Source organism: Eumetopias jubatus, unplaced genomic scaffold (genome assembly GCF_037043125.1).
Source record: "Eumetopias jubatus isolate StellerSeaLion01/CBP00866 unplaced genomic scaffold, mEumJub1_p1.0 scaffold_10, whole genome shotgun sequence".
Lineage (NCBI taxonomy): Eukaryota > Metazoa > Chordata > Mammalia > Carnivora > Otariidae > Eumetopias > Eumetopias jubatus.
In genome coordinates this window covers 111,621,633-112,198,348 of record NW_028274816.1, presented here as the reverse complement: position 1 = coordinate 112,198,348, position 576,716 = coordinate 111,621,633, and the positions used below count along the sequence as shown (strand labels likewise).

Sequence of the window (576,716 nt, the reverse complement as noted above, 5' to 3'; positions counted from 1 at the left end):
CAGAGTGAAAAAGTGACCTATAGAATGGGAAAAACATTTCCTTTTTTTATAATTTTTTATTATGTTAATCACCATATATTATATCATTAGTTTTTGATGTAGTGTTCCATGATTCATTGCTTGTGCATAACACCCAGTGCTCCACGCAGAACGTGCCCTCTTTAATACCCATCACCAGGCTAACCCATCCCCCCAAACCCCTCCCCTCTAGAACCCTCAGTTTGTTTTTCAGAGTCCATCGTCTCTAATGGTTCGTCTCCCCCTCCGACTTAGTCCCCTTCATTCTTCCCCTCCTGCTATCTTCTTCTTTTTTTCTAAACATATCTTGCATTATTTGTTTCAGAAGTACAGATCTATGATTCATCAGTCTTCTACAATTCACAGTGCTCACCATAGCACATAACCTACCCAATGTCTATCACCCAGCCACACCATCCCACCCACCCCCCACCACTCCAGCAACCCTCAGTTTGTTTCCTGAGATTAAGAATTCCTCATATCAGTGAGGTCATATGATACATGTCTTTCACTGATTGACTTATTTCACTCAGCATGACACCCTCCAGTTCCATCACTTCATTGCAAATGGCAAGATCTCATCCTTTTGATGGCTGCATAATATTCCCTTGGGTATATATACCACATCTTCTTTATCCATTCATCTGTCAATGGACATCTTGACTCTATCCACAGTTTGGCTATTGTGGACATTGCTGCTATAAACATTGGGGTGCACGTACCCCTCCGGGTCCATACAGTTGTATCTTTGTGGTAAATACCCAGTAGTGCAATTGCTGGATCGTACGGTAGCTCTATATTCAACGGTTAGAGGAACCTCCATACTGTTTCCCAGAGTGGTTGTACCAGATTGCATTCCCACCAACAGTGCAGGAGGGTTCCCCTTTCTCCACATTCCCGCCAACATTTGTCATTTCCTGCCTTGTTAATTTCAGCCATTCTGACTGGTGTGAGGTGGTATCTCATTGAGGTTTTGAATTGGATTTCCCTGATGCCGAGCGATGTGGAGCACTTTTTCATGTGCCTGTTGGCCATTTGGATGTCTTCTTTGGAAAAATGTCTGTTCATGTCTTCTGCCCATTTCTTGATCGGATTATTTGTTCTCTGGGTGTTGAGTTTGATAAGTTCCTTATAGATTTTGGATACTAACCCTTTGTCTGATATGTCATTTGCAAGTATTTTTTCCCATTCTGTCGGTTGTCTTTTGGTTTTGTTCACTGTTTCTTTTGCTATGCAAAAGCTTTTTAATTGATGAAATCCCAATAGTTCATTTTTGCCCTTGCTTCCCTTGCCTTTGGTGATGTTTCTAGGAAGAAGTTGCTGCGACTGAGGTCGAAGAGATTGCTGCCTGTCTTCTCCTTTACGATTTGGATGGACTCCTGTCTCACATTTAGGTCTTTCAACCATTTGGAGTCTATTTCTGTGTGTGGTGTAAGGAAATGGTCCAGTTTCATTCTTCTGCATGTGGCTGTCCAATTTTCCCAACACCATTTGTTGAAGAGACTGTCTTTTTGCCATTGGACATTCTTTCCTGCTTTGTCAAACATGAGTTGACCATAGAGTTGAGGGTCCATTTCTGGGCTCTCGATTCTGTTCCATTGATCTATGTGTCTGTTTTTGTGCCAGGACCATACTATCTTGAGGATGACAGCTTTGTAAGAGAGCTAGAAATCCGGAATTGTGATGCCGCCAACTTTGCTTTTCTTTTTCAATATTCCTCTGGCTATTCGGGGTCTCTTCTGGTTCCATACAAATTTTAGGATTATTTGTTCCATTTCTTTGAAAAAGGTGGATGGTATTTTGATGAGGATTGCATTGAATGTGTAGATTGCTCTAGGTAGCATTGACATCTTCACAATGTTGTTCTTCCAATCCATGAGCATGGAACGTTTTTCCATTTCTTTGTGTCTTCTTCAATTTCTTTCATGAGTATTTTATAGTTTTCTGAGTGCAGATCCTTTTCCTCTTTGGTTAAATTTATTCCTAGGTATCTTATGGTTTTGGGTGCCATTGTAAATGGGATCGACTCCTTGATTTATCTCTCTTCTGTCTTGTTGTTAGTGTATAAGAATGCCACTTATTTCTGTGCATTGATTTTATAGCCTGCTACTTTACTGAATTCCTGTATGAGTTCTAGCAGTTTTGGGGTGGAGTCTTGTGGGTTTTCCACATACAGTATCATATCATCTGCAAAGAGTGAGTGTTTGACTTCCTCTTTGCCGATTTGGATGCCTTTGATTTCTTTTTGTTGTGTGATTGCTGTGGCTAGGACTTCTAATACTATGTTGAATAGCAGTGGTGAGAGTGGACATCCCTGCCGCGTACCTGACCTTAAGGGAAAAGGTCTCAGCTTTTCCCCATTGAGAATGATATTGGCTCTAGGTTTTTCATAGATGGCTTTTATGATATTGAAGTATGTACCCTCTATCCCTATAGTCTGAAGAGTTTTGATCAAGAAAGAATGCTGTACTTTGTCAAATGCTTTTTCTGCATCTATTGAGAGGAACCTATGATTCTTGTTCCTTCTTTTGTTAATGTATTGTATCACGTTGATTGATTTGTGGATGTTGAACCAGCCTTGCAGCCCAGGGATAAATCCCACTTGGTCATGGTGAATAATCCTTTTAATATACTGTTGTATCCTATTGGCTAGTATTTTGGTGAGAATTTTTGCATCCATGTTCATCAAGGATATTGGTCTGTAATTCTCCTTTTGGATGGGGTCTTTGTCTGGTTTGGGGATCAAGGTAATGGTGGCCTCCTAAAATGAGTTTGGAAGTTTTCCTTCCATTTCTATTTTTTGGAACAGTTTCAGGAGAATAGGTATTAATTCTTCTTTAAATGTCTGATTGAATTCCCCTGGGAAGCCATCTGGCCCCGGGCTTTTGTTTGTTGGGAGATTTTTGATGACTGCTTCAATTTCCTTAGTGGTTATAGGTCTGTTCAGGTTTTATCTTCCGGGTTCAATTTTGGTAGTTGATACATCTCTAGGAATGCACCCATTTCTTCCAGGTTATCTAATTTGCTGGCATAGAGTTGCTCATATTATGTTCTTATAATTGTTTGCATTTCTTTGTTGTTGGTTGTGATCTCTCCTCTTTCATTCATGATTTTGTTGATTTGGGTCATTTCTTTTTTCTTTTTGATCAGTCTGGCCAGGGGTTTATCAATCTTGTTAATTCTTTCAAAGAACCAGCTCCTAGTTTCGTTGATCTGTTCTACTGTTCTTTTTGTTTCTAGGTCATTGAATTCTGCTCTGATCTTTATTATTTTTCTTCTCCTGCTGGGTTTAGGCTTTATTTGCTGTTTTTCTCTAGCTCCTTTAGCTGTAGGGTTAGGTTGTGTATTTGAGACCTTTCTTGTTCCTTGAGAAAGGCTTGTATTGCTATATACTTTCCTCTCAGGACTGCCTTTGCTGTATCCCAAAGATTTTGAACAGTTGTGTTTTCATTTTCATTGGTTTCCATGAATTTTTTTAATTCTTCTTTAATTTCCTGGTTGACCCATTCATTCTTTAGTAGGATGCTCTTTAGCGTCCATGTATTTGAGTTCTTTCCGACTTTCCTCTTGTGGTTGAGTTCTAGTTTCAAAGCATTGTGGTCTGAAAATATGCAGGAAATAATCCCAATCTTTTGGTAGCGGTTGAGACCTGATTTGTGACCTAGGATGTGATCCATTCTGGAGAATGTTCCATGGGCACTAGAGAAGAATGTGTATTCCGTTGCTTTGGGATGGAATGTTCTGAATATGTCTGTGAAGTCCATTTGGTCCAGTGTTTCATTTAAAGTCTTTATTTCCTTGTTGATCTTTTGCTTAGATGATCTGTCCATTTCAGTCAGGGGGGTGTTAAAGTCCCCCACTATTATAGTATTGTTGTCAATGTGTTTCTTTGCTTTTTTTATTAATTGCCTTATATAATTGGCTGCTCCCATGTTCGGGGCATAGATATTTACAACTGTTAGATCTTCTTGTTGGATAGACCCTTTAAGTAGGATATAGTGTCCTTTCTCATCTCTTATTACCGTCTTTGTTTTAAAATCTAATTTGTCTGATATAAGGATTGCTATCCCAGCTTTCTTTGGTGTCCATTAGCATGGTAAATGGTTTTCCACCCCGTCACTTTCAATCTGGGGGTGTCTTTGGATCTACAATGAGTCTCTCGCAGACAGTATATGGATAGGTCTTGTTTTTTAATCCAATCTGATAGCCTGTGTCTTTTGATTGGGGCATTGAGCCCATTTACACTCAGGGTAACTATTGAAAGATAGGAATTTAGTGCCATTGTATTGCCTGTAAGGTGACTGTTACTGTATGTTGTCTGTGTTCCTTTCTGATCTATGCTGCTTTTAGGCTCTCTTTTTGCTTAGAGGACCTCTTTCAGTATTTCTTGTAGGGCTGGTTTTGTGTTTGCAAATTCCTTTAGTTTTTGTTTGTCCTAGAAGCTTTTTATCTCTCCTTCTATTTTCAATGATAGCCTAGCTGGATATAGTATTCTCGGCTGCATATTTTTCTCGTTTAGTGGTCTGAAGATATCCTGCCAGTCCTTTCTGGCCTGCCAGGTCTCTGTGGATAGGTCTGTTGCCAATCTAATGTTTCTACCTTTCTAGGTTACATGTCTCTTCTCCCGAGCTGCTGTCAGGATTTTCTCTTTGTCTCTGAGATTCGTAAATTTTACTATTTGATGTCGGGGTGTTGACCTATTTTTATTGATTTTGAGAGGGGTTCTCTGTGCCTCCTGGATTTTGATGCCTGTTTCCTTCCCCACATTAGGGAAGTTCTCTGCTATAATTTGCTCCAATATACTTTCTGCCCCTCTCTCTCTTTTTTCTTCTTCTGGGTTCCCAATTATTCTAATGTTGTTTTGTCTTATCGTATCACTTATCTCTCGAATTCTGCCCTCCTGATCCTGTAGTTGTTTCTTTCTCTTTTTCTCAGCCTCTTTATTTTCCATCATTTGGTCTTCTATATCGCTGATTCTTTCTTCTGCCTCATTTATCCTCGCAGTTAGTGCCCCCATTTTTGATTGCACCACATTAATAGCCTTTTTGATTTCGACTTTGTTAGATTTTAGTTCTTTTATTTCTCCAGAAAGGGTTTCTCTAATAACGTCCACACTTTTTTCAAGCCCAGCTAGTATCTTTAAAGTCATGATTCTGAACTCTATGTCAGACATCGTACTAATGTCAGTGTTGAGTAGTTCTCTGTCAGACAGTTCTTTTTGCTGAGGTGATTTTTTTCGTCTTGTCATTTTGTCCAGAGGAGAAGAGATGTATGAGAGAACAGAATGCTAACAGGTTAACAACGTCTCCAGCAAATACACTCTATACAAATCAGAAAAGACCTGAAACCAGGGGACAAGAAATGGAAAGAAAGAAGAGAAAAAAAAAAAAGGAAAAAGAAAAAGATAAAAACAAACAAAAACAGAACAAAACAAAAAAAACAGGATATGATCAAATATGATCAGGCTAGTGCTTAGATCAGTGCCATACACTAGCTTTGGGGCATATTTTGGTGTGTTAGAAGAAAGTGCCTCCTAAAATTTTAAAGGAAGAAAGACTTATATATGTACAAAATAAGGGTTGATACAATGAAGAGATGGCAGGTGACTGTAAAGATGAAAATTATAAAAGATTTTATAAAAGGAATTGAAAAGAAGGTGTTTTAAAAAAGAAAGAAGATTTAAAAAGAAAAAGAAAAAAGAAAAAAAAGAAAACGGAAAGAATGTGATCAGGCAGGAGAATAGAAGAAAGCCAAACACTAGTGATTTAGGGTATATTTTGATCTGTTAGAAGAAATTGTATCTCAAAATTTTAAAGAGAGAACAACTTATATATATATGCCAAAAATAAGGGTAACTACTATGAAGGGATAAAAATATGACTCTAAAAATGAAAAATAAAAAATGTTTTTTTAAAAAAGGGATTTATAAGATGTTGTTTGAACAAGGGAAAAAGAAAAATTAAAAAAAAAACAGTTAGAAAAATTAACTTTGAAAAACTAATGAATTATGGTAAAAAAGCCATGAATTCTATGTGCAGTATTCCCCTAGCGCTGGAGTTCTCCCGTTCTCCTTGATCGGTAAACTTGGTCTTGGCTTGCTGGCTGTTCTTGCTGATCTTCTGGGGGAGAGGCCTGTTGCTGTGGTTACCAAATGTCTTTGCCAGAGGCGGAATTGCCCTGCCCTTGTGAGTCCGGGCTAAGCAAGCTGCTCCAGTTTGCTCTCAGGAGCTCTCGGTACAGCTTTGGAGGACCAGGGTGAAAATGGTGGCCTCCCAATATCTGCCCTGAGAACTCGAGGCCCCGCTCCTCAGTGTGTCCCCAGAGAAAAGCAGTCACTCCCGTCTCCCGGGTCTTCGGCCGCACTCCGTGCTCACCTGGCCTGTGACCGAGCATTTCTATCTCCGGCACCCAACCCCGTGTGGAGTCTCCAAACCCAGCAGATCCCTGTGGTGTGCTCTCGCGCCGCTCCTCCCGGGGGAGGAAGGGGAGTCTCCCCGGCTCTGCCGCTTGTTGGGTCCCTGCTGGAGGAGCAGTGGCCCGACTGGGCCGCGGATCACAGTTTATGGCAACCCCGAGCTGAGAGCCCGCGCCTCGGCTCCGTCTCTGCAGCTGGCTTCCCCGCTCCGATACCCGGGAGTCGTTTCCTGAGACCACACTGTCCCGCGATGGTTCCACCCCCCGCTTAGCCACTGGAGCGACGTCCCTCAGCGGAGCCAACTTCTAAAGTTCCGATTTTGTGCTCCGGGCTCTATCACTTGCCAGAAGTGGCCTACGGAGGCCCCTCCCCCGCCATCTATCCTCCGGAATATCGCCTCGGATTCACTTCTCCGCACGTCCTACCTTCCAGAACGTGGTCGCTTTTCTGTTCAGAGTGTTGTTACTCTTCTTATCTTCGATCTCCTGTTGAGTTCGTAGGTGTTCAGAATGGTTTGATCCCTATTCAGCTGAATTCCTGAGACCAGACGAAATCCAGCTCTCCTACTCCTCCGCCATCTTGCTCTGCCCCCCCCCCCCCGGGAAAAACATTTGTGAACCATATATCTGATAAAGGATTAATATCTTAAATATACAAGGAACTCCTATAACTCAATAGAAAAAATAACATATAATCCAATTTAAAAATGGGCAAAGTACTCAAATAGACATTTCCCTGAAAAAGATATACGAATGGCCGACAGACATATGAAAAGATGCTCAACATCACTCATCATCAGGGAAATGCAAATCAAAACTGCAATGAGGTATCACCTCACACCTGTTACAATGGCTTTTATTTTTTAAAAAAGAGATGTATTAGCAAGGATGTGGAGAAATTGGAGCCCTTGCACACTGTTGGTGGGAATGCAAAATGATACAGCTGTTGTGAAAAACAACACAGAGTTTCCTCAAATAATTGAAAATTAGGACTACCATATGATCCAGCAATCCCACTTCTGGGTATTTATCCAAAGTAATTGAAGTCAGGATCTCAAAGATATAGATGTTCTCCCTTGTTCATTGCAGCATTATTCACAATAACCAAGATAAGAAAACACCCTAAGAGTTCACTGACCAATGAACAGATAAAGTGTGGTATGTATGTTCAATGGAATATTATTCAGCCTTGAAACAGAAGAAAATCTTGGGATTTATGAAAACACGGATGAACCTAGAGGACATTATACTAAGTGAATGAAACCAGTCACAGAAGGATAAATATTACGTGATCCCACATATGTGAAATGTCTAAAATAGTCTAACTCCAAGAAGCAGTGCATACAATGGTGGTGACCAGGAGCTTAGAGGAGAGGGAAATGGGGAGTTGCTGTTCAACAGGTATAATCTTTTAGTTCTATAAGATTATTAAGTTCTAGAGATCTGCAGAACACAGTGCCTACATTGAATAATATTGTATCGTATACTGAAACATTTGTTAAGAGAGTAGATCTCAAGTTAAGTGTTCTTACCTCACATACACAAAAAAAGGGCCAGGAGAAAACTTCTGGAAGTGATGGATATGTTTATTACCTTGATTGTGGTGATGGTTTCACAGAGGAACGCACATGTTTAAACCCACTAATTGTATACATTAAATATGTGTAATTTTTTAATTTAATTTAATTTTTTAATTTTTTTAATTTTTTTAAAGATTTTATTTATTTATTTGACAGAGAGACACAGTGAGAGAGGGAACACAAGCAGGGGGAGTGGGAGAGGGAGAAGCAGGCTTCCCGCAGAGCGGAGAGCCCGATGTGGGGCTCAATCCCAGGACCCTGGGACCACGACCTGAGCCGAAGGTGGACACTTAATGACTGAGCCACCCAGGCGCCCCTGTGTAATTTTTTTAGAGTCAAAGATTAGATATTGTATTAGTTTCCTGCAGTTGATGTAACAAATGACCACAAACTGAGTGTCTTAGAACAACAGAAATGTATTCTTTCACATTCTGGAAACTAGAAATCTGAAACCAAGGTGTTGGCAGGGCCATTCCCTCCAAAAGCTCTAAAGGGGAATCCTTCCTTGTCTCTTTCAGCTTCTGGCATCTTGAGGAGGCCTTGGCTTGTGGCCATCTCAGTCCAATGTCTGCCTCCCTCTATTGTCATTTTGCCACCTCCTCTTCTGTCTCAAAACTCCCTCTGCTTCTTTCTTATAGATATTTGCGATTACATTTGGAGCCCATCTGGAAAATCTAGGCTAAGCTCCTACTCTCAAGAGCCTTAACTCAATCATGTCTTTTGCCATATAAAGCAATTCAGGGGCACCTGGGTTGCTTAGTCAGTTAAGAAATATGTGCTTCAAAGGATCCCGAGAAAAAACATATATAGTGGTATGGTTGCACACACTGTTAGTGTACTGAATGACACCAAACTGTTCACTTAAAAATGGTTAAGATGGTGAAATTGATGCCATGTATATTTCACTACAATTAAAAAAAAATGGAAACTGTGAGGTTAACTATCCCAAACCACACAGCTCTTATAAGGGGAAGCCAGGGTTTGAAACTATGTCTGACACATAACAAATTATCATGTGGAGAAAAAAAAATCAGTAGATAATGATAAAACTGATCTTCAGACAAAGCAGAAACTGCAACTGAATTAACAGTAGATTTTGGCTCCCTGCTCAGCTGGGAGCCTGCGTCTCCCTCTCCCTTGGCCTGCAATTCCCCCTGGCTTGTACGCACGTTCTCTCTCTCTGTGTCAAATAAAATCTTTAAAAAAATAAAGGGACATTAAATCTTTTACCACATAAAGTAATATTCACAGTTTCTGGGGATTCGGACATGGATGTATATTTTGGGGAGACCATCATTAAGCCTGCTACAGATACCAATTACCACTCCACCCCAAATATGCCCTCATGCTGTTTTCAGATATTCATTCTTCCTCTCTGGAATCCCCATGCCAACATGACTTCTATCTCTTTCATTTCTCCCTCACAGAGCCCCATAAAAGACTGCATAGGGTAGGTCGTTTTATAATGAGTGCTGCTCCCACACAGAAACTTCTAGAAACCCTTCAGTAAGAGTATCCTGGGCACTTCCCTTACAACTCAAAGATTGGAAAATCAGCTAGACATCAGCTGATTTGCAAAGCAACAGAAGAATGTACTCAGCTCAGCATGAAATGATCAGGCTTTTAGTCCCTACTCTGTACCAGTCTGTTTTATGACCCTAGAGAGGCAAGTCTCTCCAGCTGTCTGGGCATTGGCTTTCTAAAGAGAGGGGCCTAGTATAGCTGGCTTCTAGAAGCTCTTATTTCTAGGGGAGGGAAAAAAAATATTTTTCTCTATTCATCTCAGGTTCACTGGCTGGGGCCCTGAAAAACGGAGTGGAAAAGACAGATTAACAAGAAAAAAACATACAGCCATTTATTAGCCATATCACACATACACTGAGGAGTACACAAGCATAAGTAGCTTAAAGGGGTTGCTTAGAATTTGGGCTTATATAGGGGTACCTGGGTGGCTCAGTTGGTTAAATGTCTGCCTTCGGCTCAGGTCATGATCTCAGGGTCCTGGGATCGAGCCCCACATTGGGCTCTCCACTCAGGGGCTCTCCACTCTTCTCCCTCTCCCTCTGTGATCTCTCTCGCTTTTGCCCTCTCTCAAACAAATAAATAAAATAGTTTAAAAAAAAGAATTTGGGTTTATATAGCATTTAACAAAAGAACACTAAATTTGTATTGAAGTGACAAGACAAAGGAAAAGAACTTTGAGTTTTTAGGGTGGCAAATTGTAGGAAGGTAAACATGTGAGGAGAAAATAAGGGCTAGTTAGTAAAATTTGTTAAGTAGACTCCTCTGGTGCCAACTGGGAGCTGAGAAGAGCCTGTAGAATTGTCTCCAGTGGTTGAGAATCATCCTGCCCTTCCCAGTAGAGGGAGAGGGCAGAAAGTTTTCCTTGTGTCTGGCTTTTCTTAATGACCTCCAGCTCAAAATAATCCTCATGTCAGAGTGGCATATTTTGGAGTGGCATACTCTGAATACCCTTCAAATTCAAGATTAAATATGTTCTTTCTCGGGATCCTTTGAAGCACATATTTCTTCCAAGTTACAGAAGAAAAGCATAGCCCTTTGCCCCCTCCTACCACAATTTGGAGGAAAGCATCTGCCCTAGAAAAAAGAAAAGAATTGAACGAGATAAAAATCTTCATTTTCCAGTCCTGATAGCCCAGATCTGAACACTTGAGGCTTTTGCAATAAGGAGGGTCAAGTTTCAAAGATCACTATCTCTGCAGTAAGCTCTATTGCTGTTTTGGAAAAAGTTAACAAGTCCTTCAGCTCACAAATGTTCTTAGGCTTAGCAGCTATAACTGACTAGGTGACTGTTTCTGTCTTCCCCCCTCATTCTGTCTTTCAGATCCCCTTCCCACATCCCAGCATATCTGAAGGAAAACTTCCTCCCATAAGTCATTTAAAGAGCCAAGCCATCAATTAGAGACATAATAACAGAGGATCAGAAAAAGGCACAAGAAAAAAATGATCCTGTCCTCCCCCATCACACTCCCTTGTGTAAATTCTAAAGGAAATAAATGAACTTCTGTAACCAGAAGAAAGGAAGAAAGTAACATTAACTAAGTACCTACTATGTATCAGACCTTTTCCTGGTTATCTTATCCTCACAACAAGACTGTGGAATAGATATTATCATCCCTTTTAAAAAATATGGATGGGTGCCTGGGTGGCTCAGTTGGTTGGGCGACTGCCTTCGGCTCAGGTCATGATCCTGGAGTCCCGGGATCGAGTCCCGCATCGGGGTCCCCGCTCAGTGGCGAGTCTGCTTCTCCCTCTGACCCTCTTCCCTCTCATGCTCTCTATCTCTCATTCTCTCTCTCTCAAATAAATAAGTAAAATCTTTAAAAAAATGGACACAACAGCCCAAAGGGGGAAAACAACCTAAATGCCCATTGCCAGATGAGTGGATAAGCAAGATGTGGTATACACATACACTGGAATATTACTGAGCCTTAAAAATGAATGAATTCTGATCTGTGATACAACATGGATGAAACATTTAGACATTATGCCTAAGACATTACGCTAAATGAATTGAATCAGACACAAAGGGACAAATATATGATTCTACTTACACAAGGTACCTAGAATAGGCAAATTCACAGAGACATAAGGTAGAATAAAGGTTACCAAGGGCTGAGGGGAGGGGAGAATAGGAGTTATTGTTTAATGGGTATAGACTTTCTGTTTGGGATGATGAAAAAGTTCTGGAAATAGATAGTGGTATGGTTGCACACACTGTTAGTGTACTGAATGTCACCAAACTGTTCACTTAAAAATGGTTAAGATGGTGAAATTGATGCCATGTATATTTCACTACAATTAAAAAAAAGAGATTTGGAAACTGTGAGGTTGACTATCTGAAACCGCACAGCTCTTGTAAGGGGAAGCCAGGGTTTGAAACTGTCTGACATGTAACAAATTATCATGTGGAGAAAAAAAAATCAGTAGATATTGATAAAACTGATCTTCAGACAAAGCAGAAACTGCAACTGAATTAACAGTAGCTTTTCGGGTCTACTCCAAGCTAATTTCCTGAGCTGAGTTTGTTTTTTTGGATGACAGAGTGAATGGAAAGAATGTTAACACATCACCCTTTGAATATTACCTAACTACATCCTCATTAGGTCTCTGCTGTGGATGGCCTCCTCTGTTGTGTTAGCCCCTGGTTCTACCTCTGTTTGAACTTGGAGAATAATTAAAGAATGAAAAGAAAAACAAATATGGCTCAGAAAGCCTACAAATAATGGTCTTAAGGAGAGTAAATATGGTGATTCCCTTTAGCCAGTGTCCGAGCATTTTGAGAAGTCACTAGACTGTAGCTCTTAAGCTCATGTTTGTCTCCCATCCCAGGTAGCTGACACAATATCTGGCCAAGAGCAAGATTTTGAAATGTTTTTAATTAATTGAATTGAAATTTCAACCCCAAACCTGCCAGGAGACACTCTATAGGACCAGCCTAGATACTCAGTAATCCAAAGTCTCTAATGGAAATCAGTGATCTAAATTCTTTGGTGGTGGTTTTACCCCCTCTACCACCACCACCATAACAAACAGAGATTAATTCTCCTTTTTGGAACATGTCCTGGGCATGTTTATCAAAGGACCACTGGAGAAGTTTTAAGTACTGTATCCTTTCCTGATAATAGTAATAGCTAATGTTGACAGCCTGACATGACGTACCTACTGAAATGATACAATATGGAATACCCAACATAACCTATGATGCATTGTATTTTTGCCTAAAATATGTATCCTGAATCTAATGAGGCCTTTAGACTTAGTTTCCAATTTATGGGAAATATACAAGGCAGAGGAATACGTTAAAATAACACCACAAGCAATTAGATAATGACAGATCATAAGACATTCTTCAAGACAATTGGCCTTACTTTAAAACATTAGTGTCATAGAAAGTAAGAAAGGGAGGGGACTGTGGCTCTAGATTATAAGAGACTAAAGAGAAATAAAACCAAAATACATGTGTGAGCCTTCAATGGACTCTGGTTAAAAAAAAAAAAAGCTAGGGTGCCTGGGTGGCTCAGATCGTTAAGCATCTGCCTTCAGCTCAGGTCATGATCCCGGGGTCCTGGGATTGAGTCCCGCATCGGGCTCCCTGCTCCTTGGGAGCCTGCTTCTCCCTCTGCCTCTCTCTCTCTCTCTCTCTCTCTCTGTCTCTCATGAATAAATAAAAAAAAATCTTTAAAAAAAAAGCTATAAAATGGGCAATTAAAAATATCTGATTATGGACTGGAAGTTAGGTATTAGAGAATTATTGCCTATTTTCTTATGTGTGATCCTTCTTTTTATGGCATGCATGCTGAGGTATGTAGGGCTGGAGGATCATGATGTCAACACTTATTTTCAAAAGGTTTTACAAAAAAATATACACACGGGCACACACATGCCTATGTGTAAGCAAAACAAATATGACAAAGTGTTAACAGCTGTTAGATCTGGATATTCAGTATTTGGGTGATCATTGTACTATTTTCTCAAGTTTTCCATATATTTGAACATTTCAAATTAAAATTTATTTTAAAAAATAAACATCAAAATTAGGGGGAAAGTTAGTGTTTATTGAGTGTGTGCTATGTGTCCAGCAGTGTTCTAAGACTTTATAGTAATAGCTCATTTAATCTTCCTAACAACTCTATGAGACAGGTACTAATATTCTTCTCACTTTGGTGATGAGGAAAATATTCATTTATATGGTACAAATCTCACAAGGAAAGAACATGGGGCTGTTTCAAGGCCATTGCCCAACAGGGCTGAAGTGAATTATTTCACTTACAATAAATGCCAAAAAAAAAAAAAAAAGACAAGAGGCAAACTTGGAATGAAAACCCTCACATGGAATTCCAGATTATTGAGTGCTTTCCTGACCTGGGAAACTCATGTCTTCTTTTTTTTTTTAATCCCTTAAATATTCATTAGTGCAGCTCCTGTTACTGTTTCAAGCTCCATCTTCTAGGAAGTTGTGTAATAACATGACCTCAATCCTGCCAGAATTTTGTTCAGTTTTTAATTTAGGGGTTAACTCGTTCGGTTTTGAAAGCAGGAAACAGAAGCAGCCAAGCCAAGGTTGTGGCCATTTGTCTCACTGTGGCCTCGAATGGCTGTGTGTTCCCGGGCCCCTCTCGTGAAATGAAGAGTTTGGCCACAGAAAGCATGAGATCCTTTCCAACTGAGCCTTGCTGTCACCAGAGCTTAGAATAATCAGTGTCACAGCTGGTTTTATTTTGTTCAATTAGGGAAATTTTATTTATTTATTTATTTTTTAAACAATCTTTTTTTTTTTAAGATTTTATTTATTTATTTGAGAGAGAGAATGAGATAGAGAGAGCACGAGAGGGAAGAGGGTCAGAGGGAGAAGCAGACTCCCTGCTGAGCAGGGAGCCCGATGCGGGACTCGATTCTGTGACTCCAGGATCATGACCTGAGCCGAAGGCAGTCGCTTAACCAACTGAGCCACCCAGGCGCCCCTAGGGAAATGTTTTTTAAAGAAAGTTTCTTACAGCGGGGTACATTACTTCCCTTCTAAAGTTTTATGGTTCTATTTTAAAAGTGTCCCCTGTGGCCATTCCCTGACCTCCTTTTCATCCCACCAGTCCATTTATCTGATCCCCCCGCCCCCTTGTGAGCTGAGGTAGGAGATTCAAGTTTCAAGCAATGGGGCGTGGGATGGGTGGGGGACAGGAAGCATTTTAAATTGCAAGTCTGTCCCTCCAGTTAGAAATGGTCTGGCATGCTAAGTTCAAGTCTCAATCTTCTCTACCTCCTCAACTTCATATGCCACCGAAGTGTCCTACGTAATGTAAACCTTCAATTACCTACAAGTTAGGAATAGTCAGATTGGTAGGTGGATGTACAGGAATTCTGCTACAATCTGTTCAGTCTCCAAAACTCTATCAGCCAAGTAGCCTATCCATCTTCAAGTCAGAAAGAATGGCCAAGCCCAACTCTTCCAAGTGATTACAGGGGACAGGATTTTAATCTTGTAACTGAATTGTTGAAAATGGGCCCTGGGTTTGATTTCTGTAAGTTTCACGCAGGTCTCTGATGACCCTATATTGCAGTTGGAAACCTCAAGGCAAACTGCAAGGCATCTGACCTTGCCAGAACTGGGCCGTGAGAAGGACATCAAAGCAGAAGACTAACTCCCACACCCCCCCGCCCACCCTCCATCCATCTTCTTGCCACCAGTCCCACCCCAGCTCCCCGACAGAGCAGTCCCTCAACATTTTCTTACTTAGGAAAAGGTTTTTAGCAAAAGTAACTTTGCATTGTGATTGATTTTCACCTTTATTTCACACAAACACTTTGAAAAACACTTTTTTTTTTTTTAAGATTTTGTGTATTTATTTGACAGAGAGAGAGAGCAAAAGCAGGGGGAGTGGCAGGCAGGGGAGAAACAGGCTCCTTGCTGAGCAGGGAGCCCGATGCGGGGCTTGATCCCAGGACCCCAGGATCATGACCTGAGCTGAAGGCAGATGCCTAACTGACTGAACCCCCCAAGTGCCCCTCAAAAACACTTTTAAATGGAGGCATTTCAAACTTTCTTTGGAAGGGATTTCAATTTAAGGTTGTCAGTTGTCTGTCCTTACTTATTAAAATATATAGTGTATCCATTAACTTCAAGATGTAGCACTAAACCCAAGAAGGCCTCCAGGGTGGAAGGAGGGCCTTCACCAGCGTGCCTCATAGCCGTGGGAAAAGGACCTTGCTCATTGCCAAGCATGGGTGGGAACATGGAAAGACCTTGTTCCCCTTTGATAGTGCCATCCTTGCTCAGAGGCTGAACCCCTCCCTTTGGCCAGAACATCCGCGCCAGTATTTCTAAATCAGGACCAAAGGCAACAAAGTGTAAACTCTACATTCCATTCCTTCTGCAGGAAAGCTCTATGAAAGTTCCCTTCTTGGAAAGGGGGAAGGTGGAGGAGTGTGCGGGCAACTGTCCCAGGAACATGTTTTCAGGGCAAATTCTCCTATCCTCCCATGGAAAGAGACTTCAAAAGGCAGCCGGTTAGAGTAATGAGCGTTGTGTCCCAAAATGGGATCCCAAGTACATTCTGCTACAAAACAATTCCATTTTCAATTGACGTTGGGGGGAAATGCCTATTAATAACTCTCTCGGAGGTTCACACTGTGCATTGGCATGTAAGGAAACCTATTTCTGTTTAATAATGCAAGATTTCTGAAAGCTATTTGACCGTATAGTCTTTTTTTTAATCTCCTGTATGTAACACCTATTAACATCTGTTCTGAGGAGTACAAATTGGGAAATGCTGATTTAATGGAAAACCGTGACCTTTTGTGTCAGCAAATCTAAATGGGAATCACTATCTATCATTTCCTTGCTGTGGGGCCCTGGGAAATTTACTTGACTTCTCTGAGTCTCTGTTTGGCCATCTTTCAAAATAAGCGAATAATTCCAACCTTACAATGGTCCTGAGGATGAAATAAGCAAACGTATTGCTTGGCACCTGATGGGAGCCCTAATGACACCCTGTGGAATACAGGTTGTGGGGTACTTTCCAGATCTCCTTCTGGAAAAAAGGAAAGACTTGCTTTCCCCAGTTGCTGGGAATGCTGCCAGAAGACAGCCCTCAGCTCTCAGGCCCCTTCAGGAATTATCTTGGCTGAAGAGAACCATCTGTCCAAGGACATGTCCCATCCTCAGGCAAGCTGGGTGGGGGTTCCAAAGGTCTGACTCTCTCGCCCAATTTTGGGGACCAGTCTGAAGGGCTGTGTCAGCTTCAGAGTTTCCCGCATTGGGTTGGCTAAGGCCTCCCTTAGGACTACACTGCAGTTTATCTTCTCCTTGTCCCCCATTCTTACTTCCATTTCCTCCTCTCTCCCCTCTTTTCCCCTTCACTCTTCTCCCTTCTACAGGTGTTAATCCAAGAGCGCTCCCTAATAAAACTTCTGCACACAAATTTCCACCTCAGAGTCCCCTTCCTGGGGACCCAGTCAGCACCACTGTGATTCCAACAGCCCACCTTCCATCAGGACTTCGATGGCAGGAAAGAGAGGCGTGCATGGCACAGAGGGCCTCAGCAGGACCCAGATTCATGCATCTAAATAAGTTCCTTAAAAGAAATGCATCTCGTGCCAAGAAAATGTCCTTCCCATAAATGACTCTGACAGGCTCCCTCAGGAAGCCAGAGGCAGATAGTAAATATTTTAGGCTTAGCAGGCCATATAGATTATGTCGTAACTACTCAACTCTGCCATTGTAGCATGAACGCAGCCACAAACAATATGTGAGACAAATGACCATGGCTGAATTCCAATAAAAATTTACTTACAGAAACAGCAGGCTGGATATGGCCAGAGGCCATGCTTTGCCCACCCTTGCCCTAGACTCTCGCTATTCAAGGTGAGTTGGTCCTAGGATCATCAACTTCACCTTGAATCCTGCTAAAAACAAAAACAAAAATGTTGAATCTCAGGCCCAGGGTCAGAATTCCTCAGTCAGAATCTGTAATTTAACTAGAAGGTCAGGTGATCTCTAACACGTTTGAGTTTGAGCAGCAATGCTAGACAGTGCCCAGTATGGCAAGGGCACAGATGAGTATCACCCTGAACTGGTTAGCTTCTCTCTGTTCCATAATTACAGGGGAAAGATTGGAACCCAGCCTATATGGGCGATCTTGCAAAAGTATGTCACCTAGAGCAGGTCAGCTCCATGCACCCCTTTACTGGACAAACCAAGTAAGTTCTGACTTTCTAACTGGAGGCCAGCAGTTAATTAATATGAAGGACACATTTATCAAAAGATATAATCAAGCTTATACAGAGAGAGGGGGAGCAAGAGGAAGAAACCTTCTTATCTTTGAGGGAACGTTGAGTGAAGGAGATCATCCTGACGGTCAGACCCGAGGGCTCATCTTTCTGATTCATGCGGTCCTGTTTTTCCAGTAGAGACTTTGAAATATTGCATTAGTCAAATGATTCTGCAACACCATTTAAATGACATAAAATGTCTGCTTGTGCCTGAGCATGATTCCGAGGGCGGACTTGTGCCAGCCCATCTGTTTCTCTGGAGAACATATCCAGAATTAATTTTATTAGAAACAACAGGCTCGTTCTGGCAGGAGAGCTCTGGAAAGTGGATATAAAAGGCCTGCGTGCTAGAAGAACTGTCCTCATAAGGGACATCACCAGTATAAAGGCAGATATATCTTCTCATCCCCTCCACTTGTGCTCTGACAAACGCCCAGAGGTGCTTTCTCAGCTGAACTTCACACTGTATCCTCTATAGCAGGGGTTGTCAAACTTTGTCTGTAAAGGGCCAGATAGTAAATATTTTAGGCTTTGTCAGCTCTAAGGTCTCTGTTACAACTGCTTGATTCTGCCATTGTAGCACAAAAGTAGTCATAGACAATATGTAAATAAATGGGGGTGGTTTGTTTAATAAAACTGTATTTACAAAAGCAAGCAAGTGAGCCGGATTTGACATACAGATTTTAGCTGGCTGATTCCTGCTCTAGCATCTGGTCTAGATCACCACTTCTTAAATTCGAATGTGCGTAGGAATCACCAGGGTTATTTTGCTAAAATGCAGAGTCTGATTCAATGGATGGATGGAGCCTTACCTTTTTAACCAGCTCCCACATAACAGTGATGGTGGTGGTCTAGAACCATACTCTGAGTTGCAAGGATTGAATATAGACCAATAGTTCCCAACCTTGGATGTACCCTGGAATCACCTAGAGAACTTCCTATCCTCACTCCCACCCCCCAAATTCTGATTTCATTGATGTGCTATGGTTTGAGCATCAGGATCTTTAAAAGCTCCTCAGGTAATTTTGATATACAGCTAAAATTAAGAATAGTGCATAGCAGGTGAATGAACTGCTCAGCAGTTTCTTTGATAAACATTAAATTCACTACTCAAATTTCTGAAAAGGCACATTTGTTCAGAGTGAAGTTATCCCTTGAGGAAAGAAAATATTTCTACCCAAGAGGAATGACACTATTATGTGTAAAGCAAACAAGTCCCCGAATTAGCTAAAAAGGATTCAATTTAGAGTCCAAATGGATGGATAAGCCTTATAGAAAGAACAAGCCCCTTTCTCTCAGATTGGGGCAAGAAGGAAAACACAAGATTTTGTGAGGGTAGAGTCTAAAAATTAGGGCATTCGTGCCAACTGTTCTATAGAGGGAGAGATAATCACCCAGCAAATACTTTCTGAGCACTTAGAGTGTCCCAGGGAATGTCATCTGCTGAGTGTGTGGAATGGTGAGAAGGACCTGAATACTATGAAATCTTAGAATAGTTTCTAAGAACATTGGGGGAGAGGGATGCCTCGGTGGTTCAGTCAGTTAAACGTCTGCCTTTGGCTCAGGTCATGATCCCAGGGTCCTGGGATGGAGTCCTTCATCGGGCTCCCTGCTCCATAGGAAGCCTGCTTCTCCCTCTCCCTCTGTTTCTGCTACTGCCCCTGCTTGTGCTCTCTCTCTGACAAATAAATAAATAAAATCTTAAAAAAGAAAAAAGAGAACATTAGGAGAGAATGCAGAGCAGGGGACAAATAGACTTCTCAGCACTGTAATAGGCCAGTTGCGGTTAGAGACATTTTTCCATTGAATGAAAGGAAGAATTTGCTGACAGTAAAACTGTCCAAAGTTGTCATTGGTTCCCATCAGAAATGGTGAACTGCTAGTCACTGGGTGATTTCAACCACTGGCAAAATCAGCACTTTGGTCCACAAAACCTATTGCTCAAGAACAACCGAGCAGGGTGTTATAAGTAATTTTGGTATTAGCTGTTAAACTGCCAACCTTTGCCAATGAATGACTTTAAAAATACACTGTGGGATATAATCACATCTGTCTGTGTAATAACATCTGTCTTAATTATTTGCATTATCGATTCCCCTGGAATGGGAAGAAAAGGTGTGGCCCAAAGTTGGCGTGCCAGAAATTGCACACAACCCACAAACGGTGTTACCTCACTGGCAGAGGTAATGTATCTCGCATGTGAGCATTATCCCTCAAGCGTGGGGTGGTGGGAAAAAAAGGGGGTGGGGGGCTGCGAACTGCTTGCGACAGATGGTAACGTAGCTGGCAGAGCCAAGAATTGAATTCAGGGAGGGGATGTTGAACCGAGCAACAGTTAAAAGTCCTTCCAGCTCTAAAAACTCGATGATTCTAAGAAAACACCCAGGCTTCCATTTGTTCTTCTGGTTTGGAAAGTGAAAGTTCCATATGAGAGGGAGAATGAGTCACTGCATAAATTATTCAGGGACTGAAGTCCTTTGGGAAATTGCTCTCTGGTCTTCGAGGCAGGGATCTTCCCCCCATATCCCAAGTCTGGGTCAAGGTTGCATTTTGATCTCTCGGATGCAGAGAAAGGCCACATATAAATAAATAGGCTTCCTCCATCTCGTATCTTCATGATTATCAAAAATATCACCTTGTATGTAGCTTGAAATACATTAATTTCCTTTAAGCCCAGAATTGTTGTTGCTAGCGGGAGGCAGTCAGGTATCAGCTTTCCCGTGTTCCAGGTGGCGACCTTAGATAAATTGTTTTCTGCTCAGTGCCAGCCTCATCATAAGTAAAATGGGGACAATGATGTCTAGCTCAGAGGGTTATTATAAGGATATAATACATGTCGGGTACTTAGATTAGCACTTGGCAAGTACAAAGGTTAGTACTCAGGCTATGTTAGGTATTACAGAATTCCTGCCTTCTAGGAGCTGGGACAAAGATCCACTTACATGGACACACTTTAACAACACATGCAGCCAACAAAAGAAGAACATAAAACAAAATAAAAAATGGACAGCAGGTATTTTATTACCTCTCTTTTAGAGGTTCTACCTGTCTATAAGGTGAAGAACCAACTTTTTAGCTCGGCATCAAAGTCATTCATGATTTGATACCAACATTTCTACACATATAACACATTCTTCTCATTAAGTCAGCAACTTACACTTGAACCAAACCAGACCACTAACTGTGGTCCCCATTGGTTCTATATCTTCCCGTCTCTGAAAACTTACTCATAATATTTACTCAACCCAGGGGCACCTGGATGGCTGAGTCGGTTAAGCGTCTGCCTTTGGCTCAGGTCATGGTCCCAGGGTCTTGGGGCTGAGCCCCGCATTGGGCTCCCTGCTCATCGAGGAGCCTGCTTCTCCTTCTCCCTCTGCCTGCATCTCCCCCTGCTTGTGCTCGTTCTTTCTCTCTCTGTCAAATAAGTGAATAAAAGCTTAAAAAATATTTACTCAACTTTTTATTTACCTTTGCTGGTATCTTCCCATCCTTCATCATCCAGGCTAAATACTTTCTCCATGAAAACTTCCTTTAAAACCTCCACAGACAGAATGTATCTATCCCTCTCTGTGGTGTCTTAATGCTTTATGGCTCCGTTACCATATTGGCTTAGATTTGCGGAAGCCCACCAGATTTTAAGTGTCTGAAAAGACAGAAATTGCTCCTTATTCATCTTTATATCCCACTCTCCGACCCAACCCCACCATTACCACCTTTGCAATATGCGCGGTATAGGCCATGTTACCTTATATACTGTAGGCATTTGATGAAAGTGGGCAGGCTATGTGAATCTCTGGGATGTAGGAAAGCATATAAACAGAATGGAGACTGGGAAGAATTCCTAAGTAGTCCAAGTGGAGCAAGAAAAAGGAGATGGTTATAACTCAGGGGCTGGGAGCACTTATTAAATTTAGATACTTAATGTCTGAGAATAAATTCTTGCATCCACTTAGTACTAAGTGTTTTTTCAGGTGCTGGCCACACCCATCCTCACTTCCAAAAGAACTACCCCCCACCTCACAGCCTCTGATGAAATGGTTGGAGAGTCAATTGTGTCTGTTCTACCATAGTCCATCCTCCAGCCTGTGCTGATTGGATCAAGGCAGCCAATTCATAGAAAGCCTATTTACCTATGGTCTCAGGAGGCAAATCGAGCTCAGCTAATCGCTCTTTCCACTGAGAATTTCGAACTGGGACTTGGAAATACTTAGCCAGGAGCTATAAACACCAGAGTTGCTATAATAACAACATAGCTGTATTTATTGAGCATGTACTATATGCCATCTCTACGCTGGGTATTTAAGGACATTATCTTACTTCTCACAATATCCTATAAGGTTGAGGCCCCTATTTTCGAGATGAGGAAACTGGAACCAGATAAGTTAAGTGGTGAATCAGGAGTCAAACTCCAGCAATCTGTCTCAAGAGTCTGTGCCCTTAATCTCTGTGCCAAAATGTTTGTTTCTCTAGGGCAGGGCAGGGCAGGATGAAATGTCCTGAAGACACAGAGTTGGGGCATCCCTTTGATGGTCCCAGACAAGATAAGGAGTAAGCTGAGGAAGTCAATCTAAGGAGGAAAACACAGTAAGGACAGGAGGACCAGCAAACCTAAATGAAAGATCACGCAGCCACAGAAAGACCTCATTTCCTGTCAGCTGTAAAATTCCCAGGAGCTTGGCAATATTGTGTTTCCTGCCTTAGCATTACACAAACCCAACTGCTTATGTTAAATTGACCTTTGCGTGAGCTGAATCAAGTGGGGCCTCTGTGCAATGAACAGAACCCTGTGCGCTTGTTCAAAGTCTGTGTCACCCTATTGAATGTTCAGCCTGTGGACTCAGAGGTCACATTCATGGCATGGTCCCCCACCTAGCTCAGCTGCAACTCTGCAGACCCTCTTGCTCAGGGAAGAATTCCTTACTCAGAGACAGATTTGGTCAATAAAAATACAGGACACCCAGTTAAACTTGAATCTCAGTTAACAACGAATAATTTTTTAGCTCTGCTACCTCAATAAGGGTGTGACCTTGAACTGGTCCTTGATGTGTTTGAATCTCAACAGCTTCCTTTATTTAAAAAAATGGGTGTGGGGGAAGGGGCTGCCAATAACAAAACATTTGTCCCGCCTCCTACTTCCAGCCAAGAGTGTGGTTGCCGTTTACCTAAGATAGAGTAGGTGAAAAGGCTGTGCAAACAGGGAGCATTTTTTTTTAAAGCCTGGCAGGGCTTGTGTGTAAACCCTGGCTTTTATCAGTGGTGCTGCATCAGGCAGTAAAGAGAAAGGTACTGTTATCACCATGGCGTTTCTCTCACTCGTGTCTCTGTTTACAAAGTCACAGGTATTACCAGAAAAATACATTCTTTTTTTTTCTCGCTGTTAAAAAACAAAATTCAACTGAGTAAATTTGAAGATCAAGTTGGCTTTATTAGTCACGATTCAACCAGCGTCCCATCTAGCAAATAGAAAGGAGCTCCACCAAGCTGGAGAAAAGGAAATGCTTTTAAATTTGGAAAGGGCCCCCACAAGGCAATTATCAGCAAAGGATGAATTGTTTCAGGCACGGTGGCCTTCCTAAGGGGGAATGGAAAGGGTCTATCAGCAGGTTATCTCACTCCCGCTGACCAGGTAACTCCACGTTGACTGGTTAAAGGTTACATTCCTTTAGGGTTAAAACTGCAATTAGGTTAGGTATTAAGTCTTGTTTTGCTGCAGTGGGGTTTAGCATAAATGACTCCATTTTGGGTCGGCTGCCTCCTTTTTAACATCACTCATGAGTCAGCTCTGGAAGCACCAGTCTCTACCAGTAAGAGATCTATTTTTCCATGGCTCTGTTTACTCATCTGCAGAGACACTCTCCTGGGCCGACTCTCCACAGTCTCGGCTCTGTGTCTTTCCATGTTTCTCTACTTTGCCAAACCTTATCTTCTCTGCCAGCTTGGGCCTAGATGGCCCCCTACCCAGCCCCTCAACAAGGATTGTGATTCCTGTTCAGGGGATGCTTAACTATTTGTTTGGGGAGAAACTTGCATAGCAATACAGAGATGGGCCAGATGAATGTTAGCTTGAGAGTCCAGGCAACTGTGAGACTCCCTGATAGAGTTAAGTTTACCAGACACAGAGGGGTTTTAAATATAGTTTAATTTTTTTTTTTTTTTTGGTGAATTTGTTTGTAAATGAACCATGTCTCCCTCATAAATATTACTTTGTGGGGTTTTCCCAACTTCAGAAAGGCTTAGTGTCTCATCAAAACCACAAAACTCACTAAACCATGGTCTTCCTATCTTGCAATTCATGGAGACATGACCAACATTTCCTACAAAGAAATTATGAGATAGTTGATGCTTTTGTTTTCTGAAGTTATGAGGAGTGGGAAGGACCCGGGGGCGGGGGGGGGGGGGGTGGGAATCCTGAGATAGGGTTGCCAGATAAAATACAGAATGCTGAGCTGAATTTGAATTTCAGATAAATAATGAATAAGCAACCAATATCGCATGGGATAGACTCATACCACAAAATTAGTTGTTGTTAACTGAAATCCAAATTTAACTGAACACCTTGTATTCTTATTTCCTAGATCTGACAACCCTACCCAGTTCTGGCTCTTACAACGGGTAACATTTAAATTCTCCAGTCCTCAGAATCCTCTGTAAAATGAGAAGGCTGAACAAGACGAACTCCGCCACTCAATAATTATGTAATCCTATGACTCAAATACTAATGAACAACCAAATGTGATCCTGGGTGAATTATTTCGTCTCTAGGAGGGTCAATTTCCTCATCTTTAAAATAAGGATGATAAAGCCCGTGTTAGAGAGACACATGCAGTGGGCTCCTGCCTGTGTCAAGGACAGACAAAGCCCAACATTAGTTGAAGTGGTGAAAACATATTTTATGCAGTAGCTAATGACTAACTGATGACAGTAGGGGAAAGAGCTGAGATCCATTCAGATCTTTGCAAAGGTGGCTGGGCATTTAAAGGCAGAATGTGGGGGTGGGGGGGCGGTGAGGGTGGAGGAGCCATGAGGGCTCCAGTGGAGTCGGGAAAGTGAAAAATTACCAAGGGTTGCTTAGCGTAAATGCGATTAAGCCAGCTGTGTCTGCAAGCTGGCAATTACTGGAGCGAGGATTCTATCCTCCCACAGAGACTGGGAGACAGAGGCCCTATCCTTCCTGATGATTAAATTTCCAAAGGAATGGCTTTCAGGTCTGGGAGAAAGACTCTCCTGAGTGTAGGAGATACCTATACATCTCAAAGGGACAGAGGAGGGATTTACAATCGTAAATTTTTTTTTAAGTAAATGCTCTAAGAAAGAGAGGTCAGGGGCCTGTTGTCAGGTGTTGGCAAGAACAAACAGCCAATTATTTTGATAGCCCTGAATTTTTCCAGATAGGAACTCAAAGGGGGACTGGGTAGCCCCAGGGATAAGGCCTTTTAGGCTGCTAGGAGCCTTTAGAGGGTTGGTCAATCCTCTTAGTGCAGAGGTTTGAGATGAAGTCCGTACGCAGCCAAAGTTCTCTGCAATTCTCACCTTCAAAAGCACCTGGCATAGGAACGTGTGCTTAACAAATAATCATTCATTTACTTATTCAAAATACCATAAGATCATTCGTGATCAAAACGTAGCCAACCAGAATTTCTTTTTTTACAATTTACAAAGTTTTAGTGTAGAAAAAGGAATAGGAAACTTGCTTAAAGTCTTAGGCAATTGTTGGCAGACAATAGATATGCTGCGGTATTTTTTTAAAGATTTTATTTATTTATTTGAGAGAGAGAGAGCCCAAGCAGGAGGGAGGGGTAGAAGGAGAAGCAGGCTCCCTGCGGAGCAGGGAGCTCGACATGGGGCTCGATCCCAGGACCCCGGGATCATGACCTGAGCCGAAGGCAGACGCTTAACTGACTGAGCCACCCAGGCGCCCCTTTGCTGTAGTTTAAAATGAATTTTACCTTTTCATGAAGTTGTCTCTTAAGACTTGTCATCAGTGTCTTTTGTTGACGTGGAGTCGGCGATCTACAAGCACAAAATACACAGATTTAAATTATTCTAGAGCTTAACTTGTACCGTATGTTAGCTCTCAGCTTTCCCTCCTTTGTTTAGTCCCAAACTAAGATTTCTCAGCTTCTGAATAGGTCAGGGTACTATACTGATTTAATTATATCTATAGTGCAGTAGATCTCAGCTGGGTCTGGGGAAGAGTATATGTCCTATTTTTGTTCCTCTTTTGCTCATTAGAGTTCTATTTTTAAATGGTACTGAATTGTGAGTTTAATGTAATGTTCACAGAAGCAGTCATGGATGAAATTGTATTCCTCTCTGAGTCTTCAGAGTTCCTCTTTACAAAGAACCCTTCGGTCCTTCTTCGATGTGTTCCTTTCTCTCCACCCCCGTTGGCATGGCCTCAGTTCTGTCCTTCAATACTTCCTGCCTGCGTTATTCTAATCCTGTTTTAACCGGTCACTTTACTTCCAGCTTTACTCAGTGTCGGCTTGGATAACTCATATATGACAGAAGTGTAAAACTAGAGTATAAATGAGATGGAAATTCATCCCTCTCACACTTAAAATTCTGCCTGGCATGGCAGCTCTGGACCAACGCCATTGAGGCCCAGGCTCCTAGCTTACTGCTCTGCTATGCCACATAGTCCAACTGCCTCTTTCGTGTCCACACTCCAGCCTGTGGAGACCGGGAAATTGGTAAGGGGATGGCACCGTGTACCTTTAAATGCGTAACCCAGAAATTATACTTTCAGCTCACATCCCATTGCCTGGAACTTAGTCATATGACCCACACTTTGCTATGAGGCAAGGTAGAAAATGCAGTCTTTACTCTGGGCAGCCATGTGCCCAGCTTATAAATTGGGGTTTCCATGAGTACAGATAAAGAGAGGAGAAAGATAATCAGACCGTAGCAGCTAGACTTGTGGTGAGCTCAGCATAACGTATAGAGAAGCTGAATCCCTATGTTTTACACCTGAAACTAAGGCAACATGGTGTCAACTCTATTGCAATAAAAAAATTTCTAAAATAAATAACAAAATCTTAAAAAGAAAGAGAGAGAGAGGAGAAGGCTATCTAGTGGCACTGTCCAATATGGTAGCCACTAGCCATATGTGGCTACTTAAATTTAAATAAGTGACCACGAAATGAGAGTAAAAATGCAGTTCCTCAGATGCACTGGCTACATTTCAAGGGCTCAACAGCGTAAGTGGCTAGCTGTTATGGTACTGGGTAACACAGATATAGAACACTTTTATCGTCATTGCAAATTCTACTGGATAGGACAGATATAGACAACCATCATTCTCATCCATACCCCTCCAAACAAATTTTATCATGAGATCTTCCTAAATATAACACTCCTCACCTCATTTGTTTAAAGTTTTTCAGTGGGTCTCTACTGCTTACAGTATAAACCGCAAATCTCCTTGGCTTAGCATAACAGCACTCTATTTAATCTGAACACTTCTTACACCTCAACCTCTGTCTATACTTCCCCACAAATGCCTTTCACTTGTATCATGTGGAATTGCAAGTCTTCCAACATGGAATGCTTTTGCATTTGCTGTGCTCTCTCTCCTTTGAATATCAACATCTTTATTGCTTAGCTTACTTACTCTCTCTCATCTAATCACTGGGTACTAAGTCCTAGTGTCATCTCCTCTTAAACCACCCTCCCCCCCGCACCCAGCTTCAGTATCATTAGAGATTTTTATTGTGTCCTTAAAGAATCATTAACAATATTCCATCACAGCACTTAACACAGTGAATAGTGATTTAAGATCAATTATTTTTCTTTCCCACTACCTGGAGGTTCTTTGAGGCTAGGGCACCTCATACAACTTTGTATTGGCACCTCATTAGACTTTCAATAAATGCGTGATAAATAAACATAATAACTTACTCGTTATTTTCAAGTCTTTCCCTTTCCGTATCTTTTAAAGAAGGTAGATCTCCATGAAGACCCTTTGTTTTGCTTCTGTGGAGTGACTGTTGGGGTTGCTAATGACAGAAGCCAAGAAAGAAAGACCTAATTTCTTTGCATGAGAAAATGTACAGACAGACCTTCTAGGGGTGGAGGTTCTTCCCCACTGGTGTGGACAAAAATATGTTGGATGGGAAAATGGGGATGTTTGGGAGAAAAAGAAATGGCAGCTCCCATAGGATGTAGGGCATTGGAGAAACAGATGTTTAAGAGTGATACACAATGGGGGGCACCCGGGTGGCTCAGTCATGATCTCAGGGTCCTGGGTTCGAGCCCTGAGTCAGGTTCCCTGCTCGGTGGGGATCCTGCTTCTCCCTCCCCCTCTGCCCCCCCCCCCAGCTTGTGCTCTTTCTCTCACTTTCTCTATCTCAAGTAAATAAATAAAATCTTAAAAAACAAGAGTGATACACAATGTAATTCCCTTTTCTGGATTCACAAAAACTTTAGTAACAGTCTGTGCTTTTAGAGAATCATTCAGGTTTGTGTTCCTTCCAAGTAGAAGAAATTTATACAGCAGGTGCAAGGGCTTGTCCAAGGAGGCCCAGTTGCTTTTAGTTGACAAATAAATTAATGACACTAGGCCTGGACACAATCCAATAGCAGGTGAAGTTTCAGAGCATCATCTTTCAGTGTGTGCAAGTTTAGAAATGTTCACGGGTATTCACACCAGCATATGCTGCTTTTCTCTCTGCAAGAGAAGTCATGATTTTTTTTTTTAAGATTTTATTTATTTATTTGACAGAGAGAGACACAGCGAGAGAGGGAACACAAGCAGGGGGAGTGGGAGAGGGAGAAGCAGGCTTCCCGTGGAGCAGGGAGCCCGATGTGGGACTCGATCCCAGGACCCTGGGATCAGAGAAGTCATGATTCTTCATCAGCACTTTCTATTTGTCATGAACAAATAGAATACTGTGATGAGGCTTGGGGGAAAAGGAACCCTCCTGGGGTCAGAAAAACTGGGCTCAAATTGTGACTTTTTCACTTAGACTTACAAAATTAAGTAACTCACAAAGCCTCTCTAAGCTTTTGCTGCTTTATAAAATAGATATGACATTATCTCCCTCACAGGTTGGTCTTAAGGGTAAAATAAGCCGGTACCTGCAATAATTCTAGGACCACATTAGGCACTCAGAAAGTTGAATCTGTGTAACCATTGTACACCCTCCTACCATGTGATCCAGTCTCTGAAAGATATCACTTTCAAATAAATACAACCGAGGAGCTGAAAATAATTTTAAGAAAAGGGAGGGGGGATCCTAAACTTTACTTGTTGGAAAATATTAGAGTAACCAACTCATACCTTTTAGAAAAACTTTTCACAATCTCTTTCCTGTTCTCTCATATCCCATAATTCTCTGAACCCTCTCACTTAGCTAAACCCCTCCCCACCTCATAAAATACCTTTACCAATATTCTGCAGATGAGGGAGTATTTTTCCCTCACTCAGCTTCATTGTGTAAATCAATATAGCTTGTCTTCCTAAATCCTTTCTTTCTCCTGGGTCTCTCTTTCTTCCTTTGTTTTCTTCAATTGTTTTCATCATGGAAGTCCAGGAGCTGGGCATAAAAGGGACAGGTATTCCTCAAAGGTTAGGTGTTTTTTGTCAATTTGGGCTGCTACCAAATATCACAGACTGGGTAGCTTATACACAGTAGAAAACTTTTTTTGCCTCTAGGTCTGGAGGCTGGAAGTCCAAGATTAGAATTGCCGGTATGTTTGAGTTCTGATGAGAGCTCTCTTCCAGTTGTAGACTGCCAACTTCCCCCTGTGTCCTCACATGGTAGATGGAGCCAGTGAACTCCCTCAGGCCTCTTTTAAGAGACCATTAATCTCATTCATGAGGGTGTTGGTTAACCTAATCACCTCCCAGAGGCCCCCATCTCCTAATACTGTCACATGGAGCATTAGGATTTCAAAAGATCAATTTGGGAGTGGGGAGGGGGTCCACAAATATTCAGGTCATGGCATCAGGGAATGTGGACAAAAGACTAAGTAGGAAAAGACAGCATTCCTCTCTTTGGAAAAGGCTGGGACCATTGACATTTTAGTAATTGCTTTACTTTGTCATATTGGTAAAGAGACAGATTGGAAGCAAGTCACAAAATAAGACTTGAAATCAGAAGTTCAGCAACCCTCCTGAGCATCTATCTGCTGAAATCCCTGTCTTGAGCAGAGTTGCTACTTTCTGGTTGGGCAGTGGCAGCCAGAGGACTGGGTTCCAGGTGCTTCCTAGTATGGTCAGCATCCTGTCCAGAAACTCGGTGCCCCTCAGCAAGCAGAGCAGGTGTTCTCCCAAGAGATTCCTCTGTAGCTGGCACCTGGTCCATCACAAATTATTTCTTCTAGGCACAGCCCGTGCCCATGCAAATGTGGGCCCACCATTTTGCAGAAACAACTATGTCTTTGAGCTCAACAATTCTCTAATGCAGTAATTCTGCTAATGCAGAAAAACTTCCCATTTTCTTCCCCTCCCATAACACTAATCTCTAAGTTGAATCCAATACCTCTTTTGCAAACATATTTGGGATTTTTCCTCAGAACCAGATCCAAATGGACATCTTCCTTTAAAAAAAAATGTGGCAGGTGTTTACATAATTAATTCAAAGCTGTTTCTTGTGGTTTATTTTTTTTAGGATTTTATTTATTTATTTATTAGAGAGAGAGAGCAGGAGAACACAGAGGGAAAGTGAGAGGGAAAAGCAGACTCCCCACTGAGCGGTAGGTGGGTTAACCGACTAAGCCACCCAGGCGCCCCGTCTTGTATTTTATTTTTATCTTCTGAGGATTGCTTTTACTTTCGGGGAGGAGTTTTACCAACAATGAGGCTGATTTAAATTTGTGATCATATTGTTGAAAATAAGCCACTTTCAGTTAATATTCCTGCATTTCTATGGAAGAGACACTGTAGGTCAAGGATTTTATTCTATCGATTTAATCTGATTTTTATCTCGCTCATTTTTTTCCCTTGGGTAAATACCATTCACATTGGTGTTTCTAAATCCAGGTGTCCTCCCACAAATTTTGCCCATACTAACCACTTCACATCTTTGTTCAAGCCATTCTCCCCTTATAAAAGGCTGTGCCAAGTCATGCCCATCATCTCTTTCAAAATCCATCCCCAGACTTCCTTCTCTTCTGCACCATTTTCCCTAATTAGCCCCACCACATTCTGAGAGCCTCTTTTCTTTGTATATTCCTAAGTCATTGACAGAAGGTGACCTAGCATCCATTGATTTGTTGTTTTTTTAAACCTTCTTATATTATTTCATATTATTTTTAATCTATTTTTATTAGTTATTTCCTTTGTAACCTTTCCCACTGTCACCCGTTTATTTGCCCAGGGGCCAGACAGAACAGATTAGTAAACTTTCAATCCATGCTCATATTTCTCACTTGGTGTAGAAAAAAAGTTTTGGTTTTGTTTTAAAGAGGCTTACTACTTAAAAATCCTAGGGAGAGGGTACCAGTCGGTTAAACGCCTGCTTTTGGCTCAGGTCATGATCCCAGGGTGCTGTGATCCAGCCCCACATCCGGCTCAGCGGGTAGTCGGCTTCTCCTTCTGGCCCTCTGCTCCCCACCCCCCACTTCTCTCTCTTTCTCTCTGTCTCTCGAAAAGTAAATAAATAAAATATTTTTGAACTCCTAGGGAGAGGCAGTGTGTTGTACCAAAATGATTGGAGGTTTTAATGTTAGACAAAGCTGAGTACAAATCCTAGATTTGCCTTTGGCAAGTTTTTAAACTTCTCAGCTTCCTTATCTGTGAAATGAGTAAGATAATGCCTGTCTCCTGGAGTTTCTGGGGAAATTAATGAAATAACCATGGAAAGCACCTCCCAGATGGGAGATGTTCAAGGAAAAGGAATTAGAATTCTGGGTGAAAGAATTTCCAGCTTTTCAGTGCTCCACTGCATGCAGAGTGAACACTCCTAACAAGCCGGTCTAACAGCCCCTTGAGAATCACCAGTTTGGGATGGGGGAGGATGGGTGTGGACTGGCTACCTGGAGGGGAGCACACCTAAATTCCAGGAGTGATAAGAGAAAGGATCAAGAAGCCATCCATCATTCACTTTCCTTTGAATGTCTCTTCCAGCAAGCCCTCGGGTTTTTTTTTTTTTTTTTTAAGATTTTATTTATTTACTTGAGAGAGAGAGAGAGAGAGAGAGAGAGCAGGGTCAGAGGGAGAAGCAGACTCCCCGCTGAGCGGGGAGTCCGATGTGGGACTCGATCCCGGGACTCCAGGATCATGACCTGAGCCGAAGGCAGTCGCTTAACCAACTGAGCCACCCAGGCGCCCAGCCCTCGGGGTGTAAGTTTAGGAACAGGACCCGATTCACCGCTAGTGTTTGGTTTATTTGTAGCTGCCTAGATAAAAAAAAGAAAGAAAGAAAGAAAGAAAAAAAAGGGGGGGTGCCTGGGTGGCTCAGTCGTTAAGCGTCTGCCTTCGACTCAGGTCATGATCCCCGGGTCCTGGGATCGAGCCCCGCACTGAGCTCCCCGCTCAGCGGGAAGCCTGCTCCTCCCTCTCCCACGCCCCCTGTTTGTGTCCCCTCTCTCGCTGTGTCTCTGTCAAATAAACGAAATCTTAAAAAAAAAAAAAAATTGGAGGGGACAGCAATAAACAGATTCCTGTGGAGGCTACCCCCATTTGTGGTTGTCACTGAATCTCAGAGTTTCTTAGTGATACCAACCTTCTCACGTGGCAGACAAGGAAAGGTTTTTAAAACTGCCCTGGAGCCTCGCACAATAGCCTAGGCGGAGCTGGCCCTCAAAATGGTGAAGGAATAAATGAACGGAGCTATGAAGAAATGAATGGTGAAGAATGAAGGAATGCCACACAGCCAGGACTAGAACGCAGACAGGAGTTCTTCGCAATTGTTCTTAAGATTCTTGGCCTATCTCCTCCTTTGCAATTTCTCCTCCTCTGGCCTCTGCCTCTTCGGTCTCCACCGTCCAACTCCACCCCTTCTAGAAGTGCTCCGCCTTCCCAGCCCTCCTCCTCTCTCATAGCCCCGCCCCATCGAACACGAGGCTCCGCCTCTTCTCCCGGGCTCTGCGGCATGAATGGCAGCGTTGCCGCCGCGCCGCTCGGGGTGCTGATTGGCCGCCCATCTCGTGACGAGCTGGCGGCCGTGGGCGCACGCAGGCGGGCGGAGCTGGGAGGGGTGGAGCCGGGCCCGGGGGCGGGGCGCGGGCGCCCGTGGGCGGAGGAGCCGGGAGGCGGGAGGCGGGAGGCGCCGGGGCCGTTTAAGCGGCCTCCCTCCCGCCCCCAGCCGCCGGGTCTGCCCCGGCCCTGTCCCGATCCCCGGCCTGGCCCACTCAATCTTGCCTCGCCGAGCGGTCCGCCAGGCAAGCGGGCGGCCTCCGGAGCAGCCCAAGCCGATGAGGGCCGCGCGCCCTGCGGCCGGCGCGGACGAGACGGAGCTCCCGGCCCTCGAGGAGGAGCGGAGGATCAATGCGGTTCAAGAATCGATTCCAGCGGTGAGAGAGGGATGGCGCCCCTGCCCCACCGCCCGAGCCGGCAGCGGGTCCCAGATCCCGCCGTCCGGCGTGGGTCCCAGCTCCTCACCTGGTTCCATCCCCCCCCCCCGCGGATCCCGCGCCTTGGCCCAGGACCAGCTCCCAGGGGATTCCCCGCCCTGCGGTCCCTGGGCGATCCCCCTCCTCCGAGGACCGGGATCTCGTGTGTGACCCGGGTTCCCAGACCCCGAACCCCGAGCCTGCCCTGCTTCCAGGGGATCCCATTGCTCACCCGACTTCATCCTACCGACCCCCATCCCAACAGGGCTCGTGCCTGGCTCTGAGGACCGGAACCTCAGCCCCAGACGCCGACCCCGGTTACTCCAACCCGGCTTTGGCCTCCACCCGTTATCCCCAGCTTGGGGGCTCCCGGGGCGCGCGGAAGAGGGGCCGAGCAGCTTCTGCGCCCTGCAGCAAGATTTGTCGTAAAACGGGGTGCTGGGCGTTTTAGTGCTTTGTGTGTGATCGGCCCTAGCAACAGGGAAACTGAGGCATGCTCCTCTGGTTTAGCCTTGCCTGGCCAGGTGTGGCCTTGCTAGTTCTCTGAGCTTGCTGGTTTAGCGTCCAAGGGCGGTGCTGTATTGGGCACTGCGAAGGGACAAGTTAGCATTCGGGTGGTGAGAGCTGCTGTTGAGGCGCCTGTGTTAGGAAATGAGGAGGAGGAACCCAGGAGGTGCCACCGGAAGGTTGGCCGGCAGCTCATTGACTGGAGAGCTGGTGGGAACGCCAGCCTAGGGAGGCACGGTGGCCTTAATCCCGTCTCAGGTCTCTGACATTTAGCAATGGATGGAGGCTGGCCCATGGTTCTGAGAGGAAGCTCTGGGCTTCCCCCCCCCCCCAATTCTTCTTCTTTTAAGTGGGTGAAAGTTCATCTCCCCTGTTTAACTCTCGATCCTTTGTCTGAATCTGTCAGCCATGGCCCCATTCCCAGACCTTCACTAGCAGGCAAGCTTGGTGTGCAGTGATGGGGAATTTGAAAGAAGAAAAGGAATGCATGCAGATCTTCCAAGGAGGTTATTGTTGAGTTTTTAGACATTGCCTTTTATTTCAGAATTTCGAACTGCACTTTTTTTTCCCTTTCCAACCCCCTAAGCCTTAGGATGCCCGCTCCCCCGTTGTGCTTCTCTCATTCCTCCCCCAGTCCCAAAGGGTAAAGGAGCCAACAATGCATAGGAAGAGTTGGGGTGGGCCGTGCCATTAGAAGGGTGATGAGTTTGAAGACTTGGATTAACTTATGAATATTGCTTATCACTCAGGGTGTTGAATGCCTGGCGCTATTCCCTTGGTGGGAACGTCATATCAGTGCTTCTGAAGGCAAAAAGGAACCATGATGTCTGGCTTTAGAACATGAAGTCAGGAATGAAGGTTGGAGGGGCTTTAAGGGAGAAAGTAACATACATTCAAGTATGACTGGTAAAGCCCTGTGCATGTGGTTTGTTTGATTTGGTTTTACTTCTTTGAACATCTGTGCGCTTCCTGTTTTCAGAGAACAGTGGCAATATTCTGTGAAATTACCCTTCCTTATTTGATTGAATTTGTATTTCTTTCCTATCCTTTGAATTCTCTAGAAAGGAAAAAAAAGGCCTTTTTTTTTTTTGCACAAACATTAAAACAATGTTAAGAGAAATGGAAAAAAAAAAAAAAACATTTCAGATCCTACCATCTCAGCTGACTGAACTACCTTTGCTGGATGCTAATCTACCCAGTCCTTATCATCAGTGTAGTAATATGATTTTGTGCTCTACTTCATTCATTTAAAGGTGAAAAATAGAGGCATTTCTTTTGGTGTGGCACAGACTTTGTAATTTTCTCAGTGAGTACACAGTGTCAATGGATATTTAACATTTATTTTCTTGATGGCATCTCCACCTACCCCTGATTTTCTTTGAAGATTGAATGATCACATAATTTCTTGTTTTTCTATTACATACAGAATTGGAAAGCTATTTCTCAGGGTAAATTTGAACTTGGACATAAAGCCTGCAAATACAAATTAACTCAACAAAAAAAGTCCTTTTTGTGTATTGTACAACATAAAATGTTGGGAGCACTATTCATCATCTCTTCAAGGCATATTCCTTATTTATCTTTTGAGCATTCAGAAAAGTTATAGGTAGGTACATTACAGAGAAACCGGAGGGAGGGACGTACTGTCTTTGAATGCATGTGTTACTTCTCCTGATAGATTTATCAAGACCCCCTTGAAGAGCGTTTGATTGCAGTAAAAACATTTCATTAGGCCATAGTTTGTAGCTATGTCTAAATTACAAGAAATGAACACCTTGCTGGTTTGTTCTATAATGGAATTGTGGTCATTGAGGCTTTGGATAAACTTCCAGAGTTCTGCCATTTCTGCAGAGGAAGGCTGTGAAGAAATTTAGCCCACTGTCCTAAGTGGAGAGCTCTATGCATTCATGGCTTCTCAAAAAGTTTAGGATGTGAAAAATGCCACTGGGACACAGAGCATATTTTTCTCGTGCTTTATCTTTTCCACATCTGAGTCTCCCCCCACACCCTCCTCTCCCAGAGTCATTTTCTCCCTATCACAGCATCCCCGACTGATTAGAATAATTGCTAACATTTATTGAGTGCTTATTTGTGCCAGGCAGTGGCTGGGTATTTGTGTATTACCAATCTCATTCTCAGCTCTAACCCTGGAAGACAAGTATTTATACCCATTTAATAGACGAGCAAATAGGGTTAGAGAATAAAAGGGAACGTGCCACAGTCACATGGCTAGGGAAGGGTAGACCCGTTTCAATTCAATTTCCTGTTCCTCTCCACCACCCACGCTGCCAGTTCACCTGTCTATCTCCCTGCTTACACAGTATCGTGTACAGCGCTGAGGCCGGGGACCCACAGAGCTTCTACTGTATGGTGTCGGTGCATTCTCATTTCTCCAGCCTTGCCACCAAAAATCCAAGGAAAAGGATGCTCCTTGCTTCAGCTCCAGCCCTGTGACCACTGGTTAGCTTCACACTGACTATGTGATAAAGTACCTTATTCACAAGCGTTAGGAAGTCTTCCAGGACTGCCTGTTGCCTTTTTTTTTAACATGTTCTTAGAGCATTGAATTACAGGCATGGGGTAGTCTTATATATATGCCTTCCCTCTTATTTAATAATTAAGTTAAATACCGTCCACCAGTATCACCACCTCTGGCAATGGACACTTCCTGAACACTATGCTCACTCATAAATTGGCTAATAATAAGGTACTGTGTATAGGGGTTGGCTTATGTTGCCCCATCAAGTGCTGTTGGAAGAGCCCTTGGGGGGCGCCTGGGTGGCTCAGGCGTTAAGTGTCTGCCTTCTGCTCAGGTCATGATCCCAGGGTCCTTGCGGGATCGAGCCCCGCATCGGGCTCCCTGCTCAGCGGGAAGCCTGCTTCACCCTCTCCCACTCCCCCTGCTTGAGTTCCCTCTCTCGCTCGCTCTCTCTCTGTGTCAAATAAATAAATAAAATCTTAAAAAAAAAAAAAGAGCCCTTGGAATAACCATGGTCTTAGCCTTTAAGAGTTTTCTTTTATGAGACTCAGGGTTCTTTTGGCCCTAAGATTGCCTGTTTCTCTTTGTTACATACAGAACCTGTTGGATCCCAAGTGGAACTAATTGACAACCGGGTATCTCTCAGTTAAGATAAAATAGTTAAGCAACGGGCAGAATTTCTATCTATTCATTCATTCATTCATTCAACACTTACTTACTAAGTTCCAGCAATAAGCTGGGTATTGTGCTTTGGATTGGAAATGAGATGGTGGACAAGAAGGCCTTCTTGGAATTCACATTACAGTAGGGAAAGATGAAATTAAAAAAAAACACATGTCGGAAAAAAACAATTTTTACTAATTCTGATAAGGGCTCTGGTAGGGTGGGGAGGGCTGAAATGATATTTTAGGTAGGATGGTCAGGAAAACCTCTGAGGAGGTGATATTTGAGCTGAGCTTGACAGGTGAGGAGAGTTGAACCTCTGGAGAAGAATGTTCTAGGCAGAAGTAAACAGCAAACACAAATGCCCGGAGCCAGATGAGACCTTGGTGGCTTGAGCAGAAAGGAGATGTTGTAGCTGGAGGGTGGAGAGTGAGAGGAAGGTGGCTCCCTGAGGCTGCAGAAGCAGTGGGGCCCAGCTTGTGGGCTACTTTGGGAAGCCAAAGGCAGGTTTTAAGCCAGAGTTGGGGTGTGTGCTGTGATCTGGTTTTCATGGACTATTGTGGCTGCTGAATGAAGAAAAGAGTCTATATGGGGACAATCAGGGAGACTGATTGAGATTTGTATTTGTAGAGGCCAGAGATGTCAATGTCTTGATGTGTAAGGTAGGGTCTGTGGGACTGTAGAGAACTAGGCTGATCTGGAATATATTTGGAAGTAGTATTGACAACACTTGTATTTAGAGAATGAGGAAGACATAGGAATCAAGGACAACTTCTAGGATTTGACCTTGGGCCTCAGAGATATGCTGGTGGGTCATAGATTTACTTTCAGAAGGCACAGTGCTTTGGGCTATCTGTTCTTTCTCTCCAGCGTTTTGAAATTTTGTCATGGGAGGTTGGGGTTTAAGAATGCTGGGTAAGAGGGAAGCAAGAGGGTGCTGAAAGAGAAAGCGAGGAAATGAGTGAACAAACCCGAGTAAATAATAGTTTTATTAGGGGGGCCTGGTGGCTCAGTTGGTTAAGCATTAGAGTCTTGATTTTGGCTCTCATGAGATTGAGCCAGCTTCTGGCTCAGCGATGTGCATGGAGCCTGCTTAAGATTCTCTCTTCCTCTGCCTTTCCCCCCTCAAAAAAATTAAATACTAGCTTTATTAAAGTGTGTTTCCCATATCCAGGACTAAATTACCTTCCCTCAAACCCTGTAAAACCTGCTGGATATGCTCTTCTAGCATCAGATTACTGTTAGGGTTACTTCTTAGGTAGAGGCGGCTTCCATAAATGACTGCCGTTTTCTGTAACACTTGAGAACCTTTCTCATTCTTTTTGGGAGAAGAGAATAGAATAGGTTCATCGTGTGGAAGTAAATTTGCATTTTACTTCTGCTTTTCCATTTAGGTTTTAGGAATGATTTCTTCAGGAGGCTATGTTGGAGGCTTGATTGCATTGTAAATTTCTCAGCAGAACACATTGTGCCGTGGTTTTCCCTGAGCCCCAGACGGTGATGGGTTCCTCTCAGTCTTGCTCTTCCCTTGCCTTATTGTGCAAATCTGGCTCAGGCTGTAAGAGACTACCTTCAGTCACGTAGGTGGGATATTTTTCTCTACAACTTAAGAGTTTATTTTTACTCTCAGTGATTCCAGGTGGGCAGGGACGAAGCTGTCACAAACATGGCCACCCAGTTTCTTTGCTTTTAGGAGAAAATGTGAAAGTCTATCTCTGTTGCTCTGTAATGGCTTGACTATTTTTAGATTGGGCTGCCAGAGATATAAATTGCTATTTTAGTCTTCAGCCTGGTGGTGGGTAGACAAACCCTACTTACTGCACCCTAAACAGAACACTCTCAATTTAATCTACCCTCTACCATTTTGGAGCCTTCCTCTTTACCCTTTAAAATTCCTGATAGGGTATGCTACTTAGAAGTCTGTTGTTGTGTCTGGGAGTGATGAGGTAGATCCTTGAATGCTTGGGATGCTTTTAAAGCATTCTTCTCAAGACTGCAATTATTTTCCTTTTTACTAATAAGAGCTATGTAGCAACACTCTTGACCCTTAGGAAATTAGTAAAGTTACTTAAAGGATTAGCAGGGGAGAAAAGATTTATTTTATCTATGTGCAAGAATAGCTTGGATAAATTCTGAAGCTGTTAACTGTACCTTTCTCTTAAACAGTTTTCAAACCATCTGGCAAATTCCATTCAATAATATATATTCTGCACACTAGTTAGATAACTAACCCGTTGATGGTCCAAGTGAAATATCATCACTGTCCCAAATTCATTCCCCATTGGATTTTCCACCTAAACTCTGTGTATTGGGTTGACAGGAACTGCCATTTTCTCTTTATTTATTTGCTCTAAGGATAACAGACCCTTTTAATTCAGGGAGAAATGCTAGTCTTTTGTTCCTAAGCCGGGCATTGTTTAGGATGGCTTGACCATGTGCTTCAGACCTGGCTTTGCCATTTGGTTCAGCCTGGTACCATTTTTCATCATGGTAATTAATAAGGTGTGACTGGTCAGAACTCGTTAGTGGCAGATGACAAAATCTCCCCCTTTTCCCCCCATCTTAAAGTAGCTCAAGCAAAAGGATAATTTATAGCGCAAAACCTGCTGACGTCTTGCACAGGAACGCAGTGGGGCCTCGGAGACCTGAGTGCTGTGGGGCTCTTTCACCTGTTTCTCTGCATCTGCTGCTTTCGGGCAGCTGCTTTTTTATCTTCCTGGATTTACATCTCCCCTTTTCCAGAGAACAGACTAAACCAGCATCCCTCATGAAACATGGCCTGGGCGTGGGTGGGGTTTTGGAGGATCCTCACTCCCTACCGAAGTGGAAGAATACTGTTCCTATCTTCAGGTCCCGTGGTATTCATAGTTTTCACTGTATTGCTGTTTCCACAAAGTTGGCCCAAAGAGAAGTATGGAATATGGGTATGTGTCTGTATGTATAACCGACTTTGATATTTAGATACATACACACACTTGTATGTATGTATGAATTTTATAGCCAGGGTACCAGGTACTATATATTTGGGTTTGAAAGCAAACTGTTTTAACTCAGGAAAAAAAATCCAGGTAAAAACATACCTCTAGTTTAGGTGGCCTAGAGACAGTCAGGTATCATTTATTTAAGCCGTCTGGTGCTGGAACAGGTAATGCAATATAGGGAAACTAGTTGGACAGGCCTGCTAATTGTGGAATGTAGGGTGTAAATATCTCCATGTGTAAAGCTTTATAAATTTTGGGAGAGAAAATTGAAATCTTATATTGTATCCCTTTTCATTGAATGGCAGTTACTGGCATTTGTAAAGTTTAGAAAGATTCCCTTGAATTTTTTCCCTGAGATTTAAGATTTGGTTGTGCCTTTTTTTATTCATATGTATTTTTTTTTTTAGCATGGGGGAGTATGAGTTGAAGGGGGTGGATATGATTGATTTCTGTTTGCTTTTGGTTGGTGGAGGTTTCTCTTTTGAATAAGCTGAAAGAATACTTAATCCTATAAACTAGGGCATTTGCTTTTGGATCATGGCTGTTGGCTCAGTTTACACCTGTTCAGTGGCTTTGGTCTTGTTCCCGTAACTAGGTATTTCCAGCAGCTGCCTCTTCCATTAGAATAGACTAAACAATATTGGCAGCCTTCGCCATTGTTCTTTACATGCTTTGAGGTTGTCTCACGTGATGTCTTTTTGTTTGTCCAGGTTCATGAACCACCGGGCCCCAGCCAATGGCCGCTACAAACCAACCTGTTACGAACATGCTGCTAACTGTTACACACATGCAGTGAGTACGCATTTTCTGCCCTTTGTGTCCTTCCCAGAAGGCTCTGCTGAGAGGAGGTAACTCGTACCCTCGGCCCAGTTAGTTGGATATACCTAGCTCTGTGACCTCACCCACCAGTGCATCAGTGTTGGGTCATGATACCAGAAGCTGTGTGAGCGTATCAGACCCTTCGAGTGCTCGGCCAGCTCTGTCCATCCTAAACTGATTTTCTCTGACAAGATCTTCTGTAGAAGAATAATAGTTAAGTACCCTAGTTATAGGAAAACCAAAAAGACAACTATTTATGAGGACTGTCACCTCTGCAATGAAGTGAATCACCTTTTCAAGACAGTCAGCTGTGTTCATGTGGCAAGGAGAGTTCACGGTGTTGTTGAAAAAGGTGTTTTCTTACCAGGTGATCCCTTGAAACAGGTAGCCACCCCCTCCCCACCTCCACAGCATCTACTGCTTTTCAGAGCAGATGTTACTCCACATTATTGAAGAAAAAGCTGAGTTGATCCCTAAATTCTTAGTGAACGTTTTTCTTCCTTATAAAAGCAAAACATGCTCATTATAAGAAATTTAGAAAACACTGAAGAATATGTAAGAAAAACAAAACTACCCAGAAATAAATTAACACTTTGGTGCATTTCTTCTGTTTGCGTGTTGTGTTCATGAATATGTATTTTCATAGTTTTCCTATTAAGGTCGCATTATTGACATTTTCTTGTGTCATTATGAATGTCCCTTTATCTTTGGTTTCGTTATTCCCTTTGAAAGCTGCATTTAGTGAGACTTTGGAGGGAAAGGAGGTAGCTGCTATATAGCTGAAGATAAGAAAAAGAGAAGGAGCCCAACTTAATCCTTTCATGAAGAGTGCTTAGCACAGGCTAATTATTTTAGACAGTACAAGACAGTGTTAGTACATATGTCATTATAATAAAATTTGTTTGAATTCTAGTTGTGCCTTTTCATGTCTTTAATCCTCTTCCCCAAAGAATAGTTACAGTGTTTTCTATAAAGAAACAATGATGCCAAATAAACCCCAAACTGATTTCTAGTAGAATCCTCTATAATCTCATAGAACAATGCCATTTGGTCATTCCTTAGCATAAATCAAACTTTATGAAGCATCTGTTTTAGGTATTGTAATGGTGGACTTCAGATAATACTTATTAATACTGAAATATCATCCTAATTTATCACTGGATGTCCTTTTGCCTTGGGTGCTAAAAAGACTTTTATTTAAATAATTAATATGCTGGAATGTTCCTAAAGGGAAAAATTAGTACCTGACATGCCTGCCCTGGATTACGTAAAAGAGCTTCAGTAATGAAATTGGGAGTAACCTCTCCAGTGGAGAGTCTCCCTGGACCCATGGCTTAGATTCTGGGAACAGGAAGGATTTAGTGGAATTCTTTAGACTTGAGCTGACCCCTGTCTTTGGCTTAGTGACACACTTATGTGGAGTGAGCTTTGAGCAGAGGGTCAAAATGTTTAGAGTACCAACTTGGACTAAATAAAGAATGCATGGCCTAATTTGATTTGTCTTCGATACCTGTCAGAATTTCCATCTTTTATTCTTGAGCAAATATTTGATGAATTTAACAGCTAAAAGTAAAATTATTTCCAAAGATAATTGTCCAGACCCATAAGAAAAAGTTTTGTGTTTGTATGTGTATATTTAAGTCTAGGACAGCATTAGGATATAAGGAATATAAAAGTTTGAATAATTATTTGGCTTCTTCCTTCACTCATTGCTCCAATATACATCCATTATTTTTTCTATTTACCAACTGCAAAACACACATGAAAGTTACAGGTCCAGTGCCATGATAGCTTCCGTGCCACTGACCAATGAAAGTAATCAATGAAGTGTTCGTTACTTAGCATTATCTTGAGCACTTAAATATAATAGTTTGGCTACTGAGATGCACAGCTCACCTTTAGGAATATTATTTGCTGGAGATGGACTTGAATGATCCCTTAATCTCCTGGGTATGTCATAAGTTAAGGAATACTTGTAAAAAACAAAGTTAAGGGAAAAACTGACGAAACCTCTGTGTTAATTTTTTAGAACAGAAAATGTCATCTTATTAAACTTACTAAACTGTACCCCTGATTTTTGGCTTCCAGAGAGCAGTAAAGTTTCTAAACAGACAAAACAGAACAAAAACACTTCCATCGTCATCGTTTCGTTAAAGAGAGGATACTTTAACATGAGAAAGTAGAAAGGACATAATCTCAAAATAATTAAGTTCTGTCTTACAAAAAACTTACTTTATTGTCATTAATTTTCTCATATCGTCTGGGCCAGCGAAGACTTCAGCATTTGAAACTTAAATGCTGATCTTATCTAGAGATATGATATTTTATTGCAAGAGGGCAAAAATAGGTATTGGGGAAAAAAGATAAGATTGCTAAAGTTTGCATTCTTTACCAGGTATGCTTATTCTAATATCTAATAAAGTACTTTATTTTTCCTGAGGATGTTTATTATTATAAAATGTTTACTAGTCTTCAGTTTTACTGTGAACAAAAAAACTTCTCTAAAAAGAGGAAGTCTTCAAAAAAAAGTTTAGTGGTGGTACTCATATGACGGCCATTGAAATTTGTGTCCATGTGGAGTATAAACTATGGTACAGAAAGCAAAATTCTCTGTAAGATTATGGTCTCTTAAAATTGCTTGAGTAGGTGAGAATGGATTACCCTTGCTTACCTGAAAGGTGCTATTAAAAACAAATAACCCAGAAATGCTTTCACTTGGCACTACCTCCCAAATTGGTGGAATGTGCAGATCCATACTAACAATCAGAACACAAGTTGTACAGTTGATTTTGCATATGTGGTGTATATTTTAAGTACCCACTTTAAATCACATTAGAGAATAGGGTGAAATACATTCTTATGTAATGAAATTAGGATAAAAAACATCCGCTCTGCCACAGTTGAGTCATGTTGCATCCGTTACCACTTATTCGGGTACCCAGTGGTGGGCACGGTTCCTGGGCCCTGAACAGCACTCGCTGTCAGCCATGCTGTCGCCGACCACTGCATCCACGAGAGGCAAATGTTTAAAATGATCTTTCTAAAACTGTCCCTGGGAAACCTGTGTATTTTGAACAGAGATCTCAGTTTCGCCAAACCCAGGGTATTTACTGTTCTTCGCTGTTCCCTCAGTTCCTCATCGTTCCGGCCATCGTGGGCAGTGCCCTCCTGCATCGGCTGTCGGACGACTGCTGGGAAAAGATAACCGCATGGATTTACGGGATGGGCCTCTGCGCCCTCTTCATCGTTTCCACAGTATTTCACATTGTGTCGTGGAAGAAGAGCCACTTAAGGTACCGTGGATGGCATGCTAGTTCACCAGATCAGAATAGCAGACTCAGGGTAGCCTCCCCTACTGCCATGTTTCAGTCAGGTTGAAGCTACAGAGTAGATAGACATTTTCTTGCCTCATAGACTATGATGCTATGCCATTATTCAGGAAATTTCCAATGGATTGGACAGACTTAGAGGACCCCCATATGTATCTAAGAAAGCAGGCCTTTCTCAGCAGCCACCAACAAAACCACACTGCTTCCCCAAGACTTATACATCGTAAAATCCCAAAACCTGTCCTTTAATGTCGTCAGGCATAGCACACGTAAGAGCGCGGTGGCTGTGGAGAAGGGACAGAGTACACTGAACTTGCAGTCAGCCCGGCCCTGCCACTCAGCCTTATGTAAGTCACCTGACCCCAGGGAGCCTCAGTTTCTTCATCACTAAAACGAGAATAATAATGCCTGACTTCCAGGGTTCTGTGATAGGTGGATGAGATAATGCCTGCCAAAATGATTTGAAAATTATAAATGACCAGGACTTTGTCATGTAAGGAGGTTTGCTGCAGTTTGGGTTTACTGTTTTGCAAAGTTCAGCTTTCAGAATTAGGTCCTGTGTATCTGTTCAAACAGAATTCACATATTAGCTGTCAGGTACTTTCCAACCCAAAGCAGGCCCACTAGACTCCCAATAAAGACATAAAAGCATTCCTCCTTTGAGTGAAAGATTAATTTGGGGCATGCAAAGGGAGAAGCACACCATTTAGTTGCTTATGGAATACATTCCGTACAACCCAAAAGCGCAAAATTTCTTTTCGTAAAAGGAGGATTCAGAGCAGACTTAGAGTGTTTTAAAATAATAGAATATAGCTTTTGGTTTTACAGAATGCCAAAAAAAATCTCAAACAATTCAAACAATCTAATATTAAAAAGACATGTATTATTTAAGAACAGGGTTTGGGATTCGTGAGATGATTACTGGTCTCCTTATAAGTAGAATCATAGTTTCAGAGCAGGAAGGATCCTTAGGGGTTTTCTAATTCAAACCCCTTAATTTTCACCTGGGGAAACTGAAGCTCAGATCAGTGAGACTGGCAGAGTCTGATCATTCTAAGACCTCTGACTCCCAGTCCTAGGGGTTTTTCATCCACACCCATCTCAATACTGCTTATAGTTCCCAGCCTGCTACCTGTGCCTAGGTGACCGTTCCTTGGGCCTAAAATAAAACCACAGCATTGAATCATGAGGGCTCGCTGGGGTATATTCACAAGCCTCAAAAGTACCTGTCTCCCCAGCACATACTGTCACAGAGACCAAAGGCCAGAGTACTTCATTATCTTCCTGGCACAATCCGACACTTGTGGTTGCCTCGGCTGACTTGGCTTTGATGTCTAGATTTCTGAATCAATAGAGTTGTAGATGAATCCTTCGGTATTCAGGGCCTCCCTCCCAGGGGCTGAAGAAGGTGTAATAGAAACCAGGGTCTCTTGACCTTTGAAATAGCACTGCTAGAATCAAGCCACATGTGGATTTTTGCTCTGGATTAATTTTTTTAATATCCAAATATAGCCTTATTTAGAAGCAAGGGAATGAGCATTTATTGAGTACCTACTATGTGCTAGAAGCTGTGCTAATGAACACCTGCTCTACGTGATCTCATTGAATGCTCACACATACTGTATGATAGAAATGTTGTCATTTCTATTTTCCCTGTGAGGAAAGTGAGGGTCAGAGAAGCCGGGGTGGATCTTGAATAAAATTATAGGTCTGACTTTACCTGCTGTAACAAGTGCATAACAGTCTAGAAAGCTGAATTAGAAAGGTTCCAGACCTGGCTAGGAATCACAATCACCCAAAGAGTTAAATAAAAGATTCTCTTCTTCCCTCCACCCTGTACCCCATGTTCTAGCCATTTTAAAAATTTACAATCTTCTGGACTATAGTTTATGGCTATATTTTATAAACTTCCCAGGTGATTGTGATATGCAGTCAAGTTTGAGAAGCATTAATCTAGTGTTTGCTTTTTTAGACCTGTGACCTAAATTATTTTCACGTCACTAACATGATGAACAGTAACCGTCATGAAAACATCCTCAGCTTGCTTTGGTTGACACTGTGTATGTGGTGAGGCAAAATCTAACACTAGCCCTAAACCAAACTACAGCTATCACCCTTGAATGCTGAAAATGGATTCAAGACGATGCAATGCATTCATACTTTTAAATCACCTCATTAAAGGGCAGATTCTGTCTAATCCGTTGGGTGACTAGACCTCACTGATCACGCCAGATCTTTGTACACTTCCTGAATTTTCAGTTTTGGAAGGAGGAACCCACTTAGAAATCCAGGTGGCTACCTGCTTGCAGCAAATGCGTTTTTTTGTTTTGTTTTGTTTTTTGGTTTTGGTTTTGGTTATTGCTGTTCCTAAATTAGTTTCTGAATTTCCTTTATTATAACTTACTGTCTACACTAAGATATTTGAAGTGAGAGCTTCTCTGAAGACATTCTAGAAAGATGAACTACTTCCTGCCCTGCACAGTGATGGGGGTTGAGGGGTGGTCTGCCCTCAAGGAATTTCATTTTTCTATTACATAGGATCTAAAAGAAGTGGAAAACATCAGCCAGACAGATTTTGTTTTTTTAACCACAGATTTTGTTTGTTTATTTTAACCAAAATAAATTCAGAGCTCCTGATTACTGTGGGGTTCTGCACCTGTATCTCATACATGGTGACTACTGTATGTGAAAGCTTAAAAATAATGTAAAGCTTTTACATGTGGCTTTGTATTATTAAAAATAGCTGTGTAAAGATTAATGGATAAAGAAGATGTGGTTCATATATACAATGGAATATTACTCAGTCATCAGAAAAGATGAATACCTACCATTTACATTGACATGGATGGAACTAGAGGGGATTATACTAAGTGAAATAAGTCAAGCAGAGAAAGACAATTATCATATGGTTTCACTCAAATGTGGAACATAAAGAATAGCGTGGAGGACCGCAGGGGAAGGGAGGGAAAATTGAACGGGAAGGAATCAGAGAGGGAGACAAACCATGAGACGCTCTGGACTCCAGGAAACAAACTGAGGGTTACAGAAGGGAGAGGGGTGGGGGGAAGGGGTAGCTGGGTGATGGGTATTAAGGGGGGGCACGTGATGTGATGAGCACTGGGTGTTATATGCAACTAATGAATCATTGAACATTATATAAAAAATTAATGATGTACAATATGTTTGCTAATTGAATTTAAATTAAAAAAACTAGCTGTGTGACTTTGAAAGCCAAGTTATAACTTCCACAAGAAACTAGAGCAGGAATGGAAATTACAGCATGCTGGAGTGATAACCCATGCTGCCAGTCTGAAACTTTTCTAAAAACTTTGCCTAACATGTTTTTCCCCCAACTAGGACAGTGGAGCATTGTTTTCACATGTGTGATAGAATGGTTATTTATTTCTTCATTGCTGCTTCTTACGCTCCATGGTAAGATACTGCCTTTCTATGTTTGAAGGTAGTGTGTTTTGGGATAGAATTTCTGTCCTTCCTTCCCTTCCTCCTTTCCCTGCCCCATGCATATACCCCACCCCTCTCCCTCCAACACATGCATACATGTTTGTTTGTTTGTTTTTTTCACTTGGGCCAGATTGCAGATTTTAAGGGAAGAATGTCACTGCTGTTCAGAATATATATCTGGCATTGGATTGTTCACGAGGAAGTGCCAGGAACTTGTGTGTAGGTAGCACACTCATTTTGAAATATGTCACCTTTGCCTTCCATGTTCTTTCTATATACTGCGGCTGTTCAGAGTACTTGGACATCTAATCATTTAAGTGGAAATGCTGTAAATATGTGTGAGGAAAACAGGCTGACTTTGGAAATTTATCCTGTTTGTCTACAATTCACTTCACAGCACAGTAGCTACTATATATGGAGTGCACTTCTCATTTCTTTAGCCGTACAAGTAAGAGAACTAATTAGTTAGCTATTTAAAACACCTAGTATTCTGGCTCAGTGGGTGGAGCCTGCAGCTCTTGATCTCGGGCGGGGGGGGGGCGGGAGGAGGGGGTCGTGAATTTGAGCCCCATGTTGGGTGTAGAGATTACTTAAAAAAAAATAAAAATGAAATACTAAAAAAAAATAAAATACCTAGTATTCTATTCAATTTTTGCTCTTTCTGCCCTTTTGGTATAGATTAGATAGAATCTTTTGTTGCCTGGAAACCTATGATTAAAGGAACATTAGATTCCCTCTATCAAGACATGGTCCAGTTTTAAACACTCAGAAATTCATTTTGTGAATTTCAACTGCAGTAGTCACAAGAAACAGCAGGCCTCTACTTTCTAACTTACTCAGCATCAGTCATTAAGAAGAAACCTAATTATCTGTTGGAATAAAAAAGTGTCTTTTCTCCCTAATACTTCTCACTAAATTATAGCTCTGCATCATATTGGAGCAGGAATACTTACAGACTTTTGGGAAGTATTCCCTGACTTAAAATAAGGAAATAAAATTTTTAAAAGCTGAGGAATCAAATATTACACTAAGCAACCTGTTCACCTGTTGTTTTCAATAGGTAGGTAGTGCCTTTCCTGTTTGGAAATAATAATTTTGTACTCATAGCCAATCAGAATAACATTTGGGTTTTTTTTTTTTATCATAGCTATTCTTAATATGAAATGAGTACAAATGAATTTGCAGCATCTTAAAATTCAAGCTTTACAAGAGCCCACAGTTAAATTCTGACAAAATGTCTTTCATAACATATGTTGAGCTAACTCTTCTCATGTTCTCCCTTGGCAGAGATATTGGTAATGGAGATACTGGGTCTGTGTATTAGGTATCTGCTGTGGGTATGGGATCCTGGTTGAGGATTCTGTTCAGGGTACTCATTAAGCTTTGTAAGCAATCTGCTCCCAAATACATTATCAGAATTAAGCTGATTTGACAGCAAGTCTGCCTAATAAGGAAAGTCGGGCATCACAGGTGTGGTGGGACTCACTTCTGCATATCTCCTTTTAGCTGGTTCCATTTTTAAACCACGTTGGAACTAATTCTAAGTCAAAGGTCAACTAACAATTTTATCCTTGAATTATTAATTTTACCTAAATTGCCTGAATACCTCCATGGCATGTTGAATGCCTTTTCATCCTGGTTTTATGCTAGTACTTGCTTGCCCAGTTTTCAAGCCTAGAGGAAAACACAGGTCCTGTGAATTCCCTTCATTTATCACTTCTGTTCTTTTTTGTCATGTTTACAATTTTTTAGGTTAAATCTCCGTGAACTTGGACCCCTGGCATCTCATATGCGTTGGTTTATCTGGCTCATGGCAGCTGGAGGAACCATTTATGTATTTCTCTACCATGAAAAGTAAGAGAAAATAATTTACATTTGATAGTTTTAAAATTAACTACCTAAATTCTGTTGACGTTACGACAGTTTGCTTTATATTTACACTTCAGAATAGTAGAAATACATAAATAGAATATATATTGCTTTTAGCAAATCTTTGAAGCCATTTGGTGTTCATTATTGGTAGACAGATTGCTGTGGGAAGAACTAAATGGCACATGTATGATAGGATGCATTTGAGGGACAGACCGACTACCATTTTAGTCATTCGGATGTCACTTCACATCCTCAGGCGACTGGCCTTATCAGCAGCAAAATAGCCTTAAAACTCTGTGATCCATACTTAGCACATGAGAATAAAAACTGCTTTTTTGAGCTTTCAATGAAGACTGAAGATAATAGATAAGCACTGGAACAACACTTACCTAGATGGGAACCCAGAAGATGTTCCAAACTAGGATTCCCTGAGAAAGGGGATATTTGGAAGAGCATCTGAACTCTTAATATCCTAACCATGGGGCACATTTTTTAACCTGTTATTTTTAGTCCATAGTCATAAGTATTAAGCAAATATCAAAAGGAAAGCTTACTGAAATTTAGCATCACGGCTCCAGAGGAGACCTTCAGAGTCATCTATTCCAGCTTCATGCTTAAAAAAATGAGACCATTTAGGATGTGCATCAAATTAGTGATTCATCTAGAATTAGGACCCAAGAGTCCTAGTTCTTACCCCATGGCTCTTTTCCTTATTTCACGTGCCTGAATTTGAGAAACTCACAAGCATGAAATCATTGTCCCTGAGTACAATTTATTAGCTTATCTATTGTCATTGGCAGAATGGCTCTAAGAATTGAACATAATTTGTGTTTATCACAAAGTATTAAATTGTTTCCTCTTTTCAGAAGAAAATGGCAGTTTTCACTAACTTATGACTTTGAAATTCACTTAAGTTGCATTTTTGACCACAATTAGTTATTCTGAGTGGTGTTATATAGTATATATATAAATTCGAGGAAACAGTTTGCTTCTTGGGCTCAAACACCTAACTTATATCCTTGGATAAAATAGCTGTCTTTTCTCCTATTCCAGGCCTCCTTTTACACCAAACCCACAAACCCATTCTTCCCCAGTTCCCTGATAAGATTACTTCATAGTGGACTCTGAGTATAAAACACGGACAATGAGATGTGATTGGCCCCTGACCATTTGGTTGGGCAGTATTAGGGAGTGCCTAAATCATGCCAGGTACTATGCTAGGCCTTGCAGATATGAACATAAACGAAATTTGGCCCCTGCCTCTAAGGAACTTAGAGCCTACTTTGATTAGGCAGAAACGTGAGCTGAATCTTAGTACAGTGTATTTCTTAGCATTTTCAGACATTCTATAGCCTAATGCGATGAGCCTTACAAGTTGGAGTTTGTGCAGATGCAAAATAAAGGGACAAACAAAACTATATGCCCTTCATTCCTTAGGGCTAACATCCCTTTGCCACTGATAAACCCGACCCCACGCAGCATCCCTGTCTGTCTTCATAATTTCAGTTTCTTATAGCTGTGGATAGGAGTGGTGAGGAGGGCAAACACTCTGGGATTGGGAGGGGGAAAATGCATGGTGGATTGGATGCAGTAATAACACTTTTTGTAGCAAACATTTTCCAAGTCGCATGTGGCGTTTGATGCCATTTCAATCCTGTAAGAAACGCTAGTTCATTGTGACTCAACTATAGTATTTTAATTAGAGGCCTAATGGTCTCCTGGGAAAATATATTCATTGGAATAGTTTAAGAGTTTGCATTTCTTTAAAAAAAAAAAAAAGGTGGGGGGAGCTGGAATGGAAATTGTCATAAATATTGTAGGAATAGATACAATTAACTGCCTTTCTATCCTGCAGGTATAAGGTGGTTGAGCTCTTTTTCTATCTCACAATGGGGTTTTCTCCAGCTTTGGTGGTGACATCAATGGTAAGAAATGGCTTCATAATTTTAAGTATTTCACCTTATTTCCTTTTAAATTGCTGGGGCTTTTCATTGGTCCATAGATATGACATGTAGCTTTTCTTTCTGAAGTTATGACATCTCCATTAACTCCAAAGAAAAAGTATATAAATAACAAAGTGCCTGCAATCTATACTAGCTCCTGGTTGTAGTTTGGAGAAGTTATATACTGAAGTATATTTCTTTCCATATGATCATCTTCTCTATGGGTTGCTTTTGGATAGCCATTCTGTTCACCCCACCCCTACCCCACCCTTCTCCCAAAGAGGCATGAGGTCACCTGCAGATAAGTATTTTTGCCTGAATCGTTTAGTGTCTTAACTATAAATCCATGGAGGAGGGTAAATTTTTTTTGATGTCTTACAATGAAAAAAAAAACCTATAAATTATTGACTTACTAAATCTTAAGAATTAGAAGGACCACAAGAGGTCAGTTGTGTCAACATTTTATTTAGTATTTCCCAAAAGTCTTCACTCTTACTTTTCTTTCACTTGCTTTTAAGTCACATATATTATTTCTCTTTCTCAGGAAAGTGCTTTTCTTTTTTTTTTTTTTTTTTTTTTTACACTTTGCTTGAAAATTTCTTTTGAGGACTTTCATGGGTGGAAGTAACATTACCTATAGTAGGCAGTCAGTGTGTATGCTTTGAACTTCCTTTCAAATTGAATTGCTTTTGAAAATCTGTGTGTATCAATTTGAAAGAAAAGCATATCATTATAGCCTTGTGATCCCATCCAACTGGTTATTTTGTGCCATTAGCTCCAGTGTCTTAGGCTCTGCATTTTTTTGGCATTCGCCCCTATATTAATTAAGGAACTCATAATGTGTCTAGTTTGAATTATTTTCTCAGTCTACAAAGGTCAGAAGAATTGTACTTATAATTTCACTCCTGTGCCTATGAGCTAAGAATGTATATAGCCCCTACCTGGTCACAAAAATACCTGTAAAAGGTTTAGAAGTTACAGGTTTGCTTGTTTTTTTCAGAGGATAGGTCTTACGAGAATGTGTCAAAATATGTTTCTTTAAGGTAAGAGCTTTATCGTAGCTTTAATAATTACCTAGCACCAAAAATAAATTATAATTTAGTTGGTAAAGGCAACAGGGAAGAGTGAAGGGAAGGAGGTGAATGATGGAAACGAGAAAATCTGCCTTGAAGGCCATATAGTTAGAGGGCAATTCAGGACACCCAAAGCAACATAAGCAAGGTTTGTGTGTGTAGGTTACTAATCATTACAGTAGAACATCAAATAAATTCCCTTGGGGTATCATAAGAGCAGGTTTATCCAGTATTTTTACTACCCTAAATCTTGGCATTTTCACAAGTCATACAATAGTCAGTGACTAACGTTTGTGATAGTCAAAACAGGATAATCCTCACATACCCCCCCTCCCCCCGGTAGAACTCAGCACCAAGCAGGAACCTACAGTTCATTTTAAATAAGAAACTATCATAAAGTTTTATAATGTCTTCGATTGGGAAAAACATAGGCTGCTATGGGAGCACATGATCCAAGCACTAAAGGAAATGATGTTCAAGCTGATTCATAAAGACAGAAGAGAGCCTAGGGATAGGAGGGATGATGCAAGCTGTACAGGAAAGAATATAGCATGAAGGCAGGCCTGGAGAGGGGGAAAGCACTAGCACCTTTAAGAATTAAAAGTAGTTCATTGTTTGGAACATGAATGTGTGTACCTGTTGGAGTGTGCCTCTATGCTTGAGGTGGGTAATTATGCAGATAGCATAAGTCTTGTAATAAAGCTGGAGAGCTAGACAGAGACCAGATCAAAAAGAACCTCATAAGCCATCTGAACTAACAAACAGTGTGATTGGACACTCAAAGCTTTGATTCTGGTTGGAATATTGGGCTATCAGAGATTTATTCTTCTGCCATAAAGAATTATAAAAAACTGGCAAAGTATTGGAAACAACTGTTTCTTGGCATTGGACCACAGACACAGGACTGTGTCCCTTGAGGGAATAGAAACCAAAAGATGAGCTTCAAATTTGCCCCAGTTTTCTCCCTGGGGACACTTTCCAAGCTGCGACAAAATAAAGTGGAGCCAGAGAGCAGCAGTCAGGGTGGAGGAAACAAGTCAGTATTTTAGCTACTGAGCCTGCTGCAGTTTTGGGGGAGGATTCTGGAGAAGAGGGAGCTTCACATAGAAGTGTCTCCAGAAATCTACAAAGGGGTTTCCCTGAGTCCTTGCCCAAATACCACACTGCATCTGTGCAGGGCAAGTCTCTGCATGCCCTGGCCGAGTGGCTGTGGGACAGCTGTGGGATAATGGAGAGTCCAGAGGTGCCTGGTGCTGGAAGATATCAGAGGCCAACCAGCCACAGTGGAGACACCATGCTGAGCAACTCAGGTGTTCAACTGAACCCAGCAAGTCGACCTCCACACTTAGGAGAACTACTCCAGCTCTCGAGTGAGGACTACCCTGGAACTGCCATAACAAAGCCCAAAAACAAACCTGGAAAGGATAAAATTGATCCTCTGTACATAAACTGCCTACCAGAACAAAACTCAACATTATTGAAAGGAACACAACAAAATCTATACTCTCACAGCTTGGCATCCATTTATCCAAACAAATATTAGTAGATAAGCAAGAAGCAAGAAAATGTGACACCACGCACCTAAGGAAATACAAGTCAATAGAAACAGATACAAAGATGACAGAGATGTTGAAATTAGCATACAAGGCCTTTAAAACGTAATGAGTAAACAAATGCAGAATCTCAGAAAAGAAATGGAACTACAAAAAAGGAACTGAGTGGAAATTCTAGACCTGAAAACAATATGATAACAAAAATTTTTTGAAGCGGTTAACAACAGATTGGATACTACAGAAGAAAAGATCAATGAACTTGAAAATGCGTAGACATGCTACATACTGGGAGAAAATACTTGCTTTCTCTGTATGTATCTGACAAAGGACATGTATATGGACTATATAAAATACTTCAAATGAGTAATAAAGAGTCCTATAAAAATGGGTAAAACACTTGAACAGACACTTCACAAAGGTACACACATATCCAATAGGCCCTTGAAAGAGCCCTCAACATCATTAGTCATCAGGAAATGAAAATTAAAACCTCAATGTGCTACCAGAATATACCCTGGAGAATTATTAAAATAAAGACTGACAGCACCGAATTCTGGCAAAGATGTGAAATAACTGGAACCCCAACTCATTCTTGGGGGTAGTATAATATGGCAGAACTATTTTGGAAAATTATTTAGCCATTTATTATAAAATTAAACATAGATTTATGACTCAACAGGTACTACCCAACAGAAATGAAAACATAATCTACAAAAAGACCTCCATAAAGCCCCAGATGGAAAGAACTGATAAAAAAAGAAGCCAGGGGCGCCTGGGTGACTCAGATGGTTAAGCGTCTGCCTTCGGCTCAGGTTGTGATCCCAGGTTCCTGGGATTGAGTCCACATCAGGCTCCCTACTCAGCGGGAAGTCTGCTTCCCCCCTCTCCCTCTGCCTCTCCCCCTGCTTGTGCACTCTCTCCCTCTCTCTCTCTCAAATGAATAAAATCTTAAAAAAAAAAAAAAAAAAGCCAGATACAAAAATAGACATACAGTATCATTCCATTAATGTGAAGTTCTAAAACAGACTTAGTGTGTGGTGATAGCAGCAGTAAGAACAATGGTTGCTTTGGTGGAAGAGATTGTCCAGGATTGGGAGGGGGTGTTGGGGTAGGTGGTCTCTCTTGATCGGGGTATGGGTTAGATAGATGTATGCATTTATCAAGACCCATGGTGTTCACTTAGTATTTATGTATTACACTCTGTAAAGTAATCATCAATTTAAAAAAAGACCCGTTTCCGGGGCGCCTGGGTGGCTCAATTGGTTAAGCGACTGCCTTCAGCTCAGGTCATGATCCTGGAGTCCCAGGATCGAGTCCCACATTGGGCTCCCTGCTCAGCAGGGAGTCTGCTTCTCCCTCTGACCTTCTTCCCTCTCGTGCTGTCTCTCTCTCATTCTCTCTCTCTCTCAAATAAATAAATCTTTAAAAATAAATAAATAAATAAATAAATAATGACCCGTTTCCACTCTTCCCTCCCCCTCCCCCAAAGAAGAATTTAAGTTCAGGAACCAGACCACCTTGGTTCAAATCCTGATTCTGACACTTAAACACTACGTGGCCTTGAGCAAATTATGTACTCTCTCTGTTTAGTGTTCTCATCTGTAAAGTTGGGATACTAACAGTACCTAATTTAGGGTTGTGAAGATTAAATGAGTAAACATGGGTACACTTCGAACAGTGCCTAGGATAGAATAAAAGTGCAATGACACAGGCAATGAAGAAAACAGCTTTTGTTTTAGGATTCACTATAGTCTGGTTCCCTGAAAGTTAATAAGTTAAATATGGTGTCTTGAGGAACTGTCTGCTACCAGAATGTATATCAGAACCAACCTCTGTACGTGGCTTGGTCTCTTGCTTATTGTTTCAGTGGAAAGAAAAAAAGAGTGCTATCTTTTGGGCAGTGACCAGCTCTATGGCTTTGTTCAGGTTACTTCATTCCTCTGGTTCTACTCTCTTCATCTCTAAAATGAGGAGGATGAATTATGTTAGATGAGTGACTTTTTACTGTTTGGGAATTATATGCCCCTTCGAGAATCTGATGAAGACCTTCTAGAAATATGTCCCTAATGCACATACGCAGAGAATTTTGTATAATAATAGGTATCAGTTGTTTTGTAACCTTAAAGTAATAATAAATGTGTGGTATTTGAGGGTTTTTTTGTTTGTTTTTGATAAAAATCAGTCTGGCTGACTTTACATCTTACAAAGGTTAATAAGAAACCCGTTACCAGTTGATTTGGGTTGGCTCCTTCCCCATCTTTTGATTTTACAAAAACCGTGGGGACTTAACCTGAACTTTGAAGAAAGGACTGATCCCCACCTGTGGCCCTAGATCCTCACGCCTGGTTCTGAGCTCGTGGTTGTCTGTTGCTGCCACTGTCTAGGTGCATGGGGCTTTAAGTTGGTGGCTGCATAAGAGCTTCCCCATGCTCCCAGCTGGACCTGGCCGCAGTCCAAGGCTCCAGAGCTCATGAGTGTGCAGTTGTCAGTGCCCAGGCCTCTGAGACACCCACACATGCATCCCCTTCCAAGGCCTTGCCAGAGTCTGGCTTAGGTTTTCACCACCCTGCAGAACCTGAGATCTTTCTATTCCTAGTCCTCAGGAATCTGGGGGACTGACTTGTTCATCAGCCTCCTAAGCCTTGCCTCTGTTCTCTTCCCCTCATTCATATAGCCCACTTTAATTTTGAAGATGGGCCTAGGTCTTGGAAAACCAAGATCAGCCTAAAAATTCTCCTTTTTGTGTTAAAGCACATGTGACTTTTAACTTCCTGCTGAGCTCAGAAACGCCTAGGCTCACAGACCTAAAGGCCTGGCAACATCTAGAAGGTCAGGAAGTATGTTATCCTTAACGTGCTGTCTGATCTCCGAGGTCACTTGTAGCTGTGATTTGCCCATGTCAGCCATAAGGAAGCCATAAGCTCACACAAGCAGGGGAAGTCTTGGAAAAGCAATCAGCGTAGAACAGTTTGAGAGGAGGATGGGCCGAGATGTCAATTATAAATGCGGTGGTGTGGGTGCGCCTTAGTATGGAAGAAAGCTCTTAAAGGAGAAGGTGAAAGCCAAAGATGGTACTTTCTTAACCTGAACTCCTGTGTCTGGGTGTGATTGCAGTCGGCTTCAGCATGCCATAGATGAGCAGAGGCTGCTGCTTTTCACCGTGGGGCCTGTAACCTGACTTCTCTGCCAGTCAAGACCGCCAGCCCCCAAGGGTAATCCAGCCTGACGGATGAGAGACTTTTCAGTTTAGTTCATGTTTACTGAGCAGGATGCTGTCTGTGCGGCTCCTTCATTGTCTAGAAGATCAGCAGGCTGCGGGGGAATTGCAATGATCTCTAGTTTGTCACATCGAGAGTAACATCACAACCTCTTTCTTTTTTTCCTCTGTTGACAGAATAACACGGATGGACTTCATGAACTTGCCTGTGGGGGCTTAATTTATTGCCTGGGAGTTGTGTTCTTCAAGAGTGATGGCATCATTCCCTTTGCCCATGCCATCTGGCACCTCTTTGTGGCCACGGCAGCTGCAGTGCATTACTATGCCATTTGGAAATACCTTTATCGAAGTCCTACAGACTTTATGCGGCATTTATGACCCATCTGTACTAGGTCTCGAAACCAGTATTATTTCAATTATGGCACTTGGGAGTGGGGTAAGAGCTGAAAATTGCACAGAGGGGAAAAAAAAAAGACAACTGCACTGACTTTCTTTATATCTTTTGAATATAATTACTGTGAAAGTACAAAAGCTGTGTTCTGGAATGTTCCCCCTCACAGCAGATAAAAAGGTAGTGAATTAATTATTCATTCCATTCCACTATCATGAAGGACTCCGGATAGACTTGGCCAACCGATGTTTACAAAACAGAATTTTGTATTTTAATTTTACAGATTTTACTACATGATTTTTCTAAATTACTAGGTCAGATTGTAAAAGTCAGTGTAACAACAAAGCTTCCTTTTTAAGAGAAAATTGTTTCTATCACTTTCCCGTTAACTGTGTGAAGAATCATGGACAGAACTTAACACTACTTTTACCATGTTTCATCTTGGCATAACATGGTTATTTTTTAAATAGAAATTTTCATTTTTTGTAAATTTTTAAAGACGACTTCATTGAAGCGCATCTCTGCGGTTCCTCATTCACGTGAATTTTTCAGCAAGCTGTCAACATTCCACAAACGAACATTATACCTCTTCTGATAGTTTTATTAAGCATAGAGAAATTGCCAATTTTTAAAAATTGTGGTTTTCCAAACTTTTCTGCCAACCTCTGACTCTGAACTCCATGCTGCTTTGGGCCATATACTTGACCTAGTTTGGTTTACCAGTGATGGAAAAGTATTTTGATATCATTAACTTTTTCAAAAGATGCAACTTTTTCTCTATGCCTTTGCCATGTTTTCTTCAGGATCTCTTTCAACAGTGGATGAGTATTCACATCTGTATTATGATGGTATTGTTGGAGTGGTCATCCACTGAAGACTCTGAAGAGTGTTATGAATTACAGTGAATAGTGGTATTGCCTGTTTGATGCCCGTCGGTTAAGTCATTGTCACTTAGCTTAATATTATCAGTTTGATACTCATTTTCAGTTGTGGAATTAGGTGCACAAATTCACATTCCTATCCTTCCCCTGTACCTCCTGATAGAGTTTTTTCTTTTCCATAGAAGAATATTTAAAGCATTGTTTGGCAGATAGAAACATGTATCTGTAGTTCATGGGTTGTATCCTGGCTCAATGGAGTGGTATTTAATATATTATTTTTGGTTTTCCCTCAGTGTCTTATATTAAGATTAACATTAGTTGTTTTGTTTATTAATCTCCTGTTGGTGTTTTAATAAATGAAATAACCTTGCCTTTAGATCCTTGCTGATACTGACTGCTGGATTTGGGTTTGATCAGTGGAATAATTGGCTTGACACATTTAGACTTATTCATTGAAATTTTGTACTGTTGTGGCTTTAAAAGAGGGTTTATTTTGGGTGTGCATATTTAGAACTCCCTGATTTGGGTGAATTACATGGGTATAAAGAACTGGTATTTGCTGGTAGATTCTTAAATAGGCAAGGTGCCCAGTGATCACACCAACCAGAGCACTCCTATCTGCATGATTCTGAACATCCTGATGCCTGTTGTTTTGTGTTTATTCTGTTTTTAACATATTAACTTTTGTGGATTCATTTAAAGTCTGTTCAAAAGTAACACTGTCGAAACCACTAAAATGTATGTAAAAAAATGTGCTGTAGACTAGAATAAAATTGTTACTTGGATTTGTTCCACTGTCTCTAAATTAGATGGCTGTGAAGATGATAATGCATGTCTGAGAGCTTGAGCTCATCTAGCATTGTAATTTGTATACTAGCCTTTTTTTGGGGGGGGGGAGAAGTCAGGATAGAAAGAGAAACAAATGCGCCCTGTCATCTAGAACTTTCTAGTCCACTTTTTAATAATTGAAATGCCAGAGCCAGCTCAGACATTAAAATCAGCACATGTTTTCAGTTTAAAAAATATGCTAGTTGGGGCCTAAAGATTGTAAATTTTATAAATGATGTATCTTTACCAAGAGAATCCTTTTGGTTTAGTTTATAGACTATACCATAGGACTGAGGTTACACAATTTTATATCAGCAACCAGACATACATCATATTGCAAATGAAGGGAATGTTCGATGCCGTTCTCCCCCTTTCTACAGAACAGGAAGCAGAGTCAGAGAGGTCTGACTCCTTCCTCCAGAGTCGGGGAGCTGGGACAGGAAAGCAGATCACCATATACACAACTGCATTTTCAAAGTCAGCAATAGCAAACAGATCAAACTTGAACTGAAAATTCATTTAGCGTGGATGGCATTTAGAGCCTCAGTAAAAACCCTCAGGCAACCCTCCATCAAACCTAATGTTGAAGACTGAGTGTCTTAAAGCATCATTCTTCCCTCTAATTCTGGCCTCTAGTCCACCAGGGTAGCCTCTTCTATTTCTAGAGCATCTGCCCACTCCTGTGCTCTCCCCTTCCTGATCAGCATCTTCAGCCCAAAGCTATCTTCTAAAGACCAGACCTCTCTCATCAACTGCCCAGATGCCCCTTGGCACATTCCACTCAACCTGTCCCAGACTGAGTTCATTATCTTCCCTCCTTCCCCCACCACCAAGCCCATTTCTCTGAAGTTCCCTGTCTCAGTTCAGGCCATGGCCAGAGCCTCCCAACCATCCTTGATTTGTGTCACACTCAGATCCAGGCAGTCAGCCAGAACTGTCCCCTCTGCCTCAGTCACAACTCCCTGATCTGCTTGCTCACCCCCCCGTCCCTCTTCAAGGCCCTGCCAAGCCCTTGCGAGCAGCCCTCAGACTGCTTAGCCACCTCCGCTGTACCCCTGCCCCTGGGTACACCCCCCAAATGAGCGCGGCCGCCACACTGCAACCAGCATTATCGTCCCAAAGTAGAGTCAAGCATGGCTGTCCCCTGCTTTAAAACGTCCACTGACTCAGCCCCTGCGACTCAGGCCAGCCCACCGGCGTCTTCACGTGCCGACTCCTCATCCTCCCTCTCAGACTAAAGCCCCACAGTGAGTTTCACAACCTCCCCCCCAACATTGTGCCCTCCTGGTGCTTTTGCAGCTGCTGTTCCTCAGCCTGGGATGCCCTTCCGCAGCCTTTCTCCTACCCTGGCAAACATTTCCTCATTCCCAACTGCCATCAGATGCCTTCCTCTTTGACTGTACAGCACTGATAGGGTGGCCCCTGTCACATTGCGTTAGGATTGAGTCTGCTGCTCTGCTCCCAGGGCTGACCTCCTTCAAGGCAGGACTGAGTCTCCTCCACCTCTGTCCTCAGCCTGTGGCAAAGCAGTGGGCTCACCGTTCAAGAGGGAAGAGGGCGGGTTGGAGGAGAGAGACTGACAATGAAGTGGTTTGGACCGAGCACCTCTTGTCATGAATACTGTAGCAGGCTCTAACTGCCTGCTGGGAGCCTACTTCTAGCTTCCTTGGCCTTACTGGCTTCCTGACGGAGGGTCATCTAGAACGTTCATGGCAACCACAGGAAAGTTGATGAGTAATTGTCATGGAAATCCTAGATAGTGTATCCTAAATAAGGAAAAACACCAGCCTTATTTATTGAAGCTTCCGGAGAACCAACTATCAATGATTTATAAGCCTGGAAAATTACCTACCTTACTTCCCTTAGGTCCTTTTTTTCTGAACATATTAATAAAATAAAAATAACAGTTCTGCAACCCTTGAGCCTTAGTGTAGATTACACTCAAAAAGCGGCAACTTTAACATAAGGTTTAAATACTATTTTGTATATCTTTACTCTGAAAATGTATAAAACACTTGGGAAAATAGAGCACAGAAAAATTTTAAATCACCCAGAGTTCATTCATCCTAATACATTTTCATGTATTTCCTGTAAACATGCCATATATGTGATTCTGTGTACTGCTTTTTTCCCCCACTTATTTTATAAACATTTACAAAATATTACATAGTTTTCATAGCCAGAATTTTCAGTAGCCCCACCTTTTTTTCTGGACTGGAGATAATACAGCCTGTTTTGCTTAATCGTTCACTCAATTTTGCATTTTTAGCTTGCTTCCAGTTTTTTATAAACAGTACTGCAGTGATACCAGCGCATAGCTTTTGTCCATGTTTATGATTGGGTCCATAAGGTAATGATAATAAATTGAGGGCTTCTCGTGTATTGGGGACGGCTAGTTTGTACGGATTAACTCATTGAACATTTACAAAAATCCTTATGGGTAGATAATTTTATTATCCCCATTTTACAGATGAGAAAACACAGATGAATGAGTTTCCTTGTCCAAGGTAAGTGGCAGAACTGGATTGAACCCAGGAAGCCTGGAGTCTGTTTTCATTCTCAGGAGTGCAGTTCCTGGTTAAAGGTTTATTGATGGGTCTACCCAAAGGAAGACCTCTTAAAAATAAGTAATAAGGTTTGTACTCCAAACCTCCGCATTTTGACTGGGTGTCTTTGGGTTGTGTCTGCTCTTCTCCTATGCCAGTTAGAGGAAGAGTAGAATAGGAGTATCTCCAGATGAAACTGACCACGAAGAAGCTGGTTCCCCTCCCTCCTTCTGAAGCGCAATAAAGTTTCCCAAGAGGGCCCAAGGAATGTTTTTAGTTTAACAAGGTTAGAATGACTGTGTTCATGTCTTTCTGCTGCTTTTGCTATTTTAAACAGATAGTGCCAACATGTTCTTACGTTCTGTGCCATTCCCACCTACATCCCTGCGATGGATTGGTGATGTTATTTTCCCCAGAAACAGTGCCACTGCACTCCAACCATTTTGCAAGGGGAGTTAAGCTATTCTCATCAGGGGCCTGTTCAACACAACAGAACACTCTCCTTCTCCTACACAGCTCATTATCACTCAGACTTTCACTGCAGTCAGAAGGCTTAAGCCGAAATAGACTGGCCAGGCTTACTGGGGCCTTGGGAAAATATGCTTTGGAGGCTTACCTCATCTCCTCCGAGCAGTCACAGGTCTTTTTGTCATTCTGTGCCAGGCCAACCTTGGTACGCCCAATCAAATGTGTCCGTTTCTGAAAGTCAGGAAAATGTATTGATCAAGAGGATTTGCTTCTCTTAAAATCACGAGTGTTTTCTGAAGCCCATCTGTGAGCTATGTGTTGAGTTGGCGTGGAATCATCAGCCAGCCTGTGACAGATTGGATGAGCTTAGGCAAGTTACGGATTACCTCTGAGCCTCAATTCCTATCTGCAAAAGGGGTATAGCACTTCCCTCATAGTGCAGTCATGAGTATTGAATAAACCAAAAGTGTCTAGTTTATTGCATTCTGGCATATGATTGGCATCAGATAAATGTTGGCTTCCTTCCCATATGGCCAAGCTTTTAAAATTATGGTTATAGCCCACCTGCAGAGATTTTTCATGCAAAAACAACCTGAAGAAACAGTGTAGTAGCACTCAAAAAAAAAAAAAATCTTGTGCATCTTTTAACCCTTAAAAATGGCCCCGGATCAACTGCTGGTCAAGGCTATGTGGTCACCGCAGGCTCTCTAATGATTTTGTGCTCTTTGTAGCAAATGTTCTTTAAATAGTCACAGAATTTCCTGAGACAGAGGCTGAATACTGCATGGAAAATGGTGGAAAAGGAAGAAGCTGGGCAGTTGTCCTTTGGTGCCCAGATGGGAACGTGTATATTCCACTTAGACCAAAGGCCTTTAGTTAATTGGACCCGCACTCTTTGGACAGCAGTTCGGTCACTATCTGCTGTTATGTGAGTGTGCCTCTTGGGAGACTCACCCACTAGACCAACTCTTAGTGGCTTATGAGAGAATTATTTCTAACTACAGTGCTATCATGTCTTCTCCATCTCATGACTTACCCAGTGATATTGTAGAGTCCCCTAGTCGTACATTCATTTAACGTATTTTTTGGGTATCAGGTATGTGCCATGGACTGGTCTACACATTGGGGATGATGCTGTAATGAAAAACCAACCAACCAACCAAAAAAACACAAAAACCCCTGCCTGTTGCTATGATTCTCTGCCCTTCCTCCCTTCAGCTGGATTCGAGGCCGGATATGTTTTTGCTGATCTGGTTTCTGGCACTATCCAGATGCCTGTGTCTGGTGAACTCCAGTGCAAAGTATGTGCAGACAAGGAGAGAATGCTGCAGACCTAACTAGCCTTTCACCAGACGTCCCTAACTTTGTGCACAAGTCTGCTGGCCTGAGTTCGAGTTCCCTGCCTGATGCAGCTCTTGCCTTGGAGAACACTGAAGAAATTCATCATTTAAAGGGTCCCCTGTGCTAAACTCCGCCTGAAGGACAACGCTCTATTCAGCAGCGCATTTGTTCAAACCCATCAGGTTCCTTTGAAGCAGGTGTTACCTAGCCTCCCAGGCAGGAGATGATGAAGGAGAAACTTCTGTTTGGGCCAAGATGTTTTCCTTCTTTGTTTATAGCATCCGAGACGTCTATAGCGCCTCCTCCACCCCCTATCATTCACCACCACAATCCTGCCCTGTGTCAATACATGTGTTAGTGGCCAGGGGTACAGTACTGAGTAAGTCTCTGCCCTCCCTGGCTCCGCAATCTCCTGGGGAGAAGGACAGACTGGAAACAAATTAGCAATTATAATGCAACATAATTACCGTGTTGTATTGGATGCTATTATTGGAGGAGGAAGTAATTAATTCTCCCCAGGGGGGTCAGAGTCCTCCCTACAGAGGCAGTATTTCAGCTGAGACTTGAAGGGTGAGTGAGGAATCACAGAGAGGGGCGAAGTGAGGGGGCAGTGGGTCGACACAGGGTAGGGGAAAGACAACATTCCAGGCATAGGAAGGAGCACATGGCCGGGGTAGGCAGAGTAGGCTCAGGAGCAGCATGAGGTGCCCTTGGGAAATGCTGCATGGGATGTGTGGGAGGGGAGGTGATAGTATCTATTCAGTGCAGACTGAGGGTCCCGTGTGTGTGTGTGTGTGTGTGTGTGTGTGTGTGTGTGTGTGTGTGTATAAGATGATCTTGTATGCATGTGAATTTTTCTGCAGCAAACTTGTCATTTCTTTTGGAATCATCCACTGCTAGGTGTTATGTTATCCGGCATCTGGATTTTGAATAAAGAGGAAACCCTGGCCCCTAAGTATTAGAAAGGACATGGGCAGCTTGACTGGAGTCTCAGTTTATTTATCTTTAAAATGCAGATGATTAAAAAAAAAAAAAAGAAAATGCAGATGATGTAATAAGACTAACCTCAGAGGTTAGTGAAACACTATATAAATGTGAATTTAAAAATGAGCACCAATCTAGGGGCGCCTGGGTGGCTCAGTCAGTTAAGTGTCCGACTCTTGATTTCAGCTGAGGTCATGATCTCAGGGTGGTGAGATCGAGCCCTGCACCAGGCTCCATGCTGAGTGTGGAGCCTGCTTAAGATTCTCTCTCTCTTCCCCTCCCTCTGCCCTTCCCCCTGCTTGTGAAAATGCAGAACTCACTCTCTCTCTCTCAAAAAAAAAAAAATAAAGAGCACCAATCTTAAAAAGTGGGCCAGTGTATTCCCAAGCAGCCTTAAATTGTCCAACTGTTTTAGAGGGGAGATTTGCTACTCAGTACCTGGGAGGGAGATGAAGGTAGCTGCCCGACCTTCCTCTTCCCCTGACCTCTCCCTGGCTGGCCTTTACTGAGTAACCTTTAAGAGAAAGGTCCTTTGTGCAGTATCTTCTCTCTCCGGCCCATTGGTTTAACTCGTTCATGTGGAACATCACTGGCAGGAGGCACCCTACATCTGGCTCAAGTTTCTCTTCACTCATCAGCTTTAGGAACTCGAGCCAGTGAGCTCTCCACATATGCCAAGCCCCGGTATGGTTCTTCACTGATGTGTTTTGGGGGTTGTGACCTGACAACTAGTGGAGAGGGAAGAGAGGAGCAAGTGATTTGGCTGTGCTGAACCTTGATTTCCTCATTTTGAAAGGGAGGACTGTGCTCTCAGCCTCAAAGGGCTCGGGTGAGATTATTTGCAAAAAGTACCTAACACAGGACCCAACAGTCAGTGCTGAATAACATTCTCAATCATTCTTCATCAGAGGTGCTCTGAAGATTGTGAAAGAGCCCTTGGCTAGAATTAGGGCAAAGGGGTGCAGGCGGATTGCTCCCCTACTCAGCTCCTTTCACCCTGTGTGAATGGTGGCCCTATTCCCATCTGAGATTCTTGCTCAAGCCCATCTGCTGCCTGGGGCTTGTGCTACCAACCCTGTCTTCCCTTGCCCTGTTTTGGGGCCTGTATTGTTCTTATCCTCTCTGAGGAACTTGATGGCACTGTCTAATCTCTCTTCTATCTCCCCAGCCCTGGCCTCCCGGACTTTGCTGCATCCGGGCCCCACCTCCCCTCCATTTCTGCCCTGTGCCTTTTTTTTCCTGGCTCCGACCCCTCTACTGGCCCTTAAATATTGGTTCCCCAGGGTCCTCCTCAGCCCTCTAACCCTCAATGACGTCACCCACATGCATGGTGAGGGTCTTTAGCCCCAAACTCTCCTGTCTCCCAAGTCCTTAAACCCATTCGCCCATTGGCTGTTTTCACATGGATGTCCCATACCCACCTCAAAGTCAGTATTTTCAAAGCTAAATAGGTCATCTCTTCTCCCAAACCCGATGTGCCTTCTGTATTCCTGTGTAAGCCAGCAGTATGATCATCTACACAATCACCTAAGCCAGAAACCTGAGAGTCCTTCTGGACCTCTCCCTCCCACACATGTATCCCATGTTCCGCCAGTTCACAAATCTCACACTCCCAGATCTGTCCCGAACTCTGTACCTTCTCCACAGGCACCACCTGAGTTGAAGCCCTTACCCATTCTGTTCACTATGATTGCTCCCAGCAAGTCTTCTGCCATCCACCCCACCCCATCCACCTCATTCCTTCGACCTCACACACCTCTCATCTAGTCTCTACATTTCTAGCCAAGTGCTATTTCTAAAATGAGAATCTGGTCTGATTCTCTAACATAATTCCCCTTCTCTTTCAGGATAAGCTTAGTGCCGGATCTGGTACCTACTTACCTGTGTGGACTCCCCTCTTCCTACTCCCAGCTACCCTCCAGCCAATCAGAAGGCCTGCCATCCCTCAAATATGCCACTGCTTTATCATGCCTCCGTGCCTCTGCATATGCTGTTCCATCTTCCTCGATGCCCTCCCTGCCCTCACCTTCCTCCATCCACACTGAGTATCCCTATTTAAACTTCAAGTCCAAATTCAAGTGTTACCTCTTCCTGAAAGTCTTTCCTGACTCCGCTGGGCTTAGAAGGGGCTCCTCCTTCACATTCTCCCAAGGAATTCCACTGTGACAGTTGGTAATCACACTGTATTGTGTTCATCTGTTCCCCACCACAGCCCTCAAGGTAAGAGTTTTAATCTCTGTACTGCTGATCCTTCAAAGAGCTTCTTGACACATTGGAGCTACTTGGAACACGCTTATTGAATACGTGAATGAATGAATGATTGCACGAAGACTTGATGGTCACTGGCATTGAAGGGAGCATTTGTTGATATTAGTGCTGAGAAGACAAGATCCTGGAGATCAGGCTGTCGGATGTGTACGGACATCTTCACAAATGACAGCAGAGAGGGAGCCTTGAGCCAGGCTCACCTCCAGATAGCCTCCCTCCCGCCACCTAGTGTCTGTCTGGGCCACCTCGCCCTTCCATCTTAACAAAGTTCAGCTTGAGCAAAACAAAATTAATATGGTAAAACTTTTTTTTTTTCATTGCAATGCTGAATGAAAATGACCCACACTCCTTGATATTACGGGCTCTTTGAGATTAGCATGGATGATCAAACACTGACCCCGCCTCTTTCTTACAATGCTGTTACCTGAAGCATCAGAGCAAATGATAACACCTTACAGGGTGAAAGCTACGTCAAACCACCCAGATCAACCAGGAAGCAGAAGGAGCACCAGTTTCCAAAGACCTGAGGTCCCATTCTGGCCGGGATCCAGCCAGGATCACTAAAGTCCTTCCAGCTTTAAGTCCCAGGCTGCAGAGGACCGTGGACTGTAGCCACCCACACACCCAGGTGATTCTGAAGAATGCTCTAATAATAACGTCTTCTAGCTTAAGACATTCCTCTTTGGAAGTGTCCAAGTGCCTTCACGGCTATCACCCTGCATTCTTTGCCTGTTTTCTTGGGAGGCCATTTGGTGGCAAATGTTTTAATTCCTCTGTTACAGTTGGTAAAAGTGAACCTCCAAGGAGTTAAATAATAACCCAAGATCACACAGTGAATTGGAGATCAAGCCAGAACATGCACCCGGGCAAAAATAACTTCCGAATGGCCACTTTACTAAGCCTTCTATGAAACATCATCTGCTCTTTATTTAAGTCTGGGGGAACATTAAATTTGGGAAAAAAGAATAGAAGCATAATTAAAGGATCTGGCAAGAGAATATAAAACCCAGAGGGAACAACTCATTCCTTTGTGCCTTTTTTTTTTTTTAGCTGCTTGAGCACACACATGATTTTTCTTATTCCTTATTCCCAAATGTTCTTTTTATCTTTTTTTTTTTTTAAGTCAAATCTTAAAGCGCTGAAGCTGAGACCTTTGAGCACCTGATTTCCTTGGGGCCTGACCATCCCTCGATTTTCCCTGCGAGGGCCTGACCGACCACTTTGACCCTGTTCTTATTTTTTAACTTTTTATTATGGGAAATTTCATATTTACACAGGAGTACATAGCAACTCAACTCTAAACAGAAAGACACATAATGCAAAACAGGAAAACCTGAGCCTAAGGATGCATTTCCATCACAGGAAATTGTGACCCATCCTTCCCCAACTGCACCGAGGTAGGATGAGCTCAGGACTTGAAGGAGAATACCCACATCCGGCTTCCCCTCCCCTGAACTGCGTGGTTGTTGGAAAGTCATGCTGAGGGTTGGTTTCTTCACTTGCAAAATAGGAATGATCAAACTAACCCCACAGAATGGCTGTGACCATGAACTGAGACAATGTCTGGGAATAGGTTTTATAAGTTATGAAATGCTCTTAAAATGTGAGATCTTTGTACTATTTCGCGGAGCCCTCAGAGCCCTGCCATGCACAGCGTGGTTCACATGCTCAGGAACGTAGACAGAAGGCTTGCATGACAGAGCTCTGCCAGAGCCACCCTCTGTTCAGACTTGGTCCTGAACCTTCATCTTATGTCATTTTGCTTTTCACCCACTTGACTACCAACTGTGCTACCCACCACTCGTTTTCCTCCTTCCTTTGAGGACAGTTTGCCCATCAGTCTTGTCTTCCCAATCTTTATCTCGGCTTCTCTGGTCAACTGTCCTATGTTTCCATCCAGACTAGACCAACTTGGGCTGCCTTTGTTTAGAAAGCCCTTCCTCCACGTGGCACCTGTGATCCTCTTACTCTAGTAAAATCCTGATTGGTAGCACCTACCCCCCAGCAATCAGGACTCAGGCAGGAATCGGCATGGGCTTAGGAAGGAGGACAGGGACGGAAGACCCCTTGCAACAGACTCAGCCTCTCTCCTATAGGTCGAGGAGGGACCTGCTCTCTTTAGAAGGTAGTTTAGGGACGAGTGGTGAACAAGAGGAAATCCATGACCCAATGGAGCTTATGTTCGGGGTGGGGGTGGCGGGGGGAGGGTGCTGACTATAAATGAGTAAATATACAAATAAAATTAAAAATAATATTAAGATGGGAAGGAAATAATGCATAGTTAGGTACTGGCAAGAGACTGGAGGTAGGAGTGGCTGATTAAGATAGGGTAGTCAAGGTCATGGGATATGGCTTTAGTTTTGTAAGTGCCCTCCCCACCTCACCTTATCGTGAACAAGGGAGCTAAGAGCCCCACTTGCTACCACTGGCAGCCATCCCATACCCTGAGGGGAGCTAGTTATAGAATAAAGCCATCACTGTCGATAACAGAGCAGAAAAAGGAAAAAAATCACCTCCTTGGTGCTATGGGTAAGCCACCGTATCGTTGAACCCTAAAGTCCACCTGACTCTGAACCTTCCAGTTAGGTAAGCCAGTAGCTTCAGACCATTTTGATTGGGTTTTTCAATGCCCAACAACCAAGAGTGTTATAACTGATGCATGCCTCTTGTGGGATACGATCCCCACCCCAGGCAGCTCATCTACCCAGACACATATAGCTCTTCCCATGAAGATGCTGAAAAACTGAAGTTTCTCCATCTTCTTACATTTCCAGGGACACCATTACCCGGGTGAGGCACTTGTTAATGTGCCTAACATATTAATGATATTTGACAAATGTCTGTTGAACTGAATTGATTGAATAAGCCAGAGTACTGTTTAAAAGGAGAAAAGACACAGGCAGTCCTAGTCTCCCAAAAGGCAAGGACATTCCAGAATAAGACTTCATAGTCCTTTCTAGGTCATAGAAAGCTTTCACATACCTTACGCCATTTAACCTTGTACTACTCCAGGGATCATCATTTTATGAAGAAATACAGACTGAGAAAGGTCAAGTCAGGGCCATGGCAATTAGGTGACAGTCAAAGGTACTCTGACTCCCAGTCTCTCACTCATTCCTGGATTCTGAATTACCAAAGAGGCGTACATAGGCGTATTGACCTTAGAAAGCCTCATCTGGAGATGAGGACATGGCAAATGTGTTTGTCCAGACTCAGCCAGACATTGGAGGGGCCACATACTTGTGACAGGAATACGAGAGCCCTTCTCTGTGTTACTTCCACCAAAGCTGACTGTAAACCTTATTGACTCGTGGGAGAGCAGGGTAAAATCATATAGCACCTTCCTCCCATCCTTTCCCTTATCATGCTGGCAAAAAAATGTTGCACTTTTTTTTTTTTTTACCGTACAATTAGTATTATTTTAAAAAACTTTACTTCACTTTTAATTAACTTCTAACTTCAGAATAATTTTCAATTTACAGGAAAGTTGTGATGATGGTAGAGTTCCCATATATCTCCACACCCGGTTTCCTCTATAAACATCTTACATTAAGATGAAATACTAGTCACAATTAGTCAACCAAAATGGATAAATTATTATTAACTAAAGCCTATATTTACTCAGATTTCCTTAGCTTTTATCTAATTTCCTTTATTTGTTCCAGGATCCCATCCAAGCTATATTTAGTCATCCTGTCTCCTTAGGCTCCTCTTGCCTGTAACAATTTCTCAGACTTTCCTTGACAGTTTTGAGGAGTACTAGTCAGGTATTTTGTAGAATGTTCCTCAACAAGGATTCATCTGATGTTTCTCTCATAGTTAGACTGGGGTTAAGGCTCCTGGGGAGGAATAATCACAGAGGTAAAGTGCCATTCTCATTACATCACACCAAGGGTACAGACTGTCAACGTGACTTATCACTATTGATGTTGACCTGGATCACCTGCCCGAGGTGCTGCTTGTCAGGTTTCTTCACTGTAAAGTTTACTCTTTTTTTTTCCTCCATACTATGTTCTTAGGAAGGAAGTCACTTAGGAAGGAAGCTCACACGGAGTGGAGACTTCTGTTCTACCTCCTTTAGAGCAGAATATCGAAATAAATTATCTGGAATTCTTCAGTGATATCTGGCTATTCTACTCATTTATTTATTTGGTCGTTTATTTATATCAGTATAGATTCGTGGATATTTACTTTATTCTTTGGGTATGAATACTATTTATTTTGTTGCTTAAATTGTTCTAGCTCTGGCCACTGGCAACTCTTTCCATTGGCTGCCTTTTTTTTTTTTTTGGAGGAGTAGTACCAATTTTCTTTCACAAATATTGTAGAATAATATAAATAAAACATCACAAAGTTTATACATATACACTCCTACACATCTTTAACCCTTCACTTATTTTCATTTTTATATTTGCATATCTTTAAATATGAGTTTTGAATTGTTTTAAAATTTAAATATCATAAGATTTCTTATACTATGTATAATTATATAACATCTGATGGTTGTATCATACTCCTATCGCATGACCTGCCAATATTGACTGTAATTTTCTTACTTCCTAAATACCAGATTGCCATGTTTTTTAATTTGTGCTAAAATACACATAGCATTAAATTTACCATCTTAACCATTTTTAAGTGTACAGTTTAGTAGTGGTAAGTACATTCATGTTCTAATGCAACCAGAAACCTTTTCTTTCTATAGCAAGACCAAAAACCTATACTCATTAAACAATAACTCCCCATTCCCCATACTCCTAACCCTTGGTAACCACCATTATACTTTCTGTCTCTATGAATTTGACTATTCTTGGTACCTCATGTAAGTGGGATCATACAGCATTTGGCTGACTGTGCTTTGAACCCAAACATATGGTCTTTTTTTTTTAAGATTTTATTTATTTATTGGAGAGAGAGAGCGCAAGATCACGAGCAGGGGGGAGGAAGCAGACTCACCTCTGAGCAAGGAGCCCGACTGGGGACTCGATCCCAGGACCCTGGGAACATGACCTGAGCTGAAGGCAGATGCTTAACCGACTGAGGTTAAGCATACGTTCTGATGTCTTTTTACCTAAGAGCACAAAGCAAAGAATCAGAAGAACTGAAGTTCTCCTCCCTCACCCCTGCATCTCTATCACAGATTTCTGTGTCACTTTGGTCAGATCTCAACTTGTCTCTCTTTTTCTTCACCTGAACAGTGAAGTTAACACCATCTGCTTTCCTTCACCTCTGCTGTGGCTGTGAAGCCAAAACGAAGTGATAGGCAAGGACTCTTGAAAATTTAAAACAAGACAAAGGAAAGCATGCAAATACATCACTTTAAATCTCTGCTTCCCCTCCCCATTCACATCTGTAGAGCCTTACAGTTCAAGAACTCCATCAGTATTTTCTGAGGGAAAGAATGAACAAGTGTGTGAGAGAAAGCACACATGCTTCCTGAGTTGTAGCAGTGGATAAGCGATGGAAGAGTGGATGCAGCCCAGGTGTGCCAAGAAAACATAGTCTCTCCACCCCTGCTCATTTCAGAGCAAGTTCACAAACCTGTCAGGTGGGCTTACGATGTGCAAACCCTGGCTTGGGAGAAGCAAGGATGCATGACACAGAACATACCGTCAAGAAATTTACAATCCAGCAGGGATCCAGACATATAAACAACACATTTATAGAGGATTCAGGGGTATCAGAAATGCATCCCTATTTTGTGATTTTCTGTAACTTGACTTTATGTCTCCATCCTCCCTGGCCCCTCCTGACTGAATCTTTAGTCGAGCCAATTCCAGGCTGGCTCAGCGAATTCCATGTTTTCTTCTCCTCCTTCCTGGGACTTCCTAGGGCTGTGTCTCAGTTCCGAGGGTCATGTGCTGAGTGGGGAGGAGAGGTGGGGGGAGGCACTGAAAACCTGGGTGTCACCTATCACCATTATGTCCACCTCTGCCTGATTCTCAGGTGTGCTTACCTGCGGTGTGGTTGCCTGTCCATCTGCTTCATCGTAACACAGACACCGTCAGGATCCACCCGCTGGCTATCTGTCACTGTCCGCCTTGGAGTTCAAGGGAAATCGGGAATTCTCCAACACTGCTTTGGAGCCTAAGAAACTGTGAGTGGCTCTTCTAGACCCTCTGTGCTCTCAGCCTCTCACTTAATCATCCCTACCTTCTGCTCTCAGACCACAGGATATGAGGAACACCTGCGTGGGGGTTCCTGCCCGGGTCCCAGGCAAGAATCAGGGAAGGGTTCCTCTACTCTTGCACCCTCACACTTTCCTGGGGACACTCTCATCCTACTCCCCTTTGAAGCTGATTCTGGGAAGGGCCCCTTCTCGATGCACTCATCCTCTGCTTTCATTCGAACCTGTGGAGGTTCTTCCTCTTGGGAGACGGAGGTGGGCAGAAGGGAGCCTAGCTCGGCAAGTACTTTGTTTGATCTTTACAGCTCACACCTGGACTGTGATGTCAGTTGTAAGACCCAATAGCTTTACCGTGGTGGTCTTGCTTTTTAGCTCCACCTGACTCCAGAAACCTTTTATCTAGCAGCCTGTATGCAGAAAGATCACAAGAGGGTAAGAGAAGAGTTGGAGGGGAAAAAAGACGGATGTAGTGGTTGAGAATACACTAGAACGAGTGGAGAGTGTAAAGGAGCATTTTCTCCGTCTAGGAATGGAACGTGAGGAAGAAAGCAAAACAGGAAGCAGCCTGTCCTTACCAGCCGGAACCTTGTCCATGAACCGAGTTCCCTCTTCTTATGCCTCTTTAGGCAGTGTAGACTCTTGTGTAAAGGAGGTGATCCCTCTTCTAGTCCGTGTTGGTGACCTTCTGAGATGAAATGATGATAAGCCCGTAGGTTCGCCTAACTTGTCACAGTTTCCTAAGCATATTACATCCTTTAGTGCATTCGGTCGGCACAGCCCCATGAGGAGGGCAGTTGTTACCACCCCCACTTAACAGATGAGGAAACTAAGCTTCAGAGAGGTTAAGAGACTTGGCCTGAGCAAACCAGAGAATGCCAACAATAGCCAGAATGTACAACCTTGTTTCTAAATCCTTTGTGAGGGGCACCAGCAAAGGTGTGTCTCATCACCTTTGGAGAAGGAAGAAATGGGAAGGCAAAAGCCCACCTCACTCCTAGGGCTTCGGAGACAGTGCCGTGATGTGACAATGAGAACAAAACACCCAGTTCAGTGTTAGCACAGGGCTGCCTCATAGGCCCACGGAGGGGAGAGTAACAGAAACAAAGAGTACGAGTGTGGGTCCAACAAACATTTTCTAAGTGTCTGTTAGCGTTGGATGATGTTCCAAGTGCAAGGGATATAAAAAAACGAGTAACAAGATTTTAGAAGTTTCTTCTCTAGTAATGAGACCCATGAACAAGTGAAATGCAATCTTACGTGAGTCTTAGAGATTTACACAGAGTTTGATTCAGTTTAGAAGAGGGATTGGTCGGTCAGTCCTGGGAAGAGGTGGGAAGCTTCATAGTGGGAGTGCCTCTTGGGCTGAGTCTGAAAAGCAGTTAGGTTCTGACACATGGATGGGGAGACAGAGTAATTGAGGGAGGGGAGGTGTCATGGGAAAGGCCCCGAGGCGTGAAATGTCATGGAATATCTTAGGAAATGCACTGCTGTGTAACTGAATCATTATGTGCAGCAAGGGATGATGATGGGATATAGTGATGAACTTGGAGAGAAGCTAGTTCATAGAGGGCCTGGGAAGCCATACTGGGGGTCAGAATTTGGTCCTCTAAACCCCACTGACCAATATGGTAGCTACTAGCCACATGAGAGTATAGAGCATTTGAAATGTGGCTAGAGTGACTAAGCAATTTAATGTTTAATTTTAGTTCATTTAAACTTAAAAACGGATTCAATTCCGTTACTGGGAAACTTTTAAGTGTGTTTGGAACAACGTGGGTAAGTACATGTGTTCTTTCAACTCCATTGTAAATTGTCTGCAATCTAAATATAAATCAAGCATTTCCAAGGAAAATTTGACATCTGGAATTGAGATACATAAATGTAAAAATATACACCAGATTTCAGAGATTGGCATGCAAAAAGAATGTAAAATATATCATTAATGATTTTTATATTGGTGACAGATTGCAATATTTTTGATATATTGGGTTCAGTAACTGTTCAAATTAATTTCACTTTTTTTTAACTTTTAAAATTTTCCAGGAGCCACATAAAAAGATTACATATGTGGCCCACACTATATTTTTAGTAGGCAGTGCTGCTTAAGCATTGGGGGAACATTGGAGAATTTTATGTAGGGCAGAGACATGGTCAGATTTGCATTTAGAGGGAACATTCTGGTAAGAAAGGGGAGGATAGCATGGAGGGATTTAAGAGTAGAGAAAGTCTTCAAACATTATTGCACTTTAACTTTCATAATTTGACAATGCATTCATGGAACAATGTGCAGACAACTCAATTTAACAGACAAATAACACTTTTAAGCAGACATGACTGTCCTAAATTGTTTATTAGGTAAGATTTTTTACAAATATTACTTATATTAGCGGTAACGGTGGAGCTGGAGAGTATTGTGTCTTCTCCATGCCGCGCGGTGAGAACCACCAATAGTGTGGTGGAACTTGTGACCTTTTCCAAGGCCACGGCTCTTGCGGCCTGCAGATGTCAGCCCTCTCATCTCCCTGTGCTTGTGGACTGGTTTGGTGATCCACTGGGTGTCAGGATTTCTTCTGATAGCTTTATGGAATGGATCAATGAGGATGACCTCAAAGAATTTGCACGTGGAATCTTCGCCAACCCAGTAAGAATTCAAGACTCTCAGAGCCCCACAGTGGCGCCCAGCTCTCTCCTCTGCAATAGACTGAAGGCTTCGGGCAAACTTTAGCTGGTTAACACCATGATGGACAGGCTTGCCGTTGGTAGCACCCTTAGGAACTGGGCGTTTGCGGCCACCACGATGCACACGAATCCAATATATGACATAACCTTGCTTGGCCTTGTACCCCAGCCTGCGTGCTTTATCGGGCGGGGTTGGGCGGGGAGCCCTGTGGAGCGCAGAGAGCTGGCGGTACTGCCAGCAGCGCACCCTGAGAAGAAAGCGCATTACATCGGACCGCTGCTTCCTCCATAGTTCCTGGATGTACTTGTAAGCGCCCATCTTGGCCTACCTTTGAGCTGATGGCTGCTGCCGGACGGAAAAAAAAAAAGCTGCACTTGTCATTTTTAACTGTATGTTCCTGTGTTCGATCACAGTGACCCAGGCTTAAGGAACAGATTCATAGGGCTTTAAAGTCTAAACAAAGGTTAGCAATGCTCCACCACTGACATGACAGAAGTTAAGGAAAGTTTTTTATTTATGAATTTGATCATTAATAAGATAGTCTTGGCTGACCAGCAGAATCTTCCTAAGCTTTAGCTTTGTTGTTTGTCTATAAAACTGGGATACTGATACCTCTCTCACAGAGTGTCTTGGGGAAGGGAATAATGCGTGTTAAGCACAGCACCCAGCTGACACACAGGAGCATCTCAGGAAGGATAATTATCATCATTGCTGGGAGACCACCTTCCAGGTGAGGCAACTTCGCTAACTAATCCTTCATGGATAGAAACTCATTTCACGTGGAATCTCACCCAATGCAGAGAGAGCCGTTTCGAGTCAACAACAGCAATGAGCATTTCAGGATTGTAATTATTGCAGTTTTAAAGTTCAGAGGGAAGGAAAACCAGTTCTTTAGAGCAAATGTGTGTTGTCCATTGTCACACTGTGTTTTTACAACAAATGAAATGAAATGGAAAGTAGCCTTCCTCTGCACCAGGCGGGCTGGACATATTATCCCATTTAATCTATCAACATAATATCTTTAAATAAGTCTCCAGTGAATGGCTCCACGTGTCTCCTAGCAGGAGGAAGAGGAACTGGGGCCCTGTGGTCCCAGCACACTGCCGAGGCAATCAAAAGCTGGGTCCCTGCAGGTGGCTCGTTGTCATTATTCAGAGCAGCAGATGGGTGTCTACAGTCTGACCTGTCTGACAGGCGGGCCACACCTGTGTAGACAAGTGCAGCCTTTCTTTTGGTCATTTAAGCCATTTTCCCCATCTCCCTCTCCTGTTCTCATTTTCTCTGGGAGCCATAGCACTTCCTTTGATTCGCCTGCTGTGTCTCCTCACACAAAACCCTTCGTCTGAGACAGAAAGCCGTCCTCATATTACCTTTAATCTGAATATCGATTTCAGCATCTTAAACCAGAGAGCCTTATCTAGTCCAGCTGCTTTGATTGAGATATGGTCTGGAAAGAAGTAAAATAGAGTTTGTGGTGCTTGCCTGACATCTCTCTGAGCCCTCTTGTACTTTTCTTTCCAGAGAATTCTCACCTCTCCCAGGTCCTGGTGTGCTAATGAAATAGATATTCTGTTTTGTTTCCGTTGGGCACAGAGTGAAGTCAAATACATTTCCTAAAGATTTGTTTTCCAGCTTGGCTGAACGGACTCAAAGCCACAAACCACCAGTGAGGGCCCGAGGTGTCTAAATGGATGCGGAAGCCATTTAAAATGCTAGAAAAAAAAACAAAAATAAAATCAGAGGCTGGTGGGATTCTCTGTAGTTATTTTACTGAGTAGGAGGAGATTGTTTTTTATACACATATAAAAGTACATCATTAGCCAGTTACATTACAGTGAGGTATTTACCAATCACCAATGCTACTCCTGTTTTTTTTTAAATAAAGCATATCTGTACATCCCCTCGTCTGACCAACTCCTTCCTCCTTCCCTCCCTCCTAACCCCTGCCACCAAGAACTTCCACTAAGTGATCAGCAAACGCATCTATAGCTTCGAACACATCTTCGAGTATTTCCAACACCCACTTGCCTTAGTTGAAACCCAAGGTGACTGTGTGCCCCCTTCCTCTCTCATAGCTCAGGATCCAATGGAAGGATAATGGTCCTCCTTGTTTACCATTGCTACTTCCAGACGATTATTCCCCTGCCCTCTTATGAAAACGAATTAAACCCAATACACACAACAGCACAACAAACCCAGCTCCTTTGAAGCTCATGCTATCCCACATTACTCCCTACTCCCCTGCTTTAGTTGTCATTTGCTCTCCTTCACTGAAGACTTTAGGACCTGATTCACGGTCATTGTCTCCTGTGATCAATGCCATCGAGCATAATAACTTGTATCTGCAGGGAGGCTGCTCACCCAACGCCTTACACATCAACTCAGTGAACTTCTCAACTGTACCTCAACTCACATGCCCATGATCCTGCCCCAGACATTGTCAAATACCTGCACCCCTTCCAAAATTCATGGTTTTGCAAATCCAATTTCTAGGCCTCTGACCTATGAGTCCAATGACTTACTTTTTTCTTTTGTTGATTGGCCCTCTCTTGACATCACTTACCTCTTTATGGCTTCTATTTCATGATTTATCAGTGTCATCACTTTTCTCTCTTCATCACATCCGTCTCACAGACTGAACAGTTTCCTACCCCAGCGCCCCCAAGAATGGCCATGGGAAACCACAATGTGGAGCAAACTGCTGTCACTCTAAATGAATAACTCGCTTCGAAAGGGTGCACTGTGATGCCGCGGATTCCTAATGTCTCTCTCTCTATCTGGTGAGCTTGGTCTGCCCCTTCTCTCCCCAGATTTCCTATTCTTGTCTTTCCACTTTGGTGGTTAAAGTAAAAGCCGTCACATAGAAGGGCTGCTGCCAGTTCGATACATGTGCTTGTGTCAGCCTCAGTGTTTGCTTCTGCTCTTGGTTCAACGGAGCAAGTGTCCCCCTCCTCTGCAAGGCCGGCCTCTTCATGTGCACCTGGTCCTCTCTCTCTCTCGAAGGCAATAGCCCTACTATTGCACATCATTAATTGCCCCTTCTTAATTTGATCCATCCCGTCTACACACAAACATCGTGCAAAAGCTTTCATCTTAAAAACTTTACAAACTAGCAAAACTACTCTGATGATCCCACACCCCTGTGGAACTCCACCCTATTCTCTTGATTCCTCACGCTTCCTTCAGACAAACTATCTCCACTTCTCTTCACATTTGCTCGTGCTTTACCCTTGTGCCCATTCTGATCCGGTATCTCCCCTTACTACTCCAAAACGGCTCCTCTCAGAGTCCCTGAGGACTTCTGTCTTCATCCCGCTCTGATTGCTCCTGAGGGGTGCAGCGCAGTCCAGCCTTCCTGACCCCCAGAGCTGACTGGGATCGAAGGAGAATTCTTCTTGGCTTTCTCTTTCCCTGGTTTTCCCTGTTAAATTTCTGCCTGCCCTGCCATTTTGCTTGTATCATACAGATGGATACCAGTCTCCTTTTGCTTTCCACAAAGATGGCCATTATTTTCAACAATGTTCATCGTCATAGAGTCTTCCATACTTTATCCCAAATAAAGTCAGTCCCCTAAGGCAGAGCTGTGGAGCTTTTCCTCCGAAGGGTGTGCTTTTCCCACTAGGCAGAACCCCTCCACTACTGCACTGGAGCTGGTTCAGAGACCCTCTTTCCCCAGGATGACATCCTGTTCTATGAGGGGGTACCAGGGGAAGGGGAATCCTTTGTCTTCTCAGCTTGCCCTTCCCAGCATGGAATTTCTGCCCTGCAAGGAAGCTAGAGTGTAGGCAAACAGGGCCCCAGTACCACTGACTTACCATGACTGGAGCAGAGCTTCTGCCCTACCAGGGGCTAGAAAAAGAAAAGGAGACCCAGTCCTCTTGGCATGCCTATCTAGAATAGAACTTCCACAAAATGGGGCTGGGAACTGAGAAACATCAGCATCCTGCCCCTTCAGAAGTCAAACCACAGCCCCAGACTAGGGTCTAAGGGACATTGGAGCCCTGTGGCTGCACATGACCCAGGTAGAGCTTCCATAACATGGGGCTAGTGGGGAGGACAATGGAGCAGAACAAGGCTCAGATGCCACAGACTTGCGCTGTTCTTAATTGAGATTTTATAGATTTTCCTGAAAGAAGGTTTTCTTTTGCTGTATACCCTTGGGACACTTTCCAGAGACTTTAAGGGATGGCTGTTTAAAATCATTTTCTCAAATTTTTATTTTGCTGGGTAGAAAGTCTCCCAAGTTTATTACTCCATTATTCCAGAAGTCCCATCTTTTAATTCATCTTTGTATACCCACCACAGTGTCTCTGGTCATGTTAGCATCGGGGCTAAGAGCACAAACTCCTTTTAAAAAAAAATTACTCACCTGCTTTAAAAAAAAAAATCTCACTTTCGCTAATGCAATTGGAAATAAGACTTTGAGATATTTCGATGTATTTCCAGTTCTCATTGAATGCAGCATTTCAGAAGTTCAGATATTTCTTAAGATTCTTGAAAATACTGGTGCTGTCAAGTCCAAGTTCCCCATACAGGAATTTAATGTGGGCTGTAATCTTTTTGTGAGAATCCTAATCAACTGATGGCCTCTAGGCTGAATATCTAAAGTAATTTGGGGGGCCTGATAGCCTAACCAACTCTCTAATCTGCCTGGATTCAAGTCACTGTTCTGCCACTTGTTAGCTATGTTACTTAGAAGAGGTTGTAAAACTCACAGTGGCTCCCTAAGAGGATTGTGGTGGGATGCATGGATTAATGCATGGGAAATAGTTGGCTCAGAGTTAGGCACCCACGGGAGGACAGCCGTCTGTTCATCTTGGTAACCTCTGCATGGTGACAGATTGCCACAAGGGGTCATCAAGAGCCAGGTGTAAAGATGAAGCACTCAAGGGATCTTTGGTTAGGTCATCCCCATGGTTATATTTGTAGGCCAACCAGAACTAGGTATCTTTCCAGACAACAGAAGATAGAAGTTGGAGGCACTTCCTAAACATCACCATACTATTTTCCACCGAAGACAGGAATTCAAGACCCTTCCTAAACATCACTAGGTCATTCCCCCAACTTGAAGCTTTATTGTACAGACACAGGAAGTCTGCTGTCAGGAGAAAAGTCTCATTTGATTTACAAGGTACTATTCCTGTGTGCAAGATAGTGTTCTAGGAGATGGGAGAATGCAGAGGTTCCCTTCAGGAACAATCATAGATATGAAGTGGCTATTTACTTAGTGTGTGCCATGCATCAAGGATCCTAACAGCATAAGGCATCATCCCATTCCTTTCATTCTGATTGAAGAGGGCCCCAGAGGCTCAGCCAAGGGTTTGACCTTTGCTCAGAGGATGACAAAAAGTCAATCGATATTCTGGAGCAAGGAGGAGGGAACTTAATGAAGAAGATATTTAGCATGATTTATTCAGAGTGGAGTGCAGGAAAGAATAGTGAAAGAAAAAGGCAGAGATGCCCTCTGACAAGATTGCAATAGACCAGTGCAAAGCCAAACTTGATGAAAGCAAAAGCTCTTAATAAAACTAAATTTCAGGAGAAAACCCCAGTAGTTAAGAAAATAAAAATGAAGCTGAACCATGAAACAGTGACTGAAGCGGGTGGAAACAGGAGTCTTCACCGACTAGACCTCTCTCTCACCTTCTTACAGTTCCCCAAATGGCAAATTGGATATAGGTTTTCCAAAATCAAATGAGACGCTGGAAGAGCCTTGGGTGTATCTCTATGGAACACAACTTGAAAACAACTGCAACTGTCCAAACAGTAAAGTGGACGGATGAAGACACAGGAGAAAGGATGACTTGAGGATGGAGGGAGATGGGGCGGAAAGATAACCCAGGACCTGACACCACGCTGCGCCCGCCGCCCCCGCTCCATGTCCTTCCTCCATCCCAGCTGCACCCTCCGCCCTCTGTCCGCTGCCTCCTTGCTTCACTTCTGCTTTCATTCACATTCTGTCCAGTGCCTTACACTAGTGTACGTCCAGGGTCTGAGCCCCACTTTGCGCATGAATCTTGGTTCTCATCCTTGGTTATAATTCACATTTGCCTCTCCCTTCCCAGAGACAACCTAGCCTGAGCCAGACTTATCAATGGGAGCCCTGGCCTGGACGCAGGAGGCCACCATTCTTGCCGGCTGCTGTGGAAATTAGGAAGAAGAATGAAGGGGACCTAGCAACAGAGCATGTATGAAGGCAGAACTGATAAAGGAAGGGAAGAAAGGGAAAAGGGTCATTAATAAGCTAATATTTATGAAGTGGTATCTGTGTACCAGGCACATTGCTAAGATGTTCTATACACGTTATCTTAGTAATATGCCCATACTCGTATATAATATACATAGTTGTATCTTCATATATCATATATATTTATACTTATATAAATCTAAGGGCAGTGGGTGGGAATAGGTAAACTGCCACAAAGCACACTCTTGTTGACGAAGATGCAGCCATTTTTCCTGAATAAATACTCTTTGGATTGTTGCAAGACTTTGGTTACTTTCCAGAGTTCGGAAAATGTTGATTCTGATCATTTTTGCCAGTGTTCTCATTGCTTTTGTGGAAGGGTGGATTTTCAGAAGTCTTTGCTCTGTTGTATGCAAACGGGAGCCCCCGGGGCAATGCTTCCCAGGCCCCTGCATCCCACTGCTCACTCGCCCTTGGTTTGTAGTCCTCAGAACCCTGAGTCTTTTTCTTGAACTGCTGGCTACTCCTTCCTGTATCTGATTGTTTTCAAGTAGGTGTAAGGCTTTTCATTTTCACTAATTAAATTTAATTTTCTTGATTTTTGTTGTTGTTCCAAGATGCCAAATAATTTGGAATCCTGGCATCAGTAAGTATGCTTTTGTTTGTTTCATTGGAGTCATAGACAACATTACTGGCCCAAGTCGGAGCACAGACCAGCCTTCTGGGGCTCTGCAGGCTCTCCCCTCCGGGGGACATTTAGTCCATTAACTAGTTTGGGCACTTTTACTTCCAAACTGCGTCTGTAGCATTCCAAAATCTACCAGTAAGACACCTTTTTCTAAAAAGGAAAGTTGGTGGGGCACCTGGGTGGCTCAGTTGTTAAGCATCTCCCTTCGGCTCAGGTCATGATCCCAGGGTCCTGGGATCGAGTTCCGCATTGGGCTCCCTGCTCCGCGGGAAGCCTGCTTCTCCCTCTCCCACTCCCCCTGCTTGTGTTCCCTCTCTCGCTGTCTCTGTCAAATAAATAGTCTTTAAAAAAAATAATAAAAATAAAAAAATAAAAAGGAAAGTTGGTTAATTTTACATGATTTATTCACAGCGAATTTTCCCAACTCCTATTATTCACTATTTCTTTACTGTTCACACATCATTTGCTTCTAAAGAATGTTATACTTACTGAAGTACCAAGGATCCATCATTGCCCCTTTTGGAAAAGCGAGGCAACATTTGATCTATCAAATTTCTGGCCCCTTTCCATCCACTCCACACATTTCTCAAAGGACAATAGCAATTGTGTGAGAATTAATCGGCAGCCTTCACTGTCTTGTCCCTGGTGACTGCGGGGCCAGGAAGAGCACAGCTTGAGGGGAGCCAGCTTAGGGGCGGGGGCTCTTCCCCTATGGGCAGCCCAGGCAGCTAATGGATAACTCTAGGCATGATGTGGGAAATCGTCAACACCAGAGTTCCAAACTGCACTCAGAGGGCGGTGATGTGGTTCGGGGCTGGCTTTTTTGGTGATCCATGACAGTGCCACGTCAATAATCAGTGAACTAGGGAGAAGAACCCGGCGTTCCCCACTCCCTGGGAGAGGGGGCTGGTGGGAGCAATAGGGGCTCATAAGGCCCAACTGAGCTGACTGAAACTCTGGGCTAGAGCCTCAGACATAGTGTCCAGGGCAGGAGGCCCCTACTGTGAATTGGGCCAACTGTGTGGGCACACAGAGGACAACGGCCCTAAGTAGTCCTCACTGCTGACATGTTTGCTGCCTGTCCCCACAAGTGCCTCAATACGGAGTGGGGCACATTCCCGATTCCAGCTGTGAAGGGCTGGAGAAGGCCGGAGCCACCAAAGAATGCGACTTTTGAGAGTTTGCACGGGACAGTGGAAATAAAGGCCCAGATAGGCTAAATAAATGGCGGTCCAACCACTTGGCAAATTCCTTATTACTGTGAGTTTCAAGTTTCTCACTTACGCAATTAAGCCCTCAGCGCACTAGAGCCCCGGTAAACGGTACTTGGGAATTTTCATTATGCAGGTAGGTTTCCTTCTGGGAGCAGTTCCCCATCCCTACTGCCAGATGGCGCCTGGGAGCAGGGCCGCCGTTTCCAAAGGCTTTTCTTTCCACCCTTTGGGCGCTAGGTAGTTCGTGATCTTCCTCGCTGTCAGTGCTCAGGCTGGCATTTAAAATCCGGTGCTGAACACAGACTTTGTGCTTTTGATCCATCTGCTCCATAAAGAGCTGTGAAACTCAGAAATACCTACTTCTAGCCAGACACCCATTGCTCCAATAGGATTTGTCAGTTGATAAGCCTTTGTGATGTAACCAGGCAATGGGGACACTCAGAAGAAGTCAAACATTTCATTAGGAATCCGATTTTTTTTTTCTTTGCATGCTTATCTCTGTTATAAGTTAGAGATTCTGGAAAGAGTGCAGAGACTCGAAGTTCAGGCCTCGTAGATTTGAATCTCAATATGCTGAGCAACTTTGAGCAAATGATTTGATCTTTCTGAATCCTACTTTCTTGTGCTCGCTTCGGCAGCACATATACTAAAATTGGAACGATACAGAGAAGATTAGCATGGCCCCTGCGCAAGGATGACACGCAAATTCGTGAATCCTACTTTCTTTACCTGTTAATAGTTGTGATAAGAGTAGCTGCGTCTTAGGGTTGTCATGAGAATAAATGAGATAATATGTGTAGGACACGGCGTGAAATCAGGTACAGAGCTAGTGCTCACTAAGTATAAGCAATTATATGTCAAGAGCATGAGCTTTGAAGTCAGTTAGATAAGGATTTGACTCCTGGCTCTTTGATTCAAAAGTTGCATGGTCTTGAATAAGTTATGCAAACTCTGAGCTCCTTGAGAGTTGCCTGAAAGTTGCAAGATTATTACGGGGCGCCTGGATGGCTCAGTCCTTAAGCGTCTGCCTTTGGCTCAGGTCATGATCCCAGGGTCCTGGAATCGAGCCCCACATCGGGCTCCCTGCTCTGCGGAAAGCTTGCTTCTCCCTCTCCCACTCCCCCTGCTTGTGTTCCCTCTCTCGCTGTGTCTCTCTCTGTCAAATAAATAAAATCTTAAAAAAAAAAAGTTGCAAGATTATTATGAAAATTACAGAGCTATATAGACAACGCCTTTTACTTTTTTTTGTAAAGATTTTATTTATTTATTTGAGAGAGAGAGAATGAGAGCTAGAGAGCACGAGAGGGAAGAGGGTCAGAGGGAGAAGCAGGCTCCCCGCCGAGCAGGGAGCCCGATGCGGGACTCGATCCCGGGACTCCAGGATCATGGCCTGAGCCGAAGGCAGTCGCTTAACCGACTGAGCCACCCAGGCGCCCACACCTTTTACTTTTTATTTGCATCATGACCCATTTCAGACAGGATTTGAGTTTCCCCACACAAAGCAAAAAGTAATCCAATGACTTTTTTTAAGCAGAAAATAAAATGAGGGTGAAGAAAAAGCAAGGATAGGAAACATGAGGGAAAACAAGAGATAAGGTCAGCCACCCCGATCACATCGTAGGAGCATCCATGTATCCTCGCTAGTGATGAATGGGTCACAAATGTGGCTCTGGGCTTCTTAGCATCCAAGGCAGTAAAGAAAGGAAATATGGTTAGTTAAATGATTCAGAGTGCCAAGATAAATGCAGAGGAGTTCTGAAGAAGAATCTCAGCTATTCCTAGTTCTGAGACTGAAGAGGCTGTAAGTAGCACATGGTGGATACACAATAGATATATAAATGTTAGCTGTCCTTATCCTCAAGCACAGAGGAAAAAGTGAGTCTCGGGATAAAAGCAACATGGAAGAGGTAACTTCTGAGCTGAATAGGACTGAATACAAATTTGCCAGGTGTGGGAGGGGAGTGGGCAGGGAGGGCTGGAGAAGGGAGGGAGTCCCCCGTAAGGGGAGAGTGTGACAGTGGCAGGATCACCCCCACCCATCACTGTAGCTCGAAAGGCAGGGACTCACATGAGGGCACATCGGGTGGAGGGGAAGCTCCCATCAGACTGACAGGCACAGGGACTTGTGGTTTGAAAAGCCGGGAAGGAGAGAGGAGGCTTGGTAGCTCAAGCACAGCTGTTTTGGCTTAGAGTCTCTCCCAACTGGACATCTGGTGTTTAATGACAGTCCTCAGAGGGAAGTGAGTTCTCTTTTTTTGAGTGTGTTTTGTTTGGTTCTGTTTTCCTGTGGACCCAGCCTTATGGCTCTTGAAGGAAGAAAACAGCCAGGATGGTTACAGGGAATGTGACTTCTTTTGCCCGGTCTTCTCAGCCACTACGAGCAGGGCTGGAGGCTTCTGTGACTTTGAGTCAGAAAGGGTTTTGGGGCTGTAAAGACCCACAGATTTGTACGGAAATTGTATTCCCATTCCTCCTCTTCTCCCACCACACTGTCAGCTCCTTCTTCCTTCTTCATGTCTTCCAACACATTCTCTGACTCTGTCTCTCTGTCTCTCACTAAGCGGGAGGGGGTGGGATAAACCTGCAGAAATCTGTGTTTCCTTCTGTGTTAGCCACCCAGAGGAGCCTCCAAAGCCCTGCATCCCCTTGGGACTTTGTCCCAAATAAATCTATATGCAAAGACAGAGCTTCGCTGCTTCGAGGTGTTTGTACCCAGGAGGTTGAAAATGAGCTAATTAGTGCTTACAATTAAGTTTGGATCCCTGAACACACAGCTGGTATTACTGCCCTGTTCTTGGTGACAACTGAGTTGTCACTAACTTTCAGGACTTAAATACCCTTTAGACTCTTCCTGGCCCGCCCAGAGGAGGCATAGCGTGATCCCTGCAGCCCAGCTTTGTATCTCTGCAATCATCTGTTTTCTAAGAATTCTCCCCAGGGCCAGTTCTTGGTATGCTTCTGATTATTATCTTTCCCCCTCTGTGTGACGACTGTGACAGAGTCTCCATGTTAGCTGGCTCTGCCCAGCCACGGCGGAAGGGACACAGACTGGGAAAGTCAGACATCCGGGTTCCAGGTATGGATTTTTCTGGGGTCCATGGCTGCCATTATTTTCTCAAAAGGATCTGTGACTCACGAAGGCTAAGAATCCCTGGGCTTGTTGATTTATAAATTCTTAGAACCCAACGAAGAGCAATTCTTCGGCTCTGTGCTTCTGGGAAATGTCATATATTGGGTAACTCAGCAAGTGTCTGCTGACTGCGCACTGCATACCAGCTCCTTTGACATGGTGTAAGGGTGTGAAAGGAGATAAGACCGCTTCCAAGGGGACCCCTATCCCATGGGGAGACCCACCCACAAACAAAGAATCATGGTAAGATGTCTCAAAGGTAATGATGGAGAGGCACACAGGACTTGAGAAACACAGAGCATCCGGAAGTGACCGCACCTTTTCCTCCTTACCTCCAAAGAGCACGTGAACTGCTGAGAAGAGTTTGGGGGTTGGGGGAACTTCCCTTCAGGTTTCCAAAGTGGAGGGCATGCTCCCACCCAGTCCTTCTGCAGGCTCCAGGCTCCTGCTGACCCTCTCTCTCCCGACGGTCTCCACATAGATTCTCTGTCCTTGTGCTGCCAACAAGGTCACTGAGCTCAAGTAGAAATGGGCCTCCTCCTCCTTGAGTGTAACCCTTCCTATGCATGCCTCAGAAGCCCCATTCCCTGCAGGAACCCCAAGACCTTGCTAGCCCCTCTTTTTCTGCCCTCCCTGGCCTCTCTTGGCCCCTTTCATGTCCAGCACTCCAGGACACCAAACCCTGAGTACACTGACAAGGGTGCTATCCCACCAGCATGTTATTCTTGTTCCCGTGTAGACCTTAGCAGCTCCCAGCGACCTTATGGCTCTGTAGGAAGCACTATTAAATGTTAAATCCATTTAAAAAAGAGAAGCAGAGAGGCACCTGGGTGGCTCAGTCAGTTAAGCGTCTGCCTTTGGCTCAGGTCATGATCCCAGGGTCCTGGGATCAAGCCCCAAGTCTGGCTCCCTGCTCAACAGGGAGTCTGCTTCTCCCTCTGCACGCCGCCGACCCCCCCCCCCCCCCCGGCTCATGCTCTCTCTGTGTCTTTCTCTCTCAAATAAATAAAATCTAAAGGAAGAAAAGAAGGAAGGCAAGAAGGCAAGCAAGCAAGCAAGAATATTTATGTTGGCACCCAGTGGGTCAGAGGGACAGACGCTGCTCTAAGCCCGGTTCTAGTCCCAATTCCCTTACTCACCATCTGGATGCAAGCTTTTCCATAAAGTTGCTACCCATACTCCGGGCTACCATCACCTCTGCCCTCAACTATTCCACTTAACTCATATATAGGTCCAATAATTCACTCCCCATATGGCAGCCAGAGGGATCTTTTCAAATGTAAATCAGAACATACCACTCCCCTGCTGCAGCTTTCCAAATATTTTCACAGCTCTCAGAATAAAATCCAAACTCCTCGCCAGGTCCTGTAACACCTTCCATGATCTGGCATCTGCCTACCTCTCTAGCCCTGTCCAGGGCCCTTCTCACTCACTAAGCTCACTGATCTTCTGTCTGTCTCCACATCATAGTCAGTTCTGCCTCAGGACCTTTGCCTGTGCCATTTTTGTTAACTGAACTTCTCTTCCCCCCAGGAAAAGCCTAGGTATGGCATTTTCCCCCTTTGATTCAGATCTCAGCTGAAAAGTCACTTTTTTTGTGAGAGGTCCAGGACCTCACCTAAAGTTTCCCTACCCTGCCCCCAGCATGGCCTTTTCATTCTGCCTTTACTCTCTTCATGGTGTTTACTATAATCTGAAATTATCCTGTTTATTTGTTTATTGTTTGTTTCCCCTGACCCACTAAGGAGCCTTGTCTATCTATTTCACTGGGGTATTCCTAGCATCTAGAATATGGTATGGCCCATAATATTCAAATATTTGTTGAATAATTGAATGGGTAATGATGGTAAAGCCATTTAATATATTTGAGCCCCAAATCCCTGGCTACATATCTGATCTTCTATGATCTTTAGAAAACTCTCTTTGGTAGATATTATTATAGCCACTTTATAGTTGAGGAAATAGAAAGTCAGATGGGCTAAATCATTTGCCTAAAATCGTAACTGTGTCCTAAAAGTTTATCCCCTTTGAGATACCAATAAAAATTTAGGGAAGAAAAATTCTCCCTATTCTTCCAAACTTTAAGCTCCATTCCAAACTTTAAGCTCCACCAAAAAGTTATCCATCCATTGTGGAATGGAATGATATGGTACTATCTGGTCCACTCAAAAGCAAGGTCTGTGGCCGAGATAGCCCAGCGGGGTGACAGACTCCATTCTTACACATAATTCTTCTGTATTTGATTCATTCTGAGCACATCTACTACATTCAGTCATTCATTTATTTAAACATTGATTCATCACATATGTATGGTTAACAGCCAGCACTAGATAGGTATATGGTAGCTCTAGGAAGGAACCCCTAATTCATGCTAAGTGCACATCTTTGGTCTCCCCTAGAAATAGATGGTCCCCAATAGGGTCTGTTGGCTAAATTGTAATTCTTTTGACTAAATAAGATGAAGCTTATAAAATGCTTATTAGCCAGAGTTGTGGCATAGAGTAGGCACTCGGAATGTTAGTAATGATGATGAGAGTAGAACCTGGACCTCCTTTCTCAGCCAGGCTGCCTAGAAGGAGAGAAAGATATTAAATATTCCTTTGGCATATTTTCCCCTTCCAGATCCATCCCATTAGAAAATCCAGTGCACGTGACTTCCATTTCTTTTTCCTAAATCCACAGCCTGTACAAGCAACTGAAAGTAATAAGCATAACTTAAATGCTATGTCTTTCCTAATTAAAATCCATCCAGAAGGGGATGCCAGAGTTATTTTAGTCCATGTGGCAGAGGAAGTTCCATTATATTAATCCAGGCTTCTTCACAGAGTCCAAGGGGAGACGTGTCCGTGTGTGCGTACTTGTAGCATAAGTTTGGGGGTGCTACCAAGAATGCATAGTTGGCCCTGAACAGGTTGTGATATGAATTTTCAGAGGAAGCTGTTGATGGAGCCACTGGGACTTACTTCCTGAGGCTCTTGAGGCTGGTGAGTAAGTCTGGAGTCTGTCTTGGCCCTTGGTGGTGGTTCTGAAGAAACACCCTGGAATGGCTTCTCCATGAGGAGATGCTGGCCCAGCTCTCCCTGTGGAGGCTCCACATGCTTGGCGGCTCTCCTTGGAAACACTGGTTGCCAGAGCAGCTGTGTCAGCCCGGCTTCCCCAGAAAAGACAGGAAAGCAAACAGGGAGCCCTCGGCTAACCCAAGGGCCTCTTTTCAGGGGGCAACTCCCAAGAGCAAACCACGCCAGAAACCAAGTCCAGAGAGAAAGGCAATGGCAATGGCAATGGAAAAAGAAGGCGGAAGGGAAACGGAGGCAGAGAAACTAGGAAGGGCAAGGTTTTGCTTTTCAAGGGCAGGAGGTTGTCTCTGTGTGGGAGGAGAGTTGGCTGCAGTATGAAGACAGTTTGGGGCATGCTTTTCATTTTCAGAGGATTCTTCTTTCCCGTCACCTGGCCCGGAGCCTTTGCTGTAACTGCTCATGGTTTTGAAATACATCTCAGTGTACGTTCTCGTATTGATAAACCTGTTTTCTTCCTAGCAGCCCTTTGGCCGCAGTGCCACTGGAGGGGGGGAGTCGGTTATAGGCCTGAGATGGGGGTGTTTCTGCTCCCCAAATCAAGGTCGAGCCCTGGGGTTTGGAGGGTAGGAGGGGTGAAAAATGTTTAGCATGAATTTAGAAGCACTGCAATGGGAAAATATGATAACTTACCCCTGGGAAATGTAAATGTCTTAGATAGCCCCTGATCGGCCCAGAATGCACCCAGCATGGCACCGGGGCTGAGGAAGTTGTCCAGGTAAGGGGGCCAGAGGTCCGACTTGCAGAGACGTTCAGACTCCAGCTCGGTGCCCGCAACACACCTGGGAGTTCCTGGGCCTCCAGGAGACGCAGAGGCTGAAAGAAATGAAGGACCTAAGTAGATCTGGAGGGTAGATAAGATGGCTGCAGGGAGTGGGGACCAAACACAAAGCTCCAAAGGACAAGGTGGGACTCTTTCCCACGCAGATGCCCAGTTAACAGTTCAGAGCAGCCCACAGATCAGTGGCGACTTGTGGCCAACTCGGGGAACTGAGACTACCCCCCATTACCGTAGGCTCCTAAGTTCTGCCCCGACCCAGACACAATCTGGAGAAAGAGAAGGTGGAGAGGTATCTCGAGGGAAACTGCCCTGGACGTTTATATCTTGAATTGATTGAATTATTAACCCAAAGAGATCAAGTTGAATGGAAAGGAGGTTTTAAATGGGAAAAGAAGAAATTACACTTAATTGGCCAATTAAGTTTTCTGGGGACTCAAATAAAGATGAAATCAATTATAGATCCTTTTAAGAGCAGCATTTCCCCCCCCACCACTGAATTGCAGTGTAAAAATTTTGACCTCTTTATAATCATGACCTCACACAACCGCAAATAGATTTAGAGCATACAAGTTATTTTCACGTACATTATCTTTTTGGAACCTCACATCAAAACAAAATAGATGTTCTTATTCCAACTTTACAGATGCAGAAAACAGAGGCTCAGCGATGCTAGGAGCCTTGTCCAAGTTCAACAACATAGAGGAGGGCTTCTTCCACGCCCATTTCAACTACAAGCTGCAGATTCTCAGTCTGAATAGTGGTTTGCAACCGGGGTCATCTCTGGAGACAATTTTGGTGGTCACGCCTTGGGGTGGGGGGTTGTGGGGGGAGGGCTACCGACATCTGGAGGGGAGAGGCCAGGGGTGATGTGGCACATCCTACGACGTACAGGGTGGCCCTCACAGGAAAGAATTTTCTGGCCTAAAATATCAGTAGTGTGGAGGTGGAGAAACCCTCTCATACAGGGGATTCCAAGGGAGGATATTGTATCTCTCCTTTCACATCATAAAAATGGACAAGGACCCAGAGCCAAGGCGATTACAGTTTAATAGGGAAGACACAACTAATAAACCTTAAATGGCCAGAAACATAGCCTCATAGGAGCTTCACTTCCAAGATGCTGTGAGGGATGGGTGAGGCAAGTCTTGTTGGAGGATTGAGAGGAAATTGTGTTCACCATGGGGGGAGGGGTGCAGGGAGAGGGGGCGGGGGGGCAGAGGAGGGGGTGGGGGAGCACCCAGGGATGTACTCAGAATGGATCATTTTTAGCCTCCTTTCCTCTGTACAACACAATTACTTTAAAACCAATAATAATGGCAGAAAACTGCAAAATTTTTCTCTCCTTGAATATCATACACATAATCATGTCAGTAACAACAAAAAGAATATATGGCAAAAGGAGAATAGTACCAGATTAATACTTTTAAAAATTATATTGAGGTATTTTCTTGTAAAGGATAAAAGCATACACCTGCATGTTTTGTCTGTTGCAATTAATGAAGAATAATATTACAAGGTCTGTTTGTCCCTTAACTTCTGTAAATTTGTCAGTGATTTTGTCAAGATTAGTCTTTGCAAATTCACGTTCAGTAGGTAGATTTGTCAGGGCTATTTTCTTCACTCCCGGTTGATTTTTTTTTTTTTTTTTTTTTGCCAATTTTAATTCTGAAACTTTCTTTCACACAAAGTAACAGTTTTACAAACAGGAATTTTACTATCTTCATCAGGGCAAGTTTGGCAGAGATACATGAAATATCTCACTTCTCAGTAAATTACAGAAATTGCAGTACTTTCCACGTTTTTGTTTCCCTTCAGGATTTGTCTAACAGTGTTCCAAAGTCTCCACAGTCAAAAATTTCCACTAAAATACCTTCAGCAGAAAATCCATCATAATTCCTATTGTATTTGATAAAAACTGAAAATTTTCTACCATAAAAACAGAGAACATTGACATTATCATTTTAAAAATCACTTCAGGGGCACCTGGGTGGCTCAGTCGGTTAAAAGTCTGCCTTTGGCTCAGGTCATGATCTCCAGGGTCCTCGGATTGAGCCCCGCATCCAGCTCCCCATTCCCGGGGAGTCTCTTCTCCCTCTGCCCCTCCCCTCCACTCGTATTCTCTCTCTCTGGCTCTCTCTCTCTCAAATAAATGAATAAAAATCTTTTTAAAAATAAAATAAAAGTCCCTTCAAACAATGTACCCTGTATTGTCTACCCCCAGGGCTAATCCATCCTGCTCACAGCCCCCCATGCAGCCCTTGGTAAGCATCTGTCCATGGATGCATCATTTAGGGAAAGGATCAATGTGGTAAGGTAGTCTTCGTGGAATCACAGTGTAATGTGCGGGGAAAAATATTTCTCCCCCCAAATTGAGGAATGACTCCTACTTCAGTTATGCTAGGATTTAGAAATCAAACCTGGGGCGCCTGGGTGGCTCAGTTGTTAGGTGTCTGCCTTCGGCTCAGGTCGTGGTCCCAGGGTCCTGGGATCGAGCCCCGCATCGGGCTCCCTGCTCAGCGGGAAGCCTGCTTCTCCCCCTCCCACTCCCCCTGCTTGTGTTCCCTTTTTTTATTTATTTGACAGAGAGAGAGACAACGAGAGAGGGAACACAAGCAGGGGCAGTGGGAGGGGGAGAAGCAGGCTTCCCGCTGAGCAGGGAGCCCGATGCGGGGCTCGATCCCAGGACCCTGGGACCACGACCTGAGCCGAAGGCAGACACCTAACAACTGAGCCACCCAGGCGTCCCGTTTTTTTTTTTTTTTTTAACTCTGTACAAATAATATAAAAATACAGAAATGCAGGGGTACCTGGGCAGCTCAGTTGGTTAAGCATCCGTCATCAGGTCATGATCTCAAGGTTGTGAGATCGGGACCCGGGTGGGGCTCTGTGCTCAGAGAGGAGTCGACTTGGGATTCTCTGCCCCTCCCCTGTTCACATGTGGCTGTGCGCTTGCACACACTCTCTCTCAAATAAATAAAATCTTTTAAAACATACAGGAATGCATTCAAGAATAAGGATTATACATTGCATTTGTTAGAATTAGGTTTGGTTGCAATCCATAACCTAATCTCTGCCCTCAAAGATGCTGACATCTTAAGTTGTGGACAAAGGTATCATCATAGGGAGTTAGTCATCGCAAGAAAGGGGTGGATGGAGAGCAAGAAAGGGGTGGATGGTGAGCTTGGGTTGGAACTGGGGTGGGGTTCAGGGGAGGGAGTGGGTGCTTCCAACCAGGAGCCTAGAGATTTCATGGGAAAAGTGACATGTCAAGTTGTCTTGAAGAATGGGTAGCATTTGGACACTTAAAAACCTGTAAGACAGTACGCTGAGGGAGTCAGGCTCTTCATGCCTCCACTTATCCATTAGCAAAGCAAGGATCAGATCACCTTTGCCCCTTGGGTCCACATGGAAAACAGCAAAAGAGAGACAGGGTGTTTGCTCTGCTGAAGGAGGGGTCACTATCCTTGTATTTCGCTGTGTGTGACATTCAGCAAGTCACTTTCCTTCCCTGGACAATGTTCTTGTCTGAAAAATGAAAAGGATTTGCCAGACGAAATATCTCTAAGGCATCCTCTGACTCAGACATTACTGTGTGATCCTACAAGTGCCTCAGGGTGGATTTCTGCCAATGGGAACAGGACTTCCTGTTCACACAGACACGTTGGTGAATGGGGATTGCTTAAGAGAGTCAACCTTGGTGTTTGCAAGTCACAGTCAGGGGGCCGGGAAGTCTGGGCTTCTGCTGTCCCATCCAGCTGCCTGGAGCCTTGAATCTCCACCCTTGATTTTCCTACGGTCTTTCCCACCTGGCTTCCACATCCACCCACTCACAAGCCCCCTCCACTACCACACCCAGGAGGGAGAGAGGGGGAGGGGTGAGGCAGGAAGAGCATGGCCGTCTTGGTGCACAAATAGCTCCAATCCAGGCTTCCCACTGAGAACTGTGAGACCAAGGGAAGGCTCATCTTTCTGGTCCCCCACCTCCTCTCTGCTTTTAAGTTGCTTTTCCTCTATTTTGGAGATTCATCTTCTTTCAGAGGAAAGAAAGGCACTTTGGTCTTTTAAGGGTACCTTTTCATGAGGCTTTGGTATGCGTCCACAGCCCTCAGTAGTTCGGGGGAAGCAGCAGGGGGCCGGGGAAGCTGAAAGGAGGGTGAAGAGATTTCTACAAGGCCTCCTGCCCCGACAGGAAGTAGGGAGGGTGGAGGACAGGGAGGGGCATCTTCGGGCTGTCCAGGGAGCCTTGTCAAAGGACACTCATTTGCTACCCTTCAAAGCTGTGGGCCGAAGAGATAGGAAGAGGAGAATAAGGTTATGGGTGGGGAAGATTCTTCTTAGGAAAGGCAGTCCTATCTCGGGTGAAAGTCAGCGGGGTCCTGGTTTCTCCCTCACCAATGACCTTTGATCTCAGAGGTGGTGGGTGGAGAAGCACCAGCGTGCAGGCTGGGGAGTCAGCCCCCTGGCCAAGGCATTTATTATTTTCTTATTTATTCAGAATTCATTACTTCGAGCTGAGGAAGTTGGGGTGTGTTTGTAGGGCACTGAAGAGACAGGCGGTGGGCCGAGGTCAGCACATGCCCCCTGAGGGAATGGAGGGACGTCAAAATATACTTTGGAAGCACAGATTGCCCCCCTGCTGTCTGAATTTGGACAAGACTTGCTCTGGCTAACCCTCAGTTTCCTCATTTATTCTACCCTGAGCACCTCGCAGGGGTGCTGCAAGGGCTGAGGTGAGGAACAGGTGAGGGAACATTCCACTGTGCAAGGGTGTTCAGGCATGGCGGGACCCCCATCCTGTGGGAGTGTGTCCTCTTCTAGTGAGACGTTCATGAGGATGTCTTTCCTTCCTCTAGAGCACCTCTCAAGCCTCCGGACGCTGCCCGAGGGACAGGACAGGAAGGAAACATGGATTGTAACTGCACCCTGGGGACTCCTGCTGGAAGCCCATCTTCACTAACCCCCAGGACAACCTCACAGCCCCCAACCGGCTCTTCACATCCTGGGATTTATTTTCAGTCGTGGGTTCAGAATTTCTAGCTGGAAGTGGGTTTGGGGGCTGCAATCTATCTGAGTGGTAGGGTTGCATCTAGAAGAACTTGAAGCCATGTTAGTAAAGTAAGCATCCTGGGGTTACGTAAGCACATGCAAATTTGGGGAGGCTTTCACAAATTAGTGATTATGGGATTCAAAAGTCCATGATGCTCCTCCACTCTTATCAGTTTATCTGAGTGACGATTAAAGATGGATGGGATATTGTTCTTAGGCGCAAGGCTGATGTTACTGCATGAGCAATAGACGGTAGTTTGCAAACCTAGGGTGGACTCCAGTCTCTACCAACAAATGTCAGATTCCTCATCTTAAAATAAGGGTAGTAGATGCGAATTCCCCGAGATTCCTTTCTCAATCCACTCCCTCTCCTGTAATATGTCATGGTGGAAACTCTACAAGTAAATCTAACCTCAGGGATTAGAGCGCCAAATGCCTCAGCATGTTGTGTTATTCATTTGACTTTCAAAGGCCAGAGAGAGGACATGAATCCTGGGCCACTCCCAGGAGCTTATTTATCTCCTGCAAGGTCAAGGTAGAAGGGGGTTGGGCAGTGTGAGGGAACGAACTAATACTTGTTGAGTATCTAATATTCCAGGTTGCTAGGTGCTTTATATATCTTATTGTGTTTAATGCAACCAACACTGAGATGGCATTAGATGACCCCAAGGCTCAGAAAGACTAAGTATAACGTTACCAGCTAAAAAGGGCTTCTCCGTAGTGAGTGCTTGATGAGTATTTGTTTCTTGAATAAGTGAATGCCAGGGCTTGAACCCAGGTTTGACTTAGCTCCAAAACCTGTACTATTTCCAGGCTGCATCCTCAAGCCCAACTTAGGAACATAGTGACTGACCTGCAAATGCCGCACATCTCTGGTGAGCTTGGTCTAAAAAGACAGCATTTAGAGGCGCCTGGGTGGCTTAGTCGGTTAAGTGTCTGCCTTCGGCTCGGGTCGTGGTCCCAGGGTCCTGGAATCTGGTCCCGTGTCAGGGCTCCCTGCTCAGCAGGAAGTCTGCTTCTCCCTCTGCCGCTCCCCCTGCTCATGCTCTCTCTCTCAAATAAATAAATTTTAAAAAAGATGGCATTTAGGAGAAACTCTTCTGAGACCTTGCACCAAACCACCAGCAGTGACTTGAGTGCTCCTGCCATGCTAATGAAGCGGTCTGCAAAGCACTTTGGTTGATTCCAACCAAAGGAAATTTTAAAAAAGCTAGTGTCTTGTGGCACCCATGGTTGCAAGAAACAGAAGCCTACTCAAATTAGCCCAATAAAAGGTGTGGTGGTGGTGGTAGTGGAAATATTTATAATGCTGAAGATCACACTGAATCCAAGGGAGGCTGAACAATTAAACATCAAGAAGGGCAGGAATCAGAGAGGCCCAAGGACTTTGTAGGATTGCAAAGACTTTTACTCATTTGCATGCCCTCCTCCACTGATTTATTCAGTCCCTCCAGGGTTGTTTAGAGGAGTGTTTTGCAAGCTGCAGCATGCACAGGCATCACCTGGAGATCTTGTTAAAATGCAGATTCTGATTCGGTGTGTCTGGGGTGGGACCCAAAAAGTCCACGTTTCTAACAGGCTCCCAGGTGACACTGCTGCTGCTGATGTATGACCCCCACTTTGAGGGTAGCAAGAACTTAGGTCACTGAGTCACAAGCTGCAGTTGGAATCACCTGAGAAATTTTTTTTTAACCTTGACGCCTGAATTCTACCCTTCCCAGCAGATTCGGATACAATCGGTTTGAAGTATGACCTGAGAATTAGGATTTTTTTTAAGCCCCCCCCAGGTGATTCAAATGAGTAGCAAAGTTTGATTTGATGGAGCCGCTTCTCTGAGGTTAGGTATCCCTCCTGTTCAGGCAGCTGTGGATGGATATGGGGCCTATAAAGTACAAGCATGTCAGCCACACTCGGGACTGTATAAGGCCAATGGGCAAGGATCAGCATAATCCAGAACAATAAATGACTTGGAGTCCAAAAACTGTGTGTACAAATTCTGGCATTCCCGTTTTCTAATTGGATGCTCTGCTCCAGAAAGTCTGGGTTCAGAACTCTTTAAGCTTTAGAGTGATTTTTATTTTTTTTTTTAAGTGAAAAGTGGAAGCTATGCTTTCTGATCCACATCCCCCTCAGGGTCTTTCGAGGCGCAGTGTAGTGTTGTTCAACCAGGGGGCACAGGGGAGAATAAACTGGAGAGAGATTTGGGGCCGCCTGAGTGGCTCAGTCGTTAAGGGTCTGCCTTCGGCTCAGGTCATGGTCCCGGGGTCCTGGGATCGAGCCCCGCATTGGGCTCCCTGCTCCGCCGGAAGCCCGCTTCTCCCTCTGCCACTCCTCCTGCTTGTGTTCCCTCTCTCGCTGTGTCTCTCTCTCTCTGTCAAATAAATAAATACAAAATCTTAACAAACAAAAACAAAACAAAACTGGGAGAGCTTTCTAAGGAGGACAGGCTGGCCTTCCACGCAGAATTCTGCAAGTCTCAGGGTGGTGCAGGCATGGGTATTTTTACAAGCTCCCCCAGATGATCCTTCTGTGCATCCCTGGCTGTGAACCATTGATCAACTGAGATCATGTCATGAAACCTTCGAGCTGTCCTTGACTCTTCTACCAAACCCCATGGATTCCAGCTCCCTAAATAGCTCTTGAATCTATCCATCCATCTCATCCCTAGAGCCTTGTTCAGAGACTAACGTAGAAAGTTCCCTCAGCCTCCAACTCTTCCTAATTCCCTGCAATCCATCTTCTGAGTAGCTGCCAGGATCATCTTTCTAATACAGGAACTGCTTATGTCATTCTCCCGATCAGGATAAAGTCCAAAGGCCTTAAAGTGGCGTGCAAGGACATTCATGGTCTGGCCATACCTCGTTTCCTGTCACCCCCCCCGTACCCCACACTCCAACAGTCCTCGCTCCCAGGAGAGTTCTGTCCTCTCAGCCTCTGTGGTGCTACTTGGAATGTCCCTCCCATCTTTTCCTGACAAGCTTCTGCTTTTCTTCTCCCTGCTCCACTGTCCCCTTCCCTGCAGAGCTCTCCCACACCCATCCTGCTCACCATCAGAGGTGGAGGGAGGCTTAGGGCCACTTCTGTTTTATGAATCTTAGGGTATATTTCAAAAGATGAAGAAGTGCCCAAAGAAAGTTACTCAAAAAGTTATCATTCTATCTCTGTGAATATATATTCATTTAGTGACAAATCAAACATCTTAATTTGAGGCCCTTCAAAAATGTAAGACATGGCCGAATGACCAGAATGAAAATGCATCCACTAAAATATGCAATATAGGGTCCAACTCTGTTGTAGCACATCACCTGTGAAATCAAATCAAGCAACATTTATTAACAATCACTATGATTATTACAAAAAGCGAGTATTTGTTGAATTCCTATACACTCTGAGCACGTTCTCACTTAATCCTAGTAACAACCCTACAGGGAGAGGACTGTGATGCCCATTTTACAGATAAAATTCAGGGTGACTTGGTGAATTGTCCATGTCACATGGATGGTGAGTAATGGATCTGGGATTCCAGTCCAGGCTCGCCTGGCCCCCGCTCACTGTCCCAACCACGGCAACTGCCTTCTGCCTTTGCAGAGCACTGAACTGAAACCATGGAGTGGAGTGGTGTAGAACACAAACACTTTCTGCCTGGGTTTAAATTCTGCTGACTTCCTTTCTTGAGCCTGTTCTTCACCTGCAAAACAGGGATAATAATACTACCTATTTCATAGCATAAGGATTAAATGAGATGTGGCAGGTTGAGGGTTTAGGACTCAGTGACTGACAGCTTTTCCTATTGTTTCCTGGCACTGAGCCAGGCTTTGCAGGATGAAAAGGAGCTAGAGAGAGGAGGCTTTGGACCCAAGTCCTCACTGACTCAAAGCCCAGAGAGGCGGAGGAATCTTGCCACTGTCTTCACTCGGGTCTTTCTTCTCTAAAAGGTCCTTTTGATTTATTAGCAAGAAGCCATCTCCCGACTACAAAGGCAAGATTTCAATAATTTTCACCCAGTTCCTGGCTAAAGATGCCCAAAGAGACTTCTAAGCCAGTGATTTTCAAAGAGGGAACTTAATTCATATGCTTTGAAGAGGGGGGCTTGATGGTTGGGCACTTTGTTATATTTTAAGTATGAATGGACGAGCCATCCCACATGGGCAGCATGTGATGGGCCCCGGGGACTGGGCACTTGTGAATGACGGGTCTTCCTATCGGTTCCTGCCATGTTAGAGGCCAAAGCCTCTCCAGGCATGGGGAAGCAGTCCTCTCCCCTAAGAGATGTGAATGCCAAATATAAAATTGGTCACCCAAAGAGAATCTTAAGGTCATTGTGCCTACTCCCCTGAGAGAGGAGAAAGGTGTTTGATGATGAAAGTAGAGGGCGCCTGGGTGGCTCAGTCGCTTAAGCGTCTGCATTCGGCTCAGGTCATGATCCCGGGGTCCTGGGATCGAGCCCCGCATCGGGCTCCCTGCTCAGCGGGAAGCCTGCTTCTCCCTCTGCCTCCACCTCTATCCCTTCCCCCTCCCCACCCCACCCCCGCTAGTGCTTCTTTTTTTTTTAAAGATTTTATTTATTTACTTGACAGAGAGAGAGAGAGAGACAGCGAGAGAGGGAACACAAGCAGGGGGAGTGGGAGAGGGAGAAGCAGGCTTCCCGCTGAGCAGGGAGCCTGATGCGGGGCTCGATCCCAGGACCCCGGGATCATGGCCTGAGCCGAAGGCAGACGCTTAACGACTGAGCCACCCAGGCGCCCCTCAAATAAAAATCTTAAATAAAAAAAAATAGAAAAGTAGAGCTGAACCCTCACTTGTAACTGCTCGATCTAAATGGGAAGATGCCTCAGAGTGGATGGATGCCCACCGACCTGTGTACAAACCGATGATGTCTCAGGGATGTCAGAATGTGAAGCCACATCTGTGTAGCCTATCACTCATTCCCACACCTCCGGCTACCTGCTCCTTCTTCTGAGCAGGAGAATTGTTTTCTGTCCTCTTGGAAGGAACAAATGGTCTGAGATAGTGAATTGGGAAAATTGCTCCCAGCCCACGCTCCCCTCCCCGAGCCCCCATGGCAGATACTTGTTGAGGGCCTATTATGTGCCAGACACTATGCATTTGTTATGAAGTCATCCCTGCAACCCTCGGAGGTGGAGATTATACCTTCATTTCACAGATGAGGAGATTTGGTTTAAATAATGCTTAGTGCTGCGCAAGGTCATATGCCTGCTGATTGACAGATTGGAATCACCGAGCTCCTCACCACAGAGCCCCCTCCCCTCATGCCCAAGATGCTGAGCTCCTTGGCCTGGGCTGCAGCGCACGCAGGGCCAGTGTGTGGAGCTCCCCAGGTGAGTCTGATGGGCTGCCAGGGCCGGGCACCACTGCACTGCGTCGGCCCTGCTAGAAATCCATAAATGGGGTTTTTATTCCATCTTGCATCACAGGTTCCCTGGGGGAGTGGGGAAAGCCGTGACTCTCCCCTATAGAAACATACGTTTATACACAAAAAGTTGCATACAATTTCAGGTAATTATGGAAATTCTGAAGCTTCTGCATGGATCCTCCAAGAGTCATGGACTCAAATTAAGGTCAAGTCTGTAAATCCTTGCTTCCAACTCCTTGGCCACACATGGGAGTTAGCTGGAAGCCCTTCAACAATTCATTTTCTTCCTACTGACTCAGAGATTGCTGGATCTGTAGTCCTAGGATATGTTCCCGGTCGATTCTCATACATCCAACCAATCTTTGGACTGGTTTTGGGGAAGAAGCTCTCTAAATGATGCCCATCCAATGGAACAGAATTCATTTCTGTCACCTCTACCCATATAATGTTAGAAAGTTGCTTAACCTCCCAAACCTTCTCTCTTCTCTTCCATAAAATGGGAATAACAATAGCCCCCACCTCATAGAGTTCATATGGGATTAAATCAAATATTCCACGTAAGTGTTTATCATAGTGCCTGGCACAGAAAGTACTGAATAAATAGTAATGTATCACTGATTACACTAAAGTAGTATTATTTATCATCAATGTAATTAATCTCTGTAAATGGTCTCTTGGTGATAGGATTGGGAACAGAATCTAATTTCTAGTAGACTGTCAACAAAAATACATGAAAGAAAGGAAAAAATTCAAAGTTTATTAAGCATTAAGAATAACAGACAAAGGTTTGGACTTAACAGCATGAACACCACCAATATCATGGTGTACAATTAAAATGACCTCACGTGAATTTGTACCTGTTTAACAGATGCAACGTTTGTGGTGTTGCCAAAAGGATGATGGTTATGGTTATTGTTACGTTTAGTAAGGTGCTCCCAAATTAAAGATGTTATGATTTGACTTATTCACACACACACACACACACACACACACACACTCCTCTACACACACTTGGCCCTCTCCAAAATGTACTGATTTCAGTTGCCAAGTCCAATTCAATCAAGATCTAGGATAAGGTTTTGCTCATTTTTAAAATGACATTATTAATTGTAGAGAAAACCTGAAGGAGACCGCGGTGTTTCCAGGGAGGCCCAGGAGCCCTCGGCATGAAGCTAGCACCCTGGGAGCCGAAGAGGTCTACCACATACACGGTCTCCCATCACCTGCATCTTGCTGACCCCGGGTTAAATCCCAGCCTCTGCACTCTACTCAGGCAAGCAGGCCAAGCCAGCCTGCTTTGGGATTACTCTGATTAACTCTCTTAAAGTGTGAGTTTTCCTAAAAGGAACATTGGAGGGGGTGGGGTGGATTAGATAAACTACTAGAAAAAAAAACCAAGCAGAACTCTGCAAGTTATGGAATGCCCCCCCCCGGGGGGGGGGCGAGGGGCTCCACCTAGAATTCTTTTTGACTCTTCCAAAATCACCCAAGACCTTTTAAATACACACTTAGAATTATTTTGTGTTCCCTCACAAAACCGGTGACGATTCACAGGAGGAACCTGTGCGTTATCTAGTACAGCACCCTAGCCACCCAAATCCCCTCCGCACTCTCCAGGAACCAGAGGTCGTTCTGCTTTGTGGGATGGCTTCACAGAGGCCTGTCGCACTGGAAGATGAAAGGCCCATCACAGCCTCGCCCATTGGGTGTTTTGAATGGTCAGAAGGTGGCCAGTGTCTCAAAAGGAGGAAACAATCACGACAGCCCTTGCAACCCCTCCCTATAGCCTCAAGGGGCCTGAGCAGCAGGCGAGGCCAGGCTGATGGGTTTTCACCTTCCTCTGCAAGTCTAGTCCACAGGAACAACAGCATGACCTTGTCAGGAAGTCCTGGGCGGCTCCTTCCAAATTGTGTGTAAATGATGTTGGCATGATATGATTTGGATTCATTTTTAATGGCCAAGTAATTAATCTCCGAAAGATACTTAGGATGAAAAGGTGAAGAATGACAACAGGACTTTTAATAGCTGCAGTCTGCAGAACTCATTTGACCCTGGTTGATCCAGAGTCATTCCAGATAGGGCCATGACTGCCCACGCCATTTAGCAGAACTGCCTTATTTACTAGTTAATTGCCCTAGAAAGAAAGCAGGGAGTCCAGGAATGAGTGTTCATGTGTGTGTGGTGACAATGACCTACACAGAAGGCACGCATACAGACTCCAAAGTTTCTTAAATTTTAAGACGAGGTAGGTTTTCTGAAACCTCTCCTGGCACACCAAAGGACGAGTTTTATTATGATCTTTTTATTTCTTCCGCAGAAAACATTTGCGATCCTCATTTGATACAAACCACCTAATTCCAAGAATGACCAGTGCTCAAAAAGAGTTTTCTCAGCTACCATTTCACACGGCAGTGAACTTGGATGGTCCACAGTGCATCGATTCTCCACTTAAAGATACTCCTTGTCTTTGCCACTTAATAATTCTGCAGCCATTGGTCTTTTTACCTATAAAAACGCCAACTTTGCGTGTCCACCTGTGTCTCTTACTGAATACCGCTTATTCAGTTCTGTTTCAGAACTTGGCCAAAGGTCTTACTTATTTCACTAGTTGTATACCTGAGCAACGCATTTCAATTCTAATGCTCTCCCACTTCCTGCTGTCATCTGTGGCCCGGGACAAAATGAATACCTAGTAGGAATATCCTACTGGTCAGGTTTCCCAAGACTAGGACATTATGACAGAAGCTTTGTGGGTGGACTGACCAGGAGACCACCATGTCATTAAAGAATTAGGTACTCTGGAGGCAGGAGACTAGAAAATCCCATTGATGAAAGGGTGTTTTAATCTAGCACAAATTGTTTCTTTGCAATAACAGCAGAATCTCTTGACATTACACAACTTTGTGAAACAAAAGAAAAATCATCTTTAAGGTCAAAACACCCATCAAATTAGAAACCATACACATAACACCGATATCAACCTTATATTGCATAAGACGCACGTGCCCACAGAGGAGAACAGAATTGTTTGGGGTGCTTGCAGTGATATTTCATTCCAGGAACTCATAACTTTGAAGTGAACATTTTCGTGGCAGATGCTTTTCCTAAAAAAACACTGTATCATCCAATAAATATTTGACTAACATCCACTTTGTGCTTTTGGGTGACGTTAACTGACTTCTTTCTGAGACCTAATGGGAAACAAGAAAGCTCCTTCTATATTTTAGAGCGGGATTCGTCACACCAAGCTTCGATACTGTCATAAAATTTTAATTTAAAGCAAAAAACATGCTGATGTATCAGTGATAGGCTTAAAATATTAAAGACTTCAAAAACCCCCAAGCGCTTCTTCTCTGTACAACATTGATGAATATATATCTTTGCTATATAATTTTAAAACATGGAATAGTTTTCCTTTTCTCTTTGCTATATATAATATATGTCTTCCAAAATACATCGTCAGTATTTATATCTGAAAAATACTGTACAAAAAAGAACTTCCTATAATTACTCTGTATAAACATTAAACAATTTAATAATCTCTCCTTTTGGTCTATAGTAAACATTTAAATTGGTTGGATTAACCACAGTTTGTGACAACACCATCCTCTTCTGAGATACACCAGTGTCTTTTACATTCATTTTTCAGAAGTCCACTTTCTAAGAGCACATACGTTCAAAAAGCAAACAGAAAATAAGAAACATAAGCTCCAGAATCATTAATTTATGAAGCATTCAAAAATGACACCACTAGGATAAAGGGTCTTACAAAACATCAACTTATTAACTTAATTAACTGATTTTTAAAAACAGCAAGGTATAATTCACAAAAATATATATATTACAAAAAAATGGGGAAAACTGAATCTTAAGTAATTGTTTTGAGTATCAAGAGGGATATGGAAAAAGGTAACTAGAAAAGTGGGAGGGTGAGGGGACTGGAGAGGGGAGAAAACAAAACCAAACATATCAATGTCCAAAGCTGTTCCAAGATGCAATTTTTTTTTTGGCTCCTACACTGATAAATTAACCCCTCGTTCTGAGACCTGGCATTTCCCTCTGCTTCCCTGTCCTGGGGATGTTCTGGGCATGCTCAAATGCATTACTGTAATTTTTGTGTTTTAAAAGACAGTGAAATTCTTAGGGAACATATCCTATGTCCACTAGTAATACTCAGGCAGCATGCTCTAGCGCACAATAGGATTATTGCTTTAGGTACAGACAGTGCAAAAACACACTCTGTGTTCTAGAATAGTACTCTTACTTACCTGGGGTTGGTAGAATTAAAAGGAAACTTAGTAGATAGCAGTAAGTAAATATGGGATCTAATAAATCTAAACAGCACTTTAAATTTGAAGACAAATATCACCAAAACTGAAAATATGAGGAAAGCAACCTATAACTGAGAGAGAGCGCTGCGGTGTAGTGCTAAGTGATTTTTGTGCACCTTATTAGCATGGTAACTTACAGATTACACAGAAACAAGAGCTCGTAGTCTTGACAACTGAGATCTACTAGTTTACCAGGGCCCTGCTTGGTGAAGCGGGGCAGATGGTCCTGGAAGAGTAGGCGGGAGCCACCGGGGAGCGACGCCGGAAGGGGCAGGAGTGGAGAAGGAGGGAGAGGCAGGAGACCCCAGGATGGGGGGGGGGATCCCCGCAGTCCAGTAAAAACATGGCACCTTTCTTTTTCGGAACTGAAAGACGATGAGAGGGCTACCTTAACATGGCAAGTGCACAGGCACGCGCGCGCGCCGCAGACCGCACGGGAGCACAAGCACGCGCGCGCGCGCATGCACACCAGAACGTGAGTCAGTTGTGTTTATGCCTCTGGTAAAGTGCTGATGTCAGAAAGGTTGCTTCGGGTGTGGTGCTATCAGGCGGGAAACACACTGTCCATCTATTCGAAAGCCAGCCCACAAAACCGCCATCCTACAGGGGCCCGTGCCGGGCCTCGTACTTGGCAAGTATGTTCTTGCATTTGCCCAGCTCCTTCCGCAAGTCAGCCACCTCCTGGCGCAGGGCCGAGTTCTCCTTCTCCAGGAAGGACGCCCGGATTGCAATCTGGTTCTCCTTCAGCCTCCGGGCGTCGCGGGAGCGCTTAGCTGCCATGTTGTTCTTCCTGCGCCGGGCCCAGTACTTGTCGTCCTGCTCATTAGTCACAGGGGGACAGAAACAAGACGTTAGATTTCAGCCGCGGAGGGGCTCGGGGTGGCGCCCGGGCACCAGGGACCTAGGCATCTCACCTCGCGTCTCCTTCCCTGACCGTCTGGCACGTCTGTCTGACACCACGGCCCGTGCGCCGCGGCTGCCCTCCCGCAGCAAGGACGCACCTGTCACAGCGCGCCCCTCCTTCCTTTCTGCCCCGCAGAGTACGTGCCGGACCAGGGGACCCCAGAGGCTGCATAAAAGCAAGTAGCTCACTTCACACCCTAAGCTACCCTCAGATCTCTCTGCGTTCTTTGATGAAAATGTTATTTTAAGAACCCTTTCCTTCCATGGGTGCTCGTATGCTTGTTGGTAGAAGTCCATACGATATTGTTGCAAGGCGACTTGGCAATATCTATCAACTGTTGAAATGCACCACCATTGATGGAGCAACTCCCCTTCTAGGATCTCAGCCTCCTCCCATCTGCAAGGGTGTGCACACAGACACGGGCACAGAATTTTTACTGTGGCATTGTTTCTAATAGAGCTAGGGGAAACTAATCGGTAGGAGATTTAATAACTACATGATGATGGAATCATACAAAAGGATACTCTGCAGCTGTTACAAATAATGATCCAGCTGAACCAAAAAGATGTTCATGATATACCACTACGTGGGTGGAAACAACAGCAATTTGCTGATAAATATGTATGGCTTCATCCCACTTTGGTTAAAAAATCATAATATTGTATATTCATAGGAAGAGGCCCAGAAGGATTTATAGCAAGCTATTGAACTTGGTGCCTCTACAAGGGGAGTTGGAGGAGGGGCGCCAAAGAGAGAGGGAGGGTCTTTCACCTTTTTTTCTGATGTATGTCTTGGTAATTAAAAACAGAAATTAAAACACACACACAGAAAAACTTCCACCTGCCACTGATCAATATCCTCATATTGGTGGCTAGCATTTAAATAATTTACTCCTAATCTCCTGTTTAACTCTGCTCTAGACCTTAAATCTCCTGGGTACTACTGAAATGGGCATCGTGTCCTGTGCCCCTCAATCACTGCTCCCCCACCAAAAAAAGGAAAACTTTCTGAGGAAGACTAGGAAATGCAAGTCTTCTTTTAGGCTTTACCAATTCATCTGTGGTGCCACCTGGTGTGTTTTGCAACCCTTTCTTTTCAAGGACTTGCAACAGCAAATCTCTCCATCATAGCGAGGCTAATGCTTGCAGTTATGCAGTTAGCAGTTACTGGTCACCCAGAATACGTGGGCTGAGGCCAGTGCTTACCCTCCCCCAGGACTGCAAGGGGCAGTTGGCATTGGAAGAGGTCACATGGGTCGGGACCCAGGCTGCGAGGAAGGCCCAAGGTCAGTGGTGCACCCTATACCCGCCCATTACCCTTGGCAAATGTGTGCCCTGCACGGAGACAGGAAGTGTAAGAGAGAGCGCGCGTGCGCAGGCACCTTCTGCCCGCCATTCACCCCATTCACAGTCTGGTAACCGGTTCCTTATTTATAAAGCATGCCCAGCCTTTTACACATTTCATAATAATATGTAACAAAGTGAAAAAGTGATCTTCCCAATAGCTGGCACTAGCATCCTTCTTTCAGAGAAGAAGGCTGTGCTTTGAAGAATAGCTGGATACAATGTCCACAAGAGCCAAACTGTGGAAAAAGCCAAGATGTCCATCAACAGATGAATGGATAAAGAGGTGGTGTGTGTGTGTGTGTGTGTGTGTGTGTGTAATGGAATATTATGCAGCCATCAAAAAAACCATGAAATCTTGCCCTTTGCAATGACGTGGATGGAACTGGAGGGTGTTATGCTGAGTGAAATAAGTCAATCAGAGAAAGACATGTATCATATGACCTCACTGATATGAGGAATTCTTAATCTCAGGAAACAAACTGAGGGTTGCTGGAGTGGTGGGGGGTGGGAGGGATGGGGTGGCTGGGTGACGGACATTGGGGTGGGTATGTGCTATGGTGAGCGCTGTGAATTGTGCAAAACTGTTGAATCATAGATCTGTACCTCTGAAACAAATAATACATTATATGTTAAAAAAAAAAAAAAGAAGAAGATAGTAGGAAGGGAAAAATGAAGGGGAGGAAACCGGAGGGGGAGACAAACCATGAGAGACTATGGACTCTGAGAAACAAACTGAGGGTTCTAGAGGGGAGGGGGGTGGGGGGATGGGTTAGCCTGGTGATGGGCATTAAAGAGGGCACGTACTGCATGGAGCACTGGGTGTTATGCACAATGAATCATGGAACACTACATCAAAAACTAATGATGTGGGGCGCCTGGGTGGCTCAGTTGGTTAAGCGACTGCCTTCGGCTCAGGTCATGATCCTGGAGTCCCGGGATCGAGTCCTGCATTGGGCTCCCTGCTCAGCAGGGAGTCTGTTTCTCCCTCTGACCCTCCCCCCCTCATGTACTCTCTCTCTCTCTTTCTCACTCTTTCAAAATAAATAAGTAAATCTTTAAAAAAAACTAATGATGTAATGTATGGTGATTAACATAACATAAAAAAAAAAATAGCTGGATAAGTCAGCTCAGGGCAGGTGTGCTGCGGCCATTGGTGGGATTTGTCGTCTGTGCTTGAGAAAAGGGGGAGAGGCCAGGCTAGCGGGATGGAGTGAGCTGGGACGAAGGAAAAGAGAGTCAAATGACTCCACAGGGGTAGGAGGACCTAAGGGCATATTAGCAACCATGAAGCCTCCAGTTCTGATGGCAGTTGTTTGGTTATTTTGATGTAAGCCCCAATTCCAACACCCCCTTGAGAGTCTCAGTAAATCTACCACAGTCCATGTTTCTGCGGTGTGTGGTTTACGAGATCATTCAAAAGAGGAGCTGACTTAGGAGCTATCAGAACCTGACCCAAGGGACCAGGAGCCCGGGAGGTAAAGGAGCGCATGATAACAAGCCCCTGAGAGATGGCGGAGGCCGGGGGCAGGGTGGAGGGAAGGGAAGGGGGTATACTGCATAGGCCCTGCACTTAGAGGTGTGTGACTGGGTGCTAAGGACCAGGGGAGTCAGCAGCTGACCTCAGGGTAACAACCAACTTTTCTGTCTTTTAGAGTTCTTCTCACTTCTAACATGTTTTCATTTCCCAGCCTCATCTGTCCATACAAGCAGGGGGGCTAGGAAAGGTGTAGAATGGGGGCCATCTCAGGTGGGAGGGGAGCTGGCAGGAGGGGTGGAGCTGAGGATGCCGAAGGCTAGAGTGAATGACGGGAGGAGGACTGCCCTGGGCCAGAAAAGCCGCTTGCCTCCCTTTGTCAAGGCCTAACGGTTGGGGGAGGGGCAAGCAGCCTACCGAGGGGGGCCGACAAATCCGGCACATTCCTGTTCTTTCCTCCTCTATTCTCAGGAACAGGGGCCATCTGGCCCCCCGGGTACCCCATCCAGCAAGGGCCCCGCCCAGTCCTGCCCCATCATCTTCCTCAAGATCTCACATTTGACACTGCCCCCCCCACCCCCCGCCCAGCCCCCTCCTGACAAGTCAGCGGTCCTTTTTTCTTGCCAGCCTAGCAGTTCCTTGAGAGTAGGAACGATGTCCGTTCTGGCTCACCTCTGTATATCCCCAGGGCTTGGAACACACAAGTGTTTGAAAAATATTTGTCAAGTGAACAAATGAACAGTTAAAAGCATGAAGACGTCAAGGTGATTAAACTGATTCTCAGCCAGGAATCCCAGGACCAACACTGCTTAACTTCTCCCAGGAGATGTGTGCTAACCCCAACGAATGGTGCCAGGGAGGGTTCCCACAAGCTGTGGGGAAGACCAGTTACTGACGGGCCCATTTGGCTTGACTGGTTTGCTCGTCCAATGCTAGGGGCCACAAATACCTCTCCCACCCACCTCCAGCTCAGTCCCCTCCGCCAGAAGGAGAATTATGTTACAGCTCTGCTTCTCCTTTCCACATGAGATCACGGCCTGTGGCCTGAGGCTTCTCTCATAACTGAAGAAATCCAAGGACACTTGGCAGGAGAACGGTCCTGCCTGCTTACCCACCTGCCATGGGAGAAGGTCAGGCCCAGCCGTGACAGCGGTACTATGCATAGTTCCAGCACAGTTCTCCCAAGGCCTCTGGGTTGCCAGGCTGACCTGGACTATTCAGTAAGCCTGCTCTTTGCTTTGAACTTGTAAATCTGGAGACCCTGGGAAGGTCTGGCTGCAAGTTAGAGCTACTGCTCAGGATCATCCTTCCAAACTCCTCTCTTCAGAAGCAGACACATGCTGCATGGCTCCTCAGTTGAGTTGGAGACGAGCTCTAAGACACAAGGAGGGTCAGATGGCGAACAGGGGGAAAAGCGTCTAGTTGAGAGACTCAGCTGCCCAGGGCCTGATCCCCTGGCTCTTTCTTACCCTCTTGTGGTCTGACCATCAGTTCCCAGACTTGTTTAGATTTCATGGTGTGTCTACTGTGAAATTTACTCTTTGGATTCTTAGGGGACAGCTACTGGTTTGTCACCCAAGGGCCCCTCTTGTGGCTCTCGGCACGGCCAACATGCTGCAGTGACATTTCTGGAAACTGGAAGACTCGGGGACCAGGCCTTCCACAAACCAGCAGAGTTCACCTTACTTCGCCTCTCTCCCTGCTCCATTTCCTCAACTGCAAAACGGTAATTTTGGTCTAAGGAACCCCTGAGGTCCCTTTCAGCCCCGACATTTGATGAGTCTGCCTCACTCAAGATAATCTCGGTACGTAGATAACAGCAGTGATTCCAATCTGCTGATTTCCTTTTCCCCCAGTGCTCTTCCTAGACAGCACAAACAGGTAACCGGTCTAAATCGGTTCCAGGACCATGTCCCACACTCGCCTGTGTCCAGCATACAAGTAACTCTCCATCCACACCACAATTAGTTTTGAGAAATGGGGGGGTCAGAAGCTAGAAAAAGGCTAATTATGCCTGGTTTCAAGGCCTCGAATGTATACAATCACATCTCTATTGTCCATATGATTGGAAGGAACCATAAACACAAAAAATTCTAAGTCATCGCTAATCAAAAATGGTTCTATTTTGGGATTAGTGGACATGGCATAATTTTGGAAAGAATCCTCTTCCTAATTATGGTTAAATGTGTCAGATTAATTTTGTTTCAAGTTGTATCAGACTTTGTAAGGTAAACCTATTTTCCTTTATAAATAATATGTCCCCTCAACGTAGCAAAAGAGAAACAACCTGGAATTAACCTTTTGTTGAGCTAGTCAAGTGATCATTATTTAAGACACAGCATAAACATTACATATAAATATATAAGGGAACCCACCAGCTTCCTTAAGAAAAGCCCACCCAGGTCACCCGAGGGTGGAGAGAAGTCCTATCTCTTGTTGTTACTCCCTGGGGCCTATAAGGCAAAGGAAGCAATTGATTATCAATAAATTCCCCAAGGGAAGCTAACCCTCGAAGGACTTCGCGGTCCAGATGTCCTTTGCAAATAATTTCCTTTCTCTTTCCAACCCTGAAAGATTTTGGTTTGATTTTATTGGGCTTTCCTAGGCTTCCCTGCAGATAGTAGCAGGTTTGTTTCCTTCGTGGATTGTAAATCACTCCAACATTTTATTTCTTCTCCTTATTTCTGTGCTATATCAAGACATGAAAAGGCATATTTCAGAAGACACCCAGGGAGGAAGCAACTTGCCTAGAGTCACATGCCAAGAAACAGGATCAGAAATCACAAGTCCTTTGTTCACTGGCTTGTGTGATCTTCCTGGAGGTCACGCTTTTAATCTGCCTCTCGATCCCACCCTCCATGTGCCCAAAGCCTGATGACCGGTTCCAATTTACCTTCAGATCATCGGGGATGAAGACTTTGCGTGCTTTCTTGATCATGGGCTGTGGCTTCAGTTCTTCCTCAGAGAACTTGCGTTTGCGAGGGTCAAACATTTCCTGACCAGGGATGCTGGAGAGGGCAAGGTCTGCCGGGTCTGGCTCATAACCCACCGGGACCTGGATGGTGTCAGGATCGATGGGACTCGGTGTATTGCGGTTTGCTGGCAGCAGCTGACCTGGAACAAGGCAGGAGCTTTCATTCAGGAACACCACTGCAGCCCCGTTAGACAACTACTTGATGATACTCCAGGATGAGTGGCAAGAGTCTTCGACTTTCTATGTGACTAACAGTGCTTATTTTATTCATCCTCACCGTGTTACTAAGAACACAGCAGGCTGATGACTTTAACTCATGTCAGATCAGGCAAAACAAAGACCCACACGCATGTTTGCAAACTAAATAAAAAATTACATGCATTCATTCTTTCCTGTAACACATTCATGGAGCACCAACTATGTGCCAGGCACTCTGATTTTTACCTTTAAGGTGTTTTCCACGCGAGTCAAGGAATCAGACCCATAGCGAGCCCACTGGGGTACCGTGAAGGGGCGGGGACAGAAGTAAACCTCCCATGCTTCCGAAGCGTGGGGGACAGTACCTAACACAAAGGAGGTTCAGGACACTTTCTAGAGGTGACGCTTGGTGTAGCTGCGACTTGAGACAAACAGTGATTAGCAAAAAAGGTAATCCAGGGACAAAAACAAGCCAGGGGGCTCTGTCTTCGAGGGGCCACGGTAGCCTTGGGTAGCTATAGCTACCCACTGGACGGCATGGAGACAGGCATAATGCAGGAGATGTGGTCAGGAAGGTGCCCAGTGGGGACACTATACCAGGCCCTGAGTGTCACGGAAGGATCCTGAGCTCCGAAGGGACAAGCAGAGTTCAAGCTGGGAAAGAGGGCTCAGGCAGCGTGAGGAATGGACTGAAGGAGGCACGGCAGGAGACGGAGCTGGCTTCCAGGCTGCTGTGATGACCCCGGCGGCGACAGTGGGAAGAGGGTGGGTTCAGGAAGTATTTCACAAATTAGAAAGGGCACATCAGGGAGGACCAGACTCCCACGTGAGGGTTCTGCAGGCCCAACCACCGAAGCGCTCAAATGTCGTCCCCCTGAAAGACGGTGAGAGTGAACTTAATAACAGCCCGCGATGTTTACGTGGGCGGCTCTGAATCTTAACTTCGAATTCCCTCTGAATTTTACAATTGCTCCCTTCACACCCAGAGAATAAATGAGAGGAGACAGCCTGGCGGTGTTTGGCTGCAACCCGCACTCCTCACTGCTAATGGTTGGACGATGTGTGAAACATCCTTCAGGTTTCATTAAAACCTACCCCAGGTTGGATCGTGAAGCCACTGACTCCCATTCTAGGTGAACTGTAAAACCACGCTCATCTGTTTTCTGGAAAGGCCTGGTGGGGAGCCTGCAAAATGAATGTTCGGGGTGACCTCTGAGGTCCTCACTCCACTTTGTATCCTGCTTGCCAAAGAAGAAAAGCTGGGCCCCCGAGGCATTGGCAGAGGACAGAGATTTCTCATTAGCCAAGCTGCCGCTCAGCGCCGGCTTCTAGAGACTGCTGGGTTCGGTATTGGATGGTGTCAAGCTAGATTTGATCTTGTGCCTCTTGACATTGCCTCAGACAATGAGCCATATCTGAGTAACGGGGATTTTATTTTCCCTTTAGAAATTCTCTTTGAACTTTAGTAACAAAGCTCCCCAATGCCCTATTGCTCTCGGCACCGTCCGCCACCACCTGGCACACGCCCAGGCATATGCACCCTCTCCTACCCTCTGGAAGCATCTCGTAATTAATATTTCCCAAACCTAACTGCTCCAAGTTACTTCAGAATTCTGTTATGATGCTATATTGCAGTGTTCTCCTTTATTGCTTTATAAATGTTAAGCTTCACACACACACACACACACACACACACACACACACACACACACACACACACACACACACCCTCCTCTACTGGACAACATGGCCTTTCATGTTTTATCTACTTTATGCCCACCCCACTCCTCGCCGTGGTACCTTCTTCAGAGGTCAGCATCTACAAAGAGTATTCCTCATTTTAACGGTGGCCCTCTGAGACACTGGACTCTGACATTCATTTGTGGACATTCTAACAATAACACTGCACATTCAGGCAGAACCTTCCTTGGCATTCTTTCTCTCCAGCCCTTTCTTCCATGGAAGTAGGTCAGGCCTACCTGCAGAATGCAGAAAACTTAACTGGACCATAGATGAGGTCAGTGGCTTCCCCAGGGTCAGACAACAAATGGCAACAGATCCAGGTGAACCTGAGAAACAACCAGGTCCTCTTTCTCCCCAAAGATACCCTCATGCCATCTTGTTCATCTATATTTTCTAAGGAGTTGATGCTGCTGGACTCACTTTCCCCCCCTTTATTCCAAAATGTCAACAGTGCTATTGGGTCATTGGAAAGGAGGATCTTGATTATTTTGTCCTATTTTCGTGGATTTTCAAAATTTTAATGGAAGAATTTTCAACCTAAGAATGTATCATTATATAAACTTTGTAAATTACCAAAGATGTTCATTGCAAAATTTCAACAAATGCAGAAATGTGTCAAGAAGTGCTCCTATCCCCTGTCCCCAATCCATCTAGCCTCTCTTCCCAGAGGTGACTGCCCCTAACTGCTTGATGTGAACCTTAGGGACAAATAAATGATTTAACTCAAATAGGATTATACTACTCACATATCTTAAATTACTTTTTCAATATATGATATACAATTTCCCGTGTTAGTACAGATAGAACTACTTTGTTCTTTTTAAAGGGTGAGTAGTACTGAGGCGCCTGGGTGGCTCAGTCGGTTAAGTGTCTGCCTTCGGCTCAGGTCATGATCTCGGGGTCCTGGGATTGAGCCCCACATCGGGCTCCCTGCTCAGCGGGGAGTCTGCTTCTCCTTCTCCCTCCATGATCTCTCTCTCTTGCTTTCTCTCTAAGTAAATAAAATCTTTTTTTTTGAAAATTTTAAAAAATGTTATTTGAGAAAGAGAGCGAGAGAGCGCATGTGCAAGAGAGAGAGAGCATGAGCAGGGTGAGGGGCAGAGAGAGAAGCAGACTCCCTACCAAGCAGGGAGCCTGATGCGGGACTTGATCACAGGACTCCGGGATCATGACCTGAGCCGAAGGGAGACGCTTAACCGAGTGAGCCACCCAGGCACCCGATAAATAAAATCTTTAAAAAAAAAAGGAAGGGGGCACCTGGGTGGCTCAGTTGGTTGGGCAACTGCCTTCGGCTCGGGTCATGATCCTGCAGTCCTGGGATCGAGTCCCACATCGGGCTCCCCGCTCGGCGGGGAGTCTGCTTCTCCCTCTGACCCTCCCCCCCCTCTCATGCTCTCTCTCTCTCTCTCTCATTCTCTCTCTCAAATAAATAAAAAAAATCTTTAAAAAAAAATAAAATAAAAAAATAAAAAAAAAGGAGAGGTGAGTAGTATTTACCCACTCATTCCTAACTGATGGGTTTTTAGGTATTTTTGGAGAAGAGATTCCTAGAAGTGGGGCTGCTCATCCAAAAGGTATGTACATTTTATGTTTATAACTGTACTGTTAAACTGTCATTTCTATTCATACTTGTACCAACAATTATGAGTACATTTCTGCACCATATTAATTTTTAAAATGTTGTCAGTCTGATAGATACAAACATCACTATTGTTTTAATTTGCATTTCCCTTATTAGTAGTGAGACTGAACATCTCAACTATTTATCGAGTATTTATTTCTTCTGCTATGCACCACCTCTTCCTGTCTTTTCCTCCCTTTTAAATGGATTTTGTTGCTTACTCATTTGTAAGAACTCTTTATAGATTGGATATAATCCTTTCATCTGATTTATCTATAGAAAATATTTTCTCCCAGACTATTGTTTGTTTTCTAACTTTGCTTATAGAGTTTTCCACTATTGGCAAGACCTTACATGGTAATGTAGTAATATCTTGAAATCTTCTCCTTTATGGCTTCTAACTTCCTTATCTTCTACCCAAAAATTATATTATATATGCACACATATGTATACATTTCTTTCTATATACACATATATGTATTTATATATTACTCTATACTTTTCTCTAATACAACTATAATAGATTTGTATTCTTTTTTAAAGATTTTATTTATTTATTGAGAGAGAGAGAGCACATGAGAGGGGGGAGGGTCAGAGGGAGAAGCAGATTCCCTGCTGAGCAGGGAGCCCGATGTGGGACTCGATCCTGGAACTCCAGGATCATGACCTGAGCCGAAGGCAGTCGCTTAACCAACTGAGCCACCCAGGCACCCCTGGATTTGTATTTTTAAAATTGTAAGTCACCTAGGATTTAGTTTTGTGTATAATATAAGCAAGGAATTTTAATGTTTTCTAAATGTCTTAATATAATAATATCAGTAAGGCTTGATATTTGACAAGGCAAGTTCTGCACCCCTTACTGTTCTTTTTTGGAAAATTTTCTTTGGTATTTTTTCTTTCTAAATAAAGTTTCCTTTTTGCTTTTTTAAGATTTTATTTATTTGTCAGAGAGAGAACACAAGCAGGGGAAGCAGCAGGTAGAGGGAGAAGCAGGCTTCCTGTAGAGCGGGGAGCCTGATGTGGGGCTCGATCCCAGGACCCTGGGATCATGATCTGAGCTAAAGGCAGATGCTTAACGACTGAGCCACCCAGGCGCCCCTATTATTGAGATTTTTGTGGGGTTCTTTTTTGAGATTTTTGAATGAAGATTGCATGAAAGCTATGAGTCAATTTGGGGACAAGTGAGGTCTTTAAAATATTGAGTATACCCATAGTATAACTGTTCATTTTTATTTATTTATTTTTTGGTCTTTTTCTTATACCTAGCAGTTAAGGCTTATAGTTTTCTTCATTTTAACTATTCACATTTATTGCCAGGTATACCTCTTAAACGTTTTATAGTAGTTGTTCCTAGTGTAAATCTTCCAGGATGCCTTCTAATTGGTTATTGCTGGGGTCGAGGAAACTACTAGTTTTAAAACACTGGGTTTATATCCAGCCCCTTTTATTCTCTAATTAGTCCTAATTGCTCTAGCATTGCCAACTTGGTTTTCTAAGAGAAAACGAACATAATCTTATCTTCTGCCTCTGGGGACAATTGTTGTTTCCTTTCCGTGTTGATAATTCCTACTTTTATAAAACCTCACTGCATTAGCTAGGCTCTGCAAGACAAGGAGGAGTAACACGGGTAAAGACTAGAGATTGTGGCTTATCCCAGCCTTTAATGGAAAAAGCTTTTAATACTTCCTAGGAAGTGTTCAAGTATGAAGGTTTGTTTTCTAGCATCCTAATAGGTGCAGTATGACAAACTAAGGCAGTTCCAACATATTGTACTGAGAGTTCTTTCTTTCTTTTTTTTTTTTTAATCAGAAACAGTGCATTACATTTCCTCAAATGCCTTTTTAGAATCTGTTGAGATGATGGTGTGGTTTTCTCCCGTATTTGTTAAGTCTGAGCCTGGGATTTCTCCAAGGCTTGCTTTGAAAGAGCCGGGCTACACAAGATCAACCCCATGTTGCAGACTCTGCAGTTTGCAGACACACTGTTTTCTTTTTTTAAAAAACATCTTGATGAAAGTCACTTCCAAAAGGGCCAGGGAGGATTTCTGGAGGAAAGCGTGGAACAAAGGAACTTGAATCGAAGAAGATGAGAAATTACCTTCAAACGCAGAACTGGCCTCCACTTTTGTCACAGATTAACCACGACTAAACCTCCAAATAGGATAACCGAAGATCGGCGATTTCTTATATACTTTAACAAGAAGTTAGCATCTTGCGCCCAATTAGCTGACTGGCTAGAAGTCACCAGTGAATGGGGACAGCAACAATCTGTGTCCTGTGTTCTTAACTCTTTTCAAGTCAATGTTTTGTTTACATTATGGCTGCATCAAAGCAATAATAAGTCATAGCTGTAGTTGCTATTTCATCCTCAAGGCTAATTGCAACACCTCCAACCTTTTGGTTGTGCTTCTTGTTCAGGCAGTTAAGTAAACAAAACCTTAGATCTGCAGCAGTAATTTCAGGACAGATAATACTCCAGTGTTTATCACTGGCGAGCATTATTCTCTATAAAGGATGGCTGAGAAAAGAGAAAGTAATCTGGTTTTGGCTGAAGTGTTCTCTATTAGCACTGATGGGTGAACTTCCTCGTGATTCGAAGACTGTTCCCAGATCTTGGTCCAAGCTCTTTCTCTCCTCCCCATAACCAGTTTGTGGTCCATTGGCTTGCCATCATCACCTCTGCACCCTGGATGGCCATAAATTGATTTGATATAGCACCATTTACCCTCTTTACACCCACTGCTTTCAGAAGAAAACTGGCATCGGGGGTCACAGCCTATTTTGCTACAAAACACCCCTGCTTCTGAGAATCCCTTCCATTACAGGGAGCCAATTAACTTAGAAGAACGTAGTAACACTAGCGAGTCCCTAATGAGTGCTCATGATATGTACAGGGATTAAATAAAAATCTCACAAGTACCTCCGAAGGATATGGGCTTTGTGGACCCCGAGGCCAATTAGCCTGTCTCTGTTCTGACGGCAGGAACCTCTTTTCTTGTTCACCAAGAAAGTCTGCAAAAGCAGCTGCATCCTAATGGTCAAAGTCCTCACCCTTCCCTCTACCCATGTTCTGTTCCATGTGGCTTTGCAGTTCCAGGCAGAGTCTATTCCCCCATGCCTTGAATCTGGGCTGGTATTGTGACTTGCACTGGCCAACAGAGTGTGGCAGATGTGACAGTGTCAGCTCTGAGGCTGGACCTAAAGAGACTGTGCATGCTATGGCTGCTCTCCAGCCCTCTGTCACCCCTGATACCTGCTCGGTCCAGCCTACCGGGGAGTGAAGGGCACGTGGGCACATGGCACAGGCCAGTCTAGGTCAGCTCCCTTGAGGTGCGAGTCTAGCCCTGCTCAGCAGAGCCACCTGACTGACCCATAGCATTTCCAGGTAAGTAAACAATAAGCCTTCGTTTGTGCATGTGACTACTTGGTAGACAGAATCATGAGAACAAGATGAGTGATCCACGAGGCTGAGCTACTGCCTACAGGGAGCTGCTCAGACAGTAACACTAATGGTTTGGCAGGGTTTTCGACGTACAGGGTAGTGGTTAAAGTGTGAAAGGAGTCAGACTTGGGTTTGAGTTGATTCTGCCACCAGTATGTTATAAACTTGGGTGCTGGTGAATAAGGGACCACAAAGAAATACCCTCCCCCCATTTCCTAATAAGGTCTGTTTTAAGGAACAAGAACTCTTGGTGCTCCGCCCTCCCCTTTCTTTAATTTCCCTCTCTGAGTTTCGGTTTCTTCATCTGCAGATGAAGATTACTATGCCAGTCTCATAGGGGCGTGTGAAAAATGAATGAGATAATGTATATATAAATAAAGTGCTTCACACAATGCATAGTACCTGGAAGGTACTCAATAAATGATCTAGATATATGCGCAATTACACAGTATAGATACTATCCTCACAAATACTTAAAACAATGAAAGACTGTGCCCCCCTTGTCCAAGCCCCCCCAGTCTCCCCCGAACTACTGCCACATCCCCCTAACGGCTCTTCTGCCTCCCATTTGTGTCTCCACAATGCACTCTCCACGCAGCTACCAGAAGGTATTCTAAAAATGCAGGCCCATGCAGGCCACTCCCCCATACCAAAACCCTCCAAAGGCTTTCCATCACCACATATGATAACATTCAAGACTCCCCCTCACTCAATATGCTTAGCCATGCTGGCCTTCTCTCTGCTCCTCACATACCCCAAGCAGGACCCCACCCAGGCCTGTGTGCTCAGTCTTCTCTCCCCCTAAACCCTTTTTCCCCTGCTCTCTGCCTGCCCAGGCCTTTTGCGTCATTTAGACACCAGCTTGTGGCGTCTCCTAGATCCTGTGACTTGCCCCCGCACCCTGCCTTCCCGACCACCCATCTGATCACCTTTACAATAGTCATCTCCACCCAAAACTATCTTTTGTATTTGCTCGACGTGTGTTGACCGCCTCCCTCCACCTGCATGGAAGCTCCATGGGCTGGGGACCCTGTTTTATTTGCTGCCGCAGCCCCAGTTTCTATATGGAGCCTGCATGGAGGCGGCACTTGGTACACACCATTGAATAACCAGAAATAAATACTCCCAGATCCTAACAAAGACTGTGTTGGGAAACAGGGACTATTTTCTCTGTTTTATTATATTTTGCAAATTGCCTATAATGAGCATCTTTCATTTCCAAGGTCAGAAACTAAAACATTACTTTTTAAAGAATGGGCTCTGCTTCACTTTGCACATAGTACTTCCAGGCGCCCGTGTGAAATGTGGTCGAGAGAAGGCCACTCAAGTCCCTAGAAAAGAAGGGGAGGAAGGACAGGTGGAGAAAGAGCAGACCCAAGAGACACAGGAGAACCAGGCGGAGGAAGGACAGCGGGAAGGAGGAGCTGAGAAACTAAAGCAGGAGCACAGGATGAAAGGGGAAGTGGAAGAAGCGAGGGAGCAAGGAAGGACGTGGAAGGACAGAAGGTCTTAAAAAGGAAGGGAAGGGAGAGAGAAGGAAAAGGGTCAGCTGAAGACTAACACGGGAAATGTCCTTCTGGATCCCGGCTGCTGGGACCCAGACATGATACCGACGCTCTTTTTGTTTGTTTGTTTGTAATTTTTTGGGTAATTTTTTATTGTTATGTTAATCACATTACATCATTAGTTTTTGATGTAGTGTTCCATGATTCCTTGTTTGTGCATAACACCCAGTGCTCCACGCAGAACGTGCCCTCTTGAATACCCATCACCAGGCTAACCCATCCCCCCACCCCCTCCCCTCTAGAACCCTCAGTTTATTTTTCAGAGTCCATCTTCTCTCATGGTTCGTCTCCCCCTCCGATTTCCCGCCTTTTATTCTTCCCTTCCTGCTATCTTCTTTTTTTTTAACATATATTGCATTATTTGTTTCAGAGGTACAGATCTGTGATTCAACAGTCTTGCACAATTCACAGCGCTCACCATAGCACATACCCTCCCCAATGTCTGTCACCCAGCCACCCCATCCCTCCCACCCCACCCCCACTCCAGCAACCCTCAGTTTGTTTCCTGAGATTAAGAATTCCTCATATCAGTGAGGTCATATGATACCTGTCTTTCTCTGATTGACTTATTTCACTCAGCATGATGCTGACACTCTTTAAGTGTCCTGAGCCTTACATGGCAGACACACGGACGTGAGGCAAAAACGAATCTCTCTCTGACTTTTTGTCAGATTCAGACAAGGTTCCCAGTAAGTACGCTCATGGCTGCCGAACAGGTGCACCCAAAGGCCTACCACAGAGATGGCTTTCATCTAAGCAGCTCTTCGCCCGTGACTCCCTCCACGCGGTAAGACTGTCAACAGAAATCTGGGTTAGGCTTGATGCTGAAAGGCCAGCTCGGTCCCTTATGTGCGACCATCAGTACCCATGTCGTGCCATCCCATGGGTTGGCAGGCAGGCACGCCCCACCCACTGGGTGATCAGTCTCAGTCATACGGATGGCTGACTGGGTAGGGCCCTTACTCCCCAGCAGGCCCCTCTGACGGGCTGCCTCATCTAATCCTCACAATCACTGTGTGAACGTGGAATTATTAGTAAGTAATTATTAGTATCCTCCTTTTCCAGATGTGGAAGCAGTTTAAGACAAGCTCAGAAATGCTAAATAATTTGCCAAAGGTTGCCCAACTAGCAGATGAAACAGGGACGTACCTCCCCATTTTTCTGACTCTGAAGCCCAAGTTTTTGTTGTTGTTGTTGTTGTTTTGTTTTTTAAAGATTTATTTTAGAGAGGGGCAGAGGGAGAGAGAATCTCAAGCAGACTCCTCACTGTGTGCAGAGCCTGACACGGTGCTCAATCTCATGACCCTGAGATCATGACCTGAGCCAAAATCAAGTGTTGGATGCTCAACCTACTGAGCCACCCAGGTGCCCTTGAAAAATCGAGTTTTTAATTGTGCAAATACCCCAGAAGTGGAGGCCAGAGAGCGTAGTGCTGCATCAGTGGAAAACGAGGGACTCTGCACTTCAGGAGTGAGAGTCCTGTGTCGGGACCTGGGCTAGGAGCCTAATGTACAACATTCTACTGAACCACCACCACCCCCCCACGGGCAGATCGTGTCCCACATTTTATGGATGAGGAAACGTTTGGTCAGAGAGGTGAAACCACCTGCATCAAGTCGCACAGCTAAAAATCTGGTCGGGGGGGGGCAGGGTCAGGTGTCCCCTGAATCCACTGCCCATGCTGCGTTCCTCTTGGAGGAGTGGGAGGGGATGGGGAGGACCGCGCAGATTCCCTTCTCTCTAGCCCAGCATGGGCACGCAGCAGATGGACCCCAAAGAAGTGGGAAGAGCCCATGGACAAGGGCCCCCAGGAAGTTATGGGCAGCCAGCCACTGATTTCCTCTCCCTCCGTTCCTTCCTCTCCCCTCCCTCCCTCTCCTCCACCACCCCAGGCCCCCTGACTAGCTGAGGGCATGTCTGCCTTTGACATCACCACTGCCGGCCACAGGCTCAGGGCTCCTGTCCACACTACGTCTTGCTCACTGGCATCTTTAACGAGCTCTGGGACAGCCAACGACCACGCATCATGAGGAGAAAGGCAAGCATCCCTGGCAGAGAGGGTGTCTAGCATATTGTTGTGTGGATATGAAGCTGGCTTCAAAGGCTGCTTCATGGGGGAGGCGTGTTCTACCTCTATGCCCTTCAGTGATCACTGTGCCCATGAGGGCTTGGTCTGGGTTTGGGCACAGAGAGACAGTTGGGACTCTGTTCTGAGGCTCAGCTCCGCCTTCATCCCTCTGCTTTGACCCGTCCCGTGAGACGGCGCGGTTCACCCGAAAGCTCAGACAGACTTGGACGCATCATGGCATTACCCTAAATGGCTCCGTGGCCTGGGGCTGTCGTGTGGCAGGCAGAGTCTTGTTCCCTCATCTGCCAAGTGGCGCCGGATGGGTGGGCGGTGGGGCCAGGAAGGCGAGCCCCGCAGCGGGCGTGGGGTCCACGCGTCCCTCCCACACGCTCCCCAGCACCTGTTCTCCCGTAGCTGCAGCCCCAGAGCCTGTGCCCCCCCCCCATGTGACCCCACGTCCAGGACAAGCACTTTGCCCTGGGATTGTGCATCAGGACCCGAAATGGCCCTGACTTGACTCGGCAGCTCCTAACTTGGCAGGAGCTGGGACCGGATTAACAAGGCCTCTCATTCCGAGGCTGTTTATCATCACGCTTCTTGCCAACGGTGTCAGCAAGAAACCTGCCTCCTTGAACTGACTGAAAGGTGAAGCCAGAGGAGCTCATAACCACAGCCTGTTGCAAGTCAGTCAAACAGTGGGCAGAAGAGACATTCCCGCTAGAGGTCAGGGCACAAGTGGGCCCACCAGCCTTCTCGCCATGGCCCTGAGGTCTGGTACCCTCCATCTCCTCCCCTGTGGGCCAAGGGCCTCTCCCCATCGCTGCCACAGCACCCCAGGGTGTAGAGAAGTCAAAGATGGGCCAGAAACGAACTCAGGGCCAAAGACTGAGGCCCAAGTGAGGGGCCTCTCAGATCGGGCGACCCTGGCCCCTTCGGTGGGTATGGAGGGTCATCACAGGGAACAAGAGGCCCTATCCTTCTCCCACACACTCATGCCCCACCCCCACCCCACCCCAAAGCTGCGGTGCTATGGTGGGAAAAGATCGGGCCCCTCTGCCCATGCCGGAAATGCACGGTGCTCTGAACACCCAGGAGCTGGAAGGTGAAATCCCAGCCGCCTCTGGCTAGCTCCAAGTCTGGAAGTTGTCTTGTGCTCCAGCTCTCCCTACTTAAGGAGGGGAGGCCCAATCCCTCCCGAAAGCTGCCACAGGGACAGTGGGAGTGGCCAAGAATGACCATTTCAAGCCCCCTGCAACTCCACGCCCCAGAAGACAAGCAACAGGAGACACGTGGAGAGGACCGAGTGGATACCGACGTCCAGTGCCAGACCCCTGCCACGGGGTGCACGGTGGGGATGCCATCCAGACCCACCACTTTCCACAGATGAGTGGCTGACGGGGAGCAGCACCCGCTTGCATTTATGGCTGCCTCTGGACCCAGGTCAGCGGCGCCTTGCATCTCTACGGCCTCATTCCACCCTCCTGACAGTCCTGGGAAGTAGGTAGGACCAATGGGCATATTTTCCAATGGAGAAAGTGAGCCACTAAGCAATTTCCCTCGGTCCCCGTAGGACGGGGCTACTTTCTGATCAAGCAGAGAAATAAGCTCTCCCAACCTGGAGTCTATTTTCAGAGGCTCTTTCCATTTTTAATGACAACACGCACTAGAATCAGCACCACCTAGGTCCCTGGAGTCTGTTTAATTGTCTGAGTTGGTGAAAATGTGCAGGCCTAGTCATTTGAAACCGGCAGTTTTCAAAGTGCTGCCATGGCGAGTTATTAAACTGTCTATTCTCCTTTGGGCTACGTTAAATTTTTTGTTTGGATTTAGGGGAGGGAGTGAAACAGTGAACCAGATAAGGGGCGAGGTTTGCCAACGCTCCCTGAGAACCCATGAACCTGTGCCAAACAAACGGCCCCCACTCTCCCCGAACGACACCCTTCCTTCTCTCCCCAACCCCCAATCCAAACCAAACAAACATAGGAAGAAAAACAGGATTGTTCTAAAGCCCGAGTTTCCGGATGAACATGAATAGGATTCAGGTGTGTCTGTGGTTCTGCAGCTTCTCAAGGAGATTCACAAAATTCTTTCCTGTGCAAGACTCCAAGCTGAGCACCCAAAAGTAAACAAGCGTTTCCAGAGCCTCCTTGCCTTGGCTCAGGGCCAGGGCTCTGTGTGGCTGTCTCCTGCCGAAGTTCACAGAGTCCTGGCCTGATCTGGGTGTCACTGCACATTGCCCCCAGCCTCACTGTTACCTCCTGGTCAGGGTGTTTAGACCAAACCCATCCTCCAAGCTCCCAGGGACCATCAGCCTCTCATGCGTGCCAACTGTCCATTTCTCCATCCTGTCAGGCTTCAAATATTAACCACACACCTCTCATGTGGGAGGGAGAAGTGAGCCATGGATCTGGATCCAAAGAGTCCATCGCTTATGGAAACCTTGGGGAGATTCCCTGGGCTTCCCCTTGACCCCCCCATTAAATAACAGGATGCAAGGCTGGAATGACAGCAAAGGCTCATTCTGGCTCTGGCAATAAATTATCCCTGCAGCTCATGGGAGGTTTTCCCTTGCGATTTAGATCCCTGTTTGGGGCCAGGTTCAGGCCATTCTATGGAGGACTCGGACAATTGCAATACCTTCCTCACTGGTCTCTCTGCCACCTGCAATCCTGTCGGCCAACACGGCCACCAGGTTACTCTTCCTAGAACATCTCCAGGGTCAAAGGAAGCCAATGGCTCCCCACTGCCTCCCAGTTTAACCGCAGACAACAAAGGACCTCCCGACTCAGGCACGTGGCCCTCACCGTGGAGTCTCTGCTCAAACCAAGCTGCTCTACCTGGCTTCCGGGACATCCTTGCTTCCCGTCCTCTCTACCTCTACCTGTTCTGCCACCTATCGGGGCTGAATTCAGGCCCTCCTCCTGCTGATTGCCCCAGTGTTGGTGGCAAATTTTAACTTCCCTCGCACTTAGTGTCTAGATCATATTGCATGAAGCACATGCAAGCCTAGAATTTTGACCAGATTAAGTCACTCTGCAACTTCTAAGCAATTACCCATTCTCAGATTAGATTGGAAATCTTTTCAGGGAAAGGACTTGCCAATGCCTTGCATAAAAGATGATTAGCAAAGGCTTGCTGATTAAAACATTCATTTGTGGGGGCGCCTGGGTGGCTCGGCGTCCAACTCCTGATTTCAACTCGGGTCATGACCTCAGGGTCCCGGGCTCTGGGCTCAGCAGGCAGGCGGCTTTGAGGTTCTCCCTCCCTCTCCCTCTGCCCCTCCCCCCATGTTCTCTTTCTCTCTAAAATAAATAAGTCAATCTTTAAAAGAAAAACAGAAAACATTCATTTGTGTAACAAACATTCACTGAACACCTACTATGCACTAAGCTCTGAGAATTTATAAATAAAACCCAACCCCTGGGAGCAGAGAGACTGGAGGCAGAAACAGTGAGCAAGCGGACGGTTAGAATACAAATGCTAAGTGCTCTGAGAGAGCCTTGCCCAGGGAACCAAAGGTTGGCGTTCAAAGGTTGATCATTAATCCAGATCCCTGCAGAGACCGCAGGGACATCAGGAATAGCTTCTCTGATGGAGCTGGCATCTTGGTGGACTCCTGAAATTGGCCACACAAGTCAAGGCTCAAGGGGCGGCCAAGGCAGAGGGAACAGAATATGGGAAGGCATGAAGATGTGAGGAAATTCATGGGCCAGTCAGGGAACTGAACGGTTGGCATGGCGGGCGCTCAGAGGGCAGAGAGAGGGGTAGAAAGAATGGAGAGCAAAGACTAGCTTCAGGTGCTCAGATCTTATCCTCAAGGGGATGCGAGCAATGGATGAAATATTGCTGTGGCACCCAAGTGGATGAGGGATCAGAGGGGGGGACTAGAAATGAGGGTCCCCCCACAAAATGACAGAAGACCGGGTAGGTGCAAGAGTTACTGATGAGGTGGGTTCACTGTGAGCCAGCTCGATGTGGGGAAAAGAGAAGGAGAGAGCAAGATAAACTTGTAGGTTTCTGGCCTGGACAGCAGGAAAGGAGGTGGTTAAAATACACTGAAAACAGGGAATACAGTGGAGTGAGCACATCAGAAGAAAAAGACGGTGTCTGGTTGTGGGCCCACCGAGTCCGAGGTGCTGGTGCTGTCCAGATGAAGAAGCTGGAACACACGGATCTCAGCTTTGTCCACAAGTCTAGGCTTCAGGAGAGCAACCCGAACGACACACACAGACTTAATAATCTTGAAATCCCCCCAGGAGAGGACACAGGGCATTAAGAAAAGCAGAGAAAAAAGATCCTAGGGGAACACTGACATTTTAGGGACATGTAGGGCCAGGGAGAAAAGCATTCCATGGAGGATACTTCGAAGAGGCCAGAGACAGAGGAGGTAAACTAGTTCTTGGACAAGCTGGTGAAATGGGACTGACCAAAAAGATGGTTCTCCTAATTATATTGTTAATCCCTGATGGGCAGTCACTGTGCCTCCTAATCAAGGAGCTACATTATTACCTCCATTAAACAAATGAGAAACAATACAACAAGACAGATCAAGTAATTTACTCAAGGTCAAATAGTTGGAAGAGCCTACATTCAAAGTAGGGCTAGTTCCAAGGCCCTCACGTTCTTTCTACACGTCCACCGGCACCCACACACATCCACCCACAAAACGGACCAAAGGCTGGCGTCCAACACTTTCCTTCAAGCAACACTCCCGGGCCCCCTGCATGTGGCAGGGATCCTACGGTTCTGACATGGATCTTGGGATGTCAGGTGTCTACCTTCCAATCTCTGTGGGGGTATTTTGTGAGGGGTGCTTGCAAGGGTGTTCCTATGCTGAACAACCCAGCCTAACAGAGGTATATTTCCCTTTGCTGTGTGTCCATTACACCTACTGCCTGAAGTTCCCACAACAGCTTTTTATTTTTGTATTCTTGGTCTGGCAAGCTTATGTTGGGAGGGCATGAGCAGTGGAGGTAGGGAAGATGTTGGATGAGAATGTCTGGAGGGATTCCCTCTCTAGCCCACAGTCCGAGATGTCTATACCACAGGCTGGGTGTATAACAAGGAAGAGGGATATTTTCTCCCTCCTTATTAGTTAATGATAATTCTGAAAGGTTGCGAAATCATAGGCAATAGGAACTGCCGGGGGGGGGGGGGGGCGGGGGGGCGGAGGTTATGCTAAATCAGGGATGTGGATTCTTGGGGGAAAAAAAAAGTCAACTTAATTCCATGGAGTCAGCTGTTATCTAAACAAAATGGATGTTGTACCCCGAGCATCTCATTTGGGGTGAGGTGAGCAATCCCCTAATCATGCTAGCCCTTGTAATTGCTGCCCGGGTGGGGGGCAGGGGGCACTTCAGCTTCATATAAGTATTCACTGCACAAGTCTGGTCATTGCTCAATGGGCACACACCTTTGTGATGAGGTGTCATGGAAGGAATTACATTATAAAGAAGTGACAACTCAGTCTCAGTCATTTAGGGAGAGGGAAAAGTAAAATATATAGTTTACAGCGGTCACCTGGTTTTTACATTCAAGTGCAAGCCAAGGCTTGGGAAAAGGCATACACTCAGGTTTTCTTAAGTAAATTCAAATCCCACCTAGGGGGGAAAAAAAAAGCCAAACAGCCACTGATTCACATGAGGAATAAAAGTGAAGGGGTTTATTAAATCTAGTGTTTACCACCATGTTGGTGGGGGGGAGGGGGAGACAGTAAATTTTCACCCAATTTTAAACCTGCGGTAAGTCAGCCTATAGTCCTACAGTTCCTTAACATACGCTACCATAATATCCTAGACCAGACAGTTTCTGAGAAATGTGTGGTTTCAGAAAAACTGAAAAATTTCCACCTTGCACAAAGGGTTTGTAGCCAAGCTAAACCCATCTGGCTCCTGCGTAATGTGGTCTATGGAGAAATCAGCACAGGACAAAAATCTGCCTTTACATTTCTCATGGGGTGAGATCTGTGTGCCTCTTGGGTAAACAGAAACTAGACACCAAGTCATTACTAAACACTTTCTCCTTTAGTTCCTCAAGCCAGCGCCCACTGGGACCAGGCATGTGAAGGGAAGTCCCACCAGAGTCTAAGTGAACCAAGAACATCCCATTAGCTCTAAAATCCTTGGCCGTTCCAATGTGTTGACAACTCCCCCCCGACCCCAATGCCAATCAGCTCAGATTTCCTAACACAAGACTCCTTTCACAGAAGGCAGGTCTTACCTAGTCATCGGGGGTGAGTTGGTTGACAAGGACACCAACTATAAGGAGATGTTGGGCAAATGACAGGTGGGAAAGGCAGGAGTCAGTACCTGCTGTTAGATGAAGACAAATGGTCCTCGGGTGGGTGGCGGTGTGAGGGGTGAAGGTGTAACTCGGCTTCCTAAAGCCACACAGCAAGGGACACGGCCTCTGGCAGCCGCTCAGTGGACAGGCATATAGAAGATGGCAAGGCATGGCCTCAAGGGGGAGGATAAAAAACTGAAGATTGGTGAGGTTTTTTTTTTTTTTTTCCCTGAAACAGGCTACGAAAGAAGGTCAATAACTGGAATAATTCCTTAAGATGGATAATTCATAAAACCAGTCTCCTGGAGAAGAAATGTCTATTCTCATTCTCTCTCTCTCTCTCTTCCTCCCCCTCGCCCTCCCCCCTTCAATCTATTGAAGCTAACTAAGCAAGAGAAAGGAGACAATTTAATTCCCAGAGCTGGCAAGCTGTGGGGACTTTTCCAGCCTGGGGACTTTTCATACTGAAATCAGAGAAGCAGGTATTGACTTTTAATATGCACAAACTCTACCTACTTCTGATAGAATCTGAGGCCACACCAAAAGGAATGAAATGATTATTTCTTAAAGGCCTATAAAAAGAAGAAATGGGTTATGGTTAAATAATTAAAGAATAGTGAGAAAAGTATCAAACTCTACCTAGGTGTTCACTCTCTGACTCCTGTAACTTGAATCCTACACTATTTTAATACAGATTCATTTAATGTTTTTATCTGTCTAAATAAAGATCTCTGGTTCAACAGGAACTTCAGAGAAGACGGATTGTTCTATTTCTCCAATCGACCAACCACATTAAGGCAAGTCTTGCTGTATGGATCTGAAAGGGCATGACCAACGCATCATCATTTAGGAGCACGGTCTCTTAATTTTACCCCCTCTAGGTAAGGCCATAGTTCCCAATCCTGGCTAGGGACCAGATTCACCTGGGGAGCTTTTAAAAATTACAGATGCTCGGTACCCCTCCCATTTTAGTCAGAAGCTCTGAAAAGAGGACCTGGGCTCTGTAGTTTTGTTGTGTTTCATTTGTTTTGTTTTGTTTTAATGAAAGAGGAAATAGTCTTCTCACATACTTTTGGTGGGAGTATGAACTAGAACAATTCCTTTGGGTCCTATACACTTTGATCAAGCAATTCCACATCTAGAAATTTAAACTTTAGATATGCCACCCAAACATACCAAAAAAAAAAAAAAAAAGGCAACCAGGGATGAAAACAAGCTAAATAAATTATGGCATATGTCCTGACAATGGGATTCCATTAGCTAGTGGTTCTATATATTCTCTTGTGGAAAGACACCCAAAAGGTATTAAGTAAAAAGGGGAAGTTGCATAACATTATGGATAGTATACATACACTATGTGTAATATATACATTTTTTTTTTTAGAGAGAGAGAGTGCACATGCACATGTGTGTGAGCTGGTGGTGGGGAGGTGATGGACAGAGGGAAAGGGAGGGGTAGAGAATCTTAAGCAGGCTTCATGCCTAGCATGGAGCCGGAGGCGGGGCTCCATCTCACGATGTTTGACCTTGAGATCACCACCTGAGCCAAAATCAAGAGTCAGACCCTTAACCGACTGAGCCACCCAGGTGCCCCAGTATGCATGCTATTCTATGTATATAGTATGTGTACATATATTTCCATAGTCCCATACACACACACACACACATGTGATTATAAACACAAAGAAAATGGAAGTGTCCAAGAAACTGTTGACACTTAAATCTGGGAATGAGATATAAGAACTCAAGCTGTACACTTGTACAGTTCTGACTTAATTTTACGACGATCATGTATTACTTTTGTAATTCCATATTTTAAAAGAAATTGTTTCAAAGACCTCCACTGGCAACTCTCACATGGGGCCAAGGGTGAGAACCAATGGTCTAGGGGGAATAGCCCCTGTGGATGTAAGGAGATCAGACACTCAAGCTTCTTAAGGAAACCCACCGCCCACACAAGCAGGAGTGTGCACACCATGTCATACTTCCGACTTGCCAGAAGATGGCGCTCTAGAGGCAATCATCTAGCTCTTCAGTCAAAACTTGTCAAAACCAATTTTTCATTAACCACAGTCTTTTTACTACTCCAAGGACGATTTTATGTGTGCCCAAAGCATTCTTTGCTGCTGCTTCCATAAACAGAGGTTTACCCATATTTATGTCATATGTATTTTTTTTTTTTTCATAGAAATCCACAGGCTGTTCAATAGTTTCAAATACAACATTGGGGAGATGTTTTCCTGAAACATCTTGCTCAGATCACCCCCCTCCACCTCCGCACTGTTTCCCTGTTGTCTTTGCTCTGGTTTACTCATCTCCTTATCTTATTCCAGAGTCAATGCCACAAAGGCAGGTGGTAATCAGCCATGTGGGGCATGCGTCCTTCTAAATCTATCCACACCTTTGGCCCAGAAAGTATGGGCCACAGGGCAGCCCAGGGCAAGTGCCACGAGTTTTTCTGCCCTCCCACTAACACTGATTTTCTGGAAGTGGGTGTGTTGCCACAGCAACTGTCAAATCACATCAATTATGCCGCCTCTAACCTCCCAACAGCTTCTTTAAACATACCACGCTTGAGACACGTGGCTGGAAGTGCCGAGCACCAGGCCCCTCACTGTACAGCAAAGTTTCCTTTCTCTGGGTCGGAGGGAGTTAGCCCCTTTGTGGATTAACTACCATATACATTCATTTTATTCTCTCCCCCCCTTTTTTATTCCAGTTCAATGTTACCACATAACTCTATGATCTGAATTGTTTCCAGTGCACTTTTTTCCTCTGCATATTTAATAGAGACTAATTCTTAACATCAGTCAAGAAAAACTCAATGAGTCACTTAAATGTATCCTTCCTATTAACATAATTTTTGCTCATTCTTCAAGACACAATCAAGGATTATCTCTGATATTCCCTCTACACCTCATTCGGAGCTGACCACTCTTGCCTCAAGAGCTTCTCAAGTTCAATGGCCAGTATCTTTCTCATCTCTGAATCCCCAACACCTAGTGCAGTGCCGGGTAAGCAGTCGACTCTCAGTAAATATCTGGTAAGAAAATGGGTAAATGGACTCCAAAACAAATGTTCATTTGCTTGTGGTTCTCCATTAATTTTTATTATGTTATTGTTATTAAGTAACAGGGATAATGATGTGATGACCGGGTATCAGACTTGCAGTTAAGACCTAAACAACACATTACAAATCCCTTTTAAGAGGAAGAATACAGAAAGTTCATTCCTGAGACTTTTATACCATCTTCTTTTTCATTCTTGTTTTTTTTTTTTTTTTTCCCTGATCCAAGAAGTGCATTGAAAGGGAGGCTTCTCCATATGGGGAGAAGCAACGAAGCCCCAAAGAAGGAAGCGACCACATTCCTGGAGTCCTCAGCAGGCAGCGTGACATCTGGTCCGCACTCGGGGAAAAGAGGCCACATCCTCACATGGAGATCTATTTTTGCATTCCGAACTGCTGATGCTTCACTCATACAAGTTGCCTCACACACAGGAAAGGGAAGGGAACCGACATTTACCAAGTGCCGGCTGCACACGTTCTGCTGCTTCCCTCACACACACAGCCCTCCAGGAGCTGTCAGCCCCATGGGCGGAGTCTGCAAGGAGCACCCCCCAAGCATGCTTCTGAGAGGCACACGGAGGGGAACACGGAGCAAGCACTTCCAACTGCTTCCATTCATCCGGCCGACGGCAAATGCAGAGCTGATGCCCAGCATCTCCGAGTACCCATGCATGCTCCCCCACCCAGGACTCCTCCGGGTGGCGGACTCGGGAAATCCACAGGTCTCCCTGTGGCACTGGAGCAGGTCAGCGGAGGCTGGGCTCAAAAAGGCTGAATCCTGTCTTGACTTACACAAACTGTGCTGTGGGCTGAGCTCAGAGGCAGTAAATGTTCCTATTACCCAACTGGAGCATCCCTGTATCTTCCTGGATCTGCGTGTTTATCATTTCATGGTGTTTCACATTTAAAACTATCTTGGAAGGCACGGTGGATTTGAGAATCATACAAAAGCGCAGAATTCATTTTTCAGTTAAATCCTTCCTGATTTATCAGTAAAGCCTGTCTCTTGAAAACCAGCCTCTCTGTGTCCTTTAAAAATCAGACTCCCTGGGAATTTGCTGAAAACTGAGGACCGCCACAGACACGCGCTTGGGTCAGACTGAGGTGGCTCCTTCGGTCTGCATCCCTTCCACATCTAGCTTCCCGGGTCATCATGAATCACTGTGGTGTACCATGGACACAGGTATTCAGACGTTCCAGGACTTCTGCCTTCCACAGGCCAAATGCCTTCTAGACTAGAAGCAGTGGCGGGTTCTGGCGTCTGACTGTGGGGCTTCATATTCCAGCCCTGAGTCCACTGAGCATGCTCCCTTCAGCATGTGTTCGATTCCCTGGGCCTGTTTTCTCACCTGCGAAAGAATGCTGGGAGTGCCTACCGAGTACTAATAATAGTAGTACGCAGAGGTTGTTTTGAGTTTTAATAAGATCATACACGTAAACCACCTAGCCTAGTGCCCAGACCGTAGTTAAGTGCAAAAGAAGGGTGAGGTAGTCTGTGTCTTTTCTATCCATCCTGTCTGATGGAAGCTCTATGTTCAGAGAAAAACTGGTCCCCACTGCTGACTGATCCTCAGGATCTCATCAGTCAGGAGAAAAAGCAGAGGGACAAGCAGGAACCCCGGGTCCTTGGGGTAAGCCAGCATCACAACGCCCTCCTGGAGTCCTCAGGCTGCACCAAGTCCTTCTTTTAATGTTGGTTTTGTGTATTTGTCTGCTTGTCTTCAGCTTGGAGGGAGGAAGGTATGTGCCTCCAGGGTTAGAGGATGCTCCTTTTACATTCAAAGGGAGATATCCAGAAGCGCCTGAGCAAGAGCCACCCTAGGCCCTGTGACAAGGGGCAACCCAAGCAAAGGCAGCATTCAGCTGAACTAGCCTGGCCTTTTTTTCTAGACTAAAAACAGGCTAATTTATTAATATCATGGAAGCAAGGTGCTAGGAGGGAGTTAAGACCTGAGGAAACAGACTCGGAACGACTTCAGGGCTGCTTCAGGAGTTAATACATTTCTCTTTTTTAAAAAGTTCCCCACCACGCGATCTGTAATGTTTAAATTCATAGATGACTGTGTACATACATTTGCATATGAATAGCTAAGGTCAATATGTTCAATTGTTAATTCTGGGAGAAAGAAGGAAGGGAGCCTGCTATGTACTATTTTTTGTATTTTAAAACTTTTTTCAAAATAATGTTTCCAGTACCTCAGTTGCTTGACTAATTCTCCACACTCTTCTAACCAGAGACCTTTGCCACCTCACCCTGGTGGGAGGGCTGTGCTTCTCCTCAGCATACTGCTAAACTGAGGCAGAGTAAAGTGAGGAACCACGGCACTTGCGGGAAGGCTCCAGCATCTCTGGGCATCGCTAGAAGGTTCAAGCTGTATTTCCTGCACACAGCATGTGGGACACTTAGAATGGACTCTGCAGAGACAACGCTGAGGACATCACAAATGCAGCTCTTGACCTATTGCTGCGGGAGAGGCGGGGGATGGTGGGCCCACAGCATGCCCCTGAGTGTGGGGCTGCAAGCCTTCAGGGTGGGGACCTGGGAAGCCCCCCTCCTCTTCAGCAGGGCATGTCTGCCTCCGCACCCCAACTCCAGTGGGCATGGGCAGAAGCACCCTTCTGTAAACCAACCAAATCCTACACTCAGAGAAGTCACCCCCAACATGCCACACACCAAAGGGCATCCTCCCAGGTCTATGAACCAAAGAAAAGTAAGTTGGTGCTTTTAAAAAATAAACGTCCCTCTGCACTTCTCCCTGCCCCCAACCCAACATGGAACTCCTCTACTTACCCAGCTAAAATCCCAATCAAGAACCTGTTGGATAAGTTTTAAGAACTGTTACAGGTGATCTGGGAACATGCAGGCTGGAGCTAGCGCCTTCCAACTCTGTCACTGAGGGAAGGAAAATTGGGGGGTCAATATCCACTTTTATTTGTGAGCATCAAAATGCTCTTGTCTGAAAACACTCTTCATCCTTGCCTATTAAAGAATCAATTGGAAAACAGCAAAATGTTAACACAGAAGAGCAGCTCACTGGAGCCTTATGAGGAGCCCGGGGTTCTCACCGTGTCAGCAGGGGTGTGTGTCTGCACCTTGCCTCCTCCGAGACCACCCCGGCTCAGCTCTGTCCCAGAGGAGCTCATCAGGCCATCCTCACCCTCTGCAAAGACAATCTTGCCAGCACCCCTGAAGATAGGAAAGTTGGCGCAAATTCTCTTTTAAAATCACTTATGATGAGGGACGCCTGGGTGGCTCAGTCAGTTAAGCGTCTGCCTTCGGCTCAGGTCATGATCCCAGGGTCCCTGCTCAGCAGGAAGCCTGCTTCTTCCTCTCCCACTCCCCCTGCTTGTGCTCCCTCTCTCGCTGTGTCTCTCTGTCAAATAAATAAAAATCAAATCTTAAAAAAAAAAACCACTTATAATGAAAGTAATGTCTTTGTTATTTCAACAAATGTTTCCTGAATGCCAACTGTGGTCTAAAGCATGGTTTAGGTGCTGGGGATAAAAGCCTCGTCCTCTAAGAAACTCCGAGTCAGGTGCAGAGTCAACAAGCACCTACCGCGTACATGCAGAAGTGCTTTGTGAGACAAGAGCATAGTGCAACACACCTTCACGGACTTCATTTTATGCAAAATGGAAAAAAAATTCCTGCAGGATTAAAATACTCACATTGGTATGAGGATAGGCCAGACTCAAGACCGACAACTTACTGATTTTCAAAGCAGTGCAGGTATAATCTGTTCCCAATGATAACTGCTCTGCCATTATAACACATGAAGAAAGGCACTGTGCGTTGCCCCAGTTAATTATAAAGAGAAATTACATTCCCTGGACACTTTCCCAAGTGAGGGCAAGGGGTAGAGGCCTGAAGGAGGCGCCTGGCTGGGTGGCAAGTGACAACTAGCCAGGGCTTACACATTTACCATGGCCGACATACCAAGCGGAGAATCCGCACAAGCAATGGACAACTGACACCTGACGCTGACCACAGGCCATCTCCATCATCTGCTAGAGCTGCCGTCAGTTGGTCGAGAAGGAAAATGCGATTAAAAAACACCTGTCTGGCTTATAAGGGGAAGGAGAACAAAGCTTCAAATAAACTTCTGAACCTCAACCCTTTCTCAGTACTTTCAGACCTCTTTGAAACGGCAGGGCGACCGCCATCTCCCCAGTAACCTTCTCTAACCTCACCTGGAATGACTAATGTGATTGCAACAGTGTTACTCTGTCAAGTAGCACTCGCTCCACCCCCCCACTGAGCTGATGCATCTACCAGCCATGTGAGAACTTGGCATTATCTTTAAAGCTAATTACCAGCAGGTTTTTGTGACAGGTGGAATGCGTTTCTGTCACTTCCCTTCCGCAGAGTAAGCAAAGGCGTCACCAGGTGACCGGCGGGAGGCTGCAGCCTGCTCCCCGAGGTTCTGGGCGAACGAGGGGGCTTCCCATTGATGGCCTGTCCTATGAAACAGCAGCCTGGCAGAGGCACCCTGCTGGAAAAAGGTCCTTTAAATCTTACTTCACTGTGGCTTGGCTGGATGGGACTGACAACAACAGCAACAGTCCATAGCCGAAAACACTAGAACCATAATAAGGCTCAGCACTTGGGAAATCCCTGTGGAATTTATGGCTTGGCATGACGGGGAAGGAGGAGTTTTACTTCCAGTCATTTGTTACAAGATGGGTCTATTTCATTGACAGAAGAGAAGTTAGCCTTATTCCCATAAATCTTTTTTGAATCATTTTGATCTTTCCTAAGGAGGGTTTAAAATTCCAGAAGCAATGTTATTTTCAAACCCAAGTCAGGCACCAGGCAGCCACCTAGAATAACTGAGTCTAAGGGGATACCAAAAGAAGTATATTCTATTAACCTCTCTCTTCTGATACCTCTTTTTTTTTAATTTTTAAAAAAGATTTTATTTATTTATTTGACAGAGAGAGACAGCGAGAGAGGGAACACAAGCCAGGGGAGTGGGAGAGGGAGAAGCAGGCTTCCCGCGGAGCAGGGAGCCTGACACGGGGCTCAAACCCAGGACCCCGGGATCACGACCTGAGCCGAAGGCAGACGCTTAACGACTGAGCCACCCAGGCCGCCCCCTGATACCTCTTTTTGAAATGAGATCTATGTTTTCCTGAAGGAAAAATGATCAGGTTGGTCCCTGAGAAAAGGAAGACGGAGACAGGACCAGAGGTGAAGTGGGCTGGGGGAGGGGTGAGGGTGGGTATATTACAAAACCGTGACGTACAAGGGGCGGGGGGGTAAATAAAAAGGGACCGGGAGGGAAAACTGAATGGAAGAGGTCCATTTGTTTATTTTCACAGTGTTTGCCATTCCAGGAGGCTTGCTGAAGTTCCTGCCTTCAGTGGTTGGCCCTGGACCAACATTTGAAAGTCTTAGATCTTTGGAAAGAAAGATTTGGACAACAAAGCTGTTTTATCTGGGAGGGTAACCAGTTTACTCAAGAGTTCCAGGACTTTGGTTTTGATGTTATTACCTTGGCCTAAGCTTCTGTCCTAGGCAGTCCTGGCTGTGTTTACTGATTTAGCAAGGGAAACAAAAGATCCCGGGAGGGAGGGGGGCGTCTCTCAGGCCCAGCTTCCACCTTTGGCTGCAGGGCCTCATTACCTGGGCACCCTGCAGACGGCAAAGATGGGGAAGAGTCAAATATTTTTTAAAGGTCCTATCTCTCTCCACTCATAGGAGGGAAACAACACTTCTCTAACTTACTCCCCAAATAGACCCTGCCGAGGATGTTCTGCCAAGGAGTGATGCGAAAGTGTGTTCCAAAGTGAAATGTAAGCTTGGCCCGGTGCCCAGCTCGCGACTGTATTTTGCACAGAGCTGCAGGCTGGTGGTACTGAAGGAGCACATTTCCCTCCACGTGACTGCAAGAGCCAGGCAGCCCAAGCAGATTTCTTTGTGTTAATAAAATGTGATCTCTAGACAGTACACACCAGCAGCCCTGGGAAAACGTGAGCCAGGGAGAAGGACCCGGGGAAACCCACGCACAGTCCTGGCTGCAAAGGGACGGCAGTTGCCGGCAAACTCATTGGTGTCAAGGCGAGGCCTTCCAGGCCTGCAAGTGCAAATGGAGAGCAGAGTCTGGGAGGAAAAGACCTGTCAGGTGCTTGGGGGAATGCTGCTAGAGAAATAAAAATAATCCATGGAATCCTATCAAACATGATCCCATGCAAATGTTTCTTGGTAGTCCTTTGTGGACACCTTCTCAAGATTTGGAGTAGACCCGGCATTCTGGGCACCTCGCCCCAAAACTGAGACTACCCCAAATACGGCAGTTTGACTCCCAGGTTCAATTGTATATATTCTGATCTGGTGTAAGGGGTGGTAAACACATATTTCTATTCCCTCACCCCACAGCGGCCCAGCAGATGCAGTCAACTTTTTATGAACACAGGCAACCATGGGGAGGGAATCATAAGCAACCAAAACAATCACCATGGGAAGGCCTGCCTGGACCATGAAGAGCTTGCTTCTGTGGCCGACTCCTGCCTCGTTAACCACTGTGGCCTTGGCCTCCTCTGACCCCAGGAGGGAGCCACTGCTCAGGGCCTCAAGCCTGTCAAGCTGTATCTTTGGGGGGGGGGAGGTTCACAGGCTGAGGAGGAAAAGGGGGGATTAGCCACCCCTGCTCACTGAGCCTCCTTTTAACACAGCAGATCACAATCTCCAGGATTTTCCAATTCACTATGCCCTCTGGCCAACTTGATCTTCCCAATGTGGAGAGTGTGTGGAGGCTGGAGTACCAGGGGCTCCCAAGGGAGCTTCTGAACCTCTCAGGGACTATGCTGGAGATGGCAGGACTTTATGGGCCAATGGGTTCCTCTGGTTAAAGGGAGTGGAAAGTCCTGGAAGACATTGCACCTCTGCTCTCCTCCCCTGCACCAGCCCATCCCCCGGGCTCCTTGACCACGGGCAGGCAATCAGCCATAACCAGCTAATTATGGAGCAGCGAAGTTGATGAGCACCTCCCAGGCCCAGGTGAGCCTTCACCTTGGTTAATCTGCAAACCAGTTAATCGGCCTCAGGATAATTGAAAGTTAATCGTATGCAGAACTCAAGTGCAGTCACTGGAAACAGCAAGAAACCACAGTAGCAGAGGAAGCCAGGTCCACTCTCTGCGAACTCTCTCGGTCCGCTTTCTAGATTCTCCGCAGACAATGTTTAACCTCAGGGCCACCGCCCCCTGCCTCACACACTCCCGGACCCACCCCTTGCCACACAGTAACCTTGATCCCAGGGAGCACATTGTAAGTTCTCAATAAAATGTGACCACTATTATTCCACGGGCGCAGTGCATGGATCCCAAGCTAGAGACATCTGGCTGGCTATGGGAGGCATACTGGGAGAGCTGTGAGCAGCATCACAGGTTCAAACATCACCAGGAAAGCAGATCCACAGCACAGACACATAAAACTCATTCTAAAATGGAAGAGAAATAAACTTCAGAATATCGGTTCCATCAGCATGGATAACGGAAGGTCATCCCAGGCCCAAGCAGACTGTTAAATTCTCCAATGCCTTCTTCAAGAAGGTGGAAGCACAAGAATCACAGTGTGGAGGCACTGAGGGGCCCAGCCTCCTGTTCATTCCAAGGTACAGGTTTTTCAGGGAATCTGCAGCCATGACTGCTGGCCACAACTGCCAGGCTCGGTGGTTTGTGGTGGCCTTTGCTGAAGCAGTGAACACCCACCCAAGCCCGACCTCCACTGCAGTGTCCCCTGGAACCTGATGGGGATTGTTGCTTTTACAAGTTTTCTCCACCTTGCAACTCCTGCCCTGTGATCACGGTGCAGAATCAAGAGACTTCCCTTCTTCCATTCTATCAAGCTCCCCAGAAGCAGCCTCCCGCAGAGCACAAAATAGTATGTGCCAGGGGTTCGGAATAACACTTTTCCAGAACACCAGAAACCGCACAGGCCCGAGTCCTTGATCTTCTGCCCAAAGGAGGGACAAGTACTGAAGGATCTTTCCAACCTGCTGTCGGGGCAGCAGATACCTGGCACAAATACTGTCCCACCTATGCCCGTGGCAGACATCCTTAATTCATCACAGAACTCTTTGCACTGAGCCCGGCCCAGGCTTCAGTCTTCCAAGATGACGTTCCAGGCACCTACCAGTGCATTGCAGCCAGCTGGGAGCTGCAGCCTGCTGCCATGGTGAGGGGTGGGGAGCCACAAACCTGAATCCAGACATGCACGGGAGCAAGCCGGAAGCAGAGCTGGCCACTGCCCTCCTAGAGAAGTTGCCATCAAAAAAGCGAGCTGTGGGGCTTGGGGTTTTCCTTTTCTCCCCCCCATAAAAAAAAAAAAATTACTTTGTCTGGCTAGTAAACCACTGCTAAAAAACCCAACTCCTGAAGCAGTAATTCCAGCCAGATAACCTGCTTTCAGGGTTACTCGGGAATGGTGAATACCACAGAGAAGCCAGGAGTCCCCATTCAGAACAAAGGCCATTTTTAAGGAAGAAACTAGCTTTTAATGCTGTTATTTTTTTTTTAAGATTTTATTTATTTATTTGACAGAGAGAGAGACAATGAGAGAGAGCACACAAGCAGGGCGAGTGGGAGAGGGAGAAGCAGGCTTCCCGCAGAGCAGTGGAGCCCGATGCGGGGCTCGATCCCAGGACCCTGGGATTGTGACCTGAGCCGAAGGCAGATGTTAACGAATGAGCCACCCAGGCGCCCCAATGCTGTTATTTTTTCCAAAGGTGTCAAATGTCTTTTGCTTTTCAGCTTTAGTGTTTAAACTCCATCATTCTTTATGAGTGGCAGAAGGTCAGAGTCTTAATCCATCTCCTTGCTTGGGAGCAATACCATCACCCCAAGAGGCTCTGCATTTTTTGCACCAAAATTTGAATGTTAGTCTTCCAGCTCATAGTAGCCTTAGAACAGAGTCACAGAGCTAAAAATAGCAGCCACATTTTACAGATAAGAAAATGGAGTCCTTGAGAGATTCGGTGACCAGGGACACACAACCCAATCCTGGCAAACTAGCTCCAGAACCTCGATTTGGCTGACTCCAAATTCAGTGCTCCTTGTAAATGGCCTACCTCCAAATTGCTGCTACGTGTTTTCTCTTTTTTAAGATTTTATTTATTTATTTGAGAGAGAGAGAGATAGCACGAGCAGGGAGAGGGGCAGAGGGACAAGCAGACTCCCCACTGAGCAGGAAGCCCGACATGGGGCTTGATCCTGGGACCCTGAGATCATGGCCTGAGCCAAAGTCAGATGCTCAACTGACTGAGCCACCCAGGTGCCCTATCCCCTCTTGCCACCTAAAACCCAATGGAAATAAGAATGCTAACCCAATGTATACTTTGAATTATACTTTGGTCAATTTTCTAATGGCTAACTTATATTTATGACATACTTGTAAATTAGAAGGATGTAGATTATTCTCACCTTACAGATGAAGAAGTAAAACCCCAGAGAGGTTGATAACTTGCTTGAGACATGTGATAGCACAGCTGGGACTATAAAGTAGATCTTAGTGTACCTAGAGAAGCATCATGAGGCTTTGCAAAGACTCAGCCTGACAACACAGAAATCTGGGAGAGTCCAAACACTGAACTACAAGTACCTTTTAGAAAGTAATCTTTAAATACCAGATTCTCGGGGCACCTGGGTGGCTCAGTTGGTTAAACATCTGCCTTCGGCTCAGGTCATGATCTCAGGGTCCTGGGATGCACCCCACATCAGGCTCCCTGCTCAATGGGGAGTCTGCTTCTCTTTCTCTGCCTCTATGCTCTCCCTTTTCTCTCTCTCTTTCTCAAATAAATATTTAAAAATACATAAATAAATACCGGATTCTCACTCTGAATTAAAACTGAGTGACAACTGTGAACAGGCACAATCCCAGGTCCCTTCACTGATTAGCCCATTTAATGTAATTTAACCCCATGACCATCCTGTGATTGGCCGCCACGTTCCGGGTGAGGAAAGGTGGGGAAGGGGCTCATAATTTAAGTGACCTACCCAAGGTATCATGGGTTCTCAGGAGACCTCAACTCCAAATCCAATTTAGTTTAGTTCCTAGAGGGTCCAACCATGACATGCTCGTGCTATTAGGACTGTGTTTCTTTGAATATCTTTATCAAAGCTTGTTATTTCTGCCTCAAAGATGATTTCATCCTGATCTCCATGGTTTTTGGCCACCGAGACATGCCCAAATTTATTTTTAAGCTGCCTGTAATCAGAGTGGAAGGGCTGATGAAGAAAAGAGAAAACGTACTTTGGCGACATAGCCACAATATGCAATCCTCTTGGGAGCAGACTAAACTCCAGGAACCAACATCATTTCTAATATGAGCTGATTTCCTATAACCCCTTCCATTAAGTGCTTAGCACCATCCTGGCTTTAACACATAATGGGTATTGCTATGATTTCATATGCATTTAGCTGATTTAAACTTAGGAGCATTGTGCCCACTCCTTTATGAAAGAGCAGAGATATTTCATTAGATGTAAAAATATGCTCAGGGAGCTCTAGCTGGAATCCAGAGGGGGAAATCTTGCCTAGTTTGATGTACTTTGTTAATCTTAAGACAGGACTATTGTACCTTGAGAAGCTTTATCCTGCCACACCCATATGTACAGTACACAAAGTACTATAGCAAGACCTATGCCAAGAACTCCACATCTCTAATCTGGTTGAAAAACAAAGTCATATCAGGTTAATTCCAATTCTTAAATTAATCAACTTCTCGTCATCTCCTTTGTGTAAAGAACTATTTTCATACTTTTCTTCCAAATAATCTCCTTTGGTTTTCTCAATTTCCTCACGTTCCCATTCCACTTCAACAGAAGGGTCCATTTTTCCTATCTGGAGACCTCCCCGCCACTTTTCCATCTTGTCGGGGGATTTAAGAAGAAAGTGTCTCAGAGGTTTGCACTAGGGGGAGCAGAAGGTCAGGGAGTTGGCTACCACTGGGGACCTGCCTTCCTACCTCTCCCCACCAAACAGCCAATCACCAACAATGAGGGGGGCTGCTAGTTCTCCATCACATGACTCTAAGGTGTCACCAAAGAGAAAAAAGAAGAAACCCAACTCACAAATCTTATAGCATGTTGGAAAGGCTTGCGAGTCCCCAGAGAAATGTATATAAGTTCCATTTCTCCGTTCCCCCTCCCACGCTCTTTCAGACACAGAGTCAGAGGCTGGTAGGGGGACGGAGATGAAAGACACAGCCCTGGCCCGTGGAGCATACATCTCCTAGCAGAGCTGCCCAAGAAAGCAAGTGGTTACACTGTTACAGGACCACAACCAGAGTTTCCAGGTGGAGTAGATCTTTCCCCAGAAGTCGATACACAGGATGCTCAGCTGCTCTGCCTCCTCATTACTCTTTCTTCCCTACCAACGGGGGAAACAGAAGGTGGGAGAGCCGTTTCCAGGCCATCAGTACTGTAGCACGAGACGTCCTCCTACTTAAGTGTCCACGTGATGATGATGGAGGCAGAGGAAGAGGAGAATACAGATTCCAGTGATGAAAGCTACCACTCCTGTACTGAGCACTGCTCAAGTGCTTTGCAGGTACCACCTCATTTACTCCTCCAGGAATCCTCTGAAGCAGGTATGATCTCCCCCACATTCAGAGCAAAAAACAAAGGCAGAAGAATTACAGAGCCGAGATCTAAGTTCAGGCCAGAGGTTTAACCCCCACGTTATTGGATGCAGAGAAGGGGAAGATTGAGAGGAAGTTGCTCCAACAGATGATTATTTCATTAGTCGAATTCAAGAAAAAAAAACAAAAACAAAAACACTATCCTTGGGGATTGGTCTAGGACATCCTAGATGGTAGGTAAATAAACAAAAATGCTCTTTTGGTTCCATACACTTACTGTATAGGAAAATTGAAGTTTATGAATATAAAAGGTAAGTGTGGTGGAGCAGATGGGGGAGGGAGGCAGACAGAGAGAAGCTGCAACAATTTGGTGGGAACGCCAATCTATACTGCCACAAATGTCCAAAGGACAGACCTTCTCCTGCCACTCACTGATACACACTGTGATTATGAACATCAATTTATATACACACACGGGTAAGGTCTTTAAAGACAAATTTGTACTCAAATAAGTAAATGTGCCTAAGATTATATTTGCATCATTAATCTGTTTGGTGATATCTTTCTTCATAAAGAAGATGTAAATTTCAGCTTCATCAATTAAAGGTCAAATGATCACAAAATCTGAATCAATGCGATGTGACTATCAGGAAAGCTGAAGGGTAGGAAGAGAAACAGAATATAAATAAATTCAAATTGCTTCTTCACACCTAGTTTTAGGAGTAGTGAAATTTCATTCATCTTCAAACTTGTAAGGAATCTAGTAACTAAATGCTACTAAATGGCCTGTTCTGTTTGAGTAAATTTCACTTACAATGCTAAAAAATAACTTATTTTTTTACACAGATGTAGATATTATTTTAAAAATCATTCAGGTGGTTACTGGTCATTTGAAATAAATATATGCTAGATTCTACCAGGAAAAAAGACACTTACTTCCCCTGGGAAGGTGTCTTAATATAAAGAAATCAACTGTAATGAAATAAAATCTATGAAATTCTTACAAAGTCAGTTTCATAAATTTATCCTCAGAAAGTCTATTAAGGCTTTTACTTCTCTCTTTACACATTCTAGATCATCACTCTTTCCTCTCTAAATCTTTCAGTGGCCTTTGGTCTCTTAAAAGCAATATTATTTTGACTGGATCTGAGATCCCCATCCTATTTTTAAACTTTTCTCTAGTAGAAGTCTCCCTAATCTCCTTAGTGATACTAACTAATGAAGCCCACAGCATAATGAATCCATTCTAAGGTGAACTGAGTGTTCTGTTTAATCCTCAGGGCGGACGGAGTTTAACTGTTTGCCACTCTCCTTTAGAAGTACTGGGTGGCTCAGTTGTTTCGTGTCTGCCTTCAGCTCTGGTCATGATCTCAGGGTCCTGGGATCGAGCCCCGCATCGGGCTCCCTGCTCGGCGGGAAGCCTGCTTCTCCCTCTCCCACTCCCCCTGCTTGTGTTCCCTCTCTGTGTCTCTCTCTGTCAAAATAAATAAGTAAGTAAGTAATCTTTAAAAAAAATAGTAGTACTCTTCCTATCTTGGGGTATTGAGATCTCTGATGTGGATAATCTGATTACTGCATATCTCGATGATCTTGTTCATCTGGTTTACAGCACGGATTTCCATTGGTCAGGGCCCGGTGGCATCCTTCCCCAAACAAACCTTCCCTTTTCCCATTCAATTCAATTCGAGAGGCGTTTATCGTGCATGAATGGACAGCCTCGCTTCTTAACTCTTTCCATTAAGAGCAGAAGCACTTACAGAGCAGCAAAGAGACTTTTCTTCTCTGCTCTGCTGTCCAGGCCTGGATTCCATAGCAAAGACATCAAATCAGACTGTTAAACCCAGAGCTAATTAGAAAAGAAAGCATTGCTCTTCCCCGCTCAAGGAGTTTTCTGCCAAAGCACTTATTTTTGCTGATCCATTTATGCAATCCCACTTTCTAAGAGAACATTTTGTCACAGATGATTTAGTGTTGTAGCTCCCTGGAGCATCTTTCTGTAGCAGGCGCTCATTGTTTTTAGGAATCTATGGTCTCCCAGGCAAGATTTGAGAGGGAAAGAGGTTTTATTAGCCACAAGCCATCTCTCATTATAAGACCCCAAATTCTAAAGCATTCTTCCAAAAATCATTAATGAAAAAAGAAAATCCCAGATTATACTTCTAAAAACAAAAGTTTCGGGAACCTCGTTGTGACAGTGGAATGGTGTGATTTTTCAGGACAGAAGGTGAGACTGGATTCCCATCCTGAGCTGGATGGGTAGGGAGCTGAGACAGTAAGGATATTTGTTAAAGTCAGAAAGAAAACAAACATTTTAGGAATTTCCACCTTCAGTCATGGAGTGTGTATCCACCAGAAGCCAATTTCACAGAAATGAGTACTGTATGGTTTTCCCCCAACAGACCCTCAATTCTGCCAACACTCCCGTAATTGTCTACTGTACATAACTGGAGGTGAAACTGCACACATTGACTGCTATTTTTAAGTTAACTGGTTTAGGTGAGGGCAACTCCTCCAGCTTTCTGTCATCTTGGCCTGATACCAGAGTACACTTCAGGGGAATGCGGGCAAGTCACCTTATGCACGTGCCATTTGGCGTCCCCATCCCATTCCCCAGACCCTGTCCCCACAACACAAGGCCCCTTTCCTCTAGCAGCATTCCTGAAGCAACACACACACACACACACCCCACATCCACCATATCTAAGCATGATGCGCAGTTAATTCCGGTTTCAGGGAAGAAGGAAGCCACAAATACAAGGTCAGGACTCAAGAATGCAAAACTATAATGATTCCTTTGTCTCTCAGGAGTGAAATTAATAAGCTGGCCAGAAACTTGGCTAAGTATTTTTAGCTGGATATTACTGCTGCAGGTAATCCTTATAATCAAGCACGATTTGTATCACTGAGGCATTAAGGTCTTCTATCTTTTTCTCACATACACATATACACAAAGAACAACAACAAAACCACACTCAGAAGTCAGTTCAATACACTTGTTTGCAAACCTAGTAAGCTTATAAAATAGAGGCATTTAGAAGTGATGAATGTTAATGGGTTGGGTTTATTAAAATCTGTTTCTCTACTCCTGTGAGACCAGGCCTGCTTTTGGACTTTTAAATTCTGAACCATTCAAATCCCTCCAACTATTTCCTTGCCAAAGAGTGTTTCCCCCAATCACTAAAATCATAAAGCCCAAAATGATGGGCTTTGTAAGTGAAACCTAAACCCTGTGTTTTTGAATTACTTTCTCTAGATCATTAGAACATTGTGTTTGCAAAAGCTGTTTGATGTTCAAGGGAGAGTATTTATTTTCAAAATAATAATAATAAGGAAGTCCCAGTTTGCCAGAGGAAACTATTGTGAAGTATCTAAAATGTTTCAGATCCAACCTTGAACCCAAGTGGAAACGGCCACATGCTACTTCCCTCCGCACAAACCTTCAGTGGCTCCCCACTGCCTACTGGATAGAGTTCAAGCTCCACAGCCGGGCATTCATGAAGCTGCTAGCCTGCCTGGCACCGGCCTCTCCCGACGCCTCTCCCTGACTCCTTCATAGGATTTTCCTGCACCAGCCGAACTGGATCTACACCTCGTTCCCTCAACACCCGGCGGGCGTTCCTGCCTCTCCCACTCTGCCATTCTGGCGCTCCGTCTCTCATTCCCAGACCCAACACAGGGGCCAGCGCTTCCAAGAGGACTCACCTCAGGCTCTCTTACCCCCGAGGCAGCGGCTGCTTCCTGTGAGGTCTGGTGGTTTCCTATTGTCTGCACTGCTCCCTTATTTATCTTTAAGCATTTTACTCACTTTCTTGATCACTCTTCCACCTCCTCTTTTCAGTAGATTTATTGGAGGCCTCTCTGTCCCCATCATTTGGCACCAAGGACATGCTACTCTGTCCTGTCGCTCACCTTTTTACCTCAAAGTTCTATCTTCCCTACTAAATTGCCATCTCTTTGAGACCAGAAGCCAAGCTGTACCCTTGTCTGTCCTCCCCAGGGCACACCACAAAGTGAAAGCTGATGCTATTTCTGAGGACAAGCCACACTGCTCCTAAAACTTCCCGTCGCTCCCTAACCTTCACATCACTGACAAGAGAAAAGTAACAGAACTGACTCATGCGTGGTAAGGCTGGCCCCCCGTGGGCCAGGGGCCATGCTGGACCCTTGCACATTACGTTTAGAAAGCTCACAGAAACCAAAAAAAGACATTACCTTATAGATGAGAAAAGAAAGTACAGGAAGAGTAAGGATTTATCCATTATAGGACCATTTGGGGGAGAGACGAATCACTACTCTGGAATGCTTATGCAAAGTCTTGCTTATAAGCAGGAAGGTAAACTAGACCTCTCTCCTCCTCCAGCACCGTGATATGCCTTACGGCTTCTTTACCCCTGAGGTCCTTATATTGCCTTCAAGTAGAAATACTAATGCCTATTATTAAAAATTCAATGGTAACATCGATTGATTGATTTGCTAGCACATATGTCAGGGAGAAACCTTCTAATCAGGAATTTCTTTGAACTGCGTTTTGCTTGTTTTAGTTTTTAATCTCACGAGCAAGGAGGAATGATTACAGGTTGCAGTCAGCTACCCCAGGTTACTTAAAACTCAGAAGCTAAGAGGGGCAAGCAAGACTGGGCAGAGGAGCAGAGGACAAATTCAAATTCCTTGACCAGAGGCCTTCATGGGCTAGGAAAGGCAGCGTATGCAGACTCACCAGGAGACCAATTCTAGGTCCCCCAGGGAGAAAGAGAGATGGTAATGAGGATGCCACTCACAGGCAGTTACAAACTGTTATTGAGCGCTTACTGTGTGCCAGGCACTGTGCCAAGTACTCCATATGCACCGGCTCACAGGACCTTCCCCAATCCCACGAGGCAGATCCAGTGATTATTTCCAAGGTTCGAGATGGGAAATCAGAAGCAGATCATGTAAATGACCTGCCCGAGATCCTGAGCAAGCACGAGTCAGGATTCACACCCAGGTTGGCTGGTTTGTTGGATCTTAAGCTCTAAGCCATTGCTCTATGGTCCATTCAGAGCTGCCTCAGACATGCCATTTGGATGGGTGCTGTGAACGGGGGTGGGGGTGGGGGGGTGCACCAAACATCTAGGTCTTCAGGAAATTTAGGTTCATTCCAAAACAATGGTTTAGGGGCTTTTGGGTCAAGACATTTGCTGGAGGAGTATCAAATATATACTAAGTGAAAGATATTCTCAACCATCTCCATTAATGAATCAAATGCAGACCCTGTCCCTCCCTGTCCCTCCCTGACGTGTTCCTTCCCAGTGTTTTTTTTAATCCTGTGACTTCCCCTGCTACTTCCCTCTTCCCTCCATTTTCACTGCTGAGACATAAAAAATGACTCCCAGGGAAGAGTGATCAGTGCGGTTGCAGGAGAGGTTCCAGAGAAGCCTAATAAATCACTGCTGTCTTCTTATCCTCTGGCTTTCTACACTTGGATGTTATCAAAGCTTTTCGCTTTCCACCTTGCCCACCCCTTTCTTTCTCCTCCACCTAGTTCTGTCTTCATCTTGCTATTTTTCTAGTCTGGTAGGCACAGTGCTCAACTGGAAAGACTCTGCCAAGACCCTTGGCAGGAGCCGGCCTCCAGGAATCCTGCCCACCACAGTGGTGCAGCGAAGACAGGACCTCTGGGCGGACAGGCGCAGGAGAGAGGGCCGAGTCTGGGGTCTGGCTACAGGGCTGGGCAGAGCAGGTTTCCCTGGCGTATGAACAGCCCTACAGGGCTCAGCTTTCTCATGCCAGGGTCAGGATTACAATTTCTTGCTGGCACTTGCTGTAGCTCGCCTGGGAAGAGAAGCAAGGGCTGGGGTGGGGGACGGAAGCAAGCCAACACACCACCCGGAGTTGGGCAAGCTCAACAGGGCACTGCCACGTGCCTGAAGCACACGGTCACACAGGCAGGCGGCCAGGGTTGCAGGGCTCGCACGAGAGCCGGGGGTGGGGAGTAGGAGGGGGGCTGGGCACCAAGCCGGTGGCTCTTTCCACACTGGCAGAACAAGAGCTGCTAACCTAGAAGCACCGCTGCTGGGTTAACACTAGGAAGTCACTTGTCCTAACCCAGAATGAAGGACCAAAGTCAAGCACGCTACACAGAAGAAGGATTGGGCATGTGGAGGGGGAAAAAAAAAAAAAGAAAAGCATGTCCTATTTTTGCAGATAGAAAGGGACTGGATGAAACAAATCCCTAAATGGAAAACGGGGGTTGGGAATACAGTCTAATTCTTTCCCTGCTCCCATGCCACTGACATCAGAACAGCAGATCCAGACCCTGAGTATCCATGTGCCACACGCCGTGCCAAACTGTCAGGTGCCACCCCACGTAATGCTGCCAAAACCCCACGGGAGGGGGACTATTTATCATCTCCCTGCTATTGAGAGTAACCTGAGGCTTAAAGAGGTATGGAAATCGACACAAAGTTGCCCAGCAGGCCCATGTGGGGCCAGGACAGGAACCCAAACCCCCAGGTCCAGAGCTTATGCTCTTCACCGCCGACCTGCCTTCCACACCCACCTGAAAATCCCTCTTGCCAGAAGACTAGGAACTCCTGTCCTGGGAATGTCACAACAGATCAAAGCTAAGAGAAAAGGACAAGCCTGTCCTCTACAGGGTGTGGTGGGGAAGAATCACTCTAACAAGAAACAGAAAAACGTCTGACTGCCTCCAGAAGAAAGCTGACTCTCTCCCCTTCATGATGTCCTTGATCCCAATGAATGCAAAACACTTCCAAGCTGCTTGAGACGCAGTGCACAGCAACTATCAGTCACGATGCTCCCAACCTGCAGACATATCAATGTGCTGGATGGGAAGATATAGAACCGCACAACCCTTAAGGGGAGGGAGAAACTGAAGCTTCACCTTATGATGTGGAGAAACGCAAGAGCTTCCCGTTGCCTGCGCAGGACCTCCCACAAGCCCAGACCCACCAGCACAGAACTCCCGTCTGTCATTACTCGGATCCCACAGCCAGCATGTTCCTTCCACGCCAAAACCGTGTCAGGAAGGAAGGTCAGCAGAAACAGAACACAAATGCCATCTTGCAAAGGTACCATGGGTTCTCCCCCACCTCCCCACGCTTCCTTTGCCACCCACTCATGCCCTCCTCTTCCCACACAGCACCCGCCCAATGGAAGGGTTTTCACTTCACTCTGTAACCAGCCTTCATCAGGACCCGGTCTCTGTGCTCACAACTAGAAAGACAGCCTTCTTAATTCTCAGCTGAATATGGGTCTAACTGTGGTAGGACACCCCCAAGCTATTCAAAGAAAAACCACCAGAGGAAACGATTTCAAATCTGGCTTTACAAGCATGTGATTTAAAAATAACTCTGCCTTTGTCTGCTACAGATGACTTTCCCTAAAGGGACTGCTGTCCTTAAAGCAATCGCTCAATTCTCTGGGCAAACAGATTCTTATTTTTCCAGTACCCAGCGCATACCTCCAGGAGAGCACTCCTGGGGACCATCTCTGATAGCAACTGAAAGGCAAACATCGAAGTGGTCAGGATGACTCCCTCTATCTCCGCGGACCTGAGACCACCAGGAATGTGGCACCTTGGACACCAGAGAAGACGGTGCAGGTGGCTACAGCATCCAGCAACCACCGTCATCAAGACGTCAGCCCAGAAAGCTGAGCCATCACCCCATAGCCATGGGAGGTTTCATAGGATCCCTGAGTTACTTCTTCAAGGAAAACTGTATTTCTTCGGATATTTGACTTATTCTTTGATCAGACAGCTAGAGGAATAAGGATGGGGGACATAAAACAGGAAAGGGGGTTGGGGGCCATCATGGTAAGTGGTTAAGAGAATTAGTAAGAACGCTCACCTTATCGTTCCCAAGACACACTTGGGGTAGACCTAGAAATGCATTAGTTGTCAGCTTATGGCTTAATTTCCTTTCAACCAGACAGGTGGCACTAATGACACCAGGCTACTGAGCATAATTCAAAAGATGCATGCTGAGCAAATACAGAAAACAAATGTTTAATAGAATTGCTTTGCAATTATCTCCCGATCCGCTGGACGCCAGACTTTTATCAACTAACAGCGTATAACCATGCTCTTATTAGCATGATATTTCTTCTTGGCAACCCAATGTCACCTGACCTTCTCAAAAGTTTTGCCAGAAAGAATTACAGGAGACAAAAAGCATCCATGTGCATGTGACAGGATCCTGAGTTATGCCCAGATTTTGCTGTCCAAATTGAAAGTCTCTATCAGTAGTTCTCAACAGGGGTGATTTTGTACCCCCCCCCAGGGACAGTTGGCAGTGACGGGAGACATTTTTACTTGTCACGGGGGGGGGGGCAAAAGTCACCCCCCCACCCTGGCTTCTAAGGGCTAGGAGCCAGGGATGCTGCTGAACATCCTACAAGGCACAGGACAGTGGCCCACAGCAAAGACTTATGTGAAACCTCAACAGTGCCAAGGTTGAGAAATCTTGATCTAGACTGAAATGATACAGTTCCCAGAATGCTCAAGGCTACACATGTGCTCTTCCCTTCTGGGGACTTCTTTTCCTCAAGGTTAACGTGGTATTTCTGTTCTGGTCACGACTGGGATTGCATGGAACGATCAAGAACCTTCTTCCTTTTCAGCTTTGTTTGGGACATACCATCTGTCCATCCTGTCCACATCCCTTAGACATTTATTTTGCATTATAAACTTTGTAATGACCAACATGGCAGAGTGTTATTGTCTCTGTACTTGGCATTTGAAGAAGACCTTTAGCTTCCCCGCCCCCTTCTCGTTAGGATTAGTGAGTTTTCAATTCAAAGATTATTTTGAAGTATGTTTCCATTACCAAAAAAAGACATTTAAATGAAGAGCTTATTTCTAGATTCCAGTGCCCCCTTTGATCCTAGTACCTAACAAAATGATTTCTGCTGAAACTCAGGAGTTCTTTGTCACAGATTACAAATCTGATTGGGGCACCCCAAGTTTTTTTGGTTTTGTTTTGTTTTTTATTTTATTTTTTTATTCTTGGGCAGCTTTATTTTTTTCCTCCCAAATATTATATTTAATATTGCTACATTTTTGTATGTTTTTAATTCAATTAATTAATATATAATATATTATTAGTTTCAGAGGTAGAGGTCAGTGATTCATCAGTCTTATATAATACCCAGTGCCCATTACATCACGTGCCCTCCTTAATGCCCATCACCCAGTTACCCCATCCCCCCACCCTCTCCCCTCCAGCAACCCTCAGTTTATTTCCTATAATTAAGAGTCTCTGATGGTTTATCTCCCTCTCTGATTTCATCTTGTTTTATTTTTCCCTCTCCTCCCCTATGATCCTCTGTTGTTTCTTAAATTCCACATATGAGTGAGATCATATGATAACTGTCTTTCTCTGATTAACTTATTTCGCTTAGCCTAACACCCTCTAGTTCCATCCATGTCATTACAAATGGCAAGATCTCATTTTTTTGATGCCTGAGTAGTATTCCATTGTATATACATACTACATCTTCTTTATCCATTCATCTGTCAATGGACATCTGGGTTCTTTCCAGTTTGGCTATTGTGGACATTACTGCTATAAACATTGGGGCACTCGAAGTTTTTGAAAGTCTTTGATTAGTACTTATTCTAACAAGCTCTGACAAATGGCTTCTAAGGAAGCCTCCAAATCTCAAACCCTGATTCTTGATTCTCAGTAGGAACAAAGATGTGGGGACTCAATATTTACATGCCTTTTGGGAAAAAATACATATTTCTAACCAGGCACATATCTTGCATTTGCCAGGGAACGGAGAAATACCCGTCAACTGAGTATCTGTGTTAAGGCTGGAACACACCAATCCAGTAACTATTGGCCAAAATCTTTTGACATTTCTTTCCAGAAGGGGGGAGGGTTATATACTGTTCCTAAGTATTTTAAGAAGGTATTTCAGAAGGCAGGATTGAAATCAACGATAAAAATTGACACAGGTACAATGACAACTGCTCTCATTAACAGAACATCTACTGCTAGTCACTGGACTCTTTATATATATATTACATATAATGTTCACATTAACCCAATCCCATAAAAATCATGCCCTTTGATACAAAGGTAAACTAAAGCTCTGAGAGGTTACAACACTTCCTAAAGCTACAAGGTGGTTAAGTCTCACTCTGCAGAGCAGAGTGACTAAGATACGAGGCACCTTCTCACTGGGGCTCCAGCCCCTTCTCCCTGGTTTCAATGGTTATTTCACTGATTATCTGTTCCTGGGAAGAAACAAAACCATGGCACTGTCCATTCCAAGGAATAAGGGCTTGGGGTCACACCAAGGAGTACATTCCCCAGCTTCTGCAGCCTCCTGAGGTGGGCAGAGGTTAAGACTTAATTCCATTCCAGCCAGTGGCCTTGAGTTATCACTCAAAGTAGGTTTTGGAGAAGGGGGCCAGCACAGAAAGACCTGAACTCCAGTACTAATACTTCAAGGCAGGGATGTTCTCTTCCTCCTTTGAATCATTTCCTTCCATTTTAATCTTGCTCTGCATGTCAAAGAAATTCTTCATGAGGCAAGGACACAAAGTTCAGGAATGATCTCCAGCACAAGTCCTCCATTGTCCTGTTTTCTGTGTTCCCTGCAGCAAAGGCCCTCAGCTCGGTGACCTTCCTGACAATTTATCTGGCTGAATCTTTGTTCCTGGTTACCTGTGCACATGAAATGTGCTTTCTTCCTGTTCATTTTGCACCAGAGTGTTAACGGCATAAAAGCCAGGGCTGAGCCACTTCAACCTGTGTATATATCTGAGCACTGAGCAGGGGGTTTTGAAGTTCTGGACATTTTGGGTGATGTTTCTACGTAGTATTTCAACACCACTTACAGCCGACCTTGCAGGCTTTGACATACATGGAATAAGTGTGATGAACAGATGAAAATGAAAAAAAAAAGTTACTGGAAGAACAATTTGGTTTATCGGAATAATGGAGTTCTGGTCCTGAAAAGGCTAAACCATGCTTAACAGTGAGAGGTGCTTTTAGATTCAATCTCTCAATCAAGGAGAATGCAACAGGGAAAGGATGAAAAAGTGATCAGCCCTACACCTCTAACTCCTATTTTCTTTTTCCCTTCAGGTGAGAGAAAATGAATGTAGGTGAACCACACACAGCCTTGGAGAGTCTACCCACATCTTTCAGCAAGATCCTATATCTATGTATTTGGGGAACGGGGGCAAGCGGCAGGAGGAGATGGGTGCCTACAGTATCCAAACCATTCACTGTAAGCTGGTGTTTCTTAAACTGCAGTCCTTGGATCAGCTGCATCAGTACCCCCCGGGGTTCAAAATGCATATTCCTGGGCCCTTACCCCAACCCTGAAAAATCAGAATTTCTAGGGGTGGGTCCACAGAATCTGCATTTAGCTAACTCTCCCAGACATATGGATGCTCACTGATGTGGGACGATCAGGGCTGTGATTGAAATACAAGCTTCCTCTTTCAGAGCCAGCCCTTCTCCCTGACTGTGAAGATATTTGTGCGCCCCCCCACCCTGTCCCTCCCTTTCACCCTCTTCCCCATCTGAAGGGAGAATCTTTTCAGAATTTACCTGGTCTGATGGGGCTCTGCATGCAGTTCGGGGACGGGATGCCAGGGTGAATGGGTGCAGAGGCCCGACTGCTGAGGTCCATGACGGAGGGGGCCGCAGAGGAAGCTGGCTGCAGCCCAGGAGGGTGAGGGCTGTGGTCATGCTGGGACGGGCTGGGGGGAATGCCATTTTCCGACAAAAACTCCTCCAGGTCCATGTATTCCAACTGGAAAGTATCTCCGTCATAAGGAAGGGTTTTGTCCCATAAGGTGGGTCCCAAGAACGCAGACTGGGGGACCGTCGGGCTATTACTCTCATCATCCAGCTTCTTTTCCTTGTCTTTATCTTTACTAAATGCTGCAGAAAAGGGGGAAAGTTGGACTTTAAAAAAGAAAAAAAAAAGTGTCGCTTTTTTTAATCACCCCTCCTGGCCTCTGCTACAAAACACCTCGTTCAAAATGTTCTCACAAACACCAGGGTTCTTCTCTGGCTGCTGGCTTTTGTGGATCTAGAGTTAAAAGTTCAGACAGGACATGGATCTCTGCCTGTTTTTCAACATCTTCCTATTTACTTTGGAAAGAAAGCCCTAGTCCTTGGGACAGGGCTACAGGCTGATCTGGGATATAAACAAGGGAATGCAGTTTTCAAGTACATGATTTGAGGAGACAAATAATTTACATCTACAGCGAGAAAGTAACACCTGCAGTTACATACAATTGCTGTGATTTTTTAAAAAAAGAGCCAATAACCAGGCATCATTTCTCTTCCAGGAAATTCATTACAGTAACAACATGAGGTCATTCAGACTTAGCCAGTGAGCTGGGGATTCTAATTTTGGTAAAGCAGGGACTCTCCACCCTCCTTTGAAACCATGCTTTGAGCACCTACTATATACCTGATACTTTCCATATATTATCTCCAAAAATCTCATAATAAACCTGCAAACAGCTATTATCCCCATTTATAATGAAGACATAGAGGCCCTAAAACCTGAAGGAACTTGACCAATGCCTCACGCTGGCGGAGGAGAAAAACTGAGAACTTCCTGAGCCCACATATGTTTGTTTAGAAAGCCGTTGGGGCACCTCGTATTTTACAAAAGGAGGGTTTCTTTTTTTTTTTTTTAAGTATTTTTTTCCCTCCTCTTCCCCAAAGGCTTAAGTATGATCCAATTCACAAAAATTACACATGTATGCAATCTGTCAAAGGCACAGCTACGGGAAGGGTGATTACATACCCTCGATGGAGGTATGCAGCTATGTCCTACCTGGAAGTACTGCTCACCCCAGGTCGTCTTTAAAACCTGCTCTGGATTTTGCCCATTCTAGTACTCAGGCGCGGGTGGAATCTGGGATTAGGGAATCTGGCTTCTGAGTTTCTTCCTCAGAGAAACACAGCCTCCGCTGCCATCCATTCTAATCCTCTAGTCTCATCTCCTGAGAATTTGACTTAAAACACCCACAGATGCAAAAGACTGCAGGCAGCACCTTCCTCCCAAGTGCTACTCCTTAAAGGAGAGTTAAAAGGGAAGCTATATTTTGCAGAAGGCGAACCAAAACCCTCAACTCTTGCAATGCAACAGGTTGTCCCCCTGCTAGGAGAGAAGATGAGAGTACTCCCAAGCTATTTGTAGCCAAATGATCTTTCAAGACTTTTACACTCTAAGCCGCACGGTCTGCATTGGCTACTGTGACATCGAAGGCATGAAACAGCATCAGCCCAAATGACAAAACCCTGGCGGCACCAGCTCGATTCGGCGCCTCCTCGCCCGACCCCTCCTCTCCCGCTCCAGCCAAGGTTGCCTGGGGGAGGTTTGGAACTTACCAAGAAAGGGATCAAGCCAGAGGAGGCTCCTGCGCGGTTACACGTGAGCCTACTCCGCTCTCCCCTCCCACCAGGAAAAGTGCACTGGAAAAGTGTCAGAGCTGGAGGCGTGCACAGCTTCCCGCTCAGAGACCACTCCCCCCGCCAGCCCCAGCCCCCACCCCGCTTTCTGAATTACCCCTGGCAGGGAGAGCACAAGGCTCCGCTCACACCTCGCGAGTTCCGGACGCCAACTAACACACAAACAGTAGCACGATCCCAATACCTAGGCTACGCTGCGAGACCACCCCCCTCCCCCGCAACAGAACCAGGCCCTCTGCTTTCTCCTCCCCAGCCCGGGAAGCTCTGCCCTCGAGCAGGCGGTTTTGCTCTGCGTGCGGGGAAGCCTCAATCTAGGGAACACTGACCTGTCAAGTTACGACTCCCACCTGCGCCGCAGGACCGGGACCCAGAGAGCCTGGGTCGGTCCCAGCATTATTTTAAACGTTGCTCAGTGAGGGGATTCCCCTCACCTCTTTTGGGGGGGGTGATGGGTAAGCTCTTCAAATTTCAACAAAGCAGGGATAGGGTGCCAGGGGACAGGGAGGGAGGGGATGGATGCTCCAGCAGGGTTGCCCAGCCGAGGAAGGGGACCCCAGGAGCGTCGTTCCTTCCCAGAGCAGGGCAGCCAGGAAGGCAGCGCTCACCGTCTTCGTGATGAAGGGGGAGCTTCAGCGGGTTCTCCAACAAGGACCTGAGCACGCCGTAGGGAGGCGGAATAAAGGTGGGATTCAAGGGGAGCGGTCGGGACATTTTCTCCATCGCGATGCACTCAAATTTTTTTCTTAAAAAAAAAAAACCCAACCGCCCCCCAAAATGTTGCTGAGCTTTTTCCTCCGTCCTTTGCCAAAAGTACTCGCTTTCAAGGCGGTGGGGACAAGAAAAAAATTACTTATATCTTTATAAATACATCTGCATAAGAAAATAAAAACAAAAAACTTTCGGGTTCCCAGTGCAGATGGTCCCCGGAGAGCGCGCCAAGTGCCCGCGGGCTCCTCGGCGACGTGCAGGATGCTCTCACCTGCCTCGAACCCCTCGTCCTGCAAAATGTTCAAAATTGCGAAAAAGAAAGAAAAAATATGCAGATGGCTGCAGAAGGGCGGAAGGCACCGCGCCGGCCCGGCCCCCACGCACCAGCACCGGAGGCTGGGCGCCGTCCCACCCCACCCCCCTCCCCGCGCCGGCGGCCGCTGCTCCCCCGCGCTCCGCGGCCCCGCAGCGCCGGGCTCAGCGCATCCGGCCGCCCATGTGCCGCGGCCCTGACAAGAGTGACGTCAGGGCCCGCACCGCGCGCCGATAGGCGTGCAGGGGCGGAGCCACGCGCGGCACCGCCCGCCTGCCCCACCCGCCCCGCCCGCCCCGCCGCCACGTGTTTAGCGTCGTCGCGCGCGCGGATTTTCCAGGACCCTGCCGAGCTGGCCCGCAGTAGAGACAGGTGTTAGATCCCCTGGATCACCGACCTGGGCTGAGAGCTCAACTTTTTCAGAGTAGGAAGAGGAATGAGGAATGTTTTTCAGTAGTTTTCAACCTGGGAATAATCTGGGGAGTTAAAAACAAAAACAAAAACCCAGATGCCCAGGCAGCATCCCAGATCAATTAAATCAGACCTCTGGGCTGACATCCAGGCATCATTAGTTTTTAAAGTTCCCAGGGGTTGGTTCCAAAGAGCAGCAAGTTTGAGAATGTCTGGTTTAGATCGAATAGAAGGTAAATGCTCTTCTAAATATTTCTCCTGGCCACAGCCAAGCTTAGCACTCACTCTCTCTTGCCCCATTCCCAAAAATACTGAAAAATAACGACTTGCTAGAATTTCTGATGAGATACACAAGTAGTGTGAAGAGGGGAGTGACAGAGGGAGCGCCGTCAGTGGTTTCCCACGCTGTCAGGAGGGCATTCAGAGGGATACACATTTGCCTGCGATTGAATAAGGGCAGAGGAGACACACACACACACACACACACACACACACACACACACACACTAAATGGAGTTTCAGAAATATTTGCTGTAGAAGAGTACAGATGACAGTGCCCTGGTCAGGTTACAAGGTTTGCACAGTAATTATAATAGTTTTGTGAAGTATTCCTTAAGAAAGGTCTCAGTCTTCACTGCCATAACAGCGGGGTAAGCACCTGGCCCTGAGGGTTGGAGCCCGCGGTGGCGGGAGCCTTCTCCCCACCTGGGGTGGCCACTGGCCTCAGGCATGGAGATCTCCAGGTGGGCAGGCAGGGTCTTCCCCTCTCGCCCCATATCTCCACGCTAAGATCAGGGTAGCATGATCTGGGGAAGGGTCTGCAAGAAGGAATAGGCACAAATTAAAGAAAATGTTCTTTCAGTGAGACATGAAGGCCTTCGTCAAGGCTGTCTCTGAGGTGGGATATGGTGGAGTCTTGATGGATTCTACTTCCCTGAAACTCACCCTAGGAGAGAAGTGTAAGAGAGAAGGCACCTAAAAGCCAGGAGACCTGGAGGGCCACAAATGGGCACCAGGCAGGATGACTTCTAGCAAATACCTTCCCCTCTGAGCTGGGCTGTGATCAAGTGACCTCTACGGTTCTCTTCACTCTAAAATTATAATTAAAAAGTAACATTCTGAGATAGTGTGATGATGTTTCAAATTTCAGCCAAATTCTGAAAACATCAGACTTTTAGCTAATGCCACCTACATTTGCTGAGTACCAACTGTATGCCAAGGACTATGCTGGGACTGGGGAGAAAAAGATGTGTAAGACATAATTCTAATGTAATAGGTTACAGCCTGACATATGCAAACATTATAATATAGTCTTAAAAGAGCAAAAATGCATAGATGAAGGTGACACAGGTACTTATATAAAAGAGGGATTCCAGAGAAGGTGTCTGAGCTGGGCATGGAGCTAAAGATCATTCATCAATTTCCCAAATCCCGCAATTCTACTATACTGTTTTTCACAAAAGAAAGGACTCTTCCACCTTCATTTCAGAGAGGAAGAGGCTATTTCCCTGCCTTCATTCCCCTACCTACCTGTAAACTTACTAACTAGGAGAGCTGAGAGCATCCTCTCAGACTGGTCAGAAACATTATAGATTCCAGGTGCACAAAAGGGTAACAGTCCACTAGCATTCCCTGGCACATCCAAAATGCTCCACCTGCTCATGGTTTTCTGCACTTCCTCACTTTCCCATGAAACCCCTGTCAGCTCAAGTGATCTGGTTTCCCAGAGCGATCTTTTCCTTACCACTGGAGAAAGCCTAACACTGTGGCTTGAAATTAGATTTCTCATTGCAAATGGATACACTGGCATCCTGGTTGATCAACCAGTCTCTTGGGAATTTGGTTCATATAATTCAGTTCCTCTGATCAACTCTGGATCATGGGCCACATTGAGGACCGGCCCCTGAGACCAGGATGCTGAGGATGCACAATATTTGTACATGCAGAAGTCAGAGGGATGGGAATAGGAAAAAAGGAACTCCAGAAGAGAATGGCATGGGGAAAGATACGGAGAAAGGAAATTGGCAGACACAATTTGTGAACATATTTTCATTTCTCTTGCATAAACAAATAGGAGTGGAATTGCTATAACACGGGGTAGAGATATGTTTGACTTTATAAGAAACTGCAGAACAGTTTTGTTTTCTGTATTAGGTGAATTCTCCTGCATTGCCAGCAGCAGCTGAGAGTTCTGGTTGCTCTGGATTCTCACCAACATTTGGTGGTGTCAGTTTCTTAAAATTTTTGTCGTGTTAAATGGGTGGATAGTAATGTCTCATTGTGCTTTTAAGTTGAATTTTCCGGATAACAAATGATGTTAACCACTTTTTCATGTGCTCATTAGTCATTCTGTATCTCCCTTTGCAAAGTATCTATTCAAGCTTCTGGCCCATTTTAAAATTGGGTTGTCTGTCTTGTTTTTATTGATTTTAAGAGTTCTTTACCTATTTGGTATAGAAGTTCCCTTGCCAGATATATGTGTTGTGAATATTTTCTTCCAGTCTGTGGCTTGCCCATTGTTTTAACATTGTCTTTCTGTGAGCAGAAGTTTTTAATTTTGATGAAGTTCAATTTACCAACTTGTTTTTTATGATTATTACTTTCTGTGAACTAAGAAACCTTTGACCACCTGGAGTCTTGGAGATATTTTCCTCTAAAACTTTTATAGTTTAAAGCTTTTCTATTTAGGTCTGTGACCTGTCTCAAATTAACTTTGTATACAGTATTGAGGTAGGGGTTGAAGATTTTTTGTTTTTTTGTTTTTTTCATTTGTCTCGTGGGGACTTCCAATTGTTCTAGCAGCAATTGTTGAAAAGATGTTCATTTCCCCCTTGATTTGGTGCATTTATACAACTGTATAAGTGTGGGTGGTCAAAACCATTCTTTAAAGGATTTTATTTATTTGTCAGAGAGAGAGAGAACACACAAGCAGAGGGAGCGGCAGGCAGAGGGAGAAGCAGGCTCCCCACTGAGCAGGGAGCCTGATGTGGGACTCGATCCCAGGACCCTGGGATCATGACCTGAGCCCAAGGCAGACGCTTAACCAACTGACCCACCCAGGTGTCCCCGGTCAAAACCTTTGACCTCAAGGGAGAAAATATTCAAGGATAGAATAATGTTATTTGTAAGTTTCCTAGGCTCTGATTGTTATCAGGCAACAAAACAAAGTTCATCAAAGTTCATGGCTAAAATAAATGGCTTGCTTTCAATGGCTCATTTGGTTTGTTACAAGACCTTCTACAAAGTTGTCCACATTAACCTAAGTAAAAGCCTGAAGGCAGAAGCAATGGCTAACTTGTTTTTTTATGTACATGAGCAAATATTCATCTCTTGGAGGCTCCTGTTTACCACTATCAATATTTCAATGCTTTAAAAAAAAAGTAAAAATAAAATCCTTTGTTGGAAAAAGCCAAACAAATAAATATTATACAAAGAACATTTGACAAGTCAGTGGAAAACTCTTCAAGGAGGGAAGGATAGTAGAGGCTTCTGAGGTGTGAAACTGTTCTAAAAATAGGAATGCTCATAGAAGAAAGGTTTCTCAGAATTAACTTCTTAAAAGATGCCAGCACAGCCTGACTCTGATCTGAGGCTCTGGAAATCGGCTTCTGCCCAGCCAGTGGTTTCCACCTGTGCAGTCATTTCAGGATTTTGAGTAGTGAGGTTGGGTAAGGAAGTCTTTCTTGCAGCCCCGTGGGTGCAGGTGTGAGGCGCCCATTGTTGGCCCCAGCTCCACAGGTCCACAGGTCTGCAGAAAGAGCTCATTTGAGGTGTAAGCAGTGTCTGTGTTTCAGATTCCCAATGGGTATGAAACCTTGCTGAGTGTACAATGCCTGCCACTGTACCCGACCAGGGGCTGGCAGCCTGGGGTGGAAAGAGCCCAACTTTGTGGTTATGAAGGGCTTTATACACCAGCGAGCCAAAACTCTAGATGAACCTGTTTATCTCGTTGCCAAAAAGGGCACTTTGTCCAGGGAATTAATTCAGAAGCGAAAGGCATCACATGGGAGTTCAGCTGGATACGCCTAACTAGCTCGTCCTCCTCGTTCTGAGACCTCTAACCCAGCTCAAACACTGAAAAGGAAAATTATATTGCACTGGCTTAATTCCTGGAGACCCTCAAATCTATTTGCTTGAGACAGGAACATGCAAACCGGAAACAAAAAAAAACCCCACAGATTGGGAACGCTAAGCTCTCCTCCGAAGGATGACTCATGTCAAAGACCATGGCCAGGCTTTCCTACCTTTTCTCTGAGTCCTGTGGTGCTCTAGTAAATTCCAGTGAGAAAGACTAAGACAGACATAAGAGGCAGTAAGCCAAGGGTGTGTGTTTGAGAGTCAGACGTTTTATGTAAATGGGATAGGAAGGTAGGAGGAGGAAAACGGTGTGGAAGAGAAAGAAAGAAAAGAATACATGTGGTAAAAGGTGAGAAAAAGATCAGTGCTGTGCTTTCCAATGGAATGGTTTAGGGCCAGACATACCCAGGTATTTACTACTCCTCCTACCAAAGTAATAACCATGACAGTATGAAGAGAAGAAGGCACATTTATTGTGTGCCTAACTGGGTTCTGGCACAGCATTAAACACTTTTAATATATTATCTCATATATAACTCTCAACGATGGTATAGGGTATGTAGCATTATTATCCCCATTCTACAGATGAGGACAGTGAGGGTCAGAGAAATTAGTGACATGACATGGTCCTGTGGCAATCTAATACATGGAGAAGCTATGCGTTGAAAACAGCTCTGCTTAACTCTGAAGTTTGTGCTCTTAACCTGGATATCATAAATGAATGGCAAACATCCATCCAATAAACTCACTGGGCTTCCAACTGGTTCAAATTCTGCCCCTGTCCTGTAACCTTGGATAACCTCTTTGATCTCAACTTTCTTTGTGGGAAATAGAAACTAAGGCCCGTGTTTCCCAGCTCGCAGAGTCGCTAGGGGGACTAAAGGAGATCACGCATCTGGAGGTGCTTGGTAAATTGTGAAGGGCTAAGCAAATGCGATGACTTGTTAATTGGGGCATATTTGCATTTTGTGGAGATGCTCGCACCTGAGAGTCTGCATCTCTGTGTAGTCTGATCTTAGAGGCTACTTTCCATCCAAACACATGTGTCCTTTTTTCTTCACCTCTTTCTCCCTCCCACCAGGGCAGACACCTTCTACTGCTCTCAGGATCCAAAAGAAATATGAGTTTGAGTGGGAAAACAAAATATAGCAGATTCCAAATAGCCCCTCAGGCAGGGTAGGGAAGCGAAGCCCATTTCCTTTATCTTCCTAAGGGATGAGAGGAATAGAAATTTGTGGGTTAACAAGTGAAAATCGAAGTGTTTCGATTTCAATCTTCGAAAATCAAAGATTGGACAAGTGTCCAATCGAAGAAATATTGCTAAAGTTAGAAACATTTGAGCTATAGAGGCATGCAATCACCGTGACTCAGAATTTAGTATTGCTCAGGATCCAGGGTTGATCAAGTTTAACAAAACTGGCTTACATCAACCACACTCTAAAATATAATTTCTCAGCTACATGTTAGGCTCTTTAGGTGCAACAGAAATATAAGACTAGATGCCCTGAGGTGATGGATTTCTTGTTCGATCTGCTAGGAGCATACACGTGCTCATGGACCAAGTACAAACATCCTGCTGACCCAGGGAGAATTGGAGCAATGGCCTTTCATCATGCAGGGATATAGGACCAGCTTCCCTCCATCCATTGTGCCTTCATCCCAAGACAGATGTTCTGATTTGTAGACATTGTCACCATCCTAAATGGAGCTCTGGCATTGGGCAGACTTTCACGGAGCCATCTCATAAGTGATTGGCCAACCAAATGCCTATAAATGGGTGTCTTTGTCCGGATGTTGGTAATTGGTCCAATTACTAGAGGCCAAGGCAACTGCTTTAACTCAGACAAATGGCACAAACCATATGCAACCAGATTAATTTGGTGTGGCTTTCCTTTAGAAAGAAGCTCCGGGCATGTCAGATATGTTTGAACTTCAAGCAGTACTTAAAAATTGGTGTCAGCTGGACAATGTGTTTCCTGCCCTGTAGGGACACTCTCCATGGGAGTGTTTTGCTGAGCATGGAATTAGAGTGAGGCAAGCAAGGTGGATGGCCTTAATGACATCAGGCAGTGTCAGCCAGGTGCACAGGGCCTTGCTGTGACTTCTTTCCAATTGAGTAACCGAGTGGATGTGGACATTTCCATCATGGGGACTCACAGACAGGGTGAGAAGAGCAGGAGGAAGCATCCTGAAGGATCTATTCCATTATGTCTGGGAGGCATCACATCTGCTGGTTTTGCAAGGCACTAGAGGTAGTAATTCCTGACGCTTTGGATTCTGCATTTACTAGGCCCCAAGCACACTATTCCTCATCTGTTAATTCTTTTTCTTTCTTTCTTTCTTTCTTTCTTTCTTTCTTTCTTTCTTTCTTTCTTTCTTTCTTTCTTTCTTTCTTTCTTTCTTTCTCTTTCTTTCTTTCTTTCTTTCTTTCTTTCTTTCTTTCTTCCTTTCTTTCTTTCTTTCTTTCTTTTTCTTCTTTCTTTTTCTTTCTTTCTTTCTTTCTTTTTTCTTTCTTTCTTTTCTTTCTTTCTTTCTTTCTTTCTTTCTTTCTTTCTTTCTTTCTTTCTCTCTCTCTCTCTCTTTCTTTCTTTTCTTTCTTTCTTCTTTCTCTTTCTTTCCTTTCTTGTGGTCAGGCATAGAACATTAAGATTGAGCTTAGCAGGCTGGTGCAACCCCTCTGGAAAACAGTATGGAGGTTCCTCAAACAGTTGAAAATAGAGCTACCATACGATCCAGCAATTGCACTACTGGGTATTTACCACAAAGATACAAATGTAGGGATCCGAAGGGGTACGTGCACCTCAATGTTTATAGCAGCAATGTCCGCAATAGCCAAACTGTGGAAAGAGCCAAGATGTCCATCGACAGATGAATGGCTAAAGAAGATGTGGTATATATACACAATGGAATATTATGCAGCCATCAAAAGGAATGAGATCTTGCCATTTGCAATGACGTGGATGGAACTGGAGGGTGTTATGCTGAGTGAAATAAGTCAATCAGAGAAAGACATGTATCATATGACCTCACTGATATGAGGAATTCTTAATCTCAGGAAACAAACTGAGTGTTGCTGGAGTGGTGGGGGGTGGAAGGGATGGGGTGGCTAGGTGATAGACATTGGGGAGGGTATGTGCTATGGTGAGCGCTGTGAATTGTGCAAGACTGTTGAGTCGCAGATCTGTACTTCTGCGACAAATAATGCAACATATGTTAAGAAAAAAGAAAAAGAAGAAAATAGTGGGAGGGGAAGAATGAGGGGGAGTAAGTCAGAGGGGGAAACGAACCATGAGAGACAATGGACTCTGAAAAACAAACTGAGGGTTCTAGAGGGGAGGGGGGTGGGGGATGGGTTAGCCTGGTGATGGGTATTCAAGGGGGCACGTTCTGCATGGAGCACTAGGTGTTATGCACAAACAATGAATCATGGAACACTTCATCAAAAACTAATGATGTAATATATGGTGATTAACATAACAAAAATAAATAAAAATTAAAAAAAAAAGATTGAGCTTAGCAGGTCTGCCTTCCTGAGACAGTACCCTAATTTCTTCCCCTCAATGCACAAAACACTAGTGGAAGGCTCTTCTGGGCCAAGTGCTGTGCTGGATGCTGAGGAGTAAAGCAAAGAAGTATGGAATCAGGTGGGGAGACAGCAGCTTAACCAGATGCCTATCTCCGTGCGATATGTATAATTGATAGATAAAAAGGGAGCATGAACAGGGCAGTGATAACCTGTGTTGGAGGGGCTCAGGGAAATCTTCACAGAGGGGCCTCAAGGAAGGTTCTGTAGATAGAAGTAGCTCAGGGAGGAGGGGAATGCCAGGTACAGGGGACACAGGCACGGTAGAGCACGGTCTGAACTATAGGCTGTTCAGTTGCTGGAATGCAAAGTTGACAGAGGAAGAATGAACTTTCTTCTAACACCGCCTGCAGAGCACTGAATGGGCCAGGCATCAGGCTACCTGCTTTGTGTGCACCACGGCAGCCTAGTGTCGGAACAGCCCTGTGAGACAGGTGTTAATACTTCCCAGTGATGAAGATCCTTGGTTGTGTCCTAAACCAAAGTCACGCTGCCCCAGGCAAATGGGGGTGGGATGGGGGTTGGAAACCTTTTCATTGTCTTTTCATGGTCTCATGCTTTCTCTCTTTGTGCTGACTTCATTCTCTCCCTGCAGGCTGGCTTCTTCTCTACGCTGGGGCCGTGACTTCCAGCAGCTCAGGGCATTCATGTCTTTAGTTTTCTTCCATTAGAGAGGGAAAGACCTTCTGAGTTTTAGCTCCAGAAATCCAGGAGAAGGGCTCTGATGGGCCCAGCTTAGATCAGCTGCCCATTCTTGGATTGAGTCACAGTGGCCTGTAGCTGGTAAGAGTGAGGCCACTCCAACTGGGATCAAATGGTTGGAGTGGAAGGAAGAGCAATTCCCAAGAGGAGGGAATCTTTGGCGGACAACATCACAAATGCCCACTGCATTCTTCATTTTATAGATGAGGATATTGAAGCTTTGAGAGGTTGAGCAACACGTTGAGGTCACACAGCTTATAAGCAGCAGAAACTGGGAACCAATCTAAGTCTCTCTCTGTGGTTCTCAGAGAGCATTTGGCCCCCTCCCATAGGGTACATCTGGCAATGTCTGGAGATATTTCTATTTGTCAGAACTTTGGGGGTCCGGGGGTGGAGCCGCTTTTGGCATCAAGTGGGTAGAGGCCAGGGATGCTGCTAAAATTCTACAATGCACAGGACAGCCCCCAACAAGGAATTAATCTGGCTCAAAAATGTCAATAGTGCTGAGTTTCAGAAACCTTGGTCTATCTGAATACCAAGCCACCACTACCCTACAACTGCTCCCCTCTCCTAAAGGGCCCTGGTTGATCTCCTCCCTACATATTTACAGATCATCTGTTTGGGTATTACAACCTCATCTTCTTATGTTTTGATTCTTATGTTTCCCAGTCACAGACTAGCTACCTTGCTTCCAGGTGCTGGGTTCCACTCCCACCAACCACCTATAAATGCTAGCTAAATGCAAAACAATGCACAAATTGAACTCAGATCCTTTTAAGTATTTTATCCAAATGAAAGCTGATAGTCTAATAAAACGCCTTCGAACTATGAGGATAATATCCTCTCTCCACCCAGAACAGTTTTTCCATGAGGACAACTGGATTTGCAATGAGGTGAACATATTCTTTCATCTCTCCTCTCAGTTGTTTGTGGCCAAGGATAAGAGTGCAATCTGAGGCCATGGAAAGGTTCTTTTGGTGACAGAGTTGGTGAATTTGCTGGTGTTCTGTGCTCTTTTAGGTGATGGTCAGTCAGGCATGGCTATAGGAAGAGACAAAAGAGAGGCTGAGGACAACAAGTTTGTTATACTCATAGATCCTAGAAACCAGATGCAGGGCATACCATGCAGGGAAGCACCAGCACCAGGCAGAGGCAGAAGGGCAGCGGCAAGGGGAGAGCCAAGGCCATGGCTTTTGTTGGAGTTTACACGGGAAGGCAAGGCAGGGCAGGGTGAAGAGTTTAGGATTAGTCAGTTTGAATAGTTCTGGGGATCCCTGGTTGCCCAGCACCTGACTCTGGGATGATTAAAGAGCTTCAGGTCTGGGGCACCTGGGTGGCTCAGTTGGTTAAGCGTCTGTCGTCGGCTCAGGTCATGATCTCAGGGTCCTTGGATCGAGTCCCGTATCGGACTCCCTGCTCAGCGGGGAGTCTGCTTCTCCCTCTCCCTCTGCAGCTCCCCCTGCTCATGCTAGCTTGCTCGCTCTCAAAGTATTAAAAAAAAAAAAAAACAAAAAAAAAAACTTCAGGTTTCCAGGCTGGATAGAGGAAGAATGGCTCTGGATTGGTTCACCTGTATATCAAAGGCATACTCCCAGCTGTGTCTTTTGCTACATTTAAGAACTGGTTAGCCCCTAAGGGCACAGCCTCTCACCCTATTCCAGCCGGAAAAATGTTAAGATGTCAAGGCATCATAACATAGAGAAAATAAAAATAAAAATAATATGGACTAGCTAGTACAAGTTTCTAACTCAACCAAGTAAGCGTAGATGCCACAAGCCCTGCAGTAAGTCCCAAATATCTAAGACTCTAATTCTCTTTGCAATATAACCCTAATTTTAATCTCTCTTTCTTCCTACCCTCAAAGAAACCAAATTCATCTTTTTGTATTACCTCCCTCCCGTAATAGTACCAATTTACCCAATCACTAAGTTAAAAGCTGCAGAATTGACCCTCCTGTCTTCCTTATCCTCCAATTTGGCTTTTTGAGAACAAAATGCAGTTCTTAAGGCCAGATCCTAACTATTTCTCAGAAATACCTTCTCCCTTGGGGCAGCTGGGTGGCTCAGTTGGTGAAATGTCTAACTCTTGGTTTTAGCTCATCAGGTCATGATCTCAGGGTCTTAAGATCAAGCCCTGAGTCAGGCATCAGGCTTTGTGCTAGGCCTGGAGCCTGCTTAAAATTCCCTCTCTCCCCGTCTCCCTCTGCCCCTCTGCCACACCGCCCCTATGCTCGCTCTCTCTCTCAAAAAAAAAAAAAAAAAAGAAAAAGAAAAAGAAAAAAGAAATACCCCCTTCCTTCCATCCTCTATGCCATGGCCTTTAAGTGAAGACTTTTTCAGCTCTCCTTTAGAAAATCCCAATGGCCTATTTACTCCTCTCCTAGCACTTTCCTTGTACATTCCCAACCCAAAATAATCATCCACTGAAACGTCTCTTAAAAGTCCTGATTTTATTTTTTCTTGCTTATGAGTCATCGGTGTCTCCATGCTACACGTAGAATGAATCGCAAACTTCCTATGGTGCAGAAGACCCATTCCAATTGAGCACCAATCTCCAGACTCAGGTCAGGCTCCGGCCCACCCCCTTCCCTACATCTATACCATAGCCCCACTAGGAGGAAGCAGCACGCAGTATATAGGTGGGCAGCTCTGGAATAAGACCACTACTGGAGTTCAAATTCTGGCTCCACCATCTGTTAGCTGGGTGACTTTGGGCAAGTCACTAGGCTTCCTGGTGCTTCAGTTTCCCCAACAGTAAGATGAGAATCACAACTGTACCAACCTCACAGGTGGGGATTAGGTGCATTAATACACACAAAGACCTTAGACTCCTGCCTGGCACAAAGTATGAACTCAGTAAATCAGAGGAGTCATGCTTTCATACTTCATGCTCACTTCCTTTCTTCACCTGATGAACGCCTACTCAAATTTCTAGGTTCAGCTTAACTGTCACTCCTTGCTGAAACCTTCCCCAAGACCCCAGAAAAAGTTAGTCCTTCTTTGGATTCCTGAAACCCTTGTTTACATGTCCATCACCCCCACTCCCCCTCTAGGGTATGGCTCTTTCCTCTCGACATTCATCACTGTAACACCATACTACTACCTAGAAGACACTCAATAACTGGATGCATAAATATATAGATTTCATGGGAACAAGACCAAAACATAGAGTCAGGTGCCTAGGTCACTTAAACGTGCTCATCTGTTTTCCCAAGCATTGTTTCCTCTAACGCTCACATTTCAATTATTCTTACATGCCTACTTCAGAAGGAGTGAGAAATACCATTTACAGAGTTCAGTAGCTTGGTCCTTTCTCCTTTGCCTGTCAGCTTTTATCCCAAAATGAATGTTAGCCGTGTTTGTTATCGAAACTCCCAGATTCTCCATTACCTCTCCAGCTTGGGTTTCTGTTTACCTGCCCAGAATAAACCCTGACCCTTCAGCTCTCCTTCCTCATTCGTTTCTGCACACACTGATTCAGAAGGTTTCCCATCCAGTGAAACCTGCCACCGTGTTTTTAGGCTTGTGCATCCAGTTGCTACGCAGTCAGTGCTTAAGTAATTGTAAGTCTCCAATAACTAGTAATCTGAGTATTTAATACAATTGTCTAATAATCCTGTGTTCTTTGCTAAGGAAATGGCAGGCAGTCTATGGGATTTCCTTTTTTTTTCCTAATTGAAAAAAAAAATCTTGAAATATTGGGCTATTGGGGCTATTTTTGTCCTGGATGACAGAAGCCACACTCAGTCATTCTTATCAGGAGCTGTCAAACTTTATAGACCGAAGTTTAGAGGAGTTGGTTAGAATGCAGATTCCCAGGCCTGCGGCTAAGGATTCACTTTCAGTAGACTGGGTTAGTGCCTGAGCATCTCATTTTTGACAAGGTATCAGTTTCCTAGGGCTGCCCTAACAAATTACAGTAAACTTGGTGCCTGAAAACAACAGAAATTTTCTCTCATAGTTCCGGAGGCCAAAGATCAAGGTATTGGCAGAGCCAGGATTCCTCCAAAGGCCCTTGGGAAGACTCCTTCCTTGCCTCTTCTGGCTTGTGCAGGCTCAGGCTTTCCTTGGCTTGTGGCTACATCACCCCCATCTCTGCCTCCTTTGCCTGTCTGTGTGTTTCAAATATCCCTCTACTTTCTCCTATAAGGACACCAGTCATTGGATTTAAAACCATCCTAAGTAGGGGAAGAATGAAGGGGAGTAAGTCAGAGGGGGAGACGAACCATGAGAGATGATGGACTCTGAAAAACAAACTGAGGGTTCTAGAGGGGAGGGGGGTAGGGGGATGGGTTAGCCTGGTGATGGGTATTAAAGACGGCATTCTGTGTGGAGCACTGGGTGTTATGCACAAACAATGAATCATGGAACACTACATCAAAAACTAATGATGTAATATATGGTGATTAACATAACAATAAAAAATAAAACCATCCTAAGTATAGGGGGATTTCATTTAGAGATCCTTAATTTAATCTGCAAAGATCCTATTTCCAAATAAGGCCCCATTCACCGGTTAGGACTTGGGGACATATCTTTTGGGGGGTACAAAATTCAACCTACTACAGAACAATTATCCTGATGTGTGGAGTTCTGGGATCATACAGTAAACAATGCTACCCTAGATCAGTTTTAGTTTATCTTGACATTAATTCTCACAGTATCTTGACAGTGCTACAGTAGGAATACTAGAGAGTTGAAAAAAATAAGCAATAAAAGAACGAATGCTCTCCCCCCTGACAGAGCACATCTTCCTTGAGCATTGCTATGGTGGTGGGGAAGGAAGGGGAGGAAAAGCAGGGCTATTCCATATTGTGTATGCTTTCTCTCCCTCTTAAAGCAAAGTTCTAGGCTCAGGCATTGCCTCTTCATCAAATGTGCTGAGCCTGCTGCTTGAAACACAAATATTAAATATATGAATGAATGAACAAACACACAAAAGAATGGATGCATTTCCTTTTCTTTCAACTCATTCAGGATTTTGTATATTGAACCTTGAAAAAAATAATCAACCCTTCCTCCCTATAATCCTTACCCTGGCTTTCTCCTCTCTATAGCTTATCAGTATAATTTTACCTTTGAGATAAGAATCCTCTTTCTCTTCCTGTGTGTGAGTCACCTTCCCCATCCTGTTTCAAACCAAAGAAGTCTTGAAAACAAAGGATCTACGATAATACCTGCTTTTTCTGCTAAAGTACAGGTGTCTTCATTTCGTGGTTGCAATCTGCCTTGTCTACAAGAGTCTCGTCTCCTTTGCCATACGTTCACTTCTTATACACCTAATCCTGCAACTATCAGTTACAAATCCCTTAGCTGGTGCCCCCACTTCAGGCAAGATGCATTTCACCTACTATACTGACCTCAATTCCTTCTCCTCTGGGCAGTTTCCGGGTCCTAGAACCTTTCCAGAAGCTGTGACCTTCTTTGACATTGGGATCAGGGCCAGTCACTGGGTTCCATCTCAGAGCTCTGCCTCCCTCTCCTTACTCCATTGTCAGATATTATCCCAATAGCAAAGTCTGGCCAGAAGTACCTCTTTACTGGTGTCCGCCTCTCCCATCCTTGGACCCCTGCTATTCATTCTCCCCTAATGAATCCAGTTCATGCAATGATCTGAATGAATCTCACAAATACAATGTGGATGAAGCCAAAGAGATCAGCCCCCCAAGAGTATGTCCTCTGTATAAAGTTTCTATGGGTTTAAAAGCCAGTTTAGTAGTATCTACCCTTGGGGGTGTATGTGGGGTTAGCAATTGGCTGTCCAAAAAAAGAAAGCTGTGTTTTGTAGTATTGGCTGATTTCTCTGATGTAAATACCCTTATTTTGGCCACTCTCAGGCTACTTAATGTGATGTCAGTTAATACAGAGTTGGGACGGGCTGTGCTGTAGTACATCATCTGGGATTTCCACTAGACACATACAATAATAGATATACGTAACCTGAAGAGCATAAATAATAATAAAATGTAGAATATTTAGGAAGTGGTGAATTTTGAATATTTATTACATTTTTGTGTGTGTACCAAACAATCTTTCCAGCACCTCACTCACATACAAATTTGAAAGCCCCAACAGCTCATGTTACCTGAGAATACAGGATTAAAATAATGTTCAATTACACTCTTGATTTCCACCATCCTCAAACTCTCCTAGTCTAGTCTATATTTATTTAACTTGTCAACAAATACTTAGTGAGCTATGTTCCAAGCACTTTTTCTTTTTGACAGTTCTAGTGAAGTGTAACTGAAATACAATAAACTACACATGATTAAGTATGCAATCTGATAAGTTCTGACATCTATATACACCCATGAAACCATCACCACAATCAAGATAATGAGCGTGTTCACCCTCCCCCAAATTTCCCCGTGCCCCTTGGTGACCCTTCCCTACCCTCCCCCATCTCCAGGCCACACTGATCTGCTTTCTGTCACTATATATTTGTTTATATTTCCTAGAAGTTCGTGGCTTTGCTTTTAAAATAACTTATTTAAATGCAAATTTATATAAATTAAAAAAAAAATAGTGGCTGTGTTTAACAACCAGCTGATAAATTCCTGAAAATTTAATCATCACTGGGGCTCCTGGGTGGCATTGTTGGTTAAGAGTCTGACTCTTGGTTTTGGCTCAGGTGGTGATCTCAGGGTCCTGAGATAGACCCCCATCCCCCTATCCCCCACATAGGGGCTCAGTGGAGAGTCTGCTTAAGACTTCTTCTCCCTCTGTCCCTAGCCCCCACTCCCTCTCTCTCAAATAAATAAACAAATCTTTAAAACAATTTGATCATCAGCACTTGCAGGACTTTAGGAGCATAAGACAGGGGTGCATAAGGGAATGGAACAAAGCAGGAGGGGGAGATTCTGGGCTTGGGGTGACACTTTGTTTCTGGATGCTGGTTAAATAGCGATCTCTACATTGTTAAAAATGTATTGAGCCAAACACTTAAATATGTGGACTTTTCTGAATATATGTTATACATCAATAAAATTTACCCTGAAAAAGCAGTAGGATTAAAAATGGATAGGGATATTGGGTCACTTTTCTTCCCTATTTAGAATCCTTCTCTGGCTCTCTGCAGCCTTACAATTAAAAATCTAAGCCCCCTGTCACAGCTTTTCAAGGCCTGCCCCACAGATTCTGGTCCCTGATCATATTTCCAGCTTCGCTGACTCAGGTTTGAGGAACTGAGGTTCCTCAAACCTGCCCAGTTCTTTCCTGCCTCAGGGCCTTTACATATGCCTTTCCTGTTGCCTGGTGCTCTTCCCGCCACTTTCCCTAGAACTCCCACCTCCTTTGCAACCTGTCCCGCTCAGCCTAAATAGCTACCCGTTTTCAAGTTGAGCTGCTCTTTTTCTCAAAGCTTTCTTTCCAAATAATTTTAAAACTGTGTAATTGTTTATGGCCAGCTCCCCCCCACCCCCCGCAGTGTAAGCTCGGTGAAGCCAGATACCCTATGCATCTTGTTCATTGGTGTGACCCAGGCACCTAGATCATGCTCAACAAATGTTGAGTGAACGAAGCAGTTAACCCCCGGCTTCCTTGGGGAATGCAGGGAGGCTGTGGCCCCTGGGATGTGTGTGGACCTAAGTAATGGGAGCAGAGAAATTGGCCTAATAAGCTGATTGTGAGGCATCTGGGGTCATTTCTCAGCGGTGGCAGGTTCCACATCCTTCCATTTTCAGATGAGGAGATAGAGTTCAAAGTGGCCAAGGTCATGAGAACTCCCTTCTCCTGACTCCTAATCCCAAGATCACCCCTCTTTCTCACATGTTGGAAGCTCAGGGTAGGGTGTGGGGTTGGGGGCAGGGGCGAGGAGGAACAAGAGTTTTTAATACACAGAGACATGGAAGAGAATTTGGCTTTGTTTCTAACAGCCTTGTTCAGCGTTCTTGGACAAACAGCCAAACCCCCCAAGCCTCAGTGTTCTCATCAATAAAGTGGGGATCATCATGACGGTTTCTAGGGCTCTTGTGAGGAATGAAAGAAACAGTGTATGTAAAGCACCCACCTCATTCTTAGTATTTGGTAGAAACCCCATTGGTAGCCTTTTCCATCCTGTGGCAGCAGCTGGTGGGGGTTGAGCATGCATTCCCAATCATGGCTCTGACTGTTGCCCAGTTTAATTAATGCCCTGGCAGTGGGTTGATATTCACAGGCCTTAAAAGACTAAGACCAGAGCGGTGCTTACACACTGAGCTTCTGCCACTGAATATCTAAGGAATCCATTCCTGAGGTTCTCAGAGAAGAGAAAACCCAGGTAGAGATCTGATGACAAGCTATCCATAACAGTGAAAAGGCAAGAAATCAATGCCTCACTTTCCCAAAGAAATGGAAACCTTTTAACGTCAAAAACATAACAGCTCCTGACATACATGTGTAGTGATACTATCCTCTTAAGAACCACCTTTTCTAATTACAGGTAATATTTAATTTCCCATGAAAATTCAGTCACACTCACCTTAGGGCCTCCAGGCATGAAAAGGAGGTGCTGAGTGAAGGGGACGGGGAAAGGCACTGATATATTTTTAGTATATACCTTGTTCCAAACACTGTGCTAGGTGTTAGTCTCCCTAGGAGATAGGCATACTCTTCTTCAGATTAAGAAGTTCACATTTAAGTGTGAAAGGAAATATATCCATTAGGCAGGATCTAAGATGCTGTAGCAAAGAGACCCCAAAAGTAGAGAGGTTTCAATAGGTTAGAGTATACTTCCCTCTCATAGAACTGTCCATACGTAGGCAGCATCAAGATGATGCAGCAGAGGGAGCAGGCATTGCGGATTCAGAAACAGGAGCACCTTGAGGCGCCTGGGTGGCTCAGTCGTTAAGTGTCGGCCTTCGGCTCAGGTCATGATCCCACGGGATTGAGCCCCACATTGGGCTCCTGCTCGGTGGGAAGCCTGCTTCTCCCTCTCCCACTCCCCCTGCTTGTGTTCCTGTTCGCATTAGCTTTCTCTGTCAAATAAATAAATAAAATCTTTAAAAGAAAAAGGGAGCATCTTTTCTTTTAATGGAATGGTCCAGCAGTACCACACATCATTTCTACTGACAGCTCTGAATAGCCATGATTTAGATAATACAGAAGTTCCTCTCTCATGTAACAGTCTGAGGGTAAGCAGTCCAAGGCCCTCCAGAGTGTCAGAAACCATCTTTCTTGTTATTTCCCCCACCATCCAGAGTTTGCTGTCTTCTCCGTGGTGGAAGGTAGCTCACCACTACACGGGTCCATGTGCCAGCCGAGAGAACTAGGAAAAATAAGAAGGAAAGGACAACTCTTTTCCTCCTAAGGGCACAAGCTAGAAAGTGTTCACGTCACTTCTGCTTGTCTCCTATTGGCCAGGATTTGATCATCTCGTCAAATGGGCTGCAAGGGACGCTGGGAAATGTGCTTCACTAAAACTGGGTAATTTTATTATTGGAGAAAGAGGAAATAAATGGTTTCTGGTAGAAAGTGACCCTTTTTGTCATAGGACGCCAGTGTAGAGATCTGTGCAAGCCAATGACAGCATGTGACTACATTCTCAGAAGTTATTCTGGACACTGGAGGACATCAGACTGGAGGACGCAAGTGGAAGAAAGGGAAACCAGTGGAGAGATAAAGGTAGCCTGGTCCAGGGTGGTAGTAGGCGAGGTGCTAAGAAGTGATCTGACTCAAGATACATTTTGAAATCACTCTCAGAAACCCTCAGCAGGATTTCCTAAGCGGTTAAATGTGCCATGTGACAAAAAGGAGCTGAGGCTCTTTGGGTGAACGGTTTCTTCAGGTCCTTCCGGGCTCAGCTCAAACACTGAAGTTGTCCTTGATCCACTGCTTTGTGGTGGTCATGCTGTCACATCATCCTGGTTTTTCTTCCTAAAACGTATCTCCATCTGAAATGATGTTGTTTAATTATTTTCTGCCTCCTCGCACTAAAAAGCATGCTCCATGGAGCAGAAACTTTGTCCATCCTCTTCATTACTCTATTGTTGGCATCTGGAACAATGCCTGGCTGGCACACAGTAATATGAAGAGTGGTGGCCTGGGGCACCTGGGTGGCTCAGTCCATTGACTGTCTGACTCTTGATTTCAGCTCAGGTCCTGGTCTCAGGGTTGTGGGATCAAGCCCTGCATCGAGCATCAAGCTCAGCACAGAGTCGGCTTGAGATCTGTCTTTCCTTCTCCCTCCACTCCTCCCCTTGCTCTCTCTCTAAATAAATAAAATCTTCAAAAAAAAAAAAAAAAGAGTGGTAGCCAACATTTATTTAATATTTGTTGAATGGATGAGTAAATTATGATGGTGTTTTTTAAGACAACAGAATAAAAAGAAAAATTAAATAGCAAGAAAATGAAATAATGGAAGCCAGAAATTTATACACTGAAGAGTCTACAATATTCTTTTAAAATGATTAAATACTGACCAATGTTGTCCATAATCTTTAAGGAATTGCTATTCCAAAGTTTTTACACTCTGCAAGCACCCTAGCAGGAGAGTCAGGTCACTTTTTTTTTTTTTTAATATTTTATTTATTTATTTGTCAGAGAGAGAGCGCACGCACAAACAGGGGAAGGGGCAGGCAGAGCAGGCAGAGGGAGAAGCAGGCTCCCCACCGAGCAGGGAGCCTGATGTGGGACTCGATCCCAGGACCCTGGGATCATGACCTGAGCCGAAGGCAGATGCTTAGCCGACTGAGTCACACAGGTGCCCCAGTTAATTTTTTTTTAAAGGCTCAATTTTTCTTCTCCCCTTCCCTCACAACAACTAAGGGACAGTTTACAGTCACCTGCTCTGTACTTTACTAATCTTAGATTCTGTAAGAATTGAGGTCTTGTAAATACTACTATCCTGTTTGAATCCAGGTCCCCCATACTGAAAAAAGTGGTGCCAAATTGTAGCAGCAGGTCAACTCCAGGGAGTATGAGTTTTCACTATTTTTCAAGGAAAGCTATTAATTCACAGCTAATGTGCAGTTCAAAGGAAGTTTAAGGGCTTCTTTCTTTTTTCCCCTTGAGAAAATCACATACACTTTAGTATTTGTACACATTTTGAGCTTCATCTATAGAGAGGTAGCTACTTCCAAGCTGGCATATTCTTATTTACCAACAGGCAAATTAGAGCTTTCTAAATTTAGTCTAATTCCTTTTGAGTTCTCTCATTAAGAGGAAACTATGAAGAAAAACCAAATTCTTGTTTATTGCACCTATTTTTGTTCCTAAGGAGATAATAATGATGATGTCAGGAACTACTTGCGGATGCCTATTATATTGCATGCACCGTCTCTACCCCGATCCTCAGAGCAACCAGCTCCAATGAGTGTGACTTCCACCCTCTACAGGTCAGGGTCCTGAAGCTCAGAAGGGGTGACAAGTAGTTACACGTGTCAACCAGTTGTGGCAAGAGTTGCTGGGGGTTGAGCCAGTTCTGCTCGACTCCACAATATCCGCTTATTCCACTCCTCCAAGAACTGGACTTCTGGAGGAAGCAGGAAATTCTTTGTTTTTCTATGTTTTGAGTAACGTTTCCTCTTTTACTCTCCTTGGATGTTCTTTCCTGGTGTCCAGTGAGAACAAATTCCATATGCAGCTACAGAACAAATTCCATATGCAGCAAATGTGAAGGAATGGAAGCCTAGAACCTGTTTAATTTACAGTTCAGCAAACACACGTAACTCCCTTGAATAAACCCTCCAGGAGTGTTAATGGAATCAAACCTCCTGTTATGTTAGTGCTGTAATTCCAGAATGTACCTCAGTGATTTAACAAAGAACACAGATACCAAATATTACTCTTAATCTATTGCCAGTGCCATACAAAGTTTTATTGTTGTTTAGAGGACATTGGCTCTGTAGCAAAACATTCTACCTAGTTTCAGAAATAACTGCAATCAGAGTGGCAAAATAGGTAAAATTTTATGAATTATTTAGATTTTTTTTTTTTTTTTTTGCACAGCCAACCAAAACATTTAGAAATTTTGGAAAAAAAAGGTGCCTGTCCTGATCGCAGATATATTTTCATTAATGGGAGCTGTATCTGTAATACAAGGTGTTTTAGTACCATTGACTAAAAGGACCCGGGAATGGGAAGGAGGTAAGGATTTGGACCAAACCTGCAGCTCAGAGCTGGTGGTACATGACATTATACCCGCAGAACTTTCCACACATTCAGGCCCTTCTCCAGACTCACTGATTCAAAATGTTGAGAAGTGGAATCACAGGCATGTGTATTTTTAAAAAGGTGATTTAGATGTGTATTGCTGGTTAAGAAACTCTGGGCTGGAGCATGCCTTCCCTGGGCCGGCACCCTGAGTAACAATGATGTAATAATGGTGGTTTCCACTACCCAAAATTCTTCCCTTCCCCCTTCCCCCCTGTAAAATCAATCAATCAAAGAATTGTTCAATGAAATAAACATGGGCAGATAGTCAAAGATGGCAGATATGAATCATCTCATTCTCAGAGAAATGCACCTTTTTTGTCTGCTGTGAATACCTGACGTTTTCTAGCCACTTGTATGCTGGGGTTTCATAGCCACTTATATGCTGGGAAAGAGTTTTTGAGAACAATAAATACACATTTTACTAGCAAAGCCCAACAAAGAAACCAAAACACTTTCTTTTCATCCAATCATATGATGAGTAGACAGAAACGACTTAGAAATCATGGAATCCAACAGGTTCATTTGACATGTGAAGAAACAGCCCCAAGTGGGTCACACAGCTTTTCCCTACAGCACAAACCATGCATCTCAGGGATCTACCTAGGAATGCAAACCAAGCTGTCTATTCTTTTTTGGAAACTTGCCTTACTGATATTAGAAAGAACACAAACAGCTGCTCAACCATGTCTAGAAAGGAGATTCTACTCTTTGATAAAACACCAACAGTTTAACCAAGAAGTGTTAAGGGAGAAAAGAAAAGTCAGCCTGAAACAGTTTCCTTAGAAAAGTTACCCATCTCCCCAAAGAGTAAAACAACCAAAGCTACCTTAACATTTGCTTTCCTGTCATCAATGTGAATTGTTCTTTGAGGACAGATATTTAAAGGCAGACTTAGCCAGAAGTTCACTGTGTGCTGTTTTCTGGGTATGTACTTGCTCTTCCAAACGCAGTCTCTCTCCTTTCCCCAGCTCCGCCCCCCCCCCACAAACACACAAACACACACATACACCCCCCCCAAACAAAAACTTTAGAGATGGGAACTAGAATAAGGGAGAGGATCTGATTTTATTTTATTTTTTTTAAAGATTTATTTATTTATTTTGAGAGAGTGAGAATGAGAGAGAGAGAGACAGAGAGCACATGAGAGGGGGGAGGGCCAGAGGGAGAAGCAGGTTCCCCGCCGAGCAGGGAGCCCGAGGTGGGACTCGATCCCAGGACTCCAGGATCATGACCTGAGCCGAAGGCAGTCGCTCAACCAACTGAGCCACCCAGGCGCCTGGGAGAGGATCTGATTTTAAATAATCCATATAATAGCATTAATTGTGCCCCTCACCCCATTCATATCATGAAGTCCTAGTTCCCACTACCTCAGAATGTGACTATATTTGAAAAGAGGGTCTTTAAAGAGGTAACTTAGTTAAAATAGGGTTGTTAGGGTGAGTCCTAATCCAATATGGATGGTGTCCCTATAAGAAAAGGAAATTAGGACACAGATGCACACAAAGGGAAGCCCACGTGAAAACAGCGGGAGAAGGTGACAAGTCAAGGATAAAGGTCTCAGAGGAAACCAACCTTGCCAACACTGTGATCTCAGACTTCTAGCCTCCAGACCTGTGAATAAATTTCTTTTCTTTCAGATACCCAGTCTTACCACCCAGTGGTATTTTGTTATGGCAGCCCTAGAAAATGAATACTCTGAATCACTGTATTCATCTGCCATGGAGATACGATTTAATCCCATTCTTTAACAAGTTCATGCTCATAAAGGAATGCCAGTGTCATCATTTTGACCCTTGAGTTAAAATGAGGACCTGGGCTTGGTATCAGTTAGGGTGCTGGCAAACAAGAGAAAACCCAACTCCATAACTGAAGTAACAGACAGGATGTATTTGTCTCAAACAAGTGAAATGTCCAGAGGTAGCTCAGGCTGCAAGAACAGTTGGATCAGGGTGTGGCCTCTTCTGCCCCTCCTTGTTTATCAGGCCTGTGGTTGGGTTGGCTCCCCTCAAGGTGGAAAGATGACATCAGTAGGTATACACACTTCTTCACCCCCATCCAAGAAGAAGGACTGGCATCCCATAACCACTGAAACACGTCCAGGCTTCTCTGATTGAACCAGTCATTGTTACACTAGTATCAACAACAAATGTTCATTGAGCACTAAATACGTGCCAGACACTCTTCTAACTGAATTTGCTTTTGGTGAATTAACTCCAGTAATCCTCAAAAAAGAGCAAAGGCAATGCCCTGATTTGTTAATTCAACTGAGGCCAACCCCTGGAGCTGAGGAGAGGTAAGCCCCCTGCTCCTAAAATACACGGTCATTACACAACGTGCAGAATGGATATTAAGGAAACCCCACGGGATGAACAAAGCCACATCTCTGGAAAATTATAACTGCACCATGCTTCAGTTATCCTTCATGACCTAGCTTAATACAGGCAAAAAGCAAGATCCTCTCTGCTTTCATTGTCCATATGACATAAATTACCCTTTTCCTCCATGTTCTTCTGAATGTCACCGGACTGTTTTCTCCTTGCAGGCACAGATGCCAACAGAGACCAAGTTCAGAAGCACGCAGGTTTCTGGAGATTTGTTCCCAAACACATCACCAGCAGTGGCCTCTTGGGTCAAATCTGGGCCTCTTTGAATCTGCTGCTCTTGTGACATTTGTGTGGAAGCCTCTTGGCTTGTTCTGACTTGTGTGGCGCTACCTTCTCTGTTACTCTCTGTTACTCTTAATTCACAGTAAGAAAGGAGCAATCAGAGACAAGACATTTGGTGCTACTTTAGTTTGTCTCACTCCTATCCTTCCAACCCCAACCTTGTACCTGGCTGGGTGGTTCCCTGTAAAGGATTAAACGCACTAGTCTGATAGTTTCCATTTTTTTAAACTTGAATTCAATTTGAATTTTATCATGGGTCACAAAACCCAGAAGTGCATGTATTATGATTTATGGCATTCTACTAAATCAGGTGTTAATCTCATCAGGCTTCACTGATTTGAAATAAATAATGGGCCACTTAACTGCCCGAATGCTAAAATATTTCAACGCTATCTTGGCACAACTTAGTGCAACTTTTTGGGAACATAATTTGGTCATGCTTTATTAAAAGTTACCAAATATTTGTATCTTTTATACAGTCATCCCACTCCTGGGACTTATTTAGAAGTGGACAGGTAAAAGCATTATGGGCAACTATGTTCATTAAAGACTGGCTTAGAATAACATAAATGGAAACAGTACACATTCTAACCACATGCACGGCTAACACAATTATAGTAAAGGGCTCCTTGAGGGAAATATTAAGTAACTATTAGTAGCTTCCTTTGTTTGGAACCCTTTTCCACCCCCTCTGCCTTACTTTCCTGCCAGCTAACTCCAACTTAGCCTTCAAGACTCAGGGTACCCACGCCATACTTGCCCCCCCCCCCTCCGTGCTTATGTAACACCTGGGCACACCTCTGTGAAAGGATTTCTAGCCCGTGCCATTGATTGTGCTTGTCAGTCTCCCCCACTGATTGCAACTCATTGAGGCGGAGTCTGTCCTTTGTGCAACAAGTTAAAAACCAGAAGGGGCGGGGGCAAGAAATAATATTATTCCTAATACAGAAAACTCAGGCTTCAGCTGATTTCAGTCTGCCTTCCTACCGACCCCACCCCTGCCCCTAAACACCCAGCCCCAACAGCACCACGGTCACCTCTTCAGTCTCTTGTGGAAGGTGAGAAATCTGCTTAAAATCCCTCTACGGGGAGTGTCTTTTGGGGGGCAGTGGGCAGGAGTTGGGAAATGGGAGGCCTATGGAATATTCCTGCAAAACTCCAGGAACCGCTAACATTCTTTCACATTTCCTTCCACAAAGTTTGTTTCTATGAATGTCTGAGTTACCTTATATACAAATAGAGACTGCAAACGGTCGGGGTGATTCGGTTTACACAGAAACGCGCCGCGCGTTCCCTCCTTTCAGGCAGCACTGCTTCAAAGAGCAGGAAAGGGGGCTCAGCCCAGTGCCGGTGTCAGGGACTCGAGGTCGCTTTCCTCGCCCATCTTCTCCAGCCGGGCTCCCGGAGGCTCCGCGCCGCGCTCCCTTTTGCCCGCCCGACTTCTGAGCGGAGCGCTCCGGAGGGAGGAGAACCGGCGAATCCTCGCGGGCTCCGGGCGCTCGCGGACCGGGGCCCGCCCCCACCCGCGCCCGGCCCCGTCACGTTGGCTGCAGAGCGCATCCCGGCTGCGCCCTGGCGGGGAGGCGCCGGGGGTAGCTAAGGGGAGCAGGTCACGTGAGAGGAGGAGTCTGACCTACTTTCCCTGGCGGCAGGCGCATGCGTACCTGCGAGGTGCACGCCTGCCGGGAGGCTCACGTGGAATCGCACGTGCCGGGTGCTCCCCGCCCAGGGCTCGGGGCGGGGCGCACGCAGGGCGGGGCCGCGTGGGGAGACGGGCTGGGGCTGCGAGACCCACCAGTGTGCCGGGAGGGCGCGGGGGTAGAGCGTGCGGATCCCGCAGCCCTCCATCCTTTACTCGCAGCCTTGGAGCGGTGTTTCGGCGCCCCGGGGGGCTTCCCACTAATTCATCGAATTCAGTATTAAGGCAAAAATTAAAACAGAGTTCCTGCACATAAGCCCTTTGAATCAGCAATTCCACCACTGGGAATTTGTCCTACAGATGGGCTCCCACTTCTGTGAAATGTCGCTCCAGGAGGGTAATCGTTACATCACTGTTTGATATCACACGCGATGGGAAACAGTCTGTCCAACAATAAAACTGGTCAAATTCATGGGAACATAAATTATGATTGGGCGTATTTGGAATTCTCTGCAGCTGTTAAAAAGAAATGGACAGCTCAATAGACATTGATATGGAGAGACCTCTAAGATCCATTCGGTGATCCAAGAAAATTTAAGTGGAGCAGAACAGCATGTATGGGATGCTGACATCTGTATGAACAGATACACATATATGTTTGTAAATGTATAGAATAGCTCTGGAAATATGCATAAGAAAAGGAAGGTATGTTGGATGACTGGGGTGGGGGGGAGGAAAGAGATTGTACACTTACACACTTTTGGAACCTTTACATTTCGTACCCTGTATGCTTAATTTATTTTTAAATAAAAATTTTAAAAATGAAGAGTTATTTAGCACTGACTCTGTGCTGGGCATCAGGTGTGATGTAAATCATTTCCTTCTAGAAAGTTTGTCACATACAGTATCTGCAGCATTCCTATTCTGTTCAGCTTGTATCTTAATGTTTCAGGCTTTCTGATCAACTCTGATGAGAGATTTTTTTTAACTTCCAAGATGAACAACCCAATAGGTCCTCTATGTGGTTAAGATACTCTCCAAGTTCAATCTCTTCAAGGAAGACATCTTAATTAGGGGACTCTCAGCAACAAACATTTGTACAATAAAGCCTACACAACATTACTGCATTGGTAATTACCCTTAGCTCTCCCAATTACTCTGTTTGTATTGCAACTATTACTGTCATTGTAGTTATTATATATGTGTCAGTTATAATATATTTGATTGCAAGTAACAGAAAATCGAACTAAGTGTCTTGAACAAAGTTCCTTTAATTGAAGTCCAGGGTAGGGTGGACTTCAGGAATAGTTTGATTCAGCAGCTAAACAATGTCATGAGGACTTGGTTTCTTTCCATTCCTCTGCCATGCCTTTCTTTCATGGTGTGAACTTCATCTAAAGCTTTGGGAAGGTCTCACTTGGTGAAAATGCTTCTTTCCTAGAGGCAGTAGCAAACATCTCATAATTCATTGGCCTGAGTTGGATCAAGTACCCATACCCGAACTAGTAAGTTGGGGAGAACTAGAAAAAACAAACAAACTGGGTTTGGATGTTGAGGAAGCAATGATGATGCCCCTCACATCACTTCTACTATCACTGCTATCACTATTACAGTTGACCCTTGAGCAACACAGGGGTTGGGGACACTGGCTCTCCGTACAGTCCAAGATCCACGTATGACTCTTAACTACTAATAGCTTACTGTTGACCAGAAGCCTTACCAATGATACAGTTGATTAACACAAACTTTGTATGTTATATGTATTATATACTCTATTCTTACAGTAAAGTAAACTAGAGAAAAGAAAATGTTAAGAAAGTCATAAGGAAGAATACATTTACAGTACTGTACTGAATTTACCAGAAAAAAAATTCAAGTATAAATGAACCTACACAGTTCAAACCTGTGTTGTTCAAGGGTCAACTGTATTTCCCCCCTTCCCAGGTATGGATTGGGTGATAGTCCTTGGCTTGCCCCACATTATGCAGCCAGTGCATTAGCATTTTCCCTATATACCTTCCCAGTGAGGGAGTAAAAGCATCAATGAATTAGGGGAAATCTATCTCCACTACTAGGAAAACAACTTGAGTTATGGTGAGCAATAAAATTTTCTCACTTTGGCAGGATCATATAAAGGAAGTGTACAATCACCACACTTATGTGCTATTTCTTCATCCACCCCTCCTGTAAGTATCTGACTCCTACTGTATGTATATGGACACACATGGCCTCTTGGAGAAAAACAGAAGACATTCACCACCAAGACCCTGGCCCCAGAAGGAATATGGTCAAGTCAGGCAGATAAGATAGACGCTTGGAAAATGTTAAAATAATGATATGAGACAGCATGCAATTAAGTCCTACATAGATGATAATGCAGTATGGCAGGTATTCACAGCAGAGGGAGACCACATAGGCAGAGATTGCTGGAACAAAATAGCAAATAGAAGAGGGCCTTGACAGAATGCTCAGATTAGGTAAGATAAACAGGGGAGAAGAGAAGGGCTGTATAGATGGTCAGACACTATATGAGCTAAGGCGTGGAAGTCAAAATGAATCTAGTACTCTCAAGATCAGAGACCAGACTTACTGGCACGGGGTGGGAGATGATGTTGGAATGTAAGGAACCCTGTGCCGCAGGTTTATATCCCTTGTGCATACAGAGGCAGAGTAATTATTTAAACTGCCCTGACTCTTGCTCCCACTTGCTCATCCTTTCCAAAGCTCATCCAGTTATATGAGAGAGTACTTAAGGGTCTTCCACATGTGATCACACATCAGTTAGTCAATTACAGTCACCCTACGCCAGGTTCCTCCTGTCCTGCCCTGGTCCCCCTCCTATCATCCTTTCCCAGGAAAGAGGGATGAAAGGTGGCTCACCACCACTTGACTGGTTATATGGGGAAGAGAGAGAGGAGTCAAGAGCGATTCCAAAAGTACACACCGTGTCTATTGCATGCCATGTCAGCGGGGTATACATGACACACAGAGCATGCCCGTCACTGGCATGTTTGTACTGTAAGGGGAAGGATCTCCTCCAGCACACTAGGTGTTCAAATACTCCACAACTGTCAACTCAAGATCAAGGAGTACTCCCCAGGGCAGAATCTGGACTAGCATGAGGCAAATGAAGCCTCAGTTGCAAAATTTGAGGAGGCACCTACTCTTGGATCTCACAAGGGCAACTCTATGGGAATGGCGTGCCATTGTCTTTGTTTTGTGGTCTGGAGAGGCCAAAACTAGAAACCTCAAAGTGTCCATCTGAGACTTTTAGACACATAGCATTTTAAGGAAGGTTTAACAGTTGTTAGTGACAGATGTTGATTTTGAATGACACCCATATATTTGTCTGTTTTTTTCTCTATTTCTTTCTTGTGAAAGTCTTTTTTTCTCATCCTTTTTTCCTAAAGCCTAAATCACTACAGACTTTGAGTTACAAACTAGATATGCGAATGTGTATGGAAATATAAGTCATGTGTTCATCTGATAATTGAACATACATGCATGAAGCGCCTGCAGGAATAGACTAGGGATGCATTAGTTGGGACTATGAAGATAATAAACAAAAATCAGTGGAAGGCTTGCTTTCCAGGAAATCTCAGCCTATTAGGGGAGAGGGTCTATAAGGACAAGACAAGCTTGTCAACAAATAAGGGTAGTAAACAAGTATAAAAGTTTATTAGGATTGGGAGAACTTAAGAGTGAATGGGGGACAAATACCACACATCTCCGGTGAGCTTGGTCTAAAAAGACAGCATTTAGAGGCGCCTGGGTGGCTCAGTCGGTTAAGCATCTGCCTTTGGCTCAGGTCATGATCCCAGGGTCCTGGGATCGAGCCCTGCGTCGGGCTCCCTGCTCAGCAGAGAATCTTCTACTCCCTTGTCCTGCTGCTCCCACTGCTTGTGCTCTCTCTTCTCTGACAAATAAACAAATAAAATTTTTAAAAAAGAGAGAGAAAGTGATTGGCTATCTCTACCATAGAGGGCAGTGTGGGGGAGATAGGAGGAAGTCAAGAAAGGGCGTCAGGTAGGATGTGATACCTGACACACGTCTTCAGAGGTCAGGCCCCTCATAAGCCAGGCATTGTGTTAAGGAGTTGGGGTAGGGAATGGAGAGTTATTAAATCTCAGATATTAAAAAAAAAAAAATTACAGTCCTCTTGGGGACAGGCCCGAAGACAGAAAATTGCAAAAGTCCTGAGAAGTGATCAACAAGGATTTCTGCCCAGTGTGTTGAAGGGACAGGAGAAAGGGCCAGGTGCCTGGTGTGTGGGAACTGGGAGACAAGTTTGGGGTGTGACAAAGCTACCCATTCTCCTGGTATAGACAGCTTAAAGATTACTGAGCAGGCTTGAGCATATTTGCATAAGGAACCAAGTTTTTCAAGGGCTGGAAACTCCCATTTTCTTTCCTTTTCGATGTTCAACACTGTAAATTCTGATGCCCGAGATAGTGCTGACTGATACTAGGAGATACAAAAGGATAGCAAAATGTCACAGTGATGGAGAGGTGGTGTGGTTGGTGATAGGGCCCTGATGGTCAAATTGAGGATGACACATGTGTTCAAGGCTGAGCCATCTTATCACCAAGGGAATATTGACTTAAAATAATAAAGAAGTATTTCCTGCTCATACTACATATCCGTTGCAGGCTGGCATGGACTCTGCTCCATCTTGTCATTGTTCTCAGTTCGGGACTGAGATAGAAGGAAGAGCCATTATTTGAAAAATTGCTCGTCTTGGCATAGGGAAAACAGAACCCTGCCGGGTCCTGCATCAGCAATGTTCCAACAAATATTCCAGCTGGGAGGAGCCGGCCATTGCTTCCAGTCCCAGCCCATTGGCCAGAATTAGTCACGTGGTCCCACCCAAACACAAATAGTTGAGTGCGCGCAATTCTAGCCGGTGCCAGGAATGTAAGGGAGTTGGAATACTTGTGAATTACTACTATGCGTGTGGCACCCTTTTCCTTGAGCTGGCTTGCCAAATTCAGGCTCCAACGGACAAACTGGAAATACTAGGAATGATATTGATGGTAATAATAATAAATAATATTTCTCGAGTACTTGCTACTCTATTAGAATCGAGGTAGACACTAGTCTAAGCACTTTCCCTGTAATAATTTAATTCTCCCAACAAGCTAGAATCACAGGAAAGGTAATCCTAGGGCAGGGAAGAATAACCTGGGAGCAGCAAGTGTAACCTTAGAGTCATAGAGATTTTTATTATTAACAGTAAAACGAATCTATTTTATAAACCAGTTCTATGAAGTGGAACATACTGATTTCATATATTTCATCTATCTATCTGTCTATCTATCTATCTATATCTACTTTCACTTTGTAAAGGATGGATTCGGTGTGTAACAAAACCAGGGAAGTGTAAATTCAAAAGCATGAATAAATGAACTAGGCACTATTTCTTGTACTCCATTGTCCACAGTAATAATAGTTACTTTATCAGTTCATGCACAACATTTTATTACAGGCTATCCTTATGCCCAGCAACCACAGGCTCCTAGAGGGAAACAGTGATTAGAATGCTTTCCTCCATATTGGCTCAGGGATCAACCCCAGAGAGGCCAAGTCAAGAGTGCTTACTGTGAGTTACTGTTTGCAGAATTCTAATCCAAGAGACACCCGGAAAAGGTGTGTATGTGTGTGAGAGAGACAGAGACAGAGAGACAGAGAGAGATCAGGCATGCTTCTGTATCTCTAAGTGTGTTTTCTTTTTATGTCTGCATATTTTGCCTGCTATAGTTTGAATGTTGGTGTTCCCCTAAATTCATAGGTTGAAATCCTATCCCCCCCAAATTGTATTAGAAAGTGGACCTTTGAGAGGTGCTTTGGTCATGAGAATGGAGTCCTCAGCAATGGGATTAGTGCCTTTTAAGAGAGGCTGCAGAGAGATCCCTAGCTCCTTTTACTGTGTGAGGACACAGCCAGAAGGCACCTGCTCTGAACAGGAAGGGGATCCTCACCAGAAGGCCACCAGGCTGTCACCTTGATCTTGGACTTGCCAGCCTCTAGCACTGTAAGCAATGAATTTCTGTTGTTTATAAGCCAACCCATCTGTGCTGTTTTGCTAGAGCAGACTAAGACAATGCCTAACTATTTATAAGCAGCTTATTGAGAGTCTCCCCTTTATATTTTCTCTATTTTCACAGCCCCCAAAGGGAATTACTTACCAAATATTTTTGAGCAATTGCTGCTGATTTGGGAAAAATGTTTTATGAATTGCATGCAAAAATGGTAAAATAATAATAGCTAACATCTGAGAGCTTATTATATGCCAGGCACCATGCTAACTACTCTATGTGCAATCTTTTTTTAAAATTGAGATGTTTATTTATTTTTCCCTTAAAATTTTTTTTTAATTTAAATTCTAGTTAGTTAACATACAGTGCAACATTAGTTTCAGGAGTAGAATACAGTGGTTTATCACTTATATACAACACCCAGTGCTTATCATAACAAGTGCCCTCCTTAATGCCCATCACCCATCTAGCCCATCCCCCACCCACCGCCCTCCATCTACCCTTAGTTTGTTCTCTATTATTAAGAGTCTCTATGGTTTGTTTCCCTCTCTCTTTTTCTCCCCCTCCCATATCTTCCTCTGTGTTTCTTCTTAAATTCCACATATGAGTGAAATCATATGGTATTTGCCTTTCTCTGACTTATTTCGCTTAGCATGATACATTCTAGCTCCATCCACATTGTTGCAAATGCCAAGATTTCATTCTTTTTTTAATGGTTCAGTACTATTGTACATATATACTACAACCTCTTTATCCATTCATCAGTTGATGAACATTCAGGCGCTTTCCACTGTTTGACTATTGTTGATAAAGCTGCTATAAACATTGGGGTGCATGTACCCCTTCAAATCTGTACTTTTGTATCCTTTGGGTAAATGTCTAGTAGTGCAATTGCTGGATCATAGGTTAGGTCTATTTTTAACCTTTTGAGGACCCTCCATACAGTTTTCCAGAGTGGGTTGCACCAGTTTGCATTCCCATCAACAGTGCAAGAGCATTCCCCTTTCTCCACATCCTCACCAACACCTGTTGTTTCTTGTGCTGTTAATTTTAGCCGTTCTGACAAGTGTGAAGTGGTATCTCAGGTTTTGATTTGTTCTACGTGCATCCTTACTCATCCTCAAAAGAACCCTATGAGGTGAGTAATGCTATCCACTCACGTTGACAGAGGAGGAACTGAGGAACAGAGAAGTTACAGTACTGGTTGCCAGAACCAGGGTCTTACCTACTGCAGAGCCCACACTTAGGAACTCTCTACCAGCCTGCCTTTGCAAGCCTTCCTTTTGTCCACCTGAGTCTGGCACTGTGTTCTAATCCTGACCTATCTTTACAACTTATTGTCCTCTACCCACTTAGACTTCCTGCTGCTGGCTCTTCTGTTGTTTTCCAAACACCTCCAGGTTGATTCTCCTGACTTTTCACTCATGGCTCATTCTGTCCTCTCTGCCTGGTTGGGATACAGAGATGAATAAGATACTATCCCTGCTCCTGAGTATCTTGCAGCATGGTGACAAGGTAGGCATATAAACAAATCGTTTAGATGCAAAGCAGGGTAAACCTGATGCTTTATCAGAGGAGGCATAGAAGGGGACTCGTACTTACGGAGAGTCATTAGATGTGATGGAGAAACGACAGCTTTGATCCAGCCACAGCGCTAGGTAGTGAAAATGGAGGGATTAATAAAACAGGGTCCTGCCCTTAAGCAGCCCCACAACCAGTAAGACCTGGGATGTTGGTATGTAGTCTGTCTGTGCACACGGGGGATCATGTTCCTGGGTGGATCTCAGGTTCTTCTCCTCCACCACCTTTTGCTGCCCTCAACTCCCCTCCGTGTTGGGCCATCACTGTATCCACATTATGGGATCAGAAACTCAGATTAGGAGGACTCCTCAGTGACTGTCTCTCTTCAGTGGCTTTCAGATTGTCCTGTACAGCCCTTTCAGGTTCCCAGGGGCTCCAACAGAGGCAGGTGGAGGTGAGTCAGTGGGACAAAGAGAAATACACAGGAAAGATTAAGCCACATCCCTTTTAATTTCAATGAGGACAGCTCTGTTTTTATTTGTGTTCATTTTCACATAAGATCTTACTTAAAGGGTTAGGAAGCTGGAAGAGGTTTGGGGGGGCATTGATTTTATTTCTACACAGAAGAAATTGGGAAGAAAGGGGCTCTTCAACAGATCAGAGTCAGAGAAAGCTAAGACAAGAGCCTGGGTTTTCAACTTTGGGGCCACGGCACTTCCCACTGGGCCACACTGCCTCACTGTGCAGAGGGGTACGTCTGCAGGGGGCCCCCAGTTTCTTCCTAAAGTGATTGGAGACAGGTCCTGTGAGGGGTTCACTTTGGGGATGGAATGGAGAAGTGTGGAAGAGGTTTGTGGCTACTGCTTAGCACCTCTCCCTGCCTGCAGGTCAAGGTGGTGTTAATTTCTTGTGTAGAACACGAGAGTGTGCTAGAAAAGAATCCAGAAATGGGAAGGTGGCAGGAATTAGTGTGTTTTGAAAGAGAGATTGCTTAAGAAGTGTCCCAGGAAAAACTGATGTAAGCAGCTTTTCCCTGGGCACCAGGAACTCAGGTAGCTTTTAGGATAATAATGCATCCTTCGTTTGTTTGCTGACTGCCCTTGGGGGAAATAAAAGTAAATCAGCCATTGGCCGTGCCATAAAGAAGCGTATAGACCAGGGGGGAAGTTAAGGCATTTGCATTTGTCAGTGTAACAGGAGGGGGAAGGAAAGAGTACCATAAGAGATAGGAGAATGTGTGCCCTGTGGGCTAGACATTTGTGAAGGGAAAATCACTGGCACTCCTGGTGCAGGGCTGCTTTGAGCTGGCCCTTGAAGCCGAGTAAGCCATCACGAGATGGGAAAGAGCACTCCGTCCAGAGGACACAGCAGGAGACAAGGCACAGAGACAGGTCATCACTATGTCTGTATGGGGAGTGGGGATACTTTAGTCTGTCTTGCTTATACACTCTGAAAGGTGGTTTTGGAACTCTCCCATTCTTTCTAGAACTTGAGGGGATGTCCTCAGGTGGCCCTATTTCCTGGAATGCTAAGTGGGCCATAGCTGACATAGTAGCTTTTGGAGGATTTAGATTTGGTGCGTTATGAGAGGAAGCCGGGATTGGGGAGAGACAGCCCAATTCCAGGTGATACAACAGCTCATCTTCTCATCCATTCCTTCCCAGAGGGAGAAGGTGAGAGCTGATGATCTGTGGGGCCAAGCAATGAGTCTGGAAAGGTGGCAGGCAAAATGGAATTGCCTAAGAACTCTGTCCCCACGTCTAACTTCAGCAAGCAGCTTGGAAACCAGCCTGAAATTACCAGGAGTTACTAGCCTTCTTCAGCCAGTTTGAGAACAGTGTTTAGGGTTCCTTTGGCACTTCCCCAGGCCAGCCACCTGACAGAACTCACAAAGGTGAGAGGGGAGAAGGGAGATGGGAGAGGGGATGAAGCATGGCAAATGGAGGGCTACTTCCTCTACCTTAGAGAGAGGGTAGAAACGTGTCAAAGGTGAGGAGTGTGTGATCAGGTGGACAAGGGTCTTCATCCAGAGAGCCTCAAGCTAGAGACACAGCTAAGTGGACATCTTTGGGGGTCAATTGTGATAATTTATGTTTTCCTTTTAAAAAACATCTAAATTAGCATGGAGTCATACATAATATTTTCTTAACATTTAAAAACAAAAATCCCCTCTCTGTACTTTTTTAAAAAGTTCTCACATGCATTCTTCAATGAACCTGCTACAGAGTAATATTCATTCTCATGATCAAAACACCTTAATAGGGGTGCCTGGGTGGCTCAGTTGGTTAAGCGACTGCTTTCACCTCAGGTCATGATCCTGGAGTCCCGGGATCAAGTCCCACATCGGGATTCCTGCTCCACGGGGGGGGGGGGGTCTGCTTCTCCCTCTGACCCTCCCCTCTCTCATGCTCTCTCTCTCTCAAATAAATAAAAATCTTTAAAAAAAAAAACCACCCTAATATATTATAAAGTACAAAAAGGTAGCAGTAAAGTATGAATCAATGTCATAAACACACACACACACGTATAGACACACACAGAAGATGAAAGAATGGAAAAAAAAGAATGAAGATACATATACCTTTATGCTTATCTGTCTACTCCAAAATTTCTGCATTGAGCATATCTTTGTATTCAGCTAAGTTTTACTTTTGTAAAACCAAGGGAATTCCTTCCCTTCTTCTTCCCTGGGAATAAAGGGGGAACATTCATTCATAGGATATGGTTTCAAGTCTCTCCACTTTATTTCTCAAGATACACCAGCATGTTCAATACATAGAAGCCGGTACCTATCTCAAGATGTGGTGTGACTATCACAGAGCACGCAGAGAGCATCAACAACCTCTCTAATTTCTGGCACCATGAATATGGCATTATGACTCAAGTTTACGGTGGTGTTTTGTTAACCTGTCTCATGGTGAGACCATTTGTGTTGTACTTCTAGCAAACTAAGGGCCCACATTTTCCTTATGTGTACCAAGATTGGTGAATGCTTCAAGCATTCTGTCCTTAAGCTTTCTGTGATCAGAGAAGGTGCTGGTATGGGTCCTGGAGACTGGGCTCAAAGGTGCTAGAGTATAAACCAGATGGGGTCAAAGCAGGGGAAATGGGATTATAGTAGCAGAGGGGAGCTCATGGTCAGAGCCAAAGGGCAAGTGTTTGGCCAATGTCAAGAAATGGAGCAAGGCATCAGGAGCCTTGGTAACAGACTGGGTCAAAAAATGAATTAGCTCTGGGGCACCTGGGTGGCTCAGTTGTTAAGCCTCTGCCTTCGGCTCAGGTCAGGATCCCAGGGTCTTGGGATCAAGCCCCGCATCAGGCTCCCTGCGCCGTGGGAAGCCTGCTTCTCCCTCTCCCACTCTCCCTGCTTGTGTTCCCTCTCCCGCTGTGTCTCTCTCTGTCAAATAAATAAAATCTTAAAAAAAATGAGTTAGCTCTGACCTTGGGAAATAGGACTCTAGACTTGTGCTCTTGGAAGATGTCAGGGACTGAGTTTTCCAGGATATTCACTGTGCAGCTTGGAAATGGTTTGGTCGATTTAAAGGAATTTAGTTGGATGGAATATGTGACTAATATGCTGAACCCAAGTTCAGCGTGCCTTGATACTTATCTCTATTAAATTCAGTCTTGCTATATTTGGTCCATTTTTACAGCTCAATAAGAAATTTGTGGGACCTGATTCTGTCACCCATGTGTTAGTTCTTATTTCTAACTCTGTCTGTGATCCACAGATTTGATCATTGTGTATTCCAGGTATTCATACCAAATCCATTGAAATCCATCACCAAAGACCCCTGCTGCATCCTCTGGGGATTGTCATTCAATCATAGGCCAACTTTCCACCACTTTCCTTCTTGTCTCTGAGGATAACCTGAGACCCCATGAAATCCTTTATTGTAGAACATTTCCCCAGATCCATCGGTTTAATGACCCTAACCAAAAAAGACATGAGATGAATTTGACAAGACTTGTTCTAGTGAGCAGATTATATCTTGTCTTAGCATTTTCCCCTCCAGGTTAAGTAAGAACAAGGGTTCTAATCTTTTCCTGATACCAGAAAGGAGAATAATGAATTGCAATAAATAGAGTGACAATAAGCTAGATTCATCTCCAGTTGGGTGATATACAAATTTCCATTCCCAAATATATTCATTCCCAAATATTTTTATTGTTGTCTAGAGTCACTTTGCCTGAAGATTCCAGCTGTCTGGATATCCAGGCACATACCCACAAAATAACCTTATCTTGGTACCAGATCTGGTCTGGGGCCCAATAATTAGCTTTGTTGGTCTAGACTCTTCGATCAGTCCTCGAGAATTGAACAGATCCAGGAAACCCGACCCATGACAAACATACATTCATTCAACTAATTCATTTATTCATTTGAAAAAAAAAATGCTTCTTTCGTATCTACTTGGTGATTGGCACACTGGTTCTGAACACTAGGATACAGCAGCAAAGAAGATAAAGTCTCTGTCCTCATAGTGTTACATCAGTGGGAAGAGGCAGATAGTAAATAAGTAGGCAAATAAATAAAAAATGGAATTTTAAATAGCTGTAAATATCATGAAAAAAATAATGCAGGATGGGGGATAAAGAATGATGACCCTGTGGCTGATGGACAACTGATCATATTAATATATTCATGTATAATATGGATTTCCTTTCTTGTGGCCAGTGCTTGTGTCCTCACTCCTGGGCTTTAGTTTTTACTTACAGAGGGCAGGAAAGCTAATTGGAATGCATGGTAATTTGGAAATCAAGGAAAGCTAGAAGGATGGTAGGAAAGTCAAAAGTCTGGTAGCTTGTCCTGTTGTGTTGAAACCTCTAGTAGACCCAGTGGAATGGTAGGAAATGAAATATGGAAGAAAGAACTTTACATAACTGTGGTTCAGCAAGAAAAAAAATGTAAACCTAAGCTCAAATGACATGTTACAAATATGATCTGATGTAGCCTCTCTCTTTACTTCACCTCCTAATCCCAAGCTAAAAGTGATGAAGACAATGAGTGTGCAGTTCTGGGTTCTTCTGACTTGACAACTCCCTCACTCTGTGTGGGCTGTTGAGCCCACCCCATCTTGGGTATGTCACCTGAAAAGAAAAGGAAGGCATTGGAGACCTGTTCACTCATGCCAACATGTATTTATCATCTCCTTTATAGCCTGTGTTGTGCTTTTTGGCTAATATAGCAAGTAAAAAACAAAGAAACTTCAGCTGAGTCTGATTTATCAATTTCCACCTTGAAGCCTTCACCAGCCTCAAAGAAGTCTGGGTTAGCTAAGAATAAAAAATAATAAGCTATAATTTTTAAGCATTTTCTCTGTGCTGGTGCTATCCTACATCTTATACGTGGACACATCTCTTTAAATTCATCAAAACAATCAGTGGTGTACTAGTTAAGATGGCTAACTGCTGTATCAAATATGTCTCCAAAGGAATAATGATTTACTCAATAGAATTTAATTTTTTATCATACATATTGTCTAAGGTGGTTCCAGGTAGTAAAGGACCTTTGCTCCACACACTCACTCAGGTATCCAGGATGTTAGAGGCTTTACCACATCTAACAGTGGGAAAGTAAAGAGGATGGAAGTTTGAATATAGGAAGTTTTTAATGGGTCAGGCCTGGAGGAACTGCAGATTCTTTCTGCTCATATACTACTGACTGGAGGTTAGTCACATGGCCACCCCTCAAAGTTTAGGAGAGGTTGGGAAATGTAGCTTCACCATATTCCCAGGAAGAAAGAACAGCAAGGAACTGTTAATATTATCTTGATTTTACATATGAAGAAACCAAGGCTCAGAAAATTTAAGTATCTTGTTCCAGACAGTAATTAAGTAAGTAAATAAGCAAGTAGGTAGGTAAGCTAGGGTCCCGGTGTTCCAACCAGGTTAATCCAACTCTAGAGACATTCTTAACAAATGCACTGTGTGGTTCCTTGAAGGATATGCAGACTGTGGTTAATCTTCCAAACGTACAACCTCTCTCCCCTGGTTAGGACTGAGCACACAATGCCAGGTTTTGCTGCTCTGATCCCCATTTATCTACACTTTTTTGACTGACCAACCTCCTTCTATTGCCATAGTCTTCCTTTGCATGGATTAATATCTATTAGTCTGGGATCAACTTAGCTTTTCCCTTTGTCCAGGAAAATTTTCCATATCATATTTCTGCATTGATTTTGCTGACAAACTCAGAATTCTCAAGTGTATTTCATTATTTCTTCCACTCGGCTGATTCTGCCTTTAGTCAATAAAGTCACTGCAGAGAATTAGGCTATTTCTAGGCATCATTTTTATACCCGTGCATTCGAGACTGTCATGCCAGCTTTCTCTTTTGTTGTCACTAACATAGGATGTCCTATTTGCAGCTGTTACTCCTCTGAGGTTCCTGAATAACCTGGCTTTGCCTGACTATCTTTAGTCAGCTTTACTGACCTCATGAGCACCCTCTCATCACAGGGGTGAGCTAGTCAATGACAGTGGAGAGAATCAAAATTTCACAAAAGTTTATGTTGATTTAGGCCCTGCCCCACCTGTATTGCAACATCTTTCTCAATTCCTTCCCAGTTCTGAGTGTTTTCAAGACAGGAGGAATAAGCCTGACTTTTGACACCAGTTCAGAGGTGCTTGTCATCAGGAGACCAGATGTTCTAGCCTCCCCATCTCAGGGAATGATGCTCAAAAGCACAAGTGTCTTGGGACACCTGAGTGGCACAGTTGGTTAAGCTTACAACTATTTAGGCTCAGGTTGTGATCTCAGGGTCATGAGATCAAGTCCTGTGTCAGGCTCCATGCTCAGCAGGGAGTCTGCTTGAGATTCTCTCTTCTTCCCCCCTCTGCCCCTCCCATTTGTGCTCTCTCTCTCTCAAATAAATAAATCTTTAAAAAAAAAGAATCACAAATGTCTTTAACCATGAGAAGAACATGTAACTATGCACAAGGTAAAATTACAGTCCTATCTATATTTTGATCAGAAAATCCTTTGAGAAGAAGGGGAATGCTGGTTGTTCCTGCAATGCAGCATTTTAGGGAAGGTAAAAGCACTATCCTGAAGAGAAAGTGTAAAGAAATTAACTGGATACCTTTTCCCTTTAAGCTGGAGACCCATTATAGTTTAACCCAATTCTGTTTAAGTACTCCCATTTTCAAAGCTCTTGTAAATAGTAAATACATTGTGTAGGATGGGAAGTATAAAAGTGATCTTGTCACTCTTTTCTAAAATTGTGAATAGGTTCCTTACTATTCAGCTAGGGGGGAAAGTATGCAAAACATACAAAATTCACCCTCTATTTGTTATTTTGATCATGAACTTCACTGTGCGTTGCCTATAAAGTTTTATAATATGAATATTCAACTCTATAGGTTGACTATAATAAGATCAATATGACTGACCAATTTGGGCTGACAAAATTCCATTTTCATAATGACCCTCTACCCCTCTTGGGAAAAAATGGTGAGAAATGGAATGGACAAGTAGGTTTGTGTGACATGGGGATTAAAACATTTGAGAAAGGTAAGTAGGGGGAAAATGCCTGGGTGAAAAGAAAGTTCATCCCCAGGTGGAAAGAGAAGAAAGTTCTGAGATGCGGGGTAGCCACTGGTGGGAATGAATGCTTTTGAGCGTGAGCCTCAAGGTGCCACCCCAGATGTTTCTCTGCATCTGAGGAGATTATCAGAAGTTTTTTGGAAAGGAAGATAATTAGAACATTGGAGTATGTGCTCCACGAAGTCAGTGACCATCATTGTCTTGTTCTCCACTGTGCCCCCAGTTTCAAGTCCAATGCCAGGCATGTGGTAGCTGCTAATCAAATATTTGTTGAATACATGTTGAGTGAATGAATGAATGAAAATGACAGGAGCCAGGCTACTCTTTGGGGTTGCTTATAAAGAAGTTATAATAGGAGGGGGCAGAGCAAGATGGCGAAGGAGTGGGACACCTGGATTTCGTCTACTCTCAGGAATTCAGCTGAATAGGGATCAAACCATTCTGAACACTTACGAACTCAACAGGAGATCAAAGAAGAGAGTAACAACAACTCTCTGAACAGAGAAGCTACCACTTACTGGAAGGTAGGACGTGCGGAGAAGTGAATCTGAGGCGATATTCGGGAGGATCGACGGCAGGGGCGGGGGCCTCCGTTGGCCGCTTCTGGCAAGTGGTAGAGCCGCGGAGCACAAAATCGGACCTTTTAGAAGTCGGCTCCACTGAAGGACATCACTCCAGTGGCTAAGCGGGAGGTGGAACCCTCGCAGGACAGTGTGGTCTCAGGACCCTCGGGGTCACAGAAAGACCGGGGGTGCCTGAGTGCGGCAGAGCTCCCAGGTATCGGAGCGGGGAAGCCGGCCGCAGAGACGGAGCCGAGGCGCGGGCTCTCAGCTTGGGGTTGCCATAAACTGCGATCAGTGACACAGTCGGGCCACTGCTCCTCCAGCAGGGACCCAACAAGCGGCAGATCCGGGGAGACTCTCCTTTCTCCCCCGGGAGGAGCAGCGAGGGAGCACACGGCAGGGATCTGCTGGGTTTGGAGACTGACACACGAGGTCGGGTGCCAGAGATAGAAATGCTCGGTAACAGGCCGGGTGAGCACAGAGTGTGGCCGGAGACTGGGGAGACAGGAGTGACTGCTTTTCTCTGGGGGCGCACTGAGGAGTGGGACCCTGAGTTCCCAGCTACGCCGGGTGGAGATTGGGAGGCAACCATTTTCACCCTGGTCTTCCAAAGCTGTGCCGAGAGCTTGCAGGGAACAAAAGCTCCTGAGAGCAAACCCGAGCAGCTTGCTTAGCCCGGACTGACAAGGGCGGGGCAATTCTGCCTCCGGCAAAGACATTTGGGAACCAGGGCAACAGGCCCCTCCCCCAGAAGATCAGCACGAACAGCCAACAAGCCAAGACCAAGTTTACCGATCAAGGAGAACAGGAGAACTCCAGCACTAGGGGAATACTGCACATAGAATTCATGGCTTTTTTAGCATGATTCATTAGTTTTTCAAAGTTAATTTTTTTAACTGTTTTTTTTTTAATTTTTCTTTTTCCCTTTTTCAACCAACATCCTATCAATCACTTTAAAAAAAAAACATTTTTTATTTTTCATTTTTAGAGTCATAGTCTATCCCTTCAGAGTACTTACGCTTATTTTTGGCATATATATATAAGTTGTTCTCTCTTTAAAATTTTGAGATACACTTTCTTCTAACAGATCAAAATATGCCCTAAATCACTACTGTATGGCTTTGTTCTAGTCTCCTGCCTGATCACATTCTCTCCCTTTTTTTTATTCTTTTCTTTCTTTCTTTTTTTTTAAATCCTGTTCTTTCTTTTTTCAAGCAACGTCTTATTTTATCAATTCCTTTTATAAAATCTTTTATAATTATCATCTTTACAGTCATCTTCCATCCCTTCATTGTATCAACCCTTATTTTGTACATACATAAGTCTTTCTTCCTTTAAAAGTTTAGGAGGCACTTTCTTCTAACAGATCAAAATACGCCCAAAATCTAGTGTGTGGCACTGATCTATGCACTAGCCTGATCATATTTGATCATATTCTGGTTTTTTTTTGTTTTGTTCTGTTTTTGTTTGTTTTTATCTTTTTCTTTATCTTTTTTTTTTCCTCTTTCTTTTTTATTTCTTTCTATTTCTTTTCCCCCGGTTTCAGGTCTTTTCTGATGTGTGTAGAGTAAATTTGCTGGGGACGTTGTTAACCTGTTAGCATTTTGTTCTCTCATGCATCTATTCTCCTCTGGACAAAAAGACAAGACGAAAAAAATCATCCCAGCAAAAAGAACAAGAGGTAGTACCGTCTGCCAGGGACCTACTCAATACGGACATTGGTACGATGTCAGACCTAGAGTTCAGAATCATGACTTTAAAGATACTAGCTGGGCTTGAAAAAAGCATGGAAGTTATTAGAGAAACCCTTTCTGGAGAAATAAAAGAACTAAAATCTAACCAAGTCGAAATCAAAAAGGTTATTAATGAGGTGCAATCAAAAATGGGGGCACTAACTGCTAGGATAAATGAGGCAGAAGAGAGAATCAGCGATATAAAAGACCAAATGATGGAAAATAAAGAGGCTGAGAAAAAGAGAGAGAAACAACTACAGGATCAGGAGGGCAGAATTCGAGAGATAAGCGATACAATAAGACGAAACAACATTAGAATATTTGGGATCCCAGAAGAAGAAGAAAGAGAGAGAGGGGCAGAAGGTATATTGGAGCAAATTATAGTAGAGAACGTCCCTAATGTGAGGAAGGAAACAGGCATCAAAATCCAGGAGGCACAGAGAACCCCTCTCAAAATCAATAAAAAGAGGTCAACACCCCGACATCAAATAGTAAAACTTACGAGTCTCAGAGACAAAGAGAAAACCCTGAAAGCAGCTCGGGAGAAGAGATATGTAACCTACAATGGTAGAAATATTAGATTGGCAACAGACCTATCCACAGAGACCTGGCAGGCCAGAAAGGACTGGCATGATACCTTCAGAGCACTAAACGAAAAAAATATGCAGCCAAGAATACTATATCCAGCTAGGCTTTCACTGAAAATTGAAGGAGAGATAAAAAGCTTCCAGAACAAACAAAAACTAAAAACTAAAGGAATTTGCAAACACGAAACCAGCCCTCCAAGAAATATTGAAAGGAGTCCTCTAAGCAAAGAGAGAGCCTAAAAGCAGCATAGATCAGAAAGGAACACAGACAGCTTAAGGAGACTGTCTGGCTATGTGTGTTTTAGTCAGTGTTCTCCAGAGATATAGAACCAAGAGGAGATAGAGAGAGAGAGAGATTATGACAAATTGGTTAAGAAGTCCCCCGATCTGCCGTCTGCAAGCTGGAGACCCAGGAAAGCCGTGTGTAATTCAGTCCTGAGTCTGAGGGCCTGTGAAGCAGAGAAGATGCGATGTTGTTACTCAAGCAGTGAGGCAGGAAAAAAAGAAGTGAATTCCTCCTTCCTTCACCTTTTGTTGTATTCAGGTCGTCCATGGATTGGATGATGCCCACACACACTGGGGAGGGCAGTCTGCTGAGTCCACTGATTGAAATGCTAATCCCTTCACCCTCACAGACACATCCAGAAATAAGGTTTTAATGTGGGCACCCTGTGGCCAGTCCAGGTGACACATAAAGTCACCTATCACAGTCTCTCTGCCATTTGCTGGGCAGGTTGATCCTTGGAGCCGAGGGAAAAATCATCTCCTAGGCCTGGTGGCCTGGTTAATACTGTCACCATGAGGACCACAGAACATATTTTGGGCACTATGTATTATCCCTTCTTCCTCCCTAATTTAAATTCAGATGTGTTTAATTTTTCATGTCTTGCTTTAAATAAAAATAATGGCATTGTCTAAAAAAAAAAAAAAAGAAAGGAACACAGACAATATACAGTAACAGTCACCTTACAGGCAATACAATGACACTAAATTCATACCTTTCAATAGTTACCCTGAGTGTAAATGGGCTAAATGCCCCAATCAAAAGACACAGGCTATCAGATTGGATTAAAAAACAAGACCCATCAATACGCTGTCTGCAAGAGACTCGTTTTAGACCCAAAGACACCCCCAGATTGAAAGTGAGGGGGTGGGGGCGCCTGGGTGGCTCAGTTGGTTAAGTGACTGCCTTCGGCTCAGGTCATGATCCTGGAGTCCTGGGATCGAGTCCCACATCGGACTACCTGCTCAGCAGGGAGTCTGCTTCTCCCTCTGACCCTCTTCCCTCTCGTGTTCTCTATCTCTCATTCTCTCTCTCAATTTCTCAAACAAATAAATAAAATCTTTAAAAAAAAAGAAAGTGAGGGGGTGGAAAACAATTTACCATGCTAATGGACACCAAAAGAAAGCTGGGTGGCAATCCTTATATCAGACAAATTAGATTTTAAAACAAAGACTGTCATAAGAGATGAGGAAGGACACTATATCCTACTTAAAGGGTCTATCCAACAAGAATATCTAACAATTGTAAATATCTATGCCCCTAACATGGGAGCAGCCAATTATATAACGCAATTAATAACAAAAGCAAAGAAACACATTGACAACACAACAATACAATAATAGAGGGGGACTTTAACACACCCCTGACTGAAATGGACAGATCATCTAAGCAAAAGATCAACAAGGAAATAAAGACTTTAAATGACACACTGGACCAAATGGACTTCACAGACATATTCAGAACATTCCATCCCAAAGCAACGGAATACACATTCTTCTCTAGTGCCCATGGAACATTCTCCAGAATGGATCACATCCTAGGTCACAAATCAGGTCTCAACCGGTACCAAAAGATTCGGATTATTCCCTGCATATTTTCAGACCACAATGCTTTGAAACTAGAACTCAACCACAAGAGGAAAGTCGGAAAGAAGTCAAATACATGGAGGCTAAAGAGCATCCTACTAAAGAATGAATGGGTCAACCAGGAAATTAAAGAAGAATTAAAAAAATTCATGGTAACCAATGAAAATGAAAACACAACTGTTCAAAATCTTTGGGCTACAGCAAAGGCAGTCCTGAGAGGAAAGTATATAACAATACAAGCCTTTCTCAAGGAACAAGAAAGGTCTCAAATACAAAACCTAACCCTACACCTAAAGGAGCTGGAGAAAGAACAGCAAATAAAGCCTAAACCCAGCAGGAGAAGAGAAATAATCAAGATCAGAGCAGAAATCAATGAAATAGAAACCAAAAGAACAGTAGAACAGATCAACGAAACTAGGAGCTGGTTCTTTGAAAGAATTCACAAGATTGATAAATCCGTGGCCAGACTTAATCAAAAAGAAAAGAGAAATGACCCAAATCAACAAAATCATGAATGAAAGAGGAGAGATCACAACCAACACCAAAGACATACAAACAATTATAAGAACATATTATGAGCAACACTATGCCAGCAAATTAGATAACCTGGAAGAAATGGGTGCATTCCTAGAGATGTATCAACTACGATAATTGAACCAGGAAGAAACAGAAAACCTAAACAGACCTATAACCACTATGGAAATTGAAGCAGTCATCAAAAATCTCCCAACAAACAAAGCCCAGGGCCAGATGGCTTCCCAGGGGAATTCTATCAAACACTTAAAGAAGAATTAATACCTATTCTCCTGAAACTGTTCCAAAAAATAGAAATGGAAGGAAAACTTCCAAACTCATTTTAGGAGGCCACCATTACCTTGATCCCAAAACCAGACAAAGACCCCATCCAAAAGGAGAATTACAGACCAATATCCTTGATGAACATGGATGCAAAACTTCTCACCAAAATACTAGCCAACAGGATCCAACAGTACATTAAAAGGATTATTCACCATGACCAGGTCGGATTTATCCCTGGGCTGCAAGCCTGGTTCAACATCTGCAAATCAATCAACGTGATAGAATACATTAACAAAAGAAAGAACAAGAATCATATGATCCTCTCCATAGATGCAGAAAAAGCATTTGACAAAGTACAGCATCCTTTCTTGATCAAAACTCTTCAGAGTAGAGGGGTAGAGGGTACATACCTCAATATCATAAAAGCCATCTACGAAAAACCTACAGCGAATATCATTCTCAATGGGGAAAAGCTGAGAGCTTTCCCCCAAGGTCAGGAACGCGGTAGGGATGTCCACTCTCACCACTGCTATTCAACATAGTATTAGAAGTCCTAGCCACAGCAATCAGACAACAAAAAGAAATGAAAGGCATCCAAATCGGCAAAGAGGAAGTCAAACTCTCACTCTTTGCAGATGATATGATACTGTATGTGGAAAACCCAAAAGATTCCACCCCAAAACTGCTAGAACTCATTCAGGAATTCAGGAAATAGCAGGATATAAAATCAATGCACAGAAATCAGTGGCATTCCTATACACCAACAACAAGACAGAAGAGAGACAAATCAAGGAGTCGATCCCATTTACAATGGCACCCAAAACCATAAGATACCTAGGAATAAATTTAACCAAAGAGGCAAAGGATCTGTACTCAGAAAGCTATAAAATACTCATGAAAGAAATTGAAGAAGACACAAAGAAATGGAAAAACATTCCATGCTCATGATTGGAAGAACCAACATTGTGAAGATGTCAAGGCTACCTAGAGCAATCTACACATTCAATGCAATCCTCGTCAAAATACCATCCACTTTTTTCAAAGAAATGGAACAAATAATCCTAAAATTTGTATGGAACAAGGAAAGATCCTGAATAGCCAGAGGACTATGGAAAAAGAAAAGCAAAGCTGGCGGCATCACAATTCCAGACTTCCAGCTCTATTACAAAGCTGTCATCATCAAGACAGTATGGTACTGGCACAAAAACAGACACATAGATCAATGGAACAGAATCGAGAGCCCAGAAATGAACCCTCAACTCTATGGTCAACTCATGTTTGACAAAGCAGGAAAGAATGTCCAATGGCAAAAAGACAGTCTCTTCAACAAATGGTGTTGAGAAAATTGGACAGCCACATGCAGAAGAATGAAACTGGACCCTTTCCCTACACCACACACAAAAATAGACTCCAAATGGTTGAAAGACCTAAACGTGAGACAGGAGTCCATCCAAATCCTAAAGGAGAACACAGGCAGCAACCTCTTCGACCTCAGCTGCAGGAACTTCTTCCTAGAAACATCGCCAAAGGCACGGGAAGCCAGGGCAAAAATGAACTACTGGGATTTCATCAAGATAAAAAGCTTTTGCACAGCAAAAGAAACAGTCCACAAAACCAAAAGACAACCGACAGAATGGGAGAAAATATTTGCAAATGACATATCAGATAAAGGGCTAGTATCCAAAATGTAAAAAGAACTTATCAAACTCAACACCCAAAGAACAAATAATCCAATCAAGAAATGGGCAGAAGACATGAACAGACATTTTTCCAAAGAAGATATCCAATGGCCAACAGACACATGAAAAAGTGCTCAACATCGCTCGGCATCAGGGAAATCCAAATCAAAACCTCAGTGAGATACCACCTCACACCAGTCAGAATGGCTAAAATTAACAAGTCAGGGAACGACATATGTTGGCGGGGATGTGGAGAAAGGGGAACCCTCCTACACTGTTGGTGGGAATGCAAGCTGGTGCAACCCCTCTGGAAAACAGCGTGGAGGTTCCTCAAACAGTTGAAAATAGAGCTACCATAGGATCCAGCAATTGCACTACTGGGTATTTACCACAAAGATACAAATGTAGGGATCCGAGGGGGTACGTGCACCCCAATGTTTATAGCAGCAATGTCCACAATAGCCAAACTGTGCAAAGAGCCAAAATGTCCATCGACAGATGAATGGCTAAAGAAGAAGTGGTATATATACACAATGGAATATTACGCAGCCATCAAAAAAATGAGATCTTCCCATTTGCAATGACGTGGATAGAACTGGAGGCTGTTATGCTGAGTGAAATAACCCATCCACCCACCTCCTCTCCTCTAGAACCCTCAGTTTGTTTTTCAGAGTCTATCGTTTCTCATGGTTCGTCTCGCCCTCTGACTCACTCCCCTTCATTCTTCCCTTCCTGCTATCTTCTTCTTTTAATTTTTTCTTAACATATGTTGCATTATTTGTTTCAGAAGTACAGATCTGTGATTCAACAGTCTTGCACAATTCACAGCGCTCACCATAGCATATACCCTCCCCAATGTCTATCACCCAGCCACCCTATCCCTCCCACCCCCACCACTAGAGCAACCCTCAGTTTGTTTCCTGAGATTAAGAATTCCTCATATCAGTGAGGTCATATGATACATGTCTTTCTCTGATTGGCTTATTTAACTCAGCATAACACCCTCCAGTTCTATCCACGTCATTGCAAATGGCAAGATCTCATTCCCTTTGATGGCTGCATAATATCCCATGTTCCCGGTCTCCGGCCGCACTCCTTGCTCACCCGGCCTGTGACCGAGCGTTTCTATCTCTGGCACCCGACCCCGTGTGGAGTCTCCAAACCCAGCAGATCCCTGCGGTGCGCTCCCACACTGCTCCTCCCTGGGGAGGAAGGGGAGTCTCCCCGGATCTGCCGCTTGTTGGGACCCTGCTGGAGGAGCAGTGGCCTGACTGGGCCGCGGATCACAGTTTATGGCAACCCCGAGCTGCGAGCCCGCGCCTCGGCTCTGTCTCTGCAGCCGGCTTTCCCGCTCCAATACCCAGGAGCTCTGCCGCACTCAGGCACCCCCGGTCTTTCTGTGACCCCGAGGGTCCTGAGACCCCACTGTCCCGTGAGGGTTCCACCCCCGGCTTAGCCACTGGAGCGACGTCCCTCCGTGGAGCCGACTTCTAAAAGGTCCGATTTTGTGCTCCCCGGCTCTAGCACTTGCCAGAAGTGGCCGACGGAGGCCCCCTCCTCCGCCGTCGATCCTCCCGAATATCGCCTCGGATTCACTTCTCCGCACGTCCTACCTTCTAGTAAGTGGTCGCTTCTCTGTTCAGAGAGTTGTTGCTACTCTCTTCTTTGGTCTCCTGTTGAGTTCGTAGGTGTTCAGAATGGTTTAATCCCTATTCAGCTGAATTCCTGAGAGCAGATGAAATCCAGGTCTCCCACTCCTCTGCCATTTTGCCTGTAATCCATCCATGTATATTTTAAGTGAGGAAAAGGAAATCTACCTATCAAGAATTAATCTTTTTCCTCCTTATCTTTCTACTTTTATAATTTCATAATCTGATGAAAATATTATAAATTGACACATCAAGCAAAACTATAATCTTATTTTTGGCATTTATAATTTTTCCTTTGAATCCTATCAAAGAAAGGAATGCAGGACTTTCAGATGGCAACTTGCCAACATCACAGATCGGGATTTTAATGAATTCCCTCCTTCTGAGGCCTAATTTAAGTCCAATTTAAAGTAAACAAAACAAACATATTATTCCATAAAGGGGAATGAGCACCTCTTTGTTGTGCAGGCTTTGAATTTGAATCTTTTTTAAAATGAAAAATAGAGCAAAAAATTAGCTTAATAAGCTAGACTTCTCCTCTGCTCAGGCTTTTCTCATTAAATGTTTAATAACGTAGAATGTCATTAGAAAATGTAGGTTTGTGAGTGATTCAGTTTTCTTCTGCCTGAATGTTGAACAGTGAAGATTCTAGACGCAGGGGTCAGCATGTTTGGGAGATAATCTGTGGTTCATCGGTGACCTCAACCCTTTTCATCTCACATCTTTCTTCCCTAGCAAACACACACGCACACCTCCCCCACACACGTACACCCTAACTTTTTTTTTTTTGGTGAACCTACCCACCACCGGCGAGCAGTCTAGACTTCACATTCAGCCTGCCTCTTAATGATGCTCTGAATCCCACAAAATGAAAAGCCTATGACTGACACCAAGATGAGAATCCTCTTGGAAGAGGGGAACACGTGGTGGGATGGACAGTGATGTTCTCAGCAAGCCGAAACCATCTTTCAGCCTATGACATGACCTGCAGGACAACACTCATATAATGTGCTTTGTCTGTCTTAGTCCATTTGAGCTGCTATAACAAAAATGCCATAAGCTAGGTGGCTTATAAACAACAAGCATTTATTTCTCACAGTTCTAGAGGCTGGGAAGCCTAAGGTCATGGCAATGGCCACTGATCCAGTGTTTGGTGAGGGTTTACTGCGTTCACAGGGTGGCAGTGATGAGGGAGTTCTCTGGGGTCTGTTTTATAAGCGTACTAATCCCATTCACGGGGGCTCCACTCTCATGACCTAAGCGTCTCCCAAAGGCCCATCTCCTAATTACCATCACATGGGTGTGGGTAGGATTTTGGCATAGGACTTGGGGGTGGGGGACACAAATATTTAGTCTGCAGCACTGTCCAAAGCATCAGCAGCAGACGGGAAAGAGCATAGACCATCTGATCACAGATCCCAGGCTGCTCACTTTCTTACTAAGAACAATGGACCACTGTTTAAAAACAACTGGCCCTGACGAGCAAGATGTGTGCTCACCATATTTGTTTCACTGAGCTTTCACCTCACCCTGTCACGTAAGTGTTTTTGTCCCAAATGGGCAGATGAACAAAGGTCCAGAGAAGCTTACCTCATTTGTTTGGGTCTTTTACTCCCCAGCTCAGGCCCTTCTTCCACCACTGCTCTTCTCTCAGCTAAGAGGACAGCCCTGGATAGGCTTCGGCTGGGTCTGGACATGAGGTGCCAGCTGTGCCATGCTTCCAGCACAGCCCTTGACAGAGAAGACCCGAACCTCTCCAGTCCTCCTCTCTACCCAAACTGTTAGAAAGAACTTCGTTTCTAGGGCATTTTTTCTTTGGTATATCACTGGGTCTCCTCACACAGTCACTGTCTGTTGAGAGTTGAAAATAAATAGAATTATTTTCCTTCAAAACCTTCAGCCTTCTCTTTCTTCCTGATAGCTCTTCATCCCTCCCCTTTTAAAGATTTATTTACTTATTTGAGAGAGAGACGGAGAGAGAGGGCCTGCACGAGCAGGGGGAGGGGCAGAGGGAGAGGGAGAGAAAGAGTCCCAAGCAGACTCCCAGCTGAGCATGGAGCCCAACTGGAGGCTTGATCCCATGACCCTGAGATCATGACCTGAGCCAAAAATCAAGAATCAGATGCTTAACTGACTGAGCCACACAGGCACCCCCTCCCCTTTTATAATATGACTTAAAATCACTAACTTCTAATAACTAAAACTCATTTACACAGATATACTACCTCTCTCAGGCCTATTTTGTTTTCAAGGCTCATGTAATTAATTGTGGAGGAACAAACTTTATCCACTCTACAAAAATGTGTAGACCATAAATCACCATGGATATCTTTTTCCTCCTTCTTTCCCTTTCTATTCCTTTTCCTTCCTCTCTCCCTCCCTCTCTCCTTCCCTCTTTTTCTTTCCCTTCCTTCCCCTTCCCTCCCTCCCTCTCTCCTTCCTTCCTTCCTTCCTTCCTTCCTTCCTTCCTTCCTTCCTTCCTTCCTTCCTTCCTTCTCTCCTTCCTTCCTTCCTTCTATCCATTCATCAAGAGGGTAACTATAGGGGCACCTGGGTGGCTCAGTTGTTAAGCATCTGCCTTCAGCTCAGGTCATGATCTCAGGGTCCTGGGATCCTCTCCCTGCTCTGCGGGAAGCCTGCTTCTCCCTCTCCCACTCCCCCTGCTTGTGTTCCCTCTCTCGCTGTGTCTCTCTCTGTCAAATAAATAAAATCTTAAAAAAAAAAAGAAGGTGACCATACAGTCTTGTTTTCCCAGAACAGTCTTGATTTTCACATGTTGTACCAGTGCACCTATGACATTCACCTACTTTCACTATCAGAGATGTCCTGGTGTGAGTGATAAATTATATGATTTCTCAATCCAGTCAACAAGCATTTGTTGAGCATCTAATATACGATCTACTACACATAGGACACTGCTGGGTGCTAAAGAAGCAAAGAGGCAGTTCTCAGGCTGCAGTTAAGTCAACCAACATTGAGTGTTTCTCACCTGTGATCCTGCTAAGTGCTACAAAGCATGAGGATATACCAGGAGAATCGCCATGGCTTTCCAGGGGCAGACTACACTGGTTTCTAAGCCCAGCACAGTTTAGAACTTCGGCCAAGTTGGCCTCAAAGAGTCTCAGTTTCTTTATCTATCAAAAGGGCATACCCATGGGGCTGTGGAGAGGATTAAAACAGATAATGCTAATAAAGCATCTAGCACATAGCCTGGTACTTTGAGACTTAAAAATGGCAGATATTATCAATATTTTATTATTATTACTATCATTACTATTTTATTGTTTTTATAATTATAAAAGAATTGCATGCTTACTGTAAGCAAAGTCAACAACACAAGAAATATAGAGTGAAAAGCAAAAGTTACCCTCACATTGCTCCCCAATTCCACTGTAAAGTTGATCGGTGTTCAGTTTGGGGGTATCCTACATCTTGTTCCATCATAAACAAACTACATATATATCTCTCTGCATGAAGCAGAGGGGCATGTATGGTATAAATGTGACAGGATGCTAAATGGGATATTTCTTATTATTTTGGATTTGCAGTTAATGCACTAAAGATGAAGACGATAGGTATACGTGACCCATATTCTAAAGAGAAGCACAATACCCACTCACATGGGATTTACTGAAACTAAGCAAAATGAGACCAGTGACATCACCATTAAACTTATGTAAAAGCAGCTGGAAATTAATTTGGAAAGTAATTTATAGGTGTAGAGAGAGAGAGAGAGAGAGGTCTTTGGTTTTCCTCCTTTATTTCAGGCCCAGTAAGGGGACCCCCTACATGAATGGCTCATATGGGTGAGAAAGAAAACAGGTCTGACTCCCAGGTTGAATGCCTGCAGAGCTGGATAGTTGGTAAGGGCTCTAACGTGAAGCAAGGCTGGAGGGTTCCAAGGAGAACCTGCAGTGCGTTCGCAGAAGTTTGGGATGTGTATGCACACAGTGACTGGTGACTACTTCCCTCCAGGAGGAGTCTGAGGAGGGCAGGAGGCTGTCTGCAGCTGCCTGGGATGGCACAGACTGGAGAGGGTCAGCAGTCTGGCGAGTTGTATGTGGTGGGGAAAGAAAGTGTGAGCTTCGCAAATGGAGAATCACCTTTGGAGCCTTCTCCAAAGGGTGGTCTGTTGGGGTGCAGGGACCCCAGAAGTAAGAAGTTGTGGGTACAAGGTTATAGGAGGACAGACGGAGAGTGACTCCTTTAGGTTATGTTGAATTTTCCCATCAGTGTTTCTTTTTTTTTTTAAATATTTTATTTATTTATTTGACAGAGCGAGAGAGAGTAAGAGAGGGCACACAAGCAGGGGGAGTGGGAGAGGGAGAAGCAGGCTTCCCATTGAGCAGGGAGCCTGACGCGGGGCTTGATCCTAGGACTCTGGGATCATGACCGGAGCCGAAGGCAGATGCTTAACGACTGAGCCACCCAGGTGCCCCTCCATCAGTGTTTCTGAAGAACTCCCAGATACACCTCCATAAGAGAGCTACATGAGAGAGCCTGCCTTGACAGAAGTCATTGACATAGGATTATCACAGCAGTGGCCACATAGGACATTTAGCTCTTTCCTTTAAAACCACCTTTTCCATGCCAACAGTAAGGGTGGAGAAAAGGAAGAAAGAGTACAAGAATAGACATGCCCCCCTCCTCTTTGCCATTACTGGTCTCCAAACTATGGTTAGAACTGTGCTGGTAGAGGGGAGAAGTTTTGAATTGGATGTGACACTGAAGTTTTGCAGAAGCAAAACTGATCTATCTTCCAGTGATCAGAAAGGAGGTTATGGGGCTGCCTGTTTTAGTTATATGACTGGGAAGGGGTTCATGGAAACAAAAGCATGGCCATTTTCTGCTGGTTACTGAGTTCAACTCACATATTAAGCCAGTCACGCACATGCGCACCAATACATCCACATGATATATGTAATAACCACAGCAGTAGAGTTTTTTAAAAAGACATCAAACCATAAAATTTTTATAACTCGCTTTCCTCACTAATCAATATATAGTCTATTATAGTAAGTCTAGAACTGCCTTGTACTTTTAAATAGATTTATAGTATGCTATTTAATGTGTGCACAAAAATTTAATTAACCATTCCTTTACATGGGGGACATTTAGATAGTTTGCAATTTTATACCACTAGAAATAATGCTTCAGTGTATTTCTTTTTATCCAAGTGCCAATATTTCTGTAGAGGAGATTCCTAGAAGTGAAATGATATGCATATTTTAAAGTTTGGTAAATACTGCCAAATTGTCTTCCATAAAATTTGCATCAATTTATCTTCCCGTCAAGAGTACATAAGAGCTCCTATCTCCTCACACCCTTGCCAAGAATGTATATAAATATTTGTTAATTTGAAAGGCTAAAAAACTATCTTACTATTATTTTGTGTTTAGATTTTTTTAATGTAGTGAGGTTGGGCATCTTCAAATAGGTTTTTAAATTTTTGCTTTTATGTAAATTGTCTGTTCACCTTGCACACTTTTCTATTAGATAAATTATCTTTTTGTTGACAATGTTAAGAGTTTTTTCTGCATCTCTCTATCTCTGTGTCTCTCTCTATGTACATGTATACACACAGGCTGAAGGACTATATATATGACAGATATATCTGTCTCTCTCTGAATCTCCCCATGTCCATACATATAAATGTCTGTCATTTATATCTTTCCCAGTTTATTGCTTACCTGTTTATCTCTTAACACTGCTTATGTTATCTTTTGCCCTACAAAAGTTTTATTTAATGTAGACTATCTTTAATTTGTTTTTACTTGTGTGTTAACCTAGGAAAGATTTCTTTAATCTACTTCAATATTATGACTGTTTGAATCTTTAGATCTTTAATTGATCTGGCATTAATTTTAAATGAGGTCAAATGCCTCCTTTATATATAATACATAATAAATATATAGTATATCCAACAATTTCATTTTTTTCCTTTATACAAATCCATTTGTCTATTCTTATCTCAGCCATCATACAGTTTTGTTACTAAAACTTTATAGTATAAAGACAAATTTTCCTTACTTAAAAAAAAGTTTCAGCGGAGAAGTAGGAGACCTAGATTTCGTCTGGTCTCAGGAATTCAGCTGAATAGGGATCAAACCATTCTGAACACCTACGAACTCAACAGGAGATCAAAGAGGAGAGTAGCAACAACTCTCTGAACAGAGAAGCGACCACTTACTGGAAGGTAGGACGTGCGGAGAAGTGAATCTGAGGCGATATTCGGGAGGATAGGCGGCAGGGGAGGGGCCTCGTCGGCCGCTTCTGGCAAGTGATAGAGCCGCGGAGCACAAAATCGGAACTTTGAGAAGTCGGCTCCGCTGAGGGACATCGCTGCAGTGGCTAAGCGGGGGGTGGAACCCTCGCGGGACAGTGTGGTCTCAGGACCCTCGGGGTCACAGAAAGACCGGGGGAGCCCGAGTGCGCCAGAGCTCCCAGGTATCGGAGCGGGGAAGCCGGATGCAGAGACGGAGCTGAGGCGCGGGCTCTCAGCTTGGGGTCGCCATAAACTGTGATCCGCGGCCCAGTCGGGCCACTGTTCCTCCAGCAGGGACCCAACAGGCGGCAGATCCGGGGAGACTCCCCTTCCTTCCCGGGGAGGAGCGGCACGGGAACGCACCGCAGGGATCTGCTAGGTTTGGAGACTCCACACGGGGTCGGGTGCCAGAGATCGAAGCGCTCGATCACAGGCCGGGTGAGCACGGAGAGTGGCCGGAGACCGGGGACAAGGGAGTGACTGCTTTTCTCTGTGGGCGCACTTAGGAGCGGGGCCCCGAGTTCTCAGCTCCTCCGGGTGGAGATTGGGAGGCCACCATTTTTGCCCTGGTCCTCCAGGGCTGTACGGAGAGCTTGCAGGGAACAAAAGCTCCTGAGATCAAACCTGAGCAGCTTGCTTAGCCGGGACCGACAAGGGCGGGGCAATTCAGCCTCCGGCAAAGACATTTGGAAACCACAGCAACAGGCCCCTCCCCCAGAAGATCAGCCCGAACAGCCAGCAAGCCAAGACCAAGTTTACTGATCAAGGAGAACGGGAGAACTCCAGCGCTAGGGGAATACTGCACATAGAATTCATGGCTTTTTTTTTTACCATGATTCATTAGTTCATCAAAGTTAATTTTTGTTAAATGTTTTTTTTTCTTTTTCCCTTTTTCAACCAACATCTTATCAATCTCTTTTTTTAAAAAAAAATATTTTTTATTTTTCATTTTTAGAGTCATATTTTATCCCTTCATAGTAGTTACCCTTATTTTTGGCATATATATATAAGTTGTTCCCTCTTTAAAATTTTGAGATACAATTTCTTCTAACAGATCAAAATATACCCTAAATCACTAGTGTATGGCTCTGTTCTAGTCTCCTGCCTGATCACATTCTCTCCCTTTTTTCTTTTTTTTTTAATCTTCTTTCTTTTTTCAAACAACTTCTTATCTTATCAAATCCTTTTATAAAATCTTTTATAATTTTCATCTTTACAGTCATCTTCTATCCCTTCATTGTATCAACCCTTATTTTGTACATATATGTCTTTCTTCCTTTAAAATTTTAGGAGGCACTTTTTTCTAACAGACAAAAATACGCCCAAACTCTAGTGTGTGGCACTGATCTATGCACTAGCCTGATCATATTTGATCACATTCTGCTTTTTTTCTATTGTTTTGTTTTTGTTTTTACCTTTTTTTCTTTTTTTTTCTCTTTCTTTTTTCTTTCTTTCCCTTTCTTTTCCCCTGGTTTCAGGTCTTTTCTGATTTGTATACAGTATATTTACTGGGGACGTTGTAAACCTGTTAGCATTTTGTTCTCTCATTCATCTATTCTCCTCTGGACAAAATGACAAGATGAAAAAAATCACCTCAGCAAAAAGAACAAGAGGTAGTACTGTCAGCCAGGGACCTACTCAATATGGACATTAGTACGATGTCGGACCTAGAGTTCAGAATCATGACTTTAAAGATACTAGCTGGGCTTGAAAAAAGCGTGGAAGTTATTAGAGAAACACTTTCTGGAGAAATAAAAGAACTAAAATCTAACCAAGTCGAAATCAAAAAGGCTATTGATGAGGTGCAATCAAAAATGGGGGCACTAACTGCTAGGATAAATGAGGCAGAAGAGAGAATCAGCGATATAGAAGACCAAATGATGGAAAATAAAGAGGCTGAGAAAAAGAGAGAGAAACACCTACAGGATCACGGGGGCAGAATTCGAGAGATAAGTGATACAATAAGACGAAACAACATTAAAATAATTGGGATCCCAGAAGAAGAAGAAAGAGAGAGAGGGGCAGAAGGTATATTGGAGCAAATAATAGCAGAGAACTTCCCTAATGTGAGGAAGGAAACAGGCATCAAAATCCAGGAGGCACAGAGAACCCCTCTCAAAATCAATAATAATAGGTCAACACCCCAACATCTAATAGTAAAGCTTACGAGTCTCAGAGACAAAGAGAAAACCCTGAAAGCAGCTCGGGAGAAGAGATATGTAACCTACAATGGTAAAAATATTAGATTGGCAACAGACCTATCCACAGAGACCTGGCAGGCCAGAAAGGACTGGCAAGATATCTTCAGAGCACTAAACGAGAAAAATATGCAGCCAAGAATAATATATCCAGCTAGGCTGTCATTGAAAATAGACACAGAGATAAAAAGCTTCCAGGACAAACAAAAACTAAAGGAATTTGCAAACACGAAACCAGCCCTCACAGAAATATTGAAAGGGGTCCTCTAAGCAAAGACAGAGCCTAAAAACAGCAAAGATCAGAAAGGAACACAGACAACATACAGTAACAGTCACCTTACAGGCAATACAATGGCACTAAATTCATACCTTTCAATAGTTACCCTGAATGTAAATGGGCTCAATGCCCCAATCAAAAGACACAGGCTATCAGATTGGATTAAAAAACAAGACCCATCTCTATGCTGTCTGCAAGAGACTCATTTTAGACCCAAAGACAACCCCAGATTGAAAGTGAGGGGGTGGAAAACCATTTACCATGCTAATGGACACCAAAAGAAAGCTGGGGTGGCACTCCTTATATCAGACAAACTAGATTTTAAAACAAAGACTGTCATAAGAGATGAGGAAGGACACTATATCCTACTTAAAGGGTCTATCCAACAAGAAGATCGAACAATTGTAAATATCTATGCCCCAAACATGGGAGCAGCCAATTATATAAGGCAATTAATAACAAAAGCAAAGAAACACATTGACAACAATACAATAATAGAGGGGAACTTTAACACCCCCTGACTGTAATGGACAGATCATCTAAGCAAAAGATCAACAAGGAAATAAAGACTTTAAATGACACACTGGACCAAATGGACTTCACAGACATATTCAGAACATTCCATCCCAAAGCAACAGAATACACATTCTTCTCTAGTGCCCATGGAACATTCTCCAGAATGGATCACATCCTAGGTCACAAATCAGGGCTCAACCGCTACCAAAAGATTGGGATCATTCCCTGCATATTTTCAGACCACAATGCTTTGAAACTAGAACTCAATCACAAGAGGAAAGTCGGAAAGAACTCAAATACATGGAGGCTAAAGAGCATCCTACTAAAGAATGAATGGGTCAACCAGGAAATTAAAGAAGAATTAAAAAAATTCATGGTAACCAATGAAAATGAAAACACAACTGTCCAAAATCTTTGGGATACAGCAAAGGCAGTCCTGAGAGGAAAGTATATAGCAATACAAGCCTTTCTCAAGAAACAAGAAAGGTCTCAAATACACAACCTAACCCTACACCTAAAGGAGCTGGAGAAAGAACAGCAAATAAAGCCTAAACCCAGCAGGAGAAGAGAAATAATCAAGATCAGAGCAGAAATCAATGAACTAGAAACCAAAAGAACAGTAGAACAGATCAACGAAACTAGGAGCTGGTTCTTTGAAAGAATTCACAAGATTGATAAACCCCTGGCCAGACTGATCAAAAAGAAAAGAGAAATGACCCAAATCAACAAAATCATGAATGAAAGAGGAGAGATCACAACCAACACCAAAGAAATACGAACAATTATAAGAACATATTATGAGCAACACTATGCCAGCAAATTAGATAACCTGGAAGAAATGGGTGCATTCCTAGAGATGTATCAACTACCAAAACTGAACCAGGAAGAAATAGAAAACCTGAACAGACCTATAACCACTAAGGAAATTGAAGCAGTCATCAAAAATCTCCCAAGAAAAAAAAGCCCAGGGCCAGATGGCTTCCCCGGGGAATTCTATCAGACATTTAAAGAAGAATTAATACCTATTCTCCTGAAACTGTTCCAAAAAATAGAAATGGAAGGAAAACTTCCAAATTTATTTTATGAGGCCACCATTACCTTGATCCCAAAACCAGACAAAGACCCCATCCAAAAGGAGAATTACAGACCAATATCCTTGATGAACATGGATGCAAAAATTCTCACCAAAATACTAGCCAACAGGATCCAACAGTACATTAAAAGGATTATTCACCACGACCAAGTGGGATTTATCCCTTGGCTGCAAGGCTGGTTCAACATCCGCAAATCAATCAACATGATACAATACATTAACAAAAGAAAGAACAAGAATCATATGATCCTCTCCATAGATGCAGAAAAAGCATTTGACAAAGTACAGCATCCTTTCTTGATCAAAACTATTCAGACTATAGGGATAGAGGGTACATACCTCAATATCATAAAAGCCATCTACGAAAAACCTACAGCGAATATCATTCTCAATGGGGAAAAGCTGAGAGCTTTTCCCCTAAGGTCAGGAACGCGGCAGGGATGTCCACTCTCACCACTGCTATTCAACATAGTATTGGAAGTCCTAGCCACAGCAATCAGACAACAAAAATAAATCAAAGGCATCCAAATCGGCAAAGAGGAAGTCAAACTCTCACTCTTTGCAGATGATATGATACTGTATGTGGAAAACCCAAAAGACTCCACCCCAAAACTGCTAGAATTCATACAGGAATTCAGTCAAGTAGCAGGGTATAAAATCAATGCACAGAAATCAGTGGCATTCCTATACACCAACAACAAGACAGAAGAGAGACAAATCAAGGAGTTGATCCCATTCACAACTGCACCCCAAACCATAAGATACCTAGGAATAAATTTAACCAAAGAGGCAAAGGATCTGTACTCAGAAAACTATAAAATACTCAGGAAAGAAATTGAAGTAGACACAAAGAAATGGAAAAACATTCCATGCTCATGGATTGGGAGAACCAACATTGTGAAGATGTCAATGCTACCTAGAGCAATCTACACATTCAATGCAATCCCCATCAAAATGCCATCCACTTTTTTCAAAGAAATGGAACAAATAATCCTAAAATTTGTATGGAACCAGAAGAGACCCCAAATAGCCAGAGGAATATTGAAAAAGAAAAGCAAAGCTGGCGGCATCACAATTCAGGACTTCCAGCTCTATTACAAAGCTATCATCATCAAGACAGTATGGTACTGGCACAAAAACAGACACATAGATCAATGGAACAGAATCGAGAGCCCAGAAATGGACCCTCAACTCTATGGTCAACTTATCTTTGACAAAGCAGGAAAGAATGTCCAATGGAAAAAAGACAGTCTCTTGAACAAATGGTGGTGGGACAATTGGACAGCCAAATGCAGAAGAATGAAACTGGACCATTTCCTTACACCACACACAAAAATAGACTCCAAATGGTGGAAAGACCTAAACGTGAGACAGGAGTCCATCCAAATCCTAAAGGAGAACACAGGTAGCAACGTCTTTGACCTCAGCCGCAGCAACTTCTTCCTAGAAACATCACCAAAGGCACGGGAAGCCAGGGCAAAAATGAAGTACTGGGATTTCACCAAGGTAAAAAGCTTTTGCACAGCAAAAGAAACAGTCCACAAAACCAAAAGACAACCGACAGAATGGGAGAAAATATTTGCAAATGACATATCAGATAAAGGGCTAGTATCCAAAATGTATAAAGAACTTATCAAACTCAACACCCAAAGAACAAATGATCCAATCAAGAAATGGGCAGAAGACATGAACAGACATTTTTCCAAAGAAGACATCCGAATGGCCAACAGGCACATGAAAAAGTGCTCAACATCGCTCGGCATCAGGGAAATCCAAATCAAAACCTCAATGAGATACCACCTCACACCAGTGAGAATGGCTAAAATTAACAAGTCAGGGAACGACAGATGTTGGCGGAGATGTGGAGAAAGGGGAACCCTCCTACACTGTTGGTGGGAATGCAAGGTGGTGCAACCACTCTGGAAAATAGTATGGAGGTTCCTCAAACAGTTGAAATTAGAGCTACCATTCGATCCAGCAATTGCACTACTGGGTATTTACCCCAAAGATACAAATGTAGGGATCCGAAGGGGTACGTGCACCCCAATGTTTATAGCAGCAATGTCCACAATAGCCAAACTGTGGAAAGAGCCAAGATGTCCATCGACAGATGAATGGCTAAAAGAAGAAGTGGTATATATACACAATGGAATATTATGCAGCCATCAAAAGGAATGAGATCTTGCCATTTGCAATGACGTGGATGGAACTGGAGGGTGTTATGCTGAGTGAAATAAGTCAATCAGAGAAAGACATGTATCATATGACCTCACTGATATGAGGAATTCTTTATCTCAGGAACAAACTGAGTGTTACTGGAGTGGTTGGGGGTGGGAGGGATGGGGTGGCTGGGTGATAGACATTGGGGAGGGTATGTGCTACAGTGAGCGCTGTGAATTGTGCAAGACTGTTGAATCACAGATCTGTACTTCTGAAACAAATAACGCAACATATTTTAAGATAAAAGAAAAAGAAGATAGCAGGAGGGGAAGAATGAAGGGGAGTAAATCGGAGGGGGAGATGAACCAGGAGAGACGATGGACTCTGAAAAACAAACTGAGGGTTCTAGAGGGGAGGAGGGTAGGGGGATGGGTTAGCCTGGTGATGGGTATTAAAGAGGGCACATTCTGCATGGAGCACTGGGTGTTATGAACAAACAATGAATCATGGAACACTACACCAAAATAAATGATGTAATATATGGTGATTAACATAACAATAAAAAATTTTTAAAAAAGTTTCTTGGTGATTTTCTTCAATTTACTCTTCTGGGTAAAGTTTAAGATTTATCCAGTGAAACTCCATCCTTCCATACAAATACTAAAGCAGGATTCTACTTCTGGCAGTGCTACACTAACTTGTTTCAAACAAATCCTTTCATTAGGAGTGACTGGAAAGGCTGGACAAAGTATTTTTTTAAATCTCTTTGAAAGTATTGGAAAATCACCAAAATTGCAAGATATATAAATGTAGATGTAGATATAATTAGACATATTTTGGAAAATTATATGTGTGTGTGTGTGTGTGTGTGTGTTACCTTTTTGAAGGTATTGGAGAGATACCAAAGCATTAAGTATTTGAGAGGTCAAGAACTGAGAGAAAGGGGAATCCGTAGAATTGAGTCCAACTGGTGTCAATTGGTGGCTGAGAGATTGATTTCTTTGTTCTGATTCATATGAAGGAGGTGCTGCCAAAAATTGATTACAGGCTCCATCAAGGAGGACTGGCCCTGGTAGATAGATAGCCAAGATTCCAGTTGGAATCCTTGAAATCTATATTTTAGGAGTAAATTTAGCCTGAGATAGACTAATCCTAGCTCTCACAGAATGAGGCCCAGCTATAAGGGACTCAGGTGATTAAGGTGATCTACATCTATTGTAACTGTTTTCACAAGTAAAATCAAATCTTTTTGAAGAAGATTACACCTTTTGAAGTCCTGAATTATCTCCATAATTTTTTCACACACAATATTTAGAATTAAATAAAAAATAACAAGCCAGGCAAAGAGAGAATAATTAACAAAAAAGAGTCAAATAAAAAATAATAGAAATAGACCCACTGATGATCTAGATGTTGGAGTTATCAGGTATGAACTTTAAATTAACTATGATTAATATGTTCAAGAAATGGGATGATAAATAGAGAATTTCAGCTGAAAACTAGAGACTATGAAAAAGAAGCAAATATAAACTGTGAACATGTACAATAAAGTAACTGAAATTAAGAACTAAATAACTTAACATCAGATTAGCCACAGCTAAAGAGCAAATTAGTGAACAGGAAGACAGGTGAGAAGAAAATATCCAGAATAACACAAGGAGAGAATAGCATTAAAAATGGGAACATATAGGGACATGGAGTAAAGGTCAACATATGTATATAGCTGGAGTCTTAGAAAGAAAGGAAAGAGAATATGGGCAGAAGCATATTTGAAGAGATGTTGACTGAGATTTTCCAAAAATGACCAAAAAATCAAATCACATTTTCAAGAAATACTATAAACTCTAATCATAATAAGTAGCAAACAATCCCTCCTCACATCTATAGACAACTTAATAACATTCATAAAAACCAAAGACAAAGAGAAATAGTAAAACCAGTCAAAGAAAGAAAGAAAATGACTGCCTTCAAAAAAGGCACAACAAAGATTTAGGGCTAACTTCCTAATAGAAAAAATGGGAGACAAAAGATAATGGAGTAATATCACCTAAATTTGAAACATATATTGTAGCAGCCTTTTCTTGAATACCACTAGTGAGTTCATCAAATAGCCAGCTCCATTTGGGGATACATGTGACCGATAGAAATTTTTTTCTTAGCTTGTGCTAAAATATATCTGCCTATAATTTCCACTGTTCTAGTTTTATCCAGAGAATTTGGAATTTCAGAAAATTTGGAGCTAATTTTTCCTCTATTTGGTTGGGAAGGATAATTCTCAACACCTTCTGCAGCTTAAGAAACATTTTCAAACTTACCTAAGATCTCCTACCATCCATCCTTTCTACAACCACTGAGCATCTATTATGTACCTGTCAACTCTCTTAACTGATGTGAATACGATGATAACCAGGACACATTCACTCTTAGGAGTTCCTAATTTGGAGGGTGGGAAATATGGTAGACAGTAACTGCAACACTGTGTGATAATTTCAATTATAGGAGTGAGTACAAGATGCCACAAGAATATATAGCAGGGGCATCTAACTCAACATAAAGAAAGAGGACATCACTCTCAAGGAACTGATACCTGAGACGAGACAGGAGATATATATTTTTCTTTTTGAATGGAAATGCAAACTACGTATTCTAGATGTACAGAACCATACATGCAAAAGCAGAAGAAAGTGAAAGAACATGCCATCTGGTCTGTCTTATTCTCAACTACAGCTGAGGAGCTCCTTCCCGAAGTCAGCAAATACAATTTCCAGCAGCTCCAGAATTGCATTGTTCCAGTTTAGCAAACTCAGTGGAAAGAAGCTTCTTCCTATGGTCCATTTATCACTCTTCAGAGATGAATGCTTCTTGACCTTTCTTGGCTCTTATGCCCACCCTCCAGACCATTTAGATTCGGTGGAGGAATGTGATATCAGGATTGCACAACCTTGAAGCATGATTAGAAAAGAATCAATTGTTTCCAGCTCCAGTGGAATTACATGGAGTAGGGGATGGGTTGGATCCCAAGGGATAAGATGTTGGTCAGATAAAAGCAATGCTAATAGGATACAACAATACATTAAAACGATCATCCACCACAACCAAGTGGAATTTATCCCCTGGATGCTAGGGTGGTTCAACATTCGCAAATCAATCAGTGTGATAGAACACATTAATAAGAGGAGAGAGAAGAACCATATGGTCCTCTCAATTGATGCAGAAAAAGCATTTGACAAAACATAGCATCCTTTCCTGATTAAAACTCTTCAGAGTATAGGGATAGGGGGAATGTTCCTCAAGTTCATAAAATCCATCTGTGAAAAACACACAACGAGTATCATCCTCAATGGGGAAAAGCTGAGAGCCTTTCCCTTAAGATCAGGAACACGACAAGGATGCCCACTCTCACCACTATTGTTCAACATAGTAATAGAAGTCCTAGCAACAGCAGTCAAACAACAAAAAGAAATAAAAGGTATTCAAATTGGCAAAGAAGAAGTCAAACTCTCTCTTTTCGCAGATGACATGATACTTTATGTGGACAACCCAAAAGACTCCACCCCCAAATTACTAGAACTCATACAGTAATTCAGTAATGTGGCAGGATAGAAAATCAATGCACAGAAATCAGTTGCTTTCTTATACACTAACAACGCAACTATAGAAAGAAATTAGAGAAATAATTCCATTTACAATAGCACCAAAAACCATAAGATACCTTGGAATAAACCTAACCAAAGAGGTAAAGGATCTATACTCTAGGAACTACAGAACACTCATGAAAGAAATTGAAGAAGACACAAAAAGATGGAAAAACATTCCATGCTCATGGATCGAAAGAATAAACATGGTTAAAACATCTATGCTACCCAGAGCAATCTATACCTTCAATGCCATCCCAATCAAAATTCCAATGACATTTTTCAAAGTGCTGGAACAAACAATCCTAAAATTTGTATGGAATCAGAAAAGACCCTGAATTGCCAAGGAAATGTTGAAAAAGAAAAAGCTGGGGACATCACGTTGCCTGATTTCAAGCTATATTACAAAGCAGTGATCACCAAGACAGCATGGCACTGGCACAAAAACAGATATATAGACCAATGGAACAGAACAGAGAGCCCAGATATGGACCGTCAACTCTATGGTCAAATAATCTTCGACAAAGCAGGAGAAAATATGCAATGGAAAAAAGACAGTCTCTTCAATAAACTGTGCTGGGAAAACTGGACAGCCACATGCAGAAGAATGAAACTTGACCATTCTCTAACACCATACACAAAGATAAACTCAAAATGGATGAAAGACCTCAATGTGAGACAGGAATCCATCAAAATCTTAGAGGAGAACATAGGCAATAACCTCTTTGACATCGGCCACAGCAACTTCTTTCAAGATACATCTCCAAAGGCTAGTGAAACAAAAGCAAAATGAAGTTTTGGGACTTCATCAAGATAAAAAGCTTCTGCACAGCAAAGGAAACAGTCAACAAAACAAAGAGGCAACCCACAGAATGGGAGAAGATATTTGCAAATGACACTACAGATAAAGGGCTGGTATCCAAGATCTATGAAGAACTTCTCAAACTCACCACCTAAAAAACAAATAATCAAGTCAAAAAATGGGCAGAAGACATGAACTGACACTTCTCCGAAGAAGACATACAAATGGCTAACAGACACATGAAAAAATGTTCATCATCATTAGCCATCAGGGAAATTCAAATCAAAACCACATTGAGGTACCACCTTACACCAGTTAGAATGGCAAAAATTGACAAGGCAAGAAACAACAAATGTTGGAGAGGTTGTGGAGAAAGGGGAACCCTCTTACACTGTTGGTGGGAATGTAAGTTGGTACAGCCACTTTGGAAAACAGTGTGGAAGTTCCTCAAAAAATAAAAAATAGAGCTACCCTATGACCCAGGAATTGCACTCCTGGATATTTACCCCAAAGACACAGATGTAGTGAAAAGAAGGGCCACATGCACCCCAATGTTCATAGCAGCAACGTCTGCAATAGCCAAACTGTGGAAAGAGCCGAGATGCCCTTCAACAGATGAATGGATAAAGAAGATGTGGTCCATATATACAATGGAATATTACTCAGCCATCAGAAAGGATGAATACCCAACTTTTATATCAACATGGGTGGGACTGGAGGAGATTATGCTAAGTGAAATAAGTCAAGCAGAGAAAGTCGATTATCATATGGTTTCACTTATTTGTGGAACATAAGGAAGAGCATGGAGGACATTAGGAGAAGGAAGGGAAAAATGAAGGGGGGTAATCGGAGGGAGAGATGAACCATGAGAGACTATGGACTCTGAGAGACAAACTGAGGGTTTTAGAGGGGAGGGGGGTGGGGGGGATGGGTTAGCTTGGTGATGGGTATTAAGGAGGGCACATACTGCATGGAACACTGGGTGTTATATGAAAACAGTGAATCGTGGATCACCACATCAAAAACTAATGATGTATTGTATGGTGACTAACATAACATAATAATAATAAAAAAAGAAATAAGCAATGCTTATTACATTCTCTCAGCCTAAACAGCAGGGGTTATCCACAACCCTATTCTCAAGAGTTTTTTTGTGTGTTGCTATGGAAAGAGCATGGAATTTGGAGTCTGGACTCTTGACCAGGTTCACTACCTTTGTCATACTGAACAAGTCACTCTTTAAACTTCAACTTCTATGTTTATAAAAATATGTGCAATGTCAGACTGGCTATATTCCCGAAAAAATGAAATGAGATCATCCATGTATAAGCACCTACCACAAGTCCTGATATGTAATACCTATTTAGCTTTCTTTTGCTTTTATCTTGGGCTCTCAGGTATCTAAGAGACCAGGGCCAGGGGTGAGAATTGTATATATATGGATCAGATATTCCCAAGAGTTGAAGAACCACAACAGCAGACTGTGGAAAGGGCTGTGTCGGGGGAGAGAGGAGCAGAGATCTGGGTCGTGGTGGAGAAGAGGATTTGTGTCTGGAGCATAGAGTATCTCAGCTTCTGAGTTGACTCTGTCATTATTTGTGTGTGTGTGTCCAACCATATCTGTGTGTCTTCCTTGTATTAGACAAGTTAAAGATAAATGATTGCCACTGGTTCAAAATGACACTGAAGAATGAGGGCCAAGAGAAAAAGAGACACATCTTGCTTCGACAACATTCGTGTAACTCCCCCTCCATGCGGAGTGTTTACCGTGTATGCTAATTATCCTGCAGCATAACAAGAACTTGGAACATTAGGACATATGCTTCAGATTAGGTTTGTTGCAAGTCCCGTGTGGTCACAGCAGTCAACAGTGTCCATGAAGACCCAGCCTTGCTGGGTTGCTGCTCTTGCAGCATGGCTATCTGCTCAAAAGTTTAAAAGAGAAAGAAAAACTGCCGATAGAGCGAATACAGACAGAGCAGATCTAATGAGGCTTATCTTGGTCTTCCCTGTCTTTGCTGTGAATATTTCCTTCACTATGACCTTAACAGTGACATCCTGATTGGCCTTATATGTTCAAATTTCCTAGGCATGCTGAGAACAGAATTGGAAGTTGATGATAATGAGAAATGCTGTAATTACAAGGCATCTTAATATTGAAAAAGAAAATGGATCTGTAAATTTATTTTCATTAATAACACGGGACGCTGGCATCCTGGAACATAGCTCCCCTCTCCTCTCTCCTCCTCTTCCTCTCCCCGCCCTTCCTTCCTCACCCCCCCTTCTTTCCCTCTTTTTCTTAATTTTGATCTTTATTGTTTGAATAAAACATAATAATAATACAAAATCATAATTTTATTTTATTTTTTTTAAGATTTTTTTTTATTCATTTTGGGAGAGGCAGAGGGAGAGGGAGAGGGAGAGGCAGGCTTCCCGCGGAGCCGGGAGCCGGGAGCCGGGAGCCGGGAGCCCGACGCGGGGCTCGATCCCAGGACTCTGGGATCATGACCTGAGCTGAAGGCAGACGCTTAACCATCTGAGCCACCCAGGGGCCCCCAAAATCATAATTTTAAAATGAACATTTATTATTCAAATAAAACAGTACCATCATTATGTAAACGTTATAATAATAAAGTGTAGCTGCCTTTAAAAACTGCTCTTGTAATTACTGCTTTAACCCCAGGATGACTGTGGAGGGGAAGCTTATTTCTGCAGCCGCAGCTTACACGCTGCCATGGTAACATCTGGGCTGCAAGTGAACAGTGAAGCCTGTCATAAAAATCAACTTTGGCAGGGGGAAATGACAGTGAATGGAACAATTTTAACTATGGGGGTACTTCCATTAGACAAAGTATATGTACAACTGTCTCCAGAGAGAAAAAAAATATTGGAGAGTCTCCTCCCTGGGACCATCCTTAATAAAGTGGAGAGCAGTGGACCATTGAGTTGGAGACACAGAGCGCAGCCGCCGTTTACTTAGCCTTTTCCACTTTTTTAAAATGGTTTTGTTTTTGTTTTTAACATACACATTATGTTTTTTAATTGTTAAAAGTATGTGCTGAAACTGCTCTAGAAAATGGATTTTTCTCTAGCAAGTTAATTTAGCTGTACATTCAATCAAATTTGAAATCAAACTATATTTCTCCTTCAGGGTAGATTCCTCTGAAAATCATCTCCAGACTTTGGCAGGAGTAACTTGACTGCAAGATGGAGAGAATAACAAGGCTGGGAGCGGGGTGGGGGGAGGAAAGACCAGTAAATTAAGTACCTGTCCACCTGAGTTTGAGTCCTAGTTCTGTCTCTTATTAATTTGTGATCTTGGGCAACTAAGAAGATACAGAAGCTCTGTGTTTCTTTTTTCTCCTCTAATATAGGGAAGACAATAATGGTAAAAGTACAAGCAAGTGCTTTGTGAGTTACAAAGAGCTATACAAATGGCAATTATCATTACGGGATTTAATTCCCCTTGAACGTTTTAACTTTCTCTTTATGAGAAAGGCCCTTCTTTAGGAATACCTCCCTAAGATAGTTTCATTAGCCATGACTGAGAAAAGAAAAATGTCCTTTCCGTTGTAAAGCACGGTTTGGTCACATTGTTAATTCATTAATTCACATTCATTCATTCATGAATTCAGACATTCACTCATTCATTCTTATAGATGTCTGACATTTATTGAGATGCTAGTAAATAAAAGGCACTATGCTAGGCCGTGGAGATATGATGAACAAGAATAACTTAAGCTCTGGATTTTTGGGTCTTTCCTTATACTGGGAGATAAAGGCAAAACAAGTGCATGAATAAAAAACTAAATTACAAACTATCATAAGTGCTACAAAGAAACCAAGAAGGGAATTGGAGAGGTTTTACAATAGGAGGAAGATGGGGCTAAATAAATATGATCAAAGAAGGACTATCACAGGAATTAAAGTTCTGAAGGACAGAGGTAGGGGAAGTATTCTGGAGAAACAGCATGTGCAAAGGCCCAGGGGTAGAGAAGAAGCTGGCTTACTGAGAGAGAGACCTGAAATTAGGCCAGTGTGTCTGGGTCATGTAAGTCAAGGGGAGACAGGGTCAAAATAAGTGTGGAGACACATCTAAACTCCAGAATTTTATTCTGTGTGAGATGGAAAACCATTAAAAAGGTTTTCAACAATGGAGGACACAAGTAGCTCCTTGGGCTATTCTACTATGAGTCTTTTTGAGTTAGAATTCTAGTTATTTTGCCAAGTACCTTAGCATACTTAAATATACAAGTACAAAACAAATTCTGGTTATCAGCGCTAAGGGAAATCTGAAGATTAGTCTGAGTTCATTTTTCTATTACCTTAGACATGTAAGTTGAAAACAGGAGTTGGTTTTATTAGTGGAAGGTAACTCAATCTTCCATTTTGGTATGATGGCAAACTTACGATTTTGATGGTCTTTAGAACTGAGGAACAGGAAAGAACAGACTGAGGCTTTTCATCAGGAAGGCATGCATATAATGAACTGAAATTCTTTGAACTTAACTGCATCTAGGGAAAAAACACATTGTTAGAAGACTTTGTTAGCTTCCTATAAGTTTTTTTTCCCCCAAGACAGTCGAGAATTCAGAGTACAATTTTCAGCAAGAATATGAATAAAAGTTTCTGTTCTGTTGTGCTTTCTGTTTTAGGATTTTTGTTCTGGGCAGAATCCTGTCACTGAGCAAGAAATGCTAATTGGACATTTGATTCATCTGGACAGCTGTGAATGGAATTTTTGCTAACCAGCAGCAGATGCAGACCTAAAACAGCATGGCAAATGGCCATTGGCATAGATGTGATGTTAGCTGCATGGTGCCCATGCTCCAATCCACAAGCATTCAAAGCCTTTTTTTTCCTTGAAAGATTTTTATTACATATTTCTGTAAATTAATCTTAGTGGTTGTAAAGAGCCAACCCAATTCATTGGCATGGGAAGAGAGAATCTGTCACAGTCTTTTTTTTTAAATTTATTTTATCATGTTATGTTAATCACCATACATTACATCATAAGTTTTTGATGTAGTGTTCCATGATTCATTGTTTGAGTGTAACACTCAGTGCTCCGTTCAATACGTGCCCTCCTTAATACCCATCACCAGGCTAACACATCCCCCCCTACCCCTCTAGAACCCTCGGTTTGTTTCTGAGTCCATAGTCTCTCCTGGTTTGTCTTCCCCTCTGATTTCCCCCTCTTCATTTTCCCCTTTCTTCTATCTTCTTCTTCTTTTTATTAACATATAATGTATTATTTGTTTCAGAGTTTATTAGTACTCCAAGGAGTGGATAGGTGAAGTTAGATGGGAAATAGTTGCTTTCCAGTTGAAAACACTGAACAGATGCTGGCATTATTAACAGAACTTTGCCTACTTGCAGCTCAGTCCTGGATGGAGCTGTCTGCCACTTGGTCTCCAAGTAATACCCTTTAGTTTATTTAGGGATAAACGCCTTTGGAAATGAACCACCCCAAAACAGGAATTCAGTACATTCAGAAGATGATACTGATCTTTCTTTTTTTCTTTTTCTTTGGATACTGGTCTTTCTTGTTTGCTTTCTTTCTTTTTTTTTTTCGTTTGCTTTTTTTTTTTTTTTTTCTTGTTCTTGTTTGCTTTTAAGTCTGATGAACTGGTGAACTGATTTTATATCAGATGCTGGTTTATTTAAGGAGTTACAATTAACCAGGAGTGAATCCTGAAAAATCACTCAGGGAATTTACAATAAAGAAACAAAAAAACATGGGTTCTGTCTCCAGAGATTTTGATTTCAAAATTCTTCTTTGATGATTTTGATATGCACCCCTCATTGAGACTCTCATCAAAATAAGACTTTTAAAAAACTTTAAGATCTCTATCATTAGTTCGACGTGTTGTCTATGAACAGTCACACCACACTCATGCATTATATAGTTCCTATAACTAAAGAATGAGTCGAGAGGAAATCAGAGGTTTGGCATTCCCAAATCCAGCTGGCCTGCGATCCTCCCTATACTTTCCTAGCCTGAATTTCCAAAAGAAATCAGGTCAACTTTTCCAATGTGGGTTTCCTGGCCTTGGTTCCCACTGTGTGAAACTGCGCCCCACTCTCCCTCTCATTCTGTGTAAAATAGAAGATTTTCATTGGTCACTTTCATTTTAGGGGGAAACCACATTTTCCTATGGCCACTTACATCTTTGGAAGGTTGCCCTCTATGAAGAGCTCCTGATGATCTACATGGCAGTTTTCTTGCACATTAGAAACTGTACAAAACATGGAGGTTTTGTTTTGTCTTGAATCTCGCCCTTCTTTCCCTACCTGCCAAGAGATTCTGGTTTTATTGGTTGGGCTTGAGGTGTTTAGCTGTTTTAATGTTTTAATAGCTTTCCGGATGATTTTAAACTCTTTTTTTCTTTTAAAGATTTTATTTATTTATTTGACAGACAGAGACAGCGAAAGAGGGAACACAAGCAGGGGGAATGGGAGAGGGAGAAGCAGGCTTCCCGCCAAGCAGGGAGCCTGATGCGGGGCTTGATCCCAGGACCCTAGGCTCATGACCTGAGCCAAAAGCAGACGCTTAATGACTAAGCCACCCAGGCACCCCCAAGATGATTTTAATATGCAGCCAGATTTAAGAACCACTGGTTCATAGCATCCTAGTCTGGTATCCACAGGTCTAAGGATCTGCCTCATTATATTAAGAACCATCAATAAAGAAAATCATTGGCTGGATTTATTATAAACATGCTGGGATGTGTGCACATTTTCATTATAACCTTATTATAGCTTGGCTATTTATACACCAACATGCAGATCCAACTGAGTTGTCCAATATTTACAGAATGGGACATGTTGTAGGGAGTGGCACATGGTAGGCAGGGATTGGTCATGGTGGGCCTTATCTGCTATCCTGCATTTTGATCTATAGGCAATGGAGAACCATTGAAGGGTTCTCCATTCCATCCAAAGAAGCAGACTTACCATGTATCATCTTACAAAATGCAAGTCATTGTGACTGACCATCTGTCCACAGGCACCAATCACATCACTGCTGAGCCAACCCATAATGAGGGGGTTCAGGCAAGAGTTAATCTACTTAAGAAAATGCAAACCATCCATTTATCCATTTATTCACTGAACAAACATTTATTGAACACCTACTATGTGCCAAGCACTAGGGATACAGAAGGATTTCTCAACCTTGGTACTGTTGACATTTTGGACATATAGGATATTGGGGGCAAGGAGGGGGCAGCTGTCCTGTGCACTAGAGCATGTTTGACAGCATCCTTGTCCTCTACACACCAGATGCCAATAGCACCTTCCACCTTCCACCATGCTTACCCCAAGCTGTGGCAATTGAAATCCCCACTGGTTGAGAACCACTGGCATACAGGGATGAATAAAGCATACCTCCTGTCCTTAAGAAGTTTATAGTCTAAACTGGCAAAGAAAAGATGGGCATTAAAACATAATGAAGGGTAAAAGTATCATACAAACTGTTAAGAGAGCTAATAGAGAAGGGAAAAATATCTCCATTTAGGGTAAGCAAAGAAGCCTTCATGGAGCTAAATAGGCTTTTGAACTGGGCTTTAAAGATGTTCTGGATGCATGAGGGTGAATTGGAAAAGCTGACACTCAGAAGAACCCCTCAGCTCCACAGTCCCATTTAAGGCACTCTTTTGGCATAAGTCACCATATGAGTATTAGCTGATTTGGATCCTATTAATTGGACCAAGGTGGGCACCTAATCAATGTATAGGCTGATTGATGAACCATAAGGTGGCTTGCCAGAAATGATCTAATTGTGTGCTTTCCACCAGATTTTAACTTTTCTCAACCACTTTTCCCTCCAGCTTGATTTTAAGGTGATATGCACAAGTATGACTACTTAATGTTCAGGTTTCATTTTGATTGGTTGATACTTGGGCTACACAGGTCATTATATACCATGAATATACCCCTGACCTCTCCACCCAAGGACATCATTCAGATTGTATTCTATGAGAATGGTGCCCGTAGAGTTGTGAAAGTCACCCTGTTTCTAGCCCCTCTCTCCCAGCAATATGTGAGATGGATTAGAAGAGTGAAAGCCTGACATTTCTCTGCTAGACAAGGTTTATGTACAGCCAGGTTTCTTGTCTCTTGTTCCCTTGACCTCCAACCTGACTGACCTTGTGATGGGTGCTTGTATCCTCTGTCTCTATCTCTACCAGTAGAGTGAGTTAGCTCAGAGATGGTGGTGAGAGACCCCACAGCATTTTCCAGTCTAGCCATTAGCAGATTGGGTCCATGAATAAAGTGGATATTTCAATCTCTGCTTCTCCTTGTGTATATTCTTTAAGACTTAGAAGAGCAGAGGCAAGGAATTAGATGCTTTGCACTGAGGTTGTGTTCAGATTGGGTTTCCATGGAGCCATGTAGGAGCTTTAGAATCAGCAACATGGGACAAGGGCTAGGTCACATAGGAGGAGCTCTAGATTCCTGGCTGTCACTCTGTTCCCTTGACCTGGAATAGTTTATCTACCTACCTACCTACCTACCTACCTACCTACCTACCTACCTATCTATCCATCATCTATCTGTCTCCTGGGTAAGATGTAACTTGGAATAAATCAAATAAGAATTTCTACTGTTTAAAGAAAGTTCCATAAGTGCTGATACAATGGTTTTATTGTACTGCCTCAACTTCTCATTTTGTCATCAAGACTACTCTTCTAAGAAACAGCCTGCCTGGGCTTATACCCCAGCTTTATCACCTCTTGTGATGTTATTTGGGGCAAGGTGTAATCTCTCTATGCCTCATCCTTCATCTCTAGAGTGGGGACCACAGTGTCAGCCTCAGGGGATTGCTGTTAGGGTTCAATGCAGGCATATATGTAAGGCATTCAGGAGAGTGCCTGGCACATTGGGAGCATCATGCCAGAGGAAGCACTGACACAGCACCATTTCCCAAGAGCAGGAGGTCTCCCTTTTCTCTCAAATTCCTCCTCTGTTGGATGCTTGTGCCTGGATTTCTCTAATTGGGACAACTAAAAAACACCATTCAATTGTCAATGCTTTTTTTCCTGAGAGTGGTGAAGCCTTAGTCCTTGCCTGTCATACACACTTGCTGTAGGGATTAATTAGGCCCTTTCCCGAGATCAAATCTTGGTGTAGGTAAAGGGTAGTGAGGGAGGAGGCCCAGGAAGAAGAGATGGGGGGCTCCAAAGCCAAATTTCTATTTCTCCCATTTTTCCAAGTGATAATTTCAAGTCCTCCAGCTTAGAAACTTGTTCTTTTCTCTCCATCCTTTAGGTCATTCATATCACCAAATTGTAGATGGCTGTAGTATGGCTCTCAGAGCCACCTCTTCCTTCCCATTGGTCTTTCACCAGCCGAGTGCAGGCCCTCATCATCTCCCTTTTGGACTGAGGTGCTCACCAGGCTCCCCACTGGGTTTCTTAAATTTGGGCTTGTCCTTCTCTAAACCATGATGGACATCACTGACACGTTCTGTGGCCGACTTTTCTCTCAAACTATGCCCAAGGATTAGACAACCCACATTTTTTTTTTTTTTTTTTGGCCTGGCTTAAAATCCTCACAGTTAGGCTCATTATTCAACATTATTTCTGATTCCTGTGCACATGATCCCTTCATCTACTCTGGTCACCCCCCTTCTCCCTCTTTTACTCTTCCCTCCCTGCAAGATCCCTGTTTCCTTACATTTCTCATGGAGTCAATGTCTTCTAAGCTTACTCCCTGCTCAACAATCTAGAATTCATGCTGGTCTCTCAGACTGAAATGTCTTCTTCAAAATATATACCACCTGTCTTTGAATACCCATCTCAAAACACCAGCCCTCTATGATAGCTTTCATGACTGCTCCAGGCTAAATTCACATTTCTCTTTTCTGAGTGTTTGCTGGCACTCAAATTTTTCTTAGGTCTTTTGTACATTTGTATAGTGGTTAAGTACATGGTATTGGCAGTCAGACAGATGTGACTCCACGTTTGAAATCTGGCTCGACCAATTATTATCTGAGTAAGTTGACTTCTCTTGGTGTCAATTTCCTCATTAGAGAGGCTGTTTTGGCACAGTGACATAAACACAGAATCAGGGGTCACACTGTTTGGGCTTGGATCCTGGTTTCACCACACACTAGCTGGGTATGCTGGAAAGTTAGTTAACCTCTCCAAGCCTGAATATCTTCATCTATAAAATGGGCATATTAACAATAGAAACTTCAGAGGATGATCATGAGGATTAAATGAGGTAATCCAAATAAAGTGTTTAGCAAATTCCCGGAAATGCTTATTAAAATGGGGACCAATCTCTCTTGGGAAGAGTGATTCTTCCCCTCTCCAGGTATTTCTTTCCATTCAGAAGGAGCTCAAATGGAGTAAGAGCCCTAGTTTCTTTCCTCCCTTGTACTTGTCATACCTTGGAGGGGGAGTGTAGAGTGGAGCAATGGAATTAAGTGACTTGATTGACACATTTGTGAAGAACAAGTAGATTATGCTTGGCTCAGCTCCTCCCTTGCTTCCTCTTGGGATTGGGTTACCCACATGAATTATGTCTACTTCTCTGTTGCTCCCTGCCATACATTTTACAGAGGATTGCCTCTCTATTAGGAGGTCTGCCGTTGTCCAGAGATACCTTGTGTGAGTTTATTTACTTCTGGAGTACTGAAAAATCCAATCATCTGCAAATATATGCTCTATCGATAATAAAGATGATATGTTTGGTATCTTTGTCTTTTTTTCAATTCATTCAGAATTCAGGGAGACAGAATACTCCTTATTGGATTGAATAGCACCTATTTCTTTTGGTTTTGGTGATGCTTAAATTATATAATGCATAAAACTGTACACTAGGGTTTGTATAAATTGGAATTCCTTACTTATGTAGAACAGGAATCTATTGAAAGGCTATAAGATTACTCACATAATCAATAAGAACAATACTCAGAAAGGACAGGAGATAAAGAAGCTCTGGCAAGAACCAGTGGAGAATTGTCTTGGGGCACTGCCACCCAGGATACCAGTTCCAATTACTTTCAGTCTTCTTGTTACTCTGCTCAAAGTTCAAATTCCAGGGAGAGAGTCTCTGATTCATTTGGGTTAGGTCATATGTTCACCCCATAACAGTGAAGCAAGGCATTGTGACTGGGAGCCTCATCAGACAGTGACCAATGGGTCATATTGCCCCCATCCTCTCAGTCACAAAATGGGGAATGAATGCTAGATGACAAAATCAAACAAATATACTAATAATTAGCCCCTACCATTAATAAACATGAATGTAATTATTCTCTCATCAATTCCCTAAGTAGATTTAATGTGTCCTAGAGAGAAATAACTATGTCTTACACTTCTTTACATACTTCACAGCATTAAACATAGTTTCTTTCAATTCTTACATCCAAGAGCACATCCTGATTTCCCCTAAATATCTCCACATCTTATTCCTTGATGCCATGGCTTTTTTGTTTTTTTTTTTTGTCCCAAACCATTTTATATCTCATTTCTAGGTAGGCTGTCCTGAAGCATAGTATCTTCTGAGCACACTGGGGCAGTTAGTGAGTATATATTGATTGATGAATTATGAAGATGAATTGTCATTGCCTATTATATTGAAAGGCAGCATGATGAGTAGGCCTTTGCTCAGAAGGCAGAACACAATGTGAGCCATTACTTTTCACTGTTAACTCAAGGATGTGCTTTGATGGTCAAGCACCAGAGAGAGGATAATAGAGTCAGAGAGTCAGAGACTGAGATAGACCCAGAAAGAGACAGAAGAGACCAAGACAAGAACAAGAACTGAGGTAGATGAACTATAGTTTTCCATGGCCCCAGACAGGTCAAAGGAGAATAGTTATTGTTTGGGTAAAAGTTGTTGAGAGACAACCGCTTGGTATTTTGAGAAAGATGGATGGTCCACTGTCATAACCCTGCAAGATAATTTCTTTTGAAAATTACAGACCATGATTATCTTTCATGGTGAAGCGTGCTCTTTCCCCAGTAGCATCAGCATTATGGAGCCTGCTGGAAGTATAGAACCTCAGGCCTCACCCCAGACTTATGAATCCTATTCTGCATTTTGACTCCCAGGTGGCTCACATGCACATTATAGTAGCCCTGGGGTATTCAGAGATCATTAGAGGGGAGACTTGGTTTCGACTATTCCCTTCACCACTCTCCAGCATGTGACACTAGCAATGACTTATTCCTCCTGAGTCTCAGCTTCCTTACCTGTATAGTGGAAAGGACATATCTGCACTCATTGTTTTTAGGGCTTCTTGGACATAACAAATGCAATTTGAATGTGCAGGTACTTTGAAAACTGGAAAGGGCCCTGGAAATGGAAGCTCTCCAGTCACTTACTCTATGTGGCTAGGGAGGGGGACAATGACCTTCCTCCTGGCTATCACTTGTGAGTTTAACTTTACCGCTATATTCTTTCTTTCTAGCTCTGAGTAAACTCTAACATGTGTGAAGATGTGAACAAGTCAGCAGATGATGCATTTATTTTTGAACACGTTAATTTCTTTATCAGCTGTATTTATTTTCTGAGGGCATCACTGTATTACATTAATGCTTCAAGTTGTTAACAATACCAGCTGCCACTGCAGGCATCACTTATATTCACAGTGTAAAAGCCCAGGGGGTAGCATGGAAATTGCCATCCAAACCCCAGTGCTGGATTCCCCCCTTGCATGCTTCTCATCTCCCCTTGGGAGAGCAGAGCTACCATTCCCTCCCCTGTTTTCAAAGCTTTTTATTTATGGTAGGATTTGGCTTCTCTGCAGTTTATTTCATTCTTCTCTAGTGGATTTCGAGGCCTTGGGGGAGCAGAGACTCTTCATAGTTTCTTTCTTATCTCTGTTTCCTCAAGGCTTAGCGCATAGTAGGGATGCAAGAAATATCTGCGTAATTCGAGTGGTGGAGGAAAATATAAAACCTACCATTTTATCTTTATTCATTCATTTGTTCTCAACATCAGCAGAACTTTCAGGTAAGTGATCTTTGACAGTATAGACTAGATCTTGTGCTCCCATATGCTTTCATAGCACACTTCAAAATGCTCATCACTCATATATGCATGCATCTTCAGTGAATGTCTCTCCTGACAGTTTGTGAACTCTCTCTCTGATAGCAGGGATCATCTCTTATTCTTCCCCATATCCTCAGGGCCCAGAACAATAGCTATCACATAGTGGGTGTTCAATAAATATCTGTAGAATTAAAATGAGTGGTTTGACATAGATTCCAATTTCTGAAGATTTCTACTACAATACTGTGATTTATAAGAAATATATATTTGGTCATTAATATGACCAATATATCTCTTTTCTTGGTTGTTCTCTCTAGTAAGTAAAATGTTTCTCTGAGTTCTGTGACCTGCTCTAGTAAATTAATCAAACCCGAGGAGGGGGCCTTGGGAACCTTTGATTTACAGCAGATTTACAGAAGCACAGATAATGACCTGAGCTAGTGACTGACATCTGGAGTGTGAGGGGGTGTGGGACAGGGGCAGTTTTGTGGGACTGAGCCCTCAACCTGTGGAATCTGGTGCTATATCTGGGTAGAGAGTGTCAGAATTGAGTTGAATTAGAAAACACCCAAGTGGCATCCAGAGAACTACTTGGTGCTGTCTGGGAAAGCTTGCCCCACTTTTCACATTGGAATTGGGTCTAGAGCCCTAATTTACCTACATTTGCTGCTCCTTTCTACAACCAATTTATTTCAACAGTAAACCTTTCCCAGTTGGAAATCGGGCCAATTTCTTCCCAATTTAAAAAGTTGCCCTATCAGTTCTCCCCTCGCCACACCTCACCACTGGCCTACTGCCTGGAGAGAAGGAAAGTAACATTTATTGAATGCCTACTTTCAAAAATATGTGACAAGTGTTACTATCTCTACTTTTCTAGTGACAAAAAATGATGCCCAGAAGGTAAGTGGCATGACCAAGGTCCCAGAGCTACTAGAAGGCAGGATTTCAACCTGCATCTAACTGAATTTATAGTCACTCCTTCCACAGAATGACATTTGCCTGTGTAAGGGATGGAAGATTCTTACATATTTTCTCTCTGGCATCTGTTCTTCAAGGTAGCAACTTTGTCTGAATAGGGCCACAGAACTAACTGGTCGAAGTTTGAGAAGAGTGATATTCTGAATTTAATTCCTTGTATAGATTTATTTTAACATGAGTCACTTTGTAACTCAACCTTCACTCTTCCACACCAAGCGATCTCTTTCCAGCTGGGACACGTAACTTGACCGTGGTTCATTCCCTCTTTCTCAGATCTAGGGCAGTGATGGCCAGCCTGTTTCTTGTAGATGCTTGCTGGCTGATCCTTTCATTGGTGGTAGGAACTGGGTTAAGGCTCAATGTAAGCTCTGATGCAAGTGTGTTTGGATTGTCAAGAAATATATATGTCCCTCTCTCCAGTCTAGAGCCTGTTCAAGTCACATACTTTATAAAGTCTAAAGAAAAAAATGGTCATCAGTATAATTACTGTTTGGCTTTAGACCCATCAATAACCATTATTTTAAAATATATATATTCTCATAACTTATACTTCATTTAATCTACTACTTAATGTTGTAACTGAGTTTTTGAAGCATTCTTTCAACATCCATTCACCAAATACATATTCAATGCCTATCTTACACCAGGCACTTTTTGAGGTACCGAGAATGGCAGGGAGAGAAATCATGGGTCCTGGCCTCAAGTATAATTCATTCCTACAAAGAGTGCTCACATCTGCCTGATGGACTCAAGGGAGGTTTTCCAGAGGAGAAGGCTTTGATGGAGACTGGATCGAGGGAATGAACATGTCTGGAGGCAGTCAGGTGGTAACTGAGAAAAGGATGTTGTATGGTAAGGTCATGGTCCCTAAGAATGAATGTAAAAACAACAAATTCTATAGTCCAATCATTTCTGCCCATGAACTGTTATTTAATGGCTTTAAGAAGAAAAGGATTTTTTTTTAAAAGAAGAGAAAAGGAGCATTTGAAAACATTCAAGGTCACAGTTGTGCTCTGAGCACATTCTAATAGGTTTTTCCTGTCCTTGTGTGGTCATTTTGATAGAAAAGAACTCTGCATTTCAATTGCCAGAAAAGAGCCATCAGGCTGAGCAAAGAGAGAAGCCCTTCATGGGGGCCTTTAAAATCCGGTGTGGCTGCAGTGCTCTTGATGGAGACAAATGGGACAATCTGGTCACTGACAATGGAGTGGCAACTGTGATAAAGGGCCTTCTGTTAATGGCAGTGTCCTCTCCAACCAAGCCACAGGGTGCTCTAGAAAAATGCATGTGCTTTCCAGCCCCATGCATTTTTTTTTTTCTCTTGAGAAAGAGAAACAATTTCATCATACACTAAGGGGACCTGGGTCAAAGTTACATTGGGGGCTCTGGTTAGACTTGATGAGTAGATGGGTAGCTTATTTTAAATGGTGGCTCACCATATGACTCATTCATTGCTGTCTCATAACCCAGAAAGCATCTAGTCTAAACTCTTTTTAGAAAAATGCAACCCAGAATGGTCCAGCAATTTATCCAAAGTCACACAGCTGAATAGCACCAGGTCTCTATTAATCCAGTGTGATTTACTGAATGCTTCTGGTATGCTAAACACCTCATTAAGCCATGGATTATTTTCAATGGAGAGGCAGCATCCAGTTGTGAATCAATGCTTACTGCTTTTGGGCCTTGGACTAGTTGCATAATCTCTAAAGCCTCAGTTTTCCCATCTGCAAAATGGAGGAGATAATAATAGTCCCTGTTGCCAGGACATCATGAAGGTTAAGTGAGATAATGCATTTAGAGATCAGCACGGTATCTGGCTGACTTAATACTGGGGTCACTGTGACTTAATCCTTCTGGGCTCTTCTGCCAGAGCAAAGATCTTTACTCTAATTATTATTTTTGCCTGCCCTAAAGGTGGTTATCAAAGGTTTATTCTCTCTGTGTTGCTTCCATTCTAAGCCCCTCTAAATCCCCGACTGACAACTCTGGAGGGCTGAAGCTTATTTCCTTCACAGCCATCCCCTTCTCTAGATAGCTCCTTCCTCCTCCTCCAGGTTCTTGGCAGCCTCCAGGGGAGGCCACATTCAGATGTGTTCTCTCAATACACTCTCATACCCTTGGGAGGGAGCTTTGTCAATGGTATGTCGCCATCTCCTGAATCCATTCTTAGAGGAACAGGGGCCAGCCCCTGATGGAATATCATCCATCTCTGAGCCCAGCCAGGTTTGGGTTGGCTCACAAGATCTGGGACTTTTCTTAGTCTCTGACATTCTAAGAAAGGGTTCCATGGAGCCCTGGAGTTAAAAAAACACACACATAATAAGCAGCGCTGCACATCAGCCTTTTTGGCAAGAATCAAGGGAAGAGAACAGCTCAGCACATACTTCGCTGTGCACACTCTTAACAGCATAATTGAGTTTTCCTGGTCCTTTGGAAGCTTGATCACCTCTAATGTAACCAGTCATCTTCTCAGCAAGGTTTTTGCACGTGCATGAACACCCTGCTTCTCTGGTCTCCTTTTGCAAATGATCCTCCCTGTGAGTGAGCATGCAACCTACTTTTGTGCATGCACAGCTAGTTGGAGGGAATGCTGGCCATTCCAGTGTGCATTAATGATGCCAATACATTTCTGAGGGAGGCAGAAACTTCAGCAGAGGTCTGGAACAGATTTGTGAAATACTCTATCTGCATAAGGCAGCCCTCATCCATCAGTGAATTCCTTAGCCCCACAGCTTGTGAGGCTCATTTGAATGGTTACCTTTTGTGGTTTCTTTGTCCCTTTTAATTTGAGGAATGAGCTTTTAATTTTGGATCTCTTAAGGAAATTTTGGAGCATCTTGTCTTGTTCTTTTTGTCATCTGGGAAAATGAGGATGTAGCTTTCAAGTGGGGCAAGAGGAATGACTGTAGAAAAAGAGACTTTTTTTTTTGGTTGGTAGGGGGAGACTTACATCACGTCCATTTGCCGTTTTAAACTTAGTGACAACTGGTCCTCAGAGAAGTTAATTGATTGGCAGAAGATCACAAGGACCTTGTATATTTCTCCCCAGGTTAATCTGCCTCCAAAGACCATGCACTACAACAGGGATAAAATGATTTCATCATTTTATTACCTCTTCTCCAAGTCAGGAGTTCATTTTTTATCCTCAAATTAGCCTTCTCAAACTTCTTTCTGTGTTCTTTTGATGTAAACATCATGCATCTTTTAGGATCTGGGGCACTGCATATTTTTCCCATTTAAATTCCAGAAAGGATATATTTGCCTTACATACTTAGCTTTTTTCCAACACTACATGGTTTGATTTATTAAACAAAACCACCCAAGTTTCTTCTAATTTGATTTGTGTTGAAATTATTAATATACAGTGGAGCAATTAATTCTTAAAATCTCTTTTCCCTACTGATGTTAGCTTGAAATATAGCTAGAGATTTTCTTTCCACATACTGTTATTATCCTGAAAATTCCTATTTGTGGCATTCAGTATCTAAAGGCATTTGTCCCAAACTACTTGTTTAATTCATATTTTTGGTCATAAATTCATTTATGTTTTAGTGTCAGTAATAATTTGGGAGGCACTTATAAATAAGTACTTGTACAATAGCAATAGGACCTCTGTTTAATAGAGAGCATGTGCAACGGGGTTGGCCTACATAATTTTGCAGTTTGGGAAGCTGCAAATTGTTGTCCATCGCTGGGGCTCTGGATTCATGGGTGGAGCCACCAGATGACAAAGCAGTCTGTATTTATCCTGATGTACCATCCTGATGGTACATCACAGGATGTTTCACCCTTAAGTATGATTTTTGCTGTGGATTTTTTGTATAGGTGTCCTTTGTAAGATTAAGAAAGTTCCTTTCTATTTGGGGCTTGTCATAAGATTTTAAAATCATAGAATGGACCTCCCCCTGCTCATGCTCTCTCTCACTCACTCAGTCTCTTTCAAATAAATAAATAAAGTCTTTTAAAAAAATCATAGAATGGAGATGACTTCTATTAAATGCTTTTTCTCCATTAAGATGAAAATATATTCACTAGCCTTTATTTTGTTAATGTGGTGAGTTAATTGTTAAGTTTTTCAACATTAAACCAATCTTGCTTTCTCAGAATAAATCTTTCTTGGTCATAATACATTAAACCTTTTTAAACACTGCTGTATTTCATTTCCTAATATGTTGTTTATGCTTTTTGCATCTTCATGACTGAGATGACCCTGTCCTGTTCACTTCTTATAACGTCCATGTCAGATTTTGGCGTAACAGTTTTGTTGGCCTCATAAAATAAGTTTGGGAGTTTTCCATTTTATGCTGTTCTCTGAAGCAGTTTGTATATAATTGGCTATGTCTTCTTTATTTTTTTAATTTTATTTTTTTAAAGATTTTATTTATTTGACAGAGAGAGACACAGCGAGAGAGAACACAGCAGAGGGAGTGGGAGAGGGAGAAGCAGACACCCTGCCGAGGAGGGAGCCCGACGCGGGGCTCGATCCCAGGACCCTGGGACCACGACCTGAGCCAAGGCAGATGCTTAAGGACTGAGCCACCCAGGCACCTCGGCTATGTCTTCTTTAAATGTTTGGTAGAATACACTAATGAAGCCATTTGGCACTGAGTTTTCTTTGTGGAAAATTTAAAATTATGGATTCAATTTCTTTGATGTTATAGGATGATTCATATATTCCATTTTTCCCATGTTAGTTTTAATAAATTGTATTTTTAATGTTAATTTTCTGTTTTATCAAAGTCTAAAATTTAATGACCTAAATTGTTTATAATATTCTCTTGTTATCTTTTTAGTATCTGTAAGATCTGTAATGATTTTTCCCTTTTTCTGACCAAAATAGGTTATTTTTCTTCTGTTTTTCTCTTGATTAGTCTTGCTAGATAGTTACTTTTATTATTAGTCACTTTTATTACTCTTTTCAAAAGATCAACTTTGGTCTTTGCTGATTTTACTATAAGTTTGTTCTCTCTTTCCTTAATTTCTGCTTCTACTATTTTTTTCCTTTATTCCATTTTCTTTGGAACTTGCTCTATTTCTAATTTCTTGAGATGATTGCTTGACTCATCATTTTCTGTCTTTCTACTTTTATAATACCTACATTTAAAGGTAGATATTTTCTGTAAGACGCATCCTGTAAGTATTTTTATGCACTGTTTTCTTGATCTTTTAGTTTCAAATATTTTCTAATTCTAAAATTTTGATTTTGGGGTGCCTGGGTGGCTCCAGATGGTTAAGCATCTGCCTTTGGCTCAGATCATGATCTCCAGGTCCTGGGCTAGAGCCCCACGTAGGGCTCCTGGCTCAGCAGGGAGTCTGCTTCTCCCTCTGCCTCTCCCCTGCTCATGTTTTCTCTCTGCATCTGTCTCAAATGAATAAATAAAATCTTTAAAAATAAATAAAATTTTGATTTCTTCCTTTGAACAATGAGTTATTTAGAAGGGTATTCCTTAATTTTCAAACACAGGGGAGTTTGTAGTTTTTTGGTCATTGATTCTTAGCTTAATTGCACTATGGTCTAAAAATATATTCTGTATGATTTCAATTCTTTGAAATTGGTAAGACTTGTTTTATGACCAATGATACAGTTAACCTTTTAGCCACTTCACATGTATTTGGAAAGAATGTGTATACACTACAATTATTGAGTAGAATGTCCTTAAGTTACAATTAGATTATGTTTACCAATTTGTTGTTCAGATGTCCATACCTTCACTGATTATCTTTGACTACTTATACTGTTATTGAAAGAAGTATGATTAAAAACTCCTAAGATATTAGATTTGCCTATTTCTCCTTTTAGTTCCATCAGTTATTGCTTTATATATATTTGGCCTATGCTCTTTGGTGCATATAAGTATGTAACTGCCACATCTACCTAGCAAATGAAAGCTTTTTTTTTTATCATGAAGCTTATTTTTTATTCATCTGTAATGCTTTTGGCCTCTAAATGTGCTTTTTTTCTGATATTAATTCAGCGACTGTAGCTTTTTGTCAGTTATTCTCCTCATGGCATATCCTTTTACATCCTTTCACTTAAAAATTTTTAAGTAAAATTTACACTACATCTTCTTTATCCATTCATCAGTCAATGGATATTTGGGTCTTTCCATAGTTTGACTATTGTTAATAATGCTGACATAAACATCGGGGTGGGCACCTGGGTGGCTCGTTGGTTAAGCGCCTGCCTTTGGCTCAGGTCATGATCTCCAGGTCCTGGGATCGAGCTCCACGTTAGGCTCTCTGCTCAGCAGGGAGTCTGCTTCTCCCCTGCACTCTCACTCTGTATTCTCCCTGTCTCTCTCTCAAATAAATAAATAAAATCTTAAAAAAAAATAAACATTGGGGTGCATGTACCCCTTCAAATTAGTATTTTTGTATTCCTTAGGTAAATACCTAGTAGTGCAATTGTTGGTTGTAGGGTAGTTCTATTTTTAACTTTCTGAGGACTTTCCATATTATTTTTCAGAGTGGCTGCATCAGTTTGCATTCCCACCAACAGTGCAAGAGGGTTCCCCCTTCATTTCTTTCTTTGCATCCTCACCTACACCTGTTGTTTCTTGTGTTGTTGATTTTAGCTATTCTGATAGGTGTGAGATGGTATCTCATTGTGGTTTTGGTTTGTATTTCCCTAATGATGAATGATGTTGAGTATCTTTTCATGTGTCTGTTGGCCATCTGTATGTCTTCTTTGGAAAAATGTCTGTTCATGTCTTCTGCCCATTTTTTAATTAGATTATTTGTTTTGGGGGTGTTTTATAAATTCTTTATCTATTTTGGATACTAACCCTTTATCAGATATGTCATTTACAAATATCTTCTTCCATTCTGTAGTCATTTGTTTACTTTTTACATCCTTTTACAATATCTCCATGTTTCAGATGACTCTTGTGAACAGTTAATAGTTGAGCTTTGTTTTATTATAAAACCTGAAAATCTTTGCCTTTAATTGGAACATTTGGTCCATTAACATTTAGTTTATCACTGATATCTTTGGTTTGAAGCTCTCATTTTACTGTAAGCTCTCTGTTTATTACAACCAAGGTATATTCTTATATTTCGTATTTCTTGTCTTCTTTTATATTGATTGAATTTTTTCATTGTTTCATTTTCCCTTCTTGTAGCTTGGTAGTTATATACTTGTACTAATCTTTTTGTGGTATCTTAGTGAGTTTTGCCTACTCTAACAAAATACCATAAACTGGATGGCTTATCAACAATAGAAATTTATTTCTCACAGTTCTGGAAGCTGGAAGACATAGATCATGGTGTCACCATGGTTGGATTCTGGTGAGAGACCTCTTCTGGGTTGCAGATGGCCAACTTCTCTCCATATCCTTACATGGTGATAAGAAAGAGAGAGAAAACAAGCTCTCTCATGACCCTTAGAAGGGTACTGGTCTCATTCATGATGGTTCTACTCTTAGCCTCAACTGATCCTAATTACCTCCCAAAGTCTCCACCTCCCAACAATCACACTGGGGGAGTAGGGATTCAACATAAGAATTTTGGGTGGACACATTCACCCTAGAGATTAGCTGCCCTAAATATTACAACATGCATCTATAACCTAGCAAAGGCTAGTGTTATTTAATACTTTTTACCTTCTTTCTATACAGTGCAAGGACCTTGGAATATTTGAACTCTACCCTTTAATTCATATACTATTGTTGCTGCATATCAATAAATTTACAGATACTTTAAATTACCAGACACAATTATTATTGCTTTATGCAGCCAATATCCACTGAACTCAAATCACATAGTTACTCTTTTAATTGATCTATATTCTTCCCTTCATCTCTCAGCTTCCACCTGGGATCATTTCTTTTCTCCTAAAAAACTTCATTTGTTATAGATCTGCTGAATTCTATTTTTGTCTGAAAATATTTTCATTTCACCTTTATTCTCAAAGGCTATTATTGTTGGGTATTCTAAAGTGCCAAGGTGTTTGTAGAAATAATTCTACTGTCTTCTTTCATTATTTCTGTTGAGACAGTAATAAGTCTCTCTCTCTCTTTTTCCTGTCTGCTTTTAATATTTTCTTTTTGTCTTTGGTTATCAGCAGTTTTACTATGATGCGTCTAGGTGTGGTTTTCTTTTGTTTATCTTGCTTGGAATTTGTAAGAATTCTTGAATTTATGGCAATATGTTTTGTCAGTTTTTTAAAAAATCAACAAATATATCTTCAAATAGTTCTTCTTCCCCATTCTTCCTATATTCTCACTCTGAGCTCATTACATATATGTTAGCCTTTTTTAGTGTATTTCTTCTTTTTTAAGGATTTATTTATTTATTTGAGAGAGAGAGAGAACATGGGGGTGAGGAGCAGAGGGAGAGGGAGAGAGAAACTCAAGCAGACTCCATGCTGAGCGTGAAGCCCAATGTGTGGCTCAATCTCATGACCCCGAGATCAGGACCTGAGCCGAAATCAAGAGTCAGATGCTTAACCAACTGCACCACCCAGGCACCCCTTCAGTGTATTTCATATGCCCTTAAGTCTCTTATATTTTTATCCTTTTTTTCCTTCTTGCATAGTTCTGGATATTTTCTTCTATCTACATTGACACTGCACTAATTTCTCATTTTAACATAGACACCTCTGTTTTTCTTACAATAGAATACAATTCAATTTCAGGCTTTATTAAACAATTTTTCTACCTATAACCACAACTATATTTTAAGATGGGTGGTTTTTTTTTTAAGATTTTATTTATTTATTTGACAGAGAGAGACACAGCAAGAGAGGGAACACAAGCAGGGGGAGTGGGAGAGGGAGAAGCAGGCCTCCCGCGGAGCAGGGAGTCCGATGCGGGGCTTGATCCCAGGACCCTGGGATCATGACCTGAGCCGAAGGTAGATGCTTAGCTACTGAGCCACCCAGGTGCCTCAAGATGGGTGGTTATTGATAGCATGAAGACTTTTTCAAACTATTGAGCACCTGGATAGATTTGGATATTCAAGAAGGGGAGAAAAATGGAAGAGCTCCACAAAATGAGAGAGAAATTAGGAGTTTTATGTGGCAACATTGACGGAGGAGGTGAGGAGAAATAATGGGAAAGGTTAAGAAAGAGATGCCAGTGTGATAGAGGTTATGAGCTTAGTGGTGGCCAACTGGCACCCCTGCCCTCACCATCTACACCACCACCCAATCTTCAGTAAAATTGAATAAACTCAACTTTTATAGCAGCAAACAAAACATGGATTATTTTGTGTCATTTGACATGAGGTAGGATGAAGGTTTGGAATAAAAAGAAACCCAGAAGAGAGGTCTGGATTTCCACAGGCTGTCTGGCGCAGCTTATGTATCCATCCTGATCTCTGGGTTACAAGAAGAACTGTCTCTCCTGTCTGAAGTCTCTTTGTTAGAAACTCCCTTCAGTGTAAATGAGGGCCAACCCTGTGTTTCTCTGTGACGATAGAGGCTTTCCTCTCATATCACATTACCTTTCCCACCCCAGTCATAGTAAGGTGTTACAGTTTAAGATGACAGAAAGCACAGTGACCTAAGGGAACTGTGTTCTGTCTCAAATGGTTGTAGGACTGGTTGTCTTACCTTTGGGGTCTGTTTCTTCATCTCTAAAATGGAGTTGTAGGGGCACCTGGGTGGCTCAGTAGGTTAAGTGTCTGCCTTTGGCTCAAGTCATCATCCTAGGGTCCTGGGATTGAGCCCCATGTAGGTCTTCCTGGTTAGTGGGGAGTCTGCTTCTTCCTTTCCCTCTGCCCCTCCCCCTGCTTGTGCTCTCTCTCTCATGCCCTCTCTCTCTCAAATAAATAAAATATTTAAATAAATAAAATAAAATAAAATGGAGTTGTATTGGATCATGGTTTGCAATCATCCTCTGAGGAATCCTTTGTTAAAATGAAATCTTAAATGGAAGGAAGCATGCATACATAAAGTGAACAAAATGAACTCTAGCTGAAGTAGAAGAGTGGGCAGGGGTGGAAATCTCACCTGAACATCTCTTCCTCACTTTACAACCCCTAAGGAGGCTTAGTAGAGTATTGTTTGATAACCAGTAGGCTTGATGGTTGCTTCAGCTCTAGCTATCTCCTTATACAGAAAAGAATGAATGCCACCTTTCAGTCAACTAAAAGCAATAATAATTAAAGGAAAGATTACTTTTTGAGGTGGGAGATGGAAAGTAGAAAGGAGGCCCACATTTACAGAGGCCTTAAGTGCCAGACACAAAGCTAAGAACCTTCCTGGGACACCTGGGTGGCTCAGTCAGTTAAGCGTCTGCCTTTGGCTCAGGTCATGATCCCAGGGTCCTGGGATGGAGCCCTGTGTCGGGCTCCCTGCTCAGTGGGGAGTCTCCTTCTCCTGCTCCCTCTGCCCCTCCCCCCAGCTCATGCTCTCTATTTTCTCCCTCTCTCTCAAATAAATAAATAAAATCTTAAAAAACAAAAAAACAAAAAACAAAAAGAACTTTCCTGAGGGCTATGTGGAGTTGGTTTTATGCCCAATGGAAGGAGCACCTGAAGCTCAGAAATGAGTATGTAGCTCAAGGTAACATTGTTAACATGTGGCAGGGCTGCATTCCAAGCTAAGCTCTTTGTGATCCCACCATCAGACATGGAGGTGATGGGTAGAAAGCAGGCATCTAAGTAAGTTTGGATCCAGGAAAGTGCCATGGGACATTTTGGATGGAGATACATATATATACATATATCTATATATATATATACACATATCTTTTTGCTTTCAGATTTAAACTTTTCTTTTTTATTTAGTGTGATATGGGAGATTCTGATAAGATGCTTCAAACAAGGATGTGCTTTTTAATTCATGGTTTAAACTTTTCCCTGCTTGGTTACCTACACTCACAGCCCTAGCCTAGAGGGCTGGCAAGACACTGTTAATGAGCCCCCCCCCCCTTTTTTAGTGCTCTAGGGATCAATATGTGGCATTGTCTTATTTCTGAATTACTAACATTCATTCCCATCTTTCCCCAAGAGTTTTAGGGGCAACAGTCCCATTGGTTAGAATCCTTGGTGTGAATTAAATGCACAAGATGTTGAACAATTTTTGGAGGGAAGAAAAAATTACATGTGGCTTCTGAATTCATTATCATTATGCTAATGACTGTCTTTGGTTTTGAGGCAATGTGATATAGTGGCTAGACAGACATAGAATGCCAAGTTCACAGCAACAACAATAGCAACAATATTGCTAACAAAGCACCATTTAGTAAGGGCTACTGAAAATTTTTATGTGTCAACTTGACTGGACCACAGAGTGCTCAGCTATTTGGTTAAACATCATTTCTGGGTGTGTCTGTGGGGGCATTTCTGGATGAGATTACCATTTGAATTGGTAGGCTGAGTAAAACAAACTGACCTCAGCAATGTGGGTGCATCCCATTCAGTCTATTGAAAACTTGCATAGAATACATGGCTGAGTAGGAAAGAATTCTTTCCCTTTACCTGTTTTCCAGCCAGAACATTGGCTTTCTCTTGCAGTTGGACTGAACCTGGCTCTCCTGGTTCTCAGATGTTTGGACTCAGACTGGAATTACATGTCTGGCTTTCCTGAGTTTCCAGCTTGCAGATGGACGGACTTCTCAGCCTCCATAATTGCTTGAGCCAATTTCTTATCATTAATCATATATATGCAAATATGTGATATTCATGTTATCTCCTATTGATTTGTTTCTCTTGGAGAACTCTAATACAGTGAGTGATGACTGTATAGCAGGAACTGTACTAACATGCCGCACATAACATCATATTCAATATGATCCTCCTCAATCTTATAAATTTGGTCTGATTATTTCCCTTCTGCAGATGAGGCTCACAGCAGTTCAGTAACTTCAACCAGGCCATATAGCCTAAGGCGGGGGGGGGGGTCAGTGAATTTATCTGAATTTATGTGTTAAGTGGGGATAATGATGCCTACCTTGAAAGACTGTCAGGGGGATTCATTGAGGGGATAGGTGTGAATTATTTGGAACAGGGTAGAATGCATGGTAGGGACTCAGAAATAGCAGCTTTTGCTATTTCATTTTTATTGTGTTACACAATTCAGAGGATTTGCAGCTCGTGAAATAGATGTAATTCCTCCAATGTAATATATCAGTAACATCTGAATTTGATCATTTGTTCATCTCCATTAAGTTCCAATGATATTTCATGTTATCCTGGGGAAAGATGTGATTACTGTGACATTTAAAATTCTGTACAGCCCAGGGAGAGGGAGGAGGCACACTCCTGGAAACAAGGGAAAATCCTGGGTAGACTGTCATTAGACAACTCCAGCCTGCCGTACTGTAGGAAGCTGAGCAGCTGCAAAGATCACAAGGAGGCGCTTTGTTTCCCAAAAGGTGTTTAGTACTTACTTTCACTCAAGCATGTTCCTTCTGCTCTGATAACCATTGTCATCTTCCATTACAATAAAAGATGTCAGAGGGATTTTTACAGGCATATGGCATTAATTTAGTTTTCCCTCTGCGGTCATAAGAGGGTTTGCAAAAATGAAAACAAAACAAAACAAAGCCCCGCTCAGCCATTCATCAATTCCTATTTATAGGACAGGGATCATGTGCCACACAGCCAGGAGGACAGGATCTCCATTTCAAAATCCATGGAATACACATGGTCTTTTCAGGGTGCTGGCTCCGGTGGTGCTTCATTCTCAATTTCCTCTCTGGTCTTTGGGAAACGGGTCAGAGGACTGCACAGATTTCCTTGGAAAATGTAACCATATCAGCCACATTTTCATTTCATCCAAATATTGCTTGGGACTTTGACGGTGCTTTCTAGCTGCCAGAGCCTGGTCATGTCCATCCACGGCTTGCCACAATCCAGTGAGGTAGGCTGGGCAGGTTCGACTATTTCTGTCATTAGGGGTGAGGGAATTGAAGCTCAGAGATTTGGAGACAGTTTGCCGGGGGCTCAGCCAGAGAAGGGGCCAGTCTGTGAAAACTCCTCCGTTCTTATTCCTTGCCCAACTGTCCTTCACACCTTGGAGAGCCTTAAAACAATCTGACAATGCTGTTACCTTGCTTAGAATCTTTCCATTCCTCACCCTTATTTTTAGGATCATGTCCAAACTTCTTAACATGCTTATAAGGTCTTTTGAGATCTGGCCATGCTCACTTCTTTAGACTTATTTCAGGCCATTCCCATTGCCCCTACCCTGGGGGGTTGCCTATCCCCTGCCCCCTGCAAACTATGCTCTGGCCATATAAACCCCACTATATCACACTCTCTATTCATCTCCTGCCATTACTTAGGAAGCTCCCTTACCTTCCCACTCACCCACATACCTGGCTAATACTTACAAATTATCTAAATCTCCTTTTAGATGTAACTTCCTCCAAGAAGCCCTCCCTGATCTCTCTGACCTGTGTTAGATGCCTCCACTATCCTCTGCTGGGTCTATTCACCTGCCTCTCCTGCTGGGCTATAACCTCTGTGAGAGTGAGGACTGTGCACACCCCATCGATGGGCAGTATCTCTTCCCCCTAGAAGGCAGGTAGGCAAGAGTTCGCCATCAAGGAATGAATGGTTTGTTTACTCATTCTGATGATACTTTTCAGATAGCAGATCTCCTCTTGCACACAAATCAGGAATCCCTAGATTACTCCTTATGCTGCTTATTCTCCATCTGCTCTCTCGGCCCCAGTTAGAAGAGGAGCCCAGTAGAATGCCTCCCGGGGCTCTCCTGCTGGGTGTTTTGGGCCGGCTTCCTTCCAGCAATGGGAAGCATCCACTGCAGAAGGGAGGACGGGAAGAGAGCAGGGTCAGGACAGACCCTCTTCCTTTCTGCCCCTTCTTGCTGTAATTCCATGTTCTGATAGCAGCTGCATCCTTGCACAACCATAGCTCCAGCAGGAAGCCTGCTCCACAGTCCGGTTCTCGGTGGTCTCTGGCAACATGTCTTCCCTTATCCCTCAGCCCTAAAGATGGAAATGGCTTCTAGCTGCTGTTGGTTTCTGGGTGCTGCACCATCACTTGCTTTTTCCCTGAACCCTCACCAATAGCTATGAGTAGTGCCTTCAGGCGGACCATCCGTGGTGGCTTCTAGATCCCGTCAGGTTTCTGACTGGTAAAGAGTTCTCCTTGGTACAGGTGAGATTATGATTTTCAAATTCTCTGGGATGGTTTCTGGGAACTTTAGATTTTTGGAGGTAATTCTCAAGACAGCTCCATATTGCTGCCTTATTTATACAGACATAGGAATTTCCAGAAGGCTTACAATAAAATTTCCCGTCTCTGCCAAACTTTTGGCATTTCCTCTATGAGCATCAGCAGTTGTCTTTAGATCTCAGAAGTCATACTGTTCCAAGCAAACTTGGTGTCCGTGTATCTATACAACTTAGTGATATGGGAAATCTCTTCTCTCTGTTAGGAATGGCTCTGCAGCATTCCCAAAATTCACTGTCACTTCTTGTCATTTGACTTGGGTAATGGTTCTCTTGTGAAGGCTACATCCAAAGTCACACAATGTTGGTTAGACTGTAGGGAGACTGGTGTGAAAGAAGTTGTAGATGTCATGGGTTTAAGCATCAGTGTTTTACTTTAAGATCCTGTGATCTCATAACAATTTTTTTTAATAGAGCAGAAGTTGTATTCTCTAAGAGGAATGTACGAATGGACTGAATTGTGATTTGGGAATATCTGGGATCTACTATAAGTAGGAGAAGGCTGAGCCATTTTCTGATCTGACATATCCTGCCTTAGAACCCAAAACTGAATTACTCTATAGTCTAGGCCAACCTTAACAGAATGCGAGGTGCAGGAAAACTGTAGGTGTACAACTGTTATCTAGGTGAAACTTAGAAAAACTGGACTTAGGCAAGAAAATGTTTGAAAATCACGTCTGATAAAGGACTTGCCTCCAGAATATATAAAGAACTCTCAAAACTCAGTAGCAAGAGAATAAACAACCCAGTTTTTAAAATGGGCAAAAGACTTGAACAGACATTTCACCAAAGAGGATATACAGATGGAAGATAAGCACATGAAATATGGTTCAACATTATTTGCCATGAGGGGCATGCAGATTTAAACCATGATAAGATACTACCACATATCCAGTAGAAGGGCTAAAATAAAGAATCATGACAACACCAAGTACTAATAAGGACATGGAGCAACTGGAACTCTCACATAGCACATGGGAATGTAAAATGGTACAGCCACCCTAGAAAATAGCTTGGAAGTTTCTTGAAAAGATGGGTAGGCAGGAGAATGTCCCCCCCCCCAAAAAAAAGGTGCTTATGCCCAAATTCCCAGATCCTATGATAGCACTACTTTCAAAGGCAAAAGTGACTTTGTAGATGTGATTAAGGGCAGGGACTTTAAAATGGTGATATTATCCTGGAATATCTGGGTAGGCCCAATCTAATCACATGAGTCCTTGAAAACACAGAATTTCTTGCTAGGTCAAAGAGAGGTGTGATGTAAATGGGACACAACTGGCTATTGTTGGCTTTGAAGGTGGAGAAAGGGGGCCTCAAGCCAAGGAAGGAAATAGGGCTCTCAGTTCTACAACCATAAGAAACTGAATTCTGACAATAACTGAATGAGCAAGGAAAGGGGTTCTTCTTATTTTTTAAAGATTTATCCCTTTTAGAGGGGGGGGTGGGGAAGGGGAGGAGGGAGAGAATCTTCAAGCAGACTCCATGCTGAGCACAGAGTCTGATGTGGGGCTTGGTCCCACGACCCTGAGATCACGACCTGAGCTGAAACCAAGAGTCAGACTCTTAACCAACTGAACCACCCAGGCGCCCCAAGGGGTTCTTTTCTAGAGCTTCCAGAAAGGAATGCAGCCCTGCTGACAGCTTGGATTTAGCCCGCTAAGGCCCATGGCGGGCTTCTGACCTATAGAATTGTGAGATAATAATACATCGGAACTGTTTAAGCCATTGTTTGTGGTGATTTGTTATGGCAGAAATAGAAAACTAATCCATCACATGGTCAAGTGATGCTGCTTCTGGGTTATCTCTAGAGAAGAGGACACTTAGGTTTACACAAAAACTGAGACACAAATTTTATATCATGGTTTTTCTTTTTAACCATAATTGCAAAACAAACGCCAATACATGAATATTTACAGCAGCTCTCTTTGAAATAACCCAAACTTGGAAACAACCCAAATGTCTTTCAATGGGTGGATAAAGAAACTGTGGTACATCCATACAGTAGAATGCTCCTTGGTAATGAAAATGACCAAACTACTGATGCACGCAACAGCCTGGATGACTCTCAAAGGTATTATGATAAGTGAAAGAAGTCAGTGTCAGAAGGTTACACACTCTATGACTCTTTTATGTATTCTTGAAAAGACAAAACTATGGTTATGGAGAATGGAGCCATGATTGCCGGAATTTGTGGTATGTCTAGGAGAGGATCTCAGGACGGAGCCATGATAAAAACTTCTGTACCTTCATTATAGTGGTGCTCAAATGTATCTACACGTGTGTTAAAAATTCACAGAACTGCACACCCCTCAAGAAAGTCAATTCTCTCCATGATTATTTTAAAAATATTAAAGAAACCCAAACCATAACAACCTAACAACAACAGAACAGAAGGAAAAACTGAAACAAAGCTCATGGGCTGACACAGCTCTGCCCTGTGGTATAGGAGTTTCTGGTCCTAGGGAAGGCACCATGAACATGGCTTTCTTTATATGCCCTGGGTGCCCCTCAGCGTCGAAGAGTAGAAGGAGTCCCAGCAGGGGTTCTGGAGACTTACCCAAGATTTTCTTCCCCCCACAAAAGGAGGGGTTGCCTTACACAAGTTCTCCAGTCCTTCAGAGCAGGGGACTCATCTCAGCCTCCTGACACAGGTACATGTTGACCTACCACCCTTGCTTGCCCAAGACTGAGGAGGGGCTCCCCGTTTGTGGGACCTCCAGTTTTAAAATTGGGAAAGTCCCAGGGTAAATTGGGACAAGTTGGTAACCCTCACAGGACTTGGGAAAGTCACATCACTTATCTGAGCCTCTGTTTTCTTATATGCAAAATAGAAAGAATGGTTACCCTGACTACTTCACCGGGTTATCGTGAGATGCTAACTTTAAATTGTAACTTCTATATTAATGTGAGTTTGGGGCCATTATTAACAATAACAACAACAACAACAACAACAACAACAAAACCCCATGGGATTTAGGAGCAGTCTCAAAATGTGTGAAGAGGGGAGGTGTTATCAAAGGAAATCATGCAGTTGGAGGATGTGTATGTGTGTCTGATTGCAAGCATTGTTGAGACTGCAGTTTCAATTTTGTGACTATGAAAATATATGCATCCAAGAATGTAACTTTTGGTTTTGGCAGCTGACTCCTTGGGAAGTTTTAGTTACCTGGATCCCATGATAGGCTAGAGGAATGATCTCAACCTTGTTATACTCTGGAATCACTAGGGGATCTTTAAGACAGGTGCCTGGACTTACTCCCAGAGATCCAGATTTAATGGATGTGGGGTTTGGCTAGTTTTCCTAATTTTATTTTATTTTATTATTATTTTTTAATTTTTTATTGTTATGTTAATCACCATACATTACATCATTAGTTTTTGATGTAGTGTTCCATGAGTCATTGTTTGTGCATAACACCCAGTGCTCCACGCAGAACATGCCCTCTTTAATACCCATCACCAGGCTAACCCATCCCCCCACCCCCTCCCCTCTAGAACCCTCAGTATGTTTTTCAGAGTCCATTGTCTCTCATGGTTCGCCTCCCCCTCCAACTTACTCCCCTTCATTCTTCCCCTCCTGCTATCTTCTTCTTTTTTCTTAACATATGTTGCATTATTTGTTTCAGAAGTACAGATCTGTGATTCAACAGTCCTGCACAATTCACAGTACTCACCATAGCACATACCCTCCCCAATGTCTATCACCCAGCCACCCCCTCCCTCCCACCCCCCACCACTCCAGCAACCCTTAGTTTCTTTACTCAGATTAAGAATTCCTTGTATCAGTGAGGTCATATGATACATGTCTTTCTCTGATTGACTTATTTCACTCAGCATAACACCCTCCAGTTCCAACCACATCGTTGCAAATGGCAAGATCTCATTCCTTTTGATGGCTGCATAATATTCCATTGTGTATATATACCACCTCTTCTTTATCCATTCATCTGTCGATGGGCATCTTGGCTCTTTGCACAGCTTGGCTATTGTGGACATTGCTGCTACAAATATTGGGATGCACGTACCCCTTCGGATCCCTACATTTGTATCTTTGGGGTAAATACCCAGTAGTGCAATTGCTGGATCGTAGGGTAGCTCTATATTCAACTGTTAGAGGAACCTCCATACTGTTTCCCAGAGTGGTTGCACCAGCTTGCATTCCCACCAACAGTGTAGGAGGGTTCCCCTTTCTCCACATCCCTGCCAACATCTGTCGTTTCCTGACTTGTTAATTTTAGCCATTCTGACTGGTGTGAGGTGGTATCTCATTGAGGTTTTGATTTGGATTTCCCTGATGCCGAGCGATGTGGAGCACTTTTTCATGTGTCCGTTGGCCATTTGGATGTCTTCTTTGGAAAAATGTCTGTTCATGTCATCTGCCCATTTCTTGATTGGATTATTTGTTCTTTGGGTGTTGAGTTTGATAAGTTCTTTATAGATTTTGGATACTAGCCCTTTATCTGATATGTCATTTGCAAATATTTTCTCCCATTCTGTCGGTTGTCTTTTGGTTTTGTGGACTGTTTCTTTTGCTGTGCAAAAGGTTTTTATCTTGATGAAATCCCAGTAGTTCATTTTTGCCCTTGCTTCCCTTACCTTTGGCGATGTTTCTAGGAAGAAGTTGCGGCGGCCGAGATCGAAGAGGTTGCTACCTGTGTTCTCCTTTAGGATTTGGATGGACTCCTGTCTCACGTTTAGGTCTTTCAACCATTTGGAGTCTATTTTTGTGTGTGGTGTAAGGCAATGGTCCAGTTTCATTCTTCTGCATGTGGCTGTCCAATTGTCCCAACACCATTTGTTGAAGAGACTGTCTTTTTGCCATTGGACATTCTTTCCTGCTTTGTCAAAGATGAGTTGACCATAGAGTTGAGTGTCCATTTCTGGGCTCTCGATTCTGTTCCATTGATCTATGTGTCTGTTTTTGTGCCAGTACCATACTGTCTTGATGATGACAGCTTTGTAATAGAGCTGGAAGTCTGGAATTGTGATGCCGCCAGCTTTGCTTTTCTTTTTCCATAGTCCTCTGGCTATTCGGGATCTTTCCTTGTTCCATACAAATTTTAGGATTATTTGTTCCATTTCTTTGAAAAAAGTGGATGGTATTTTGATGGGGATTGCATTGAATGTGTAGATTGCTCTAGGTAGCCTTGACATCTTCACAATGTTGGTTCTTCCAATCCATGAGCATGGAACATTTTTCCATTTCTTTGTGTCTTCTTCAATTTCTTTCATGAGTATTTTATAGCTTTCTGAGTACAGATCCTTTGCCTCTTTGGTTAAATTTATTCCTAGGTATCTTATGGTTTTGGGTGCCATTGTAAATGGGATCGACTCCTTGATTTGTCTCTCTTCTGTCTTGTTGTTGGTGTATAGGAATGCCACTGATTTCTGTGCATTGATTTTATATCCTGCTATTTAATGAATTACTGTATGAGTAGCAGTTTTGGGGTGGAGTCTTTTGGGTTTTCCACATACAGTATCATATCATCTGCAAAGAGTGAGAGTTTGACTTCCTCTTTGCTGATTTGGATGCCTTTGATTTCTTTTTGTTGTCTGATTGCTGTGGCTAGGACTTCTAATACTATGTTGAATAGCAGTGGTGAGAGTGGACATCCCTGCCGCATTCCTGATCTTGGGGGAAAAGCTCTCAGCTTTTCCCCATTGAGAATGATATTGGCTCTAGGTTTTTCATAGATGGCTTTTATGATATTGAGGTATGTACCCTCTACCCCTCTACTCTGAAGAGTTTTGATCAAGAAAGGATGCTGTACTTTGTCAAATGCTTTTTTCTGCATCTATTGAGAGGATCATATGATTCTTGTTCTTTCTTTTGTTAATGTATTGTATCACGGTGAATGATTGGCGGATGTTGAACCAGCCTTGCAGCCCAGGGATAAATCCCACTTGGTCATGGTGAATAATCCTTTTAATGTACTGTTGGATCCAATTGGCTAGTATTTTGGTGAGAATTTTTGCATCCATGTTCATCAAGGATATTGGTCTGTAATTCTCCTTTTGGATGGGGTCTTTGTCTGGTTTTGGGATCAAGGTAATGGTGGCCTCATAAAATGAGTTTGAAGTTTTCCTTCCATTTCTATTTTTTGGAACAGTTTCAGGAGAATAGGTATTAATTCTTCTTTAAATGTCTGACAGAAATCCCCTGGGAAGCCATCTGGCCCCCGGCTTTTGTTTGTTGGGAGATTTTTTTTTTTTTAAAGATTTTATTTATCTGACAGAGAAAGACACAGTGAGGGAAGGAACACAAGCAGGGGGAGTGGGAGAGGGAGAAGCAGGCTGCCCGCTGAGCAGAGAGCCCGACGCGGTGCTCGATCCCAGGACCCTGGGATCAGGACCCGAGCTGAAGGCAGACGCTTAAAGTCTGAGCCACCCAGGCGCCCCTGTTAGGAGATTTTTGATGACTGCTTCAATTTCCTTAGTGGTTATAGGTCTGTTCAGGTTTTCTCTTTCTTCCAAGTTCAATTTTGGTAGTTGATACATCTCTAGGAATGAACCCATTTCTTCCAGTTTATCTAATTTGCTGGCATAGAGGTGCTCATAATATGTTCTTATAATTGTTTGTATTTCTTTGGTGTTGGTTGTGATCTCTCCGCTTTCATTCATGATTTTGTTGATTTGGGTCATTCCTCTTTTCTTTTTGATAAGTCTGGCCAGGGGTTTATCAATCTTGGTAATTCTTTCAAAGAACCAGCTCCTAGTTTCGTTGATCTGTTCTACTGTTCTTTTGGTTTCTATTTCATTGATTTCTGCTCTGATCTTGATTATTTCTCTTCTCCTGCTGGGTTTAGGCTTTATTTGCTGTTCTTTCTCCAGCTCCTTTAGGTGTAGGGTTAGGTTGTGTATTTGAGACCTTTCTTGTTTCTTGAGAAAGGCTTGTATTGCTATATACTTTCCTCTCAGGACTGCCTTTGCTGTATCCCAAAGATTTTGAACAGTTGTGTTTTCATTTTCATTGGTTACCATGAATTTTTTAAATTCTTTAATTTCCTGGTTGACCCATTCATTCCTTAGTAGGATGCTCTTTAGCCTCCATGTATTTGAGTTCTTGCCGACTTTCCTCTTGTGATTGAGTTCTAGTTTCAAAGCATTGTGGTCTGAAAATATGCAGGGAATGATCCCAATCTTTTGGTACCGGTTGAGACCTGATTTGTGACCTAGGATGTGATCCATTCTGGAGAATGTTCCATGGGCACTAGAGAAGAATGTGTATTCCGTTGCTTTGGGATGGAATGTTCTGAATATGTCTGTGAAGTCCATTTGGTCCAGTGTGTCATTTAAAGTCTTTATTTCCTTGTTGATCTTTTGCTTAGATGATCTGTCCATTTCAGTCAGGGGGTGTTATAGTCCCTCACTATTACTGTATTGTTGTCAATGTGTTTCTTTGCTTTTGTTATTAATGGCCTTATATAATTGGCTGCTCCCATGTTCGGAGCATAGATATTTACAATTGTTCGATCTTCTTGTTGGATAGACCCTTTAAGTAGGATATAGTGTCCTTCCTCATCTCTTATTACAGTCTTTGTTTTAAAATCTAGTTTGTCTGATATAAGGAGTGCCACCCCAGCTTTCTTTTGGTGTCCATTAGCATGGTAAATGGTTTTCCACCCCCTCACTTTCAATCTGGGGGTGTCTTTGGGTCTAAGATGAGTCTCTTGCAGACAGCATATTGATGGGTCTTGTTTTTTAATCCAATCTGATAGCCTGTGTCTTGTGATTGGGGCATTGAGCCCATTTACATTCAGGGTAACTATTGAAAGGTATGAATTTAGTGCCATTGTATTGCCTGTAAGGTGACTGTTAACTGTATGTTGTCTGTGTTCCTTTCTGATCTTTGCTGCTTTTAGGCTCTCTCTTTGCTTAGAGGACTCCTTTCAATATTTCTTGGAGGGCTGGTTTCGTGTTTGCAAATTCCTTTAGTTTTTGTTTGTTCTGGAAGCTTTTTATCTCTCCTTCTATTTTCAATGACAGCCTAGCTGGATATAGTATTCTTGGCTGCATATTTTTCTCGTTTAGTGCTCTGAAGATATCATGCCAGTCCTTTCTGGCCTGCCAGGTCTCTGTGGATAGGTCTGTTGCCAATCTAATGTTTCTACCATTGTAGGTCACATATCTCTTCTCCCGAGCTGCTTTCAGGATTTTCTCTTTGTCTCTGAGACTCATAAGTTTTACTATTAGATGTCGGGGTGTTGACCTATTATTATTGATTTTGAGAGGGGTTCTCTGTGCCTCCTGGATTTTGATGCCAGTTTCCTTCCTCACATTAGGGAAGTTCTCTGCTATTATTTGCTCCAATATACCTTCTGCCCCCCCCCTTCTTCTTCTGGGATCCCAATTATTCTAATGTTGTTTCGTCTTATCGTATCACTTATCTCTCGAATTCTGCCCTCATGATCCTGTAGTTGTTTCTCTTTTTCTCATCCTCTTTATTTTCCATCATTTGGTCTTCTATATCACTGATTCTCTCTTCTGCCTCATTTATCCTAGCAGTTAGTGCCCCCATTTTTGATTGCACTTCATCAATAGCCTTTTTGATTTCGACTTGGTTAGATTTTAGTTCTTTTATTTCTCCAGAAAGGGTTTCCCTGATAACTTCCACGCTTTTTTCAAGCCCAGCTAGTATCTTTAAAGTCATGATTCTGAACTGTAGGTCCGACATCGTACTAATGTCCGTATTGAGTAGGTCCCTGGCTGACGGTACTACCTCTTGTTCTTTTTGCTGAGGTGATTTTTTTCGTCTTGTCATTTTGTCCAGAGGAGAATAGATGAATGAGAGAACAAAATGCTAACAGGTTTACAACGTCCCCAGCAAATATACTGTATATAAATCAGAAAAGACCTGAAACCAGGGGAAAAGAAAGGGAAAGAAAGAAAAAAGAAAGAGAAAAAAAAAAGAAAAAAAGATAAAAACAAAAACAGAACAATACAAAAAAAGCAGAATATGATCAAATATGATCAGGCTAGTGCATAGATCAGTGCCACACACTAGATTTTGGGCGTATTTTGGTGTGTTAGAAAAAAGTGCCTCCTAAAATTTTAAAGGAAGAAAGACATATGTACAAAATAAGGGTTGATACAATGAAGGGATGGAAGATGACTGTAAAGATGAAAATTATAAAAGATTTTATAAAAGGACTTGATAAGAAGGTGTTTGAAAAAAGAAAGAAAATTTAAGAAAAAAAAAAGAAAAAGGGAGAGAATGTGATCAGGCAGGAGACTAGAACAAAGTCATACACTAGTGATTTAGGGTATATTTTGATCTGTTAGAAGAAACTGTATCTCAAAATTTTAAAGAGAGAACAACTTATATATATATATGCCAAAAATAAAGGTAACTACTATGAAGGGATAAAATATGACTCTAAAAATGAAAAATAAAAAAAATTTGTTTTTTTAAAAAGGATTGATAAGATGTTGGTTGAAAAAGGGAACAAGAAAAATAAAACAGTTAACAAAAATTAACTTTGATGAACTAATGAATCATGGTAAAAAAAGCCATGAATTCTATGTGCAGTATTCCCCTAGCGCTGGAGTTCTCCCGTTCTCCTTGATCCGTAAACTTGGTCTTGGCTTGCTGGCTGTTCGTGCTGATCTTCTGGGGGAGGGGCCTGTTGTTGTGGTTTCCAAATGTCTTTGCCGGAGGCTGAATTGCCCCGCCCTTGTCGGTCCGGGGAAGCAAGCTGCTCGGGTTTGATCTCAGGAGCTTTTGTTCCCTGCAAACTCTCGGTACAGCCTTGGAGGACCAGGGCAAAAATGGTGGCCTCCCAATCTCCACCCGGAGGATCTGAGAACTCGGGGCCCCGCTCCTCAGTGCGCCCCCAGAGAAAAGCAGTCACTCCCGTGTTCCCGGTCTCTGGCCGCACTCCGTGCTCACCTGGCCTGTGACTGTTTCTATCTCTGGCACCCGACCCCGTGTGGAGTCTCCAAACCCAGCAGATCCCTGCTGTGCGTTCCCCCGCTGCTCCTCCCCGGGAAGGAAGGGGAGTCTCCCCGGCTCTGCCGCTTGTTGGGTCCCTGCTGGAGGAGCAGTGGCCCGACTGGACCGCGGATCACAGTTTATGGCAACCCCGAGCTGAGAGCCCGCGCCTCGGCTCCGTCTCTGCAGCCAGCTTCCCCGCTCCGATACCTGGAAGCTCTGGCGCACTCAGGCACCCCCGGTCTTTCTGTGACCCCAAGGGTCCTGAGACCACACTGTCCCGGGAGGATTCCACCCCCTGCTTAGCCACTGCAGCGACGTCCCTCAGCCAAGCCAACTTCTAAAAGGTCCGATTTTGTGCTCCGCGGCTCTAGCACTTGCCAGAAGCGGCCGGTGGAGGCCCCTCCCCCGCCGTCTATCCTCCCGAATATCGCCTCGGATTCACTTCTCCGCACGCCCTACCTTCCAGTAAGTGGTCGCTTCTCTGTTCAGAGAGTTGTTGCTACTCTCCTCTTCGATCTCCTGTTGAGTTCGTAGGTGTTCAGAATGGTTTGATCCCTATTCAGCTGAATTCCTGAGACCAGATGAAATCTAGGTCTCCTACTCCTCCGCCATCTTGCTCCTCCCCCCGCATTTATTACTATTTTAAATAATGCTTCAGGAAACCTTTCAATACAAGATTTTTTGTCCAAAATTGTGATAATTTTTTTTAAGATTTTATTTATTTGACAGAGAGAGAGTCAGTGAGAGAGGGAACACAGCAGGGGGAGTGGGAGAGGGAGAAGCAGGCTTCCCACTGAGCAGGGAGCCAGAAGCCTGATGCAGGGCTCAATCCCAGGACCCTGGGATCATGACCTGAGCTGAAGGCAGATGCCTAATCGACTGAGCCACCCAGGCGCCCCAATTGTGATCATTTGTAAGGATAAATTCACAGTAGTAGAACCACAGGGTCAAAAAATATGAATATTTTTAAGGTTCTCAACAGATATTCCAAGAATGCTTTCCAGGAAGTTTATAGTGATTTATATAGTGATTTATCTACCCTGAGAATATTTGAGAATATTAATGTCATGTATCCTCACTAACAGAGTATTACTGTGTATTAAAAATACTTTTTTGAAAAAAATCATACCTTAAGTTCTCAAGTAAGTAATCAGTTATTCTAGGGAAGCCTTGTATCACAGGTTGGGAAGTTTGTTTCCAATTTCTTTGAAATTGGAAGGAAAGAAAGCACTGGAAAAGACTATTGAGGGAGTTTGGATTGTCTACAGCCTTAAAGATTCACTTCACAGAGCAAATAATACAGAATTATCTACCCTGGATCATTTAGACATTTGACTCCCATCAATGTGGGGGTACAAATAACTTGATCTTCAAGTATTTTCTGTTAACATTTTTAGGAATAGCTTTTAAAATCATTCTGATTGAATTAAATAATTTTTCCGAGAGGCCAATTTTGTTTTAATTTGTTAAGGAATTTCATCTTTAACTCAATTTTAAGGTTGGGATGATCCAGGAACAAGGAAATTTGATCCTTAACTTAATACATTTCATTGATTCTAAGACACCCATTTTTCATTTAAATGTCTTTGAAACTGGGATGTGTAACAGACATTGTCGGTGCTCTCGGATCCCTCTACCACTCTCGTGAACATTAGCCCTGCGGGCTTTCACTCCTGACACCCAGCACCGGCATCTTTGTTGGAGATACAGGAAAGTGCTTTTTCTACACAGACTAGAAGTGCCTGGAAATGTGCATCTTCCTCCTAGGCCTCCCGTGCTTAACCAGTGACTGATGGTGCAGGGGTATAAATACTGCACACTTCCTGGCCTCTGACTTGTACAGCTGAGATAGGACTTACACGGTCTCCAGAGCTCACCTGTGGGGCTGAGCCTAAGTGCCCTCCCAAACCCCCATAGTGGGTTTTGCTTGACATCACACCCTTGTGTGGGTGTCCCTCTCTCCTTCTGTGTTTATCTTATTTCTCTATGTCCCTACTGCTTTTTCCTCCTTAATTCACAGAAATCCTCATCTCAGGGGAACCGAACATATTACAAGATGTGTCTTATGATCAACGATGTCTTGCAGTTTCTGTTGGCCAGGCAACCATAATGATATAGTTGTCTTTGCCCGTGCATGCATGAGCTTGGGTGTTTCTCCTATGGCATGGATGAACAATTACACCTTCACTTTTCAGTGAATAAAGCATTTAAGGACTATTTGAGGAAGGAATGTGCATCTTGATTGCTGTCTAAAAATCTTCTATTAAATCCTTTTGAAAAGATTAAAAAAATGCCACCATCAAAACGGCAGAACAGATGTCAAAGACTAGGGAGAAACATCCTAGAGGCAGGAGTGGACCATTCCTTCAAGAAATGCTCCATTTTGATGGCAGAGATGATATTATTGTGAAAATTATGTGGACACAAAAAAGAGATTCAGAAGAGTTCCATTCTGAATATCCATAAGTTTAAGGAATATCACAATTTATTTGTGTTTCACTTTCCTTTCTATATGTACATGATAAAAATCTATGTTCAAACAGCTCTTAGATTTACTTAAAGGGGCCATAAGAAAAAAATTCAAAGTACTGTGTCATATTTTAAATGCCTCTTTTTTTTTTTCATTTTTAGTGATACATAAAATAATGGCAAGTCTTATAATGGGTAGAGATTTAAGTTTGGTGAAATACTAGTCAAGAATATGCTACTCAAAGAAACAAAAGGAATATAATCAATGAACAATCTTGACAGCATTGAGAAAACAGATTATTTCACAGATTTCTCATCATCTATGATTCATAGCAGGAGATCCATTGCTGAGTGAGGACCACCAGTTTGGTCATATTCTTGAAATTTTGCAGACTTTGGTCTATTAAACATTTCATATTCCTCCAAAGTGTGTATATGTGTGTAGATGTGGTACATATATACACGGAAGGTATGTACACACACACACACACACGCCCTATTTCCTTCAGATTTTCCTTTAATGGAGCACTTTTACCATTGAGGGAAGTAATCCATGCATTTAATTTGGGGCCAGCCTTTTATTTATTATTTGTGGGGTTCACAAAACTAGATACAACTCATGTTATCCCCACACAAAAATAAAACATCTGCCATTAGATTAAAGGCATGGATTACTTCCCCAGAATGGTAAAAGTGCTCAGCATATAGATAGGACCTGCCCACCAACATCATTTCATATTCCATTTCAGATTAATACTTGACCTGGACTGTCTATATGCCAAGGTAATAAGCCTACTATCCACTCAATTTGTTTTGTCCTCCTGTTTTCCCTTCCTGTATTTTGCTGATGGAAGATGGATTTCTCCATTGTGAAACAGCAACAGTTGAGCAATTCCAGTGGGCTTAGTTATAAACAGGATAATTTCTGCACTTTCAGAGTACTGTGGCAACACATAGCTCCCTTGTGCCAAATCAGTTCTTTAGCAACATGATTAATTAACCTGCAAGAGCAGAAGTTTGAATGCTGTTGCCTTGAAATGCACCAATCTTGTATTTTGCTTTTAGGCTTTTTCTACCCTTCCATGCCCAAATCATTCTGTTGTGTTTTCTCAAAATCTTGGGCAAATCGACAATGTCTGAGTATGTGCTTTACAATCTTTCCACTGCAATCATACTACGAGTTTTATGGCCAAATATAGACAGCATACACTTTCTCCTTCAGCAATATACATTATGTTGTTCTAACATTAGTAGAACTAGCTAGTGTAGACAGGTTTAAACTCCCACCTCATTTTCTTTTTCATTCACTTTGTCTTTCTCTGCTAGAACCAGGAAACAGCTAAACGGGTTTTTGAGAACAATAAATTACTTTTTAAAGATTTATTTATTTTAGAGAGAGAGAGAGAGTCTCAGAGAATCTCCAGCAGACTCCCCACTGAGCGCAGAGCCTGATGCGGGGCTTAATCCCATGATCCTGGGATCATGACCTGAACCAAAATCAAGAGTCGGCCACTTAACTGACTGAGCCACCCAGGTGCCCCAACAATAAATTACTTTAAAAATGTCTTTTGTAATCATTTATTGATTACTGTGCCATGCCTTGTGTGAGGGATAAAAAAATAACATATGGACTTTGACTTACAGGGCTCCAAGTGTCTAGTAGGCGAGATACATGCCTCTGTTTGCTGCCCAAATTAGTTGCAAATACAGTGTAATAAAGGCTTTATTAAAAGGCTGATTGATCTCCCTAGCTGCTGGTGTTGGGTGGGATAGCCGCAGTGAGAGAGACTAGTTGGCTTTAACCAGAGTTCTGACTTTCGTTACCACATGGAGAGAGGAAGCACAAGAGTGTGGGTAGGGGGACACCACGGTGGCTCAGTCGTTAAGCGTCTGCCTTCGGCTCAGGTCATGATCCCGGGGTCCTGGAATTGAGCCCCGCATCGGGCTCCCTGCTCAGGGGGGAGTCTGCTTCTCCTTCTGCCCCTCCCCCTGCTTGTGTGCTCTCTCTCTCTCTCTCTCTCTGTGGCAAATGAATGAATAAATAAATAAAATCTTAAAAAAAAAAAGAGCGTGGGTAGGATCAGATTTCAAGCCTTTAAGACTCAGTAACCCAGCAGACTGGGTAAAAATAAATTAGTAAATAAATGCAGTAACCCAGTGCATGTCTGGACAGACAGGTCAGCGACTCATCTTGGGGTAGAAGTTTTAGGTGCACCCCTCCCAAGTGGGAAGAGGGGCCAGACACACATGGAAAAATGCAGAGGTGGCATTGATAGAGTATCAGTGCTGGGCATGGGGGAGGCAGCATGTGCCAAGATCTTCAAGGAATCGGTGAATAGAAAATGCGTCTTGAAGGATAGGAAGGTATCTGATGAGGAAATGAAGCTGGAGAGAAAGTGGAAAGGGTCAGATAATGCCAGGTGCTAGGGAACTACTAAGAGTAGAGGGGGGAGCAATAGAATCAAATATGGGCTTCAGAAAGATAATTCTGCAGAAATATGGTGGGCATATTGACCGGGACGGGTATGCCAGAGAGGCAGGAAGGCATAGTGCCTACATTGCCATTATCCAGGTAATAAATGGGAAAGATCTGAAAAACAGATAGGCAGCATTAGCATGGAACAAGGGAAAGCAATGGATTTAAGAAATGTTCTAGAAACAGTACCTGTCTTATTCTTTGTTCCAAACTCACCAAGCATAGAAGTCATTGCCTGAGAGGGCAGAGGCAGAGGAAGGCCAAGAGTGTTACTCTAAAGGAGCTTCCTCCATGAGGAAGAACACATCAGGAGTAGGGAATTAATGACCTTGAACAACACTAATCTCAGCCAACTTGCAGTTCCCTCTGTTCTTTGGAGTCATTGCTAGATTCCAGGAGGTTTATCTAGTGCCAAGGCACTCTGGGTTTGGATGGCTTGATGTCACTGTCCGAACTGAGTTTCATTGAGAGGCCATGCGGATTGAATGGAAAAAGTCCTCACTCAGGTCCTGTGGGGTTTCTGCTACTCTTCACAGAAACCAATTTGATCTTCCACGCTGGACCACATTGGGCTGGAGGAAGCTCACTGAAGTTGTCCAAGGCCCCATCTGCATAGACACTAGATGCAGTCATTTCCATCCTAGGGACAGTGAGGAATGGGTCTCCTCTGCTCTCAAAACTAACAAATATAATTGGGGTTTTGCTGCTCCCAGAAAGTGGCCCAGGAAGTGAGGCCCAGGCCCCTTTCTCTGAGCCCCACCAACATTTTTGTTCTTTCTTCCCTCCCACAGCCACGGGAATTATTTCCTAAATAGAGAGTAGGAAAGCCTTGCTCTTCTTCCTCGTACACACCCACAAACCTTTGGTCTGAATCACAACTCCTTTCCAGTTTCCTAAGGAACCAGACTTTTGAAACTCAAAAGAGCATATGCTGATCTCACACCCCCTTTCTTGAGGCAAGAACATTAAATGGCCCAGAAATTCAAATATGTGATCAAGAGGAGGGAGAAAGAAAATAAATGGGAAAACCTTTGGTTAATTTCAGTTGAACTTCCTTTGTAGAAAGTATAATCACATGGGGGCTAGGATCACGTCTGTCTTGCATTGCATCTCTTGTACTTAGCAAAGCATCTGGCACTTGTTAAGTGTTTAAGTGAATAAATGAATACAAATGCCTGAAAGTTAAACTGGGGACTAAGCCTTGGTTATGGATAGTACATTACACATTCAATTTGGCAAGTATGTATCGAACACCTACTATGTGACAGGTAATATGCGAGATCCTCTTTGACGGTGCTAGATCCTTCCTGCTAGATCCTTCCTACTGTACGAACAAGACAAATAAATCCCTGCCTTCATGGAGCTTACTCCCATTGTTAATAAGGAAGACTATAAACAAACAGATCATTACAAACCAGTAAGTAATGGAGAAGAAATAAACAGTGAAGTAATAGAGAGTAATTTAGTGATGTGAGAATGGGGGGCGGGGGGGTGCAGTGAGAGCTATTAATCTGATTGCACTTTCCCTCAAACTATCCCAACCCCTGAAAGTAAAAAATCAAACTTAAAAAAAATTAACGAAAGTAGTATTAGTTAGACATAAAGACATATGAAGAAAGTGCATACAGAATTTCATGTAACATTTAGATAATCATCATGCAGGCACAGTAATACCACATCTGGAGAGTTGTGGTTAAAACACCTCAGGTATTTTATTTCTCAAGTTAAGTTCCCATGGGCATATTCTGTTTAAAGTTCATCTCCTCAAAAGCTACGTGCAATAAGTTGTTTTAATGGTAGTTCAATTCTTTCTGTTCTGTAGATGGTAGAATTGAAGTTTGTTGGCCTCTGAAAAAGTTGCAGTTCACTTTAGCAGAGAAAATAAAAATATCCATTTCCCCCCAGAAAAAGGATAATATTTTCTAATTTTGCAAACATTTTATGGAGGTATCATTTGATTCTGTATTTTTACAGCTGCTTAGCATTTATTATTGGAGAGCCCCTCCTCACAGTATGTTTCTCTTTCATTTCTAGTCAAGGGGTGTTAATATTATTTTGGAATTATTCGAATTTGAGAGAGTGATAAAGGGCCTCACTTCAGGGGTTCTTACTAAACAAATCCCTGACTTCTTACTCCTTTAAGGAAAAATAAAGGTTTTTGAGGAAAAAGGAAATGAAGGTTTTAGATTATGAGTTTCTTGGTTTGGGAATCAGAACTATTTGGTGTGGTAACTTCAAGACCTTGCATCTTGTCTGGCATTTGGCAGGTGCTCAGGAAATGGTCGATGAGTTGAATTGGTTTGAGAAGAGTCAGGGGATTACCCTCTTCCATATACAGATGGGGAAACCAAGGCTCAAAGAACTTGCAGATGTGTTTGCACTGTGTTTTGTACTTTACTAAGGGCTCTCACCCAAGTTAGCTCATTAAGAGTGGGTTTTCACCACCATTATATATAAAGTAGGAAATGTCAATAAAAAGAGGAGAGTAATGATGTGTTCAACAGACAGTGAATTAGTCATTGCCAGACTCCCCTATATAAGCAAGGCATTCTCTGCTGCTAAGGGACAACTAAAACCTAATGGGGAAAAAAATTCAGGTCCTTAGACAATGATAAAAAGAGCATTACTCTTCTAAGGACAAAAACAATCAGAAAAGTTATTGGCAATCTTTGCACTATAAAAAGTCCTATAATATATAGAAAACAAACTCTCATATACCATTGGTGGTGGTGTAAATTGGTCCTATTTTAATGGTGGAGAATTTTTGAATATTTACCAAAAAATAAAATGAACAAACCTTTGACAGAGCAATTTGCTTTTATGAATGTATTCCCACTATAGACCTACTGGCACAAGAGTGCGTGTATATATGAAGAAAAGAATTTAATGAATGTAAGAATGTTTACTGTGACATTGTAACAGAAGACAACTTGTAACAGCTTAAGGGTTCATCAACAGTCTGATAGCTGCAGAAACTATGAGTTATCTGGGTAATGTTATTTTACACAGACATTTGAAATAGAACAATCTATGTATTGACATGAAAAAGTGACCACAATAAATTATGTCAAAAGCAAGCTGCTTAACAGTAAAAAATGAGTAAAAACACTCATCAAAATATTTGTGATGACTACCTCTGGAAAGTGAGATGAGCTATTTTTTTCACTTTATACAATTCCATACTACTTGATTTTTCAATGGAAATAGATTATTTTTAACATCTGGAAGTTAAAGAGAAGCTGTTCCAACTCTGGCCACCTGAGAAGCTTTTTACTTTTCAACCAAGAATAAGAGGACCCAGGAAATGGTTATTTTGTCCTACTTTGCTATAGTGCCTCACACTGTGCTTGGCACACTATTGGTGCTCAGTAAGTACCCTGAGAATAAAGGAGTAAGGATGACCAACCCTGGTCACTCTTTCATGAGGTGAGGTGGAAGGACATAAGAGCATTGAGATTTTCTAACCCTAGAATCTGAGCCAGTGGGTCAACAGAAAAGTTTATCACATCAATAGGGTTGATTTATATTAAAGAAAGACTGGCTAGATAAACATCAACTCACCAAAAAATAATCTGGGGGTTCTCTTTGCACTGGATAAGGATTCTTAATGAGTCCCCACCATATTTCTTTGAGTGTCTCTTGGGAGCATTTATCTGTTGGTTTGGAGGTCATAGGAGCATAAAGAGGAAGAAATCTCGGATGTGCCAATTCAGACCCTGAACCTCCTCAGTACCATTGCCATAAGGAGTTCAGATTGAACGCTTCCTGGAATAATGCTTTCACTTCCTCCAGGGGAATTCTTTCCTGATGAGCCCTAACTCCCAGAACGTTCCTGGTGGCACAGAACTGGAATCTGCCCCTTTGAGGAACTGACCCACAGACCTAGCTCTGCCCCTCAGTGTCACACATGATGGATCTGAGCAGCTCTGCAGAGTGGTTTAAGAGAATGGGCTGTGCCACACCTGCCTTGAACCCTGCCTTCCACATGTAGGTGCCCTGTGACCCTCAGGCAAAGATTAGCAACTGTCTCCAATCCTAAATTTCTTCTTTACAAAATGGGGATGATTATAGTTTCTACCTCATGGGGTTGTAAGAAGATAATGAAGTAATCTATGCAAACTGCCCATCTCAATGTATGGCACAAAATGCTCAACAAAGAATATCATTACAATTTTCATAGGCCTTTTCCATGAGGTATTCCAGGAGGAAGCAAGGAAGAAAGTGGCACAAAACAGCAAAGTTAACATATGAGGTGTCTGTCACTAAAATGCATGCCTGAGGACCTTGATTTCAAGTGACTCTAGTGTCTCCTCTGTGTTTTCTTCACTTAGAAACAAATTAGAAAAACACTTCCAGTAGGGGGAGGGAAATTTCATACCATTAATTTAACAATAACCAAAGCCTGTACTTCCACAATTATAGACACTAACTTATAAAAGTAACTTCAGGTGTTTGAGAATCTTACTCACCTCTGGGGGACACAAGGAAGGAGCTCCCTCAGGGACTTCTCTCAAAACTTGTCTCCCTGAAGCTTGCTAATATTCACATAGCTGTCAGGAGAAGCACGAGTTTTCTTCAGCCATTCTGAAACTTTTCTCGGGGCTAGTGACTGCCTATCAGTCTGGATTTGACTTTATGCTATTATTCAAGATGTAAATTATAAATCCTATATATATTCAGGAGTGAATGGGGGAGCACAACATAGACCTATATTTACAATATACATTTATATTACGTGCCATATGAAACTTAGTAGCCTAGGAAACTTTAGGATCTAGGTCCCATCTTGGCCTGGCCACTAACTCACTCTGTGACCTCTTAGGATCTCAGTTGACTCATCTATAAAATGGTCACAATTGAGGATTCTTACACTGTACTCCAAGGAGCTCTAGGTTTGCACAGCTGTGCTGGGGGGCTCCTTTAATTGGGCCTCAGGCTTCTCTCGTTTCAAGTAGAGCAGCAATATTAAAAAAAAAAAAATCTGTTACATATATTGGGATTCTGCCTAAGGATTCATTTGAAAAATGAGTCTTTTTCTCCAAAAGATGTTTGAAAATGACTGAATCACATGATTCTCAAGGTTGGGGTTCCTTTCCCCTAAATGTTTTTCAGAGGTGGCGGGGGGAGTGAGGAGGAGGCGGAAGGAGGGAGGGAGTACTGGGAAGAGACCACAGTGAAAAACAGTAACTTCTCGGTCTTACCAGGCATGGTCTGGGAACAGGGTATTCTGATTAATTCATGATTCTTACTCACTTTCTTCCTAAGTATATTACCTAACAATATCATAATATTGGATATGACTAAATCCCTTTTTATCATTCAGCTTGTACCTAACTAATGCCCAGGACATTTAAAATGACTTCCTCCCCACTCCACCCCAATCCCCAGCCCCAGGTTTAAAAACCACTAAACTGAGAGAAAACCTTTAACCTTCCAAGTCAATGGCTCCTTCCTTCCAGGAACTGTCTAGTGGCATCCTTACAATAAAATAGCTTAAGATGAAAAGCGTGATCAGTTTGGAGGGTGATATCAGCAATCATGAGACCAGTCTTGAACTCACAGCAGGAGAGTTCACGGAGGAGTCCCAATAGCAGAGGAGATTCCAGATGCTCCTCTTCTCATTAGCAACCCAAAAATGTTCCCTCTGGCAAGGGCAGCCTAAGCAGGGCAGACCCCCGATGGGAGCCAGTCCCTTCACTGTAGAAAAATGTGAGCTGCTCAAAGAAGCCTGTTGGAAGGGCATCACAGAGCCGTGCCCTGATGTGGTGAATGTTTGGGGGAGAGGGGTTTATAGGAAAACAGTGGGGTTATATGGGGGGCCCTGTCTGAGCGAAGAGATGCCTCGGAATCTCCGTGGCAGCTGGAGTGCACAACTGTGGAGCTCAGCTGTGTCAACAGAACAGCGGTGGCCTGTGTGTTGGGCTGCGAACTCTCTCTGTAGGGACAGTGGGGTGCAGTGGAAACGGGGCTGGATGCGGAATCAGAAGACAGGTGTGACTCTCAGCCCCGGGACAAGGTGTTTCATTTCTCTGAACCACTATTTCCCTAACGAAAAACAAGGATAAAAATACCCCCAGGATCTGTCTCACAGGCATGTTGTGTGGTTTAAATAAAACAGGGTCTGAGAAGCATTTAGTAAATGAGCGAGCCCCATACACATGTAAACTATATTCCGTAGCCTATGAAATAGTTGTCCAGATGTGATCATTAGGAAACTCCCAAAAGCTTGCTCAGATCACTTTCCTAAGATACTAATATAAAAGGTTAGTGACTTATCAAATAAATGAAGTGCTTCACTGTGTTCATATAATTTTCCAGTAAGACTTAATTATAAAAACCATGGTATCTGATACTCTATAAAGAACTATATATAAAATTACAAATCTAATTGTATATGAAAAAATATACATATATAAAATCTAATTATATGTGATTTCAAAAAATGCAACTAGATAATTCTTAAAGAACTACTGTAGTGGCAACTGATCTTATAAATGTATATACTTATATTAAAAAGTTTCATCATACCATATACTGTCACTCATATGTGGAATTTAAGAAACAAACCAAATGAACAAAGGAAAAAAGAGACAGAACAAAAAAACAGACTCTTGAATACAGATAACAAGAGGGTGGTTGCCAGAGGGGAGCTGCGTGGGGGGATGGACGAAATAGATAAAGGGAATTAAGTGTACCCTCATTGTGATGAGCACGGAGTAGTGTACAGAATTGTTGAATCACTATGTTGTACACCTGAAATGAATATAACACTATATGTTAATTACACTTCAATAAAACAAACAAACAAAATGCTCATCACAAGCAAAAAAAAAAAAAAAGTTTTACAAAAGTAGCCTAACTCTAGAGTCTCTATTTCAGAACTTCAATAAGTAGTGTGTGTTTTGCTCCTATTTTAGACCATTGCGTGTTGGGGGTCATCCATGTAGAATGAGATGTTACAAGACCATGGAGCTCAGCTTCCTACAGAAGACCATCAGCTCTTCTGATCGGGAAGTTCTCTGGAACAATCCTCTTCATTCTCCTCTGAGCAGGACAGGTTCAGTGCACTCATCACAGGATGGATCCAGGACGTCGTCTGTGTTACATGACTTGAGAAGAACAAGGAATGCAATTATAATCGGAAAGATTGCCTGTCCTTCTACCCATCCACACACGTCCTGATCCCAGGCACACTGCTTCCTCCCTACAGCAGCCCCTTGTGACAGGAAGCAACTGGAACTCCATCCAATAGTTTTAAAAAGTCTTGGATAGGTTTTAAGGTTCAACCAAACCCATTTCTTTCTTCTTTGGTAAAAAGGAATGTAGGAGAACGTGTGATCTTTGACTCCGTGCTTTTCCTTACCTGACATTCAGTCAGCAAGTCCTGGGACTGTCTTGCTGAAACATCTGTGGGGTCTTTTACTTCCTCTCCTCTTCCAGTGCTATAGCCTGGGTCACGGAAAATGCTTGTCTCTCTGCCTGCTCTGGTTCTTTGTTAATTCAATCTCTACTCCAGCCAAGAGATCTTTCTAAATGACAAATCAGACACTGTTGCTTGCCTGCTAAAAATTCAGTGCCAACCCATGCCTTCTGGATCAAATACATACTTCCATAGTATGAAATACCTTGATTTTTTTTTTTTTTACCTGCCTCAACAATACTTTCTTCTCTGCTACAGTCTTCCTTCCTCCCATTTTGTTTATCTAGTTAACTCTTACTAATTCCAAAGAATCAATCTTCCTCAAAATTCCTCCAATCTGTACTCCTGATGTTATCTCTTATTACACTCTATTACGAGTGCCTGTTTATCTTCTTACTTCGTAAGAAGCTCCTTGAGGGCAGGAACTGTGTTTCTTGTCTGAATTTATGGTGCTTAACATGTGTATAGAATGAACGACGATGCATTTCAGGGAAGAACACAAGCAGAAGTAGGGAAGGATGTACAACAGGTATAGGGTATGTTCAGGGACTGCTGAAACATTGCAACCTGGGCCCTCTCCCTCGTGGATGGTGTTTCTTAGACCTCGTATCCAACACTCAGCCTTTGGTGGAATGAATCTCCTAAATCTACCACTATTTGCCCAGCTCCTGAGTGTTAGACAGACAGCTGGCAGAATTAGGATGATTTGTTTCTTCTTTTCTTTTTGGCAGTGAATTTACTTATTTTGTTTGTTCTTCCTGGATACTCTTTCTTTCACTGGCTTACCCCACTGCCCTCATCCATCTAGATCAGTCTCCCTGACCCCTATCCTATCCAGACTCAACCATGGAAAGTAGCATCATGTCTGTCTATGGGTTGGCACATAGGAGGATCAAATAAGATGGGGGGGGGGGCGATTCTAAAAGTTTCTCCTACATCGCAAAGTAACATTTCCAAAGTCTGTTTTTAAAGGGTTTTTAGTAACTTATGTAAAGAAGATAATTCTATGGTCGAATAAGTTTGAGATTCATTAGGTTAAATAGAGCTAAATGGGTTTCTTTACTGCAGGATTTCCCTAAGCCTTAACTATATTAACATGTTCTATGACTCTCCAGCAGTATGCCATATTATTCAAACTAACATGCCCCTGTTGGCACACACGGGACGAGTATTCCACAGAGCACAATTTGGGAACTATCACAAAAATGCACTTACTTTATTGGCTGTTGAGGACAATAACTGACAATGCTGGACTTAGTTCAAATAGGCAGTTTCACTGTCAGCGGTGATTTGGTTTATTTTTGACCCTATATCCCAAATTCTATGCATATTCCCCAATACAAATTGTTCAACTGCTCAGTTTAAATATTAAAATTCATCTTTCCATGGAAGATCATTGAAAGCTTCATGATGGGGTCAACGAATTCAAGTTGTTTTAAGAATCAAGGTGAAGGTGGCAAGGCTCAAACAGCTTCGTAATTTCAAAAGTACAGAGTGTGGTTAAGTGGTACAAAGAATCATTCTTCTCTTGACAGTAATCCACATTACTATTCTCTTTAAAATGGTTTAATGGAATTTCTTATTATGGAGGCTAAACTTACTAAAGCATTGGATTCTGCACAGGTTAACTTCATTTCAAGGTCTTGGGGACAGGTGGGGGGGTTAAGGAAAGCTGGAAGTCTGCCTAAATTGAAGGTGGTTTTAAAGAAATACTAATGAGTGTAAGATAAGAGGGCCAGGATGCTGCTGCAAGGTGAAATGAGGACACATCATTCTGTACAAAGCACCTGTTTAAAACCAAAAGGAAAAACTTGATGAGACAGTTTTGCTAATTTTAAAATATTGGTGTATTTACTTTGATGTTTACCAGCACATTTATAATATCTTAGTCCAAAGAAGAGACTTTAAATTATTATAAATCCTCCCTCCCCAACAATGTCCCCAAATTAGAGAGTGTGGGAAGGAAGGCAAACAGGAACCGCCACCTCAGGGACAAGTTTCAGGTGCATGCTTCCCTAGCAGACTTTCCGAAAAATAATATTTTTATGCTTAAACTATTATAACTGTTAGATATGGACATTCCATTAAATTTATAATGTAAACTAAGCAAAAGCAAAATGTTTAAGGAAGAAATGTAGTTACTGACTCTGAACAATGACTATGAGAAAGTTCCACTAGAAGGTCATCCTTGCCAGGAAACTTCATTAGGTGCTTTTTTAAAATAAAAAATCTACATCTGATCTTTTCCCAAATACAAAAGTTACAATAAAATATTAAGCTTATGTTCACAACATACTTCTTGCTATCGGTTTAAAAAACACACACCCAAACACCAGATGTGCAATTACAACAGCTACTTACTAGGAAAACAACAACAAAACAACCAACAAAGGGATAAGGTTTCTATGCTTCAAGTACATATTTCACACCTAGGTCTTTTGTACAAACAAAAACCAAAGCTTCTAAAACTCAGGTAGTGCATGTGAAGTGCCTGGCAAAGAGCAGATATTCAATAAGTGATCACGGCTAGTTTTTTTGTTTTTGTTTTTGATAATTAGAACTTTGTGATCATTGCAAGAAAACCCTGGAATTCTTCCTATGATGCTGGAACAGGGCCAGCTGTGTGTAGACCATTCAATTTTATGTCCTGGTGAGCATTGTGCCTAAAGAGCTTTGACATAATCGGTATGATGAGATAATCCCCGCTTTACTGGCTTGGAGAACATTCTAGTATTAGAGATACTTCCTCTCTGATTTGTGTGCTTGGTAGCTCAACTGAGAAGAGAGAATAAATCAGCCCTGTTGACTCTGTTTAATTAATAAAGACCCCATGGTTCATAAAGTGAGATGTTCCTACTTAGTATGAAAAATTTAGAGGTCTGGAGAATAAATGAGACTGACTATGGAATGTAAAAATCTTCCATTTGAACATACACTACCTCTGGCAAATGTTCCTGTGGAGAGTGCATCTGACCTGATTTGGGGAGCAATCAACAGCAGTTCAGATATATCTGAAAATCTAAAAAGCATAATACTACTTGCTTCTGAGTGATGGCCAAACCTGTTGTTGGGAAACAGTAATATTCGATCTAGGAAGATGACAGTGTTGTGTTTTTTTCTTTTATAATATTAGTAAATTGAAAGACATATTTTAGGGCTTATAAAAAAGAGCCCTAAGAGAACATGTTTTATTTTACTGGCAAAGAAATGTAAGTGAATTATTTAAATCCCATTATAATTACCCTCCTTATGTTTCTTACCTCCTAGCATGCAAAATGCTTTCTTTCAAAATAAAAATTCAGGACAGTCTTTAAGAGAAAAGTGGTTTAAAGACAAAAAGTAGCTTTGAAGAAATTCATTCTTAATAACCATGTGATGATGAAAGAGGTTCTTCTGTTAAAGTCCATTGTAAATGGCACTATTTATATATCATTGTGAATTTAGCAAGATTGCATATACAATTTTATCATGTTGAAGATAAGGATGCAAAATAATGAGACTAAGTAATTAACTTGCAATGTCCTTTTTTGGGGGGGTGGGGGATAATCCTATGCATATAATATTCATATGAACAAGAAAATAAAGACAAGTAATATACGTTAACTCAATCTGTTTCTGACATCAGTATCTTGGAATTACTGGAAAATTTTACAACTGGCCATAAACTGCAAGTAGTAATAACAATAAAAGATTCATACTTAAAAAAGAATCCCAACTGAAAACAAATTAGAAGGTAAGAACAGAAAGTGAACCATGTCAATAAAATTATCAAAAAGTCACCAAACCACTCTGAAAAACAAACTGAGGGTTCTAGAGGGGAGGGGGGTGGGGGGATGGGTTAGGCTGGTGATGGGTATTAAAGAGGGCACATTCTGCGTGGAGCACTGGGTGTTATGCACAAACAATGAATCATGGAACACTATATCAAAAACTAATGATGTAATGTATGGTGATTAACATAACAATAAAAAATAAAAAAAAAAGTCACCAAACCTTGGTGAGGCAGCACATAATCTTGCCAGACACTGGTTATAAGAATGACTAGGAATTAGCAATATGAAGAATCCATTCCAAAACATAAGAGAAAATTACAAGCTGTTTGTTAACACTGACAGATAAGGAGTTCCCTCTTACATAATTTTGGAAATACATCCCTAAAATCAAAATGGATATTTCTCAGTAATTAGCTTTGTAAATATCACAAAACAGTTCCAGTATTTTGTAATTAAACATTTGGAAATCCAGTGGGACTCTGACCAAATATTAGCAGGATCCCATCCAAATCTTTATGGTCTTCAAGACAAATTTCTTTTTGCTACATATTTATGGCAATTTATATAAAAATACATATCTTTTGAAAAATTGAAAAATCCAATTAAAAAACCTTTACATCTCAGATACCACATTATTATAAGAATCTAAAGCTATAGTAATATATTACTTATGCATAATATTGGAAAAAATTGCTGTCACTAGACTTGTAAAAGATGAACACTGAAAATTCCTGAGAAAAATATGAAAAATATAAATTATATCCTTTAAATCATATACACAGGTTTAGACTGCTGTCAATTACTGTACAAAGTCAAAACATCCCAGGTCCAGAGCTGATATAAAGAAACTGTCCTATAGTCACAGATTACAGCTTTGGGCAACTCTTAAAAATTGATGCTGTTTTTCACTGTGATAGGATTAAAGAATACAGAAGGCCTCAAAGAATATGTCCCACTGGTACTTATACACTGGATTATTAGATATTAATAAACACAGAATTTTCAAGTTGGTATATTTGTACATTCTCATGTCCCCTTTGGCAGTGCCCACCAAACTCTATGTTCTCCCTTCCGTATCACAGAGTTGTTACCAGGAGGTAGCTGCCCGGAGACTAGCTGTCCCAGCTATCCTTATGTGAGCATATGGCTAGTTCCTGCCAGTGGAAGGTGCGAGAATTGATGCTCATCTCTTGTGGGCCAGGGGTTTTTAAGAAACTGGAGTGCCTTCTCCTACTCTTACTCCTCATCTGCTAGCTGAAGGCAGAGGACTCTGAGGACCTAGGGAATGCGGAGCCATGAGCTAGGAGGAGCTGGGGTACCAAAGTCACCAGCCAAAGAAAAGAAAAGCCACTCATCAACAAGGAAGGTCTGCATTAACTGGTATGTGATCATTAAGCCACTGAAAGGTGGCGGTTTGTTACAACAGTTAGTGTCATTCTAAATCATCATCAAGCAAGAAGAGAGTATTTCAAGATGAAGCCATGACTATTACTTCCCCTGTGAATACAACTTCTCCAAACTAAAGAGGTTGGCTTTCTAAAATACAGAAAACAAGCAATACATATATATTTTCATGCTACTTTAAATAGGTCAATAATCAAAACACTGTCAGAATATAGATTAATGAAAACTAAATTTAATTAGAAACAACTTTGCAAGACCACTGCCAGTTTCCACCTTAAATTCTCACTTATGAATACATGTGCATTAAATATAGAAGCTACTTTTGTTTGTAATGTTCAGATGTTCCACTTTTTTATCCAATAAATTTAATAAACATCTGATTAAGTACATTTTTCTTAATTACCAAATTTGAAAACTTAAAAAAACTAAAATGATTTGAAACAAAATTTCAACTAATTTTACACTTATTCTGTTATTTTTCTATTAAAGTTAAAAAGACTACACTAAAAATATAAGAATATGAATGTACATATTCTTTTATCAGAGAAGAATTGAACATTCTATTTTTTTTAAAGACTATTTATTTGACAGAGCATGAGAGGGGGGAGGGTCAGAGGGAGAAGCAGACTCCCTGCTGAGCAGGGAGCTTGATGTGGGACTCGATCCTGAGACTCCAGGATCATGACCTCAGCCAAAAGCAGCCGCCTAACCAACTGAGCCACCCAGGCACCCCAAGAACTGAACATTCTAAAGTCACAAAACTGGATGGGACTTTGAGAGGTTCCCTCCCCCAACATCTCTATAGTCTTGACATGTTCTATCCAAGTATCATTGACTCCATAATGTGTAAGTGCAAAAGCCACTTGAGAGTGGGTGTTATAAAGTTGAAACTTTCAATTATAGTGAAAAATTATGGGATAAACACCAAACGTGCCATCAACCTTTATAGTTCTCTCATCAACTCTACAATACTGACTATTTCTAGTGGTGCTATCTTGGACTTGTGAATCAATGGACTTAACTGTCTTTTAGAACCTTATTTTGAAGAAGAGAAAAAGTTATACTTATCATTCTCATATTATATATGAGGAAACTAATACCGAGAGAGGTAAAATAACTTGCTTCAGGTCATAAAACTCTGTTAGTGCCTGGATCCGTACCCAAATCTGACTTTGGAGAATTTAGCCATTCTGTTAAACTCCTATCTGAGGCTCTGTTTCTGGGTGGGTTTCAACAACAATATGTATGGTGATTCCGGGATGGGGTAAATGATCACCTAAAAGGGCTATTCAGCTTTGTAAAATGAGATAATTAAAGATGTATTGACTGAATACAGATTATATTGTCTAAAGTATATTTAAAAGCACTTGCCACAAAACTCATATTTTTATTAAGTAGGAATAAAAAGTACTAGTATGAAGCCTGCTTCCTCAGAAGTCTTACACTTTTCACATCATGAAAATGAATTCTTTATATGTCTGTCTTTTTGCCCACCAGAATATTAATTTCTGGAGGGCAGAGAAGCGTCTTTACAATCTCGGTGTCAGGCTCACAGAAAATGAGGGTCAATAAATGTCTGATGCATAGATCCACCAGACTTTTCACTGATATTATTATAATACCACATGTAAAAAATGCTCAAACATGGTAGACTAGCTTATTTACGATTGAGGACTAGACAAAACTATCTTCAGAGGCACCTGGGTGGCTCAGTCGTTGAGCGTCTGCCTTCGGCTTGGGTTGTGGTCCTGGGGTCCTGGGATCGAGCCCCGCGTTGGGCTCCCTGCTCGGCGGGAAGCCTGCTTCTCCCTCTCCCACTCCCCCTGCTTGTGTTCCCTCTCTCGCTGTGTCTTTCTCTGTGTCAAACAAATAATTAAAATCTTTAAAAAAAAACTATCTTCAGATGTGATAATGCAGTAGCCTCACCCTAAGTGATTCAGAAATATGCATATAGAGACTCTACTTTATCAGGAAAGAGTTCATTTGATTTATATAGCCTAAAAGTCATCAAATAACCAGGACTACTAACCCTCTTCACCAATATTCTAATAGCCAAGTAACCTGAAAAGTTCTATTCATATATTTGGTGGTAGGTAATAACTGAACCACTATGATAATCCAAACAATTTTGACTAGAGTTTATTTGCTAAATAACCAGAGTCATATGTAAACTTACATCCCAGGATTTAAGTTATAATCGTTTACACTGAACAAATACTATTGTTAGCTAAACAAATATTGTGTTAACTGGTAGCATATAAAGTGCTACCAAAGACAAACTTGATGGTAAGGGATGGCTAAGAACTCAAGTTACCCCTCAATTCTCTCACCATTATTGAAGCAATTTTACTACCCTGGAGTTTTCAGCTTCTGAAATAACTCAGGATGCAGCCAAGGCCATGTTTCTAGGCATCCAACACCCAACAAAAGGATGAAGATTTTTCATAAAGGGGCCTGGTTAATGCTAATGCTAAGTAACAAAGTTCCGGTTAGATCTAAGAAGACCCTCCAGCCCCCTCATTGTCCTAGATCATTCATTTGATATGGATGTTTAGGTAAGTGGCAGCTGGATCAGACTTGACATCAGATAAGCATTTTGTACTTTACAATGTGTTTTGATACTGATTTCCCAATTTGCTTTTCATACAAAGCTCATAAACCTAACTTGTCTCTACAAGTTTAACAACTGAAGAAACTGAGGCTAAGGGTGTTCAAGCACCCTTAGTTCACACAGTAGCAGAACCAGGGCTTAGATGCAGACCAGGGTTACTATTCTTTCGTACAGACTATGCAGACCTGGTTTGAAATCCCAGATCGCTCATGTACTAACTAGGTTACTGTGTGTCGCTGGGAAAGTTACTTAAACTCCCAGTCTCAGTTTCCTCATGTAGAAAACATGTAACACATGCCTCAGTAGTGTTAAGAGATAACACATATAAATCCTCTAGTTCCATGCCTGACACATTCTAGGTCCAAGTCATAATCATAACCCTATCCCCTCTACCTTCGACTCCCTGTATTAGTTTTCTATTGGTGAAGTAACAAATTGACACATAAAATTTAGTGGCTTTAAACAACACAAATTCACTGGCTTACAGTTCTGTAGCTCAGAAGTCCAACATGGCTCTTACTGGGCTAAAATCAAGGTGTTGGCAAGGCTAATGTTCCTTTCTGGAGGCTCTAGGGGAGATTTCGTTTCCTTGCTTTCCCAGCTTAAAGGCCACCCACATTCTGTGTTTGTGGCCCCCATCTTCGAAGACAGAAACATAGCCTGTCTGTCCCTGCTTCCACTATCATATCTCTTTCTCTGACTCTCTCCTTCTGCCTCCCTCTTCCACTACTAAGGACTCATGTGATTAGAGTATAATCCTGGATAATCCAGCATAATCTCCCTATTTTAAGACCAGCTGATTAGCAGCCTTAATTCCATGTGCAACCTTTATGCCCCTTTACCATGTAACCTAATGTATTCAAACGTTGTGGAGATTAACATGAGGACATCGTTGGTGGGGAGGAGGTCATTATTCTCCTTTCCACACTCCGTCTCCCCTTAGCTGCTTCATCTACTAAAGACTAGGGCACAAGGAAAAAGGCACTAGTTTGGATTAATTCTTGCAGGTGTGCCTAAAACTTGGTAAATGTATACCAAATGTATAGGAAAATGACATACTGCACTGTAATGTAGATTACTGGATAAAGAAAAAGAAGGTGCTGGAGGATTTATGGAAAGTAGTTTTAGAAAGAAGCAACTGTTGTGAACTGAATTGTGCCCCTACCCCCTCCAATTCATATATTGAAGCCCTAACCCATAATGTGGTCTATATTGGGAAATAGGCCTTTGTGGGGAGGTAAAGTTAGATGAGGTCATGGAGGTGAGGCCCGGGGTCCAAGGGGACTGGTGTCCTCGTAAGAAGAGGAAGAGACACCAGAGCTCGATCTCTCTGTGCACACATGGGCAATAGGCCATGTGAGGACACAGTGAGAAGGTAGCAGTCTGTATCCTAGGAAGAAAGGCCTCACCAGATATCCTGATGGCATCTTGACCTTGGACTTCCAGCCTCCAGAACTATGAGAAAATAAATTTCTGCTCTTTAAGCCACTCAGTCTTGGCAGTCCTAGCAGACTGATAAAGCAACCAAATTTAGAAGGGAAAGTGTTTGACAAAAAAGTCAGTATTTCTTAATTAACTTAAATAAAGGGTCCTGGAGGCAGAGACAGTTCCACATCTGGCTAAATAAAAGTATAAACCCAGAAAGGTGATGAATTTCCCAAGTACTTCTTGCAATCCCAGAGGATTTGCTTACAGTATCCCAATAAAATGCTAAAAAACATGCTTTATGCCTTAGTCACACCTGTCATTGGTTAAATGGGGGTGGGGGGTGGAGAGTTTGATGCTGGCTGTCTAGATCTGGATGTTTTATTCATTTCAGTGGGCTTTGCCATTCTGAATGACCTAAGCCAGCTGGCTGGCCTTTCGTTTAAATGACAGTTGCTCTTATAGCCACTCTACAGTACTTATAGCACTGCTACACCCCTTCGTAGGTATTTATAGAACATCCAGAGCTAGCTGTCTCAGGCTCCTGAGCAATGCAACCTCTCGGCTCCTGTCATAGGGCTTCTGACTGGCCAGCGAGTGGCGTTAAGTGCAAGTTTTGGCTAGTGGTTTCTATTTGCAGCTGTGCAAATGTTGTCATTTACGGCCCCTCCATTGTCTGATAGCAGTACTATAAAATAAAGGGAGGGAGGGAGGACTAGCCTCTGTTCAACGCTCACCATGTGCCAGGTATTTTGCCAGGGACTTACCCCCTCCCCCCTTATTTTATTCATTTCTCAAAACAAGCCTAGGAGATATAAACTACTATCCTTTTTTGAATGAGAAAAGGGGGAACAGACAATTGAACACAATAACAATTATACCAAGGTCACACTCATAAGTGGTGCATAAATACTAGAACCCAGGTCTGTCTGACATTACAGTCCGTATTTTTTTTCTCACCAATTGCTTCCCCAAATGGATTTGATAAATATTTATTTAGTCCCTATACACCCCAGGCACTGTACTAGTTACTGGATATTCTAAGCCAGCCGTCACCTGGATGGCTACATCCAAACCAGTGGTTTCAATACAATTTATTCATACATAACTAAGAAGTGTTTGGGGACAAAATATTTCCTCCTTCAAGCCATATTTTGATTTCTTCATTACAGTCTCATTAAGAATGAAATGTTCAGGATTCTCATGCACATAGAGGATGGTGAGGAGCTAACATGCACTCTCCTTATCTATGCCAAGTTAGGTGCATAGAAATTGCCCTAAGGCCTCATCAAGTGAACCTTAGACTTAGAGTCGTCTGTGAATAGATATTTCTTAACTCACCCAAAATGAATCAAAGCAGCCAAATTAATGAGGTCTTCAGAAGGCAGGCTCCTGACAGTATCCACTAAAGAAGAGCTAAACTAATCTGCCAAGTATTTAGGAAAAGTCAAAAGCAGCAGCTTATTTCCAATCCAGAAACCATCCGTTCCTCTCACCCTCCCCTCCAATCTCCCTAATTTGTAATTACATTAGAATTACCCAGCATAGGCTATACTTGTAAAATAAAGTTAGGGGGCAAGAAAACATAACCTCTAATTTTTCTCTTTTGTGTTTTCTATTTTATAAATGAGAGGACACAATGTAACTTAAGCCTTTAATTAATCCAGTAGGCTGACAATGGCAAAGTCTTACTCAAATATAGGCTGTGATCCCCATTCTTTCCTACCTGGGAACAACCTAATAGGATGTCCCACCTCAAGTCAAGGAAGACAATCATTTAGGGTCATTAATTTCTCTGACTGGAGAGAAATGAAGAAAGCCATGCCTACCAGAAATCATTAATCTTTTAGAGTCGTTAAGGCAAAGCTTTTAAATACTATCTTATAAGAACTTCTGTGAGTGGCTTGTCATTGTTTATTTCATTATTTCAGCCTACTCTTTGTATTATTACTGCTCATCCTGGCAGAGTTTCTGCATTAGCAAAATGTTCTAGAGGACCAAAGATTGCAAAGATGTGGCACGTGTCCCCTACGCTTCTTCCCCTCTGCAACCACAGCAGACACCTAACTGATCAGACATCACTGAGGATGAACACAGCTTAGAATATTTCCCCAAACCATGCTTGAGACAGTGAGTTGAAATCTATTTGCCTTCCCTGCTCTAGACCAACACTTTTGTCTTATTCAGAAATTACTGACTTCCTAGGTTCTACTGACAGGCATTTTAATGTTGTAAGTATACTTCTTCCTATGTAATGGACGAAGTTTTTATAACATGAGGAGAGATCTCACATGGAAGGTGTATCAACACAAATGAACACGTGGAGAATTATTAGTTTAAGTAACTTTTAAAAACAAAGATTATGCCTACTGGAAAACTCACTAATCACTATACATAGTATCATTCCATGTCTGAAGCGAGTGTCTAATACCAAGATATCTGTATTACTTATGCAGATGTATACACACATATATAACATACATATATACACGTGTAAACATATATGTTTATATATAATATATACAAGCTATATGTGTGTGTGTGTGTATATATATATATATATATATATAAATACAATATATGTTTTACATATATTGTGAAATAGCACTGTGGTAGGCATCCTTTAAGCCAGGCCCCAGTGACCCTCCCCTTTTGGCACACTTCTACACCGTACCAGGGTTGGTCTCTGTGACCAATAGCATATGGCAGGAGTGATGGTATATCACTCACTTTTAAGATTGGTTATAAAGACATTGTAGCTTTTGTCTTCATATTTCTCTTGCTCTCACTCTTTCTCTTGTCTCTTGTTTTGGGGGAAGCCCGCTTTCTTGTTGTGTGCAGTCCTATGGAGAAAGGTCCACGTTTTGGTGAGGAACTGAAGCCTCCTGCCAACAGCCAGACGTGTGAGCTTGGAAAAAATATACCAGCCCCACTAAGGCACTCTTCAATCCCTAGCCTTGGCTAATAGCTTGATCATAACTTCATGAGAAACCTAGAGAGAAAGATCCAGAATGATCCAGTAAAACCACACCTGGATTCTTGACCCTCTGAAACTGGGTGAGAAAACGTTTACTGTTTTAAGCTGCAAAATTTGGAAGAAATTTATCATGCGGCAATAGAATTAACAATTACGATCATCAATCACAGTGAATCTGAATTTTTCAATAGAAAAAGAAAAAAACACAATGAAAGCAATGTAGCAATAATGTCTAATTTGTAAAAATTAAGTTTTACTATTAAACATAACTCTCAATAATTTTATTAAATTTTATAACACATTTTAAAGTGGAATCATATCAAAGGACTACTATAAATCTATAATAGTATACAACTTTCAAAGGGAAGAAACTGGGTGGGAAAATGGTTAAGTTAATCAGATAATTTCATCATAGTCCCACCAAGATAACTGACATTTGTCATTAAATTTATTTATTTATTTTTTAATTGTTATTTTTAAAGATTTTATTTATTTATTTATTTGACAGAGACAGACACAGCGAGAGAGGGAACACAAACAGGGGGAGTGGGAAGGAGAAGGAGGCTTCCCGAGGAGCAGGGAGCCTGATGTGGGACTCGATCCCAGGACCCTGAGATCATGACCTGAGCCGAAGGCAGACACTTAATGACTGAGCCACCCAGGTGCCCCTTGTTGTTAAATTTAAGAATGCTGCAACTCTCTAAGGGAAAAAATATGAAAGTTTTCCTTTGAATGCATTGGTATGTGCATATATATATATATATATATATATATATATATAGCGCAAGTGAGGCAAGCCCTGCCTATATGCATATTACATACACATATTGATACACATATATATACACACGTTTGTTAGTTCTGTGAAATGCTGGCTCCAGCAATGCCAACATTTTGATTACATTTGTTTATACCAGGTAAAATGCTTTCTTCTCTTGCATCAGAACTTAAGTAGATGACTACAAAGTATTATTAGGTGTGCAATGGACATGTGCAGGAATAGTCAATGAGGACTATATTCATCTGGGCATTCTTGGGACAGCACTGACAGTTATTCCTTTGCCTGAGGCTTGGCTTCCATCAGATGGAACCATTCAATTTCCGGGAAGACAGCGACAGGTGTCAATTTCAGGGAAGAGATTATATGTATACAGACTATTATCTCCTCCGGTGTTCTGGAAGGGCAATTTCAACCTGTTCTTTTTAAGTAAAGGTAAGAAAGGCAATGACCTGAGTTCATTACTTGCTATTTCCTGCCTCCAAAGTACATTTACCTGGTAAATGAACTACTCCTACCTCAAAAGCTAAGGTTATCCAGGCTCAAAATTTCAGCTGGGGTAAATGGGAGGATGAAGATGAAAAAATAAGACAAAAAAGCTACATAGTTCCAAGAAGGACACACAATGGATGCTTGTGTATGCAGCCATTACAAATGTGGCAACATCACCTATCTGAATCTAGCAGCTAAGAGCCAGGAACTAACCCTCACCAGAATGTTAAGAGTGAGGGGAGGGAGTGAGGACGGCTAAACTTGGCTGGAAGTGTGTACTTTGGGTCAGGAGCTATGATAGGTTTTTCACATACACAAGCTCATTCATTCTGGACAAGAACCCTACGGAGTGCTAATATTCTTTCCATTCTGTAAATATGGAGAATTAAAGCTCAGAGAGCTTAAGTAAACATGCCCGAGGTCGTTCAGCTATCCTGTGGAGACACCCGCATTTGGACCCAAGTTTTTCCAAATCCAAAGCTCAGGCTCTTCTTTCCCCTCTATCAGATGGGGAATATCAGCTCCACCTGCACCAGAACTCCTGAACTTGACTCACACAAGCCCCTGCAGGCCCACACCCAAGAGCTATTTACAAGCAATTCAAATTAATTTGATGATCTGGCGTCCTGTCCTCAGTTGAGAAACTCCTGGGGAAGAGGGTAAGGTGTGTAAAAGATAAAAAAGGAGAATGGGGGTAAGGAGATGGCCAGGCACACTGAGAGCCGCACCAGATGACAGCTGGGTCCCATTCTAGTTTATGGCGCTTACCCTCCCCCTGCAGAACTCACTATATTATGCATAAGACTGACATTCATGAAGATTTTGTTCAGTAGCCTCATTGTAAGAAGGCAGGGAAGTATGCAACACTTATTAAGTAAAACTTTGATCAAGAATAGTCAAGCTAAGGGCGCCTGGGTGGCTCAGTCGGTTAAGCGACTGCCTTCGGCTCGGGTCATGATCCTGGAGTCCTGGGATCGAGTCCCACATTGGGCTCCCTGCTCGGCAGGGAGTCTGCTTCTCCCTCTGACCCTCTTCCCTCTCGTGCTCTCTATCTCTCATTCTCTCTCTCTCAAATAAATAAATAAAATCTTAAAAAAAAAAAGAATAGTCAAGCTAAAATAAATGCTGGCGCTTGAATGGGGTTAGCTAAAATAAATGCTGGCGCTTGAATGGGGTTAACTTCTAGCAGAAAAAACCTAACTCAGGCAAGCAGCCCGTTCCTCCACAAGGCTGAGTAAAGGAAGCACTGGTACAGTATTAGCTTTTCTTATCTTTACTATTTGGCCTTTCTAATCTCCAGGAGATAACTAAGTATTCTTAGAACTAAGTTTCTATTCTGCTACTTAAAAATGGATAAAGTAAGGAGCTCTCCCTAAATCAAGATTTGTTTACAATATTTTTCTTGTCACATGGAAACATACTACATTAAAATAAGGAGGTGTAGGTGGTAAAGCATGGGTGTGTGTGTGTGTGTGTGTGTGTGTGTGTGTGTGTGTTTGGGGGCTGGCTTTACTTACTTTGGCTCTGCAATTTTACTACTGCATGGCTTTGACCAAGTTAGCCTCTTTTCCACATAGTTTCTCCAACTGTAATGGTGATACAATGATATCCACCATTGTCCTTTGGGGAACAAATCTATCTTATCATCTCTTTTCTGCTTTCTTTATAAGTCAAGGTTAAGGTCAAGGAAGAGAATTGATGGGCTTCAAAAGACAGGTTCAAGGAATATATTTAGGTTTAGGTTTAAAGGATATATTTTTTATGCTGGAGTAGACTACATAAACGTAGTGTCTCTTTCTGTTCCTTCCACAGGACTGTGAGTTAGACCTCAGGGTAAATGATTTGTTTACTCTTTTTCTCTTCTTTCCTCTCCTTGGATGCTATTCTTCCTTGTAGGAGGAGCCCAGCCCAAGATTGTTGTTCTGGTCTGCTAGACAGAGCTGTTTAAGCCAGCTGGGTACCGGGCAATGGGAAACACTCACCCTTTGGCTGGCCATCTCTTGCTTCCTCCTTGTCTTTGGTGATCTGTGATTGTGCCTTTGGTGTCCTTTCCTCACATGGCACTAGTTAGGCGATGACACTCAGCTTTGGATTAGGAGATACTGACAGCTGACTGAGGCTAAGGAGTCCCCACAGGGTCTAGACTCATTTACTGATGTTTTTCAAAGGCCTTTGAACTAGAACCCCAGTAAATAATTGAACGCTACTTTGCCTTCCTTTGATCAGGCTTTTCTTTTGGGGGCTTTCTAGGAGACAGGCATGGCTGAAGGCAGGATGCAGCTCACCACCATCATAATACCACTCTAATAAGAGCCAAGTGGTGTCCATTTTCCACACTATTAGGAGAATTAAGTGATACAATGCATAGAAAAGTACACCTAACATATGCCTGGTTACCCAGCATCAGGTTGTGCCCAATAAATGCTCATTCTCAGGGCACCTGAGTGGCTCAGTCAGTTAAGGGTCTGACTCTTGATTTTGGCTTAGGTCATGAACTTGGGGTTGTGAGATTGAGCCCTACATCAGGCTCTGCACTCAGCATGGAGTTTGCTTGAGATTCTTTCCCTCTGCCCCTCCCCCTGCTCACGTGTGCTCTCTCTCTCTCTCTCAAAACAATAAATCTTTAAAAAAAATTAAATGCTCATTTTCCTCCCCCTACATCTTTTCCCTTAATCATTACAAAGTTAATATGAGAAAAAAACCCAATGAAAACGTGAATGTGGTTTTTCTTTTTCCTGCCACGTCTACAGTACCCTGATTCAAATCTTCCAGGAACTCAGCATAGTAAACCCAGCGTATCAGGGCCCAACTCTCCTTCCAGAAGAGACATGATTCTGAAAGTGAACAGTATGGTGCTAAATGTAATCCCTGCATGGGATTCCTGGGTTCTCTATTCCAAAAGTTCCTTTCTCCATACACTATAAACTACGCCTTTGCTTTATTACTTTTTGCTAGAGACCACAAGAAGAAAATACATCACAAAAACACATTGCCAGGTTTATCGCTAGTTTTTTTCCCTCAAATCTTTTTAAATAAGAAGCTTTTGAATCTTCACTGTTTTCAATGGTCATATGATTTTTCATGTTCCCCCCCCACCATTATGGGCTTCTCCATACTGTAAATTAATGATGACTACTGGGCATCTACTATGTTCAAAGTTCTATGCTAGGAACTTAACATTTAACAACTCTATGAAGTAGGCAATACTTCCCTTACTTTATGATGAGAAAACTGAGGTGAAGAGGGTATAGGAACCCGTGTGAAGTGACAGAGCTTGGGAATCCAGAATTTGGATATTGCTTTGGAAAATATTTGTACAACTGAAAGGACATCAAGGACATATTTCCCCTTTCCTCTCCAAATGTATAACAAGAATACATTGCTAGAAAGGACAATAAAGGGAGTCTTTTAGGTCTCAAGAGTCTTTGGGATTCCTATTTGTGTTCTCATAATGTCAATTCTGACATGAAAGGAGCTGCCCAGAATAGAGTAGAAGTAGATCAGTCTGCTTTGTCCAGGATAAAACTAACCAGTTCAGTAGACAGAATATGTATTGCTATTGAAGCTTTCAAAGACATGTCTCTATCATTGGCAGTCCAGTATAGTAGAATCCTGGAGTCAAAAGACTTTGATTCTCTTCTGATTTGGTAATTTAGTAGCTGTGGATTTTTGGGCAACTGCTGCAAGCTCTTATGTTCTTCATCCATAAAACAGTGAAAATAAGGCATATGTACCTCAAAACGTGTTCTGAGAATCCACTTAGACAGGGTTTGTTCATATTATGCCTCGTTTATGTTGTTATTTATTATTTTTCCTACTATTATATAAATTCCATGACATCAGAGAACTAGCCTGTATATTTTACTACTGAATCTCCAAGGCATGGTACATTGCCTGGCACACAGCAAATGCTCAAAATATATTTGCAGAATGAATGAACTATGTATACTGTAAAGCACTAAAAATGCTGATTATTATTAGTATTATTGTATTAAGTATGAAGAAGTGTTAAGACATACAAATCGATTTTTTCATTAGATATTAACTTCTCATAAGTATTAATACTTTTAGTCAGAAGTGAATTCAGGCAGCCAACATTTAAGTTCAAATTATGATCTTGTTCCAACTTTTTGCTGTTTCCCTTGAAATAATTACTAGTTTTTCACCCCCTAAACGATATCTGATATTAGCATTTAAATCACATGAAATGAAAATGGTGAGGCTTCATTTCTTGTTACTAATTTTTGTAACCTCCAAGAGGGTTTCTTAGTTTTGCTGATTATTCTGCAACTTCCAGGTTCTCTCCAGATGTGAAGGAAATTGCTTACTTGGTTGAGATGCTTGTACTTACTTGATGAAGTACTTGATTCCATCTGCTGTGTAAGCTTCCTCCCACCCATAAGGTAGATCTAGAGTGAAGAGAAACCAAAAATACATTTAATAAGATGATAAAGATAACTTTATTTCCTGGATGCAAACTTCCCACATCTTTACAATTATTTGAGTACATTTCTTGTACAAATAATTTTCTCGAAAGGAGGAATTAAAACAATTCAGATGAGCTTTCAGACTCAGCATCTTTAGAACACAATAAATAAGTCCCAAACAGTTAACAATCTGCTTTAGTTGCATTAACTGGATTATGAGTTGTCATTTACATGGGGTGAGCATTTTTGTCAGCAGGATTCAAGCAAAAATTTTTGGTGCAGGGGATGGTTTTTCCTGAAGGCAGAAGGATGGACAAGATGGCCCCTGCTTGTCTATTCTGGCTCAAAGTTTCCTTAATTGGCTCCCTTACATTCCTTCGCTCAGCTCTGCAGGGAACTGGTGCTTCAATGCCAGATCAGCAGGGGCTTGAAAGTAGCTTCTGGACAAGACCAAATTCCTTGTGAAGTCTGAAAGTTTAGCAAAGTGATTTACAATGGATTGTGGTATTTTATTTTGTTAATTTAAGAATTTTGTGCACTAAACATAAATGGCCAAACAATTTGCTAAACTTAGCTTTCATTTTTTTTTTTTTTAAAGATTTTATTCATTCATTCATGAGAGACAGAGACAGAGAGAGAGAGGCAGAGGGAGAAGCAGGCTCCCAAGGAGCAGGGAGCCTGATGCGGGACTCGATCCCAGGACCCTGGGATCATGACCTGAGCCGAAGGCAGACGCTTAACCATCTGAGCCACCCAGGCGCCCCTTAGCTTTCATTTCTGTAATGGGTTTGAGAGTAGTTAGTGAACTATAAAGAAATGCAGATTGAAGTAAGCAAGAAATTATTTGGCCATATTTCTGTAAATGAGTACATTTGTGTCCTCATATCAAGAGAACAGGCCCATGTTGAGTAGCCACATTCTTTTATATTGCAGCTATGGATGGTACCCCTCTAGAATACAATGGTTTCTATCCTTCTGCTATATCCCTGCATGCTGCTGAGGATTTTAATTGACCTTTTGGATCAGTCCTTTGATCCTGGCTTATCATGGCTCCATTGATGGGTATAATATACATAAATGCACAAAAGAACAGACTCCATGGCTCAGGTAGTCTACTTCTTTGGAAAGTAACTGAGCTACCACAATAGACCACTGACTTCCATTCCCCTAAGTCTCAGCATGAGGCAGAGCAAAAATGCACAAATAGTAACTATTTGAATGAAATAAAACCTTACTTTGTCACCATTCACTTCTTGAAGAATATTCTTTGAGAACAGTTCTGAAGATGTTGTTTTTATAATTAAGAAAGGCTTTATTTTAGATTTATTTCCAGTCCATTAACACAAGTTGTATAACATAAGACCTTTGCTAAACATTCTGTAACTGTTTCCTTTGCCGATGAACACAGGCCGTCTAGGAATTTCTTTGCTCTCTTAGTGAATAAATGTTCCTATTTTAAGTAGAAAAATGAGCATTTCTGGGAAGTCAGCATAAGCAAATGACTGGCTTCTTACAAGCCCCTGAAGTGACCACCATGTCCATCTCTTCCGGCAGCACGTGCTCAGCAGGATGGGCCATGGTTGCCTGCTGCTGCACCAGTTCGAGGAGACTTATTTTCTTTTTTCACACTTTCTGCGTTTTTGTTACAGATCATTTTATTTATCACTGACAACCACCTTGCCTGCAGGGGAGAATGTCATGACTGTACAGAAGAATCTTGCTTTCATGATAAAAATGCTCAGAAATCCCAGAATGTCCGGTCAATAAGGCAAAGGACAGCTAAATGTTAGGCAGAAAGTCATTCTAATGGGACTAAGGTTTTTGTTCAAATGATTTGTTTGTCCAACCAATATAGCTATACTTTTAGATTTTAAGTCACAGATTTTTTTTCATGAAAAGGAGAAAAAAATATACACTTCAGTATCTTTTAATCCACCGTGTCATTTAAAAATTGACATTGATATTGGAGTACCACACATTCTCTATGCCATCAGAATAGAATTCCTGCCCTTTCTTTTTCTTTTTAAAGATTTTATTTATTTGTCAGAGAGAGAGAAAGAGAGAGAGAGACAGTGAGCGAGCAGGGGGAGCAGCAGGCAGAGGGAGAAGAAGGGAGCCTGATGCAGAGCTCGATCCCAGGGCCCTGGGATCATGACCTGAGCCGAAGGCAGACGCTTAACCAACTGAGCCGCCCAGGAGTCCCCTGATTATTTTCTTACAATCCATTAAACAAGGACTATAACTTCACAACAGACTTATTAAAGGTACTAATCCATATCCATTTTAGTCAATATGGTTAATGAAGGACTCTAGCCATAAAGATGATTCTTTTGGGTTAAATAATATGTACAGCTTATTTTAGGATAAATTCTCTGTTCTGAAAAAATAAGCATTTCTTTTTAGAAGACTGAATGGTTTCTTCTTTTTCATGCAGCCACTATAATCTGAAAAACAGAACTGGAGGCTAAATTGATAGTAATAATCTCTCAGTGATAGTTCAGTACTAGAAAACACAATCACTGTCCAATTATAAACTGAAAAACACAATACTGATAAACCAAGTAGCTTACTTTATACAAAAAGAGCACTTTTGGTTTCCATAAGCTTGTATGCTTACGATAGACTCAGCTTTCCATTAGGAAATGATTTCATTTCTTCATAATAAGTGATTTGGGCAAAATTATAACAAAATCTAAATACTTTTCAATAATCATTGTTATTCCAAGGCATTAAATTTTTTCTCCATTCCTCATTTGCTTTATTCTTGTAAACATATAGTTTCTATTTTTCCTTTTCATTTCATATCTGTCTTAAAACTATTATGACAACTATAATCACTTGAAATTGTTTCTGATTGGAAGTGTTTGTCTATAGACTCTCACATAACATTCTTTCCATCAGAGATCATCTGTTTCCAATCAACCACTTCATGGGGATGACTCCAAAATCTTCATGACTATCTTGCCAAAGTAAGAGTATTATACATATTTAGCTGTCACCTAAAACTCAACATATCCAAAACTAAACTCATCATGTTTTTGTACAAACTACTTTCCTTCCAGTTTTCCAGTCTATTTAAGTAATGAGATTCTCTTTGTCGTATTTGGCCCATTCATCAAATATGTATTGATCATTTATTATGTGTTCAGTATTTTGCTTTGTGTTCAATATGCAATGATGAACAAATAAAGATGGACCTTGGTCTATGGAGCCTTAAAACATAACCATAAATAAAGACAGTGTTAAAAATAGAAATAAGTACAATGATAGAAAAGTGTTGAATACTGTGAAAGAGTAACTTACAGCACAGCAAAGACTAAATCCCGAAACACACAAAGAACTACAAATCAGTAAGAACAAGGCCAGTGACAAACAGGAGTCTGGGGAACATGCTGAACATTCAGGACACAGGAAAGACAAATGCACTTAAACATGTGAAAATATGCTTAACTTCACTCTTAATGAGACAAATACAAATTAAACTATTATGAGATGCCATGTATATCATGTTAGCAAAGATTAAAAAGTTGTTTAATAAGACACTATTGAGAGTGTGAAGAGACAGTCGTTCCCATACTGATGGGAGTATAAATTTTTCCCATATTTATGGGAACTTGTTAATATCTACATAAAATCTTAAATGTTATTAATACCAGCTGACATTTATTGAGTGGTTATGTGGTAGACACTGTTCCAAGTACTACACATGTACCAACTCTGTTAGGCCTCACGGCAATTAAAAGGTACTGCAATCATCCCCATTTTACAAATGAGGGAACTGAGGCACAGAAAGGTGAAATCATTTGCCCAAGTTACACGGCTGGCAGGTGGCAAAGCCCAGACTCTTTTTTTTTAAATTTTAATTTTCTATTGTTATGTTAATCACCATACATTACATCATTAGTTTTTGATGTAGTGTTCCATGATTCATTGTTTGTGCATAACACCCAGTGCTCCACACAGAACGTGCCCTCTTTAATACCCATCACCAGGCTAACCCATCCCCCCACCCCCCTCACTTCTAGAAACCTCAGTTTGTTTTTCAGAGTCCATCGTCTCTGATGGTTCGTCTCCCCCTCCGACTTACTCCCCTTCATTCTTCCCCTCCTGCTATCTTCTTCTTCTTTTTTTTTTCTTAACATACATTGCATTATTTGTTTCAGAAGTACAGATCTGTGATTCAACAGTCTTGCACAATTCACAGCGCTCACCATACCACATACCCTCCCCAATGTCTACCACCCAGCCACCCCATCCCTCCCACCCCCCACCACTCCAGCAACCCTCAGTTTGTTTCCTGAGGTTAAAAATTCCTCATATCAGTGAGGTCATATGATACATGTCTTTCTCTGATTGACTTATTTCACTCAGCATAACACCCTCCAGTTCCATCCATGTCGTTGCAAATCAAAGCCCAGACTCTTAAGCACTATCCTCACTGTCTCCATGTACCATTTAATCCAGCAATTCTTCTAGGAATTTAGCCCACAGATATGTTTTCTGTACAAGATTATTAACAGTTAAAAAAAAAAGGATTGGCAATAATCTAAATAACCACCAATGGGGACTGACTGAAAACAACGTATCCACATAATGGGATGTTGTCCAGCTGTGAAAAAGAATGAGGAAGTAATTTATGTACTAATTTGAATAGGGGGTATGGGATAAAGGATCTCTGGAGGAACTGCAGTTAAGGAGGTATGGACATAGGGAAGAACACTCTAGGCTGAGCGAACAGCACGTGCAAAGGCTCTTTGGGGATGGGAAAAACTTGGCACATTTGAGGAACTGAGAGATTACTGTTGCTGGAGCATAGTGAATGAAGGAGGGGAGAATGACACAAGATTTGGCTGGACAGATAAGCAAATATGACTGTGCAGGGTTTTGCGGGGCATGTTAAAATCGTTTGAAAGTTTCTTAAAAAAGAAGGAGATCTGCTTCTCATTAAGATGAGGAAAACTGCAAAGAATTTTGCTCCCACCATATGTAGGGAAAAGCTGTACAACCTAAAAAATATAATAATTTTTTTTGAGTCCCTCAGAGACTGAGGTTCTCACCTGAGCTGACCCTGAGGTGAACTGAATTCCAAAGGGTGATGAGCAACTCCAAGAAAAGATGGGGCACATGAACTCTTCTCTCTTGGCAGAGTGCCGTAAGAAATGTTGCCATAAAAGTGGGTAAGAAGAAAACATCTAAAATTATAACAAATTTGTAAGGTCTGATTATGGGCTAGCATGATAGTTTTTAGTGTTCCTGGGAGCCCCCTGCCCTCCCCAAGGAGAATCTGCTCTTCCTAAACAGCTCCTCGCTGATGAGAAAGATTGGGAGTGGGCAGGAGGCCTGAGAGAGCCCCCCAGGTGGTGAAAGCTCATGCAAAACCTGCAAAGTTTTGAGGGAGGAGCAGGTGTACCACCCATGTTCTGGGCCCTGCATGAGTACAAGATGGTGGTCAACTGCTATAAGGGACAAGCATAAAATTGCAGAGCCCTCAACCCTCTCTGATACGAAGGAATAGCAGGCTATGGCTGGGGAAAAGCAAGAGACATTCCCTACCCTGGACAGGACACTGACTGACATGAAGTAAAAGTCATCTGTTCCTGGGGGACAGAAATAGTCACACCCCCAATCTCTGCCCAAACTCCAGGAAAATCTTGTTTGTCATATAATGCATATATGCATATATGCAGGGAGCCACAGGAAACCTGATGTCTTCTTCATCTTGCATCAACACTAAGTCACTAGAGGGGCAAGGGCAGGAAACCTTTCAAATCCAGACTCCTACACTGATACAAAGCAGAGTCTGATTTCCACAAGGAGAGGGGCAGGAAACCCACTTGAGCACTAAGTAGGAAGTAGGGTTGTCTGCCACTGGGTAGAGCAGGAAGGCTGAGAAAGTCCTTACCCTGTGACTTGGGCACAGGGCCTGCTAAACCAGAGACTGGAGTAGGAAAACCAAGAGCCTCTCCCCAACCCTTACTCCGCACATCCACCTCTAACCTTGCACCGAGCAAAAAGCAAGAGCCATCTATGATTGGGGAGGGAAAGGGAGCAACATTAAACATCCACATCCACTGTGATGTGTGTAGAGCCTGCTGCCTCCCAGCTGAGGATGGAGCAGTAACACTGAGGAAAAACCCTACAGCATTCTGGACCTTACATAACCACAAGGGAATGGCAGACAACCACTGGACGACTCTAAACTCATTGTAATTCTAGAACCAAAATGTAAACCCAGCTTGCCTACAAATGAGACTGAATGCCTCCCCCTCCCCCACTACCACCACCTGCCATGCTAACGGCCTGACAGAGATGAGACATGCCCACTTCTGGGCTTAAATAATATTTATCCCAGTGTCTGTGGCTTTGTACATTCAATGTCTGACATTGAATCAAAATTATGAGACACAAAGGAAAACACAAGAGAAAAAAATAGAGATCATTGTCAAAAGATAAAACTACCAAAAGAACCAGATCCAGGGATAGATAAAATATTGGACCTTAAAATAATTATGATTATACAGTAAAAGATCTAGTGCAATCTACTGAATTATGCAATTCTATAGCAATGCCCATTACTTATGTATATTGTGCAGAAGGTGGATGATTGAGCTTGTGGAGGCCCGGAGTCTTGTGAAATAGCGTGACGGAAGGACAGAGGGCCAAGTGAATTGAAGGGATTTGTAAGAGTGACTGAAATAATGGGCCCCAGACTATACACTTAATGAGAAGACAAGTAAAAACTACAGTGGAGGCTGAAGGATAGAGAAAATAGGTGGGAGGTCTGACTGAGGACCACAGAGCATATAATGAGCTGGAAAAGTGGGAGGTTTGAGAGGGAGAGCAGGGAGTTTGAACCACTATCTGCCGATGCCAAGGTTCTTGGTGAAAGTGGAGGAGCACAATGAAGTGGGAAACAATGGGCAGTGGACAAAAGAATGGAAGAGTAAAGGTGGTGGTTCACATGGACGACAATGGCAGGAACTGGGACGGAGAGAAAACTGAGAATTCTGAGAATAAAATAAAGACAATACCATCAATTTCAGAACTCAAAGAGAGCCAAATTTACTTGAAAAACACTTGATAGTGTAACTCTTATAAAAGTTCAAATACATCTTACTTCTAGGACCTGTTATCTTGAGAGGAAGAGAGTGAGAGGAGAGGGTGAGGGAAGGGGATGAGGGAGGGGAAGGGAAAATAGAGCAGGTGAAAGAGAGAGAGAGAGGTTTCTAACTCACAGTAAGGTTTCCCTAAAGAATATCACAATCATCACATAGTAGAATTTTCACTTGATTTGCAGTCAGAAAATCCAAATCTGTATGTAATGTTCTTCAATTACAAGTCGAATAACCATGGAAAAGTAATAATCTTGTGGAGTCTCAACTTTCTCATCTACAGTATACAGTAGTGATTAATAGCCATTGTCTCGCCTAGGGGTTATCATGAGACTCTCATTAGATAATATAAACTAAACAATGATATACAAAGGAGACCATTATTAGTCATAGTAATGAAAATAACCGCTCATTCTTCAGAGCTATGGTTCTAGAGATATATAGAGTAATGGATGCTTAGTATAAAAAATAAGTACTTAAATTATCCACAGGGGAAATTTCTATTAAGGTGTCGGTATATATTTTTTTACAATCCCCTTCTTAATACAGGAAATGATATGGTCTCTATTTCACTCATGAAAACATCTTTTGAGTGGTGTGATGGTAAATATTTGACAACCACCTCTTGCGGGGGCTGGGGGGAGCTCTTGTTTGTAGCATTTGCTGATTTCCGTAGTGTAATTACTCCTACCATGACTGATTTCAAGCTACTAATGTGATGTCACTGACTACAGGGGTTGGTAAGCGATGCCAAGTGGTACACCAATGTGTCGTGTTCCCAGGTGTAACAGACGTAAACAAGAACAAAGATGATAGTACAGTGTAGGAAAATGATTAGGCAGTGGTGAGTTTTGAGTATTTATTACCTTTTTTTTAATGTAGTATAATTTACCATGTAAATATTTTGATTTTTAATAATGGCCATGTTTGACAGTCAGCACATAAAAGTACTAGCCAGCTCCAATATAACCACTGTGGAGCTCATCTCTTTGCTCCTTAGCCCTAATGGACAAAGTTCCAAAAATCAAAGGAGAGAAATACCATTTTGTTCATTAGGTGATTACATGAAAGTGGTATCAGCCTCATCTGATGTGGAGAATCCACTGCCCCAACAGTATATCGTGTATTTTTCAAATGTTTACATAGAGCTTTCTATGTACCTGACATTCTCCCAGGCGTCTCATAAACATTAACTCACTGTATCCTCATAACCACCCTTTGAGATCGGTGCTATCATTGACCTTATTTGACAAGAGAAAACTGAGGGGCACAGAGGTTTAAGTAGCTTGCCCATTGTCACACTGCTAGTAACTGGTGCAGTCACAGTTTGTAGGAATCTGGGGCTACAGCCTATGCTTTGAACAGAAGTGCTGTGTGGCTTCTGCTTCCCTAATTCCTGGGTGCACTGCCAACGATCAATATTTCAAAATGGTCAAATAATACCTTTGCCTAACTTTTTGAACAAAAACAATAACAACAACAAAAAAAGAAAACAAAACTCCCATATCTCAATTTCTCCATTATTACCCAGAGAAATGCTCTTTTGAAAGGAACTGAAATAATTTTTAGGCTTGAACACAAAGCAGTCTATTTTAGAGACATTTTATGTTAGATTTACAATTGTACAAGTTAATTCGTAGGTCTGAATCACAGTGCCAATTTTAAAAGAACTATCAGCTAATTTTACTATGAAAAAAGAAATCTATTATACTGAGAGATGATTGTAATCTAAAAATAGCCAAATAATGCAGTATTTTAAATATAAAAATAATTTCTCTTACAAAACTATATAGATTTCCTGAATTGTGCTTTAGACACTCCTTGAAATTAGACTTGCATAAACTGTAAACAGACAATTTTAGACCCGCAGCTTGAGTTTTTACCACACGGTTAACATATATCATTTAAACAAGCAAAGGAAAAAAAAAAGCAAATGACATATATAATGTAGAAAGATTTTATATGTTTCTATATTTGTATGTCTCAAATTCAGAAGTTGAAATGTTAACATAATTAGATATAAGTTATTTCTAGTTGGAAGTCACTCACTGAGCAACTTAAAAAGCTGTAACATATTAAATGAACAACATGGTAAAAATATTTCTAGAGGTTATTTGGTGGTTCACAGTCCTCTTTATCTTGTCACCATTTCTGGTCAAATAAATACTACACTAATATCCACTTAATAGGATGGAAAAAGCTATTATTCATTTTCTATGTTTCTCTTCCCAACAGATGCAAAACTCAGTATTTTTACAGTTGGAAGTCTTTTATTTCCAGTTAAGATCATGGGGTCCAGATACTTGAGAAGCCAGTTTAAATGTTCTTTCTTGCACTGTTAACTCTCATCTCATGACCCAGACTGAAGATGAGAATGCAGAATTCTACTGGCAATCATCTCAGGGTATTTACACAGTGCTGGGGGAATGATCTGGTTTAGGTTTGTTTTGCTTAAAACCAATGGCATACAATGGACTTCATTCCGTGCACTAATATAACTCAGCACAAAACTTGCTGAAGCTATCCTCACTGGAGTGTGAGATCTTTCTCTGTATAATCAGTCTAAAGAGATGATGTATGTGCGTGCGTGTGTGTGTGTGTGTGGGGGGGTTCCTAATTCCTTTTAGTGTATGAAGATAAACAGGATTTCCTTAAAGCACTGCTGTTATTAGACTAATAAACATATTAAGAGGTTAGTGACTGCTGAACATGAATTAACAGATCTACTAGAAGGAAAAAAAATGAATTGCACTTCTTTTTTTCTACAACACTCAGGAACACTGACTTAGTGACTAGAGGTGGTAAAGCTGGTGTCAAGGAAGCTTGATAGTCACTGGTTAAGACTAATGGCAGTATGTTGGGTAGTCCAAAATAGACACCACTATTTGCCTGCAACTAGCAGGTTGCCTGGGAGTAACAGGCAGACAGACTTCCTAAGAAAACAGGAAAAACAGTTTGTTAATTAGGTCAAAATGCTAGATTCAAACCGACAAAGAAATTAGTATACCTTTTAAGGTGATTTCATGAGTACTTCAATGGAGTGTCATTAGCGTTCTACTACTGTCACACATTTGTAAAAGTATCCCATACCGGAATACCAGAATTCTAGAAATTATGTATTTTGGAAGGGAGCTTTCAAGAAAACATATGTTCATGGTTGTACACGTTTTCTTATAAACTTAGCAGCCTAAGACAATACCCACTTATTAGCTCACAGTCCTGCAGGTTGGAAGTCTGGCATGGCATGCCTGGGTTGTCCACTGAGGGTATAAAACCTGAAATCAAGGTGTCAGCTGAGGTGAGTTTTCGTCCCGGGGTTCTGGGGGAAAATTTGCTTCCAAATTCATTTTTGTTGTTGGCAGAATTCAGTTCCTTTCAAGCTGTAGGACCAAAGTCCCCATTTTCCTGTGGGATGTTAGTTGGGGGCCACTCTCAGCTTAGATGTAGCTGGCATTCCTTGCCATGTGACCCCCTCCATCTTCAAGCTAGCAATAGCATGTAGCATCTTTTTCATGCTTTCAATCTGACTTCCCTGTCTTTGATTTCTAGACTCAGATTTAAAGGGCTTCCTGGATAATTGCCCTTTTTTACAGTCAACTAATAACATACGCAAAATCTCTTCACAGCAGCACCTAGATTAGTATTTGGTTGAATAATTGGTAAAAAGTGTGTATATACCAGTGGCCAGGAATTTGAGGGGACATCTTAGAATTCTGTCTACCACAATGCTCACTTTATTTCATTTAATGTCTAAATCAGAGGTGTGACACTTTTTGTCCCCAGAAAGGGAAATGTCACTGACAAAAATATATCAAAAGCCACATTCAAATTAAAAGAACTTCATAACTAATTTCAGTTTTGTTTTTAAAGGAGATGTGTAAAATATCAAAGTAATCTATAATTTAAATTAGTCACGGGATTATGAACTTTTCTCCCCAATAAGTCCAGAAAATGAAAAAAACAGTTTTGTCTTTCATTCTGTAATCAGGGAAAGAAAGTAACAGGAGAAGAGAAATGGTAGAAAAAGAGAAGGAAGGAAACAAGAGAATGAGAGGCCAGAGGGTAGGAAAAGATGATAAATAGATGAAAAAAAAATGCTCACTGCTCCTAACAAAATTGGCTATGAAACCTTATAGCTGTGTGTATAATTACACACTATATTAAAAAAAAGTGGGAGAGAGAATATATAAAAGGGACTGGGGCAGGTTAAATTTAAACACAGTTAAGTATGGCAGGTAAAGTGGGTTTGGATATGGTGGCCTCAAATCTCCAGATTCCATCTTTCAATCTGATTTGGAATCTTATGCAAGCTGGTAGAGCCAGGCAAAATCTCCCTCAGAACTTGTCCAGCATGGTAACCTCCAAACAGTCTTAGCAGGCTGTTGGCTCCTTAAATGCCCAGACCCTGGATCTGCCAGAAACTTCACTCAACACCTTTTCTACTCGTATTTGTTGAGTGTTTACTATCCAAGGCCTCGTAGAATGGCGACCAGATGCAGAACAGTGCCTCACACACATATACACTGGGCACTCAAGAAATATTTGTTGACTAACTACAGAAATTTGCCTCCCAAGAAGGTTGATGGTTCAGTGAATCCTGCACATATTTTAAATTCTACTGTTGTTCTAAGGTCTTTGTACTCACCAGGGGAACTTTCCCACAAATATTTACACAACTGTTATTTGTAGATTTTGACAACAGGGTAGTGGAGGACCATCAGATAGGCAATTTTACAAACATTGACACAGACCAGACGAAATTAAATCAAGATCATTAAAAAAAAAATCAAGATCATTGATGTTTCCCATATTGAGGATAGCAATACCTCTAAGTATCACTAATTCCTAATCATGTAGCATTTTGCTGTTAACCTTGTCTTTAAATTAAAAAAAAAAAAGTTTGTTTATCTGGAAATCTGTTAAGGATCTCAGGTAAAATTAGAACAAATCATAAAACCAAAACTTTTGGATATCTGTCCTTAAGATTTAACTTTTTATTAAATGTATGTTTTAAAAAGATTTAAAGAAAAGCAATAAAAACACCTTTGTAGACCAAGGGAATTTTTCAAATAATAACTTTCATGCAGTCAGATAAACCCAATATGAATGAGTTACAAACTCAAATAAAGGTGATTTGAACTTTGCCATTTCTCCTCTACAAAGAATATTAGTTCACACAGCATAATGATCATTTAATTTTTTTTTTAACAATCCATAGTATAGCATTCAGGACCCTTTCAAAACACATATCTATAAAAGGACACATACTTGAATGATCACATGAGCTTCTGTAATAGACCTAATTCAGATGTCCATCAATTAGTGACTAGATAAATAAGTTGTGGAGTATTAATCCAATGGGACAACACTCAGCAACATTGACACACACCACGGATGAATCCTAAAAGCACTATACCGTAAGTAGAAGATGTTACATACTTACAGTCTAATATGAGGTTTTAAAAAAAGTAAAACTATAGTGGCATAAAGCAGATTAGGGGCTGCCTGGGACCAGAAGTAATGGTGGAGACTGATTACACAGGGGCACATGAAAAAGTCCTGGAGTCATGGTGGTCTGTAACTGTAAACATGGTCAAAATTCAATGACTTGTACACTTGCATTTTATTGTACATAAATTACACAAATTAAAAGAGCAAAGGGAAAGCTCTCAAAGAAGTAGTATGAACAACTCCATTTAAAAACAACAAAACAAAACATTGGGATGCCTGGGTGGCTTAGTCGGTTAAATGCCCGGCTCTTGATTTTGGCTTAGGTCATGATCTCAGGGTCATGAGATGGAGCCCCACATCAGGCTCTGTGCTCAGCAGGGAGTCTGCTTGAGATTTTAAAAAAATTAAAAATTGGGTGGCAGAGCAAGATGGCGGAGGAGTAGGAGACCTGGATTTCGTCTGGTGTCAGGAATTCAGCTGGATAGGGATCAAACCACTCTGAACACCTACGAACTCAACAGGAGATGGAAGAAAAGAATAGCAACAACTCTCTGAACAGAGAAGCAACCACTTACTGGAAGGTAGGACGTGCGGAGAAGTGAATCTGAGGCGATATTCGGGAGGATAGATGGCGGGGGAGGGGGCCTCCGTCGGCCGCTTCTGGCAAGTGGTAGAGCCGAGGAGCACAAAATCGGAACTTTGAGAAGTCGGCTCCGCTGAGGGACGTCGCTCCAGTGGCTAAGCAGGGGGTGGAACCCTCGTGGGACAGTGTGGTCTCAGGACCCTCGGGGTCAGAGAAAGACTGGCGGTGCCTGAGTGCAGCAGACCTCCCAGGTATTGGAGCGGGGAAGCTGGCTGCAGAGACGGAGCCGAGGCGCGGGCTCTCAGCTCGGGGTTGCCATAAACTGTGATCCACGGCCCAGTCGGGCCCCTGCTCCTCCAGCAGGGACCCAACAAGCGGCAGATCCGGGGAGACTCCCCTTCCTCCCCCGGGAGGAGTGGCGCGGGAGCGCACCGCAGGGATCTGCTAGGTTTGGAGACTCCACACGGGGTCGGGTGCCAGAGATAGAAATGCTTGGTCACAGGCCGGGTGAGCACGGAGTGCGGCCGGAACCAGGGAGATGGGAGTGACTGCTTTTCTCTGGGGGCGCACTGAGGAGTGGGGCCCCGAATTCTCAGCTCCTCCGAGTGGAGATTGGGAGGCCACCATTTTCAAACTGGTCCTCCAAAGCTGTACCAGAGCTTGCAGGGAACAAAAGCTGAGAGCAAACCCGAGCAGCTTGCTTAGCCCGGACTGACAAGGGTGGGGCAATTCCGCCTCCGGCAAAGACATTAGGGAACCATGGCAACAGGCCCCTCCCCCAGAAGATCACAGGAATAGCCAGCAAGCCAAGACCAAGTTTATCAATCAAGGAGAATGGGAGAACTCCAGTGCTAGGGGAATATTGCACATAGAATTCATGGCTTTTTTTACCACGATTCATTAGTTTTTCAAAGTTAATTTTTTTAACTTTTTTTTTAATTGTTCTTTTCCCCTTTTTCAACCAACATCTTATCAATCCCTTCTTTTAAAAAAACATTTTTTATTTTTCATTTTTAGAGTCATATTTTATCCCTTCATAGTAGTTACCCTTATTTTTGGCATATATATATAAGTTGTTCTGTCTTTAAAATTTTGAGATACAGTTTCTTCTAACAGATCAAAATATACCCTAAAAAACTAGTGTATGGCTTTTTTTTAGTCTCCCGCCTGATCACATTCTCTCTTTTTATTTTTTTAAATCTTATTCTTTATTTTTTCAAACAGCTTCTTATCGTATCAATTCCTTTTATAAAATCTTTTATAATTTTAATGTTTACAGTCATCTTCCATCTCTTCATTGTATCAACCCTTATTTTGTACATATATAAGTCTTTCTTCCTTTAAAATTTTAGGGGGCACTTTTTTCTAACAGACCAAAATACACCCAAAATCTAGTGTGTGGCACTGATCTATGCACTAGCCTGATCATATTTGATCATATTCTGTTTTTTTTATATTGTTCTGTTTTTGTTTTTGTTTTTGTTTTTTGTTTTTTTCTTTCTTTCTTTTCTCTGTCTTTTTTCTTTCTTTCCCTTTCTTTCCCCCTGGTTTCAGGTCTTTTCTGATTTGTATAGAGTATATTTGCTGGGGACGTTGTTAACCTGTTAGCATTTTGTTCTCTCATTCATCTGTTCTCCTCTGGACAAAATGACAAGACAAAAAAAATCACCTCAGCAAAAAGAACAAGAGGTAGTACCGTCAGCCAGGGACCTACTCAATATGGACATTAGTACGATGTCAGACCTAGAGTTCAGAATCATGACTTTAAAGATACTAGCTGGGCTTGAAAAAAACGTGGAAGTTATTAGAGAAACCCTTTCTGGAGAAATAAAAGAACTAAAATCTAACCAAGTCGAAATCAAAAAGGCTATTGATGAAGTGCAATCAAAAATGGGGGCACTAACTGCTAGGATAAATGAGGCAGAAGAGAGAATCAGCGATATAGAAGACCAAATGATGGAAAATATGGAGGCTGAGAAAAAGAGAGAGAAACAACTACAGGATCACGAGGGCAGAATTCGAGAGATAAGTGATATGATAAGACGAAACAACATTAGAATAATTGGGATCCCAGAAGAAGAAGAGAGAGAGAGGGGCAGAAGGTATATTGGAGCAAATAATAGCAGAGAACTTCCCTAATGTGAGGAAGGAAACAGGCATCAAAATCCAGGAGGCACAGAGAACCCCTCTCAAAATCAATAATAATAGGTCAACACCCCGACATCTAATAGTAAAAGTTACGAGTCTCAGAGACAAAGAGAAAATCATGAAAGCAGCTCGGGAGAAGAGATATGTAACCTACAATGGTAGAAATATTAGATTGGCAACAGACTTATCCACAGAGACCTGGCAGGCCAGAAAGGACTGGCATGATATCTTCAGAGCACTAAATGAGAAAAATATGCAGCCAAGAATAATATATCCAGCTAGGCTCTCACTGAAAATAGAAGGAGAGATAAAAAGCTTCCAGGACAAACAAAAACTAAAGGAATTTGCAAACACGAAACCAGCCCTCCAAGAAATATTGAAAAGGGTCCTATAAGCAAACAGAGAGCCTAAAAGCAGCACAGATCAGAAAGGAACAGAGACAATGTACAGTAACGGTCACCTTAGAGGCAATAAAATGGCACTAAATTCATACCTTTCAATAGTTACCCTGAGTGTGAAGGGGCTAAATGCCCCAATCAAAAGACACAGGCTATCAGATTGGATTAAAAAACAAGACCCATCTATATGCTGTCTGCAAAAGACTCATTTTAGACCCAAAGACACCCCCACATTGAAAGTGAGGGGGTGGAAAACCATTTACCAAGCTAACGGACACCAAAATAAAGCTGGGGTGGCAATCCTTAGATCAGACAAATTAGATTTTAAAACAAAGACTGTAATAAGAGATGAGGAAGGACACTATATCCTACTTAAAGGGTCTATCCAACAAGAAGATCTAACAATTGTAAATATCAATGCCCTGAACATGGGAGCAGCCAATCATATAAGGCAATTAATAACAAAAGCGAAGAAACACATTGACAGCAATACAATAATAGTGGGGGACTTTCACACCCCCCTGACTGAAATGGACAGATCATCTAAGCAAAAGATCAACAAGGAAATAAAGACTTTACATGACACACTGGACCAAATGGACTTCACGACATATTCAGAACATTCCATCCCAAAGCAACGGAATACACATTCTTCTCTAGTGCCCATGGAACATTCTCCAGAATGGATCACATCCTAGGTCACAAATCAGGTCTCAACCGGTACCAAAAGATTGGGACCATTCCCTGCATATTTTAAGACCACAATGCTTTGAAACTAGAACTCAATCACAAGAGGAAAGTCGGAAAGAACTCAAATACATGGAGGCTAAAGAGCATCCTACTGCAGAATGAATGGGTCAACCAGGAAATTAAAGAAGAATTAAAAAAATTCATGGTAACCAATGAAAAAGAAAACACAACTGTTCAAAATCTTTGCAATACAGCAAAGGCAGTCCTGATAGGAAAGTATATAGCAATACAAGCGTTTCTGAAGAAACAAGAAAGGTCTCAAATACACAACCTAACCCTACACCTAAAGGAGCTGGAGAAAGAACAGCAAATAAAGCCTAAACCAGCAGGAGAAGAGAAATAATCAAGATCAGAGCAGAAATCAATGAAATAGAAACCAAAAGAACAGTAGAACAGATCAAGGAAACTAGGAGTTGGTTCTTTGAAAGAATTAACAAGATTGATAAACCCCTGGCCAGACTTATCAAAAAGAAAAGAGGAATGACCCAAATCAACAAAATCATGAATGAAAGAGGAGAGATCACAATCAACACCAAAGACATACAAACAATTATAAGAACACATTATGAGCAACTCTATGCCAGCCAATTAGATAACGTGGAAGAAATGGATGCATTCCTAGAGATGTATCAACTACCAAAATTGAACCAGGAAGAAATAGAAAACCTGAACAGAGCTATAACCAGTAAAGAAATTGAAGCAGTCATCAAAAATCTCCCAACAAACAAAAGCCCAGGGCCAGATGGCTCCCCAGGGGAATTCTACCAGACATTTAAAGAAGAATTAATACCTATTCTCCTGAAACTGTTCCAAAAAATAGAAATGGAAGGAGAACGTCCAAACTCATTTTATGAGGCCACCATTACCTTGATCCCAAAACCAGACAAAGACCCCATCCAAAAGGAGAATTACAGACCAATATCCTTGATGAACATGGATGCAAAAATTCTCACCAAAATACTAGCCAATAGGATCCAACAGTACATTAAAAGGAGTATTCGCCATGACCAAGTGGCATTTATCCCTGGGCTGCAAGGCTGGTTCAACAGCCACCAATCAATCACCGTGATAAAATACATTAACAAAAGCAAGAACAAGAATCATATGATCCTCTCAATAGATGCAGAAAAAGCATTTGACAAAGTACAGCATCCTTTCTTGATCAAAACTCTTCAGAGTAGAGGGATAGAGGGTACATACCTCAATATCATACCAGCCATCCATGAAAAACCTACAGCGAATATCATTCTCAATGGGGAAAAGCTGAGAACTTTCCCCCTAAGGTCAGGAACGCGGCAGGGATGTCCACTATCACCACTGCTATTCAACATAGTATTAGAAGTCTAGCCACAGCAATCACACAACAAAAAGAAATCAAAGGCATCCAAATCGGCAAAGAGGAAGTCAAACTCTCACTCTTTGCAGATGATATGATACTGTATGTGGAAAACCCAAAAGACTCCACCCCAAAACTGCTAGAACTCATACAGGAATTCAGTCAAGTAGCAGGCTATAAAATCAATGCACAGAAATCAGTGGCATTCCTATACACCAACAACAAGACAGAAGAGAGACAAATCAAGGAGTCGATCCCATTTATAATGGCACCCAAAACCGTAAGATACCTAGGAATAAATTTAATCAAAGAGGCAAGGATCTGTACTCAGAAAACTATAAGGTACTCATGAAAGAAATTGAAGAAGACACAAAGAATTGGAAAAACGTTCCATGCTCATGGATTGGAAGAACGAACATTGTGAAGATGTCAACGCTACCTAGAGCAATCTACACATTCAATACAATCCCCATCAAAATACCATCCACTTTTTTCAAAGAAATGTAACAAATAATCCTAAAATTTGTATGGAACCAGAAGAGACCCCGAATAGCCAGAGGAATATTGAAAAAGAAAAGCAAAGCTGGCGGCATCACAATTCCGGACTTCCAGCTCTATTACAAAGCTGTCATCCTCAAGACAGCATGGTAGTGGCATAAAAACAGACAAATCGATCAATGGAACAGAATCGAGAGCCCAGAAATGGACCCTCAACTCTATGGTCAACTCATCTTTGACAAAGCAGGAAAGAATGTCCAATGGCAAAAAGACAGTCTCTTCAACAAATGGTGTTGGGAAAATTGGACAGCCACATGGAGAAGAATGAAACTGGACCCTTTCCTTACACCACACACAAAATAGACCCCAAATGGTTGAAAGACCTAAACGTGAGACAGGAGTCCATCCAAATCCTAAAGGAGAACACAGGCAGCAACCTCTTCGACCTCAGCCGCAGCAACTTCTTCCTAGAAACATCGCCAAAGGCAAGGGAAGCAAGGGCAAAAATGAACTATTGGGATTTCATCAAGATAAAAACCTTTTGCACAGCAAAGGAAACAGTCCATAAAACCAAAAGACAACCGACAGAATGGGAGAAAATATTTGCAAATGACATATCAGATAAAGGGCTAGTATCCAAAATCTATAAAGAACTTATCAAACTCAACACCCAAAGAACAAATGATCCAATCAAGAAATGGGCAGAAGACATGAACAGACATTTTTCCAAGGAAGACATCCAAATGGCCAACAGAGAAATGAGAAAGTGCTCCACATTGCTTGGCTTCAGGGAAATCCAAATCAAAACCTCAATGAGATACCACCTCACACCCGTCAGAATGGCTAAAATTAACAAGTCAGGAAACGACAGATGTTGGCAGGGATGCGGAGAAAGGGGAACCCTCCTACACTGTTGTTGGGAATGCAAGCTGGTGCAGCCACTCTGGAAAACAGTATGGAGATTCCTTAAACAGTTGAAAATAGAGCTACCCTACGATCCAGCAATTGCACTACTGGGTATTTACCCCAAAGATACAAATGTAGGGATCCGAAGGGGTACGTGCATCCCAATGTTTATAGGAGCAATGTCCACAATAGCCAAACTGTGGAAAGAGCCAAGATGTGCATCGACAGATGAATGGCTAAAGAAGATGTTGGATATGTACACATTGGAATATTATGCAGCCATCAAAAGGAATGAGATCTTGCCATTTGCAACGACGTGAATGGAACTGGAGGGTGTTATGCTGAGTGAAGTAAGTCAATCAGAGAAAGACGTGTATCATATGACCTCACTGATATGAGGAATTCTTAATCTGAGGAAAGAAACTGAGGGTTGCTGGAGTGGTGGGGGGTGGGAGGGATGGGGTGGCTGGGTGATAGACATTGGGGAGGGTATGTGCTATGGTGAGCGCTGTGAATTGTGCAAGACTGTTGAATCACAGATCTGTACTTCTGAAACAAATAATGCAACATATGTTAAGAAGAAAGAAAAAGAAGAAGAAGATAGCAGGAGGGGAAGAATGAAGGGGAGTAAGTCGGAGGGGGAGACAAACCATGAGAGACGATGGACTGTGAAAAACAAACTGAGGGTTCTAGAGGGGAGGGGGGTGGGGGATGGGTTAGCCTGGTGATGGGTATTAAAGAGGGCACGTTCTGCGTGGAGCACTGGGTGTCATGCACAAACAATGAATCATAGAACACTATATCAAGAACTAATGATGTAATGATGGTGATTAACATAACAATAAAAAATTAAAAAAAAACAAAAAAATAAAAATAAAAAAAAGACACTTTAAAATATGGCTCCAGTCTTTGTTTTCATCTCTTCACGTCCTATTAATCCCACTTACTGTCTAGCCACTGAGCTATTTCTTAGACCATACTATGTCCATCTTTCCCTCTATGCTTTTCTAGATACTGTTCTTTCTACCTGGAATGCTCATCACTATGGAATACAGTCTGTCAGTAATCACTTTTGAATGAATTTCGAAGACCACAGTCATGTACCAGAGTTTCTTTGTCCAGCTTGTAGGCAGGTCTCTGATTTAGGGATTTTTCAGTTGGGAATTCTATCCAGAATTTTTTCCTTTGATGGAAAACTTACCTACAGTGGAATGCACAAATCAAAGTGCACACTTACTGAATTTTGCAAATGCCTACAGCTGTGTAACCCCAAAACCTTCAAGATACAGAATATCACCATCATCTCAGAAAGATCCCTTTCCAGTGGATTCTTACCACCATCCCCCAGAGGCTAACACTGTTTCAATTTTTAAAAATATTATAACATCCACTTTTGAATTTCTATTTAGGTTTAAAAAATGATTTCTATTTCTTTGCTTCGATAGTCGATTTTTGCATTGATTGTGAGTATATTTTCTTGCCCATAGTTATAACAGACACTCAAAGGTCCCTGTACCAACATCCAGGTGTTCTTGGAATTGACCTCTGTTCTTTGTCTTTTCTCTTGAAAAAAGACATTTTCCTCTTTGTTTTTACACTGGGTAATTTTGGTTTATATTTAATAAACTATGAAAGTTATATTGTGGAAACTATAAAGCTCTGAAGAGTGTTGGTTGGACTCAAGCTATAAGATCTATCCCTTGGACAGTGGCTCAAATCTCAGTTCAATTTTTCCCCCCTTAGTTGGGCTGCTGCAATCTTCCCTGCACTTATATAGTCTGGGTTCAGCGAGAGACTTGGGCTATTCACAGAATTTGGAGCTCCCTATACCTGGCTGCCTTCTCTCTGAGCTTCCCCCTTCACTTTCAGGCAGTAGTGGTCACTTCAAACTTCATCTTCTAGTTCCACAGGCCATAAAGACTATGGATTATCAGAATTTTATTGCCCGGGGCACCTGGGTGGCTCAGTTGTTAAGTGTCTGCTTTCGGCTCAGGTCATGATCCCAGGGTCCTGGGATCGAGCCCCGCATCAGGGTTTCTGCTCAGTGGGAAGCCTGCTTCTCCCTCTCCCACTCCCCCTGCTTGTGTTCCTGCTCTCACTCTCTCTCTCTCTCTGTCAAATAAATAAATAAAATCTTTAAAAAAAAAAAAGAATTTTATTGCCCTATAGGTCCTGCTAAGGCTTGGAATAAGTAGGGTGAGCCAAGTGAGGTATCCAGGGTGCAAAATTCAAGGAGGCACTAACTCTCAGGCTCACACAAATGCTGAGTCAGCACCCAAGAGTGAGGCACCTAGGGTGCCTTGCTTGCCTTAACCTAGTCCCATCCTTGGGTCCTATATCCTCACCCTATAAGTGGAATAAGAAACTTACCCCATTTTGGTTTCTTCTTTCAAGTTTTGACTAATCCCTGGAATCTGCCTGATTTTATTCACCTCCCGAGGCTTCAGGTGGTTGTTTTTTGTTTTTGTCCTGGGTTTATACTTGGGTTTAGCAGAATGGTTAGTCTGCCAGGAGCTTACTCCACCATACTGGAATCAAAACTAACAGAATTTTTGAATAGAGAAGGATCTTAGGAATCCTAAGACAATCCAATTGTCTGATGTTACAAACTGGAGACTGACACCAAAATAGGTTGAAGGGCTTTGTCACAGAATCAATTATAGAGAAAGACAGTAATGTAACTTCTAATCTGATGATCATCCTCTATGCCATTCTGCAACAATGCTGAAAGAACAATTTCTGTGCAGAATGTAAAATGTACTCAGACCTCTTTTGCAAATGTAAATAGTGTATTAGCTCTCAATTATTACTTACTGCATGCTTAACAGTTTGCTATTGTTATTAATTAAATGTTTGTGCCCCCACAAAATTCATACATTGAAGCCCGAGCCCCCAGTGTCCCCGTACTGGCAGACAAGGGCACTTAAGGAAGTAACTGAAGTTAAACGAGGTCAGGGGCACCTGGGTGGCTCAGTCAGTTAAGCGTCTGCTGTCAGCTCAGGTCATGATCCTAGGGGTCCTGAGATGGAGCCCCACACCCCTGCTCGGCGGGGAGTCTGCTCCCCCCCCCAACTTATGCTCTCTCTCTCTCAAATAAATAAATAAATAAAATCTTAGGAAAAAAAAGCTAAATGAGGTCTTAAGGGTGAGGGCTCTGATCCAACAGGATTACTGTCCTTATAAGAGACACCAGAGAGCACCCCACCCCTCCTCCTTCCCCATGCGTGCACAAAGGAGAGGTCACGTGGGCACACAGAGAGAAGGTGGCTGCTCACACGCTAAGAGGTCTCAGAATGAAACCCACAGTCTATTCTGTAAATGCCTTTGTTTTTGGACTTCCCTGCCTCCAGAACTGTAAGAAATAAATTTCTGTTATTTAAATCACCCAATCTACAGTATTTTGTTATGGTAGCTTGAGCTAACTAACACAGCTAAAAAATGGATCCAAATCTGCACACTGGTAAATCAGCTTACTTGACAGAATTACTTCAGCTTGACGACGCAAAGGTAAATTCATACTCTTTTAAAGAGCTTGAACTCAGAAATATAAAAATCTGCCAACCAGTACTATAAAAATAAAGTTTTGAGGGCTAAATCCAGCACTTTGAGTAAATCTGTTGTGAGGCTGGAGGGCAAATAGCGTTTCTAGAACAATTTCATCCTATTACTTTTCCTGTATTATTTTTAAAAACACATATATAAAACTATTAATAAAAATCAGAGTCTATTCCATAAATGCCTTAAATATTCATACCATCCAAAATAGCACGTACACAGACACCATGTAAAATGAAGGTCAGGTCCAAACACACACACCTGATTTTCAGACTCAGCTTCCTGATCCATGATGGACCTCTGCTCCTCCCTCCTTAATTTCCATACCTCCTGGCCTCACAGCCTGTCCTATCATTTGGACCTCCATCATACTCCTCAGATTCTCCATAGAAAGCTGTTATTTCCATCTCTTTTCATGGTATCAGAGGGGCCTCACTTCCCTTTTTGCCCATTCTTTTTTTTTTTTTAAGACACAAAAAGATGGAAAACCATTCCATGCTCATGGATAGGAAGAATAAACATTGTTAAAATGTCTATGCTGCCCAGAGCAATCTATACGTTCAACGCCATCCCAATCAAAATTCCAATGACATTTTTTCAAAGCGCTGGAACAAACAATCCTAAAATTTGTATGGAATCAGAAAAGATCCCAAATCGCCAAGCAAATGTTGAAAAAGAAAAACAAAGCTGGGGGCATCACATTGCCCGATTTCAAGCTATATTACAAAGCAGTGATCACCAAGACAGCATGGTACTGGCACAAAAACAGACATATACACCAATGGAACAGAATAGAGAGCCCACATATGGACCCTCAACTCTATGGTCAAATAATCTTCGACAAAGCAAGAAAAAATATGCAATGGAAAAAAGACAGTCTCTTCAATAAATGATGCTGGGAAAATTGGATAGCTATATACAGAAGAATGAAACTTGACCATTCTCTAACACCATAACCAAAGATAAACTCAAAATGGATGAAAGACCTCAATGTGAGACAGGAATCCATCAAAATCCTAGAGGAGAACATAGGCAGTAACCTCTTTGACATCGGCCACAGAACTTCTTTCAAGACATGTCTCCAAAGGCAAGGGAAACAAAAGTGAAAATGAACTTTTGGGACTTCAACAAGATAAAAATCTTCTGCACAGCAAAGGAAACAGTCAACAAAACAAAGAGGCAACCCACGGAATGGGAGAGGATATTTGCAAATGACACTACAGACAAAGCGCTGATTTACAAGATCTATAAAGAACTTCTCAAACTCAACACCTAAAAAACAAACAAGTCAAAAAATGGGCAGAAGATATGAACAGACACTTCTCCGAAGAAGACATACAAATGGCTAACAGACACATGAAAAAATGTTCATCATCATTAGCCATCAGGGAAATTCGAGTCAAAACCACATTGAGATACCACCTTACACCAGTTAGAATGGCAAAAATTGACAAGGCAAGAAACAACAAATGTTGTAGAGGTTGTGGAGAAGGGGGAACCCTCTCACGCTGTTGGTGGGAATGCAAGTTGGTACAGCCACTTTGGAAGACAGTGTGGAGGTGCCTCAAAAAATTAAAAATAGAGCTACCCTATGACCCAGCAATTGCACTACTGGATATTTACCCCAAAGACACAGGTGTAGTGAAAAGAAGGGACACATGCACCCCAAGGTTCATAGCAGCAACGTCCGCAATAGCCAAACTGTTGAAAGAGCCGAGATGTCCTTCAGCAGATGAATGGATAAAGAAGATGTGGTCCATATATACAATGGAATATTACTCAGCCATCAGAAAGGATGAATACCCAATTTTTATATCAACATGGATGGGACTGGAGGAGATTATGCTAAGTGAAGTAAGTCAAGCAGAGAAAGTCGATTATCATATGGTTTCACTTATTTGTGGAACATAAGGAAGAGCATGGAGGACATTAGGAGAAGGAAGGGAAAAATGAAGGGGGGTAATCGGAGGGAGAGATGAACCATGAGAGACTATGGACTCTGAGAAACAAACTGAGGGTTTTAGAGGGGAGGGGGTAGGAGGGTGGGTTAGCCCGGTGATGGGTATTAAGGAGGGCACATACTGCATAGAGCCCTGAGTGTTATATTAAAACAATGTATCATGAAAAACTAATGATGTAATGTATGCTGACTAATATAACATAACAAAATTAAATTAAATTAAAAAAATAATGATTTTATTTATTTATTTGACAGAGAGAGACACAGCAAGAGAGGGAACACAAGCAGGGGGAGTGGGGGAGGGAGAAGCAGGCTCCTCACTGAGCAAGGAGCCCTATTCAGGGTTCGATCCCAGGACCCTGGGATCATGACCAGAGCCGAAGGCAAATGCTTAACAACTGAGCCACCAGGCGCTCCTACCCAAACATTCTTGATAATATGTGTCTATGGTGACCTGGCCTGGCATCCTGTCACATCTTTAGGTCAACCCAACCCAGCACAGCCTGGACATGGAGGAGTAACCAATCATTATCAAGCAAAAGATATTTTAGTGAATACAAATTAGGAAGCACTGAGTACAATTAGGAGTGTATTATCTACTAGAATTTCAAGTCATATTTCTCTTTTTACATTATTTTTTTGTCCCCCCCAACCCCTTTTTTTGGTCATTGCCACTTGCTGTTGTAATCAGGTGGTCTGTTATGGTAACATTAGGTCACAATATTTCATTTCTTACTCTCTCTTTTATCCTACCTCTCTGTCTGGCAGCACTTAGTAAAGATCATCCATATCATAAGAAGCTAAGAAATATGAGTTATCTCTCATTTGATCAGTGATGATTATAATTTCTGATAATTCAAAACACATGTAATTATAGTCAATTTTTTTAAAGATTTTATTTATTTGAGATGGAGAGAATGAGAGAGAGAAAGCACATGAGAGGGGGGAGGATCAGAGGGAGAAGCAGACTCCCTGCCGAGCAGGGAGCCCGATGCGGGACTCGATCCCGGGACCCCAGGATCATGACCTGAGCCGAAGGCAGTCGCTTAACCAACTGAGCCACCCAGGCGCCAATTATAGTCAATTTTTATTTCTATATATTGACTTGGTTTGACTGATGTAGACAACCATTCCAAGTAAGTTAGGTGCCAATTCTGCCAACTCTCCCTTTAACTTTATACTCTTATATTCAGCTGTAGTAAGACCCCAAAGCATTTCTTTTCCCCTTCATTGAATTAGCTTAATAAATTACTGAACAAAAAGAAAAGCTATTATATTTGGGGATCCTGATAACAAAAGTACTTTAGCAGGAGGTTATCCAACTATTTTGCTGGAATTTGGGGTCCTCTGGACAACCCAAATTTTGGGACTGGAGTTTGAGCAAACCTTTCATTTCAAAATTGTGTGTCTATTTTTATTAATAATAAAAAAGGATAATAAATAAATACAAGGAATATAAAGTCACACAAATTTGAATAAAATGAAGGATTAGTGAAATCACTGGAAGAGGTTCACTAATTTAAAAATGTAGTTTCCTACTTTCAAGTGCATCTTGATATATGAGATAATGATCTTTAAGGATTTTATTTATTTGAGAAGGGGAGAACACACACAAGCCGGGGGTGGGGGGGAGAGGGAGAGAGAGAATCCCAAGCAGACTCCGTGCTGAGTATGGAGCCCGATGTGGGGCTCGATCCCACGACCCCTGACATCACGACCTGAGCTGAAATAATAGTTGGATGCTTAATCAACTGAGCCACCCAGGCACCCCTATTTAAGGATATATTTCAATGACTGGATAAATACTTGTAACTAAAAACTTTACAATTTATTGTTAAAGAAATGCTTCAAAAGTTCTTAAAAGTTTCTTCTTCCAAAGCCATCCCTTTTTAACTTTAGGAAATCAAACATAAACACACATACCTAAATATGAAAGTTTACAACCTAGAGAGAAACTTCTGATCAGCTTCTGCGGTGAGTTTTACAAACTCAAATTAGATGGAGTTTAAATTAACTGTCTTCTATGAATGATACAAATCACCGCATGGAATAAAAATCTATCTTCGTTTTTAAATACAGTCATACCTGAAAGAAAGAAAGTAAAAATGCTCCCACTACTCTGAACTTTTGCTTTTCCCAATGGAGGTCCCGCTGCTTCACTCATCTCTGCATTTGTATAGGCCACTAACTCTGCCTAGAGTTACTAATGCCTTCTTTTCTTCTTTGCCTTGTAAACTTCTGCTCATCAATCCAGAGCCAGCTTAGATGGTACTTTCCTTGTGTGTCCTCCCTCAGTTTCCTTGGCAGAGCCCACCCTCCCCTTCTTTATGGCACTTCCATGGTTTGCACCAAGAACTAAGCCTTATCCTCAGATCTTAAAAAAAAAAAAAAAAGGCAATATTGCCTGGAGAGATTTAGGGAAAAAATTGGTATTTTCGTAAGGAATGTTTTCAGATGAAAGCAACAGACTATCCCATTAGCTGGGCAAACACACAGGGGTTTACTTTTAAGGAGACGGGAGGTTTCTCAATAATAACATCAAGGTCCCATGCTTTTCCTTTCTACTCCCGCATCCTTAGTGTATAGGGGGTTCATTTTCACACCTTTCACCTGTGGGTGCAAGAGGGCCTCCAAAACTACAGGCATTGCATCCACATTGAAGGCAGAAAGAAAGGAAAAAGAGGTGGACCAGCTCCGGCTGTCCTTATCTGTTAAGAAAGCTTACCCAGAAATTCCTAAGCAGACTCTTGTCGATATCTCATTGGCCGGAACTGGGTTGTGGGGCTACCCCAAGATGTAGGAGGCTGAGAAAGCAAGCACCCGATTTTACAGTTTCTGGTGTGACAGACCTCATCAGGCAAACATTGAACTGGCTACCGGTGACAAAAACAAAAACATAAGAGGAGAGTGGTTTATGGTTAAGATATTAAGGTACCAGAATGAGTATGCCTGAGACTTTGGGGGACCCTAAGCTATCAGTGCAAATGGGCATATAGTTAATTATTCATGTTGAGATATTTTCTCAACCGTGGTTGCTTATAATGGCATAAATGAGATATGTTTCAATCTTGCATCTCATAATTCTTCCAGTGCTTTTAAATTACAACAGGTTTCCATTGTCTCCCATTCACTTCAACTTCCTTTTGGTTCCATCGCTGCCATTCAAAATTTCTGTGAGCCAAATCTTAAACGTTTCATTCTTTATTTGTTTTACTCATTTTAAAACAATTTCCCTCCTTACTCTTCTGAGCTATCAGCACTTTGTATCATTCATCAAATACTTAATATCTTCAACTCTGCATTATGATAATTTGCACAGATATTTTATTTCCCTCCTCCCATAGACTGCTAGCTCCTTGAGGGTACTGAGTCTTCTTCCTCAGACATACTTGGTTCAAATGTATTACCTTCTGAATTGAATATTTAATTCATTTCCTTTCGTTTGCTTATGGAGATTCTTAGTGTTGGAAAGAAGGAAATGCAAGGAAGACCAACATGTGTGAAAACAGGGCCACTGCTAGCCTGTGGCATAGATAAAGTGTTTCCATTCTGTGTTGAAAATGGTGTGCATGGGCTGGAATATAGCGCCTCCTCTGAGCTGATGCAACTCAGAGGGCATGGAGCTTGCCAGAGTACTGGTCCTGTGAAAATTATAAAATGGTGCTCCTTCCTCTAGGAAATGAGGTCCTGTACCAGAGCATCCAGTTGGTTGTACTTCAACCCCCACGTATTCACTTGCCCTTTGCTTACTGCACAAAATGCTCGTGCTTTGCAGCAGCCATACAGAAGGGGTTTCAGAAGAAAAGACTCATTTTCATCCAATATATCTACAAGTCTTTTGGGATATCTCCAGGTTCTGCAGTCATGGGAAAAACACAGAACTTCACATTTTTGTATAGGTCTAATTGTCCAAGGTTCTTGCTCAGAATTGAACCAAAATCTGTCTTTCTGTTGTTTCTATCTGATGGCCCAAAGACTTCACCTCTGATGCTACATATAATAATCATGCCTCAAAGCATTGCATTGGCATGGAAGCTGTCTCCTGAGCAAAACACAAGTAATAGCATGCAACTATTTATAGGCACACACCACGAACACTGTATTTGATTATCAGACATGTGTGTGTATGTGTAACACCTCTATTTAAAATCCACTAAGTCAAATCTACTTTAGGAATCTAATTTATAAACCCTGGGAATCTTAAACTTCATAGCTTTTCCCCCACTGGATCATCACGGTCTTCTATTTTACTCTATTTTATGACCTGCCTACTTTAATCACTTGCCATCCCACATTGATCACTGACCATTGAACAATTAAGTATGGAGTTTTAATCTGAAAATATAATTACTGATAAAAAGTTAAATGCTTGCAGGTAAATTTACGGAACAATAAGAACTGATATTTAAAATGCAGCAGTATTAAAAATTATTCTTTCTCATGTCCTCTATGTACCTTGGGAAGGATCTGAAATTAATTGAAAAGAGAATTCTAGAAAATAAGGGGGCGGGAGGGGGGATCCTTTTAATGTATAACGTTTTCTACTTGAGAGGCATGTTTTGGTAACCTTAACTGTGGTTTTGTGTTAAGAATAAAAGAGATTATAATTTTGGTTTGATTTGATGAATAATCGAATAATACATTCTTAAAAGTTTTCAGTAAAACAAAGAAATACAAAGGGTAGGGGCAGAAACACAATATGCTTAGGATATTCAAAATATCCAGAGATTAATTTATCTTGTTTGAGGTACTTGAATATCAAAACTGTGAAAGAAAAGGAATAAACTTATATTGTAAGATTCCATTTATTCAATAATTTATTAGTACATTTTAGTAATGAACATAGGCTGATTTAAAGTTTTATCATTTGACATATGATAGAACTAGATACAAAGATACTTGGCTAGAGTAGAAGATTAACCATCAGTTAAGGTATCACATATATGCAGATATATTTTTATTTTATATACTTATATTTATATATTTTATTTTATTTTCTAAAGATTTTATTTATTTATTTGACAGATAGCGAGAGAGGGAACACAAGCAGGGGGAGTGGGAGAGGGAGAAGCAGGCTTCCCGCGGAGCAGGGAGCCCAATGCGGGGCTCGATCCCAGGACCCTGAGATCATGACCTGACCCGAAGGCAGACGCTTAACGACTGAGCCACCCAGGCGCCCCTATATATTTTATTTTTAATCAAAACATATAAATATACATTCATTTGTCAGTCTTTATTAGGTCAAAGTTTTTTCTTTGTTGATTGGTCCTCTGATTAGGGTTCTGCATTGTTCTTTTTTTTTTTTTCAGAAACCACACTCAAAATGCATCAACTATCATTTATACTTTCAGTTTCTTTAAAGTGGACTGAGAACTAAAAACAGTTATGAAAAAATCCAAAAGCAGAATTCTTCTAGGGTTTTATAATTTCCCTCCAATCTTTTACAGATGACTCCCTCACATCTAATCAATAGCATTACAGGGATGCCTGGGTGGCTCAGTCATTGGGCATCTGCCTTTGGCTCAGGTCATGATCCCAGGGTCCTGGGATTGAGTCCCACATCAAGCTCCCTGCTCGGCGGGAGGCTTGCTTCTCCCTCTCTCACTCCCCCTGCTTGTGTTCCTGCTCTCACTCTCTCTCTCTCTCTCTCTGTCAAATAAATAAAATCTAAAAAAAAAAAAAGCATTATAAGATCACCTTTATCAAATCTCTCTAAAGCAATCAACTTAATTTTTGTAAAAATAACTTTTTTCTTTTCACATTATTTCATTAAATTACAAATTATGCAATTAATTTATAATAGCAAGTACACCTGGCATTAATCCTGTTGGAAACAAACATAACCAACTCTGATAAACATTTTAACTGGTAGCAGCTTAAGTTCAGGGTAGTGCTGGAAAGAAGCCTATCAGACAGGAGAGACATCACCCATGGGCATCAATCAGTATGCTTTATGGAGAGAAAGGATAGGCTGGTTAACCTGGTTAAGACAGTTTTTACTTTTCTGGAGAAAGTTGTTCTAAACACACACACACACACACACACACACACACACACACACAATATTAATGACTGTGGAGTATTTTATAATTTACTGAGAATGGTTTTTTAAAATCTTACTATCTACCAGGACAATTACTTAACTATTCAAAAGCATGTATTTTAAAACCACTCAGTTTTTCTTGGGGCTCCTGGGTGGCTCAGTCGGTTAAGCAGCTGACTCAATTTCAGCTCAGGTCATGATCGCCAGGTCTGGGATCGAGCCCTGTGTTGGGCTCCATGTTCAGCAGGGAGTCTGCTTGAGGATTCTCTCTCCCTCTCCCTCTGCCCCCCCCCCCCACATGCATGCATACACACTCCCTCTCTCTAAAATAAATAAATAAATAAATCCTTAAAAAAGTTTAAAACCACTCACTTTTTCTTGGTTTCCACAATACTACCCTTGCCTTAGTTTCCATCTGTCTTTCTGACCACTACTTTTTTGTCTAGCTTCTTCTTTCTCTATAGATCTCCAAATTTTGTTCTTAGGACTCAGTCTTGAATCCCCTTCTTTTCTTGACTTAAATTCTTATATTCAGTGATCTCACAACTTCTGTAACTTTAAAAACCCTACATGTGCTGCTGACTCTCAAATTTGGCAGGCCCAGCCCTTTCTTCTGATTCCAGACTAGTATAAGCAACTCCCCATTAACATCTCCACTTAGATGTCTCATAGGCAAATTAGACATGATTTTTCCAAAATTAAGTAGTATTTCTCAAAAGCAGATCCTTCCTGAAATCTTTCCCATCTCTCTAAGTCAATCTATTTTGGCCTCCTTTTCATTTCTTGGAGTAGGCAGCTCTTTGCCTTGGCCTGGGATGCTCTCTACTTTGCTCACTAGATGGTTGGCCCCAGTCATCTTGTAAGTCACCACTTGGAAGCTTATCAGGCAAACAGATCATCCCTGCCCTCCCTCCATTTCTATCAGAGCAACATGCACACTAAAGCCACTGCACTTTCTCAGTCTGAAATGACATTTATTTGTCTTTCTGTTTATTATTTGTTTTCCTCAACAATGTGTAAGCTCAACAAGGGTAGGGACCATGTTGTTTCATTCATCCCTGTTTACCATGAGCCTGGCAAAATGCCTGACATATAGTAGGCCTTCAAAAATGTTTGCTGGAAAATAAATAGCACCTTATTCTTTTTCTTTACAACACTTACCACAATTTTTAAGTATATAATTAAAGTTTTAAAAGATATACAGTTACTCTCTATCAAATGTATGCTCTAGGGAGGCCATGTCTGTTTTATTCCCTCACTCAACACACAGTGTCTGACAGTAGGTACTCAAACAATATTCGTTGAAGAAAGGAAGATAGGGAAGGAAGGAATAGAAGCAGTGAAATGACTCAGGGAGGGAACAGACCCTAAAGAAGAATGCTTTAGAGCAGTTCTCGGAGACTATGGTAACAATTTAAATACAAGCTAAAACCATTCAATCCATCATTCAGTTGTTTTGCTCCTATAATGTAAACATCTGTACCTTTGGAAACAGTGAAAGGAGTCAGCATTTTACTCATAACACAGATGTTTGATGTTCTATCTATACAGCAGAAACTATCATTTTATTTTCTATGAGTGCAGCCAATTTGAATAGATCCGTGTTTCTTTAAGATACACACGTCTTGAACGAGTGCTGTGCTGTTTAGTCAAGGCCAGAGTGTTGGGAAGCCTTTACCATGTAATGCATGTTCAGTGAAGAAACCTGGAGTCTGTCCAGTTTCCTGACAGTAATGTTATAGCATAATGTTTGTCTAAGAACTTTGGTTATCATCAAAATCTGAATGGATCACAAAGAGAAAATTCACAACCCTCTTTTTTATATAAAGGGCTGAGACAAAAGGAAAGGTCATATTATGGCTGAAATCTGCCATATCACTTGACATGACAGAGCTGGAGAGTGTTTTGCTTTCTGGAGTGTGTACACACTCATTAAAAAAAAAAGTGAGATTATAGCAGTAGATTGTAATAACTGGAAAAATTCTTTGAAGAGAATTGCTAAAAAAATATTTGTTTACTTCAGTATCAAATTAAAGAGTCAAAGTTTCTGCCTACTAAGAATTCCAAGATGACATCAGACATAAAAATAAGAAATTTCTTTTAAGTAGACAAAAAAGCACATTATTTAAAAAAAGAACAACTTAAGAGTGAATCTTTATTTACCTCCTGAGAAATTTCCCTCTAGAAAGATTCTTAATTATACTTTATTTATTAGCTCATCTGCATTATAATAGCACTAGGTACTTGTTTTTCATTAACAAAAAGTTTTGAATAAAAACTTTACACAGATTGTGCCTCTATGTAGCTGACTCATATTTTATTATTAGTGGTAGGTGTGCAGAAAGGGAATACACTGGTTTTGTACAGGAAATACTACAGAGATTTGGAAATCTAGGTCATATAACTGAGCACTGCTATAAAAGAAGAAGACAAAGGCCCAATTTTCTTTTTTGTTTTTTTTTGCCTTCTGCTCAAATAAGAAAATCATGTTTAAACAAAAGTTAACAATTAACTGCTTTGTAATTACATTTGGTTAAGTTACATGATAATTAGTTATAGCCATAATTATCCTTTTTGACCTCCACACAGTCTTAACACGTTACCTTCATATTCAAGGAGGTTATATTCAATGTGTACAAAGAGCAACCACTAGACAGAAAGCCAGATAATAAAATTTGTGCTTCTGTGAAATCTTTATCTGGAAATCTCAAAACGGTTTAAATACCAATTAAGTTTCTGTAGCATCATTAGGCAGTAGAATTAAGATGGGGAAACTTGGCATGTCACAGGGCAAGCCAACAACTAAACAGAAAGAGAGATGCTTGCTGCCCTGTACATTCCAAGAGACTTGCTTGCTTCCATGGCTTTCTGAATGTGATGTCATGGTAAACACACGTATCTGTGTGCTGTAATTTAGGGGCTCATGGTCTTTGGAAATAACACAAGCACCACAAAATATTTTGACAGTAAAATATCTAAGCTATTCTCAAATGCAAATAAACCCCACAGCAATGTTTTGAATGCATTGATGAGGTCTTTGGGAAATGGCACTGTCTCCTTTGAGCATTTAAAAAAATATGTTTACAAATGTGTACTTCTCACTAAACTTTTTAGTCCTTGAGACACGATGAGAATATAGCTCAGATGTTTTAGTCTAAATATAAACAATCAAACAAGATATTATTTCCTGAAATTTGTCTTTACTCCTCTACTGGACTATTAATACCAAGGCAGGAGACCTAAGCTGTATCACGCCCACACTAACAATTCAGAAAAAAAATTGTAATCTTCCTCTGTTATTTACCACCATGGTTAAACCTAGTGCATGAATCATTCCTGATCAGTCAACTTTAGTTCAGATTTGACTCCTGAACTGTAAATTTAAAGAATAATCCTAGGTGCTAGGAGACAATGTCTCTGTCTCCTAACAAATGTCCTTGTTTAGATTGGCTTCCTTTTGCAATTGCTTTACAACTCTGAACTTCAGGTTCTTTACCGGCAGAACCCTGCTGAGGAATTACTATTATAAACTGTGACGGGGCCAGAGCCTCCAATACTCTAGTAAACAGCTTATTTAAAAATAATTGTGTCGGGGTGCCTGGGTGGCTCAGTCATTAAGCGTCTGCCTTTGGCTCGGGTCATGATCCCATGGTCCTGGGATGGAGCCCCATATCGGGCTCCCTGTTCTGCGGGAGGCCTGCTTCTCCCTCTCCCACTCCCCCTGCTTGTGTTCCCTCTCTCACTGTCTCTCTCTGTCAAATAAATAAATAAATAAAATCTTTAAAAAAAAATTGTGTCATTGCATTTCATTAAAGAGAAAACAAACAATGGTTTCCACTTCAAAGGGCAACAACAATAAAAAAAAGAGGGCGTAGTTAAAGAAAATGAACAAAGTTTGCTCTTCTGTTTGGGAAGAAGTATATAATTCAACACTCTTTAGAAGAAAACCTCAGGGTCTGAACTGAGAGGATGCAAGTGACCACACAAACGTGACCTTCCTCCTAGCCAACCCCTGGTGAATGAGAACACACAAAGAACCATGAAGTCGACAGCTCGGTGGGATTCGGCACATCCATGCTCTCTGTTACTCAACTTTCCAGGAAGTCATATTACATATACTGATATATTTTTCTTGTCTTCAGATTAGAAAAAAGAGCTCCATGATTTAAGAACTTTGTTCAATGTATTTATATTTTTAAAAAGAGCCAATGTGTTTCCTAAGGAAGTCTTTGAAGGTTGATTTACTGCAAGATACTTAGAAAAACCTGCAGCAGTCTGTTTCCTTAAGTTAATGTCAATTCACCAATTTCTCAAGCAATAAAATAGCATTTTGCTGTTCATAGAAACTCTCCAACCCAAAGCACAGCAATGCACTTAAGAGAACCTTGTCAATACCTTATCAATACAGACAGGCCCGCCTTTGGATTACGGCCTACATTATAGGACTAGGAGAGCGCAAAGATGTTTTCAAGAAAGGCTAAAGTTGACAAAAACCTTGCTCACAAAGGAAGGATATTACAGATACTTCAACTTTTTTTTTTTTCAGAGCCCCAAATCAGGACAGTAGGTGCCAAAACACTCAAAATCAACGTTGGCTCTGGAAAATAGATCCATGATTGTCATACCCAAGGGGCCCACTGAGTTTGATGGGGAGAACTCAGGGCCTAGTTTTGTTTTCAATCGTGAAGCCATGAGAGAGGTGTTGCATCTTTTATGGACATGTTCTGCCTTGATGGTATCTGACCAATTATTTTCATGAAGTAAATAGGATAAAGGGCAATTTGACCAATTATCCCTTCTTGAAGTAAAAGGAGAAGAAGAAGAAGAAGAAGAAACTGTTTTCCCTTGGGTTCTCTATTACTTAAATAGTTTTAAATAGTTCGCAGTTAGCCTAGTCTTAGAGACATTTCTGTCACAAAGTCTGCACACAGCACCCACAGTTGTGATGTGTTGCCCTAAGGGACATATTACTGTTAACGGCCCATCCAGTTTTTTGATTATCATTGTATGGTTAATGGCTTTTTAGGATAATAACTCTGATACAGACAGTCAAATGCTTTAATTAGTTTATCACCCTTTTTTTTAAATTTCAGAACAGATCCAGGCCATATTTGACTTGAGTGTGAGGGAACAGGGCAATGCAATTTTAAGGCCATTATAGACAAGTTTAATCCTCAACGGGGTTCCTCTGTTTCTCATTTTAGCTCAGTCTCCAGGAGTTGAGGTGGCTCCTAACCCATATTTTATTTGTAAACAATACTGGCATATCAAGACAAGACAGAAGTACAGAACATCAGGGGAAAATAGGCAAAATGACAGAAGGGATGAGAAGTTCTTCTAAATGACTGCCAGTGGAGGGGAAAATGGAACAAATAAGATTGGAAAGGTGGAAAGGATATGGGATCAACTGTCTTCTGTACCCAAGATATCAGAACAAATGAGCTTATAAAAGAATTAGTGGTTCCTACATTTTACAGGTGAGGAAACTGAGGCACAGGGAAGTTATGAGACTCATCAAGGTCATATTGCTCATAAGAGGCAGACGTGGGATTTGAACCCAGGAGACCTGGTTCTCGAGTCCATGCTGTTAGCCACTGTACTTCTTCTCCCATTATACAAAAATAACATGAAAGTGTTAGAAGTTTTAAAAAGCTGGGGGGGAAAAAAAGGACCAAAAAGTAAGAAGGCCAAAATGTAAATAATGATCGCCTCTTGGTAGTGGATCATGAGTAATTTTTCCTACTTATTCATTCTTTTCAGATCTTTGCAAAATAACGAAAATAAAGTTTAACACATTTTTTTTTTTTATGTCAGCAGACAATAAAACAAAAATATTGCTGGCCTAACTAACATTCTCCCTCTTATCTTAGCACTTCTCAATTTAGAAAAACAAGGCACGCACTGAAATGACACGTTGCTGACAGCTATCAGAGCACATGGCATCCCTCCTTAGAAAAATCACAGAAACCTGGGCCCAGGCAGGGACAGTTCAGATTAAGTAACTTCCAACACATGCTGTAGGATCAGTATAGGTTCAGTTCAATTTCCCGTACCTTTTTTTCCTTTCCCCTACACCTTTTAAACTAGAGTTACATAACTGATATTTATCATATGACCAGGAGGTCTTAAGAGATATTGAAATGCCTCATGAATCACAGAAGAAAGATTAAACTGACATTCAAGGCAGTGTTGGTGTAAGATGTATTTCTGCCCTCACCAATCTACCGGAGCTTCTCACGTAAAGGTCACAAATGCTTACAATCACAGCCGGTCCATTGCCCACATATTGTCCTCTTGTTACCAGCATTGAGCACCGCTTATCGCTCCCCCCTTGAAATTCTCTTTTCCTGGGCTTTTTTTCTTTTTTTAAACCTCCCAATATTCTACTCTTCATTTCTACTTCTATCATTCCTGACTGTTCCCCATCTGGCCCTTCTCCCTCCTCTGAGCTGTCCCTAAAAGACTTTTCCCTCTTCCCCTGTTACACCCTTCACCTACACTATTAGGGCTTCAACTATCAGAACTATAAGAATAATCCCCAGAGCAACATCTCCAATCCTGTGGTTTCTCCCAGTCTCCCTCTAGGTGTCTACCAGCATTTCTAATGTCTAACACAGAACTTGTTTTTCTTCTCTCCCAAAGCTGTCTTCCCTTCTGGGTTACTTGTGACTTTTAATGGTTCTACCACCACCCTTCAATCATCTGGGCTCAAAAATTCAGTGCCATTTTGACTTCTCTTTCTTGTTTCTCTCTTCAGTTGTTATTTAGTCCTATACAACCTATCTCCATGATCTTACTTAGTTGATTCACACATAGTGAGTAACTGCTGTAATGATGGATTCTGGGGCTGCAGTGGTGAATAAGACAAATGAGGACCCGGCCTTCCTGGAGTTTATATTCTAGTAGAGGAGACACAATTTCAGGTGGCAATTAGCACTATTAAAAAAACAAATAACATAGGGGTGCCTGGGTGGCTCGGTCAGTTAAGTGTTTGCCTTTGACTTGGGTGATGATCCCAGGGTCCTGGGATCAAGCCCCACGTCAGGCTCCTAGCTCAGTCTGCTTCTCCCTCTGCCCCTCCCCCCATGCACACTCTCTCTCTTTTTCTCAAATAAATAAGTAAAATCTTTAAAAAAAAAAAGGAGAGGATCATGAGTGATTGGTAGTGGTAACAGGGGCTACTACTTTAGATAGATTGGCTAGGAAAAGCCTCTTCAAAAGATGACATTAAAGCTCCCTGAATGTGAAAGTGAGCCCAGTGAAGATCTGAAGGAAGACCATTCCATGGAGGTGGAACAGCAAGTACAAAGGCACTGGGGTAAAAATGAGTTTGGCATGTTTCAAGAACATGAACAGAACCAAGGTGGCTGGTATAGTATAAGCAGGGGGAGAGTGGTAGACAATGAGATCAGACACCTAGGGCAGAAATGAAGGACCTTGTAAACCATGGTAAGGAGTTTGGATCTTATTCTAAGTGTAATGGGAAATGTTTGGGGAGTTCTGACTCGGGGGGTGATAAGAGTCTGACTCTTACATTAAAGACTACTAGAGAATAGATTATAAGGGAGAAGGAGTATAGCACTTGTTATATAAAAAAACAAACAAACAAAACCACATTCTTAGGCAATACACATGGCCATCGAGCCACTTTTTGGATTTCTTTAAGTAATCTCTACACCAACATGGGGCTCGAACTCACAACCCCATTATCAAGAGGCACATGCTCTATTGACTGAGCCAGCTGGGTACCTTGAGCCAGTTTTACAAATAAAAGTTTCAATTCAATAGATATGTAGTTTTCTCACTCATAAATAATGACGTTTTGAGTTGAAACTTTCATTTCCTTAGTTTAGATAAATACCATGTTTCTGAAATGGACAGTAAGCAATGGAGCATATAGTTTTATTCATTTTCTACTTACATGTTATGTAAACGAAACCAAATCTTTTGGGCATTTTGTCATCAGTAATGTCCAACAGCACAATTAGGAATGAATTAACAAAAGTATTTATAAAAAAATTCAGATTGCTTGTAATGAGGTACAATGGACCAGGCATTCAGTGTACCAAACAGGAATGAATAATGCTAAAATTATGTTTCCACCAGGGGTCAACAAAGAAGGAAGAAAATAAAATGAATAAAAGATAAAGGCATTTCAATTATTGTCAGTTTATAAAAGGTTTGTACTTTTATGTGATGTGAAGATAGAGAATGGAGGCATAGCAAATGAGTCTATTATGTCAGTATCATTTGAAGTCAGACAATTAAGCTTTTGGCATCTACCAACACTGAATATGTCTCCTATAAAACTGAACACAACTTGGTAGATTGAGAAGAAAAAAAAAGACAATTATGAAATAATCAGTATTCATATTAGGTTTTTAAGGTTCCTTTTATTTACAAAAAGCAATTCACTCATCTCTGTATTCTCTGGGTTTATTCATTTGCTTCCATGTACGTAAATGAATGTCATGCTTGCCTTTTCATTCCCAAAAGTCTAAAAAGGGAAGAGCACCACAGTAGGAAATGACGACTTTCTTTCTTACTGGGTTTATGGGTGAGGTAACTTAACAAGGAATTCATTCATCAAATAGTCATGGACAATCAACCATGTGTCAAGCACTGTAATAAATAGGTAGCAGGAGTACTAAGCTGAAGGAGACAACATCACATGGTGAGAAGGGAGAGCTGCTTCTCTGAGGAAGATTCATGACAGCATTTCTAACATAACAGCAGCTGTTTCTAGAGGTTGGTGTCTTAATTAAGATTGTAAAAAAGTATCCCTTCTATTTTTTCCTCCAAATTTCCTTTGATTAGATAGAAAAGACTCAGAGAGGTGAAGGAGACAGAGAAGAGTCATCTTATGGGGAGTGTGAAGATTGACTCAAAGCTCTAAATGTAATTTGTATCTCTTATTCTAATAGAATGGAATGTTGTTTTCCAGGGAAAATTCTAGCCATGCCACTCTAAAGGCTGTCTTCTCAACTGAGATGATAGAAGCAAATGGCAGAAGTTTATGATATTGATTTTCTATTGCTGTGCCAAACGGTCACACATCTGGCAGCTTAGAATAACACACATGTATTTTATTACCTCACAGTTTCTGTGTGTCAGGAGTCTGGGCAAAGCCTAGCCAAGTCTATTTAGGGTCTCACAAGGCTACAGTCTCATCTGAGGCTTGACTGGGGAAGGTTTTGCTATTGTCAACAAAATTCATTTCCTTATGGTTAAAGAACTAAAGGCTTCCATTTCCCTGGCTATCCACCTGAAGCTGCCTTCAGCTTCTTGCAATGTGGGTCTCCCAACATAGTAGCCCACTTCTTTGAAGCCAGAAAGGAGTGGGAGACTCCAGTAAAATGGGCACTAAAATCTTGTGCAATGTTACCATGTACATCCTGTCTTTGCTGTGTTTTATTGGTTAGAAGTAAATCACAGGTCCTGCACATCCTCCATGGGACAGGATCATACAAGAGCATGAACACTGGGAAGGAGGGATCCTGACTCAAAGAGGGTCTACCACATTACTTAGACTTTTCCCTCTATGTTAATTTAACATGCTGAATCTTCTTTATTATTGCTTCAAATATAGCTCTTTAAAAAAGTTTAAAAGCTGAAGTTAATCCTGGCTTTAACATTCCTGCCACTATTCTTTTTTTTTTTTAAATTTTTTATTTATTTACTTGACAGAGAGAGACAACAGCGAGAGATGGAACACAAGCAGGGGGAGTGGGAGAGGGAGAAGCAGGCTTCCCGCCGAGCAGGGAGCCCGATGTGGGGCTCGATCCCAGGACCCTGGGATCATGACTGAGCTGAAGGCAGACGCTTAACAACTGAGCCACCCAGGCGCCCTCCTGCCACTATTCTTAAGAGTTCTTGTTAGTTCTAGGTTGTTTCTTTGTCCAGCTTTTATACATTTATTTGAACATATAAGCTCAGCATAGAACTCTGGGAAGTTTTCCTTGATTTCTATGTACACTTCCACACTTTCCTTCTTGCTGAGACTGTAAGTGAAGTTCTGAACGGAGCTCGTCTTTTCAGATTTATTACTCCACAAGTCACATTCCCATCCATGGTCTCTAAACATAAGAACAAACTCATTTAACCCAAGTTTAAAATGAAACAAAGCTGGAATCTGGAATCTGTGGTATATGTCCAGATATGTACATAATTAAACAATTGCATCCTCTTTAGATTCTTTTGATAGAACTATAATCCCAGCAGGTGGTACAGTAGTTGAAGTGCTTCCCTATTCCAAAAGCTTGGCACACACCAGTTAATGATCCACCTTAATGAAAGCATCATTCACATTCTTTTTCTGCTTGGGCTGTGCGAAGTCCACTTTTATAGATTTACTTTGGTTTCTTTCTTTTTTTCAGCTCTAATGCTCTTTCTGGAGCATCACCCTCACTCATATTCATGGATTTCTGACAGGAAACTGCCTGTAGTGTTACTCCCCTTCTTCCAGATCTGAAAAAATGTGTGGTCATTCATGGAGATATTTTGGTCACAAATCCCCAGCTGATGGGGTGTGGCACCCACCTAGGGTCCGTATGTACGAGAGAGAAGAATTAATTCTGTTCTTCTACAAGTCTCTCCTACCTTATGTCTGAGCTTTAGTTAATTACTTTCTACTACAGAGGCATCCTCAACATTGGCAGAGTCTGATCTTAGTGTCTCATACGTAGGTACTCAACAAATATTTGTTGAAAGAATTAGCTGATGTCTATTTCTTTCTTTTTTTTTTTTAAGATTTTATTTATTTATTTGACAGAGAGAGAGACAGAGAGAGAGGGAACACAAGCAGGGGGAGTGGGAGAGGGGGAAGCAGGCTTCCCACGGAGCAGGGAGCCCAACGTGGGGCTTGATCCCAGGACCCTGGGATCATGACCTGAGCCGAAGGCAGACGCTTAACGAACTGAGCCACCCAGGCGCCCCAGCTGATGTCTATTTCTACATATAAGTGGATATTGCTATATATTAGATTCATTCATATGGATGGGCATTTATTTCTATTTAATAAATTCCCAGAAATGAAACTGAAGGGTCAAAGAAAATGTACATTTTAGACTCTCAGAGACACAGACTACTCTCTACAAGAGCTGAATTGAGTAAAATCGTCAACAGTGTATGAGTGTGTTGGGGTTTCCTTATGTATTCACTAACATTACAGATATGTGGGCCTCTGGTGAATAAAAATGGTGCCTCATTATCTTAAACTCACTCCTAAGTAAATGACATCAAAACATATATATTAAACATTCATATATATTAAATACCTTTATTAAACAAATATTAATCACAATTATAAAATAGAAATATCTCATGAACACCTACTAGATGCCAGGTACTATTCTAAATGTTACCTAAATTTTAATAACAAGGTATTCAAGATCCCTGTTCTCAAGGAGCTCATATTTTAATAGAGGAGACAGACAGTAAACAAGTAAACAAACAAAAAATAGTGTGAAGTCCTAAGAAGAGAATAAAATATGGGAGTGAAATAGAGATCTGGAGGTAGAGAGGAAGCCAACATTAAATAAACTGTTGGGGCCCCTGGCTGGCTCAGGAGGAAAAGCATGTGACTCCTGATCTCAGGGCGGTGAGTTCTAGCCCCATGCTGGGTGTAGAGATTACTTAAATAAATAAAACTCTAAAAAAGAAATAGATTGTTATGAAAGTAAATGGGCTGGGGATTGAATGATACCATAAACTGGGCTTCTTCATTCGTACTGTTCTGTTTTCTCAAACATACCAGGCACTCTCCTGCCTCAGGGCCTTTGCACTTATCTGGAGCATTCTCCTACCGGGAATCTATAAGGCTTACTCCTTCCTCATATGGGTGAAATGCCTGCGCAAGTCTAGTTTAGGGGTTTGCAGTGAACTGGTGGCTAGCTATACCCATTTCCGGGCAGTTTTAGTACTGCTATCTTCTATACAAGTTCAGCAAGGCTTCCCTCTCCAGGGGGGAAGTGTAGAATGGGGAGGAAGGGAGTTAAAATAGCCATTCACTCAATAAATCCAGTTCCGGGAAAAAGAAAGAAAAAAAAAAGACTATGACATTTGGAGAGCCCTTGAGGTTGCCAGCTAGACATAAACTTTATTGTTTCAAACTTCATAGCCATGAAATAAATTTGAGCTGAAGCTGGGCTTCTTTACTGCTCCTTTAAAGAATGAAATGTTACTTGGCAATTGTTTTTAGGCATCTTAAGAAACTTGGTTTCTTACATGTTCTCAGTGGAGTAATTTAATAATGATAGATTACATAAATCGACATGAGTAGAAATCTTTCACCACCTTCTAAGGTTTCCAGCTCTCAAAAAAAAAAAAAAAAAGGAAAAAAAAAAGAAAAAGGTGGGGTGGGGAGAGAATAGTTTATATCGGACTAGGTTGCAGGGACAAAATAAAATACTCTTATTACACACTGACAATGAATGATGAAGGTTATAATGATGAAGATAATGATGATATATATTGAGCACCTACCAGATGGGAGCCACTTTATAAACATTATCTTTAATCAGCTAGCCTCTTCAGATATATTAGTTTTAATCCTCTAAACAACCCTATGAGTTGGTGATATCTCCAATTTCATAGATGAAGAAAATGAGACCCAGGGAGATAACAGAACCCCAAAAGCATAAATCTATTAGGTGGTAGGGCTGGAATTTGAACCCTGTAGCATATGGTCTTTTTAATAATATTCTGCCCTTCTACAAGTAAAAATGAATCTGTCTTTTTAATAAAGATATCATTTAGGGTGTAAACAACCATTTTTTATGTAAAAACTAAAGGCAATTTCACAAATGATACTTCATTTTATCCTGTGATATAATGAGCTATAATGCTCCTTTCCATTTCATAAATGGAGCAAAAGTGAGGTTGAGGAATTTACCTAAGGTTTAAAAAATCTTGTCCTAGATGCAGGTTTTCTCACTCTCAATGCTCTCTCTCTATCCTACTTGAACTTTAACTCTCATTAGCATTTGGTGGTTATAAAAGAAACGAGAAACACAAATAGCACTGTATAGTCCCAAGAGCTAATCATTTTTTAGTCTAATTGGTAATGTTGGTAGAATAAGTTCATAAAGTCACACGTTTAAAAAATACTATTAAAGATTCAGTTCTTGACTCTACCTTCAGTTTCAAGATCTTTATCAAGGCACATTTATTATTCCTTCTGTATGCATTATTTTGTAAATGGTTTCAAAGAGAGCTTTTATTTTTTTACTCTAAGTTTTCTATAATGCTTAAAAATTCTTTTTACTTTTAAAAAGGAATCTTTAAATTTCAGAATTAACAAATGCTCACTCTAAAAAAAGAAAAAAATCAAACAATATAAAAGTTTCTAATCATAATAATAATAATAATAATAAAACCAGATATTTTCCCAGTCTGACCTCCTGAGAAAAACATTGCTATCAACGAGTTAGGTTGGAATCTATACCTGTCTGGAAGTTACTAAAGCTCCTTAAGCCTTGTTGCTTTATTCTGAATATTTTTTATTTTATTCTATTTATTTATTTATTTATTTGTTATGTTATTCTGAATATTTGTAAATCATGAAAATTAGTTAAGCTGAGGTAAATTTTGGTTATTGATTCTAATTAAAATAAAAGCTGAGGTAAATTTTGGTCATTGATTCTAATTAAAATAAAAAATGACTCTAATAAAACAATCTTATATTTATACAGTGCTTTATATTTACAAAGCATTTTTATACTAGTTCACTCAATTCTTGAAAAAACCTTAGGAAGACTGTATCCCCACTTTCCAGGCAGGAAGCCAAGACTCCAAGAGGTCATCGTAACTTATCAAATCTAAGATACCACTGAGAATACCACATCTCACCATTTTATATGATCAAAAAAAAAAAAAAAGGCACCAATTCAGTTGTGACATAATGACTTAACCGGACTCCTGTGAGACTCACAGGACTGAATATTAGAAGACCCGAGTCAGGGGGCTGGCATTGCCCTTTCCAAGTGTGTGACCAAAGTAAACCATTTAAGTTCTCTGAGCCTTGATCTTTTCATATCTTTTAAATTAGAAAACAATAATGCCTATCTCACAGGACATATGGATGCAAAATAGTACTTTCAAGCTATCTATGGCATTGTTATCTTTAAATAGGTTTATCTGGAGTAGTAATATTAATACTCTCCCGTTAAAGGCAGGAACTCCTGGATCTACCCCCAACTGGCTTATCATATTAAATAATTATGAAAGCCATTACTGACACGACAGCTACTGCCACTATCTCTCTTGAGATGAGCTGTTAATACTCTGTCCTCATATGAACTCCGGAGAACACCTATTTCATTAACCCGAAAGAACGTATTCCATTTGGATGAGGACATTTTCAGGCCTCGAGGGAAAGCGTTTCTTTCTGGCATCATCTGCATTTTGCTTGTCGGGTTATAGGATTGAAACATGAGCCCTACGGTAGACACTCTTATTACTGCAGTCAGTTCTAACTGTGAAGGAACTGGAGTTCCATTTTTTTTTGGAAGAGAGATAGTGTACTATATACTCAAACATCAGTGCCTTCTGGAAGTTTTGAAGGAGTCCTTGTATTTTTTTTTCTACCTTTGTGTTGGAAATCATTCTACGTTCCCATGTTAGTACGAAGGTATGTAGGCCTTTACCTGAATAAGTCCTAGATATTGTACATTCTGCAATCCCCTTGACAACTCTATGCCTGCCGGGTGGGAGGAATTAAGTCTCGTTCATCTGGACATGTGTTCATAGCTTCCAGCTGCTGGCAACATAACTGATTAAAGCATGGATCTGAAATACTTCCCTGGAAATGGTCTTCTAGGAAGATGCCTATCATGTGGTAGCTCTGGGACTGATTCACACTAGATATTTTTTGTGTATGTTAAATACTGGAAATACGGTGGCTTTCTGATTTTTATGACTGGCAACCTGTACTACGTTTGCCTCCTATGTACCAACAGAAAACAGTAGATAGTTATTATGGATTTGATGTTATTATATAACTTTAGCACTTCAATTCTCAGGAATTTGTTTAATGAAAAAGGCAAATACCCAAGAGTTAATTAATGTGCAGAAGGAGCAATAGGAAAACATGTGATAGTCAAAGATCCAAGATGACAACAGACAATTGCTTTGTGCATCTGGATTTCTGGTTACTCACTGACCCAGTATGCACATGAATATCAAGTTTAAATACAAATACTCAATTTCAGGTGTTCCAAAATGTGATACACACTGATGAATGACTAAATCTCTTTTTAAAAATGGTTATTTGTTCCTTGCTACTCAAACCTAGCCCAAGCTACTATCCTGTTCCACATCAATCACTGCAATAACCAACCAAGAATTCCTGCTTTCTTCACTCTTGCTACTCCTATGGCCCAGTTTCAAACAAATGCCTGAATCATCTTTTAAAATGTAGATCAGATCAGGTTTTTTTCTCCTGCTTAAAACCATCAGTGGCTCCTATGACACTCAAAATAAAATCCAAACTCCTTAGAATGGTGTTCAAAGCCCTTTGTGGTCTTGCTCCTCTCTACATCTCCACCCTTAGCTCATGCTTACTCGTCTGTTCACTCCTACGTATCAGAAACCCAGGCTTTCTTCTGTCTTTCCAATATGTCAAGATTGCTCCTACCTCAAGGCTTTAGTACTTGGACAGAAAACCCTTCCCACAGATTTTCTCCTGGCTGAAACTTGGCTCAAAAGTCACCTCTTCAAAGAGGCTTAGCATTCCCATTCATACATCATCTGGTTTTATTGTATGTGTAACAGTCATCGCTGTCTGGAATTATTTACTTACTTGCTAACTCGTTTGTCCAATTCTACCCTTACAATGCACCTAAGCAGCCTGACAGCAAGGACTCTGTAAGCTAGTACCCCACTGCCTAGGTCAGGGTCTGGCCGATTGCAGATACTCAATAAATAGTTCATGAAGGAATGAAGTAATAAATCTAAATGGTTACCTTTTCTTACGTGAGGTATTTCTCACTTTTTTCCCCCTGGAAATAAAATTGTACCAGGAAAGAAATTACTTATTTTTCTTGAAGCTAACAATAATTTGCTCATGTAAAGCAAAATTAAATACCCCAAGCAGTTTCCTTTCCAGAGATCACCCGAGATTACATTTGATATATTTTCTTAATGGAACATCACAGCAGTGACCTACTTTCAAACTGCAACAGTACAAGAGAATATGTGAGTTCATGCTTTTCCTTGAATGGTGTGACAACACCAGTATTTACAATGGGTATTATCTAGCTCTGAATGATCAAACCACCAGAGAACAGGTTCACCTCACTACAAAAACAGGTGAAATGGCATCAGTCACATAAACTATCCCCTTATACTTGGAACAATCTGCCCCAATTCTAGGAGAGAAAAGATAAATAAATAAATAGCAATGATAACTTTATGAAGAAGGAAATACTATAATGCCCATTCTAAACAGGATAGCTGATTTTCACCAAAAATATATGGCTTTTCCTTTGATAAACTCATGTTAATTAATAAAAATGTGTGCTGGGGAAATAAGAGAAGCAGTGATGATAGTTTGAGACCTAGAATAAGTACAACGAGAAGATGCTATATCAAGTCTGACTTCTGGATCTAAAAGGAAAAAAAAATTATAAAATCCTTCAAATGTGCAGTATAACATTTCCCCTTTTTCTCATAAAACCTTTTCCCATCTGCCTAAATAACTTCTAATTAGCTTCAGAATTTAAAGACAAAAAGCAGCTATTACTGACATTCTAATTTTAAAGTTAAAATACTGCTAGTTTTTGACAGGAACACCTGAATTGATGCAGGAAGCTCGAATAGACAAATACATGTAATCACATGGTCATTGTTTGGTAGGGGTAAATTTCACCTTTGTTTTCAACTGGTTGAGGGAAATTTACATGATTATTCAACCAATTTGTAACAGTCAAACATCCGTATTTCTGCTACTAAAAGAAGTGCTGTGATGTAAATATATATGCATTTTTATGCACATTGCTTATTATTTTCTTTGCAAAACACCGACAGGTGGGATTATTGGGTTAAAATATATGACCACTAAATATTATTTTAACTTTCAAAAACACTTTTCAAATAGATATTTTAAAAGCTCTTGATATATACTGCAAAACTGATTCCCAGGAATGTTGTGCCAAATTATATTCCCACCTGTAGTGGATGAGAATATTTACTTTCAACTTTAATTAGTGGTAGGCCCAGATGGCTCTTAAATTGGATGGATTTTTTTTTTTTAATGCCTAATATGTAACTTAAGAAAATAAAGTATATTTTCCACGGGAAGATTCCTGCTCCCTGCTTCCTTTGCTCAGGCATCATTTGGGTTCTCGTGGGTGTAGGAACCTTGGCTCCAGCTGCTTATCTCAATCCCGTGAATCTCTGAAGCTTAAGGGCTCACTTATCATTACAGTTTTACCCTCTGTTCTTGGTGCAGAGAGACGTGCATTTCTTGGTTTTCATCGTTTAAATACACAAACATAATTTTAAATGTCATTTCTAAGTGTAGGAGCAGAATGGGGAGGTTTTGGCATGAGATCACTCTGCCATCTTGGTAGATGGTAGTCTATTCTGAATCTTGACAGCTCTATTTTCTTACTTTAATACTGTGGACTTTTTCATGATCATATACTGGTATGCTTATGTATATATATTTGTTTAAAAGATCTTGAATGAAATGTGTGTATATATATATATACACATAATACATAACACACATAAGAAATATAACACACAGGTGTGTGTATATATGTGTGTGTGTGTTATATATTTCTCTTTATAAAAGCTTGAATGTAGAGAACTCTCTACTCAGAATTGGTTTTTGATCTTTGAAAGGATGTGTGGACCCCCTGGTTGCACTGCATTCAACCAAGTTGTGGTGGGTGCTACCCTCTCGAAGCTCTGGCTGGGAGCTTGCCAGTGTGCACTTGTGTTGTGAGTATAAGGATGATGCAGCAATCTGAGGGGAGTGAGAGGTGAGTTGGGACCAGAGGTGGCTATAAAGAGCAGCATGGCATTTGGTGCAGAAGCCACTGTCCCAGGCTCCCTTTCCTAGGTGCCCCAGTGCATGTCAGAGGTAAAGTGGCTCTATGCTGCCTAAAGGACCAAGCCCCAGTTGGCCTTCTGCTTGATACATCCTGAGGAGTTAAAAAATGCCACTGACTCACCAAGATAAAAAAAGAAAAAGAGTCCGTTTACCCCCTCACCAGTCTTTGGCTTTATTCATTACCCCTTCAAGTTAGAATGCATTAAAGGCTTGGGGAGCCTGGGTGGCTCAGTGGGTTAAACATCTGCCTTCGGCTCAGGTCATGATCCCAGGGTCCTGGGATCGAGCTCCACATCGGGCTCCCTGCTTGGCGGGAAGCCTGCTTCTCCCTCTCACACTCCACCCCTGCCTATGTTCCCTCTCTCTCTCTGTCAAATAAATAAAATCTTTAAAAAAAAATAGAATGCATTAAGGGCTGTCCTCCTGCCAGAGTGACCTCCAATTATTCCCATAATTGCCACTGTTGTTCAGCAGGGGGACTAACAAGTTGGCCATTCATGCTGTCATTGTATGTCCTACCTGCCCTATTGAAAACTTTTTGAGATTTGCCTGTAAACTGCTAGTGCTTTTAAAGATTTTTACTCTATTTTTACATTCCATTTATCATTTCCATGGGAATCTTTTTTTTTTTAAGATTTTTATTTATTTATTTGACAGAGAGAGACACAGCAAGAAAGGGAACACAAGCAGGGGAAGTGGGAGAAGGAGAAACAGGCTTCCCGCTGAGCAGGAAGCCAGATGCGGGGCTCGATCCCAGGATATTGGGATCATGACCTGAGCCGAAGGCAGACACTTAACGACTGAGCCATCCAGGTGCCCCTTTCCATGGGAATCTTGAAGGAAGGTAGATGCTTGTGCTTGTGCTGCCAATTTACCAGGAAGTCAATAAATTCTTATTAAAGACCTCCTATGGACTATCTGGCCAGATATTATTTTATTATGCATTTTAAAAATAGAACTGCTTCTTCCTGCTTTTGTTACAGAATTATTTTGTCAATCTAGATGTCAACCAAAGACTGCAGTTCAAAACAAGTAGCTATTTCAAATAAAGATTACAATAAAACATTACGATATCGACCATGTAAATATTGATGGAGATGGACATAAGCTCCTCCAAGGGTTTGAATACTGATCGAAAATGTCTATTTGTCTACATAACATTTCAGTGGAGGCAGTATAATGGAACATACCATAGTTTTGTTATAGTTAGCAATAAACAACTGAAAGATAAGATGCTGATTCAGACATTTAACCACGGTTTCCTGTGATGGTTAGGTTCTAACTCAAAGTTGAAAATAAATGTTACATATTAAGAAAAGCTCTCATCTACCCTATTTTCAAATGAATCCACATTGAAAGACGATTTAGACAACAATTACTTAATACTTAGCACAGAGAAAATCTGCATTTAAATGAACTGCTTTAAATAATAATGTGGTACCAGCATCAGCAGCACCGCAGCACCGGCAACAGTAATGTCCATTTATGGAACATCTTCCACTACCAGGTGCTTAGTTAGCTACTTTACAAGTATCTCAATTTGATTCCCCAATCCTGCCACTTCAGATATTATGAACTCCATGTTTTCTTTCTTTTTTTTTTAAAGATTTTATTTATTTATTCACGAGAGACGGGGAGAGAGAGAGAGAGAGAGAGAAGCAGAGAGAGAAGCAGGCTCCCAAGGAGCAGGGAGCCCCATGCGGGACTTGATCCCAGGACCCTGGGATCATGACCTGAGCCGAAGGCAGACGCTTAACCATCTGCGCCACCCAGGCGCCCTCCACTTTTCCTTTTTTTTAAAGATTTTATTTATTTATTTGACAGAGAGAGACACAGCGAGAGAGGGAACACAAGCAGGGGGAGTGGGAGAGGGAGAAGCAGGCTTCCTGCCAAGCAGGGAGCCCGATGTGGGGCTCGATCTCAGGACCCTGGGATCATGACCTGAGCTGAAGGCAGACACTTAACAACCGAGCCATCCAGGTGCCCCCTGAACTCCACTTTTAATATGAGGAAAGAGAACCAGAGATTAAGTAATTTGCCCACTTAAGTCAGATGGCTAATTGTGATGCTCCCTGGGGCACCTCCAGGGATCATCAGGGGTTCAGTAGAGCACTGTTTCCGTGGGTTCAAACTGCTCCTCCAGGCTGCCTCTAGGATTCACATACTTTTCCACTGCTAGAGGTATCCTGATGAGAGCTGGATGGCCAGGTTTGCAAGGCTGTAGAAAGCATTCATGTTCTCTGTCATCCTACTTCTAGGTTAAGTTGGGATTTATAAACACCCCGAAGATGGATGCAAATGTGTATAATTGCCCATGTCTGGGAACAGGGCTTTTGTGAGATTTCAGTGGAGGCCACCATCCAAAAAAGGTTCAGAATTGTCTCCTAGATATTCCCCAGAGACTGGTTTTAAGCTATAACACCCAAGAAATCTGATTCTTATTTCTGAGGAAATCCCAGAGTGTCCTCATTCTAAGAAGAAAGTAGAGACAATTACCCAAGAGAAAATTCCAAACTGTTACTTGAGATAAGCAGACAGTCACACCAAAGGAAATGAGGTTAGAGACTGTAGCTGAATTATCTACCTCATGGTAGTGATTTTCTGCTTTTCATTATATATAGAAAAAAGCTACTGCATAAAGAGAAAGAAAAACGAGCTAAGTTTATCTGAATTATCAAACATAAAAAGACAGGTCATAAAAATTATAAAAGTACTGAGAAAATGTGCCAATATTAGCAATTATATTTCTAAATAAAAAGATAACGTAGTTTGCTAGTCTAAACAGCAGACTAGGTACAATCTATGACAGATAAAAAGTGCAGATGGAATTTTTCACTTTTCTTCCAAAGAAGTTCTGCTGAATTTCAAATATTTTCTTTGAATAATCATGTATGACAAATGTAAAGGTTAATGTTAGCAAGGTAATTAAAATTAATGATGGCAACGTCCGCTGGGCTATGTGTGTGTGTGTGTGTGCAGGTGTTTCCCTCACTGTTCCTACCCTCACTTAAAAATGTCTAATATATAAAATTCTGAGTATACATATAATACATTAGAACTGATTATTTTCATCTACCCTGAAACCTACAGAATTTCTTTACATAGTTCTTATAGGGTTTTTGAAATGTAATTTGATTTTTTAAATGTAATATATTATACAAAATTAAGAAAAAAAAAACCTCACTGCAGAAATTGAACAGATACCATTAGAGGCATGGTTTCCAATCCTCTTTCTGTAACACAGTTTTGAAGTAAAAAGTTACCCCCAAAGGGTCTTTGAATATTATCCTCTACAAAGCCAAACCATTTCACTACCCAGGATCTGACTCAAAACTTACTTGGATACTTTGTTAACACAGAATTTCATTTGTACTTCTCCACATTTATATTTATAGATATTTACTATCTGGTCCCCAGCAAAGGGAAGACTGAGAGTGGCAAACCAGGGAGAGTGGAATGAGAGATGCCAGCACAAAGACAACCAGCAGATGGACTGACATCAAGGGGACAGACAGAAGAACAGAGAAAAAGGGAGTCCAAATCCATGAAGAGGCAAAAGTGCTGGGAGACAGGAGGAGGGAAGGACGGAAACATCCAACCATTTAAGCTCTCCCCAAGGGTCTCCCTGTCTGCTGGGCTGTTGGAAGTTACTCAGCCAGTTGCCCTGCTTCTCTTTCTAGCCCTGTGCTGACTCTGGGGGTGTCCAGCGACAGATCATGCAGTTCTTTTAAGAGAGGTATTCTCTTGGCCCTGGCTTAGGAGTAAATGCCTGAGCCAGCAGCTCTGATGAGGAGGGAACTGCTTCAGCTATTCCACGGCCCTTTAATTAATTACCGAGCCTACTGCCCAAGGGTCTGTTCCTAGTTTTCCCTGCCTGCGATCCTGGAAGTTTTCTCATGGTTCTACTTAACTCACTGTTTCAGCAGTTTTGTCATTCATCTTTATTGTGTTTTGGGGTCTTTTGCTCAGCTGGGCTGTACCTTCAGTTTTATTCCATCTGTTATATATTATTCAAAAATTCCTCAATGTGGGTTCTAACCTTTCACGTTTCCAGTGTTGTTGTGGATTTATTTTTCTATTTATTCTTCCATTCAAGAGACTTTGGATGGAAGTAGAGTTAAAAACATGTCTTAAGCAGCCAACTTCTCTTCGAAGCCATTTCAGGCACTTAAAGTAAATATTCTCCCCCTAAAATTAGTGTATTTATCGATTAGCTATTAATTTTACTGTAGGCAAACCAACACATTTAACAAAACTAAACTGTCAAGCTTGAAATTTCCTTTTGTTCTATTAAATACATTACTAAAAAAAAAAAAGTGAAAAATTGCATAAAACTTACAATCCATGTCAAGTATGGCCCGAACAGATTTAACAAGTTGCTTAGATTCAAGAGCCAGCGTTGCTGGGATATTACGTCCATTCCTTCCCAGTGGTGTAAGGGAAGTCTGAGAAGCTAACATAGCTCTTCTTTCACTGTGAGGGCAATAACATAAAGTTGAACTTATCATACAATAAATAACATCTATCTTGGCTTAATGTGAATTCTTATGTACAAAAATATTTGTATTTCTGGGAATAGTGTATTCTTACAGCCATAAAATGAAGTAATCACAAAACATTTGTTTTCGGTTCTTTATTATGTAACAAAGACATATTTAAAGAATTAGATTGACCTCATAATAAGGAGGAATAAATCACTTGTTGGGCTTATTTTGTGAGTGCTCATGTTATGCTAACAAGATGTAGCCTTTTATTTAGTTTTGTAAAAATTCAAATGAAGCACTTAAACATAAATTTATTAAATGGACATTTACTATTACTTCTTATAATATTAAATATAAATTTGATATGTATATTTGCTCCTGAAATTACCTTTTTTGAATTTTGTTTGAACTGAAATGATCTCTTAAGCTCTTCCATTTGTTGTCCCCTAAATCTAAAACAGCCTAGAGCATTTATATCACTTTGTGAAGATGCAAATGTCACCTGAAATGAATGTGCTCTGGTGTAATTTAAAATGCAAGGTTTTACTGGAAAAAAACCATTACATTGAAACTTTTACTTGAAAAGAGACAATTTTAAACTGATAACGAAAACATTATTATTTGTAATCCATCTTCATAAGCATGATGGTATTAATTCACAAGGAGAAACTAAAGCATCAATTCTCAAATTCAAATACAGGGCCTTTATTCTGTGTTGAATGACCAAGGCCAAAATTTATTACAGAAGATATAGTATGATAAAAAGACTGAACCAGATTTTCCTAGAGTTTAAGTTTCCAAGATGTGGTGAAAAGTTGCTTAATGTAGTTTTTCAAGGTAACCCCTTTTCCATGAACCAGGTTCTGGCTTTTAAATAGTCATTTTTAACCTTTATTTTTAATACCAAAACTTCTGATTTATTATTCAAGGGCACAATGAAACCTAGAGGGTGGGAATGGGGGACACACAACCACACAAGGGGAATCTGGTTGCTGAGTATTTTAAATTCTTACTGAAAATATTATCACAAAAGTCACATAATTATCTTACATCATCAGTAGCATGGATAGCAATAAAATGTCAGCTCTTTCATTAGAATAAAGCATTACAATGAGTTTGAAAGTGTACTACTATCACATAATGTATAGAATGATCAAATTACTATGTTGTATACCTGAAACTAACAGAATATTGTGTGACAACTACATTTCAATAATAAAATTATTTTTAAAGTGTACTACCATAGACATTCTTCTAAAGTAAAAAAAAAAAGCCATGTGGAACCCTAAAATATAATAAAATACAATGAATCATCTTCATTTATTAAACTGCTGTTTTCATAGTAAAGGGCAGAGTTTTCCTGTTTCTGCAAGAGTGTATTGCTAGAAGTAGAAATACATTGCTAACAGCAGCTATTCTACGATGAGGGAAAAAATTGCTTTGAAAATGTATAAGCAGGAAACTTTCTTTTGTCTTTCATTATGTATCAAAATGACCATAAACTTGCAGTCTGAAATACATAAATGTTATTAGTAAGTTTGTAGCTCTTAGTAAGAAACTTTAAATTTGAAACAAACTGTGAATAATAACAAAACCAAGGTGTATCCTCCAAATGTATTCCTTTTATTTGTGTCTACTGAACGTTGAAAATGAAAGAAACTGATTGCATGAACATGTTTTATAAAATTCTGTTTGCCATAACAACTGATCTGCTGGCTTGAGACTGACCTTTCAAGTAATTTTTATTCATACACAGGATGCTTAGAAACTTCAAGGTAATCCCATCTTTACAGAACTCCTGACAAAAATGAGATAGGTGATTCCTACCCTCAATTTTAGAGTACTAGGTTACAGTGACTGGCTACCCTCCAGGGATTTCTCTTACAGAGATGGGGTCAAAAACAGCATGTCCTTGTATCTCTTTCCACAAAATAGGGGGAAAAAAAGCATCCGGTAGGAGTTATGTAGCATCTTAAGGCTATTTAAGAGATTTTAGTATTTTAATCACAATTACCAAATGAAAAATGTAATCATACTCTACAGAAAACACTTAAATATTCCTACCTTAAATTTGATAAAGGAGAAGAATTATCAGAAAATAATTCTTGAATAGTCTAGAGACAAACAAAACAGTAAAGGAGATTGTAAGTTTGATATTTTTAAGATGTCTTTTCTTACTTAACTAATATTTATAACCTCCCCCCTCCTCCCACTCCCAATTGATTAAAAGGTGTTTCTGTTACATGAGGGAAAAAAATGAATTACATTGACCTGGAACTATACTCAGATGTGTAATAGCTATGGGAACATTTCTTTATAGGGTAATTATTTATCAAATAATGTTTATATAGTATTAAGAGTTTTGAGAAAGTATTCATTGAAACATAGCATATATTTGGGATCATGTTATCCTATCTCAATTATTTCTCTTAACAATCTATTGGTTAGCTGGTCTTTTCATTATCTATGCAATTTTAAACCTGACTATAGGTTAGCATTGCTATTTTGAGCCAGAGAATGTTTCATTAGTCACCAAATACTAGGACATTTATCTATATGTCAGTCATCTACAGATTTCTTAAAAATGGACATAAAATAATATAATGGGAAAATTTACCTCTACAAAATGAAGAAGCTTTTCAGTGGATGCCTCCAAAGTTTTTCGAGCCATTTCCGATTTTCGCAATTGGCAGTCGAGTACTGTAATTCTCTTTCTTAACTCTTGAAAACCTTCCTGGACAGAGGTATCAAAAGGAAGGTCTTACTCATTTCTTTGATTTTTACATCAGTGGCTCCTATTTGCAGTTTTTATTAACTGATATCCAACATTACCATATTATTTGTTTTCTCTTACCGTATGTATCTTCTAATTTGGGTAGGCATTTAACTAATTGCATATTTAAAAGTTAAACTGCACAGAGATGTTGCAAATTTTATGAGATAAGCTGTATATGACTTTGTTGATTCTTATAGCAAAATACATTTAAATTGAGTATATGATTTTTTTTTTTTTTTACAATATGGCTTGCCAGCTGCTGACAGAAATTGCTACCAGTGGGGTACAACAAAAATTGCTGAAGATGTACATATATTTAATGTAATATGATGCAAATATGATCCAATGTAAAGCTGAGCTGGCAGGGAAGTAAAGGGTTCCCATGGACAGTAAAGGAATTCCATGAAGACAAACAACAACAATGCTGGCTAAACTCACTCATAAGAGTACAGTGCAGCATAATTTGTTCTGAGGTTCTAATGGGTGAATTAGAAAGAAACAAACCTTACAGAAGTAAATACATGATTTTGATTTTGGTTCTGGCAAGTGGGTTAAAAAAAGTCTCCCCTATAACTTCTAATCACAAGCCCCCACTCATGAAGGTTTGAGGGCATAATTTGTATTACCCATGTATCCTGTAAATTTATAAGCTGAAATTTAAGTTTAAAACAGTCCCTGAATGGTAGAAGCAAACACAAAACTTCTGTGGAGGGATATTTTCTAAACTCAGATCCCAAAGAATTCATACATATAATGTGTCAAAAGAACATGACCTCAGGAAATAAGCTACCATGAATAAAAGTCAGCTGAAGAAAACAAATCACAGGATCAGACCTATAAAGACAAGAGATACTGGAGTGATAAGATACAGACTATACTGTTTAATGTTTTAAAAATTAGGGAGGAATTTAAAACATAACAAAGGGAAAAGAAACTATAAAAATAGATCTACATGACATAAAAGAATCAATCTTAAAAATAAAAATATAATCAAAATTAAATTAAAAACTAATTCATGGGTTTAATATCTAATTAGATATAGTTGAAAAGAGAATGGGTAAACTGGAAGGCAGAGGTAAAGAAGGTTCTCATAATGCAGCAGAAAAATAAAAATGGAAAATATAAAAGAAGGGAGAAGAGGTAAGGAGAATATAACTAGATGAAGATCTGGCATACACCCCATGTGAATTACCCATGAGGGTTCAGAAAGAATGAAGAAGAAACTGCTCAGTATAACAGTTTGGGGTTTTTCCGAAATAACAAGACACCGTTCCTCAGATCAGGAAGCTCAGTGAAGCTCAAACAACATAAATAAAAATAAGTCAACACAAGAGTCATAGTCAAATGCTGAACATTGAAAATAAAAAGATCTTAAAATCATCTAGAAAGAAACAACGTATTGCAAACAAATAACAGATTGACTGCTGATATCACAACCATGAAATAAACACTGAAAGGAATTAAATGTCAACTTACATTAAAAGTAGCAAAAATGTATTTCAAGAGCAAAAGTTCAATAAAGATATTTTCAGACAAACAAAACTGAAGAGAATTTGTTACCAACAGATCCTCATTAAATACATTTCTAAAACATGTACTTCAGGAAGGAAATAATTTTAGCAAGAAGGTCTGAGATGCAAAAAGAATGCTGAACTTAGAAAATGGTAAACATGGGCATCTATTTAAACAAAGGTTGACAGCACAAAATAAATTGTAATAGTGTCTGACTTATGGTGTTAAAAGTCAAGAAAGAACTAAAATACTGACAAAAATAGAAATTAAGTAGGACAGGATGATAGGATTTATGTTCTAAAGTGCTTATAATATTTAGAAGAAGGGGAAAGCTAGTGATTAGTTTTATAATTTAAGCTAAAATAGAATGTTAAAATTTCTAAGATAATCATTAAAAATTAGAAATAGAGCGCATACCATCTAAAATAGAAGGAAATAAATGGAATGGGAATTGGGGAACATAGGAGAAATCTGAACCAATTAAAAAAAAAAACAGGCAAGAAATGACAACTAAAAAAACAACCAAAAAACAGAGGACACATAAGATGCATAAATTAAAAGAGGGTGTAAATGAAGCCAAGAGCATTAGCAAATAAAAAAGTATAAATGGAAAGATCTTTCCAATTAAAGATAAAAAATTAGTAAGATAAGGAAAAGATTCAGTTATATGTTGTTTACCACATATACAATTAAAACATAAGGACACTGAAGAGTTAAAAGTAAAAGAAAGGAAAACACACACAGGTAAATACCAAAAGAAAGCTGTTGTAACTATTTTAATATCAATCAAAAATAAATATTAGGGGGAAAAGAAGATTGCTAAATTGAAAAGTCACAACATTCCATAAAGGATGATAATGTAATTCTAAGCTTGTATGCTGCTAAAAATATTACTTCAAAATATATAAATTAAAAAAAATGGGAGATTTTAATGCATTCCTCTGACAAGGAAATTAAGATGATTAAAGAAGAACTGAACTCCACAATTAATGACCCTGATCTAGTAGATTATAGAAAAATGATACATCAAAAAACTGCAGAATTTTTTTCAAGCTCACTTTGAACATGTGCAAACACTAGCCATACAGTAAACCGTAAAGCAGCCATCAACAAATTTTAGAGTTACTATGCTATAGACTAGATTCTCTGGTCACGATGCAACTAACCTTTCTGTGCCTCACTGGTGTTTATTAATAAAGACTCAATCATAAATATGTAAATTTTTCCCCAATTAATCTATATATTTAATGCATTTTCAGTAAAAATCCCAATAGTTTTTTTTTTCCCTTTTGGTTGAATTTATAAGCCAAGTCTAAAATATATATAAGAGATCAAAGGGTCATGCAGCCAACACACTTCTAAAAAAAAGAACTAGGCAGGGTGATCAGATATCAAGACTTACTGTAAAAGATAGAGTAAGATATATTATTGGCATGAATATACAAATAGACCAATGAAAGAGAATAGAGGGCCCTCAGGAAGATAGACACACATGCAATCTTGATTTATGACAGAGCTGATTTGTAGATCAATTAAGAAAGAAGAGACTTTTGAATAAATAGTGCTGGGATAGTTGGTCATTCACTTAGAATAAAGAAATAATAATATGGATCCCCACCCCCACATAACACCACAAAACCAATGACAGAAGGATCAAAACTTTACAATTTCTATTTTTTTAAAGATTTTGTTTATTATTTGAGAGAGAGACAGAGAGAGCATATGCAGGAGTCAAGGGGAGGGGCAGAGGGAGGAGACTCCCCACTGAGCAGGGTGCTAACACAGGGCTCAATCCTGGGACCCTGACATCATGACCTGAGCTGAAGACAGACAGTTAACCAACTGAGCCACCCAGGCACCTCCAAAACTTTAAAACTTTCAGAGGCAAATATCAAAGAATATCTTTGGGAATGGAAGACCTTCTAAAAAGACACATGAGGGAAAGGACTGGTAAGTTCGACTATATGAAAATCAATGTTTATTTTACCATTGGGTGAAAAGCAAGCCATAAATTTCAGAAAAGACTTCAATAACATATAACTGAATATAGGGTTAGCAACTGGAACATATGTACAATCCCTAATATCAATATGAAAAGAATAACCCAATGGAAAAAATGGTTGAAGTAACGAAGAGGCATTTCACAAAGAAACACAAATGCCTAACAAGTACATAAATATATGCGCAACTGGCTATCTGGGCCAGAGGTACCCTGGTTTATAGCATTTGGGGGTGTAAATAACTCCACCATGTCTGATTGAAGCTACCAACCTGATGTCGCTGAATATGCAGTTAAGAAGAGATGCACACAATCCCCCATTGTGAGCCAGTGCCCGCTGGTCCCAGCACACCAATGGCTCCAAGTCAGGGAAAAACCAAATGAAATCCAAATGAAACCCAATGAGATTTACTTATCGCACCTACCAGATTTATATAAATTAAAAGTAAATGAAAACAGTGTCAGCAAGGGTGTGGGGTGAATAGTATCTCTCATTCACTACTGGTGGGAGTAAAAATTGGTTCAAAAACTTTCAAAAACAATTAGGCATTACCTAGTAAAATTGATTGATCATCGTTCAGTCTAGCAGTTCCACCCTAAGATATGAACCCAAGACAAACTGTTATGCATGCAGAGCATGATACATGTACAAAAGTGTTTTTTAGCAACATCGTTCATAATAAAGAAAACAGAAACAATTGGGCTGTTCATCAAAGACAGGATGGGCAAATATACTGTAGTATATCCATTTAAGGGAGTACAAAAGAGTGATGAAAATACATGAACTGGCTATAAATTTCAAATAGATGAATTGCAAAAATAAAAGGTTCAGTGAAAAAAGCAAGTAGGAAGAATACATGCAGGACATTTCTATTTATATAAAGTTGATAAACAGGCAAGATTCAACAATATTTATTTTTATTTTTTTTTAAAGATTTTATTTATTTATTTGACAGAGAGAGACAGTGAGAGAGGGAACACAAGCAGGGGGAGCGGGAGAGGGAGAAGCAGGCTTCCCGCTGAGCAGGGAGCCCGATGCGGGGCTTGATCCCAGGACGCTGGGATCATGACCTGAGCCGAAGGCAGACGCTTAACGACTGAGCCACCCAGGTGCCCCAGCAATATTTATTTTTAAGAGATATAAAGATATGTGGTAAAATTATCAAGAAAATGATTAATACTAAATCTAGGAAAGTGGTTACTTCTGAGCATGAGGGAGGGGAATGCAACTGGGGAGGGACACTGGATCTTCAAAGGTGTTGGTAATGTTTTATTTCCTAAGCTGGGGGTAAACAGAAAAAACAAAAATAAAAAAGGTAAGTAAGTATAGAGATGAGATAAGGGAAAACTTAGTGAAAAATAAAAACATTGTTAGAAAAAGAATCTGTGTCTTAAAAATGAATATTTGAATCTGAGTTCTCTAATATCTTCATCAATGTCTCTTGAAGCAATCTCAAATAACTGAAAAAAAAGTTTCCTTTTCTTTCTCCACTGGCATTAAGTTTGGGAAATGTTGAGATGCTCTCGTCTAATATTTTTTCTTTAGAAAATAAACAAACAGAGATGCCTGGGTGGCTCCGTCAGTCAAGTGTCTGCCTTTGGCTTGGGTTGTGATCCCAGGGTCCTGGGATCAAGTCCCACATTGGTCTCCTTGCTCAGCGGGGAGCCTGCTTCTCCTTTCTGCCCCGCTGCTCCCCAAGCTTGTGCTCTCTCTCTCTCTCTGACAAAGAAATAAATAAAATCTTAAAAAAAAAAACAAACCAAAAACAGGGCGCCTGGGTGGCTCAGTCGTTAAGCGTTTGTCTTTGGCTCAGGTTGTGATCCCAGGGTCCTGGGATCGAGCCCTGTGTCAGGCTCCCCGCTCAGTGGGAAGCCTGCTTCTCCTTCTCCCACTCCCCCTGCTTGTGTTCCCTCTCTTGTTGTGTCTCTCTCTGTCAAATAAATAAATAAAAATCTTAAAAAAAAAGAAAAGAAAAATAAACAAACAAAAGATTGCTTTTTCAGAGATAGGATAAGAGCTTAGCTTAGAATCTTATTAGGAGGAATGGCATGAGACACCATTATGCTAAAAAAGAGAAAAACTGAATTAATTATATTGCCAGACAACTTAGGACAAAAATGTGTCTCAGCTAGGAGCTGGGACAGAGAATTGCAAATAAACTATGCTTTACAAAAAAAAAAAAAGAATAAATTCATGAGAACTCTGAATATTACTTAGAAAGTATTTTTAAAGACTGTTGATTATCCCTCCAAAAGTACATAGAGTTTATAAAACAGTACTTTAAAAATTTTTTTAATTTATTTTTTTTGGAATTTCATTAATTTCATTTTATTCATTTATTTATTTTTAGTGTTTCATCTATTCATTAGTTGCGTATAATACTCAGTACTCATCCCAACATTGCAGCAACCTTTTTTCAGGACATGTTTCCAAAGGCAAGGAAACAAAAGCAAAACTGAACTTTTGGGACTTCATCAAGATAAAAAGTTTTGCACAGCAAAGGAAACAGTACTTTTGATATTTTGATAATTCCCATTATTTTCAGAATCATGTTAAAGTTACTCACATGAAATAAGCATATATCTCTGATTTCAGAATGTAAATACTGGGCCAAAAATAAATGTAGATAAAAATATGTAATATTTTTAAGTATTGCTGCCTTTTCAAGTAATACAATTTTCCCTTGGCCTGTATATTATCAAAGGGTGACAAGAATATCAGCTTTCTTTTGGAATTGGTTTAAATGGGCAGATGTGAGAAATGTTAGTGACTCTTAAGAGCTGACCAAAGAAAATTTCAGATTTTCTTCTGTATTTTGCTTTTCTAAAATTGGTTTCATTTCCATCTGTTGTATTTAAGGTATTTAACTGTTTTATACTTATATAAAGAGACATAAAGTGTTCAAATTTGCTTTATGTTTTCTTGAAAGTTGACTGGATTAGAGACATAAATACCTATTCTAAGTGAACTCGTTAAAAGTTATAAAATATGTATTTCAATTTACTTAATTTTCTACCTCAGTGAAATAAAAATGTATATGTCTATTATAGTTTTTGAAGACCTTTCTATGAATATAGTATGTATTATGTTATAAAAAAAATCACAAACTAAAAAATTTCACATAAAAAAGATCACATTGCCTTCTGAACAGCATTTGGTCTTTTGCCATTGAAATTAGAGCCTATTAAATTCAAACTCAGTTTCTTTCTATTAACTATCTTGGGCCCTGGGCAAAAATTATTTAACATTCACACTTCCTTGAGTGCTGTAATCAAAGAGCAAAACGCATCCCTAGACTCTCCTCCTCTCATCCCCACCAGGCAAATTAGCAAGTTTAGGAACAAAAGGAGAAAACCAATGTAATCAATTAAATGTTAAATAGTTCCAGGACTTAATGCCTGAGCTGTACAATGTTGACCAATGACCCAAATAAATATGGGGCACATGCTTTTCCATCCCCAAGCTATGTGGATAAAGGGAGGCTCACAACCTTCGCATGACCTACCCCCCCATCCCATCACGACACATCATCCTATCATTGAATAATAGAAGACAAACACTGACCTAGTTTAGAAGTGCAGATGAAAAGGAAATGAAAACAGGATACATGACAACGGCAAGGAAACCATGGTAACTAAAAGAGAGGATGGTTTTGCTTACTTTATTTTGGTCAGAATAATCAGCAAGCTGAGCCTTTAGATCTGTGATCTCGGCCTCTAACAGATGGATCACTTCTTCATAGTCCATTTCCATTCCATGTGCCTGGCGCTGTGCAGCCTCAGCCAGGTGGATTCGACTTCGCAGGGCTCTGGTTTCTTCAACCACAGCTTTGGCTTCCTGAGGATTTCAAAATTCAGGCCGTTGAAAAAAAGCCATGTTAAAAAACAGTTCGGCAAAACAGTTGAAACAAAATCTTTTCCTTCCTCTGGAAGTTATAATTCCCAAACTTAATCAATAGACATGTGCCCCACACATCTCAATTTAAAACTTAGTAGTCACGTTATTATGCAGAGCAAACGCCTGATCTTACTTTTCCTCTGTCGATTTCTTGGATAATTTTCAGTATGGAATCTCCAACTTCACACACCTAGCGTAACATCTTGGAAATAAGGGAAGCAAAAGGGAGTTGGAAATGGAGAACAGAAGAACAGTTTCAAAAGATAGAAAGAGTAGACGTCCACGGAACTCAGGTAGGTGGTAGGGCTCATGTTCTAGGAAGATTCTTGCAGCTTCAAATACAGCTGAGAGATTTGCAGTGTTGTGGACTTCCTTGTGGTCCAAGCCTAGGATCCAAAGCTTATTTCTAGACATGAGTCTGTTACATCCCCCTTTTGATTTACAATGGCAAGGCCTCTGGTATCCTGTGAGTCTTAACACATGAAAATCCTTTTGAAACCTCCCTTTTCCTTACCTCCCCCAACTCCCAAGTATATAATTGGCCATCCCTCACAACCCCGGGGCAGCAGCTCTTTCTGTCCATGGGTCCCATCCCCGTGCTTTAACGACTGAGCCAGCCAGGCGCCCCTCTATCCCCATGCTTTAAAAAAACCCCACCATTTTGCACGCCCCCCCAAAAAAAGCCAAAAGGTGGAATTCAGTAGCAAAACATCTAGCTATTTCTATAGGGTGCAATGCTCACATTTATTAAACATGTTATATCTTAGATGATTCATGTGTCCTCTCTCATTTAACCTTTAGAACAACATCAAGAGAGAGTCATTATTAAAAACCATTTTATACATAATTAAACAGAGGCTCGGAGAGGTTACATATCCTGTCCAAGGACACATAGCAGTAAAAGAGTTTAAACCCAGGTCTGCCGAACTCCAACATGAATGCTCTTTTCACCATTTTACTCTGCTACTAAATGACAAAACAAATAAAACTATATGCTAGCTACACTCTCTAGCTTAGGAAGAGGATGGGGTGACCAAAATCCCTTGTTCCTTCAAAATGTGCTTTGGTGATAGGTCAACCACAATCCCCTAAGGATACCGATATAATTTAGCATGGCAGTTATTATATTGTAAACCACTTCTTTCTCTTTACTTGATGCAGAAATCTTTTTTTCTACAATGGAACTTTCTGCTCCAATTGCCATGGCTAATATTCAACTATGGCTATTTTAATTTTCTTGGAGCTATTATAGGATGCTTGCTTTTGTTTGAGTCTAAATGCATTTGAAATGGAGAGTTAGGAATATGGACATATTTTTAAGGGTCAATTTTTCATTCATACATTCAATAAATGTTTATTAAGTACTTACTATGTGTCAGGTTCTGTTTCAGGTACTGAGGACAGAGCACCTAACAAAATCGACAAAAACTCCTCCCTCATGCCCTTCCCTGCCCTGAATTTACATTACAGTTTGGGGAGACAGACAGTAAATTAGGGATTATCAGTGAAGATCTGCCTGAGAAGATATTTAATCAGAGACTCGCAGGAAGCATGGAGCCATGAAGATTTCCCAAGGAGCTTTTTTGGGCTAAGGGAACAGTTTGTGCAAAGGTCCTGAGATGGAACTGTTCCTTGCATCTTTAAAGAACAGCAAGGAAGCCTGTGTGGCATTAAGTAGACAGTGGTAAGGGATAGGAAGAAGGGAGTAGTGGGAAATGAAGAGTAAGGGCAGGGATCAGGTTGGGGTGGAGTGGCAGATCTTAAGAGGCTTTGAAGGCCATCATAAAAACTGGTTTTACTCAGGGTGAGATGGGACATTATTGGAGGGCTTGGAGCAGAGAAATGATTATTATCTGACTTAAATTTATAAGTGGATTACTCTTGCTGTTGGGTTGAGAGCAAACTGCAGGGGGTGGGCAAGTGTGGAGCAGGGAGAAGGGGACAGGCATACAAACTGTGTGTGGTTTGAACAAGGGTGAGAGTGTTGGAGATGGTGTCAAGTGGTTAGATTCTAAATACAGTTGGAAAGTGCAGCTAACGGAAGACTTCATCATCATTCACAACATTTATTTAGCAGCTAGTGCATCTAGATAATCATATTATAGGATAAAAGATACCTTCCCTTCGCTGGCTCCATTCAGAACATTAAGTATGCCTTAGATAAGTGGAAGAACAGAGTAGCGCATGACAGACAGAAAGAACAATGTGAACAACGGAAGAAAAGACAAGAAGAAATGTGGTACATTTGAGAAATGCATTAGATCAATTTTGACTGGAGTCGGTGCTTCCTGGGAGAACAATGGATAAAAGAAAGGCTGAGGAGAGACAGGGAAAGAGCCAGGCTTTGGTAGAAATGGCATGACAGATAAAAGGGCTTGTATAGGTAAATCTTCAGGCCTTTTGAGCAGAAATTGACGTGAGAACAGAGAGCTGTGGAAAGCTAAATCTGACAGGAGGGTTCAGGATGGAGAGATGTGGCCAACCAATGGCCTCCTACACCTCTGATTCAAAGGGCTTGATTTCAGCCCCAGGAACAAAAGGCACAGCCCAGGGGAATAGAATCAATGGCATCACAACAGTGTTGCCTGGTGACACACACTAACTACACTTGTGGTGAGCACAGCCTAACTGTAGCTGTTGAATCGCTGGGCTGTACACCTGAAACTAAGGTAACATTGCATGCCCACTATACTCAGATAAAAACAACACCACCACCAACAAAAACCCAAGGAACTTGATTTCCTTATCTTTAAAACCAGTGGTCTTCTCATCAAAGGGTACTGTTAGAAAGAAATACCTGGGGAAATAGAAGAACATTTACCAAGCCTCATCAGTTGGTTCAGGCCAGGTGACCGTGTCATGAGTGTGTCACAGCTTGATCAACTTCATGTCAGACCGCGGCTGTGCATACAGGAGGGAAATGGTTGCTGGCACCACTTCAAATGCTTTACAGGGACCAGCTCAGTTAATCCACACACTGCTGTGTGAAGCATGTCTATTCTTATACTCATTTAATAGGTGGAAAACTGAAGCACAGAAAGGTCAAGTAACTTGCTCAGAATCACAGACCAAAACGTGGCTGGCCTAGGATTTGAACCCAGGCAGTATAATCCCAAAGTTCATGCTCACTTGGCTACGACACCATACTGTCTCTCCAACTACAGAGAATGATTAAAAAAAAAATCACTCGTAGATGACAATATCATCAGTGCCCAAACCCACACGAGCTTAGGATGCGGCCATGAAAATACACTAAAATATCTTCGAGGCTGCTACACCGTTCCCCATTTTCCATTCACTCAGGCTAGAAAAAAATATATTGCCGCTGAAGAGAAAGAGGAGGGGCAGAGAATTCTCCATAGCTGCGATAAATAACTAATTTGATGATTTGTCTCCTTCACGCTCACTTCATGCAGCTTTTATTCCTCTATAAAAACAGCACTTTTATTTTTGTTCAAAGAATGCTAGTTAATTAAATGAAGAATCTGGATGGAATTTATATAGCCATGATAGTTCACTGATGGTAATACAGTGTGAAATGCGGTTGGGTGGTAAAGGATGCAGAGGTTTTGATGCTGAATAAATTCATGCTATTTCTTTTGTCAATGTATAACTGTCAGGTTGGTAAATGTGACCCCTCAGCAAAGTTCTAGCCCAATTCCCACTGAATGGCTGTTTAGAAGATTAGTGCATTGAAATGATGACTTTTAGAGGAAGCAGTAAAAGAGATGGCAGCAGCGTGCTGTATTTAGCAATGCAGAATCACATAAATCCATTTTTTTCTTTTCCTCCCGGGTCATCTTCTAATAAATAACTGTAAAGCCTCCTATGTCAGTAACAACTGAGCCAGAATTTTCTGAGTACCTCACATGAGCCCGAAATCCCACTGGGGTAAATGCTGCAGCCAGTTCACTGCATTACTTTGTATTAGGTACAGATGAATTCAGTTTAGAAAGTTAGAAAATAAAAGAGAAACCAAGATGCAATAGCAATCAAAAAATCAACGTGAGCATTATGCTTTTTAATACTGAGCAGTATGAGCACAGAGACTGGAAGGGAATCTTGAATTATGAAGTCCAATCTCGAACTTGGTTTTTTTTGGTGACACTGAGGAAATACTTCCAACTCATACTGTCCCATTGTAAAATGAGGATTTTCCACCTTACAATTTCACAGTGAATCTTCAGGAAAGATCACACCAAATTCTCCTTTGATGAAGGAGACAAAGGGTATTATCAACTCACACAAAGGGCAGTATAAGCTCAGACAAAAGACAATGTGCTGTGTTTTTTTCCACATACAGTACTTCTTCTCCACAAGGAACATGATAAAGAAGAGAAAACATGAGTGTTAGAATGAGCTATACCTAAGTCAGAATCTTTGATCTGTGATTTTTTTTTTCTTTCCTGGCTGTGTAATTCTCTAATTCTCTAAGAAACTCAGTTTGTTCAGTTGTATAATGGGAAATAACAACACCTACTTTATAACCTCAAAACAACTCTCACAGGAAGGTTAAAGAAACAATTACAGTTCTTGGTACAGTTCCTCTTTACTGCTTTTGAAAGATATACATAATCACCTGTGCGATTAGAGAGCTAGACTAGACAATTTATTAAGGGCTTTCCTGAGGCAATCAATTAGTAATACCAGTTATTGAACTTTAGAGAAGTTGTTTGGGAACATAATAACATAATGTGCACAGGTCTTTCTAATGTTAGCAACAATTATGTAAAACCTTTTCTTCTCTAGTTACGAGTCATAACGGCTCCCTAAAGTAGAAGGAAAAAGCATTAACAGCAGTTGCACATTTGTAATTAGGCTAGCACATCCATATTAGTAACCTTTGAAATTCTGTAATTTTTAAGCTAATCAGTAAATCTTTCAAAATGTCAATGGCCAACAGGAGAAAAAAAGGGACTCCAAAGAGATATATGTCTTGGTATAATGTAACTTATGCTACCAAGCCTGAAAGAATACTTCTCTTATCAGCTTCCGACATTCACTTATTGGAGAACTCTTGTTGGTCTTAGTCCCACTACAGCTTGTGAAAAAGATTAAGGGTTATTGCAGGAAGAAGGCTGTTGAAGGAAAACTGTTTAAAAGCAAGTTATATATAGGTTCCTTAACTTGTATATCAGATTTATTAAAACATGTATACTATTTATCCCCATGGATGATCTCAAAGTAATTTGCAGGTATTCACAAATGGATCTACAATTCATTCTGTAAGCATGATGCACTTGGGGGAGAAAATGAATTCATGGAACTTTCTATGGGCCTCTGATATGTCCTTTCTCCTTTCTCTTTCCTTACTCCTCCTCCGTGCATACATCCAGCCCACCATCCCACCTTCATACCTAACCAGTTATTAAGCACTGTGAAGTCTTTTTTTATGATGTATTTGCAGCTATTCCTTAATCTGTGTTCTTGTCACCACTTTACTGATTCACGTTCTCATCACCTCATCGTTAGGTACTATGAGAATCACATAGATGATCACCCTGCCTACTGTGTTCTTCACTCTCATGTATTCTGCATGCTTCTGAAGGATTAATTTTCCCAAAATACTGCTCAGGTAGCCAACCTAAGATAACCTTAGGTAGTATGATAAAATACATCCTCAATATCCATATTTCAAGGCTTTCCACTACTGGTTCCAAATCTATCTTTCCAGCTTTAGCACCTTCTTACATGATTACCATATCCAATTACATGACTTACCAAATTTCCTTACACTGAACTCTCCTGCTTTCAAGATGCTTTTCAGCACATTGTTCCTTCCACTATGTATACACTTTTCCTCTTTTTTCTTCATTTGGTTCTTGCCTATCATTCAAAATCTACTTCAGATTTTACCTTCTCTGGGCAGCCAGACCACTTCAGCTTACAATGGTATTTCCCTCCTTTTATCTTTTATAATATCTGTTGTCTAATTAATCACATGCTTAGTATCTCCTGCTGCTATCTTGAACTGTCATTAAAATATTTAGTATTTTACTGCCTAACTTTCTAAAGCCAGAGTCTTGACTGGCCAAATTAGAACACAAGCTGACAGTAAAACACCATGTAATATGAACAAGTGCTCCACTTACCATAAAGATGAGATATAACTGGGCTGACGGTAAAAATGACAACTTTGTTTTGCATATATAATAACTGCCTTAGAGAATTTTATTAGGTAGAAGCTTTCACAGAAAAATTCTTCATAAAACGCTTCAATTTTATGAGACTATTAGTAGAACTATATTTCACTTGAATAATTACAATAACAACCATAAATCATGCTGTGAAAATGACTTAACAAAAAGCAAATCATTTCATTATATTCTCTTTATATATCAATTTAAAAATCCTTTCATAGTATCTATTTTTTTCCTTTCATAGTATTTATTAAGCAAATGAGGTTATATCAAAACTGTGGGATGAGGGACAGTTACACTTCATTATGTTTGACAATTGTATTTCTTGGTTTTTCATTACATAGATTTAAAAATTATGCACACTAGTTTACATTTCCCTAAAAAGTACAGTTTTTCATCACAAGCTAATATAATATATGCTCTCAAGGACTATATAATCGTGATGGTCCTTTCCCACCCCACTCATATCCCTGCTTCTACGAATTATGTGGTGACACTTCTTTGTAAAGTGTGTAAAATGACAGACATTTGTAAATCCAAGAAATAAAGATTTTCTTCAGTTTGTCTGAAAAAGCAAAACCCTCATTTTGCAAAGGAAGATTTGGTTAAGCTTTCTGGAGGAAAAGCAGGTCAATCAAATTATAATTAGCTCTAATTAACCCTCCCAAGAGCTGTCAGCTTCTCTACCTGCACCTGCCTCATTCTCCAAAAGGTGCAAAATTGAGCTCTGACTCTGAACATCAAAGAAAACCAAAGAAACAATTTTCAATCTCTGTCTATAAACAGAAATCCCTAATCAAAGACAGACACACAAGTACACCTATCTGACAAATTTTACCATGCAACTTGTTTACAATATAAATATTAGTTAAAATCCAGTTAAATGTATTTAACCCTAAACATACATTTCACTGGTTTAGTGAAGGTTGATGTAAAAGAAAAAAACCATTTTCCTACTTCTCCAATTCTAATTACAAAGGTACTAAAGGAAACATTTACACTATTGGAAATTTCCTTTCCTGATCAGAAGGTAAACTCTGCTCAGTGAAACTTGTTACAACTCAAAGGCTACTTTTCAGCAATTAAACATCTAGAATTTATCTGAAGCTTGTTTGGGGTTTAAGAGAGATGGCTTCAAACAGAAATATATTCCTTCCAATTTAACTTTAAGAGTTTTAATTCAATTGGAATCACAATTTTACCAATTTTTTTCTTGTTTTGTAGGAACTTGATCAAGAGTTCTAAGTTCTAATCTAGATAGTAAGATAATAATATTCCTACCTTCAGGGGCGCCTGGGTGGCTCAGTTGTTAAGCATCTGCCTTCGGCTCAGGTCATGATCCCAGGGTCCTGGGATCGAGCCCCACATCGAGCCCCACATCGGGCTCCCTGCTCAGTGGAAAGCCTGCTTCTCCCTCTCCTACTCCCCCTGCTTGTGTTCCTGCTCTCGCTATCTCTCTTTGTCAAATAAATAAAATCTTTAAAAAATATATATATTCTTAACTTCATTTGGAAGAAAAAGAAATCTGAGAACTGGTGTGCAAATTTTGAAAAACAACAGTAATAACAAGAAAGAAAGAAACAGGCTGGGACATGGCTCAAAGATTTAAGGCACAAATAAAGCTACACAATAGTTGGTACTGGCAAAGAAGAATTAGATAAAACACTCATTCACCCAGTAAATATTTATTGACAAAGCAACTGAAACATCAGAGAGTGCCAAACAGACCCTAGATTATGCAAGTTTAATCTATGGTAATGGAGATACCACAACACAATGAGTAGTTGCAACAACAAATTATTTGGGAAAACAAAAGTATAAAGTACAGCCCCTCATCTCATACCTTATACCAAACAAAATAATTTCATAAGTGGGTTAAATAAAGACTGACACAGGGGCGGCGGGGGGGGGAGGTGGAAAAACTAGGTTAATATGTATCTGAAATCTGGCAAGGAATGGACTTTAAAAAATTATTAAAAAGGAGAAAGCACAAAGAAAAAGATTTGACAACACAAAAACACCTGTATTAAAAAAAAACTTTGAAAAAGAAAGGCAATTTATATATACGGGAACATATTTGCAACAGATTTGGTAGAAAGAGGGTTAACACTGTAAGGAGATCTTTTGGGAAAAGGGGAAAACCATTATAAGAATATAAGAGAAGCACATGGGACGCCTGGGTGGCTCAGTTAGTTAAGCAGCTGCCTTCGGCTCCGGTCAGGATCCCAGGGTCCTGGGATCCAGACCCGCATCAGGCTCCCTGGTCAGCGGGGAGCCTGCTTCTCCCTCTCCCTCCTGCTCCGCCTATCTGTGCTCACTCTCTATGTTTCTGTCATATAAATAAATAAAATCTTAAAAAAAAAAGAATATAAGAGAAGTGCAGAAGCAAAAGCAGTAGGAGAAAGAAGAGGAGAGAACATGAAGGGCATATGGTCAGGAGAGGCAGAACGTCACTAGCCATCAGAACAGGAAATCGGCTACCTTCAGTATTAAAGAATTGTGATGGAATTCACCATTTGATTTGGAACTCATGGTCACAGACAATCCTTGGTATCTAACATGGATGACAATAAGCAAAGTACAGTATTTTCAAATAGGGTGATTTATTTATGTAGGGTTAGGGATGACTAGAGAAGTCCTGTTTTTAATTCTAAAATAGTTTGTGAATAAATCACTTAACCCAATGTCAAGAGTCCCATATTGAAGTTAAGAGTACTGAAAGTGTTTCTCACGTAGGAAACTGCCAAGATAAGAGTTTTATAGTGTCAACTGCCTTATCACTACTTCCTCCTTGGGTAAAATTTACTAGTTTGTCAGCAAATTAATAATATACTGCTCTCACATCAAGAAACATAAAATGTTTGGCATCTACATAGATGTTTAAAACACACCCTGAAAGGTGCTCTCTTAGCAACTAATGAAATTTTAGAGATTTTTATTTTATTTTTTTTACATTAAATAGAAAAATTGCGGGGAGTAAGGCCTACTTTGGTTGCCTTTGACAACTCACCAGCTAGAGGGCACCTATTCTGCAGCGCTTTCTAGGAAGTGATGGTTTTGCTCTGTTTTACTTCTCACTGGAATGAGAGTTCTTCGCAAAGAGTACATCTAGCTTTCCCAGTGCATCCATAGAAAAGAGCATTTAATAAATGTTTCTTAGACTCCTTTACCAAGTCTCCCCTATAAGTTGCTACCAGGGATGTGTCAAACGATTGATGACAGACTGCTGAATTGAACCCTGAGCAGCCAGAAAATAAGCGGCTCACAGCAGGGAACCCAGAACCCCAACATCAGTTCTAAGTAAGCCAAACAACTACAGAAAATACTGTCATCAAATGAACTGGAAGGTTTCTGTGGAGAATAAGATCACTTCCCTTCCAAATTCCTCTAACTTGGAAAATTCTGTGATTCTAATTGATCTGACACCATTCAAATGGGTTCTGTAGTATCAACAGGATAATAAAATTTTGCTCAGATTTTCTTAAAATGGTAACACCTTTTCTACATTAAAAAGAAAACTATTTGGGAGTGGGGATTCTGAAATAGACATCTTTGTTTGCCAGTGCTTGATCAGAATGCCACATTCATGTCCAGTGGATTGCTGGAGATGGCTGGTGTCTGGGCAAACAGGGATGCCAACTGGGCTGTTCTTGTGTTCCTTTTCCAAGCAAGCTGTCTTTAACTTAGGCAGTTTCTTGGGCAAAGTCTAATGTTGGAAAATACATGGGTCATATTTTGATTCACAAAAAGGGAATTAACATTTAAAAATAAATTCGACCAAGTTTTTTTTTTAAATAAGTTTCTCCATTCAGATTGCTGTCTATCATTATAAGAGCTTTATAATTTCTTTTCTTAAAAATGCTTTTTTTGGGCTTTAAGAAAATCATTTAAAGATAATTGTAGATTACACACAGTTGTAAGAAATAATACAGAGAGGTTCCCTGTATTCTTCAATAAGCCTCCTCCAATGGTTATAATTTGCAGACCATAACAGAATATCACAATCAGGAGACTTCATTGATGCAATCCACCAAACATAATTAGATTTTACCAGTTTTATAAGCACTTGGCAATAAAAAAGAAAAACCTATAGATACATGCAACAAGCTGGATGTGTTTCAAGGGAATTATGCTGAGTGAAAAGAGCCAATGCCCAAAAGTGACATACTGTACGATCACATTTACATAACATTCTTGAAATGACAAAATTATAGAGATAGAGAACAGATTACTGGTTGCAAGGCGTTAGCGGAGGGAGGACAGAAGGAGGTGGCTGTGGCTATAAAAGAGTAGCATGAGGGATGCTTGTAAAGAGGGTTTTTAACAGAAAACAAAGTTGACATTTTGAGGTCACAAGTGACCATCTGAAATGGAAACATAGGAATATTTTACTATAGTACCCTTTTAGAACAGAAAAGACTGACACATCAAATAGATGTAGTTTTCTTCTTTTCCTTTCTAAAGATGAGACAGCATCTTAGAATATCTACTAGGGCTATACTGAAATACTATAAAAAGTTCAGATCACCAGAAAAAATAAAAAGGGTGTGGGAACTGATACCACTTCTGAACGTTAGAGGCTTTACTGTTTCTTTAATAAATGCACAAAGGAACACCATCTCTAAAAGTGTGAAAACATGAATACCTCTTTAGTAATTGCATGGTATTGTTGTTCCCTTTAGAGATATATTTAATCTGTTGTTGGTTTCCTTTGTTGCTTCATCCATCAACCAAGACAGCTCGCATGCCAGCCGCACCAGCTGTGACTAAGTTCATGTTCAACCTCAACTGTCCACAGAGACTCCTGGGCTGATTTCACCTTACGTTTCTGCCTCAGGGTTTCATGCTCTTGTCAAGCATTCAACCCAACCTTCGCACAGGTGAGGCCGACTGCAACTGGGCTTCTCTGAACCTAAAGTAGCTGCCAAATGAGCAATTTCCCATGGTTTCCTTAGGGCAAAGGCTCGTTCAGACAAGCCGAATACTTTGGCTTTGGACTGTTCACCAGGTCACTGCTGCCTTAGGTCATAAAACACTGCTGAAAGGAACCTGAGACAATGTCCGTGTGGGAGGACATCTTAGAAAGTTGTTGATCAAAGGAAGTTGTTAGAAGAACAGCCCATGCCTGTTAAAAGGTGTTAGAACTTGAAGAAAAAATAACGAGAAGTCTAATTTCATGGGAAATTGTGACTCGCGATTTTCAACAGCAAGGTGGGGTTATTTTGTAAGGCATAAAAACTCATAAAAAAATACTGAGATTTTAGAGAAGAGTGCAGCCAATTCCTTACAGAACAGTTAAGTATTCTAGTCGCCAGCCCTGGTTGAAAAAAACAAGGTACTTGATCCTTCCAGTGGGAAAGGATTTCTGCATAGTGTGTCCTTTCCTTTGGATTCATTTCTTCCGCCCTCTCCCTTCCTTTCCCCCCTCTCTCCCTCACTTTCAATTCTTCACTGCTCTCTTTTTGGGCCACTACACTAAATAAAGGTAAATTAATTTCCATAATTTATAATAGCTAATGGACCTTCAAAAGGGGGAGATTATTCTGTTTTTAGGATCAGGCCACTGTCTCACAATAATTCAATTAAAAGTTTATAAGTGAGTGAACAAAGGATATAAAATTGTGTTCTCTTCTCCCTTTGGAAGCAACTGGTAACCATCATTATAAAACAAATTGAAAATCAATCTAGTTGTGTTTTAATAATCAGGCTACCTATGTATTTAAAGGATTTATGTGGTGTAATTATTAGTTCTGAGCTGACTTCATATTAAGACCTTCAAAAAGGGGCACCTGGGTGGCTCAGTTGTTAGGCGTCTGCCTTCTGCTTGGGTCATGATCCTGGGGTCCTGGGATCAAGCCCCGCATTGGGCTCCCTACTCAGTGGGAAGCCTGCTTCTCCCTCTCCCACTCCCCCTGCTTGTGTTCCCTCTCTCTCTGTTTCTGTCAAATAAATAAATAAAATCTTAAAAATAAATAAATAAGGGAGCTATAACATCTTCTCCACAGTTCAAAAAAAAAAAAAACCTTCAAAAGGATACCAAAAAAAGGGTAAGAAACTGCCAAATTTCATATAACTCATTCTGGTTTTTAAAAGTTTTTAAGAGAAGAGTTATATACATTCTCTTTTTGTAATTTTTAAAGACTCTTTTGCTAATTGTGAAAAGAGAAACTAATTCTTGAGAAGTTAGAATTTTAGCATTCTCAACAATGCATAGGAACTCTTTCATTAACAATTCATCTGTATCACTGAAATCTTAAACGGAATAATATTCTATATACATAAGAGAAGCTGAGTGGTATTCATGGTCAATATATTTAAATAATGAAGAGTTTCAGGGCTGATTTTGGGTAGTATATTTTTTATTGCAAGTGTGCATTTCTGAAATGAATTCTTGTGCCAGTACGTATGCATGTGTTTATATATACAAACACATACATATATTTTAAATTATTTTTGCTAAGCTGGAAAATATACATTAAATAACATTATGAATACTATGAATTCATTATAGCATGAATCATCACAGTCTCTCAATCACTAAATTATAAAGCCTTGACTGCTCTATTACTGTACATTCTATCATTGTTAAGTCTGGGTGACTTTACCCTCATGACATCTTTCACACAGAACTTGTTGGTGTATTTCCATTGATACTACTGGATGAAACCCTCCACTACTTATTATCTGGACGAGTGCTCCTCAAATTTTCAAATGCATACAAATCACGAGGACTTGTTAGATACGGATTCTGATTCAGTAGGTTTGTGGTAGCATGTTGAGACTCTGCATTTCTGAGTTCCAGGTGTTAATGACACTGCTGGTCCTGAACCACATTTTGAGTAGCAAGAACGTAGAGTTCTAGATTTGCACTGTCCACTGTGGTAGCCACCAGCTATATGTGGCTATTGAGCACTTGAAATATAGCTAGTCAATTGAATTTTAAATTTAATTTTAGTTTGCACTTAAATTAAGAAAATTAAGTATAAAATATTTTTCTATTATACAAAACTTTATTGTTTTGATAGAACTCTGTTTCACTTTAATCGCTGCATCATTTAAGATATTACTGTTGAACTGTAGTGTTCGATAGGCCTGTAAATCATTTGAGTAGTATACATAAACTGATCTGGTTACTATCAATGAATTAATTCAAATTTTTTAATGCAACAATGTAATAGTGTGCTTATCTGAATATTTTATGCAACATGAGTTACAGTAATACTTAATGTAAATCATAATTTGTATTTAAATTGAAATGCTTATTTTTATTAGAATATAATTTTTTTTCTATTTAAAAAAGCAGATATGGGGGCGCCTGGGTGGCTCAGACGGTTGAACGTCTGCCTTCGGCTCAGGTCATGATCCTGGGGTCCCGGGATCGAGCCCCGCATCGGGCTCCTGGCTCAGCGGGAAGCCTGCTTCTCCCTCTCCCTCTGCCTCTCGCCCTGCTCATGCTCTCTCTCATTCTCTCTCTCTCTCTGTATCTCTGTGTCTCGAATGAATAAATAAAAAAAATCTTTAAAAAAAAAGCAGATATGGAAAAAATTTTATATTTAAAACAAAGATATATTTCTGGTGCAAAATAGAGAGAATTAACTAGTAATATAATCAGGACGATAGAGACTAGAAGAAAGTATGTTGCAAATTTCATCATACATGCAATTGCAATCTATAAAGCTGTTTGTTGTGATGAAAATTTTTAAATATATAAAAAGTGAACAATATTAAGAGACATTTTTGCACCTACATGGTGAATCTGTTAAGAAGTTTTCTCTTAATAGTCAAACAAAACCAACAAAATCAGTCACCTGAAATCAGAAGTAAATGTTGAGGGGCGCCTGGGTGGCTCAGACAGTTAAGCGTCTGCCTTCAGCTCATGTCATGATCCCAGGGTCCTGGGATCGAGCCTCACAGTGGGCTCCCTGTGGGAGCCTGCTCCTCCCTCTCCCTCTGCTTGCTGCTTCCCCTGCATGTACACACTCTCTCTGTGTCAAAAATAAATAAAATCTTAAAAAAAAAAGAGAAGTAAATGTTGAACATTTGTAACTTTGGCCAGCTATAAAATGGCTTGGATTGTTGCACAAAAGAGTAAACCATTTTTAGATCAAGATGGTAATTTCATTTATGATAAAAGACTAGAAGAGATATTTTTACCAAAAATGGAAGATCTTCAATTAAGTCACAAAACAAATGCCTATAGAATACAAGAACTTTCTAACAATATCAATGATCCATTGATTCAAAATTTGGAAAACTACAAGTACCTTTCTTCAGGAGACACTACCCAATTCAAGCGTCATGCATGTATTATCTTAAAGGACTTAACAAATTTAAGACAAAAAAAGTTGTCAATTTGCAGCCTAAAACATCAAGCTTGTGGTCTAGATATTTTTAACTTTAACACCTTTCAAAGAAGAGTTTCAGCTGCATAATGAATAAAATTGTTTATCATTATGGATGGTGCTCCAACTATGTTTGATCAAAAATTCAAATTTATTGACATTTTCAAACAAGAGACTGTTTTCTTTTTTCCTTCATTCCACTGTACAACACATGTGGAAAATATCTGTGCAAAGTTTTTTGAAGCTGAGTGTGCAAAAAATGTCATGGATACAGTTGTTAATATTGTGTAGTATATATGTACAAATTCTAGGACTCTTCACTAAGTTTAGAAGACAATGAATTTAATGATCCTGTGTTCTTTGCCAATGCTCCTTGGCTGAGTTGTGGAAGAGTTTTACAAAGATTTACCACACTTTTAATTTCAAATCAAAATTTTCTTAAAACAGAAGGAATGCTTGGGGTGCCTGGGTGGTTCAGTCGTTGGGCGTCTGCCTTCAGCTCAGGTCATGATCCTGGGGTCCTGGGATCAAGCCCTGCATTGGGCTCCCTGCTCAGCGGGAAGCCTGCTTCTCCCTTTCCCACTCCCCCTGGTTGTGTTCCCTCTCTGGCTGTGTCCCTCTCTGTCAAGTAAATAAATAAAATCTTTAAAAAAACCAAAACAAAACAGAAGGAATGCTTGCCTAATATTCAATAATCAAAGACAAAAAAATTATCACACTGCACATGAATGAGCTAAATTTAAAGCTCCAAGAAAAGGGAAACTTTATTTGCGAAGCTGAACAAGTGTAAGAATTTATACTGACATTAAAACTTTTAATAATATACACCAATAACAATGATTTTACACATTTTTCTACCAAAAATCAATATGCAGGTTTTAATTATTGATAGTTACATAAATTAGTTACAAAAACTAAGAAAAATTTGAAGTATGCTAAGTTGATACTGAAATTTAGAGTTGCTTTCAATGTATACAATACTCCTTTGTATTTGTTATTAATGGTATTAACAATTAGTGATATACTTAATTTGAAAAGATGTACTTTTGGAAATGGTTTTGCTTGAAAGATGAAGTCTTCTAGAAAAACATTAAAGTTTTATCCTTGTGGATGCAAATATTAAAAGAAAAAGATTTTGGTATGCAGTTAGCAGAAAATTTTTAAGTATGTTTGGAACATTTGGGTACACGAATCTATTTTTTTCAATAGCAAATCTTATTAAATCTAAACACAGACCCAGTATTTCCAATGAAAATTTAGTGTACAAAATAAGATACGCTCTAAGTGACTTCAAAGATACAGTATGAAAAAAGAATGTAAAAATATCTCTTTAATAAATTTTTAATATTATTGCATGTTCAACCATATTTTAGATATATTACACTAAATAAAATATATTTAAAATAATTTCACTTACTTCTTTTTTTAAAATTTCACTTATTTCTTTTTACTGTTTTAAAAATGTACTACTAGAAAATTAACAATACATAGGAGGCTTTCATTATATCTCTATTGCACAGTGCTGGTCTACACTATTACAAAAGTCTCTTCTCTGATCTTCAGTTACTTCCCAACCTACTGTTAATATTCTTAAGTATTGATATTCTTGGGGCACCTGGGTGTTACCCTCTCTATAAAAAGTCTCATTATCCTTGCAGCCAGAATTAGATTATCCTCCTCTAAATCAAATGGTTAAAACAAATCATTCCCACATCTTTTTTCAGCACCCAGTATTTCTTTTTCTATTATTTATAATAATGACCATGGTAGTTTATATTTGTTGCATGCTTACTATGAGCTGTACACATTTATACTATTTATCTTAATACTTCTGACAGTTTTGTGAGGGATCCTATTATCAAACTCATTTTAGAAATGACAAAACTGAGGCTTGAAGAGATGAAGTAGCTTGCCCAAGATCAAGAGCAAAGGAGGCAGGATCCAGATAAACCTGTGTGGTCTAACTCCAAAGCCCATTATTGCCTACATTACTCCTCATGCTAATTTACCATTCTTCATATAAGATTCCTTTTCCTGTTTATTTTTTATCAATGTCCTGTTCTTTCCTATGAAATATTAAGTTCTGATACAGATTTGTCTTCGATAATTTATTCCTGAAGGCCTGACCTTCCCTAATAGAAACTAATCCATTCAGAGAAATAAATACAGGAGGGCCTCAAGTGGAAGAAATAGGTAGTGCAAGGGAAAAAAAAAAAGCAAAACTTAATTTTTCTTTAGATTCATTTTTTAACCAATCCTTAATGTAATTATTTTGTCAAACATGCTTGATATTCTAAAGCTTTTAAGCTCTAAGCATTTAGGAGAAAAGAAAATTTTAATTAAATGTAGGAAAAAACCCCACCTTCTAATTTGTTCTAAATGTAAAAAATTTTTCAGGATGCAAAGAAACAGTACAATGTAAAAAGGTCTAGCCACATAAACTGATGCCGGTATTAAAGATACAGAATTAAAATAACTAAAAAGCATACCAACCACAGTACAAAAATACTTAATGAGTCTGAAAACTGACCAAAAAATAGACGACTTTGAACATTTTTTATTTGGAAATAACTTCAAATGTACCCAAGAGTTGCAAGAATTAGGAATAGTACAAAGTACATCCTCATACTCTCCACCCAGATTTACCTAGTTCACCAGATTCATCCTTTCGCTAACATGTTCGTGAATGAGAAATAAAGTACTCTTGTAAGCTGTTGATATTTAGAGGTTGCTATTGCTGAGATTCTGCATATTCTCAATCTCTCTCATATATAAACACACACACACACACGTGCACACATGCGTACAGATGTATATACATAAGCACATGCACACATATACACACGCATCAGTTTTTTTCTTAACCTTTTGAGGGTAAGTTACATACATCATGGCTCTTCACCCCTAAAAACTTCAGTATTTCCTAAGTATATTCTCACATAACCACAGTATAGTTGTCAAACTTAGGAAATTTAACACTGATTCTTTTACCTAACCTACCATCCGCATTCCAATTTTGTCACTTGACCCAATAATATCCCTTAGAACATTTTTCCCATTTCAGTGCAGGATCTGGTCTACTATGGTCAGGTCTTGTATTTACTTTCCCTGTTTAGGCTCTTTTTAATCTGGGATCTTTTATTGCCTTTCTTCTTTTTTTAATGACATTGATATTTTTGAAGAATACAACCCTTCTTTCTCTTGTGCTCCTTCTCTGTCTCTCTCTCTCTCTCTCACACACACCCCTTTAAAAAAATTAAGGGGCGCCTGGGTGGCTCAGCTGGTTAAGCATCTGCCTTTGGTTCAGGTCATGATCCCAGAGTCCTGGGACTGAGCCCCACGTCGGGTTCCTGCTCAGTGGGGCTCAGGGGGAACCCTCTCCCTCTGCTGCTCCCCCTGCTTGCACTCTGTCAAATAAAAAAAAAAAAAACTTAAAAAAAATTAAACTATCTCTGATCTTGGGTTTGTCTAATGCTTCCTCATGGCTAGATTCAGGTTACACATTTTCAGCCAGAATACTACGTAGGTGATGTGTCCTTTTCAAGGTTTCACATGTGGAGTCACATTCTCCATCTGTTCTTCATTGGTACTATCAATTTTTAGCACCAGTCAAGGTGTTGTCTTATTTCACTACTGTGTAATTATTATTTTCCCCTAGCAATTAATAAGCAGTTTATAGCGAACTACTTTAAAATCATGTAAATATGTAAATACTCAGCTCTTCATCAAAATTTCCCCCTAGATTTAGCATCTGATGACTCCAGCCTGATTCAGTCTATACTAACACAGATGCAAAATGCTGATTTCCCAAATCTGGCAGGCTCTCTGCACACAACAGTCTATAATGAGCAAGAACTTTCCTTTCTCCCCATTAATTAACTCATTAATCTATTTACTAATGGTATGGACTTACGAATTACTATTTTTTCAATGGTCTGCAATTCACTACTGTATTTAATTATTTTGGTACTCAAGATTCTTCCAGATTTGACCAGCAGGAGCCCTTTTCAAGCTTGTTCCTTGGGACAGGACCCCGTCATTTTGAGCACTTCCTTATTTTCTGGCAAAATGAGATGTTCCAAGTTTGTCTTGTATTTACCCTCCTCCAATGCTTAAATTAGTCATGTCTTCAAGGAAACTGGGTTCCTTTAGTAGTGAATGATATCTGGGCACTTAGATATGCTATGTGTTCACTGCTATTAGGTTGTCTGCTTCTTGGTTCTTACAGCTGACAGAGCCAGGAAATGAATATATATATGCATATATGCAAAGATATAGATTCATGCACATATACATTCATATGCACATATACCTATGTATTTTAGAAGTGATGCCTTTGCAACACCTCCAAATTGCAGTCCAACCCACAGGATTCTTTTGTGACTTCCTTCATTCTGTTTTGTATTATCTATGCTTTTTCATTGAGATTTTGGCTCTCAGTGACAATCAACACATTTGCTAAAACCTATGCTACATCTAAAATGGGTTTCAGAATTACTTTGCCCATGGGCGCCTGGGTGGCTCAGTTAAGCGTCTGCCTTCACCTCAGGTCATGATCCCGTAGTCCCAGGATCGAGTCCTGCATTGGGCTCCCTGCTCAGGGGAGAGTCTGCTTCTCCCTCTGACACCCCTCTTGTGCTCTCTAATAAATAAATAAAATCTCTAAAAAAACGAAAACAAAAACAAAAAAAGAATTGCTGTGCCTATACCACTAAGACAACAACAAAAAATACTAAAAAATTTTCAGGATTTGTTTGCACTTCTTTTCCAACTCAACCCAACCTGTCAAAGTCTGAACACAAATACTGTATTCATAAGTTACTTGAATTGGTTTTCTTTTGTTTTTCTTTAGCATGGATATGGTATTCATTTGAAGTACAAATGGATTCATTTGTTTTGGTCTGTGTGTAGCTTTAAGTTCATTTTCTCTTATCTTTATTGCTTTTTCTATGTTTTCTAAATGTGTTGAATATTAACATGTACCCCAAAGTAAAAATTATATAAAAAGTTATTCTCAGACAGGTGTCAGTCCCTCCTACATCTTATCCACCATGTGTCCACCCACATTGTAGATAACCACTTTCATCACTGTGTAGTTTATCCTTCCTTTGGTGTCTTTTATAAAAGATAAACAGATCTGTAACTGCTCTTGTTTATTAAATACTGCATACTATTTATACTCTTTTGAACTTGGCTTTTTTTACTTGGTAGTATCTCCTGGAAATCACTCCATATTACTCAAGAGAGATTAAGGTAGTTTTCAGTATTTTCTAATTATAAATAATATTGTAATACTGTGCATATGTATTTTAATATTATTAGAGGTATATCTCCAGGGTGAATTCCTAGATGTGAGATTGTCAGGTAGAAGGGTAAATGATATGTAGATTTGTTAAAACTACCAGTTCTTCATTTTGCATTCCCAATGAGAATGACTGCTTTGAAACACCCTCACCAACAGAATACTGTCAAGCTTTTGAATTTTTGCTAATGTGATGGGTGAGAAATGGTATTGGTCTGATTTTTCTTAAAAAAAAAACAAAACAATCAGACAAACCTTTGTTGAGGTAGAATTTATCTATAGTAAATTTCAATATAATAAAATTTACTAATTTTAGGTTACAGTTTAATAACTTTGCTTAACCCAAGGTCATAAAAGTTTTTGTTCCTATGTTTAGACCTACAATCCATTCACAGTTCGTTTTTGAGTATGACATGAGGCAGGGGTTGAGATTCACTTTTTTCCTCAAATATTCCCTTATTTTACCCCCATGTATTGTAACAAGCATCTTTCCCCCAGGGAATTGTCTGTGAACCTTTTAGAATATCAAGTGACTCTAAGTGTGGTCCGTTTCCACAAGTGTCAGACTATGTTAGCTCCAGGCTTACAGCCAGGAGGAGCAGTCTGTCTGATTATGTTCATTCTCCAATCCCTTTGGTAGTTGCCTACCACACAACGTCCGGGTTTTTAAAAGTTGTTTTCTGTTGGAAGATGTCTTCCGCCAGTGTTTCCCTCTATCATTACTAGAAGATGGACGTCCTATCTTAGTGTAGATTTAACTGGTATTTCTCTTATTATGAGAAGCTTGATCCCAGGACCCTGGGACCATGACCTGAGCTGAAGGCAGACGCTTAACAACTGAGCCACCCAGGCGCCCCTCACTGAGTTAGTTTTATCACTGATTGTCTACAGTTTTCTGGATTACTATTATGTCATCTGCAAGCAGATGGTTTTATTTATTTTTTCTAATTCATATGCCCCTAGTTGTTGTTCTAGTCTAATTGCATTTTCTTTTTTTGTGTGCTGTTTTTATCAGGTTTAGGCATCAATGTTACACTAGCTTCAAAAAAAAAAAAAGAATTTGGTAATTTTCTTTCATTTTTTTTTATCTTTCAGAGGACACTTAATGTAGTTTTCGGATTGCTAAAATTTTTGTTAAATTTCTCTGTGAAACATCTGGCCTGGTCCTCTTCTAGAGGGTAGTTTCTTGATAACTTTATTTCTTTTACAGAAACTGCTCTGTTAAGCTTTTCATCTCTACTGAGGTCAGTTTTGGTAAAATATATTTTCCTAAGACAACATTTTAATAGATGAGATAGTTTTAATAATAACCCATTCATGTTAATTGAGATAACTATTATGTTTGGTCTCAATTCGGTCATATTTTGTTGAAATTACTATGTGCATATATTATATTTATATGTGTTTGTGTATTTCCTTTGCTTTTTAAAAAATTTCTTTTGGTATTTAGGAAGATTTGTCTTTTCATTCTATAGGTTACCTTTGTATTATTACTTTTTTATAGTGCCTGAAATCGCCTCTATTTTTACCTAATCTTTCACTATTTGACATCAGTTTTAAATGATACCTTTACTTATACAACAGAGTGGTTATATTCTATTTTCCTCCTTTTTTCCCCCTCCTTTGTCCTCTGATTTTTTTAAAAATAAACTGCATCTTTTGATTTTTTTTTTTTTGTCAGACATGTACTGTTAATGTGTTGTTCTTTTACCTGCAAACTCACTCATTTTGGTCTCAGCTATAAAATAACATCTGTGAAATGCTCACCCTCTGGGAAACTCTGGACAAAGTTATCCAGTTATTTTTTTGGCTGGATGAAACTCATCCTCTCCTAGATTCTTCAGGAATACTACATATTTGCAGTATTCCCTGAATACTGGCACATTCCAAATTTTTTCCAGGCCTTGATATCTGAAAGTCAGCTTGGCTGTATACAATTTGGTTTACACTTTCTTTCCTTTAGTTTCTTGAAAATGTTTCTCTACTGTGGCCTTATTTTGTTGTGTTGAGAAGGCTGATGCTGGTCAAATTCTACTGTCTTTGTAAGTTGTCTGATCTTTTCACTTAGAGGCACTGTGCATTTTCCCCTCTATCTTTAAAGCCTAATAAGTTTACTGGATATGTCCTAAAGTTGATCTTTCTAGTCCAGATTTCTTCTAGTTTGCACTAATAAGATACAGGTCTTCTTTTATTTCTGTAAAGTTTTTATGGATTATAGTTCTAAATATTAGCATTGTTCAGTTGTTTTACTTCTTCAAGAAACTCTTTAATTTCCTTATTTCACTATCATTTTCCTGGTTATATTTTTTTTTTTCCTCAATGCCTTTTCATTTCTATAACTTCTTGGACAACTTACAAACTTAGTTTTCATTTCTGGTATGTTTTTGTCTTTTTCTTCTAATTCCTTCCTAAGTTTTACCAACTCTCATTTTATTTCCTCCTGCTTTTTTAATATATCATTTCTATTCTAGTTTTTTAAAATTTCTGATTTGAAGTGTTTTTTCTTAGTGCCAAATGCTTTGTTTGAGGATATTTAATTGAATTTTGAGTGTTGTGTTAGTTTTCTTCAGCTTTGTGGTTGAATTGTTTTGGAGAGTTTTCATCAGAAGGAAAGCTTTAATTCATATTGTATGATTTTTCACAGTTGTTTTGTAATAAGGGGGACAGATTTAATTTTTTTTTCCTACTTCATTTTTTTATTTTTTCCAGCACAGAAAGAGTTCTTAGTTCAACAGCACCCTCTTCTGTGCAGTTTCTTTATGGATCATGTTGTTGAAGGTCATGGTGGGGGTAGATGGAAAGGATTGGTATGTCTTGTTTCTCTTTCATTTCTGCAAGATCTTTAATTTTCCCCTCTTATTTCCTTATTGCCTCGTCTCCAAGGGATACCACCCTGTTTCTGTTCATGTGGTTATTCCCCAGAAGCAATGATTTTCCAAGGCTGTCACTTCTGATTGTACACTTTCTCAAGTCCTGAGAACCACCCAATACTGATCTGTGCTTAGATTCTGTCATTCACTGTTGCAATTTCTTTCTGGAGGTGATTGTGTTTGTACCTCATCTAATTACTTTGTTTTTTCCTGTTCTTTTTCAGAGTCACTTAAGGCTTACCACTTCTGTTTTTTGTATCCCAAGTTTCAGTGGCAGGAAGGCTGCAGGACTTTGTTGAAATTTTTTTACTCTATTTATATGTACTTTGAAGGATGTGGCACTTTATGTCACAGTCATAGTGAAGGTATGAGTCCTATATGATTTTATTTGCTCTCTTTGTTGACTTTATGTTTTCCGGGGAGATAATGTTCGGGAAATTCAAAATCAGATGATTGCCACTGATATCTAGCTATGTTCTTTTTATCTTTCTACCCTTATCAATATTTTGTTTATTTGTATATCTATTTTATGATAATGCCATTGTATTTGCTTTGTTGCAAGGCACCTAAAATTCTGTAAAGAATGATGTAGAGTAAAAATAAGTTTTTACTTTTTATTATTAAAAAATAAAAGTAAAAAATGCTCTGACTTGGAGGGTTTTCTTCTTGTTTTGTATTTTCTTTTTTTTTTTAAATATTTTTTATTTATTTATTTGAGAGAGAGAGAGAATGAGAGATAGAAAGCACAAGAGGGAAGAGGGTCAGGGGGAGAAGCAGACTCCCTGCTGAGCAGGGAGCCCGATGTGGGACTCGATCCCGGGACTCCAGGATCATGACCTGAGCCGAAGGCAGTCGCTTAACCAACTGAGCCACCAAGGCGCCCCTTGTTTTGTATTTTCTTTAATAAAGTAAGGTATGAGTAACAGAAGAAAAGAAAAAGGGATAGAAAAAGGAAAAATAATAGAGAAAGAAAAAAGAATAGAAAAGCAGTAAGATTGGTCATTTACTTCTGATAACCATGGTTATCTGGTTTTGAAAGCAATTTCTTTGAGCAGTAATAGCAGGACTTCAGCACAGATACAGAATCTGAAAGTGATTGATTTTAAGACTTATGCTATTTTATACTATATTATTCACATCTGTAAGATTGACATTATACAGCATATGTTTACCCACATTAACACAAAGCACATATATATAATACATGCACTCACTTGTTTCACATTCTGGAGTTCTTCCGTCAACTGTTTCTTTTGTCTTTCTGATTCAAATAACTTTTCCTATATTTAAAAACCACTGAATTAATAACACATTATGAAGTATCAATGAGTAACATGTTTAGGGCTTTATTTCAACATTTATAAATTCTCCAAACATCCAATTGTTACAACCTGAAAATGCAGTTCTCAGTCACTTTTCTGGCTTTACACATACCATTTAAAAGTAATTAGTTATTTACAGTACAACTGTGATATAAATGCATTTTCTGTTACTTTAATTAGCCATTTTGTACAATCTCAAAATCTGAGCTCCAAAATATTTCAATTAGGATGAAAATGTGTAAATACTAACTAAATTTTGGGCAATAGCAATCATCACCAAAGAGCTTCCAAATTGAAGAGCATTATTATTACAACTTAGAAGTAAAGGTCTCTTACCACACTAAAGAGGACATATGAAACTGGATTGACTATTGTTTCTCTAATTTACCTTGTGCTTGGAAGATTATCCATACAAATGAAGATATGACTAGTGTAACCAAAATATAAAATAATAGTTACTAAGGTAGAATAAATAATATTATGCATGCAAATAAAATATTATCTTTGAAATTAAAATTAATTTAAGCACCTACCCTAAAACATCCAGCTTTTAAAAATATATCATAAATAAATCCACATTTTATTGATCAAATCAGAAATACTATGAGTAATTTAAGGACCATTTTACTATAAACTTGAGCAGAGGAATTGCTTGAAGATTAGATTGAGTGGTAAATATTCATGGCAACACTGCGATGTTTATAAGAAGCATTCTGTTTTCCTGGTATATTTTAGCACATTCTTATCAAAGATACGAAATGAAGGTATATGAAGATGAATTTAATATAGCAATCTAATGAATCTGCCACAGATCAGGAGCCAAGAAACTGCTGGCTCTCATGCTCTAGCAAGTCACCTTCACTCTGTGTCCTAGTTTTTTTGCATCTGTAAATGGAAAATACATCTATTTTCATTCAGCTTTGCAAAGCAGTAGCAATCTGAACTTTGCAGAAAGGCTTTAAGTTAAATAAAGCCCACAGCACTTTTAAAAAATCATTCTCGTCAAATAAAAATTAGCCACTGGCATCAAATGATCTTGTTTTTATTTTTATTTGTGCCTCAAATCAGACATGAATAGAGATGTCGCAAGTGATGAGAGAATACCTACATGCTCTATGAACTTCATTGAACAACCTCTGTTATCTGTGTGTAAGACAAGTAGAAATACATATTACCTCGAAGAAGTATTTATGGCTGTGTACACTCTTTTACATGGCCAATCAAGTGGTTCTCAGCCAACAGATAGGTTTCCGGGTAAAGGAAATTATAAAATATAGAATATGCTGTATCTGGGATTTCAGGTCCTGTCACATTAGGATATGTTTAGTTACATGTCGTAGACTTTAAAGATGAACTCTGATTTACTGAAGAGCTCCTTAGGGGAGCCCTGTTTAAATGTTACATAAATGCAATTTTAAGTTAAAATTCTAATAATTAGTACTGATATTTAAATAAAAACTGAAAAATATCACTAAATTTAACAATGATACACATTAAGAAAATGAAAAGATCTAAGAGCTTCTGAAAGCTGTTTTTTTTATTTTTGTTTTTGTTTTTTTTGAGAGAGAGAGAGAGAGAGAGGGAGAGACAGAGAGTCTTAAGCAGGCTCCATACCTAGCACAGATCCTGACACAGGACTTGATCTCACAACCCTGAGATCATGACCTGAGCCAAAATCAAGAGTCCAGTGCTTAACCAACTGAGCCACCCAGGCATCTCTGAAAGTTCTGATGAACCATAAGATTTAATGGCTTAAACTGTGGAAAGAACCAAGATGTCCATTGACAGATGAATGGATAAAGAAAATGTGGTATATATATATATAAGGGAATATTATGCAGCCATCAAAAGGAATGAAATCTTGCAATTTGCAACAACGTGGATGGAACTGGAGGGTATTACGCTGAGTGAAATAAGTCAATCAGAGAAAGACATGTATCATATGACCTCACTAATATGAGGAATTCTTAATCTCAGGAAACAAACTGAGGGTTGCTGGAGTGGTAGGGGGTGGGAGGGATGTGGTGGCTGGGTGATAGACATTGGGGAGGGTATGTGCTATGGTGAGTGCTGTGAATTGTGTAAGACTGTTGAATCACAGACCTGTACCTCTGAAACAAATAATACATTATATGTTAAAAAAAAAAAAAGAAGAAGAAGAAGAAGAAGAAGAAGATAGCAGGAGGGGAAGAATGAAGGGGGGGGAATCAGAGGGGGAGATAAACCATGAGAGACTATGGACTCTGAAAAACAAACTGAGGGTTCTAGAGGGGAGGGGGGTGGGGGGATGGGTTAGCCTGGTGATGGGTATTAAAGAGGGCACATTCTGCATGGAGCACTGGGTGTTATACGCAAACAATGAATCATGGAACACTACATCAAAAACTAATGATGTAATGTATGGTCATTAACATAATAAAAAAAGATTTAATGGCTTATGCAGAGATGAACTATATAAAATGCTATTTTACCAACATAGCCATCATTGGAGATATTTTCAAAGAGAATATGAAGAAATTATTGTCAATTTATTCTTAAAACTAAATTTATGTTTTTCATCTTTATTCTTAACTATTATACCAAAAAATGTAGAAGTGGTTTCAAAGTTGTAAAAAAGTCTTTTAAATATTCCATTAGTAATGGAATGCTAGTACATACTTGGAAGGAACAGGAATTGGTAAAGCCTTTTGAAGGGTAACTTGGTAACATGTATAAAATTTTATGTGTCCATATCCTTTAATAAAGCAATTCCACTTTCAGAAGTATATTCAGTTTGTACTTTTACAATTGTAGAAATTGCCCAACAATACATCTACAAAGCTATTTATGATGGACTTATTTTAAGTAGAGGAAAACCAGAAGTAGCCTAAATATTCATCATTAAGGAACTGCCTAGGGGCGCCTGGGTGGCTCAGTTGGCTAAGCATCTGCCTTCAGCCCAGCTCATGATCCCAGGGTCCTGGGATTGAGTCCCACATTTGTTTTCCTGCTCAGAGGGGAGCCTGCTTGTCCCTCTTCCTTTGCCCCTCCCCCTGCTCGTGCTCTCTCTCTCTCTCTCTCTCTCAAATAGATAAATAAAATCTTAAAAAAAAAAATGAACTGGCTAGATAACCTAGGACAGAACCATTGGATGATAGGAGAACCATTAGGAAGACTTTGGCAGGGGACACCTGGGTGGCTCAGTCAGTTAAGTGTCTGCCTTTGGCTCAGGTCATGATCCCTGGGTTCTGGGATTGAGTCCTATATTGGGTTTCTTGCTCAGCAGGGAGCCTACTTCTCCCTCTGCCAGCCATTCTCCCTGCTTGCTCAGTCTCTCTGACAAATAAATAAAATCTTTAAGAAAAAAAAGAAAGATTTTGGCAGATCTGCACATATTAACTTGAAAAGTAGCCCAAGATATAAGGCCAACAAAGAGAAAAAGAAATAGGAAGCAAGTTGTAAAAAAGTGTTTAGTGTGAAGAGATCTACATAAAAGTTAGAATGCACATATACATTTATTTTTAGAAATGTAATTGGCCATATAAAGAAAAAGTCTCTGAAAGGACAAACAAGGTGTGTTTAACAATGGCTTTCTCTAGAGGTTGGAATTTAAAAACTAAGGCAGGAAGGAAATTTCTTCTTTTTTTGGAGATGTGTAAAGACTTTGCTTTAATAAAAATTAAGTAAATAACCACAGAATTTTACTTATTTCAGAAAATAATTTAAAATAATAAAAAAAAATACTCCTATGGTGAGTTAAGGGTAAATCAAGTAGTTTATACTGCTTTTCTTAAAGACTTGAAAAATGTAATGGGTTTCTGTGAAAATTAGGGTATACTACATCAAAACTAATGATGTACTGTATGGTCACTAACATAACATAATAAAATTAAAAAAAAAGATTAGGGTATAATTTAAATTTAATATTCTACTAAAAACAGAATGAAAATATATAAAAAGAACCCAAATCTTAAAGTGTATTTGGGCACGCTGTCTTTTTTTCTCTTAATCATATTACCTTAACTCCAAATTATGTTACCAAAACGAAAGGCCTCTGAAACATGCCCACAAACATGAAAAATTGTTATTTCCCAGTGAACATTTAAGGATCCAAAATTGTCATGGCTTGCTTTGTTGACTCATCTAATCTTTGTTGGTTTCTCATCCTTGCCACCAATACGAGAACAAAAAGGAGTGAGAAGAAGCCAGATCCATAGGAATGAGCAAAAACCACTGTCTACACTGAGTCTTACATGGGTATTGGGAAATATAAATAATAAGTATGTAAACAAAAAAAGGGACTCTTTAAAGGCCTACTGAATAAGTGAATTATAAAATATTTGATATTAATACGAACACAAATAATACCAAATAGTTGATAATTTATAATAAATATAATAATATTCTTCCATTTCTTTTTTCTCAACAAAATGTAAGGAGGTGAAATTGGAGATTACCTTGAGTGTATTCACTTCCTCCAAGGCATCATTTCTTTCACGCTTAAGCCTTTCTATTTCATCTGCCTCTAAGGAATCACAGGGAAGAAGCTGTCAACATTAAAACAGAAGAAAAAAGTTATGCATTAGATGCTAATTATGAGAACTAGCATAAAAATCCTTCTTGACGAGTGTTAAGCTTTTGCATTTTAATAACAGAATTTAGTTTCTTACTTTGGAAGTCATTTGATTAGATGAAAGAGAATGTTAAAGCAATCTGGGGTAACTTGATTTAAACTTGACTTTGTATGGTTGTTATTTATAACAGAATCTAAGTGATTATAAGGTATACATACCCCGTTGTCACCTTTAGGTCATCAATTTTAATAATATAATTTCCCTTAAAAGTCCAAATTCTAAGATTGTGTTTATAATGTCAAAAAGACTTTATGAGTTATCAACATAAACTATTCCCCAAAGATATCCATCCCAAGTACACGGCATCTGAGGCTAACAAAATGCTGGACATTATCAACCAAGAGAGTTTATGTGACCCCAGTAAAGTTCATTGATTGATTCCATGCCTTGTTTTAACTAAATGAAATGCAATGTTAACAGCCAAGCAGCTTACAAAGATTCCTGCACAGAAACTGTGGACTGAAGGTAGTATTAATAATTCATGCCCTATTGAAAACAACCACCACAAAATAGCTGAGACGGCAATTCTTCTCTTATTGTGGGCACGATCTCTCTGACAGTTAATTACAAGGTAAAAAAACAATGACACTCTGATCAAAGATAGAAATCCAAGTCTGATTACAGCCATCTTTTATGTATAAATTATAACAGAACTAAAAAAAAGAAGTATAGAAAATATAATTTAAAGGACTAGGTGGAGAAAATGATTGCTTTATAAGTATGGGCTTAAGGCAGAGCTCTTCAGATAGGGGAGGTGAATGCAGAGTAAAAAAAAGATAATAAAAATAATTAATGATAGGGGTGCCTGGCAGTTAAGCTTCTGCCTTCCGTTCAGATCATGATCCTGGATCTGGTTGCGGGCTCCCAGCTCAGCGGGGAGCCTGCTTCTCCCTCTCTCTCTGCCCTTCCCAGTCCCCCCCCGCCCCCACTTGTGCACACTCTCACTCTAATAAACAAATAAAATCTTTTTTTTTTAAAGATTTTATTTATTTATTTGACAGAGAGACAGTGAGAGAGGGAACTCAAGTAGGGGGAGTGGGAGAGGGAGAAGCAGCCTTCTCACTGAGCATGGAGCCCAATGTGGGGCTCCATCCCAGGACCCTGGGATCATGACCTGAGCCGAGGGCAGCCGCTTAACCGACTGATTTCACTTATTTATTTTTGACAGAAAGAGAGACAGTGAGAGAGGGAACACAAGCAGGGGGAGTGGGAGAAGGAGAAGCAGGCTTCCCACTGAGCAGAGAGCCCCATGCAGGGCCCGATCCCAGGACCCTGGGATCATGACCTGAGCCGAAGGCAGATGCTTAACAAACTGAGCCAGGCGCCCCAGGTTTGATTTCTAAATCCTAGCATAACTGAAGTAGGAGTCATTCCTCAATTTGGGGGGAGAAATATTTTTCCCCGCACATTACTGGTTCCTTTGGTCCTGACAGTTACCTTTGGGTATCTACGGCCATTTGTTTCACAATTTACATCATCATCATCACACCATCTTTGTCTGTCTCTGTTTCTCCACTCTTTAGTGAGTACTCAACACACACTCATAGAATTCATTCTTATACTGTTTAGGATTAGTTTTTTTTTTTTTAAGATTTTATTTATTTGACAGAGAGAGAGAGAGACAGCGAGAGAGGGAACACAAGCAGGGGCAGAGGGAGAGGGAGAAGCAGTCCTCCCGCTGAGCAGAGAGCCAGATGTGGGGCTCGATCCCAGGATACTGGGATCATGACCTGTGCCGAAGACAGATGCTTAACCGACTGAGCCACCCAGGTGCCCCTAGGATTAGTTTTTAACACATTTTCAAATGTAACAATATTTCCCAAAGTACATTCTAAAGGATATTAACTAGGTTTGCACAAAAGCCAAACTGAGTGGTAGTGATGGTGGGAGCAGTCCCTTTGGTCAGGTAAATTTGAGAAATGCAGGATTTAGAAAAAAATGAACTTTCTCTCCTGCAGGGCTTCCAACATCCTTCATATGCTAAGGAGCATTTTTTTTTCCCTGAAGGAAATAAAATTTAATAACTTGTTGTATTTCCTCAAGTTATTTGACAGTACCCCTGACCACCACACCTTTATTTTGTGGCATCTCACTGGACTAATATCTGCAAACACAAAGTGTTCTGGGAAACACTGCTACTCAACATTCAGATAAGCCAACTGTTATCTTGCATGCTACCTAAATGTGAAATAAACAGAATTCAAAGGTTTAAATAAGGTCTAGATAACAGAGCTAATTACATTAGTAATTACTAATGTGATTTTACAGACCGGGGTTTTAGGGATGCGATTATAAACATCTACTAAGTGAAATTATAGACCGGGGTTTTTAGGGATGCGATTATAAACGTCTGAGCTTAAAACATGGAGGCAAATCATGCAGAAAAGGGCACATGGTACCGTTTTAGGAGGCAAAACACTAAGCTTGAACAATCATAGAACTATGACTTCAAAACAAAACAAAACAACATGTGTTATAATCCTATTGCTATTTTAGGCTAAGCAGTGAAACCTTATAGCCAGAGAACTGGCCATAAAAATGGTACCTGTGAATTCTGTGAAAGACTCTCTGTGCTCAGTCACGTGTTAAGAGTTCAAATATGCTTCAACTCGGCAAGCGGCAGATGAAATGAATTGTTGCTATTTAACTTCAAATGATTCCAGACAGATAACTGTTTTCTAACCTCCTTTCAAATCTCCTTACCCTTACCTTCCTCCATTCCTTTCCTGTCTGGTTCTCCCGCTATCATTTGTGACCCTCAGGCCCTCCGACCTCTGAAACATCCGGTAAATAACACTGTAAATCATTTCCACTCTCTTCTGGATAGCTACTATTCCACTGGTCTCATTCTGAAACTCAATTCATCTTCAACAGAACAGTATGTCTGTTTCAGGTCACATTTTTTTTTTTTTTTTTTTTTTTTTTAATAAAAGCCTTCCTTGGGTGCTTGCGTGGCTCAGTCGTTAAGCGTCTGCCTTCAGCTCAGGTCGTGATCCCAGGGTCCTGGGATCGAGCCCCGCATCGGGCTCCCCGCTCAGCGGGAAGCCGGCTTCTCCCTCTCCCGCTCCCCCTGCTTGCGTTCCCTCTCTCGCTGTGTCTCTCTCTGTCAAATAAATAAATAAAATCTTAAAAAATAAATAAATAAAAGTCTTCCATTAGAAACCCATTCAATTACCTCCTTTCCTTAAAGTTTCTGTATATTCTCTTATTTTCTCCTTCCTTTCTCTTGCTCACTCCTTTACTTATAATTTGCTTTATATATCTTTCCTCCCATCCCCACATTTTGAAAATAATTATGTTCAATGTCACTAGTTAACCTAGTATTTGGCTAAATAAATGCACTCCACCATCAACTTTCTTAACTTCTTTGTTTCATGTAACATTGCTTAAGCCATCTGTCCTTGAAACTTTCTTTTCCCTAAGTTTTTAATATCCCACTATCTCACCTAGTCTTCAGAATATTTAGGCTGTTTCTAATGACTTAATTTTATTTCCACTCCTTAAATGGGAGAGGGGAGATTCCCCAAAGTTTGTCCCTTTCTCCTTTTTTCTCTACAAGCTCGTCCTGAGTGATCACATTCACTGCCACACTTCAACTGTCACCCTCCAAATCATTCCCAAATCCCTCTGTGTTCAGTTCCTTATTTCCAATGGCCTTTTGGTTACTTACACCTGTCAGCATATTAAACTTACTCTCTAAAATCCAACCTATCATCTTCTCCACTTTTCTTATTTCCCTATCTCTACTGACAGAACCATCCTATTATTAATCATCTTAATTAAAACTCTGCAGTTATCTTTAACTTATTCTCCCTTGGTTCTTACTCCCAGATGCAAGTCTTTTTTTTTTTTTTAATGATTTTTATTTATTTATTTGACAGAAAAAGACACAGCAAGAGAGGGGACACAAGCAGGGGGAGAGGGAGAAGCAGGCTTCCCGCGGAGCAGGGAGCCTGATACGGGGCTCGATCCCGGGACCCTGGCATCATGACCTGAGCCGAAGACAGACACTTAACGACCGAGCCACCCCGGTGCTCCCAGATGCAAGTCTTAATGGTGATATACTTGTTGTTAGTAAATATTATGTATCTGTCTCTCCATTCCTTCCCATTGTCCTCACCTTCACCATAGTTCTTAATATGCTATATTTGGACTCTTTCTTTTACCCACTATCTAGGCTACCTACCACCGGTTTCATTCCCTTTCAAGATAACCAACACTATTATAAGATTACCATTTCTAAACTGTCATTTTGATAATGTCACAATTCTCTCTAATGGCTCCTCACTGACTACAAGTACAAACTTCTAAGTGTATTATTCCCTTTTAGGCCTAACTTCCTTCACTGATCTGCATGTACCCACTTACCTCTTAAAAAAACTAGATTACTCTCTGCTTACCATCACATTATATGTATATTTTTAATCATGCTAATTCTCATTACTTTCCGTTCACCTCTTAAGCAGATAAAATCCTGTATATCATTTAAAACTCACTCAAATGACAAGTCTGTTATGAATCTTCTCTTAATATTCTGAGCTCTGTCAGTACTATGGCCTTACCACCCAATGTTACAGTTTTTTAAACTATAATTGTTTGTGTACATGCATTTCTTTATACAATACATTCAATTCCTTGAGGGACAGGCTTAAGTTTTGATTAATAATGTGCTGGAGCAGCTAACACAGTGTAGTTGTTTAATGTATATATATCTAATGTTTTACAGAGGAGTACATACTGCTATACATAGTGAGAAATACCTTTTATATCATGACCCCAGTAAAAGGGAAACATTACTCACTCACATACAATTCACTATATTTTCCATTCTATTCTCTCACTTGTTAAAATGGGGGTTGCGATCCACCAAATTGATTTAGCAAGAAACCAAACTGTGAAATGTCTACTTTAGAGAATTTACAGTGTTCTCTCTGTGATTTTAAGATAATCCCTGTATGATATTTAGTTAGGATGGTAAACCCACCAACTTATTATAATAGACTCTAGTCTGCTGTTGCTAGTTTAGAATTCTGCTAAATCTAGGCTCCAACCTTGCTTTTCTATATGTGACCTTGAGCCAGCCACAGGTGTAGCATGGTGTGAATTTTCTAATATAGCAACGAGTAGAATCACAGTAAGATAAGTACATTTTTAGATCTAAATGCCGTATTATTCCAAAATCATGTTTGGTTTTTTTTGTCAACTAAACAAAAGTAGGACTTAGACTGACTCAGCAATTCTTCCTTCTTGAAACATGGCATCTCAAGAAATCTTATGAGTCAGATGAAACGATGAGCAAAAGAAGCTTGTCACAAGAGTATATATTGTGTGATTCTATTTATTAGGACTTTCAAGAACAGGCAAAAGTAATCTATGCTAATATAAGTCAGAATAGTGGTTCCATTGTAAAGGTGGGAGTGGTGGCCAACTGGGACAAAGTTGGTACAATGGAGCCTTTGAGTGGTGATTATACACGAGGTACTAACAGAAATTCATCACGTTGTACACTTGAGATTTTATACTTTACAGGGTGTCCATTATGCTTCCACAAAAATATTTTTAAAAAATAAATTAAGGAAAAGACAAGCCAGAAAAAGGAAACACAAGTGAAAAAACAACCCATCCCTAACAGATGGATCATAAGATTTGACTCTGTTATTTGTGAGAAGATGGTTGAGGGGATAACCATAGTGGAATTTCCCCACTTTCACAGACTGTCAGCATCCTCAACCACAGATCAATTGATACTTTAGATGAAGCACTATGGTGTTTTTTCAGCAAACGCAAAAAGTTTAGGAATACTACTACAAATTAGTAAGATATTTTGCATTCGTTTCTGATGAGCTACCTGACAAGCAGTGATTTTTGTAGTATTTTTCAAGCTGTGGTACATGACCCATTAGTGAATTTTAAGTCCAAAAATTTAATGAAATAGAACTGAATATTAAATAAGAATGCAATGATATAGAGACATAAGTACTACTTTGAGACTTTTGTTTCAGTTATATATATGTGAGTATGGTGAAGTAAAAAGTATTCTTATTATGGATTCAAGTGAAAAAAAAGGGCAACATTTTATGGGGATATCTTCTACATGTTGACAAGCAGAACATAACAAAGGAAGCCTTATAAACTGATATAATGACAATTGCACAACATTTTGATCTGAAGCCACAAACAGGAAATTATTGGCATGCAGAAGGCCTTGTACAATTACCATGGGCACTTGGCTTTTGTCATCAAAGTATCACAGAGTGAATACACTCTTATCTGCCCTAAAATCATACTGGCTAGAAAGGAAGTAAATTACTAATTTGGAGCACCAGTATTTTTTGCAACTGCTGAGCAAGCTTTGCATGCTCACCCAAAATCCTCTGAATTCCCCATTTCTCTTATGTTGTGAGCAACCTAACCACCATTGCCTTTCCTCATCAAAAGTGGGGACAGTAGCTTTGAGAACTGTTTGGCAGTAAGAAAACAATGCTCTGCAGTCAGCATTAGGTAGGAAAATACATAACACCTGAAAGAGCAGAAGAAAAACAGTACTCTTACAGATTCAGTTTTCCTACCTTAAATGTTACTAACTCAGTTCTGATAAATCAGTGCCTCAATTCTAGGAGACTGGGTGATCTCTCGAAGGTTTCCAAATAACTAGATCATGGGAATGCTCATTCTCAAAGATAGGAACTCTAATTTATTGCTATTGTGACTGCAAAATGGTACAGCCATTTTGGAAGACAGTTTCATGGTGTCTTATAAAACTAAACATCTTCTTGGTTTTCTTGGAGCAAAATGGCGGAGGAGTAGGAGACCTGGATTTCGTCTGGTCTCAGAAATTCAGCTGAATGGGATCAAACCATTCTGAACACCTATGAACTCAACAGGAGATCGAAGAAGAGAGTAGCAACAACTGTCTGAACAGAAAAGCGACCACTTTCTGGAAGGTAGGACGTGCGGAGAAGTGAATCCGAGGCGATATTCGGGAGAATAGATGGCGGGGAGGGAGGCCTCCGTTGGCCTCTTTTGGCAGGTGATAGAGCAGCAGAGCACAAAATCGAAACTTTTAGAAGTCAGCTCCGCTGAGGGACGTCCTCCAGTGGCTAAGCGGGGGATGGAAACCTCGCGGTACAGTGTGGTCTCAGGACCCTCGGGGTCACAGAAAGACCGGGGGTGCCTGAGTGCGCCAGAGCTCCCAGGTATCGGAGCGGGGAAGCCGGCTGCAGAGACGGAACCGAGGCGCGGACTCGCAGCTCGGGGTGGCCATAAACAGTGATCCCCAGCCCACTCGGGCCACTGCGCCTCCAGCAGGGACCCAACAAGCAGCAGAGCCAGGGAGACTCCCCTCCCTTCCCCAGGAGGAGCGGCACGGGAGCACACCACAGGGATCTGCCGGGTTTGGAGACTCCACACAGGGTCGGGTGCCAGAGATAGAAACGCTCGGTCACAGGCCGGGTGAGCGTGGAGTGTGGCCGGAGACCGGGGAGACGGGAGTGATTGACTGCTTTTATCTGGGGGCGCACTGAGGAGCGGGGACCGAGTTCTCAGCTCCTCCGGGCAGAGAGTGGGAGCCCACCATTTTCACCCTGGTCCTCCAAAGCTGTGCCGAGAGCTTGCAGGGAAAAAAAGCTCCTGAGAGCAAACCCGAAGCAGCTTGCTTAGCCTGGACCGACAAGGGCGGGGCAATTCTGCCTCTGGCAAAGACATTTGGGAACCATGGTAACAGGCCCCTCCCCCAGAAGATCAGCTCGAACAGCCAGCAAGCCAAGACCAAGTTTACGGATCAAGGAGAACGGGAGAACTCCAGCGCTAGGGGAATACTGCACATAGAATTCATGGCTTTTTTACCATGATTCATTAGTTTTTCGAAGTTAATTTTTTAACTGTTTTTTGTTTTTGAAATTTTTTCCCCTTTTCAACCAACATCTTATCAATCCCTTTTTGAAAAAAACATTTTTCATTTTTCATTTTTAGAGTCATATTTTATCCCTTCATAGTAGTTACCTTTATTTTTGGCATATATATATATAAGTTCTTCTCTCTTTAAAATTTTGACATACAGTTTCTTCTAACAGATCAAAATATACCCTAAATCACTAGTGTATGGCTTTGTTCTAGTTTCCTGCCTGATCACAGTCTCTCCCATTTTTTTTCTTTTCTTTTTTCTTTTTTTTAAATCTTCTTCTTTTTTCTTTCAAACAACTTCTTATCAATTCCATTTATAAAACCTTTTATAAGTTTCATCTTTACAGTCATCTTCCATCCCTTCATTGCATCAACCTTATTTTGTACATATACAAGTCTTTCTTCCTTTAAAATTTTAGGAGGCACTTTTTTCTAACAGACCAAAATACACCCAAAATCTAGTGTGTGGCACTGATCTGTGCACTAGCCTGATCATATTTGATCATATTCTGTTTTTTTTTTTTTGTTTTGTTCTGTTTTTGTTTGCTTTATCTTTATCTTTTTCTTTCTTTTCTCTTTCTTTTTTCTTTCTTTCCCTTTCTTTTCCCCTGGTTTCAGGTCTTTTCTGATTTGTATACAGTATATTTCCTGGGGACGTTGTTAACCTGTTAGCATTTTGTTCTCTCATTCATCTGTTCTCCTCTGGACAAAATGACAAGATGAAAAAAATCACCTCAGCAAAAAGAACAAGAGGTAGTACTATCTGACAGGGACCTACTCAATACAGACATTAGTACGATATCGGACCTAGAGTTCAGAATCATGACTTTAAAGATACTAGCTGGGCTTGAAAAAAGCGTGGAAGTTATTAGAGAAACGCTTTCTGGAGAAATAAAAGAACTAAAATCTAACCAAGTCGAAATCAAAAAGGCTATTCATGAGGTGCAATCAAAAATGGGGGCACTAACTGCTAGGATAAATGAGGCAGAAGAGAGAATCAGCGATATAGAAGACCAAATGATGGAAAATAAAGAGGCTGACAAAAAGAGAGAGAAACAACTACAGGATCACGAGGGCAGAATTCGAGAGATAAGCGATACCATAAGACGAAAAAATGTTAGAATAATTGGGATCCCAGAAGAAGAAGAAAGAGAGAGAGGGGCAGAAGGTATACTGGAGCAAATTATAGCAGAGACATTCCTAATGTGGGGAAGGAAACAGGCATCAAAATCCAGGAGGCACAGAGAACCCCTCTCAAAATCAATAAAAATAGGTCAACACCCCTACATCTAATAATAAAACTTACGAATCTCAGAGACAAAGAGAAAATCCTGAAAGCAGCTCGGGAGAAGAGATATGTAACCTACAATGGTAGAAACATTAGATTGGCAACAGACCTATCCACAGAGACCTGGCAGGCCAGAAAGGACTGGCATGATATCTTCAGAGCACTAAACGAGAAAAATATGCAGCCAAGAATACTATATCTAGCAAGGCTGTCATTGAAAATAGAAGGAGAGATAAAAAGTTTCCAGGACAAACAAAAACTAAAGGAATTTGCAAAAACAAAACCAGCCCTCACAGAAATATTGAAAGGGGTCCTCTAAGCAAAGATAGAGCCTAAAAGCAGCATAGATCAGAAAGGAACACAGACAATATACAGTCACCGTCACCTTACAGGCAATACAATGGCACTAAATTCATGTTTCAATAGTTACCCTGAATGTAAATAGGCTAAATGCCCCAATCAAAAGACACAGGCTATCAGACTGGATTAAAAAAAAGACCTATCAATATGCTGTCTGCAAGAGGCTCATTTTAGACCCAAAGACACCCCCACATTGAAAGTGAGGGGGTGGAAAACCATTTACCATGCTAATGGACACCAAAAGAAAGCTGGGATGGCAATCCTTATATCAGACAAATTAGATTTTAAAACAAAGACTGTAATAAGAGATGAGGAAGGACACTATATCTTACTTAAAGTGTCTATCCAACAAGAAGATCTAACAATTGTAAATATCTATGCCCCTAACATGGGAGCAGCCAATTTTATAAGGCAATTAATAACAAAAGCAAAGAAACACATTGACAAAAATACAATAATAGTGGGGGACTTTCACACCCCCCTGACTGAAATGGACAGATCATCTAAGCAAAAGATCAACAAGGAAATAAAGACTTTAAATGACACACTGGACCAAATGGACTTCACAGACATATTCAGAACATTCTATCCCAAAGCAATGGAATACACATTCTTCTCTAGTGCCCATGGAACATTCTCCAGAATGGATCACATCCTAGGTCACAAATCAGGTCTCAACCATTACCAAAAGATTGGGATTATTCCTTGCATATTTTCAGACCACAGGGTTTTGAAACTAGAACTCAGTCACAAGAGGAAAGTCGGAAAGAACTCAAATACATGGAGGCTAAAGAGTATCCTACTGAAGAATGAATGGGTCAACCAGGAAATGAAAGAAGAATAAAAAAAAATCATGGAAACCAATGAAAATGAAAACACAACTGTTCAAAATATTTGGGATACAGCAAAGGCAGTCCTGAGAGGAAAGTATATAGCAATACAAGCCTTTCTCAAGAAACAAGAAAGGTCTCAAATACACAACCTAACCCTACACCTAAAGGAGCTAGAGAAAGAAGAGCAAATAAAGCCTAAACCCAGCAGGAGAAGAGAAATAATCAAGATCAGAGCAGAAATCAATGAAATAGAAACCAAAAGAATAGTAGAACAGATCAACGAAACTAGGAGCTGGTTCTTTGAAAGAATTAACAAGATTGATAAACCGCTGGCCAGACTTATCAAAAAGAAAGAGAAATGACCCACATCAACAAAATCATGAATGAAAGAGGAGAGATCACAACCAACACCAAAGAAATACAAACAATTATAAGAACATATTATGAGCAACTCTATGCCAGCAAATTAGATAACCTGGAAAAATGGGTGCATTTCTAGAGATGTATCAACTACCAAAACTGAACCAGGAAGAAATAGAAAACCTGAACAGACCTATAACCACTAAGGAAATTGAAGCAGTCATCAAAAATCTCCCAACAAACAAAAGCCCAGGGTCAGATGGCTTCCCCGGGGAATTCTATCAAACATTTAAAGAAGAATTAATACCTATTCTCCTGAAACTGTTCCAAAAAATAGAAATGGAAGGAAAACTTCCAAACTCATTTTAGGAGGCCACCATTACCTTGATCCCAAAACCAGACAAAGACCCCATCCAAAAGGAGAATTACAGACCAATATCCTTGATGAACATGGATGCAAAAATTCTCAGCAAAATACTAGCCAATAGGATCCAACAGTACATTAAAAGGATTATTCACCATGATCAAGTGGGATTTATCCCTGGGCTGCAAGGTTGGTTCAACATCCGCAAATAAATCAACGTGATACAATACATTAACAAAAGAAAGAACAAGAGTCATATGATCCTCTCAATAGATGCAGAAAAAGCATTTGACAAAGTACAGCATCCTTTCTTGATCAAAACTCTTCAGAGTATAGGGATAGAAGGTACATACCTCAATATCATTAAAGCCATCTATGAAAAACCTACAGCAAATATCATTCTCAATGGGGATCAGCTTTTCCCCTAAGGTCAGGAACGCGGCAGGGATGTCCACTCTCACCACTGCTATTCAACATAGTATTAGAAGTCCTAGCCACAGCAATCAGACAACAAAAAGAAATCAAAGGCATCCAAATTGGCAAAGAGGAAGTCAAACTCTCACTCTTTGCAGATGATATGATACTGTATGTAGAAAACCCAAAAGACTCCACCCCAAAACTGCTAGAACTCATACAGGAATTCAGTCAAGTAGCAGGCTATAAAATCAATGCACAGAAATCAGTGGCATTCCTATATACCAACAACAAGACAGAAGAGAGACAAATCAAGGAGTTGATCCCATTTACAACTGCACCGAAAACCATAAGATACCTAGGAATAAATTTAACCAAAGAGGCAAAGGATTTGTACTCAGAAAACTATAAAACTATAAAATACAGGAGTCCATCCAAATCCTGAAGGAGAACACAGGCGGCAACCTCTTCGACCTCAGCCGCAGCAACTTCTTCCTAGAAACATCGCCAAAGGCAAGGGAAGCCAGAGCAAAAATGAAGTATTGGGATTTCATCAAGATAAAAAGCTTTTGCACAGCCAAAGAAGCAGTCCACAAAACCAAAAGACAACCGACAGAATGGGAAAAAATATTTGCAAATGACATATCAGATAAAGGGCTAGTATCCAAAATCTATAAAGAACTTATCAAACTCAACACCCAAAGAACAAATGATCCAATCAAGAAATGGGCAGAAGACATGAACAGACATTTTTCCAAAGAAGACATCCAAATGGCCAACAGACACATGAAAAAGTGCTCAACATCACTCGGCATCAGGGAAATCCAAATCAAAACCTCAATGAGATACCACCTCACACCCGTCAGAATGGCTAGAATTAACAAGTCAGGAAACAACAGATGTTGGCGGGTATGTGGAGAAAGGGGAACCCTCCTACACTGTTGGTGGGAATGCAAGCTGGTGCAACTACTCTGGAAAACAGTATGGAGGTTCCTTAAACAGTTGAAAATAGAGCTACCATACGATCCAGCAATTGCACTACTGGGTATTTATCCCAAAGATACAAATGTAGGGATCCAAAGGGGTATGTGCACCCCAATGTTTATAGCAGCAGTGTCCACAATAGCCAAACTGTGGAAAGAGCTAAGATGTCCGTCGACAGATGAATGGGTAAAGAAGATGTAGTATATATACACAATGGAATATTATGCAGCCATCAAAAGGAATGAGATCTTGCCATATCCAACGACATGGATGGAACTGGAGGGTGTTATGCTGAGTGAAATAAGTCAATCAGAGAAAAACATGTATCATATGACCTCGCTAATATGAGGAATTTTTAACCTCAGGAAACAAACTGAGGGTTGCTGGAGTGGTGGGGGGTGGGAGGGATGGGGTGGCTGGGTGATAGACATTGGGGAGGGTATGTGCTATGGTGAGCGCTGTGAACTGTGCAAGACTATTGAATCACAGATCAGTACTTCTGAAACAAATAATGCAATATATGTTAAGAAAAAAAAAAGAAGAAGATAGCAGGAGGGGAAGAACGACGGGGAGTCAGTCGGAGGGGGAGACGAACCATGAGAGACGATGGACTCTGAAAAACAAACTGAGGGTTCTAGAGGGGAGGGGGTTGGGGGGGTGGGTTAGCCTGGTGATGGGTATTAAAGAGGGCACGTTCTGCGTGGAGCACTGGGTGTTATGCACAAACAATGAATCATGGAACACTACATCAAAAACTAATGATGTATGGTGATTAACATAACAATAAAAAATTAAAAAAAAAAAACTAAACATCTTCTTACCATATAACCCAGCAATTGTGCTCCTTGGTATTTACCCAAAGGAGCTGAAAACTTATGTTCACATAAAAACCTGCAAATGGATGTTTATAGTAGCTTTATTCACAATTGCCAAAACTTGGAAGCAACCAAATGTCCTTCAACACGTAAATGGATAAACTGTGGTACATTCAGATAATGGAATATTGATCAGCATTGAAAGACATGGAAAGATATGGAGGAACCTTAAATGCATATTACTAAGTGAAAGAAGCCAATCTGAAAAGGCTACATACAGTATGATTCTAACTATATGACATTACAGAAAGGGCAAAACTATGAAGACAATAAGAGGATTAGTGACTGCCAGGGGTGAGGGGTGCAGGTACGGAGAGATGAACAGGCAGAGCACAGAGGTAGAATTCAGAGTGGTAAAAATACTATGTGTAATACCATAATGATGGATACGTGTCATTATACATTTGTCCAAACTCACAAAGAACTTACAGCACCCAGAGTGAACCATAAGGTAAACTCTGAACTCCAGGTGACAATGATGTGTCAATGCAGGTTCATCAATTGTAACAATATACCACACTCTGGTGCAGGATGTTGATAATGAGGGAGGCTATGCATGTGTCAGGGCAAAGGGCACTTGAGAAATCTCTGTACCTTCCCCTCAATTTTGCTGTGAACCTAAAACTGCTCTAAAAAATGAAGTCTTAAAAACAAAAAAAGACACCATTTATTATAAGAGCAAAAAAGTGAAAGGTAACTAGAAATAAATCTAACAAAAGATTAATAAAGCTTGTATTGGGAAAAATATATCAAATGTATTATTTGCTATTCAAGAAGATAAAATTAGGGGCGCCTGGGTGGCTCAGTCCTTAAGTGTCTGCTTTCGGCTCAGGCCATGATCCCAGGGTCCTGGGATCGAGCCCTGCATCAGGCTCCCTGCTCAGCAGGAGTCTGCTTCTCCCTCTCCTACTTCCCCTGCTTGTGTTCCCTCTCTGTCTCTCCCTCTGTCAAATAAATAAACAAAATCTTTAAAAAAAAAGAAGATAAAATTAAGAAGTCAAAACATGTTTGATAGGAAGACTTAAATATATAAAGATGTTGTTTCTTCCTAAAATAATCAGTACAGTAAGATTTTTGCTAGAACTTATTTGGACAAGAAAAAAGATTAGCCAAAGCAATATATAAAAAGAAGAGCAAAGTGGAAGAATGTGTTATTAGATATCAATACTTACGAAGCAAAGTAAACCAGTACTGAAGAATTTAAAAATGCCCCTGTGCAAGTATGGAAATCTTATAAATGACAGAGCTGGATTGCAAATAATTCATCCACTGAAACATGAATTTATATTTTAAAAATTACCTTTATAAAAATAATTGATCAAAATTTATATATTTATATTTTTTGATTGTGTACCAATAAGTAGAATTACTACTCAATTCAGAAGAAAATTTTAATGTCAGAGCTTATGAATACAGTGAATTAAAACAAATACATTTTAATCAACTAAACTTTTTGCAAAAGAACAATAGGATGATCAATGACTGATTTTTATGTATACTGTATTCTTGAAATTATAATATATCAAGGCAACATTCTAGGGTAATATGGAATAAAAATAAAAGTTAGCAGAGAAAAAGGAAAGATGATAAATTTCTGAGAATAAGAATTTATGAATGAATTTTCTTTTAAATAAGATGATTATGAGTATCAAAAACTGTAGTATTTAGATTCCATTAGATACATTTAAAGGGTTATATAACAGTTTTCTTTAAAAAAGAGAAATATTTATAGTCATTGTAAACCAAATTAAAACATCAACCAAAAGAAAAGTGGTATTACTTTATGATTAGATTGAGTTGATTTTAAGGCAGGAAACATTCTAGAGATGAACAGATTCAATGTCCTGTCAGGATATAACAATTCTAAAATCATATACACCTATAATACAGCCTATGATATGGAAAGCAAAAATCAGCAGAACTAAGGGAAATTTTTTTAAGGTTTTTTTTTTTTTTAATTTATTCATTTGAGACACAGAGATACAGAGAGAGAGAGAGAGCATGAACACGGGGAGAGGCAGAGGGAGAGGGAGAAGCAGGCTTCCCGCTGAGTGAGGAGCCCGATGCGGGGCTCGATCCCAGGATCCTGGGATCATGATCTGAGCCGAAGACAGAGGCTTAACCATCTGAGCCACCCAGGCGCCCCAGAACTGAGGGAAATTTTAAAATGAAATGCCTCTTGCTCAATAACTGATAATAAAAGAAGACAAGAAATGAGTAAGGAAATAGAAAATTTGAAAAAAAAAAAGAAACAAAGTTTGAAAGTTTGAACCACATGATTAACAACCTTGACCTAATTGATGTACAGGGAACACTGCACTCACTTCAGTGAAGAACAGACATTTCAAAAGATGGAAAATATTTCATAAAATTGACTATATGCTGGATATATGGTCAAAGGATTAATGCCATGGAGAAAGTGTTTCTAACTTCAGTGAAGTACACTAGAAATCAGCAACCAGAAGGGAACTATATGACTAGAAAATGTCTAAAACAGTTCAAAATAAGGGTCAAAGAAGTAATGACAATGGAAATATTACGTGCTGAATGATAATTAAAATATGATCTATAGAAATTTGTGGGTGTGATAACTTTGTAAAAATTGTGTAGTACCTTCTTTGAGATAAAAAGTAATATTGCTAAAATATATTAAAAACCTAAAAAAAATTCTGTTATTTTTTAAACAAATTTTAGTATCTTGATGAAAGGGAAAATTTTCTAGAAAGATATCCATTAACAGAATTATTCAAGAAAAGGACAAAAACTTGAATAAAATAACCTTAGAAGACATTAAAAAAATAGGAAATATGTCCTCTTCCAAAAAGACCTAGGCCGAGACCATTTGGCATATGAAACATTTTCAAACCTTGAAGGAAGGAAGATAAAGTTTCTATTATGTAAGCTGTTGCAGAAAAATAGAAATGGCATAAATTTTATAATGTTTAAATAATTTTTAAATAAGTAGATATAAAATATTATAAATTTTATTTATTAAATAAGATAATGCTAGCTTCTTTTAAAAAATTAAAAATGTAAAATGGCTCAAATATCATGAAAATTTATTTTTTGGTCACTTTTGCAGCTCCTGTTCCAACAGTAATTCAGAAAAAAGTAAAATTTTGTGGGAAAGACAAAAATGTAATTAACTTAAAATGCCTATCCAGAAAACCCAAGACAACTGAAAAACAGAATAAGGGAGTTCAATAAAGTGGCATTGCACAGAATAACCATTCAAAAATTTGTATCTTGGGGCACCTGGATGACTCAGTTGGTGAGGCATGCAACTCTTGGTCTTGAGGTTCTAAGTTCCAGCCCCACACTGCGTGTAGGGATTACTTAAAAATAAAATCTTCAAAGAAAATTAATATCTTTACTAATAATCAATTAGAAAACATAATGGTTAAAAAAAATCCCATTTCCTATAGCAACAAAACTATAGCATACCTATTCAGACTAACAAATATTTAAGACATGTATGAAGCAAGATACAATTTTCTTGTTCCAAAATACCAACAAACACCTAAATGAATGGAGAAATAAATCATATTCATCTCTCCCAATCTACTCTCTTAATTCAATGCATTTCCAATTAAAAAAAATCCCAATTAAATTTTTATTACCATGGCAAAAATGATTCTAAAGATCACTGAGAAGATCAAAACCAAGAAGTTAAAAAGAAAAAAATTGGGGCGCCTGGGTGGCTCAGTTGGTTAAACATCTGCCTTCAGCTCAGGTCATGATTCCAGGGTCCTGGGATCGGGTCCTGCATTGGCCTCTCTGCTCAGTGAGGAACCTTCTTCTCCCTCTGCCTAGGCCTGCTGCTCCCCCTCTGCTTGTGCTCTCTCTGTCAAATAAATAAATAAAATCTTAAAAAAAAAAAGAAAGAAAAAAAAAGAAAAAAATTAAGGACTTAGCCTACCATGAATGACTGAACCTAGAAATATATGCCTAGAATAATTAAAATAGTAAGGTACTGGCAGAGAGAAAGTGATCAATGGAACAGAGTGGTGGGTCTAGAAACAGATCTGTGTAACTAGATAGAGATTTAGTATAGGATAAAGTTTGTATTTCAAATTAGTGGCAAAAGTGAAGAAGGATAGTTACTAAGTAAATGATGGTGGGACAAGGACAAGTGGTTATCCGTTTGGGGCCCTAACTCATGCATAGACAAGAACAGATTTTGAGTGAACTAAATACATTAATTGGGAAGACCTTCCTGAATGATACAATAACACAGAAACTCTGTAAAGAAAAGGACTGAAGAATTTGATATATAAATATAAATGTCATAAATATCAAAGTTCTTTTTTTTAAAGACTTATTTATTTATTTTCAGAGAGAGTGGGCGGGGGGAGGGGCAAGGCAGAGGGAGAGACAGAATCCTCAGACTCCCCGTTGAGCATGGAGCCCAGCGTGGGGCTTGAGCCCAGGATCCTAAGATCATGACCTGAGCCAAAATCAAGAGTCGGCAGCTTAACCGGCTGAGCCACCCAGGCGCCCCTAAATGTCAAAGTTCTGTAGAACAAACAACTTTGAAGTTAATAGGCTTCACAACTACATTTTACATAAAGCACAAAAAAGACAAAGGAATACCTAAGATCATGACGTGAGCCAAAACCAAGAGTCGACAGCTTAGCCGACTGAGGCCACGCAGGTGCCCCATCCTTCATGTTGATCTGGATGCTGACACATGAGGATGGTTCAGACTGTAAAATTTCAGAGAGTATATACACTTATGAGTACTTTTCTGTGATAAATTTAGGAAGAGCATGAGGAAATACTGAGAGAGGAGGAACAGAAGAGATCAAGATGAAATTTTACTTTGTATTTTAAATTAATCTGTGTTTTCTATATTCTCAATATAGAAATAAATATAGAATACATTTACTCAATATTTTATTTATTTATTCTATATTTATTCAATAAATATAGAAAACACAGATTAATTTAAAATCAAAAGTAAAATTGAGAAGCATATAGTATTTGCATAATTTTTTTAAAAGTGAAAAATGAAATAAAGGCTACATATACGACATATAACAGTCAAGACTTATGATCCAAGCACAGTCAAGACATTTCTGTAAGGCACATCCTACCTGTGAATCTAATATGCTGGAAATATCACGTGCACTGACATTCACTTCATCCAGCTGCAAGCAAAACAAGTTTCTGGCAACCTGGACAAAATCTGAAATGGAATACACTTCAGTAAGAACACAGCATTTAACCTCATCTAAATACATCTTACCTTTTTCTATGCTTCAACTTCTATGAAGTTGAAGCTATGCATTATAACACTTCAAACTTAACTTACTTTTCAGTGGATTACCTTAAAGTAGTATTAACTGATGTGACAGATAAATACAACCTCAAATAAAAAGTGAGCGATAAACCAGTTTTAACTTACCTCAGTTCACTTTGCTGAGGTTAATAAATCAGTCAAGATAACAACAAAGCACATACATATCACAGGCATATCTATTTCTGCAACTCTTTTATCATGAGCAAGAACTTTCTCTGAAGCATAGGACAATGTTGTGACTTACAGCTTTTCTAGCTCGAGCCGGAGGTTTAATAATAATAATAGCAGGAGCTAATGTTTATATAACAGCCTCTGTGTTAGGCACAATGCTTTGCTATTCTATCCTCCCAATAATTTTCTGAGGCAGGTCCTCCTATGCTCTCCATTCTACATACCGCAGTTAAGACAAGTGAGCTGCCAAACTTCCCATGGCTACATGGCAAGTAAGTAGCAGAGCAGAATTCCATTTAAGGTCTGACTCCAAGGCATATACTCTTAGCAACTGTTAATTAAGACAGCCTAATGCTGGAGTGCCTGGGTCGCTCAGTCAGTTAAGTAGACACCCTAGGCTCAGGTCATGATCCCAGGGTCCTGGGATTGAGTCCTGCATAGGGCTCCCTGCTCAGCAGGGAGCCTGCTTTTCCCTTTCCCTCTACTGCTTTCCCTGCTTGTGCTCGCTCTCTGTCCAATAAATAAATAAAATCTTAACAACAACAAAAAAGACTGCCTGATGCTGGCTAGCAAACTCTAAGTTTCTTCAAACATGAGTGTGACCCAATTCATCTATGTATCTTCAAATTTTTTAATTTTAGCTATTATATTTTTATTTCCAAAGATCCTTTTTTGTCTTCTCTGATGGTTCCTATTCTACAATATCCTATTTTTTATTTCTTGGATGCCTTATCTTTGCTGACCTTTTCAAAGATGTTCATTTGTTGAGAGAACTTCAGATTTGTCTGAAGTTCTCTCCTGCTTTTGCATTATTCTTCCTTTTTCAGGGTCCTTGTTTTTTTCTTTGTCAGTTTTGGGCTCTTATATTTTATGTTGGAGAATTTCTCCAAATGTCTGGTGACCCATGGCTATAAGTTCATATTTAAGAAGAATCACCGCCAAGATACTGATTGGAAATTTTGTGTACATAAATTGCCTTGTCATCTGGCTGGTTTCACTACAGAGCAATCAGGGGTCCAACTGACATTTTGGGGCAGCTTCTTCAGTGAGAATCTTACAACCTCTTGCCTATAGAGTATGAACATGACTGCAAGGTTCACCGAGCAATCTGGGTGTGCGTTGTGATAACTAACCATGCACTCCTCCAAATTCCCTGACTGCTGGCAACTATAGGTTCAGAAGCTCTCCGGTTTAATTTCTCAAGAGAATACACTTCTTTCTTTGTAGGTATAAGGGACTGTTATATTCTGGGCTGCTTGAGAGGGGGCAGGTAACAGCCTAGATAAAAACTTCTTATACAGATTTCTAACAACCCTATTTGAAATGCCCCGCCTACACCCAGCCTTCAGAAATACCTGATACTTTTAATTCTTAAGCCTTTTCAGCTTGTTTCCCATTGTGTTTCCCCCATCACTTTAGACACTTGGGCTTTTTTGCCTCCACTCACTAATTCATTTACTCTCCTCATCCATGTTCTATCCTTATATATCATGGTTTGGGTTAATACACGCAATTCTGTTTTTTGTTCTCCTCACTATTTGGGGTGATTTTCAAAAGCAGAGGAAAGCAAATGTATATTTTCTCCATCACTGTGAAACTAAAAAGTGAATTTCTTTAGCAATACAGATACTTTAAAAATGATACAATGTTGCATTTATTGTATAAGAAAAAAATTAAATACTGAACACTATCAACTATATAAAAAACTGTTATATTCAAACATCACTAGTGGCAGAACAAATGCACATGTAAAATGTCTCTTGAAAACAACTTATCAATACCTATCAAAAGTTTAAACCACTTGTGGGAATTTATCCTAAGAAAAAGAAGGAAAAAAAACTACGATGTTAAACACAGACTTATTTATAGTATCAGTCATGAGAAATCATCAAAATTCCCCAAAGTAGAAAGGCTTAATATTATAGTACATCAACTAAGTATGTCAATACTATGCTAACTTTAATAAAATAATTATACAGCATCATAAAAATATTTATTCTGTCATATTAGCTGGAAAAAAGTATGAAATTTCACAGCACTGGAATTAGAACTTTTATATTTTATATTGTTTCTTTTGTTATTAATAAAGAAATACTTATGCAATAAATAAAAAACAAAAAAGTAGGATAGAATGATGATATTTTAGAGCTGGAAGATGCCAGGGAAGTCTCCTTTCTGCTGACCAGCCAGGCTGGTAATTCTAGAAGACATTTTAGGGTACTGATTAAGAAACTTGAAATAGATGTGGTCTTATTTTTCCCCTCCCTCCTTCCAAAGAAGACGCACTCCTAGTGAAAATAGGTCACCATAACTCTCCCACCAAGTTTCTGTGATGACACAACACGATAAAACTTAATATTACCTCCAAAAGACACTGTCCCCTTTGGGTCTACTTGCACTTGCTGCCTCAGGGCTTGATGTTGTTCCTTTGTGGGCTGAATTCCAAGATAATCTAAAGCCTGGAAGGAAAGAACTCATGTGAAGTAATGTTTCAAATCTCCAAAGAATAAAACTTTTCATTATAACTTTAATTTACAACTCAGTGAAAAGAATCAATATCAGGAACAGGGACCAGAATTACATGCCCAGAGAAAGTCTGTTGACTACTTATGGATTAATTTTCTATAAAATATTAGCTTCCTGATTCTACTACCACCTCAGTTTTTTTGTGGTTTCTTTTTTTTTTCTTTTTTGCAAGACCAGCACTTTGGCTGAGGCCAAATTTATAAGCATAGCCCTAGAACCAAAACTTAATTTCTTAGTTTAAAATATGTGATATGGCAGAAGAAAGAATAGCAAGGAAATTCTATTAGATCAGATTAAACATTAATTTCTATAAGTAGCACTACAAAGCACAGATATTTTGTTAATATATGTGAGACCAAAACTAAACTTGATAGGAATTGGGTTAAACACAAAATATTCTAATTTTAGCTTATTTATGGCAGGCTTACACAAATAGTAAAATAGAAAGCTTTCTCTGGAACCCGCCTCTCTTCCTCTTTTGTTTTTCTTTTCTCTACCTTCTTTTAGTACCCGTAGCAGATTAAAAATTCAGAGATGGCTTGTTGTATTCCTATGTTCATTTTCTTTCTGTTCTTGAATAACAGAACCACAAATTTTAGCTAGAAACTCTGCCATCCAGCTAAAAGGTATTTCCCAGCCCACTTTGGGGCTTGAAGCCATGGGACTGACTATGTACTGGCCAAGGATATTGAAGGTGAATATCTGGGAACGCTTTCAAAAGTAAGTGTAGGCTATTCTTGTTTTTTTCCTTCTCTCTTTGGGCTTAATTTAAAAAGAAAAAAGATGGAAGGAAGGAGGGGTGGGAAGAAGGAAGGACGAAAGGAGAGAATACCAGAATTCAAGTAGTCATCTTGGTTCATGAGCTACTTCAATAAAGATGACGGAGCAGAAAGATAGAGCATGTGTCCCTGACACAGTAGAGCTCCCATGCCAGCCCTGGATTACATATTTTAAGGCTTCTTTTTGGTGTGAAAGAAATAAATTTCTAATGGAAACCACTGTTATTTTAGGTTCTCCAGTTATATATAGCAAAACCTAATCTGAATAGCAAAACCTGACTGGATGGCCTATTACTGGATTCTGGCAAGAATGTATTTTGTGTCAATACTATCAAAACTAAAAAGTAGGTAAAGTTCAATATTGGTAACTGTTCCTTATAAACTTCTCCCTCCTTTGCAATCTGCTCATTTATCATTTCATTCACCAAATATTCATTTAGTGCTTACTATTTCAAGCACTACACTATGCAAAGGGAACACAAAGAAGATACAGCTACCCACAAACAGTTATGGTCCCTAGGGTGAGAACAGCATGTAAATAAGTGTAACTAGTGCAATATGTAATTTATACAAGTGTGTATAGGATATACCGAGGCAAAAACATACCAGTTAATGTATAGGTGGCCAGGCACAGTGAGAAGAGGAGACAGGAGAATGGAGATTAGGAAAGATTCATAGATTCATTAAAGAGTGATTCTAGAGCCTAGCTAAGCATCATCTGCCTGCTCTGTCTACACCGTCATAAGTATTTGCCTGTATAATGTGGAATAATTGCTCTTAACTTTTTATGTTCTTTCCCTTTGGTTATAAAAATGTTCCAAACACACACACACACACACACACACACACACACACACACACACACACACACACACACAAAGAATAATACAAAGAACATCCATGTACTCAAATATTCATTGGTATTTGCTTGAAATTATATATATTTTTAAGAAATAAACATTACAGACTTGGTTGAAAGTTTTCTCTATTGTTCCTCGGCAGGAACCACTATCCTAAGGTTGGTGTATGCTTCCTGTCCATGATCTGATACCATTACTACGTGTATTCCCTAATGTTATGTACTCCTGTGCACTTAAAATTTTACATCAATAGTATACTACAAACATTATTATATATAAATTTACAAATTATTTATTCACAAACTATTTTTATTTTTACCTCAGTGTTACGATTTCATAATTGCTCAATATTCTTGTCTGTGAAACTAGTTGACTTAACTTTAAATGGTATCCCACTGTATGAATACAAATTCTACATCCTTTGATGGGCTTTTATCGTTACTCCAACTTATTTTTTTATTACAAATAATTACACATATTTCCTTGTATGGAGGTGTGAAAATTTCTCTACAGTATATTCCTAGAAGAAATGCTGAATCATATGTATTGTATGTATATATTGTCACTTTAGATATTGTAAAATTACTCTCCAAACTGGTTGTAGCAACTTACACACACCAGTAGCATATAAGATCTATTTTTGTCCATTCTTAAGAGCATTTGTTGTTTTCACACTTTAAATTTTGTCAATATGTTGAATATGAACTGGACGTTGTTTGTTAAATTCCCTTAGTTACAAGTGAGATTAAAGTTCTTTTACATGTTTATTAGTGATGTTTTTGACTCACAAATCACTTAGCAATATGTTTTAAATTTTCACAGACAGTTTTGAGAAGTATTTTTTTGCTAGTAATTACTAATTTGGTGGCATCCTCCCAAATATGAAAACAAAAAAATGTCTCTAGACATTGCCAAATGTCCCCTGAGGCCAAAAAAAAAAAAAAAAGCACCCCCATCCTTGAGAACTACTGCTCCAGAGACAAGCACTATTAATAGTTTGGTGTATAATTTTCTAAATTTTTTCTATGAATATAGCACCTAAATAGTAAATATACATAGATTATGTATTTATTTACAATAATTATACTATATGGTATTATATGTTTTTAAAATATTATCAATATATCATAGCTTTCTATTTTGTACATTTTTGCATCTTTTGCATGCTTTTCAAAACTGATGTAAGAGTGCCTTAGCATTCAAGTATATATACTTCAAATTTTGAACATAACAAAACATTATAAAAGTCCCTTTTGAGCTTTTCCCAAGAGCTAATACCTGTCATACATTTGGTTTAATATTCCTGAGTATTTTATTATATAATATTTGACATATGCTAAAAACAAATATGTAACAGATATACATGTTTTAAAGCAGGGCAATAAAATAAAAATTCCATGAATCCATTTAAGAATTACAATAGTGCTGAATTCATGTCACATACTCCTATCCTACTCAAGAGGTAACCTAACCACTACTACTGAAATGTGGGATTATTATTCCCATAAGACTAATTTTAAGATGGTTGGTCACATACATAGGTATCCCTAATGTGTTATTTTGTTTTTCTATGTTTTAGCTTCATAAAAATGCTGCAGATAGTCAGAATTCTGAAACTTGCTTTTTTTCACCCTACAGTATGGTCTCATCATTCATCTGTATTGTTATATGCTATTGTAACATCAGCACATTCACTTTCACTGATAAATACCTGATTAGATGAATATGTCACAATTTATTCATCTATCCTCCAGCACACTGGGGTTTTCTGCTTACTGGCAATGCAACAATGAACATTCTTGTACACATCTACTCTAGCACATGGTTACAATTTTTTTTAAAGATTTTATTTATTTATTTGAGAGAGAGAGAATGAGAGACAGAGAGTACGAGAGGGAAGAGGGTCAGAGGGAGAAGCAAACTCCCTGCTGAGCAGGGAGCCAGATGTCGGACTCGATCCCGGGACTCCACGATCATGACCTGAGCCGAAGGCAGTCGCTTAACCAACTGAGCCACCCAGGCGCCCTCGGTACAATTTTCTTTAGGGTGCGTACTCAGGAGAAGTATTGGTGGGTCTTTTCTGATTGACTGTAGGACTTTTAAAAATATTTTGGATAGTAATATTTTATATGTTATGTGTATTACAAATATTTTCTCCCAGTTTTTAGCGTAACTTTTTACTTTTTCATATTCTTTTTATGGAGTTCTTTAAGGACAGTTCCCAGGCATGTTTACATACCATTATTTCATGTTTTTATAAATATATATGATGGGGCATCTGCGTGGCTCAGTCGGTTAAGCATCCAACACTTGATTTCGGCTCAGGTCATGATCTCAGGGTTGTGAGATCAAGTTCCGTGCTTGGCGTGGAGCCTGCTTAAGATTCTCTCTCTCTCTTTCTCTCTGCCCCTCCTGCTCCTCTTTCTCAAAAAAAAAAAAAAAAAGCATATAAATGATAAACTTGAAATTTAGAACAGATTGTCTTTTGGGGAGAGGGAGAGGTGTATATAATCAAGAAGAAACACATAGGCAATGTCAAAAATTCTGATTCTTAGCTGGGTGGTGGTACAGGTATGTTTATTATTCTTTAAACTGTACATGTACAATATAATCATTCTGTGTATGACTGATGTTTTCATAGAAATAAAAACAATTTTACAAAAGTAATGCAAACAAAACACCTGTCACAGAAGGTATGTAATATGTGACTATTATTATACTAAGTAATAATAAAATTATAAAATGCAATCAGCTACAATGGAACTTGATCTGGAGTCACACTTAAGAAATTTACTCTAGATGAATACAGCATGTCAGTGAGGTAAACTCATAAATTTAAATGGGAAATAATTTATTTTTGGTCAAAAAACAAGTTCCAAAAATTTCTTGAATAATTAATATCATCTTTTAACCTTAATCAAAATGCAAATTTTTTAATTGGACAAATAAATGTCCTTAACTCTTTCTAATATCTGAATGATGAATTTTAAAAATGTCATTTCTTTACAATATTTGTCACATACTTCCTAACCTAATACAAAGAACATCTCATTAACTGTAATCAGACACAGGGCATGTCACTGCTCACTACACCTTTCTTCAAATGTTACAGAAATGGCAAGAGGTAAAGTAAATATCAGTGAAATGGCATCTGTATCCCAAAGCATCTTTCTAAGGTACAAAAATACAGATAGAAGAGAAGTACAATAATTCTTGGTCTTTAAGCCAACTAATAAACTGTATACCTATTTGCTGTGTTTACAAAGCCTACTTACAAGTTTAACATTAGGATTAAATGAGTACTCATAAAAATGCTTTAAAAAATACAGCACTGTAAATAACTATGGTAAAATTATTTTAAAATATCTGTATATTAAATCATCTTCAGAGTATTCATAGAAAGAGGCAATCCATTTTTCAACAAGGAATTGCCAAATAAGTAGTTGAATATTCCAGTATATCCTGATACAAAATTGTCTACTTAGCCTAGTAAAACATAGAGGATTTCATGAAGACAATGCCACACACACACACACACGTCTTGACAGGTAATTTCCTTCAGTAAATTCTAACTTCTCTGTCTTTCTTAAAAACTGTACTGAGTAGGCTAATTACTTAATAACCTCATGATTAGTGAACACCTTTTCCTTGTGAAATCTTATTATAACACAAATTTCCCAGATGCTATATGCAATATATTTATAGAATATAAAGGAAAAAGATAATTTTATTTCATTTTAAATATTTGATCACATTGGCCTTATGTGTTACTGAATAGTAAATATGTTAAAAATATAATGGATAATAAAATTAAATTTGTCTACAAAGTAGCAACTGAAATAGGACCTGTTTCAAATAGAATAATACAAATATAATTACATTATTATATAACCAAACAAAAAAGGGAGAGTAGCTTAGCAAATATTTGGGAAGATAGGAGCTAATTTGGATTTTGGAAAAAAAAATTCTTATTAAATAAGATGCTGTTTCATACTCTAAAAACAAAGAATGCTCTACTAAATAAAGTCACTAAATATACTTTGAATAAAAATGAGAGATGAGTTAACACAGAATGTGGGTTGCCTTTGCTGTAAAACTGCCATTTTATTTTTCCAGAAAAATAATTTGTTTAGGCTAAAAGGAGGACCAAACCCTGGAAATTCTGATTCAATAGTCAAACAACCCAAATTTCTTAGAATCAATACAAATTTAGATGATTTTCATATCTAAGACAATTAATTAGATTTTTTAAAAAATCATGTGCTAGGAAAACTTAAATCGAATAAAGAAACAAAGGCTGCCAAATAAAGTCATCAGCTGGATAACTTTCTCCTTACGCAGAGAAATAGTATTAAATCTTGGATGTTTAGAAACGCGTATTAAAAGCAATGTCATTAAAATACAGTAACTTATTTATTTTTTAGATATTTATAGATGTTTTTATATCTCAAATATTCTTTTTTTTTTAAATACTAATATTAACTGATTGTAAACCTTGGCATCAGCCAGAACTTACATTTTAGCCACCAATAAAAAGAGAGTACAAGTTAGCAAAAGAGACTCAGGATTTTGAAAATCTAAAGGCAGTATCTAAGTACCTAATTCATAAGAAAGTTTAATGAGGTGTTTAAATAGTGGTAGGTGTACTAGATATTGTCGTGAAGAAACTTTATCTTGTTGTCAAAACAAAATACACAAAAAACTGTACAGCACCACAAAATGATATTAAGTGCTACAGATGTGAAAATAAGGCAATACTGGCTCAAACTATAATAGTTAGCAAAATCTGGACACAGGGATTGGAATTGAGTTAGGATGTGAACACTGGGTAAGATTCAAATTGACTCTGGAAAAAGTATTTGGTATAGGACCATGCATGCAAATGTATGAATATGGGAATAAATGCAATGTGTATGTACTGTGCATTTTCAACTCTCCCTAAAATGTAAAAAAATCATTATCCATGAAAACTGATAGGAAAGTAGAGGCTGTGGAGTACAGTAACTATATCCATTTTTATATTTAAAAGAAGACAGCACATTTTTGCTGTGAGTTCCCAGGTCACCTGATAGGAAAAGCTCTAAAATGCTTTTCTAATTTTAATTCTTCCTTTTTAATAACCTTATGTTTCTTCTACATACAGAAGCTCTCAATACTTCACTCTCCCCAGAACTAATTTTTGGTGCCTCTTAGTACATTGCTACCATCTTCTTTATATTTAGTGAGCACCTGACTATTTTGTTCTTTAGGATTTAGTTTCCCTGTGCTTTTTAAAAAGTTGAATAATGTGAGTATTACCTCCTTCCACTTACTGCCACATACTTGGTCATAATTCATTCCCTGTTTCCTTTGATTTACATTGTGAAACATCACATTTGTTTTTATTTTTACACAGGAGGAAACTGATTAATTTGGTGTCAATTTAGGTTCCAGACGGTTTTTCTATTTTCTTCTAGTGAGTTGGCTGCTCAACTCAAACATAAATAATTAAAACTCAAACTGCCATTCAATTGCAAATAAGTAATTCTCCAAGAAAGTAATAGCTCCAGTTCTTCCTTTATCCTCTCAAAGAATGAGAATACTTCCTTACTGTTGTTTTATAGAAGAAAAATGGAAATTTAAAGTATTTACCATTTCCAGTTTCTCTGCCTTAAGGCGAACAGAGGGATTTAGGGAAATCTTCTTTCCTTGTGGTCCATAATTATCAGTCCATGCAGGGGCAATATCTAAGAGACAACAGGGTGCACGTTAATTGGAAATTTAATTGGAATAGAACTTTTCATTTGACAGGATATGTTCTGGGCTCCTGCTGTTCAAATATAATTCTGGCTAATCAGTTGGCAGTTTTCACTTTTGTTTTCATGATTTTTTTTCTTTAAATCTAAAATGTATTATATAAATCAGCTTCACTTGAGCACTAAAAGATATAAAAAGAATGGCCAATTATGCATTAAATCCCATGGAAATATTAATATAAAAGACAAACATACATCCTACCACTACCCCATCATCACAATGCCTTACTAATTGTAAAGTGAAGTCTTTTTTCTTCCAAAGTAAGTAAAATCATGTTAGGAATGCAAAAAGATTGTGATATGTCTTTGGCAAAAGTGGTTTTGTTACATGAGTTCTGTAGGTACTATGGAAAAACTCATAAACGCAAATTGTTTCAAGTTTGCACATAAAGTATGATACAGACTAGGAACTTCTGGAATCCAAAATCCCATTTCCTACTTTACATTAAGGTTATATTTCAAGGAGCATAGAGGGACTTCCAAGAGTTGAGTTTCATACACCCCTCACCCACCCCAACACCTTCTTAATCTACACTGATTATTCAGATGAGCCTTTGTCCTTGCTGCATGAATAAGAGACCAGATGCTACAAGGGATTAGACCTTGAAAAATTATTTGTTTTAATATGCCAAAGTTTGTAAAACAAATTCCTGTAATTCATGTCAATCCTTGTATATAAATTGTCACTATTCTAAATACACTTCTAAATGGTATTTTACTAGTTCTACATAGAAACAAGAGGAAGAGAAAAAACTTTTTGAAATGTCACATCTTTATGCAGTGTTTTAATTTTTTTTTAATTTCTCAGAGCATCTGTCTCTAAGTACAAAATGATTTGCATTCTCTTTCTTAAGAACATAAGAAGCGCATATGAAAATAAATAGTCTTCCTCTAAACCTTTAACACATCCTTAACATTCTATGTAAAATCTTGAATATAGCTTATAGGTGTCAAGCTCATAAAAAATGGTTACTGACTTTTAGCTTCAAATGGAATCAAACCTTGAAAAAGAGTGATTTTAGTATAATAGAATTTTTACAATTCTGATAAAAGCATCAAAGTCTCTTTTGTCATCATGATACCTAATTGTTAGCCATGAGACAAAAAATAGTGTGTGTATATATATATATATTTTTTTTTCTTTTTTTCTCTTAAGAGAAATTCTGTGCCAAACCTACAGTGTGGCACAAAAGATCAGCATGGAGTAGAGTGGTATAGAAGACCAAAGAGCAGGGAAGTCAAACTTTATTTTTCATTTTTAATGTCTGGATTTGCAAGGCTTGTCAATGACCTTCAGCTTGGTGCCTGACCTGCACTTAAGGAATGAGAGCACTACTAGGTGTACCCAAGCTAGCTTAATCATGATTTCACACCAATAATCCTACTCCTGGGAGTGAATTACTCAATTCAAGTGTAAGCATGTGGAAGGGCTAGAGGATGGGAGGGACAGGGAGGAACAGGGACACACACAGAGCATCCGCACACACTGAGACATGCATTCTCACTTATGTATTCCTACACCTAAGCATAAAAATTTGCTATGTGTAACAGTGGAAATAACAGCGGATCAGCTCTTATTTACGCTTACTTTTAGCCAGGCAATGCACTAAGTACTTCATATAGATAAGCTCATTAAGCTTTACTATAGCCATAATGACATAGGTGTTATTATTCCCATCCCAAAGATGGAGAGATCAAGGCCCAAAAAGGTAAAGAAACTAGCCTATGATCACATAGTTAGTAAGTGACCATGTCAGGATTCTAGTCTTTTGTAACTCACAAAGCCATTATTCCTAAATGTTGTCAGTATCTTTCATCATGTTTTCTCATCTGTAAAGTAGTTAGAATAAAATAGTGCACCTTACAGGAACTGTAAAGGTAAAATAAAGAATCATAGAAAACTACTATGAACACTTATAGAATATCGTTTGTGTTTAAGTAGGCTCCATGCCCGGTGTGGAGCCCAACACGGGGCGACCCTGAGATAAAGACCTGAGCTGAGATTGAGAGTCACATGCTTAACCCCCGAGCCACCCATGCACCCCTAGAATATTGTCAATATTAACAAAGAGACATATTTAAACAGGAGATTTAATGTAAATTTACACTAGCCCCCCCATTTAACAATATGCAATCATGGCTTAACAAAATCTCACTTTCTTTCAGCCAACCTTCTCCTAAACCTATACCTTTGAGCCAAAACCTTAGGAGGATTTGTGCATAAATCCTGCAAGCTTTGGTGATTCAGAGTAGCTTGACCTGAAAAGCTGCTCATAGACAGGCAGCTTTCCCCATTTGCTGGTGACATCTCTCAATTCTGGCCTCAAGCTCTTGATTTGCTCCTTTCTGGGGAGTGAGGATTTTCAAAGTATAGCTTATTATTCTCTTGGATCTTCTCTCCTATTCCTCTTTTTAGGGGAAAAAAGGCAATGTTTTAAGAGGGCAGGATCAAAACCATTTTACACCATGAATCCTCCATGGATATTTTCCCCCCATCACTCTTTTGTTTCATTTATAAAACCTTAGTGTGGGAGGATTACAGTTTGTGTTCTGGTAAAGTTAAAGTAATGATAATATTTCTTCATGCAATAATTCTTGACTTATTTTTTTAGGAATGTCTTTAGCATGCTTTTAGCTCATTTACAAGCTCATGTGTTAGTCAGCTTATAGCAATAGTAAACGACTCTGAGTTCTGAAATAAGAAATTCATATAATAGTTTTTAAAAACATATTCAAGTATTATGTGGATTTTTAAAATTCTAACCAGTTTTACACTTTGGACTAATTTTGAGATGGGAACATGGGTAGATTTGCTTCAATTCAGTTTTTTTATTGAGGTTAACATTAAAACTTGTTTACATTTTTCGAATAAATACCAACTAGCTAGAGGAGTTTAGATGTGGCAGTTAAGGGTCTAATTTAGGAACAATCTATAATTAAGTGCTTATAACAGAAAAACCATATGGTATATAAGCTACCTAGAGATAATTTAGAGTTGATTTTTTTCCACCCTCCCCAAAAATATCTGGCCTACTACACTTATGTGAAAATAAAAAAATAGGACTGACTCAATGCTAACACTACTCTAGAAAAATGTTCTATTTTAATTGTATTTTAATATTTACTTTTCATACAGCTCACTCAAATATATTTTCATTAAATCATTTTCTATTACAAAATATAGCACTGTTTCTTTTAGTCACTGATGTGAACTTACCTCATTTTATTCATTATTCTGGGATCTCTTTACTCTAATCAGATCTGCCTCCTAGGGTCACCTGACATCTAGCTCATCCTTTCTTCTGTGCTTTTGCTCATGGTGCTTCCTTCACTTAGGAAGATCTCCTTCATCTGTCAATTGATGTTTACCACTTCTTTCAAGATCTGGATGATGTCTGATCTTTGCTAAGAAATTTCTGCATGTTGTGACAAATTCTTTACTATGTACTAATTTGGGGGGCGGGGGAGGATGCAAAATTGAATTAAAGTATGGGAACTTTTGTTTCTGCTCTAAAATAATCCCCTGAAATATTATTTGAACTGCACTCTAGTCAGTGGGTTCTGTAACATTAATAATAATAACAAAATTTACTGAGCTTATGCTATGTACCAATTACAATGCTAAGTGCTTGATATGCATCACATTTAATATGCATAAAGACCCATGACACAACTATTTCAAGGTTACACAGCTAGTAAGTTGGAAGTAAAGAAATGAACCTCTACATTTGCATTCAGAGCCTGTGCCCTCACTACACCACACTCAGGCCACTTCTTTCCTTATCCACTTTGTTCATGTCTTCACACTATCTGTGACAAGATAGTATGTTCCTTCGAGTACAGAAACCACCCACACCCTGCCCTAGTTAACACAGAACACCACAAACTGTAGTTATTCAATAAAATAAACACAAACATATATGTTTTCTAATCTGAATAATGAAGGTTTTCTTTTAACCCCATGTTTTATTTCACCATAGACTATTAAGAATCTCATAGAAAATATCCTAATTCCTTCGTAACTGCTACTAACCTATGTTTTCTATGTACATGACATGCTTAGGAAGTGATTCCTGAATTAATAAAAGCCTAAGAGAGGCAATGAACAGTCCAATTACTTTAAAAATTAAAAACATAAAGGTATCCTCACTATTGTTTGCTTCTTTCATTTATACATTTTTGCTTCTTCACGTGTGTTCACAGTTTAACATAAAAACAATACATCAAGACGGGGGCGGAGCAAGATGGCGGAGGAGTAGGAGACCTGGATTTCGTCTGGTCTCAGGAATTCAGCTGGATAGGGATCAAACCATTCTGAACACCTACGAACTCAACAGGAGATCGAAGAAAAGAATAGCAACAACTCTCTGAACAGAAAAGCGATCACCTTCTGGAAGGTAGGACGTGCGGAGAAGTGAAGCCGAGGCGATATTCGGGAGGATAGACGGTGGGGGAGGGGGCCTCCGTCGGCCGCTTCTGGCAAGTGCTAGAGCCATGGAGCACAAATGGGAACTTTTAGAAGTCGGCTCCGCTGAGGGATGTCGCTCCAGTGGCTAAGTGGGGGGGTGGAACCCTCACGGGACAGTGTGGTCTCAGGACCCTCGGGGTCATAGAAAGACCGGGGGTGCCTGAGTGCGGCAGAGCTCCCAGGTATTGGAGCAGAGAAGCCGGCTGCAGAGACGGAGCCGAGGCGCGGGCTCTCAGCTCGGGGTTGCTATAAACTGTGATCCGCGGCCCAGTCGGGCCACTGCTCCTCCAGCAGGGACCCAACAAGTGGCAGAGCCGGGGAGACTCCACTTCCTCCACTAGGAGGAGCGGCGCAGGAGCGCACCACAAGGATCTGCTGGGTTTGGAGACTCCACACGGGGTCGGGTGCCAGAGATAGAAACGCTCGGTCACAGGCCGGGTGAGCACGGAGTGTGGCCGGAGACCAGGGAGATGGGAGTGACTACTTTTCTCTGGGGGCGCACTGAGGAGCGGGGCCCCGAGTTCTCGGCTCCTCCGGGTGGAGATTAAGAGGCCACCATTTTCACTCTCGTCCTCCAAAGCTGTACGGAAAGCTTGCAGGGAACAAAAGCTCCCAAAAGCAAACCCAAGCAGATTGCTTAGCCCCGACCGATAAGGGCGGGGCAATTCTGCCTCCAGCAAAGACATTTGGGAACCACAGCAACAGGCCCCTCCCCCAGAAGATCAGCACGAAGAGCCAGCAAGCCAAGACCAAGTTTACGGATCAATGAGAACGGGAGAACTCCAGCGCTAGGGGAATACTGCACATAGAATTCATGGCTTTTTTATTATGATTCATTAGTCTTTCAAAGTTAATTTTTTTAACTTTTTAAAAAATTTTTCTTTTTCCCTTTTTCAACCAAAATCTTATCAATCCCTTTTTTAAAAAAAACAGTTTTATTTTTCATTTTCAGAGTCATAATTTATCCCTTCATAGTAGTTACCCTTAATTTGGCATATATATGTAAGTTGTTCTCTCTTTAAAACTTTGAGATAGAGTTTCTTCTAACATATCAAAGTATACCCTAAATCTCTAGTGTATGGCTTTGTTCCAATCTCCTGCCTGATCACATTTTCTCCCCTTCTTTTTTCTTTCTTTCTGTTTTTTTTTAATCCTCTTCTTTTTTCAAGCACCTTATCAATTCCTTTTTTAAAATTCTTTATAATTTTCATCTTTACATTCATCTTCCATCCGTTCATTGTATCAACCCTTATTTTGTACATATATAAGTCTTTCTTTCTTTAAATTTTTACGAGGCACTTTCTTCTAACAGACCAAAATACACCCAAAGTCTAGTGTGTGGCACTGATCTATGCACTAGCCTGATCATATGTGATCATATTCTGTTTTTTTTTTGTTTTGTTCTGTTTTTGTTTGTTTTTATCTTTTTCTTTTTCTTTTATTCCCTCTTTCTTTTTTCTTTCTTTCCCTTTCTTTTCCCCTGGTTTCAAGTCTTTTCTGATTTGTTTAGATTATATTTGCTGAGGATGTTGTGAACCTGTTAGCATTTTGTTCTCTCATTCATGATTTCTCCTCTGGACAAAATGACAAGACAAAAAAAATCACCTCAACAAAAAGAACAAGAGGTAGTACCGTCTGCCAGGGACCTACTCAATATGGACATTAGTACGATGTCGGACCTAGAGTTCAGAGTGATGATTTTAAAGATACTAGCTGGGCTTGAAAAAAGCATGAAGTTATTAGAGAAACCCTTTCTGGAGAAATAAAAGAACTAAAATCTAACCAAGTCGAAATCAAAAAGGCTATTCATGAGGTGCAATCAAAAATGGGGGCACTAACTGCTAGGATAAATGAGGCAGAAGAGAGAATCAGAGAAATAGAAGACCAAATGATGGAAAATAAAGAGCTGAAAAAAAGAGAGATAAACAACTACTGGATTACGAGGGCAGAAATCGAGAGATTAACGATACCATAAGACAAAACAACATTAGAATAATTGGGATCCCAGAGGAAGAAGACAGAGAGAGAGGGGCAAAAGGTATATTGGAGCAAATAATAGCAGAGAACTTCCCTAATGTGGGGAAGGAAACAAGCATCAAAATCCAGGAGGCAGAGAGAACCCTTCTCAAAATCAGTAAAAATAGGTCAACACCCCGACATCTAATAGTAAAACTTACAAGTCTCAGAGACAAAGAGAAAATCTTGAAAGCAGCTCGGGAGAAGAGATATGTAACCTATAATGGTAGAAACATTAGACTGTCAACAGACCTATCCACAGAGACCTGGCAGGCCAGAAAAGACTGGCAAGATATCTTCAGAGCACTAAACGAGAAAAATATGCGGCCAAGAATGCTATATCCAGCTAGGCTGTCATTGAAAATGGAGAGATAAAAAGCTTCCAGGACAACAAAAACTAAAGGAATTTGCAAACACGAAACCAGCCCTACAAGAAATATTGAAAGGGGTCCTCTAAGCAAAGAGAGAGCCTAAAAGCAGCATAGACCAGAAAGGAACACAGACAGTATATTGTAACAGTCACCTTACAGGCAATACAATGGCACTAAATTCATATGTTTCAATAGTTACCCTGAATGTAAATGGGCTAAATGCCCCAATCAAAAGACACAGGCTATCAGATTGGATTAAAAAACAAGACCCATCCATATGCTGTCTGCAAGAGACTCATTTTAGACCCAAAGACACCCCCACATTGAAAGTGAGGGGGTGGAAAACCATTTACCATGCTAATGGACGCCAAAAGAAAGCTGGGGTGGCAATCCTTATATCAGACAAATTAGATTTTAAATCAAAGACTGTAATAAGAGATGAGGAAGGACACTATATCCTACTTAAAGGGGCTATCCAACAAGAAGATCTAACAATTGTAAATATCTATGCCCCTAACATGGGAGCAGCCAATTTTATAAGGCAATTAATAACAAAAGCAAAGAAACACATTGACAACAATACAATAATAGTGGGGGACTTTAACACCCCCCTGACTGAAATGGACAGATCATCTAAGCAAAAGATCAACAAGGAAATAAAGACTTTAAATGACACACTGGACCAAATGGACTTCACAGACATATTCAGAACATTCCATCCCAAAGCAACGGAATACACATTCTTCTCTAGTGCCCATGGAACATTCTCCAGAATGGATCACATCCTAGGTCACAAATCAGGTCTCAACTGGTACCAAAAGATTGGGATTACTCCCTGCATATTATCAGACTACAATGCTTTGAAACTAGAACTCAATCACAAGAGGAAAGTCGGAAAGAACTCAAATTCATGGAGGCTAAAGAGCATCCTACTGCAGAATGAATGGGTCAACCAGGAAATTAAAGAAGAATTAAAAAAATTCATGGAAACCAATGAAAATGAAAACACAACTGTTCAAAATCTTTGGGATACAGCAAAGGCAGTCCTAAGAGGAAAGTATATAGCATACAAGCCTTTCTCAAGAAACAAGAAAAGGTGTCAAATACACAACCTAACCCTACACCAAAAGGAGCTAGAGAAAAAACAGCAAATAAAGCATAACCCAGCAGGAGAAGAGAAATAATCAAGATCAGAGCAGAAATCAATGAACTAGAAACCAAAAGAACAGAACAGATCAACGAAACTAGGAGCTGGTTCTTTGAAAGAATTAACAGGATTGATAAACCCCTGGCCAGACTTATCAGAAAGAAAAGAGAAATGACCCAAATCAACAAAATCATGAAAAAGAGGAGAGATCACAACCAACATCAAAGAAATACAAACAATTATAAGAACATATTATGAGCAAGTCTATGCCAGCAAATTAGATAACCTGGAAGAAATGGATGCATTCCTAGAGATGTATCAACTACCAAAATTGAACCAGGAAGAAATAGAAATCCTGAACGGACCTATAACCACTAAGGAAATTGAAGCAGTCATCAAAAATCTCCCAACAAACAAAAGCCCAGGGCCAGATGGCTTCCCAGGGGAATTCTACCAAACATTTCAAGAAAAATTAATACCTAGTCTCCTGAAACTGTTCCAAAAATAGAAATGGAACGAAAACTTCCAAACTCGTTTTTTTAAATTTTTTTAAAGATTTTATTTATTTATTTGATAGAGAGCGAGAGAGCACAAACAGGGGGAGCAGTAGAGGGAGAGGGAGAAGCAGTCTCCCCGCGGAGCAGGTAGCCCAATGCGGGGCTCGATCCCAGGACCCTGGGATCATGACCTGAGCCGAAGGCAGAGCTTAACCATCTGAGCCACCCAGGCACCCCCCAAACTCGTTTTATGAGGCCACCATTACCTTGATCCCAAAACCAGACAAAGACTGCATTCAAAAGAATTACAGACCAATATCCTTGATGAACATGGATGCAAAAATTCTCACCAAAATACTAGCCAATAGGATCCAACAGTACACTATAAGGATTATTCACCATGGCCAAGTGGGATTTATCCCTGGACTGCAAGGTTGGTTGAACATCCGCAAATCAATCAACGTGATACCATATATTAACAAAAGAAAGAACAAGAATCATAAGACCCTCTCAAGAGATGCAGAAAAAGCATTTGACAAAGTACAGCATCCTTTCTTGATCAAAACTCTTCAGAGTATAGGGATAGAGGGTACATACCTCAATATCATAAAAGCCATCTACGAAAAACCTACAGCAAATATCATTCTCAATGGGGAAAAGCTGAGAGCTTTTCCCCTAAGGTCAGGAACGTGGCAGGGATGTCCACTCTCACCACTGCTATTCAACATAGTATTAGAAGTCCTAGCCACAGCAATCAGACAACAAAAAGAAGTCAAAGGCATCCAAATCGGCAAAGAGGAAGTCAAACTCTCACTCTTTGCAGATGATATGATACTGTATGTGGAAAACCCAAAAGACTCCACCCCAAAACTGCTAGAACTCATACAGGAATTCAGTCAAGTGGCAGGATATAAAATCAATGCACAGAAATCAGTTGCATTTCTATACACCAACAACAAGACAGAAGAGAGACAAATTAAGGAGTTGATCTCATTTACAATGGCACCCAAAACCATAAGATACCTAGGAATAAATTTAACCAAAGAGGCAAAGGATCTGTACTCAGAAAACTATAAAATAGTCATGAAAGAAATTGAGGAAGACACAAAGAAATGGAAAAACGTTCCATGCTCATGGATTGGAAGAACCAACATTGTGAAGATGTCAAAGCTACCTAGAGCAATCTACACATTCAATGCAATCCCCATCAAAATACCATCCACTTTTTTCAAAGAAATGGAACAAATAATCCTAACATTTGTATGGAACCAGAAGAGACTCAGAATAGCCAGAGGAATATTGAAAAAGAAAAGCAAAGCTGGCGGCATCACAATTCCGGATTCCAGCTATATTACAAAGCTGTCATCATCAAGATGGTATGGTACTGGCACAAAAACAGACACATAGATCAATGGAACAGAATAGAGAGCCCAGAAATGGACCCTCAACTCTATGGTCAACTCATCTTTGACAAAGTGGGAAAGAATGTCCAATGGAATAAAGACAGTCTCTTCAACAAATGGTGTTGGGAAAATTGGACAGCCACATGCAGAAGAATGAAACTGGACCATTTCCTTACACCACACACAAAAATAGACTCCAAATGGTTGAAAGACCTAAACGTGAGACAGGAGTCCATCAAAATCCTAAAGGAGAACACAGGCAGCAACCTCTTCAACCTCAGCATCTTCTTCCTAGAAACATCGCCAAAGGCAAGGGAAGCCAAGGCCAAAATGAACTATTGGGATTTCATCAAGATAAAAAGCTCTTGCACAGCAAAAGAAACAGTCCACAAAACCAAAAGACAACCGACAGAATGGGAGAAAATAGTTGCAAATGACATATCAGATAAAGGGCTAGTATCCAAAATCTATAAAGAACTTATCAAACTCAACACCCAAAGAACAAATAATCCAATCAAGAAATGGGCAGAAGACATGAACAGACATTTTTCCAAAGAAGACATCCAAATGGCCAACAGACACATGAAAAAGTGCTCAACATCGTTTGGCATCAGGAAATCCAAATCAACACCTCAATGAGATACCACCTCATACCAGTCAGAATGGCTAAAATTAACAAGTCAGGAAACGACAGATGTTGGTGGGGATGTGGAGAATGGGGAACCCTCCTACAGTGCTGGTGGGAATGCAAGCTGGTGCAATCACTCTCGAAAACAGTATGGAGGTTCCTCAAACAGTTGAAAATAGAGCTACCATACGATCCAGCAATTGCACTACTGGGTTTTTACCCCGAAGATACAAATGTAGGGATCCGAAGGAGTACGTGCACCCCAATGTTTATAGCAGCAATGTCCACAATAGCCAAACTGTGGAAAGAGCCAAGATGTCCATCAACAGATGAATGGATAAAGAAGATGTGGTATATATACACAATGGAATATTATGCAGCCATCAAAAGGAATGAGATCTTGCCATTTGCAACGACGTGAATGGAACTGGAGGGTGTTATGCTGAGTGAAATAAGTCCATCAGAGAAAGACATGTATCATATGACCTCACTGATATGAGGAATTCTTAATCTCAGGAAACAAATGGAGGGTTGCTGGAGTGGTGAGGGTGTGGGAGGGATAGGGTGGCTGGGTGATAGACATTGGGGAGTGTATGTGCTATGGTGAGCGCTGTGCATTGTGCAAGACTGTTGAATCACAGCTCTGTACCTCTGAAACAATGCAATATATGTTAAGAAAAAAAAAAGATAGCAGGAGGGGAAGAATGAAGGGGGGTAAATCGGAGGGGGAGATGAACCATGAGAGATGATGGACTCTGAAAAACAAACTGAGGGTTCTAGCAGGTAGGAGGTTGGTGGGATGGGTTAGCTTGGTGATGGGTATTAAAGAGGGCACGTTCTGTGTGGAGCACTGGGTGTTATGCACAAACAATGAATCATGGAACACTACATCAAAAACTAATGATGTAATGTATGGTGATTAACATAACAGTATAAAATTTAAAGAAAAAAATAATACATGAAGAGAATGGAAATTATATACATAAAGAGGATAATACTAATAATGTTTCTAAGAGTGAAGGAACCCCACTAAGTAAAAGGGCATATAATTTATGGCTAGAGATTGCTACCAACCCACTGGTAAACACTGTTCCAAACTATTAGAGGAAACTATTATGAAATCCACTATAAATTCCTGTTAAGTGTGGTGCCTGTGTGTTGTGGTCTGAATGTGTCCTCCCCAAATACAGATGTCGAAATCCTAATCCCCAAGATGATGGTATTCGGAGATGGGGCTTTTAGGAGGAGCTGAGGTCATGAGGGTGGAGCTCTCCTGAATGGGATTAGTGCTCTGATTGAAGAGACCAGACAGGTCTCCATGTGAGGACAGGATGGGAAATCTGCAACCTTAAGAAAGCTCTCACCGGGACCATGGTATCACCATGATCCTGGATTTCCAGCGACCAGAACTGTTAGAAATACATGTCTTTTGTTTATAATCTACCCAGTCTGTGGTGTTTTGTTATAGCAGCCCAAATGGAATGAGATAGTATGTAATTTATGCTAATCTGTCCTTATTATGCAATTCTAATCTAGATTAATGCTATTAAAAATTAAAATATACAGGTAAAAATTTGTATTATAATTTTTAGACATATGTAATTAACTTTTTTATAAGCATTGGTTTTTGATTGATGTTGTACTTCATTTTTGGAGATAATTTAAAGGGAAAGCTTTTTCTTGATAATGGAGTCACTAATAGATATTTCACAGTTTGATAAAAATTATTTTTTTATGGGTGACACAATTAATACTTTATTGTTTTAAAAAGTCAGCAAATCATTTCATGGTAATTATAACTAATACTATTCAATTCATAATACTGCTTTTCTTTTAAATTAACATCTATACAATCTCTTCTTAAAAAAACATATTTCTTTTTTTTTTTAAAGATTTTATTTATTTATTTGAGAGAGAGAATGAGAGATAGAGAGCACGAGAGGGAAGAGGGTTAGAGGGAGAAGCAGACTCCCTGCTGAGCAGGGAGCCTGATGCGGGACTCGATCCCGGGACTCCAGGATCATGACCTGAGCCGAAGGTAGTCGCTTAACCAACTGAGCCACCCAGGCGCCCAAATATATTTATTTTCTTAAGTTATGCTCCCATCTATAATTTCTCTGAAAGGTGCATTTAATAAACCTCACCGGTATTTCCCTAAAAGGAAAAGGCAACCTAATCTTGATTTAAAGAAGAGTTTACATTATTTGATTTCAACAGTTCACTGATTATTACAGCTTCATAGACACCGTTATGATAATGCATCTTAAAATTTCAACCCTTTGTTCAGGAAAATTTCTAATAAAAGACATAATCTAACAGGGACCATTGCACAATACATTCATTTTACTCTTTCATCCATTGAAGCAAAAAAGGCATAATGCATCCTTCTTTAAAGTATATTAAATCACATTATGTACTCCTCATTGAGAAAGAGTAATTGAAAGAAATAACAGTAAAGAGGAATTAAATGTGCATTTACCAGTATTAGACATATCCGTAGGGCTATTTTCCAAAGAAGTGATTGGAGTCTGTTCTGTTTTCTTGTATCCAGTTTTTATCTATGAAAGAAAAGAAAGAAAATAAAATGTCATTTTCTAAAGTAGGTCAAAGACCAGACTAGAAGCTCACGTTAACATAAAAAAAATGTTTAAGAGATTAAAGCAGCGGTCCAAAAAATACGAGATCTCTAAAATTTTGGTATATTTATCTCTATAAACAAAGCATTTCAGAATTAAAGGTAACAACTGCTTTCAGCTCTACCATGTCCAAGGACAATAAAATATAAGGCCATGCACCTTATCTTTGAAAAGGTATTATAACCCCAAATAAAAAAAGTATAAGGGGCTGATAGAAAATCTTACACTCTATCTTATTAGCAGGTCCCTGAAACTGAAATTGCCTTTGACGAATTTTACTCCATTGACTGAAAGCCTACCTGAGCTCCTATTTTGTTTCATAGCTAACATAGACTTTAAGAGTATATGCTCTATTTTATAACTTTGATTTGTTAGGGCACTGTAGCAATTAGTAATTAACTGTCGATTTTAATGTAGAAACTGCCCCCTCTGTGTGAGTCTACTGGGGTGAACTATGCACATGTGAAGGAACCATATCCACCTACACCGGCTAATTAGGATTAGCCTCACTGTGCAGGAAAAAAGCTAAAAAACAAAAAGGAAGACTGCCTGTCTTCAGTCAAGCAGGAAACAGAAATAAGAATACATTAAACCATATCAGAGACTTTCTGAAAATAAATATGACATTCCTAACACAGTTTTGAGTGACAACTAGGCATATCTCTGTGAGGCCATTCCTAATCATGACTTTCTGGACAAAAGACACACTGACTTGAAAAACTGTATTATTGATAGCACAGTATAAAAATATTAAACAGAAAAAAAGAACTTTCAAGGAATTACCAATCTGTTAAAAAACTGTACTACCAAAATTATAATTCTATTATATAAAACAAACATAAAAACAGATAAGGGATTTAGGGACTGCATAACTATACAGAGAAGTGTAAGATTACCTGATTGATCCTAAAAGAAGATAAAATGGTATCTGTGGTTTCGGGAGTGGATGAGGTCTTTGGAATTAGTATTTCAGGGGGAGAAGGAAGAAGGCTAAATGTCGAGACTTGAGGTCCATATTCTCCAGAAGCTTGTAAAAAAGATGTACAAGATGGATTTTCTAGATGACTGCCATCAGATTTTTGTCTTATGAACGCTATCTCCCAAGCAGATTCTGACCTAGCATTAAAAAGAAATCACTTTATGGACATAGTGTGGCTACAGTGCAACTAAATTTTAAGATAATGTTTCAAATATTAGTAAAGTATACTAAATTTAGGGGGTGCCTGGGTGGCTTGGTTGGTTAAGTGTCTGACTCTTGATTTCAGCTCAGGTCACAATCTCAGGGTTGTGAGATTGAGCCCCATGTTGGGTTCTGCTGCTCAGCAGGGAGTCTGCTTGAGATTCTCTCTCTTCCTCTCCCTCTGCCCTCCCCCACCCCAGCTCACATGCATGTTCCCTCTAAAACTAAATAAATGAATAAATAAATAAAAAATAAAATATATATGTTTCTTTTAGGATCTAAAGTATTTAAATCTCTTAAATTACTGTTTTTGAGAAGACATGCTAATTAACTCATTCTATCTTATGGATAGGATAAGTTACCTCAACTTGGCTCTGGTAATTATGCTTTTCGCTTCTTCAAAGGATACACCAATCAGAGATTCCTTGTTTATTGAGACAAGTTGATCTCCTGGCTTCAAACGTCCATCCTAACAAAAGTAGTAATATATATAAAAAAACTAATAATGATGGTGTTTAAAAAAAAAACAAAAACAAAAACAACTAATTGATGCAACTAAACCAAAGAAAAATTTTAGGGAACAGTCTCTTAAAGAAGGAGTAAAAAGAAAATGTTGGACAAAAAACCTCAATTGCAAAAAGTTTTGACTAAAGCCTGGTTTGCTTACATGCATGAATGAAATATGTTCATGTATATGCAAGCTCAATTTGCACACTAAGGAATCCTGAAGACATAGCCCAGTACAGCAGGAAAAGACCCATTTTAAAAGCTTGGTACTGGGGTGCCTGGGTGGCTCAGTTGGTTAAGCATCTGCCTTTGGCTCAGGTCATGATCCCAGGGTTCTGGGATCGAGCCCCGTGATGGGCTCCAGCCCCGTGATGGGCTCCCTGCTCGGGGGGACGTCTGCTTGTCCCTCTCTCTCCACCCTCTCGTGCTTGCTCTATCTCTCTCTCAAATAAATAAAGTCTTAAAAAAAGATTGGTACTATGAGACAGATACAGCTCTGACTCTGTGATAAAGTAAGTCAAGTAATTCTAGAATATTTCAGAATATAAGGCTCATTCACTTTAGTTTCTAAGCATTCCTACATCTCTCATCCCACAAAATTGGTAAGGTTGATTCCACAGTAAGACTTCTAAAAATTCAGTCAAAGATCTTAATTATATTGATTCTATTTCAGCTCTCTACTGGATCTGCTGTACTGCCTGTGACTCAGGCGTAGCTGGGCTGGCTGTACATACATCTTTAGTCAAGTCCTACTAAAGATGACCACTTATAACCAGCTTCCTTACACTGTCTGCTAAGACCTGGCTCTGGCTGTAACCAGCCTAACTGGATCAGACAGAGCCTACTGATTACAAGATTTAATGGATTTGTTAGGCAAGTTTCCCAGTCTTCACCTGTCTTTTTTTCTCAATTCAAACTGGAAAAGAAGAATGAGCGCTCTTCATTTTCAGTTCCTAAGACTTGTCTCAATTATCATTTACACAAAGACAGAAAGCAATATTTATGTAACTGGGGAAGAAGCTTATAATGGTTAAAAAGCTGGATTTTCACCCCAATGGCATTTAAGTAAATTCCACAAATTCAAGGAAATATCTTTCTTCAAAGTCATATCTAAGATATATCCCTTGGATAACTGATCTTTGATCTGAACTTAATCACACACAATAATGGTGATTTATGGTTACTTTACAACTAAATAACAATAGTTTTTTTAAAAAAACAAATTTTTAAAAATTATTTATTTATTTTAGAGAGAGAGCATGAGGGGCAGGGGAATAGCAGAGGGGAAAAGAATCTCAAGAAGATTCCACACTGAGCGGGAGCCCAACAGGGCTGGATCATATGACCCTGAGATCATGACCTGGGCAGAAAACAAGGTCCGAAACTTGACTGACTGTGCCACCCAGGTGCCCCCTAAGTGTCTTTTTAAAAAACAAAAATAACTATTGAGGGACACTTGGGCGGCACAGTCAGTCAAGCACCCCACTCTTGGTTTTGGTTCAGGTCGTGATCTTGGGGTCATGAGACCGAGCCCCACATTTGGCTCCACACTCAGTGTGGAGTCTGCTTAAGACTCCCTCTTCCTTTGCCCCTCCCCCTGGCCCCCCCCCAAATAAACAAATCTTAAATAAAAATAAAAAGACACTGCTATCTCTTACATTGAATACTGAGTACACAGGAAGATAAATAAACATAAAATATCAAAAAAAGTTATTTCAAATACTATGTAAAAGACACTATCATCCAAATGCATAATGACTCTATGACCCTTCTAAATTACAAACATTATTTAAAAAATTAAACTTAAAAGGAAATTTGATTTTACAAAATACATAAAATTTGGAAATTTATATTTTATAAATATAACTAGCAAAGTCAGAGAACATAACACAATTGCTATATTCACAAGCGATTTTTTTCCCCCTTCCACTGATTAATGTATGAGGAGTAAAACATAATAGTCATGCTGGAAAAGATTAAGCAGTATGGAGAGAGTATCCACCATATGGACCCTACATGTTCAGTAACATGAGAAAGCTGATTTTGTAAAATTTTGTAAACACAGTTCTGTATCGCTGGGCCCAAACCTTATTACAGAGTTTGGTTACATATGCATTTAAATCAACTCTACCCAGACATACTTAGACACTCACATACATTAGCTTACAATTTAATATGTGAAAATTTTAGTTTCAGGACAGTTATCTACTCAAAGTTAAGATGAATTGGCAACAAACAAGAGAAACAACCTTTTTGCCACAGGCAAAAAGATAAGGTTAATAATTGGGAGAATGAACAAAATCCCAGGGTGCTTATTTCCAGGAGGAAGGGTGGGGAATGTGGGGGATGTGATCAGGAATGCCTCAGTAGCACTGAAGACTTTCTACTTTTTAAGTCAAGTGGTGAATTCTAAGCAGATTCACAGGTGTTCATTCTATTATTATGCTTCATTTACATGTGTCAACTATCACATTATAAAAAAGAAAAGAGGGGCGCCTGGTTGGCTCAGTAGGTAGAGTTTGCAACTCTTGATCTCAGGGTCATGAGTTCAATCCCTGTATTGGGCATGGAGCCTACTTAAAAAAATAAAATAAAATAAAATAGATAAAAATTCTCCATCTCCCAAAATAAAAAGAGCTCATAACATCTGCCTAGAAATTAACTAGCTGAATTATGTTTTGGTTCTATATTCCAAAACGGGTACTGGAAGTAAGGGTCAAATGGAGAAATTTTTAATCTAATTTTAAAATAAGTAAATTAAAAAGAAAAATTAAACAAATGTCATTATTAAATCCAGCTCTAGACCATTTGGAATCTACAAAATAGTTCCTTACTAGAATCAGCTTAATAAGGTAGATTACAGCTGAAATTTAATGGCTATACTACTATTGACTTGTATCACAAAGCCTGGCAACAATTTAGGGGAAAAATGGAGAAAATGAAGAAAGCCCTGTTTCACTGGAGCAAAGCATATAAAGGACACTAACAAGGAAAGAAAGGATTTTTTAGAATCGGGGTGGCCGACAGGTTATAACAGTAAATATTGTCAGATGACAATTCTTTCAACTGGGCAGGAGCCTTCAGAGGCAGTGGACAGAAGGGGAAAGAGCAGGGGGTCTGGCAGCCAGACAGACCTAAATACAAACTTGAGCTCTACAACTTGCTAGCTAGATGGTCATCAACAGATAGAGGGAGAGGAAAGGGGCTGGGGGAGGCACATAATCTCATCCATGAGAAACACAGAATTACATTCAAAACTATTTGAGGAAGCTCCTGTGTCCATGCGTCTCATACAGACCACAGCTGGCTGTGAGGGCTGCAGAGAAAAAAGCTACAGAAAACAGATGTAGGCAATAGGGTTTCGGCAGATGTATTATCTCCCACTCCTCCTCTCAGACCGTACAGTTATTAGCAACACAGAGGGAAAAGCTCTCATGAACACAATATAGCGTATCTTATATTAAAGCACACTGATGCATTGAAAGAGCATTTTTGGGGTGCCCACGTGGCTCAGTCAGTTAAGTGTCTGCCTTCGGCTCAAGTCATGATCCCAGGTGTCGGGCTCCCGGCTCAGAGGGGAGTCTGCTTCTCCCTCTCCCTCTGCCCCTCCCAACTGCTCATGCTCTGTCTCTCTTGTGTGCTGCGCACTCTCTCTCAAATAAATTAATAAAATCGTAGGGGGAGATAAAGGGCTAGTATCCAAAATCTATAAAGAACTTATCAAACTCAACACCCAAAGAACAAATAATCCAATCAAGAAATAGGCAGAAGACATGAACAGACATTTCTCCAAAGAAGACATCCAAATGGCCAACAGGCACATGAAAAAGTGCTCAACATCGCTCGGCATCAGGGAAATCCAAATCAAAACCTCAATGAGATACCACCTCACACCCGTCAGAATGGCTAAAATTAACAAGTCAGGGAACGACAGATGTTGGCGGGGATGTGGAGAAAGGGGAACCCTCCTACACTGTTGGTGGGAATGCAAGCTGGTGCAACCCCTCTGGAAAACAGTATGGAGGTTCCTCAAACAGTTGAAATTAGAGCTACCATTCGATCCAGCAATTGCACTACTGGGTATTTACCACAAAGATACAAATGTAGGGACCCGAAGGGGTACGTGTACCCCAATGTTTATAGCAGCAATGTCCACCATAGCCAAACTGTGGAAAGAGCCAAGATGCCCATCGACAGATGAATGGATAAAGAAGATGTGGTATATATACACAATGGAATATTATGCAGCCATCAAAAGGAATGAGATCTTGCCATTTGCAACGACGTGGATGGAACTGGAGGGTGTTATGCTGAGTGAAATAAGTCAATCAGAGAAAGACATGTATCACATGACCTCACTGATATGAGGAATTCTTAATCTCAGGAAAGAAACTGAGTGTTACTGGAGTGGTTGGGGGTGGGAGGGATGGGGTGGCTGGGTGATAGACATTGGGGAGGGTATGTGCTACGGTGAGCACTGTGAATTGTGCAAGACTGTTGAATCACAGTTCTGTACTTCTGAAACAAATAACGCAACATATTTTAAGAAAAAAGAAAAAGAAGAAGATAACAGGAGAGGAAGAAAAGGGGAGTATGTCAGAGGGGGAGATGAACCATGAGAGATGATGGACTCTGAAAAACAAACTGAGGGTTCTAGAGGGGAGGGGGGTAGGGGGATGGGTTAGCCTGGTGATGGGTATTGAGGAGGGCACGTTCTGCATGGAGCACTGGGTGTTATGAACAAACAATGAATCATGGAACACTGCACCAAAAACTAATGATGTAATACGTGGTGATTAACATAACAATAAAAAATGAAAAAAAAATAAAATAAAATATATTGTCCATTAAAAAAAAAAAATCGTAGGGGGGGAAAAAAACAAATTGAAGGAGCATTTTCCAGTAGGAAAAAGAGAAGAGAGGAAGAATAATGCCTTCTGATGGTGAATTATGGTGTTTATATATTTTTTCTTTCTAAAAAGTATTTATAGTGTTTTTTTTTCTTTGCCTCCTAGAATAAGATCTTAGCTGATCCTGTGAATTTCTGAACCTGTTTAAAAGTCCTGCGAACTCAAAGGTATTTCTTTAAGAGTCGGGCATTCAAGCCAGTGAGTCCTGCCCCAGTTGGATGAATATATATGTGAAAATACTAGCTTCGGGGACATGCCACGGCCTCTTCCACACTGTCTGGGTTCAGATACGGCAGTTAAGGAGCAACTGTACAACACTTTCACGTGCCTACCTTCAGAGTCTGCTTTTCTTCCCGTTGACATTTACAAAGACGTTGAAAGTGATAACGTATGCCTGACCATTTAAACGCTTCTCCTGAAAACTACCAGCGCTGTTCATTTATAATGACCATTATATAGGTTTCTAAATAACATATTACCATATTACCATACCATCTACACGGCCTGACTCTGATTTAACTAACTCGTTAGTCCTAAATACTAAGGAACGCTCCTGCAAGATTCCTGGTTCCTTTCTCACACTTTCAGAAACTGTCAACTTCTTCTATTGCCTGCCAGTTATTAACGTGAATTTAGACAAGTTGCTTAATCTCTATGAGACTTCATCTTAGCTGTAAAGTGGAGATAAATACCTGTCACACAAGGTTGCTATTAGTAATTAAATGACATACATAAATTCTACAAATTCTAAAAGTGTAGGTGTTAAATAAAAGTGAGTTGCATCAAAATTCCATGCCTGCTGTAATTTTCACATTGATAGCAAATTTAATACTGTTACTCCTCAAATTAAGAACCTTTAGGGATGCTTGGGTGGCTCAGTCGGTTAAGTGTCCAACTCTTGATTCAGCTCAGGTCATGATCTCAGGACTCCACGCTGGGTATGGAGTCTGCTTAAGATTCTCTCTCCTTTTTCCCCTAATTCCCCTCTCTCAAACACCAACCAAACAAAAACAAAACCAAAACCCTTTAATGGCTGCCCAGGGGTAAGAAAAGTTGAAACTCCTTAACTTTCCAAACCCAGCACAACAAGCTAGCTGCAACCAACTTTTTTCACCCTCACTCTTCACCTTCCCTCCTCAACACATCAATTCTTCATTCTAGTCTCAGAAAATGTTCTTCAAAGCAGCCATGGTCTTTGCTTTTACACATCCTAATTCCTGTCTAGAATGCCACCACCAACCCTGCCACTTCTCTGATAAACTCGCACTTAAACGTCACAGCCATATGCAAACATTTTCTCTGCAGTAAGTTTGCCCTACTGCCTGGAATTACTTAACTGTTCCTTTCTTTCTGCTCCGAAAAGCACTTTTACTTACCTCTGTTATTACACTTACTTTGTACTGTACCTATCTATTTATGTATCTTTTCCTCTCCTATTAGAGCACATTAACCCAGCAACTTCCAAACTAGCGGCACTGATTATTTCAGTTGGCCAGAATCATGTCCTTTTCATAGTGCCAGGTACAGAGTAAGTCCACAATCAATCAGGGCCAGGAAACAGTCTGAGGAAATTAAGGTGGCCTCTGACAGAGGTAATAATGGCACAGGAGAAAAAAGAGTGACTTGTAAAGTGAACCTTCTTGCCTGCTACCCCTTTAGCTCCCATCAGTGGGACTGGTTTCTTTACACTGTGCCATCTAGAGGCCTTGGTCCCAGTTCCAGGGATATGCTCAGCATATTCTGAAAACAGACTTCCTCTGAAAGATAAATATGTCCTACTTCAATCCTTTGTGAACAATGACTAACCATTAGTATCTATATCTGCGTGATCATTGTCTTCACCTATAGGGTTTGATAAAAAAAAAAGTCCTGAATTTATCAAATTTAAAGTGACACTGCTGGTAAGATACACCATTTTTTTATGTAGCACTAAAATAAGAAAATGCTGGGATGCCTTGTTGGCTCAGCCGGTTAAGCGGCTGCCTTCGGCCCAGGTCATGATCACAGGGTCCTGGGATCGAGTCCCACATCGGGCTCCTTGCTCAGCAGGGAGCCTACTTCTCCCTCTCTCTCCCTCTGTTTGTGCTCTCTCTGTCAAATAAATCAAAATCTTAAAAAAAATAAAATAAAATAAGAAAATGCTGCCAATTACCCAGTGAAATTGATTGTAAGATTCATCCTATAGAGCTTATATGTATGTGCTTTAATACATGTCTTAGAATCAGTTAAATGAAATATGAAATGTAGTTATCAGGTTTGAGGAAAAGCTCTTGATTACTGCCTGCTTTCCTTACACTATTAGCAGAAAAACAAAGAAACAAACAAGAATGTTGGAAACTTCAAAGACATTTCGTGTCCAGCATCTAACACAAAGGGCCAGGGAAGAGAGGTACTTGGTGTGGAGCCAGATGGTGGCAGTGGAATAGCAAAGAGGCAGATCAGTAACTCTCAGAAACATGACAGAATACTTAAGGGATCATTCATTCATAAATATTAACTGAGCAATTAGTATGTCCAGGCATCACACTGGGGACGAAGGATATTATTGTGAATAAAATCAGATAGAATCCTTGCACTTAGGCAACATACTGTCTTGTGGTTCAGACAGTTGATAAAACAATCACAGATATGGATGTATGTTTACAAACTGAGACAGGTGATACAAAGGAAAGGAACAGGATCTAGGAGCACATATAAAAAAAAGACCTGGACTAAACTGGAGGGCATAGGGGCGCCTGGGTGGCTCAGTCGGTTAAGCATCCGTCTTCGGCTCAGGTCATGATCTCAGGGTCCTGGGATCAAGCCCCGCATCAGGCTCCCTGCTCAGGGGGAGTCTGCTTCTCCCTCTCCTTCTGCCCCTCCCGCCTGCTTGTCCTCTTTTCCTCAAATAAATAAAATCTTAAAAAAAAAAAAAACCAACATAAAATAAACTGGAGGGCACAGAGAACACATTCCTTAGGAATTAGTCTTTGAATAGGTACTTGGAAGTGATGGTAGTGGCGGCGTGGGTGTGTTCCCAGTCAGAGGGAACAGCAAATGAGAAAGCTTCCAGGAACTGAAAAGAATACCATTCTGGAAGCCTAAAGATGGAGAGTCAGAGAAATACAGGGAAGAAGTCACATTATACAGAGCCTTGCAGGCAAATGAGTATTAGTATGATAGGCTGGGGGGTAGGGGGGGAGGAGAAAGGTGTGGTGCATAAGAGCAGGAAAAGCTATCACGAGGTCTGATAAACTGTGATGGTGGTGGAGATCAAGGAGGCTGATGGGTTCAAGAGATATGCAGAAAGTAAAAAAGGCAACAGCACATGCTAATAAACTGGGTATAGGTATTATGGGAGAGAAGTAGTTAGGATGCTTTCAAGTTTTCTGACTTTATGCAACTGGAAGGTGTCGTTCACCAAGACTGGGAACAGAGGAAGAAGCTCTGTTTGGGAAGAGATGGGCAGATGGGGGTGTGGTGTGACTGTCATGAATCTTGCCTCAGATATAGTGAGCTTGAGATGCCTTAAGGAGATCCAAATGGAAATGCTGACCAAGCAATTGGATATGTGGGTCTTAAGCTCAAAGGAGTGTCTCAGCCAGAGAAAGGTCTGAGGATTTCAGATTGGTATGGGACTGGCTGGTGGGGTGAAAAGGGCTGTGGAGTTCTCATAGTTCCTTAACTCAGTACCTAGCATATCTGTTCTCATCCTATAAGCTGCCTCTAACATTTAGCGCTGGGGGAATCTTTCCTTCTATTTCAACTGGGAAAAATGTGTCAAGATGCCCCAAAGTTTTAACTCTGAATATGTTTTTCAAAAAAACATGGTGTTTTGGTCACTGAACGAATACTCTGTGTGTTTGTGTGTGTGTATTTTTTTTTTTTGCCATTTGAAAACATTAATGTATGTGTAAGGAAGTGGTGGTGGGGGCTCAGGCAGCTAACCATGATTAACTAAAGATGATTTCTTCTGAGTTCCAACAGTCCCCTTAACATGTGAAGTTTGGGAATATAAATGTTATATAATCCATCTATACGCCTGGGGACTGCTTATACTGTTAGCTCTGAAACAATATCATATTAAAATAAAATTAGAGCAAGTGAAAACACATGCATTTAAACAATATTAAGTTGCTCAATTTAGCAACTTAATAAGGATAATCTATGAGCCTATGTTTCCTATTGTATGAATACATCTACTATTGCAGAAATTTTGTGCAGATTAGAAATTTATTAATGAGCCCAACAGTATTTAGAACATAGTAAATGCTATTATTATTCATAAAACATTTAAAAATAAAATTGCATCAATTTTGCATTTGCAGAATAAACGTGCACACAACTCTCTATCTTGAGGAAGTATACAAAAATAAGTGCAAGCATCGCAAGCCTACTCATTCTTCTGTCTTCACCTTTCTCTGTTTTAGCTGTTTCTTTGGACTTGACCAGATATTGTCAAGGAACATTAACAACTCTGTGCTGCACTCTAGTGGTAAATACAGAGTAGAGTCCGTTAAACGACTGCTTTTTGATACCCCTCCAAACAATGAAATTCTAAAAACCAAGAGAAAGTATTTAAGGGTAATTTTCAGTCTGCTACCACTGATTACAGAGGAAGAGTCACTCAGCACCTTGCTATCAATTTATTATTTTAACTACAAGTATTTTTCATGGGAATAAAAAGCACAAACTGATGCTTATCGTAACAGCAAATTTTTATCACTTGTTAGATACCATGATCTGTTATTGCATTATATGAAGTGTGGTTTAAGAAATATCGTGGCTAGCTTGGCCGCCATCATGAACAACACAGTAACTATCCGGACCAGGAAGTTCATGACTAACCGACTACTTCAGCGGAAACAGATGGTCATTGATGTTCTTCACCCTGGAAAGGCAACAGTACCTAAGACAGAAATTCGGGAAAAACTAGCCAAAATGTACAAGACCACACCAGATGTCATATTTGTGTTTGGATTCAGAAGCCATTTTGGTGGTGGCAAGACAACTGGCTTTGGCATGATTTATGATTCCTTGGATTATGCAAAGAAAAATGAACCCAAACACAGACTTGCAAGACATGGCCTGTATGAGAAGAAAAAGACATCAAGAAAACAGTGAAAGGAACACAAGAACAGAATGAAGAAAGTCAGGGGGACTGCAAAAGCCAATGTTGGTGCTGGCAAAAAGTGAACTGGAGATTGTACAACAGAAGGACAGAGATGCTGCAGTGGCTTTATCTGTGGTGGTTGTGCAGATTTTTCATGAGAGGATCAATAAACTAAGAATGTTAGTGTGAAAAAAAATATCGTGGCTATAGTGAACATATATACACACACACTCACGCACACACATCCCTCAACTAAAGTAGTCCTAAATATCTCAATTCTTACAAGACAAATTTCCTTTTTTGTTTGAATTTGTTTAAATTTAGTATTTAAGTATACTTTGGGTAATAAATTCAATAGCTAAAAATTTATATTATTGTATAATACTTACAACATGGTAAGTGTATCCTATTATCTCAACAAACTTGAAACAACTGAAATCATTTCTATTATTTTTGCAAATTATTGGTGAAGCTAATAAACTGGAGGGCAGTTGACTAGATAAACTGCTTGCTAAACAAGTGTTTGGGATGAGGGTTGGGGGTAAGGGCAAGACTATTTACTAAACCAAAACAAATAAGAGAAAAACAACAATATGAACAAACAATGATAAAATGATCCTTTCTCATGCTATATAGCTTGACATTAATACAATATTTTATTAAATTCTTTATATCCTATATCTCTCCAAAAAGGATTGGATGCAATTTCAACAACAGACATATAGAATCACATTAGTAAAACAGAAATGGCAAATGGAATTCAAGAGAAATGAAAATGCAAATATAGTTAACTAGTTTCTTAACTAAGTCGCTGATATTGTGCTTCAAATTTGGATCTGAGCTTCCTAGCAACCAGAGCAAAAAAGAAATCATGATGTACGTATTTCTTACAGCAACAGGAGAGTAAGGCTTTCTAATCTGCCCCCCCGCCCCCCCCCCCCACCAAATATGTTCTGGTCTTAATTCTAAATCTAATTTCTCATGTGGGCAACTAATGAGTGATATAATTAACAAACTCAACAAGAATTATTGCAAATTCAGAAATGATCAGATTTTATATGCTGAGTTTGCTTGTTGGTTTTGCACTTAGAGGCTAAATGAATGTAGTTCAAGTTTAAATGATCCGACTTAATCCAAACTCTCAGAGTAGTAGAGAGAGAACATGTCTTCAAGTACAATTTCTCTCACCAGATTTTGGATAAGAGTTAAATAGCACATAATTAATATATATATATAACCTTGGGGCACCTGGGTGGCTCAGTCAGTTGAGCATCTGATGCTTGGTTTCAGCTCAGGTCATGATCCCAGGGTCCTGAAATGGAGCCCTGCACTGGGCTCTGTGCTCAGTGCAGTGTCTGCTTGTCCCTCCCCCTCTGCCCCCTCCCTGCTCTTTCCTGAATTTAAAAAACAAAAACAAAAACAAAAAATATTTCCTTCAAAAAATATATATACATATGACCTTTAGTTAAGAGTCTGAAATCTGTTATTTTTCTACTTATTTCCTATTCATTTATTAGGTTAAAGCTCCTCGAAGGTAAAGGCCTATCTTCCAGTTCTTTGTAGGATCTTTCACTGAGAAATGGTCACAGTGGCATTCAGTTAATACTAAAAATTTAGTGATGTAGTAGGAAAACAAACCTCACCACTAGTGGTTTGGTTTTTTTTGTGAAGTGTTATTTTATTTTTTTCATTTTTACCTTGTAACAGTCTCCTCCAGGAATGATTTCCTGAATATATACCAAGGGACCTTCATTCCGGTTAATTCCTCCTAGGATCTTCAGACCAAGGCCTGTTTCCTTGGTAACTGTAATCACCTGAAAGGCAGGATCCCTAAGATAAAGTACATTAGCATTCACAGGTTAGCCTAGAGATCTGTGCCTACTTTCTCTTTAAACTACTCGCTAAATCAAATTCTTAGATCTAGATAACCCGAAATACTCAGTATATACTAGCAACGACATTTAGAAAAGTATGGTGATAGAAAAGCAGTCAAATGGAGTCTGTTACCTCTATTATTTATTTTTTTTTTTATAAAAACAATCAAACCATAGAAGAAATCACAGCAATAATGCTTATTTCTTTGGAGCAGAACAAAGAAAAATACCTTCCTACATAGGATTTAAATAAATGTAAAGAAGTATTAAAGGTAACTGAAGAGATGTGTCTTTAGCTGACTTTTAGACTACACTGAGGGATTCCAAAATTAAAGATTTTAGTGAGTTAGGTAAGTGACTTTTTAAAAGACATGTCTGCGTCCATTTACAGCAAAATAAATATGACCTCCACTTGAGTCTCAAAAAGAAAAATTTATCTTTTTAATTTAGGAAGAGTATTTTCTGATAGAAAGCATGTGCTCCATCCATAATTTCCATCAGATGTAAGAGCAATGCCATTAGAAAAGATGGTACTGTGAAAAGAATTCTGTAAAAGGTATACCCCCAAGTTGTGTTTCTGAATACTCCAGTTAGAGAGGAGACTTTTACTGGTCTGAGAGAGCTTGAACACAACTTGAAATGAGGCTTAGGCTGCTTTCCTGTGATGTACTGGGTACTGTGCTAAGCAACATACATATATTATGCCATTCAACTTAGTATTTATACAACTCCTAAGATTATTACCCTCATTTTTCTAAAAGCACCAAAATGTGGGAAGGTTAACTTGGTGGTCTAAGGTTATGAAGCTGGGGAACAGCAATGGAAACCCAGTTTGTCTTACTCCAGAGGCAAAATGTGATGTAAGATCTGCTTGGTTGCTGTATTAAGGCCACTTTTGAATTATAGGACTTTCAGCTATCTTCAAACATATCAAAAAACTGAAACTGCTATTAAAAAAGAGTTGCCTTGGGGCGCCTGGGTGGCTCAGTTGGTTAAGCGGCTACCTTCAGCTCAGGCCATGATCCCATGGTCCTGGGATCGAGCCCCGCGTCAGGCTCCCTGCTCAGTGAGAGCCTGCTTCTCCCTCTCCCTCTGCCTGCTGCTCTCTCTGTCTCTCTGTCAAAAAAAAAATCTTAAAAAAAAAGCGTTGCCTCATCTCTTACATACGATTATAGCTTTCAGAAAAAACTTTCTTAGTTCTGCTATGGAAATTCTAACTCTATCTTTAAGAAAACGTGTATTCAAAAGTTAAATCATTAAAAAATAGAATGAAAGAAATTAAAATATAAAAAAAAACAAACTTCCCTGCTTCTGAATATTTTGCTTTCTATACAGGACAGCCTCCAAGGCTGCATTGTACTGAATTAGGCTCTAGTGTTGGACGGCCTATCTGGTTACTAGGGCAACAGTCAATTAGCTAGGAAAAGAGGCAGTGGGGCCTGGGTCCACAATGTTTCACTGTTACAGATTTCAGAAGCTCAGCCCACTCTTGATGGAATATTAAGCTGTAAGGGCATAAAGGAGTGAAGCCTAGAAATGAGAGAGTGGAAGGGGAGAGGAAACGAAGGTACCTCATTAGGTACCTCCCATAACCTCTTAAACCCTGTAAATGCGAGTTTCCTTCAATGGGGACAGGATGTCGCCACCATGTATTATTGTTTCAGTAAGGATCCCTCCTTTTCTAATACCAACAGAATATCTGTATTTCACACAGCATTTACTTGCTAGGACCTTATTTTAAAACTCCCTTATGTTAAGAATTTATATTATTTACTTTTCTTAGCTATTAACAATAGTTCTGCCGCTCAACTTTAATCACAGTTAGAGAACTGCAAGTTAAAACTAGGCAGAGATAGTGCTATTCACCTATCAGATCAACATAAATTTAAAACTGACAATATACTCCTATGACAAAGCTACAGGAAAAGAGGTACTCTTGTACACTGTTGATGAGAACGCAAAATGGCGTAACTCCCCAAGAGAGAATTTGGTAATCTCTAAATTTGCCCTCTGACTCAGAAATCCCATTTCTAGGAATTCATCCCAAAGATACTCTGGCAAAAAATACAAAATGACTTGTATACTAGGTTATTCATTTTGGTATAAGTTGTAATCTCCAAAACTTGCAAACAATGGATGTCCATCAATAAGGTACTGGCTGAGGGCGCCTGGGTGGCTCAGTCAGTTAAGCGTCTGCCTTCGGCTCAGGTCATGATCCCAAGATTCTGGGATCGAGCCCTGCATCAGGCTCCCTGCTCAGTGGGGAGCCTGCTTCTCCCTCTCCCTCTGCCACTCCCCCTGCTTGTGCTCTCTCACTCTCTCTGTCAAATAAATAAATAAAATCTTAAAAAAAATTAAAAAAAAATAAGGTAGTGGCTGAATAAACTATGGTACATTCACAGGATAGAATCTTACACAGTTGTAACAAGGTATAAGAAAGACATTTACAGACTGATGTGATCACCAGGATATAATTTAAGTTAAAAAAAAAGGCAAGATCAAAAACTATATATAATATGCTACCTTTTTGTTAATAATATGCTGGCAAGTGGAACCTAGGAGGCGGGGCCAGGGTATTTGAGGCCATCTTGCCTCAGTCATATGATTCTTTCCCATGGGCTTGATTTTGCCTTAGATAGTTGGACAAAATTCTGTGCTGTCCCAGAATGTCAAACTGTTCAGCACCAGGGCATAGAGCTCTGTGCATGGAGTTCTTTGCATACCACTCAGATGGGCCTGGCTTGTGCCCCTTGGAGACTGGAGTTTCCCAGTGCTCTCAGGAGGTGTCAGAGAAAGACATCCTGAATTTAACTGGCCTGATACTCTTCTCCAGGGAAGACCTGTGAGTCTGAGCTGAAGGGCTGGTGTGCATTTGTTTACTGTTAATATGCACACATATAACATGTATATATATTTATATGTATTTGCTTATACAAAAGAAGCATTGAAAAGGAGGGGCTCCTGGGTGGCTCAGTTGTTAAGCGTCTGCCTTCAGCTCAGATAATGATCCCAGGGTCCTAGGATTGAGCCCCACATCTGGCTCCTGGTCGGATGCTTCTCCCTCTCCCTCTGCCTCTGCCTCTCCCCCTGCTCATGCTCTCTCTCTCTTTCTCTGTATCTCTGTGTCTCAAATGAATAAATAAAATCTTAAAAAAAAAAGGAACCAAAAATAAAAATGGTTATCTATAGGAAGAATGAGGTCACAGAGTAAATGAAGGACAAGAACGACTTCTCTGAATATACCTTGTTATATGTGTGTTACATGTTTGCATGTCTGCATGCGCTTTGGAATGTGACTTTACTGTTCCTTCCATTAAAATGTAAAGTCTATATCTCTACCCTTTGAATTTGGACTTGGCTATCTGAATTGCTTCAGACCAATGGCACACCAGCAAAAGTGAGGGAAAAATATTTGAAAAACACTTGGGTGTGTTGGGAACCATTTTGCCGTCATGTGAAAGAGCCTGAGCTAGCCTCCTGGAGAATGAGATCAGGTTCAGAGACAGCCATCCAGCCCTTCCAGATGGGGTGCCAGAACATGTGAATGGGGCCATCCTACACTTCTGGTACATACCAGAAGAACTGCTCGGCCAACCCACCAAATCATGAGAAAGAATAAATGCTTGTTGTCTGGAGGCAGTTTAGGTGGTTTGTTACTCAGCAAAAATTAATCTTACATTATTTTTATACTGGGATCATAAAATATTTTAGATATTTGAAAAAATCATATAAAATTTTTAAAAAAGCAATTTCTATAAAGAATTATAAAAAAGAATGCAGAATTTATCCCATACACTGATTTACATTGGAAGGTAATTATTGCTCAGCTTCCTTATTATGCTACCTTAGACAACAGTTAACTGTATAAAATTTTCAATCAAAAGTTCATTAACATTCTACATATTTCAAACTATGATAGCTCAAAATATTTTAAATTTAATTTAAAAATTACTTTTCAAGTAGACTGGATGATACCACAGCAGATGTATTTTTATTCATTATTTTACCACAGGAGCCTTGGATTTAACTGGGTAAATGAAGATCTTGATGAAGAGTCTAGAAATTCTTCTTTTCCTGAGAATGGAGACGTAGAAAATAAATTTTCATGTCTTAAGAGTAGTCAAATTCAACTTCAACTTTGCATAAAAAAATCACATACATGTTTATACATGTTAGATGTATTTTATGTATTTTGAAGTATGGCACTTTAGTCATTGCTGATAAAATCTGAGAAATATAAAGACAGTTTGATAACATGATTATTTGTATCTATATAAAATCTGCATTTTCTGGCAGAGGTGAAGAACACAGCTAAGCTTCAGGTAACTATTATAGCTTCTACTATTAATACACTTAAAAATCACATAATAATAAAAGACTGACAAATATCTCTTGTAATCACAAGGCTAGAAAGTTTATAGTCAGAATGTCTGTAAAATAATTATACAATACACTGTTAAAAAAAAAAGAAATTCCTATCATCTTACCAGTTATCTTGAGGGACTTCCTGCAGATCTTATATTACTTTATTCATATTACTCCACAAGCTTCTTAAATACTTTCTTATGAAAAGAAAAAAAAATATATAATTTTAATGTCTCATTATAGGTCCACTGTGAATATTAAAGAGAATGGTGCAGTTTCACTGAAGTAAAAAAGTTGTATTTGAATAGAGCTTTACCCTCTCTGCATAATAAATATGAATAAAGTATAGAAACTTAAAAGACATTAAGAACATTTAGCACAATCCTCTTATTAAAGAAATGAATAGCTAGATTCAGAAATTGTGTGCTTTTCCCCACACAAATGAGAAACAGGAGAAACAGTCAGTGGTTGTTTTTCTAGCTAGCCCTCAGGCTTCAGAGCCTAGAGCATGGACCGTGACATCAGAGATACCTGGATTCCAATTTGAGCTTCTAGGCTTCTCCAAGCCTTATTTCTTCATAGGTACAGTAACTATCTTGACTGTGGTGATGGTTTTACAAATGCATATACATGTCAAAACTTAGAATATTTTCTCACTATAAATATGTACTGTTGGTTATAAATCAATTATAATCTTGGAGCGCCTGGGTGGCTCAGTTGGTTGAGTGTCCAACTCTTGATTTTGGCTCAGGTCATGATTTCAGGATTGTGAGATCGAGCCCTGTGTGGGGCTCCATGCCCAGCAGGAAGACTGCTTCTCCCTCTCCTACTCCCCCTGCTTATGTTCCCTCTCTCGCTGTCAAATAAATAAATAAAATTAAAAAAAATAAAATAAAAATAAATCTACCTTAATAAAGCTAAATTTAAAAAAAATCTGATTTTCATTTAAAGTTGCCAGAATAGGGTGCATCTGGGTGGCTCAGTCGGTTAAGCGTCTGCCTTCGGCTCAGGTCATGATCCCAGGGTCCTGGGATCGAGCCCCACATCAGGCTCCCTGCTCAGCGGGAAGCCTGCTTCTCCCTCTCCCACTCCCCCTGCTTGTGTTCCCTCTCTTGCTGTGTCTCTCTCTGTCAAATAAATAAATAAAATCTTTAAAAAAAAAAATAAAGTTGCCAGGATGGAAAGGGGCTGAGGGTATGGACAAAATGGGTGAAGGGGAGTTGGAAGTATAGGCTTCCAGTTATGGAATGAGTAAGTCATAGAGAACCCACTTTATAAGAGTATAAACTCATAATGTTCATGAATAAATGAGAGAAGAGCCATCAGATGAAATGTTTGACAAATTTCTGGAAGACAAAAAATAGATGTTGAGATGATAATCATAAAGGAGGACTGAAGAAGCTGAAAGCTAGGGGCAAGGCTTCCTAAACATTTTTTTTCTTTTCTTTTTTTTAGAAAGAGAATGTGCACACAAGCTGGGGAGGCGGGGAAGAGGGAGAAGGAGAGAGACAATCTTAAGCAGGCTCCATGCCAGCACGGAGCCTGATGAGGGGCTCGATCTCACAACACTGAGAGCATGACCTGAGCCAAAATCAAGTCAGATGTTTTAACTGACTGAGCCACGCAGGTGCCCTGAATTCTTAAACATTTGTGAGTTGGAGCACAGAGAGAAAACAGGAATATTTGTATGGTGTCCTGGGGTGAACAGAGGTGGCATGCTATACCTCTGAGTTGCTGCGGGGAAATCAATAACTCAGCACACCAGTAACTGATTCAAAGCAAAATTCTGGCCTAAGAAACAGCTGGAAGGAGATGCAGGAGGAACCTGTCTTGAGGAATCCCAGAGAGGCTGAGGACTCAGAAACCCAAAGTTTTAGGGTGAGCAAAACTGAGGCAGAGAACTAAAATCAAGGCAATTATCCCAGGACTTCTCTAACCACTGAATGAGGAAGAAATCACAGATTCTGCTGTAAATAATTTGAATGGACCTTCTGGGAACCCGACATAGTGTTGTTCCACTGGCCTGAATGTTAAAATCCTGCTTCAACTTTCACAGTCCCTGTGGTAGCAAGCAACAGGAACAGGGGAAGCATGCAGATGAAAAGTGGCAGAGAAATGAAGCCAAAGTGAGTAAGATCCCCATCTAGTGGTGATTTGTCCTAACTGGACACAGAGCCCCAAGTGATGAAACATAACCCAGGTCTAACAGATATATCGTGGCTAAACTGTACAACAGATTTCTTATAATGTCATACTTAACAAGGCATTTTAAAATATTTCTATTTTAAAGTACTACAATGAAATTTAAGTGTTTAAATTACTTCATTCACTTAACATGACTGACAGTGTCCTGAGTGCTGGAGGTGAGGGGGAAATTGGAGTGCGGAGATGAACCATGAGAGACGATGGACTCTGAAAAACAAACTGAGGGTTCTAGAGGGGGGGGGGTGTCGGAGGATGGGTTAGCCTGGTGATGGGTATTAAAGAGGGCACGTTCTGCATGGAGCACTGGGTGTTATATGCAAACAATGAATCATGGAACACTACATCAAAAACTAATGTATGGTGATTAACATAACATAAAAAAAAAAGCAGAGTCTGTCCCCAAAGACAGTCAAGTAAACAGACATCAGGAAGGTGCTAAGTGCTCTGACAGTGGTGTGCACAGGGGGGCTGGGGGAGCACAGAGGAAGGCCACTCAACCCACAATGGAATTATTATTAAGCACCAATGTGGCCAGACACCATGTTAGAGGATTTTACCCTCCCTCAAAGGAGCCCCACAAGGCAGGTATTATTACATATTTATATTTACATAAATGAAAGGTATTTACATAAATGAAAATCACATCATGGAAAAGCTCTGTGACTTGTCCATGACCACACGGCTAAACAGTTTTAAAGTGGAATGTGAATCCAGTTTTCTTGAGCTCCAAACCCAACCTTTTTCCACTATGGCATGCTGGGAAACTGATTTATGGGGAAAAACTTCATTCTCTGAAAATACAGGATGAGAGTATTAACAGTACTAATAGGCTGTCTATATGGAGAGGATACTGTTGATTAAACTAACAGAAACTGGTTTAATTTTATCCATCCAAACAGCAGGCTTTTTTTTTTTTAATAAGCCAGGTATTCACTGTCATATCCTTAAACCTTAAATATCATAAAATGCTTTTCCCTTCCCTCTCTTTTATTTATTCCCTATTCCTTCCTTTACAGAAGCTAGCAAGCCCCTCAACCAAAAGGGGTTCTGTAATGTTACACACACACTAAACTTCACATTAATGAATGACACAGAAGGGAAACATTCTATTCTTTTACAAAAAATCTGCCCATTCAAGGAAAACATATTGTTTTTCTAGTTTGGTGACTCATAAGGAGGAAAATGTGAGGTCAGCCAAAACAGAGAAAGTGGAACACTGAGGGGGAAAAAAGTTCTTGTTTTATACAATAAATCTATTCCAGAAAACTTAAATTAGAGCTTTACTTTGATTAAAAGTTTTAATTCTATATCATTAGAAATCTCATTAGATAAAAAATCTGCCTGTGATGCATATGTTTGAATAACAGACTTAATAATTTATATTCCCAAAGAGATGGCATTCAATACTTTCTAAAACTAGTTCTTTTTACTAGACCAAAATTAAGAAAATAAAAAGGAAAGGGATAAAAACATCTGGCAGAAAAGATGATAAATATTAACTTGATGAAATGACAATATTGAATGAATATTCATAATATTGATAATGAATTAGTATGTCTTTTTAGTTTTTTAAAAATAGCTAATACATTCCCATGAGGTACATGTAATGGATGTATATATGCAGCCTATCTATCTCCACACCATTTCCACATACTTAAGTACCCACTGTTTTTGTTTCTTGTGAATACTTTTAGTTCCTTTATGCATAAACAAATATGAATAAATATTGACTCCTTTGCTTTTGTTTCGACTAGGAAAGTAGGTTACAACCAGCACAAAGCATCTAGCTGTTCACGCTGTGCACTGTACAATCCCTGAGGGTATGAGTCACATACATGATATAAACAGGTCCTCTGGTGTACACAGTAGTCCTGAATACTATAAGCATGGCTGTGAAATCTGCTGTTTTTTTTTTTTTAATTAATATAGAACCTGGAACTATTTCCATATTTTTACATAGCATCCTAAATCCTTTTTTTTTTTTTTTTTTAAGGAGGGAGAGGGAGAACTCCCCCTGCTTGTGTTCCCTCTCTTTCTGTGTCTCTCTCTGTCAAATAGATAAATAAAAAAAATCTTTACAAAAACAAAAATAAATAAAAAATAAATAAATAAAGAGGGAGAGGGAGAATCTTAAGCAGGCTCCATGCCCACTGTGAAGCCCGATGCAGGGCTTGATATCACAACCTTGAGATCATGAACTGAGCTGAAATCAAGAGTTGGATGCTTAAATGACTGAGCCACCCAGGCACCCCCCTATTTCTTTTTTATTTTTCATAGCTGCATGGCATTCCATTTTATGGATGGACCATATTTATTTATTCCTTTATTGATAGATACTTAAATTGTTTCACACTTTTTGCTATTATAAACATGCTGTGATGAAACCCTATAGATCACATCACATGTGCACAAATTTATCTGTATGACAAATCTACAAAAATAGGTTATCATTTATACACACTTGATATTTTGATAGAAACTGCCAAACTGCCCTCAATTATCAACTGTCCTAATTTACCATCCCTCCAATAATAGTGACTGATACTCCAAATTCTCACCAATAGGGTGTATTACATAACTATTGGATTTTTGACAATCTTATTGATAAGAGCAGTATCTTAAGATCTTAAGTCTGATGAGGCTGAACATTTGTTTTTATATTTTAAGAACCCTTTAGTATCTCCTTTTATGTGAACTTTATTTTTGCATCTTTTGCCAATTTTTCTCTACACGGTTAGCTTTTTTCTGTCCAGTTTCTAGGAGTTCTTACTCCCAGGGAGACTATCTCCTCTTCTTGCACTAAGAATTGCAAATATACTTTCCTCCTTTATTCTTAGTTATGGATTTTGTTGTTATTGTTGTTAGACAAAGGCCTGTGGCTAAATTTATCAATTTTTCATAAGTCCTTAAGTCAAATGTAAGTCCTTATACACTCCAAAGTTATAAAGAACTCTCTCATATTTTCTTCTAGTATTTTTATAGTCTCATTTAAAAATCTTTGATCCATTTGGAATCCATCCTAGTATACAGTATAAGGTATAGATCCAACTCTTATTTTCTCCCAAGAACATCACTAAGTTGCCTCAACAACATTATTAAACAATCCATCTTTTCCTACTGATTTGAGATTAGACCTTTATCATATATCAAATCTCATAAATATTTGGGCCTACTTCTGTGCTTTTTATTCTGGCCCATTGGTTAGTCTATCTTAATAATGGTTTTACAATATATGTTTTACATCTGGTAAATCCAACCCTCTCTCATTACTTCTTTTGTTAACCAAGTTTTCTTGGCTATTTTTGGTTGTTTATTTTTACCCATTAGCTTTAAAATTTTATCTTATTTGCAAAATAAAATAATGCCAATTGTTGGGGAATCACATTAAATTTACAAGTTAATTGACAAAGTATTGGTCTATCTTTATAGGGTTGAGTCTTGCTACCCAAGAACTAGTATATCTTTCCATTTGTTCAAGTCTTCTTTTGTGACCTTCTGTAGTGTTTCAAGCTGTCTTCATATGGGTCTCACACATTTCTCATTTAATTCCTAGGTATTTTAATCTTTTTGTTGTTTATTTAATGCCTTTAAAACATCTATTATTTACTTCAAAGTTTTTAACAAGCTGCGTAGTTAAAGAACTCTAATGCCATTTAGTTGTTTTTCTAAAGTGAAAATGAACCAGAAGTAAACGGAAGAAAGACAAGGTGCGGCAACAAAGAAGGAGAGATGCGTGGGCTTACTACTAAGCCCAAACAGTCCCTTCATCTTCATCACCATCATCATCATCACCGAGCTGGGCAGTGAGCCTGCTTAAGATTCTCTCTCTCCCTCGGCCCGCCCCCACCCCCGTCTCTCTCTCTCTCTCTCTCCCCCCCCTCGAAAGAAAGAAAGAAACAAAGAAAGAAAAAAAGAAAAAAAGAGAAAGAAAACTGGCCCCTTCTGGTTATGTTTCCTTTAATGTCATATCCCCTTTATGTCATTTTCTTCTTTTATTTCCATTTGCTAAAGTGTCAGCAAATTTTGCAAGGTGAAAGAGAAAATAACATAGATTTGGTATTTACCAGAGAAAACTAGCTATACCCTTTAAATAATTTCTCATAACTATTCCTTTGTAAGCAAATTGGTAAGCAGTAATAAATAAAAGACACTTTCTCCCTGCTATAGTTTAGAAAGAAATAAGACTTATAGCAAAGAACCTCACAGTATAAACAGTGTTTAATGTTAATTCCCTCTCTTATTAACCATCTCTAGCCTGTTCAAAAAGAAACACTTTGGAATTCTCTTTGCCACTGGTTTTATATTTACAAGGGCATTGCACTGGGAAGAGCCCTGGTCTAGAAGTTAAGGTATCCGGGTATGAGTTCCATTTTTGCTGTCCGCTAGCCAAGGGACTTGGAGCAGTCACTGAACGACTCTGCTCCCCAGTTTCTGCATATGCAGAACAAGAATGACAAGATCATTCATAAAGTGATCTTTAAAGGTTCTTCTTTGGTTTTATGAATCAAAAAATTCTATTCCAGGCTTACTAAATTACAAGCCCCTCAATGCTTTTTGAGGGGAGGGCTTTCTTTTTAAAATGTGCATGCACCTCTAAGACTGGTCTGGTCCATGAATGGGATAGGGTAACCGTGAGTCAGGTCATTTGGAAGGAATTGGAGGGGAGGAGAAAAAGCAGTTGGATGGTAAAATTTTACATTTAGGTAATTTCAAGAGAGGAGGAGGGAATGATGGTGCTGGTTACCTAATAAAGAATCTGTTTGTATTCTGTGACAGACAAGTTGGAAATGCTTACTATTTATAGATCAACTGGCACTACTATTAAAATATTAAAACAATTAAATATTTCTTTTGTAAAGTTAGACCTACAGATTCAGGATTATACTTGAAGAGATAAAACAAAGTGTTTAGTAACTGTGGCAACAGGTCCTATACCTTATCACAGCAGAGATTCTTCGAGATAGCATTAGTATATTTAAATAATCCTAGGTTTATATAATCAGGAATGGCTCCCTTCCCTGGGCTAGAGTTAATTTTTTTTTTTTTAAGATTTTATTATTTATTTTATTTGACAGAGAGAAAGAGACAGGGAGAGAGGGAACACAAGCAGGGGAAGTGGGAGAGGGAGAAGCAGGCTTCCCGCTGAGCAGGGAGCCCGATGCGGGGCTTGATCCCAGGACCCTGGGATCATGACCTGAGCTGAAGGCAGCCGCTTAACGACTGAGCCACCCAGGCATCCCTAGACTTAACTGATCTTTTAAAAAAAACATGAAAGTTTTAGAAAATCAAGATATAAAAGATCAAAGGGTTATTTTACTGTCTCCTTTATTTGGTACCCAAGGACAATATTCCTACTGCTAATGAACTTTTTTTCTTTCAAGAATCTAAGCAAAAAAAAAAAAAAAAAAGAAGAATCTAAGCAGTTCAGGAATGCTACTCATCATCTGCCCTGGGGGTGGACATATAGCAACTCCTGTAACACACAGACCAACCCTGTGAGAAACACCGGAAAACTCGTTGAAAGGAGGAGTCCTAATCCTCTCAAACGGGGGATCTTCATCAGAGCAAGAGCTCACTGCTCTCAGAAATTTCCTTACATTACTAGACAGCCTTCTGTTTGCTTTCATTTGTGCACTAGTCCCCCAAACATTTACTCAGTACAATCATGTACACTATGCTGAGTGCTTGTGATAATATGGTGAACAAGCCAAGGTCCCTGCTCTTAGAGCATTTACGTTCTAATGTTGAGAGAAAAAACAATAAAAAAGGAAACAAAACAAACTGGATTTCAGATACACAAATGTCACTGGACAGAGGAGGGCTGATTTAGATTGGGTAGTGGTGTTCCAGCTGAGATCCAAATAACAGGTCAGCCAGGAGAAAAACTGAGGGACAAAGTATTCCAGGCAGAGAAAAGGTCTTGAGGCAGCAAAATAGATTTGGGGTGTTTACAGACACAAAGAAGTGTGGCTGGAACATGGTGAATGCGGGGAGAGAGAAATAGTAGACGAAGTTCAAGAAGCAGGCAGGGTCTAGTTGACCTAGGGTCTTAGGGGCCATGGTGAGGAGCTTGGGTTTTGCTTGATGTTATTTCATATATCCTGACTATTCTCAGGAGACCTGTGTTTGCCTTTTGCCTTATCTCTTACCTTTCACTTCCTGAGACTGGGCTTTCTGCTTTTCCATTTTCCCTAGTTTTCTGCCTCTGCCTTCAACTCTGCTTATCCCAGGAAGGCTGACATGGCTTTAGCCTGAATTATGTTAAAATGTCATTCCATCTATTTGGAGCAAAGGGCCCTTTTAAAAGGAGGCTCTTACGTGACTGCACAGGTCACCTATCCACAAAGCTGGCCCTGATCTTAATAAATACTACTTTTAAAAAATGCCTTGTATGGATGAATGATTTCTGCTTTCATTTCATCTGGTCTGTGAATATAAAAATATATATATAAACTTTTTCAAGATCTTTTAAATAAAGTAACTCCTTAAACATGTGGCTTAAAGGAAGCTGCCAGGAAATAAGAAACTAGGATATCAAGACTTACTGAGACAATTTCATGATGTCACTGCAATCACTGAAATCTGTGATTACCCCGCTTATTCTCAAACTATAATTCACTTGCTCTTACTATTTATTGAGATGCATTATTCTTCCTCTTTTAGGTATAAGAAGATTATTAAAATATATAGCAGCCAAATAAACAGTTGTTAGTACTGTTGGAATAATTGCTAGATGTTTCACATTGCCAAATGGATCTATTTTTATTAGGCAAATAGCTAAGAAATGCAGCTCAGTGACTAACACATTAAGATTTAAGTAGCAATTTCCTTAATTTATATTATGCATTAAAAATACTAAATGTAATTACAAATCATAAATCAAATTTTTTAAATGATACATCTTTATAATCTTTAAGTTTTCAGAAAGCCTGAGAACCAATAATCAGATAAGAAAATATGTGACTATCAGGGCGCCTGGGTGGCTCAGTCGTTAAGCGTCTGTCTTCGGCTCAGGTCATGATCCCAGGGTCCTGGGATTGAGTCCCACATTGGGCTCCCTGCCCCGCGGGAAGCCTGCTTCTCCCTCTCCCACTCCCCCTGCTTGTGTTCCCTCTCTCGCTGTGACTCTCTCTGTCAAATAAATAAATAAAATCTTTAAAAAAAAACAACAACCAATTTTACCTATTATGTAAAACTGGACATGATCATAGCTAACTAGGAAGTGTTCACAAGGTTTAATTACTTACTGCTAAAGCATGATATTATAAATTAAAGATGCCAAGTCTGAAATGTGAGTCCAGCCCCTAATATTTTAAGTTTGTAATCAACATCTCTACCTGCAGAAAAGGGTTGTACTAACCTTGCCCTGAGGTGCTCCTATTCCATTCACAGTAGAACTCATTACTGAGCATTAGTTACCATAATGATTTATGCAATATTACAAGTATACTCGGACTCAAGAAAATTATAGCTAACACCATTTTACTGCTATCAAGATTACTATACCTTGGAAAGGAATAGTTTCATTTGCAATTACAAAACAAAATAATAGATGCCAAGACAAAGACACTATTACTGACACACACATTTACACTGCTATCTGTTGCTACATGGAAGGGGTATCTGGAGGAAAAAAATGGTTAAGGGAATGTATTGTTGGTTTCAGCGACACTTACATTTGCATGAGGTCTGAGTCTATGCTGTTAAACTCAATATATGACAGATCTTGTCCTGAAAAAGCTGACAATCTGGTATAAGAACTAAGGTAGATACAGATGAAAAAAATTTTCAAACATTAAACAATACAAATAAATCTGTAGAATCAAAGCATCTTGGTTTTTGTGCCAGAGTAGGAAAGAGTCAGAAGATACTTGGATCTTACCGGCTTTGCAATTTTCTGGCGCTGACCACAAGTTAATCAATTACTCATACTCACTCAAGGTGACCACGATTACTCACCTCAACTGCCTCCTAACTGCTCTACTTCCATTTTTGCCTCCCTCCCTTTATTGTGTTCTCCACAACATAACCAAGGTCTTTTAAAAAATGTGAATCAGATCATATCACTTGAATGCTTCTACCTAAACTCTGTAGTAGCTTCCTATTACTTTTAGAATAAAATCCAAACCCTTGGACATGGCTTAAAAGGCTCTGTATTATCTGGCCCCTAATATACTTGTTTTGACCTTATTTCCTACTACTTTCCTCCCTGCTTACTACGCTGGGAACACAGCAGCCTCATTTTTGTTCTTCAATGCTATCTAGCTCTTACTTGCCTCTGAGCCTCTGCATGGCTTGGAATTGTCACTGTGCAAGTAGGTTCCTATCATCATTCAGGACTAGGCTCAAATGGCATATCTTCAGAGAAAGACTTCACTACCCCTTCTCATTATTATTCTCAATCACACTGTCCTATTCTATTGTCTCATTGTACTGATTGTTATCTGAAATTCTCTCATTTATATATCTGTTACTTGATTATCTCCAGAGTCCCCCAGTAAAAAGTACACTTCAGAAGAGAAGCGATCGTGTTTGGCTTTCTCTGTGCTGTAGCCCCAGTAGGTTGAACAAGGTCTGGCCCATGCAAAAGTGCATTAAATAAATTAAATTTTTTTTTAAAGTTTTATTTATTTATTTATTTATTTATTTATTTATTTATTTATTTATTTATTTATTTGACAGTGAGAGAGAGAGAGTACAAGCAGGGGCAGCTGCAGGCAGAGGGAGAAAGAGAAGCAGGCTCCCCACTGAGCAGAGAGCCTGACATGGGGCTCGATCCCAGGACTCTGAGATCATGACCTGAGCCAAAGGCAGTTGTTTAACGGACTGAGCCACCCAGGTGCCCCAAATGTTTTTTTATTAAATAAATGTTATTTATGTATGTCTCAGGCTTTCAGTCTCCTGCACCAGTCATTAGAATTATAGGGGGGGGGGGATAATTATACCTGCACCAGTCATTAGAAATAGAACCTAATGTTTATTAAATTTTTACTCTATCTCAGGCAAAGTGGAAATCACTTTATAAACATATTCTCATTTACTACTACGATTTCCATTTTACAAATAAGGCCACTGCTTCTTACAGTGGTGAAATAACTGGCCTAAGGACACAAGGCGATAGTAGGATGCGGGCATGATCCCAGAGCTGCCAAACCTCAGAATGGGGGCTTTTCTCCACTCCTTTATACTTTCTAGAAGTTTGTTTCCTTCCATTACAGCAAAATAGGCTGTGCCGTCTGATCCCCTCAGGTCCTACTTTGTCCTGTGGGTCAAGCGCAGAAAGGTATTACATCCCCCACAGGGTTCTTTTCCAAGACGAACATCCCCATTTCTTTGAATTCTTTCTTAAAGCATCTTCATGTCTTGGTCACTCTCCTCTGGACAAACTCGTTTGACAACGTCTCTCTGCTCCAGACCCGGTCATTTTAACTGGACAAATGGTTAAGGGGCATCAGAGAAGTGGAAGCCGATGCCCAGCGGCTGAGAAAATGCAGACGCGTGAGTATTGTTGTGCGCTGTGGTGAACACAGGCAGGCTTCCTGGAAGAGGTGATCCCTCAGCTTAAGTCCCGGGCAGTAAGCAGCGGCCGGCCGCTGAAGGCCGCTAGGTCGAGACAAAGGGTGGCGGAGTGGGTTTAGGAAGACCAGGGACACAAGCTCAAATGATGATGTGCTTGCATCCCGCGGAGCGCACGGCGTTTCCCTAAAAGTAACTTTGAATAGGCACTGGAGGGAAGCAAAGCGGAACAGTCATGAACCAAAACGCGAACTTACCCGTAATCTGGCAACCCGGCCTCCGTAGCCCGACTGCAAGCGCCTCCACCTGAGGAGCCCTGTAGCCGGAGCAGCTGCAAGCTCCTCCCAGTTGTCGCGAGACTAGCTAGCATCGCGAGACCTGTTCGCTTGTCCCTGGCGGCCGGAGCCCTCTCCTGGCGGCATGGCTGGGCTCTGGCCTCCGGTATGGAGGAGCGTAGTTTTCTGTCGCTGGCGCTGGAACCACCCTGGGTCCCCGACCAGGATTGCCGAGAGGGTAGAGCCGTGTCTCAGGCCGGGAAGGAGTGGGACAGGAAGTGCTGAGAGGGGGCAGAGGCGGCTTGGGACATGGAAGTGCTCGAACCCTGGCCGGGAGCTGGCCCTGCAGCCGTCAAGGCGGCCGAAGAGCACGAACCCTTTCACGCGCGCGCAGGAGGAAGACTGGCGGCGTCGGAACAAGACGGTCCTCACGTACGTGGCCGCGGCAGCCGTGGGCATGCTGGGGGCGTCCTACGCCGCCGTGCCCCTTTATCGGCTCTATTGCCAGGTAGGGGCCGGTGCTGCCTCCTGGGCGGTGTCATCAGGAGGGGCGGAGGTGCAGTACAGGTCCCTGGATAGCGATCGCGCTCCTCAGTGTCGTGTTGAAGGGTCTGAGGTTGGCTACCAGAGAGGAAACAGGCTTTAAAAAGTACTTGCCCAAGCTTACCAGAAGTTGTTAGTGGTAAAGCTAAGAACCCAAGCCCCTACAGCAGTCGTGCTTATACCAACCACACTTCAGAGTGGAATTCCGTATTTCTGAGCTACACCACCGAAAACGTCCGCAACCTATACTTTGCTCTCCAGCAATCTGCCTTACCCTTTGGCTGCTCACACACGTGTTCGCTTCTAAAATATAAAGTATATTAGTACATTCCTTCTCTGAACCATGTATGGTTTATGTGCGAAGGTTAACCCTGGAAATGGGAGTATGCTTGTAGGTTGGGCTTAAACTGGGAGTATTTTAAGATTTTATTTGAGAGGGAGAGAGCACGAGAGGGGGAAGGGGGGAGGGTCAGGGGGAGAAGAAGATTCCCCGCTGAGCAGGGAGCCCAGTGTGGGACTCGATCCCCTGACTCCAGGATCACGACCTGAGCTGAAGGCAGTCGCCCAACGAACCGAGCCACCCAGGCGCCCCAAACTGGGAGTACTTTTAATCCATACAAAGAGGCATGAGTTAGGCGTTTGGGGCTTCCCTCCACTGTTAATACATAAGTATAATCTGCTTACCCAGGGCCCCTTTTAGATCAGAAACCCTAATGCAGTTCTTCAAGTGTGGTCCCACGGAGAACCACTGGCACATCACCCGGGAACTTGAATGCATGTTGTTGGGTCAAGCTCCAGAGCTACTGAATCAGAAACTCTGGGGGAGGGGCCCAGCAATCTGTGTTTAATAAGTCCCCGAGCTGATTTTGATGCAGACTAGTATTTGAGAACCATAAACAATGGCAGACTTTACGTATTTCACATATATTCTCCTTAATTCTTAAGTAGTAGTTTGCTGCTTTGGCTGGGCATTAGGTTTACTAGTTGAGCTGCTTTAATAAACATGTTAGGGCTCCCTCACCCCAGAGATTCTGATTAGGTCTGGGAGGGGGCCAGGAATTTGTTTAAGAAACATAAGTGAGACCTATATTCACTTCATTCACTAAGTGTTTGAGAGTGGTTCTCCCAACTTTGTTGTGGGGGGAAACATCTGGAGAGCTTTTAAAAATCCTGACACCCAGGTCACATCCTTAACCAATTAAATAACTCGGAGTGGGAGTCGGGCATTTGTAATTTTTTAAAGATTCCTCAGGTGATCCCAGTGTGTAGCAAAGTTTGGGAATCACTGGTTAACTGACAGTATTGCTAATGCCTGGCTTCTCCTCTCCTTTTGGAGATTAACTTGCCATTAATTTCCATAATGACTAAAACAGCAGAAGTCAAAAGGACTTGTCAGCCTCTTAATACTAGCGTTTATGGGGTATGCAGTAGCTTGATTTGGGAAGATGAATATAGAATGTGAATTAGTTTTCATCAGAGGGCAGTCTGGACCTAGCACGAATCCCCAGACTAGCAGTTGGTTAAATCATAAACAAAACTGAATCCAAAATAACAAGTATAAATCTCCACGAACCATGAGGAGGAAGGGGTCAGTTTTATTCTTCAGGGAATATTTAGCAATGTCTGAAGACATCTTTGGTTGTCACAACCTGGGAGGTGAGCAGGGAGAGTGCTACTGATGTCCTAGTGGGTAGAGGCTAGGGATGCCCCTGCACAGGACAGACATTACCCCTCTCCCCACCAAAAAAAAAAAACAAAAACAAAAAAATCCAGAAAAACCCAAAGAATTATCCAGCCCGAAATGCCATTAGTGGCAAAGTTGAGAAACCCTGTTTCACACTGAGGTGAATGACAGTATTTTGTGCATGTGTGTGCAAATGCAGGGCAGGACAATAAAAATTGTAATTTGTAATCCTAAACTTAAATCAAGTTGTATGTTACATAGTGACATTTCCAAAGGAGCCTCTCTTTCGCTTTTGGAATCACAGAACTTTAGAACCAAAAATAAGAATTATATAAACAGCTTAATACAGTGACCTCACATTTTTTGAGTATGGAAACTGTAGCCCCCTAAAAGTAAGATTTATTCAGTTTTTGGAGCTAGTTAGTGGCAGAACTAGAATAGAGCCCAGGACATATTCTCATTGCCCTTTTCTATTCTTAAGTTCTCTATCAAATTTGCAAATTTGAAGAACCTAATATTCAAAGACTGCCTGTCAGAATACATTAAGGAATCTTTATTCAAGTGACTCAAATTCTTCAGCAGTTATATATTAAAACTTAAGCATTATGGCTCTTTTGGGCAGAAAATATACTTATTAAACAAAGATAAAGTCTTCCCCTAGCAGCTTTTAGGTTTATAATGTAATTCAGTAATGTTGCATGGCAGTTGAGTGCAGTTAGTTGACTTGTGTAATACGTGGAAGATAGTAATACTACATTTTGCTGGGAGTCTTCCCCTAGCCTCAAATTTGGTATTTTTTTCCTAGTATAGTAACAGATTAATTACCCGGAGACCAGAATTCTGGCAACCTCAAGCATCAGAAGAATGATGACCCTGGAAGTAAGGATTTTTTTTTAAACATCTCTGATAAGGAGATAATTAGTGGCAATGAAGATAGGCAAGAAATGTCAGACACAGATTACTCTGATGTCTTGTGATTGATTCAGTTGCCAAAGGGATCAGTTTTTCTGATTAACCAATGATATTTATAAAAGCTATACTATACAAAGTACAGAAAAAAATTAAAAAAAAATTTACCAACGTGGAAAAATACTTATGATGCTTGAGAAAAGCAGAGTACAGAAGTGAAACTACCAACTAATCTATGCTATAAAAGTTACGGTATGGAAAATGATCAGACAGGACTGTGGATAATGGAATTACTTAGTTTCATTGAAATGATAGGGTTGTGGGTAATTTTTACTTCTATTAATGACTAATAGTATATATGAAACACTGGCAATAAGTAGAAATATGTTTAATGGAAAGTTAAGCTAAAATTCTGAGCTGTATATTATCAGTGAGGAGTCTGCTTTCTCTCAAATGACCCATTTTTTACTATGTCCAATAACCCAGTGATTACTGAAAAAATATAAGTGATTCTAATAAATATAGGCCCTTGACACCCCAAAGGTGGTCAAGCCACCAACACATTCATAAGTGATGAGTGACAGTATATAAACTGGGCTTCTACTAGATTGTTTTTAAAATTTTTTTATCCAATAAATCATCACCTGAAAGTACTGTTTGACATACTATCCTTAATATTCTTAATATCTTTAATGCCTAGACTACTGGTCTTGGAGGATCAGCAGTAGCAGGTCATGCATCAGACCAGATTGAAAACATGTTGCCTGTTAAGGATCGAATTATTAAAGTCACCTTTAATGCAGATGTGCATGCAAGTCTCCAGTGGAATTTTAGACCGCAGCAAACAGAAATATATGTAAGTGACTGTTAAAAGATTATTTTTTTATTGTAAAAATTACTTTCTTTCATCACTTAAACTGTTAAACAATTTAGGAAACACTCATGTGAACTTAATCTCAAAATACTAAGACTCCATTAATGTAATTTTTATTTTCAGACTTTTTTTAAAATTTTATTTTATTATGTTAGTCACCATAAAATACATCATTAGTTTTTGATGTAGTGATCCACGATTCATTGTTTGCATATATCACCCAGTGAGTGCTCCATGTAGTACGTGCCCTCCTTAATACCCATGACTAGGCTAACCCATCCCCCCACCCTCCTACCCTCTAAAATCCTGTTTGTTTCTCAGAGTCCACAGTCTCTCATGGTTCGTCTTTCCCTCCGATTTCCCCCCCTTCATTTTTCCCTTCCTTCTCCTAATGTCCTCCATGTTATTCCTTATGTTCCACAAATAAGTGAAACCATATAGTTGACTTTCTCTGCTTGACTTATTTCACTTAGCTTAATCTCCTCCAGTCCCATCCATGTTGATATAAAAGTTGGGTATTCATCCTTTCTGATGGCTGAGTAATATTCCATTGTATATATGGACCACATCTTCTTTATCCATTCATCTGTTGAACGGCATCTCGGCTCTTTCCACAGTTGGGCTGTTGTGGACATTGCTGCTATGAACATTGGGGTGCATATGGCCCTTCTTTGCACTACATCTGTGTCTTTGGGGTAAATACCCAGGAATGCAATTGCTGGGTCATAGGGTAGCTCTATTTTTAATTTTTTGAGGCACCTCCATGCTGTTTTCCAAAGTGGCTGTACCAACTTGCATTCCCACCAACAGTGTAAGAGGGTTCCCCTTTCTCCACAACCTCTCCAACATTTGTTGTTTCTTGCCTTGTCAATTTTTGCCATTCTAACTGGTGTAAGGTGGTATCTCAATGTGGTTTTGATTTGAATTTCCCTGATGGCTGATGATGATGAACACTTTTTAATGTGTCAGCCATTTGTATGTCCTTTTCTGAGAAGTGTCTGTTCATGTCTTTTGCCCATTTTTTGATTTGATTATTTGTTTTTTGGGTGTTGAGTTTGAGAAGTTCATTATAGATCTTGGATACCAGCCCTTTTTCTGTAGTGTCATTGCAAATACCTTCTCCCATTCTGTGGGTTGCCTCTGTTTTGTTGACTGTTTCCTTTGCTGTGCAGAAGCTTTTTATCTTGATGAAGTCCCCAAAGTTCATTTTTGCTTTTGTTTCACTAGCCTTTGGAGATGTATCTTGAAAGCAGTTGCTGTGGCCGATGTCAAAGAGGTTACTGCCTATGTTCTCCTGTAGGATTTTGATGGATTCCTGTCTCATGTTGAGGTCTTTCATCCATTTTGAGTTTATCTTTGTGTATGGTGTTAGGGAATGGTCAAGTTTCATTCCTCTGCATGTGGCTGTCCAATTTTCCCAGCACCATTTATTGAAGAGACTCTTTTCCATTGCATATTTTTTCCTGCTTTGACGAAGATTATTTGACCATAGAGTTGAGGGTCCATATCTGGGCTCTCTATTCTGTTCCATGCGTCTATATGTCTGTTTTTGTGCCAGTACCATACTGTCTTGGTGATCACTGCTTTGTAGTATAGCTTGAAATCGGGCAACATGATGTCCCCAGCTTTTTCTTTTCAACTTTCCTTGGCGATTCAGGGTCTTTTCTGATTCCATACACATTTTAGGATTGTTTGTTCCAGCACTTTGAAAAATGTCATTGGAATTTTGATCAAGATGGCATTGAAGGCATAGATTGCTCTGGGTAGCATAGACATTTTAACAATGTTTGTTCTTCCAATCCATGAGCATGGAATGTTTTTCCATCTTTTTGTGTCTTCTTCAGTTTCTTCCATGAGTGTTCTGTAGTTTCTAGAGTATAGATCCTTTACCTGTTTGGTTAGGTTTACTCCGAGGTATCTTATGGTTTTTGGTGCTATTGTAAATGGAATCGTTTCTCTAATTTCTCTTTCTACAGTTGCACTGTTAGTGTATAAGAAAGCAGTTGATTTCTGTGCATTGATTTTGTATCCTGCCACATTACTGAATTGCTGTATGAGTTCTAGTAATTTGGCGGTGGAGTCTTTTAGATTTTCCACATAAAGTATCATGTCATCTGCAAAAAGAGAGTTAGACTTCTTCTTTGCCAATTTGAATACCTTTAATTTATTTTTGTTGTCTGATTGCTGTTGCTAGGACTTCCAGTACTGTGTTGAACAATAGTGGCGAGAGTGGGCATCCTTGTCAAGTTCCTGATCTTAAGGAAAGGCTCTCAGCTTTTCCCCATTGAGGATGATATTCGCTGTCTCAGACTACTTTTGACAGTGCCCTATACCTAATGTAACAGTATACTTCAAGTTATATGATACTCTAGTAAAAATCAGTTTGGAACAATGGAAAATGTCATCTGTTCTTATTAGAGTCATATTAAGAATTCACTCTCTGATGCTATGTAGTTGACTTTCCCTCAGGTATAAATAAAGGGGGAAAGTTGAAAATCATTGGTTAGAATGAAAAATAGTTTACGGATTTAGATTAAAAATATCCCTGTCTCAAAAAAAAAAAAATTGAGAAGCTTTGAAGTAATCATATTAAATAGTCGTGTTCTATTTCAGAAAAGCCATACCTTAAGTTTCCTAAAATCTTGACTAACTGGAATCCTAGAGGATTTAATTGAAATTATTTCATGAGCTGAGGAATAGCCAGAAAAGCTTCACTGTGACCCTTGTTGGAAAACCCTTATAAATATTGGTGTTCCCCCCCCCAGGTTAGTAAACATTACTGAATCTCTTCAGTGATTGAGGGTTTTATAGGTTATGATTTTTAACATTCTAATCACATAGTAGTGTATAAGATAATAGTGGCTGAATTGGTACAAATAACGGAATCCTTTAGAAATCTATTTTTTTTAAAGCCTTGCAAGTTTTAAAAAAATGTGTTCTCTCAAGAGTATTCGTGCTTTTTGGTCAAGTAAAAGTTCTATTCAGTCAGTTTTATTCTGGTTATAAGTTTAATTTACTCTAGTTGGTAACCTCTTAAAAAGAATCTTTGTCAGTCATAGGATATTTAGGTAAAGTGTTAAGGAGTCAGACTTGGACTGTGATAGGCTTGGCTCTCCTTGAACATTTTTAATTTAATTTACAGATTATTGCTTGAAGACTTCAGATATACAAAAGGACAATCCACAATTAATTATGAATAGAGCACTGGTTCCACTGACACATGCAAGTAAAATTTGAAAACCAGATATTCATGGGTAGTATTCACAATTTATTTTGCTGACCCTCAATATTAGTTTAAAGTATTGTGGTCTGATTAGATAAAATAATATGACTAATTTATTAGGGAAAGGAGGAGCTGTGAGATTTGAAGTATTGATAATGTATATTTCCTTAAAACAGGTAGTGCCAGGAGAGACTGCACTGGCGTTTTATAAAGCTAAGAATCCTACAGACAAACCAGTAATTGGAATTTCTACCTACAATGTTGTACCATTTGAAGCTGGACAGTATTTCAATAAAATACAGGTACAGCTTAATATATGCAAACCTTAGTACTAAACTTACTGCAATGTTTAGTAGAAGCCAATTTCTGAAAATTCATTTCTTCTAAACATTAAACTTTTCTTCCATTGCTTAGAACAGATGAACCAAATGGGTATCTCTTTTTAAAATTAGAAGAAGAGGAACGGGGTGCCTGGGTGGCTCAGTTGGTTAAACGTTGGAGTCTTGATTTTGGTTCAGGTCATGATCTCAGGGTCATGGGATCGAACCTGGCAGTGGGCTCTGTGCTCAGCTGGGAGTCTGCTTCAGATTCTCTCCCCCACTCTCCATCTGCCTCTTCCCCCCCCACCAAATTTGTTGAGTCTCAATATTTTTTTTTTTTAATTTTTTAAGATTTTATGAGAGAGAGCATGTGTGCACGCTCACAAGGGGAGGGGCAGAGGGAGAAGCAGACTCCCTGCTGAGTATGGGGAGCCCATTGAGTCTCAAAGCAAAAATCAAATATGTTGTCATTCTGTCACAGAACTTAGATTATAAATTTTTTATAATATTTAATTGTACACTTACTAAAGCTAAGAAATGGACCATTATTAATATTTCTTTTCTAATAGAAACTAAACAAATACCTTTTTATAACTTCTAGTGCTTCTGTTTTGAGGAACAAAGGCTTAATCCACAAGAGGAAGTAGATATGCCAGTGTTTTTCTACATTGATCCTGAATTTGCTGAAGATCCAAGAATGGTGAATGTTGATCTCATCACTCTTTCTTATACTTTTTTTGAAGCAAAGGAGGGGCAGCAGTTGCCGGTTCCAGGCTATAATTGAAGTCAGCACCTAAGTCTTGCTTCAGATTTGTGATTTTTGAAAAATCATGTATTTGTATCTAGTCTTCTCAGGGGAGAAATATTCTACAGTAATGTGAAGCTATTTTAAATATTATTTAATGCTGGGTTTTTTTTTTCCCCAACTAATTTACACTACTTAAAATTGAATGGTTTGTCATAAGGAATCCACATGCCTATTTAGAATATATGACTGTTCTAAACCATAGAGTAATATAAAGTAATATTAAAAGTAATACTGATAAATAATAATAAAAGAAACTGCTGTTTCTTAAATATGTAGGCATGGACTTGATGGTTCAATTTAATTCTATTTGCTCCCCTTACAGATTACTAGCCCTTCATACTTGTAGCAGTGAGTATTTTTATTATTCCCAGGGTTATCTGTTTTAGGGTCCAGGTCATAACTTCTGCCCATTTTTATTATTTCTAAAATAGTTGGTTACTACTTTCTTTTACTGTGGATAGTCACTACTTTAAAAGCTCAAAATGGAAGAAGAACCACTGAGCCCTAACAGCTTGCCCAGAGATTACATTCTGACTTAAGATTTGACTATTTTTCCTTTAGGCTCTAGGGCTATTTTATATTCTGAAATTTTGGCATCATGAAAATGAAATAAAATGCACAAATGTTTACTAGGATTATAGCATTTCCTATGATAGTTCAAGTCCCTGAATGTTAAAATGTTTAAGTGTGGAATTGTGAAGACTCACATCAGAAGTTCTATGAACAAACTCTGTAAAAAAAAAAAAAATGTATTAAATTGTTTTAATAGTAATTTGTCATTGTAATTTATGACATAAATGAATGCACAATTTATTCTGAATGTTTTCCAGTAGTGTTTGTTCCAAATAGAAATATTTGTTCCAATAGGAATATTAATATTCCAAATAGTAAAAAGGGGAGAAAAAAGATCATCTAGTATTATAAAGAATATTTCAAGGCAACTTTATAATAAAGAGTCCAGTGACCTCTTCAGGGTACCTGAAATATAAATCATGAAGGCTTTTACAAGTTATAATTCTAATTCTAAACAAGTATTATTTATAAAAAAAGTACAAATTGACTTTTACATTCAACTTAGTTAAATGAAGGCACTCAATAGTCTTCATAATTATTTTGTAATAAAAATCTTCATCTACTCTTATCACAGCTGTGTGAGGATTTCTTTTCTAAAGGTAGGAAGCCCTGTGAAACCTAAGATGCTATCATTAAACTACTTGGCCTCAGTACAATGGATTTTTCTTCTGCTGAAGTTTTAAGTGAATATATGTTAACCCAAGTTCTTTTGAGATAAAGTTTAAACTGGTCTGGAAGCATAAATGTTCCTCTGGAACTGTTACTCTTCTGTGAAACTTCATTATTGCAGAGGAGGAATGTTCCACCAAGCTTCTGATGTGCTGGTAGGTCTTGTCTTCTGGGCCTCAAAGCTGCATAGGGTCTACCTTCTAGAGAGTTGGCACCTCTAATGTAGTTAGTGAGCTGGTCATCCACTTTCACCTAGAATAAAAAGAATAGCCACCCTGCATTCTTTCCTTTTCTTCCCCCATTCCTAGATAACAGGAGAGTCACAATCTAATGCAGAAAGCTGGGAATGTACTACTGCCATGGGGGCCGATATGAGGGGAATAAATAAGGTTAATGGGTTACTGGTGGCCATGCATTCATTAGTAAATAAAATAGGATGACTAATACAGCAAATAGGAAGAATCCAGGCCTATTGGGATGAGCAATGAGTGGGTTTTACCAGTTAATAGGTATTAACTATACATAAAAGATAAATGTCTATTTCAGTGCTAAGAAGTTCTACTGATCATTATTTTTGTTAGCATTAATATTTCTATACCATAAACCAACTTCTACATTCCAAAGGTTCATTATTTTTAGCTAACAAGCTCACAAAAATTACAATTTGATTAGGAGAAACTCTGTATTAAGATTTCACTCAAAGTGCCATTATAAAATGTAAATAGTAAAAACAGAAAGTGACAATTACACTGAAATTCTATAGAATGGGGAATGTAAGTTGTATAAGGTGAAGTCTACCTCAACAATCACTATGACTTGGAGCTCCTTTCTGGTGATGAACATCAATTTCTTCATAAACAGCTCTGAAACAAACCATCATGGCAAAAAGGTTACTATAAATCAAAGTACTATTTTGGCTTTTAACTACCAACACCTTAACAAAAATCTGGTGCCATTTTAGGTATTCAGGCTGTATCAGTGAATAAAATCAGATTTCTGCCCTTGAAGCTTACATTATAGCTTTTTTAGAGCCTAATGTAATTCCCATGCATCTTATAAATATGTATCTCATATAACCAATTCATTTTACTTGTGACTTAATGAAAAACGTGGCTCAAATATGGACAGTTTGCTTTCTGCTTTACAAAAAAAAAAACAAAAATTGTTGTTTTTCCAGATTTCTAAACATTTAAAAGTACTAACATTCTACCTTTTTAACCTACGTTATTACAGTCGAAATTCCTGAGCCCCCTTCACCTTATAATTGTCATCTCTGTACCTCATTAATAGTAATTTTTTATGGCATCATGCAGTTCTTCATATATGTCTTACATAGGCCTGTAGCTAAGAAAACATCTAAAGCTACAAATACAACATTGATACAGTAGAGCAAAGCATGGCTGGGGAAAAAAAAATCTTATAAAAAAAATCATAGCATGATGAAGCTATGTTCACCAATGTCACAAGGCCCCAAGATGGTCCAGAAATTTTAATGTGTTTCTACAAAGTTATTTCAACTTCTTTGACTTCTTAAATCTCCTGTTCCCCTCCTCTTACACCCTTGGTCAGAAACCTCACTAATAGGTAAATTAAATGCCTTGGTATGGAAACTTTCTCATCTCCCTATCACCGAATCTTCAAGTCTCTTTTCATCTATACCACCATCTGCTTCTGTGATCCTACCTACACCTGCCTTCTCAAGCATGTTACTCACTTAGTCCTCCCCCTTTTTGAACCTCTGGCCTCCCTATTATATCCTACCTGTCAGCATTCACAGATGATCCAGCATCTTCCATTTTCTAACACAAGGCAGTACCCAATCTCATATCTACTTGGAGTGATCATCTCAGTAACCTCTAGCTACCAAGCCACTTTCCACCATCCCTTCATATGGAAGTTTGTAGTGTCTTCTATACCGATCATCCCTACTTCTCTCCTGTTAACACACTAAAATCTGGCTTCTGTCCCCATTAATCTAGCAAAATAGCTTTTACACCAAGGATTTCCTTCTACTTAATTCATTAACTAGTTTTCAGTTGTCATGTCTGCTAGTTCATCCCAGTTGTGCACTCCCTTCTTCTGGTTTCCAAATTGCTATTTCCACATCTGCTGATAGTAGGCTCCCTACTGCTCTCTTTGCTCTTGGCTTTGGCTGTTCCATTTCCTTGAATATGTCCAAACTCTCTCTACTTAAGAGTCTTTGTACCCATTGTTCCCTGGGCCTACAATACTGATTCCCAAACTTGTCACCCGACTAATAATTGCAGGTCTCAACCTTAATGTCACTTCCTTAAGCTTTCTCTAGCCCTCATTTAAATTAGTTCTTCCTGTTCTAAGCTTTCAAGTCACCATGTTCTTTCATACCATTAACACAAACTAAATGCATGTTTGATTTCTTTTTCTTTCTTTCTTTTTTTTTTTTTTTTTGAGTAGGCTCCATGCCCAGCATGGAGCCCAACACTGGGCTTTGAACTAATGACCCTACCCTGAGATCAAGATCTGAACTGAGATCAAGAGTTGGACACTGGGGCACCTGGGTGGCTCAGATGGTTAAGTGTCTGCCTTTGGCTCAGGTCATGATCCCAGAGTCCTGGGATCGAGCCCTGCATCAGCTCCCTGCTCCGCGGGGAGCCTGCTTCTCCCCCTCCCTCTGCTTCTCCCCCTGCTCATGTTCTCTCTCTCTCTCTGTCTTGAATGAATAAATAAGAAAATCTTTAAAAAAAAAAAAAGTTGGACACTTAACAGACTGAGCCACCCAGGTTCCCCATGATTTCTTCTAACACACTAGATATAACCTCCATGAGGATGGGGAGGACGTCCTGTCTCTTGTTCAACATTATAAATTAGGCACCAGTCATTGTCCTTGGCATATAATGTTCAAGGATTTGCCAAATGAATCGTGTGTACGTATATGTATACAACTTCATAAATATTGTACTCATCCTACTAGAACAGAAATTCTTAACCTAGGGTTCATGGACATTCAGTGATGTGAAAATTCCAGAACTTTTTCTACAAGACTTTGTGGTTTTCCTTAGGGAGAAGTTCCTAAGGTGAATTTCAAAGGAATGAGAACACCCTACCCCCCTCAGAAAGTAAGAACCACAATGGTAGAGAATTCCAAAGCTCCACCTCTCCAGCTTCTCTCTCTCTCACATCTATTGTTTGTTGCATTGTCATATCTACTTACAATTTCCTAATTAATTGGAATATAATAAACTCCTACTTCCTCTTTGGATGCTATTGATTTCTAATTCCTTAAGCCACTAATATATTCAGTGATACTTTATCAAGCAGAATGACCTAGGGAAATTTTGCAATCCTACATTAGGAAAAAGTATTTAATGAACTCCTGTAAGTCTGTTAAAATTCATAAATTATTCCAAACTGGATCACTACATTAGTGGTTTAAAATCAGGGGTCAAAACCTCAAATGCTTATATGTTAAAAAAAAAAAAAGAAAAGATAGCAGGAGGGGAAGAATGAAGGGGGGGAGTCAAAGGGGGAGATGAACCATGAGAGTCGATGGACTCTGAAAAACAAACTGAGGGTTCTAGAGGGGAGGGGGTGGGGGGATGGGTTAGCCTGGTGATGGGTATTAAAGAGGGCACATTCTGCGTGGAGCACTGGGTGTTATGCACAAACAATGAATCATGGAACACTACATCAAAAACTAATGATGGAATGTATGGTGATTAACATAACATTAAAAAAAAAAAAACCCTCAAATGCTTAACACATGCCAGGCCGATCAAATAAATGGACAAAGAGGGCCAGTTGGGGCCTGGTGAACTGCAGAGCATACCTTGTCTTAATGAGGCAGCTACTACTAAGTCCTAACGTAGTGCTAGCATATAAAAATGCAGGCCTGGCATTGCCACAGTATCAAAGGAATTCAGAAGTCCAGATATTTTTTTTACAATACCCTAGTTTTTAATTTTTGGCAATTTATTTTTAAATGCACGGTTCAAATTCCACATAGGTCAAACAAAACACAGCTGTAAGCAAGATACTGCCTAAAGGCTGCCAGTTTCTCAACAATGGTTTCTATAAAATTGCTTTAATCTTAACTTTTTAACAATTCTGGGGGTAATCGTCAAAGTATATTAAAGCTCTAATTAGCCTACTGTTGCATAAATATATACACTTGACCAATGTGAAATCATAAAATACTCAAAGGACTTCAAGTTAAGAAGACATGTTTACACTAATGCTTTATTAATCCATTTTAAGTTGACATAGAGTGAAGACTAAAAACAAGTGTTTTTTTTTGTGATTAGTAGGTAAAGAACAGTTAAAATAATCCATCAATGTGGTATTACTTATGTCACCAATCAGTGAATATAGTGCCCTTCTCAAGCTGGAGAGAACCTGACTTTCTCCCAAGGCATCTGCGTGGAACCCGTTAATGTACATGATGGTTCTGGTTATTTCTTAATGTGCAGCCCCCAGCATTTTTATTTTTTAGTCATAAGGCCGAGCACAATAAGACCATTAAGAGCAACAGCCTCCAGAGTGAAATAAGTCAATCAGAGAAAGACATGTATCATATGACCTCACTGATATGAGGAATTCTTAATCTCAGGAAACAAACTGAGGGTTGCTGGAGTGGTGGGGGGTGGGAGGGATGGGGTGGCTGGGTGATAGACATTGGGGAGGGTATGTGCTATGGTGAGCGCTGTGAATTGTGCAAGACTGTTGAATCACAGATCTGTACTTCTGGAACAAATAATGCAATATATGTTAAGAAAAAAAAAAGAAGATAGCAGGAGGGGAAGAATGAAGGGGAGTAAGTCGGAGGGGGAGATGAACCATGAGAGACGATGGACTCTGAAAAACAAACTGAGGGTTCTAGAGGGGAGGGGGGTGGGGGGATGGGTTAGCCTGGTGATGGGTATTAAAGAGGGCACGTTCTGCGTGGAGCACTGGGTGTTATGCACAAACAATGAATCATGGAACACTACATCAAAAACTAATGATGTAATGTATAGTGATTAACATAACAATAAAAAAATTAAAAAGTGCAACAGCCTCCATAAAACCTGTCATTTTTAATAAGGTCATCAGTTTCTGCCAAGACCTAAACAAAATTAAATGTACAACCAAGCCCTGTTAGCTCTGTTACCAAAGGAAACCAAAACGAAAAGTAAATTAATCATTTTGTAAATGACTTACTCTGTAGCGACAGCAGGAGCTAAGGGATCAAACTCCATTACCTCGTAGTAATTGGGTGGCTGGAGATCATTCTTTGTCATTGCTTTAGGCAAAAAAAAAAAAAAGAGAAAGAAAAAAAAACCCAACCAGTAAACACACATTGTGCTTTTCAAGAACACATGCACAATTAATATTCTCTTTATGATTCAGACTTCAAACATAAGACCCTAAGAAACCTTGACAACCAGAAATAAATACAACTGGTATTCTAATGCTACTCCCACATGCAACAAATCTATATATAACAAAAGGACTTCCAAACTTCAGCTAAAGATTCATTTACCTCAGCATTCCAAATACAACATTCAGCACAACACAAGCATTTTTATAATCTAATGTCGGTCGTAATGGTATCTGCCATGAATTTACTTCATGGAGCTTAAAAAGGGACATGAAGACCTCATTCTTCCTCCCTATATACCTATTTTCAATCAGAAGGAAATCTCTGGCAGACTCCTGTATTCTCACCAGTCTCCTTACTCAATGCAAGTAATAGGTCTCAAGTACCTGGATGATTGCTAGGCAAGGAAGGCAGTCTCTGGCTTGACAGTGTTGCCGGAATGTTCTGCAGACTAACTGGCTGTAGTACTGAATTTGAGTATTCTGGAAACTGAAGAAAGTAGAGCACAGTGTTCAAATAAACATTGTACATTAAGCTTTTCTTTTGTTATTTAGATTCCTAGGCTTCTAAGTGGCACTATTCCAAGAACCATATACTCGCAATTGGACAAGAATTAGAAATTATGAACTATTATTTTTTAGGTAATAACCATTTATAACACTACTTTTCTCTCTGATTCCATGCCCATTGTATCTCATTTCCTATATAAAATGTAAAATTAACACGTTGCTTTAAAAAAACAAAAACAGAAATATATAGCTCAGTCTAGATTCTGTTGTTTCCCATTGACTAAAAAATCACAGCCTCAAAAAGGCAAATAAATCTTTAACCCTACAGAAGGGCATAAGGTGATGGCATCGAATCAGGACTGATAAAGATTAAAGTCTTGGGAATATCTTTCTTCTTGTAAACTTCCTCATTCATTTCACAAATATGTCCTGGGCACCTACTAGATGCCTGGCACTATGAATAAAATAGGCCAAATCCCTGCACACTTGAAGCAATCAACAGATGTATACAGATGTCCGGTAACAAGTACTCTAAAAACAAAACAAAACAACACAACAGGATAACAGGGAGAAGAAAGGCTGGGGTAGATGGGATGGGCTATTGCTGTGATAGTGGTCAGGGAATGCCTCACCATTAGAGACATAGGAGCAAGCCCTGACTAAGGCGGGTGCTGTCACTACCTGAGAGGACACAAGGTCATCTCTGAAGCAGAGGAGACCAGGATGGCTGGAGTACAGTGAGCCAAGGAAGAGAGGTGAGGTTAGAGAGGTAATGGCAGAGGTCAGATCAGCATTTCAGGTGTTTACAGAGTAAAACTGAAGAAAATCATAGGTGGGTTTAGAGCAGTTAGATGATGTAGGACTTTTATTTTCTTCTTCCAAGACTGCTCTGGTTTGAGAACAGATTGTATGATGGGGATGGGGGTGGACAGGGAGGTGAAAGCTCAAGCAGGGTAACCTGAGGAGGCCACTGCAATATCCATCTGGTGGCTTGGACTGGGATACAGAAGGGGAGGTGGTGAGAAGTGGCTAGATAATAGGTGTGCTGTGAAGGGAAAAGGTGAAAAGGTAGAGGTCAAGCACTGTTTTCCAAGGTTTTGACTTAAGCAACTGAAAGACTGGAGGGGTCCTTTACTGAGGTGGGGGAAGCCTGCAGGAAGAGCAGGTAGAGAGCCAGGACTGCGAAGAATGCAAAAAGAGATTACTCGGACGGTGAATTTGTGGGTTCTGAGTTTGGGGAAGGGGTCTGGGCTGGAGATACCAATTTTAAGTTGTCAGAGTCTGAATGGTATTTTAAGATACGAGACCAAAAGACCAGAAGAATGAATGTGGAAAGAGAAGTCTGAAGCCTCAGCCTTGGGGTCTGCAACACTAGAAGGCCAGTAGAGGAATGGGGGTCAGCAAAGGAGCTAGAGAAGTGGGATTGAGAAAACAAAAGTGAGTGGTGTCTGAAAGTCACATGTGCGAAAAAGGAGGAAGTGAGTGATTCTGTCACCTGCTGCTGATAAGTCAGGTATAAAGAGGACTGAAAATTGCAGTCCTAGATTTGGTAATAATGGAGGTCACTGGAGACCGTGACAAGAGCCAAACCAGCACAGTGGGAGGAATGAGAGCCTGTATGAAGTCCATCAAAAAGGATGGAAGGGAAGACGAGGAGACAGCTCCTATAAATAACACGAAAGGAATTCTGATCCGTAACCATTTTTCTAACAGAAGTAAGATTCAACTTGTCTATTTTGAAAGACTAAAAAGAAGATAAAGAGAGGTCCTAACAAGGGCTGTATCAACACACTATAGGACATGTAACAAAACATTGAACAGAACATGAGATTCAATGACTAGGAATTCCTCCTCAGCCATGATCATCTGCTGACGGGGTGTGCTGCCTGGGAAGGGTTTCATTACTTACACTTTCATATGTAGGACTTGAGGTGATGTTCTGGCTGGTGTTTTGGGCAAACCTAGGAGAGTAAGATAAGAGCATGATTACCCTACAGTGAGAGCACAAATGCAAAAAGATGACTTCCTGCAAACAAAATCTAAAATGTACCTTCAGACTGCAATGGAATATTAACTTTATATAATAACTGCCATCTGGTTTCAGTGCCCACCAGCTTTTGATGCCCAAATATCAAAGAGAATAAAGATAAAACACTATCCCTTGGCAGTGGTAGCCCTGAGATCCTAAAGTATACACAATATACTAGTGAGAACAAGCCGTCAATTTTTCCATCAGAGTAGCTACCACCCTCTCATTTCCTGAAGGATGAGAAGCAATCCAGAGTAGAGGTTAGGAAGGAGGTGGGAAGGGCCCTGGTTTTATATGATAGAACACACACACTTTGCCCTGTCTTTCCTACTGAGGACAACTACAAAACCTGGACAGGACGCATGGAGCAAATATGTGAGGGCTGAAAAGTTAATAGTTACAGGATGGCTGGGAAGATGACTGGAATTTGAGTATCACCAAATCACTGTGAACTTATTTTGGCCCCTCTTGTATACCCGAACCTGAATGCAATGCAGCCTAAAACCCAAGAGTGGGCAGTGAGGACAGAAGGTTCTAGGAGAAGCCCTTTTGTTCTCACTCAAGGAGCAGGAGACAGAAGTCCTAATGCTCTAAAAAGAAGATAGAGGTTTTCCCCTTTTTTCTTTTTCTTTCTGTTCTCTCACCCTCTAAACCTGAAGCAATCCCAAAGTGACTACAGTGACAGTAGAAGCAACAGGGACCTGTAGAAGTTTATTCATCTGAGGGGACCCTTTCTCTCCAACAAGTATAACTGTGACCCCAGAAGACAGCACAAACTCCGTCTTGTTTTGTTTTGTCTTTTTTGTCCCACCACTTGGTCCCAGACACATGTACAGTCAAGGAAATGCATGGCATATAGTAGGGTAACTGAATCTCCAGCTTTCTGACCGGAGAACCAAAAAGGCAAATCCTAGAAAAGTAAAGCACCAGAGAAATCACAAAGAGGGGAAAATTAAGAAAAACCTTAAAGTTGTTTATGAAATCCTGAGCTCACTCCTTGATCTGTGCCTCTGTGGATCTGATCCTCTGTGGATTTGATTGCCTCTGGGATGCAAAAGATATTGAGAACTAAACACACAACCATCCAGACCTCAGGGTGGCACACACAAGACAGATCAGAATAGCACCACAAAGCCTTCGAAAACGTAACTACTTTGGAACCAGTGACCTCCATATTACCAAATCTAGTACAAAGGTGACAGGCTGAAGCTGAGGTATGAACCTAAGGAGGGTGCCTTTTAAAATCAAAACAGCACCATCCTCGACAGGATTTAAATATAAGCAAGTGTATCCTAACATTAAGAATGCCCAGGATACAATCCAAAATTGCTAGGCATGTGAAGAACTGGAAAAATTTCGACAGGCAAAAGAAAAGGCAATCAACAGAAGTCAATATCAAGGGTGCCTGGGTGGCTCAGATGGTTAAGCGTCTGCCTTCAGCTCAGGTCATGATCCCAGGGTCCTGGGATCGAGTCCCGCATCAGGCTCCCTGCTCCTTGGGAGCCTGCTTCTCCCTCTGCCTCTCTCTCTTTCTCTGTCTCTGTCTCTCATGAATAAATAAATAAAAAGTTTAAAAAAAAAAAAAAAGTCAATATCAAGAGGACACAGATGTTAAAATTATCTCAGATTTTAAAGCAGCTATTATAAAAGTGCTTCAATAAGCAACTGTGAACACTCATGGGAAAAAATGGAAAAATAAAAAGTTGTTCCAAAGAAAAATACGATACAAAGAAAAGCCAAATAGTCGAAAATACAATAACTGAACTTATAAAAAAGTTACAGAATGAGCTCCATAGCAAAATGGGGATGACAGAGAAAACAGGCAGCAGAGGAGTCCAAGATGGCAGAGGAGTAGGAGACCTTAGTTTTGTCTGGTCCAAGGAATTCAGCTAGATAACTATTACGTCATTCTGAACACCTGCGAACTCACCTGGAGATCTAAGAAAAAAAAAGCTGCAACTCTACAAATAGAAAAGCGGTCACTTTCTGCAAGGTAGGTGCAGAGAAGTGAATCTGAGGTGATATATCAGAAGATAAACTGTGGGGGGAGGGAGCCTCCGTAAGCCAGCTACCCATAAGTGATAGAGCAGTGGAGTGCAAAATCAGAACTTTTAGAAGTCTGCTCCACTGAGGGACATCCCAGCCTGAAAGGCACTCAGATGGTGAAATGGGGCAGAATCCTAGGTGGGACTGTGTGTGTGTGTGTGTGTGTGTGTGTGTGTGTGTGTGTGTGTGTGTGTGTTCTCAGAATCAAGGTGTTAAATGAGAAAAATATGCAGCCAAGAATACTTTAGCCAGGTGGGACTGTGTGTGTGTGTGTGTGTGTGTGTGTGTGTGTGTGTGTGTGTGTGTGTGTGTGTGTTCTCAGAATCAAGGTGTTAAATGAGAAAAATATGCAGCCAAGAATACTTTAGCCAGCAAGGCTGTCATTCAGAATAGAAGGAGAGATAAAGAGCTTCCAGGACAAACAGAAACTGAAAGAATTTGTGATCGCTAAACCAGCCCTGCAAGAAATATTAAAGGAGAGGGGCACCTGGGTGGCGCAGTTGGTTAAGTGTCTGCCTCGTGCTGGGATCGAGTCCCACACTGGGCTCCCTGTTTAGTGGGGAGTCAGCTTCTTCTTCCTCTGCCCCTCCCCTCCTGTGCTCATGCTCGCTCTCTCTCTCTCACATGCCCTCTCAAATAAATAAAATCTTTAAAAAAAAAATTTAAAGAAATATTAAAGGCGATCCTTTAAGCAGAGAGAGCCCAAAAGTAACATAGACCAGAGAGAAACAGAGACAATATACAGAAACAGTGACTTTACGGTAATACAATGGCACTAAATTCGTACCTTTCAATAGTTACTCAATGTAAATGGGCTAAATGCCCCAATCAGAAGACACAGGCTATCAGACTGGATAAAAAAGCAAGACCCATCAATATGCTGTCTGCAAGAGACTTATTTTAGACCCAAAGACACCTCCAGATTGAAAGTGAGGGGGTGGAAAACCATTTATCATGCTAATGGACATCAAAAGAAAGCTAGGGTGGCAATCCTTATATCAGACAAATTAGATTTTAAACCATAGACTGTACTAAGAGATAAGGAAGGACACTGTATCATAATTAAAGGGTCTATCCAACAAGAAGATCTAACAATTGTAAATATTTATGCCCTTAACATGGGAGCAGCCAGCTATGTAAACTAATTAATAACATAATTAAAGAAACACACTGATAATAATACAATAGTAGGGGACTTTAACACTCCACTCATTGCAATGGACAGATCATCTAAAGACAAGATCAACAAGGGAGGAAGGGCTTTATTTTTTTTTATATTTATTTTTTACTTATTTTTTATTTAACATATAATGTATTACTTGTTTCAGAGGTAGAAGTCTGTGATTCATCAGTCTTATACCCAGCGCTCATTGCAACACATACCTTTCCCAATGTCCATCACCCATTTACCCCAACCCCCAACCCTCCGTCCCTCCAGCAACCCTTGGTTTGTTTCCTATGATTACGAGTCTCTTATGGTTTCTCTCCCTCTCTGGTTTCATCTTGAAACAAGGGCTTTAAATGACACACTGGATCAAATGGACTTCACAGATATATTCAGAGCATTCCATCCTAAAGCAGGAGGATACACATTCTTCTCGAGTGCACATGGTACATTCTCCAGAACAGATCACATACTAGGGTCAAATATCAAGTCTCAACTGGTACCAAAAGACTGGGATCATTCCCTGCATATTTTTGGACTACAATGCTTTGAAACTGGAACTCAATCACAGGAGGAAATTTGGAAAGAACTCAAATACATGGAGGCTAAAGAGCATCCTACTAAAGAATGAATGGGTCAACCAGGAAATTAAAGAATTAAAAAAATTCAAGGAAACAAATGAAAATGAAAACACAATTGTTTAAAACCTTTGGGATGCAGCAAAGGTACTCCTAAGAAGGACGTATATAGCACTACAAGCCTTTCTTGAGAAACATGAAAGGTCTCAAATACACAACCTAGCTTTACACCTAAAGGAGCTAGAGAAAGAACAGCAAATAAAGCCTAAACCCAGGAGGAGAAGAGAATTAATAAAGATTAGAGCAGAAATCAATGAAATGGAAACCAAAAGAACAGTAGAAAAGGTCAACAAAACTAGGAGCTCGTTCTCTGAATTAAAAAGATTGATAAACTCCTAGCCAGACTCATCAAAAAGAAAAGGACCCAAATGAATAAAATCCTGAATGAAAAAGGAGAGATCATGACCAACACCAAGGAAATACAATTATAAGAATATTTTATGAGCAACTCTATATCAACAAATTAGGCCATCTGGAAGAAATGGATGCATTCTTAGAGACATATAAACTACCAAAATTGAAATAGGAAGATATAGAAAACCTGAACAGACCCACAACCAGCAGGGAAATTGAAGCAGTGATAAAAAATCTCCCAAGAGCCAAGGGCCTGATGGCTTCCCAGGGGGAATTCTACCAAACATTTAAACAACAATTAGTACCCATTCTTCTGAAGCTGTTCCAAAAAAACAGAAATGGAAGGAAAACGTCCAAACTCTTTTTTATGAGGCCAGCATTACCTTGATCCCAAACCAAAGACCCCATCAAAAAGGAGAATTACAGACCAATATCTCTGATGAACATGGATGCAAAAATTCTCACCAAGATACTGGCCAATAGGATCCAACAGTACATTAAAAGGATTATTCACCACAACCAAGTGGGATTTATTCCTGGGATACAAGGGTGGTTCAACATCTGCAAATCAATGTGAAACACTAGATTAATAAAAGAAAGGACAAGAACAATATGATCCTCTCAACAGATGCAGAAAAAGCATTTGACAAACTACAGCATCCTTTCTTGATTAAAACTCCTCACAGTATAGGGATAGAGAGTACATACCTCAATATCATAAAAGCCATAGATGAAAAGCCCACAGAAAATATTCTCAATGGGGAAAAACTGAGAGCTTTCCCCCTAAGGTCAGGAACATGGCACGGATGTCCACTATCATCACTGTTGTTCAACATGATACTGGAAGTCCTAGCCTCAGCAATCAGACCACAAAAAGAAATAAAAAGCATCCAAATCGGCAAAGAGGAAATCAAACTCTCACTCTTTGCAGATGACATGATACTTTATGTGGAAAACCTAAAAAACTCTACCCCAAAATTGCTAGAACAGGAATTCAGAGAAGTGGCAGGGTACAAAATCAATGCACAGAAATCAGTCGCATTCTATACACTAACAATGAGAGGAAGGAGAAGTTAAGGAGTTGATCCCATTTACAACTGCACCAAAAACCATAAGATGCTTAGGAATAAACCTAACCGAAAAGGCAAAGGATCTATACTCAGAACACTCATGAAAGAAATTGAGGAAGACACAAAGAAATGGAAAAACGTTCCATGCTCATGGAGTGGAAAAACAAATATTGTGAAAATGTCTATGCTACCTACAGCAATCTATACATTCAATGCAATACTTATCAAAATACCATCCACTTTTTTCAAAGAAATGGAACAAATAATCCTAAAATTTGTATGGAACCAGAAGAGACCCAGAAGAGCCAGAGGAATATTGAAAAAGAAAAGCAAAGCTGGCGGCATCACAATTCCGGACTTCCAGCTCTATTACAAAGCTGTCATCCTCAAGACAGTATGGTACTGGCACAAAAACAGACACATAGATCAATGGAACAGAATTGAGAGCCCAGAAATGGACCCTCAACTCTATGGTCAACTTATCTTTGACAAAGCAGGAAAGAATGTCCAATGGCAAAAAGACAGTCTGTTCAACAAATGGTGTTGGGAAAATTGGACAGCCACATGCAGAAGAATGAAACTGGACCATTTCCTTACACCACACACAAAAATAGACTCCAAATGGTTGAAAGACCTAAACGTGAGACAGGAGTCCATCAAAATCCTAAAGGAGAACACAGGTAGCAACCTCTTCGACCTCAGCCACAGCAACTTCTTCCTAGAAACATCACCAAAGGCACGGAAAGCCAGGGCAAAAATGAACTATTGGGATTTCATCAAGATAAAAAGCTTTTGCACAGCAAAAGAAACAGTCCACAAAACCAAAAGACAACTGACAGAATGGGAGAAAATATTTGCAAATGACATAACAGATAAAGGGCTAGTATCCAAAATCTATAAAGAACTTATCAAACTCAACACCCAAAGAACAAATGATCCAATCAAGAAATGGGCAGAAGACATGAACAGACATTTTTCCAAAGAAGACATCCAAATGGCCAACAGGCACATGAAAAAGTGCTCAACATCGCTCGGCATCAGGGAAATCCAAATCAAAACCTCAATGAGATACCACCTCACACCCGTCAGAATGGCTAAAATTAACAAGTCAGGGAACGACAGATGTTGGCGGGGATGTGGAGAAAGGGGAACCCTCCTACACTGTTGGTGGGAATGCAAGCTGGTGCAACCCCTCTGGAAAACAGTATGGAGGTTCCTCAAACAGTTGAAATTAGAGCTACCATTCGATCCAGCAATTGCACTACTGGGTATTTACCCCAAAGATACAAATGTAGGGACCCGAAGGGGTACGTGCACCCCAATGTTTATAGCAGCAATGTCCACAATAGCCAAACTGTGGAAAGAGCCAAGATGTCCATCGACAGATGAATGGCTAAAGAAGAAGTGGTATATATACACAATGGAATATTATGCAGCCATCAAAAGGAATGAGATCTTGCCATTTGCAACGACGTGGACGGAACTGGAGGGTGTTATGCGGAGTGAAATAAGTCAATCAGAGAAAGACATGCATCATATGACCTCACTGATATGAGGAATTCTTAATCTCAGGAACAAACTGAGGGTTGCTGGAGTGGTCGGGGGTGGGAGGGATGGGGTGGCTGGGTGATAGACATTGGGGAGGGTATGTGCTACGGTGAGCGCTGTGAATTGTGTAAGACTGTTGAACCACAGATCTGTAATTCTGAAACAAATAACGCAACATATTTTAAGAAAAAAGAAAAAGAAGAAGATAGCAGGAGAGGAAGAATGAAGGGGAGTAAATCAGAGGGGGAGACGAATCAGGAGAGATGATGGACTCTGAAAAACAAACTGAGGTTTCTAGAGGGGAGGAGGGTAGGGGGATGGGTTAGCCTGGTGATGGGTATTAAAGAGGGCACATTCTGCATGGAGCATTGGGTGTTATGAACAAACAATGAATCATGGAACACTACACCAAAACAAATGATGTAATATATGGTGATTAACATAACAATAAAAAATTAAAATAAAAAAAAAAAGACAGGACCCATCCATATGCTGTCTAGAAGAGAATCATTCTGAACGTAAAGATATAGCCAGACTGAAAGTGAAGGGATGGAGATCCATCTTCCACGCCAACGGACCTCCAAAGAAAGCTGGGGTAGCAATTCTTCTATCAGACAAATTAGATTTTAGCTAAAGACTGTAGTTAGAGACACAAAAGGACACTATATCATTCTTAAAAGGGCCTATCCAACAATAAGATCTAACAATTGTAAATATCTACGCTCCCAACATGGGAGCAGCCAACTACATAAGCCAACTGTTAACCAAAATAAAGAGTCATATTGATAATATACGTTAATCGTAGGAGACCTCAACCCTCCACTCTCAGCAATAGACATCATCTAAGCAGAAAATCAACAAAGAAACAAGAGCTTTGAATGACACACTGGAAGAGATGGACCTCACAGATATATGGAATAGAACATATATCCTAAATTCCACCCTAAAACAACAGAATACCCATTCTTTTCGAGTGCACATGGAACTTTCTCCAGAATAGACAACATACTGGGTCACAAATCAGGTCTCAACTGATACCAAAAGACTGAGATTATGCCCTGCATATTCTCAGACCATAATGCTTTAAAACTGGAACTAAATCACAAGGAAAAATTTGGAAGAAATTCAAACACTTGGAAGCTAATGACCACGCTGCTCAAGAATGTTTGGGTCAACCAGGAAATCAAAGAACTTAAACAATTCATGGAAACCAATGAGAATGAAAACACATCAGTCCAAAACCTATGGGATACTGCAAAGGCAGTCCTAAGGGGTAAATACATAGCCATCCAAGCCTCACTAAAAAAAATAGAAAAATTCTGAATTCACCAACTAACTCTACACCTTGAAGAACTAGAGAAAAAGCAATAAATGATGCCTAAAACACGTATTAGAAGAGAAATAATTAATATTAGAGCAGAGATCAATGAATGAGAAACCAGAAACACAGCAGATCAGATCAATGAAACTAGAAGCTGGGTCTTTGAAAGAATTAATAAGATCGATAAACCACTGGCCACACTTATCCAAAAGAAAAGGACCCAATTAATAAAATTATGAATGAAAGGGGAGAGATAACAACACCAAGGATATAGAAACAATTATTAGAAATTATTATCAACAACTATATGCCAATAAATTGAGCAACGTGGATGAAATAGATGCCTTTCTGGAAACCTATAAACTCCCAAGACTGAAACAGGAAGAAATTGACAACCTGAATAGGCCAAAAACCAGTAACGAAATTGAAGCAGTTATCAAAACCTCCCAAAAAGCAAGAGTCCAGGGCCTGACGGAATCCCTGGGGAATTCTACCAAACATTCAAAGAAGAAATAATCCCTATTCTCCTGAAGCTGTTTCAAAAATAGAAACAGAAGGAAAGCTTTCAGACTCATTCTATGAGGCGAGCATTACCTTAATCCCCAAACCAGGCAAAGACCCCATCAAAAAGGAGAATTTCAGACCGATATCCCTGATGAATATGGATTCAAAAATCCTCAACAAAATCCTAGCTAACAGGATCCATATACATTAAAAGGATCATCCACCATGCCCAAGTGGGATTTATCCCCGGGATGCAAGGATGGGTTCAACATTCGCAAGTCAATCAATGTGATAGAACACATTAATAAGAGGAGAGAGAAGAACCATATGGTCCTCTCAATGAATGCAGAAAAAGCATTTGACAAAATACAGCATCCTTTCCTGATCAGAGTATAGGGACAGAGGGAACATTCCTCAAGTTCATAAAATCCATCTATGAAAGACCCACAGCAAATATCATCCTCAATGGGGAAAAGTTGAGAGCCTTTCCCTTAAGATCAGGAACATGTCAAGGATGCCCACTCTCACCACTATTGTTCAACATAGTACTAGAAGTCCTAGCAACAGCAATCATACAACAAAAAGAAATAAAAGGTATTCAAATTGGCAAAGAAGTCAAACTCTCTCTTTTCGCAGATGACATGATACTTTATGTGGAAAACCCAAGAGACTCTACCCCCAAATTACTAGAACTCATACAGCAATTCATTAATGTGGCAGGATACAAAATCAATGCACAGAAATCAGTTGCTTTCTTATACACTAACAATGCAACTGTAGAAAGAGAAATGATTCCATTTACATAGCACCAAAAACCATAAGATACCTCGGAGTAAACCTAACCAAAGAGGTAAAGGATCTATATACTCTAGGAACTACAGAACACTCATGAAAGAAACTGAAGAAGACACAAAAAGATGGAAAAACATTCCATGCTCATGGATCGGAAGAACAAACATTGTTAAAATGTCTATGCTACCCAGAGCCTTCTGGGTAGCCACACCTTCAATGCCATCCTGATCAAAATTCCAGTGACATTTTTCAAAGTGCTGGAACAGACAATCCTAAAATTTGTATGGAATCAGAAAAGACCCTGAATCGCCAAGGAAAGTTGAAAAGAAAAACAAAGTGGAGGGCATCACGTTGCCCGATTTCAAGCTATATTACAAAGCAGTGATCACCAAGACAGCATGGTACTAGCACAAAAACAGACATATAGACCAGTGGAACAGAACAGAGAGCCCAGATATGGACCCTCAACTCTATGGTCAAATAATCTTCGACAAAGCAGGAAAAAATATGCAATGGAAAAAAGACAGTCTCTTCAATAAATGGTGCTGGGAAAATTGGACAGCCACATGCAGAAGAATGAAACTTGACCATTCTCTAACACCATACACAAAGATAAACTCAAAATGGATGAAAGACCTCAACATGAGACAGGAATCCATCAAAATCCTAGAGGAGAACATAGGCAGTAACCTCTTTGACATCGGCCACAGCAACTGCTTTCAAGATACATCTCCAAAGGCTAGTGAAACAAAAGCAAAAATGAACTTTGGGGACTTCATCAAGATAAAAAGCTTCTGCACAGCAAAGGAAACAGTCAATAAAACAAAGAGGCAACCCACGGAATGGGAGAAGGTATTTGCAATGACACTACAGATAAAGGGCTGGTATCCAAGATCTATAAAGAACTTCTCAAACTCAACACCCAAAAAACAAATAATCAAATCAAAAAATGGGCAGAAGACATGAACAGACACTTCTCCGAAGAAGACATACAAATGGCTGACACATTAAAAAGTGTTCATCATCATTAGCCATCAGGGAAATTCAAATCAAAACCACATTGAGATACCACCTTACACCAGTTAGAATGGCAAAAATTGACAAGGCAAGAAACAACAAATGTTGGAGAGGTTGTGGAGAAAGGGGAACCCTCTTATACTGTTGGTGGGAATGCAAGTTGGTACAGCCACTTCGGAAAACAGTGTGGAGGTGCCTCAAAAAATTAAAAATAGAGTTACCCTATGACCCAGCAATTGCACTACTGGATATTTACCGCAAAGACACAGATGTAGTGAAAAGAAGGGCCATATGCACCCCAATGTTCATAGCAGCAATGTCCGCAATAGCCCAATTGTGGAAAAAGCTGAGATGCCGTTCAATAGATGAATGGATAAAGAAGATGTGGTCCATATATACAATGGAATATTACTCAGCCATTGGAAAGGATGAATACCCAACTTTTACATCAACATGGGTGGGACTGGAGGAGATTATGCTAAGTGAAATAAGTCAAGCAGAGAAAATCAATTATCATATGGTTTCATTTATTTGTGGAACATAAGGAACAGCATGGAGGACATTAGGAGAAGGAAGGGAAAACTGAAGGGGGGGAATCGGAGGGGGAGACGAACCATGAGAGACTATGGACTCTGAGAAACAAACTGAGGGTTTTAGAGGGGAGGGGGTGGGGGGATGGGTTAGCCCGGTGATGGGTATTAAGGAGGGCAAGTACTGCATTTAGCACTGGGTGTTATATGAAAACAATGAATCGTGGATCACCACATCAAAAACTAATGATGTATTTTATGGTGACTAACATAACACAGTAAAATTAAAAAAAAAAGGAAACAAAACAGGATCATAAGGGAAGGGAGGGAAAAATAAAACAAGATGAAATCAGAGAGGGAGATAAACCACAAGAGACTGTTAAACATAGAAAATAAACTGAGGGTTGCTGGAGGAGAGGGGGCTGCAGCAGGAGGTAACCAAGTGATGGACATTAAGGAGGGCATGTGATGTAATGAGCACTAGGTATTATATAAGACTGATGAATCACTGAACTCTACCTCTGAAACTAATAATACATGTTAATTAATTGAATCTAAATAAAAGATTTATTTATCTAAAAAAAGAAATAGGTAGCAAACTTGAACTTAAATCAATAGAAATTATCCCATCTTAAGGAAAAAAACAGAAAAAGAGTGAAAAAAGTAATGAACAGAACTCTAGGTATTTACCAATGATACCAGATCTAACATTTGTGTCATCAAGAGTCCCAGAGGGAAAGTAGAACGTGTAGTGTTGAAGAAGTATTTGAACTATAAGGCTGAAAACTTCACACATTTGGTGAAAGACATAAACCCACAGATTCAAGAAATGCAGTGTAGTATGTTGAATGGTGCCTCCATCTGCAAAAGGTATGTCCTTGTCCTAATTCCTGGAACCTGTGAATATGACTTTATTTGGAAATGTGTCTTTTCAGATGTAATTAAGGATCTTGAGATGATGATATCATCCTATATTACTTGAATAAGCCTTAAATCCAATGACAAGTGATCTTAAAGAGAAAAGCAGAGGGAGATTTGAAACACACAGAGAAGGCAACATAAAGGTGAAGGCAGAAAGTGGAGTGATGTGGGCCAAGCCAAGGAAGCCAAAAAAAAAAAAAAAAAAAAAAAAATGCTACCAGTCACCAGAAGCTGGAAGAGGTGAAGAATGGCTTGTCGCTAAGAGCCCTGCAGGGAGTGTGGCCCAGCTGATTTCAGGTTTCTAGCCTACAGAACTATGAGAAAATTAATTTCTGTGGTTTTTCAACCACCTAGTTTGTGGTGATTTTTTGTGACGGCAGCTATAGGAAACAAATACGTTCAGCAAATCCCTAACAGAATAAACCAAAAGAAATCCATGTCCAGACATATCATAATCAAGTTGTTCAAAATCAGGAAAAAAATTTCTTAAAGCGTAACACAGAGAAAACAACACATTATCTATAGGAGAACAATGATGTGAATGCATACAGACTTCTCATTAGAAACCATGTAGGCCAGAAGAGGGTGGAGGAATGTTTAAAAACTGAAAGAAAAAACCCCACCAACCCAGAATTATATATCCACTGCAAACATCGCTCAGGAACAAGATGAAATAAAGACATTCTCACATGAAATAAAAGGAGATGTTTCACTGTCAACAGACCTGCTCTGAAAGAATGGCTAAAGAAAATTCTTCAGAGAGAAGGAAAATCATACAAGAAAATAAAAGATCAATAGAAATGGCAAATATTGTGTAGACTCTCCTTCTTGAGTTCTTTAAAATATACTTGAGGGCTGCACGCAAATATAACATTGTCTTGGGGTTTTTTTTTCAATGTAGAATATACAGTGACTACAATATAAATGGAGGATCTCTAAATTTTCAACATTTTACTTTAAGTGGTAAAATATTGCCTGTATGTAGACTAAAATATTATGTACATTGCAATCCTTAGAGCAACCAGTCCCCTCCCTCCTCATAATATAAACTACACAAAGTTACAGACAAACTCGTGGTAGATAAGATGGATACTGAAAACATTCAAACACTCCAAAAGACTGCAGGAAGGAGGAAACAGAAAAAAAAATATAAACAAAGAGAACAAGTTATATGTTAAAGCTAAATCCAAACATAATGACATTAAATGTAAATGGTCTAAACATACCAATTAAAGACAGAAATTATGAGAACACATAAAAATGCATGACCCAACTATATGCTATCTACAAAAAATGCACTTCAAATATTTTTATATAGTTAAAAGTAGAAAGATGAAAAACACCACGCAAACACGAATCAAAAGAAAGCTAGAATGGCTATATTAATATCAAAGTAGACATCAGGGCAAAGAAAATCACAAGGGATGAAAAGTGAAAAGGGACTATACATAATGCTTTAAGGGTCAATTCACCAAGAAGACACAACAATACTGAATGAACATGCACTTAATAGCAGAGCTTCAGAATACATGAAACAAACACCACTTTTACACAATCTTTTCTAGAAATAGGACACACTGTATGATTCTGTTTAGATGTCATTCTTGAAAAGACAAACCATAGTGACAGAGAATAGACTGGTGGTTGCTAGGGGGTAAGTCAGGGAGAGGACTATAAAGAAATAACACAAGGGAATTTGGGGGGTGATAAACTATCTTGTACCCTGTGTTGGTGGTTACATAAATCTACAAATATGTTAAAATTCATAGGACTGCACACCAAATAAAAACAATTTTAAAGTAGATGAAATTTCACCTTATGGAAATTTTTAAAATAAAATTAATCAAAGCACAGGAAAAAAGAAAAAAAAGCAGGAACTGAAATCAGACCCACTTGAATTTGAAACCTGTTTCTGCAGTAGTTGGGCAACACCTTTAGGCAGGTTAATCTTCTTCAGCCTTGGTTTCTTCACTTGTGAAGAAATGAGAATGATAGTATATCTACCTCCTAGTCCTATTGGGAGCACTACTAAGAAATTAGTAAACCTTTCTTATTTTCGTTAGCCTGTTGCCTGATAGTAAGTGGACTATAAATATGACCTATTACACTTTATCCCATAATCATTGTTTTTCAAGATTCCTTTCTGTTAGAGTAATTCTATCACTCATTTGTTCCATGATGGTGAACAAACACAGAGGGGTGGAAAATTTTCAAGACTCTAAGATACTTTTGACGGCTGATTTTGCCTTTCATATGTGATCTCTGGCATAATATTTAACCCACAGTACATGCCTTAGGTAACTTTAGTGCTTCACTTCAATCCCTGACACTAAAATACTGGTCTAATTATAGTTTCACTCAGGTATAACTGGAGAATTAGAAAACAGATACAAAAATCTTAGTCTAGAAAACAAAATACTGACATTACACATTATCTTTTATTCCAGTGAATTCTAAGAATTGTAATTATTTTGATATCTGATGTTGGGTATACAATCATTATAGGGTTTCTAATGTATGATCAGCAAAGTACTGCTTTATGATTCTCCTGGGATGCTATTTTTAAAGCTGAGGAGGTCTACTACTGAGTCAGAATTTCTGGGGGCCAGCAATTTTACTTTTTAATAATCCCCCAAGTGACTTTTATGCACACCAACGTATGAGATCCCCGACATTACAGATTAAAATAAGCAGCTATTAGCTAGGATTTGATCTTTTTATAAGCTTTATAGAGACATTTTTTGTAATTGGATTTCATCTATATAATCACTCCTTCTCATTACACAACATGATTTACAGGATAAAAGAAAACAGAATCGGTTACTTTAGATCACATTATTTACTAAGCAACTTCTGCCTACAGCACTGCAACATTACTGGCATGATAGTCAAGACCAGAGGTACTGACCCAACTAGTTGTTCATGACCCAGCCACTGACACTGTTCTTTCCCAACACATGAAGCTTTCCTCAGTTTTCTCTTTCTTCCCAGTTTGATTCTCCTTTCTCATTTCCCTCCCTCTGCCCCCAACTCCTTTTTTACCGTAGAAAAGTAATTCAGTGATTGGGTACATTGGATAAAAACACTGGGCAACTCTAAAAATATGTCTAAATCCACTGATGTAAAAACGTATGTATTTTTATCAAGATATGCCAAGCTATGTTAAGTGAAAAACAAAAGCAAGGTTCAAAAGAGTGTGTACAGTCCTCTGTATTTAATAAAGGAGAGAAAAGTCATATTCATTATTTACCTAAAGACACTTTGGAAGGACAAATAAGAAAGTGGCTACCAGGGAAGAGGCAGGATGTGACCTAAGGAGAGGGGGAACTGGAAGCATGGGGGTGGGGTGAGATCAAGCACTGTCCTTATAGATCTTTTATATTATTTTGATACCTGAATCATGGAAATACACTATTACTTAAAATATTTCCATTTAAAAGGAAAAAAAAAACAGCCTTTGATGTACAGAAAATCCAACTTCTGTGTATTTTTTTGCTGTATCTACTCTATCCTGCTTCTCCTTGACCTTAAGGGAATCGTGCCTTTTTCAGTTTCTTCAGCATCTTTCTTGTGTTGGTTTACGCAGAGGCACATGTTTTTATTATTTCCTTTCTTATGCAAATTTAAGATCGTATACACACATTACTTTGCACACTTCTTCACTTCATAATATATTGGTGATTGTCCCTCACATAATGTATTGGTGATTTGTCCCCTAGCTGTATAGTAATCCATTGTGTAGATATTTAGGCCACAGCTGATGCATACTTGAGTCATTTCCAATTACTAGCCGTGCCCAAATGTTGTCAAGAATAATCTTGTGAACACCTCATTTTGCATGAGTATGAATTCCTAGAAATGAGATGGTGGGTTCAAAGGTAAATGCATTTTAATTGAAATAGATATTGCCACTTGCCCCTCATAAGAATTGCATAATTTTGTGACCGTATCTGTCTTTCCATAGCCAATAAAGTACATTAACAAACATTTAGACTCTTATCAATCTGCGAGGTTAAAAATAAAAAGTCATCGTAGTTTAATTTATATTTCTGTAACTTTAAGTAAGGTTGAGCATCACTGCATCTGTTTATAGGCCGTTTGTATCTCTTTTTTGGTGAACTATCCGTTCGTCTGACCTGCTTCTTCATAGCTGTATGAACCTGGGGCCATTTCTATTCCCTAAATCTCAGCCTTTTCTCCTGTAAAATGGGCATAATGACAACAGCATAGATCTGAGAGTTTTTGCAAAGATTAAATAGAATAAACAAACACAGCTTAGCAAAGTGCCTGGCACATGGCAAATGCTCCATAAACTGGTGTGGCCATTATTTGTTTTAACTCCCTTGTCATTCAATTCCCTTTGTTCTTCCCCCATCTCCTGTTACCACTGAAAAATAACAGAAATAATTTTTGGAAGGCTTATCACCTAGAGTGCTGTATTAGGAGGTACATATAGCATCTCACAGAATCTTTTCAAGAATCCTAGGAAGTATTCTCAGAAGAAAAATGAAGGTTCACACTGGTGAAGTTTCTCATCCAAGGTCATGCAGCTGGTAGAAAGCAGAGCTGAGATTCTAACTCAGGACTGTCTGATTCCTAAGTCTCTGCTTTTTCTCTTATGTCATGCTTTCTTAAGTATGAGGAATCAGAAGGAGATGGTATTACCTCTGGAGTATTACTGGACATACTTACAGGGGTGTTTCTGTATTTTCCAAGGCTAGTAAATCCATCTGTGGACGAAGACTGGGGTTCAAGTTGTTTGTTACAACAGGACTTGGAGAGCTGAAATCTAGAACACAAAATGGACTTGTTTGGTTTTAAAACGTTTGTCATTCAGTTGTTCTGTTCGATTTTCCACAATAAAAACAGAAACAAAACAGATATTTCTGCCACCATAAAATGATTTCCTCAAACAGAAATTAAAGGACATTATTAACGGTAACTAGAAAGTGAAACGCTGCCACAAAAGGAGGATGCTGTGAAGGTAACAAATGTTATTATATCGGGTTTTCTGAAATCCCAAACTGATCTAGAATGGGAGGGATTTTATGTGTCTTGTTCTCTCAAGCACAAAAGTAAAAAGCTAGGGCATATATGGAGCTCTACTCTCTCCTGCCCAAGCTCTCAACTTCCTATAATCCTAAGTGAGACACCCCAAAGTAGGAAAGTCTCAAAGGCTGGGTGGCTAAAAGGTGGCAGACAGGTGATTTCAGCTTGGACTTCTATCTCAAAAGCCTTGTTTTTTCCTCCACATTTCACCACCATGTAGATCAGTCCTCCTAATTCCTGACTTTCTCTACCTGCATCAAATATTCCCTTACCTAATGCTGTAGCATAGCAGAGAGACCCAAAGGTCATAATGTGTGGTTCAGAGTGGTTTTAAGTTTGGCCATGACGTTGAGCCACCTCTATAAAAGCAGGCCAGGTGAATTCGATGAGATTCTAAGCCAGGGGGATGGGTTTCAACCCTCCCCTCCCCCCCAAATATATCCCAAATGTTGGGTTTGACCCAACATTTGCCAAGGAATAATTACATCTCCTGATACAGTTCTCTGATATTCAAACAGACTTCAGTCCTTTCCAGGTTGCATTTAATCATGAAACCAAGCAGAACTGTTTCACATCAAGCTCTTCTGCTGGTCTGAAAGGCCCATGTGCTATTTACTTAAGTCTGAAAGCTGAGCATTCATGGTGTTGAGTTCTCCCAGAGAGGCCCTAGGCATTGGAGGACTGAGCCTAAGGTCCAAGAGATCACAGGATGGGGCAGAAGGTTCACTGGTAGTCTGAAAACAAAGCAAACAAAAATACAATTCAGAAAAAATGTTGTCAGATAACTCGTCATGGCTTTCTCCCCAGGGACTATTTTTTTTTTTTTTGGAGAAAGGAAAATCCTATTTGGATGCATCTTGAAGAACACTTTATTCAACAGCTAACACTTGTACTAATCACATCTCACCACCTACATGAGTTTCTACATAATCAGACAATATTCTTGTGACCCCTTATTAGTAACTTAATAACACTGAATTGTTATGGCAAACACTCTACACCACCAAAACCACTCCAAATTGTTAATGGATGTCTCTCTGTTTTAAGACTTGTTTTAGGTAAGCCTTATTCCCTACTGTAAAATTTGTAAAACGTTCAATTGTTTTTTATAACATTTTTGTTCACTTACATTGGCATCTTCCCTCTGGTTCCTATTTTGCTCCAAAATCCTTTGTTGGTTCCGAGTGAATCTATTTGAGAGCACAACATAAGTATTTAAAAGAAAATATATATGAAAATGCTATAATCCTTAAAAATTATTAACATGCAAATATTCTGGAAACAAAGACAATCAGCCTCATCCCCACTGACTCCCAATAAAGTACTTTAATAAATTTTTCTTCCAAAAAAATATTTTTTTCCAGTTTATAGGGGTTGTAGTGCCTTTAGAGAAAACTGTGAGAAAATACATATTAAAAACTAGTAATAGGGGTGCCTGGGTGGCTCAGTTGGTTGAGCGTCTGACTCTTGACTTCAGCTTGGGTTGTGATCTCAGGGTCATGATGGCAAGCCCCACATTAGGCTCTGCGTTGGGCGTGGAGTCTGCTTGAAGTTCTCTCTCTCTCTCCTCTGCCCTTCCCCCCTACTCATGCACTTGTGCTCGCTCTCAAATAAATAAAATAAATTTAAAAAAATGAGTAGTAGTTCCATCACCTAGAAATGGTCCCTACTAACATCATGATGCCTTTCCTTTCGGTAATCTTTTTCTGTAAATTAATCTATTTTTAAGCTTATTTGCAATTATATTTCACATAGTTCTGTATCCTAATTCAATTATGTTGCAAGCATTTTTCCAGTTATTCAAAAATGCAATTTTTAGTGGCTGCATATTTTACCTTCTATGAACGTAGCATACATTTAACTTTTTTTTTTTTTAACACATTTTATCTATCCATTTGAGACAGAGACAGCGCACGAGTGGCGGAAGAGGCAGAGGGAGAGGGAGAAACAGACCCCCCCCACCAGCTGAGCATGGAACTGGACACAGGGGCTCGATCTCAAGACCCCGAGATCATGACCTGAGCCGAAGTCAGACGGCTTAACCAACTGAGCCACCCAGGTGCCCCGACGTTTAACTATTCTTAATCTCAAATATTTAACTTGTTTCCAATCCTGCCATTATAAAAAATGTTCCATAACAATTCCAATACATTTAACATATTTTCAGCTTATCTTCATTTTTATGACACCTGATATCTACTAAAAATATTGATCTTTTACAACTTAAATTTTACATTGCTTGAACACTGGGAATAAAAGAGGAACAGATATGTAAATAAACAATAGGTTTGAAAGAATAGTGAAGTTGAAGGCAGTAGTCCAAGGATCAAGTGTCAGCTTTATTATCACTTAACTATAGGATCGTGGATATAGCTTCTGATCCCCAGTTCTCTGCTAAAAGAGAATAGCAGCATTTGAAGCATTTCCTCAGAAAGTTATTCTCAGGGGTGACCCCTAGAAAGATAATACAGGTGGATGAATGTGGAAATTCTTTGCAAACTAAGAGTTGTTTTAGAAACATACTAAATTAGAACATGAACTTAAGTTTAAGGGTTTTTTCCCTTTCTAGAACACATGTTTTTTCTTCCACCTCCTTATGGCATTGACTTTTTGCACGCTAGTTATGTGCTGGGTAAGAACAACCCTCAAAGATCAAGTGTCGAGTAGCAAACTTCTGTTTTCTTATTTGCACAACTCTTCCCTAGATGTAATGAGCAGAGACTTTGGGGGATGTTGGAATAGAGCAAACATATTTTGCATGTGGATAGATGTGAATCTTTGGGGGAACAGAGGGCAGACTGTGATGAACAGAATAGGGCTCCCCCCTTCCAAAATACCTATACCCTAGTCATTGGAACAGTGAATATGTTAGGTTGGATGGCAAATGGAAGGTTGCCTTAATAAGGAGACTTTAATAGGGAGATTAGCCTGGACTATACAGATGAGCAATGTAATGACAAAAGCCCTTAAATGTGAAGAGGCAGGCAGAAGGGGAAGCAAGAATGATACAGTATAAAAAAACTCAACTAGCCCATGTTGGCTTTGAAGATGGTGGAAAGGGATCATGCGCCAAGGAGAGTGGGCAGCCTCGAGAAGCTGCAGAAGTTAAGCGAAGGGATTCTCCTCTAGAGCCTCCAAAAATGAGTGTACCCCTATTGACACCTTGATGTTAGCCCAGCAAGACCCATTTTGGACTCTTACAGAACGGTAGGATAAGAAGTTTAGGCTGTTTTGAACCACTAACTTTGTGATAATTTGTTACAGCAGCTACAGGAAACAAATATAGCGGGCGCCTGGGTGGCTCAGTTGGTTGAGCAACTGCCTTCGGCTTGGGTCATGATCCTGACCCTCTGACCCTCCCCCCACTCATGCTCTCTCTCTAATAAACAAATAAAATCTTTAAAAAAAAAGAAAACTAATATAGCAAGACTACTATCTTTTCTAGAGGCAAAAAAATCTCTCTCTGAATCTTAGGACTTCAGTGTTTCGGTCCCACAGTTGAGTGTAGTTACTTTTGGCATACATGGTTCAGGGCTCAATCAGAATGAGCCATTCACAGAAGGAACCCAATCGCTTGATATCTAGACCCAATAAACAGATATTCCCCTTCAGAAGAAGCTTTTAGTCAGTGGTCTTAATGGTTTGTAATAGAACTCCCCAAAAGGAAAACCAGAAGGCAGCATACTGCTGACGGCCATGTGGTTTTCCTGAGCTTGTCTTCCACTTACTAAGATCTATGCTGCAGAAAACAAAAGGCAAGAATCTGAGTTTGTTCAGTGCTCAGACAACACTGGTTGCTGGGCTCACATGCTCAGTCAGCACATGGTCAATTCTTCATATGAATGAATGGCTGCAGTCTCTGATAGCCCGTATGTAAGAGACAGTAAAGGAAAAAACTCATTTCATAGGTATTGGTTTTATTTCACTGATTCTCTCGGTTCATTCATGATCAACAGAAAAAACTCTAAGTCAGTAAGTTAAAAGGCCCAGTGGGATGTTAAGGGGGGGGGGCGGGAGAAGAAATTAATATTTAATGAGTGTCCACATGCTAACACTCCCCAAGGTGCTTTCATATACATGAACTCATTTAGTACTCAAAACAAAAACAAAACACTGCAAATAAGTAATATTATCCTCTTTAATAGATAGGAACAAACTTAAGTCTTAAAAAGGTAAGCAATCTTGAGGGGGGCGGAGCAAGATGGTGCAGGAGTAGGAGACCTGGATTTCGTTTGGTCTCAGGAATTCAGCTGAATAGGGATCAAACCATTCTAAACACCTACGAACTCAACAGGAGATCGAAGAAAAGAGTAGCAACAACTCTCTGAACAGAGAAGTGACCACTTAGTGGAAGGTAGGACGAGCGGAGAAGTGAACCCAAAGCGATACTCGATATTCGGGAGGATAGACGGCGGGGGAGGGGGCCTCCGTTGGCCGCTTCTGGCAAGTGATAGAGCCACGGAGCACAAAATCGGAACTTTTAGAAGCCGGCTCTGCTGAGGGATGTCCCTCCAGTGGCTAAGCGGGAGGTGGAACCCTCGCGGGACAGTGTGGTCTCAGGACCCTCGGGGTCACAGAAAGACCGGGGGTGCCTGAGTGCAGCAGAGCTCCCAGGTATCGGAGCGGGGAAGCCCGCTGCAGGGACGGAGCCGAGGCGCGGGCTTTCAGCTCGGGGTTGCCATAAACTGTGATCACGGCCCAGTCGGGACACTGCTCCTGCAGCAGGGACCCAACAAGCGGCAGAGCCGGGGAGACTCCCCTTCCTACCCTGGGGGGAGCGGCGCGGGAGTGCACCACAGGGATCTGCTGGGTTTGGAGACTCCACACAGGGTCGGGAGCCAGAAATAGAAACACTCGGTCACAGGCCGGTGAGCACGGAGTGCGGCCGGAGACCAGGGACACGGGAGCGACTGCTTTTCTCTGGGGGTGCACTGAGGAGCGGGGCCCCAAGTTCTCGGCTCCTCTGGGCAGAGATTGGGAGGCGACCATTTTCACTGCGGTACTCCAAAGCTGTACTGAGAGCTTGCAGGGAACAAAAGCTCCCGAGAGCACACCCGAGCACATTGCTTAGCCCGGACAGACAAGGGCGGGGCAATTCCGCCTCCGGCAAAGACATTTGGAAACCACAGCAAGAGGCCCCTCCCCCAGAAGATCAGCACCAACAGCCAGCAAGCCAAGACCAAGTTTACCAATCAAGGAGAACGGGAGAACTCCAGTGCTAGGGGAATACTGCACATAGAATTCATGGCTTTTTTACCATGATTCATTAGCTTTTCAAAGTTAATTTTTTTAACTGTTTTTTTTTTCAACTTTTCTTTTTCCCTTTTTCAACTAACATCTTATCAATCCTTTAAAAAAACATTTCTTATTTTTCTTTTTTAGAGTCATATTTTATCCCTTCATAGTAGTTACCCTTATTTTAGGCATATATATATGTTGTTCTCTCTTTAAAATTTTGAGATAGTTTCTTCTAACAGATGAAAATATACCCTAAATCATTAGTGTATGGCTTTGTTCTAGTCTCCTGCCTGATCATATTCTCTCCCTTTTTTTTTTTTTTTAAATCTTCGTTCTTTTTTCAAACTTATCAATTCCTTTTATAAAATCTTTTATAATTTTCATCTTTACAGTCATATTCCATCCGTTCATTGTATCAACCCTTATTTTGAACATATATAAGTCTTTCTTCCTTTAAAATTTTAGGAGGCACTTTCTTCTAACAGACCAAAATACGCCCAAAATCCAGTGTGTGGCACTGATCTATGCACTAGCCTGATCATATTTGATCATATTCTGTTTTTTTTTTTTGTTTTCTTCCGTTTTTGTTTGTTTTTACCTTTTTCATTTTTTTTCCTCTTTTTCTTTCTTTCCCTTTCTTTTCCCCTGGTTTCAGGTCTTTTCTGATTTGTAGAGAGTATATTTGCTGGGGACGTTGTTAACCTGTTAGCATTTTGTTCTCTCATTCATCTATTCTCCTCTGGACAAAATGACAAGATGAAAAAAATCACCTCAGCAAAAAGAACAAGAGGTAGTACCGTTGCCAGGGACCTACTCAATACGGACATTAGTACGATGTCGGACCTAGAGTTCAGAATCATGACTTTAAAGATACTAGCTGGGCTGGAAAAAAGCGTGGAAGTTATTAGAGAAACCCTTTCTGGAGAAATAAAAGAACTAAAATCTAACCAAGTCGAAATCAAAAAGGCTATTAATGAGGTGCAATCAAATATAGGGGCACTAACTGCTAGGATAAATGAGGCAGAAGAGAGAATCAGCGATATAGAAGACCAAATGATGGAAAATAAAGAGGCTGAGAAAAAGAGAGAGAAACAACTACAGGATCACGAGGGCAGAATTCAAGAGATAAGCGATACCATAAAATGAAACATTAGAATAATTGGGATCCCAGAAGAAGAAGAAAGAGAGAGAGGGGCAGAAGGTATATTGGAGCAAATTATAGCAGAGAACTTCCCTAATGAGGGGAAGGAAACAAGCATCAAAATCCAGGAGGCACAGAGAACCCCTCCCAAAATCAATAAAAATAGGTCAACACCCCGACATCTAATAGTAAAACTTACGAGTCTCAGAGACGAAGAGAAAATCCTGAAAGCTGCTCGGGAGAAGAGATATGTAACCTACAATGGTAGAAGCATTAGATTGGCAACAGACCTATGCACAGAGACCTGGCAGGCCAGAAAGGGCTGGCATGATATATTCAGAGCACTAAACGAGAAAAATATGCAGCCAAGAATACTATATCCAGCTAGGCTCTCACTGAAAATTGAAGGAGAGATAAAAAGCTTCCAGGACAAACAAAAACTAAAGGACTTTGCAAACACGAAACCAGCCCTCACAGAAATATTGAAAGGGGTCCTCTAAGCAAAGAGAGAGACTAAAAGCAGCATAGACCAGGAAGGAACACAGACAATATACAGTAACAGTCACCTTACAGGCAATACAATGGCACTAAATTCATGTTTCAATAGTTACCCTGAATGTAAATCGGCTAAATGCCCTAATCAAAAGACACAGGCTATAAGACTGGATTAAAAAACAAGACCCATCCATATGCTGTTTGCAGGAGACTCATTTTAGACCCAAAGACACCCCCAGATTGAAAGTGAGGGGGTGGAAAACCATTTACCATGCTAATGGACACCAAAAGAAAGCTGGGGTGGCAATCCTTATATCAGACAAATTAGATTTTAAAACAAAGACTGTAATAAGAGATGAAGAAGGACACTATATCCTACTGAAAGGGTCTATCCAAAAAGAAGATCTAACAATTGTAAATATCTATGCCCCTACCATGGGAGCAGCCAATTTTATAAGGAAATTAATAACAAAAGCAGAGAAACACATTGACAACAATACAATAATAGTGGGGGACTTTAACACCCTCTTGACTGAAATGGACAGATCATCAAAGCAAAAGATCAACAAGGAACTAAAGACTTTAATGACACACTGGACCAAATGGACTTCACAGACATATTCAGAACATTCCATCCCAAAGCAAAGGAATACACATTCTGTTCTAGTGCCCATGGAACATTCTCCAGAATGGATCACATCCTAGGTCACAAATCAGGTCTCACCTGGTACCAAAAGACTGGGATTATTCCCTGCATATTTTCAGACCACAATTCTTTGAAAGTATAACTCAATCACAAGAGCAAAGTCAGAAAGAACTCAAGTACATGGAGCTAAAGAACATTCTACTAAAGAATGAATGGGTCAACCAGGAAATTAAAGAAAAATTAAAAAAATTCACGGAAACCAATGAAAATGAAAACACAACTGTTCAAAATCTTTGGGATGCAGCAAAGGCAGTCCTGAGAGGAAAGTATACAGCAATAGAAGCCTTTCTCAAGAAACAAGAAAGGTCTCAAATACACAACCTAACCCTACATCTAAAGGAGCTAGAGAAAAAAACAGCAAATAAAGCCTAAATCCAGCAGGAGAAGAGAAATTATAAGGATCAGAGCAGAAATCAATGAAGTAGAAACCAAAAGAACAGTAGAACAGATCAACGAAACTAGGAGCTGGTTCTTTGAAAGAATTAACAAGATTGATAAACCCCTGGCCAGACTTATCAAAAAGAAAAGAGAAATGACCGAAATCAATAAAATTATGAATGAAAGAGGGGAGATCACAACCAACACCAAAGAAATACAAAAAATTATAAGAATATATTATGAGCAACTCTATGCCAGCAAATTAGATAACCTGGAAGATATGGATGCATTCCTAGAAATGTATCAACTACCAAAATTGAAGAAGGAAGAAAGAGAAAACCTGAACAGACCTATAACCACTAAGGAAATTAAAGCAGTCATCAAAAATCTCCCAAGAAACAAAAGCCCGGGGCCAGATGGCGTCCCAGGGGAATTCTACCAACCATTTAAAGAAGAATTAATACCTATTCTCCTGAAACTGTTCCAAAAATTAGAAATGGAAGGAAAACTTCCGAACTCATTTTATGAGGCATTACCTTGATCCCAAAACCAGACAAAGACCCCATCAAAAAGGAGAATTACAGACCAATATCCTTGATGAACATGGATGCAAAAATTCTCACCAAAATACTAGCCAATAGGATCCAACAGTACATTAAAAGGATTATTCACCATGATCAAGTGGGATTTATCCCTGGGCTGCAAGGTTGGTTCAACATCCGCAAATCAATCAACGTGATACAATACATTAACAAAAGAAAGAACAAGAGTCATATGATCCTCTCAATAGATGCAGAAAAAGCATTTGACAAAGTACATCATCCTTTCTTGATCAAAACTCTTCAGAGTATAGGGATAGAGGGTACATACCTCAATATCATAAAAGCCATTTATGAAAAACCTACAGCGAATATCATTCTTAATGGGGAAAAGCTGAGATCTTTCCCCCTAAGGTCAGGAACGCGGCAGGGATGTCCACTATCACCACTGCTATTCAGCATAGTATTAGAAGTCCTAGCCACAGCAATCAGACAACAAAAAGAAATCAAGGGCATCCAAATCAGCAAAGGGAAGTCAAACTCTCACTCTTTGCAGATGATCTGATACTGTATGTGCAAAACCCAAAAGACTCCACCCCCAAACTGCTAGAACTCATACAGGAATTCAGTCAAGTATCAGCTATAAAATCAATGCACAGAAATCAGTGGCATTCCTATACACCAACAACAAGACAGAAGAGAGACAAATCAAGGAGTCGATCCCATTTACAATTGCACCCAAAACCATAAGATACCTAGGAATAACTCTAACCAAAGAGGCAAAGGATCTGTACTCAGAAAACTATAAAATACTCATGAAAGAAACTGAAGAAGACACAAAGAAATGGAAAAACGTCCCATGCTCATGGATTGGGAGAACAAGCATTGTGAAGATGTCAATGCTACCTAGAGCAATTTACACATTCAATGCAATCCCCATCAAAATACCATCCACTTTTTTCAAAGAAATGGAACAAATAATCCTAAAATTTTTATGGAACCAGAAGAGACCCCGAAGCCAGAGGAATCTTGAAAAAGAAAAGCAAAGCTGGCGGCATCACAATTCCAGACTTCCAGCTCTATTACAAAGCTGTCATCATCAAGACAGTATGGTACTGGCACAAAAACAGACACATAGATCAATGGAACAGAATTGAGAGCCCAGAAATGGACCCTCAACTCTATGGTCAACTCATCTTTGACAAAGCAGGAAAGAATGTCCAATGGAAAAATGACAGTCTCTTCAACAAATGGTGTTGGGAAAATTGGACAGCCACATGCAGAAGAATGAAACTGGACCATTTCCTTACACCACACACAAAAAAGGACTCCAAATGTCTGAAAGACCTAAACGTGAAACAGGAGTCCGTCCAAATCCTAAAGAAGAACACAGGCAGCACCCTCTTCGACTTCAGCACAACAACTTCTTCCTAGAAACATCGCCAAAGGCAAGGGAAGCAAGGGCAAAAATCAACTATTGGGATTTCATCAAGATAAAAAGCTTTTGCACAGCAAAAGAAACAGTCCAGAAAACCAAAAGACAACCGACAGAACGGGAGAAAATATTTGCAGATGACATATCAGATAAAGGGCTAGTATCCAAAATCTATAAAGAACTTACAAACTCAACACCCAAAAAACAAATGATCCAATCAAGAAATGGGCAGAAGACATGATCAGACATTTTTCCAAAGAAGACATCCAAATGGCCAACAGACACATGAAAAAGTGCTCAACATCGCTCGGCATCAGGGAAATCCAAATCAAAACCTCAATGAGATACCACCTCACACCCGTCAGAATGGCTAAAATTAACAAGTCAGGAAATGACAGATGTTGGCGGGGATGCGGAGAAAGGGGAACCCTCCTACACTGTTGGTGGGAATGCAAGCTGGTGCAGCCACTCTGGAAAACAGTATGGAGGTTCCTCAAACAGTTGAAAATAGAGCTACCATAGGATCCAGCAATTGCACTACTGGGTATTTACCCCGAAGATACAAATGTAGGGATCTGAAGGGGTACGTGCACCCCAATGTTTATAGCAGCAATGCCCACAATAGCCAAACTGTGGAAAGAGCCAAGATGTCCATCGACAGATGAATGGATAAAGAAGATGTGGTCTATATACACAATGGAATATTATGCAGCCATCAAAAGGAATGAGATCTTGCCATTTGCAGCGACGTGGATGGAACTGGAGGGTGTTATGCTGAGTGAAATAAGTCAATCAGAGAAAGACATGTATCATATGACCTCACTGATATGAGGAATTCTTAATCTCAGGAAACAAACTGAAGGTTGCTGGAGTGGTGGGGGGTGGGAGGGAGGGAGTGGCTGGGTGATAGACATTGGGGAGGGTATGTGCTATGGTGAGCGCTGTGAATTGTGTAAGACTGTTGAATCACAGATCTGTACCTCTGAAACAAATAATGCAATATATGTTAAGAAAAAAAAGAAGAAGATAGCAGGAGGGGAAGAATGAAGGGGAGTAAGTTGGAGGGGGAGACGAACCATGAGAGACGATGGACTCTGAAAAACAAACTGAGGGTTCTAGAGGGGACGGGGGTGGGGGGATGGATTAGCCTGGTGATGGGTATTAAAGAGGGCACATTTTGCGTGGAGAATTGGGTGTTATGCACAGACAATGAATCATGGAACACTACATCAAAAGCTAATGATGTAATGTATGGTGATTAACATAACAATAAAAAAATTAAAAAAAAAAGGTAAGCAATCTTCCCAGATATCAGCAAGATTTGATTCATAAAAAAATTTTTTTGAATCCAGCCCTGTTCCCCTACTTCCCTTATGAACCACTAAGTAGGGTCCACACAAGGGAAAACTGTCTCACCCAAAATGCCAACATCATTCTTATTGAGAAAAGATCTAGAAAAAGTGTGGGGAGCACAGACGCTCTAGAATTACTATGACAGGAAGTGGTAGGGATAGTTTTGGAAAGAGATCATGAGACTTGCCTGGAGCTGTGGGACTTTTTTTCTCCTTTTTTCAAGGTTCCTAACCATAGATCTTTGGGTGCATTTCTGGACAACTGTTTTATACAGTATTTTAAAAGCACTGAAATAATTTGCTTTATATAGGTGACATTAACTGTTAACTCAGATTCATTCACTTTAACTTTTTATTAGGAAACTTTCAAACCTATAGAAAAGTAAAGAGAACAGTATGATGAACACCCCTGTATTCCTCAGCTAAGTTTAATAACCGTATCTTTTGCCAGATTTGCTTTATACATTTTTTGCTGAAATATTTAAAATTATAGACTTTAGGACATTTCATGCCTAGATATTTTAGAAGGCGTTCTCCAAAAATAAAGGCATTTTCCAACTTAACCACCGACTTAACCATTATTTCCCCCTTAAGTCCTTAATATTAATATTCCATCCATAATCAAATTTCTCTCAGTAGGAACTAAATGTTTTTTAATGTTAGTGTGCTCAAAGTAGGATCCAGGTAAAGCCCACACATTACATTTGGTTGCTGTTCCTTTTATTTATTTATTTATTTACATTTTGACCCCGTCCCCCCCATTACTCCCACCTCTCACCCCCCGGACCTCTGGCAACCACACCAAGTTCCTCTGTACCTATGAGCTTGGTTGTTTTGTTTGTGTGTTTGTTAGATTCCACACGTTTTTATACATTAAGACAGAGGAAAAAGTCACCTGTCAGTCTAGGCATGCCCCAGCACCTGGGGGCTGGATCTTGGCTGCTCACTCTCTCCCCAGGCCTGTGTGGTTTTCCATAGCTTCACAAACCCTCCGAGCTCCTGCTCTGCTTCTCGTTCCATCGATGCCCACTCATTTTGCAGTGCTCACCATAACGGCACCTCCTCATCGACACTCCCCTTTTCCCCCTCCTCCCCACCTGGATTAGGTCTGGCTGGTATTCTTACCAAGCCGACCTCCTGCACTTTGTTTCACAGCACTTATTTCAATTTCCAAGTGTGTCTATTTGTACTCAAGGTGTTTTTCTGACTTAGAGCCTTGCCTATTCCAGTATATTATAAGACTCTTACTTTGATGAATAAATGAGTTAGAAACAACTAAAATGCCCATAAGTGAACTGGGAAAGACATGGACTATTATGGAGTTCTTAAACATAATAGCTTATCAAAAGGAATTCAAAGCACAGGCTATACAAATACTTGTGATGCAGTGAATAAAACTGGAGAAACAGAAATGTATGTTCTTTACATGAGCACAACTAAAAAAAAAGTAGGAAAAAGACTAAAATGTAGTGACAAAATGATGAATATTTAAAGTTTTTGCCTTCATACTTTTCTGAATGGAAATTAAAAAAAAAAAACCTATGTTCATATACAAAATGTCCTCACTACTGCTCTGGTTTTGTATAGACTATTTTCTTCATATACAATATCCTCCCCTCTCCTCTGCACTGTTCTATGTTGTCCATCTCGAACTTAGGATAAACCTCACTTTTACCAAGATGCTGTTTATACTGTTCATCTGTTTGAGTCTACAATGTGCTCAGTGCAGACATTATCAGGTGAATAAGATCCAGGCCCTGCTATGGTCAGATGTTTACACTGCCTGAGAAAGCCCCCGTCACTGTGTAGACGTGCAACTCATTCTTGCAAGCCGTATCACAGGCTCCCAGAAGGCCAGGACCATATTCCCACTCTTGGAAGGAAGGCAGCCTTGTCCTGAAGCTGTTCCTGGTCTTAACTGAGTGTTTACCCAGCAAGTACTCTTAAAAGAATGCTGAACCACTGCTGGAGAAAGTACAAGTGCAGGAGGGTAGGGAGGGCGTACATCAGCTCACCTCTCACATCCAAGGAGGGCGTTGTTCAAATCCTCATTCACTTGAATTAGCTCAACAGTTACATCTTCATTCTCCACCACTATGAGCAGGTCCATAATCCTCTCCTGCATCTCCCGACCTGTCTTATAAAGTTTCTGTCAAAGAAAAGGAGAGAAATTTCTTTTTCTGTGCTAGGGAAGTTCTATAAAGAGACTGATGTACCAATGCATATATGCCTGTTGCTCACTTCCTCCATGAGTCACCTACAAGAGATTACCGAAGTATTTAATTATGTACAAGCTGTCCTTCTTATCAGAAGGCAAATGAGTTACACAAGAATATATTTTCCTCTAAAAACCAAAATGGGTGTCATAAGAACTCGGGTACACTGCACAGAACACTAGACTAGAAATTAGAACTGGTATATGGGAATTCTAGAGGTACTGCTTACTAGCTGCAGAATACAGCAATCACTTGTTTTCTAAATCTCAGTTTCCTCATTTGATAAATGAAAGTTATACTAATTGCCACATCTACCTCAAGGGGTGACATAAAAAGCAAATGAGATGTGTATAATGAGGAACTCTAGCACTATAAAGCACTACATAAAACAGAAAATGCTTACTGTCGCTATTAGTGATAGAAGAAAGTAGTAGTTAAAATGCATTTATAGTGGCCCAATTTTCCTATTACGTTTTATTTAAATAAATAAAGTTTACAATTACAACATCACATCCCAACATAAACTGAACCAAAATTAGAAAAAAAAAAAAAAGTCAGGAATACTATCCTTGTTAGGACTACCCGGAGTCACTGCATTAAGCCAGGACTGCACTCCCCAAATTAGCTTTTCCTCATAAGCATCAGGGGCATCTACAGCCGACACACTGATTCAGAATCTCCAAGGCTGAGGGTCTGGGAATATATACATATACATATTCATATATACATACACACACACACACATATATTATTTTTTAGTAAGCATCCTGAAGTGTTTCTTATGTACACGGACAATTTGAAAACTGCTGCCTTACAACTGATATCCTTATAGGCAAGCCTGAGGAGCATAAAACTAATACTCATATTTCTTCAAACCCACGTCAGCTAGAATTTGTAAACATAATAAGGTCAGGCAAGAACACCTTCAAAATGAGAGCAACAGAACTTGCTAGATCCTCAGACTATTCCACTATCTTACTCGTTCTCCCTCAAGAAAGACAGACCTGCTGAAAAACTTAGAGTCAACAAAACCCATTTAGAATCTCAAACCATCTATTACAAGAATCCTGACAGGAAATCTCTAAATAAATCAATCAAAGCATTAATAATTGCAATTTGGACTCAGAGGTAAAAGCCACTACCCTCTACAGAATCCTAACAAAAATATTTAGAAGACAAAAGGAAATGAAAAGGAAAAAAGAAATACAGACAGATAAAGGATAGACTCTGGGTTTTGTAACTGCAATCTGCAGCCAGAAAAACCATCCTCTTTGCTAAGGACATGGCCACTATCAGTAGGGGTTGGCAAACTTTTTCTTAAAGGCCCAGATAGTATTAAATATTTTCTGCTTTGTGGACCATATGTTCTCTGGTCAGAGAACAGAACTACCGGACTTTGCCATTATAACATAAAAGCAACCACGGGTAATATGCAAATAAGTGGGTGTGGCCATATCCTAATAAAACAAAGACAGGTGGTGGGCTAATTTTGGCTTTCTATGGCCCCCTGGAATAGTGCAGAGAGAGCAGACTTTAGACTCAGTAGACCAAAGGCCACCCCCATATGCATACCTGACATGGGATTTAAATGTTAGATTCAGGGTTTTTTTAACTTTTTTTTAAGATTTTATTTTTATTTATTTGACAGAGAGAGAGATAGCAAGAGCAGGAACACAAGCAGGGGGAGTGGGAGAGGGAGAAGCAGGCCTCCCGCCCAGCAGGAAGCCCGATGCGGGGCTCAATCCCAGGACCCTGGGATCATGACCTGAGCTGAAGGCAGATGCTTAATGACTTAGCCACCCAGGCGCCCCAGTTTTGTTTTTTCACACATCTACAAAACAAGGATAACAACTATCTTGCAGGGTTGTTGTAAAAATAGGAAATGGTAAAGTGGAAACCCCAGGGTGACTGGCATACAGTGGGTAGTCAATAAATGTATTAATGACTGCATAAGAAGTATCACCGGAAAGTTAACTAGATAGCTAATACAACCCTGTAATACACCTTTACTCAGGACCCAGTGTTATTCCAAGGAGAGAACAAAGAACAGCCTTTAACATAACCCCCATGATGAACGAGAACTTTTCCATTACTGAGTATAATGAAATTGTTCTTGCTCACTGGCAGCCTTACTAGAGCCATGTCAAGATCAAGAAAATACAATGGCTGTTAGATGCTCGTGACAAAAATGTAGAAATTAATTTGAAATGAATTTGCAGCCAACATCAATAGCCCCCAGTCACAAGAAGACCCTCTCAAAAGACAGATGGAATAGAAACATGAAAGGAACATCACATTTCTCAGCAGGTTTGCAGAGCAGAATTTGAAAAACCTTTTCAAAAGCCAGCCCACTCTGATCTTTGCAATTGATGTCTGTCTCCGAGGAGGGCCATGCCACCTGGAAAGAGCCTAGATCAAGCAAGAGGATGGGTCAGAAGTTCCCCCACAGTAGGCACCTGCAGGGCTGTGGATGTGGGGAGCCAGCGGGGGAGAGAGTCACAACACAGAGTAACAGCTGCTGGTACATATATCCATCACAGAGCCCCTGGAATTGCCCCCCTTAAATACCATATCAAAGCAAAGGTAGGCTTCACAGTTCAAGGGAATTTAACAATCAATTCAAAAGTCCTTAGAGCAAAACAAAAAGAGCTCATTAAGAGCTTCTTCTCCTGACATCCAGATGGCTCCTAGTCCTCCATGGAGGACTCAGGAATTAAGGAAGGAGGTCCTTTTGCACTTTCAACTCCAACTGTAAGCAGCCCACATTCAGCAACACAGTCCAACTCAATAAAAAGAAAAAAAGAGAAGTGCCTGAACATCTCCCCTGAAAAAGTGAAAACGGTAAGAAATGTGTTTCTTGCAAACCTTCTCTGGAAATATCTGCAAGGCAATACTCTTATTATCAGCCCATAACATACTTCCTCCCTCTCTGTCTTCCCTACCCAGACTGCAGGAGCCCCAGAGAACATCTCTATCTGCAAAAAAATAAAAAAACTACCCTTCCCACCCTAAAACTGAACAGTTCTCAGCGTCACTTGCTTGTAGTCCTTTTCCTTTACAGAGATGTCAGCTGAGTGAATAGCAAATTAATGGTCAAGATCATACTCAAAAAGATCATTAACTCAGTAGAGTCTTTCTGATTCTTTTTCCTAACCAAATATTGTCAAAATTTTATTTCCCCAAAAGCCTTTGTCTTCAGTAATTCCTTAGCTCCTTTATCCTAAAGTCATTAATTCTTCAACAAAGATCATCAATCTATTCAATTCAACAGAAATTTAATGAACTCAGGGCGCCTGGGTGGCTCAGATGGTTAAGAGTCTGCCTTCAGCTCAGTCATGATCTATAGGTCCTGGGATTGAGCCCCACGTCAGGCTCCTGACTCAGCAGGGAGTCTGCTTCTCCCTTTGCCTCTGCCTTTCCCCCTGCTTGTGCTCTCTGTCTCTCTCTCTCTGTCAAATGAATAAATAAAATCTTAAAAAAAAGAAAGAAATTTAATAAACTCATTCAGTGTGCAGAGCACGTGCTATAAACATGCATAGTTGTATGGATTTAGAAGTATACGACTTGGTTACTGCCTTCAAGTTGCTTCCAACCTAGCTAGAGAGCTAGGAAAAAAACAGGTGAGCCATCTATACTATAAAGTCAATGAGAAGCAAGTTGGTATAATGGAGAGAACACAAGTTCAGGAGAATAAGGTTCTCCCTCCAGCTCCATGACTTGCCACTGTAAAGGAAGGGAGATGGTCTCAGAGATACTGAAAGTCCCTTCCATAAGTTTCTGAATGGTAAAGACAGTAAGTGTCCAGTGGAGGAGTTTTTATTTTACTGTGTCCCCCCCCCCAATGGTAACAAATTATCCTTATAGCATGAAATTTTAGATTGACCTGATTTTAAACTTCTCTAAGTTAGACTAAGGCTTTCTCCAGTTGTATGCTTTTTTTTTTTTTTTTTTAAGATTTTATTTATTTGACAGAGAGAAAGAGATAGTGAGAGAGAGCACAAGCACGGGGAGCTGCAGGCAGAAGGAGAGGGAGAAGTAGGCTTCCCGCTGAGCAAGGAGCCCGATGTGGGGCTTGATCTCAGGACTCTGGGATCATGACCTGAGCCGAAGGCAGACACCTAACCAACTGAGCCACCCAGGGGCCCCATCTCCAGTTATACTCTGAAAATCAGAGCTTGCTTTCTTCTGCAGAAGACTAAATCATTCTCTCCTTTCATTGCCCTACTGGGGCTAGGCAAAAGAAAGAGAAGAATGAAGAATGAAATGAGAGGTACCAGGGAAGTCAGCTATTCAAGGTAAGAGTAAAGTAGCCCAAAGCCAAGTGTAAAATGCCAAGAAAGCAAAGGCAATACTCACACGCCACAACATTTCATCCCTGTGACCAGAGCAGAACTCTTGACTCATCACAACACTCAAGACTGGACGCTGCTCAGAATCTTTGTACCCCACTCTGGGAAACTAAAAGAAATCCAGTTTCCAACCCCAATGAAGGTCAAAGTCCACGAGCAATATGGCAGAAGGGAAAGGTGTCTACTACACAAAATAGTTTTTCTGCCTAAGAGACTAACAAAGAGCAGGCACCCTGCTAGTTAGCAGGGTTTCAGGATCTAATTGTTTAGCCTGAGCTGGAAGAACCAATAAGGGAGTTCATATATACCAGACTTCAGATGGAGGGACACAGACAGGGAACGGGCTCCAATAACAGAACAGGTGGTAGCAGGTAAGCACCCGCAGACAAAACAGAAGAGATTCCAAGTACAGAGGCTGGTTTTAACATTAACAAATTGCACATTAAGACTGTGACCACTGCTAAAGTGTATGTATGAGAAAAGCCAATGAATTTTTTAGAGTTGTCCTATGTGTTGAATGCCTTTTGTGCTCCAGATGCACCATCCACACACTCTGCCCTGTTCTATGCCCTGGGGCCTGGCCTGTAGGGAACACCTCACCAGGTCCCGTGCCCTCTCACTTCCGACTGAGTTCAGCAAGCAGCACGCACTGGCAGGAAATGGAAAGCAAGGAAGGAAAGTGAGATCTGGTTATTTTTCCCTCTACTCCTTCCACCAAAAGCACCTCTACTCTTAAGGCTGCTTTCTCCATTATTCTTTCCTTTGGGTTCTGGCAAAACTTCCCTCTTGCCTATTTATGCCTTGGGATATTAGTTAATAACATAGGATAGTGACCTAGCTCCTGTGGTTTCCCTAAACCCTGCATTATCTTGCTGAATAAATAGTACCTTGATTAAACTCTCCTCAAATTATTTAAATTGAGCATGCCATTTGTTTCACTGACAAACCCTACAAAAGCATGAAAATACATACTTAGAATCATTAAAATAGTAGGATGCCAGCAAAGGGCTGAACAAACAGATCAAACAAACAAAAGAGCCTCCAGAAAGATGTCCTTATATTAGAATATAGAATACGAAAGAAGGAGTGTTTGACATTAATGGAGATGATAGGAATTGTTAGTAAATGTTATTTGGACAACCAGCCATTTAATTGGAAAAAAAAATGAAGGTTCAGTCTCTCATAGCAAGGATAAAGATTTTTATTTTATTTTTTAAGATTTTATTTATTTGAGAGTGAGTGTGTGTGTGTGTGTGTGAACGAGAGGGAGAGGGAGAGAGAATATGAAGCAGTCTCTGCACTGAGTACAGAGCCCAACATGGGGATCAATCCCACAACTCCAAGATCATGACCTGAGCTGAAAACTGGAGTCTGACACTTAACCAGGTGCCCCAAAGATGTTTATTTTTAATTTTTAATTATTTTTGAGAGCAAGTGAGCGCAAAGCGGGGGGGAGGGGCAGAGGGAGAAGCAGACTCCCCGCTCAGCAGGGAGCCCGATGCAGGACTCAGTCCCAGGACTCTGGGATCATGACCTGAGCTGAAGGCAGATGCTTAACCTACTGAGCCATCCAGGAGCCCAAGATTTTTATTTTAAACTACATAAAATCTAGGGGAAAGGAAAACATTAATTTATCAAAGCTATTTTTATTGAGTGATTATATCATGCCAGGCACTGCTCTGGGAGCCAGAACCTGAGCACTAGGTGAGATGAGCTTTGTAGAGCTTCCATTCTAGTAGGAAAAGGCAGCTGAACAAATATTCAAAAAAAGTGTCTGAGTGCTAGGCAGAGGACGAAATGGCAGGAGACAAAAGTCGAGAGTCTAATGCCTGGGGAGTCAGGACAGGTTTCTCAGAGGAGGCAACATACTAAGCTCAGAGTGAGGAGAAAAAGCTGGCCATTAGAAGACGGGGGAGCATGATGGTTGAGCATAAAATACTCTCTAGCCAAGAACAAACTTGGTGTGTCCACGGAACAGGAGGGTGGCCAGTGTACATGGACCGAAGAGAAGGGTTGTGGAAGGAGAGGTAGCAGGAGCTGGTCAGGAGGGCTCTGTGGCCAGAATAAGGAGGTTGGGGTTTTATTCTAAGTGTGACGGGAAGCCACTGGATGGTTCCAAGCAAGGACAGCATGAGGTGCTTTACCTTTTAAAAAGTTACATAGAGATGCTCAATATCATTAGTCATTAGGAAATGCAAATCAAAATCATAAGATACCACTTCACACCTGCTAGACAGCTATTTAAAAAAAAACCCAGAAAATAACAAGTGTTGGCAAGGAAGCAGAGGAACTGGAACTCCTGTACAGTATCAGTGGGAATGTAAAATGGGGCAGCCACTGTGGAAAGCAGTTTGACAGTTCCTTAAAAAGTTAAACCCGGAGTCAGAATTACTATACGACCCAGCAGTGCTACTCCTAGGTATATGCTCAAAAGAAATGAACACAGAATACAAAACTGGTAGATGAATGTTCATAGCAGCATTAATAGCCAAAAGGTGAACACAACCCAAATGTCCATCAACTACTAAATGCATAAATAACATGCAGCATATCCACACAATGGAATATTATTCACTAAAGGAATGCAATTCTGCCAGGTGCCCCATGAGTGAACCCTGAAAAGAGGTTAATGATGTAGAAGTGAAAGAAACCAAACAAATAGCCACATAGTCCATCATTACATTTATATAAAATACCCAGACTAGGTAAATTCACAGAAATAGTAAGCAGGTAGATAGAACTGCGCAAAGACAAGAAGGGGGAGAGACTGCTCAATGGGTATGGGGTTTCCTTTTTGGAACTAGTTCCAAAAGTTTTGGAACCAAATAGAAGGAATGGCTCCATTGTGAATGTACTAGATGCCACCACATCATATACTTTAAGACTGTTACTTTTTATTTTTTTAAAAAGATTTTATTTGAGAGAGAGAGAGCACGAACATGAGCATGTGCATAAGCAGGGGGATGAGCAGAGAGGGAGAAACAGGCTCCCTGCTGAGTAGGGAGCCCAATACAGCTTGATCCCAGGATTCCCAGATCATGACCTGAGCTGAAGGCAGACGCTTAGCGGACTGAGCCACCCAGGCACTCTGGTTAATTCTTTTTTTTTTCATGGAGGTTAATTCTTTATTATGTGAATTTTACCTCAATTTTTAGAAAAAGCAAGCTGTATAGTTTTTGGTTTCTAGCACATACTCAAGATCCAGTATTATACTCAAGATCCTGAAAACCTTCCTGATAACAAAATACCTAAAAAAAAAAAACAAAACACCTGCTGGATATAATATAATGCTATTTTAACAAACATGCCTAAGCTTTCAAGAAAGATTGAGAAAGCCTCAAAGGCTGAAAAACCATATAGGACCCAAGATAGTAGAGGCAATAAAAGTACAAGGCTTGACCCATCTGTCAAGATCCAATAACCTTGAGAGGCTGGGGTCTGATCAAGATAGGACGATGGATCAAAGACTCCCATATGCAGCTGGGATCCCTAAATAGCTAACCGATATGTAAAATAAGAAATGTATATATATTGGTCTCTGCCTCCGGTTCCTGACAAAGAGCTCCTAAATCCCTAGGAATTCCCTGGGTGACAGAAGCATCTTAAGTTCTAATGAGGCAACTCTTGGTGGGCTTCTAGAGGGGGGCTGGTCACCAGAGAGACCAAACCACAATCAGAAGCTTGGAACTTCAGCCCCACCCTCCATCCTCTGCGTAGGGAGAGGGGCTGAAGATTAGAGGTAATAATCAATATGCCTATGTGATAAAGTCTCCATAAAAATCCCCAAACAAGGAGTTTAGAGGGTTTCCAGGAAGGTGAACACATCCACATCCCAACTCCAAGGGTACAAAAGCTCCTGCAGCACTTCGAACCCTTCTGGACCTTGTCCTGTATCTCTTTCACCTGACTATTCATCTGCATCCTTCGTAACACCCTCTATAATAAAGCAGTAAATATAAATGTTTCCCTGAGTTCTGTGAGGCATTCTAGCAAATGGTCCAAACCAAGGAGGGGGTTGTGGGAACCCCCAGTTTACAGCTTACTGGTCAAAAGTATAGGATACTCAGATTTTTGCAACAGGCATCTGAAGTGGGGATGGTCTGATGGGACTGAGCCCCTAACCTGTGGGGTCTGTGCTAACTCTGGGTAGTTAGCGTCAGAACTGTTTAAGGTGAGGGGGTACAAAACCTCTCACACCTGGTGTCAGAAGTGTCATGAGAAGAGAAATAGTTTTCTTTTATGAGCTAATTGAGAGTATAAGAAAAAAATTCCCAATTCTTGACAAAAGAACGTAAGAATAGCACTCTTCACGAGATCTCTCTGTGTTACTAACGAGAAACATAAAAAGAAAAATAAAGTTACACATTCAATAGGTTCCATAAAACCAAGCTGATCAGGTGCCAGAATCCATTCAGCTTCAATGGGCCATGAGTGGTATTCTAACGTTGATTTACACCCCAAGTCTCTTTATTATTCAAGCCAACACACAGCCCTAAACACTGGCATCGAAACAGCGTATTAGCATTATCCTTGCAAAATGCAACCAAACATCTGCACCCAAAGACTGACAAAAAAACATTTCTGTGCTCTCCAGAATGGCACACAGTATAAAGCTGGATGCGCATATTTAAATGGGATGTTCCAGCGTACATTTTTAATGAGGGATTGTGTGCCACAGATGGATGAAGAGAGGAGAAAAGTCATAAATCATGTCACTTTAGAAGCTCTGGAAGGCCTGTGAAGGCCATATGGCACGAGAAATATTGCTGTGGCCATTTCTGAAAAATACTACCTGTCCCATAGTCTTACTCTGATATTAATTTTTAAATTTTAGGTTAACACACTTGTTACACATCATGAGTCACAAAATTTATTATCTGTAAAAACCTTCAAGTGTGGATTTTTAAAAAAGAATTACTACATAGGAACTATATTTAATGATTAATTTTCTTTTTAATCTCCTAATAGGATATATTAATATCACCTTTGTTTGTTAGGTATCCTCTTAGCTCTTCATTTTATACATATAGAAACGAAGTCCAATGATCCTAAATGATCTGTCCAAGGCCAAGAACCCCAAGAATCCTTAGCAAAATGATGGGAGGTTCCTACATAAAATATTCTAAAAATAATAAACTTACAGCTCCGGATCCAAAATATTGATTTGTTTCTCAAGGCTGATATTCCTTAGGGTGTTAACATGCTCAGCAAATGGGGATTCTCTGGTCAAATTGGTTTGTAAATGTTGGGTTAAATAAAGACTCTTAGGCACCTATACTATACTAAGAAGCTTATGAAGCTCCAAGGGGAAAAATATAGTAGGTAGTTTTGCAAACTTATTTGACCACAGAAGTAATTTCCCACACATAGAATGTAGTATAAGTGGTAAATGATGTCCTCAACTGTTTCCTAGAATTTTGTCTTGCTTCTTTAGAACTTATCTCAATGTCACCACATGCATCTTTTAAAAATTTTATCTGGTTATATTGTCCTTCAACTTCTATCCCTTTAGGGTTCCCTTCTGTCATCAGAGTGAAAGCCCACTCTGGCATGGTATAGAAGGTCCTCAATAACCTGTACAGACCAGATCTTACCACTCCTCACCTGGGGCTTTATGTTCTCAAGCTGTGGTTTTAAATCCTCTTCTTATTCCTGGGTACCTGAGATGTACCACAAACTCAAATCCAGTAATAGTGGGTGGGGGGTGGTGCAGAGTTCCTTAGGAGGTGTATGACTCTCTAGTGATCTCTGGAAGTAGGTCTGCATAGATATAGCCTAAGAAATGAACTTTTAAAAAATTTTTTTAAATATTTATTTTATTTATTTATTTGAGAGAGAAAGAGCACATGTGCACGCAAGCATGAGCAGGGGAAGGGGCAGATTGAGAAGCAGATTCTCTGATGAGCAGGGATGTAACGTGAGACTCAATCCCAGGACCCTGGGATCGTGACTCAAGCTGAAGGCAGACGCTTAACTGACTGAGCCACCCAGGTGCCCAAAGTGACCTTTTTTTAAAAAAATATTTTATTTGTGAGAGAAACAGAGAAACAGAGCACAAGCAGGGGAAGGGGGAGAGAGAGAAGCAGACTCCCCACTCAGCAAAGAGGCCAATGAGGGGCTCGATCCCAGGACCCTGGGATCATGACCTGAGCCAAAGGCAGACGCTTAACTGACTGAGCCACTCAGGCACCGGAGAACTTTTTTTTTTTTAACAGCCTTTTAAAAATTTAAAAACCATTCTGAGTTCATAGGTGGCACAAAAACAGACAAAGGCCTGCATGTGACCCACTGGCCAGAGTTTGCTAACTCCTGGATGAGGGGAAAGCATAATCCAGAACATCTAAGACTGCCCACAAGGGGTACTGCTGGAAGGAAAATGAAGGATGTTCATTCCCAGAGACTATGAAGGCTAGAACAAGATGGCACAAGGGGCAGCTACGAGACAGCTGAGGGATGGCAGCGGAACAACCAGGCAGCACAAGCAGGCCCACGCCTCTCTCCCCATCTGAGACCAGAGAGCTGAGACAGGAGTATCACTTGCCAGGTGGGAGCAATGCAGGTGGGGGCAGAGACATGGGGTATTATATCCAGTTACTGGTAGCATGCAGAAAAAGTAGGAAGCATAGAATTCCGAAGACCAGCTATCAACATATCCCACCCGGCATTATTCCCTGCCAATCCCACACACTCTGAAAACGGTACCAACCACATGCCGCTGCGATTATGTCCGTCCCCTGGCACAGCTGGGCTGGGTCACAGAGAATGCAGGCTGCTGCCAGGGAACTGCACACAAAAATGAGCTCACTATCCGCAATCCAGCAGATACCTGAGGAATGTAACTGAAAGAAGTGATGAAGAATTTCCACTCAAGGAAGGAGAAGCCATAGAGCAAATGGAAAAAGCAGCCAAAAAATAATTACTATCCTTAGAAAGACAGAAGGGGAAAGCACATCCATGAAAAAAAAAGTTACAAAAATCCAAACTGATTAAGAAAACAATTTTTTTAAAGATTTATTTGAGAGAGAGAGAGAAAGAGGGGGAGTAGGGAGAGAGGGAAAGAATCTGAAGCCAGCTTCCCGCAGAGTGCCGAGCCCCTTGCAGGGCTGGATCTCACGACCCCAAGACTATGACCTGAGCCGAAATCAAGAGTTAGACATTTAACCGACTGATCCACCCCGGCGCCCTGAGAAAAGTTTGTGAGATAAAATGTTCATTAGAAGCGCTGAAGAGACTGAGGTGCAAGTTTCAGAGAAATACATGGAATGGAGGAACTTGCCTAGAACTACAAAAGAAGGAAGAAATGAAAAGTATAAGAAAAAAAAGTTGAGAGATAAGAAAAATACAACTGGAAGTTTCATCATCTAAGAAAAGTTGCATATGAAGAGACCACATGGTAGAAAAGAAATACTTGAAGAGCTAAGAATTTCCTAGAACTAAAATACCCAGATAGCGATAGGGCAAAAAGGCCTATCAAGTACTAAGCAGGATAAAGGAAACATACACATGCACATACATGCACATATATCCCTAGACATATAGTAAAAGTGCAGAAATATTAAGATAAACAGAACTCATAAATGCAACAAGAAAAAAAAAAAAACACTAAGACCCAAGAATCAGAATAACCTCATGCTTCTCATCAGCACCACTGGGTACAAGAGAACAATGAAGCAGTATTTTGGAAGGACTGAAGAATTTTGCACTGAGGATTCTGTATCTAGCCAAACTATCAGCACTTGTTATGGCAGAAAAAAGACAATTTTGGACATGCAAACACCTGAAGTTTACCACTAGTAGTGATTCAATGACATAGCAGGAATATTCAAGTAGTAATGTTGAAAGAGGAAATTTTTACAATTTACTATTTCTCAAATAAGCAACGATCAAGAAACCTGTTATCTCCTAACGGTCTAAGAAGTTAAAGGAAAGATAACAGCAACATAAGCAGCCAGGAGTGGGAGTCAGAGAAACATAACAACAGGATTAGGTTCTGTAACTTGTTCAGGAAGAAAAAGACTCAGACTGATTCCCCCCCCTCTAAGTTGGCGTGTTAAAGTGTATTGAGATTGAGAACTATTAGAGGGAAACGTATATGGATGTACAGACAGAGGGAAATGTCTGGGAGGGCCATGGTTTCAGTAATAATGAACCACTCGTGCTTTTCCTCACATGCTCCCATAGGTCCAAATGCACTGTTCATGTCTTCCTCCAGAGCATGAGTACTGCCTTCATTTAACCCTCTCCAAAAACCTTCACCATTCTCCTTGCCCCCACCGCTGATCCCAATGTATGATAAACAGATTTCTATGACAGCACCTACAACACTTATTTAAACTGGTTGTTGACAAAACAATCTTGTTCACTAGACACAAGTTCCTTGGGGACTCCTTGCTTCTATGCTCTTTACCACCATTGTTGTTACTCAGTATGTTTGTTGACTGGATGGGTATAAAAGCAACTTGTACATATTTAAAACAGTTAGTGACTAACAGAGATTGTATATGACCAAGGCTCTAAATGATTTAATGTAGTTAAATCATTTATTGTGAGAGAGTAAGAACCATGTCTAAATAATGATTATGTCTGTGTTAAAGTCATCTCTCCATCTCCTTGTTAAGTTTAGATAGCAGCGAAGATGAACTAGATAATATTAAAGTTATTCTTAGAGCCTTGCGATAGAAGACACCTTAAAAGACTGCGTGACTGGCGGCTCCTGAAATCATACTACACCTGCAGAAGCTCTATGTCTTCACGGTTTTCAGATCCAGGAATATTCTCCGTCAATATGGCAGACATCACTCTCACATTCATTTTCACCATATCCAATTCACTGTGCAATTTTGCAATCTGTGGACAGCAACACAATCACAAGTGTGACACGAAGAATGCTTACCTTGTTTTCTGCTACCAAGGAGATATTTGCTAGTAAAGACTTTTGTGAAATTTAATGTTTTCAAATTTATATAAATATCTATTGTTTTATAAATGTACAATCTGTTACCTTCTAAAAGGACTTGAGATCTCATGTAATAAATTTCTAGAATTATGCTAGAAATGTGCTCTAAGAAAGTTAAAAGTGAAGGGAAAAAAGATTAGAACCAATACAGAGAAGGGAGAAGGTGACTATAGTGGGAACCTGGACAAAAGGGCAAATGTTAGTGGCAAAACCAATGGAAAAAAAAAAATGAGCATTTTCTAGTTCCCATGGTGTTAGAAAATGAAAAAAAACAATCAAGAGAAAAAAACTTTTTTTCTTCTTGCACTGAATTCTAAGAGGAATCAATCACATGGATTTTTATAGAATACTGAATAATAATACAAAGTCTTAAATGACAGTTCCTTCAGCAGAACATAAATAAGCGTCAATAATAACTGATTAGCTGGACCTCTGATAAATAGATATAAACAAAAAAAGTAAATGTAAGTCAGTTGGTACAATTATTATCAGTAATAAGGCTACCACTTACTGAGCTCCCTGAAACGAGATATGGACAGTCCTATCAGGAGTAACAGGAATCAGCTGGTTGATACAAGATCCATTCCACCGCCCAGCCTCCACAATGACAAAGCCACTAACCAAGCACAGTGGTTAAGAACTTGGGCTTTAGAATCAGACAGAATCCACAGGATTCCTTCTACTTAGAACTGAACCATGATCAGTCACATATTATCACTAAGCTTCAGTCTTCTCCTCTATAAAGTGAAAGTAATAATGTGCCTCCACCTCCTAATGTTAAGAAGGATAAACAAACTGTAGGGGCGCCTGGGTGGCTCAGTTGGTTAAGCATCCAACTATTGGTTTCGTTCAAGGTCATGATCTCAGGGTTGTGAGACTGAGACCCATGTCAGGCTCTGTGCTCAGCATGGAGTCTGCTTGGGATTCTCCCTCTCCCTCTGCCCCTCCCCCTGCATGCATGCTCACTCATGCTCTCTCTCAAATAAATCACTAAGTAAAAAGAAGAAGAATAAATAAACTATATGAAGTGCTGATAAGTTAGAAAGAGTCATCAATAAATATAGTTGTCACTGTTGTTACCTGTTCTGGGACCAGTATAAGAGTAGAGCTCTTGGGAACAATTACAGAAGGAAGAGCTGGTGCGGTAGGAACAGAGGTTGGTGGATTCGAGGAGATCTGAGTGGCCTATCAATGTGAAATATGGAAATATTACTACTGGAATAACACAGCCACCCCAAGCCCAGTTTCTCCATTTAGATGGCTCAATCACTTCTCTCAACCAAAGGTCCTGGGTAGAAGGTGTTGGCCCAGAGTCAATCATCAAGTGTGCTATCTGCCCAGCATTTTTTAAGAGTGCTAACAGTGTGCCCGTAATATAGTAAGTATTCAATAAAAGGTGGCTTTTATGATTAGTAACTAAATTATAATTTAATAAAGTGCTCTTAGTTTATACCAAGGATCTGCAAGATAAACTGCCATGTGAGATTATTGCTGCCCTCTCTTAGGTTTTTAAAAAGAAATGCTAAGTCAATTCATATCAAGTCTTTTTAGGCCACAACTGGCAAGATACCTCCTTCTCCCCTAAGGAATGCCTCTCAAAGTCAATTCCTCATTGCCAACTTTGAGCAGAGAACCCGAAGCACAGGGCTCAGGCCAGTGTTTTGACATTAAGGTCCAGAGAAGTCACCTAGAAATCTTATAAAAATGAGGAGTTTAATTTAGTAGATTCCAGCGGAATATGACTAACAAGCTTCCATATTATATATACCCCAAACCACATATTGAGTAACAAGGTCCTACACCACCACTATATTATGCCTTGAAAAAAGACTAAAAGGGGCATGGTGAACAGACTCATGGCAGGTACGAGGTTGGGGCAGGTGGCTAGTGGCCAGGGAACAGACTGTACAAGTAGAAGGGTTAGCTTTCTGGACAAAGCCTCCACAAAGATGAGACTTCTGGTATACACCTGAACTGCTTTTCCATCAAGCGAGGACTCACCAATCTACAGAAGGGAAGAATGACTGTTTTCACACTTAATGGAAATTACAGAGTTAAGAGCTGAACTGTAATTAGTACTCAAAGTATTACAAGTTCAAAACCTTATTTGCAAAAGTTATCATTAATACAAGACTCCCCATGGTAGAGACCCTTGCCTGTCTAGCATAAGTTCTTTCTTTTGAAAATTGCCCCCTCCTCTGCTCTATCCAAATGATTTCCAGATGGAGCCACCATCTTCTTACATAACCTCAGTTAATTTGTTCCGAAGTAGGAAACCAACCCAGATTGGTCCCTTTTCCAAGGTTTTTGAGCTTGGAATCTGAAAAAGCTAAAGCTCTAACATGAAAATTTAAGACCTATGTTATCTACTATGTGGGAAAAGCTAGTCTGCAATGAGAGACAAGTCACATTTGAGTGGTTGGTTCCCTGTTGTTTCAAAGATCCAGTGAACACCAACCTTCTTGTGGCTTGGTTATTCTAGGAGATATTACAATGGCCTTCTCATAAATTCATCTTTTTGCTTAGATTTGGACAGAAGCGGGTTGTCCCTTTCAAAGAGAGAAGACTCAATGGAATATACTATCTAATTCTGTATGAGCTCAAGAAAGTCGTCCTACCTCTTGTCTTGCTGTTTCAGCCTCTGCATCTGAGGGAGGAAATTGAACACCTTTCTTGAGAAGGTCAAGGTACACTTCTTTCACTTCGCTGACATCCACACCTCCTGGGAAACCTTGCGACCAAGTCTGAATTCAAGAGATTGGTCCAGAGTTAAAACAGCAGCAAAATCAAAACACAATTTTTAAGCTGGTGACAGAAAATGAGAGGTTGACAATTATGTATCTTACTCAGAAAAAGCTGGTTTTGAACGCCACAGACAAAAATGTACGTTTTCAGAGACTAGAAAAACAATATATTTTTAATAATCAAATTCCCATGACTCAGCATTTTAAAGAAAGCCTGGAATAGGTACTAATTGTTTTTTTTGCTGTACTGAATCCAGAATTAATAGATTCTAAAATAGCATCAGTAGTTCTTTTGCCAAATAACTTTGAAAGTAGTCCGCTGGGTACTCTAGAACATAGTTTGTGTGTCTGCCAAATAAATGTACACATTACTCTTTTTCTTACCTGACATGAATAAGATAGAAACTGAAAGAAAGTAGGGAGATAACTACAAATTTTTCAGAAAAAGGGCACCATGCCATCCCAAGAAATTATTATGACTCGGAGAATGAAAGAGTAAAATGCTCTCTGGCTTGATTCTAGGTCTGTAAGGATCACTAAGCCTATTGGGAGGTACATAATTAGAGCTCCCATCTTAGAGGTCTACCATCCTATAAAGCATACAATAGACTTACCTTGATGAGACTCAAGATTCTATTCTGAATGTCTAATGGCAAGGTGTATCTGGGGTTCAGCAGCTTAACCAGACTATCTTTAATGAATTCCTTCTTCACAATCAGAGATTGGAAACTTGGACCACAGTTCTGCATGCACATGTCAATAAGCTAAATTAGACAGAAAAAATAAAATCTAATTATATCTCTGGCAAAAACCACCTCCTAAATGTAAGGTAAAAATTGCTAAGTAATGAGTTCCACTGGCATTCCAACTAAACAGGATTTAGTGTCTACTAAAATCGATGGCAAAGCATTAGGTTCTGGGAATGTGAGGAAGGATGTAAGGCATGAAAGAATGGTCTGGATGATAAATTCCACAATCATCCGCCTCACAAACCTTTACGGATAGATAATTCACTAAGTGGTAATTTAGGGCCAGGTTGTCTTAAGACTTTTGGTGAAAGCTGGTCCTAAGTTGGCCTTTAAATAATAGCTAAGTACAAAGGAGTATAGAGTTATATTCCAGGCAGGAAAGCGGTATTTAAAGGAATGACTGAATGAATGAATGACAAAATATTTAAGTTATTAGGAGGAAAATGAGTACAGTGGTTTGTAGGGGCATCTCATGTAGGCAGACTGAGACACTGGGAAGGTGGTGTGGATAAAGTGTGGAGGGGCATCATGCAGACTGTACAGAAATGGATAGCAGTGATGGGGAAGAGTTTGGCCACTGCACTAAGAAGCCAGTGAAGGTTTTTTTTTTAAATTTTTTATTGTTATGTTAATCACCATACATTACATCATTAGTTTTTGATGTAGTGTTCCATGATTCATTGTTTGTGCATAACACCCAGTGCTCCACGCAGAACGTGCCCTATTTAATACCCATCAGCAGGCAAACCCACCCCCCCCACCCCCTCCCCTCTAGAAATCTCAGTTTGTTTTTCAGAGTCCATCGTCTCTCATGGTTCGTCTCCCCCTCCGACTTACTCCCCTTCATTCTTCCCCTCCTGCTATCTTTTCTTTTTTTCTTAACATATATTGCATTATTTGTTTCAGAAGTACAGATCTGTGACTCAACAGTCTTGCACAATTCACAGCACTCACCATAGCACATACCCTCCCCAATGTCTATCACCCAGCCACCCCCTCCCTCCCACCCCCCACCACTCCAGCAACCCTCAGTTTGTTTCCTGAGGTTAAGAATTCCAAGGTCATATGATACACATCTTTCTCTGATTGACTTATTTCACTCAGCATAACACCCTCCAGTTCCATTCACGTCGTTGCAAATGGCAAGATCTCATTCCTTTTGATGGCTGCATAATATTCCATTGTGTATATATACCACCTCTTCTTTATCCATTCATCTGTCGATGGACATCTTGGCTCTTTCCACAGTTTGGCTATTGTGGACATTGCTGCTATAAACATTGGGGTGCACGTACCCCTTCAGATCCCTACATTTGTATCTTTGGGGTAAATACCCAGTAGTGCAATTGCTGGATCGTATGGTAGCTCTATTTTCAACTGTTTGATGAACCTCCATACTGTTTTCCAGAGTGGTTGCATCAGCTTGCATTCCCACCAACAGTGTAGGAGGGTTCCCCTTTCTCCACATCCCCGCCAACATCTGTCATTTCCTGACTTGTTAATTCTAGCCATTCTGACTGGTGTGAGGTGGTATCTCATTGAGGTTTTGATTTGGATTTCCCTGATGCCGAGCAATGTTGAGCACATTTTCATATGTCTGTTGGCCATTTGGATGTCTTCTTTGGAAAAATGTCTGTTCATGTCTTCTGCCCATTTCTTGATTGGATCATTTGTTCTTTGGGTGTTGAGTTTGAGAAGTTCTTTATAGATTTTGGATACTAGCCCTTTATCTGATATGTCATTTGCAAATATTTTCTCCCATTCTGTCGGTTGTCTTTTGGTTTTGTGGACTGTTTCTTTTGCTGTGCAAAAGCTTTTTATCTTGATGAAATCCCAACAGTTCATTTTTGCCCTGGCTTCCCTTGCCTTTGGCGATGTTTCTAGGAAGAAGTTGCTGTGGCTGAGGTTGAAGAGGTTGCTACCTGTGTTCTCCTTTAGGATTTTGATGGACTCCTGTCTCACGTTTAGGTCTTTCAAACATTTGGAGTCTATTTTTGTGTGTGGTGTAAGGAAACGGTCCAGTTTCATTCTTCTGCATGTGGCTGTCCAATTTTCCCAACACCATTTGTGGAAGAGACTGTCTTTATTCCAATGGACATTCTTTCCTGCTTTGTCAAAGATGAGTTGACCATAGAGTTGAGGGTTCATTTCTGGGCTCTCAATTCTATTCCATTGATCTATGTGTCTGTTTTTGTGCCAGTACCATACTGTCTTGATGATGACAGCTTTGTAATAGAGCTGGAAGTCTGGAATTGTGATGCCGCCAGCTTTGCTTTTCTTTTTCAACATTCCTCTGGCTATTCTGGGTCTCTTCTGGTTCCATACAAATTTTAGGATTATTTGTTCCATTTCTTTGAAAAAAGTGGATGGTATTTTGATGGGGATTGCACTGAATGTGTAGATTGCTTTAGGTAGCATTGACATCTTCACAATGTTTGTTTCCAATCCATGAGCATGGAATGTTTTTCCATTTCTTTGTGTCTTCTTCAATTTCTTTCATGAGTATTTTATAGTTTTCTGAGTACAGATCCTTTGCCTCTTTGGTTAGATTTATTCCTAGGTATCTAATGGTTTTCGGTGCCATTGTAAATGGGATCGACTCCTTGATTTGTCTCTCTTCTGTCTTGTTGTTGGTGTATAGGAATGCCACTGATTTCTGTGCATTGATTTTATAGCCTGCTACCTGACTGAATTCCTGTATGAGTTCTAGCAGTTTTGGGGTGGAGTCTTTTGGGTTTTCCACATACAGTATTATATCATCTGCAAAGAGTGAGAGTTTGACTTCCTCTTTGCCAATTTGGATGCCTTTGATTTCTTTCTGTTGTCTGATTGCTGTGGCTAGGACTTCTAATACTATGTTGAATAGCAGTGGTGAGAGTGGACATCCCTGGCGCGTTCCTGACCTTAGGGGAAAAGATCTCAGCTTTTCCCCATTGAGAATGATATTCGCTGTACGTTGTTCATAGATGGCTTTAATGATATTGAGGTATGTACCCTCTATCCCTACACTCTGAAGAGTTTTGATCAAGAAAGGATGCTGTACTTTGTCAAATGCATTTTCTGCATCTATTGAGAGGATCCTATGATTCTTGTTCTTTCTTTTGTTAATGTATTGTATCACGGTGAATGATTGGCGGATGTTGAGCCAATCTTGCAGCCCATAGATAAATCCCACTTGATCATGGTGAATAATCCTTTTAATGTACTGTTGGATCCTATTGGCTAGTATTTTGGTGAGAATTTTTGCATCCATGTTCATCAAGGATATTGGTCTGTAATTCTCCTTTTTGATGGGGTCTTTGTCTGGTTTTGGAATCAAGGTAATGGTGGCCTCCTAAAATGAGTTTGGAAGTTTTCCTTCCATTTCTATTTTTTGGAACAGTTTCAGGAGAAAAGGTATTAATTCTTCTTTAAATGTCTGATAGAATTCCCCTGGGAAGCCATCTGGCCCTGAGCTTTTGTTTGTTGGAGATTTTTGATGACTGCTTTAATTTCCTTAGTGGTTATAAGGTCTGTTCAGGTTTTCTATTTTCTTCCTGGTTCAATTATGGTAGCTGATACATTTCTAGGAATGCATCCATTTCTTCCAGGTTATCTAATTTGCTGGCATGGAGTTGCTCATAATATGTTCTTATAATTGTTTGTATTTCTATGGTGTTGGTTTTGATATCTCCTCTTTCATTCATGATTTTGTTGACTTGGGTCATTTCTCTTTTCTTTGTGATAAGTCTGGCCAGGAGTTTATCAATCTTGTTAACTCTTTCAAAGAACTAGCTCCTAGTTTCGTTGACCTGTTCTACTGTTCTTTGGTTTCTATTTCATTGATTTCTGCTCTGATCTTTATAATTTCTCTTCTCCTGCTGGATTTGGGCTTTATTTGCTGTTCTTTCTCCAGCTCCTTTAGGTGTAGGGTTAGATTGTGTATTTGACACCTTTCTTGTTTCTTGACAAAGGCTTGTATTGCTATATCCTTTCCTCTCAGGACTGCCTTTGCTGTATCCCAAAGATTTTGAACAGTTGTGTTTTCATTTTCATTGGTTTCCATGAATTTTTTTAATTCTTTAATTCCCTGGTTGACCCAATCATTCTTTAGTAGCTCTTTGGCTCCATGTATTTGAGTTCTTTCCGACTTTCCTCTTGTGATTGAGTTCTAGTTTCAAAGCATTGTGGTCTGAAAATATGCAGGGAATAATCCCAGTCTTTTGGTACCAGGTGAGACCTGATTTGGGACCTAGGATGTGATCCATTTTGAAGAATGTTCCATGGGCACTAGAGAAGAATGTGTATTCTGTTGCTTTGGGATGGAATGTTCTGAATATGTCTGTGAAGTCCATTTGGTCCAGTGTGTCATTTAAAGTCTTTATTTCCTTGTTGATCTTTTGCTTAGATGATCTGTCCATTTCAGTCAGGGGGGTGTTAAAGTCCCCCACTATTATTGTATTGTTGTCAATGTGTTTCTTTGCTTTTGTTATTAATTGCCTTATAAAATTGGCTGCTCCTATGTTAGGGGCATAGATATTTATAATTGTTAGATCTTCTTGTTGGATAGACTCTTTAAGTAAGATATAGTGTCCTTCATCTCTTATTACAGTCTTTGTTTTAAAATCTAATTTGTCTGATATAAGAATTGCCACCCCAGCTTTCTCTTGGTGTCCATTAGCATGGTAAATTGTTTTCCACTCCCTCACTTTCAATGTGGGGGTGTCTCTGGGTCTAAAATGAGTCTCTTGCAGACAGCATATTGATGGGTCTTGTTTTTTAATCCAATGTGATAGCCTGTGTCTTGTGATTGGGGCATTGAGCCCATTTACATTCAGGGTATCTATTGAAAGATATGAATTTAGTGCCATTGTATTGCCTGTAAGGTGACTGTTACTGTATTTTGTCTGTGTTCCTTTCTGATCTATGCTGCTTTTAGGTTGTCTCTTTGCTTAGATGACCCCTTTCAATATTTCTTGGAGGGCTGGTTTTGTGTTTGCAAATTCCTTTAGTTTTTGTTTGTCCTGGAAGCTTTTTACCTCTCCTATTGTCAATGATAGCCTAGCTGGATGTAGTATTCTTGGCTGCATATTTTTCTCGTTTAGTACTCTGAACATATCATGCCAGTCCTTTCTGGCCTGCCAGGTCTCTGTGGATAGGTCTGTTGCCAATCTAATGTTTCTACCATTGTAGGTTACATATCTCTTCTCCCTAGCTGCTTTCCGGATTTTCTCTGAGACTCGTAAATTTTACTATTAGATGTCGGGGTGTTGACCTATTTTTATTGATTTTGAGAGGGGTTCTCTGTGCCTCCTGGATATTGATGCCTGTTTCCTTCCTCACATTAGGGAAGTTCTCTGCTCTAATTTGCTCCAATATATCTTCTGCCCCTCTCTCTTTCTTCTTCTGGGATCCCAATTATTCTTATGTTGTTTCGACTTATCGTATCACTCATCTCTCGAATTCTGCCCGTGATCCTGTAGTTCTCTTTTTCTCAGCCTCTTTATTTTCCATCATTTGGTCTTCTATATCGCTAATTCTCTCTTCTGCCTCATTTATCCTAGCAGTTAGTGCCCCCATTTTTGATTGCACCTCATTAATAACCTTTTTGATTTCGACTTGGTTAGATTTTAGTTCTTTTATTTCTCCAGAAAGGGTTTCTCTAATAACTTCCACGCTTTTTTCCAGCCCAGCTAGTATCTTTAAAGTCATGATTCTGAACTCTAGGTCCAACATCGTACTAATGTCCATATTGAGTAGGTCCCTGGCAGAAGGTACTACCTCTTGTTCTTTTTGGTGAGGTGATTTTTTCGTCTTGTCATTCTGTCCAGAGGAGAATAGATGAATGAGAGAACAAAGTGCTAACAGGTTAACCACGTCCCCAGAAAATATACTCTAAACAAATCAGAAAAGTCCTGAAACCAGGGGAAAAGAAAGGGAAAGAAAGAATAAAGAGAAAAAAAAATAGAAAATGAAAAAGAAAAAGATAAAAACAAAAACAGAACATGATCAAATATGATCAGGCTAGTGCATAGATCAGTGCCACACACTAGATTTTGGGTATATTTTGGTCTGTTAGAAGAAAGTGCCTCCTAAAATTTTAAAGGAAGAAAAACTTATATATGTACAAAATAAGGGTTGATACAATAAAGGGATGGAAGATGATTGTAAGGAAGAAAATTATAAAAGGTTTTATAAACGGAATTGATAAGAAGTTGTTTGAAAGAAGAAAGAAGAAGATTTAAAAAAAAAAGAAAAAAAAAGGGAGAGACTGTGATCAGGCAGGAGACTAGAGCAAAGCCATACACTAGTGATTTAGGGTATATTTTGATCTGTTAGAAGAAACTATCTCAAAATTTTAAAGAACTTATATATATATGCCAAAAATAAGGGTAACTACTATGAAGGGATAAAATATGACTCTAAAAATGAAAAATAAAAAATGTTTTTTTAAAAAAAGGATTGATAAGATGTTGGTTGAAAAAGGGAAAAAGAATAATTCAAAAAGAAAAAACCAAAAAACAGTTAAAAAAATTAACTTTGAAAAACTAATGAATCATGGTAAAAAAGCCATGAATTCTATGTGCAGTGTTCCCCTAGTGGGGCGTTCTCCTGTTCTCCTTGATTGGTAAACTTGGTCTTGGCTTGCTGGCTGTTCGTGCTGATCTTCTGAGGGAGGGGACTGTTGCCGTGGTTCCCAAATGTCTTTGCCGGAGGCAGAGTTGCCCCACCCTTGTCGGTCCAGGCTGAGCAAGCTGCTCGGGTTTGCTCTCAGGAGCTTTTGTTCCCTGCAAGCTCTTGATACAGTTTTGGAAGACCAGGGTGAAAATGGTGGCCGCCCACTCTCTGCCCGGTGGAGCCGAGAACTCGGGGTCCCGCTCCTCAGTGCGCCCCCAGAGAAAAGCAGTCAATCACTCCCGTCTCCCCAGTCTCCGGCTGCACTCCATGCTCACCTGGCCTGTGACCGAGCGTTTCTATCTCTGGCACCCGACCCTGTGTGGAGTCTCCAAACCCAGCAGATCCCTGCGGTGTGCTCCCGTGCCGCTCCTCCCCGGGGAGGAAGGGGAGTCTCCCCGGCTCTGCTGCTTGTTGGGTCCCTGCTAGAGGCGCAGTGGCCCAACTGGGCCGGATCACCATTTATTGGCAACCCCGAGCTGAGAGCCCGCACCTCGGCTCCGTCTCTGCAGCCAGCTTCCCCGCTCCCGATACCTGGGAGCTCTGCTGCACTCAGGCACCCCCGGTCTTTCTGTGACCCCGAGGGTCCTGAGTCCACACTGTCCCGCGAGGTTTCCACCTCCCGCTTAGCCACTGGAGTGACGTCCCTCAGTGTAACTGACTTCTAACAGTTCCGATTTTGTGCTCCGCGGCTCTATCACTTGCCAGAAGCAGCCAACAGAGTCCCCCTCCCCTGCCGTCTATCCTCCCGAATATCGCCTCGGATTCACTTCTCTGCACGTCCTACCTTCCAGTAAGTGGTCGCTTCTCTGTTCAGAGAGTTGTTGCTACTCTCTTCTGAGTTCGTAGGTGTTCTGAATGGTTTGATCCCTGTTCAGCTTAATTCCTGAGACCAGACGAAATCCAGGTCTCCTACTCCTCCGTCATCTTGCTCCGCCCCCCCCCGAAGGGTTCTTGTTAGTTTGTCACCATCATACCTCTATTCTGAACTTGAGAGAAAGGTTAAGGACTGCAAAGTAATACTCTGGGAAGGTTTTCAAGCAGCACTTTACAAAGGGGACCTGGAAGGATGGAGAATACAGTAGGGACCTACTAGTCCTAGTCCCACTAGAACCAAGGCAGAAAGGCCTAAACCAGGGAGATATGGGTGCGAGGAAAAGAAAGACAGGAATCACAAAGGCAGAACTTTACAACTGACATGTGGCAGAAAAGGATGGCTGAATGTGATGCCGCTGTTATTCTGCATGAGATTGATGGCACCTTGGATGGAAATCTGGAAGTGGATGGAGTTGCAGGCTTGGTTTGGGGTAAAAATAAGGAGATGAATTTAATTTTTAATTTTTATTTTTTGAGAGAGAGCGAGCATGCGAGCAGGGCAGGAGCACAGGGAGAGGGGGAGAGAGAGAATATTAAGCAGACTCCATGCTCAGCTCGGGGCTTGGTCTCACAACCCTGAGATTCAGACGCTTAACCAACTGAGCTACCTAGGCACCCAGATGAGTTGAATTTTAGACATTTTGAGTTTCAGAGTAGTATGGACTCTGTGTCCCTCCCAAATTCATATGTTGATATTCCTACTCCCTAATGTTGAGGGTATTTGGAAGTGCGTCTTTTGAGAAGTAATTAGATCATGAGCATGTAGCCCTGAGGAGTGAGATTAGTGCCCTTATAAAAAGGCACAAGAGATGATCTCTCCTGGCTGTGTGAGGATGCAATGACAAGATGGCCACCTATAAGCCAAAAAGTGGGCTCTCACCAGACACTGGATCTGCTGACACCTTGACCTTCATAGCTTGCAGAACTGTGAGAACTAAATGTCTGTTGTTTACACCAGCCAGTAGGTGGTATTTTTGTAATAGCAGCCCAAGATGATGAAGGCAAAAGAGATGGTGGGACGTTCAAGTAGAGATGTTTAATGGAGCTATCCATGCACAGCTGCAGTTCAGGAGGGAGGCAGCCTAACATGAGAAACCAAGGCTGTGTGTGAGGAGCAGGGAAGAATGGCTAGAACACTGGGGTTCACCTATCACACCGGCCAGAAGAAACTCCATGAAAGCAACCAGAGAGCAACCAATGGAAACTGAAGCATAAAATATAGAGAACATAACATTGGGAAAGTCAAAAGAGGGCAATTTCTACAAGGATCATGTGTCAAAACAGAAAAGGATGTGAATGGAGAAAAACTCAGCTAGGTTTGTCAGTTAGTGGGATCATTAGTCCCCCTAGTGGGGTTGGGGGGCATTTTCAATTAAGCAACATGAGCAGAAGTAAGGCTAAGAAGAAAGGAACTGGCACTGAAGAACTGCATGCAGAAAGCAGATTTCTACAAGTGATCTAAAAACAAAGTTAAAACTCCATTTTCTGTGCTGCCACTTCTCAGATTAGAGAGGTCACAGAAACCCATAATGGAACCAGGAGAGGTATGATCATCTCTGCAGAAAAGCAGCCCTGAAAATGGACACTCCACCCTGCTCTGTACTGTGTCAGTAGAATGGCAATACAAAAAGAAGGTATGAGAGCTGTGGTTTTAAGGGTATTGTGGCTAAGAAGGCAATCAGAAAATACAGAAACACATGCAGCTAGTTATCTGAAACACAGCAAATATTGATTTTTAAAGACTTATTTGAGAGCGTGCACGAGCTAGCGCACAAGTGGGGGGAAGGGGCAGAGAGAGAGGGAATCTCAAGCAGACTCCACTCTAAGTGCAGAGCCCAACGCGGGGTTCAATCTCAAGACCCTGAGATCACGACCTGAGCCGAAACCAAGAGAGGGACACTCAACTGACTGCACCACTAAAGCGCCCCTGAAACACAGAAAATATTTAAAGTGAAGGAAAATAAAAACAAAATCCAACCTATTGAGATAAGTTGTTTAGAGAAAGTTAAGTTGAAAAGTTGAATAATGAATGACTTTTGCTGGATGCATTATGATGAGTTATTAGGTGAAATACGGGGAGGAAAAGAACCCCTAGTTCAATGGGAATTTACAGAAATACTTCATCCAACCCATTAGGCAGTCTCATTAGGCAAGATAGCCTCCAAGTCTCACTTTCTCTAATAATGGTAAAACGAATGGGGAGTTTCTTGCTAAATATTTCACAAACCAATTTTTATCTTTGGATCACTCAGATTTTATGGTAATGGGTAACATTCTCAGGAGGTTACATGCATAAAATCAGAGTGTCAACATGAAATGCTGAGAAAGTTAACATCTGGAGATCACAAATCATGGCCCTTTGTGTTTTCCCACTGGAATCTAGAATTTCAGGATGAATTACTCCTAGCTCACCTCTTTCATTATATCACTGGTACCTCTTTCACCCCAGAGTCCACTGAGTATTGTGGCAAATTGGAAAAATCAATATGTTGCTTTTACACATTTTGAAATTGGGCTTTGGTATGATTTAGGTATTCAGACTGTGTTCAGATAACCTACCTTTGGAAATAGGACAACCAAGACACCGTAATCTCAGGGGGGATAGAGAACCTAGAACCCAAGGGACCAAGAGAGATTAAAGAGAGTAAGACTTCAGGCCTCACTAATCTCTGTTTGTGCTGGACTCAGATGTTGCTTATCATTCCAAGCCTCAGTCTTCTCATCTGTAAAATGAGCCATAATATCTCCCTTTAGAGACTTCTTGTAAGGCCTAATGAACTATGTATATGAAGAGGTGGACATGTAGCAGGACCTTAACAAATGGCAACTATTTTGATCATCTGTTTCCATGGACAATTTCCTATCAGGAGAAAATCTGTTGATTAGCTGATATAAGTCTTCTTCTTAGAAAGACTGGAAAAGGAGCCACTTGGTAGTTTTAGTTCTTGCAATAAATTTCTGAACCAAGCACAGTAAACCAGGCTTTGGGGCCATCCAGAGTTGAAGACCCCACCAAGGTATGGCCACGCTAGGGGATAAGCTCATTCTACAGTGAGCTCGTGGAGGAATGGACACATATTACACAAATTCTGAAGCCCCTACAGCTCACCACCTGGGTGGTGGTCCACAAAGGCCTATTAATTAATTGATTTCCAGGAACCTGTTCAACAGCTTTCCACTTGACAATAATATCTTGCTGAGACTTATCACAATTGACTCATTCAAAAGGTTAGCCTCTGGCTAAGAGTTATGAAGCTTGGTAACAAATTGCTTTTTAAAAAAATGAAACTACTGGCTTCTTGACAAAACTTCTCCACCAACTGATGGTAGGACATCACAGTGTAGTCCAATCCCATCAAACACCTAATCAAGGCTAACAAGTCTATGGAGAAACCAAATGACACATAATTCAAAGAACATTTATAATTGACTTTGACAGGCTCTCATCACTTCAGAGTAATAAAATGGTAGTGTCATATAAGGGTATTCATTTTTATTTATTTTTAGATTTTATTTATTATTTATTTGACAGAGAGAGACAAAGCGAGAGAGGGATCACAAGCAGGGGGAGAGGGAGAGGGAGAAGCAGGCTTCCTGCAGAGCAGGGAGCCCGATGTGGGGCTCGATCCCAGGACCCTGGGATCATGACCTGAGCTGAAGGCAGACGCTTAATGACTGAGCCACCCAGGTGTCCCTATGGGGATTCATTTTTAAAGAATTGTTTGGTAAACATTTAATTGCTTTCACAGACATTGGATGATTCTTTCTGTGACTAACTTCTCTCATAATTAAGTCCTGCTTAAGTTAATATTAAAGTTCATTCTGAAGCCATAAACACCTCTGCAATGCAGTGAGTAGTTAGAGGTGAGGTGACTGGGCAAATATGCAGGAGGCTATCAAGAGTCAAAGACCTATTTAAAGAAAACCCAAGAAGGGGCGCCTGGGTGGCTCAGATGGTTAAGCATCTGCCTTCAGCTCAGGTCATGATCCCAGAGTCCTGGGATCGAGTCCCGTATCGGGCTCCCTGCTCCACGGGAGCCTGCTTCTCCCTCTGCCTCTCTCTGTCTCTCATGAATAAATAAATAAAATCTTTAAAAAAAAAAAAAAAAGGAAACCCAAGAAGTAGGTACCTTAACGAACTCTGATCCTAACAATGAGGAGCTATTCTGATCCCCAACCCATGACTCTCCCCCCAGCTTATTTTGGCACAGGTTTTAGATTTGTTCATTCTCACATTCTGGCATGGAAAACACAAGGTGGAAGATGTACAGTTATCTGAGGTGGGACAGGTAATGGGAACGGGCAGCTAGTACAGCTTAGCTATTATGGCTTGAGAGATCAGACTACCTGAAGGGAAGAAGAATGGGGACCCAAAGAGAAATGGAGGGCCAGAAGAGACAACACTCTAGAATAACCCTGCTTCCTCAGGAAAGGGTCCCAGCTCAATATCAGAAGAAGGAACCAGGATAGAGAAAGATAGGGAGATAGAGTAAGAAGCAAGCACAGAAATGCCAAGAAGGCTGGGTACCACAAGAAAAAGACACACCCAGTACACAGAATAAACAACAGAATAAACATAGGTGGTGTAAATTCATCTTCTGTCAATTCTCCAAACCTTCAGCAGCCTTGAGATAGCCTAGATCCCCTCCATTTTAGGGCACAGCTACATCGCTTTCTATCCCAATTCTACAGTACATTCCCTTAGCCCTGGAGTCTTCCTGGATACGAGGAGAGTGGGATGGGGGCTGACGGACAATCGGCTCAGTCCCTGATACACTGATGTACCGGGTTTTGCACCAGGTACTAAGGAGTTGAAGACACCAATGAAACACAGTAGTCATTCTTCAGAGGAGACTGATCCATTCTGAGAAGCAAAGTGGTATGGCGTAAGGGCCTGGGATTTAGAATCTGAGGACTGAGTTGAAATCTTGCCTATGCCTCTTAAATAATGGAGGAAAAGAAAACCCCACAACCTCACTGAGTCTTCATCTGTGAAACAGAGTTAAGAAAAGAACTACTCCACAGGGTTGTCAAGAGCATCCGTTAGGTACCAAAGGTTTTTCCCCCCATCAGCGACCCACAGTTCTGGTAGTTCTACTTTAGTGCTTACTCATCTCTCAAGTTCTTCCATTCTGGGACCTCCCCTGAGGTGCTGCTATGAGTAAAGGACAAGGGAGAGGGTTTTTTTTTTTTTTTTTTTTTTTTTTTTAAAGAGGTAAAGGAGGAAAAGGCCTCTAAAACTATGTCCACATCCTAAAGGGTTTCTTCAGTGATAGCGTCAAGACCATTTAATTCATTTCTTCTCATTCTGTTAATCTCCAAGCAAGAGGTGAGTTTTCCTCCCCATGAAACTCACTGGAGTTGCATGTACCCCAGCCCCATAGTCCTCTGGATAAACACTCCCTGAGTCCCTCGGGGGAGGGTGATGCTGGTTGGTTAGGGCCCTAACCTGGTGGCCTGGGGCCTGGCTGAGGTAAACAAATGCATGCAGGAGAAATGAGAATGTCATATGGCTCACTCTCAGGCAGCAGGCAGGGCTGGCAAAACATACAGTAGTAAAAATGGCAACTCACCGAAATGACTGAAGAGGTCATATGGCCGAGGATGAGGGGAAAAATGGGAACGCATCCAATAAGTGCCCACACCCGAGTCACAGACAATAAGGTATACAGCACTGTTTAAATCAACATAGAACGGTCTCCAAATTATACTACACAGGAGAGCTTGGTTGAAACTTAAGGAACTGCCAGCACCTCAGAATTCCACAGAGCTGTTCAAGTGAGGTAAAAAGCTAACAGGGAAGCCTTTTTCAAGATTTCAGTTCTCCTCATGGGTAACACATACACAGACTTCTTGACTCGTTCAGTATTTACAAGTTTTGAATTACCAGTTCCCATCTCCTGACCAGGAAAAGCTGGCTTTCCAGGAACACACTCTTTCCACAAAATTAAATGCTATGACAATCAGCAAAACTCTCTCAATTCTGTAATTCTCAGTTTTAATTCATACTCGAAATAGATTTTTGCTAATATTTTTTTTTAACCGAAAACTAAAGATGTGTCTACGTCTTAGGAAATCCTAGAGTCTTGATTATAACATTAAAAGTACTTACTGACAAGGTGAGTTGGATTTCTTTATGATTGTAGTTTTTGGAAATCCTTTTCTTCAAAGCTTTTACTGCATCTTTTGGCCTACAGCAATAAATACAGTGAAATCATCAATTTAGGCATTGCTGAAAATAAGTAGTCTCTGAAAAGCAATATGCATTGTGGAAAGAGGAGTGGCTAAAGAGAAGACCAAGGCCCTGATTCTGCTTGAGCAGATTACTTAATTTCTCACACGTGTTTCCTCATACATCTAGGCAGACAATACTATCTATCCCCTTGAGAGAATCAAAAATTTACATAATAGTATTACCTAGAAAGCACTACATGCGAAATGCTCTCATATCCCTATCCCTCTATCAATGCACAAAACTGGTTTATGGGAAATGTAATTCCCAAAACAATGAAGGTTACCATTTTTGGTTAAGACTATTTCCTGAGTACCCTCCAGGGTAGGTGATATAGGAGGAATTATGACTAATTAGATCAGCTTCTGATAGACTACCATTTTACATTATAAAAGAAAGACTTATGTAAAAGTAGAGGATCGAAATTTACTTTGAGGTGGTCAAGAGGTACAAACTTCCAGTTATAAGATCAATAACTCCTGGGGATGTAAGGTATAATATGATGACCATAGTTAACATTGCTGTATGGTATATTTGAAAGTTGCCAAGAGTAGACACTAAAAGCTCTCATCACAAGGAAAAAATTTTTTTTTGAAACTATATGGGGTGACAGATGTTAATTTACTGTGGTAATCATTTTATACTACATGTAGGTCAAATCATTATGCTATACACTTTAAACTTATACAGTGCTGTATGCTAATTGTATCTCAATAAAACTGAAAAAAGAATACAAATCCTTTTTACATATTACCTTCCAATTTTGTCTGTGTTTGCATGGGTAGAATTTTTATTATATGACAATTACACATGTTTACATAGAATTACAACTATTATAAATAATTATCTATATTTCTAAAAAAATCGCATATAGAATCTAGTATTAAACTTTTAGAAAGGTTTAAGAAAATTTTTTTGAAAGGGAAAATTTTACTTTGAGATTCCCTTTTTGTATTATCTATGAAAAAATTAGTATTATCCATAAAGAAAAGTTTCAGAGGAACCAAGATTATAGGGAAAATACCATAAACACCTTAAAGTACTAACCTTAATACACTCAATTAATATAGTCAACAATAAGTGTAATGTTTTCTTCTTCAACAATCAGCATAAACTAGACCAAATCTTTTTGCTTGGTCTAGTTACCGCTTGAATGTGCCCAGGATAATTAACAGAATTGTATCCCTTATAACAACCTGTAATTCAGACTAAAGTCACAAATAGTTGGCCTTACTGATTTTCTTTTAAATATATCAAAAAAGGAAACATCAAATTTAATTTAAAGGAAAAAAATCAGAAATTGTCTGAGAAAACAACAGAACAAATCAATTCCTGAGAAAAAGAGTTCTGCATCTTGGTGATCATATTTATTGAAAGGGTTGAAAAAATATTAAAATGCCCTTTAGCTTAAGAATTTTTTAGTTATCCACAAATCAATTTGTTTCAGGAATCATTTCTTAATATCAAAATTTACACAGGTTTCTCTTTTGAATGTCTTTCTCTCTTTGAATGTCTCTTTGAATGTCTTCTACATTGCAAGAGGCAATCATACAAAAGCTCCTATATTCCATACATGATAAGTTCTTTGTTTCAGCCAACTCTTAATGGAGGGGCAACTAGTACAACACCATCTCCCTGGACAAAAAGCATTGCAATATTCTGTTTTGTTGATTTATGTATCTCTCTGTATGTTTCCTCACCAATTTCTATAGTAGTCACAGTTTCTTCCACATTTCCCAATATCATATTTAAATGCTGATCATAAGCATGTAATCTGCCTCGAAGCTCTCTGTCATTTCTCATTTTCACATAAATTCGCTCATCCAGGCTGAGCCTGATGAAATCCAGGGGCTCTTCTACAGTGTTGCTAGTTTGTTGCTGGTCCACGTCGTCCGCCATGTTTCAAACCCTGCGCCCTTTCCCCTGGCCTTACTGATTTTTTTTAAAGCTTCAATTCCCTAAAGTTTAAAAAGTTAGCACATCATTTAAGAACATAGCATGAAGGTGGGCAAGGTGACATTAAGAAAAAATGGTCTTATAACGAGAAAAAAAAGACTGCTACATTATTTCCTGGTTAATAATGACAACTGCCCAGGACAGGTCACCACCAGGAGTTCATGAGCTTCTGGATAATATTTTTCACTTATGGTAGGATAAAATACTGGCTATCAGAGCAGGGGGAATTTCTAAAGAAGGAAACAATTCTGCTTTCTTTAAAGAAAAAGGAATTGGAGCTTCCCAAAGACAAAATTTAAAAACTATTAAAGGCAAAGAGAAAAATAATAATGCATTCTCAGATATTCCACATGCTGAAATAAGCAGCTGCCTGTATGCTTCAACCAGACATGTCTTCAAAAGATAGTGGTTTCCAAGGGAGGATGAAAACTCAACAAGAAAACCAAAGAGTCTAAGAGAAAATGTGCCGTGGTTCTGATGCTTCTTATCAGAGGCAAATGCGTGCACCACACACTGTACTCACCCATCGTGGGCAGTGTTAATTATGTCACAGATGTGCATAAACTGGCCCCAATCTTCAGTCTGAACTCCAGCAAATGTAGCCTTTTCTGCAAAGAAAAAGCTGTTGTGTTGAGTCTGAGCTACAACAGAATAAAAAATGTCTGGTCTTCCTGAAATAATCTGCCTGAGGTTCACTAGCAAGTATCATTAAGTTTATATTACCAAAAGGCAAAGAGATTTTTTTTTCCTGAGCAATTCCCAGTAATTCGGGAATCAATCAGAACTCAAGTTCAGAGTGCTGCCATTACAGCAGTAATGAATGACCTATTAATAAAAGCTGCAGGCACAACATCGGGCTGTAGGGCCAGGACAGGTCGGCTAAATCTCCATCTGCTGGCCTGTCTCCCCGAAGACATGCGCCTATTGAGCAGCCACCTACAAAGCTAAGTGCATAGTGCAAAGTATTTTATCTTATGCAACTTCATTTAACCCACTGTTATAGATGATGAAACAAGTTCAGAAAAGTTAAGGAAATTACCCAAGGCTACACAGTCAGTACAAGGTAGAACTAGCATTCAAATTTAAGTTATTTGATGTCTGTTTTTGTTTTTTTAAAGTCATTTATTCTTGGTGGGGGGGTAGGGGGGCATGTTGAGAAAGAGAGAGATCAGAACTACTGAAATTGTCTGTGTCCTTGAGCATTAAAGCAAGGTAACTCCCAGCACCTGTACTAACCAAAGCTGCACTAGGCAGACTTGAATGCTTCTGCACTTGGAACCCCATCAAACAATTAGATATTTTTCCCTCTCCACACATTCTCCTTAAGAATACAAAATGCCATCTGGGAAGAGTAAAAGAACACAACCTAAATGAGCTCAATATATTTCCTTCATGAAAGGAGAAGATCCTCAGCATGAAAACAGGAGGTCTAGGGGGAATGGAGAGAAAGTTAAAAAGGATAATGAAGAGGAAGAAAGAATAGGGTTTGGTTGGGAGAACCCCAAAGCTTAGCCTGCTTCCAATCTAGGAAAAAAGCTATTTGAATTTGGCATTCCATGGACAAAGCTAACTAACTGTGTTGTTTAGACACATACTGTTCCTTCCGCCAAATTCCCTGCTCTCCATTCCCTCCCTGTGCTTCCTCCCACTTTCCCATCTTAGAAAACTCCTATTCACCCTCCAAAAGTCATCACAAAATTTATCCCTTAAGTTTTGAGTGTTTTGTAGTTTTCTCGTATTGCAAAGGTACCGTACTGTAGTTACTACATAACTGTGTCCCTCTTCCCTACAAGATTGCACATTCCCTAAGGGTTGAGACCATGTCTCATCTTTGTCTCATCCAGCAAATATTTACACCATTAAATAATTCATCAGGCTGCGAAGATGCAATCTGAATCTATTTCTACTCAAAGTTCATTTTAATATCCAATAGGGATACAGCCGGCAACAGTTTAGAAAGCATTTCCCCCTTAGTGATAGTTACTCTGACCCACTTCTAAAGATGGGGGAACCTTATAAGGTTCAGGTTGAGTGGCGTATTCCCTGTTAACTGAGCTGCAGGCAAAACTGTCCAAATCGGAGTCTTACTATAACCACCAGGTTCTCAGGATTTTATCACCCTACTAAGTTCCTGACATCACGCTTTGCTTGGCATCCACAGGCACTGTGCCACACCCGGTTCCCAAGAGGGGACTGGAGGCGAGGAGGAAGAAGGGAGACGGTGCTGGTATAAATAGTCCGGTCCCTGGTTTCTGCTTCCCACTATGTTATTCAGAGTACAGCCACGGAAGGAAGGACTTAGGCAAATACCTGCGTGGTCCCTCCAGAGCCCTCTTGTGGCCCCAGACTGCTCCCCTACTCCCCTGCTTCCTTCACTCAGTGCTGAGCATTTTCATTCTCTTTGTTTACCCAGAAAAAGTAACTCAGGTTGTTAAGGGCTCCACGCCAGAGAGAACTGGTTTCAAGGGACCTGCGTCTCACAGTGAAGTCCCGTCTCTCCCTCCTCGGTAAAACAGGCACAGCCACACGGGGCCCTCCAGTGGGCAGCGCACTTGAACAATTTCCCCTGGCTCGGAAGTTTACCCTTTCTCCTTGCACAGGCCCAAACACTCCTCACCTGAATCCCGTGCGTGGTTCACCTGTTCGGTTCCACGCCCCAGGAAGCACCAAAAGGGAGGCAGATTTTAAGGAGGGGTTCCAAGGGGAGTCAGCCATAAAGAAATGCCTCAAAGGGGCCGGGGGCGGGGGGGGGGAGGGATTCGGGTGCTCTGTGAAAGTTGCAGGGGGAGGGGAGAGATTTACTCAAACTTGGACGAGGCCGAGAATGCAATCAAGCGGGAAGGGGCCCCGGGTCCCCAAAGCCTGCCCTGGCGTCTCCCTCCCCCGCTCTTTACCTATGAGGTGGCCCACGGAGGTCGCATAGGGATCCCGGTGACTCTTCCCAAACGCCATAGTAGCCCCACCGAGCCGGGCCCAGGAAATCCGCCTTCACCGCTCTCGGGCTCCCGACTCCACCCGCTCGGTGCCCCTGGCTCCTCCTCTTCGCCCGGGCGCTTCCCGGGCTCCGCAGAGGCTGCGCGACCTGCCCGGCCGCTGCGGGGCGCGGGGCACCCAGCGTGGGGCGCGGGGGCGGGGACACGGAGCACCCGCGCACCTGCCACGTGCCCCTCGGGAGCGGCGAGGAGGCGGCGCTCCCGGCTGCAGGGGGCGCGGGCGGGCGGCAGCCGCCGCGTGGAGCCAGCGGGAGAACCGCGGGGCGCGCGCGGCTTGGGGACCCGGGTGGGCTTGTCGCCCCCGGGGAGCCGGCAGCCCTGGGGCCACAGCCTGGGGATTAGAGACCCGTGCTTTGATGCCGCCGCTTACTGGGCAAGTTACTGCTCTTCTCTGCGCCTCTTGCTCCCCTTTGTAGAGAAGTAAATATGGGGTTAATAACACAGATCTCAGGATTATCGTGAGAATTAAGGATGTAAACCGCTTAGGTCAGTGTCTGGCACCCACAAAATAAATACTTAACCATTGAATGAATTGAGTAACTAGAAATACTTCCTACCCCCACCCTCACCCCAGAGATCCTGAGGAGGTGTGTTCCTTGTCCTTTAAAGGAGGTGATATATGGGAAGAGGGATTGGCTTCGAATCTAGGGACGCCCCAGGAGACGGCATCCTTTGTCTCGCCTTTACTTCCTGAGGGACATCGGGGCGCCGCCTAGTAAGCTGTGGGTTCCTCACCCTCCCTCCCGGGAGTTGTGTTTTCCAGTAAAGCTGAGGAGAGGGGCTTTCCTCCTGCTCCGGCAGCGAGTGTGTTTGGCTTCAGAACTGGTTTGGAATGTAAATCTGAGCCTGAGCAGTCCAAGCCCTTTCCAGCTGCCTTTCAGAAGCGGAATTTATTTCCTTTTCCTGTGCATTCAATTAACATCTGATTAGCCATGTTAACAATCTCCAGTGATGCCAAAGACTGCTAGAGAGTCAGATGTCTCCAGGTGATGGCAATTAGCCATAAGATGGGCTTCCTGTCCCTCCAGACCTTGCTTTTTGCGGTCAACTTGGGCCACTTCTACAAGCCCTTCTTTGGCCCTGGAAATGGTGACTAGAGAGATCAAAGAGGGCTTGTTCTAACTTACGTCCTTAGTCTTACATTTTAAAATAGACCTCAAAACCAACTGTAGTCGTGCCAAGGGGTTAACTAACTTGTTTTTTCTATTTCTGTCATTTCGAATTTTTCTTGACCTAAGTGAACTAATTCTAAAATCTAGAACGAAACATCTTTACTGTGATGGTATTCCTTATAATGAGTTTGGTCCTACCTGTAACTGATCTTCTCCACCTGCTTATCCAGGGTGAGTAGCTATTTCAGATGGTGCCATTTATCCACTTCCTTAGGCATAACTAGAGCCTGCTGACACTGTTGAAAAATCTCTTGTGACATCACCCACCTAATCTCCATTCCATGTTATAGATTCTAGGAAAATATTTCACCATCTCTGAACCCTACAATCAAACAATCTTAAAGAGAAAGTCAACTTTAGTGTAGGCTGCTGGTGATGTCAGTGGCCTTCCAAAAGGGATTGAGAACTAGGAAGGAACCAACCATCTGGGTAGATTTTTTTTTTTTAAGATTTTATTTATTTATTTGACAGAGAGAGAGCACAAGCAGGCAGAGCGGCAGGCAGAGGGAGAGGGAGAGGGAGAAGCAGGCTCTCCTAGGAGCAGGGAGCCAGATGTGGGTGGGGCTCGATCCCAGGACCCTGGGATTGTGACCTGAGCCAAAGGCAGATGCTTAACAGACTGAGCCACCGAGGTGCCCCTGGGCAGATTTTTAACATAATTCTGCTACTTATGTGAGAGGTGTTTTGTTTTCTTTTAAATTTTCTTGTTTTACAGAATCGAGGCACTGAGAACAGGAGAAACAGCACCAAGAAGTGTATTCAGGATATTACGGCTTGGTAAATGGAACCAGGATCTCAGCTATGCCTGGGGAGAAGTTTTCCTCTCCCCACGTGCATAGAAGGGTGTTATGGTGGTTGCACTCTTCTTTTTCTGTGCTCTGCCACTTTCTTCAAGATCCCTGTACTTCCCAGGGGGTGCAAATCAACTCAGCCAATGTTAACATGGTCTGGGAGCAGGACAGTAGAATTCACAACCAAGTTAAAGTCAGAGAAGGGGAAGGATCCCAGGAAGAAACAACGGTAAAATTTCTGGATACCAGGAGTAAAACTCTCACCAAAATTTCAATTGCAAAGAACACTTTTTTTTTAAAGATTTATTTATCCATTTGAGAAACTGAGTGGGTGGAGGAGCAGAGGGATAGAATCTTTGAAGCAGACTCCCTGCTGAGCGCAGAGCCCATGGATGTGGGGCTTGATCTCCAGACCCATGAGATCATGACCTGAGTTGAAAACCCAGAGTCAGCACTTAACCAACAGAGCCACCCAGGTGCCCCTCCAAAGAATACTTTCTAAACATGTATATAAGTCATAACGCTAAGTGGAAGTAAAGAAAATAAACTTTATTTAAAATACGGGAAGTGGGGTACCTGGCTGGCTCAGTTGTTAAGCATCTGCCTTCAGCTCAGGTCATGCATGGTCCCAGGGTCCTGGGATCGAGTCCCGCATCGGGCTCCCTGCTCCGCGGGAAGCCTGCTTCTCCCTCTCCCGCTCCCCCTGCTTGTGTTCCCTCTCTTACTGTGTCTCTCTCAGTCAAATAAAATCTCTAAAAAAAATAAAAATAAAATATGTGAAGTACCTGGAACTGGAAATCTATCTGAATGTATTCCCCACAATCCTGAAGGCAAGTAGAATTCACTTTATTTTTACAAATACGTAATCTGAAATTAAGAAAAATAAAGCTAATATATAGCTTGGCTAGAGTTTGAATAATGGCTGCCTGATTGTAAAGTGCATATTGCCACTAGGTGAATCTGCTCAATGAGCATGACATTCCTTCCCCTACCCCCTTTTTAAAGAATCTGTTTGATTCTAAGGGAAACCTCTCGAAGAAGACAGGAAGAGGGGCGGTCATATACTTTGGTGGTACAGAGTCCTGTTGTTCTTTCTGTACTTCCTCAAGAATGCTATGTTTTCTGTACTAGAACTATATGCTAGCTGTTTTCTAAATACATTGCAAGCATCATCACCTAATCCTATCATAGCTCTATGAAACCAGTAGCATTATTACTGTTTTACAGATTAGGAAAACCAAAGTAAACAAATTTTCACGCAGTCACTTTGCCAGTGAAGGACTCTCTGATGCCCTTCCCATTAAGCCATCCTTTTCCCCCCCACCCCTTACATTCAGGGAACTTCTCTAGCCTACACTCCTTTTTCTGACTGCTATTTCTCACGATCTGCCCTGGACTTCATTTTCCTCTCTAGCCCGCCACAGTTCCACAGTCTGCCTTTTCCTCTTTCTTTTTCCTCAGGTGACCTCTCCTGGTCCCCTCTCTATGAAGTCTTTTCTGACCACTCCCAAGGGAATTGAGCTTTTTCTTTCCTATTCTACACAGAGATTTGTGTCTTACAGCCCACAACACTTTATATGTCTTCTTTGTTTAAAAATCTGTTCCCTGCCTCTGAGATATGTCCCTCAAGGGAACAGGACCCGGTTTACTGGACTTGCTATCCAGGCACTTACCAGGCCTTAAGGAATGTTTACTGAATACATAAATGGCCCTCCTAAATCTTGAGATTATCTCTTCTTTCTGAGATCCAGTCCTTAACTCCCTCCTGGATGCCTTGTCAGAACCCTAACCTTAATGTATCTAGAATTACACTCATCTGCTTCCTCTGTCATCTCACTATCCTACCTAGCATTTCTGAGGAAGGGAGGAAGGCAGTTACTGATGTATTGGAGTCACATGGATTGCTTTAATGAGTACTGATGCCTGTGTCTCAGCCTCAGAGACTCTGATTTCACAAGCCTGGGATGCATCAAGGGCATCAAGACTTTTAAATGTCCCCAGATGGGCTAATGGTACCATTATTCCAGAAATAAAATACCTTGAAGTTGTCCCCAACTTTTCCCTTTCTGTCAGTTATTTCCTTTCAATAGATCTCCCACCATGTGTTCTTTATATCTCTGTCTCCTTGCCTTTTTCACCCCCTCTATGGACACTGCTCAACCCGGCAGTTCTTAAATGCCATAAGTCTTAATACTGTTTAGGGACGAAACTGGACTGAAGCCCGGGTTCTCCCAAACATAGCCAAGACCCTGTGTACCTACAAATGTATTATTTAGCTTTAAAATTCACTGTCTTTTACACAATAATTTACCTATTATTTTTGAAAACCAGAGATATAAAGATATGTTGACTTTATTTCCACAGTTATTTTTAATATACTAAATCTTGGCCACTCCAGGTTCTGGAAATTACCTTCAAAGCTCAGCCTTCCCTCTCTTCCAGCTCTTGGGATCACCTGTATCAGCTTCCCATGAGAGGGCTTCTCTCCCCAAGCCCCACGCCAAGCACTTATTTATTCCATGTCTTTGGGCTTTCACCCAAACTCAGAGACCCAAGATGAGAGTGGACAAGGCACACAAGAGTGGTGGAAGCTAACCCTTGTTACTTTTTACTGGGTCGGCCACTGTACAAAGTGCTTTGGTATCTCCAGTAAGCCTCATAATAATCTTATAAATTAAGAATCATTCCTGTTCTACTCACTTGCCTAAAGTTACTCAGAATCAGGCGATGAATTTGGATTTGTCTCATTCCAAAGCTTAGACCCTTTTCCAGTTTCATCTCTCTGCCCCCAGAGAAAGGATCATGTCATGGATCTCAAGGAGGACCTGCAGCATCTAGCCCAGTGCTCCTCATCCAGCAGTGCCAACTAGGAGTGCGCTAATTGACTTCAAACATTTACCCTTGCTCCAGTATTGAACTTTAAACCATGCAGGTGCTTTCATTAGCTTCCCTCATCATCCTTACAATTAAGGATCTTCATTGAGATCTGGGACAAAAGGGCATCTGTTGGCTGAATTCCCATGAAGCATAAAACCAGTTTTATTTGGAAAATAAACTAAGGGAACCGGTATTTTCATAACCCAAGCCAACTGTCTTTCTGTGGATTTCATGATCTCATCAGTTCACACTTAACTCATCTGGGGTTCGTAATTTAATTCCCGTGTGTTCTTTTGAAAATCTAGCTCAGATTTGCAAGTCAGCTTGCCTGGTTCAAATCCCAGCTTTCAGATGATAAAAATAATGAGATGATGAATGTGGGCACTTAAAATGGTGCTTGGCATCATCAACAAACAGAGTCCTGTTGTTCTGGATCTCAGAAAGAAGAGATAATCTCAATGCTAAATAAACATTAACTAGTTATCTTTTTTTTTTCATCCAGCCTACTAGGTGGCCTGAAATAGTGAGGCTTGGCAATATCTCCCTAAATGTCGTGTTTAAATATGTAGGTGATACCTGTCTGGGAAAAGAGGGTCCTATTGGCACCTACTAGCATTATGCCAGTCATGCATTTAGTTTTTATTAGCACATTATGAATAAAGTGTGATTTGTTGAACAATTTACTTGAAGAAAGGTCTTGTGGGAATGGGGCTCTGAACAACCCTGAGATTCAGAAATGGGATTTCAGGCTGGAACCTAGGAAGCGCAGGCCCAGAGGGCTCCTACTGGGAGGTTTGTTCCACAGGAGAACCTTGAAAGAGGAGGTGGACAGCAAGGTGAACAGAGGCATTTCATTTAGATGCCAAAATTGGTTCAAATCCTAGTGCCACTATTCACCAACTGTGGCCTTTGACCGGCAAATCATTCCTTCAGAACTTGTTTCCTTATCTAGAACAATGGAGCGAATTCCACAGTTCTCAAAAAGCGGGTCTCAAGATTAAATGACACGCCTTGGCATATCACGGGTGCTCACTAATTGCTAAAGTCCAAAGCCTAAATAAAGTAGGTTCCTATTCCCGACTTTCTACCATATCCTTGTGGTTATGCCCTTTCTGACACTGATTAGAATCTGCAATTGTCTTGTGCAATTATTTACTTGTTGCCTGTTTGTAAGACTTACCATTGCCCCCCTTACACTGCAAAACATACCGTCTAGTCACCTTGCTCTGCCTCTGGGTAAGACCTGCCCCTGAGAGTAGACCTACCCCAAAAGATGAATATTTGCTTCTATATCCACATCTCCCATTCATCCTCAGCCCACTTCAGTCTAGCTTTAAGGTCCCTTTCAAATGTGAATACTAAGGACAGACTGCTCAGTTCATCTTGCTTTCCCTCCTAATACCACCCGTCACAGGTGACCGTGTCTGTGTCTTGAACACAGTTCTCTTACCTCTTGTAATGGGATGGTGCGCTTTCCTGGACTTCTCCTGTAGCAGTGCTGATCTAAGGCCTTTCTCTCCATGTTGGTCTCTCTTTATCTTATTCCTCTCTCACTGTCTTCATAGCACTTACTAGTATTTGAAATGGTCTCATTTCTTTATTTGCATGTTTATAGTTGCCTTTCCCTCATCTGGCTCTGTGAGGGCGGAGAAAGGTCTGTTCCGCCCGTCACTACTTTTCTCAGTACTTTCCATAGTTCGCTGAAGCTAAAAGGTCTTCTGTTGCAAGACGCACTGTTGTTTTAGCGACTACTAAAAGATAAAAAAACGTTCCCAATTAAATGATGACTTCCTGCTTCCTTATCACTTAGAATGTTTTATTTATTTAAATAACCCCCTGAAACTTGTTAGAACTAGACTTTTTTTTTTTTTTGGTACATAGGATTTCTGCTCATGCACAAAAGGGAAAATGTAAGCAAAATAAATTTAACACAGATTGTTTTCTTCCCATACAGAATCAGACTCTCCCAACTCACTCTTTGACTTAGAGATGTCAGTGTGTCACTGCGTTTTCCAGCACCACGTCATCCTTTGGGCCATCACACTGGTAACACAGCATTTTTTAAGAGTGCCCCCTATTCTCTCCTAGTATTTTCTCTTAAGCTGTTGACACCTATTTTGCAAGTTTCAATGGTGGTGCTTTCTTAATCTTACCAGAGAGCATCAAGAAAGGTTTTTCAAACGAGGAGCAAGACTCAATCCCTCCCCAAATGGTCCTTAAACAGATTTGGGACCAAAACATCAAGGTGTTGCAGTGGTTTTGTGAGTCCCCAGCAATAAGAAGCAGATTGCACATGCCCAGGGAGTGACAACTATATCCACATCTCTACTGCTGCCTGGTGAGAAATTATAACACACCACAGTTGTAAAAATATGAGAGAGAAAAAAGAGTATCTTAGAATTGTTGAAATTCCCTAGTAAGTACTTTATAGATAATTGCTCAGTGAATGAATGTACGAATGGAAATTGTGTTACTGCTGTGTAAGGCAACCAAAGTCTAAAATAAATCACGTAAGAAAGAAAGAAATCCCATGTATCAAGGAATTATTCCAACTGCCTTTAAATTCTGGAACCAGTCATGAATACTTGATGATGATTATAATTCAATCTAAGAGCAGGTTTTAAACTGTGAATGTACCTTTTCACTTACAATTTTATTTATCACTCATTTTATCTTAGAAGTTTACTTCGGTGTACTTTAAATTATCTGCTTTTTAAAAGCTGTATTATTCATATTTTCAATAAAGTGCTCTGAATTTCTTTTGTATGGAAAATAGAATGCATTTTATTTTATACAGGTAATTTTTTTAAACCATGAGAGGGCAGCCTTGCTTAACTTATCAAATTCTCCCAAAGGCCTAGCTGGGCAGCCACTTTCTGGCAGAATGCTTTACTGAATGGGGAGGGAGGGCTCCAGGAACCCCAGTCAGCTGTGTTTTTCAGGGGTTTCACTGCTAAAGGCTAGCTGCTCTGCAGGGAAGCACAATGATTCTGCTTGTTGTTTTATTTTCCTGGGGTCTCACATCGGCAGTAAAACCCAGCATAACAGTAAAACCTGGTATTCTTTATTTAGCAGGCAGATAGGGGGTGTAAGGGAGGTGGTTGTGTGGGAGAATAGACATGTATCAGGGATCAGGTGGCTGCAGGAGGGGATGGATTAATAAAAGCCATGTATAGGATTTGAACTTCTGGATGACAAATTCATATCTATAGTTGTGCAAACTTCGAAATATCGTTAAAGCCTGCCTGGAGAGGCTACACCATTAAGAAAGGTGTGAAGTTGGGGCACCTGCGTGGCTCAGTCAGTTAAATGGCGTCTGACTCTTGATTTTGGCTCAGGTCATGATCTCACGGTCATGGACTGGAGGCCTGTGTCAGGCTCACCACTTAGCGGGGAGTTTGCTTGAGATTCTTTCCCTCTCCCTCTGCCCCTCCCCTTGCTCATGCTCTCTCTCTAATAAATAAAATCTTAAAAAAAAAAAGATGTGAAGTTGAAGATGGGTTTAGCAATGGAAGTGCGTCATGATCAATTAGAATAGCTGATTAGGAAGACATGAGAGAATCAAGCCTTATATTTTATATCCTTATTACATCGATTCATTCATTCCTTCACTTAGCACACATGATTGAATTTAACACACAGAGGCAAAGCATGAACTCCTCAGCTAGTGAGAGAAACTGTCTAGTAAATGATAATTGCAATTCAGTCTAAGTGGTGACTAAGTATGTGGACACAGTACCACTGGAGCACAGACTGGGAACTAACTTTTCATGGAGGATTTTAGGTACCCATGTGGATTAAGCCTCTGCATAGTGTAGGGTCAGAGCCCGGTCTATTAGTGTAGGCTTGAGCACAAATAATGCAATGACCAGGAAGGGAAGGGAGCTCTAGTAAGTCTGGATCTCACAAACTCTGTCCCTAACTCCCTTATAGGGAGAATTTTGCTTTAAGAGATTTTCCATCTCTATAGGGGCGAAAGCAGTTATGAAGGCATGCCCAATGTCCTTTACAGTTAAAGGTCCTTCTATGTCAGCTTTGCTGAGTTATGAGAACATATGGCAATATTCACTTGTTCATTCTTCTTCTTTTTTTAAAGATTTTATTTATTTATAGGGTGCCTGGGTGGCTCAGTTGGTTGGGTGACTGCCTTTGGCTCAGGTCATGATCCTGGAGTCCTGGGATCGAGTCCCACATCGGGCTCCCTGCTCAGTGGGGAGTCTGCTTCTCCCTCTGACCCTCTTCCCTCTCGTGCTCTCTATCTCTCATTCTTTCTCTCTCAAATAAATAAAATCTTAAAAAAAAGATTTTATTTATTTATTTGACAGAGAGAGAGAGCACAAGCAGGAGGAGTGGCAGGCAGAGGGAGAGGGAGAAGCAGACTCCCTGCTGATCAAGGAGCCAGATGCAGGACTCTATTGTAGGACCCTGGGATCATGACCTGAGCCAAAGGCAGACGCTTAACTGACTGAGCCACCCAGGCACCCCCACTTCTTCATTCTACAAACACATAAGGAATCAGTGGTATGTGAAGGAGGTAAAATCCAATCTTTGTGCTCCAAGTGCTCACAAGCAAGGAAGAACTCATAACTTATTTCTTTGTGCAGAAGGAAGGAAAATTCAGTTTTCATCAAGTCCTGGAATGTAGTGATTACAGTTTTTCCTCATTGGCTTCTCAAAAAAATATCAGGATGAGCTTTGGAATGCCTGGGATGGAAGTGGTAGAAATCATAGTATTTCATATTAGTCTCAGCCCCAGGTTATAAGGTGAATACTCAAACGTGCTCCTTAAAAAGCATAGTAAAACAACAACATTAATTTCATCCCAGAGCTAAATAGAAACGCTTTTCAGATCGTGTCCTGTTTTGATATTTCTGTATCAGGGCTCCCCAACATGCTTGGAGGTATGTTCCAATTCACGGAGGGGGAAAAAGAGTTATTAAAGAGATAATATAGGATAAATATCACTTTTAAGTGAATTTATATATTATTCACAAAATCATCTATATACATTTAAATGTATGTCCATTTATTCAGTTCATAGTGTGCAATCTGTCCCCAAGGACTTAACTCTGAGCCTCCCTGAGGCCTTAAGCCTCAAAATACCTGCTGTACTCTTGAGCCCTTCCTGAGGAAACCCATGTACAGCACCTTTCAGAGCACTTCCTTGCCTTGAACACTTGGCCATGTTCTAAATGAGAGCTCAGGAGACACTTTCTGTAAAAAGCCAGAGAGTAAATATTCTAGGCTTTGTGGGGGAACTACTTAACTCTGCCTGCCCCTGTAGTGTGAGGGCAGCTATAGACAATACTTAAACGAGCCAGAGTACAAAAAACAGGTGGCAGGCCAGATTTGGCCTGTGGGCCGTACTTTGCAGATCTCTGTTCCAAATCACCTGATGCTACCATTTTCGCTAGAGAGAGGACACCTGAAGAAAGCGTAGCAAATCTATTAGCCGGTCTCAAGGTGATGAGCAGCCTTGGAAGAAACCTGGCATGAGATTTTTTAATAAATTAGTGTTTCTTGATAGATGGATGGATGGGTGGATGGATAGATAGATGATAGATAGATAGAAACGGAAATTGTTACTAGGATCAGCCACAGCAGGAGCCAACAGTAGTCAGAAAGTATCAGTAAACTAAAGTCAAAGATAGAAAAATGATATCCAAGTAGAGGGTGGAGTAGCTGGTTAATGATGCCAATAGTAGAGAATCTGAGAAGATTACCACTGGTGGGTGTTGTCAAATTTTTGATGCTAATTTCCTGACAAGACAATGGGTCTTGAGAATTGTGTGTCTTGAAAAAAAAAATCTTACAGTTTTGAATCCATATTCCAGCTTCAGTCTGGCCGTGCCTGAGTTTCCAGGGGACTTCTATTCTTCGTTCCACACGCAGCCTCACAGCTGATTTCTTGTTGCTAGAGGTAACCTCAATGAATCTCTGTTTCTGAGAACTCCAAAGAGCCTAGCTAACACTGTCCTCTGCCTGTAAGTTGGGAACAAGAGTTGTATATCAAATATTCATCACCAATATGGCTGGCTATGTTAGGAGATTTCTCTTAATCATTTGTTTTATACTTTTTCTCTAGTCTTTGAATGGAGTAAGACTAAGTAAAACTTCCCTTGAAAAAGCACAGACATATTCTCTGAGGGCATTTGACGAGAAACAAGCATGAATGTATCTCCCCTTCAGGCTGTTCTGTGCTGCTCAGTGAGGCATTAGGGCTCCATATGGTGGAAATTGTTCCATGACAAGTCTAGTTTATTCCAGTTGTTGCTTCTTTTGAAGTTCTTGGGGAAACCTTTCATATTTCTCACCTGAATGCAGCGAAGGATTTTGGGCTGCCTGGGAACAGGTTTAAAGGAAGGTTACATTATTAATCAATACTCTTTTAGGTCCAGTTATCCCTGGCCGGAGATGAGTCCTTCACATCGCTCTTAAACAGTCCCTGGAATTTAATTCAACCCTTGTCATCTCTGACAGTGTTTTATGGTCTCGTTCTCTGGCTGCCAATCTTAAAATAGCAGATTTGGGAAGAAATTTTTGTCCTTTTCTTCCACAAAATGGGAAAGTACAATTTTTTTGCAGCTACTTGGGGTAGAAAGGTACTTTATTTTTGAAGGGGGCTTGGATTTGTTAACCTGTCTTTTTTTCCCAACAGCTATGCTGAAGGATATTTTATTTCACTGATTCATTCTTATTCTTAAGAAAAAAAAAAAAAGCTTAGCCAGTTGCCAAACATTGCATTAAACATGGCATTCTGCTTTTGGAAACTGTTTCTTATAGATCTGACAATACACTGAAATTATTATTATGAATCCCTTAGCTATCCCCTCTTGAGAGCAGGTGAAAATAGACATCATTACTATTATTCTTTTAGGCATCAAACTACATTAATAATATACCTAAGATTTACAAAATTACCATGTATTAGACATCAAGGCACAGAATACTGATAACTTGTCCAAAGTCCTGTAGTAAGCAGCAGATGCATTTGATTCCAGTGTATGTAACCACTGCACTGTCCTGCTTCCAGAGTTATGCCCATGAGCTCAGGCTTCAGAAACCTTAAGAGAATTCTCCATGCACAGAGCATGGAGATCTGAAGAAGAAAACCCAAGTGTGAACAATGAGATATTTGATCCTTCTGAATTTCCATTTTTTTCTGTAAAGGAGAAATACACTCCCCTGGATTGTGTTTTAAGTACCAAGTCACAGTCAGTGCCATGTATTGATGGCCACTACATGCAGCCTCTGTGAGTCACCTTCACAACTAGGTTACAGATCAGAAAAGGCAGTTCAGGGACCAGCTGATATGGGGATAGACAGAGGCCTGAGGCATACCCTTGTTTTACATGAGGCTTGTCTTTTCTTTATAGAAAGTTATGTTCCATGCTGCTCACATGGCTGTTTCCTGTCCTAATTAATTTTTGAGCTCTCTGTTGGATTTTAATTACAGACCTATTAATTCATGAGAAGAGTTGACAGATGCTGTAGATTGGTCATAGCAAATTAATAGGCAGGTGCTGGGTAGAAAGTCCTGGACTCTTCAGTAACTGACTCACAGAAAAGCTTCCTACTTGGAAGTAGGAAGCACAACCCAGAATCTATTTAGTTACCTGGAGTAGCATTTTTAGAAACTGAGGCTGAAAACACAGATCCCAGTGTTGACTTGTGTTTTCCACTGGGGCGGGGGGAAGGTGAGCTGGGGGCATTATAAAGAGAAGGAATGGGGATGATATTGGGCTGGGTCGCTTGACAAGACTTGAACAAAATCCCTCGGAATGATATAAACACAATGGAGGCAAAGGACAATAAACACTTGGTGTTTAGCAAGATTTGTCTTCAAACCTCAATACAAAATTCTAGAGAGAGCGAACCTGTACAGAGTTCCCTTTTTGCCTTAGTTAAGAGCTGAGAACCAAAGGTGGGGAAATGGCCAAATTTATTTGTTTTCCCTGAAGTCCACTTGCAGTTCTGGAACTTTGTCCCACTGTTGGGAGGAGAAGCCATACTGTGGGAGATAGAGTACAAAACAGCCCCCGTGCCCCAAAGTGAAGATGTTTCTGCCCTGGCTTTCCTGGCCCAGCCCTAGGAGAGGGGGACACGAGAAGTGACATTGCTGGTGGGTCTCTTCCCATTTGGAAGCAGCCCTGGCCATGCCTGGTACCTGAGGGAAATCTACAGAAAGGGGAGAGAGACCCTGCTAACTCGAAGACATTTTAACACTTGTAAAAATTCCACCCCCTGCAAGCACAGCCTGTAGTCGAAGCATGTCTTCTGGATCAGCGCTCCAGCCCCTTGAAGGCTGCCCTGTCTTCCCCCAACCCTGCCTCATGTGAGGGATAAAGAAGAGCCTTGAGTTGCCTGTCAATACCTGTCTCTATAGGGAAATCAAACCATCCAAGTGCTATGTCTGTAAGCAGGATTTCTGTCAACAAAAGCATCCTCTTGGGAATGAATTGCAATTACATAGACAGGGATTTAGAGCATTCAAGAAGAACTTTCTAATTAGTAGAGCGGTGAGATTGTAGAATAAACAAAGATAATGGAAAATCTCTTTAACACCTAAAAGGTAAAGATAAACAAATGCAATAAGTAGTTTCTTAATATACCCCCTACCTTTTGGACATAATTCTTACCAATCTTTTAAGACCCCCTGAGCAGAATTAGAGGCCCCTTATGCTTACTTCTAGCACACACTTGCATATTTGCATATTTATTATGATACCTATTCACAGAGACCATCATCTATTCTGCTATTAAATATCAGTTGCATTACTTAAAGAAACATGGTGCTATTTTTAAAGCATTACCAAAACAACTATTCAAATGGAATGCATTATTTTTCCTGAAAATGTTCAATAATGAGGGTGTTTCTATAGGCAACATATGTAATTATAAACCTCAAATATCACTGAGCAGATCCAGTGTTTAATTTTATAAAATGAAATGGTTTCTTTCCTTTTAACCACCAGCATCCTCATTAGCGGAGCATCTCATACTCTTTACTTCATGACTTGTTATATTCAGTGTTATTGCAAAACAAAGCTCAGGATCTTTCAAATACAGTAGCTGCAATAGGTCAGCAAAAGCATTTTTGCCATATCATGTGGATGACAGATTTTTTTTTTTTTTTTTGGTCCCTGTTGGCATTGTGAGTTCCTGGACATCCTTTTATACTGAGACTTGTCCTTGCAATGCAAACAATGTGCCCTAATTTTTCAGTCCTATTATAGCCAAATCTTGTCATGAAAACATAAATTGTGAGAGAACTGCATGTATTAGAGTTGTGCTTTCCACAACCAGCTGCACATCAACCTGGGGATCCTTCACACCCTGCAGCTTCTTACCTGCACATCAGATCAACAGAATCAGAGTCTCCATGGTGGTGGTGGGGGAGGTCTGGTGATCTACATTTTTAAAAAGCTTCCCCCAGGATTCAGCTGTACACTGGATTTGGAGACCACTGTACACAATTACCTCTTGCAGTCTCTCAGTGTTTAGAAATCCTTCATAATGAAAAAAATATTGCCCCATCCCACCCCGTTTGAGATTCTTGCAACTAATAGCTGCCCAGTTAATAACTAAGGAAGAATCATATTCTTTTATTATTTGCTTATTTTGGGGAGGACATACGCTCATTAGGAGACATCTTCAGAAGAAACTGGATGTAATTTTCTCTAAAATGATCATACAAGGAATAAATGTTTCCCAATTAGTACTGAAATAAAGGGGGCCAAGCAAGGTTGGCCAAAGATTCGATGAGTTGTTGGATAGATGAGAAAGCACCACAACAAATGTTGGCATAGAATAGGTTAATAGATGCTCAATAAATCTATTTCTTTCCTTTTAGATTTCCATTTCTTCCCTATTCTTCTCTCTCACCTTGCAGGTAACCAACCCTTCTATTTTCCATAAATACAGAGAACAAAAATATAAATATATTTTAAAAGTCAGACATTATATAATACTAGTTATTACTGTCTAGAATGTAATTGGAGCTGATATATTTCCACTTTTACTGCTCCACTGACCATTCTCTTAATTAGTGTCTAGCAAACTAGCCCCTCTACAAGTCAATTCTCTATCCTTCATGAAAACAGTCCCAATCCTCTGTTTTTCTTGAAGATCAGCAACAGTTCAGACAAAAATCAATCTCTTTTTTCTCTTTGATCCCAAAGCACTTTGTACCTCTACTGTCGAGTTGTCACATTCTGGCTTTTACTTTAATTACCTAACTGCATTCATTTTCCCATTTTGATTAATCTCTGCATACCCCACAGTACCCTATGCATCATAGGTGTTCGGTAAATGTTATTCTGTTTTATGCATTTATCATAATTGTAATTGATTAGATTTGGGGTATTATTTTCTTCTTGCCTGACTTGCCTGCTGTATGGTGAAGCTGTCTGAGGCAGGCAGTGTCTGTCTGACATGAACTGAGTTGTGCAAACCTGCCTCAATTCCAAATGGCCTCCAAGTTCCTCCCCATTTTTTTATCCCTCTTCACATGAAGAGTTGTTATATTCACTTCCTCCATTTCTTTACCTCACATTCTCTCCTCAATCCATTTTAAGAGGTTTCTTTCCTATCATTTCAGGGGAACTTCTCTCATCAAGGTTACCAATGATCTAAGATGATCCATTGATCATTTCTTTGTCTTGTTTTATTGATCTCTTGGCAGCATTCAAAACAGCTGATGTTCTCTCGCTCTCTTTTTGTTCTTAAACATTCTGTTCACTTGATTCCATGACACCATAAATATAGTTTCTTAGTTTCTTCCTATCTCACAGATTATTATTTTTTTGTGACCATTCTTCTCTCTGAGATCTGTAAATGTTAGATGCCCCAGGGTTCTGTTCTGAACCTTCTTTTCTAATCTATCTGTGGACTCTCTCCAGGTGATGTCATCCATTCCCATGGGTTTACATACAATTAATGTACCGATGACTCCAAGCACAAATCTTTGGCATCTTTTCTTGAAACTCCAGACATTTCTATCAAACTGCCTAATTGACACGGCCATATAGATGTCTATTAGCCATTTCAAACATAACACCATAAAAAGGGCACTCTTGATTTCCACCTCCAAATATACTCCTCCTCCAGTCTTCTTCACCTCAGCCATTGGCATCAAAATCTACTCCACTGCTTGGGACCCAAATGTGGGCATTATCCTTGATTTCTTACTTTCTTCCACCTGCCACATCAGTAAATCCTGTGGATACCCAAAACACCCTAAGTCTATCAACTTTTCTCCATCTCCATCCTTACAGTCAGATTTCTTTTCTTTTTTTAATAATTTTTTTATTATGTTAATCACCATACATTACATCATTAGTTTTTGATGTAGTGTTCCATGATTCATTGTTTGTGCATAACACCCAGTGCTCCATGCAGAATGTGCCCTCTTTAATACCCATCACCAGGCTAACCCATCCCCACCCCCCTCCCCTCTAGAACCCTCAGTTTGTTTTTCAGAGTCCATCGTCTCTAATGGTTCATCTCCCCCTCCGACTTACTCCCCTTCATTCTTCCCCTCCTGCTATCTTCTTTTTTTTTCCTTAACATATATTGCATTATTTGTTTCAGAAGTACAGATCTGTGATTGATCAGTCTTGTACAATTCACAGCACTCACCATAGCACATACCCTCCCCAATGTCTATCACCCAGCCACCCCATCCCTCCCACCCCCCACCACTCCAGCAACCCTCAGTTTGTTTCCTGTAAGAATTCCTCATATCAGTTAGGTCATATGATACATGTCTTTCTCTGATTGACTTATGTCACTCAGCATAACACCCTCCAGTTCCATCCACGTCATTGCAAATGGCAAGATCTCATTCCTTTTGATGGCTGCATAATATTCCATTGTGTATATATACCACATCTTCTTTAGCCATTCATCCGTCGATGGACATCTTGGCTCTTTCCACAGTTTGGCTATTGTGGACATTGCTGCTATAAACATTGGGGTGCATGTACCCCTTCGGATCCCTACATTTGTATCTTTGTGGTAAATACCCAGTAGTGCAATTGCTGGGTTGTATGGTAGCTCTATTTTCAACTGTTTGAGGAACCTCCATACTGTTTTCCAGAGTGGTTGCACCAGCTTGCATTCCCACCAACAGTGTAGGAGGGTTCCCCTTTGTCCACATCCCCGCCAACATCTGTCGTTTCCTGACTGTTAATTTTAGCCATTCTGTACAGTCAGATTTCTAAGATTACTCTAATTTATAGTCTTAAAAAAGTCTCCTGACTCATTGCCCTGCTTGAACTCTTGCATCTTTATGTTCTACTCTCTGCAAAGCCAGAGAGTGATTTTTTTAAAAACACAGATTTGATGATGTCGCACTTCTCTTCCCACTGCTTAAAATCATTAATGATCTTGACCCCATATTTTAGACTAAGATCTAAATGACTTATCCTGATCTATAAAATTCTATGCATGTATCACATGTATATATCACAATCACCTGGAGGATCTATTAAACCCCAGAATGTTGGGCTTCACCCAGAGTTCCTGATTCAGCAGACCTGGAATACAGGTGGAGAATTTGAATTTCTAAGTTCTTAAGTGATGCTGATTTGATGCTGCTGGTTTGTGGACCACACTTTGAAAACCACTGTTTCATACACGGAGGTTCCAGCTTACTTCTCTGACTTCAACTCTTACTATCTTCTCTCCTTTTATGCTCCTTCTACCCTGGGCCTCTTTCCCCCCATTAGAACTTTTGTATTAACTGTCTAACTTTTCTCGTTTGAATGTAAGCATAATGCTCAGTACCTAATGAACCATAAATATCTGTGAAGGAATGAGTTAAAGTTCCTATTATAGTATGTCTCACATTATCTTTCACTCTTTAGCTGGTCTATCATCCTTCTAGAGGATGAAATCCTTGAGGGTGGGAATGTATCTTTTATCTTCACATTGACAAGCCCAATGCCTGCCATTTAGTAGGTAGTCAATAAATATTTGTCAATTTAAATGGTTTCTCCTTTCCAGTGTTGGGAAGGAACATTTGCCATGAACTCATGGCTTCTATGAATTTCTTGACCTGTTCAGGTCTAAGTACGGTTAACCAGTGCTACATGGCTTGGGTATGTTGAGGCTAGTTTACACTGGTTCACAAGAGCCAATTGGTAAATTTTCAGGAATTTTGTGTCTGGTTGTCATCTAGGTAGCTCAAAATCAGTCATGATAGGAGTATTTACACCACAGAGATAAGCAAATGCTACAAATCAAGTATTTTAGTACTGGTATTTTTCTGCCTAGTTTTCCATCTCCTACCTCCCCCCTCAACAATCTTCAAATAACCTCTGGATTGGTCTAGGACTTTGAGAAATAAACATATAATACAAACTGGCCCCTGATCTCCAACAGAATTGTTCCTTAGGGTTTCCAAAGGGGACTGGGAGAGAAAGGTACCCTTTCACTTGGTGATAAAGCTATGAATATTAGAATTAGGGGTGTTCATTAAGGCTGTTCCACCTTTGCCTTGCACATTGTTTGGTTATATTAAACCAATGGATTTCACATCCCCCACCAGTCCTCCCACTCCCCTGCCTTTTTAAAAAAAAGCTTACGCAGGGCGCCTGGGTGGCTCACTCTGCATCTGCCTTTGGATCAGGTCATGATCCCAGGGTCCTGGGATCTAGCCCCGCATAGGGCTCCCTGCTCACAGGGAGCCTGTTTCTCCCTCTCCTCCCTCCTCATACTCTCTCTTGCTCTCTCTCTAAAAAACAAAAACAAAAACAAAATTTAAGTTCATTTGAATGGGTTTTGGTCACTTATATGCTAAAGAATTCTGACCAATCCAGTACATTTACTCAAAGTTAATATTTTGTTGAGAGTGTAACTATCAATATGATGTAGCATAGTGCAGTTGGAGTATATTAGATGATTAAACCAGAAAACCTGAGTTGGTTGGAGTGCCAGCTCCACCGATGAGCCACTATGTATAGCTAAGAAAATTAACCTCTCTGACCCTCTGTTTCTTCAACTGTAAAATGGGGGTAATACTATCTACTCTGACTCCTCAGGTTTTCCAAACTGATCAAATTTGACAATAGATACAAAAGTGTTTTGGAGAGCATAAAGAGATCTATAATCTAGAATAGTATTATTAACCTGATGAAGAATTAATGGGGTTTATAGAACGAACTGATCATCAGAAGAATACTTCTGGTGTTTCTGAATGTAACTATTTATAAACATTGAAAGTTTCAAATGTCCCTGGTCAACTAGGTTGTGTGAATGGGTACTGAATTTTAGGGATGAGCAATAATAGCAGCAAAACTGGTTCTTCTCCTCAGATACTTATTTTTAGAATAGTTTGTGATGAGAGTAAGGGAGAAAGAAGCATTGGCCAGGGGATGAAGAGAACTTGGTCTTAATACTTATTCACCAATCAATATATGACTCAAGACAAGTTAGTGGGCTTCCCTGAACCTTGATATTCCCACCTGTACAATGATGAGTTTGGCCTAAACTCTTCTTTAAAATGCCTTCCAGCTCGGGGCACCTGGGTGCCTCAGTCCTTAAGCGTCTGCCTTTGGCTTGGGTCATGATCCCGGGGTCCTGGGATCGAGCCCTGCATGGGGCTCCCTGCTCAGCGGGAAGCCTGCTTCTTCCTCTCCCACTCCCCCTGCTTGTGTCTCTGCTCTCATTATCTCTCTCTCTGTCAAATAAATAAATAAAATCTTTATTTTTTAATTTATTTTTACCTGTAAATTTTTTATTGTTATGTTAATCACCATACATCACATCATTAGTTTTTGATGTAGTGTTCCATGATTCATTGTTTGTGCATAACACCCAGTGCTCCATGCAGAATGTGCCCTCTTTAATACCATCACCAGGCTAACCCATCCCCCCACCCCCTCCCCTCTAGAACCCTCAGTTTGTTTTTCAGAGTCCATCATCTCTCATGGTTCGTCTCCCCCTCCGATTTCCCCCCTTCATTCTTTCCCATAAATAAAATCTTTAAAAAAAATGCCTTATGGCTTAATACATCAATAATCCTAATTGAGTAGTCAGGACACAGTACTCAGTATCTGAGTAGTCAGGTCCCCTAACTTGGGACTTTTTGAAGATGAATGTGAACCGACATAAAAACGCTTACAAAGTAATTTACCAGCAAGTACACACAAGTTCAGGCAGTCTATATTAGGTATTTAGGTGGATCAACTGAAAGAGTGACTCCATTTGAGTGGGCCAACTAAGGAAAGATATCGACATCTTGATTGATGAGTTCTATGGCAATGAACTGTGTACAAGAAATTAAAAATAAATGTTCACCACGTGAAACTTAACTGCATGCATTAAGGCCTCCAGTAGATCAAGCAAAATTCTACTTGGTGTCTTATACTAGTAGTGCCATATGCTTTCATACTCATTATTTCACTTAATTCTAGAGAAGTTCAGTAACTTGCCAAAGAAGTTCAGTAACTTGCCAAAGGTCACCCTGCTAGCAAGTAGAAGGGAGATTCAAATGCAAATCTTTTGAATCTAAGTTCAGCGTTCCTGCCTCTATAACAGTAGTGCCTATCTTCCACTTGACCTCATCTGTTTTATGCAAACAGGTTTGACTCTAGATCCCACAGAAACTGGTCAACCGGCTGCTACCTGTCCCAACCCCACATTTGGCTTGCATGATTCTTTTACATTTTAAAAATTAAGTTACATTTCTTGTAACTGCATTTCCATTGTTTTTTCTGTTGCTGACATTCCAGGAACTGGCAGTTGCTGTTTCTACCGATCCCCTGGATATCAACGGGGACAAATAACCTCAATATACGTCTGGTTTGCTTGAGCGGCTCCCTATTCAATCCCCACCACACCCAGCTGATTCTTCCAATAGCAATTCCTTTACTGTGAAGGATTCTTCCCAATTTTGAAAATAGAGAATTAGAGAAAACACCGCTAAGTTTGTTTGTAAGGCTTTTCTCCTATCTTGTTAGTCTTGACCACATGCCCACTCTGCTTTGGCCACTGGAGTATTTCCTTGAGTTGCTACTAATAGATTAATGCACGGTGCTTTATTAAGATATATGGATGTGTCACCCTAGTACCATGCTAAACATCAGCTGTTCTGGAGGGCAGCTGTTGTTCTTGCCTTGATAGGAGTCCCTCTTTGAGCTCTAAAAGATTAAATGACAAGGCCATTCTGCCAGTGCCTGAAGCAGCTTCTTGCCTACCTCTTCCTAAGTCCTTTATGGGAAATATTCCATACAAATAGATGGAAATAAACTGAGAGGGAAGTATATTTTTCACGTGCCAAGTCAGATACCCCATTTCAGAAAGCTCAGGAACAACAAGGTGAAGTCATAATCTTTCTCAGTCCGAGGCAATTGCTGAGCTTCAGATTGCACACGGTGAGCTGGAATCATCTTGTGGATGTCAGCCTTCATGAGCATGCAGTTGCAGCAGTGAGTCAGTAGCTTCACCCAGGAAAGTGTGATTCCTCTTTCAGTACTGCTCATTAGGCAGTGTGCTGCAGACCACAGGTCACGTGGCATGCACACAGGTTGAAATAATCCTTAAAATTAAAATGACATAAAGGGGCTCCTGCTCCTACTAATTACTATATTTTGTTCATACTGAGAAAGTGGAAATGTAACCAGTGGAGTCCATTTGGTTTAGGTATCCATTATTTTATAATCCTAAAGGGAAGTATATAACTTGGGACTTTTTTTTTTTTTAAGATTTTATTTATTTATTTGACGGAGAGAGACACAGCGAGAGAAGGAACACAAGCTGGGGGAGTGGGAGAGGGAGAAGCAGGCTTCCCACTGAACAGGGAGCCCAATGTGGGGCTCGATCCCAGGACCCTGGGGTCATGACTAAGCCAAAGACAGACACTTAATGACTGAGCCACCCAGGCGCCTCTAACTTGGGACTTTTTGAAGATGACAAAAGATTAGCCAAAATGATTAACTTCAAAGTGTGTAATGGAAAAACCTACACTCAGTTTAATATACATTCTTTTATAGGTGAGGAACCTTTGAGGATCAGTAGCTCATGGTTGATTATTTTTTAAAAATACAAAAATATTGGGGCACCTGGGTGGCTCGGTCGGTTAAATGTCCGACTTTTGGTTTTGGCTTAGGTCCTGATCTCCTGGCATGGGATCAAGCCCTGTGTTGGGCTCTGAGCTCAGTGCCAGATCTACTTCAGAATCTTCCACCCTCCCCCTCTGTCCTTCCCTGCTCTCTCTCTCAAATAAATAAAATCTATTAAAAATATTTATTAGTAAATTCAGGTAGCAATTTTGTTTTTACTGTTGAATAAATGATAGTTTATGATTTCCTACATGTGACAATTTTAGTTGGAATCCAGGTTGTATAAATTACTTTCTATTACTAAATAGAAAGGTTGATTGAGGTGTAATTTACAAACAGTAAAATTTGTTTTTTGGATGTACAGTTCTATGGATTTTATCAGATACACACAGTTGTGTAACCACCACCACAATCGAAGTATACAATGTTTCCATCACTCTGGAAACTTCCTTCATGCCTCCCTGTAGTCAGTCTTCCCCCTCCTCCCCACCCCCATCAGACTTGGTAACTACTGACATGTGTCTCTCATTGCCTTTTCATTATGCCATATAAATGGCACCTACAGCATGTGGCTTTTAAATCTGGTCTCCTTCACTTAACATAAAGCTTCTGAGCTTCCTCGTTGTTGTTGCATGTATCAATCATTTGTTCCTCTTTATTATTAAATAATACTCTGTTGTATGGATATACCACACATTGTTTATTCATTCACAAGGTGATGAACATTTCCCCCTTAGTTTTTGGCTAATACAAATAAAGTTGCTATGGATATTCATAAAGAAGTCTTTGTGTGGACATAAGTTTTTATTTTTTTTAAGATTTACTTATTTATTTGAAAGAGAGAGAGAGAAAGCATGAGTAGGGGGAGGGGCAGAGGGTGAAGGAGAGAAGCAGACTCCCGGCTGAGCCTGGAGCCCAACACAGGGCTCGATCCCAGGACCCCAAGATCATGACCTGAGATGAAATCAAGACTCAGCCACTTATCTGACTTAGCCACCCAGGCACCCCTGGACATATGTTTCTATATATCTCAGGTGACTACCTAGAAGTGAAATGGTTGGATCATGTGGTAAATATATATTTAGCTTTTTAAGAAATTGCCAGAATGCTTTCCAAAGTGGTGGATGATTTTACAGTTCTCATCAGCAGTGTGTGAGATTTCCAGTTGTTCTATATTCTCACTAACATGTAGTAGACTGTCTTTTTAATTTAGCCATTCTAACAGGTATGCAGTACTATCTCACTGTGGTTTTAATTTGCATTTCTCTAACAAGGATGTTATTTGTAACTAGTAGGTACCCAATAAATTATAAGATTTGAACATCTTTCCATATTCTTATTTGCCATCTGTATACAGTGGTCTGGCCTTATCCACCGTTTCACTTGCCATGGTTCCAGTTACTTGTGGTAAACCAAGTGTGGTCCCAGAAGCAGAGGATCCTCTTTCTGACAAATGGTCAGGTCAATAGTAGCCTAATGCTACATCACCATACCTATGTCCTTCACCTCACTTCATCTTTTCACGTGGGCATTTTATCATGTCACATCCTCACAAAAAGAAGGGTGAGTACAGTACAATAAGACATTTTGAGAGACCACATTTGCATAACTTATTACAGTATTGTTTTAATTCTTCCATTTTATCATCAGTTATTGTTGTTAATCTCTTACTGTGCCTAACTTATAAATTAAACTTTATCGTAAGTATGTATGTACAGAAAAAAACCAGCATATATAGGGTTTGGTACTATTTGCTGTTTCAGACATCCACTGGGGGTCTTAGAATGTAACCCCCATGGATAAGAGGGGACTACTGTATCTTCTGTGATGAAATGCCTGTTCAGGTCTTTTCCACTACTAATTGGGTTGTTTGCTTTCTATTACTGAGTTGTAAGAGTTTTTTTATATATTCTGGATATCAGCCCATTATCTGACATGTGTTTTACAAATATTTGCTCCCAGTTTGTGGCTTTTCTTTTCATTTTCTTAGCAGTGTTCTTCAGAGAGAAGTATTTAATTTTAATGAAATCAACTTTTTCTTTTAACAATTTTCTCTTTGATAGTTTATGTGCTTTTTTGTGCCTAGCTATGAAATCTTTGCCTAACCTTCTTTGATAAAGACAATAGTTTTTTATAAAACCTACAGAAAATTTCTCCATGACTTCAAAACTTTCCTGAAATTCACCTCTGTGCAAATGTTTTCAAGCTAAATCTCTCTTATACATAAAATAAATCTAACTGAATTATTTTAGTTCACAGTGTTCTTTCCCTAATGAGAATTTCTTTATGTTCATAGAACCATCTTTAGATATTTTTATTATTATGCATGTGATTCATCATTAGTTACTAAGGTATTCACAGAGTTCTTTTGTCTGGTCAATCCATGAGCACATTTTCTGTTGCATTAAGTTATTTGATGTTCTTTGATGTATATTGCTTTTTAAAAATTACTTATCTATAACTACATTAGCCTATAGTTTAATGACATGTTGAAAATCACAGCCATTTTCTTTTTAAATTTTTATGTAAGAACAAAATCAACTCTACAATAGAGAATGCTGTATTTCCTGGAGTATGGATTTAATTAAAATGGTGAAATTTCATTGTTAGTAATAATTATAATTGCATTATTGAATACATTCTTGCTTTTCTGCTTCAGTTTTGCAAGGAGCCTGACCCTCCAGCTTCATTTTTGATATGCTATATTTCATAAAATATTTCATAATCATATAGAGCTCTGCACAGAAACAAATGACAAATAACAGAATTAGAAACTACCTTGTTGGGCATAACACTTTGTACTCATCTCAGTTCTTAATCTTCTTATTGATTATACCAGTTAAAAGTAGCCATAATTCGATTAATATCCATCAGTGGTATTATAAGCACAGCTCTTGGGCTTCTATGTTACACTTCATTGTGCCTGTGTCTATTTATGTTAGATTGTAAGTTTCTTGAGAATAAGGACTGTGCTTTATTCACCTTCATATCTCCAGTACCCAACATAGAATCTTCACACAGATACTGAGGACATGAAGGTACATATTAAGCTGATGTATGGATTAGTGCAAGCTAACAAAATACTACTTTTCGGTATTCATTTGTCCTTTTAGAAACAGAAGGCAGTAGTTGTTGGTGATTAAAAGCTGAGTTTTGGAATCAGATGGACTTGAGTTCAAATGCCAACTGTGTCATATCCTGGCTATGCCATCTTGGAAAGCTACTTTATTTTTTGTCCATGGTTTTTTTCTCATTTATAAAACAGAGGTAATAACACTCAGCTTCAGGCTGTTTTGAGTGTTAAATGAAATGAGTCAAAGTACACAGTACCGGGTGTTTCATACATGGCAGTTGCTAGTAGTGATAGCATCAAAATTATTTCTGTGTTCACATCACCACAGTATCCTCTCTGACACAAATTTAAGATACTGAGTTTTATAGGACACCACCAAATTGTGGTATTTGTTTTAGATAAATTTGGCTTTTTCTATCCTTTGAATCATCTAGAATTTTGCCCACCTGTGGAGAATTCCACTCTCAGTATCTCAGACCTTATGGCATCTATTGATGTTTGCTTAGCTTCATTTTTCTTAATGGTGTGTTATACCTGAGTCTTATATCATCTCTAAGGATGATGACTTCCCAAGTGAACAGATCATACAGTGGGTACCTATCTTTTCCATTTTCTACTCACAATACAGGACTGTTATCTGGTTTCTACTTAATTCATAAAGGGATGGACTCTCTCACTACCAAATACTGGAAAGTGGTCATAATCATTTAAAATGCTCATAAAAATATTATTATAATTAAAAAATATATTTTTAAGTTTTTAACTTTAATTACGGTATAGTTCACATATTGTGTTCTATTGGTTTGGGGGGTACAATTAGTGATTCACTAATTCTGTATATTACTCAGTGCTTATCATGATAAGTGTGTTCTTAATCCCCATCACCTATTTCACCCATCTGCCCCTCCCAGTTCCCCTCTGGTGACCATCAGTTTGTTCTCTGTAGTTGAGAGTCTGTTTCTTTGTTTGTCTTTTTTTTCCTTTACTCATTTTTTGTTTTGTTTTGTTTCTTGACTTTCACATGAGTGAAATCACCTGGTATTTGTTTTTCTCTGAATTGTTTTGCTTAGCTTATACTCTCTAGCTCCATCCATGTCATGGCAAATGCCAAGATTTCATTTTTCTTTATAACTGAATAATATTCCACTATAGAAACATATATCACATCTTCTTTATCCATTTATCTACCAATGGACACTTGGGCTGCTTCCATAATTTGTTTATTGTAAATAATGCTGCAATAAACATAGGGGTGCATATATCCTTTTGCAATAGTGTTTTTTTTTTTTTTGTTTGTTTGTTTTGTTTTTTATTCTTTGGGTAAATATCCAGTAGTGCAATTACTGGATCACAGGATAGTTCTATTTTAAATTTTTTATGGAACCTCCATACTGTTTTCCACAGTGGCTGCACCACTTTGCATTCCGACCAACAGTTCATGAATTGTCCTTTTTCTCCACATCCTTATGAACACTCGTTGTTTCTTGTGCTGTTGATTTTAGCCATTCTGACAGGTGTGAGGTGATCTCTCATTGTGGTTTTGGTTTGCCTTTCCCTAGTGATGAGTAATGAGCATCTTTTCATGAGTGTTTTGGCCATCTGTAAGTCTTCTTTGGATAACTGTCTGTTCATATTTTCTGCCTATTTCTTAAAAGGATTATTTGTTTTTTGGGTGTTGAGTTGTATAAGTTCTTTCTGTATTTTGGATACTAATCCTTTATCAGTTAGGTCATTTGCAAATATCTTCTCCCCTTGAGTAGGCTTTAGTTTTGTTGATTGTTTCCTTCGCTGTGCGGAAGCTATTTATTTTGATGTAGTCCCAATAGTTTATTTTTGCTTTTATTTCCCTTGCTTCGGGAGACATATCTAGAAAAATGTTGCTATGGTTTATGTCAAAGACATTACTGCCTGTGCTCTCTTCTAGGATTTTTATGGTTTCAGGCCTCACACTTAGGTCTTTAATTTGAGTTTATTTTTGTGTATGGTGTAAGGAAGTGTTCCAGTTTCATTCTTTTGCATGTTGCTGTCCAGTTTTGCCAACACCATTTGTTGAAGAGACTGTCTTTTTCCCATTGTATATTCTTTCCTGTGTTGTCAAAGATTAACTGACCATATAACTGTGGGTTTATTTTGGGGTTTTCTACTCTGTTCCATTGATCTAGGTGTTTATTTTTATGCCAGTACCATTCTGTTTTAATTATTACCACTTTTAGTATAACTTGAAGTCTGGAATTGTCATACCTCTAGTTTTGTTTTTATTTTTCAAGATTGGTTTGGCTATTCAAGGTCTTTTGCAGTTCCCTACCAATTATAGGATTGTTTGTTCTAGTTCTGTGAAAAATGATGGTGGTATTTTCATTAGGATTGCATTAAATCTGTAGATTGCTTTGGGCAATATAGACATTTTAATAATATTTCTTTTTCCAGTCCATGAGCATGCCATGTCTTTCCATTTCTTTGCCTGACTTGAATTTCTTTCATCAGTGTTTTATAGTTTTCACAGTACAGGTCTTTCACCTACTTGGTTAAGTTTATTCTTAGGTATTTTATTGTTTTTGGTGCAATTGTAAATGGGATTGGGATTGTTTTCATAAGTTTACTTTCTGCTGCTTCATTATTAGTGTATAGAAATGCAACAGATTTCTGTACATTGATTTTGTACCCTGCGACCTTACTGAATTCATTTATCAGTCCTAGTTGCTTTTGGGTGGAGTCTTTCAGGTTTTCTATATATACTATAAATAGAGTTTTACTTCTTCCTTACCGATTTGGATGCTTTTTATTCCTTTTTCTTGTCTGATTGCTGTGGCTAGGACTTCCAATACTATGTTGAATGAAAGTGGTGAGAGTGGACATCCTTGTCTTGTTGCTGATCTTAGGAGGACCGCTCTCACTTATTCCCCATTGAGCATGATGTTGGCTGTGGGCTTTTCATAAATGGCCTTTATTATGTTGAGGTATGTTCCCTCAAAACCTACTTTCTTGAGAGTTTTTATCATGAATGGATGTTGTTCTTTGTCAAATGCTTTTTCTGCATCTATTGAAATGAGCATATGGTTTTTAGGCTTTCTCTTATTGATGTGATGTATCACTTTGATCGTTTTGCAAGTATTGAACCATTCTTGCAACCCAGGAAAAATTCCCACCTGATCGTGGTGTATGATTTTTTTAATGTACTGTTGGGTTCAGTTTGGTTATATTTTGTTGAGGGATTTTGCATCTATATTCATGAGAAGTATTGGCCTGTAGTTCTCTTTTTTAGTGGTGTCTTTATCTGGTTTTGGTATCAGAGTAATGCTGGCTTCATAGGATGAATCTAGAAGTTTTCCTTCCTCTTCTGCTTTCCGGAATAGTTTGCGAAGAATAGGTATTAACTCTTCTTTAGATGTTTGGTAGAATTCACCTGTGAAGCCATCTGGTCCTGGACTTTGGTTTGTTGAGAATTTTTTGATTACTGATTCAATTTATTGCTGATAATTTGTTCAAATTTTCTATTTCTTCCTGTTTCCATATGGGTAAGTTATATATTTCTAGGAATGTATCCATTTCTTTTAGGTTGTCCAATTTGTTGGCATATAGATGTTCATAATATTCTGTTAAAATTGTATTTGTGGTCTTGGTTGCTATTTCTTCTCTTTCATCTGTGATTTTGTATATTTGAGTTCTGTGTGTGTGTGTTTATGTGTGTGTGTGTGTTTTGATGAGTCTGGTTAGAGGTTTATCAGTTTTGTTGATCTTCTCAAAGAACCAGCTCCTGGTGTCATTGATCTGTTCTATTGTTTTTTTTTTTTTTTTAGTTTCTATATCATTTATTTCTGCTCTAATTTTTTTATTTCCTTCCTTCTGTTGGTTTGGGGTTTTGTTTGTTCTTTTTCTAGCTCCTTTAGGTGTAAGGTTAGGTTGTTTATTTGAGATTTTCCTTGCTTCTTGAGGTAGGCTTGTATTGCTATATACTTCTTTCTTAGAACTGCTTTTGTTGCATCCCAAAGATTTTGGACTCTTGTGTCTTCATTTTCATTTGTTTCCATGTAAGTTTTTATTTCTTCTTTGATTTCTTGGTTGACCTATTCATTGTTTAGTAACATGCTATTTAACCTCCATGTATTTGTGCTCTTTCCAGATTTTTTCTTGTGGTTGATTTCTAGTTTTATAGTGTTGTGGTCAGAAAAGATGCACAGCATGACTTGTTTTTTTTGGAACTTGTTGAGACTTGCTTTTTGGCCTAATATATGAATGTTCCATGTGCACTTGAAATGAATATGTATTCTGCTATTTGAGGATAAAATGTTCTGAAGATATCTGTTAAATCCATCTAGTCCAGTGTGTCATTCAAAGCCATTATTTCCTTATTTATTTTCTGTTTTCATGATCTGTCCATTGATGTAAGTGGGTTATTAAAGTTCCTTACTATTATTGTTTACTATTAATTAATTCCTTTATGTTTGTTATTAACTGTCTTATGTATTTGGGTGCTCCCATGTTGGGTGCATAAATATTACACTTGTTAGAGCCTCTTGTTGGGTTGTCCCCTTTCTTATTACATAGTGTCCTTTTTTGTCTCTTGAATAACATAGATCTTTTTGAAAGTAGGAAGACTTGGGAGCTTTTGAAACTAAGAACTAAACTTTTTAGAAACTAAGGAGGTTCTTACTGGTTTAATAGATTCAAGTCTCTTGATAATAGGGATCATATTACATACCTGTTTATCCAGCAGCTAAAACACTAAATGTAGTCAAAGATGTGTAGATTGCTGTTGAGTCAACTCCAAATTGAAAATTATGTAAATGAGGGTATAGGGTTAGTAAATCTAAGAACTTTGAACAGGCTGCCTATCATAGGTGGAAAACCAATTCCTGGTAGGTATAATAATAATTAGTATTACAATCACCAGCATTTGAGAGATTAACATGTCATTTTTAGGGTACCTTACATATATTGTTTCAGTTAATCTTCACAGAACGCTATGGGGTAGATCCTGTTATCCTCACTTTACAGATGAGGAAACTAAGACAAATGGTGTCCAAACTTGTAGAGTAGCATTGTTAGAAGTGGCAGAGCCAAAATTAGAATCCACACTGACCATGAAGCCTTGGCTCAGGACTACTAGTTCACTACATATGAAGGGTGAATATATTTCTGACATTTTGACATTCACCAAGAGTGAATCAAGAAATTATATGGAAATACTGCCTTCATAAAAGAAAGCAGAATATCCAGGAAGGTAGATGAGTCCATCTAAAGTTCAAGAGAGAGCTACTTTCTAACTGCTATGGCCACAGGATGGCCCAGTGCCTAGGATGGTAAACTGTGACCTCTGGAGCTACATTCGCTGTAGACATTTCCACTTAAAGAAACAGTGCCTGCTCTCTCCTTTGAGCTAGCTTCTCCAAGAGTAGGACCTATAACCCCAGAAGGTATTTATATGGTTTTCCTTTCCTCAATATATTGGGGTTCTCCAAAGAAACAGACCCAATAGGGTATGTGTGTATGTGTGTGTTAAGGAATTAACATGCAATTATGGAAGTGGGCAAGTCCAAAATCTGCGGGGTGACAAGCTGAAGACCCAGGAAGAGCCAGTATTGCAGTTCAGGTCCAAAGAACTGAACTTGAATTGGCACAATTTTTTATTGTTCATGGGAGGTCAGTCTTCTGTTCTGCTGTGGACTTCAACTGATTAGGTAAGACCCATCCATTTATAGAGGGCAAACTGCTTCCCTCAAAGTTCACCAACTTAAATGTAAATCTCATCTAAAAAGAGCATCACAGGGGCACCTGGGTGGCTCAGTTGGTTAAGAGCCTGCCCTTGGCTCAGGTCATGGTCTCAGCTTCATGCTGCATCAGGCTCCCTGCTCATCAGGGAGTCTCCTTCTCACTCTCCTTCTGCCTCCTCCCACCCGCCCTGCTCATGCCCTCCCCCTGTTTCTCTTAAATAAATAAATAAAATCTTCAAAAAGTAAAAAGAGCATCACAGAACATGACCAAATATCTAGACACCATGGCCCAGCCAAGTTAGCACATAAAATTAACCATCAAACTCACTTAGGCAAAAGAAGAAATTACCAGTGGGCTCTAAACTTTTTCATGTTGCTTCTTTCCTGGGAATATCCCAATCTTTTGGGGGATGCAGCATAATACATTGACTAATGGTCAAATGTACAAGTATTGGTATCAGGTCTGATTTTGTGTCCTGGTTCTGCCACTTACAAGCTTTGTAATTACAGGAAAGTCACATTTACTTTCTACCTAAAGGTTTCCCATCTGTGAAATAGAATTCATGTCTCCTAGAGTTGCAATGAAATAATGGAAATAGAGCACGTGGCATGCCTGTTTGGCACATGATGGGTCTCCACCACTGTCAGCAGAAGTCATCCAACCTTACCCAGAAAATGGTGAGGACAACTATTTTCACTATTTGCAACAGAAAAATAAAAGCAACGTAAATAATCCAGATCACAAAATATTCCTAATTTAATTCCCCAAAGCTAGACTCATACTATTTTCCTATTTATTCAAAACCACAATGAGGTCTCTTTCTATGCACTACTTGGCACATAATTCTATCTATGAAGTTTAACACTTATTTCTATTCTCTAAGTCTTTGTGTTCCTCAGACCCACAGGATGTTAATAGGTGTTACACACACATAAAAAAAAGGTTCCTGGTCACATGAGATTTGGAATTTACACAGGCTTCTTCATCACAAGATTTCTTGGAGCTTTTGGTGTGTATAAGAACACGGAAATCTCTGAAGGAGGATATAATATGCAACATTTCAAATTTAATTGGCCGCAGAACCCTTTCTGAGGGTTGCTGTCCCACAATTAGTGTGCTGCAGCATGCTCTTTGACAAACAATGCCTAATTGTTTCAAGGGTGTCAGCCTTGTCTTTCAAGTTAAACCATAAAGTCCCCAAGAGGAGAGAAATAATTGCCTCTTTTGTGTTCCCCATAGCACCAGCACAGAGTAGGAAATAGAGCATTTCAGTAAATATGTGTCATTTAATAAAATGATTTTTATTCCTTAATCAGCATTTAATCACTATTTCCAGAGTGCCTGCTCTATGCTGGATATTATCCTTGGCACTAAGAAAATTAAATTAAATATAGCCCCTGCCCTCAGGAAACGTACAGCCCGTAATGAAGAAAGGCAAATATATAAATACATTATTGCTCACTAATTACTATAATGTCATGTTTACAAGCTCTTAGAGTGACACAAAGAAGGTAACAATAGCTTCATGGCCGGAGGCAGAGAATGGGAAGGTGGGGAGGGGGTGTGGGTGGAAAGAGGTTTCACTGCAAAGGTGACGGTGGAACGAACTAAAGCTTGAGCATGGGGAAGGCATTCTCCAGGCAGGCCAGGGGTTTAAAGGGAATTCCAGGAAAAAGCAAGATGCATGTGCAAAATCACAGACATAAACATAGCACAGGTTGTTTACTGCATCGTGAGAGTTCTATATGGCTTCTGAATAAAACACACATGACGCTGCAATGGGGGCTGGAATAGGGGAGGTAGAGGAGGCAGGTCATGGAATGCCTGGTATCTTGCATGCCATGTTAGAAAGTTTTAATTGTTCTTGAGGTAATGGGTAGCCAGTGACAGATCCGGGGTCCTTGAAAATGTCTAGAAAGTTTTTGAAGATGAAGGGAAAGATAGAACCCAGGAAGCATATCCTCCCTCAACTTCAGAACACTGTTGACAATGACAGGGCATGTCTGTGTTTCTCCCTAATTGAAACAAATCCCTATCATCTTCATTTGATGATAGCATAAGATCATTGTCCTTTCCCCATTCCCTATTCATAGCCTCTTTTGGAATAATACTGTCCCTCTAGTATGATGAATTACTAATTAATATTTGACTATGTTTAAAAAGATGAAAGCTTTTGGAAACTGTGAATGATAATATTATAAACTGATATTGTTTAGAAACCCCATGATATCTGAAGAAGAGAATTATGTCAACAGCATCCTTGGAGATATTTAAGTTTGTTGTTTTTAAAAATCATTCCTTAATAGGAGAGTATATAAGGAAGATACTTTGGTTGAAGCATGCCGTGTAATATCAGAAAAGGATTATGATTCTAGTTTGTAGAAACACCAGCAATTAATGGAATTGCTCTTGGGGGAGAACTGAACATATACTTTTAAATGTGTTAAAAATTTTACATGGTCTACCAAATAATGTAATATACTCAGAGCATTTGGAATCTCTGGTATTAAAAATCATGAATGGTATTTTTTTTTCTGCATTTCCAAACATTTCAAAGACCATATATTTACCACATTTCTTATTATTGAGATATTACTGTGGACTCAATACTTCATAAAGCTTTTTAAGGAAAAAAATTTTTTTTACATGATCCTTTAAGGATTCTTCTAGAATAAATCCCCAAGTAAAGCCACTCACTTGATACCAAAATTTGAGATACATCCTTGGGCCTTCAGATAATGGCATTATCTTCTTCCCTTTCTCCCTCAAACCCCACTGAGGATCAATCCTTCCTACTTCGCACAACTTCCTTACCACATGTGCCATGAGTGACTGAAATGCACTGGATGTGTTTTCAGAGTAACATGACTTCACAGAGAATCTTCAATTCCCTGCATGATGGACTAGGAGATAAAGACAGTCATCCTCTGCCAGATTCAAAGAGGCTACAACCCATTCACTGTATTTGGTGGTGCTGTGACAGCAGCTGTCTTCCGTGGGTGCAGTGCAGGGAGAAGGGGCACCCGTTCCCCCGAATGACAGGAGAGGAGAGATGCATTAACTGCAGGAAATCCTCATAAATGAAATAACCAAGCCCAAGAGGAAAACAGAAAAGCTCAAAATGACCTGGTGGTCCCCAGAGAAGGCAACCAAATAAAGGACAAATCCCCCAGCTAATCCTGAGGGCTCTGGCTGGAGAACATAATCAGGGGTAATCTCACAGGCAAGCAGAGGAGGCTGCTCCTCACCTGGAAGAATCCAAGGGCAGGGGGTGGAGGGGGGCCAGTGTTCAAAGTTAGCTCTTCATCCTGGTCCTCAGGGGCAGGCAGTGGGCCACAGAGATGTAGGGTCCCCCTCTCAGCTCTGCCAGTGAAAGCACTCTTATTTATCAACCCAAGGTAATCAGGTTCCAAGGTTCTAGCACTCCCTAACCATTTTAAGAGGTAGATTAATAGGGGGCACCTGGGTGGCTCAGTCAGTTAAGCATCTTTCAGTTTCGGCTCAGGCCATGATCTCAGGGTCCTGGGATCTAGCCCACTTCAGGCTCTGTGCTCAGTATGGAGTCTGCTTGGGTTTCTTTCTCCCCTTCCCTCTGCTCCTCCCCCCTACACTTCGCTCACTCTCTCATAAATAAATAAATAAATCTTAAAAAAGAAGTATATTAATAAATCAATATGTGACCAGCTGCTGCTGGGGGTCTTATAGGGGTGCCTAAACAGCTTCACTCATATACTAAGACCCAAAACTCTAGTTTTATAACACCAGGAAACCTGCCCTATGCACAGTATAGGTATTACTGTGCTAGGACATATACATTCCTGAACAACCTCAAGTTTTACAAAATTAGACTTAAAAATCACAAGCTTTATCCAGAATATGGGGTTAGGGCAAACCACCCAAGACATGTGTAACTCTCTAACCCGAGCACTTTTGGTATCAGTAATTGGAAACTCAAGAGAACTTAGAGAACCCAAACAGGCCACTAAGCAGGATTGGAGAATGCTTCAGGGGACACTGGAATATTCTCCACCTCAACAGTGGAAATGCTACTTGAAGGTCTGGGAAAATGCACGTGGAACTAGACTACAGATGTGCACACAGAAGGAAGTGCAATCTGCCCAAGGCTGGGAGAGCCCCACCCTGGGGAGGGACACCCCAGGAGAGAAGCTGATGTTCCATTTGCTTCATATAGAGCTAAAAAGGCTTCTGTCTGTGCTTCAGACAACGGAATATCTTTTTCTTTCCTACTGAAGGTTATAATTTCACTCTTCTGGTTCACTTTGCTGAGGAAAAATCATGTATGAATCAATACAACATCCACATTATGTGATGTCATATCCTCAGTTACCAATCACATGTTGGCTAATTCAACATTATAGAGAATTGTGTTATAGTGGGACAACTTACTTAACTTTCTGCTCTATATATCTTCTCCAGACCAGGTAGCCCAAAGTGGAACAGGGAACAGATATCTGGGTGTCATCATCAAATCACAGGTTACAATGATCCTAAAATGCACCACCATTTTCCTGTGTGTGTAGCTGATAGCAAGGGGTCGCCAGAACTTGTGGGAAACAAACCTGAGGTGCATATGGGCAGATGTAGACATAGCTCCATGAGAGGATTTATAACATTAGAATGTCTCACAGGAGGCAAGTACAGGCTATATAAGTACAGTGGACTTTTCTAGACCTTCAGCTGTACTGAGAATGGGGGTCGGGGGTGGGAGTGGCACAGTGGGCAGTAAAGTAAGAAGAAATGAGAATCTAGTGTCATGGAAGCCAGGAGGAAAAGATGTTCTAAGAAGAGAGAGGCCATCTGTGTATAAGGCTGTTGAAAGATCAAGCAACAGGAAATCCTTGGATCTGGCAACATGAAGAATATTGTTTTGTTGGACAAGAGCAGTCATAGCAGAAGGGTGGAGACAGAAGCCTACTTAGAGTGAACAAGGAGAATGTGTTGTAAGGAAGTGCAGAGACTTTAGACTAGAAGCTTATAAAAGGCCAGATGGTAAATATTTTAGACTTTGCTGACTTTAAGGTCTCTGTCACAACTATTCAATTTTGCCATTGTAGGGTGAAAGCAGTCACAGATAATATGTAAACAAATGGGCATGGCTGTGTTCCGATAAAACTTTATGGAGTGAAATTTGCATTTCATATAATTTTTCCGTGTCACAAAATATAGTCTTTGATTTTTCCCCAAACATTTATAAGTGCAAAACCCACTCTTACCTCTTGAACTGCACAAAAATGATTGTCAGGCCATATTTGGACTGCACGCCATAGTGTGCCAACTCTTACAATAAACCCCTCAGAAGAAGGTTTTTTGTGAATGGTGTTAAGAAGATGCAATCTATAGATCAAATGGGAATGCAAATTTTATGCAGGAGAGGGGGGCGGAGCAGGATGGCAGAGGAGTAGGAGACCTAGATTTCGTCTGGTCTCAGGAATTCAGCTGAATACGGATCAAACCATTCTGAACACCTACGAACTCAACAGGAGATCGAAGAGGAGAGTAGCAACAACTCTCTGAACAGAGAAGCGACCACTTACTGGAAGGTAGGACGTGCGGAGAAGTGAATCCGAGGCGATATTCGGGAGGATAGACGGCGGGGGAGGGGCCTCCGCCGGCCGCTTCTGGCAAGTGATAGAGCCGCGGAGCACAAAATCGGGAACTGTTAGAAGTCGGCTCTGCTGAGGGATGTCCCTCCAGTGGCTAAGCGGGAGGTGGAAACCTCGTGGGAGAGTGTGGTCTTAGGACCCTCGGGGTCACAGAAAGACCGGGGGTGCCTGAGTGCGCCAGAGCTCCCAGGTATCGGAGCGGGAAAGCTGGCTGCAGAGACGGAGCCGAGGCGCGGGCTCTCAGCTTGGGGTTGCCATAAACTGTGATCC

At 40.9% G+C, this 576,716-nt stretch overlaps 5 protein-coding genes, 1 non-coding gene and 2 pseudogenes across 8 annotated transcripts; 3 read left to right on the top strand and 5 right to left on the bottom strand.

The window, feature by feature from the left end:
- Positions 1 to 33,011: 33,011 nt before the first annotated feature.
- On the top strand, positions 33,012 to 59,259 carry MMD (monocyte to macrophage differentiation associated). Of its 2 annotated transcripts, XM_028090592.2 has the most exons (7): positions 33,012 to 33,260; positions 40,640 to 40,721; positions 43,881 to 44,041; positions 47,435 to 47,509; positions 49,292 to 49,393; positions 51,267 to 51,336; positions 57,375 to 59,259. In XM_028090592.2, the coding sequence occupies exons 1-7, from the start codon at positions 33,235 to 33,237 to the stop codon at positions 57,573 to 57,575; spliced, it is 717 nt and encodes a 238-aa protein (XP_027946393.1). In that variant the 5' UTR covers positions 33,012 to 33,234; the 3' UTR covers positions 57,576 to 59,259. The 2 variants fall into 2 exon arrangements, with proteins under 2 accessions (XP_027946393.1, XP_027946394.1); XM_028090593.2 differs by lacking the exon at positions 47,435 to 47,509.
- Positions 59,260 to 75,362: 16,103 nt separating this feature from the next.
- On the bottom strand, positions 75,363 to 76,060 carry LOC114198894 (large ribosomal subunit protein eL15 pseudogene; annotated as a pseudogene).
- An 8,362-nt stretch (positions 76,061 to 84,422) lies between these two features.
- LOC114198903 (U6 spliceosomal RNA) lies at positions 84,423 to 84,529 on the top strand. Its single transcript, XR_003607207.1, has one exon. It is a non-coding gene; the product is annotated as a U6 spliceosomal RNA (small nuclear RNA).
- A 19,496-nt stretch (positions 84,530 to 104,025) lies between these two features.
- HLF (HLF transcription factor, PAR bZIP family member) lies at positions 104,026 to 158,309 on the bottom strand. Its single transcript, XM_028090590.2, has 4 exons — positions 157,860 to 158,309; positions 155,371 to 155,706; positions 112,154 to 112,374; positions 104,026 to 106,352 (listed from the first exon to the last, which is right to left on the bottom strand). The coding sequence occupies exons 1-4, from the start codon at positions 157,972 to 157,974 to the stop codon at positions 106,137 to 106,139; spliced, it is 888 nt and encodes a 295-aa protein (XP_027946391.1). The 5' UTR covers positions 157,975 to 158,309; the 3' UTR covers positions 104,026 to 106,136.
- Positions 158,310 to 273,952: 115,643 nt separating this feature from the next.
- STXBP4 (syntaxin binding protein 4) lies at positions 273,953 to 456,731 on the bottom strand. Of its 2 annotated transcripts, none has more exons than XM_088027323.1 (18): positions 456,674 to 456,731; positions 444,818 to 444,888; positions 444,283 to 444,404; positions 440,154 to 440,286; positions 428,310 to 428,416; positions 427,664 to 427,883; positions 426,611 to 426,689; positions 413,438 to 413,532; positions 406,004 to 406,100; positions 403,265 to 403,356; positions 384,612 to 384,701; positions 380,068 to 380,133; positions 355,963 to 356,139; positions 348,632 to 348,748; positions 348,079 to 348,128; positions 345,870 to 346,003; positions 292,657 to 292,714; positions 273,953 to 274,534 (listed from the first exon to the last, which is right to left on the bottom strand). In XM_088027323.1, the coding sequence occupies exons 3-18, from the start codon at positions 444,327 to 444,329 to the stop codon at positions 274,420 to 274,422; spliced, it is 1,677 nt and encodes a 558-aa protein (XP_087883449.1). In that variant the 5' UTR covers positions 444,330 to 444,404; positions 444,818 to 444,888; positions 456,674 to 456,731; the 3' UTR covers positions 273,953 to 274,419. The 2 variants fall into 2 exon arrangements, with proteins under 2 accessions (XP_087883449.1, XP_027946398.1); XM_028090597.2 differs by having other exon boundaries at positions 444,818 to 444,892; positions 456,674 to 456,715.
- Positions 456,732 to 456,791: 60 nt separating this feature from the next.
- COX11 (cytochrome c oxidase copper chaperone COX11) lies at positions 456,792 to 466,362 on the top strand. Its single transcript, XM_028090596.2, has 4 exons — positions 456,792 to 457,199; positions 460,528 to 460,683; positions 464,101 to 464,226; positions 464,846 to 466,362. Exons 1-4 carry the CDS (start codon positions 456,837 to 456,839, stop codon positions 465,026 to 465,028), a joined length of 828 nt encoding a protein of 275 aa, XP_027946397.1. The 5' UTR covers positions 456,792 to 456,836; the 3' UTR covers positions 465,029 to 466,362.
- TOM1L1 (target of myb1 like 1 membrane trafficking protein) lies at positions 466,023 to 540,119 on the bottom strand. The gene is made up of 16 exons (XM_028090595.2): positions 540,033 to 540,119; positions 537,662 to 537,746; positions 535,063 to 535,141; positions 521,286 to 521,435; positions 520,546 to 520,671; positions 519,008 to 519,112; positions 517,702 to 517,818; positions 504,422 to 504,555; positions 492,252 to 492,312; positions 491,739 to 491,856; positions 490,766 to 490,862; positions 474,048 to 474,099; positions 472,016 to 472,118; positions 471,470 to 471,551; positions 467,093 to 467,157; positions 466,023 to 466,546 (listed from the first exon to the last, which is right to left on the bottom strand). Exons 1-15 carry the CDS (start codon positions 540,088 to 540,090, stop codon positions 467,094 to 467,096), a joined length of 1,431 nt encoding a protein of 476 aa, XP_027946396.1. The 5' UTR covers positions 540,091 to 540,119; the 3' UTR covers positions 466,023 to 466,546; position 467,093.
- LOC114198901 (U6 snRNA-associated Sm-like protein LSm3 pseudogene) lies at positions 536,773 to 537,081 on the bottom strand (annotated as a pseudogene).
- Positions 540,120 to 576,716: the final 36,597 nt, after the last annotated feature.

Bases quoted from the DNA above. Each gene is read 5' to 3' on its own strand.
- COX11 (XM_028090596.2), top strand. From the start codon at position 456,837: ATGGCTGGGCTCTGGCCTCCGGTATGGAGGAGCGTAGTTTTCTGTCGC. The intron at 457,200-460,527 runs GTAGGGGCCGGT...TTTAATGCCTAG, and splicing joins TTTATCGGCTCTATTGCCAG to ACTACTGGTCTTGGAGGATC. The intron at 460,684-464,100 runs GTAAGTGACTGT...TCCTTAAAACAG, and splicing joins CGCAGCAAACAGAAATATAT to GTAGTGCCAGGAGAGACTGC.
- STXBP4 (XM_088027323.1), bottom strand. From the start codon at position 444,329: ATGAATAAAAATACATCTGCTGTGGTATCATCCAGTCTACTTGAAAA. The intron at 426,690-427,663 runs GTAATCTTACAC...TTTCTTTCATAG, and splicing joins CTTCTTTTAGGATCAATCAG to ATAAAAACTGGATACAAGAA. The intron at 406,101-413,437 runs GTAAATACTTTA...CTTTCCTTCCAG, and splicing joins AGGCAGAGAAACTGGAAATG to GCTTTAGATTATCTTGGAAT.
- TOM1L1 (XM_028090595.2), bottom strand. From the start codon at position 540,090: ATGGCGTTTGGGAAGAGTCACCGGGATCCCTATGCGACCTCCGTGGGC. The intron at 504,556-517,701 runs GTGTAGTATGAT...TTTCTTTGACAG, and splicing joins AAGACATAGAGCTTCTGCAG to AAACTTTATAAGACAGGTCG. The intron at 471,552-472,015 runs GTACTTGAGACC...TTTTGCCTAAAG, and splicing joins CTTGCCTAGCAATCATCCAG to CAATGACAAAGAATGATCTC.
- HLF (XM_028090590.2), bottom strand. From the start codon at position 157,974: ATGGAGAAAATGTCCCGACCGCTCCCCTTGAATCCCACCTTTATTCCG. The intron at 155,707-157,859 runs GTGAGCGCTGCC...CCTTTTCTGCAG, and splicing joins CCCCCTTCATCACGAAGACG to CATTTAGTAAAGATAAAGAC. The intron at 112,375-155,370 runs GTAAATTCTGAA...GCCTTGTTCCAG, and splicing joins GCAGAGCCCCATCAGACCAG to GTCAGCTGCTGCCAGCAAAC.
- MMD (XM_028090592.2), top strand. From the start codon at position 33,235: ATGCGGTTCAAGAATCGATTCCAGCG. The intron at 40,722-43,880 runs GTGAGTACGCAT...CTGTTCCCTCAG, and splicing joins CTAACTGTTACACACATGCA to TTCCTCATCGTTCCGGCCAT. The intron at 44,042-47,434 runs GTACCGTGGATG...TCCCCCAACTAG, and splicing joins TGGAAGAAGAGCCACTTAAG to GACAGTGGAGCATTGTTTTC.